General features: G+C 43.4%; 8 protein-coding genes across 21 annotated transcripts; 4 read left to right on the plus strand and 4 right to left on the minus strand.

The window, feature by feature from the left end:
- Nucleotides 1-70,467: 70,467 nt before the first annotated feature.
- Nucleotides 70,468-99,794, minus strand: ASB7 (ankyrin repeat and SOCS box containing 7). 2 transcript variants are annotated; one of them, XM_066328247.1, is made up of 6 exons: nt 99,707-99,794; nt 98,907-99,001; nt 93,358-93,456; nt 89,960-90,220; nt 82,950-83,555; nt 70,468-73,799 (listed from the first exon to the last, which is right to left on the minus strand). In XM_066328247.1, exons 4-6 carry the CDS (start codon nt 90,168-90,170, stop codon nt 73,660-73,662), a joined length of 957 nt encoding a protein of 318 aa, XP_066184344.1. In that variant the 5' UTR covers nt 90,171-90,220; nt 93,358-93,456; nt 98,907-99,001; nt 99,707-99,794; the 3' UTR covers nt 70,468-73,659. The 2 variants fall into 2 exon arrangements, with proteins under 2 accessions (XP_066184344.1, XP_066184345.1); XM_066328248.1 differs by lacking the exon at nt 70,468-73,799 and having other exon boundaries at nt 81,130-83,555.
- Nucleotides 99,795-100,020: 226 nt separating this feature from the next.
- LINS1 (lines homolog 1) lies at nt 100,021-110,181 on the plus strand. 3 transcript variants are annotated; one of them, XM_066328250.1, is made up of 7 exons: nt 100,021-100,162; nt 103,223-103,756; nt 103,856-103,945; nt 104,808-104,949; nt 105,192-105,782; nt 105,986-106,154; nt 107,643-107,753. In XM_066328250.1, the coding sequence occupies exons 2-6, from the start codon at nt 103,352-103,354 to the stop codon at nt 106,042-106,044; spliced, it is 1,287 nt and encodes a 428-aa protein (XP_066184347.1). In that variant the 5' UTR covers nt 100,021-100,162; nt 103,223-103,351; the 3' UTR covers nt 106,045-106,154; nt 107,643-107,753. The 3 variants fall into 3 exon arrangements, with proteins under 3 accessions (XP_066184347.1, XP_066184349.1, XP_066184346.1); XM_066328252.1 differs by lacking the exon at nt 107,643-107,753 and adding an exon at nt 106,924-107,178; XM_066328249.1 differs by lacking the exon at nt 105,986-106,154 and adding an exon at nt 108,834-110,181 and having other exon boundaries at nt 100,029-100,162; nt 107,643-107,823.
- Nucleotides 110,182-124,772: 14,591 nt separating this feature from the next.
- On the plus strand, nt 124,773-150,684 carry CERS3 (ceramide synthase 3). The gene is made up of 10 exons (XM_066328253.1): nt 124,773-124,995; nt 126,471-126,588; nt 128,521-128,639; nt 132,114-132,171; nt 133,035-133,085; nt 133,970-134,062; nt 134,295-134,423; nt 136,003-136,109; nt 137,392-137,548; nt 150,121-150,684. The coding sequence occupies exons 1-10, from the start codon at nt 124,787-124,789 to the stop codon at nt 150,250-150,252; spliced, it is 1,173 nt and encodes a 390-aa protein (XP_066184350.1). The 5' UTR covers nt 124,773-124,786; the 3' UTR covers nt 150,253-150,684.
- Nucleotides 150,685-164,125: 13,441 nt separating this feature from the next.
- Nucleotides 164,126-318,958, plus strand: ADAMTS17 (ADAM metallopeptidase with thrombospondin type 1 motif 17). Its single transcript, XM_066328254.1, has 24 exons — nt 164,126-164,231; nt 164,827-165,164; nt 174,409-174,574; nt 185,010-185,182; nt 193,806-193,889; nt 194,215-194,372; nt 200,439-200,482; nt 223,015-223,120; nt 241,790-241,930; nt 243,153-243,303; nt 254,481-254,582; nt 255,654-255,799; nt 258,061-258,227; nt 259,064-259,191; nt 267,936-268,056; nt 270,260-270,334; nt 275,308-275,388; nt 280,112-280,269; nt 284,166-284,325; nt 286,199-286,334; nt 297,911-298,115; nt 302,159-302,311; nt 314,866-315,043; nt 317,262-318,958. Exons 1-24 carry the CDS (start codon nt 164,162-164,164, stop codon nt 317,411-317,413), a joined length of 3,393 nt encoding a protein of 1,130 aa, XP_066184351.1. The 5' UTR covers nt 164,126-164,161; the 3' UTR covers nt 317,414-318,958.
- Nucleotides 318,959-336,789: 17,831 nt separating this feature from the next.
- On the plus strand, nt 336,790-342,735 carry LYSMD4 (LysM domain containing 4). 2 transcript variants are annotated; one of them, XM_066328264.1, is made up of 3 exons: nt 336,790-336,815; nt 338,107-338,394; nt 341,808-342,735. In XM_066328264.1, exons 2-3 carry the CDS (start codon nt 338,125-338,127, stop codon nt 342,342-342,344), a joined length of 807 nt encoding a protein of 268 aa, XP_066184361.1. In that variant the 5' UTR covers nt 336,790-336,815; nt 338,107-338,124; the 3' UTR covers nt 342,345-342,735. The 2 variants fall into 2 exon arrangements, with proteins under 2 accessions (XP_066184361.1, XP_066184360.1); XM_066328263.1 differs by having other exon boundaries at nt 336,814-336,840.
- A 1,582-nt stretch (nt 342,736-344,317) lies between these two features.
- MEF2A (myocyte enhancer factor 2A) lies at nt 344,318-425,480 on the minus strand. 8 transcript variants are annotated; one of them, XM_066328262.1, is made up of 12 exons: nt 425,131-425,480; nt 391,933-392,130; nt 387,285-387,488; nt 370,783-370,914; nt 370,580-370,717; nt 367,492-367,711; nt 367,183-367,242; nt 357,435-357,625; nt 355,855-355,878; nt 352,128-352,254; nt 348,410-348,536; nt 344,318-347,996 (listed from the first exon to the last, which is right to left on the minus strand). In XM_066328262.1, exons 2-12 carry the CDS (start codon nt 391,984-391,986, stop codon nt 347,663-347,665), a joined length of 1,611 nt encoding a protein of 536 aa, XP_066184359.1. In that variant the 5' UTR covers nt 391,987-392,130; nt 425,131-425,480; the 3' UTR covers nt 344,318-347,662. The 8 variants fall into 8 exon arrangements, with proteins under 8 accessions (XP_066184359.1, XP_066184352.1, XP_066184355.1 ...); XM_066328255.1 differs by lacking the exon at nt 370,783-370,914 and having other exon boundaries at nt 370,568-370,717; nt 425,131-425,479; XM_066328258.1 differs by lacking the exon at nt 370,580-370,717 and having other exon boundaries at nt 425,131-425,479.
- A 46,860-nt stretch (nt 425,481-472,340) lies between these two features.
- On the minus strand, nt 472,341-541,245 carry LRRC28 (leucine rich repeat containing 28). Of its 3 annotated transcripts, XM_066328267.1 has the most exons (10): nt 540,632-541,245; nt 519,929-520,146; nt 515,772-515,812; nt 513,156-513,193; nt 512,257-512,394; nt 490,399-490,605; nt 484,073-484,175; nt 480,456-480,631; nt 478,078-478,237; nt 472,341-475,199 (listed from the first exon to the last, which is right to left on the minus strand). In XM_066328267.1, the coding sequence occupies exons 2-10, from the start codon at nt 520,109-520,111 to the stop codon at nt 475,127-475,129; spliced, it is 1,119 nt and encodes a 372-aa protein (XP_066184364.1). In that variant the 5' UTR covers nt 520,112-520,146; nt 540,632-541,245; the 3' UTR covers nt 472,341-475,126. The 3 variants fall into 3 exon arrangements, with proteins under 3 accessions (XP_066184364.1, XP_066184365.1, XP_066184366.1); XM_066328268.1 differs by lacking the exons at nt 513,156-513,193; nt 540,632-541,245 and having other exon boundaries at nt 519,929-519,943; XM_066328269.1 differs by lacking the exons at nt 512,257-512,394; nt 513,156-513,193; nt 515,772-515,812; nt 519,929-520,146; nt 540,632-541,245 and adding an exon at nt 492,657-492,772.
- A 3,020-nt stretch (nt 541,246-544,265) lies between these two features.
- Nucleotides 544,266-561,763, minus strand: SYNM (synemin). Its single transcript, XM_066328266.1, has 4 exons — nt 560,883-561,763; nt 555,466-555,590; nt 549,745-549,815; nt 544,266-548,239 (listed from the first exon to the last, which is right to left on the minus strand). The coding sequence occupies exons 1-4, from the start codon at nt 561,666-561,668 to the stop codon at nt 544,614-544,616; spliced, it is 4,608 nt and encodes a 1,535-aa protein (XP_066184363.1). The 5' UTR covers nt 561,669-561,763; the 3' UTR covers nt 544,266-544,613.
- Between the last annotated feature and the right edge of the window lie 14,953 nt (nt 561,764-576,716).

Consider the following 576,716-nt stretch of genomic DNA (forward strand, 5'->3'; position numbering starts at 1 on the left):
AGCACTCCCCTCGGCGGTCACAGGGTCCCACAGCACTCCCCTCGAGGGTCACAGGGTCCCACAGCACTCCCCTCAGCGGTCACAGGGTCCCACAGCACTCCCCTCAGCGGTCACAGGGTCCCACAGCACTCCCCTCGGGGGTCACAGGGTCCCACAGCACTCCCCTCGGAGGTCACAGGGTCCCTCGGCGGTCACAGGGTCCCACAGCACTCCCCTCGGCGGTCACAGGGTCCCACAGGACTCCCCTCAGCGGTCACAGGGTCCCACAGCACTCCCCTCGGCGGTCACAGGGTCCCACAGCACTCCCCTCAGCGGTCACAGGGTCCCACAGCACTCCCCTCGGGGGTCACAGGGTCCCACAGCACTCCCCTCAGCGGTCACAGGGTCCCACAGCACTCCCCTCGGCGGTCACAGGGTCCCACAGCACTCCCCTCGGCGGTCACAGGGTCCCACAGCACTCCCCTCAGTGTCCCGAAGGGCTCTCCACGGCGTTGTGACGGATTCTACACAAGGGATTCCCCTCCGCACATAAGCGGTTCCCCTCAGGGTTTCCACAGAGTCCCTCAGGGCCCCACAAAGGGCTCGGACGTTGCTCCCTCAGGGCTCCCGGCGGTGGTCCCCTCAGCGCTCCTGCATGGCTCTGGCATTGCTCCCCACAGGCCTGAGCAGGGAGGGAGGGGAGCTGGATGTGCCTAGATGGGCTTTGGGGAGTAGAGCGGCCACCCTGGCGTCCCTCCAAGCGTGGCATTGGGGTGGGCATGGGAGGATGTGCCCACTGCCTTCTGCCTCTGCATCCCACTCAAACCCACCAATTCATGGGAGGACTCTTGCAGGGGTCTCCATGGGAGTGACACCACTGTCTCCCAGCAATAAGGGCCTTTTTCTGCTATTACTGGTGCCCCGACATCCTTGCCTCAACCTGCTACACCTCATCCTTCACTCAGTGCCTCTGGAGAGCTTTCCAGGTCTGATAATAAGAGAAGAACATGACATCAAATGTCTGATGTGCATCTGACAGCAGCTCCTCCACATTCCTGTGTGTGTACAGGAGTCTGGGACCAGTTTGCCCATCCCAGTCTGACTCCCAGTCAAAGGACTTGAGCCAGCTGGGGCAGGACCAGGCCCTTCCACTGGAAAGTCCTACTCTGACAACAGCGTATTTGTGTCCCACCACCTCCAGTATGGTCCTCGTAGTAGCGTACTTGGAGCACCAAGAAAGATGCTGTCTTTCGAGAAGTCCTGAAGGATATGGAACATGTCTTAAGTGACAGATCTAGGCTCTGCGCCTGAACAAGTTCATTATGTATTGCTTAACTTTATTCTGCATAAAATATGTGTAAGTCTTTGCAGGCTGAGGGCCAGGACACTCAGAGCACCCTCACACCCCCACACACATGGAAGATAATACAACATATTTTCCATATAACAAGTGGCAAGATGCCAGAAGTTATCTTCCAAAATGTTCTGCAGAATCTGTAATCCCCAGCAATAGTCAGCACTTTGCTGTTAGAATGCTTAAAAATACTCAGAGCTTCCAAAGGCAGATAGCCCGTGATATCACAGTGGCGTAGATTTATTGCTGATTCAGAAGGGAAAGCACCTTGATGAATCAACCCCCACTTCCTGCAGCTTGCAGGACGTTTTTGGAGGTCCTCTGCCCAGGTGAAAACCTATCTGATGGTGATTGGTGCAGAAATGTTTATTTCTAAGCTGTCCATTTTTAACCGTCCTGTTGCTGTTTCCCACAAAAGCTACAAATGCTAGAACCCAGGCTAGAAGAAATCTCTTAGCCAAATCCCAATGTGTTCCTAGTCCCAGTGAAGAGGAGTTTATCCATTTCTGTCCGTACCTTGCCCACAGAAACACTCAGTGGAAGTGGAAAGAACTTTTGCAATTGGTGAACAAAATATCAGGATGAAGAGAATGATGAATAAGAAGTTCCAGAACAAGCAGTGTCTAAGGAGTCATTCCAGTGGGTTGTCTCATGTGGAATGACCTTGTCTCTTATCTCTGATGAGGAAGATTTTATACAGGACACTCCTGGGAAAATTATTGCCTCTTGGAGTTAATGTTGGTGCAGTATGAGATACAGCTAAGGCAGAAATTCCATGTACAGGGTTTGGGGATGTGTAAGACTTTTTAAAGGTTGTACAAAGTGAATGAATGGTGAGTCAGCAACATATGAATGAGCTGAAATAATAGACTTTAGTGGATATACATAACTGTGTGCAGTGTTTCCTCTGATAAAGTCACAGGAAGAGTAACAGAATGTTCTGTTGTCAGAGTTTTGTGGACACTGACTGGTCCCTTGTTGGGCAAACTCAATCCTGGCATAAGCAGGAAGTCCACCAGCCCCAGAAGAGATGTGTCTTTTGTGCTTCTACCAGATCCACAGGGGTGAAAATACTCAGTCTCCAGGCTTCTGAGTGGGAGAAGCCCTAAAGGCATCATCAGAGCCCTGACCAGAACAAGCGTGAGACATTTTACATTCACTCCTGTGCCTCAGGAGGGCCATGCCACCACTAGGATAGAGGGACTGAAAAAATGGGGTTTACCTAAGTTTGCAACAGTTGATCAAGGTGTCAGAACACAAGCATGAGGAAAAGCACCTGTCAATGAGAGGCCACATCACTGCTGAGTTACCCTGTTGTGTTCTCCTGTTGCACAGACCTTGGCAATGTGTCCTTAAGCTGCTACAGGAACAGCAATGGCTGTGGATGCCCTGGAGCTGCTCTGTAGAGCTGCATCTCACACAGAGAGTTTTTACATTGTCAGAACACCAGCTCTGCTCTGCCAAGGAGAACAAAGATCACCTTCCCACTGTTGGGTTGGACAAGTGCACTCTTAAATCTGCTACTGTGAGTGAGATCTGACCACAGCTCTCCATGCTCTCCTGCCTGTCTGTGCCAAGCACAGTCCTAGGACATGTTCCTGTTATGATGTTGCTGTCTCCCTGTCTTTTAGGAATAGGATTTTTTTCCTATTCCTAAAATATAGGAATTAATTTATTTTACTGTAGGAATTAATTTCTTTTACTTCCCAACCTTATTTAACCTTAATGAAGGGGATATTACTGGTGGTAACTCCTCCAAATACACTCCTGCTGTATTTTATGCCCTGGCTCCAGCCCAGGAGTGTAGAGTCGTACACAGAGGGTCAGTGAAGACATCTCCAGACTACCTGGAAATACCCCTTTGGCATCCTGCCCCATGGATGATGACAGATTTGGCAGTAGGGCACATATTAGAGGGCAGTGTTCGCCCAGACAGTGGTGCTGTAGCCATTGACAGATACTCTACAAATTGATCAGTTGATATTTCAAAGATTTTTTTTTTTTTTTATCTAGACCTCAGTCTGTGCTTCCAGCTGACCAGCAGTGCTGTAGCTGTGCAGTGCAGTCAACCTGGCACAGAGCCAAAGCTTATCCCACTTATTTTCCATATCCCCCGAAGCCCATGCACACACAAATATAAATACGTGTGTGAAACAATATACTCTGAAAGGCTACTGAGGCTCTACACTCCAGCATTCAACAGCCTGGAGTGTCCAGAATTTGCCTGGTTTTCCTCATCCAGATGAACTGTAATTGAGTTATCCACACCCTTTTCCTACAGGCATCCCCCTCACTCTGCATTGGCAATGGTTGCTGCTCCTTAGGGAGCAGCTCCCCTCATGATTTATTCTCCTCTTGTTTAATGTGCAGCGAAGGGGCTTTTTACTGCCTGTTATTCAAACTGTGCTTTGGGCACAAAATTATTCATTTCCGTATGGTTTTTCCATGGTGCTCATGACAGCAGTGTCTGAGAGTTTCACATGCACTGTTTCCTTTTCCAGTCATTTTGAGAGGATGCTGACCCTGTATTATCAGTGAGGAAAGAAGGCAGGCAGTGATGAATAAAAAAAGGTTCTTCTTAATTTCAGTTTCCCGATGCGAGTTACCCACAGCCCGAGTGTTTTGATGACAGGAATTCAGAGCTCAGCTCCAGCAGTCATTGCACAAGTTCGATCTAAAGATCTCTTGCCTAAACACCCAGGTAAGGCAGAAAGTGCTGCTGAGTGCATTGCTCCCCAGTGACTTGAATCTGTGAATGTTCTGCTTTTTTTGTAAGCTTACCATTCCTGTAACTTTTATTTCCCACAGGTAGTTCTAGAGAGTTTGAGTTAATTCTTCTAAGCAAACTGAAAATCCATACATTTCATCAGTCTTGGCCAAATTTGCCATGACACAGGTTAGCAGCAGGATGGACTGCTTTCAGCTGTGGTGTAATTGGCATTTTATGGGCTCCCTGGTAGCAGAAGAAACTGATTGATAGGGACTGGCCATGTGAAGGCAGTGAGATGTGCTTTGCCAGCACATTTTGATTTGCTTTGTTTCTCCAAATATTTTCTGGCTGCAAGATAGTGATAATTGAAGTGCTGCCTTCACTTGTGAAGCACATTGCAAGTATCACCAAATTAATTTGAAAATCTGCCATTTTTTACCAAAACTAGCACTACTCAGTTTATCAAAGCATTCACATACAATTTCAAAAGGATTTGAATCCAGAGAGATGCCTTAAAAAGTCAAAATAAAAAAGATCAGCCTGTCCTGAAGACACCACGGAAATGGTATGTCTTACATGAGAGGTTTTTTGTATAAATCCAACCTCAATTGGGCTGTGCTGGTGCCTACAACTCTCCTCCACTGAGTAGACATGGGATATATTCTGGAGTGTGAGCAGCGCTGTGAACTCAGCACCCTCCCATATTCGTGTTGCCCTTCTCGTGCCCTGTGGGTTTAAGCTTCAATTTTAACACGTCTGGGACTGAAGAACAGTTTCTTTTCCTGTTCCTCTCCACCTCCAGAAGTCCTGTTAGTAAAGGTGGAGAGAGGCAATGTGAGATACTGTAAGATGCTATTTGTGCAAACATTTGTAATCCTAAACATGACCTCATGATGCAAACCAGGACTTTGGCGGCTCAAGACAAAATACAGCCTTTTTATGCTTTATGCTGTAATTACTTCATGAAGCAAAATCCTCAGTCAAATTAATTTTCTTCATGCATATCATAGGTATTAAACTGCGAGTGTGCACAAGGATTGGCCTTTCCTTTAGCTAGCCTGGCTCCAAAAGTAAATTGGAAAAGTAAGTGGCAAGGAAATAACAAACAGCTGAACATTTTGAAGCCTTTTCTATTAAAACAAGGTCTATTTCCTCTAGTCTTCACTTTTCCCTGCCAGGCCAAGCACTGGAAGATGAGGAGAATGGGAGCAGGAACAGAAGCAAGTGCGAGATAACCTACTAAGATAGCGACTGTGCTGTGGAGAAGTTCAAGGACCTGTTTCCTTACAAACCATTCAGTGTGTCTGGCACCACAGAGCCGATGGGAACTACTCCCTGCATTGATCTGGCGATGCAGACCTGAGGATTATTTGCCTACAAACAGCTATTGTTTGCAGGATTGGCAAATGAAAAAAACAAATATGTTTGTTTTCTCCACAGATCATGTTGCTTCCTACTTTCTCTTGATAAGAGGGATTTGGAGACGGTGCCCAGGTTTTGGAAGCAGTGCTTGTCTAGGCAGGAACTGAGAAGCCTAGTTGTCCTTTCTTCTGCTGCTCCTTCCTCCCTGTCTCTTTGCTCTCACTCATCATCACATCTGTTCTGGGCCCAATGCCCAACAGTTCTGCATTAACGCCTCAGTACACACAGGCTCACACAGCTCAACAGTTCGCAGTGCAACGTACCCAGTGCCGTCATGTCTTCCCGAATCAGGCTCCTGCAAACCATTCTTGTTTACGGGAAGAATCACTCAGCTTCAGAATGCTACTTGTGAGCTGTGCCCAGCTGACTTGAGACACTCCACGTCTTCCCAGAGAAATGGGGTTGCAAGGCACCGTGGTGAATCTAGAAAATACAGAACAGAGCAGGTAAACAAACATCCTTAAAGATGATCCTGTCTCAGACCTTGATCCTGCAAACCCACACGGGCTTAATGTTAAGCACATGAACAGTCCCAGATGACTTCAGCAGAGCTACTCACATGCTCACAGTGCAGAGCATTTGCCAGATCAGAGCCTTTATGGCTAATTGCAAAATAAAAGGCAAGTCTCCCAGTTCTATCAGCTGTAATGAATTGTTATTAGCAGCACAATTTAAAATAGCTGCGGGGCAGATCCCTGGCAGACCACTGAGGATAAAGTGATGTGGACTTGTTGCAACAGAACCTGGAAATACTTTTTCTTGGATAAATTGCCATGCCAGTCATATGAAACACTAACACTATGATGAGGTTGTTTTTGTAGGCTTTGACCTATGCAAAGCTTTTTTTTTTTTTTTTTTCGTGGCTTTTCTCTGCACAGTTCCTGTCTTTTTCATCTTTTGGGTTGAATTCTGCTGTTTGAACCAGGAGTCGGAAAACTGCTCTGCTCCTAACCGTGGCGGTACTTACCGCGAAGATTTGATGATGTTACAGTGTCCAAAGGCACCTTTACAAGCCACAGTGGGAAAAAGCCAAACCACGGCCCCTGTCCAGCAGACTCTTAGGCACCAGGTCAGCATCCACGACCCTGGGCCGCGCTCGGGGTCCCATCCGTGTCCCCTCTGGTGAGGGGCTGGGCAGCACAATAGGCGACATTGTGTCCCGTCGCTGTCACTAACGGCGAGGCGGGGGACAGGCGAATCTGGGGGCACAGAGAGCGAAACCCACCCATGTCCGTTAATGAAGGGCCAGCCCCGGGCCCTCATTAGGAGCCCGCCGGGCCGTGCCCCGGCCCCGCCGCCCGCCAGTGCCGGAGCCGAGCGCGCAGCGGCCGCGGCGCTCAGCGGGCGCGGAAGGTGGCGCGGCCTCTCCGGGCTGGCGTTTGCACCTGGGGCTGCCGCGGTTTAATGGACTTTAACACATGCAAACAAGAGCTTTTGTGTGCGGGCACAAAGGCTGCCCCGGCGCGGGGCTCTCCCCAACACTGCCGCATTGTTTCCCCTCCGCTGCTTCTTGTCACCCTCCTTGTCAGAGTTTAATGAGGACAACGAGGTTTCGCAGGCTCATTTCGCACTTCAGCAACTTTCTAACACTTCCCTAACGAGGGAGAAGGGGCCGGAGCGATCGGGGGCGCAGGGGAGGAGCAGCCCGGGAGAGACCCGGGGCCGGGGCAGGTGCGCCCGGGGCCGAGCCCGGGATGCGGGACCGAGTCGGGATGCGGGGACTCGGCCCCTTCCAGCCCATCTCCGGCACCTCGATGTGGCTCTCTTAAAAAAACCCCAACCTAGTGCGCGATTTAAGCTCGGCCGAGAGGGCTGGAGCGTCCCCGTGGTGCCCGGAGGAGCAGCGAGGCTGTGAGGAGGCGGTGGCCGCTGGTACCGCGGTGGACAGCGGCAGGGACCAGTCCCGTGGCTCGCTGTGAGGCATTTTCCCCGTAGCTTTCCCGGGAGCAAATAGCATTCTCCGGGCCGGAGATCGGCGCTTTTCTCGCCTCCCGCCGTCCCCGCCGAAGCCGAGCATCCCTCCCGAAGGCGAGGAGGCAGCGGGGCGGATGCTCGGCTTCCTCTCTCTCCCCGGGGCAGTTTCTCCCCACCCCGATCGTGCGTTCGGCCGGCTCCGCCCGGCGCGTCCCGCTGCCCCGGGGGGGAGAGGGATTTCGCGGTGGCAGGGACGGCGGGCGAGGGATGCCGAGCGGGGTCGGTAAAATTGCCCAGACCTCGGATTTGCACCGTTCAAAGCCCTCGAGGTGTTGTAACCGCTTTGGGCTTTGGGGGAGCGGCCTCTCCTTCCCAAACGCACCCATTCCCCTCGGGCTGGCTTTATTTCCCCCTCTCTAGACAGCCAGCGGTCCCAGGCAGACCGTAGCTGCCGTTTTCGGTGTTTCAGATCGAGATTTTGGGGAGGATTTGCCTTTAGCCTTTGCGAATCCTCGTTTCTGCCTCCTGCTCCCACGACCGAAATCTCCCCTCCTCTTTTTTTCTTACTTCCCTCTTCTGTGCGTGTGAGAAATTTGGAAAACTCGAGAAGTCGTTTAATGCAAAGGGATTTTAAAACACAAAAGTATGCTGTGAAAGGAAAAATAACCAACACCCCAACCACTTAATTAGATACTTACCGAAGGAGCCATTAGAGCCTGCTGGGTATAACACGGTTTATAAGTTCTCTGGCCACAAAGAAATTCAATAATTACTATTTTGTAACTCCCTTACAATGGGATGGGTGAAGGATGGAGTGTGATAAACTTAACTCTGTTCCTGGGCTTTTTGCAGATTAGCCTTTGGCATTCGCTGGTAAATACCAAGTGAATAGAGACTGTGTGACCACAGTCCCTTGAATTAGGGACAAACATTTCCTCTGTGCATTTTAAATAATGCTACTGCCAAATATTTTGTTACCAGAGATCATTATCCTTTTGAATGAAAACTCGAGGAGTAAAGGCATTGGTTTTGTCTTTGCTGGTGTGGAACAGACTATATGATATCTAGAACAGCAACAAGCTTTCACAAATTGCTATATGATTTCTACTGCCAGGTTCTGTGATATTGGATACGACATAAAAATAAAAAAGCCGGGCAGATAGAGACAGAAACTCACAGAAACCACCTGTATATTTTGTTTCAAAGGAAAATCTCAGCTATTGTCTTACTGGCTCTGGTTCTGTTAGGCCTTGGATCTGCTTAATCTTTAAAGCTATTCAAACAAATTGAATGATACAAGGCAAGTCTTCTATAATTAATCCGGATTCTTGAATTTTGATACAAACTTTTATGTAACCGAGAAGTTTCTCTTCCTTGCAAAGACATTAAATAGGCACTAAGTCCTTCTGTCAAGAGTGCTACCATGAACAAAGTTAAAAGGAACAAACCTGGACATTTTCCCTTCATGAAGAAGAAAGAGATGCAAACATAAAGTCATGGGAGAGCTGGTACTGCTGCCTGGACAGAGACCAAGGTTTAAAGTGGCCCCTGTGCTACAAACCACAGAACACGAATGCAGGAATGGTGGTTTGTCCCAGGCACAGCTTCTGCAGGATGTTATTTTGTCAGTTTATCCCAGCCTCACAGGGACTCAGTGCTGGCACTCAAAGGTCTCATTTGAACCTTTTGAAATGTTTATTCTTTCACTCCTGCAGTCCAAAGAAAATGGAAAGGATGCCATTGGGTATGGAAGAACTCGTGACGTCCACGCTCAGCTGCCACTGTGGATGATGAAGCTTCAGCTGCGGTTTGCTCCTTCTCATGTTATGCAATTCTCTCTTGGTATTTGGCAGAACTGCTTCAGAATGGGTATTTTGCAGGGCTGTGCATCTTGTGACAAGGCATTTTTGAAATCCTCTAGTGTATGACTCCCTTGTAAGAGTCAAAATTTTACCTGACTTATCAGGAAAATAAGAATTATGTTGGGGGTTTGGGGGTGGGGGAGTTTTGTGATCTGGACTGTCTGGCTTCAGTGGAAAATCAACACACTGAGAAAGGTCTCTAGGTCTAGACCTGCTAAACTTGAAGGTTGCAGATACAATTCCCACTGAGGCCACTGGTAAAAACCCTCACAGACCCAGCACATGTTCAGACAGTGTCAGCAGCTCTCCAGGTTACCCCACAGCAGATCCACTGACAACCTCTGCTTTCTGACTCTCCATCTTTCCTCATACATTTTTTTTCAGATCCTGTAAAATTCAGTGAAAGAATGACAACCTTTTGATTTTGAAGTTGATGTCTGTGGCAGTGACGGTTTATACAGTGCAGTTCTACCTCCAGGGAATTGGGCCAAATGAGTTGGGTTTCCTTGAGTTTCTGTGTGTCTGTCTTTTCATGGACACAGACAGAAGTAGTGCTGACTGTATGGAGAGAGCAGAAAGCTGTGCCAGGGTCACATCAGCTGCTGTGCAATCTTGTCCTTGGTCACATCAGGTGACTCCCTCTCTGCTGAATGTCCCACCCCTCATGCCAGGCCACAGTTCCACCTTTTACCCATCAAGGTGTAGTGTCAAACCATGTGCCCAGGATGTTGATGCTCTGCACCAGCTTTTCACTGCTTACATCACCAGTGTCTTCAGAAAGGTAATGCCAAGGCTTGTTCTCCATTCCCTACAGAGGTAGGTCACATCCTTCAGGTTATCCAGAGACCCTGTGGAGTGAGACTGTTCATTTTAGGATGGGAAAAGAAAGAAAATACAGACCCTGCTCCCCACAGAAGAGAGGAACCACCCAAAGTTGCCCATGCAATGGCCCAGACAGGACATTTTTTGGGTGCCAGCAGCTGCCAGGTGCTGCTGAAGCTCCCGACGCCAAAGCCGCTGGGTCTTGTCACAGCTGCTCCGCGCGCCGGCCCGGAGAGGCCACTGCTGATAACACTCTCCAGGTGTTCAGCCCGAGAACAAAGACCCTTTTCAGTGGCTGCTGAGAAGGAAGAAGCCTCCTTGCTGGATGGAAAATGGCTTTCCTGGATGGCAATATTTGGTTACAGTATGATCTGTTACTTCAGAAGAAGTCCCACAGAAGGGAGGGTAATTTGACTCAGGCATGTAAAAAACCATTGTGGGGACTCTTGTCTGCCTCCTTCTCCCCAAAGTACTGAAACAACGTTGAGCTGTGATGTTTCATACAAGCAAAATAAAACAGGAATCTGGGATCAAAATCTTGCTATGCCTGTTGTGATGAGGGTGAGCTGGGTCATCACCCTGAAGAACCCAGGCTCTCTGCAGAGCCCCAGTCACTTACCCAGATGGATAGGACACAAAACTGTGTCTTCTGAGCACAAAAACCGAGCTGAGAAAAGCTGTGTGCTGGCATGAGCACAGTCCAGGGGAAGCTTTCTCTCAGTCCATGAACCTGAATTTCAGTGTTTGTGTTGGAACACCTTAATCAAACATTTTCACAGCGAAACTCACACTGTTTGCACAGGGACACCTGAAAGATAATGTGGTACTGTGGATAAGGTTGAGGAGGTGGGTTTAGGTATATTTGGGAATATTTTTCAAGTAGCAATGCATCCTCTGTTTTGGCACTGGAGGGATTTCCAAAAGGAAAGGTCTAGACTGCAGCCGTCTAGAGGTGGCGCATTCCACCTTTCCCACAGAACCAGCTGCCAAGGGAAGGAGCACCCCTTGCACAAATTCTGCTGTCGTGTTGTCCATGTTTTTTCAAAACCTGGGTTCCTACCACCAGCTGAAGGCTTTCTGTGCTCTCCTACAGCCTCACCATGGTTATAATCTCCATGAGGTACTCCCAGTATGTTCCTTCCCTGTGGCTGCTCAGCCTACCCCTACATTATCCCTACCCCCCATAAGCTGTTCCTCACAACCCAGGGAGCTGATTCCCTCAGATGTGTAGGAGGTGGCTTATCTAAAATTATTTTCTCCACATCTTTCAGGTAGAAGCGAGAAGGACAATTCAAGGAACATTCCCACACTGATGAGGCATTTTCCCATCTCTGAAAGAAACACAGAGGGATGCTGTCCTCACCCCAAATGTATGTGCTTAGTGGAAGAGCAAGGACATGAAACTCCTTTTAAAATATCTGCTGTTAATGCATAAAGCTGGATTCATTTTAAGTAAGCAGAGGAACAGTAGCACAGATATTGCAGTTTTCAATCAAGTAGTACTATTTCCTATAAAAGACAAAGCTTCCCTAATTCTTCAAATGCACCAGCTAACATCTATACAAATAATGGGATTTGGCTGAGTACAGTTAAATATATTTGATTACTTCCCTTTTATCTAGTTCTAGGTTTACTGTACTTTTCCTTGGATGGCAAATAAGAAGCCCTTTTCTTCTAAGTGACAGCAGGGAAAAGAATCAGGTTGCTAATTTACCTGAGACCCAGGAGTGTGTAATGATAGATGTGTGCTGGAAACCACAGTGGGCTTTTTAATTTTGGGGGGAGGAGAGAGGGAAAGCGTGAGATTTGTTAATCTTTCAGATCGATGGTGGTTTTGCTGATGGACTTTCATGGTTGTAATTACACACACATCAGGAAACAAATGCAGGGAGAAGAAGAGCTGACAGGAGGCTGGGACCTAACAAAATGTGTCATACAGGAAGCAATTAAAATGGAAAATCACCGTTCTCCAGACAAACAAGGACACAACGTGCTTGTGGTTAATCACAGTATCTCTCTCAAAGCAAAGGTTATAGACTTACCTGCCGGGTGTAGGAAGTGAGCACATACACGATCCAGGAGCAGTTTGGTTAAAGAAGCAGAAATCCTTGTGTGGATGTCTGGGCCTGCAGGTCACCAGTGCTTCCAAGGACATGTCACTTAGGGTTTTGTATGGAAGATCTCCACCAAAATCTTCTTGAAGAGATGTGAAGGAAAGAGGCACATAGAGAGGGAGAAGGGATGGCAGGCAAGCACAGATGGGTCCCACCTATGGTTGAGGTTTGTTTGAAATGGGTGTGTTTTCAGCCCAAGGGAAAGCAAAAGCCTGGAGCATGCCCACAGTGCCATGATGGCCAGACCAAATGGTCTAAAGCACCAGCAGCTTTGGGTGAAAAGTCACTCTCTAGGTAGGGAAAGGAATCTGAGCCCAAGCTGAGTTTGCAGTGCATATGTGCTGTCAGTCTGATTTAGGAAATGCTTATCTCCTCCTCTCCTGGGATTCCTTTGCCTTCTTCTGAAATCTGGGCAGGTCAAGTTCAAGCCAGGGTTTCACCTGAGGAGGTACATTCACACCAGCCAAGAGAAGAGCAGTGCTGCAGGGAGAGGATGAGTCAGTGACACACAGGTCAGTGAACCCAGAGACAGTTCAGGTGATCTTAAGCAAAATAATCTAAATTTTAAAAAAAGGTTTTAATATTCTTGTAAACAATATCTTCTTTTTGTTCCTTAGAAGATTCAACCTACTTGTTCTTTCCTGGCTTTATTTTAGCTGCTTCAGATATGAAGTTGGTTATCCAGAAAAGCAGAAAGATGCATAATTTCCTGTAGGCATGTTTGTGTGTATTCTATACTTCCAGCAGACCCTCAAACATCCACTGGATCACCAAGCAAGCAGCTTTTGTCTCTCTGTTGTTTCATAGAAAAAAGAATTGTATCATGGCTTTCAAGTAGAAAAAAAAATAGAGAAATAATAACATGACCCAACTGCGAAAATATTTTTTTTCATGAACTATACCAATGAATTGGAAATGCAAGAAGTAAAATGAATTGCCAAAAGTATCAAATATATGTTTTCAATAACTCTTTTTTTTTTGTTACCTAGTAAAATATTTTCCTGGAGAAGGGTTGTTAAACCCCTCGGTGCAATATAAAGGTGCAGTGATGTATTGTCTCAGAAGTGGTTTAATGGAGTTTTGGGGTTCCATTTTTTGTACATACTTTCAACACACGCAGTGCGTGATCAATTTGGATTTATAAAATGCTCTATATTTCTTTCTAAGCAATGATCTTAACTTTTAAAGAATGTTGCTTAGTTAGGAGAGCATGTGTGTGTGTTTGCATTTTGGCAAGGCAGCAAATCACATACAATATTTATGTCATTTGAGAAAAGTATTTGTGCATTTGCCAAAACCAGTCCTTTCTAAGAACCTAAAGGTATTTGATCTGCTTGAAAACACAGTTTTAGGGAGGATTAGGTGCGTGGGAGCACTGGGCAGAGGGAAGACCTGTCCAGCCTTTGTGGTGTGAGAGGGCAGGATTTTAGACAAACAAGCCAGATCTTGTTTCAGCTCAACTCTGACTCTGTTTTTGTGAAAATCTGTTTTTCAGGCCTACCTGTGGCTTTGCTGCCAATGAGCTGGACTTTTGTAGGGAGATTAGTGGTGCAGGTTGGGCAGCATTGGGTGGAGTCTGACCCCAGCCCTCCTGCCACACTCCTGTGACAACTCAGGGAGGTCAATTACTATAAAATGTGCAGGGCAAAAATGGCAAAAGGATGAGGTCCTGTGTTACACCAGTGATTCTCCCTGGTAACTGACCCATTTTACTGGCAAAAGACAACCAACAGCCGAGTGTAGAGGGATGGGGAAAATGTGGGGGATGCATGATCATGATTTATCCTGATCTCTGTTACTCCTGCTTCATTTATCATAGAATATGCTGAGTTAGAAGGGACTCACAAGGACTACTGAAGTCTACCAACTTATCCACTGGTGTGCCAAGGATCAGGATCTGCCCCTGGCTGCCTGGTATCAGCTGCTGTTGATTCATCTCAGGTGAAAGCCCAGTGCCCTGCTCACACCCCAGCTGGCTGTACAGACCCCCTGAGCTGACATCTTTGTGCCAAATCCAATGATATAACGTTTCATGCAGAGAATTTCTCCATTCCCTCTCCCTTCTTTTTTTGCTTTATCTCTTCCTTCCATCTTCAGCCTGTCAGGACTTTCACATACCTGCAGCTGACAGCTAAGAGATCAGGAACTTTGATGTTGTAAGGGATATTTTATCTCAGGTAATTCTCACCAATTCCTACCTTATTGTGTAGGATATCCAAGGACTCCGAGAGTGAGCAACGCCTTTGTCTGGTAAGATCAGAGCAATTTGCAAGCTTTTCTGGGAACAAGGTCCAATAAAGGGACTTTAGAGATATAATCTGTCAACCCCATTGAGCAGCACTGTGACAGCAGCCTTAGTATTACTGACAGTTTAAGCATCACCCCGGACAGAACAAGGCTGAGGGCACACAGTTAGTTACAGTTAGTTGCAGTAAGACATTTTTTGCTGAGGAAGCATAGGAAACCCTTTATATCTGAATTTACCAAGTTTCGATTTAGTTTCTCCCTCAGGCAAACAACTGACTCTACAGGGACCTTCTGCTTTTTGGTAGGAGTTTGGAAAAAAAAAAATCCCGTCTTTGACATGCAACCTCTAATTCACAAGACTGACCTGATTTTGTGGCTCTGAGTTGGAAGGGTCACCCAGCAAAACCAGTCCTGAGCTTGCAGTCACTGAGCAGAGGGAGTCTGGTGAGTTTTTTACCTGTGCTGTGTAGTTTTGGCATAACAGGCAGTGTGAGGACATGCAAAGCCTTTTCTCTTGCCAGTCCTATGATAAGCACCACGTGGGGCAGTGGTAATGAGGGCTGTGATGTCCTGAGCCCTGTGTTTGAAATCCTCTTCTTCACTCTGTACCTTGTTCTGTTTCTTTAAACCTCCTCATTCCTGGTGAGTCATGCCGGGCTGGCAGAGGTTTGCCAGGGATCAGCCATCCATCACCTCTTCAAGCAGCTGTGGTGGCATGGAGCTCCCTAGAAAATGACTGATGGGAAATGCAGGTCTGTCCTCAGTTGTTTTTGCTACCCACCAGTTTGCTTACCTCACCACGGCTTTGCTGTCCTCACTGTACTTGATTTTTGAGGAATTTCTTCATTATCCCATATTATGTCTGAAATAATTTTTCTCCCTCACTAGGCAAACATTTGCTTATTTTATTTTCAAATACATCAGTATCTTCTTTTCCAGCAAATGCCCAGGCTTCACATTTTTATAAACATATTAACAAAGACCCCAGCTCACCCTCCGTGGCCACGGCTTGGCCTCTCCCAGCAGTAATTTTGGGATAACACCTTTCTGCAGAGGCAAGTAAGGGGCCTGTATCCATCCATGCTACTCTCTATCCATGTCCTTGTTTCCTTAGTAATGAAGCTGATGTTAGTATTGCTCCTGGTAGGTGCTTAAGCTTCCTGAGTAATTGATCTCTTCTGATTGATGATCATCAGCCTTGAGTGCCAACCCACAATCAAGCCTTGGATTGCTCCCCAAGTTCCTTTTCTTTTACTGCTCTCCCAAACCTTTGCTCATTCTTGACACCACATTCTCTCCCTTCATCAAGGATGTTGCTGTCCTCACCCGGCATTCTGAAGTCAGCACTTTGCAGGTAGAAATCCTGCCGTGGCTCAGTGGTGGCTTCACAGAACGAGTTGCAGCCCAAACACTGACACCAGCGTGTGGTTTGGTTTGGTTTCTAAGAACCTGCCACAAAGCATTTGGCTGTTTGCAGGTAGCCCCTTTCCAGTCCCTCCACTGCACTTGCTGAAAATGCTTTTGCTGATGTCAGAGCCGTGCAGAGCTGTGCCCACCTGGAGAGGCACCAGCAGCAACAAGCAATGAGCAGGGCAGGCAAACATCCAAGCATCCAGCTGGAGCAAAGGGGCTGCCAGCAGCTGGACACCAGGGCAGATGGTGCTGGAACTGCTGACAGAGGCTGAGGCTGCTCCTGAGATTGCTCCCAGAAATGCACAAGTGCAAATTTCACAATTTCAATGTCTCCCCCTGCCCTGGAGTTCGTTTATTCTTGTGACAGGTGTCACATGGAGAGCAGTGGCAGAAAGGATCAGGAAGCAGCTGTGGGTGGAATAAGAGAAGAATCCCACCAGCCTGGACCGTGCAGGGATCTTGGCTCCTGGCACGAGGGCAGAGCAGTTCTTGGCCCCGGGAAGGAGCCTCTGGTGGTGCCTGTGCTCACCCACCCGGCACCCGACAGGAGGCTCTTGCAACAGCTCCAGTGCGTTTCCTTGGTAATGAATTCCAACTTGTTTTCCCAAATCGCCTCATAATGACTCAGTTCGAATCTAATGATGCAATCCTGAAGGGAATCATTAGCTCCCAGCTAGGAGGGTCGGCCACTGTCCAGCTCCAGCCCATGAGGCTGCTGATTGTGGCGTGGTTTGGAGCAGCTCGGCGTACCCCGGCTCGGCGCGTGCCAGCTCCGGGGTGTACATTCTTTCTGGGGATACCTCACCCCATCCATCCCACTGCAGCTCATGCCAGCGCTTCCCTCCACGCCACCAGGTGTGGGACAGAGGGACAATGTGCTTTCAATTAGGTGAGAACACAGTGACGGTGTTACCTCCCTGCTGAGTTGGCATTTGCAGTTCAGATCTTCTTATCAATCCCTGGTATGGTCCCTTCCTCACTGCAGCTCAAGGACCACATGGAGAAGGGACTCAAGGACAGTTTTGCAGAGCAAACATCTTTTTTCCTGCCTGCTAGTCATGTGGACAGAAACTCTGACCAAATCACAGAAGAGAAAAAAAAAATCAGGCCACTGTTGGTGTTGTGTCTACATTGGGTGACACACAAGAGGTGCATCACCATGCCAGATCCAGCCTCAGATTAAAAGGTCTCTCACCAACAGCCATTCCCACAACAACCTGAAGCAAATTGTGCATGGGCTGCTAAAATGCCACTAATTCCATCTTCCAATTCATGATGCATCCCAAACTCCTTTACCCTGCTGAGGTAGAATCCTGTCAGTGACAGCTTTACTGAGGGTCACACCCTGATGTCATTTGTTCACTGAAGTTAGATTTTCCAGCTTGAGCCTCAACTCCAGCACAGGGTGTTAAATGATTTACTGCAGAGAGACAGTGGCCAGGCCAAGAGTAAAACTCAGGCACCCTTAGTCCCAGGATACTATGACAACCAACCAATGTTAGAAAACATTCCCTGCCACTGCCTCACACTTTTATTTATCAACAAAACCAGATTTACTTTGTTTTAGTCTTAGCAAGACTCTGTTGCACTGGAGACCACTTAAAATGAGATTTATCTTCCTTGGAATAAATACAGGCTCTTGCATTTGTAATTCATTCCCCTCCTATTTCTAATCTCATTTCTATTGAATGCATTGTTTTGCTTCCCATTATTTATAAAATGAGATCATTAAAATGAATATTGGAACTCAACAGGTTTGAGGCAGGAAGAAACTTCCCTGCAGAGGCATCCCAAGTAGAATTCCTTGGGTTGCTGTAGAGCCTTATGGTTTGACATTTTGGGGGCTTTCCACTCTGCTCCCAGCCCAAGCAAGTGTCAAACCACTTTCCAGTCCTTAAAAAGCAGCCACTTTTCATCTTGAGTGGGGCAAAGATCAGGGATGGAAGAAGCACCTCCTGATGAAAAGAATCAACAGATCCTCAAGGATGCTCTTTGTGCAGGTTGTTATATGACCTTTGGGAATACAGCAGCAGGTTCTGGGTGCAAAGAAGGTATTTGGGGAGAAGGGTTTTGGGGAACTTCTCATTAAACTTGTATATTTAAAAACTAAAGGAAAAAGAGCAAATTCTGATCTAAGAAGTAAAGGAAAAAATGAGCAAATGCTGTCTAACAAAACTTAAATCTGGAGTGAATCCACTGCAAACTAACTTTACTCTGCTTTAATACTGATAAACATTGGACTGAGAACTGCAAATCCCAGCTCTCTCCTCATTCCCAAAAGACACAAACATGAAGATTTAAGCATCTACAGCTATGTATTGCCTAAAATATTTCCTGGTTGGGAAAATCTCATGGGACAATGATCAGGAAGAAGATGGTGCAAATAATTAGTTTAATTGAAAGTAAAGACACACTACCAAAAATAAAGAGATGAAAGTGGTTTTCCCTTTGCCAGTTTTAGTATGAGCAATAGTAGTAGCAGCTGCATTTCAACCCATTTTGCAGATAACTGTGAGGGGCACATTCTGGAAGCTAACCAGTTTAATTGCACAGGCCACCCTTTAATTTAGAGTGGTGAGAATGATATGAAGGAGTCATTAAACTGGGGCATTAACCATGGCAGAAAATAAAGTAGTTTCTTTGTTGGAGAAGATCTCGCTGCCCTCCAAACACTACAGTAAATTGTTCCTGGGAAAGGCAGTGGGGTAGGATGGGGAGATAGAGACACGTTGAGATAGAGGGAAGCAAATGAAAAATAATTGGTACAGTGCTCTGCAGATTGTATGTCACTGCAGACAGTTATTTAATAACTCTCCAATTATTGCTGCCAGCTGGGGTATATTAAGACACTATGAGAAGTCAGGCCAAAATCCCCCCAGGCACAACTGCTGACCTGGTCCTGTGCTTCCTTCCTCCCCGAGGATGAGGAGGGGGCAGGCTGCGGGCAGGCTGTGGCCTCTGGGCAGCCCGGGGGGATGTGCTCCCCTCTTCCCAAGGGATTACAGGGCTCTGCCCACCCTTCCTGCTCCCAGCTTTAAAGATGAGGTGGAGTAAAGCCCATTTGAGTTCTCCTTCCTGTGGGACACAGGGTGACTCTGGGTGAGAGCCTCCTCCAGTGTGATTCAGTGTGCTGTGACGGGCAGTTCACCTGGCAGCAGCTCTGGTTTGAGCCAAGGGCATCTCCCACTGCCCTGGAGCTGGCTCAGCTCTCACAGCTCTGCTACTGACAAAATCTCTGCAAAGTCCATCCTCCATGGCTGGGAGCCCTTTCAACCATCTCGCCTTGCTTCTCCTCTCAGCAGTGACCTAGTGCTTTGAATGTTTTCTTTCTTGGATTTCACTGTCCTCCACCTCCTACCCACTGCAAGAGCCCCATGTCACCCAATTTGTGCCAGTTTATTGGATGATACTGAGTCCCAGGATGGTTTTGGGTTGGAAGGGACCCTAGAAACCATCTCATTCCAACCCTTCTGCCATGGGCAGCGACACCTTCCACTAGACCAGGAGCTCATGTGCAAACCACAGGTGAGCTCCAGCCCAGAGCCCATGGCTGGTGGCCAGCTAATATCAGAGTGGGCCAAAAGGAAGGGCTAAAGGCTCTTCAAGCTTGGAGCAAGAATCCAGTGGTCACTGAGGACCCACCAGACGTTTCTGCAAAGACCTCTCAACCTGAGGGGCTGCCACTGAAGCTCTGGAGACCAGAGCCCTGGGATTTCATGGCCTTTCTGTTTATGTCAGCACAACCTCAGATCCAACAAGCCCCCACCGCCTCTCTGAGGACCGCAGAGGAAAACCTGAGATTGGGAACCTCAAGGGCTCGAAAGCCCAGCTGCAAACTGAGAGCCCAAAATACATTGTCTGAGACCTGTCACCTAGCCCTTATTTCCCAACAAAACAAAGCCTTTTTAACAACTCCTTCCCCAAGCTCAGGATTGGATCTGTAAAATAGAAACTGTACTTCAATACCAAATGAAAAACATGACTCACAGACTGTAATTCCTTTCTGCAAATACCAGAGGAGAATATTTCATTTGGCAAACAATCGAGCCTTACAGTTTAGAGCTCTTAATGTGATTAGGGACAGGTTCTGCAACACATTTGTAACTCCAGGTGATTTTGCTATATCTTTTTGGACTGTGACCAGACATAAAAATGCCCTTTTGCTAGGTTTGGATCCAACTAAAACTGAGGAGAATCAGATGTCAGTAAGACCTTTACAGTTTGATCTTTACCCAGGGGTATCACAACATGTTTCAGCTATGGGCTGTGCTGAGCCATCTCAGGCTCTTTTTTGCATTAAGCCCATATCTCCCCTGATGAGTGATAACTCTTCTGTAGCACATCTTCTGTAAGTGAGCACGTGCTACTCCTCTGAGTTACTGTGAGGTACTTACAGGAGGGAGAGAGCACTAATACTTCCATTGGCTCTGTTGGACACATCTTTGCTTCCTTTAAATCTTTTGAGCACCCTGGTCCTGGGAAAATGGCCCTGCCTGTGGCAGAGGGGTTGGAACTGGACGATCTTTAAGGTTCCTCCAAACCTGAACTATTCTGTGATCCTGTGATTCTGCGATTTTAAAATGAGCTGAGACCAGGTTCCCCCCTCCATTTAGAAGAGCCCAGCATTCAATCCTGAAAGGAAAAGCTGCAGAGATTTGCAGGATCAGACCAATCTCAGGCTCTGCTTGTGTTCTTGCCTTGCCTACCAAAGGTAGGGCTGCAAATAAATTAAACTGAGAGCAAAATTTACAGGGGAAGAAGGTAGAAGGACAGCACTGCAGAGAAAAGAGACATTGTTCTGTACATGTAGCTGAGAAATAAACCCAAGTCTGACCTTTTCACTGATGATAAGAAAATCTCAAGTTTCTTGTTCATGAGGACTCATCCCATGGCTTCAGCAGGGCTGGTAGTCAGACTGTCCCTTGCCTTCCCCACAATTCACCAGGAACTTTTTATGGAAAGAACATCCATTGCTCAAACAAAAACTGGATGAGTTTAGCCTCAACCAGCATTGTTGCAAGATGAAACTACGGAATATTTATGCATGATATTAAACAAACAGGAAAAAAAAAAAAAAGCAGGGGAAAAGAAATACACATTCTAACAGATTTATCTCTTCATAAGAGGAGGAAAATTGAACTAAGGACAACTCCCCACCATTTTATGAAGCAAGTGCCTCAAAGAAGAGTCATCAATGGGAAAAAAAGACCAGGGCTGTGCACATGAAAGCCTTGCTCCCACTGAATGGCCATCACAGCCAAGACACAAAGTGAAGGAATTTTCTCGAAGTGTTTCATGATGCTGTTAGTCTCTCTGACCCTGATAGAGGCTGCTTCCTTGGGTAGCAGTGGCAGCCTGGGTATCCAACAACCTGGAGCTCCTCACCTCCATCAGGAACAGGCAGAAGAAGGTCTAATGGCAGGAATCTGAAGTCAGCAGCATCCAAATCAGAGAGGAGACATCTGGTTTGGAATGAGGGCAGCCAACCACTGGAACACGTCAGGAAGGAATGTGGTGGATGCCTCAGCACTTAGTCTTCAAAGGAAGGAGTGAATTTCTCTTCTGGAGAGATGTGTTCCAGCTATGGATTACCAAGGCTGGGGGAGAAGTGGCTTTGTCAGAGTGAATGATGCACATCTCTAAGTGTCCAGCTTGTGCTGTGCTGGATCAAAGCGTCACTGAATAGGTCCACATGTGAATAATGTTTGTGGGACTGCACGTGCAAAGCCAGGCAGGGTGACAGAAACACTGAGAGCAGCAGTGGGCAAAGACAAGCCCAGCAGCACTTGAGTAAATCTAATTAAACCAAATATCTCAGGACTTTATTCTTCTATGCATTTCCAGATTTTTTTTTTTTCTTTTCAGTGCCACGGGACAAACATTTAGTCTAAAACAACATACCTGGCTTTTGCAGCACTTTCACAACCTGGGCACGAGGCCAGACTGCAGAGCAGGACTGGCCAGGGATGTGGTTTGGTGCTGTGGCTGTGCCAAGGCTGCTAGGACCCCAAGGGCCAGGCTGGATCATCCACCAGCACCATCCCTTCCCTCCCTTGCACGGGGCTGGATTTCTGGTCATTTTTAGATCCCAGCCTGGCTCAGAGGGGTGATGGGTTTATGGATCAGCAAACCCCAGCCCTGGCAACTGCAGTGCTGGCCATGGGCATGGCCAGGCATGAGCTGTCTCTGGGGGGCATTCCCAGCCCAATCCCTCAATCCTTATTCCTGCCACCTTCGTGCTGGCAAGCACCAGGACTTGTCCAGGCACGTAACAAGCTGAAAACCCATCCGGTTTTGTGTGCACAGATATCTCAGCTGTATTTGGAGTTTCCCAGGATTTTTTGCCACCTGGGCACAAAGGGAGCTGTCACACACAGAGGGTTTTCCCTCTGGGATCAATTGCGGATAAAATGCTGATCTTTTAAAATTATTTTTCCCATTCCTATCCTCCTTGCCTTTTTTTTTTTTTTTTTTTTTTTTTTTTTTAAAGCATTAATTTTGTTCCTGTCTGTACTATATGCAGTTGTCAAGGCCCTCAGCTGAGATGCAAGAGATGCCTGTCCAATTCCTCCCTCCAGCCCAGGAAAGTTTTTTCAGCTTCGGTCAAAACTACATCTGAGTGCAACAGGCATGAGGAAAAAAAAAAAAAAATCATGATTCAGCAGGTCAGAAAGCCACACACAAAAATCCCCGGATCCTGTGACCTTATAGTCATTCTCAGGAAAAAAATAACTGGAAAAAGCTTGAAGCAACTGTAGCATCTGGGTTCACCCCATCCCAGGGGTTGGATTCCCTCAGATCCCTTCAAATTGCTCGGGGAACCTCCAGGTTGCTCCCTGCAGTGCCTGACTCCAGCTACCTGGGGAATGGGGATGGGATAAAGCCTCACAGTTCACAATGGCGATGGAGTGAATCCAGGCATAGTCTGCAACAAGGATATGAATATCTGGGAAGGAAAACAAAAGCTCATCTTCCTCTGGTTTGCGCTTTCAAAGATTTCTTGAAGCTTTCTGATGTTCTTAACTGGTGTAAATCACGTAGCTCCCCATAAGCCAAGAAATCAACAACTATTATTTAGGATTCTGAACCAGTTCTAAGGAGAAAAGTATCTTCTGTTCAGAACCATAAAAAGTTATATAAACCCCCCAAACGATCTGTTTTAAAACATATTCAATAGTTCTTGGACTGCAGTGGGCAAGAAGCTGGGTTGTTTTTACTGCCAAGAAAGAAAAAATTTCAACGTTTTCAAATATTTGCAATACCAGATGCCCTGGTAAAAATCTTTTAGTCCATTTTTAAACCCCTTATTTCTTAAAAAACCCATTTTGCATGGAAAACATACCATATGTAAGCAATACCCCAGGCACTGTGCAAGGACCACACGCTCCCAGCTCAGCCCAGGGACAGGACACCCAGCACTGCAGAGATGGACAGGAGCAGATGGATGGGAATAGGGAGCTCAGAAAGATGTGCTGAATCCAGCTGGGTGCTCAACACCCTCAGCTTGCTCAGGGAGTGCTGGAGACTGGTACTGAATCCTGGAAAATTCTGTCCCAGTGGGAGGGAGGAAAATCTGAAGGACTTGACTGCATGGAGATCCAGAGCATCAGCTGCCACATCTTTAATCACCCCCGACATTTTTTATTGCCCTGGCAATAGAAAGGTCATTTGCTGAGAGCCTGTGGAGGGAGATAAAGGTGACAGAAGATCAGAGCACAGTCCCATTGTAGACATCCCTCACATAGAACCACTCCTGGTGCCTTTCAAAGGAATTGGCTTACAAAGGGCAAACGCACACGAGACAAACAATTCAGATGTGGAAAGAGAAAGGAACCCAACATCCAGAATGATTTGGCTTGGACAGGACCTCAAAGCCCACCTCATTTCACCCCTTGCCATGGGCAGGGACACCTTCCACTATCCCAGGGTGCTCCAAGCCTGTCCAACCTGGCCTTGGACACTCCCAAGGATCCAGGGGCAGCCACACCTTCTCTGGGCACCCTGTGCCAGGGCCTCACCACCCTGTGAATCAATAAATAATCACCATCACCACTGAACCTGCAAACTCTAAACACAGAGTGAGAGCTGCTGGGTCCCCCCAGTGTGGAGCTGTTACAGAGTGTGTCTGTAGCTGCAGCCTCCCCCCATCCAAGCCACCTGATGGAGGGTGAGGATGGAGGTTACACACAGCCTCCCACAAGAGACAGGCTTCAAGGAGGTGTTTTACGAGCGTTTTCCACAGCCTGGACCCTCTGAGAAAGTTCCAGGTGCACTTTCCCATTGCTCCCTTGGTTCCATGGCCACAGGGGTGTGCACGTGGGTGTACGATGGGGGTGACAAGTAGCAGAGGGGTCTGCTAACCTGAGAAATTCTTCCTCTGTCTCAGTCTTTTAGCAGAGCCCAAATAAAAACTGCTAAAGGTCACAAGGGATCCCTGGATAATGCAAATAGCAGCACCAGCAGAGAGCTGCAGGCCTGCAGATTCCTCCTGCAGGATGTCCACAGGTGGTCACCACCCACCTGCCCCAGGGGGGCTAAAATCTACCTAAAACCTTTCACCTGCCCTCCCCAGGCACCCCCAGCTTCTGTCCTGCAGAACCACTAATTAATAAGCTTCCCACCACTGACATGGTATTTAATGGGACACCATCACCTAGTATCTGTTTTCAATCACAAATTTGGGAAGAATAAGGTTTTATATACCTTGAGGCCCCAGGAGGGCTGGAGTGGTGATGATGATGATCCTTTAAATAGCAGCAGATGTCAAGACCTGGAGGAATCATTTTTCTTCCAGAGGAGGAAGCAGTGGTGAAACAGAGATATCTTCATTGAGCAGAACCTGCCTTTTCTCCCATCGTGTCGGCTCTGTTGAGCCAAAGCAAGGGGAGAGCTCAGGACATCCCTTCTCACTCAGCAAACCTGAGGTGGCTGTGCCAGCTCTGAGGGACATCCTCAGCTGTGCAGGCACCTGAAGGGAACCATGGAACACCACGATCCTCATTTTATCTGAGCATCTCTGCTGCAAGACACCTTCATCCAGGACACAGCCTTGTCCAGGGCTTAGCAGAGCACACATGGGCACTTCCACAGCATTAGCTCAGGACTTAGCTCAGGCTAAACAGTTCACTGGAGAAAAAACTCCTCAGAAATGCAGTGCTGTTGCTTCCCAGCATGATCAAGACAGATTTTTAAGGGCACCTCAGCAGAAGGTCAATGCTTAAAATCTGAGTTCTGCTTAGAGCAGTTGAGCACTTTGTGTCGTGGTGCTGCTGGCCTGGTTCATCTTTGTCCCGTGGCTCAAACCAGGTGCTGAGCTTCCCCTTGTGCATGCCCAGAGCAGGGGGCTCCTTGGTTTAGCCGAAGCAGCTGTAGGTATTTTCTCCAGAACATCGGTGTAGGTGGGTTTAATCAGCTAGATTATCTCAAAGCTGGCAGAGCAGCTCAGCAGAAGGGAAAAGAAACCAGATCACAGCCTGAGTTAACAACTCCTTTACTCCCCAGGAAAAACCCACCACCTTCATCTGGTGACAGAAGCAGGGCAGAGAGTGTGTGAGCTCAGAGCACCCAGAGGCACAGCCCATGCTCCAAAGCCAAAGCTTTGAGTTCATTTAAGTAACCCTGGGCTGGAATATCTGCTCCTAGAACCCAGGACCTAGAGCCTGGGCTCTGCCTGCAGCTCTTTGTGGTGTCCCACAGCACCTTTCTGGTCCCAAGAAGTTTCCAACTCCTTGCTGGCAGGATCAGGCCACAGCCTGTGTTCCTCCCCCACACCCACATACTATAATCAAAATGCTTTTTGTTTTGCTGGAGCTTAATTTTGAGTATGTGACTCCAAACTTATCCTTCTGGGATTGGATTTCGAACCCAATTCCATGCTGGAAACCACTAATTTTCTTAGGACCATTTTCAATGTGGTAGAACTCTGCTTTTGGGCAAAGGAAAACTGCTTATTTCCACTATTTTTAATAAAAATATTCAAGAACAATTCAACAGATTTCATCCCTAGTGGCTCTCAACCTCAGATCCAGTTTCGACTCAAGCACAACCCTAAAACTTGACCCTCTATTCAGCCTCAAACCCCAAACCTTTCCACAGGCTCTGGGTGGAAAGTTACTGACCCTGTATCTGAGCCAACTTTCAAAAACAAAAATAACTTGCCTGATGAAATTTTTGTAGGAAAAAAAAAAAAACGCACACGCGCGCACACGCACACACACGCACGCCATATACACCGGGAGGGATTAAATCCTCATGTTGCAAGAATTTAATTTAAAAAAGCTAAGACATTGTAGGAATGCAAAAATATCACCTCAGCCTGGTAACCTTTGGCTTAGGCATGCACTTCCACAGCTCACAAACGGGAATGTTTCCTCTCCAGCGCTGGGAGGACTGGTGCCACTCAGGAATGCCTGGCTGCAGCCCAGTTCGAAGAGGAAACCAGCAACCCTTTACTAGTGGGGCCTCTGTGGGCTCCTGGAGACAGCCTCTCATCCCATGGGCTTGTTTGAATTCCCACTTTCTCCACCATGTTCTGAGTGCCCCAATCCCAAAGGAGTTGCTAAGCAGGACCAAAGAAGGATCTTTGCAAAATGATGCCATGTATTTTTCCCCCCTGCGAATCCAGATTATTATTTTCCTTTGTTCTTGGGAAGTAAAGCTCCATTTTCATCCCTACTCCAAGCCCCAAGGTGTTAGAAGTAGACCCTTGCCTGCTGCTGTCACCTCACTGGTGTGAATGCCATCAGGAAGGACACACTGGTGTCTCCAGTCAAGTTCATTCAAACCAGAGAGAAACATCCCTTGAGAAAGACTCAGTACCTGCACAGGGGGCAGGAATAAGTTCATTTCACACCAAGATTAAGCCTTTAACAGGGCCCTGTGCATTAGCAGAATTCCTGGCATGTCCGAGCCTCGTTTAAAAGGTGGACGGGAAACTCTCTGCTGATCTCGAGTTAATCACAACAACCAAGGGACCGACCTGCAGGAAACAATCCTCTAGGTACTGACGTTACCCACATAAAGCCAGCAGTTCCTCAGGTTTATTGGCTGTGTTTTTCCCCCCAGCAGGCTTAATTTATGGTAATTACTAGGAACTATGGATTAAATTAATAAAAAGGAAATTATTAAGGTTTCCTGACCCAGAGGCCAAAGGTAAATAAAGAGAAGCAAACTGTTCAAGATGGAAACACTTCTCTGCTGCTTTTGGGGCTGGCAGAGAAGTCCTTCAGTGCAGCAAGAGAGAGAATAGGATTTTGGGAAGGAGCTGTTTCATCTTGGATGCTGGGGAGGACCATCGTGTCCATCAGTCTGGGGAGCCCTGAAGCATCATGGCACAACTGTTCCCTGGCAGTGGAGTGAGCTGTCAACAGTGTATGAAACAGCAAAGAAAACAGAGATCTCTGTCAGATGGGAAGAGACTATAAAAATAATATAATACAGAAATCCAGCTTAATTCAAACTACACCGAAATCCAGGGTCCTGCTCTACATCCAGCTCTGCCAGTTGATCAGGAGTAATTCTCTCCTGCCTGCTCAGAGCACATTTACTACTGCTTATAATTCTTATATATGTCTCAGACTTTAAATTAGAATTTCGAATGTTATGCTGTTGCAGAGGCAGGCCATTGGCGTTTGCCAGACCTGGCCTTGCCATTCCTGGGTATAAACATGGATTGTGCTCACCAGAGGCAGAGGGGATGGCTCCCACTCTGCTTTCCCTGCAGATCAGTGCAGAACAAAGACACCGAGTTTTGCTCTCAGTAATAACCCGGGAACTCTCCCCTACCAAGGCTCTCCACACATACCAAGTTCCTGCAGTGAGCACTTCCAGCTTCATTAGCTCCATTTCCCACCCCGTGTCCAGCACAAAATCTGTCTGTGGCACAACCTGAAATTCATCCCGTGCTCTGCCACCAACTTTGGGCCCTGCAAACAGACTCAGCCAACGTGGCCAATTCCATAGCAAAAAGTTTAAAAGTTTCATGATTTTTTAATATGACATATATCTTAAAAAAAAAAAAAAAAAAAAAAAAGGAAAAAAAGGGGGTTGATACAAAGTTTACAAAGTTCAAAAGAATATCTAAAAATCACCTCCCTCCTTGCACAGATTAAATAAATGCAGCCCACACCTGAACTTGTATTTAAATACACCCTGACTGTATTTCAGAAAGAACTACTACAAGCTCGAATCCTGAGAAAGGCAGCAAAATCCTCCTGGAAGCAGCTCCGGCAGGGCAGGCACGAAGCAGCATAACCAACATTTACAGTGGCCAATTGTTAGAGTGAAAACAAACCTGGCAGATTGGATGTCACTGGGGAGGGCTATCAGCGTCTGATCTCGGTCAGGACGGGACACGGGGGTACCTGGAGCCTTGTCAAACTCAATGCTCTTATGTAGTAGGTTGAATAACAGAACAATGTTTACATTTCCCCTTGTGCCCTAAGTCGTTTGGAAGTTGGACACCTGAAAAGCCTGAATGATTTTTAAAGCAGAGCCCCTGTCAGGTCTTGATCACCAAGGCCTTGGCTGTTCCTTACTGGTATTCGAGAAAATAAAACCAGAAAAACTCAAACAACCCCAAGTTATTTCTGCTTCTAAGCCTGGATATTCAGTATAAACAATATAAATGATGGAAAAATCTAGGAGGTTGCTCCCACTGCAGGCACACCAGCCATGTGCAGCCACAGCAACCTAAAACACAACCACCCAGCTGGGGACCTGATGAATTCCACCCAAGAAAGAGTTTTCTTGATTTTCTTCCATATTAACACATTGAAACTTAATATTGAAAGTTCCTTACAAAAACAAACACAACAAAGTGCAGTTCATAGCAAAAAGTGTCAATTGAAGCACATAGGAAGCAAACATCCTGTGTGCATTAGGGAGCAATAAATGCTGCATCAAAAATGCACCAAAATCATACAATTATAGAATATTTTGAGTTTGAAGGGATCCACAAAGATCATGGAGTCCAACTCCTGGCCCTTCACAAGACATCCTGTCCCAGAAATAGGGTGGAAGTAGTAAAAGTCCAGTGAAAGTGGGGATGACTTCTCTGATACCATTTTATCATTCCTTCTCTCTGCTGCCCACTCTCCAAAGGAGGCCACCTCCTTCCATCCTCTCAAGTTCCCAGCTCTCTGATCCTCACAGCCAGCCTGGATCCCAACACGCTTCAAAGACAAAATTGATAGTTTCAAAATTCAGCTTCATCAATCTCTTCTAAACTCATGTGCTCTCCAGAAAAGTGAGTCCCAATCCAGCTTGAATTGGACCATTTCATCTCATCCTGGGCTCAGATGATTGTCAGTCCATCAAACGCTTCTTTGAAAACTGATTTCTTGCAGATGACCATGATTGCTATAAAACAGTATTTAAAAACAGTCTAATATTTGAAAAGAACTTTCCTCTCCTCTTATATCAACCACATGTTTGAGAAAGGGCCTGGGGTTTACCACTGCTTGGTGAGAAAAATAGCAGAAAGGAGAAAGGATAATGGGGTGATAATGACTGGGAATGTATGGATTGAATTTGGGCTCTATTTAAATACAAGAGGACAATTTGTGACTCGTTGGTGTAGGCAAGCACAGAGAAACATTTGTGGCTCAAGTATGCATTTGAATATAGAAAAATATCTTGTGGCAAACTATACTTCTTTTAGCAGAGACAAACTGTGACCGAGTTGCCAGCTGCTGAAGTTGTGGTGCTCACCCCAGTCCAAGCAGATGGGTCCTGTCTGACTGGGAGTCCCTCAGGAGATTTCTTATTTGGGCACTACTGCTGTAGGCTTGGAACCCTTTGCTGTAGGCTTGGAACCCTTTTCCACCCCCGAGCAGAACCCACCCCACTGCAGACCACAGCCAGGAATAAATAAAAATTCTGCCTCTACCTTGTGCCCCCAAACTCCTCCCTCTGTTTGACCTGCTCCCAGGAGCTTTAACTTGGCAGTACTTAGTAAAAGAGCCAACACAAAGCTACACTTCACCAGGAGCTTCAGCAGAGTAATTTGAATTGTTGGCCTAGATGATGCAGCTGGAGTAGATGATTGTAGGTCCCACTGAACTAAAAATATTCTAGTCCACCCTACTCTATTCTATCCTAATGGAAGAAACTGTAGAGAAACCAGGTCTGGTCCTACCTCACTCAGGTCTGAAGGTTCAGGGTTTTCTGCTGTTTTTATGATGCTGCACTTTAAGGACTTTGGTGACAACACTTAAACCTAAGTTGTAGTCACTGCGAGGCTTCCATGAGTCAGATTATTTGGATAAACAGTTTGTCACGTGCTCTGCTGGGGGCAGAGAAGTCAGTCTGAATTTCACTATTAAAAACTACTAAACACTAAACACTATTAAAAACTACTAAAGCGAATTTTTACTTCAGGGCTGCTGGTTTGTGATCCCCCTTACAAGAGATCTTATTTTAGAGCAAAGTCATCTAGAGTAGGGTCTCAATAATGACTGAATTTGTAAATCTTCATGAAAACTGAGGCATGTTGAAATAACCATATTTGGAAAGTCATTCTCCGGGTTGGACAGAGAACCTGTGGCTTCCCCATCCCTGGAAATTTTCAAGGCCAGGTTGGACAGGGCTTGAAGGAACTTGGTCTATTGGAAATGTCCCTTCCTGTGACAGGGAGTTGGAAAAGATGATCTTTGAAGTCTCTTTCAACCCAAAACATTCTATGAAATATAAGAGCTAAAACATATCAGTGTCTGAAGAGTAAATAAAGATGTAGGAGACACACACAGAGAGCTGCTACACCAGATCCTGATGGCTTTTATAATTATTAATATTCACTTGTTCTTTTTCTCCCTGGTGTGTCCCACTTATCTGAAAAAAGATGCAGAGCAGGAAACAGAGAGGCTTATAAAAACATTCTTCCCTCTTAAGCAACTGGGCTGATTGTCACTGTGTGAAAGATGAAGCAGATAGAAGAAAACACTTACCTGTACATCTCCATTCCTGATAGAAACCCTTGATTGCCTTTGTCACTTTAGCACATGAACACGAGGCCAAATGAAACACATGTTTACGGCTATAATGAGGATTAGCTTTGCACTAAAAAAGTTGAACTACAGTCAAAATTAGATGGTGACATGGGTATTTGCCAACAGCATTAAATGAGAAATAACAGAGTATGAGGTTTCTGGAATGAATAGAAAATGTATTGTTTAGAGACCTTTTTGGCCAAGTATCAACATATGCCAATACTTAAGACTTCTTGTTCTTATTTACTTACCCCAACAGTAAAACAATTGTTGTTTTGTGCCAACAGCCTGATAGACTGGTCCTGTATCTTAAGAAATAGAGATTGGATATTATTTCTCTCATATCAGCTTCAACCTAAAAAAAAAAAAAAAAAAAAAAAAGAGAGAGAGAGAGAAAGAAAGAAAGAAAGACGAAGAAAGATGCAAAGTAATTGAGTCCAGAGCAGAGGAAGTAAGTGAAGGAGGTAATCGATTTTAATAACATATAGCATCAACACACATTAAAGAAATTCATAAAACAGAGGGAAAAGAAGGCATTTGCCCATCTCAGAAGACCAGGCAGTATTTGTAACTTCACCCAGCTCCAGGCAGAGATTATTGGTGAAGCCTCATCACAGCAGTGATTGGTCTTCACCCAGTGCCCTCCATCAGCCTGAGCCCAGAACAGTGAGCTAATCACCCTCATTCCCACCAAAAAACAGGCAAACTGATGAAGAAAAATCCTAAGAAATCCTTTCTAAAGCAGAGAACATTAAATGTATTTGCAGTTGAAACATTCAGACCCTTCCCTGGCCCAACCACTTCTCTCTGTGGTGTTGCCCACTGCCAGGCCACCCCTGTGCTCTCATCAAACCACTCCTTGCAGTGTTCCCACCTGGGACTGTGCCTCCACGCTCGTGCCATAACATGCAGCTGGAATAGATAGAAACCCACACCAGAGCTCACTCCTTTTTAAGGCAGATATTGTCAGTAAAAATAACAGGAAATCCTTTGCATTTTGGAATGATTTTTTCCCAAAGCTTTTCACTACACCCAGACCAAGACAGATTTGCTCAAGTCGATTGTCAGGTGGCATTTGGAAGGGTGTGACATAACGTGGGTTTGGATGGGGGATGATCTTGTACGTGGTCAAGGGATGGGGATCCTGCTATTTAGGCTAGAAAAAAGTTCATCTCTGTCACCAGTTTGGGGAAAATGGAGAAAACGCTTGAGTTTTGCTGTCTTGTGTACAGTTTAGTGCTCTGAGAATTTCTTGTGTACTGAAAAAAATAAAGCCCATCATATTTACCTGACTTGCAGAGATGGACTCCTGAAGTCTTTGCAATACAATGCCCACAGCATCCACACACGAATATAATGTCTTTACAGGGGTTCTATACATTCACCTCCTCCACTGTCCTGCCATTCCTTAAAAAAAAAAAGTGAATAAAGGTACTGATCACTTACCACCTGTGCTCTGGATTATCACGCTGCAAATGTTTTTGCTCTGGGAAAATGAATAAACACGTGTTAGCATTAACTTTTCTGCCTTTTTATACAGCTATAAACGGATCCATTGATTTCCCCCACTCCTCCCTCTTTTTAATTTTGCAAAAATAAATGCTTTCCTGGACAGTCAGAGTTCATTACTGAGACAGAGCACAGCTCCCCTTGCCCTGCCCACAAGAATCAGAGAACAATTAAGGTTGGAGAAGATCATAGACTTTTTAAGGTTGGAAAAATTCTTTAAGGTCATCAAGTCCAACCATGGCCAAGGCCACCACTAACCCACGTCCTCAAGTGCCACATCCAGACAGCTTTTAAATCCCTACAGAGATGGTGATTCCATCACTGCCCTGGGCAGCCCCTTCCAGTGCTGGACAACCCTTCTGGTGAAGAATATTCCCCTGATATCCAACCTAAATCTCCCTTGGTGCAACTTGAGGCCGTTCCCTCTCCTCCTGTCCCTGTTCCCTGGGAGCAGAGCCCGACCTGGGGCTGTCCCCTCCTCTCAAGGAGTAGTGCAGAGCCAGAAATTCCCTCTGAGCCTCCTTTTCTCCAGGCTGAGCTCCCTGAGCTGCTCCAGCCCCTTCCCCAGCTCTGTTCCCTCCCCTGGACATGCTCCAGCCCCTCAATGTCTTTCTGGGCAATGCACAGTTAAGTGAGAGGTGAGACTGAGAAGAACCTCCTTTGTCCTCCAAGAGCTGCTGCCGCCCCCACAGCCACATCCTCCCCTTGGCTCCCACCTTGGCAGCCTCCAGAAGCCCCCAGCTAATCCCGTTTCATTTGCATTGGGTCAGAGCACAAGCTTCCCAAAAATGTAACTGCCTGGAAAACGCAGGGTTCCCGCAGCTGGGTCTCCAGGAGGGGTTTTTCACACACCCTCTGGCTTTGCAGCAGGGGATGAGGAGGTGGAACCAGCTCTTCCTCCTCCTGGAGGAACACGGAGAGCCCAGAGCAAATCTCACCATCTGCACAGCCCGTGAGTCACCTCGGGGCCTGGGCAGTTTACTCTATAGATTAGTCAACAGAAACAAACACAAATCCCTAGACATTAAAAAGCCTTTTTAGAAAAAGAATTTTTAACTCCCTCCCCCAAAAATTTGGCCACAGATCTCTAATTATAATTTTTCTGGAGATTAAAAAAAAAATAAATTAATTGTGGTTTCTATAAACATGAGGATAAATTACTGCATGTAAATATTGGTTCTCAACAGTTACTAATGCCTCTCTGGGGGCTGTTTTTATTTTACTGAGACAGAGAAACTCAGTTGTAAAAGATTTTCTTTGTCCCTTTTGCTCATCGTGGAGAGATTTGAAAAGTTTTCTTGCATTCGCCACCGAATGCTTTCTAGCTGATGACTTTTGACAGCATTATTAAGTAAATTGAAGGGGAAGATTGATTTCCAAGATGATGCATTGTAAAGTCATGAAGCTTTCATTCCAGAAAGGAAGAGGCAGTAAATGCAAGGAAGACACTAAGACAGACACTGTACCACCCACCAGTTCCCCTTTTAAAGTTTCCAAGCTGACTGGAAGACAGAGCCATAATGAGAAAATTTTAAGAGTGCTGGGGTTTGGGTTTGGATGAGCAACACGATGTGTGTGAGCATCCCTGAGGCTGATCCAGACTGTGTGAGCCTCTTGGATCCAGCCCGTGGGCTGCAGGATTTACAAGGGCACGCTGAGGTATCGCATATTTACAGCTTCTCACTGGGTAAAAAATGCCCTGGGAGCATCATCTCCTCCAGTATTTCCCTGTCACAGCTGTGGAATATCAGTCAAGGAATGGATGAGTGAGAAAATGGAAAGCAACAGGAGAACAGCCCTGACCAAACCCTTCCCAAACCAAAGCAGCAATGTGGGGTTCTGCAGCTGCAGTCACACTTTAGAGAGTTTGACCTCTCAATGTCAAAGAAACAAAAAGTCACTAAAAAGGGAAAATCATGATCCAAGGGCGTTACCAGGATCTGAATATATTTCAGTTGTGTTGCTACAGCTGAAATGGCACTGCCAATCCTCTGACTCCTCTGAGCAGCCGCTGGAGGTAAATGTTTCTGTACCACACAGGGTTTGTGGCCAATCTCCTGGGACCACGGCGTGGGTGGGAGCTCAGCTGAGATGCAGGTACCAGGTACCCCCCTGAGCATCCCCTGCTCTGTGTGTTACCACACTCTGAGCCAGCCTGAGGAACTGCCCTCACCTCAAAATAATCAAATAAACCCATCACAGTTTATGAGAAACTTCCACTGTTCTGTTTTTTTAGTGCCCGATCAGTTCCCTGATCGTGGCCACAATGCCAGGAACAGAGGCTGCAGCCTGGGACCAGGAATGGACAGAGAGACAAAGGATGCATGACAAGCTCAAACTACCACCAAACTGGACAAGAAACAGCAGCCAAGGCACAGGGACCTGGAGCAGAAGCCCCGTGAGGGAGAAGGCACCCTGGGGGCTTTAGATAGGGACATTTGTAAAACCCAAAACTCCTTGAGCAGGGAAAACACGGACCCTTTGAGAGACTGACCACATCAGGGCAGGGAGGTGGTCACCCAGAGAAACCCATCCACGGAGCCCTGACATTGTTTCCTCGTATTCCATGAGGCAGATCAGGGAAAGGGATTTTGCTGTTTCAAACCAGTGATATTTTGCATTTGGCTCTTACACAAAGGCTTCAGCTTCGCTGCCTTGTCAGGAGTTTGCCTGGCCCAGAGAAACCACAGCACTTGGTGGGGCAGAGAAATGAACACGGAGAGGCAAAGCCCAGGGATGGGGCTGACAGGGAACCTCCTGTTGCTCCATTCCAGGCAGAGCCCCAGCCCTGAGCTGTCCTGCCTCTTCCACCAGCCCATGGTGTGCTGAGCACTCTCCAGACAGACACAAGGACTTGTGGTTCCCACCCAAAACAGCTTCCAGCTCCAGCTGGGCAGAACACAGGGAGAGCACACCCCACGTATCCAGCGATGTGAGCCATGCATTCACAGACATGTCCCAATAACAGAGCCCAGAAACTGCTCCCCAGTCACTCATCTCAGGCCAGTCCTCATGGTTTCCATAGGCATAGGGGAGAGAGAAGTGGGTGTCTTGCTTGGTTTCATAACAGTGCTGCACACTGATGTGCAATAAATAAAGATGAAATGGAAATAATCCAACCCATTCCTCTTTGAGCACAGTTCAAGGAAAATATTGCAGCTAGAGACCATAAGCAGACCCAATAAATTTGTTCACCCCCCACCCCATTCCCCTTTTGTTATTAGGGTGTGACTAAGGCTTTGCAGCATCAACTTTAAGTCTTAATTAGAGATTCTTGCTGTGAGCTCAAGGGATATTTTAGAGTCACATTAAAAATGTCATAGGAAGTTGCAGCAGGCACGCAGACACAATGCAAACCTGTGACCTGGGATGGCTGAAACACACAGTCATGGTCCCAGGATTTTTCCTTTATCTTAAACCACAGATTCCTTGGGTGGTGTTGATATCGTACCAAGAGAAGGCAGAGGGGGCTTCTTGTACTGCATCCAGCTGTCCTCAAATATTTATAACCAGAGAACAGCTTGACTTTCTTGAGTCAAAACTGGAGAAAGTAGGGCTGTATTACAAGGAAGAACTTATTGCTTGGGCTGCTGCTTAAGACATCATTGTCTGACTGTGCTTTCTGCCCTGCACTCGCTTCAGACGACTGAACTTGACCTATCCACCCATCATAAATTAAATTCTTTGATCTCATCTGTAACAACACAGAGCCCTAATAACAATAGATCAAACCCTGGCAGGGACAATATGCTTATTCTTTACCAACTAAGTTTTAATTAGTAAACAGGGCAGGGGAAGAATCCACCTTTGCAGAACAAAAAGGGAAAGAAAAAACATTTTGTACTTGAAAGAAATCACTGATAAAGAGCAGAGACATCTTTCAGGGCTCTACATCCTTGTTCTGTTCATCTGAAAAACCACATCATCCCCAAACCATTAAACTCAGGGTGAATTTCACATTGTAAGAAATCGCCGTGAAAGCAAACATCAAAAGGGGCTGGGGAGGAGGAAGCAGGTCAGGTGGCACGACACCTTTTATCCACTGTTCATACAGACCCATCCTGATGATTATCCACCCTCAGCAGGTTTGGGCTGCCTGGTGCCCGTGGCTGGGCCAGGCTCCCACAGCTCCCAGGGCTGTTCAGTGTTTGCAGAGTGGAGGGAAGAACCGCACAGCTCCTGCTGTTCATTTTCTGTTTGCACAGGGTGGGTTTATTATCGCTGGGATCGTCCTGGGCTCCCCTTTACACCAAATTAACTTGGATTGGCTCCTGATGTTCAGGTGAGTTGGAGTGCCCTCAGCAGCCTGGCTCCTTCCAGGAAGACATAAATACTTAATCCAAGTGTTGTGTCAGCAGTGGCACTTGTTGAGGCAGGGATTTTCTACGGCTGTGCATCTCAGGTCACTTTATGCCAAAGTAGAAGTAAATCCTAAGTAAATCTTCTTTTGCTGGAGCACCCACAATGTTCCCTGTCTGTCTGGAGTCTCACACCTGTGTGCAGCAACAGCTGGTCCCTTGGTGGGATGGTGCATGGACCTCTCACCTCACCCCAGCCCATGGCTCTCACAAAACCAGCAGGTATTTTGCTGGAGATGCAAAGTCTCACAAGGGAAAAGAACAAGGACTGATGGAGGTGACATGTTCATATCAGGCTTATTTTCTTGGGAAATCAGGCAAAACCTCCAGCATGGCTGATTAAACCTGCCTAGCACAGGAAGAAGACAAGCCCAAGCCAACTCACCCCATTTGTGTGCTGTTATCACATCCCAGGCAAAAAAAATCCAGACTACTCACCAGAACCAAGCCCATGATCAGAGACACTTCACCAAACTCCCTGAGCATCAAACTCCTTGAGTTTAACCTCTCCAATTGACTCTTGTGCCAGCAATGCCCTTGCTGGGGCTTGGAAATACCAACTCATCTCTTGGGTCCTCAAACAGGTTTGATTTAACACCAGATTCCTGTTGAGCCAAGGTACTGGGATTTCACTGGCTGTGCACATCTGGTTGTGAACAGCTACTACCTTAAAAAAAAAAACCCAACAACCCAATTTTAATCAATAATTCAATTTAAAAAGGAAACTTCCAGGCAGTGAATAAATAAGCCAATTACAGACCCTTTTTTCCAGCTGGTTGTCAGCATTTTAAGCTATTTGACTAAATGGTTGTACCAAAACTCATCATGATTTGTTTACCACTGAAATGCAGCCCCTCTGCAATGCAAGGCTGTGGGAAAGGGTAAGAAAAACCTGGGTTTCAGCTGAAATCATGGGATGAGTTTCATGTAGGAAAAATCTAAATAAGCAAGGTGGAATTCAGGCTGGACACCGGGGAAAACACTGAGGCTTTTATCAAATGCCAAGTGACCCTTAATGACTATTAGCAGGTGAGCTGGCCCAGTTTTTATGTCAGCTGCCCATGTCCAAGACAGAGGACACAAAATGTGATACCCTGCAGGTCCTCCCTCTGCTACATCTGATGTGGGATGGGAACCAATGCCCAGCCAGGCCCCAGCTGCAGTTCCTAAATCAAAAACATTTAGATTTTCTTTCCATGTTTTAATGCCCACTCTGGAATGGATATTTCATTTTTACACCACAGATCATGCACAAACCAACAGGAAATTTCATTAAGAGGAGAGAGAACTGAGAAAATAACCACGGTTTCTTTAGGTGAGTTTTCAGTTACTCCCTTAGACATTAAAAAATAAACAAATAGTTAAGTTTTCAAACGGACAGGATGAAACCCTGCCCACCCCAAATCAAATGATGGAGTAAAAATTTGTGTGGCACAAGCACATACAGGTAAGCTTTGGGACACAGAAAACACAAACCTCTGCCAGTTGTGCAGGAATAGCCCAAAAATAAACAAGCAAAATCCACCCAGAGCATGGGTAGGACCCAGCCTTTGGTTTGCTCACAACTGGAAGGATAAAAAGGAGGAATCCATCAGCCTGTGGATTTCCAGACCACGGTCACAACTCACATCCTTCAATTACTGGTGCAGCTACAGCTTCTGGGCAGTTTTGAGAGGCAGCTCAAGACATCTGGAAAGAGAAGGACCCGTTCTCCTCCCGTCGCCAACGCTGACGGTGCCGGGGCCACGCAGCCCAGTCCATTTTGCTCCTCAGTGGAATAACAGATGGTTTTGCCACCTACCACTACTCACTGCCTCGTCAAAGCCTCGTGTGTTGTGTGTGGTCCTGAGTTGGGTCATGCAACCAGCCACCAGAGCCCTCAGCTCCATTTCCAGTTCACATCACTCTAATGGGCCTTCAGCTGGCCTGAGAAATTCCCAAATATCTCTTTCTGCAAACAAGGAGTTGGGTTTCTTTTGTCTTGCAATCAGGGGAGACAAATTCTCCCCTTAACCACAGTTTAATTTATTCCTTTTGGATGTTATTGCCTCCACCTAGTGCAGCTGTCTAGACTGGGGTGGTGGTGGTTTGCTTTCTTTTTTTCCTCTTTAGTTGGGGATTTTTGGAAGCTGCCTTCGCTTCTTTCCAAAATGAGTTTATTTTTAGTGTCACTTTTTCCATTGGCAAGATGCTATGGCTGAGGGAGCTGCTCTCAGAGGAGCTGCTCTGAGCTGCCTTCAGTGTGAAAACGAAAAAAGCCCGCTTGGTTGGGGGGCAGGAGGAGGAGGAAGCAGCCAAGGTGACAGGGAGACTCCAAGGGAAGAGGGCCCAGTGTGTGTCAACGGAAGAGCAGACACATCCCCTTCAAACCCAAAACTGCTTCACCAAGGAGGGCTGGGCTCCTTCTGACATCCTCTTGGGCAGATCTCCACCTGGATGGAGCTCCACGTGGGAAGATGCCAACAGGACTCACACCTGCCCAAGCCATGGTGCTCTCAACTCTTCTCCTGCTGGCTTCCAAGTCCTCAAGGAGCCACCTGAGAGCCTTAAGTTATGGGTAACGCTGCCACAGCAACCTTCCACCAGCACTAAACAGTTCCCAGGTGATATCTCAGGAAAGGGGATCACAGACTCAAGGTTTTGGTTTTTGCTTGGCTGCTTACTACCCCACAGCCTCCTGGTTACCTTCTAGCTGTGCTGAACCTTGCTTGCTCCTGCTCTTTCAGGTCTGTATTTATTCCACTTTTCCTCAGAAATACATACTCCTCCAATTTTCCCACGATGTTGCCAGTGGGTGTTTTCAGAAAGCTGGGAAAGGGATGGCAGAGTTCAGCCCTTAGTCCCCTCCTCACCTGCAGAGTTTAATCCCACTGCAGTGATCATCTCCTTAATTACCACTAGTTTACTACCTTGCAAAGAGGAAGGGTGTAAAAATCTTTTTTTTTTCTTTTTTTTTTCTTTTTTTTTTTTTTAAGAAAGAGGTGGACTTGAAATAATTGGATAAAAATAAGACTGGACTCTTATTTTTCCAGTGCCAATTTTCAGCATTCAAGTGCCCATTCCAAAGATTTCCTGACACCAGCCTGGCTTCACTGAGCTCAACACATCTGAAATACAGCAACACCAAGAGGGCAGAAGGAATGAAAGTAATATGTTTTAAGGCAAACCCTGCAGGGTTTTAGGGTGGGAGTGAAGAGGTGGGGGAGGGCATTAAAACACACACACACAAAACCCCAGAATTAAGCAAGCGAGACCATTCCAGTTGAGCTGTTTCAGCCATTGTCTTACAACAACTTTAAACCCAATTGCTTCTTTTTAATGAGGTATTTTCTTCCTCTTAACCACCCAAATCTAATCCATGATGTTAGTCCAACTCAGAGAACTTAAAATCAGAACATTGGGGCCTTTCTTAATCCTCTTAACTTGCCAAAGGTTTTCTGATCACACACCTCTTCCTTCCTACTTAGGACTGGGTTTTTTCTACCACCCTTTGTCTTCTGTTTACAGCTGTGAAAAATTAGAATCCAGGCAGTAAAATCTCTACATAACAAATGTGCACTTAGAGATGGCATGCATGTTTCATTGAAGGAAACCAGGCATGTTTTCTTAATTATTTCATCAAACCATATCTTGCCTGGGCTCAGATGCCCAGCATTTCTTGAAGGACATTCTTTAATCCATAGTTTTTCATTCTAATAAATAATTATCTTCAGAAGATAAACCCTGGCTCATGCTGTGGTCACTTAGCACCTTTCACATGATGTGGTAGGTCAATAAAGCTGGGACTGGATCTCATGTGAAACTTGGGAATCCTACATCTCTTCCAGGTCCTCCTGAATCCCAGCGTCTCAGGACAGGATGCAGGGCTTGGTCATTGCTGCCAACTGGTCATCCCATGGTGATGTCAGGATTTCTCAGATGAAGAAGCTGCAAAAGCTGTGAGCCAGCACTGATTGATTCAGAGTTGTCTGAATACACCTGACATCTACCATCCCCTCAAACCTGGATCTTCCATGGTCATGGCTAAACTGCCACAGGAGGCTGGCCAGCTACTGAGGATTTAAAGGACGCCCTGCTATGAAGGCCAGGGAGCCATACTGGAGTGAAAATTGCACATCAGGAGGAACTTGTCATCCTTCATGAAGTTTAATGACCAGTGAGGGCAGCAGGTGTCCTCAGTGATTTTCCAAGTCTAGCCACTTTCAGATTTCTCTTCAAGCCCAGGAAGGGCTAGAGCTGCTGGCTGAGCACTGGCTCCCAGGGCCATTCCTTGCAGTTGGACTGCACTGAGCTCACCAGGCACAGGTGATCAGCCTTTCCCATCACACCAGGAACACATGGCAGGAGCTGCTCTTGCTCTAGAGATGAAGAGCCTGAGAGGGAGATGGAAGGTGCTGAGCAATGCAGGAGCCATGAGTAATCACTTGTCCAAGGGACAGTCCCCAGCACGTCCCAGTCCAAATGAGGTTTCAAAACAAAAACAACCAGAGACTTCCTTCCTGCCCCTCTCCACATCTGAGAGAGATGGGTTTTACTGAGTGGGCACTGAGTTGAGATCAACAAGGAGCCAAGCAAAGGGCTTGAACCAGAACGCGACCTGGCACCTATCCTAAGTTCCTTTTGAGTTTGGTTAACATTCCCCACCCATCATTTTTCATGTGCATGTGCCACATCACTTCCTGGTTCTGATTTGCCTGCTATTTGCCCCACGGGTAGGGTGTTACCCATTGAGACTCAAAAACCAGCAAGTAACCCCTCCTCCCCCTCCTCATAAACCCCACACCCATCTCTGAGGGATCCAAGCATCCCTAGCAGGAAGGAGTCCAAGAATTCTTTATGCACATAAGAATGTCCCCTTGCCACATCATAATCCTGTTTGCTACCAGTGCCACACACTGATGGTCTAGGTCAAACTCCAGATGTTAATAAACCTCGGTAACAACTGCTCAGAGAAAATGCAGATAATTGGTCTCATACCTGCTATTAGAAGAAAAAAAAAACCCAACAAAATACATGACAAAAAGAAAAAGAAAAAAAAGTGCTATTAAAAATTGCATCTCGGTTGCTTTTAACATTCTTTTCTAAAAGCTAATTTTAGCTCTATGGCTGGAGTTTAAAGGCAGCTGTACATCTGGTGTGATCTGCCAAGCTCCGTGGGTCCGGCCCACAGCACTCCTGTCCTGTGCTGAAAGTAAAGCTTTGGGATGCAAAACCACAAAACACAGAGGGTTAATTAATGGGGGATCCAAGACGTTTCCCTGTGCTCTCTCAGCTTTGGACAGACTTGGATGTCGATGGCCTTGCTGCAGTCAGGTGCTGACTGTAAAACAACTCCTTCTGTTGCTGTTGCCTGGGTTGCTGGGTTATAAAAGCATTAATACTTGGCTTGTTGACACAGTTTTTTTCATTGCCTTTGCTACTGCTGTGAGCTTCTCCAATGTGCTATACTTGGAAGAATCCATGAGCAACGGGCAGAAGATGTGGTCTGGGATGCTCACAGTGCTATCTGTAGGTGCATTTCTGCTGCCTTTGAATCCCCATCATTACCATATATGCCCTGCAAAAATAGTTTCCAGGCAGATGTTTATATTTTGCCATTGGGTTGGCTGGGGTTCTGAAAGGATCAGATATGGTCAAATCCTGCTTCTGGTGCAGATAATGCAAATCCCCAAAAGATAAATGAGGTGAAGTATCTGCATAGAGCCACAGGAATTACATGCCAAGGAAGAGTTTCCCAATTAATCAGGAATCAGAATTGTGTGGACTAAACTCCACTCTAACCTGAGCAGCTGACATTATTGATCAGTGTTATTTCCCAGGGTATTCCCTTGGTCCCTTCCATCCAAAAGTCCTTCATGGTATTGGTTTTCAGGAATGTGTTGTTTGTCAGACTTGCTGCTTCCTCACACACACTGTATAAACATACAGCATCAGTGTCCTGCTGGCTGCAAAACACAGGTTAACTGTTCTTAGGTGGAAATTATCACATTCAAATACCTGAAACACAACGTCCACTTCTCTCTAGCTCCTGACTTCCACAGTGTGCAGAACAATTCTGTCCAGGAAGAGTCTTCTGTGCAGTGGGAATTTCACTGGGCACTTGAAGGTGCAGTGAGCAGCTCACAGCATCACCAGCTTTGCTGATCTTTCTCAGTGAATCCATACAATAATCCAAAATTGCCACTAGCCTTTTTTGGAGGTATTTTTGAAATCTCTTCAGGATGGATAACAGGGCTCTGGAGAAGTGCTCCTGCAAGTTTTTTATCCATGTCAGTCCAGGGAAGGCAGCTGAGACAGAATTTGTGAAGCTTCACACACACATGCTGGCCTCTGAGCAACATTTCATCCGGGCCTTCTCTACCTGCCACCATCTCATTTGGTTTATATTTCTGTCTCCTCACGGATGTGGCTGTCCATCCAGATGGATGTATACATGTCATATGGATATACACAATGAGCACTCAATGGGCAAGGCTGCCCTGCTCTGACACTTTGGCCTGATTTCCCCCACAACAGAAAACATCCACCTTGTGCCCTTCAATCCATCCTGGTGAACTTCCCCATTACATTCTGGGTTTTAACAGACAGAGCTGTGAGCAGCAGTTATGTACAGGGAGGAAATTTATAAAATGTTAAAAACTTTACAAGGAGAGCACATCTTTAAAAAAAAAAAAAAAAAAAAAAAAAAGCCAGAAGCACAAACTGAGTTGTGCCAGAATCTGTTTGCTTCATGCAAGAAACATGGTCTCTGCAGGGCTTTGTGCTGGTGAGAAAGGAACAGCTTGGAGATGAGGATGGTGCTCATCCCCTGTGCACATACTTCAGGCATCAGGACTTCCTGTACTTCATATTTTAATTTAGTGTGTGTACATGGCCTGTTTAGGTGAAACAGGCTCACCCTAAAGAGGACAGTGAGATGCTGGAACAGGCAATAACTTCACTTAGAAGGAGAAAAGGAGGCAGCTGGAGAAGAGGGGAGAGGATGTGTGAAACCCCGAATCCAGCGGTTGTTACCCCAGCATTCTTCAGGAATTGCCGTGGTCTGTATAATGTGGGTAGTTTGGAGCACTTATGCAGTAAATATTTTTTACCCCAAGTACTTTTCATGCTCGAGTTTTAGGTTTTCAGAGGGATGTTTTTTTATTAAAAAAAAAAATTTTTTTTTTTTTGAAGGAAGATCAATGACTTAATGAAAAAAGTCTGAGATGCAAGAGCGAGGCTATCGCTTCAAGAGTGCTTCCAGATTTACATAAATAACATTCCTGCTGCATAAACATCTTGGCAAAGGCAGAGCAACCAACCCCCCTCCTACTCTATTGGCCTCCACTAAATTCTGCAGAATATTAAAACCCCTTGATGGTAACGTGTTCTCGGCCAGAAACAAATCATTAGTTTGGATGAGGGCATCAAACTGCATCTGCTCTGTTCCCTGAAGTCCCAAGTGCAAGAGATTTAGGAGGGAGGGGAGAGGATTTCTTTGATAGAAAGATTTAGAAAAATGGCAACTGATAGAATTTTAAAGCAGATACAGAGATGAGGGGACACGTCTTTCCCAGAGACACATGGGAATGGTCTGGAGTAATTAAACGTGGAGATGGGCTCAAGCTGTGCAGTTTGGAGGTGGAACTGAACACTCAGGAGGCTTTTGTTCTGCCCCCTACACATGGCTGAGATGGCCCATTGATCAACTTTATCAAGTGTCAGGAAGGGGTAAATCCAGGCTCATCTCTAAGTGAAAAGAAGGGAGGGGGAAATGGAAGACAGGAGCTGTGAAATATGCAGGGACTGACTGCACCTGGCTGGCAGGGAGCTGCAGTGAGGGAGGGTCTCTCCATGCTGCAGGGCCATCTCATGGGCCTGGATGTTGCCCTCACTGCCAAAATTCCCTGGAGAAGGCAGAGAAGAGGAATGGTAGAGATAAAGCCAGTTTTTAACTCACCTTTCAGTTTTCTTACACAGAATGAATTGTTTTGGCATCAGTTCTACACTTCCAAGAAAGCACCACATTACCAAAGCTACTCAGAGTAGCTCCTACCCATCAGAGCAGCAAGAGATTGACACCATCAGAGGAACTCTTACTGACAACATCATTGAAAACTAGGGAGAGTTGAGGGTCCTTTTCCTTTTTTCAATCCAGTCTGTCTCTCATGCTTTCTCCCTCCAGAAAGAACCAGCTTTCTGCCTCCTCAGAGGTTCTCCTCTAAGCCCACAAGAACATCCTGCGTGGATCTACAGGGACAAATGATTTCTTGAAACACCCTGGTCTTAATCAAACCTAATCTCTCATGACAGGACAGAGCAGCCTGGACATCCATTAGATTTAGCACAGCTACTCCAAGCAGTGCTGTTATGTCAAAATTATGCAACCTAGGCTTTGATAGGCTTTGGGGATTTTCTCAATGGTTCCTTATGAGCCCACTGGTGCCCCTCACATTTCAATGACCACAATATGAACATTAAATGTATTTCCTTTCCCACAGCTGGATGCTGTCCCATCTGTTCTGAGACAGCCAAAGTGTCCAGTAAGCCAGGCAAAGCAGACAATTTTTCATGCAAATCTGTTGACTTTAGGATTTTTAAATATATGTCTTTTTAATAACACATAGATTATCTCACAAAAAAAAAAAAAAAAAAAAAAAGGGTCATTTGCAAGAGTTCCTCCAGCAGTCCTTGGCATTGCTAGCCAACATTGCACATATATTATCCTCAGAAGAAAATCTGGCAAAAGGACAGAGAGAAATGCCATGTACAGTCACTCTAATGGCTTAGCCTGGATGTTGTATCCGACAGGGCTCGGCCTGGATGCTCCAGAGGGATGCACAGAACCCCTAAATAGTGCACCCTCCAACCATTATCCAGCTGTGCAGCACAGGTGGAAGAGAAAAAAAAAAATTTAAAGTATTGCATCAGCCCCAGGCAGGGAGATCAGGATTTGTCACAGACTTGGCCTCCTCCCCTGGCACCTTCAGCATCTCTGTGCCTCCTGTTTCAGCTGGGCAAAGCCAGGCTCCTCCTCTGACAGCCCTGCAGGGTCAGGAACCAGCAGCAGCACCCACGGAGTCAGGTCACAAAAAGATTTACGTGAAGCCAAGGAAATAACCTGTTCAATCAACCCATGTCAGAGGTGACCAGCTCAGTATAAGCACAACTGATTTAATTCCAAAATCAGCCAATGTCTCAGTGCAGGAACAGCCTCTGCTCAGCACACACTGACTCACCTGCTCATCCTGGCTCTTGGAGCAGGGCAGGGACGTGAACAAATGAAGTGACTTGTGCCCATGAAACATCACACCAGAGACCCAGGAGAACCTCTCTCACCCCACCTTTTCAATTCCATTTGCTCTTTCATGAGATGCTTCACAATAAAACGGGCTGGAGGATGCAGCTGGCAAATCATCCTGTGATGAAAGGCAAGGATGTTAATTGCCTTCTTGCCTTACTTCATATGACAAATTTGCCATCAGACCCCGCCCCCCGGCAGGAGAGGATACCCAGAGCAGTAGCTTCCAGCCTCTGGATTTCATGCCTTTTTCCAAGAAAAATCTGCTCTGGGGGCTGCCCAGAGCACACCTGGTCTTTCCTGGAGTCTGGGGAAGGACCAAACTGAGAAGCAACAAGAGAACAGCAGAAACCAAACCTACTCCAGACCTACACATAGCTCTTATTCTTTTAAAACTTAGGTGTATATTTAACTTACCTAGGTGCAGGTCATTTCTCCAATATTTAAGGTCTGATTTATCAGGGTCCAGAACAACTCTGGGAACCTCACACAGCCAGGACAGCAGGACACCACTGGAACAACAGAAGGAAAAGGGAACTTGCTGCATTGAAGACCTCTAGCTCTTCTAGCAGCTTCTGCTGGGGCAGCTCTGCAATCACAGAGGAGTTGTTTGCCATTTTAGCACCAAAATCGCTATGGAAGAGGCAGTCATGGGCTCTATGTGGAGCCACAGAGCATCATGCAGACCCAAGGCTCTGTCTTAAAAAGCAGACCATTGCCCCTTCCCTAACACACATTTTACCTGGGAATGAAGAAACCACAGGCCTCTGGAAAACTTGGGAACTTTGCCACTTCCTCCAATTCCCTCTTTAAAAAAAAAAGAAATAATTAAAAAATCCAGCTTGTTTTCTGAAACTCTGCTTTAAAAGAGCCGAGTTCCTAAACCCAGAGTGCGTGATGCAGAACAGCTGACTTTATGTAAGGCTGTTATTAGAAACAGCCCATTGCTGAGCTGGGATTTCGTGGGATGCACCTCGTTCGGAGCCTGGGCACACACACCACGAGTGTGGGTCCATCCACACAGCCTGGCTAAGAGTGAGGAGTTTGCTGCCTTTCAGTGCCTGGGGCAGATCCTGACTCAGAGATTCCTCCACGTTATTTTCCATGGGAGGAAGCAGGAGTTATTTTGCAGAGGGTCTGAACAGACAAGATGCCAGCTTCTTGCTGGTAAATACCACTTCCAACCTCACTCGCAGGCTCCAACAGATGTTTCTGCTTTTCAGAGTAATGGAAATTTTATGGACCATTTTCTCCTCCTTCTCCTGTTCCCTGGGATGGAGCAGCAGATCCAAAATGCCCTGGGAAACACAGTGGTCTCCTCCTGAGACACACTTCAGAGCAGTGTCTCCAGCAGATCAGGGAGACAGAGTCAAACCACTCAGTTGTGGGTTGGGTTCCTCTGGAGAACCAGACACCATCTCCCACCAGGCAGCTGCACAAAGCCTCCACTGACCAACAGCTTTCACTGGAGAAGCTCAAAATCCTCCTGAAGGATGAGCTGCTGCCTCCCAAGCTGGGTAGAGAGCCCAGGGGTACACAAAAAACTGGGTTAAAAAGACCTGGGAACTGTGGTATTATTTTTATGCCCTTGTGTTGGTCATCATTCGTTACAGCTGGAGAAACTGAGGCAGGTGAAGTCATTCACTGAATCAGAGCAAAGCTGGGACTGATTCCACATGTACAAGGTACCAGTGTGCTCATCACAAGACAGCACTTCCCTAAAAACACAGAATGATGGGACAGGAAGAGGGAAAACTTTTTCCAGTGCAGACAAAGTGTGGGATAAAAGGGTCTGATGTGCATCCTGAGAATCCACATTTTCCCTTGCCTCCCTCTCATGTCCCTGGCTCAGCCAACTGTGTGAGAACCCAAGCATCCCCTCAGATTGCTCAAATAAACCCTGTGTTGCAAGGCTCCTCATGCAAAAACTAAAAAAGAAACTTGGGGAATCCCATTGACTCACAGCTGTATTAATTATTATTTTTTTTAAGGGCCCAAGACTTAGTGAATAAGAATATTATCCCATGGAGATTGAAAACACAATGGAAACAGGAAACTTTTAAAAAGCATTTCTGTAGAGATATTATCTCAGTGCTGTAGGACACAGGATTTACTTAATTGCAGCCAAGGAAGTTTTAGATTACACTCTGCAATGTCTGCACGAACGTCTCAGCTATCACAGGGAAGGCTCCTTGCATGGCTATTTCCTTTAAGATATGTGCCTTACCCTGAACACGTTCACTGGAGGGGATTTGGTGATAATGCAAGAGGGTTTGGACCACTTCAAAGCCTGAAATGAGATTCGGGGCATCACAGTCTATGATAAAGAATATGAAATTGCTTTTCTAGCAGATGACATCCTACTTTCTCTCAGTGAAACACAAGCCTCTATTCAATGCCTTGGAGAAGTTTGAGAGGTTAACAATCCTGTTTTGGGTTCTTTTTGTGTGCATAAATATGACCAAGACAGAGGCAATGCCTCCAGGCACCCAACCCCCAGCAAAATCCCTCTTAATTTTCTATGCCAATAGTCCCCAGAAGTGTTCAAATCCATAAGCAGCCAAATCTTTCTTCACTTAAATAAACTTATAACAGTATGTCTCCAACCCTTTTATGTGACACACATCATGATTTTCAGAGATGGTCTAACTCCCCATTATCTATGCTTGATTAAGTCCACTTAATGAAAATGGCCATCCTCTTGAGCACTTCATTTTCTGCAGGGGCCCTTAGTACTTGAGCCTTTAACAACACTTGAACCTAATCCCACACCCCATTCCTCAAAATGAAACCACCCACAAAAAAACCCCAAAAAGCCAAACCAAAAAAAGAGGAGAAAGCTAAGAAGAATACTCAGCAGTTTTATACAGCCTCAGGTGGGATGAATTTCACCCCAAGCAGCACATAAGAATCCAAGTTGCTCGTACTGAAGGAATGATGGAAACCGATTCACTGCAGGTTTGTGTTCTGTATCCTCAGTTTTCACTCCTTACACTTCATTTTCCTGCTCCTGTTGCCCTGGAGTTCTCAGACCTCATGGCTGGGTCACTGCAGTTTCCTGAGGGCTGTGTGTGAACCATTCCCAGCAAACTGATGGGCAGGGAAAGGTCCAGACACCAATCTGGGATAAGTTAAGCTCCTCCAACCTTGTCTGTGATGGAAACACCACATTTGGGTCTCTGTTCACTCACTCACCAATTCTACGGAAATCTGCTGAGGATCTGGATTGGAACCTAACCCTTCTCACACTGTTGAACTTGGTTGGGGGGGTCCAAATATCTTGGGAGGACAGATGGATAGAAACAACACACAATTGATACTGGGTTCATTTTAAGGGAAAACTCAGATTGTCTCCTCAGTCCTGCACTGGAACTTTCATGTGCTGTTTTTTTGCTCTAGCAATATGGCCCCAGAGACATCAGGTCCACAGGACCATTCTGCAGGTGTCCTGGCAAATGGATAACATGGAAAGAATAACTAGGTCTCTCCATGACAGGGGCTTCTCCAGCAGATCAGGGAGACACTGGCACCTCCAACAAATCTGTGCTGAAAGATGCTCCAAGGAATCAGCAAAAGCCCATGTTAGCTTGCCACAATGGAAGACCTGACTCTAGGAGTGGAAGATTCTAACTCCAGCCTTCAGAGACAAGATGCCTTGTTAATGAAACAACACCAAATTAAGCAACACAGCTTCCTTGGATTTCTGCTAATTTGGGAAGGATGCCAGGTAATCCAAACAGCAATGAGATGATGGCTTCAATAGCCTGAACTCTGAGCACACAGATGTGTGCAACAACATTCCAGATACATTCCATATACAGTGGGCATAAGCTCCCAGAACCTCCAAGGCAATCATTCCACACCTCTAAACAGAACAGTTTAGAATTCAACTAAACACCCCAACACTTTAGTTGTACAAGAGAAAATTAAGAGATGCTTACATTTGCTTGTTTTGGAGCAGAAAGAGAGCACTTGTGTGCAGTGAGTCCTCCTGGATCCATTATTACATCTTTCCACCAGATTTGCCTGCAACTATTATTCTTCTTTCCCAGGAAGAATAAAACCCGTGAGCTGCAGGCCAAGCAGCCAGTGTCCCAAGATCTGCTCCAGCTACTGACTTTGAAGCTACTGAGAGGTTTTGACATGATGCACCCGGTTAATTCCTTGTGCTGGCTTTCAAGGTATCAAAAGAAGAACCATCTTTTCAATTTCAAGAAGAACCATTTCAGAAGAATAAAAAAACATTAATTTTTAATCCTAATTAATTCTTTCTTGATGCTGGAACAGCAAGATGAGATGTTTGTACAGCTTCTTCTCTGCCTTTGAATGTACCCTTATACTACAGTGAGGCTTTGATTGTCCCATAGAGACCTTAACGTCTGGCCAGGGTTATCTACCAGTAGTTGTCCAAAAAGATCCTTCCAAGGAGCTGCATCTCTGAGCTTCTTTTCAAAATGCAGCAGAACCAGATCCCACCACTGGTGGTGCTGCTACTGAACAGCCATTTAAATAAATCAGAACAGCCAGAAAAGAGTGGGTTTTTATGACACAGCCCAGAGGTTGTCTGGTGCTGAAGGTCACTTCCACCAGCACTACAGCTGGAGCCCCTTGCTCATTTTAAGCTTGTCCAAATGCTGCCTCCTGTCACCTCCTGTCCTCACATCCTCCAGCCAGCCCCAGCCCTGGCACAGTCAGTCCCAGAAAACCAAGCCTCCCACCAGCCCTCTGATGACTTCACAGATTTTGGTGCTGTCATGAGAGCACGAGGGGTAACCCACAACTGGGATGAAGAGAGGATGTGAAACCTTTCTTCTGGCAGAGTCTCTATTTCATCAACTTGGACTGCTCACAAAACACCACCTGAGGGACTAAAGTCAGCATCTGTTTTTTGCAAACTCAACCTTCTGCAAAGTTATGCAAACAAGAAAAGACTTTGAGTGGGGATGTAACAAACAAGTTCATTTTTCCAAGCCTCAAAATAAACAAAAATTTGCTTATTTTTCTTCATGTTCCAAACCAAGATTCAAAGAGATCCTCTTTCATCCATCATCCAGTTAATCCATCCTTGCTGCTAATGTGAGGAGATATCTCCTACGGGAAAACACATGCAGACTTCAAGAATATTGTGCTTTTCAAAATTTATTTTTAAACTAAATCAGAGATTCCTGAGCATTTCGATGGTTCTTGGTTGCATGGCTTCCATCAACATTCCCAGCGGCTTTAGACCAGAAAGAAGACACAAAGCTATTCCCCTTCTCCACTGAACATTGCCCAGTAGTTACCTGCTTAGTTACACCAATTCTGACAATTCCAGTGGATAAAAATCCTTTTCAGTTTCTGCACCAACATAAGTTTGTTAAAGTTTGTCTTGAAACCAAAAGACTTTCTAGAATATGAATCACCTAAATATCTCAACACTTGAGCCCACAACACCACATCTATTATTAATACAACCACCATTTAGAGCTACAATCAGAAATGGTAACAAAAATGTATCACAGTAGTTGTTCATCTGCAAATCATATGTATTTCTTCAAAATAAACGAAGCGTACCCTGCTCTCTCTCCCTTCCAGCCTCTCATCACAACCCCCTCAACCAACCTCAACAAGCCATAATGCAGAACAAAAACAAAATAAAATTGAAACCTGATAAGGCCACATTCTCAGGGAGAAGCCATGTGTGAGATATTTTTGCTTAATTATTTCAAGCAATGTATGGCCCCTTGGCTGTCACCAAGGTTGGCCTGTCAGGGTAATATCATGAGGAACTATTGTGCAGAGAATCACTAGATACTTCAAGTCTTTGAGACCCTGCTAATCAGCTCATGTTTCATATTCTTTTACCAACTTTTACACAGAAATAGAGCTCTTACTGGTTTGTATCAAGCCCCTTTTCTCCTCTTGTAGGGGTTAGAGAGAAGGTTGGGAGCAGAGATGTGACCCTTTGCCAGTTTGCATGTACAGACATTGCTGCTGCCACTGGTCCAAAAGCAGGTTTTCAGTCTCACCAGACCCACAGAAAATGCAGAGTAAAGTCAGATTGCAGATAAACACTGACTGTTGATTATGGCTAAAGAAATAACTCAGCAGGAGGGAATTCCAGTGCCTGGGCTCCAGCCGGTCACGCCTCAGTGCCTTGTGGATCTGGCTGAGAAGACAGGTGCTTTCAGCCCTAAATTATACAGGATATTGAAAAAGCACCCACTGATGATACTAGAAAGGGAGCTGTTTGCTTTCCAAATAGTTTCCCTTTGAGCTGAGCTGGGGTTTATTATCTGGAGGGAATAATGACATGATTTTTCCTCCGTTACACGGTGGAGTACATAATACACATTGTGTAAGGAATCTGCTGGATGATGTAACTGCTTCCATGAGAGCTCCAGCACAGGAGAAGGAAAGTCTAACTCAAACATACTAGAACACCTTGCTGGCTAGAAAGTTTCCAAATAACTTTATACATGCATTGGCAATAACAACAAAAAATTCCTAACCCCAAGACAGAGCTCATTAATGAGGTTTAATATTTCCAAATGAAATAAATGAGAAAGGTCAGGATAGGACTGGTGTCCTGAGTGCTGCAATACAGGGACAAATCACTTTACAGAAAATAAAGAGAAGCTGCAGAAATCCTACAAGTGAGAACTGTGGAATTTCAAGTGAGCACCAAACAGCAGAATGGAGCTTCAGATGGCACAAAGACCCCTACTAAGGAAAGAGACAAGAAACCCAGAGCAGCACTCACTGCAAGGGCTGATTTCAGACAACCTATTTTGGGGAGGAAAGTGCTGGCCAAGGGAAGCAGGGCGACTGCAGTGTTTACAAACACCATGTGAAGAGGTAGAGCTCGTAATGGGAGCGGAGCAGAACATCCCCTGCGGAAAGGGAGGGGGTGGGAAATGAAGAAATTTGGTAACTTAACTTCCTGGAATAATGCTTTTTAAATCTCTTAACAAGGCACAGATCATGACTTGTAAAATGTGAAAATGATGCCTCTGACAGTAAAGGGAATATGAACATCAGACTTATTCCTCCTGTGAAGTGCTACGGCAGCGATGCAGCAGCAGCCCGGGGAGCTGCACGCACTTGAAAACGAAGCCAAACACAGCTGCCCTGGGTAAAAATTGCATCCTGTGTTGTATTTTCAAACCAAACATTTAAAGAGGCTGCTGGGTTTGGAAGTATTTAGTTTCCTTTGCAACACAGTAGCAATACCAGCATTCCCAAGGATACAAACAAGAAATCATGATCACAGAATGGTTTGGGTTGGAAAGGACCTTAAAAACCATCTCATTCCAGCCCCTGCCATGGGCAGAGACACTTTTTACTACACCAGGCTGATCCAAGCCCTGTCCACCCTGGCCTTGGACACTTCCAGAGGTGGGGCAGCTGCAGCTTCTCTGGGCAACCTAAAATTAAAGCTAATAAATGGATCTTGTAGTTAACCGATGGATAGAAGCCTGTCTCAGGTAACAAGCCTAAAGCTTAGCAGCAAGTGTAACCAAATCCAAGTTTCAGCAGCTGATTCAGCTCTGCCTGTCTCAGAGCATCCCTCTTGCAGGCAACACCCCACAAGCTCTTGTGCAAAGAGATATCCTTCATTATTTTCCAGCTACTGAAAAATTCAAGATGTGCAATACCCAGTCTGATTCCTTTCCAGTATAAAGCCTAAAATTCTTCTGTGTCGAAGTGTCCAGTTACTGGTCTTACTCTTACTACTAGGAATTGGAATAGGGGTATGATGATTACGTTATTTTTGGAGACTTCTTCATCCCTCAAGTTGTGACTTTCAAACTACTTAAATCCCACAAATATTCCCATTAAAATGTTTATCCAAGACAAAGATTAATCAGTTGTTTCTTCACTTTGTTTTTAGGGCTCCTCTTAAATAGATTCCTGTCTACCACTGTTCTATCAGCTCAAGCGGTCATCCAGAGGGGACTGGACATCCAGGCACTTACATTCCAAACTTCACTCCTTGTTCCATGTGCATGTCCTTTTCTTGTTTATATCTCAAAAGATGAATTTCTACCCCAATGTACATTTAGTTTGTTTATGGGAAGCTGCTTCTGTCTGCATGATTTTCCTTGTAGAAACTTAGAAGAGGTCCTGCTGTAGCTGCTGAACTGCGAGGGGTTTGAGATGAAACGACCAAAGCCATTAAACTTGAACTGACTGAAAACAAAACACCCCACTGGAACAGCAGCAATAGTGCTTGAAGGAGCAGATGGAGGCCCTGGAGTACAGAAAAATATCTTAACCTTGTGACTCCAGTGGCTGACTCTATCTGATGGAGTGAAAAAACAAGAAACAGTCAGGTATATTTGTCACCAAACAGTCCTGTTTCTGCCCCTTTCCCAGAGAACTGAGCCACTTGTTTCTGGCTGAAAACACCTCCTTTATCCCCGATTCCCTCCTTCATCTGCTTGTTCAGAGGCTGAAGTCTCTGCTCCACCCTGATTGCTCTTAATTTGTCGGCCCATTCCTTTAGAATTGATGTGTTCTTACCAGATTGTGAGAAAAGGTCAAGCCTTGGCATTCCCCATCCTCAGGCAGTGAGGACAAGACACTGTGGATGGTCCATATTCATAACTGGCTCATAAAAGTGACTACAAAATGAATTATTTTACCAGCAGTGCAAAATCCTTCAGGGCATTCAAAACTGGAACTGGGGAGTGTTGCAAGAACAGGCTCCCAGGGCAGTGGTGGAGTCCCCATCCCTGGAGGGCTTTAAAAAGATGTGGCACTTGAGGACATGGGTTAGTGGTGGCCTTGGCAGTGCTGGGTCAATGGGTGAACTCGATGACCTCAAAGGCCTTTTCTGACCTAAATTCTTGCGTGATTCCATGAAAATCACACCGTGAATTTCATCGGCCTTTGAACCAGGATGGTAACGTGAGGTAACTCCCACAAAATCCACAGCTCAGCCATGCTCTGATCATCCAGCTCTGGAACTGCCCTACCCTGCATCTCAAGAGTTTGTAATAAACCCAGAAGAGTGATAAAAGCTGAATGCATAGGAAAGTGTACATGAATGACAACTGGAGGTGAAGCATGAAGACAAACTGAATGAAAAAGCTGAAGAGACAATTCACTCCTTTCTCATTAAATCAACAAAATAGGGTAAAACTCATTAAATAATCAGTCAGAAAAGGAAAGTGTGTTTCCTGCTCAACAGTAATGGCATTGTGAAACTCATTGTCTGGGATGTTTCAGATCCCAGATTATGAGGGATTTTTGCAAAGAGCAGAGGAAGCAATGGCAGATGCTGCAGTGAGGGCTGTGGGATGGAGATGCAACAAACCAGCAGCAGCCACCAGGAGGGATCAGATATGCTTCTTTCATTCTTCTCAATAATGCATAAGAATTCAAAACAACTCTATTGTAAGAACTATTAGCCCCATAATCAGGTGGTCTGGTTCTTGGATTTCTACTTAATAGTATTTCAGAAAGCAACACAGACATTTCCAAAGCTGTTCTCCTCGAATTTAAGTGCTGTGTACAGAACTCCACATATTTATATGTTCAGTGAATGATTCCAGGTCTTGTTTCCTACCTGCTACTTTTTCTAGGTCAATACAAGCATTATTTACCTCGACTTTCTTCAAGGCTTTGGCCACAGCTCCTTACTCCTTCACAGAGTGCTGCTCTGCTCCACCTCCATTCCTGCCTCCACCTTGTGTAACAAGAACATCACGTCATTTAATATTTCTGGATTCAAGGAAAAGAGAACCACATTTCCTAAGATCCCACATGACAACACAGCTAATTTAGTGATAATGAAGATGACGCACAGGAGGTTGGAGGGGGCCAGGAGGTTCCATCTGCCAGGCAACTGCTCAGACTGACAAAGAGCTGCAGGTTTGAAACGAAGCTTTGAAAACTTTAGAAGGATCCACTTTATTCACATCTGCAGAACCCAGAAAATTTGATAAAAAACCAGAAGCAGAGCATGTTGCACGTAGTTGCCATCCCCAGCCAAGCTGGGATCTCATTACCAAATACTCCACTGGGATTCTCCTGTGGGCAGCTCCCCATCCTTTGGGAATGATTTCCTTTGACCTTCAGAAGACATTCAATATGGATCCACGGGGCTTTGCTTTCACAAAGGGATTAATTTCTCCCAAACCAGAATATGGCTTGCACTCAATCCCAACCATCTCTCTGCCCTCCCTGACCCCCATCCACCCACACTCCATGTCTCCTCCTAGGAGACAGCCTGTAAACACCAAGCTGAAACAGCCAATAAATATCAGATAATTAGACACTCACGATCGAGATAATTAGACACTGTTGACCAACTGATCTCACAAGAATGAGAAAGGACAAGCTCACATTTGCCAGACATGCTGAGCACAGGCTGCTGAGCGCATGACACACATCACAGGGTGGGTGGGAGCATTTTTTGTCTTTTAAAGATCCTCTCAAGCACAATTACCTGTGAGCAGCCCAGACAGGCAGGTCCTGTCCTAACATACCAGCACCTGGATTTCAGCAGCTGGATGAGGCATATACAGCCCTGGTTTATATTTATGGTTCTGAAGATTTTGATGGAAAGTTGTTGGATATGTTACAAAGGTTTATTTGTGTAGATATTGTGTCTTCTTTTTGTCTCTATAATTAATTCTAAGTTTTTCTTGGTTTCTTTAGAAGATGAACTCAAACCAGCTTGCCCTTCTGGGAGGACCTGCTTCAAAAAGAGTGATCCAGGTGTGTTGGCTCATGAGCATCCTTATCTCAGTGCTGGAGCAGTTCCTCCATCCTCTCACCCTGAAACACCAAACACCTTGTGCTGCATCTTCCTTACATTCGTCACCAAGGAAATACATATACAAATTCCTTGTCCAGTATTTGCTTCATTTTAAGTTTGCCAAAAAACTGGCAAGTAAAATCCCTCTTGGTCTTGAGCTGTCTGCAATATCCAGCAAGTCTCTTTCCATCTTGCAGCAGTGGGGCTGAGCCTGTCTCTAAGGTCTCTGTCCTTGTGTTACAACTGGACATAAACAACAAATTCACAGAAGGTAACCAAAATTAGTAACCAGAAATCATCTTCCTCATTGTGCAAAATGCAAAAATCACCTTGTCCAAAATCTCAGCAACGCAGTCTTCCTCCAAACCATGGAAGCTCTCTGCTGTTCCCTAGTCTTTGCCCCCCTCATGGAACTTTTGGGTGTTTCAATACTTCCAATTCATGAGTCTTCCTATATAGGTGGAAAAAAAAAATCTTATTTAGAGCTCTCCACTCTCAGCTGAAAAAGGTTAAATGACTTAAATTTTTCTCACATCTTGGCCATCTCTCTCAGCCTCCCTCTCCTTGCCTGTGATTCTCACTGGCCTACTGAAGAGTTACCAGAAATCCTCATCTTGGCTCATGTTTTGCTGTTACTCATCCTTATTCACACTACACCTAGACTACTGAAATATCTGCTTAAAATATTCCAGGAACTCTCCAGCTCACTTAAGCACTCAGGGTCTGGAATAATTTGGCCAGAAATGTCTCATTTTCCAGGAAATGGATGATGTCATCCTGTTATCTGTCAGCTGCACTGCACTGCCCATCATCCTGGCCCTCACAGCTCTCTGCTGATTTACTCTCCTCATCCACCCACTTCACCCCAAAAGACGCAAGAAGTGACGACAGTTCGGATAAAATTCTGCCATTTTCAGTATTTTGCTGAAGGCATCAAAATATACCCCTGTTGATTATCTTTGTTTTCCCTGGAGCAGAGGAAGAGTAAAAACTGACCTCCTTTGGGACTCTGGAAAGGCTGTGGCCATCCCAATCTCTTTGACTGATCAATGCATCTAAAAAGTTTGTGCCAAGAAGGGCTTTGCTAAGGCACAACTCACTTCTGAAAATCCAGTTGTGAGAAAGGCAAGGACATGGGAACAGATCAGTGACAGCAGGAAATGAGGTCCTAACTCCTTATCTCACAAGGTTATGGTTTCTTTGGAATAACTAACTAACTAGAGTTTACTCACTGAATTCAGGACAACTAAACCACAATATTACTCACAAAGAAGCAAGATGTTCTGGGCTTTCCTTACCTAGTAATAGCAGCAGCATCTGGATTCTTGCAAATACACAAAATGACAGGGAATAGTGGAGAAGCCTGGAATTTTTTTTTTTTTTTTTAATTTGTAGGGTTTTTCTCTCTACAGTAGTGTGTGTGTGGAGAGAAACAGATACCCTTTGATTAGGACAAAAAAGCATTTCATGCTCAGGCAACAGAAGAGATCCTGAACTGTGGTTTTAGCAGAGATTAAATTAAAATACAGCAAAATATCACCAGAGCAGTAAGAACAAAAGGAAGCATCACTAGGCAACCACACTGGGTCAGTGGGGCATCAGCCCTACTGCTGTCCTTGCAGAGAGCCTACACAGGACAGAAGGAAAATCTTGGGAAAGCCCCGGGGAAGAACCAGAATGGGATAATTCATTAAAAAAACATACATTGCAAGCACGCAATGATCAAGCGTAGTGAGTTCCATCAGTCATTGCTGTGGTCCCTGACAGCCAAGCACAGAGAGAACCAGATCCAACACATGTGGCAATGAGATTACCAGAGTGCTTCCTTAAAACTGCTGTTTAAGACAACTGCACAACAACTATCAACAAACAGAGCATCATCATATTTCCAACTACACCTAAGGCTCACATTAGGACAAACTACCCAGCAGCTGTTCTTCAGGACAGCTTGCCTAAATAATTATTTCTGGGTGTATTGCAGACCTCAGTTTTTTTGTTTCACCCTTTTGGACCAAATTCCTTATTTATCCTCCTACTGTCCACAGCTTTTCTGGAAAGCTCCCCTGCCACTTGAAGCCAGCTGGTGTGACTGTGAGCAAAACACAATGACTCCTATTCTGGATCAGCTTTTACAGTCCCGCCCTGGAGGTCTTTCTCCTTTATCTCCAACTCTTCCTTACTTCTTTTCAACATCTGGGTAGCTCTCCTGAGGCTCCAGAAATAAGCACACACTTTACATCCTGTTCCTCCACCCCCCAAGACATACTGTAATGAATACAGAAAACACATGCTCCAGGATAATTTGTTATCTCATGCAGAGCCATTAGCATCAGCTTCCTTCCCTGTATGGAGTCAAGTCAAGCTCAGAGACAAATTTTCCAGGTTGCACATGCCACATGTCTCCTTGTTCCTTCCTTCCCTCTCCTCCCATTAGGGACCATCCTTCCTGCTTATCAAGACCAAGGAAAAAGAGCCAAACTTAGGAGGTCTCTTGAGATACTGATCTGCCTGTCCTATAATGCAAAGCAGCTTATTAGAGTCACTGGAACGACTCAAAAGCCATATAAAAGCAACACAGATTTCACTCATTCCCAGCAGCACAACAGCACCTTGCAATTCCTGGTAATAAAAACGTAACGGCACTGGCGGGACAGAGGCTGGAAGTGCTCCAGCTTGTCTCAGCTGAGGAACAGAGGGATTTCTCAGGGCTCTCATAGCTTACACCAGACACTGCAGGCACGAGGGATGGGGGAGAAGGATGGAAATCACCTACTCTGAAAACCTCAGGGATAGCTTTGTGATGAACCCAACAGACTCATACGCTGTACACAAAGAAATGGAGCTCTGACACACTGGTCAACAGGCTTCCTGTCCTCTTTTTTTTTGCCAGAAGCTACAAAAACTGCTATTCTCTCCCAGTTCCAGCTCAAGGGGCTGCTGGCTGTCTCATGCAGGCAGAACAGGTTCAATGCTTTCAGCTCTTGAGGTCACCAGATTAAGCCGGTGGCCAATACAGGTGACAACAAAATTTTCCAAATTTTGGAAATTGGACTATTCTTCTTATGAGTTGGTTTTATTCCCAGCACAGGAAAATCCTTCTTAATCAGGGAAGCTCCTGGCAAAATCAGAGTGGCTGGTAACAATTTGCTTCTTTCCTCTCTCAGACCCAAGTCCAAAGCCCACCAGCGGTGATGGGAAGCCCCACTGGTTTCACCAGGCCTTGGCACAAAGCCTCAGCACAAAGAGCTGATGGGGATGAAGTTTTGGAAGCATGGAGGTGGCTAACAGATCCCAGAACATGACAAAGCACTTAGAGCATTTGCATACAAATGCTCTTTGCTTGTTTATTGCTTCATCTGCTGCTTGTAAGTCCTTTTAACACACCCTCTAATTCTGTTATTACAAAAAAGAGTGCATGCAAATAACTGCCTGAAGTGAACTCAAGCAGAGAACAATCCATTAACCACTGTGCTTATATTCAAAAAAGTGTTAGAAACCCTCAATAAGGAATGGTGGTTTGAGGGGAAAACCCTCGGTATTCAGGCAACTGCTGCAAACACACAGCCCTGAGTTACACGAGCTGGAAGGCAGAATTCAAAATGCAAATGTTCATATTAAAACAAACTGCTAATTAAGAGCAGGCTTCATTATAGAGATTATCCCTCTTTAAAGACTCGACCAGACGTGCACATTTCCAGCACAAACCAGGAAGATACAACGAAATACTCCCAGGCTTGAGCCCGTTCTCTTCTTCGTCCTTCCTGACCCTAAAACGGCCATTACACATCTCGAATGTTTAGTCTGGAAAACTCGGGGTCAGCTTTTGTGGGGAGCCATGAGAAAGGAGCTGCTGTGGCAGGGCCAAGTGACACTGTGCCCTGTCCCCTGCCTGGGCGAGGACCCCGGGAGCAGCTGCCAACAGCGATCCAGCGCCGATTCCCAGGCCTCCGACGGGCTCTGTGGGCTATTTAGCAACAACAGCTCACTCAAAAAATACCAGGAGTGACCTTGTCCAAGGATTATCTGCAAAATCTCCCCTGCTCCTTGTATTTTTAATGAAATAAAAGTATTTTCAATAGAACGGATGTCAGGGTTTGAGCCAGATAAACAAGTTACAGAGACCAAGTGCTGAGTTTCACTGATGCAGACTGGCATAAAATTAGGAAAAAAGGGCAGAAGTCACTTGTCAGATTTTAACCCTGGAGAAATAAACTCAAATGTTGATGTAAGAAAAAAGTATTTCTCAAGGCATGGCTTCATATAATTTCCATTATTTGCCTTCCTATTGCCACCTGTTATTTTGAGAACTGTTTAAGTAAAAGAAACACAGAACCAGACCTATCATATGTTATATTATTTCTCTAAATATGGCTCTAAAAATGGCTTTTAAAAACATACAGTTAATTCAGTGTAGAGAAACTTGTTTTACTGAAATAACTTGACAGCCTGAACTCTGAGAGATTTCCCCAAACTTCAGAGATCGCCCTGCTGTTGAACATTGGGTCCAACACCTCCGTACTCATGCCCAAAAGCACGTGGACATCTTTTAAAGACACATTAGGTTGCCCTTTAGAACTTGTGTTTCAAGACAATCAATCCAAAAGGAAAAAATGAAAATTTGCCACATTTTTCTGAGTTGTATTAACTGGAAAAAACTGTTGGTATCAGTAACAATTGAGCAGAATGAATTATGGAGAGCAAAGTTTGAACAACTGAATTCAGAACAAAACTTGCAAATCTGATGGCCACTCAAACATTAACTTGTGACAAGGGCAACCAGAGTTTCTTTTGGGAAAAAGAGCCCACTGATGCAATGTCAGTTTATTCACACAGATGCACCTATTCTACATCCATAATGCAGCAATAAAACTGCTGCTCTTGTTTTCAGCACCCTGCACGTCTTCACATCATGCTGGGAACAGAGAATGACCATTTTGCTCCTGAAACACATGTACAGGACTGAGAACAGGCACGTTTTCATCTCTGTATCTGCTGGAGACTTCTGTTTCAAAGAAGAGAAAAGAAGTCTTTCTTCTGAATGCACATGATCATAATTGAACACACTATCAAAACTGAAGGCTGAATACAAATTCTTTCTTAGAAGAACATTAGAAATTTTGTGAAGGCACAGGGAAATAAGTCACTGCATTCAGCCAGTTCCCTCTTCTCTCACCTCCAATAGAAAAAAAGTAGATTTGTGCTGGCTTTTTTTTGAGATTAGCTAACAGTAATTTTTCCTTGTACGGTAGAAATTTCTATTATTACAGCTATAGAGGACTTAGATCCCTTAGCAAACCCCCAAGAATGAGTAATGGTCTCATTTTCCATCTGCAATACTGAGCAAGAGCCAAGGGCAACCCACTGATACCAGAGGATTTGGACCATGGGTTTCAGTTTTGCCTCCTACTCTTGTCAAAGGCCTCTGCTGAAAGCCTCCTATAAACAGGACTTTATAAAAGCGGCTTTTCAAGGTTCCATAGAAATTCAAATTAACTTATTTCCTTTGTCATGGATTTCTGAGTCATCTTTTCTAAGGGAAGGGAGAGGAAATATAATCAGAAAAGGGAATTATTCCTATTTTACTAGAGGGAGCAGATCTACACGAGTCATCCTTTATCTTGTCATCTTCCTGACCACAGTATTGTGAAAAGCCCACAAGCAGAAATGGCAACAAACATCAATGAAATACTGTGCTCTTTATATCATTAAGTTCTGCCATGAGCAGGAAGGGAACCCATAGCATCTTTCAACCCTGCCTTTGTTACTCACACCACGCCTTCTGGAAGGCACAGTACACAAAATGTTATGCAAAACCAAGCCATTCCTGGTAGCTTAGCAAGAAGCATTCATTACACAGCAGAAAACTTTCATTTCAGTGCATCCTTGTTAAACGAGCTGAAAAAAATCTATCACAAGGCCAGAGCTGTCCTGTGATGGGGGCATCAAACAGTCCTGCTCCCCTTTCCCACCAACTTCTGCACTGGGATACACTATAACTCCCAAGAAAAGAAAGTTGGGAGCATGTGGAGATGGGTTGTACCTAGCCCTGAGTCCTACCAACATGTCAAAATGTGGTCACATCAAAGGCTGAAGCCACAACCTCCAAAACATGCTGGTGCCCCTCTGCAACAGGTGGTGAAACTGCTCTGTGCTGAAACAGGGGTTATGGTCACAGCTTTTGAACTCTCCCCTTTAAGAAACATTTTATGGGAAACTGTGTTTATAGGAGCTGGCTATCATTACACCAGATCTTGGAAAAGCATAGTGCTTTCTAGTGAAAGCTTAAGCAAATAGCTAAATCCCCAAAGCCCCTATTTTTCCAGTAACTGAAAGGAAGACCCAGAATTTGAATTTCTAGTCTGCACATTTCCTTCACTTTCCATCTAAAAGAAAGAGCATTTAGATATAAGGGTGTCAAGTGATACGAATCATCTTTAAAGCATTCAGTTTAATTAGACAAGGGTAAGGAGGTTTAAAGCAAGTCACTGAAATCTAATTCTCTGCATGAACTCCTATCATACAGCAGAAGAGTGAAATCAGGAAAAGTGAAAAAGCAAGGGTTTAGCTGAGCTTATTTGTTACAGCTACTACTCTTGAACAAAGTGGCTTTTATGGCCATGAACTTCCGTGGGAGCATAAGTCAAGTTCATGGTGACAATCCATCATTTTGGGGAAGAACCCTACTGTAACCTCACATCTGTGCATGGCAGGAATAAGAGGCAGCTGTGAGCAGCTACTCTGAGAACAAGTCCTACTCAAAACCCACAAAATATCTATGCTGGGTATGTTCTGGTAAGGCAGATGAGTCAAGGGAACTTCAGCTCATCTCCTGCCTTCGGAACAGATGCCACCACCCCGACAGGGACAGCCAGCTGTGGAGCCTGACTTCATTTATACATTACAGTAAACCCCCTAAGTTTCTTAATAGTACACAAAACAGGCAGTCAAGGTTTCAATTCCAAATAGATTTTTTTTTTGATGCAGAATAGTTCACTTTGCAGATGCTGTAATAGATTTGGGAAAAGGAGATGGGACAGGACATGGATGAGGAGAGGAAAGTCATGAGGTTTCAAACTGTGCTTTTTCCTCTGCATGGACAGAAAAAGACAGCACCTAATTGCTACCTCAATTCAGTATCAGTCCAGGTTTGTTTCAACAAGAGTGTTTCCTCCAGCACCAGCTCTAATGCAAGGGAGAATTTAATGCCATTAGAGCAACCACCAAGGTTCCTGCTGACGGGCAATTCTGCTCGGAGCACTGGATGGTCTCTTGACCCTGAAGATAAGGGGAGAACAAGAACCCAAACAAACACCCCAATTCAAAGTCCACATATGTTTTTTGTGTTCTTCTCTGGGCAACCAAGTGGCACTGCTTCATTGTTATTTCACAATCAAGAGAATCCTCCAGAGAAGGGTCTATAGTGCCTTATCAGAACCAAAACAGCCCCAGGGAAGACCTGGTGGGTCCGTACCAGTCAAGAGCGTGGCAGCAGCAAAACCAGTGTGGAGTGCGAGGGAATCTCTAAGTCTGATTTAAAAGAAGTCTGAATAGGAATCATTTACTACCCCCATGATTACACAAGAAAATGATATCATCAGCAAGATGAAAGACTGTACAGAGAGACAGCAACATTCATTACTTCCCAGCTGAAATCAGGACTCAACCTGGAAACAAAAGCTTCAGCTCCTCTGCGGTTGGGTAATTAAACACAGAAGGGGCTGAAGAGAAAAGGCTTTTCATTCACCATCATACAGACCTTAAAGGTGCATTCAAACTTCTTTCCTGAAGCTGAACTTTCATCCAGCTACCAGGATGAAGTATTTGGCTCAAGTAGACGGAAGTCTGGCCTTCCATCACCCACTGAAGAAACAGGACTCGTCCACATGGAGGTTTACTGTAATACTTTGGGCTGTTAAGAGTTAGTAGGGTCATTTCAGTTTTGGAATTTCAGTGCAACCTTTTTGTCCATCCAGCAGCCTTATCCACATCAGAAAGGGGAGGTGAATTGTGGCACTTTTGATAGAGGAAAGATCTATTCCAACTCACTGGTGAGGTACAATTCTGACTGAGCCACGGGCAAAGACTCTTTGTAGTGCAACACACGAAGTATTACACAGTCCAGATGTAGCTCTTAACAATGACAACGAAATTCTCACTGGAGGGATAGTTTTGCATGGCATAATTCACTACAAGTGAAAACTATGCGAGCCAAGAGAAAGATATAATCTAATTATTTCTGGTTTCTCAGGGCTGAAGGTGAGAGAGAAATTTAAAAGCAAACAAAGCTGCATTGCTCAATATGGAATGCTGCAATATAAAGAAGTGAAAATTAAGGCCCTGCACAAAACATGTCAGTTTTTGATAGATATGGCACTAACATATATTAATATTTCTGACAAGCCAAGAATGTCAGATTTCTAAGCACAATATGAATCACATTAGAATTAAGAACAGCTGAGCCTGCACAACAGATTATACAAGTATTTATGAAGCACAGGAAATACTCAAAGCCAGCAAGTTCAGCTGTATACCAATATAACTAATAACTATTATGCTCCATGTATCTGGTAAAAAGCCACTTTATTGACCAGATAACTTCAAATTAACAAAATACTGGATAAAATATTGAACATCCAGGCAAAATATAGGAGGCATTAAAAATGCCCTTTAAAACAAAGAGAGTGTTCTCATTAAAAGTTGTTCTCCTACCAAAACTGAAGGAAGATCAACGAATCATGAAAGTAATTCAAGTTGAGCAAAGTTCTTTGCTCAAAATGGCAGATCTCAAAAATTCTGGCAAAATGGCTGGACAAGAAAAATAATCAGTGTGCCCAAGATTGGGAAGAAGAAAACACAAACCACAAGATTCAATCTGCCACAAAGATGATCTGAAACTATTTATCAGATAAGATTGAAACTGTCCCTATCTGGACACCTTTCAAAGAACTCTCATTTGGAATCATGAAAGTGTTTTCTACTATTGGCTGAAAACAACTGATGAGACTCCTAAAACAGCTCCTTAATTTAATTTATTTGGACGTGAACAAATTAAAAGCAGAGTTACAGGATATAGTACTAATAATGCAGATATGTCATGGTAACATTTTTTGGTGCCCTTAATCAGTTTGATTCATTAAAATAGTAACTGGTTGTGATGTGAAAGAGCTTTGCTAAGTGTTAGAGTCTTAAAAAAACATAAGATAAATCAGTGATTTGGAATGAAACACTGGAACTGAAGTCAATGAAAACGCAGTGTAAGATATTTTCGTTTTATGAAAAAAGCATTGAGTCTTTAGCCAAGAAAGCAAAGTCCTGAGCAGTATCACAAAAACTGACATCACATGAGATTTTTTCACTTAGTCACCTTTCAGTTCACCTGCTAAGGATGGCGTCCTCTGGAGCAAGAGATGTCTCATTCCCCATCCTCCTCACTGAGGTGTGGAACACAGGTTGTGAAGAGAGAGAGAAAAGTCAGCACTGATACCAAAGACAAGAGCTGCAAGGGGGTGGGTGCCCACAGAACCACAGACTGGTTTGGGCTGGGAGTGACCTGAGAGCTCATCTCATTCCAACCGTGCCATGGGCAAGGACACCTTCCACTATCCCAGGCTGCCTCAAGCCATCCAGCCTGGCTTTGAGCACCTCCACGGACACAGCAACCAAACACAAACCCACCAGAGCTCAAGGTAAGGTGCTCAGGGAACCAGAAGAGACCAGAAAAAGCCCCATGAGATTCAGTCATTTGTTCACAAGAGCAGGAGACATCAGGACTGGGCTCCATCCAGTTGGGAACCTGCTTTGAATGATCTTTTGGGGTCAGCCTCAGAGATTGTGTAACAGTTTTGTTATTTTCTCTCTCTGTGGCACAGTTTTAACAAACCTGTAATCACAGCACTAAAGAGTGGGAATGTGAGTACAAATCCCCATCCTTAATTACTTTGCCTGGCTCAGAGTGGGAATTTTTAATTCAAGTCTTCCACTCATCAGGAGGGTGCCTGAACCATCAGAAAACACAGTGACTTTTTTTCTGGCTCACTAACCATTAAATAACTCACACAAAGTTGAAAAGGAACAGACTCAAATACTCACAAAGATTATTTTATATTAAGGACGTTCAAACTTCTAAGCCCAGCAACCCACATACCAAACATTTCTGTAAGATCAAAAGGCACATTTTCTGCTCTCTCCCTCACACAATCCCACACACATCTAAACTTCATCCTCTTATCAAACATCCTGGGCACTTTATTTTCAGACTGACTGCTCTCTAAAAATTATTTGGTTTTGCTTCCTAGCAGCTATATTAAAACCCATTATATGAGATGAGCAATATCCAAGAGAGCCAGGGGATGGATCTCAAGTTGGGCTGCTCAAGACAGACACAGCTTGGAAGTCATTCTCAGTAACCCACATCCTGCAGTCAGGTACTCTGAGGTTTGAAAATCAAGCATTAGATGAAGCTGAATTTAAATTTCTCTTACTCCATGCAAATGCTATAGTCAGGTAGGAACAGATGAGAACCTAAAAATCCCACTTGTACTGGCTTGTAGGTGGATAAGACATGGACAGTAACTTTTTCCAGCATCACCTTTGACTTATCATGAACAAGGGCAGATGTGACAGTTCCAAATCCACAGCATCGAAATGTGCTACTCAAACTCACCACCTTGTATTTTAAACACACTGTGAATGCAGACTGCAAGCAATCACAGACTCAGCAAAGAACAGAAGAACCTGCTGTTGTGCTAATGTATATAAAATTTAATCTCTAATGGCTTCAAAATTAATTAAGTCTTTAAAATGTTTACATTTCATTGCAGGTCTACTTCCATCTGCTGTATTAGAGAATAAGCAGACCTGTTAAGTTTCTCAAGACATGGAATGAACATCAAACTGAAATTTCTCACCAGCTCACTCTGAAGGTATCAGTTTAACTCTAGTAAAACAGGCAGTTTTCAGCTGAAAAATAAAATTGTCTGCTGGTTGCTTATAAAGTTGGCTTGAACTACAGAATCCCTCCTAGTGCTCCTTCACAGTGTTTCACAAATACCTTCCAAAAATACTCATCTCATTAGGCCATAAAAAAGGAGCAGAACTGCAAGTTGACGACTCAAAGCAATTATTTGCTCTTTCACACCAGATTAAATGTTGAGTAACCACCACCTTCAGTGGAGTTACTATGGTCCAAGTCAGAAATGAGGACAAAATTAAGTAGAATGCTTCCATTAACTTCCAGTTACTTGTGACAGAACAGATGATCTATTTGGAGTCTATTAAGACTGCAAATAAACTCTATTTCTGCAAAACAGAATGGAAGAATTATGGCAAATTTTGTGGTCTTTAAGAAAGAATAAATGGTTTTACTGTAGATCAGTTACTTACAGACCTTCATCTTCTCCTAAAGTGTTAACTCTTGTAACCTACTTCCTGTAAACTTCTTTTCCTTCACCTTTCTCACTCCTTTTAATTTAATGGATTTAATGGATGTATTTAATGGATGCTGAGGGGTCTGTAAAAACACTGCAACAGATCAAGTCAAAAGGGAGGGACATACAGACCCTGTAGCACCCACCACTCTCAAACCCACTTGCTTTAAGAGTATACCAACTCTACCACCTGAGAAACCTGCAAGTCTGAAGAAGGCTCAGAAATGCTTCCAGGCCCTTTACGAGCACCTCTGGAGACGGTCAAACATCCTTCTCATAAACGTGACAACATTCAGAACTTACCTGGGACCTCACAAACAGCAGCCAGCAGCACTTGAGAGCCCAGATGTGGAGGAAACAGCTGGAGCTCTGACTTCTTCACTAGACAGCTGGAGACATCCCAATAAAAGTCAGTGCAGCTTTCTGCTGTTCCAGCTGCACGTTGTGGTGCCCTGGGGAATGCACTGGCTGAAGAACTCCTGGTAGCCTGGTTTCATAAAGCAGTGTATACACCTGCTTTGTTTCTTATTGCCCTGGGATTAAATCACATGCTGAGCTTTACTTTGGCTAGTAAGTCAAGGAGTAGAATGCTACAGCAGAGACTCAGTGTGCCAGTGACAAAGGAAAAAGCACACTTTAGCCTATTCCAATTTCCAAGAGCAGGATAAAACCTCTGAAGTGGTGGTAGCCCCAACCAAAGCAGAGGAGAAAGGCTTGAGCAAAGAGAATTTAAATGCTTCACTCTAGCCTTCTGGGAAAACACACAGCAGAGCCTGTTTTTGCTCTGATAATTTTTCTTTCAAAGACTCTAATTTTTTGTTATTCAATATGGTAACACCCCCCCCCACCATGTTTTGCCATATAAAATAAGTACAGTTCTCTATCACCCCCTTCTACCAATATATATAAAGATTGTATATTCTAAACACATCATTTGTCAACAGTTTGTAAATCAGGTTTTCCCAAGTAGTAACATTAGCCATTAATTGTTTTAAACTTCACAAGTGAACACTCAAACAGGAAATATGATACATAAACAGGAACAAAGTCTTTAGCACAGCATTCAGTAAAGTCCAGCCAAATCCTGGCCAGTCTGTTAGAAACCATCAGCAGCAGCTCTAAACACAACTGCTGGTTGAACAGTGAATGTTCTTCCAGAGATGTTTGTGCAGTTTGCTACTGAGCCACGAAAACAGCATTTTTTTTTCCCTACTATCCTTTTAGCAGTTATGTCTTGAAATCTAGCCTCCTTCCTCTCCAAATTTTTAAGAGCTCAAAACCTTACTGCAACTTTTGGTTGCACATTTTTCTCATGACTGAACCCAAATGTTCCAGTTTCTATTTGTGTGTCAGGAATATTCATATGAACCCCCTTTTTTTTTTTTTAGTAGTAGTAAATAGACCCTAAAATGCAGCCTCTCTTTGGTAATTTTTGTACCTTAGTCAGTGCATGAGCTTGAGGAAAGGTGAACCTGTCAGAAAATGCTGAAGTGGCTGAGCTGGAATTGGAGGAGGGAAAACCCAATCACTCCCAGTTTAGGACCAGTTTGTTCCCCCTTCCAAAGGCCAGCTCTAGAGTGAGTTTTGTTTTACTGTGAGGGTGGGGAGGCCCTGGCACAGGCTGCCCCTGGATCCCTGGAAGTGCCCAAGGCCAGGTTGGATGGGGTTTGGAGCCACCTGGGATTGTGGAAGGTGTCCCTGCTATGGCAGGGGATGGCACTGGATGTGCTTTAAGGTCCCTTCCAACCCAAACTGTTTTAGGAGGGTTTTGTCCTTTGGGGCATTTTGAGTCCCAAATGCATTACAGAATCATGTACCCCAGAAAAAGGAATAGGAGTAGAAGAGACAGACAAACATTGAGAGAAAATGTGTAAAGTGGTATTATGTTATTAAAACATTACATTAGAAATAAACAGAACATAAAACCAAAATAGGTTTTAACCAGGTTTAGCTTTTTTCTTTTTTTCTTTTTCTTTTTTTTTTTTTTTAATTCAAATTGACCCAAAGCAAAAAAAAAAAGAAAAAAACTTACATTGCAAAGGAAGAACAAAATACATGATGGTATTGGTAACACAGCATTGCATGGAAGCTGCACTTGTGGGCAGGTTTTTTTACTCCAAACCAGCCCATCCTGGTCAAGATGCCATATCTTTTCTTTTGCCTCTGGGTATTTATCTGAAGAGTTTGTCCAGATGTGTTCTCCTATGATTGCCAACCAGAGCCAGAAAACTGAATTTTCCACGCTATTCCAAGGAAGCCAGAGTTATTCCAAGCATGAGTGATAGTGAATTTAAAAAAAAAAAAAAAAAAAAAAAAAAAAAAAAAAAAAAAAAAAAAAAAAAAGAAAAAAAAAAACCACAAACCCAAAACAAAACAATCCACTCAAGCTTTTCAAACTAACAAGTATTGTCTATAATGTAAATAGTTTAGAAATATGGTAATTAAATAATCTAAAAAACACTCTTACTCTGCTGTACATTTATAAACATAAATATTTACAAAAACTTTCTGCTTTGTTTTAAAGGATGAGGTTTGTAGTTTGTTAATGATCAGAGTCTTTTACTCGTATTGATTCTTTGGTGTGTTCGCCAATTTTTTTAAGGTTTAATAAAAGTGTTCAACCGTGAATTTTAAGGTAACGGAACGAGGCTACATCACAAGTCTCTATTATGTATTTCTCCTTCCACATTCTAGTCCAAATGAAAAACAAAGGTCAGTTTGTTCTTCAAAGTATTTGTGCACAATATTGAAAATAATAAAAAAAAAATTACCAAATTCCTCTTAATTGAAATTTGGGTGGGATTATAAATGAATGATCCTACTTTATCTGCACTTGAGCACGTGGATAACCAGAGATAGTGCACAGGACTATCAAGAGGTTCAGAGCCGTGTGTGCTGTGGTGCTTTCCAAGAATTAAGGTGAGAAATCAGCTACAAGAGCATTGCAAAAATGGGTGAGGGATTCCCTCTACTCTGGGGAGAGGAGAGGATGAAAATTAATTTAAAAGAAAGGCTTTTTACTGGCCCAAAACATATGCGTGTTCCCTTTTAGATGTCAGTTACTTAAAAGAAATAACCAAAAAACAAACCTCAAACAATAAATAATGGAATTACACATTTCTTCATTAAATAGCATTCTTGTTACCAACAAAGACTTCCATAATTTTCTTCAGTCACAGCAACAGACAGAACAAATAATTTGCCTTAATATAGATTGCAACTAAAATATACTCTAGATTACCTTAGAAAATATTACTGTAAAAATTCAGTGGGGAAGGAGACATTGGTTTAGACCAACTTACAAGTGTAGTGAACAATACCAAGTTCGTTTTGTATTGTATTTTTTTAAAGAAAACAGTTTTAAGATCCTGGTTTCATGTCAGAAAACGGAAGATTTGTGTTAAAACCTGCCAGTCTGCCCTGTCTCAGCACTGGAGAGCTCAAAGATTGGAATGGCTGATCTTCACAGGGGCCAAGAAACTCAAGCCACACTCGAGCTCCTGCTCACACCCCACAGCTTGTCCCTACTCCACAGATACAACCAGGAGGAAGCACTACAAGCTCTACAACCCAGTGTTAGGCTGGACTTGCTCACTCCACTGCTGAGATGTGAACTTTTGGTCACTGCTCCAGCAGCTGGACTTGAACCAGTACAAGCTGGAGATAAAAAGGTTCAACACCCCATTCCCAACCCTCTGAGCCATGAATCTCCAAAATCCCTCATTGTTTGGAAACCTGATGCAATGCCAGGCACAATAGGGACAGATAATCCTCCTTGCTTGCCATGATTCCGGTGCATCCATTAGCAGTGATTAGGTTCATTCTCAGGGAGATGCAGTCCAGGGTTATCAAACATTAAAAGGAACTAGCAGAGTCAAAGAATATGAGTTTACCTGCCTTAACCTTGCTTTTCCTATTTTTAATACTAACTATTTTGAAAGTGACAGTGTGAAACTTAAAAGCCATCAACATTCCTTTCATCTCCCACTCCAGTTGGTGCAACTGGTATGAAAGCACTCCTACTATCAGAGGGGCTCTTTCAGAGCCAGGCAGATGCCAAAATAAAAGTAGAGAACACTGGTAAGAACCTTATGCCTTGGGGAAAAAAAAAGGGAGGGAAACAACTGCACGTTTTGGCCCAATGTTTTGATCAAGAAATTAATTTTTTCCTATCATCAGAAACAAAATTCTGCAACAGATCTTTTGATACCTGGTTTGAAAGACACATTCAGCACTTCCTCTCAGTTTCTGCTTTCTGATTAATTGCAAAATTTGAACGTTCAATGTCAGCAGGGCTTTTCTTCTTAGTTAATAACTTATGTGCACTTCCAGCTCTCTAACCTGAAACAAACTGAATTTTAGAGCAATCAAAACAATTCCTGCCCCTTGTACTGCTTTTAAAACAAAATGGTTTGGCCAATTTCCTTTTTTTCTTTTAAGTGGACACAATTTGGCTTGAGAACCCGTAGATAAAATCTCAACTGAAAGTGAAATAAAGCAGGTTATACATTCATGAAATTCAGGGAAGTTCTAATGAACAGCAACTGCTGCATCATTTCTGTAATGTCACACTGACACTACAGTGAGGCAGCAGCTCCTGCTCTCACAAACAATGCACTGAGCCTAAATGAGGAATAGTGGGGGAATCACACATCAAGGGAAAATACATCAGAGAGATTATTGCACAGGAGGCACTGTATGAGCAACAGAATACACTGGCTTCAAAAAATTTAAATTTGTTTCCTCTTAAGTTAATGTAAAAAATACAGAGGCTATGCCTCTCTGTAGTGTACTGTCACTGGTAAAAACAGACTCAAAACCAGCCCATTCAACAGGGAATGTTGGGAAGAAGGGCCTGAATTTTCTGGGCATCCCAACTACAGTAATTAGGAAAAGAAAAATACCAAAAAAAAAAAAAAAAAAAAAAAAAAAAAAAAAAAAAAAAAAAAAGCCAATGTATAGACCCTCAAATTGAACAGTGTGACTGCATTTTCTTTCCTCAATTTCCAATTTATATTCATACAGTACCCGAGGACACGTCGATTATCCACTCTTCCCTCTGTCCTGCAGAAACAAACACCTGGCAGAGACAGGGGTCCTAACACACAGGGCTCTGGAGGTCTATCTGCATCCTTTTGCAGGACTGGTGCCTTGATTTCCAAACTTGTATGTTTTCATTGCTCAGCATGCCAACTGAAACCAACCACTTCCCTCGAAGGGGCTGCCTTCCATCTCCACGGCAAGTCTGCACACAGAATGTGAAAACAAAAAAACCAACAGCAATTCCTAAAATGCATTATTGTATAGAAAGCTTGGACCTTGTAAAGTTGGACCAAGAAACCAAAAATTAAGACCTTCTTGCGTGTTGTATAAAAAACCCAAGGAAGTGTATACCTGCCTTCTGACTTCACAGAAAAATCAGAATTTGCATAGGATATACTTTATGCAAGGCAACAAGCCTCTTCAGTATCTGGAATAGAACTAAACTTGCTCAGAGTTCCTCTCTTCATGGATATCAGATATCATCAAATTTGTGTTTTAAGTAGTCTTTCATGACCTTGGCAATGGGTAGTTCATCAAGTAGTTTGAGGTTTTGAAGGCCTATACACTGACGGATTTTAATTCGGCATAGATCTTGCAAGTTTCTGGGCTGTCCTGAAAAGACAAAAGGAACAGGTAAAAATAAAATGATCACATTTTAAATGTATTTTAAAAGACATCATTTACTCTGCAAAATGACAGGGGTTTGCTGTTCCCTAAGAGGGAGAGGGAGGGGAAAAATTACAAGAGAATTACAAGTTAACACCTTTTTAATGAACTCAATGAAACCAAGGGATGAACCCTAAAAACATTTTCATGTGCATATAATTTTACTGATGGCAGTGTAAAGTGATTTCACCCATGTGAGGATTCCCACCAGGTGGCAACATATGCTTATGCATTACAGAACAGCAGAACTCCTCCATTTAACTTTTGGGGATTTTTTTTCTATACTTGGGGGGAAAAAACCCTCAATCTTGCTTTTCTTTCAAACACTGAGACAGAAACTTCTAAGTTCAACTGTAACAGGACTAGGAAGTTTCCTCAGAGAGTGAGGATTTATAAAAGTTATTCCAGGATCTTGTGGCAGAGTTAAAGATTGGGGTTTTCTTCCCTTCTAATGAAAAGATAAAGCCTTCAAGCTTTGGATGCAGCCAAATCCTCATCAAATAGAAAGGGATGAAAATGTGAATTAACCATTGTCCACAGAGGAAAAGTTTTACTGACATCACACAAACTCCAGCATTCCTGGCAAGGGTTTTCCAAAATATTCAATTCTCTTTCAAGCTCATTCTTACCAGGAAACTACTCAAAATCAAACACCTTGAGAAACAGTTGGGGTTCAGTGCCTCTATCCAAAATAATCTCAGAAAATTGAATCAAGTCTTGTATCTGAATGCACCCAGCAATGGATCCCAAGGAAGGAAGAAAGAGAAAAAGAGCAGAACAAGACACATTGAGAAATCCTGCCCCAATAAACCCTTCTAGCTTTCAGCACTGGTGCCTTTGGGCCTTCCTAGCCCAGAGATTGCACACAGATCTGTGTCTTTAATAGCTTGCCCTTAGTAAATCTGTCTAGTGCTTTTTGAACCCATTCATACTTTCAGTATCCAAAACATCCTGTGGCAACAAATTTCACAATATAATTAGGCGTTGGCTGGAAAACTACAAAGTAATTTTATTTATTTTAGATCTCCTTCCTGATGGCTTTGTTGCATGCCTGTAATTCTTTGAGTTACAAGGAAAATAATGAATAATTGTTCCCATGCCAGTCATGATTTTACATACCTTTATATAAACCTCCATCCTCCACTCATGCTCAGTTACCTCTTCCCAAAGCTGAAAACTCCAGTTAATAACCCCCAACATGGGAACCACTCCAAACCTCTGAACAAACTGCCTGCCTTTGTGCTTTTTCCTCATTCTGCTACAGCTTTTTTGGAGTTATTCCAGTAACACATCAAAGTTGTGCTAATCAATATTTTGATCATCGACTTAACTGTGTAAGCCTCTTTTTCTTTCTTTTTTTTTTTTCTCCTCCCAGCCAAGACTTGGTTATGGGACCTGATGACTGTCAAATTCAAAATACTCAGCACCCTGAACAATGCAGGTGCTTCTGTTGGTATCTATAGAAATGGAATGACAGACAGGTAGGGATTTTTAGACACTGGGATTTATCTTAAGCACTAAAATTATCCAGAGCAAGCCAGCAGAAGTAATGCATGAAAATAGTCTCAGTCTGCTTTTAAAGAAATTAGGTTTGAAATTAAAAAAACATGAAAATTTGAGTTTCCTTTACGTAAGTTGAAAGTACTTTTATTATACTTATCACCACCTAAGTGTCAATTTATTTTTAGTTAAATCCTTCGTCCATGACTTAGAACACAGACCAATGGTTACTTTGTCCACCAGTGGTTTCTTCTTGGCAATTTTTTTTTCCACCTGAAGGAAAGAATTTAGGCAACAGCAGAATGTTTAAACTTCAGGGAAAGGAAAGCTATTCTGGTAAGAAACCAAGCAATCTTAATGGTGATAAAGAAATAGTTCTGATGCTTTGAAAGAGAGTTCAGGAAGGATGCACTGCTTCAAAAGTTCACTGCAAACAGCAGCACTAGAAATGATAAAGGACTAGAGGCCTTTGTGTATTTTCTGTAGTAGAGTACACAATAAATCAGCTATGAGACACTGATTTCTGGTTTCAGAAATAAATGCCTTTTAATTAACATCCTATGTGGGTTTTTTGGGAACACAAAGGAACAGACAACTTAAAATACCCAGAAGAAATTGGTCATCAGTTAATTCAAAAAGACCCGATTATCAAATGTATGACATTTTCCCCTGATAAGCCTAAAAAATATTTCCTGGGAATGTGCTAACAATGGACATTTCCAGTGTTAAGCACCAGTTGCTACATCTAGTGGCTGCTGGTGTCTTAGGTCACGCCTTGCAAATTCCAGGGTTATTAATGCATTTGTGATTTATTAGAAACGGTGTCTGGAACACTTACTCATTCTTGGTTGCATCTGAATGAAAAAAGAAAAAAAAAATAAAGGATTACGGACCGATGTCAGTGAACCTTAGTTTGGCAAATGAAAAATGTTATTAGTAACTTGGCAAAGTAAGACAAGTTAAATGATGAATAAAGTTCTTTTTAAAAACAATTAGGAAGTAGCGACTTTGGTTATTTCCTGCATCTCAAGTTTGGGAAGTTACTTAGGCAAATAGGCTGGAAAGGAATAGAATTAAAAGAGAAAGAAACAAAAAAACCCACAAACATGAAAGGTTCGATTGGCCTAATTACCACTATCATGCAAAACAGCCACATAAAACTACTGATCACCTTAAAAACATCCAGCACATCCCTCAAAGGCCACCTTGTTGCTGTTATTCTGGAATTGCTCATGTGTTCACCAAATCATTACACACTGCAGTCAATTTGTTTTGCAAGCTTTAAAGCAGTAATCAAATTAATTAAGAGGTATTAATTACAGGAAAAAGATGCATAGTTCATCTTTTGCTTTCCAGAGCTTGTGCTCTGTGCTGGAAGGGAAAGCAGAAATCCCCACCAATGCAATTCTTGTGTAGAGAGTCCCAAACCTCTCAGAGAAGCTTCTTCCAAACAGAAGAAATGCAAATCATGAGCTTAAAGAATTGACAGGAATTGCTTTTCGATTTTTTAATCTAGATGCAGCAGACCTCACAATATGTAAAATTTAAGCATTTTCCTAAATCAGTCCTTCAGCTGCTTACAAAGTAAGTTTCTAAGCTTTCTCCCACTTAAATAATTATTTCACTTGAAATAAAGCCTTTTATATTATTATAGAAAGATCAGCCTTTGCTGGTAAAGCAAAGGAAAAAAATATTTTAACAGCAAGAAATTATTACAATTAATCTGAATTTCCACTCAAAACTCCATTCCTTTTCTTTCTGCAGTTTCAAGATTTTTCTGGTATGATATCTGAGTTTGCTGTTCTGTCCCAGAGGCAGACAAAATTTCCATCAGGGTTTGCTACCTGACCAAAGAACTGTGGCAGTGTTAAAACTGCTCTGCATTTATACCTGTGCCTTCCCTCTGCAGCCAATGATCCCCAAGAAATAAAACACTAATTCACCCAGTAAATCTATATTTAAGGACTATTAAGGCATATTCGTGATGCCTCTGAAACACTGTTTTTTTGGTGACTTTCATTCAGGACTGTAAAGCTGGAAAAGGGGAATCCCTACCCATTTCCTCCACTGCAGATACAGAGCAAAAAAAAAACCACAACATGTAAATATACAATGCAAAAATCATGAATTGACCTTTCTGTTACCCAAGACAAAACTTGGGAATAACTGAAATTAATACATTGTAGGCTGCAAGAAGATCCCCTCTGATGCATTGTTCTAACTAGTAAAAGAAAAGTACTTTTAAAGCAAACAATCAGTGTCATTGGTTTGAAGAGGATAGGCTGTTTCTGAAGAAATTAAAAAATGAAAAATAACATCAATGACATATTTCAGAAGCCGCCCACAGTTTTCTCTACAATATTAATGCATCTTGCTAAAAAACCTTAAGAGTGGAATTTCTCAAACTGGAGCCTCTGCCCCTCCTGGGAATTCTGAAAGGCTGAAAACAGTAGCAAGAAACCATTTGGTAATTTCTTTTTAGCTACAAAGGGAACTTAAAAATAAAAATCTTCTGAAACATTTTACAAAAATATGTCGAAACCAGGCTGATGTATGCTGGCAACAGCTCAGTTCCTCTAGAATATCAGGAAAAGTATTTAGTTCTTCAGCAAATCCTTAAATCCATCCCTTATTTCACAGCGGTGAAGGAATGCAGCTACTGCCAGCAATTAAACTGAGTTCTGAATTTGTTGGCTTTTTTCAGGGGGGGGAGGAAATGAAAAAGATAATTGAATTTATCAACTGGAAACTCACACCACCAGCCACCAAACCCACTGGGGAGGATGCACAAGCAGGGGATCACAGGGAAAAGTTGGGATCCCCCAGGAAATGACCGAGGCTGAGCCGAACGGGAACTCGGCTGCTCAGCTCAGGTCTCAAGTTCTGGAAATGCACTGGCTTCTACTCTGTAAAAAACAGAATAATTGGAGAGGGTATCTGGTTTTCCAGCATTCAAAACCTTGAGAAAAAGCTAATATAAAAAAATAAAAATCTATAGGTCTAAAAGATTCATATCAGACATGGAGGGATGAGTGTAGAATTACAGAGTGTTCACTGAGAGCGTGAACAGATTCCTCCAGCTCGACAGGACACAGAGAGCTCTGATTCTTTTTAACTGGATATCATAAAAGTTATTTTAAAAGTTCTAATTTAATATCGTGTTCAGTATGCCTCTGCTAGAATGTCTGAGCCTGACATATGTTTCCATAGGTCTCTGAAAAAATAATTACCCACAATGAGTTTTAGATGTCTATTAAATTTCAGCCTATCTGGCACAGAAATTATGTACTATTTTGGACTGAAAATCTCTACATGAAAAAGTAGAATGTCAGTAAGGCTCAATGTTATACTTAACAGGTGTATTTAGCAATGAAATTAAGATTTGAATATGCTTGCAAAGGTATTTTTAAAAAAAAAAACAACTTTGTGACATCTCTGTAAATTCAGTCTCACTGAAATTGCTATGGAAATTCAGCTAAGAATTTCAACACCATAATGTTTATCTATTTTTAGGAGACAGTAAGTAAAGTGCTCTGAGCATCAAGACAAGATGCATTAAGATGCATTGTTATGCTATTTTCAGATCATTTTTGCAGAGTAGAGCATAGGAGTACAAATGGGAGTAGAGCACGGCTGTACATTAAACGCCACATAGAAAATAGTCTTTTTTTAAAAAAAGGCCTCTTAAAAATTCTTTCAAATTAAATTACTGTATATACCTACACAATATGATTCAACTACTTAATATAGTCAGCTGTAGAGTAGAAAATTATGAAATAATCCCCTCATGCTAGTTCCCTGTGTAACTGGGTGACAAAGCAGACCTCAATGATCACTGCAAGATTTCCAGCAGCACCCAAGGAAATCAGTAAAGCCTGAGATTCCAGTAAAGATTTCCTATGTTATTACAAATATGAAAATATAATTTCCTTCGCAATTATCCACGAAATAAAATATGTAGAAATCTATTTAATTCACTATGACACTTCTGTATTCATAGAAGTTAAAACTATGTGGAGACAAACTTTTAAAAAATCTTGTTCCAGTGAAAAAAATCTAGTCAAAAGTTATCATGATTTAGCCAAGAGATAGAGATAAAGGATGTATAAGGATTTCCTTAACAGAACTTCTGTCTCAGTTATTCTGTACATTTACAGTGCTATATAAATTTAAACACAAAATTACACTCTCTAGTCAAAGCCAAAGATCTGCCCTTTGAAAAAATAAAAAAAGCAACGCAGCTGAAACATTTGTAGTTAAATTCACTGGGTGACCCTTAGATGTTATTCCAGAACTGAAGTGAATTCTTTGCTACCTGTTGCCACATCACACTGCTCTGGCCAGATCATTTCCTGGGCTCTCTGCCTCGACAGCCTCTCCTGTTCCTCAGATTCAATTAAAGGAGGGTTGTGGGGAGGGGGAACTTTCCAGGCTTTTTAAAAATTCCCTTCTTTAAAGATGCCAATTGAAATTTTTAGTATCTTGAAGTTTATTTAAGCCCTTATGTATTTTTCTAACACTTGCGTTTTTTCTACCTCCCAAATTCTTTTTATAATTTTTAATATTATCAAATCCCATTCAACTTCAAAATAAATAATTTCATCCCGGGCTGTGATTGCACACTGATTTTATAAATAGATACACTACCAATAGAAGTCTCTATGCATCTCTATCTTCATATATATCATATACAAGCATCTCTCTTTTAATTTGCATTAGTGCATTCCAAGCTTAACACAAACACCACTCCTGAAGAGGCAGGTTCAGACCATGTGAAAATTGAAACATTTACACTGCTCCAAACCAACTCTTGATCAAATGATCTTAGCTACTATGGTGTCTGTCAATAAATGTTTCTTGAAATAGCAAAGTGTAATACAGATAAGGAGGAGGGAGGTGATTAATAAAAGCATTGAGCAGTTTTCATCTGCAGTATTATTTTTTTTCCCGGGGAGATTTAGCTTATTTTTGTGTTGTAAAAAAGAGAGAGGGGAAAAAAAGAAAAACACACAAGCCTGAACACCAAGTCAACAGCAGACTCATGGTCAAAAACTCTGTTGTTCCTAACTTCCAGCTTTGTGCTTAAATACTGAAACACAACTATAGAATAACTTCCTCTTGGAATTATTCTAGGAGCAAAGGAATCTCTACCTGGAACCAGGAAGAATATCAGACCTTCAGGGTCAAACCCCAAAATCCAATATCTTCTTGCAGACTCTCAGGGCCAATACTGAGTATTTCTGAGAGCTTGGTTTCTTGCCTGTTATTCCCAACCGGGGACCTGGGCTAAAGGCTGCCATTATTACCGATTACAATACCTACCAAAACAAAAAGAAATTCACAAATGATGTTTTCTGAGAAACTGAAACTGTACAAATATGTTTTCCTAGTATAAAAAAAAATAAAATAGCTACTCACATCTTACATGTAGACTACTAAATAATATCCCATTTATATGCAACATGCAACAGCTTTTACTTGAAGACACAGATCGGTTTGATAAATGTGATAATTTATAACTATTATTTTTTGGCCTTAAAAATGTTAATCTACTGTAAAAAATAAAAACTATTTCCTGTTCTACTATCAAACATACTCTTCAAAACCTCAGATGCAGATATAAAACAGCGATGGATTTCTATAGAAGGCACTTAGTATGAAATTCAAATAAACTGAAATTCCTGTTTAGCTCCACAAACAAGGCACAGTTGCCAACCTCAGAAGAGTTTTGGGAAAAATTCCAATAGAGGAATTGTCCAAAAAATTTTGTGAAGTTTTTTTCTAGAAAATATTACATATTACAGCAGACTCATAAGCAAGATTTTTCCCCAAAGCACTACAGCACGAGATCTCATCAATTCCCTGTACAGTCAGACTTAACTGGGAACTCCACTACCAAAATGCCAGCTTGCTCTTTATCCACCTCATCTCTTACACAGCATCTTATTACAGTAATTATTCATGAAAAGCAGGGATATTTATATTGGGTATTTATAAAAAGGGCAGCAGAGTTTGTTTACAACTCTGTGTAAACATATATCAATAATTATTTTGCTCAGAAGCACAGAGCCGAAAGTGTTTTTGTCAGCACTGTTTTCCCAGTCCTCCCTCCAACAGCACAAAACTGGGATAGTTCCAACACTGGCCACACATTAAAGGTACTTTTTTTGGTAGCAGAATTTGCTTCTCACTTAACAGTAAATCCTTAAGGTATGGAATCTGCAAGCTGAAAGTCACAGTACCTGTTTCCATTGGTCTTTAGACACTGAGGAAACACGCAGCAGCCTAAGCTTTCATGCTTACTGATACATCCTAAGACTGGAAAACTGCAAGTCTGGATATTATATCATCTCCTAAAATCCCTGACACTGCAACTATACAGTAAGAGGTTTCCAAAAAGGAAACCAGAAAGAAACGTGTTTGAATGAGAAGGGGCAGGCAAATTAAACCAAAATCCCTTAATTGCTTGTATTTCTTATTATCAACTTCCACCTTTTCAGAGATTCTCTTTCAATTTCAGATATGAACAAAAAACAACACCACAAATCATGTAGAAAAAGGAAGGAAATTCCAAATGCTTATTTGTGTCAGCTACTGACAACAGATCTCAGCTGATTCACTTCCAGCCCACACTGACTTTCAGTTTCTTTACTGAGTATATAGGTTATCTAATTCTGATTAAAAAATTACCATATTCAAAAAAACAAAAGGAGCTGTAGGGGCCAAAAAAAGGATTTATGAAATACCTCATGCTCTGCAGTGCAGAGATCATTCTAACTGGATGATAATTTACCAGGCCATCTTAACCTGTCTGAATTGGCAAACTCTGCTAAATGCTTATCAGCAATTCCTAAATGCTTTAGGCAATACTATGAACATGAAACATCAATACAGCATTCCATGTTGAGAGAGGAAAACTTTCAGTAGATCTAGTACACCCAAAACTGGTAATCAAAAAAGATCTGGATATTAGGAGCCCAATACTTTTTCTAAATATCAAAAGTCACGATGAGTTAAAATCTCTCGTATTTCAAAGACATCACCGAAATCAAATCAAAGCTACACAGCACATTAAACCCCTTCAAGCTGCAGGAACGAACTGTGGCATTTTGTTGTCTGGTTTAGGGGAGGGAAAGAGGGAATGTGGGAGAACACAAAGCAGCCAAAGCTCTTTTCTGCCCTAGTTGCAGTGCAGATGAAAAAGCCATCAACTGCTGAGGACTTGTAGGGCAATAAAAAAGCAAAACAAAAGACACTAAAAAACCCCCTAAACAAACAACAAAACCAAACTCAAAAATCTTACGCGCTAAGACCAGAAATAAAATAGATTTTACAGTTCTCTCTTTTAAAATAAATGCTTCCCATAGATACTTAAACAAAACTAATTTAAATGAAGTACACTTAACATTAGCACCTTTGCCGAGCAAGAGATTCCCAGCATCACAATCCCTTCACCTTCCCAGAAATTTTCTAGTGCATTTAAATAGCATCAAGGGGCAGAGAGGAAGAATTTTTTTTTTTTTTTCCTGGGGCTAAATTCAAAGAAGGCTTTTAGAGGACATTGTGTCCTGTGATTAACTTCTCTTACATACATACTTGTCACTTCTTGTAAGAAATCCAGACATGGTCGGCTACTTCCAGAAATACTTATTGAAACAGCCAGTGGGGTCTGTCCTTCATAGTTCCTTGTGTTAGTGTCTGCTCCGTAATTATACAACATTTGTGCACAAAGCACATCATCTCTAAGAGCAGACAAGTGCAAGGGTGTCTGTCCATCTTCCAAGCGCCCCAAGTTTGTATCGGCCCCTCTCTGGAGGAACATTCGGCAGTACGAGTGATTGCTTTTGATCACAGCGTATCGTAACAGGAAACCATTCTGAATGTCGATGTTGGCATTGTGGTCCAGGAGGATTTTCACACAGCTTGACCTCTCCCGGATAATGGCCAGCTGGAGTGGTGTAGTACCTTTATCACTGAGCGGATCAACCTCAGCCTTGAACTCCAGGAGGAGCCTGACAAAGGAGTCTCTGCCGTAGTGAGCGGCGACGTGCAGGGGAGTCCAGCCGTCGTTGCTCTTGGCATTAATAATGTCACTTCTGTAGTCAGATTCCAGCATCAGGCGTGCAATCCTCGCCCGGCCGTGCATGGCTGCGTAGTGCAGAGCAGTGAAGCCTCCAATTAAGTCCTTAACTGTGGGATCGGCTGAAGTTAAAATAAAAATTTAAAAAAAAATAATAATAATTAGAAGGTGTTACGGTAAGCCGGCGCTGGGAAAAAAAATAAATTAAAAAGAAAAAAGAATAAATTCAAACAGTAATTGCTTGTCTTTCCAGGCATAGCATGACAGGATTTTTTTGTACTTCAAACTAATTCTTGCTTTCGCGAACGTGCTATTTTTAATACAAAGTTAAAACTGCATTTAAGAACGAGTTACAAAAAAAAAAAAAGAAATTTCTTTCACATACATATGTTTCCATTTGACAAATACTTTTCCACATCTTCCTAGCACTCTTAGGAATTAATTACTAATTACTCACATCTCTGTCCATCCAGTTTCCCCCCAGCTCTACAATATTACATTTTTTTCCTCAATGTTCAACTTTTTATTTTCCCTTGTGTTGCTCCTTGGTCTTAAAAAGAAGCATGTGTAGAAACATCTGCTGTCCCAAATTGCGGATGTTTTGTGGTCTGGCAGCATTGTATTGTTTTTAGGGTGTAATGCTGTATTAGGTAAAATGTTTCTCTGTGGTCTGCAGGATTTCCAAAGCATGTAGGATATATGTTATTTTAGATTATCTTGATAAAGTTTCTTTTCATAGATGACGAATCTGTTTAGAATCTGTTCCGAATTTATAGTTTCACAAAAATTTAAGCATGTAAAAACCCACTTCTAAAAGAAATCAGATAAACTGTTAGTGCAGAGTACAGGTAATTACAGATTTATTTCCCCTCCACACAGCACAAATACCGAGATTGATTTATTAATTTACCTAATGAGTTTACCTAATTTCCTCGGGATACCCAAACTTGTATAGCAAGTGACTAATTAATTACCCAAGGCAAGGTGCCATTTCTCAGCTAGAGAACAAGCCAGGCTGTGAGGTTTCTCCTTCCACCATCCATGGGTGCTGCTGCTGGACACTAAAAGGTACAAACTACAGTGTGGAAGTTTGAACGCTTGCCCAAGCTAAGTTAAATACCATCTGCACCAGAAGACCTGCTCTAAGTTAAGTTCAAAATACAATATTAATTGTAGGCTACCCTAAACTGAACACACAAAGGTGCAAACACAAAACAGCAATAACTTCCCAACCCACTGTGATCATAGCCAGGTAACACCAAGACAGATATTATACCAAAATGAAAAGACTGGAAGGAAGGAGCAGAGAATACATCTGCAAAGATGATCCAGCAACTTTAAGGATGTTTCTAAATGGAAAGAGAAGATGGAGAGGAGGGAAACGAACTAACAAAAAAATTCCTACAAATGAATGCAGCCTGGCTACACAGAGAAGTTAAGATGTGAGAACTGCCTCTAGTGCACAGAATAGGAATAAACATAGAAATAAGGAGTATAGTAAGGAAAGTTTAATTCCTTGCTAGTGACAGCTTTCCTCATCTCCTGTGAAAAGCAGAAGTTTCAGTGCTCGGAAAAGTCACACTAACCTGAGCTAAAGGAATGAATGAAGCACCCACAGCCCAACAGGAAAATGCAACCAGTGACTGAATTGGTGCTCCTAACCTGCACTGTGATCATGCAGCAAAATGCAGCAAAGAATCAGCACAACCCACACAAAGATAATATTTCAAAGTGATGCTGCACCCAGGGTCTCTTTCTTCACAGTGCTCAGACCTTTCTACATTGACTCGTGAGTGGTGATAAATAAAGTGGGGAACAGGCATGAGAACAGGCAGAGGGATGATACAATCTGAAAGGCAGAACTGGGGAGGAAGGTGGACATAATGAGAAGGAGACAGCAGCAGGCAGAGCTTTTCTCCACCAAAGAAGATTTTTAAAAGAAATAATGTTGGAGTTGTACCTTCTCTCTCACACACTGCACAAGGCATGCAAGGCATAATTTCTATCCCCAGATGAGGTACAGGTCACTGCCACAAGCTTATTTAATCAATTTCATTTCCAAATTCAAGAAGATATGGCCCAACTTTTACATGTGCACCTACATGCACTTTTATACTGGCTGTTGTAATCCAAATCTAACAATTTCCTTGCAACATAAGGATGCCTTTTACCTGTAGTTTTAAACATCTTTCCACACCTCCCTTACTCCCAAAATGTCATTGCTTTTGACCACTAAAGGGAACCCAAAAATTACCAAGTCATGTAAGAGAAGTTTCTTAAGAAGGATAGGAAAAAAAAAGCCTCACAGTTGGGCAACCAAGCAACACAAACAACCAACCTTTCCATAACAAATCCCCTAAAAAAATCCTCGTGAAAACAGACCGTAATTCCCATTAAGATTACGGATTTTCTAGCGAGCCAACAGTCTGCCTCTGGATTAGAGAAACAATTTCAACAGGAACGAAACATCTTTTGCTATTCCATCAATGTTCTGCTGCCACCTCCTGGAAAGCCTCCGAACTTCACAAGGGCTTTTAGCAGAGGCTAGACCCACATGAAGTTGCCTTCAAATTCCATCCACTCAGTCCCTGTCTTAGTAAAAGTAACACCCCAAAGCCGATGGTGCCTAAAGAACTTATGCTGTTGTGGGGGTTTTGTCTGTCTGCTTTATTTTTTTAAAGCTTCAGTATTGGAATCGTGTTGTAAAGTCAGTCTCTTCCCCTAGAACATGAGCAAGGTAAAAATTAATTGGGAATGACTCTCAGATTATATTTTAGAATCTGCAGAGGGGTAAAAACCACCTGCCAGTTTTAGCAAGAAAGGGATCCAGCCAGCACTTGCCAGTGGTTCTCTGTCTTAGCTCCAGCCTGACTGTCACACAGTTCTTTCATTCCAAGCTTCCCATTAATATATGGGGAGAGCAGAATGCAGAAACATCAACAACTGCATTTGGCCACTTCTTATTTTCTTAAAAATAAGGAAAATATAATGGCAGAAACCTTGAACAGAGCTTATCAAGGGCACCAATTACTGCAATCAAGCTCACTTGAGATGGAAGATTCGTAGCATTGAATGATACTGAGATTACTTTATTTCATGTGAAAGTTGGACACCTAAGCTATTATTTGAAGTCCACTGTTAATAAAACTCTTTTTAATACTATAATCTAGAGGATATATAGATTTATAAACAAAAGACTCATGTTTCAGAGTTTCAATTTACAGCTCAGTGGGACAGTTTTCCTTTTTCCTTGACACCTTCCTTAGGTCACTGTATCACAGTAATTTGGGAAGCCAAGAAAGCAATGCTTAAGCAGTACTCCTGGCTTTATTGAGTACTTCTATTATTTCAAGCTTATTTCCCTCAGCTAGGGCTTAATTCTGACCACAAGGTTCAGAAGCATGGCTACATGCAGCTTCTGTTTTGAATTTCCTAAGATAACACTGATACAGAAGAGGTCCAGGAAAGCATTACTGTTCACAGACAGAAATGCTTTAGGAGCTTGGGGCTGGGTGAGCATTTGGCATCCTCTAGATCCTCCTGGATTCTGCTTGACCTAACTAAAATTTAGATACCTTGAAGCCAAGATTATAAATAAATAAATACAGCTACTTGGCTACTTTCTCTTACTATTTCATTTCTAGGAGCTTTGGTGAATTATTTCTTCATTTTAATATGGGTAACCATAAACTGCTCAGTTAATACTGAGAAGGTATTACCAAGAGACAGCTAAACAGACACTTTCAAGATTTTAGCTTATTTTAACATTAACAGTGGTGGCTGGGAACTAGTAAAACATATTTCTTGGACTGTCTGTCTCTATATATCATATTAAAAATTTACAAACTACATTAAACGGAAAAAAGGCTTGTTACACAAAAATTCAAGATTACTGAAAACTACACTCCCTGTTTTGGTGTTGCTTTGTGACTCCAGATCATTTTTATGGGTGGAAAGAGATGGCATCATAGAATCTTCACTTTAATAAAATGAGACAAGTACACTAAGAAAGTAAAATTCCCTATTTCTGACAAAAACTAAGTTTCTCCATGGTTATTATGAACTTCCTGCATTTCCCCAGTTGCTAAACAATATTTGTTATCTGACCTATCTCCCCTGCATCTAGTTGGTATTTGTGCTGGCTTCATCCTTTACTCTGGACTGTTTTTTCTGCGTTTTCTCCATCTATCTGCATCTCCTTCCTCAGCAGATAATAAAAAGCTTCCTGCTGTTCCACCACCTCCACTCAAATCAGCCAATCTGCATGCACAACACTGTCCTCTGGCTCTTTTCTTTGCTGGTGAGCAGTGATGGAAGAGAAAAAGCAAAAGCAGGAGGCGGACAGGTCATGACTCCCGTATGAATCTACTTTTTATTTCCAGGTCAGTGACCAGATTCCTTCTCAGCCTTTATTAGCCCAACTCAGCCTCCATCCCACTAGCAGGCTGTGCTGGGAGCCTTCCAGCATCTCACATCTGAGGCACAGCACTCGACCCTCAGCAACAGGCCACTGAGGTTTTACCAGTCCTGTTTTCCCCATGAAAATATTCCCAGCTCTGCTGAGCTCCATCATCCCTCGAGACAGCCACAACCACCAGCAGCCACCCCTCCTTCCCATCTCAGTTCCCTCTTTACCCCAGAACTCCAGAGGCTCCCTCTCACTGTCTATTTATTACCAATATATAGTTCACTATTTCTATTTTACTGTAAGATTCACAAGAGAAAAGGACTTTCCCCTTCACACCAGTATCTTTTTCTTTTTGTTCAACAGGGATTAGGCACCAGCAGCAAAACAACCCACTCCAGGGGGAGAAAATTAGAGACCACGTGAGGAAAAGGTAGACACAAACCTCTCCCTAATGAGGGTGGCATGATTAGCTCAGTTTGTAAGAGTCAACTCACTCGCTGCTTAATAACTCATTTGTGACATTATTATGTGATAAATACTCATTATTTTTATGCCTCTGTTTTGAGGGAAAACGAGGCAAAGCACCAGGCAGTGCCAATTTTCTGGAGTGAGGCTCAGCTGCAGGGAAGCTGCTGTGGATGACTAAACCTCACACTATTTGTTACTCAACTTTCTCATCCCGGTGATTCAACTCTAAGCTGCCTCAGGACAAAGGTGTTTCATTACAGGCAGTTTTCATGAGGCATCACATTCAGCTGGTACTTAGCACGGGAAAGAGTAACAACAAAAATAAAAACAAAGCACAGCATCAGCAGCTATGTAATATGAAAACCTGTAAGATGAAAATATACAGGAATACAGAAGGGATTGGGGTTTTTATATCATCTTTAAACTTACAGATAAAAAGTTAAAAGCAATGTATGTGACTTAAAGCCTTAAACTTTTAAATTATCGAACTGAAGGCTTGAGATTCTTTGCATATATTACTTCTAAAAAGTAGAATTTAAAGTTATGTATTAGTGCAATTTAGTAGCTTTTTTCCCCCCTTGCAAGAAGACCACCAGGGTTTACCATTTTTATGTAGTTACAATCTGTAGTAGGTGTATTCAGAGAGTACAGTTACTCAGGCTGTATTTCACCACTGCTCTTAAGGAACAAATCACTGATTGTGCCACTACCACAGCTTGTCAATGCCACTCCAATTCCAGGATGATCCATACAGCTGACAAACCCAGTGACAGACACAAGGGGCCCATATGGCTCAGATACACACAGCATCAGAAAGATCATTTCAGTTTCCTTGGGATTGAAAACCTCGTAATTCATTTGGTAAGAACAGTGCTAGAATAGAGGATGCTGCTCTTTAAGAGCACTAATCAGAACACGGAGAACATCTACTGATTTCCTCTCCACTACCACTTTAAAAGATTAGAATGATCCCTTTCTAAAACTTCAGGTGGCCTTGGAAGATGATAAAGCAATGAGAAATCCTGACTGTACCACCTGAGGGATAATCATCATCACCCACATGAGTATCACTTAAATCAACAGAATTCAGTCAGTTCTTGAGATAGTTTCATCGTGGCTGGATGCAGGAGAGCTGTAAACTCATCTGGATTAGCTGACATTAAAGTCCTTGCACAAAGAGGACAGATTTAATAAAATTTAGCAGATTCTGTTAAACTCTATATTAAACTTAGTCTTTAATGCAACTGGTTAACTTGCTTTAGAATTCTGAAACAAACTTCCCTAGGATTTCAATTCAAGGATCTGCCTTCCTCTAATAATAACCTCTAACAGAGAAAAAAAGCCTGTAGTGAGTGCTGTGAGTGCATTTCATTTTATAACGACTCCTCCTGCCCTATTTTCACAATGCTTATTCATTCCTTGAACAATTCCTAGGCAATGCTGGGGGGCAAAAAAGTTATTAATATATAAAGCTAATCTATGATGTCACTCACAGTGCACGCATGAGAAACAAACACAGATTAAAAAACAACTACAAAAGATAACCAGAAGTCTCTTTGATATCTAATCAGTGCTGGAAAGCCCTGCAGTGGAAATTGAGATAGAAAGGTGTCAGATGAGCATAAAGATTTTTCTCTGGGGGCAACTCACCTCCATGCTCCAGAAAAACACGGACACATCTCTCCTTGCCTCTTGCTGCAGAGAAATGAAGCAAGGTCCAGCCGTTGGCATCCCGACCATTTGGAGAATATCCCTGCTCCAGCATCTTGCGCACGGTGTGAACATCGCCGGCGGCCACGGCAGCCTGGATCTGCAACTCTTCCTGCAGCTCAGGGTTCCTCCTGCAGTGGTGGTGTAACATCCTAGCTGAGTCTGGCCTTTACAGGAGCCTCATGAGCTCACACGAGTCACCTGCAATCAATGGGAAGCGGGAATCAATGAGGATTGGGATCAGAAGTGGGGTATGTAGGAAAAAAATGGATTAATGAAAGGCGAGGCTTAAGACTTCTCTCTGTGTGCCCAGGAAAGTGATGTTACACAGAGGATAAACACCAAATGATCTCACTGTTATTAGCAAAATCATAGCACATGGTGACATCACTGAACTGCAAAAGAAAAGGACACTTGCACATTATAAATAGTAAATGTTTTCTTCAGAAATGACAGCATCAAACACCAGTTCACAATTAAAGCAACTGAGCAATGAGTAAAATGAAAAATCTCCAAAACCCACCATTAATTTCAAAATCACACTATGGTTAATATCACTACCTCCAGAGACACTGGTTAAATGGATGGTCCAAAGTATGGAATGGATGATCCAAACTGTTGCAGAAAGGACCACTGCACTGATACAGTAACTGAACTATGCTGCTCTTTATTTTTCTAGAAACGTACCTCTTGTAAGCTTCAGTGAAAATATCTTACCAATAGAATCCTGTGATCTACAGCATGTGAGTATTAGTAACACTAATGTTCAAATTGAAAACTTTAATTATCTTTATTGCTTTTTCACCCTTTTTTTTTTTTTTTTTAATTAGAGTCCACTGTTTGTATTCTGGCTTGAGCACTTCTTAATTAGTACACGAAGGCTGCAAAGAACTTCTACGTTCCAAACATCAAATACAAGGATAATAATATATGAGACCTGAAAGTCTCATTTAATGACATTTAAGTGCAGTTACTACAATCCTGTCAAACACCACAAGAACATCTATCAGAATAACTCAATTTATAATTACCTTGATAAAGCATATGAAAGCTGGGCCAAAAGGATATCTAAAACAGCCACTGTAAAAGTGCCTAGAAACAAACACACTGGGAAGGAGAGAAGTACTGTGTACTTCATGCTCTGTTTGTAAAGTACCATAAGCAGCTCTGCTTGAGGGCAAGAAAATGAACAGGTATTTAGGGATTGCAGCATACCAAGTTAAGTGATTACATTTTCACATACACTGTGTATTACATCCCATAGTCCTAAAATGGAAAAGAATATCAGAAGGAAGAATAAAAGCAGGGTATGAGAAAGGTAACGCTGAGCAACAGGAGCCACAGAAAATATTCAAACATCGATGGAGATTAACAGAGACCTAGAAGATTAAAAAGAGGGATATATTTAAACTCCTGCAAAGCTAATCAACATTAAAGTACAAAGAAAAGTTCTAATGATGAAAATGAACTTCAAGCAAAACTTAAAATTTACAGTATTTTTTTGGTTTATTAGGATGTCAACACACATCATCACCTAAACCTTCTTTTAGGTATCACAAGGATTTCCAGATCCTCCTGATCCACGGGTCATTCAAAAGACACTGCAATCAACTCCCCATGTCCCACTGGACACCTGTTTTCCTGTGATCCAGATATACCCACAGTCAAGAGAAAAGTGAAAACATCAATCATTGCCAACTTTGCAGACAAAGGCACAGTGTGCATTTGCTCTTCTACAGTCTCCTCGTGCCCATGGTAAAGAAGTTATGTATCTGCTTTTTGGAGAGATATAAACTCATAATTAACAGGTGCTCCAGTGACCCTACTTACCCTGCAAATATGGAAATTACACACAGCAAATGCCTGTCTCTGACATTTATAAATGCTTCAGCTTACCATGTATGGCAACAATCACTACTTCAGCATAGGGTTATTAAAGAAGACTTTTTAGCTCCATATGTTATACATGGCTTAGAAACTGGCTTTGTTTTGTTTTATAGTGTGAACTTCATTATGTGAGACTGGGAGGAAAGGGGATTTGCAAAGCAGCAACTGCCAACTCAATAGGTCAGCTCTTGCAGCATATTCCAAAAATCAGACTTGGTTAATCTGATGACAATGGAAGTATTTCTATTGACTCTAATAAGCTTTTGCTAAGCTCTTTTCTGAACTCTGATTAGCACTTCAGAACATGCTCACCTATCAGACAGTGAGCTTGACTTCATTCTGAATCACACCACTAACAGCACTGGTGATGAAATTCCAGCTGCAAGAGTTGGATTTACAGGTGAAAACTGACAGTAGAATCTAACTGATGATGGGTCATGCAAAATCCTTAAAAAACAGTAATTCAGACTATGCCCCTTTTAGCCCTAGTTTGTGAATACCTACAAAAACAAGACATGAAAACTTTTATTTCAAACTGAGAATATCTGATCAAAACTTCATGTAAACAAACTTTATTATGTGATTTTTACAGTCCTTTCTTGTAAAGGACCAATACCTGCAAGCCCTCACATGGTCCTGAAAATGAAGGTCAGGCTAGCTGCTCAAAATGCTACAGGAAAGAGATGAGATGACTGAAGAAGTGAAGTGAAATGGGATTTCTCATTTGAAGGGCCAGCAGTATTCCCCCTGCAACTCTCTGTGAAGACAGTTGGTTGAGGAAAAGCAGAGCTCTCTCTCTCACACTTCTCAGCTGGTGGGTATATTTGTAATGCAGCATTATAAAAAATTGGCATTGGCTCCATATGTTGCATGTGACTAGCAGAGCTTATTCAAATTAGCTGGTACTAAAGTACATAAGTACTAAAACATACAAAGCAGAAGACAAAGTCAGGCAGCTCCTTTTATCACTTGCAGTTTCTGTAAATATCCACTCTTCCATCTCACCCCTATGGCAAGCAATGAAATTCAAATGACAAGAATACTTAACCATAACATTAAAGGTTTCAGGATAGTTTTAGGTACACACCAGCTTTGAAAACATTTTTACTTGTGCTCCATAGATCATTTAAAACCCCTGTTTGCAAAGCCCCATTTAAGACATCAATCTTTGGAGAAGAGAAGGAGGACTACTGGAAGTAGCCCTTTGGCATTTAATATTTAATGTTTTGCAACTGTAATCAATCTCATTCAGAACTCAGCATGCATTTGGGTTGTTACATATTGGCTTTCTGCAGGCAAGTAAAAAACTGAAAGGAAGCACAGGGGGAAAAATATACCTATATATTCTTGGTTATAATGATTTTATAGTGCCATGGAAATGGAGGACAACAACAGTTACTTAATTGATTTTGCAAGTACAACAGGATAAACTCAATGTGGTCCTGAATTACCTTATAAGAGGTTGTTACTCTTTGATGGATGTCCCACTCTTCATTGTCTTCACTGTTCATAATCTTCTGTGCCCATGTGTGTCAAACAACCTGCTACCCCTTTAAAAAAATGGTATTTCTTGTTAGTCGTAAAGAATAAAAGCCAGAGGTTCACTTACTTTTACTTTGTTCTTGTGTGAGAATGCTACATTTTAATTTCAGCTATGTCAGAAAAGACCCAAAGTGTGTTTTCTATCATTAGCAAAGAGTCCTCTAGAGGTTAGGGTGGACAGAGTTTGCTCCTGCCATATGAGGAAAAGGCTACAGAGAATATTTTATGGAAGACAAGAGAAATGAGGGATGTGCTTCCTCTCTGGAGTAAACCTTCAAGAAATGGTCTACACCCTTCTCTAATAATTATGTGTATCTGCTGCTCCTGTATGGAACAAGAATGGATGCAAAGGTTACAGTAGGTATTTCTGCCTCACTGATCAACATCTCCCTGTGGGAGTCAGATGCCAGGAAAAACATTCAGGATCCATTTAGTTCTTCCCAAACTACTTTTGCGGGTTTTTTATTTTTGTTTGTGGGTGTTTTGTTGTTTTTTTTTTTAATTGCTGTTTTAGTATGGGGTTTGGGGTTTTTTTAAATCTCCATCCCATCTCTGCTTCCCTAAGTAAAAAATAAAACCTGAGCCCACAGAGCATTGAGTTGTGTCCTTCAGATGGATTTGCAGGGCCACCAGCCTGTCTCCTCTCCCTTATGTGACAGCTCAAGCTGCCACATGCTGTGTTTCACAAACAGGTAAAGCCACCTCCACAACACAAGAAAACCACCAGCTCCAAAATCTTCACCTTTTCCTCATACAGAAAAACTACCCTCTTAGAATCAAAGTTTACCAAATGCCAGTTACAATCCCTGTGCAGATTCCTCCTGCAGACTAACCCCTCCTTATCCCCGCTGTCACCTGCAGATAATGGGATCAGTCCCAGACCATTCCTCCTCTACTCATCACTGTTATTTCACTAATTCTTTGTACACCTTTATCTGACCTTTCATTTCCTTTGGCTGCAAACTTTTACTGAAAGGCCCCCTTATCTCATCTGAGCACTGCAATAATATAATAAACAATAAAACCATTAAATACTTAATTGTACAGCTGATCACACAAACCCAACTGTGACTCGTTTCTTCTGCAAACAAGTTGCTCCAGAACAGCTCCATGAACTGTGCTGCTCTTAGATTAAGTTGAAATTTCTGCCACTTAATGCAACATAAAATCATGCTTTTGCAATGATAGCTCAAAGAGGAGGATGAAAAAAGCCCTTTTTATCCCTCTTATGCACATTTTCCAAGAGCTTTGCTTCCCAAGATAAAGCATACAAGGTCTTCAGATACGCTTACAGCCCTGCACAAAACTGCACTGCCATGACCTAATTTGATCACATTTCTAGCCTTGTTTTTTTGCATAGATGATCAGTCGTTCACCTTTTTTTAAAAAAAAATTTTGCATGATTTTCACTTTAAAACCCACACATTTTTTATTAGCTGATGCAAATTAGAATTGCACTGACTTCACAGACTACAGACAAGGTAACAGATTGCTCCACTAAAAAAGTAACAAGCTTTTTCCCCCCAAAGGAAAATTAGCTGCATATGGCAAGAGTAAGATCTGCAACTTTAATAAAAATAAGTCATATTTAGTGAGAGTAAAGATCCCTCACTCAATGACTTAACAAAGTTTGATTAAAACACTAATAATTATAGTAGAAGCAGCACTAAATAAAAATAATAAGACAAACATCCTCATTATCTATTGATAATGTCTCATGTTGTCAAAGAGATCTTAGATTTTTCCACATCAATGTGTCACTTCTTTAAACTCACTGCAAACATCGTGTGGAAAATTAATTCCAACATATGTATACATTTACTTTAAAGAAAGTTAAAGGTTGGTACAAAAAGCAAGACCTCAAAATTCAGTATTTTGCTCACTCACACAGGCCTGACAGAAAGACCTGATTCCTAAACTCTGAGATTAAACACCCAAGAGCAGAATAAGGACCATAAGTTGCTGATGTCAGCCTAACTTTGTGCAACAAGGCAACTGTACCATTACACATGACATTTAGTATCTGGCATAGACCTAATCAGTGTAAATCTGAGTTGCCTGTGATTGAAGTATTCCAAGACATTTAAATCAAATAAACAGCAGAAAAAAAGGAAAGCCCTGTGGAATAAGGATAATCACATCAGCCTTCATTAGTCTCACAACTCACTTCTCCTACCCATTTCAAAGCTTAAACAAGCTAAATGTGTTCTCACTCAAATGGCATTTTAAAAATGGTCAATATATTTTTGACAAACTAAACAAAACCACCACCTTCAGCTGTCACTCAGGCTCCTATTCCAGGAGCTCATCAGACAAGAGAGTAGGGCAAACAGTTGTGTTGTCATTTGCATTCCCACACCACAAACGTGAAGTTTGCAAGCAACATGTGAAATATCAAAATTTCGCAGAGCCTTATAATCCCAAATACATTTTCTGCTGAATGTTCCATGCTACAGCCCAGACAGACCCCAAGCAAGGTACTCCTGTGGCTGAGATGAAAATCACCAAGCAACACAAGCGAGTTGCTGGGCCTGAATGCAATGAGTTAACAGTGCATGAATCCAAAACATCACAGAGGAACTGCTGCTTCAAAGGAAAGAAGCCTTCACTCCTCACAAGCTGTCATTAAAACTTACACGTTTCTCATGAGAGCTCCCTGAAGGCCAGCTGGTAGCTTGGATGCAGTCAATTTAAAATAACCAAAAAGAGTTAATCCACGAGTGCCCCACCAATTTCAGGTGTTCACAGAACTAGAGATGGGGCTGTCACACACCAAGAAGCAGCTGTGGTGTTGTTACGTTCTGCAGGTGGGTGAAACTGAAGCACGGAGGTGTCATTTTACTACACTTACCCATCTCACAGAGGTTGTGAGGTGTGACTTTGGGCCTGATGGAGAATCAGAGTGATCACTCAGCTCAAGCAAGTTCAGGTCTGCAAACCTGAGGGAAACTTCACCTTTGGAAAGCACAGCAACTACTCACCATCCTCAGCACCCTCACCCATACACTGGCAACCTTAAGCACAAGTAGAGCCCCATGAATAAAATCTGTGATTCCTTCTGAAGGCAGGACCTCAATGCTGATGCTAAAGCAAGGCCTTAGAGCTCTTTTTTCAGTAGAGAATGCTGCATCAGGTTCACACAGCCAGAACCTCCTCCCTCAAGATGTGCACTGACAAACTGCAGGGAGCTTGTGCTCTGCAGCATGCTTGGAGATCCTCGTGTACCAAGCAAAAATACCATTTCTCTTCCAACTTCCAGCAGAGCTATTACCAAGTTTTAAACAGCAAAAGTCAGATGGGAGCTTAGCCTTATAAGTAATTAATTTGTAGCAAGTGTTAATTGCTAAGATTTATGTATTTTCATGTATTTTTCTAATGACTTACTATCATTAGAGAAGCCAAACACCAACACAGCATGGAATGACAGAAGCAGGAACCAATGGCAAGCTCAAATCACATGAAAGGAGTCACTTCAGCCCTAGTTCTCACAGCACAGCTGATAAACCGACTGCTGCTCACAGAGTTTGTGTCATTCAACAATCTCTAGAAGTACATTTGATACGTATTTCTATTTAATATAGCCTAAAAGCATCCAAGTGGACAAATTTTGTTGGATGTCTTTAGGGGACAAAGCAAGATTTTCACTGAGATAATATCATTCTGTAAGCACTGCTGGAACAAAACAAAGCCAATCCTCAGACAGCACATTTCCTTTAAGGGTTGAGAATTCACAATGAGGAAAAACAAACCCAAAATGAGCATATAGCCTGAAGACTAAAGCTCTCTCTAAAGGGCTGCCATACTTGCAATTTGCTGTGCTTCTTCCAGGGATCAAGAGCAGGACTCCAGCTTATCACTGATCTCTGTGCCTTGTTTCAGCCATGTGCAAATATTGGCCAGAAGTTAATTCCCTGATTCCTATGAACTCAGTTCCAGTCTCTGCATCTGAATCAAACTTTCCTTCACTGGCATTTCACTCTGGGAAGGAACTTCACAGATCAAATGAAAACTTAGGTCCCCTGTTGTGAATAAATCCCAAAGATGCCAAGAATAGTCAGACCCAAGAGGTGCTCTGTTAGAGCAGCTACAGCCCTGACATGAGAGGTGCTGGGTGGGTTGGGAAAAGGGAGTTATAATAAACTAAATTCAGAAGGAACAGCTGTGCCATAACTGCACTGGTAAGTTTGTATTGATGCACATCTGTCTCACCTATTAAGAAAATCTCCTGGAATCACACTGGGCATGTCTACATGTTCTGCCATTACTTCTGGGTTATCGAAATAACATGGAAAATTTCTTTCCTGCATGCCCAAAGAGCAGCTCAGAATTCACTGCACTTGTGCTACGGAGGGATTTTCTATTTAATCTTCAACACAGAGCAATTACTTTTTGTCTTAATCTAAAGACATCTGTACTGGAAAAATGATCCAGCCTTGACCAAGGCTGTTGGCAACAAATACTGCTCTTTCTCCTGCAGGCTAATGCTCAAAAACAACCAACTGCCAACAATGAACAACGTTTTGGTCCAGTCAGTGACATCTCTGAAAACATGACACAGACCAGAGGGACCTCTACGGAGGGCATCCCTGCCAAAAAAACCAAACTCACCTACATCTGACACAGATTAAAACGGCTTCAAGACAGACTCTGCGTGAGAGGAAGGCGTAGAAACTCCATCCTTTGGAGCACGCTGACAGGAGGATGCAGAAAAAGCCTGGCTGACATCATTCACCCCCCCACTCTCTCTCTCCTAGGATCCATCTCTTCATCTCACCACGTAAGACACGCGATTCTCCCTACGAACAGCTCTCCCCCGAAACAGAACCTCCCTCCTACCAGCAAGATTGGTTTTGATGACTCCTTTCATTTTTTTCCGCCTTAGGCACCCAACAGCATCATCTTCTTCTATGATCTCAGCCCAAAAAGTAAGCACTTGTAAGCAGACACCATCCAATTAAGTTCATTTCAATTTTTGCAGCTCCGTTACAACACAAACACAAAGAAGTGACCCACGCAGGAGTGAGTTATGACTAAACCAACACAATGCAATTACCATGACCTAGCCCAATAAAGATTTTAGAATCAAAACAGAAACAGAGGCAGTGCCGAACTCATAAATTTATGGAAAGATTCAAAGAAAAGATTCCTTTAACAACCTAGAGGAAAGTCATCTTAAGTGACATCCCTGAGACGGAGACACAAAACCCCCAATAAGTAGCAATTCATAACCAAAATAACATTTGCAGAACAATTTTGGAAAATTATGAAGTGTTACAAGCGAAACTGTAGTTCAAATGGGATTCAGAGCTTTCAAACTTTAAAAGGTCAACCATAAGTAGGTTTTAAGAGAACAAAGAAATCTAATGCTACCTATTCAAATCCAAAAAAACACAAGAGGCCCCAATCCCAGCCAAACGATGTGTCTAGGATGACTCTGAGAATCTAAATGAATCATCACCTTTCTGGGGGTTTTTTGAATGCTGTTTTCTCTCTTCTGTGTTATTTTGTTCTTTGGAGTCACTATTTTTAATTCTCCTTTAAGGCAGCTTAAACCTAGAAAAAAAAATATAAAAGTAGAACTGAGCCACACAATGACATAAAAGAGAGAAATGAAGAACAGAATTGGTTAATACAAAAGCAATAGCTGGGCAAAATAGGAAGAGCCTTCACAAATTTGGAAGGAAAGAGGTTATTCATCAAAATCAGGATCTCTCCTGGAAAAGGAGGACACTCTCTCAGGATACTAAGGAGTTGAAGGGATAATAACGGCAGGACCGCTGCCCTGTCAAGACAGCTCCTCCAGGGAATGGAAGTAAAGATAAGTGCTAAAGAATGGGACAGGAAGTAACCCAGAAAGCGGAGCTGCTGGGAAACCAAACCTCTCCCTCGCAGGAGTTCACGCTCCAGGAGCCGTCAGCCGCGCACACACACACACACACACACACACACACACAAAAAGCCGGCCAAGCCCCGGCGCACAGCCCCAAGGCCCGGCGGCCGCCAAGGCACCCGGGGCGCCGCCGGCTGCCGGGGACGGGGACCCCCCTCGGCGGGCAGCCCCGGGGGCGGCCCGGAGCCCGCCGGGGGAACGGACAGGGACGGCGGGGGGCTGCGCACCCCTTCCCAGGGCGGGCGGCAGGGGCGCCCCTCAGAGCCCCGCACTCGCCGGAGGGGCTGCCCGGTGTGGACGAGGGGAGGCCATGGGGTCGCGCACCCCCCTCCCCGCGCCGCGAGGGACCCCGGGGCAGCCGGGGTTACCTGCGTGACCCGCGGGCCGGTGCGGGGCGGGCCGGGGGCCCCGGGCGCGGCCGCCCCCCGCGCTGGCGGCGGCGGTGGGCGGGGGGTCGGGGGGGCCGAGCCGAGCGGGGACACTTCGCTCCGGGCCGCCCCCCTCGGCTCGCGGCGGGGTCGGCGGGCGGGGACTGACCCGCGCCGCGACCAATCCCCGCCCGCCGCGCCGGCCCCGCCCCCGCCCGCGCGCCGCCGCCGCGCCGCCATTGGGCGCCAGGCTGACGGCGGGCCCGCCCCCGCCCGCGCGCCGCCGCCGCGCCCCATTGGCCGCCGGGCTGACAGCGGGGCCGCCCCGCGGCTCCGCCCCGCTGCCGTAAAGCCGCGGAAGAGTGGGGGGGTGGCTTTGCGACAGGGGGCGGCGGCGGCGGCGGTTCCGGCGCTGTGACGGAGAGGAGTTTGGGCCTCGCGGTCCTCTGGGGGTGAGTAAGTGGTGAGCATTGCCGGGCAGCGGCCGCCGGGCAGCAGGGCGGGGACGGGCCCGTGCGTTCCGCGGCTCGGGGTGACTAAGCGGGGCCGCAGGCGTGCGTGCGGTGGGGGGCCGAGAGGCGGGGCCTGGTGCAAGAGAGGCGGGGCTGGGTGAGTAGGGGCGGGGCTACGCGGTGTGGGTGTGGTTTGACTGTCCGGGGGCGGAGGGGCTGAGGGGCAGAGCCCGGAGGGGCTGAGGGGCAGAGCCCGAGGGGCGCTGAGGGGGAGCCGCAGGGCTGAGCGGGGAGCCCGAAGGGCGCTGAGGGAACAACGAGCGGCTGAGGGGAGGGTCGCCGGGTGGGTCTGGAGGTCTCGTTGTGCCGATGCCAGGCCGGGAAGCCGCGCTGGTGGAGCGGCAGGAGGCCTCGGTGCCCTCAGTCCGGCAGGATGGGGCTGTGGGGGCCTTGGGGAAGCGGCAGCTCCGGGCTCGCTGTGTCAGCCCCGAGGGTCGCGTGTGGCGAGGGCTCCGCTGGGCACCCCGCGGGGCACTGAGGGGTGCCGTGAGGGGCCGGTGAGGCGGGTCCGGGTCCGCTCCTGCCGGCAGTGACTGAAGGCGCTCGGCAGAATCGCAGCCAAAGCATGCGGCGTGCTGAGGTGTCCCGGTTAACGGGGATTGCACAGCTCGGGCTGTTTGCAAACTCTGGAAGGAAATGAAACTAATTTAGAGGCATTTACAGTACTTCAGCGCTGAGCAGAAGCTTATTTTTTATTGAGAGATGAGCCTACGAAGCCACTGCAGGTACAAGGAGTCCAAAGTGTATTTTTTTCCTTAAATGCTACGATCATTTTATTGTAAGGAGATCCAGAGCCTTCAGGTTCATACCCAGAAGTCATGAACTGAGATTTCATTTCGCTTTACCAGATTTAATTCTTCAGTGAAAATAGGGTGGGGGTTTGGATAGTTTTTCTCCCGAAAAGGTCCTTAAAGCTCGTCTCATCCCACCCTGCCATGGGCAGGGACATCTTCCACTATCCCAGGTGACACCAAGCCCTGTTCCAACCTGGCCTTGGGCACTTCCAGAGATCCAGGGGCAGCCACAGCTTCTCTGTGCCAGGGCCTGCCCACCCTCCCAGGGAACAATTTCTTTGTCATTTGAACATATACCACTCTTTTTTTTTTTTTTTTTTTTTTTTTTTTTTTTTTTTTTTTTACTGACACAAATGACTTAAAATGGCACACAGTAACGTGGAGATGAAAGCGAAGAGACGTAAGTTAGATTTTGATTTTAAAGCATTATTCATCATGAAAGTAACATACAAAACCAATTTTTTGGGTTTCTTTGCTTTTTTCATAGTTTTTTGTGGTTTGCCTAATCACTCTGTATATAAGGGTTTTAGAACTCTTTCCTGTTGCTCATGCAGGAGTCTGGCTCTGTGAGGTGTTGCCTTAATTGGTTTTTAGATGCTGTCATGAATAACTCAGATAAATAATACAAATAAGGGTTGGAGTTTGTCACTGCTTTTCTTTACTCTTCAGCTTTGAGCTGCTCACTCTCATGCTGTGTCTGAAACAAATTTAGTCCTTGTCTGATATTTTCTCCCTCTTTGAAGTAAATGCCTTCAAAATAAGCCCCCTCACTTTTCATTTCCTTCAGTGGCTTATGTTTGTGATCTGTTGTCATGTGTGAGTGAGGCGTATCTTAGAGATGCTTTTGTAAAGTTTGCCAATTAATGGTGGATCAGAAATGTGTTATGGGAGGATCCAGGAAAGCACAGCCAATATCGTGTGGTGAAGGTGAAATCTCATAGTGGATGCCCTGGAAAAGTTCTGAATCTCTTCTGCCTTAATCACCACGTTGGATCGTGTGAGTTTGTGCATGAGATCTCTCCATTTACCACATCAAGTGATAATTCAAGTTGATCTCCTACACAGAAGTAAATGTGTTGACATGATTTTACTTTATTAGGTATTCATTTAAGAAGAAATAAAACTCCAGGATAGGAACAATAGCTATATAAAATATTCAGAGTGATTTCTGAAGAAATTTTATGAGGTTTCAGGTCATAAATTTCCACCCCAAGTAGAATCCTGAAAAGATTCTGCAAATGAAGAGGTGATTTATGGCCTGAAATACCAGATTTGTTCTTAACATCCAGCAAAATGTGGAGTATGGGAAGGGGTGGGGGAAGGGTTCTTGGTGCTATCAGGTGAGGAACATTCTGTAACAGTTTGGAGTTTTCAGGTCAGCCCTTGCTGAATGTGTCTTTAAAAATACCACACCAGAGGGAATTGTAGATCACTCCTGCAGGCAACTCCACGCTCTCAAATTTTAGCTGCTTTTCTGAAGGAAATGCTTCCTGATGGTGGGAGAAGTGATGAGTCAGGGTAGCACATCTTGGTCTACCTCTAATCCTTTGTGCCTTTGGGAAGCCATTTTGTCAATACATGCTTCAGTTGCAATGAAAAAATCAGGTTGTAAAAATGAAGGTGTCATTTTCGAATGTTTTATGTCGTTTCTAAAACTTGTGAGGATTATAAGCTAGGAAAAAAAAAGCCTCGTGTACTGACTTTTACAATTTCATTGTTTTCTAATGTTCTGCTAAAAAGAAGTAGTAATTTTAAATATTTGGTCTGATCACAAATGCAGGTAAATTGATATGTAGATGGGAAGATCTTTAGCAATGAATGTTGCCAGTTCAGAGGAAAATTTCCAGCTAAAATTTTATGTTTGTTTTTGGAGGATCTGTCACAAAAGAATTTAGGTTCTAGTAGTTTCAGCAATGTAGAGAGAGATTTAATCCAAGTTCTCATATCTTTAGAAGTAGCCTCTAACAATAGTCACCTTTTGGATTTGTTAATTCCAGCAAATTAATTTTGGTGCTGATAATACAATACTGTTACTGTGAACTATCCAGCATGGTAATTCTTTATTTTAATGTCTCACTGCAACAGTTTCGTGCAGCTGAATTTGCATTTTCAAAATAAGTTTAATAATAGTAGCATTAACTCTAAAAATGTGTCATTCCTTTGTATTTTCTAGTTGCTTGCAAAGTAACAGCAAAATGTTTTATTTATAGGTAACTTAGAAGAGAAAAGCCCAGTGGTGCTTCTGTTTCTTTTACTGGATGAAAGGAGCTTGGAAGCTGATTTGGAAGTGACTAATCAGTGAAGACACACAATATTGTGGAATATTGCATGATCTCATAATGAAGATCTCTCTCCTGCAGCAGATGTATAAGGATGTCCTGGCAGGCATTCCCCTAACGAGGGAAAGCCATCATTATTCCTCTTTAATTAATCCATGCGTTGAGCAGCCACCAGAAGGAGATGGATCCTGTCATCAGAAGCCTCTGCCACCTACTGCTGGTGGCGTTGAGAGCCATCAGGACACTGACATGTCACATGTTGTCCCTGCAACAGATGATTTATCCAACAGCTTTGCCAACATGAGCTCCTCGTTCTGCCCACGAGAGGTGATGCTGCTGCAGCTCACCTTGATCAAAATGATGGTGGCCAAAGCAGAGTCCCAGCAGATTGAACTCCACGTGAGACAGAAGTACTGTGAAATCTTTGTTCTTCTTCTGAACGAGGCAAAAATAGACTCAAAATTGGTAACTCCTGAAAGATTTATTTTTTGGTTTTTTTAAGAAAGGGGGAAAAATAAAAAGGGATGTGCCTTAGATATTTTTCCCTTTTTTCCCTGTCTCCAGATTCACCTGCTCGGTTGTGGCGATCGGCTGTTGTCTCACATGGCCTCACAAAGTTTAGCATCTCTTGTGTATTTCCAGCTGAAGGAAGAGGTGAGTGTGGCATCACTTCACAGCTCAAAAAATGCCTTAGTGAGCCTGTGCCTGCAGGTTGTTCCATTTGGCTACAGCCAAGTTTTTATACAGTATTTGTATTTTCTGAGAAACGTCATCAACTGTGTTAGGAGCAGCCTGGAGTATGGAAGGCAAGGAGATCTGGTGTGCAACAGAAGTGTGGAGTGTCTTTATATATATATAAAAATCTGGAATTTTATGAAACTCATTTAAGGTAAAATGGGTGTAGATGACAATCTCTTTAAGCTTGCAATACAGATAATGAAAAAAAAAAAAAAGCCGTGATCTAGACTATCAGTATTTTTACAGTTCCTTGGTATCTGTTGGTTGATGCAGTAGATAAAAATAAATAATACCTTCTTGGAAGTAATCACATGCTTTGCTGTATCTTCTTGTTTGAATATCCCATTTACTTGAGTTTTTTAAATAATTTGCTGTATATTTAGTGAATATGTATTGCAATCTCCCTAGTAGCATCCTGAACACAGATTTATTTCATAATTATGTTTATAATATTTCTTGCCAAGTTGTCTGGGAATTATGAATTCAGATCTGGTCTGTCTACAGAATTATCTGATTTGGGGTAGGTCACATGGCAGAGGTTTGGTTTTCCCTTTTTGGAGCATACAGATAATTTCTATTGCATGCATATGTTGCTTCATGCTTGTAATTAAAGACCTAATTAATGGCCCAGAACAGACATTGCTTCTACCTGTGTTTTGTCTGCGCCTACATTTGAATCTTTTAAACGTACAACTTGAAATCATTGTATTATGATTTAATGTAATTTGCATAACAACTGAGAGCATACGTGACTGGTTTTTTGAATTATTTCTCTTAGGACGCCTTAAATGTCCCGTGGCTCAGCTTTAGCCTGAACACGCTGTTGGGATTCCCCGGGAATGCCGCGGCGGCCGCTTGCCTGTGCGCTCTGGCAGCGATTCTCAAGGAGACGCTGAAGGACGCGCCCGTGCCCCGAGCAGGTACCGGCCGTGCTGCGGCGGGACCGACCCGCGGGTGCCGCCAGGAGGAGCAACTCACCCGGAATTCCTCGGGAATGCTTCGGCTCCAGGACAGCCCTTCCCTTCCTTACGCAGGGGGTGATGAAGTGCTGTTCAAGTGTAGTGGTTTGAACGTATTTTATATTCTGAAAGTACTCACAACACCGATTTATTTCTTATTTGCTGATTTATCTGTGTCAATAACGCGCCTCTTGTTGCCGTAGGTTTTGTGAAGAAGTTGTTGGCTCCTCTTGATGCGGTGCTTGAGGGATTTTATAATGCCATCCTGCTCCATCATTTTGACAGTCAGCACTACACTTCACCTTATTCTGAAGCCACAAACAATCTGATCAGTTTTATAGATCTGCTTGAAGCGCTTTTGGCTTCCAGGATTGAACTGGAATTACCGCTCAGGTGCCAGAGAATTTTATTTTTGAAAGCTTCTTACATCCTCAACATTATTAGCTCATCAATTCCTTATGTAATCAAGAAGAAATTCATTTTGCTCCTTAAAAAATGTGTCCTTTACAAGTCCAGAGAAGATGCTAAAAGTGGATCACTGTTCTTACAAACCCCATCGTTGTGTGAGGATATGCTTGCACTGAGTAATGCTGTTCTGCAGGTTGTGGATTTGACTTGGCTTAATCAGCTCACACTCAGTGGAAAGTCCAGCTACTTTGGAAGCAGTGAAGCTGCTCCTGGACATGATTCTCATGGTGGTTCTGACCAAACTGTTCTCAGAGCCTTAAGTCTGGTGGTGCTTAAAGCACTGGAATTCAAGGTTCACAACTCTGCAACAGAAGCAGAAATCAAAGGTAACGGTCCATTTAAATTTTGTTCATTAAGCAGCAAAAATTTTAGAAATTTCAGATTTTGTAGTCACAGCTCATTAAGACTGTAAATAGATTTCAGCTGAATTAGTGGTGGTGGGAGGGAGGAAAGAGAAGACCCACCCAAGAAACTGCTGTTGTTGTGTCCTGCCTAATGAGTTGTTTCCTTGCATTTTATTAATCCTTAGCCCTGCAATATGTTGGGCTTGAAACAGCTGCATTTGGGATTGAAAATTTTTCCTGTTAAGAGCATTATGCCAGCTTGAGAACACCAGGCTCTTCTTCAGCTGGAAAAGAAAAGAGTCCATAGCACAAGCATCTTCTCTATTCAGGGTGGGGAACTGAAAGGAGCTGCAGGTAACACTCTTCTCTTTTCTAAGGTGGAGGTGGAACTTTAGGCACCATTATGCATTTATTTTATTGAAGGTACAAGGTATGTACCTTCAAGCCAGGGAGTGCTTCTCCTTCCCTCTAAGGGAGTACCAGGGTGAGGCTTTTTGCTCCAGAGACCTTCCTGGAATCCCATCTTCCCACTGAAAGCACCTGATGCACGTCTGATGCTGTGTGAATGTGGATGTGCAGATTCTATGATCAAAGCAGTGTGCTGTCCCTGGATTACAGCCCTCATGGAAAAAAATGGAAAAGCAGTTCAAAACCAGTATTTCTAGTCAGACACCAGTGAGAATGGGCATTCCTGTATTTACTGATAATGTGCCCTAAATTTCTTTTTAAACAAGGATGAAATTTTACAGCACTTTAAATACATTGAGGCATTTTAGTAGAAGTTCCAGATGTAAATATTATTTTACTTTTTTGTATTTCTTTGCTAAGTAGCAAGCCTAAAATCAATTTTTCATTCGTACGTGTGAAAGAGCTACAGCTTCATAAGACAGCTTGTGAAACTCTTTCCAGATTTTTGGAAGATGCTATATTTCTGATGTCAGTTGCATTCTTAAAGATTAAGTATTTGTAAAGAATATTTTACTTGTGATCCACCTTCTGAAAAATTTATGGAGACTGAGATTGTATGAGAACAAGTGAAAAGAAAAAATGTAGGCTACATCCATTTTAGATGTCTCTGTGAAAATTCTTTCTCAGAGGAAAAACATTCTCTTTTCTTTTTCAGATTCGTGACACAAAAATGAGTTTTTTAATTAGCTTCAAACACTCCAACTGTCGAAACGAATTTCAATTTGAAAGGAATGGTACTTCCTTATTTTAGTGATATTACAGGAAGTGTTTAAAACAAGCACCTAAATGCTTTATTATGCTGATTTCCCTTCCGGGAAGCTGCTTGATCTTCTTGCTATTAACATGGATTAGAGTGGCTTAACTTTAATTAATTTCAATTTTGAGATTTATAGGGAGGGTTTTCATTTTGAAGAGTAACTATTAATAATGATAATTTGATGTTCCCATTATTTGCTAGAAGGAAAAACGAATCTTAAAATCAAATGTTAAGGAAAATCACGTAGTGATGCAGTAAATAAAATTTATTCCAATATTGGAGGAAAAGTTTCTGTTTTCTAAATCTTGCCTATGTGGTGTGTTACATCAAAAACTGCCCTGTAGTGTCTCATTAGTATTGAAGGTATAAGTTTTTTGACCTAAGGGAGGGAGTCTCTCTGTCTAATGAATACAAAGTGATTTTTATGAGTAAGCTACTGCACTAAAATGGCAAGAACTAATCTATAAAATTTGGTGCTGTGATAAATCAGTTGAGCTAAGGAAAGAGCTGCATTCACAAACTTTTATGCACTGTTAATTTAAAAAAATAAAGAGTGTGTGTTGTTTGGCAATAAAAAATGTGTAGCAAACTTCATGGTTACTACTTTTTTTTTTCAGGAGACTTTGAGAGTTCCATGTCCCAGCTGTTGATGTTCTGGGGGAGTCATGGAAAGCCTTCCCCACAGCCTCACCCAGTTGTGCATCCCTGTGAATGGCTCTCCTTGGTTTTCATGGAGCAAGATGATGACATGTGGGAAGCTGCTAAAGCTTTATTACTCATCTATTTAAAATTTGATAGGTCAGTGTACTTCTTTTTTTTTTTTTTCCCTGACAGAACTATGAAGATTTGTGCTTTAGTGAGGTTATTGTGATGTTTCCACTGGTTGCTTTTGTTGGAAGGAAAATTATTTTTTAATAATTTAAAACCCCCCAAACCTCAGGATGATGTAATAATGTGTGGCATAAGAGCTGATAATTTAAGTTTTTTTTGGATGGAAATGAGAGTTGTGAAAGTTGCCTGCTAAATAATTTATCATATCCTGTAATTCAGGATAATTGACTTCATGTCTAAAATAGTGGTTAGACAGATAAAAAGCATGATTACTTCCTTACAGCATTGAAGGTTTGACAAGAATGGGATATTAGAATTAAACTTCAATAAGTCAGATACTTCTGGCAAAATCTATAAAGGTTAGCCCTATGGGAATTCCAGCTACTTGATGAAAATGGTTATTGCTAACAACTGAAAAGTATTCTTCATGGATTTGTCCTGGATGTACAATGCTTCATTGTTGTTTAAATTACCATACAAGATATTATCCTGATTTATACAAGGCCCTCAAGCTTTAAGTGGGAAGATAGTGCAAGTAATACCTTAATACACACAATTCTTAGACACTTAACTACAAGTAGGCTCCTCTTCCAGTGTATGAAACATGCTGAAAGCTAGTCTGAATTCAGGTTAACAAAAATATTAAAATAGGACTGATTCATATTTATATTAAAGTACAGTTTGTGTCATAAGTACTTTGTTTATTGCAGAAGGTTTCCTAAGGGAAGGTTTCCTAAGGAGTGCCCTTTAAGGCCTGCTCTAAGTGCCTTGGCTCCCTGAGTTGTCCCATCTCCTGGCCCCACCTGTCTTCGTTCTTTCTCACTCTGATAAAAAAACCTTCTCTTTTTGTTCTTACTTTTTCACAAAACTAAAAAAAAAAGAGCAAGAATCCATCTTCTGGATAATCCATCTATTGGATATTTTTGATTAAAAAAAATGTAAACGTCCAATAAGTTATTTCCTGGCTTACTTTTCAGGTTACAGTGTGATGCTGCTGATAGCCTAAGCCAAAAAGAGGAGGAATCCTGGAAGTTCCTTGTGCATGCAGGTGGATATAACCCACATTGTATCTTTTTATTTTTTCTGGAAAAGATTGCCTTTGATTCCACTGTACTTCTAGATTTTTTGATTTCATCAGAAACTTGCTTTCTGGAGTACTTGGTCAGGTACTTAAAGCTTCTCGGGAAGGAGTGGCGCCAGTTCGTAGGTGTCTGTGACAGTTTCGATACCAGGCACGGCACTTCCCGCCCAGTTTGTTCTGTCAAGCCACCCCACCGAGAAAAGCAAAGCTGCGTGCCTGGGGAGAGTTTGCAAAATGCGGTTTGTGAAACAGAACCGCAGACTCCGAGGTCTTTGACTCCTTGTCACAACTGGCCGGTGTTGGCAGCGCGGCAGGGCGATAAGGAGGCTGCCGAGGGGAGCCGGTCTGACTCACTGACCCGCGCTGATAGCGCCTCCCTGCTCGGCTCTCTTCAAAGCCTGGTTAATTATGACAGCTCAGAGGACTCGGAGGTGGAATCAGATGGAAAAGAGCGCTTGGTAAACACAAAACAATTGCCTCCAAACAATGAGGGTGAGGTGAGGACGAGGGGAGCTGGTTGCAGCTGCAGAGGTGAAGACCTGAATGCGCCAACATCTCAAGTATCACCTCCAAAACCAAAGGGATGTCGTACCTCATCCTGTTGGACTTGTATGGCACCTTCAGATAACACTCCCCTAAGAGTAATGCTTTACAAATCGACAAAGTGCTTGGAAGAGCTGCAAGAGGCTATTTCTAGGCTGCAGAGAAGGAATCTTTTCCCATATAATCCATCTGCATTGTTGAAACTACTGAGCCACGCTGAGAAGATGAGCAAATCTATGAACCTACAATAATCCAAAGTGTTCTTGTGGGTTTTCTAACAAGTTCACCAAGGAATACTTCCATGAGATTAATGACTTCTAAAACTCATGCCTCTTGCAGGAGTCAGTGCATTTAACCTCAGGCAGGGGAAACATGGATTTGGTTGGCACCCTAAAAATCTGGAATTGCATCCAGTGATATGATCCATGACCTGAGGGTCCCAAGCTCATTCATGATGTGTATGTCAGTGTACTGTATATAAGGATTAGTTGTTGGATAGTCAACATTTTATAATAAATAACTCATGTGAAAGCATTTCAGAAATATATTATATTTAAAGTATTGTCAATTATACTTCCTGTTATTCTACTCTTGAGTTCATTGTCGGATTGGTAGTGGTTTATGGACTACAGAGCAGAGTTAATGCAACACTTGACTGCTTAGAAGTTGGGCTAAATAAAATAATATAGTTGGGGACAGTTTTCTGTTTATACTGTATGTTCTGCACTGCTGCATTGCTTCAAGTGGACCTTCAGATTTCTATATTCCTTCAATTAAAAGAAAAGGTAGATGTGAAATTAAAGCATATATTGTCTATGGAAAACTTCAGTCGAGCATTATACCTTTAATTAAGCTTAGGTAATGCAGAAGTGACATTCCAACAGGATTTTTTGTATCCATTATGCATTTCCTAGAAATTTAGGATGTATATTTAATAAACTGGAATCAGAAAGAGAATTAGAAAGGACACGACTCCAGTGCAGTAGAATGGATATTGAAGATGTTAAATTATTGTACTTATATCTTTTATTAGATGTAATTTGAATAACCAGAAAAGTAAGTGTCTGAGAGTTTGCCTGGGGGAGCGAGTTGAGAGCAGGATCCAAGGCAGCTTAACCTGCAGCTTGTAATGATCTGCCAAGGGTTAGGCACTGGGAAAATAGAGACAACAGGAGCGCTGGAAAAACCTCAGACCTCTTCAGAACTGTGGGAAGCAGCTTTCCTTTTAGGATCTTCTCTTGAAGGTAAGTGCTCTGTTCTGACTGAGAGCAAGTAAGTGCTCTCTTCCCTTTGAATAGAAATGTTGTGTTAAATTAAAATAGATACTGAACTAAGATGAGCAGTCTCTGGAGCAGGTTGCTGACCTTCAAATCTCTGTGGCCATCTTCTGGATTAGTCTTCAGCCCTTAGCTGGTGAATCGATGCAATGGAGAAAGGAAGAAAAATGGGTGTAGCTTATGGGATCCTTTAGCTGGCAGTTCTTGTGCTCTCCAGTGCCACTGGAATGGTAAGAATTCACAGACAGGGAGGTCTGCACCTCAGCCTTACTCCTTGAGGGTGACAGCAGTGTTTTAGGTAGGAAGGAGTGATCCTCTTCACTGGAGACCTGAATATTCTGGGTGTTTGCTGCACCATGGTTTCTTCCTGAGATCAAGCCAGCTGTAGTCAAGGAATGGAAACCTTTCCATTCATGCCTGCAGTTACTGTAGGTAAGAATGAGCCCTGGAGTTGTCCAGGGCAGCGATGTACCTGGCTTCTCTTTATGTTTGAGCTCAGTTATGCTGGAGCTGCTGAGTTGCTCATTTCTGTCAGGATAAAAATCCCTCTGGGCATGTTCAGAGATGCAGCTCCAGACACTTGGGAATTTTTCAGTTCAAACACAGGAAATGCCACAGGTGAGGTGCTTGAGCAAGAGTTTCTCAAGTTCAGGATTTTGAGTAGGTAGGTACTTATATTTCAGACGTATCCTTACCACTAGCCTCACTCCTTTTCTAATTAGCCTTTGCTGACTGGTTTATTTTAATTGAGGTAATTCCATTGCTTGCACTGAACAGAGGATTGTTCAGCATTTCTTGGTCTGCACCTTGCCAGTTGGAAGTGTCTAAATTGCAGCAGTGTCTCTGACACTGATACGATAAAGCTGACTGGGAAATGTAGAATGGTGTGATAATTTTGGATAAGTCCTTGTAATTGTCAGGGATTACTACAACTATAAAAGCTTTTATAAAGAATTTAGACATCTCAGAACAGTGTGTAGAAAGAAGAAAGAAATGCATGAGTCCATAACCTGATTTTTAAAATACAATTGGACAGCAAGTGGAATTGCTGTATATAATTCTTACAAGCTTGAGGCTGATTGTGTCCCCACCTGCTTATTAGAAGTGGTCATTGCCACATGTTTCCCTTCTCAGAAAGCCACTGTTTTAATTCTCAGAATGTTTTAGTTGTAAAAGTGGGCAAATACAGTTTGTAAATGGCAACTAGATACCTTAATGTGTTGATCCTTTACCCTTTATAACCTGAGATGGAGTTAAATTGATGAGTCGAGATTTTTTTTTTTACTGCACATAGTGAGCTGGGAAGGTGGATTGGAGTTCTTTGGCTGCATTGAGAAAACCAACCACAAAAAAAAGCACCTTCCTAAAGAATTTGGTTTTTGATCAATTGGTGAGTATAGAGAGTGGTTTGGTGTTGGTTGGGTTTTCTCAATGATATAAAGTTTTTAGGCACAGCTGTTATTTCATGTGCTAGAGCAAATTAATTCAGCTGCTGAACCTGTTACCAATGTTAAGTTATAACTTGGGAATTAGGGCCGTGATTACCAGGAGATCAATGTGCCTTACCTTTGGGTACTGATAGCTGTCAACTTTTCTTATATTATTTCAAAGCAAGACCCTGAACAAATCAGGGGACCTGTATGAAGACAGTTTTCTATATGAAATGTTCACAGTTTGCCATTAATGCAGTTATTTGCTTCAACATCAATAGAATAAGTTAAGCTTTAATGAGGTAAGCAGTTAGCATTAGAAGTTGCTTACAGGATGTGCTTTTTAAAAAGAACATTTTTTTAAACTTTTTAACTGAATATTTGTAGAGCTTGATTGCAGCAACAGCTGAATCCAGGTGGTTCCACGGTTGTGGTTCTTCAAACTGGATTTTCTCCAATATTTTTATGGCTGCTTTCCATTATACTTTTAAGACTCGTAGTACAAGTTTTAATCCTGTAATACAAGAATAAAACCCAGCCTTGGGAACCTCTATACTTGCAGTACCCTTGTAAACCTGGGAATAGGGAGCATTGCTTGTTCCCTGGTTTATCACTGCAGGATAAGCTTTGTTTGTACTTCTTCCAGAGTCAGTCTGGGATGGTTTCTGAAGTCAGTATCAGGGATTTATCACAGTGTCAGTAGGAGTGAAAATATTGTGGTCATATCAATGGTACTTCTGTGTATTTCCATTAGAGTTATCCTGATGAGTTTGTAAATTCTTGCTGTATTTTGTTCAGCCCTTCTGGGCCGCTGGGTTCACTGTGAAACCTTGTTAGAAGCCAGAATGAATGACAGGCAGTCTTTGACTGGCCCTACCTCCACAGCAGGCATGAACCTGGACTCAGTTGAGAAACATCTCAGGGATTTAAGGTTTTCTATGTCATTATCTTCTTAAATGTTGTGTAAATGAGTTTATTGCTGATAACTGACAGACATGCTCTTTAATGGACCAGCTGGCTTGGTGCTGGCTTACATCATGAATGGAGGGAATAAAATATATTTCATAGTAAAAATCTTCCATGGAGAATTACAATATCCTTAGTTATTTCTGGTTCCTACTTTCCTTGTACTGCAAAACATGAGTTTTGCCAGTCACCACTGTCCTCCTTGGGGGGAGATTTGAGAAAAAAAAAAAAAAGTGAATTGTTGGAAAAACAGCCCACACAATGTCAAAAGTGAGCGCTGCTGAATGTTGACTTCCCTAAAGTTTGTAGGGAAGGTTTGCAGGTCCATATTCTGAAATGGTCAGGAATTGTAGCTGCTAATTGGAATTGTCCAAGTATCTACCCCATCTCATCCTAGTTCTTGAGAGTTAAAAATTAGTATTTTCTGTGGAACTTTGAAGTGGAGGAAGTAATAGCCATGTATTAGTACAAGGACAATAATTTGTAGTCTATTTTGCAAAGGAATTTAAATTGATTAAGTAAAAAAGGCAAATTACAAAATCCTCTGTCCTTATGTCTTTCCTTTCTGGAAAAGAAAAAGCTGTATCTTCAAAAAGCTTTCTGGAAAAGAAAAAGCTGTATCTTCAAGTATCACCTTCTGGGGTTGGTCAGATCTTGGAGTAACTTTGTCACTACAGACGCAGTCACTACATGGCTCTTTCATGCAGGGATTTAACTGAAACAGAAATTAATGGTATCTGGACATTTATCTCTAGTACTTGGCTTCCTTGATAATATTTATATTCTTCAAGAAATTCATGCCTTTCTGCTGACACCATTACAGCTACTGTGTAAGTTAGGCAAGGACCCATTAAGCAGCAAATAGCAAACTCAAATAATTTTTTAAAAAAATTCTTTATCTCCTCAAGGGAGAATCCAGTACTTGGTCATCTTCAACAGAGCACTGGTCCCTCTAATTCTCCTCAGCTAAAATTACTGACCAGCAGGATGCCATGTTTTCTGTAATTGTCACTTAGGAGCTGATGCAGAAGTGAGAATTGTTGCATGTGAAGCATCAAAGGCATTGTCTTTCAGTTGTCACCAAGCAAATGCTCATATTTCATGTTTTCTGTGGATGGATAAAGATTGATGCTCCAAGCATCTCCCAGTAATCTACTCAAGCAATGTTTGCAGCATTGTCTTACGTGCAAGTGTTACAATTTGGTGAGGTTTATTTTCTTACTGTTGTCAAACCAGTGCTTCCAGCTCTAAGGATCAACAAGGCATCTTTTTCTTTCTTTTTTTTTAATCCTGTGTTATTCCTGTGTTGTTGGAAATGGATTAAGAAACTCTCTGATTTGATTGGATTAGTTGTTAAATCTTATTGTTGCAGCCAGAAGATTGTGTGCATTAATCTCCTGCATTTTCAGATAGTGGGCACACAGGAGTGTTGTTTTGGTGAATTGGCAGTGCTGTAGATGGACAGGAAAACGTGAACTTTGCCTTTGCAAATATATTAGAACAAACTTGGTGGAAATTCCTTATATAGATAAGCAGTTATATTTGACTTTTCTGGTGTTTCTGGTTAACAGACAGGGATTTTAGCAAGTATGGACAAGTTGTTGCTAAATCAAGGGAAAGGAAAAAAAAAAAAAGCCTTCTCACCAAAGATAATTTAAAGATAAAACAAGTAGGATTTTGCATAAAGAGTGTGTGTCACAACCAAAGTGAGCAGATGAACTCTTAAGCAAATCACATCTCTGTGCCCCTGGATAGGAGAGGATTCTTAATTCCTGTCCAGGAGGCTTACTGATACACAGTGTATTCAGTATTGAAATGGAATACAGCCAAGGGTTTGTAAGAGCATAATTGTGGTCTTCCTGGCCCTTGGTTAGTGAGAGTGTGAGAGAAATTAGGTGGAAGGCAGTCCCCAGGTAATGACTTTTCCTGGAGCCTCTTCTCCTAAGGCAGAGTGGATCAGCAGCAGAGTGTGTTCCTTCCCTCTGCTGACTTTATCCTTCCAGTATTGCTTCTGATATCCTCTCTTCACCCACTGCATCCAAGTCATCTCCCTCCTTATTATTTAAAGCCCAGATTCTCCAAGTAATGGATTTTCTTTCTGGCTAAAATTCATGGGAATCAATCATCTGAAACAATAATTTCAAGAGGTTTAAGTGATTTGAAGATTTCAACCTGTGTGTTCAAATTTTCCTGTTTTGGCCCTGCAGTGGCATTCATGGATGATAAATATTTATTGCCTTAATGGTTGCTGCATTCAAAATCAGGTATCTAGTCTTTATTTATGATAGATGGCATAACTAATTAATTAGTAACAAGCCTCTCCTTAGTGATCATCTCCCTGTAAGGATCTGGATTATGAATCAGGTCATCCTAGGAAGAAACATCTTGAGGAAAAAGCTTTTTGAGAGATTTTTTTGAGACTTTTTCATTCCTTTTATGTAAGGGAAGGCTGGCATATTAGGAGAAATTGTGAATTCCTGTGAGAAGGAGGATCTTAGCTTTTAAACTACAGGTTGCAGGGTTTTGAGTGATATTGTGACGCGTGACTTGGAATGATTCATTTTCAGGCTTTTGTTGATTCTTGAGGAGCAGAAAGTCCAGGAATGTCAAGGTTTTTTCTTTTAATCTTGAAGGAATTCCTGATGGCAAGGAGATGGTGGTGAAGAGAGAATTCAGAGTGCAAATGATTATTAGATCAAATTGATTCCTACTTTTCCTCCATGTATACATATGACTGAGATTTGATTAACACTCTGCCATTGAGGTAATCAATGAGAAGAAACAATTAGGTGCTAACAGACAGTATATTTAGAACATTTATTTTTGGCTCCTCAGATTAATTCCAGGATTTTTTTTTTTTTTTTTTAATATGAAGGGAAACAAAAGAAACCCTTAGGGGGTTTTGGGATGGTTTTGGTGTTTTGGGGTTTTTCTTCTCCCTCTGCAGGTGCCACCACACACAACAGCTCTGATTCTAGAAGTTTAAGATTTAATACAGTCACAAAGGAGGGGGTTTTTTCTAGTGAGAAAGTTTACTAATACTATAAACTCTCTTGTGTAACTGCATGGAACCTCAGCTGAAAGCTCACACCCACTCTGTGGATTCACTGTAATTTATTATATGACTTCAACTGGCTGGAAAAGAAAGAGGGACATTTTGTGACATTTGCTGAAAGAAGTGAATTTTTCTTACTCTGTTACAATACCATTTTTACTGAGAACATATACATAATTCCTGGTGATACGTAAAATAATCGAGTCAAATACACGTCTCCATTATCTAGTTATATTTAGTTATATTATTATATTTAGTTATATTTAATTGTCCAGTGAATGAGTAGATATTACACTGCAAGTAAGGAATAGCAGCACTTAAACTTTTAAATTTTTATTTTCTCAGCGGGGCTTGCAGACTAAAGTGTTTTTTGGTTTGATTTTTTTTTTTTTTTTTTTCAGCATTCAAATTTAAGACTCCTGAAGGATAAGCACTATGGAGGTGCAGAGATAATTGTAAGGTCAGTGGGCACTTTAATCAAGGGGGTATGATTAGCTTGTTATTTACCATAGAATATCTTTAATCTTATAATAGTATCCTATGTAGGTGGTGCCAGCCTAACAAATGCAGATCCAAGAGGATGTAAAAACGTGTTTTTTTTTTTTTTTTTTTTTTTTTTTTTTGTAGCAGCCCCATGTTTGCCCCAGTCACACAAACTTCTTTTTTTCTTTGCCATTTACTGTAACAGTGGAGAAATTGTGGGTTAAGGCATAAGAAAGATGTTGCTGCCAGTTACCTCTTCCATTCCTGGCCCAGGACTGGCCAGATGATGTATGAATCAGCTTGCTCTAGGCTTTCCTAATTGGCACAGAGCTCCTAAATCTTCTGTTTGGTTCACAGCAGTGGCTTGTTCAGATGTGGGAAAGTTTGGAGATCATTTAAAGCAGCAGCCAAGCCATAATCTTTTCTGAAATACCCTTTCATGTTTAATGTTTCTCTGGTGCATCAGGTGATTGAATTCTGCTCCCAGTTTTATGGAAGGGCCAAAGGCTTGCAATAGCTGCAAGATAGAATACCTTAAAATAAAGAAATGCTGTATGAAGAAACCCATGTTTTTCTCATGAGGAGAAATAAATGAAGAGGTTCCAAATATTGTCTGAGTCACATTTTCTTTCGTGGCAGCCTTATAGATTCAGATGAAGTTCCAATATGCTCAAAAGGAGTTGTGGGAAGGAAGGCTTGCAGGAGGGAATTTCTCCAGTGTTATTTCCACACACGTACCTTCTGTGGCTTAAGAAGTCTTGCAGCCCCAAAGTACTGATGGCTGGGGGCCTCACCAGTTACTATTTTGTGTTTTTCCATTCTTGTGCTCTTCCATAGCCATCTGCTCCTGGCTTCCTTCTGACAGAGTGCTGGCTGAGATGGAGCTTTGGCTCAACTCTGACAAGTCTGGTCCCATTTCCTGGGTTGCTGTTTGCTGACTGCAGGCAGGAAGAAAAGGCTGATAAAAGGTTCTCTGCTCCTGGTGCTTCTGTGAGGTTCTCTTCTGCCTTTGCAACAACATTAATGTGTCCACCAGAATGCAGAGTAATGCCAACACTTCTGAAGGCTGTTATTTGGAACTGGTGAGAGATGCTGAGGAATGACTTTCAGCGTGATTCCTTAGTCATGGAATTAGAAAAGAAATTAAACAATCAGATAGTTTAATAAAACTGACATGTTTCTATGGTATCTCTAACCAAACACATGCTCAGTGTGTGCTTTCTCCTGCTTTAGGAATTTCAGAAATTCCATTTAAGGTCTTCTGAGGACCTGGAACACTTGTTGTAAAAACATTCAGTGGATTGAGGCTGGAGGTACTGCTGAGAGTGGTCAATTGGAGTAGAAAATTTTCTCCAACTTCATTCAAAACCCCACACTTGATCTAAAACCAGTCAGAGAGAAGTGATGTTTTTGGTGCTCCCTTTTCTGCACCCTCAGCAGGCTCAGCATCCTCCCGTGTGTGTGTGTGTGTGTGTGTGGAGCAATATACGGTGAGACAAATTCTCATAATGCAACAGAAGCCACGTGACTTGGAGCATTTCTTCATTTGCTGTGTTGAAACCAGCAGGGAAGGCGCTGGGATTGCTGCTGCCGAGTTTCACGGAGTGATGTGGATGACATCAGGATTGCCTTCAGTCAGAAATCTTGAAGTGCAGCTTTGCTGGGTGGGTCTCAGAAGAATTTGAAAGGGTTCTGGAGATAGGGCGTGTTTACCTCGGTCAGAGTAGTGAGTGTGATGCCTCTTCCCTGCTAATGTGCTTCTGGTCTCTGACTGCAACATCAGGAAGGTAAGAGTTCATTTTCTGCCCTTTCTTCCTGCCCTGGTATCTTTTGTTGGTGTTTTCTCCCTCTCCTTATATCAGCCTGTCTTCTGAATTGTCAGCATGTGCTGGTCTCTAATGCTGTTTTATAAGGGAAGAGTAGAGTAACTCTTATGGGTAGTCTTCAGATAAAGAATGGAATGACATTAATGAGATTTTATACTTTGCCATTAAGAATTCCAGGTTATGTGAACTGCTTTCTATTAAAGTAAAAAGGAAAAAAGACAATGCAGGTTACAGTAGTAGCTTTGCCTTTCTACTTCTTGTGCCATTATCCTGTTAAGTTCTTGTAAGAGCACTTCTTTCTGAACTGGAAGGGAGGAAAATGTCTTAACAGGAATAAATGTTAACTAATGATACAGACAAGATTATATAAGAGAAGAAAACCTTTAGAAGTAGCTTTTTTGAGCTACTCAAAAGTTTTTTTAATGTAAAATGCTGGGACAAAAAAGAAAGTCCTTTAAGTAATTCAGTTTAGCAGAGATTTGGTAGTTTTTAATAAGACTTTTGAAGTTCTGAAGAAGCTATAAATAACCCACCTAAACAAGCTGCCGGAAAGGATTATTTCATAATAACACCACAACATTCAGATGGAAGAACCCAAATCATGTTGTTGCAATGTATCTCTATTTTTTCACTACCTTCCCCACTCAGCCCTTCAGCTGGGTGCTACTACTGGAGAAGAGGCTGTGCTTTAGCTGAAAATTTCCCTTGCATTTGTTAGGACTTGAAAAGGATGTCAGAGTAGCTGAAATAATGAAAGACCAGTTCCGTTCTGGCTCCTCCTGCAGTTGTCTTTGTGGGTGGGGAATGTCTGGGCAGGTTGAACTGCACAGGAGGGATAACCAGGAGGCAGCTGGGAATGGGGATGCACAGCACACTTGGCTCAGCTGCTGGCTCAGGCTGCTGTGGAGATCATCAATAGATGGCCAAGTGTGAGCCCCTGGTGCACACCATGGCTGAAGATTCTGTTTCAGGAAGCTGCAGAGTTCTCCAGAGTGCAAATGCACCAAACCTGTCCCTCTCCTGCCTTCCAAGGGCTAATTTAAAACCTTGAGTCATTCACTGAAGGTGGAAAAGCCAAGAGCTTCTCCACCCTCAGGTCTCCTCTCTGGTTCTCACTATTCTGCTGCCTCCACACGTTCTGTGGTACCTCTGTGCTCCCACTGCTTGTCCTGGCCTTTCTGTACCCTGTGCTGCCCAATTCTTCTCTGCTCTTAACTGTCACCTGAAATAAGTGACACAACTCTGGTAAAATCTTTATTATGTAGCTTAGCCTTTAAAGTTAGACTTCAGGTTTGTGTTTCAAACAAAGTTTTGGTAAGCTGCAAAAAATAATTCTTTTTGCATCTTTCCCCCATGGTAAAAATTTGAAGAAAAGTCTCATAACTTAAAAGATTTTTCTTTACATTCTGATAAGTGTAACTAAGTTCTCAAAGCAACAAGTGTTGCTCCTTTAGGTTTGTTCAAACCTTTTGTGAATTAATCGTCTATTAAGCACATCCTTAAGCTTGGATAGGGTTAAGTTTTTTCCCAACAACTACTTTTTATCTCAAAATTATTGCAGTTACTTGAGTTATTTCATAGCTCTTTATTCTACTCTGTTCACGTTATGGGTTTTTAAAGCTTAAAAGTGGACGTAGTTTGCACTGTAACTGTTCAGTAAAAGAAAGAACTATATTTCACTTTCCTCAGCAGCCTGCCATCACCTAAAACCATTTTAGCTGCTCAAAAATTATTTACCTTTAAGGAGAGAGAGAGCATGGTGACTTTCACTCAGAAAATGAATTATTTCAAAGAAATCTGGTTGACTTTTGTGTGGTTTTTTTTCTCCTCACAGAGGACAGGGGGAAAATAAAAACTCACTTGCCACCTTAATTGAGATTTATTCAAAGTGCTATTTTTGCTTGCTCAATGTAGTACCCAAGTTACAAGGTAATGTGAAAGAACCGTAAAAGAAGTAAAATGCTGTAATTGCCCTGTAACGAGGCACTTAAAACATTTACAGTTGAAATTTGTACGAGCCAGGGAGTAAATGTAAAGGTCTCACAGCAATCTTAACTCAGCTGTTTGAATTTTGGGATTTCCTTGTGAGAAGCTCTTGAGTCTAGCAGCTGCTTTATTCCGTGCTGCCGCTGCTGCTGTGTGTGGGCTGGGAGAGGTGTCAGCCAGCCCTGCCTCAGGTTGTGCAGAATTCATCTGGGATCGTGTTCTCCCACTTGCACAAACAAGATAAAACAGGATGCAAGAGAGGTGGCAGCATCAATCCAGCATCCTTCCTTCAGTCCCTTCCTCCACAAAGCACAGTTCAATGTGCAGGACCCAGCTCTGTCCGGCTGTTTTATGGTGTAGATGCAGTTGAGATTCTTCACACAATGTCAAAAAAAAAAAATAAATCTATTCATTGTAGAACACAAATCTGTAGCTGGAACTTGTGTGTTAACTCCTGGAAATATTGCTGAGTCTTGAGCAAAACCAAAGGCTGTGATATGGTGGATCTGATCTTTAGTTGCTCTTTTAAACCACTTCTATTTCATGTTGAGGATGAACAGCCTGGAACAGCTTTGCTATCTGTTTTGATATCTAAGGCTTGATTTTTCCCAACAGTCACTGCACCAGCTTTACCAGTTCTGCCAAATTATGAGGGGAATAGGAGAATTATGTTCTTTTTGCTTTTTTTGCTGATTTCAGTCTTTCCCTGTTACACCTCTGGAGCCTCACTGAGGAGACTAAGGGGATGCTTACGAGAATTAAGGTTACATTCACTTGCATGTTTGTGTTGTTGATCCGTTGGGTTTTGTAATTTCTTCAGTAAATAAGGATAGGAAATCCTCCTAATGCATCCTGCAAACCTGGATATTGCCTTCTCTTAGTCCTCGCTTTGGAAATGCAGTTTTTGCAAGTGAGAGCTTTTGTGCAGAGAATACAATCACAGCTTTGGCTCAGTTTTTTTTTATTAATTCCTCAGACTGCAGCAGCTAGAAATTCCACTTCAAAGTAGCTCCTGAATTTGTTTTGCAAAATGCAGCCGCATATCTTTTGTCAAATGAAAATTTGCCCTTTTTTTTTCTTTGCTTAATAACATTAAAAATGAGGGGGTTTTTTTAATTGAATATATCCAGGATCCAAGAAACAGAGCTTTGAAAGAAACTTCATATTGGTACTTCCCAACTGTGTGGGCTTTCCTTTAATTATAAAGGATGCAGTTCCTGAAGTAATCATTCCTGATTTTCCTGTTTTGCACTAGCCCATTAAAACTAGATTAAGCTACAGAGGTGATCCTTCCATAGCAGGGAGGTGATTTGATTTCTTTACTGGAAGTATTTAATCCCTGAGATGCAGAAGAACTTCAGTTTTAAAAAGTATATTTATTTTTGACTGACTTTTGGCCCCTTCCAGAGCAAAGATCCCAGTTTTTTCAGTATAAATGCTCCTGGCAGTGCTGGTCCATGGACAGGGATCTGGGAAGAGGCAGAGGTTTTTCACCCTAGGCTGGGCAGAATGAGTCACTCACTGTTGGATTTCTCACTCCTGTTTGCTTGGTGCTACCACAGGCTGTGAGGAGAAGCTCTGAGCTCAGCACTCAGCAACAGGAGGTTTAGGCTGGGAAGGATTTGAGGTTTTTAGTTAAAGCTGGTCCTAAATCAGGCCAAGCTTGACCTTTTCATCCACTGCCCCTTCTCTGAAAGCAACGTTTGCAGGGGAGGAAAACAACTTGTGACGGTGCAAATGAAAAACCACCCACTTCTGAAATCCAGTGTCTTCAGGCTGATCCCAGCTCTGGGGCTGGTGGCCATGGCTGCCCCCCTTGCTCCTGCTCAGCTCAGTGTTTGTGAGGAATTCCTCACCTCCGAGGTGCTCCAGGAACCTTGTGATGAGAGCTGAAGGGAGGCAGGAATGAAGCCCAACTATTTCACTGGTGCTGTTATGAAGATGGAAATCTTCAAGATTTCCCAGGGAATGGCCTGATTTGCTGTAGTGAAAACATCCAGTTTAAGGGTAATGAAACTTAAGAATAGGCTACAGACAGATTTGGAATCTCATCATTGGTTTTGTCAGAGTCACTCGGGCAGTGTTCATCAGGGATGGTCTAACCCCCTTGGGCCAGCCAGTCCTGTACAAATACAGGGATTAGAGAAGGAAGAGTTTCAGAGAACCCACCTTTTGATAAATCTGTTTAGTGCTTGTGAGGAAAGAGTTGCCCTGAAATATGTCAACTCTGGATCAGACCTCAAATCCCAGAGTTCCCTTATATTTTAAGATTAAGCATGTACTTATGAGCTTAGTTTAACAGTGCTATATTAACTAGTTTAAGAGGTAATCGTATGGTGAGGTATCCATGTGTGGAAGAAAACCATCAATTAGTGAGATCCCAGGAATCCAATAAGAAATTATGCACTACTGGGCTTTTCTAAGGTTTAAAAGTTTTGGGTGCATGTTCAGTCCCAGCCCATCTCATCACAAGGCAGCTGTGAGTGCTCCTTCCACTGTGCTGTAACAGACTGGCCTGGTTTTATTACAGATTGTGATAGCTTGCAGTGCACAGTCTAGTTAAAAAATATAGATATATTAGGAAGCAGAACTGTGTAACAAGGCTCTCCCCTGGTCTTCTATTGTCTGCAAGCCTTTCTGTCTGACCCAAAACGTCATGTTTCAAAGCCCTGCTTCATTAGGATGGCGCCTGCAAGCTGCTGTTTAGGGTCTGTTAGTAGCCCCAGTATAAATCCCCACTTCCAGGAGTTTACAATTCTGCAGTAAAACATTGCTCTAGGCTGAAACTTGGCATATAAAGTCTCAGTGCGGGAACAATTGTGATTTTCTCCCTCCTTCATTTTTGCATTTGCTTATACACACATGATTCATTCAGGAGGCTTTTACTGTCCCCTTCCTGCATTTAAAAAGATTAAATGGCTGGGTTATTAATAGTTCAATTCTGACTACTGTGCTTGGCCAGTAAATGGGTCTGCAGTGCTCTGTTTGATGGGTACAGGTCACTGTTTCACAAAACCTGCTCCAAGCTTAGTGGAAACAGCCCAGTGTGGACCAGCAGTGGTGGTTTGGCTGTTAATTAACGTGGGTTCCAGCGTTAATTAACGCTGTGCCCAGGTCTGGGATGCTCTGGGCATGATATCCTCAGCCAGCTGCAGGCACAAGTGAAATCTTATGTTCCCTGCTCAGATAAGAAAGAACAGAAAAAGCCTGAAGTGCTTCCTGGCCTTGGCATGGTTTGATCTTGTCTCATGATCCTGTACAGAGATATCACTGGGAGATCTTCTGATGAGACAAAGATTTGGTTGAAATCATCCTCCCAGCTCAACTGTTCCCTCGTCAAGATTACATTTCAATGAAATCAGTTATTTCCTCATGTTTTTCCTGGTTTACAGAAAAATTTTAGCATGGAAAAAGTAATTCAAATTTACTATTCCTAGAAATCATGGAAAAATTATGTGTTTCACCCTTATGGAAAATGTTATGGTAATTTCTATTTTTCTTCAGTGTTAGGATGTTTTATAGGATATATAACATGTTTGTACTGTAAAGTCATTACAAATAAATGAGAGAGAACAGCAGTTTTTAAATATATAATGTATACCGCCAAAGTTAAAAAGGAGGCTTTTACAAAACTGAAATACTTTAGTCAAAGTGAATTATTTTTTTTCTTCCAGAACTGATCTTAGACATTTGTTCCTGATCTAGGTTTTGGTCACAGTTAAATCATATTACTTCCCACAATTTGCTGAAAAAGCTTGCTAGGCACTATTATGTTTTTTCCCCACTTGTTCCTGTGCACAGGTGTTTGCAAATTCAAGGTATATATCCATTAGCGTATTAAACAGCAGTAATTCATCAGTGAAATGTCCTCATTACTATGGAATTGAGGCACTCCCTGGACTTTCTCATCTCTTTTCCACTCTTCCTCCCACTTATATTTAATTTATAGAGGCAGCCTCAGGAAGATCGGTTCTCATTAGTATTAATGCGATTGATAATTAGTGTTGCAGGAGATTTGACCAGGTACTAATCAGGGCAGTGTGAGTGACTGAAAGGAGGCAGCAGGTACCTCCCTGTGCAGATTTCAAAGGCCCTTTGCTTTATAGCAGATCAAAATTTGGCTTTATTATTTTATCTTCTGGCTTACAATCCCACCTCCTTGCTCTAAACCAAGAGGGTTTTAATTTCCTGTATGATCCTCCCCCCCTAAGAACACTGACCTTACACAACAAGGCTCAATATGTGTTTTTTCATGCATTTTCTCTTTAATGCATGAGGAATAAATGAAATTCTCTCTTTATTCACCCAGCATGGCGTACATACTAAAGACACTCAACAGCTGGTTCTGGTGGGAGAATATCTGGATGCCCATCAACTGCACATGGGCAGATTTTGTAGACCGTGATGGACTTGTCTTTCCCAAACCACATCAGTTGTATGCCACAATCCCATATGCTCTTGTATTGCTGATCATCCGATTCTTCAGTGAAAGGTAAGACATAGAAATGCAATTTGATGCTGATGCTAGTCCTCATTAATGCTGAAAATGAGATATCTGGAGATCAATGTTATGTTTTATAAAGGAGGATTACTTGGTGGTTTGCTAGAAAGATCTAGTGCAGATAACATAGCAGGTGAAAAATGTTTTCATTATTAGGTATGTGTGGCTGTGGTCCAATCCAGAAGGAAAGTATTCCTATCCAGCTTTTCTAGAACAGCATTTGGATACTTCTGTTTATCTCCTTTCAGTAGAGATACAATTTATTCTAAACCATTTGGATTTCCTTTTTCTCTTTCAATGGAAGGATGGAGAGATTTTTCCTCTCGACCAAACCTCTCATTTGGTCCTGCACCAGAACATTTGTGTGAGGCTGATAGATCCTAGGTGTCTCTCTGTGGCCAAGCTAAGCAGACTGGAGGGATCTCAAAGTTTCATGTGAACATTTTATGCAGATCTAATAAAGCTGGTTCCCTTTTTTTCTCCTCACTTTGGCACCAAAATATAGGTTGCTTCTGCAGCTGGAATCTTAGGGGACAGGTAGAGGTTGGCTCCACAGAAGAAAGCTACAATCATGTTAAGATTTGCAGTGTTTTGACTTATTTATTTGCACTTTTTTTGCTTTACTTTCTTTTCCTTTTCCTCTAAAAAAATGTGATTAGTAGGTTTTTATAATTATTTCAGGACAGAATGAGGAAATTTTGAATGTCGTAAGTTGGACAGACTTAAACCAGAAGCAGATAAGATCGTTCATGCTGGAAATCAGAAGTAATTTGGATCATATGTTTATAACCATTCCCAGTGTCTCCTGAGCAAACTCTTGCCCAGTGCTGTTGGAAGGGACTGCTGAGGGTGATTAGCCCACACATCTGGCTGCAGTGAGCCTGAGGGAAGCTGACCACTGCTATGAGTAATGAGGAATCAATGGCTGAGAGCAGCAGGAGGGAGGGGGCTTTTCTGAGCACCCTGCCCAAGCAGGAGGGCAGTACTTTGGCACACTCTGCAGCCATTTGGGTTGGAAAAGGGAAGGCAGAGAGAATCCATCAGTCTCAGGGTCTGGATCCAGCATGGGCAGGGGTTGCTCAGTGAAGAAGGTGCCAAGTGATTTTGCCACTGGGAAGAAGTTGCCCAGTAGCAATCCCTGAGCTCACGTGAGAACATCCAGTCTCCCTTCACTCACCTCCAACACCTCTCTGGACACAAGAGCCAGCATGTTTCCTTGAGTTTTATAGCATTTCATGGCCACAAACTGGAGTCCTTGGGTTTTGTTACATAACTGCTGATAAACTGTGGTTCCCTCTTGGGATTAGACAGAAGGAGATCCCCTTTTCCCAGTGCACATTCCACTGGCACATTCTATGGCAGATTAAATTGTATCAGGTTTGTTTTCTTCATTTCTTGGCATGAGAACAGCCAAGGTCTTGTGACTGTGTTGTATTTCTAAAGCTTTTCCTGATGTGTCTTTTCAGATATATTGCTAGACCTCTAGCAAAAGCCTTGGGCATAAAGAATGTAAGACGTGTGAAGCCACAGCCTAATCCTGTGTTAGAGAGTTATTTCCGGGAGTGCTCAAGACATCCATCCCAAGTAAGGATTCTCATTCTTCCAAAGTCGTTTTGCTTTTGGAAAATCCCACTCTTACTGTTTCAATCAGCTCTCAGCAATGACATCATGGGATGAATTCCAGCTGATTGACAGATGACTTAATTTATTTGGGTTTTTTGTTGCTGTTCTGCTGACAAGGGTATATGGCATCTGAAACAGAAAATATGTTTAAGATGTTTAATTTTCTGGCATGCTGCTCTAGGTTAGACTGTTAATAATATTTCCAGTAAAGATTAGTGTTCCATCTTTAACTCATTCTGCCTGGAGGAAACTTCAGCTGATGTCTGTTGTTGGAAAGCAGGGTCATATTTACTGCAGGCAGTAATATCAGAATACTGGCATGGAAGCCTTTTGATCCATTATGTTGCTGCATACTTATGTGAGAAAGAAAAGCAATCCTCCTGTTACCATGCTGTTTGTTTTAAAAATTGAGCAAGGAAAATAGACTAGCCAATGCTTGTCACCCCCAAAAATGAGGCAACTTGGTTTTGATGGGAGGCAGGTACCTTGCTGTGAGTGCAGCCTCAGGAAATTCACTTACCTGACTACAGTTCCCAAACAATTGCAGTTTTCCTACATTGATTTTGAAAAGAAATATGTGCTTTCTAGTAATGAGAGATTTTGATAATTATTGATAGTAGAACTTGGCATCCTATCCCTAACTCTGCTATTCTTTTATTGTGTCTTTTGCCTGATAACATCAGGAATAGATGTATGGGTGTTCACACACAAGCTCTTCTCTCCCTGGGCAAGTATCCCAGTCTCAATTTCATTCCTTCCTTCTGCTTGAGTACCGTTGGACAGTTGATTTCTGAAAGGAAGCACAGCATTTTTACACCCCTCAGAGCATGGGAAGGATTCAGGCTGCCTCCCTTGGGTGTCCAGCTTGGGGACCAGTGTGCCTGGGAAAGCCTGGCTGGCAGTTGTATGGGAACAGAGTTGCTATTCCTGCGTGGCAAGTGGAGAGCTCAGGTCCAGCAGCGTGGGCTGGACACAGCAGCTGTCTGCACTCCTGCCCTCGCTGGCAGCTCAGGTGCCTTTTCTCACATTCCAGAGGTTTCCTCGAGGGTAGGAGGTTACCTGGACTGGCCTCACCTCGGTGGAGGCAGCGCTGCTGCCCCTCACTGTTTATATCCTGCCCTTGGGGGAAAGAACTTTTTCAGGGATGAGCTGAACATTCTCTTTGCTCCTGAGGCTGCCCTGGGGAGGTCATCCCACACTGCTGCACCTGAGGGGGGAGAGGGAGGGAGCCCACAGGCTGCTGCAGGTGGGGCACTGGGGACCCTGAAATGCAGGTGGGGCACTGCCTCGTGCTGGGCACGGGCTGGCCTGGCCACCTTGGGAGCACAGAGGATGCAGAGACCCCAAGGTGTGGCACCCAAATGGCCACAGGCAGCTCCAGGCCCTGCTCCACCCCCAGTTTATTTCTGGTGTTGGAGGGGGGCAGGCTGGACCTTGCTCAGGCAGATACACTGACTTGCTTTGGATTTGAGAACAGAGCTCGGGTCACTTTAATTCTAGGCCACTTTTCATCTGTGAGACTCATGTATAAACAAATTATTAATATTTATGATTATAGGTAAGATATTAGGTGCCATGTCCACATGTGTTCATACATGGCACTTCCCCCTCCTGACCAAGCTCTCATCTAACAGTAAAAGTTGCATCTCTGGAACTCTCAGGAGTGACCAGAAAGGCAACAGAACAGTTTGTGGTTCTGTTCATTTTGCGCCTGCTTTATTTATATAAATAAAAATCCAGGGTTTCTGTGAACATTACCCCCCCATGCATATTTAATATTGGTAATATTTTTACGTGAGGACCTTACAACAATGAAGCTGCTCTGTGAAGTACAAAATAAATGAAAGTGACATTGAAGTGCATCTACTGCTAACACTGTTCCATTTCTTGCAGTCAGAGATCAAAGGCCTTGCCAAAAAGTGCAACTGCACTGTCCATTTGGTGGAGAAATGGTTCAGGAGACGGCGAAACCTCGAGATACCAACAGTGCTCCAGAAATTCCAGGAAGCTTTGTAAGGAAAGACAATGCTTTTGGTTATCATTGCTTTACTCTTCTAGAAAAAAAAAAAAAAATTATTGAGGTCTCCCCTTTCCAGAAGGCTGGGTCTACCTGATGAGGGTTTTGGTTTCTGAATGCACAAATAAGTTGAAAGGATTTAGTAACATTTCTCCAAATGATGCTTAAAAGTTTAGGTTAATTGTTTCTGCTGGAAAGAAAAACCACCTTAAAATCTTTTACAGTTTGCTTCTTTCTGGAATAATGGAATTGAAGGCTCCTGGTACAAAGTGTAAGACAAATACATGCAAAGAATAGGAAAATGTTTTCCTGTCTGCCAGTAATTGTAGGGGAACAACAATGCTTACCCTGCTTTGTTTGTACCCATGCCTTCATTTTGGGATGCTGCCATGTGTACCAAAGTCAGTTCAAGAGCAGGAATTTTTTGTGGCATCCAGACTAAGGGACAGGTGCCACAGCTTGATCATGGGATACTGTGTGAAACAGGAACTCAAACTCTGCTGAGAGTGGGCCAGTGAGCAGCTTTGAGTGATGGTAATGAATATGTAAGAAGTTTCAAAACCTCCTGCATATAATTTTTCACTTATGTGTGAGAACTTCCTCATACCTAAACACTTTAAGTGTGATCTAAAATCTCATACAAATTGCAAATCTCCAAATGGGCACAGCTCATCCCTTTTGGGTACTGACATTAACTGTACCAGTGTAAAACACTTTCAAATGCTCTGTGTATTTGGCTTTCATTAGCATAATTACATTGGCAAAAATTCACCTGATTATAATATTGAACCTCTGTTACTGTGAATCAGCTTAAGGAATGAGGGTTAAAAGTACAGCACAGAGCCCAAAGTTGAGTACTTTATCAAGATTATTTTCCATGTTGATCAATGTGGTGATGATTTAGTGGTGTCCTCTGTCAGACATAAATCCAGATGACAGACAGAGGTATGGCTCTGAAGTTTGAGTTGAGTAAACTCTCCTGACATGGTTTATGTCTGCTGTTGTTTTGGGGATCAGTTAATTTGGTTTCACAAGTGACAATAAGATTTCATGCTCTTGCTAAAAGACCTGCCTGCCATGGATGCCTGTCTCCAGTAACACACATTTGAAGACTGAAATTCCAGCTTGCTTGGCAGCTTGAGTGAGAATGAAGCAAACAGGTTTCTCTTGTGCAATTTTGTGAACCTTGCTCTGCTCTTTGTCAGTGACTTTAATTGAATATCATTCTCTAGGCAAAAAAAAAAAATGAGGAACAGAATTATTCCACTCTAGAGTCAGTGTTATGAGCGTTATGAAATTTTTTGAAAGCCTGCAATCTCCAGGATCTTTTTTCTGAATCACGAGGAAAATCTGATGAGCCAGATCTAAGCCATACTTAGGCTATTAGTGCTCCCAGTTAAGCAACACTGGGGTTTTGGAAGCCCTTTGCATGAAACCTTCACTGCCCTATAAGACTTACCAGCCTTTAACTTCTCCTACTAAGTTCTTTTTGTTACATTCAGTTCAAGAGAAAAAAATCCTGAAGTTAAACCAGAAAATCCTCTTGCATAGCTGTTGTTCAGTGCTCTCTGTAGTGGCCAGGATCAGAGTTTAAAAGGCACTTGAGTAAAATTTGGTGAATTTTGATGAGTTTTACTTCAGGTTTTAGTCACCAAATTCATAAAAGTGCTCAGCTAAATGCAAAATGAGGCAGTGCTCTGGCAGTCTTGCACATAAAATGAGTTCATCTGCAGTGCTGTTTATTGCCAGATGTATTCAGGATATATTTGTAGGGCTGGGGACTAATGGCACAGTCTTGTAGGTGCTCTGTGCTTTGAATCCAATTCAGAAAACCACTTGCACTTTACAATCAACACAGAATCAAGTTCTGCCATACCCACTGCACCACTCACACCTCCTTGTTTGGAATGGGAGGCGTGAGGGCAGAGGCAGCCCCTGTGTAAAGTCTGTCTCCCAAGCCACAGTGTTGTGTTTTCCAGTACCTCTTGGTAAACTCTGAGCCTGGTATTACTTGTGGGTTCCACTCTCCCCTTCCATTTGCTCTCTGAATTTCCACCATGTACCTCTGTGCTTTTCCTGTCCATGCAGTGCTTGTTGTGTAGGGTTATTTTCAAATCATCTGAGGAGAGGCAGTTTCAAGTTGAGAAGAAAAACAGTTGTTTATCACATGTGTATCAAGTGGCAATTTTATAATTATTTTCCTGACTTCTTTCCCAGGTGTGAGACGCATTATTTTGTCTCACCTCCAACATTCCACGTCCTTATCTTTTGTTTGTTGTTTTTCTCATAAAACACTCTCTCAGTCTGTGAACATCTCATTCTTTCTCCTGGAATATCAGCCTCCAGGGGATGTGGGGCTCAGAAAGGAGGGGCTGCTTTTACCAAACAGGTTCTCCTCCTCTTCTCTCATTTGGCACTTCATTAATGCTTGCCAAAGACCACAATCTCATTTTATACATCTCTCAATCCATTGGTGCAGTACTCCTTTTCAGTGGGTTTAGGTTTTCTGGGAGCTGCTTGGATACCTCTTGTTCTAGAACAGTTTCTCACCAGGTCTGGGGCCATGTGTCTGTGGTCACAACTTTTCTTTGCATGTGAAGTCCTGCAGTGTTTTCCTACTGGCCTTGCAGAGCTGCTTAGGGGAAAGGTCAGGCTCGTTCGTGCCGAGGGTTAGAGTGGAAAGGAAGGAGTTTTCCATCACCTGTAGAGGTGGGAGTGGGAATGCTTGGGCTGAAGCTGCAGCCACACCCAGTCCTAGGGACAAAACCTCCCACGCAGGCTCCAGAGTCATTAGGAGCCGATTGCTGACTCCAAATCACAACGCCCTGCTCTGACACGTAAAAGCAACAGCACAGTTCACGGAGATGCTCGAGCTTTTTCTCTTTGCTGACTTAGCAGGCCGATGGTGCAAACCTGGAAGGTTTATCTGCCTTGCTGGATATCCATTTGATGCACAAAACGCTTAGATCAGGCTAAATTCTGGCACACCTAGTCGAAGAGGAGGTTGTAGTTAATTGAGACCTTTTAGCAAGATGTAAACTAACCCAGTAGATGATAATAATTCATAAGGCTCCTCTGTTGTCAGCAATTGGTGTTGAGGGAGATGAAGTGAATGAACCCGGGAAAAAAGGTTTGTGTTCTCAAACATTAAATCTTATTACACTTGCTGTAGTCATTCTCTTGATCAGTTCAAGCCTGGCTGGAAAATTACTGCTATCACAACAATTAGAATATCTGTATTGTGATAATGTAAAAGAATTTCCTAATTTAGCAGTTAATCAAACCTTAAATACTTAAATATTAATAATTCAGGTACAATTAATATGTGGCAATCCTTAACTTTGAGTGTGAGGCCACATTTATGTGAAGATTGTCTGTGATATATAATGATTTGCAGTAATTCTGGCCCAGGACAATATCTTTGCAAAATATAATGGTTTGTTCCTATTTTTTCATTTCAATTTTGCAGCTGGCGATTTTCATTCTATCTGACATCCTCCATTGTTGGATTTATATTTCTGTATGATGTAAGTTAATTTTTTGAATGATTGATACTCTGTTTTTAACAAAATGATTCCTACATTTTCTTGAATCCCATTGAAAGACTCCAGTTTCAATGGCTCTGTGGGTCAGACCTTTGGTGGGTGTAATCTGGATGATGGGCTACAATATGCACTGAGATTTAATTTTTAAGTTAACTTTTGACCCTCTATGATAAAGGAATTTATGAGTAATCAGTATTTTTAAGGCAAGCTTGAAGAAGTCACGCAGATGGTTTTACAACATGCCTTGTTAACACCTACAAATGCATCACATGGCCAGGTTTTCCTCAGAGGAGGCCATAAACCTATTTTTTTGGCAGCATTTTTGGGGCTCACAGCTATTTATTGAGGTGTTGCTGCTGAGTCAGAAGTTGGGAATAACAGAGAGAATGGTGCTTGTAACTCGGTGAGCCCTGCCTGGGGTGTCATTAATGTTTCCCCCGAGCAGCGGGACAGATCCCGGCGTGTCTCTGCTCATCTGGCCCTTCTCCCCAAACACTGTTTATCATCCTCAACCCCTGCTCCGTGTGTGACTGGTAAACACAGCAAATTTAATCACTGTGGCAACATATCTTGAGTAATTGCAGTAATAAAACACACACCCACTGCTTTGGATGATGAAATTGTGAACTGGAACGTTTCAGGTGTCCTGAAAAGAAGCCAAAAAGCTGGGAACAATATAATAAATCTGAGATGTAAGTTCCCTTTAGAAATTGGTGGAGAACAGTTATCAGGATTACAGCTTCTTAGCCTGCTCCACTCAGGGAGATGTTAAGTAGTGAAGATTTGGAGTTAAGATGATAATTACTGCTGAGCTGAGCAGTGTCTGACTGAAGTGTCTTCCCCAGAAACCCTGGTTTTACGACATCTGGCAGACGTGGGTTGGTTATCCATTTCAGGTAAGCTTTTTTGGCATCGGGCCAGCGGCCTCCGGGCGTTCCAGGTATTTCCCCATTGGAAGGGGTAATCCACAGCAGCCTTTTCCCTCCGCACGGGCACCACCTAGAGAGGTGTGGCACCGAAGCCTCCTGCCTTTTCTTTGGGAAGTGCTGTTGACTGTTGAAGGACTTCCCTGGGATCTGTCTGTGCTGCAGCTTCCCCCTCCAGCCAGACCACTGTTATTTCCACCCACCCCGGGACACCAGTTCCTCACTGGAGATATTATCAGTGTTCCCAGATTCGGTGCAAAACTCCTGCACTGCCCCAGGCCCCGTGGTGCTTCAAGGCACTCTTATTTTAATAACTCTGCCTCATCCCATTGCCTTCTTATTCCTGTGCTAGGCAGGGGCCAGGAAGACAAATAATTCTGCCTCCCAGCTGAGTTTTCCCAGCTCCTGATACACACCTGAGAAATGTATTTACCCAAGGGAGCAGCCAAGCTCCATTCTCCCGTAGGCAGATCCATGGGATTTTAGCATAAATAACTGACATTTCAGTTTATAATGTTAATTGTTCACCAAAACAGAGAGGATTTATTTGCAGTTGTTTGTAATTAAATGCAGAAGGATTCTGCATGTGACAGAAACATGGAAAAAAAGCATGGTAAAATCCAGGGGTGGGGGAGGAACTGTGGGAATTGAGAATTCGAGCTGAGCAAAGGTTAAAATACTTGGCTCTCAGAACATCCTTCTTAATGAAGCCCAGGACGGGAATTTAATTTAACTTAATTTTTAAAGCAAGACTCACCAGAGGAGCAGAAGTCAGGAAAGGAAAAAAGAAGTAATCACACTCGCCATTTACTTTTCCCTATTCTCAGAGTTAACTGTGTTTTTCTTCATCACAGACCTTGCTGCCATCCCAGTACTGGTACTACATGGCCGAGATCGGGTTTTACTGGTCTCTCATATTTACCCTTGGGATTGACATCAAACGCAAGGCAAGTGCTTGTGCTTGTTTGGAGCTGGAACCTGTGTGCTCCCGTGAGCGGAGAAAAAGGTGTTTGTACGGAAAAGCAACGCCTGGAGCCGGATTTGGAGCAGCCACTTGAGGGCAGCATCAGTCTGCGTCTGGCGCCCGGCGCACGAATCCCGGCTGGGAATGCCAAGTCCGAGACCCTCAGGGGCTCTGCTTGATCCGCTTCACCTTTCTTTTTCTTCTGTCCCTCGCAGGATTTTATGGCTCACGTCGTTCATCACCTGGCAGCCATCGGGTTGATGAGCGGCTCTTGGTGTGGCAATTACGTGCGGCTCGGAACTCTGGTGATCTTTGTGCACGACACTGCAGATTTCTGGCTCGAGGTAACCCTGCTATCCAGCTTCTTTTTTTATTATTATTATTTATTTTTTCTTTTTTTCCTGGCCTGAGATTTTTGGTTGTTGAGATTTTGCTTTTGGTGTCAGTGACATTTTAAACTTTTTGCCATGACTTTGGTATGATCCCTTCCTATCCTCACAGGGACACAGCTTTGCAGATTTGTAACTCGTGAAATAAAAAAGAGCTTCCAGGTAATTTATGCTTTGTTACAGAATCCATTATGAGAAAGGAGCAGAAGAGAACTTCCTCAGTATAGAACAGGAACTGGAAATAAAGCTGCCTCCCTGGGTTATTCTTGTTTCACTGATAAAATTAGATCAGGCTGTCCACAGCATCACAGAATCACTGAGGTTAGAAAAGATCTCTGACATCAGGTCCAACCTGTATCAGGTATCTTGTGACAGAAGAAAAGTTTCTTCTCCTGGACTGAAGGGAAAGTCTCTTCCCTGCATGAAATATCAGTAGAAGTGTTTAAGAAGTGTTCAAGAAGTGTTCTACCCTGCACAGACCACTGTGATCAGAGTCACTTCTGGGTTTCTTGGAAGACAGTGTTTCCTTCACTAGAATTACCCTGAGTTTATTACACCAGGTTTGAGAGCACAGTTTCATCACCTCTCTTGGTGGCAGTGCTAATGTAAGCAGCCCTTGTAGGCTGTTATCTGTCCCTGTCCATTTATATTCCTGATACTCTATCTTATTGTATCAGAACAACTAATTGTGGGGTTGTGCACTTGGGATTGGTCCAGATTAAACAGGTTTTCTTGCTGGGTTACTTTTAATCCTGAATTGCTCCTAGGTCCAATTAACTGTGTGACCTTACGAGCAGTTGAGTTGACAACTGGTAGGACAGCACTTGGAAAATGGAGCTGAGTACCAGAACAACTTAATCCAGCCCTGCCACTCAAAAGAAGGAGGAAAAGAAAAGAAGTTAATCAAAGTGCTGTTTAAAACGTAGGCTAGGCACCTGCAACTTTGCTTACACTTGAAAACTTTGCTCAGGGTGGCTCCTAATGGAGCATGGAGAGCTGGGCAGTTCATTTAGGGGAGAAGCAGCATTACAGCCTTTATTAGTGGGATGGAGACCAGCACTGAGATCTCCTGCTCTCAACTATGAGAAGACAGGAGCTGAATTAGGCCCCGAGGAGGGTCAGTAAGAGGCATGTCCCAGAACACCTGCATTTGAGGGGTCACTGCTACTCCTGAATGTGCAGGTGTAGCCAGCAGCTTCTCTTGGAATTCAGTCTGTTTGGAATCTGGTAGAAAAATGATAAATTACCTCTGTTCTAAAGAGCACTTTGTGTTTCCATTACGCTTTATATTCTGGTCTGAGAGCTGCTCTTTAGGCTTTGCAGAGTCCTTTCCTTCAAGATAAAAGGAGAAATATAAACAAGGAATCTGGTCTGATGCTGCTTTATTAGGTATCAGTAAAATGATTGCTTTACATGTCAAACTGGGAGGAAATACTCTTCCTGCTTGGGTGGAAGATGAGTCTTTATTTATGAAAATGCAGAATTTATTTCAGACAATATTTATAATATGTTTGGGGGGTTTTATCCACTGCAGGCAGCCAAAATGTTTAATTATGCTCGCTGGGAGAAAACCTGCAACATGCTGTTTATCATCTTTTCGATTGCATTCTTCATCACCAGGATGATCCTGTTTCCCTTTTGGTAAGCAACACTTAATCCAGTCACGGGCTTTTACCTCATTCCCACTCCTCCTGAAAGTTTCATGTGGGTTGTGATGGAAAAAGGACTTGAAAATTGTGCTATTGAGAAAATTGACAAAAAGCTGCCATTTTCTTTAAAAATTGTTACATAAAAATAATTTTAAATAAGCCTTTTGAACCGAAGTAAAAGCTTTTATGTGTTATGTAACTTGTTTTGTAAGTAGTAGTTAAACTGCATTTTCAATGGGACTGAACTCCTTAACTAGGAGAAATCCTTTTCCCTTTCATTCCACCCCTTCTGCTGTAGCTGCAAAGTCAGAGTACCTGACTGTAGTTAATTTGGTTTTTTTTTAGAGCCTTCTTTCTGCTACCCAGTCCTTGGGTAGTGCCCACCTCAGTCACATGAGGAGCACTCAGAGAAGTTTAGGTGAACCAATTAATTTATGAAGTCAGCACAAATAAATCTTAACCTGCTAAACACTTGCACGGCTTTGGAGTGCTATGATTTAATCTGCTTTGGAGTATCCACATGGGTGCTTAACATGTTTATCTTCTAAAAAGTGTTTAATGTGTTTCACATTCACAGCTCTAATTTGCCCCTCCCTGCCCATGGACAAACCCTCAGAGACTCAAGCTGGTTAAATTAATAGTTCTGAACATTGATCAACATAAGGCTTTAATTTCCTGTAGTATTTTCTTTCAGAAATGCTGATGTCTTTTATTTTATTGTTGGTTTTTTTTTTTAATTAACTGTACAAGTGATCTGCAGTCATTTTGCTTCACTGAGTTTCTTGTTCTTCAGTTCTTGAGCTTGGAAGCGAAACATGATGAGATTAAAGGGGCTCAAAAAGCCCCAAATAATATAGAAGTAGTGAAGTCTGAAGATGGACAAAACATATGTTAATTAACGAAAAGCCCTGTTGCAAAGCCTGTAGGATTTCCTCTGGAGTGTGGATTTCAGATTAGAGAGAATTTACACTAAAAAAAGGCATAGGCAGGCTCTGAGTTGCACAGTATCTAGACCACACAGAGATGACGATCTGAAAAACAGGGACTTTTTCTAACCTCACTTAGAATACTTTCATGCCAGACTCGAATGTCTCATCTTCTGAAGTCTATATTTCAACAGAGATGCATAATCTAGTTAAGGCAGGGCTTGTTAATTAATCTACCATCTTTGCAGAGCTTTTTAATATTAATCAGCTTGGAATATGAGATTAGAAATAAGTGTAAATAGCATAAGGAAGAGATCTTGCCCCATAACAATTATCTTTGTTTTTTAGGATTCTTCGTGCCACACTATACCAGCCTACCTACTACTCCACAACTCCTGTCATAGCATATTTTTTATTCAATGGGATGCTATTAATCCTCCAAGGCTTGCATATATATTGGGGCTACTTAATTTTCAGGATTTTGAAAAGATTCGTTTTCCTAAAGGTAAGAAATTTATTTCTTCAGAAAGATGTGTGACGTATCAAACAGATGCCAATACCTCCAATAGACTTACTTGGAATTTTATTGTTTCCCTGACCTTTCAAGTCAGCGTTTCTGAGAGGGTTGTACAAAGCATTGAGGTGTTCAAACACTCTTTGCACCTCCCATTGTCACACCCAATGTCTTGGTTAGGATATGAAGACTTCAGCTAGAATGGGGTTTTTTTTGCTTGTATTTGATGTTTTGGATAAATAGGAAATGAGAAATGAGCTGACCCAAAAACCAAAGCCCTAAGGTGCTCCAGAACTCAGGCTGTGTTCTGAGTGAAAGCAATCTTTTGTCACTGGGTTTTGTAGCAACTCACCAAGAAAAATGTGAGTGATGAGAGCTTTGACTACAACATTTCTATAATATTTAAATTTCTTCAGATTTGCCTAAATCTGAGGTCACCTAAACTTGAGCACTTGTTTTGGATCATGAAAACCAAATGAAGCATATCTGGTATTATATTATGACTCAATGAAATACTGTCATATTCAGCTGGAGCAGAGAAACAGTGCAAGTCTGCTGCTGCCTAATCTGCTTTTACCTTGAAGAGAAAACTCAAATGAGAAAAAACTCTGAAGAAAATTGCCGTTTATGTCTCGTTTGACTGCCTGAATTAGTGACATTTTCACAAGGTCCCGTGCCTTGAAATGTGCAGTGGGGTGCAGGGTAGATAAAATATTTAGCAAAAAGCATTTAAGAGAAGGACTTTGGAGAATGTCTCTAAGATTTGGCACAAGTATTGACAGGTATATTTTTCTAGTTAAGACAAATTTTAAGTTGTACTGTTGAAAAATGGTAATTTTTTTTGAAGCTCAGGAAACAAAAACTTAATTAAACTGACTGTCCTTTTATCTGAAGTAGTTTATGCTGTGAAGCATCTTAAGGAAATAGAAATATTCCTTTCTCACTGTATTTAATTCTTGTTTGAGTGTTAACAGGAACCATCCTGTAATTATTGGAGTTTTGGATTTCATCAAATCTTATGCAAACAGACAGCTGGGTATCATAGGGAGACTCAACATCTGCCCTAGAAGTTACAAACTCAGCCCTTGTAAGACATAAAACAGCAGCACAGAAGGGACAAATGTGTGGAGAAGATGGTTAGTGCTTCTCTGCCTCTAAAACAGGCTTCTGTGTTCCCTTAGACAGTGAGAATCTTGTATTTCTTGTGTGTCCTTTGTCTGTTTGACTAATTACTGCATTATCTCTGGCCATATTGAGGTGTAAAGTGCTTTGCTTCTTGTTTTCTTTTGTGATTTTGGCCTTGTCTCTGTGATATCCTTGTTCTCTGTGCACAATCCCTCCCATGAATGCAGAGACATCCCAGCTGAGGAAGAGGAAGGCTTGGCAGAGGAAGGCTCTCCATCCACACTGGTTGGGGTTCTGAGAGCCCAGTGCCAGAAGGTGCTCAGCTGCAGTGGTGAACAGGACCAGCTCTATAAGGCCACTCTGCCCTGCCTGTTTATGTGCCTTTGTAAGGGGCAGAAATGTTTTATTTTGAGATAAGACCTTTGTTGTGTTCGTCACTGCTAAAAAATGGGAAAGCACCAAGCCTGCGTCCCTACCGCGGATTTTTGATTCCTTATACAGCTCTCTGAGAGGACAGTTTCCAAATAACATTTTTACAGTGGTAGCAGCAGCAGCCTGGGCCCTTTTCAGTCTGGATGACTTCAGCTGGCTTGCATGTGCAGCCTGTTTTCCATAGCAGTGGCAAACTTGGCTGTGAAAGCAGCCAGTGCCTCCAGAGCTGGAAAGGCAACGTTGAAAAGAATGGTGTTGGCAAGGCAGCGTTTTTATACCAACATCTTTGTTATAGACATGCTGCACACAAATAGCTGCTGCTATTTTAGGGAAATACCAGTAGACCATCATCCTGGTGTTAGAAGGGGTTTGTTTCTCTGCCCAGGACTGCCTGTTTTCTGAATGAAAACTTAGCAATTTTTTGTTGTTTTTCTTGAAGCAACAGTTAGCTACTTCAGATGGAAAAATGAAGTCATGGTGTAATGGGTATAGAGACTTCTGTTGTTGTTTAACTGAAGGAAGCTCTGAGCATAGAAGGGTGTAAGGAATTTTTTTCAGTGCCCTCTGTGCCTTGGTCTTGGAGTTTTGGGGTCACTCTATCCTCGAGAGTTGGTGGCTTCTTCTGTGCTTTCTTCTTCCCCCTGAGGAGAAGATGGCTTTTGACTGAGAGTAACTGGTCAGAAGCTCTTCATCTCAGCTGTCACCTCCCCCCTGCACCAAGAGAGGGGACAGTTTTCCTCAGCCCTCTGGGATAACAGCTCAGCAACTAACTTGCTTCAGCCAAAAAGAACTTGGACTAAAAATCTTGTGTTTTTCCTCCTCCCAAATACTGCAGCGAGAGATGGCTGAAAACAAGGGAGAAGAAAAGAAGGGAGATGATATTCTGCCATCCCTCTGTGTCCTGTTTTCCCAGCCATGGGATGCTCTGGCACAGGTACTGGATGCACAGAGCAGCAGTGGTGGCCACCAGCCTCATGGGACTTGTGCCACCTTTCCCTTGGCACTCAGGGGGAGTTCTCCATCCACAAGCTCAGCTGTACTCAGCTACTTCACATTAAGAAGCCTTTTATTTGTCATAAGGGTAAACTTGGGGGTACAGAATTTTTTTTCAAATCCATTTTTCTTACCTCTGGAAAATATAAATGTTCCCTAAATGTCCTTTCTCATGTGACATTTGTGACCTTGTGGATGAGTAAGGCCTGTAAGAAAAGCCCTTTGAGGTCAGACCTGTACCCATGTACCAGCTCAGCTTTGAGAGGAAGGAGGACATTCTTCAGTGTAATTTCCTTTCAAGTTAGGTCAGGCAATTGCAATGTTAGCTGCTGGCTGCCATCTTGATGTCCAAGGCCTTTTGTTGCTAGGAAACTCCGTGTGTTTCTGTAATATTGTTCAATTACATGGTTAAATTACCCACTTGTATCAAGTTTCAAGCACCACTGAAACATGTCTAGTCATCATGTCTGCACATATGAGAATATTTTAGGAAAATTGAAAAAGCATATAGAGAAGTATGTACATATGCACTGATTTAAAACATCTCGCCAGGAAAATCCCGTGGAGATTAAACATTTTATTTCCAAGGTCAGAAAAAGGGAGTGAATGACAGCAGCTTATAGCCACATTATTATGGCAAATTAAGATGTAAAATATATGTTAAACCCATTACACACCGAGTTAAAGTTTTGAGACTACGGTGCTTTAAATCTTGAAAAATGTGTGTAAGTTGTAGGAAATGAGGATGATGTCCACATGTCTCAGATACTTCAGGGCTGATGCAAAGTCCATCAGTGGAGGGTAATGGCAGGTTTCTAACAGACTGTAATGTGTCCAGGAATAGGTTTTCCTGCTCTTGTAATTGTTTTGCCACCACCAGACCACCTTCAAGGAAGGCAATGAGCTGCTCACTAATGGCTGCTGTTATTTCGGAGTCAGCAGCAGCAGTTTTCTTGGATTCACTGTGGTTCTTCCTCTTCCTGAAGCAGAAAAGACCCTGCACTGCTGTAGATCAGGATTTTGGACTTGTCACTCTTAAAAATCCTATGTTCAATATTCCTTTGGCATTTTGTCCTTGGGAAGCTTTTTAAAGACTGATTGGGCGTATCCTTGTCCATGGTTTGTTCATTCCTTATTTGGCCCAAATTCCCAAGGCAACAGTGAGAGTTGGTGTTCAAAGAACGACTGTAAACAGAGTAGGGGAAACTGAGAATGATAAGAAAATTCTATTTTGGGTCGAAATGAGAGCTGTGAAGTGCTTGTTATGATACTTCTGCTGTTCCCAGCCATCATTTTTCTACTGCAGCATTTTTCCTCTTACTTTTTTTTAATGCTTAATCTGCTTACATCAAACAATTTGACTTTTAATGAGAATTAGCACATTCAGTGAGAAGTCATTTACTTCAGAAAAATGCCATGCTACAGGAGTTAGAGAACAGGTTTATTTCCTAACCTAGTGGCACATGAGATTTTGTTTTCTTTTACTTGTGTGTTTTGTGTGTTTTCTTTTACCTGTGCTGCCCAATGGCTGTTGGGGTGCTGGGAAAACAGATCTAGAGGTGCACTTGTCTTAATTCCAAGTGGCTTTTTAAAAGCAGCAATACAGTTGAGAGGATAATGATAATATAGTGAGTTACATATTCATGACTGGAACTGGGAAGTTATGGAAAAGCTTTTCCTGGATATTTTGTTGTTCTCTTCTAGACTGGGGAGGCCAGTTCTGCTTTGGAGTTTGAGTTCTTTCAGTGGAGGTTTAGCACAAATATAAGACAGGTTGATCTAGATTAGTCGGGGTTGCTTCTTCTCCATTTTGAAGGAAAACAGGTTGGGGAGAAGTTGAATTTATTGGTTCTCAACAGATGAATATTTATAGCAGATTTTCTCATGAGGATGGCTTACTACGGGAACAAAATAGGCCAATGAAAGCTTTCCCTCTTAGACATGAAAACCAGTCAATTTGGGAGCCTTCCCAGTTGGTTAAAATGATTGCCCTGGGGACATGAGTTGTTTAACAGCCTGGAGATGGGAGTTAGCCAGCCAGGTCAGCAGCATGGAGGCTCGTGCCCTAGTAAAGGGAAATTACTTCCTGTTATGACTTTCTTTCATCTGCATATTTCCCACTCTGCTCCAGCAGTCTATTTAAACCCAGAGCCTGGCTACATGTCTCACTTGATGCTGCCAAATTAATCTGAGGGAGGAGGGTAGGAGGCAAGCAGAAGGAGCACAGGAGAGTTTGAGGTTTGCTGGGCAAGGAGCAGAGAAGCTGAGGAGCCCTGGAGGCCTGCCCTTCCAGGGATGTGGAGTCAAGGCTGCCCCCAGCCATGGATATTGTCAAAGTGTGCAGCCCAACAGAGCCTGTGAAAGAGGAAAAGCCACCAGTTCTTCTCCACTGTGCCGATCCAAGAGCACTCTTTGGTCTCTGGGGCCTCAACCAGTTTTCCTGGCGCTGAGAGTTAGAAGGCAGATTTCTGTTTAAATCTTTACATTTACTCCAGATTCTCAATGGGTCAGCTGCTGAGCAGTGACTTCCAGGGAGGTGTGTTATATATGCTCAATATATTCTATTCTATTCTATTCTGTTCTGTTCTGTTCTGTTCTGTTCTATTCTATTCTATTCTATTCTATTCCACACACTAAAATATACTTCTCAGGTTTCAACACAGCAACGATGTTCTTTGCTGGAATTTTTTTTTAATTATTTTTTTATTAACTCTGCTTAGAATGCCCATAATTCCACAATATTTTTCACTAGAACATTATATAAAAATCAGGTAGAACTTGGAAAACCTGGGTTAAAAGCTGTTTTGACCATTGTGGAGGAATGAAGTAATGAGAAACTGCAGGGAAAAAGAAAGTGAGCATTTGATTGTAATAGATGGGTGGTAAAGAAATGCTGGGGTGGGAGCCCTGGGGCAAAGTACCCTTCCACAGCCCTGCTGTGCACACACAGGACTGTGCAGGAGCAGCCTCAGTCCCTGGGCCAGAGTCCAACAAATTGGGGGTGTGGATGCTCCCCTTGCCTGTCTCACGTTGGCCGAGCCATAAACAACTCTGATGTGCTGCCATAAAATTCTGCTCTTTCCAAAGTCACCGAGTTTGAATTCAGTAGGAGCTGCAGATGACCAGTGCCTCTAAGAATAGAAACCCCAGCCTCCCTGCAGTCCTGAGGCTGCCTGGCCTGGCCATTCCCGAGGGTTGATCTGGGGCCAGGCTCTCAGCTGGTAGGAGTGAGCGCGGCTCAATGGGGCTGTGTCAGTTTTCACCAGCAATGGATCTGGCCAAACAAGCACCCCCGCCCCTCTCTGCGTGTTCCCTGGCACAAGGCAGCTCCACTTCTAGTAAATCCCCCATCCAAAGGGTTCTTTTGATGTGCAAGTTCCTAACTCAGAGGAAAGACAAATGTTGGTGAAGTTTTTGCTCTAAAATTAATTGCTTTACCTCGCTGTTCGCGGAAGGGCATTTGCTGACAGGTTTTCTGGCTTCTCATTTTAACTGCTTGTATCTTTTAATTTTCAAGCAGGATCTTTATGAAATGATCCATTTCTTGCTAGTTTTATATAGACACCTATATAAAAATTATATATGTGTAATAGTGTGCATATGTATTTATTTTTCCAGTTGCCAAAAATCAATTCACAGAGCAAACTAAAGCCTTTACAGAACTTTTGATGCCTTCATTTACTATTTTTAATATATTCTGCAGAGGTTTGAATTGTGACTGTGTTATGAGGTGAATAATTCTTATATTTTCAGAGGGAGTTACTGAACTCCAGTCTGGTGAATCGATTCTAAAAAAGATTGAAGTAAAGCTAGTTAATGATAGGTTAATATCAACTGAGCAAGAAAGTTGTTCTGTCTTGTATTTAAAGATAATGTTTCCCTAGGAGGGCTCCATAATCACAATTACATGTCAAGAAGGGAGGAAATCCCTTAAAGGAGCAGTTTGTCCTCTGTAACACAATTGCAGTGAGTTTTGATCAGGCACAGGACACTGCAGGCTCCCTGAGCAGGGGATGGGTGTGAGGCAGCTCCAGGGTGGGATTTACCTTGTGTAACTTAGGCTGTGCCTACCACAATTTCCAGGGTCCCTCTGTAACCAGTGGAGGAAGAATGGTGTCCCTGTCTCTATCATTTGGCTCAGTAAGGAAACTGCATAAAACTTTGCTCACTGGGTGCTATTTAAAGTATCCCAAACTCAGCCTTGATACCAGGGTGATTACAAGGACTGTATGGAAATGATTTCAGGTATTGCCATATGAATATAGAAAAAAACCCATTACTTGTTCGGTAGGCAGCTGAAAATGAGATTAATGTTTAAGTATGGATAGAAAGTTTAGATGCAGCACAACAGGAATGGAATGGTCTCTAAAGATGTAGAGAAACGGCCCTGCTGGGCAGAAGTGCCTGTCACATACCTGTGTGTTGTGGTCTCAGTCCTCAATGCTGCAAGGCTTCTGCAGGAATATTCTTCAGCAGCTGTGTTGTTTCAAAACATTAATTGAGTGCAGTATCATACCTCACTGAGAACAGCACGAGTGTCTGATCAGCTGGTTTGTAGCCAAAACAGCATTTCTAAGGAGTAAAAGTGCATGTTCTGATAAAAGTTCATAGCACTGAACTCCTTGGCTTAAAGCAAGTTCTGTCCTAGGGTAAAAAAAAGTTCACTATAGAGAACAGCATCAAATGCCTATTATATTGTTCTTTGTTTCTTTGCCAACTGTGGATTTAAAATTGGAATAATTCAAAAAGCAGTGGGACATTATGACTCACTCGGTACCTCCTGGGCTTTTGACATTATCGTAAAGCCCCGAAGGCCGGGGTTCAGTCCGTGCATTTCAATAGCTCAGCCAGCAGACTCGGCTGGAACCACTGAGAACCTGATTAGCTGTAAACAATGACACAGTTCTTCACCACACTCGGGGCACTGCAGCCCCAGCTCCAGGTGTGCTGTGCTGAGTGACACCACCAGTGAGCTTTTCTTGGGGTTAAATTGATCCCCGTCACTCAAAATCAGGGACGTGTCCTAGTAGCAACATCTAGTCTTATAAGGCTATTGTTTTTAATAATTGTGGAATTAGTGGGACTTTTAGTTGGTTTTTTACAAGTCGTCATTGAGTTTCCTCTGAAAACTGTCAGTGGAAGGCTTGGGGAATGGGTATTACTCAGAAGAGATAGATTAAAATAAATAAGAGGACTTTTTGCCACAAGATGTCCAACACAATTAACTAAGAAAGTCTGCATCTTCATTTAAAAACTGTAGAAAGCAGAGTCCAACTGTGCATCATCCATGGAAGATAAACATTATTTATGTTGCCTAGTGTGCATGAGCTGAAAAAGGAAATATACTTTCCAATAAAATCTTCCAGGCTGGAAATACAGAAGAGTTTGCTTGAATCCAAATGTATATTGCTTAGTCTCAATAGGAAAGTAAAGACTTATTAAGTCATATGTCAGCTGAGTTGAATTATTGATGTTGAATACAACATGTTGAACTCAGAGATTCATCAACTTTATAGTATTATTTGTTAGAAAAGTACTCCCTTCTATCTATTTGGACTGACTTTTTATAATCTCTCTTGTTTATTATCTCTTTTATTTGAGGCAGTGGTTGCTGACCTGACTAATAGCTTTCATCTTTGTACTTCAAGCTGTTTCCATATGTGCAGGTGCTGTGGAATTTACTGTCTTTACATTGAAAACTCAAGATCTAGTCAATGTGTTTTTGGATGTTTAAATGAAAATATTTTTAAGGTAGAATTAAGGTATAAGGTTCTGATTTTAATAGAAGATACATTTAAGAGTCAGAAAATTCCAACTAAATGTTAAGAACAAGTATTTGAAAGTCCAAAAATCTAAATTTAATCAGATCAGAAAACAAAATTCTGGAATCAGCTCTGAATTGTTTTGATACATCAGTACTTGGTAGGAGAAATCCAGTCAACTGTGTGGGTGTAAACTATGCTTAGCCCAAACAATTAATGGGTTGTAGTCTTGTCCAGTCACGGGCCAAATTGAAATCTTCTTATGCTGCTGAGAAGCCTGGAGCCACCGTTGATGCCACCAGGTGAATTCGGCCTGGGACATCTCCCACCACTGACACAGCTGGAATGATGGAATGGTTTGGGTTGGGAGAGGCCATGGGCAGGGACACCTTCCACTATGCTCCAAGCCCTGTCCAGTCTGGCTTTGGACAATTCCAGGGATCCATCCACAGCTGCTCTGGGCAACCTGTGCCAGGCCTCCCCACCCTCACAGGGAGCTGACATTTCCTAGCAGGGGCTCTTCCCCTTCTGAGAAAGCAGAGGCATGGTGCTAAGCTTTCCTCTCTGTTTGTAGGATCAATCCACGCTGCTGCAATTTATTTTTGTGGTTTTGGTGCTGCCTGGCGGTGTCTTTCCCTCTGCTCTTACACTTTCCCGTTGAACTACCCTGCTGTGGCAGATTCAGAGTAGTGTGACCTCAGTGTGCACTGGACAAAGATGCCACATTCCCAGAACAGGGAGACAGGAGGGAAGGGTGGTGTCTGCCCAGCCCCACTTCAGCAGTGAGGTTCCCACGGTGTCACCAGCCCAGGGGACAGGAAACCAACATTGCCATCAGCTGTCAGCACTGCCGTGTCCTTCTGCTGCTCTCCTCAGAGTGCAGGGCCAAGGGCTTGTCAAGGGGCAAGGGATCTCTGAGTGCTTTATTGAGACATGAACTTGTACAATTAGGAGTGAATCCTCTGTTAGTTTAGATGGAGATTTGAGCAGTATTTTTCTGCTTACAAGAGGCTGGGAGGTGGCCCATGAATTTTGTTCATCTCAACTTCAAGAACTCTTTTTTTCCATGGTGAAGTCGCTTAGAAGGTCCTTTACTGTTCATGTAGAGCTAATGGTTTCAATGATACATGTTCTAACAGCAGTGAAATGCAAGAAGCCAAAACTACCTTAAGAAATACGGTTCATTTAACTAAAAGAGGCAGACTGAGCAGCAGGTGGAAGGGTTAAACAAAAGGAAAAAAGATTATAAAAGTTTGCAGCTTTGGCTTCACTACAAATAGCTCTCTTGCAGACTTTATAGCATTAGTGTTGCTTCTCATAAACCTTGAAACCATTCATCCATTTAGAAAGATTAAATTGGTTAGTCATCCAGAACAGAAAATGTACACATCCATTTTGTCTGTTACCCAAAACCAGCTGAAGTATAATAAATGCAGTTGATGCCATTAAACTAAAGCATTGAGTATTAATGATGGCCTCAGCTGTGGTATTTACAGTTTGCCAGCTCTTGTGTTCCTGATAGTATATTCATCTGCTGCTGCTCAGGGACAGTCAGAGCAGAGCCTTTGAGCTGGAAAACATGAGTATAATATATGATGTGAGGGACTCCAAGAAAACATCTTGGTATTAAAGCAGGGAAAATCCTAGAAATGTTACAATTTTTGTTATTATTAGAAGGTCAAAGTTAAGAGGCACAAACTTCAATTAGGATATCTTAATATATTTGTAATGGTCTGTTAAACAGTTTGCAAAGACAGGTTTGTTTGGATTTCCAGTTACAGATGAAGCTATTGCTATTTCAAGTTCTGTCACTTAAACAAGCCAGACAAAAATGGCCAGACTCTCCTAAAGCAGGAATTTGCAGAGGCACTTGGTCAGGAAGCAAGTTTATTATCACAAAATATTATAAAAATTAGGTCTAATTTCGCAGCATTTTTCTTGATTAATATCAGGATTTCAGAAGTAACGCTCTTTCCCAGAATTAAGAAAATTTGCAGTGATTAGTTCAGAATATGAAGAAATTTAATTCTGCTGCTTTGAAATCTGCAAGATGTTCTCTGAAAGGCAGGGATTTACAGTGGGCTGGAAAAAACACGGCATGTTTTTTAATTACTACATATAATGCCTTTAATCAGAGCATCCAGCTTGACAGCATTAAATCTGGGAAGCCAACTCTGAGTTTCCAGTTCCATGCTGGAAATGCCAGCTCATTCCTATAGGAAACAGGAATCAATATCACATATTGGCCATCATTCAAAGCAGAGCAGTTTGCCAGCTGTTCTTAAGCACCAGCAACTTGTGTGCAGCACAAGGAGGGACTCCAAATGAAATACCACCGACTTCCCTGACATTATTCCCAGTGAGTCCTGAAGTGCTGCTCCCTGTCACTGCCCACAGTGCAGCCTCAGGGAGACCAGAGCACTTCCAGGGAGTGCAGTGGATTTGGCATCAGACACTGCTCAGGATTAGTTTGCTTTTCTTTCTGAAACATTTTTGGTGGCAGAAAAGCAACGATCTTCACCCCACCCCCTCAGCATTTGTCTTTTACTGCAAATGCAAATGGCAAAAATACCAGGAGGGAGTGAGGTGATCTGAAAGAGCCAGAACCTCATAAATTGTGTGGGAAAGGCTGTCTTGCCTTTTCTCTAACTGAAGGTATGCCAAGTTTATTTTACAGTATTTACAGTAAGATTTGTTTGTTTTGATACCCTTTGTAAGTTGTTAGGGAAAAAGCAAAAGAAAATCTCCAGGAAGTTTATAGTTTGTGATGAGCCAGAGCTCAGGCTTTAATTTGCTTTCTAGCCCTATACCTTTTACTAGGAGTGTAATAAATAAAGGGATATGAGATTGAAATTGGATGAGTTATTACTGGGCTGTTACTTATTTTCTCTGTATGAATTTGGTGCTTAAGAAAGGCCTCAGAGCAGCACGCTAAGGAAGTGGAATTGTTGGTTCATTCCAAGAGCAGATACAGGAGGGGCAGGAACAACCCTGGTTTCTCCTCCCTGCATCACTGCTCTGACCTTGGCACATCACAGGGACGAGAGCAGCCTCTGCCTGTGTAGCTGAGGTCCAGGTGGATGACATGAGAGCAGATTTATCCATGATGGAGTAGTCCTAGTGAGCTGTGCAGGCAGGGGATTGTCTGTGCTGACATTCCTGCCAGCTCCAGCACACAGCTTGGAAGGCAGAGCTCTGTCATGAGGAGAAGACCCAGCATCTTGCAGTACAAAAGGACACAAAACGTGGTGCCTGTTCTCAGGGATCAGGAAGTGTTTTCTGGATGTACAACATCTCTAACTAGAGCATCCTGCCCTCAGTCTGTGGAGCAGGTCATCCAATGATGTGGAAAGTCTTCCAGGCAGGTGCTGCTCTTGTGGCACTGAAGGGAAAATAGGGGTGTTGGGGCTTTTGATGCTGAAGCCTTGATTGTTTGAAACAAACTTCTAAACACATTGTAGGGCCTTTGGTTATGGCAGGAGTTGAGAACAGCACAGTGTGGTCTCACCTGTCCCTTAACACACGGGGTAGATGTGATGACTTTTCTCTGCATGGTGGTAACATTCACTGCTTCCATTTTTGACTGTCTGGGATGAAGCATGACTGCCAAATGCTGGGAGCTGTCTCTATGGAGCTGGGAGGGAATTTCCTGAGGCTAGGCTACCCCACTGACCCCTTCCATCCCTGCTCACAGAGCAGCCATCCTCCTCCCTGGCAGTTCCCTTAGCAGGGTGATAAGCCCAAGATGCACAACAGCTGTACAGACACAGCCTCCCCTGTGCCAGTGTTGATGTGCTGTGTACACCACTGAGCAGGAAAGAGCATTTTAGGGTCAGCAAGTGTCTTTGAGCAAATTTGGTGCCAGGAGATGCTGGCACAACTCATCGCTGTTTAGTTTACACCTGTCAGAAGCAGGCAGCCTCTCAGCTCCTGTGTTTGGGTGAGTGAATTCATCATATTTTGCTTTTAAACAATATTCTTTTCATCTTCCCTGCACTTCACAGCTGTTAATTAATCTCACCTCACCCAGGGATTAGTAGTCACTCTTTACAGGGAGAAGCAGAAATGAAAAAGAGGAGGTCAAGTGGCTGGGCCGAGGTCATGGAAGCAGTTTTGTCTAAAGAACGTTTGGTTCTGCAAACTTAAAGTGTTGTTAATTGATCTCCCCTTGGATGTCAGCCTCCATTTTGGGGGCAGGGTATGTTTCTGGGGGGGCAGTAGAATATGTTCACAGTGCTTTCTTCTCCCTAGGACTTGAGAGATGAACGGAGTGATGAAGAGGAGGAAGATTCTCTTACAGACACTGAAGAGGAGTCCACAAAGAGCGGCAACAAGAACAGCAGTGGGTCAAGCAAACACCTCCTAAGCAGCAGTCACCACTAGCCCTGTCCTGCCTCACCTCCTGCAGTGATTCCTGCTCTGCTTTTAGCCCAACCTACAGGAGAGGATTTAAATCAAAAGGCTTGTGAGAGACTGTGATTGATTTATTGTTGGCTACTGGACCTGGAAAAAAGCCCAGTTTAGAGGGGGAGGGAGGAATTGCATAACATGACAAAATGTGTTAATGACCCACTTTCGGAATCGTTGCGGAGTGTGTGGAAAGATGTTTGGACTTGCTGACTGACAGTGCTCCACAAGGGCAAAGCTCAGGAGAGTCAAGTAATTTAGTGTCCCGTTGATTCTAATGTTGTTTTTCAATCTGATATAAGATATATTTCATCAAAAACAATTTAAATCACAGATGTTTTGTGGTAGGTAGGTAGTCTGAACTCCATTAGGAACCAGAATTACTCGATGTGGGAAAAATTTCACAGTGCTGAAGCATTTTATCTTTACTTTTCAGTTTAAACCCTCATCAAAATGGGTATTTTTCTGAGTTATATTTCATTTCCTAGAGGCCAGAGGAAGCGAACATGGAGGAATTCAAATTACTTGTCTGTGACGGGTTGGCTTCAGTGTAGAAATATAGTCCTTCTCTGAAGTGATAGATAGCTGAAATATTGTGTCAAAGAAGTCGCTGTAAAACACCAAAACTCAGCCTTAATTCTCCATTTTGCTCCAGGCTTCTCAAATGTCTTTCAGTCATTTCGGCCCAGTGTTAGAACAGAAGGGGAGAGAAGTGGGGAAATGGAAATTGGGTCTTTTCATGGGTTCTTGTGCACTTACCTGTCTTCAAAACTGCCAGACACCCTCTGCTCCTCACTCATCTTCAGACCAGAAAGTTAAAGCCAAATCTCATCCATTCCTTTTGCGTGACCTCGTCTCACAGCTTTGGAATCTGCCTGCTCTGGAGTGAGGCCACCAAGTTCTGATTTGTGGTTCTGGAATGTTCACTGCAGGTACCAGGGGACTGGGGAGCATAGGACTGGCACAGAATGTCACACTATCACTGCTGTGGGTTCATTTGGTACCAGGATCTGTATTTCCATCTCTGCTCTTCTATAAAATGGGGAATCACATCAGCTAGACCCAAACTTGGATGTATGTGACTTCAGCCACATGCTGTTTTTCATGCTGTAACCAGTGAGCAACAGCTCCTCTTAACCAAAGTGCCTCTATCCTAAATTTACACTTCTGTTCTAACACCAGTGGGGCTGCAGAAGCATTTTCAGTCTGGGGCTCTCCATGGAGAGCCCAGGCCTTTACTGTAAACAGGGTGGTGCCAGTCCCATTTCCCTCTGCATTAGCTCACAGGGTCATAAAGGATTTGTGTCATAAGTTTGGGAGGTGAGAGGCTCTACATGTGGTTCTACAGTAGCTGAGATCATCTGGGGAGCTAAATCCAGTAGCTTGATAGAGGCCAGGGGAGCACTCCTAGAGCAGCCTGAGTGCAGAGCGTTCAGTTCAGAACAGCTCCGTTCCCCTCCGGCTGCTCCGGCAGGAATTGGTGACCTAAGGGAAGTGTTACACGACTGCCTTGTTTTCCCAAGATTTCTTTGGCAAGTGGGATGTAATTCAGTGACTGAAGCATTGAAAGAATGGGAAATGTTTGGGATCTCAGATATGAAGAAAGCAGTAGGTTTCATGCATTTACAAGAAGCTGAAGAAGGGCTTTGTTACAGAGGCTTTTTTTTACGCTGTCTAATTTTTTACTTGTATTTTGGACCTAAATGTGCATGTTTTACCACCAAGGGAATTACACTGAGGAAGGAGCACGGCCTGCAGTTTTTGAGAAGGAAGATGGATGGTAGTGGAAAAGGACCCCTGTCCTGATGCTTTTAGTTCAGTGGTGCCACTTGGGCTGAGTGGGCAGAACTCCCTCAGCAGCCTTTGGCCACCAGTGCCCTTCCTGCACAGATGAGAACACCTTAAATACAGCAAGGGGGGAGAATGGGGAGTGTGAGCACTGATGGCAACATGTAAAACAACTGGAGAGTTTGGCAGGGGCACAGTTCTTATCAGGGCCCGTTTATTGCCTCCATGAAAAACACTTTCTTAACAAAACGTGGAAATCCGGCGTCTTGGAGGATTTACACTCCATTGGGAGAGACAACAGTGCTTTCTTCGAGATGTAACAGGGTTTTGGGAGATGGCCAGGGTATTATCATTTGATTTTGGTGCCAGAAGCTTTCCTCCTATGACTAGGAAAGGAATTTAGGAAAGGAAACACAAAGAATGATGTTGTCACAGGAATGAGCCTCTGAACAACTACTGATTTTTAAACTGGAATTTATAGTCTCCTTGAGGCCAAAACTTGCCTTTCTTACTCAGGACAAATCTCCCACTGAAGCCAATTAACTCTGTTGGAGTCTTGCCTAGGAAAAATTTTGGATTGCAGTTATCCAACCTAATTGCAAGAACTGTTGTTCTAAGCTGATGTGAAACTGAGATCTTAAGGGAAGAACAAAAGGTAGATAAATACGCTCAGAGATAAAACTTTGAGGCAAATTTTGGGTGAGTACAGAAGAATATGGAAGAAAGTAACATCCTGAAGGTGAATATTAAGTCTGGGGACAGTAAACAACCAAATAACAGTGCAGAGGAAGGGGGTAGAAGGCAGGCAGGCCATGGAGGGCCCTTTCTAGGGGTTACTGTCATAGGCAAGCAGGAGGATTGGACCTAAAAATTCTGAATGTAATAAATACAGCACAGAAAGAAGTGGGAATGGGCTGTCAGAATGTCCCCTGTTAACATCAGATTGGTCATTCCTAGAGTTATGTGCATTTAATTTCACCTTTTTACTGGTTAAAACTCAGAAACAAGGAGCTGAGGTCATGGGGGCACAATTTCTGCTAAAGAAATTTATGTCATGGTGCTTCAAGATTTTCAGTCTATTCAATGCAATGCAATGAAGATTCAACATTTTTATAATCTTGTTTTTCTAAGAGTCTCAAAGTGCAGGTGCAGAACAACTGTAAGTGTGTATGGGAGCACAGATAGACTCTAACATTTTCTTTTTACCATTTCACAAAGTGTGTCCTGGTTCAATGAGTTGACACTTCACTTTGACTGTGCCAAAAATCAAATCTTAGTCCATGAGACTCAGGGGAAACTCTTCTGTTCTGTTTAATTTCTCTGGATTTAGCTCAGGTATTCCTGTCTGTGTGTACTCTGCTTCCTCCATACCTGTATCATACCTAGATTTACCAGCCTGCTCTGGATTGGGTTTACAGATCTCCTTTACTCCACAGAACTCATTTTGTCAATTCATGTTATTTGGTATAATTATCTTTTTTTTTGTTCTTAACACCACTGACTTTGGTCAGTTGAAATACACACTACAAATAAATATTTTTTAAAAACAGGTGTCTAAGTAAGGATTTCCTTGTTTTTTCTGCCTTGCAGTGTCCTCCTCTCTGCTTTTCATTCCTTCCAAGCTTTTCAATGGGAGCATCATTTATTCAGGAATAATTCCTTACTCGTCCAAGTTTTTCCATTGCCTGGAAAAAGCTGGATGACCCACAACCTTCACAAGACCTAACAGCAATGTCTGTAAATGAACCTGTGTTTTTCTGAGCAACGAACAAATGGAGAGGAAGCAAAATTAATGGGGGCATCACCCATCCTTTGTATTATTCAAGGTTTGTGCTTTGATTAAGGTACATGTGAGTGCTCCTGAGCACACCAGGAATGTTACACCTGTTTGTATCTGTACCCAGCTGGGGTTTGAGGTGCACATTAGGGTTGCTTAGAAAGTTCTGTGTGTTAGGACTGAGGTGCTACTGCCCAGCAGGTTCTTGTGGGATTATCAGTGGCTCATCACAAGCACCTGTGAGACAGCTCAGAAGTGGATCTTCAACTGGCAAAAGCAGGAAAACTCTACAGAAACAAGGGAGCTGTGCTCATTTGTATCAACTGAAAAACTGCTCCATATTTCTTCTTTCCATTTCTGCCTCCCTGGTTGGGAAGATCGCAGAGGGTCTGACTTACCATTCCCTTCCCCTGGGCAATCAAACAGAAGGGAAGGTGTTTCCAGCCCAAATAATGAACTGTAGCAGAACACTTTGGTTTTATTAGCTGATTTTTTTTTAACTTAGGAGTAAGAATAAAGTAGATGGAAAACAAACCGAGTGGGGCTATGTGAGTTTTGGCTACAAACGACTTGCAAACTGTGACGAAGAAGAAAAAAAAAAGCTGAATTTGGAAGGAGGACACGATCTCCACAGGCACTTCCCCAGCTGTGGGTTTGAAGAGCAGCAGATCACCAGCAATGACAGTCCATGCTGAGCACACAGATGCAGCCCAGGTGTGGGAGCTCCAGAGCAGGTCCAGGGCTGTCGGCAGCCCCAGAGCTGGGAACCTTTGGTGTGAAGCATCACATGAGCCACAAGTGTACCTGAGAGCTGATTTCACTCAGAATCACTGGAAATTATTGTTCCTGGTTCAGTTTGATGGGCTCCTTCCAAGGAAAAGGGGTGATCAAAGCAGTGTGATCTCCACCCAGGCTGACTACAGTGAGTTTCAAGTGGGGCTCTGAGAGGTTATTGGACTGGAGAACCCTCTCTGGGGCTACCTGAAGTTTCTGCCATAATAGAAGACAAGGCTGAAAGCACATGCCTGAGCTTTAACACACGAATCTGCAAACACAAGGTCATAACAACCCACATAGGATAATGTTGATGTTCCAATAGTCTGAAGATTTATGAAAATAGCTTCTATTTATTCAGCTGGAGTGAGCCCTATTCTTCTGAGTTTTGTTACCCCATAAAGCATTCAGAGGAGACCCCATAATCGTTTCAAAGTCAGAAACATTAAGTGGAATAACAAGTATAAACCTTCTCCACAGCGACTTTGAAGTGCAAGAAGCATGGCCTTGTAGCCGTGGAGCTGTTTTGAGTCGGGTGGGAAGAAACAGGTCCCAGGCAGTTGTTTCAGGTGGTGAAAAGTCCGTATTTTTCCTACCACAAAAGAAGCTGGTCTAAATGAAGTTAAAGTTGAGCAGGGAAATAAGTGATTAAATTTCCACTGAAATTCACAGGAGTTTTCCCCATGATACTGGTGAGAATCAGACCCAGATCTCATGTGACCTGTTCCAAGGACAGCATGGCACTGCATTCTCCAGCCATTAGGAGGAGGGCACAGCCCCAGGGTTTCCTCTTCCTATAGTCAAGAGCAAACTCCTCCCTGGAAAATGAATATTTCTGTTTGCAGGACATTCACCTGAGCGCAGCTCTGCCCCTTCCCAAGGTGGGCATGTTTTTGAAAGACATCCTTTGAAAGACATTCCTGGGAAAGCAGTCCTCCCCTTTCCAAGGCAGAATTCTTAATTCCAGTGAGCACTCTGCTTCCTTGTCCCCTGCCTACTCAGGATCTGAGCAATGCCTGGGCTGCTGATGCTAAATCCCACAATCCGAGGCCAAATTTACCAGGAAGAGGCAAAATCGGAGCCGTGGTTGTCACAACTGCCTCAGCATATGGGTGCAGCAGGAGAGGGCTGCTGAGCCAGGAGAGAGAGGGGAGCAGAGGGAAAAGTGGGAGCAAAAATAGCTGGGACAGCACAGCAACGGCTTAAACACAGAACTGACCTCACTGAGAATCACAGAGCAGAGCAGTAACAACATCAGGAGGAACAAGTCCCAAGAGAAGGAGGAGGAGGAAAAGGACAGTAGTTGTGTATCCCAGGGATCAGCATTCCCAGCAGCAGCAATCAGCATTGCCTGGACTCAGAGATGAACTTTGCAGCCAGGACAACTCCTTTTCCCTGAGCTCCGGTGGCTTCAGACTGAGCCCAGCCAAAGAGTTCCCAGGGCAGGAGCGAAGCAGGAGGACCTGGAAAAGGCTCCTTTACAAAGTTCCCAGTATGTGAGTGAGGGGACAAGGAGGGACTGGGCTGGGGCTGGGCCAGGGCAGCCATGAGTAGAGCCCAGCAGACCTGTGGCTGTGGCAATGACCCCACACTTCGCCTCCAATTGCTGGGTGAGCCTGACTCCCCCTTGGACCTCAGAGCTGGTTTTGTGCTTTTCCCGACTGACTGAAAATCCCAGGAGTCCTAGAAGAGCTCCTAGAAGATTTGTGTATTTGCTTTCTACAACAAAGAAGAGGAGAAAGCTGCTAAAAGGCCTTCCTACTGCACCTATGGGTGAGTGTCTCAGTTGTCATGGGCTCTAGACAGAGCAGAAGTCCTAGGATTTCCTAAGAATTTGTGGGAAGCAGGAGCTAAATCTTATCAGGTTATGCTAAATCTTATCAGGCCATGCAAATCCTACCTAGTTCCTTTGCTGATTTAAAGGAGGAATTATTCAGCAACCAAAGAATGTCTCATACAATTCCCCATTACAAGGGCAGCGAGGTCAGGTAGTGGTTGTGTGTTTGCAGCTTTTTTTTTACCCCTTTGGGTCCTGCAGGGATGGCACATGAGCAGAGAACAGGACTCTGTAGCAATGTCCCCTTTGGCCTAAGGGTAGGACTGTTCTATAACCCTGACTGTTCTGCAGAGCATTTAGCCAACTGGGGAAGTGCTTCCCCGTCCTTCTGGTTACAGCCGCTTTTGGAGAGCCCAGCGCTGCGGGACCTGCGGCGAGGAGAACGCCCCGGGCCCCTCCCGTGCCACCACCCTGTTGGTGACCTGGTCATTGCTGCGAGGCCCCACGAGGTGGCAATAGCAGGACACGGCTCCCGTCGGGACACGGCTCGGTGCAGCGTTGCTGTCCATCTTTTTGCCCCTGAAAACAGATTCCGGTGAATATTGCGGTGCAAAATTCACGCAGCTGGTATTTCCACTTGATCGGTCTCTGACTGTGATAGAGGGGTCGGGGAAAAAAACAGTTCAATTTTACTGAAATTGAGTGTTTGGTGCCAGTCCAGATGCCCAGTGTGCTGGTGTCCCAAGGGCTGACCTCTGCCTGGTTGTCACCAGTGGCCCTTTCCCTGTCCCGCTTTCTCTCCTGGTACCAGAACTGTACCTGGTGTATCTAGAGCAGGGCTGGAGAAGAAAGTATGTTAAATCTGCTCTGACACTGCTTTACTGCCTGTAATTCCTCAAATTGCCTCTTTAACCTACTTATTTTTCAAGCCACAGGGTTTATGGCTGGTGGTAAGTGAAATCCTGTTCTCACCTAGATCCTTAATGTCTGCAATGCAAATAAGGATGACAAATCTGTCAGAATAATGAGGGTTACATTGCCATTCCAATGATACCATTCTGATGGTGCCATTCCACCTCAGGAGACAGGCTCTCCACCACAAGCACGAGGTCTGCACTCCCCATGAGTGTCCGCAGGAAAAAGGGACCCTTTGGTCCAAACAAGCTGCTTTAATCCCACTTGGCACAACCCTCGTGGTGAGACTGTGCTCAGCTAGGAGAGCTGGGATTTCGTTTGCTTTGACAGCAGAATGAAAACTTTCCATGAGTTCTCTCCATGGCTGTGGATGGACAGGGGGTATTTGGATGCTGTGAGCTGTGGGTGACAACCTCCGTGGGTCCCAGCTGGCCCCAGCTCTTCCCTGGGATTCTCGCTCAGAGCCAGCAGACAGCTGGATTTGACTTGCCAGTCCCTGCAGATTGAAGCTTTGGGGTTGCCTGCAGGGCTTTCTCCATGGTGCCCAGCTGTCAGCACAGTTCCCTCCATCCCAGCTCACAGATGGGGCTGGTGGGGATTCTCCCTGCCAGCAGGTTCACTGGCACACATCTCCTCTCCTTTCCTGTGTGTGTCCAGCCCAGAATTCCTGACATACGGTGCTTTTTACAGTCCTAGAGTGACACTGATGTTTTGCTATTATGAACAAACACTTGCAGCCAAGCCAAAGTCAATTGTCAGCTCTGTTGGGAGCAGAGGAGCATCTCAATTCTGTTCCTGGTTCCCTGTATGACCTTGCAAAAAATGTCAATATTGGCCCCAAATGGACTGGGATGAGGTATTGGTGGCTGTTGCTGATTAGAAGCAGGATGTGTTTCAGACTCCAGGCATGTTGCTCCCTCCAGACCTTGCACTGACCCCCGTTAGTGACTCTGAGCACTGTGCTGACGTGGGCAGTGGGGTTTCCTCGCTGGCTGTGGAGGAGAAGTCAGCCCTTGCCATCCCTTAGAGGAGTGTGAGGTCAACAGCATCTGCCAAAGTGCAAAATATGGTCACAGCACATCCTGCCCACCCTACTCCTTTATCCTCTGAGAACAAACATGCTTTTGCTGGTTCAGGGCAGACCAAGAGCCCAAAAAGTGGGGCTCTTTTCCCAAACAGGTGCTCCAAGTGACCCCCAGGCCAGACAACTAACACAGACAGACAACATCAGTTGACCAAAGCCAGGTTTGATGGCTACCTGATTTAGTGGGGGGCATCACTGCCCATGGCAGGGCATTGGAACGAGATAATCTTCAAAGTCTCTTCCAACCCAAACCATTCTATGATTTTATGGTCCCACAACCAAATGTCCCAGTTTGCATCTCCAGGCTGTGGAGCTCACAGTAAAGGCTCCTGGGACAGTGATGGGGAATTTACTGACTCAGCTGGGGATGATGAGGAGGGAAGGTAAAGACTGACTGCCTCAGAAGGGGGGAACTGCAGAGTAGCCCCAAGAGAAGGAGAAGGAAAAAGAGAAGGCTGACAAAACTGTGTTGTGAATTTTTAAAAGCAGTCAGAGATTTTGTGCCATGAACTCTGCACAGCTTCCATCAGTGGCATTATGGTAATGCTTCTGCACAGCTCTGCACCCAGAATGGGAGCAACCAGGAAAATCAGCATAAACTTGAGTAAGAGAGATGATTGAGAGGAGATGGGGAACAGCAGATGTGGGATATTGCCACTGTCAGGGAGGTGGCACCTGCATGAAGGGCTTCGCCATTGTCAGCTCCAAGCATTCAGAGCTTCTGCAAAAAAAGAATCAATAGCATCACTTTTGAGACAGGATTATCTTAAACAGTCCCGTGGTTGGGAACTTCTTCATTTGTTCCTGGGCAAAAAACCTCTAGGCTTCTCCTACCTCACTTTCCCAGCCTGTCAGGGAGTCAAACATAGAGTTAAATAGAAATCAATCTCATGATTGCCGGAGCCAAGGAGAGGAAGAACCCAAACAAACCATAAATCATAACAAAAGAGAGTGCCAGCTATTCCCAGGTTCCTGATAACATCATCAGAGGTGGCAACGCTGGGCTCCATAAAAGCCTGGCTGAACTTTGGGGTCAAACAACAGCAGCTCTTTGCTTTGTCCGTTTGTCCCCGCATGCCTGGGGAGTGACGCGTGGCTGCCCGTCCTGGCCTGGCTGATGGCTATCTGTGCACGGCCTCCCGATCCCAAACTGACCTGGTCTAGTCCTGTCTGTCTCTGCAAATCCCAGCATGGCCTGCCTGGAGGTGCTGGTGCACTTACATTTCTGATTTCTCTACACTTAAGTGCTGCCTGCCCTTAGGGAGTGGACTCTCCCAGCACCCTCAGTTGTGTTGCTCAGCTGGGAGAATGTTGTTTTTTTTTTTTTAATATTCCTGACTTTTCTCACCCACTTGTGGCCTGTGTGCAGTTATTTTCTGGTGCTGACACTGTTGCAAACTGATCCCTCCAAATCTGCACTGAATTACCCTGGAAGGTTTTGCACAGACAGCGGTGGCACCAGGGTGGGAATGGAGCGAGATGTGAAGCAACCTGAAATTTCAAGGGTCCATTCCTCAGCCTCTATCCCACAAGAATATTTTTCTTCTTGTTTTTCAGTATTCTATGGAGACAGGGTGTTCTTCCCCATTGCAGCTGGGTGAAGCTGGTGGTGGGAGAGTGTTTGTAGGGAAGATCTTCAGGGAAAACTTCACGTGATCCACTCACTGTGAGACAGACACAGCTCAGCCAAAGCAAATTCCCTGTGACAAAAGAGACCCTCTGTCAGCCTGTGGATGAAGTTCCCTGCCAGGAGAAAGACAAGGACAGCTCTCCTGCCATGGTCTTAGCTGAACTGAGCAGGGTGTGTGCTCCCCTGAGGACACAGGTGCTGGTGGCTCAGCTCTGTCCCTGGACACCTCCAGGGTCACTGTCACTTTTCTTTCTGCTCTTCTGTTCCCAGGAGTTCATGAACAGACTGTCCATTTTGAGCCAGACTTGAGAGAGGTGTCCCAGAGGGAGTTTTTCCCTTGCAGGCTTGGGAGAATTCAGGCTGCTGCAAGGAGAAACCTCCTAAGTGCCTCTGCTGAGGGCTGTGTGAACAGTACAAGATGCTGGTGACTCCACTTAGAATTGTTTAGGCTCAAAAAGACCTCAAAGATGGTTGAGACCACCTGTAAGAAGTGAGTCCAACATGAAGCAGCACAGCCTGAAACATCCTTCATCCAGAGAAGAGCTTTACTTGAACCTCCGGCTTAGTGCATAAAGCCAGTCTGTAAGAAAACCACTGTTGGCACCTCTGAAACTACTTGTTTTATTTGTTGATGGTTCGAAGTTACAAAAGAGCTTTTGTTGGTCCCCTACTTGTCACTAAACTGTCTCCGGCTTCTTTGGGGGGTCATTTGCACAGGTAACAGCAGCACCTGCCAGGTCCGTGCCTGGCCAAGCTCTGCAGCCTCCGGAGGGGAGGGAATTCCCCATTCCCGAAGGCTGCAGAGAGGGGAGGAGCTGCGGGGAAAATCCTCGGAGTGTCCCGGCAGGAGAGCAGCACGGTGAGGTCGGGGAGAGGACCAGGACAGGAAGGGTTTGGAGAAGGGTGGCTGGAGAGAAAGGAGAAGGCTGAGCGGTGGCCAAGTTAACCCTTCCCATGCTGGCATTTTCCAGGCGGTGAGCCAACTGACTGCTCAGGAAGATGGATATAACACATGTCTGCAGTCTCCAAAGGGTTATTAACTCTGCAATAATGGCCATGAAACTTGGCTTCCTCGACGTACATTTAAAATTGAAAAAAAAAAAAAAAATCCCATCCCAACACTAGTTTCAGAGGGGGAGAGGGCTTGTTTCCTAGGAACTGCAGGGCCAAATCCACCTCTGTGATGGTGAGAGGAGAAACCCCCTTCCCCACAGGCTGGGAACAGGGGAGCAATGCAACCACCACAACAGGACCACAGCCTCCTCCTGCCACACACAACTTATCCTTATCAGTAACAATTGCAAGCCATTTCTGAAAAGCCCGGGATGTTTAATTAACAGAGTCTGTGTCTCATTGGAACTTTGGGATTTGGATTCAAGAAACCCACCGGTGCTGCTCCAAAGACAGATTCCTCTTTCGTTGTGTGGGTACCACTGTAGGGCTTGTCCCTCACTCCTGGCTCCAGCCCTTGGCAACACGAAGGCCTGCCTGGGATATTGCCTCTGTCCTGGGGTTTGCAGCCTCTTGGGCTCCTGTCCAAATGCTCTGGAAGTCTGGGATGCTCCACTGGGATTATCCCTACCCCAGTGTAGTCTGTGCCAGCCAGCCCAGCCACTGAGCAAGTCCTTCCATGCAGTAAGTTACAGACTTCTCTTTATTAGTGCCTCTCTTTCCCCACACTATTAAATTTATTCTTTCTCTGTATTGTTATTATTTTTCTGGCATAGGATTTTGGAAGGTGGGAGAAAGGATCTACTAAAAAGTTAAACAAATCTAAGCCCCCTTGTCAAACCCTTTGGAGGCACCAGCTCCAGTCCCTTAGCAAATGAAGTCAGCTGGTGGTCTGGGTTTAAACGTGGCTGTTGAGGGCTCAGGCCAGGTTTGGCAGCTCACAAATCAAATTGCCTCGTGGTTCTCAGGAGCAGAGGATTGCCACGGGTGGAGAGGCTGTGGGAGAGCTCTGCCCCACTCTGTGCCAGCCCTGGCCCTGGAGGGAGGCACTGAAATCACTGGTTCACAACAGGTCAGGAGGGAAATTCAGGCTCTGAGGTTTTGTTTTCCCTGTTATGTTACACTATTGACACAGTGCAAGGCAACCCCAGACTGAGATTTTGTCTCACTTGAATGGGTCTGGGCCAGTCCCTTTGATAAATTCTTATTAGGAGCAGAGTGAGATTTGAAACACAGAGCGGGAAACACAGAACTATTAAATCTCACCTGACCTCATGTTAATAAAGAGTTTGAGCCACGGATCTTGGCTTATTCTGATTCTGCCTGCTGGGAGCTGCTTGCAGGTCCTCAGTTTTGCTCTTGCTGCAGCCCACAGGTAACATCCTCCAAGTGCCACCCCACTGGAGGGGCGAGGGGCTTTCCCGAGGCCACAGCAGGAGCTGGGACATGCTCTTGTGTCCATAAGATGCTGCAGAGTCCCTGTGCAGGGCAGGTCTTTCTGAGGTGCTCAGTCCATGGTGTGCCACGGGGTGCCCCTTGATGCCTGGGGAAGGCACAGCCAGCAGGGTGAAGAGCTGGAGGCAGCTCCAAGATTCTGGCTCTCATACAGCCTCTCTCCTTGTACAGGAGCAGTTCACTAAGGAAACGTGGCTCTTGCTGCCTCTTCAATGCCTGGAAGAAAGAGAATGGTGTTAGCGTCCTCATGTCTCTCACCAGCCCTTTTCCCAGCTCCAAACAGCCCTTTTTGCAGCAACCCGCCCAGTGCCTGCCCTCCCTGGGATGGGCATCCAAACCTAATTCCACTTGTTTCCAACTCAGAGCCATTCCCTTGTCAGTACGGCTCTGGACAATTCTCATGGAAGTGCTGCAGGGAGATCTGCCAGAGTCATTCACACCCTTTTATGGGTCTTCCTTTGAATTCTTCTACAATTTCAGGAACAAAGTTGCAGATTTTTGCAGAAGTTTAAACTCTAGGACACTGCTCTGCTGGGCCACCACAATTTAAAACTGCTAACAGGTTGGGTCTTGACTGCTTTCCATGACTCAACCATGCCAGGAGCACAGGATCCCATCCAAAGCCCACCAAACGCAGCAGAAACCTTTGTGCTCTTGGAAATCACCCTACTGCTTTCAACAGCCCCTGTCCAAACTGTGTCCTGATCCCTGCACAGCTAAGGACACGCAGGATGTGCCCTAACCACGTGGGAAGGAACTCCAGTAGCTGCAGGACCTCAGTTAAAATGGGAATTTGGTAGCAAAGATCACTTTTTATGTCTGTTAAGCTTTATGTGCTTGTTTCCTATTTCCATCCATGCAACGAATGCTTCAGGAATATGTGGGACCATTGCCCAGAATCTGTGTGTGTCCATATACTGTGGTCTGGGATGACCCTGCTTGAGCAGGGAGGTTTGACCACATGTCCCTCTGCGATGCCTTCCAGCATAACCCATTCTGTGATGTCGCCAACCCAATTTTTTTCCTGGTCTTCCAAGCCCTGGCACGGGTCCTGCGGAAAGGAATGTGTGACTTCTCAAGCGACCTGCTGTAGCAGTGTCTATACTCAAATAGAGATGAGGAAAGGGAGACAGAGGAAGCACGACAGTGCTGCCCAGCGGGGGGATGCCGCCCGTCAGACCCTGACCGGGCCGGGGTGTGCCCGGTGGCCCCGCGGGTCCCGACCCGACCCCGTGTCCCGGAGCGGCCCCGTGTCCTGGAGCAGCCCCGTGTCCCGGAGCGGCCCCGCGGGTCCCGACCCGACCCCGAGTCCCGGAGCGGCCCCGTGTCCCGGAGCGGCCCCGCGGGTCCCGACCCGACCCCGAGTCCCGGAGCGGCCCCGTGTCCCGGAGCGGCCCCGCGGGTCCCGACCCGACCCCGAGTCCCGGAGCGGCCCCGTGTCCCGCAGCGGCCCCGCGGGTCCCTCAGGGGCCGGGCCGGGGCAGGAGAGGGCGCCCCCTGCCGGCCGCCCTCGCCCACGTGCGTTCCCCCCGCGCGGCGCCGCCGGCGCGCAGCCAATGGGGAAGCGGGGGGGCGCGTCCCGGCGGCCGCCGCCGCCAATGGGGGCGCGGAGCCGCGGCGGGGGGCGTGGCCGGGCGCGCGCCGCGGCGATCCCCGGTGCCGAGCGCGGGCAGGGCGCACTCGGGCCGCGCTCCTGTGTCCGCGCTGCGCGCTCGGCCCCGCCGCCGCATTACCATGTTCGACGGCTGCCTCCTGCCCCTCGTCGTGCCCTGCCTGCTGCTCTGCGGACTGGACGCCGGCACAGGTAGCGCTCCCCGCCGCCCCGGCTCCCCTTCCCCGGCGGTGCTGACAGAGTCCGGCTCCCGGCGGCAGGGTGCGGGCGCGGAGCGCAGGGCACGCACCGCATCCCTTGCGTGGCCGCGGTTCCAGCCCGCGGGATGAATTGCTCCAGGCTTTTGTATTTTCTTTTCCTGTCCTCCCGCTGCTGTTGTAGCGTTCCATGTGGAAAGCTGCTGACTGTCCTTGGCTGCTGCTGCGGCTCGCTCTGCTTTTCCCCTTCTCCCTGCAGATTTTTATTGGGGTTGGTGAAATGCGATGCTTGTGTCTGAGCTATATATATATATATTTAATGATACAAGTAGCTTTAGCGTTTGCTCTATTCCTCTCTTCCCTGCACGTTTCTGTCTCTAATGTATGTGTATATAGAGAGAAATAAATCGCCGTGCTCGGCCGGCTCCATTGTGTGCGCAGCCCGTTCGCTTTGCAGCGCGGGGCTGTCTGCGCTGAAACCCGAGCGCGGGGCTGTCCCGGGGAGCGGCGGCTGCCGCAGCCCCCGGCCGCCCCGTCGGGCCGCGGCTGCAGCCTGCGAGCGCCTGAGCCTCTCTCCTTCTCGCCTGCAGCTGGCGGAGCGGAGCTGGAAGTGGTGATCCCGGAGCGAGTGCCGCTGGAGAAGATCCACCTGCTGCCGCCCGGAGGGGATCGCGGCGGCCCCCGGCGCCGGCGGGCAGCGGCGGAGCAGGAGCAGGAGGAGGAGGCTGTGCTGCTCCGCCTGCCCGCCGCCGGCGCCGAGCTGTACCTGCACCTCCGCCGCGACCTGCGCTTCCTGGCCCGGGGCTTCGCGGTGGAGCGGCAGCGCGGGGAGGAGCGGCGGCCCCCGCGGGAGCGGCTCTGCTTCTACTCGGGACACGCGCTGAACCGCAGCGACTCCTTCGCCTCCCTCAGCACCTGCGCCGGGCTGGTACTGCCATCCCACCCTCTGCTCCCCTCCTCAGGGCTGGGACTGCCATCCCACCCTCTGCTCCTCTCCTCAGGGCTGGGACTGCCATCCCACCCTCTGCTCCTCTCCTCGGGGCTGGGACTGCCATCCCACCCTCTGCTCCCCTCCTCGGGGCTGGGACTGCCATCCCACCCTCTGCTCCCCTCCTCGGGGCTGGGACTGCCATCCCACCCTCTGCTCCCCTCCTCAGGGCTGGGACTGCCATCCCACCCCTCTCCTCAGGGCTGAGACTGCCATCCCACCCTCTGCTCCCCTCCTCAGGGCTGGGACTGCCATCCCACCCTCTGCTCCCCTTCTCAGGGCTGGGACTGCCATCCCACCCTCTGCTCCCCTCCTCGGGGCTGGGACTGCCATCCCACCCTCTGCTCCCCTCCTCAGGGCTGGGACTGCCATCCCACCCTCTGCTCCCCTCCTCGGGGCTGGGACTGCCATCCCACCCTCTGCTCCCCTCCTCGGGGCTGGGACTGCCATCCCACCCTCTGCTCCCCTCCTCGGGGCTGGGACTGCCATCCCACCCCTCTCCTCAGGGCTGGGACTGCCATCCCACCCCTCTCCTCAGGGCTGGGACTGCCATCCCACCCCTCTCCTCAGGGCTGGGCCTGCCATCCCTCCCCACTCCCCTTGGTGGGCTGGTAGTCAGCCTGACGAGGCAGGACATCTGTGCTTCCCCTGCCCTCAGCAGAGTGACCCTCCTGTCCCCTCACTCCTGGGCCCTGCCAAGCACTGCCGCTGTCCCATGGTGGATCTTCTGCTCCCTCTGGCTCTCCGCTGTGGAGCTGCCTCGGCCGTCCCTGAGGGACCTCAGGCCCTGTGCTGCCGTTGTGGCAGAGCCCGAGGGTGCTGTGGAGGAGTGTCCTGGTAGAGGGAACATCTTGTGTCACTGTCCCCCAGCCATGGTGCTGCAGGGGCTGAGTCCCTCTGGGGGTGATTTGGTGCCACCCTGGCTTGATCTTGTGTCACCTCTGCAGCTCTGCAGCTGGCACTTCCCAGGCTCCTGCCGTCGGTGTTGGGGTGTTCGCTGGGAGCTGTGGCCAGTGCTCCAGCGTGGTCAGAGGAACATCCCACTCAGGGCTGCTTTTCCCACCACAAGTGTCAGGATTTCTCTGCCCGAGGCTGTAGTTTCAGGTGACTCTGCGGGGCCTGGCTCTCCTCTGACATCCTGTAGGAGCAGGTGATCCTGTGTGGGACAGAAAGTTTCTTGGTGGTGGAGACTGAGAAGTTTAAGACCTGGAGTAGTTTGCAATTATTGCTGATGACTTGAAAGTACCTCAGGAAGTTGGCGGGGCATTAGGCAGTGATTCCCAGGGAAGTGTGCCTGTCAGAACAGAGCTGATGATGGAGATTTATCCTTAAACCGTAGTGAGAAGCAGTTCATGCTCTGCCCTCGGGGCTCCAGCCTTCGTTCTGGAGCCATTTGAGGGCGCTGTGCCTCAGGATTAAAAAAAAACCCAACAGATACTGAGTGAGGTCTGAGTGGCCCTGGAAGTTGAGCTGAGTTCCACCGAGGGAAGCTTAAAACTAATATCTCTAGTTCAAGCCTTAAATCACTAACAGCTCTATGCTTTTGTCACCAAGTATGTTTTGTTAATCTTGCTGGGCTTCCAAAGCTGGAAAGCAAAAGCAAGCAGAGGAGGATCTTTTAAAAAAAGGGGAATGTAGTTGTAGGCATAGTTCTCAGTTGTAGGCATAACTGCCTGAGATCAGGGAATGGAGGAGGGGGTGAAAAGGCTTGGCAAAATTCCCAGTAGAAAAGCTGAGAGACAAGACTAGTTAGGCTTTGCTCACTACTCAGCAAAAGTAAACAGCAATATTGCAGTACCTTTTTGGATCATGGGAGTTCTAAGCAATGGCTAAATGGACACAACTGAGCTGATTCAGCCTGGGATCAGTGTCAAGGCTGCTGGTTTGTGCCACCTCTTGGAGACCAAAGCCCCGTGTTGGTGACAGTGTGGTAAAGCTCTGCTTGCCTTTGCCTGTGCACCTGGTCCTGGGAGTGCTCAGAGTGGTGAGGGCAGATGTGTTTAGAGAGAGGTCTTTGTGCATGTTGGGATATCCCTTTCCTATTAGAGGAATCCATCCATCCTCCTCGTTTAGATAATCACCAGGATGGGAAAGGGCTAAAATCAGGTGCATGGTACATTTGGGTGAGTTAAGGTTTATAACACTCTTGTGAGCTCAGAACGAGAGGACAGAAAACTCCAGTGTCTTGAGGATGAGCCTGAACTTCAGATGGATAAAACTAAACTTAAGATGAACCTCATTAATTAATTATTGAAATGGTTTCATTAAAATAATCCATACCACCATGTAGATGAACCTTCTTATGCTAGCTAAGTGGACCATTTTGGTTTCTTAAATCTATCTTTAAACATGAAACATCTCAAATTTTAGGCTGTTTTCAGTGTTCACACAGCCTTTTGCAGTGGCCACACTAAACCAGCATACCTGTAGTGAAAGCTGTGCAATTTTGTGGTAAGATGTATTCTGGGATCAGAGGAATCAAAAGTTTGCCCCAGATTGTCTAGGAAGTCTTTAATCTGCCATTAGTTCAACTGAGAGCAGGTGACTGCAGAGCCCCAAGTTTTTTGCTTTCTAATCTAGCAATTTAAAATACTAAATTTTTAATTTTTTTTTAAATTTACTTTTTAATTATTTTTTTTCCTTTTGCTTCCTCGAGCCCTGTTTGATGCAGAAGGAATAAGGCTTGGCCCCTCAGCAGCAGCTTCACAGGTGGGACATGTGCCAGACCTGCTGGGCTGGAGGAAAGACCTTGGTAGTGGAAACCTTGGAGCCTGTTTGTCCTGGCATTTGTCTGCTGAGCAGTTCTAGTGCTGTATTGGGGGGTTTCCTGAAAATTCCAGCTGGGGAATGCTCACTGGACTCTTAACTGGGTGATCAGGACATCTCCTTCAGAAGAGCTGGTTGCTGAGAAGTAGAGTGGGCAGTAATGCTGTGTCCTGATCTCCAGCTGGCTCAGGCCTTGCTGTAATCATATTCTCAGCTGTGCCATAAATCATACCAAAAGTGATATAAAGTGATCGGGGCAAGTGGAGTTCTAGTAAAAACAAAATCCCTGACACAGTGGCATGAAAGCTGAGCTGCAGCCAGCCTGAGCAATTGCTTCCTGGTGATGATATCAGATTCCCAGTGTGGCATCTGAAGGTTGGGGTCTGGTTTTGAAGCTCTGCTCACAGATGCTGCAGTTAGGCAGTGTGTGGCTGCTGTAGTTTCCTGCTTTGGGGAGGGTGGCCGTGCTCCTGGGGCTGTGTGAGGTCAGGGTGAGGTGAGGACTGCTGTGCCCAAGGTCTCATCATTTAGGTACATGTGAGGGTGCTCCAGCCCTCCTGTCCCTTGAGAGAAGCTGGGAATTCCACACAAGCAGGAGTTCCTGGAGAGTGCTGCTGCCTTCCCCTTGGCAGCAGTGTCCTCTGGGGAGTGCAGCTGTGCCAGCACTGGGATCCTGCCCACAGCTCAGGGCTGCACTGTCCTTCCCTGCTGCTGGGCACTCACAGGTGATGCTGCAGCCCCTGGCACCATTGCTAGAAGACAGCAGCCAGTACAGGAAGTTTATTTTTTGGAAATTTCCAGCTTTGTAAGGCCACAGTTTAGTCACTGCCATGTGCTGAAGTGCATGCTGCAGCATCAGCCCCTTACAGCAGGTGTAGGCTTTTCATCTTTCTTGTACCTACATTTTGGAAACAGTTATGCTTTTGAGAGGGTCATGAGCCCATGTCAAAATAAGCATTATACTTAGAAATGAAAGGAAGCTGTTGAAAACTGTTCAGGAACCAAAAGGTGAAAATCACTGGGATGCATTTAGAGGCAGAGGTTTGAATCTAAATAACTTCTCTTCCATTTAAAAATCCAGAGTCTTTGATCCTGAGGTCAAGATTGCTCTTGTCTTGTCTCTAAATAAAGTGGCTTGTCCTTCTCAGTTGAAGTAAGAGTTTGTGCCTCCCTCCTATTCAGGTTAGTTCATGTAACATTTTCACACCCCAGTTTTGTCTCCTTTGAACTTCCTTGTGCAGGCTGCATTGGTGGAAATGGATGATGCACATTACCAGGGCTCATGGAGTGAGAACGATGAGTTTTCTCATTGTAGGGTGGAATAGACTAACTGAAACTTTGTCTTAAGAGACGCACACTGGATGTTGGAAAAACCTAAATATTTCGTGGTAATGTCTCATACAATCTACTCAGAGAAGAAAAGGGCTTCTTTTCTTCCAAGCTTTGTGTACATTTGCCTTTGTTTAACTTCCTGCATCTCCTGGTGGACAAATCTTCCAGCTTGTTAAAATATTTCTGAATGGTGGCTCTTTATTCTGCTGTGTCCTGTTCACTTGGGACCATCCATAAACTTTGTGAGGATGTAGAGGTAGACAAGTTGATAAGAGCATCTGTCATTCTTCCTCTAAGGTCTCTGAAGCCCCACTGATTTCCAGGTGGGTGTAAGTGTCTTGCAGGACCTGGGTGTGCTGTGTGGGTTTGGATCCTGTCTGGAAGGGCAGTGAGAGCAAAGAGAACTGAGCAGGTTGGACTGCAGCCTCCAGGGAATGAGCAGTAACTCCAAGGACTCCTGGTAAAACAGTAGATCCGCTCTGTCCTTGGGAGAAAGAGGAACAAGGATGCAGACAAGGCTGCAGTCTGCCAGGTTTAGGCCAGTCTGGTTGTCCAGGGTGCTAAAGTGATAAAGATGAGCACTTCCCTGATGGTTCATCCTGTGCCATAGGTACCTTGGGTTGGTGAATTGCCCTTCTGGAGGAGTTTGCCTGCCTTCACTCACTGCACAGGGAGGTGGTGCCTGGTCCAGAGCAGATGCTGCAGCTTGCTGAGCTCCATCCCTGGCCAGTGAAGTGTTTTGTGTGTGCACCAGGGAGGTGCTGCCCTTCAGGTGACTCAGGAGCCTCTGCTGCTGTGGGAAGCAGGGCAGAGCAGGCGTGTGGGGATTATGAGATGATACAATTTCCCCTGAGGAAACCTTCAGCTCCGCTGAACTCTCCTGTCTGGGAGAGGAGCTGTCTGGCATTCATCCATAGCTGGGCCATGAGCTGAAAAGTTAAACCTCTTAAAATTACTGTGCTGAATTCCCTTGTGCTGGGATTTTCTTTCCTCTTCCACAGTGGACAAGAGGGGAGAACGTGTTGGGGTTTCCTTGTTTAGCAGAGTTGGAGGCCAGGACAGATATTCCTGGGTATGGTCTGCTCTCAGAACTGAGTGCAAATCTGAAATGACTCTGGAACAAGACTTAATTTAAAGCTCTTCTTTTCAGTTTGCTTGAATTGCACTTTTAAATAACAACCAACCAAAGCTGAGACATGGTTAATAAGGGTGGGACTAAAACCCACATGAAGTTTATTAAACTGTATTTGTGGGTTGTTTTGTTCTTCACTTTAAACATTAACTTCCTTTTAACTTTGAGGAAATGGTTAAACAACGATTTACAGCGTAACAGTTGAGAAATTGAGAAGGGGATGGAATTTGTCAGATGTTTAAATCTGTTCTCTTTTCAGTGTGTTCGTATGCATGTAACTAATGAACACTTAGGAGCAAGAGAAAAATCTGTTAAAGATTCAGCATTTCACAAATCTCCTTCAAAGATGTTGTGAAAATAAAAAGAGCTGGAAAAACAGTGTAACTGTTGGAGAGTACTAACATGTGGGAAGGTCGAGAACCATGTGCAGGGAGCACTGAGAATTTGGATCCCTGTTCTGAGCAAGCCCTGGAGCTGCAGTAGCTCCACCAGCACTACCAGGACACAGGGACAGAGCAGCGAAGCCAAGGAGGCAGGATGGGGTCACACAAAGGCTGTGTTACCACTGTCATTCCAGTGACACAGTGTGGGGACCTTCCTCCTTTCCCTGCTGTCATTTACCCAAGAAAATCTCCACTGGAAGGCGATTTGTAGCAGAGGAGGGAACTGCTGGTAGTCCAAGAGTAGAACAGAGAGTGGGCAGGTTGCTTGAGTGACCACTGTGTGTGTGAAACCCTGGATAAGAGCACATGGGAATGTGTTGGTGGTGAGCTGACTTCTAAAATAAGGGTATGAAATATCCTTAATGTGAAAGATCTTGCCAGTGTTAAGCACAGTGGTGAGTGGGGCTGTAGTGGCAAGTGTGGATTATTGTTTGTTTTAATCAGCTTGTCAGTTGGCCTGCCTTTGGAGCAGGCAAATCATTCCAGCCTTTCCTGTTAGTGGAGCTGCAGGGTTCTGTCAGCGTGGTCTGGCCACACCAACTGTAAAATTAATGCAGATGATGCTGAACTCCTGCACTCCTCTGACTTTTCGGGTTCCCATGTCTCAGGTTCTCCAGGATGGTGGGGCTGGGCAGCAGCTGCTTTTCCCAAAATTCAGGTATCCCAGGATCTGACATAGCAGCAGATCCTGGACTCCCACAGGGAGAGAAGTATTGGAGGGAGCATCCTAGCTTTTGATATGTATCTCCTCAAGGAAATGGGAATTGGCAGATCCAAAGCATTTCATTTAATTGGAATGATTTCCAGAGATGTGGGAAAAGTAGCTCCAAGGGTTATGTGGTCTTCTGTTTTACTTCCTTATCTTCAAAATCCAAAGCCTTCTGCAGTCCCTCGGCTCCTACAGACAAGAGAGGAAAAGCCCAGAGCTTTTGTCCAGGGCTGGTGTCAGATACCTCGTGCTGGGATCAGCACAGGGCAGGATCTGGAGGGTGTGAGGAATGTAAATGAGGAATGCATTTCTTATGGAAAAAGCAAAGTAATGACCAGGATCCAAAAGTCTTCTCTGGGCCAACAGGTTTGGGGATTCTTCAGGACCCAACTGGCAAGTCTGGAGCAATTTTTAACTCCTTAGGAATACTTTACAGGCCCAATCCTGCAAACCCTTCCTGCTTGAAACTCTATTTGCCTTGTCAGATTGAGCTTGAGATGTTTCCCAACATATTCCAGGGTGAAGACTCATGGCTCTTTCTCTCCATAGGTTTCACAATTCCACAGCAAATATGAAACATAAGTCTTTTCCAATGGTTTAAATTATTTTCACTCTTGATGCCAGAAAATTGGGATAATGTAGGATGGTGATGAAACTGACTTCTTCTTACATATTTTTGGCACCAGCTGAAATGGTTGGCAGTCTGTCAGGAGCTCTGGTGTGGCTTTTAGTACCATGGCACCAGATTTACAACCCTTCTTCTAAATAATTAAAACCTATATTAAAAAGGGGGGCTGAGGCTACCTCCCAGCTGGAAGATTGGAACGAGGAGGGGAAGTAGTGGAGAACATCATAAAGGAGGCTGGAAGAACAACTCACCAGAGCTTTTGGTGTCTCTGGAGCAGTTCTGACAAAGCCCAACTTGTGATTTAAGTGAACAGGCAGCCCTTTGGAAACTCCAGGGCAGAGTGGGTTTTGTATACTGGTGAGCATTCTGTTGGGCCTGGGAATAACGTTGGGTTTTCTCTGTAAATAGGAAGTGCCAAAGCATTTTATCCTTAAGCAATTCCCCTGTCCCAAGAGCAAAGTCTCTTTTGGAAGGCCCCCAAGAGGTGTCTCTTGTCTCCTCAGGGACAGGGGACAGATTGTCTCTGCTGTGCTTTGCAGCCATGGCCAGTGGAGACACCAAACTGTGCAGTTTTATTTCTGTCCAAGCACTCTATAAATGAGTGACCCTTTCTGAGACACCCTGGTTTCCCCTGAATGCTGTTCAGCCCTTGTGGCTGTCAAAGGAGGAGAGCTCTCATTTCTGCTAGCAGAAATTCCTCTTGCTGGAAATACTGGGCCAAAGGGATTTCCTGGGTGTACGTGAGGACCGAATTTGGCAGGGAGGTGTGGAAATGTACAATATACAGCATGTATGTAATGTATATTATAAATCATGCTAGTGCAGTCAGCTGTTGAGCATACAGCATTTGGATGTACGTGCAGAGCATTTCTTTGGAGAGTTGCCTGGCTGGCACAGAACGTGGGGAGGGGGGGGCCAGAAAAGTCTGGCCTCTCTTTTTATGTACAGGATGGGTGTTGGAGCTCTCTGGGAGCACCTTTACCTCTCAGGTGCACAGTCCTGGCAGACCAGATGAACTCTTCTGTTCACAGAAGTTAAATCAGACCTCAGGACTTCTCTGGAGGGGGAGGTACAGGGCAGAGCTGTGTCTTGAGAGTTTTAATTGCCATATAAATGATCACTGGATTAGTACAATGAAAAGTAAGAACCCCTCTGTTGTAAATACTCACTTTGTGCAAAGTGTTACAACCTCGGTGTTGATTACTAAACCTGGAGGCTTTGGTAAGTTTTAAGGTGATAACTTTGCTTTCACTCTCTTTTTTTCATGCCAGAAAAGGAGTGGAAAAAGCATAAAAGAACCTTAAAAGCTCTGGGTTGTGAGCACAGGAGAGCTCTCCTGAGGCAGAAGCTGGCTTCCAAAGGTGTTCTTGCCAGCCCTGGTGTAAGGTCTGGACTTGGTGCAAGGAAGGCAGGGATTTAGTGCTCTGACCTGGACCCTATGGAGTAATTTAGGCAGGGTCTTTGCCTTCCTAGTGTCACTTATTCCAGGGATGGTGGAAAATCCTGAAAGTGGGACAGTGCAGCAGTCCATTCCTGACTTCACCTCTGAAACACAACCCCTGGCTTGCAGGGAGAGCAGGGCTGGCTATGTGACCCTTCATGTAGTCAGGAAGAGGTATTTGGTCCCAAAAAATGCAAGTCACACTTGCATCAGCTCACTCAGTGTTCCTTGTGAGGGTGGTAGACACTGTGTGCAGGCAATGTCACCTCTGTGCTCTGAGATAGTAAATGTCATTCAATAGCAGGGCAATCCTGGAAGCTGGAGAGGTGATTTTGAAGGGATTTCTGTTAACAGGATTTTTTTGTCCTCATGTGAGCTGAGCATCTCATAAAACAAACATTTGTGGGTCTGTGTCTGGAGAGAGAGGAGGAAAGGAAAGCAAAAGTGTTGACAGGAATCTTCACCTTTCCTTTGTGCATGTACAGTTGTTGCACAAAGTTGTTTATTGTTTCTAAATAGTGCTCAGTGATATAAAAAATTAAAAAGAGAAGCAGATGAAGTTCTTTAGTCTGTATTACACAGGCTGAACACAACATTAATCACATCATTTCCTCACACTGCAAATAACTGCAGTGAAATGACCTGGGTTTCACACTGGGCTGGATAGACAAGGCTTGGGTCCCAAACTAACGTTGGGTTTGTTTTTTTTTTTTTTGTTCTGTTTTATGGACAGGTTGGCTACATCCAGCTGGGATCAGAGCAGCTGCTGATCCAACCTGTGAATGCATCTGAGACCTCGTTCAGTGGGAAGGAACATTTCATCAGGCGGAGACGATCCACAAAAGCCTCCCACCCCACCAAGCCACAGGGCCCTGAGGAGCACTGCAGGGTGGTAGCAGGTGAGCTTGGAGTGGCTCCAGGGAGCAGCCATGGGAATTCTGTTTGTATTTTGTACTTCTGGTGCTTGGGCAGCTGGGGAAGGATGGGGAAGGATGGCAACTGTGAGTGAATCCTGTTGCTTCTTCAGGCAGGAGTCACATCACAGCCATGAAGTCGTCAAGGTGTGTGTGTGCTGTGACATTGAACTTGTGAGATGATAAATCCTGCTCTCATCTTGCACTGTGAGCACTGCTCAGGGAGGGATTCACTGGGTTTTTAGCAAAGGTTCAGGTGTTTTTTTTTAATGAAGTTAGTGTTGAAGGGGGCTCTTCCATCTCACCTTTCCACTGGAGCTCTACTGAGCAGGCAGGGATAGAATAGTGATCCTCATATTTCAGAGTGTAGAAAACATCATTTCAGCTACTTAGATATCATTTAATCAGAAGTATCATCTGTGGAGTCCAGCTCCAGGGATGCAGCTCATAATAGGATAAAGGGATATGTGGAGATGGAAGAGATGCACAAACAATCTGCTTTCTTTCTCAGCTTCTCATGCCATCATTCTTTCTTCTGTCCAGCAGAGCACACAATCCATATCAGGGTCCACTGAACAGACTTTGTATTATTTTATGGCATTTAATTGCTTTTGTAAGGGCTTGAGTGCATTTGGAACTACCTGATGTAGTTCAGCAAGGTGATTTTTTTTTTTTAACTAGGAGCTTGATTTTTCTTTTTCTGTCTGGTGTTCGACTCATCAAACTTAAGCTCTCTCTTTAAAAACAGCTGTTATATCATGTTTTATAATTTGCTAATATTTTTCAGGAGAAAGTGGCCAATTTTGTTCATTGATCATATCCTGTCTTCTCCTTCTCCCACTTTCAAAGCCACACAGTCAAATTGCCAGCTGCTATAAACTATTTTTTGGCTTCTTTGGAGCAACTGAATTTTATCCTTTCTGGAATTCTCTCCGGGTGTGTTGCAGAAGGGGGTATTTTTAATGAACTTTGTAAAATCTCTTCATTAGGCTGCAGTGTCCCTGTATTTTCTGTTCCTTTCATTCCTCTCCTGTCTTCTTCTGGATTGCATAAATGGAACCCAAAACAACCTGTGCCTGCTTCTAAGCTGTGTCCTCCCTGGCAGTGCTGCTGGTAAATCCTGCAGCCAGGACCTTTATTTTCTCCTGTGTGGAGCTGAGCTCTTAACGGTTGAGCAGGTTTATCATTCTCAGGGGTTCAGACTAAGCCAATCTTCTTTCTGATTCTCTGAGAATGAAATCTTGGATCTGGTTACAGTTACAGATCCCTTATGTCTCTTTTCAGAGAAAACATCAGAATTCAGCACCGCTCAGGTTTCCCAGCCAAGTTCTGTAGGTGCTGCAGCCCTGTGGTCACAGAAAATGCATTTCAGAATTCTTACACTGTAAAATGAGACTGCCATTAGTTAAAATCTGAATTGAACCAGAATCAGTCTAGGAAATCAGCCTCACCCTTTGGCCACTGAACTTCAAGGCCTTTTTTCTAGGGGCAGGATGCTCCCTGTCCTTGGCAGAACTGGAATTCCCTCCCTGAGAAGAGGGACTAAAGGAAGGAAACTGGGGAGACACTGGGTAATAATTACATGGGATCACAAAGGGAAAGAGGAGCTGAGTGAGCATGAAGGTACTAAAAGAAGACACTGAAAAAAAAAAGAGTATTTCCAGTGGCACCTCCTGCTTCCTGAAGGCTTCTGGAGACCAACAGCTACAGCTGGGAACAGAATTCCCATCCCTTGGGTGCTGATTCCTTCTGCTGTGCTGAGAAGGGAGCCAAGCCCCTGCAGTGCTGCTTGGCAGTAGCCCTGTCCCAAAATAATGCAATTGCTCATGGGCTTTCCCACTTAAAGGCAGACCCCTGGATATTTGTCATTGTTGAGGGACACAAATGTAAGTCATGGCTGTTAATAGGCTCAGCATGCTAATGACCTAATTGCCTCCTGTCTGCTTTGGATTAACTTTTGTGCTCAAGGGGTTTAGAAAGGGAAAAAAAAAAATTAACCCTGCCTGACACACAAAAGATCCATTTCTAATAAAACTGTGTGGAAGTGACCATTTCTCCAAAAATTTCTCCTGGGGAAAGGTCTCTTTACAGTGATACTCACCAACATGGGCTGGTTGTACTAGAGGTTGTTTTCCACTGGCTTAAAATTTGGCTCACCCAGGCTAAAACTTGGCAAGAAAGGTTGGGGGTTGTAAATACATGGGAGTATTTCTATGCCAGACATCTTAGATACAAACCCTGTATTGTGGAATGACACAGACAGAAAAAAGACAGGTCTGTGTAAATACAGTATAAAATCAGTACTTTTCAAGGGCACAGAACTGCCGTGTTTGGGCATTTTACATTCCTTTAATGCTGTTCTTGTGTTTTCTGAATACACAAGAACCACTTCTAGGTGTATTTTCTTTTTAAAATTCTATAATTCAGAGATAGCTGGCATAATCTGAGGTTATTTGGGAATCAAAATACAAACCATCAGCTGAATTTTTAATGCTAATTATTGATCATGCCATAAAAATTTAAACAGGGCTAAATTGCTCAGTGGCAAATTTCCTGTGATACATGGGCTTAATTACTTGTAAAACAAAGGTACTTGGTGATGTAATGTGTGAGTATTTGGAGGAGGAGCAGGAAAGCACTTTAAGAAAGTAAAATGAAGTTAATTAGGAAGTGCTGCTGAGGGGACAGAGAGACCAGCTTTCCAAGGGCATTGCCTTTGGTTCCCAGAAACATTTCTTGTGTTCACCCAGAAATGTGGTGCTCTCCCTGCAGACCCCAGCTTTGGGAGAGGGAAAGTGGCCTGAGGCCAGGTAATGCCATCAGGCTGGTTTGATATAAAACAATTCTTTTAGTCTGAGTGGTGCTACATGTCCTGCAGCACTCAAAATTATTTTTAGGTCTGCAGGAGAACTTTGTGGGAGCCAAATTTCTCCTGGAATAATCTGTATAAGAGGATTAATCTGGCTGTAGTCAAGAATGGGAAAGTACTTAAGGTTTTGCATGACTGGATCCTTGAGATTTGAGCCTGAAAGTGTCTACTAATGGGTTAAAAAAAATCCCAGGGCTGATGCTTTAATTCCTTTGTTTAAATTCCAAAGTGCTCCAGCAGCAAAGGAGGGATCCCATCACCATGGGCCAGGTGCTATTGTTAGTCATATGATACGTGAATATGTTTTATTTTTATCACCTGTCATCCAGCAAGAGATAGAGTTCAAGTCACAATGCACATTTCTGCTCAGGCATGAACGTGAGCCCCTGTGAGGCAAACAGAAAACCTATTAAAAGGTTTCCAGGTGCACATGCAATGAGGGGGAAGGAAGGGAAGGTTGGGTTTCACTTGCTCTGGAGCAGGGAGTCGTGAGGAACATGGGAAATGGCCTCACACCAGGGATGTGAAACGTTTCTCATCTCTGGACACTGGGCAGCATCTGCACAAACCTCCTGTCACAGCCATTTGAAAGACAGGCTCTGACCATTTTCTTGTCAAAGGTCCTGGAGAAGTGTGTTTGCTGTGGAGAGAGTGGAGTCAGAGGGAGTTTTGTTTGCAGGTTTTAATTCATACAAGTAAGAATTTCCCTGCAGAAGAGCCAGGCAGGAGAGAAAGATCTCTTTTAAGGCAAAATACATGATTTTTGCAGTGCCCAACTCCTGAGACAGCTTATTTCATTGCCCTGTCTCTGTGACTTTGGGCATACAATAAAGCTGTTTCCATGTGACAATATCCATCACGACCTCAGCCGCAGTAAATGAATTTTTTTTAACCATCATGGAACGACAGTAGTTTAACTGTTTACTGAGATTTGGACACATATTTTGCATGATTTCTTTGCCATCAGAGTCTGCGGATGGGAAAAATTTTTCTTGATTTTGAGGAAATATCAATGCTCAAGACAGAATCAAACCATGTTGTGAAAGCATAGGAATCTCCCCTAACCATGTCATAAAACTTCCTGTTTCTTTGGGAAAAGTAAGTTCTGTTATAACTTCTCCAAAGGTCTCAAGTGATGTATTAAAGTCTCCTTACATAGAAAAGGTTTGATGAAAATATGGTCCAGGAGCATGAGAGAGAGCAGCTTGTCTTTGGAGGGAAGGTTGTTATTTCATGTTTATGATATAGACCTCATAAATTACTCTTAAATGTGGGTTTGCTTTAAACCCTTTTGTCAGTTTAAATGAACCAGTTTTCCTTTAATGCAACTGTGCTGCACATACAGTGAAATAACAGGAAGATCAATGTCTTAATTCACAAAATAACAATGTGTTGCTTCTCTGCATAGTTACTTTGCAACCTGTTTTAACAATTTATCAAAGCTGGTAATAATTTAAGTGAGTGCTGGTTTGCAGGTATCAAATGTAGAGAAGGCTTTCCCTGAACAGGTATAAATCTTAAACACATGTTACTGCTACATTGCATTTCCCCATCTTTAATCATTGTCTCTTAGCTGTGTTTTCTCTGCAGGTTTGACTTGGCCTGAAAGAGCAGTTGTTATGGCCAAAAACATGTGCACTAAAAATAGAGAGATGTAATGCAACCTGTATTAGTCCATATTAGGAAGCAGCTGTTGGAGAATTAAAGCAGGATTTCAACAATGGGCTCCACAGAAGATGTGATGTGATTAAGTGTTTGCAAGCACAGAAGGATTCCCTGTATCAGGAACTTTGCCCATGGGAGTGTGTCTCACTTCTGTGGATAAATCCCTTGGTTTTTCCAGGTCCCTTCTCTTCCAGAGAAGAGATTGTGATTGTTTCCTCATGGCTGATAACCAGCAGCCTCCTGGAGCAGTCTGATGTTCAGAGGTGTCCTTTTCCATCACATGTGGCAAGTGAGGCTTTACTGCAGGTCTGTTCTGGGTTATTCCCTCAGTGTGGATCAGGTGGAGTATGAGGGACTCCAGGTCCTTCTGCCTCTGTTGTCAAGGTGGAAAAGAGATACAAAAAGGAAGTGTAAATACACATAGTGGATGGATTTCTTCCCCTTCCAGAGCAGCTGTTCTGTTCCTTTGCTTGGTTTCTGATAAAGCTGAGTGCTGGTTTCCATTGGAACCCAGTGAAATCCAGCCTGGCAGTTGTCAGTGCCCACTGTCCTTGGGATGTTCATGGATATTCCATGGTCATTCTGGCTAGAAAAGCAGAGAGATGATTCCTGGAGTAAGGCAGATTGCTCATCTTTGAGGTATCTTTGCTTCTTCCATGTTATCCCTGTCCATAGCTCAAGCTGTGCTCATTGTGCCTGCCCCTGTGCCATTGAATTGTTTTGTTTATCTGCCATGAGTTCTTTGTTGTGCCACCAGGAAAGTGTCCTTTGCATGGGAGATGGGTGTACATAATCCTGGAGGTGGGAATCTGTGAGTCCTGGTGACCAATTGAACCACTGAGCAGAGATCACAGTGCTTATCCTGCCCTCTCACAGACCTGCCATTAAAACAAAGTCCTCATGAGTTGTGTTGATGACTTTGTTTTCTAGAAGAATAAGGTTTTATCCACAGACTAACTTGGATAACAGTCCTTGCAGTGAAATCTCCGTGGTGTTTTGAGATGCTGCTCAGAGTTCATGACTTCTGTCTCAAGTTCTTGTTTGCTGCTGTGCCAGAGAAATAGTCATGAACTTGTGATTTGGTATGAAAGTGGCTGTTTGGGAGAAAAAAAATAAACAAAAAAACCCCAAAGCAAAACAAAACCATTTTTGGAAGGTGAATTAGGGAATAATGGATTATTCTGCTCTGCAATAATTTTTCCTAGCAGTTGATGTCTGATTTTGTCTGCCATTCCTGTCAGAGAGAAATTGGAGATGCAGTTTTGTAGGACAGGGCATTAAAAATGAGAGGACAGCTCTCAGTCTGTAATCAGCTGTTCTTTCAGTGAGCAACCATTTGTAATTCCTGAACTTCAGGTAACCCACTGGCATCAGCTGGCTGATGGTAAATCTGAAATTCCAAGGTTTTGGTGGAAATACAACAGGACAGGGCACAGAGATAAATTCTTGTGCTGCATCCTGGCAGAGGCAAAAGGGCTCCATGTCTCCATGTCTGGGATTAATCACCTTTTGAGAGGTGCTCCTATCCTGCTGCTGGTACCAGGGACATTTTGTGGCATCCTGTCCCTCTGATAATTCAGCAGTGACAGAGGGTTTTAGGCTGAGTAGTAAGAATACACCTCAAGGACTTCCTTTCTTTAATTTCCAGGCTTGGTTTGTTTGCAGGATCTCCCTTTTCTTTCTGTTCTGCTTTGGAGAGGTGATGATTTTTACTTTTAGGTGAAGCTAATAAAACCTGCCTAATGTGAGTACCAGTCAGAGGTTCTCTGGAAACTCCTGGTGCTTAGGGAGAATTAATTTTAGCTGTTTGCCCCACTTGGATACCCTCTCTTCCTTTTTACGCTGCTGAAATAACAGGACATGGTAAACCAGAGCTTGCCCTCCATCGAGGGTATGTGGAGGTGTTTAAGGGGTCATGGGAGCAGGGAAGGGAGCAAAGGGCTCCTGAGGAAGAGCTGGAGAGGGTTTTTAAGGCAGCAATAGAAAAGCACTTCTGAGGAGGAATCTGGCCTTGCAGAGAGGATTCTGCAGTTTAACTTTTATTCGTGGCTTTTGTTGAACGGCTTCCAGCAACTGTCAGTGGGTTTAACAAGAATGAGGTAGCTAAAATTACAAAGGGAAAGATTAGGCAGGAAAAAACAGTGGAAGGCTGTAGGAGAAGAGGTTGCTTTCAGATGAGTCTGGGAAATACAGTTGGAAGGGAGGTAGGAGGAACAGGAAAGGACTCTGCACTTACAGCAAGAATCTGCCAAAAGCCAGACAGTGCTAGACAGTGCTTTTGGTGTGTAATAGGAAAAGGTCATTTGGGGCGGTTGCGCTGGAATTGCACATCTGTTGAGTTGCCATAAAAAGCACCGAACGTCAGGAGCTTTCTGCAGAGACCTCAGAAGAGCCTTGTTGTGCTTCTGGTCACAGTGGGAACCCTGGTTCTTGCCCTTCTGAGGGAGACTTCAAAGACTGCAGGACGGGGAGTGATCCTGTGGCTTTGAAGGTGATGGGCCAGGGAGGGGTGAATGGAAGTCACCTAAGGAACTTGTGCAGTGTCACTGCCACTTTTTGCTGAGGATCTGGGGGTGTTTCACCCTCCTCCCTTCACCTCACATGGATTTTGGGCATTTTTTGGCCCAGTGAGCTGTATAACACACTGTCAGAGTGACTGGCCAAAGAGTAATGTCCCCTGTGCCCAGTCACCTGCAGCATGTATGTGCTGTGTTGTAGATTGACTGTTTCAGCTCATATTTCATACAAAATTCTCTGACCTCTTAAGCAGGGAACACCTGACTCCTAAAATCATGTGCTGTGTGCTCCCTGCAATGTAAACTCCTCTGACAGCTCCTGCCCATGGTTTATGGCCTCTTATGCCTTCACACTAACACTTAACATCTGCACCACAAAATTTGTAACATCAGTTTGTTCAAATAAAGAATCCACCAAGCATTTAATCCTTGTTTTAATGGCTGATGTTTATTTTAGTTTGGGGTTTCGTGTACTCATGGAGGGATTCTCTGCCCATGGTCCATAAATCTTGCAGGGCAGGAATGAGACTTCTCTTTGCTGGCTTGTTTCTCAAGTGAGGCTCTAGAGATGAGACATTTTTATTTTTTGGATACTCCATAAAACTGACTCACTTTCAGGTATGAGCTGCAAATGCACTTAATGAGGATTTTTCCTGTTGGTTTTAGATCTTTCTCTTCATCAAACATCTGTGATACAAGAACATGTGCATCTCCTTTCTCTTTGTTGTGGTTCATCCATGCAAATGCCTTGTTTTCTCCATGTGCTTAATTCTGGAAAATATTTTGCATGTGAGGTAGGCAGGAGGATGCAAAGTGAGACCACTGTGAAAGTGGACAGAAAGGATAAAATAATTTACCTTATGGAGGAGCGACAAACTTCAAAAACCTCTCCTTTTTTAAGTATCTGGTGTTGCTGTGCCTATTCTGGAGGGTTTAGCAGTGACCTCCTGAGCTCTTTGTAGGTTCCCTCGAGTCCTGTTGCCTGTTTTAAGTGCAGGTAAATTTACACTTGGGCAGTGTGAAGGTGAGGGTAGGAGCAGGAGCCCAGATTCTCCCTGTCAGGTCACTCTGGCTGCGTTTCCAGCCTGTGGGGTGCTGCTTTTCCACACACACCCTCTGATCCCAGCCCCTCGGTGGAAAACAGCCAGAGCACAGGAGGAGAGGGGGCTGTGTGTGAACCAAGACTGCCCAGCCCTTTGCCAGGAGTCCCTTTAGGCTGCTGCTCTCCAAAAGTCACACCTTACAGAGTTTTGTTCAGCTGCAGAGAGATCCCAGGACCTTCATCTGCCTCTGGAGGAGGGACCACACTGGCTGATGCTCATGGCATGACCTCTTCTCCCTGGACTGCACGCTCCAGTCCAGCAGAGTGGGTTCCTCCTCTGACACAAATGCCTTCCACCAGAAAAGTGAAAACCCAGAGAACTCTAATTTTTTCCTTCCACTTAAACTTTTTTACACAGTTCATTCAATGCCAGGCTAAGACTTAGTTGAATCTAGGCTTAGCCTCCCATAAGAACAGCTTCTCTACAGGTAAGAGATTTATAGCACCTGGAAACATTTATTAGAGGATTGTCAAAATATGAATTTGATGGGGAAATGCTGCTGTTTTCAGAAGGTTCTGATTGATAGCAGTAAGACCCAAAATGCCAATGTTTTTACTGAAATAATTCACCTTCTTTTCTTTTTTCTTTGATTTCTCCTTGGTATTTAAAAGATAATGTTGAGGACCTGTAGCTAAAGATGTGCTACTGTGCAGAGGGAGGGGTGGGAAATGCATGTAATGAAAGGAATAAAATAATACACAAACATGTGAGCTGTTCCACGGGAGTTTGAAGTCATCTCCATCTCATAGTTGGCAAATCAGAAGTGCATTCAGCTCTCCTCCTTTCTTGTGTTGTCAGTCTTTTAAATTTTATTTATTTTATTTTTATTATAGAGATCCTCTACTGTGGGGCAGCTTTGCCAGGATTGAGCACTTTTCTGTAGCTGTCCTGCAGCCCATGTGAAAACAGACCTTGCAACTTGGTTATTTTCATCTTGGCTGCTGGCATGTAGCTTCCATTATTTATGATCACCTCACATTTTCTTTTTTTTTTTTTCCCTGTCCATAGACTCCTGTCTGTCTTTTTCAACCCAGGGGGATATTTCCAAACTCTCTTTAAAAAATCAAATCAAATTTCATGGTTGTTTTCTCAGTTTAAAATATGTACCAAGTGTTGACAGGTGATGCCTTGGGCAGAAAAGCACGTGCAGAGTTGTACTGAATGACTGCAAGAAAAACCAGGAATGAGGAGATGGGATGGATGTGTGGAAATGTGCATATTGACAAGGCAGAAAATGCATGAATGGGTGAAGGCAGGGAGTCCATTTCAGGTGGGCTTTAGGGGGGCTTGCAGCTGATGGAGTTTGTCACCCTGAATGCAGGAGGATCAAGTCAGGGAAAACTGATCTGGGAAAGAAGAGAAATTCAGGCTGAATTATGTCAGGGAGCTGGTAAGCAGGCTGTGGAAAGTCAGAATCAGTGAAAACCAGCTCAGCTCTGGCTCTGCTTTGCTCAGAGAGGGTCTCAGGTTAAATCTAGAGAAAATTAAAAAGTGATTCTCTGCTCTGGGGAATGAGCAGCATGTGTTGTGTGACATCAGAGGGATTTGTCTGATCATCCATTAGGGTCTGTCCCATGTCAGTTTTGTACTGAATGTGGTGTTTGGGCTGTTTCAGGGCTTGTGTGTTCTGTTCCCTTTTCCTCAGGAAAAAGTCAGTAGTAATAGCAGTGTCAGTATTGTATCCGTAGTATATCACAGGCTGAACAGTAGGCAGAGAGAATTTCAGTGAATCTTAGAAGTTTGTTTCTTATTGCAAGAATAAATTTGTTTTAATTACTTCATTTGCTTCTTCATTTTTACAATTGAAAGCACAAACACAATTATGTGACTGCAGTGAAGTGAGCAGGTTTGAATTCATATCTGAACTTAATTTCTCCTTTGGTCATGCCTCAGCTGCTTTGCACATCTGCCTGTGAAACGCAGTTCACCTTTCAGCCGGGAAGACAAATTATTAATGCATCAGTCCTTTAGTTGGGAGGAAGGGAGGTTCAACTTATCCTTACCATTTTGAATGAGTTCATTTTTTTCCTTTTCTTGAACTTATGTTTTTCCTTTCCTCTTCCCTCTTTTCCCATTATCTGCTGCTCCCTGCACCCAGAGGCACAGATCTACCTGTGATGGAACCTCTTGGTGGCTTCTTTACCCAGCCAAGAACACTTCAATTCAAAGGCTGTTAACAACCTGAATATGCACGAGGATGTTCACTGAAAAGCGTGGGAGTGCTTTATTGTGATCTCCCAGCATTAAAAGGCCTTTTGACTTTCCAGAAAAGAAGAGGCCAAGGAAAGTGAAGCCCACGAGTGACTGGCGGGAGAGGAGGAACGCGATTCGCCTCACCAGCGAGTACACGGTGGAGACACTGGTGGTGGCAGATGCTGACATGGTGCAGTACCACGGAGCAGAGGCTGCCCAAAGGTTCATCCTCACAGTTATGAACATGGTAAGTAGGCACTCTACTCTCAAAAGAGGAAACAGGAGTAAGCAGGACATACCCAGGGTAGGGTAAAGCTGACTTGATAGCAGAAATCAAGAACTGGGTTGACCTTCGGGTACGAGAAAAGGTTTTGCTTTTCTTGTGTTGTGTTCCTCTTCTCCATTTGTGTTATTCCTGGTATTTGCCACAATGAAACCTCATTTTTAAAAACTGAAAATGCAAGTTTTCACTTAGGAAATAGTGGTTCAGGAGTGGTGTTTTCTGCCAGGTATTTGGTGCTGCTGTGGTTCACCTTGGAGGAGGGTAATCCACAGTGTACAAATGGTCTTGCCTGACGTGTTTCTTAGGTTGCTGTAGGTTCCTATGGCACACCTGTTTCACAAGAGTTATGGGTCGTTGTTACAGACAGTTAAAGCCAGCAGTCACACTGATTTCCAGCAGAAGACTTGGCTTTAAGTCCAGAATGATTTCTATCTCTGATTTCTATCTCACAATGAAAATGGCTACTTCCCTTAATGTAGAAAATATGGCAAACTTATCAGCAAACTGATCAGCCTGCTGGCTGATCCCAGTCTTTTCACCCCAGGACCTCTAGGGCTGCATGAACTGGTGCTGATCATACCTATGAGTAGTTAATGGAGTTGGACTTGAAAATCCTTCTAGAAATCCTAAGGATATCTTTTGGGAGCGAGAGGAACCTTTAGCAATTGCAGGCTCATGGGAAGTGTGGGTGTTAATTTGTGAGCTGGCCCTGTAGTGAGGCCTTCTGTCTCAGCTGATAAGGGAACACAAAGCCTCCCACAGGGAATGCTCACTCAGTTGTTGGCAGTGCCAGTAAGGAGGTAATGGCTAAATTGGTTGTAGGCATGGAAAACTCTGCTCAGAGGCTGCAGGGGTCCTTGCAGAGGCATTTGCACAAGAAAGTCTTGGAGGAAGCTCATATTCCTTTGCCCATGCTATTGTAATATCCAGGAACAGCTCATTCTCCTCACTGTGCCTCTGTTGGTGTTTATGAGCAGCAAATTGGCTTGGGAAAAAATAACAGTCCTGAACAGTAATTGCCTGGTCATGCTTCCCATGCAGAGATGGATGCTCAGCATAAAGCAGCTATGGAACAGCAGCTTTTTAAGAAGCCTTGTGTTCCTTCATCCAGCACTGGTGTGAGGGAGCCCTCCTGGAGGCTGATTGAGTAGGGAGTTTGATTAGTCATTTCCATTAATGAGCTGCTTTTCTGTGTCCCTTCCTCTTAACTTTTATTTTGCCTCCCAGTGTGCTCTGACAGTTGTCACTTGATGGGGCTCCACTGTGGCTCTGCAGTGACTTTTGGTGGTCCTCATGCCAGTAGATCCATGATTTCACTGGTGCCATTGGGGATCTCTGTGTCGTGCAGCTTTTTCAGCCTGTGAAGATTTTCAGGGATGACCACACTGATGGACCAAGTCTTAAACAAAAGATGCCTGTGGATCTTTGAATCCTGGTGTCTGTCCAGGCTGAGGTACTGCAGAACATCTCAGCAACATCAGCTTGCCAGGTGTGAATAAATCTCTGTGGAGAGGCCCTCACAGATGGGCTGGGTTCTCCAAACCCATTTATTCAACAAATATTGAAGGTTATTTTCCAATGGATTAGGCTGATGGGCTTTTAAGCCTGGTTCTGATGCTGTAGTGTGAGCTCACCCCTTTATTAGACACCGGAGAGAGCACATGCAAGAGGACTCTTGGATGAGGAACACATTCATGTGACATCTCCTCAGGTGCAAGTCCAGCTGAAATGCTTCCCACTGTTAAGTCATTGCTCCTGGGGGCTCACTCGTGTGAGTTTTTTTCTGATCTCTGATAGGATTTGAATTCATATTTTGGGTTTTCAGCCTTCAGAGGGGCAGTGGGAGAGTCTCTCCCTTGGCCACCTACATTCCCACGCTCCTAGGAACATTCTTCAGGCCTCTGAAGGAAACTGCTTCAGAGTGACTGGCAAGACCAAAAGACAGTGAGGAATAATAACAGGCAAACACGTAGATGGCATCAGTGCATAAATCCTTTATTCCGTGGTGATAAAACCAGGTAAAATTCAGGAAGACCAAAGGGGATTTCAATGTTACATTAGCACAATGAAAGCTGACCTTCATCCCAGGAAAAAAGGCTGAAGGATAATTCAGAAAAAGGTATTTCAGGGAGATGATAATGTGGTTTGGGGAGGCCTTAGCCAAGTTCTTGACTGCTTGGGATCTTTGTTTCTTGCCTCCCTGTCAGCCTGGGGTGACTGTTAGCTGGGGGACAGGATTTGCCCCATGATATTAGGCAGTGCTTATTCAGCTATACTGCAGGATGGCAGGCTGCCTCTAAAAGAAACCAGAATGTTAATTTTGGCTTGCATGCTTGCATTTAAGCAAATAGAACATTACTGGTCAGGGGTATATTAACTTAACTCCTCTCTGTAAGCCATTACGTTTACTGTTAAACCACAAAACAAGCATTAAGAGGTCCTATTAATGCATTTTATATTTATAGACATTTTAAATAAAGTGATCTGCCTTAAAGTATATAGTATCTATTTATGTTACAAGAATTTCTGAAAGAGAAAAAAAGTCAGCATTACAAAATACGGGTTTATTGCTCCCTTGGTAAATGAGAATCTTAGAGGAAAAAAACCCACCACCCTCTTCTAGAATAACAGCTAAAAAGCACAGCAAACCCATTTTGGAACCCAGAAATAACAGGTAGCACTTTATGTAGCAAATGCTGTGTTTTTAATGCTATTCTCTAGTTCCATCCCCCTGAACAGAGAATAGATTCACATTAAAAGTACTTGTTTTTTGTGAATGTCGCTGTAGAGGTACAGGCTCTTCCATTTACTAAAATAATACTTGAAATTATAAGACAGATTTTCCAAGATCATGGAAGAATTTCCCTCTAAGGTGCTCTGTAATGTATGAGTAGGCTCATACAAGCACGGCTCCAGGGATTTGAGTTGGCTTTTTTAAGTCACTACTGCTAAAAAGAAATCTTCTCTTGTTTTCTGGCGAGGTTCAGCACGATTTTCCAAGCAGGTGATAAGGTTGTTGTCAAATGCCACCATGCACAGCTGCAGCCTTAGCAAGGCAGTGACTGTGGGCACGAGGAATGGAATAACATGGACAGGGAGAAACACCAGCAGAGCTGTGGAAATGCAAAACCACCTACTTAAATATAGGTGCTGAGCTTAGCTGAATATAGGTTTAACTTTTCTGAGTTAAACTCCCTTGTTACTGAGCTTTGTTGCAGTGTTTGCATTCCAATTCTTATCTTACCTTTGGCTTGAGAGCATCTCCTGTTCATGTCCTTCTGCAGTCACCAGTGTTTAGAACTTCCTCTGAATCCCAAACCCAAGTGCCCTTGTGGTAAATCAAGCTTAGAACCATGCTCACTTTGCTCACCCATTCTGTTAGTCTGCATCTGGCAACTCATTTCTCAGTGCATTTCTTCCATGTGGAGCTGTTAGGGTGGATGTTCTGTTCTTGCAGGAGTTTTATGCTTTTGTTTGCCTTTCATCTGAAAGAAGTGACCAGTGAAGGGAAAAGGAGGCTCTAGGAATTGCATTGATCTCTGCTATGTCTGGTTTTCATGGTTTGGGTTTTCAGCCTTCTGGAGAGAAGTGATTCAGTGGTTCTGGAGATAACTGGTTCAAATGGTGATAAATGAGGATGAGACCCTTTGGAAGGTCCTGCCCATGGCTGTTGTGTTGCTGAGGATGAGGAGGGACTGTTTTCATCCAGGCCCTGAACAGTGAGCTGTGGATGTTGGCTCCTTGCAGAGTGCAGAGCTGACTTTGCAAACCAAGTCCCACCCAGACTGACCCTCTGAGCATTTAGAGACAGAGACCTCTGAATTTCTGAATTTCCAAGACCACAACACAGTCATTTAACAGCTGCTTTCTATGGGTTTGAAAACCAAAAAAAAAATTAATTGGGTTGGTTTGGGTTGTTGTTTGTTGTTTTTTTTTGTCCCCTAAGTGTATTTTTTTGGGTTTTGCTATAAATTACAACTGTGGCTTGGTTTGGAGCTTGCCTTTTTCTCTGAGAGTGCAGCTTGGAGGGAGAGTTTCTGCAGTGTGTGTCAGTTCTCCTGCAGCTGTTGCTAAGCCATGCAATTACTGGGGAAGCTTTTTGCAGCAGCAAGCAGGAACTTGAAGTTAGTGATCTTTTGGATGTCATTAAGAGGGAAAATTCTTATGTTATTCTTTAGGAATGATACTGTTTTACTCTCTGAAGCCTGATTTTACGCTCCACAGATTGTTTTTCATTTTGGATTTCCCCTGTGAAGGTTTTTTTATGCTAAAAAAGCAGATAAAATCATTTTTATCATGCTTGCATTGATGGATTTATATGTCTGTGCTCTTGGGGGCTGGCACATAAAGGCTCCAGAGCTGCCACTGATAATCAGCTCCCTTACCCTGCTCTGGAATTTTCATGATGGGAGCAGGGACATAAGGGAACATAAGGGAAAAGGATCTGAGTGTTTCATCACTGTCTACAGATTTCCCTTTTCCCTCCAGCAGCCCCAGGAGAAGGAGTTATGTCAACTGTATCTTATAAAGAGCTATGAATATGTTCTTTTTCATAATGTTTAAAGGAGTAATTTGAAAGCTTGGCTTTAGGTGGGTGTTAGAAATCCTATAGCACTTTTCAAAACAAGAGAAAGACAACCTCAGTAACCTGACTAAGGCTTCTGCTGTCCAAACCTCATCCAGCAGCCAAGGCAATGGGAAGGCTCCTGCTTGAGTGCAGTGCTTAGGGAAGAAAAAGAGGGGGAAAAAGTCCATTTACCCTCAGGGTTGCTGTTCTGAACTCCAAACCATCTGAAACACACACGTCTCCCTCCCACCGTCCACCTGCAGAGGAAGCTCTTGAGAATTAAAAAAAAAAAAAAAATTAAACTGATGTAGTTCAGTTCCTCTCTCAGTCCAATTCCGTGTGTGTGTGTTTGCTTTGTGCGTGCTGGGGCAGGCCTGCACAGCTCATGCCAAAACTGCATTTTGTTCTGCCCCTTCCATGTCAGAGCTGTGAGGAGAAGGAAAGGCAGGAGGAATGCAAACAGAGGAGGATGGTCCAGCCTTCAAGTTTTCCTGTTTTCTTTAGGGCATTCTGTACAGTAAAGCTCTGTCAGAGAAATGCAGATGAAGGAGGAGATGCCACAGAAAGGCTTTATTCTTCTTGTTGTTCCATGGCACTTCCCCTTCCATTTTTTTCTGTTTTGTGTGGTTCTTCACCACATCTCCTGTTTCCAGAGCCCATTCTGCTTTTGATGACTCCTCGCAGAGAAGTCCATACAGAAGTGTAGAAGTTCACCTCACCTGCAGCCAGGCACTCACAACACTTCAGTCACATTGACCACTCTTCCCATTCCTTCCTTCCATCCCAGTGATCCAGAGCCTCCGTGTCTTTTCCATCCAAGCTGCTTTCTGCCACTTGTGGTGATGTCCTAGACAAGTAACTTTTGCATTTGGTCCATAGCAGAGTTTCATGCAGATGACACTCCTGTTCCCAGCTGCCTTATTTTATTAAAAGGTTCTAAACCACCCAATTTTTTTTTTTTTTTAACTTTTCCCCTGCTGGAAGTAGTCACAGCAGCCTGAAGGGTGTGATGCAGTTGCAGGCTTGAGGAAGGGTGGCCCATGGTGCTGGGAGTGGGCAGGGAGGTGTCTGTGAGTCAGTCTCTCTGTCCCTGCAGCAGGAAATCTTGAGAACATCTGCAGTGGGGGGATCCCATTCCTCATCCCCTGGACCAGTTATCCCAGCCACCTCACTTGGCATGTGCTGCTGGTGCACACTTGGATGTGGTGGTGAACAGCTTGGACAGACTGAGTCTGTGGGGTTTGGTTTTCTTGTTGGCTGGGTGAGAATGGCAGAAGGATGTTTCTGCCATGATGGAATTCCATTCTTAGCAGGAAAGACCTATGTATTTGAATTCTTTTCTTTTAAATTCAGCTGGATTCTGTGATGATGCTTCCTTTGGGCACAGCCAGGTAGGTTGGCATGGTTTAACTCCAGCTGGGGACAACCTGAGCTGTAGCAGGCTCGTATTTTTTTAGCAAGTCTGTTTGCTTTCTCCATGGGATTCCTTCTAGCCTTAAAGCCCATGATCTGAGAGAAGTTCCCCTCTGAAAGCATGTGGGTGCAGCTGAGAGCCAGAGCTGCCCCATGCTGGGCAGGGATGGTCCCAGCCCTCACCACAGGGCTGTCAGGAGAGCTGGGAGTGCCTCTGTGAAAACGTCTTCAAAAGAGGGGAAAAAAGCTGAATAATGGAAAAAAAGTGGGGAAAAAACCCCCATGTGAGTACCCACATCAGAGCAGCAGAATGAGGAGCTCCAGGTGCTGGAGCAGAGGTTGTCCCTCCAGCCTGTGGGGAGACCATGGTGGGGTCTTGTTCTCAACATTGTGACCTGAGGAGTGTGTGCTGGAGCAGGTTCTCCTGGTGGGAACTGCAGCCCATGGACAGGATCCACACTGCAACAGGGAAAAAGTGTGAGGAAGGAGCAGCAGAGAGGGCTGTTCCAGGCTGAGGTCAGTCCCCGTTCCCCATCCACCTGGATGGCTCTGGGTGAGGGGAAAGAAGTCAAGAGTGCAGGAGTAAAGATGAAGTGAGAGGAAGGTGTTGTTTTAATTTATCTTTTTTTCTCTGTATACAAATCTTTTTAATTGGCAGATTGAATTTTCTTTAAGTCAGGTGTGTGTTGCCTGTAACTGTTAAGTGATCTCCCTCTAAGAGGGAAAGGTTAATGTTCCTTCTAGGCAACACAAACTGCCATCAGTCTGGGGCTCCTTTGGGCTTCATTTAAGAAAATAAGCAAACAAAGCTTGAATAAACAAGCAAAGTGGAGCCTCTTGCTCTCGCAGTGACTTTTTTTTTTTTTTTTTTTAGTTTAGTATCCAATTGCTGCTGCTTGAGCTCTTCTGAGATCGCTGGTGGATGGGAATAAAAGTGCAGTCAGAGTTATCCTTGGGACAGAGAGCATAAGAGAATAGGAGGAAGGGCTGGAAGCTTTCAAGGTGACATCCTGAACTCTCTGGCAGCTGGTGCTTGTGGGGCAAGTTTTGCCAGGGAAAACAGCCTTTGGAAGTCGGTGGTGTTTGGATATGTCCGTGCTGGGTCTGGAGACAGCTGGACTGCTCTGATGGGAAGCCAAGCACCAGCACCCACCAGGCTCAGTGATGAGGACCTGTTTGCTGGATTTATTGTCATTTCATGAGGGGGAACTTCATGGGATGGCCAGAGCTAGTGGAGAGCTGGGAAACCAAAGACATCGATCCCTCCATCCCTCCATCCCTCCATCTCTCCATCTCTGCATCCATCCATCCCTCCATCCCTCCAGGGAAGTGTTTGTCAGCCTCTGCAGTGGTGCAGCAGGGGTTCACCCCCTCAGCTGAATGTCCAGGTCTCCACTTACACAGGGGTCATCTGTCAGGGCCCTTCTCTGCAAGTGTCAAGTTTATCCCCCCCAGGTCTGTAGTGAGAGGCCTGAGCTGCTCCACCAACACAGCCCCAGGCTAAGCAAAGAGTGCCAGCCCTTGTGTGCACTTGTACACCAGCCCCAGAGAAGATAAATGGCTCATTGTGCTCAGCCGAAGGTCACTGGGTCAAACACTGAGTAGCTCTGTCTTGCAATCTGTGCCTAAATTGTAGGAAACGTTTACGTGTGTGCTTAAATCCAGCCCCAAACACTGGAGAGGTTCAGAGCGCTCTTCCACTGAGCACATTCCTGAGTATTTGCACAAATAGGAAAAATACCAAGCGTTGAAAACATAATGTGCAAGATGTGCTCGTGTCTGGGGTTTGCTGTAGGAAGTTGCTGAGCCTGGGTGATGTTTGTAGCCAAAGGAGCTGTGAACAAGGAATACTGCTTACCTGGGGCCAAACCTGCCTCCCATTTGTCAGGAGTCTCTCTTCACTGGTCTTGATTTTGTTTTTTTTGACTGAGTAGGGGATACAATATTCACCCAAGGACTATTATGTGGCATTTTACATCTTTTTTTAATAAACCCTTCACTCACCTTTTTTGATTCTGTCTAGTTAAAGCATTTCTACACAGAGAAAGGGGAATAAAATTCTGGGATCAATTAAGATCTTATATTCTAACCTATAAAAATGAGGTGAAGTATCTGAGCTGGAATGCAAAATCTGGAGAAAGTAGTAAGGTAGTTTCCGGTGCTATTTTTGTATTTCCTGAGGCTTGTGTCATTATGTGCTGCCTTATTACTATTCTCTTATATAAGATATGAAAATAACAGAGGGAAATTGCTTTTCCATTCTATTTCCTGAAGTCTAAAACACACCATTATTTCATCTTGCATTCAGATATCTCTGATATTTAAATGCTGAAGATCCATGTTAGTTGGATGCTTCATAACGTATGTCCACGTTCCTGAGACTTTATCTTTTGAGTTCCTTTGGAATATTTTTCTCCTTTCCACAGTAACTCTTAAAAATTCTTGATTTTATTGAGTGTAGTAGCACAGTCCATTTGGGGAAGATTTTGTGTCAATTTTTGAAAGGAGAAATGTCTAACTTTAGTCACAATTAGCTTCTTCAACTATTAGTAGGTCTTGATATTTCAGCTCATAAGCTCTGGATGTTTTCTTTGCTTTTTTTGACAGGTGTACAACATGTTCCAGCATCAAAGCCTGGGAATTAAAGTCAACATTCGAGTGACCAAACTAGTCCTGCTTCACAGTCGCCCTGTGAGTTCCAACCCCATTTCTGCCCTGCTCCTGGAATTGCTGTGTGGTGTCCCACAGGGTGGGAGGGGGATATGGGGCATGTCTGGCCTCAGGATCACAAACTGTGAGGAGCTGCCTGTTCCACTTCACCAGGCAGCATTAAAGGTGGGAAGTACAGGGCCTGTGGGAGTGAAAGGGACAAGAATCATTTTATTTATCTTTCCTGGTAAAGCTGTTTCCTTGTAGCTGCAAACCAGTCTGCAGTTAACTGTTAGACAGAGATCTGCTGCATTATCTAAAGACTGGACTGATATTTCTCCTTTTATTTATCTTTCCCCCATCAAAGGCAAAGCTGTCGATTGGGCATCATGGAGAGAGATCTCTGGAGAGCTTCTGTCAGTGGCAAAATGAAGAATATGGTGGGGCAAAATACCTTGGTAACAACCAGGTTCCTGGTGCCAGGGATGACACCCCTCCTGTGGATGCTGCTGTTTTTGTGACCAGGTATGGGAAGGTCTGGTTTATCAATTTAATTCAACCAGTAATGCCCATGGTCAGTGATGGGCTTATCTGGTCAAGCAGAATTCCAAGAAAAAGATGCTGCATTTGCTGCTCAGATGCCTCAGATAAAAGTGATCTGTCTTGCTTCTTGTGCATTCTTAACGAGGTGGTACAAAAGCACCTCTCCTCTTGAGCCAAAGGGTCACAGCCGTGGTCACTGTGCTGTGTCACAGTCAGGATGTGCCTGAGGCACAGGGACAGCTTTTTCCTCACACCAGCTGGGAAAAACTGGGGAGGATTTGGAGCCCTCCTTCCTGAGAGCAAGAAGGTGTGGGACTGAGAACACAGCTGAGCTGAGGTGCTCTGTGTGCAACTAGGGGTGAATCAGCTGAGCAGTCTGAGAGGAGCACACAGTGTCAGCAGTGGGGAGCTGGGGAGTTACCTCCTAAAGAAAATGGGAGAGAAATACCATAAACTAAATTAATTTTCTCTCTCTTTGCCCGAGGAAACAACCACTTCAACAACTCTGTCACAACTGAGGTAGAGGAGAGGTGTCATTCCTGATTGGTTTGTGTATTTGACAACTCCTGCATTTATCTCAGATGTGAAATGATCTTTGTAGAAATACTTGGTCAAAATTCTTTGCGCCCTGGAGTTCTGAATTTACTGATGTGTTTGACACATCAGATAAAGCAAGAAAAGGGTGTTGTGGGGGACAGTAGTCTTTTTTCCTCTAGCTGCCTGAGCTCAACCTCACAATACAATTCAAGTCCCATGTTCCTCACAGTTAATCACAAATTTTGAGTAGCAAATGCATGATGTTTTAAGTTTTTTTGCATCCTTTAAGATGTAAAAAAGTATTCATTTTTACAGAAGTGATCTCTGAATAATTAAAGTGAGCACAAAATTATGATGTAATGTGGGTGCTCATTGTGCTAGAAAAGCACTACTTCCTACCCCTTCTTCCCCAGTCTCAGACAGGAGATCTCTGTATTGCAGTTCAATATTACTCACCCCTTTCACTTATTTTCTCTGCCAACAGCTTAAGTAGAAATCCATGTTTTTGCATCAACTGCCATCCCAGTTGTAATAATCTCTTGTGTTAGATTTGTGTTAACAGCCCCACTGCAAACTATCCATGGGATCCTGGTGAGTGTTCAGTGAAAGAGCTGGTGAGCAGGGCACGAGGCCAGCAAAGTTCCTGAGAGATCTCCTCCACAGACGTGTGTGCAGCTCTCCCAAAGCCTGCTCCCTCCTCTGCATTCACTGCAGGGCACCAGGCACTTGTGCAGATACTTAACAGTTTAGACAGGGGGAATAGCTCCTTTGAAGTCAACGGGCTGCACATCCTGGTTATAGTCAAGCATGTGCTCCACTGGATCGGGGCCTAAATAAATAACTAACATTTTTGTTAACTCATCTGGTTATCCAGTTGTCCTGCATGACAAGTGAGGCAGGGAGAATCTCTTCTGATGGGCTCCGAGTGAGCAGAGCAGTTCATCTCTGCAGCTCTCAAAACTCAATGCACAATGTCAGGCTAAATGAGCTGGACTCAGGCTTCTGAGGAAGAACTGTAGAAAGAATTTGTAGGAGGAACTGTGCAATGGGTTTGCAGTGGGAATAGCTGGGAAAGTACAGGTTTGGTTGGGTTAGAAACCAGATTCAGCTTTGGTGAGAAGGTTCAGGCCAAGGAGCACGTGGCTGTGCACAGGAGCAGCGTTTTTGCTGCTGGAGAGGCCAGCAGTGTTTACTTGGAGTCTTTCCTTCCTTCTTGCTGTGTCCTGTCTTCCTTAACCCATCCTGCTTCTGCCTCATGGAGGATGCTGCATCGTTTGGGAGACTTCTGGGCCAGCAGCCCCATTCCTGTGTCAGGGAAATGAAATCTTCTCCTTTTGGCTTTGGAAATGTGTTTGTGTGTGTCCCTGGACCCTCCCCAGACTGTACAGATGGACCAGTGGTAGGGGATGTGGGAGCAGCAGCATGTCCAGCACAAGCAATTGCGCCAGAAAAAGCAGAAGCTGATTTTTCAGCAGCTGCAGCTGCTTTGAGGACTAGAAACAGATTCTTTGGGGTCAAGCTCTGAAGAAATCCCTCTGGTTCCAATCTGGCTAGGTTCATTTGATACACCAAGGCACGCTTGCTTTTTGAAACTTCACCTCTAAGTGATGTTTCCCATACCCTCATAAGCAAAAGTAGATTACTTAGGTGGAAAATACCTCTCTTGTGGGATTTTAATGGTGTCCACTTGAGTTCCAGGTAAGAGAACACACTGTGATTGTGAAATAAGATGCATTGTCCAGCTCAGTAAATACATGAGACAGTGGGAATAATCTGCCACAGCCCTGAAGGTCTGAATATAGTGTTGTGGTCTCTATAATCATCATTTTCTCCTTTGAACTTGCAGAAATTCAGGTCACAGGCATCTTTGGATAGTGTACTTCATATTTTAACAGGCAGCTGACCAGAATAACTTCTGTGCAGAATCTGTATCTTAGTGATTTTAGCATGTCTCATTTGAAACACATTCCCTCTCTTGATCCCGCTGTCTTTTGCATTCCCTGGGAGATCTTCAGGCACACTGATGTTATCCCAGCTCCTTGCTGGAAGTGTTTGGGTCACCTATTAGACTATAGGTGATGTGATAGCAGAGCAAAGAATGTCCCAATACTGACAGGAACAGGATTCAGAGCTGTCTCTAAGCAAAGACTTGTTTTTTCCTGACACAGTGGTGCAGTTGTTCCATTTGCAGCCTGATCCTCCCTTCCCCATTTCTCCAGCTCTTTGCCTTCCCATTAAATGGGCAAACGGAGGAATTCACTGTGCATGGAGGAAACTGGGCACATAGTGCTGCTGAGTGTACCTATGCATGTGGAAAGTTTATTTTGGCAGGTTTTGGACTGTACCAGTTTCCTCTGTCCTTTAGCTTTATGACCCTGCAGGGTTAGACTGGTCGAAAGATGTCATTTGAAGGATGCTGGGAATGGCCATTTAACAGAATGCTTCTTATTTCTGTTGCACAGTTCATCTACTGTCCTTCTTTCTCACAGGAAGGACTTGAATTGCAGAGTTTAGCTTAGCACAGTTAGGTATTTTTTTCCAGCTGGTGGGAGCCAGATGGAAGAGTGACTGGAGGAGGAGTTTTGAGCTCTTCTGGCTATTTTTATTGAACTAAACAACTGACTTGCTGTCATTTTTTTGAGAATTGTTGCACTCTGCTAATGGAAACCTCTGCTGGGTACCAGACATGATAATGACTGAGAATTTCACAGGTCACAGGATAACTCATGTCCTGCTTGATTCAGTCAGTGGCTAAAGGTGAAAAGTAGAACTGGTTCACAGCTAGAGCTGTGATTTCAATACATTACCCAAAACCTCATGTGATAAGGGCAGATGTTGGATTTGAACTGCAGCTCCTGGAGTAAGAGTTTTATTTCAACACAGCTCTGTAAAAAATTCTGTTAACAGAGCTACGTCTCTGTGATAAGAGACCTTTGCACATGCAATAAATATTAAAATATCTTTCCTGCATTGTTGTGCATCATTATAATATCAGTCATGTCAGGCTCTCACTTTAAAATTACCCATGCAGTTGAGCTCAAAAATGTGCCAGGGAGACACCTGTGACTGAAACCTTTTTAAAAGCAGATCAGTTTTAGGTGCCAGGATGGGCCCATTTAAATCACTGGTGTGACTGAGCCACAGGTGAGACAGATCATTCTTGACACCTTTCCATGCTGTGTTTTCCCTCTGACTGCCAGGGGAGGACTGTAGGAGTTTCAGCTTTGTGATGAGGTGTCTCCTCTTCTTCTTTGGAAGATGTTAAGCTGATTTGTTACTAGAAGTCTGGATGTGCTTTTCTGTTGGGCCACAGAGTTTTGGGATAAAATATTTGCTATGGTCCAGATGGTTTAAATCCTGGCATTTTTGGACATATATTTGAATAAAAGATGGAGTCTCTTGTGTTTATGACAGTTTTAAGGATGAGCTGAGCAGGTTTTATACTTGAATTGCCAGTGATGTCCAGTTCTGCTGCTGATGTGCTTCAAGCCCTTCGCTGACTAAACAGCATCACAGGACTCTCTTCACACACAAGGGCTGTTCTACCTCTGTAGGAGAGTCTGCAGATCGTGCTGCATCATTTACAGGCTCCTTATTTAATAGCATGGTGGTAATTCCTCTGTGGAGCTGCCAGAAAGTGCCAGACACCTTTTGGTGTGGGACAACACGAGGAGCAGAAATTCTGTGCATTATTTGCAGGGCTGGACAGGCTCTGGAGAGAGAGAGAGAGAGGCTTTTGTAGCTGTGGCCTCCTGCCATCCACTAATAGTTCAGCTATCTGTTGTCACAAGAAAAGCATCTGTTTGATTTAGCAGTTTATATAACATAATAAGTCCTTAAATAAACCTCTGTCAAGTTGGCTCTGGGAAGCGGAGCAGGCGTGCTGGTGCCAGCTCCATCAGGAGACTGCCATTAGTCTTCCTTGGGAAGGCTGGAATGCCAAGGTGTCCAGACACAGGCTGCAGTGAAAAATTGAAAGCTGGGGGCCGGTGTGTGGTCGTAGCTTCCGATTTTTTTGTTTGGTTCCTGTCTGATTTTTTAACGCTTTGATGGTTGTTATGGTTTTTCTGCACTGAAGCGTGGTTGGTTTTCAATGTCTGCTGAACAAGAGCTGGTAATGGCTGTTTGTGCTCTCCTTCCAAGCCCCTGACAGCTTGATTTGTGGCTTTCAAAGGAGTTTGGTGTGGAGGGTCTGGATTCATCAGCCACAGTCCTGGGCCTTAAATCCCTTTTCCCATAAACCCCAGTTTCATGACTTTCTTCAAGGAAAGAGCACTTTTTAATACTTATCTATTTTTATATTTCTCTCAAGTATTTTCTTTTTTTCTAAGTATTTATCTTTTACTGAGTATTTTTGATCTTCCTCCTGCCAAACTCTTAAACTCCAGCTCCCATGGGGACTCAGGCATTTTGAATGGCACACTCCAAATGTACTAACAGGATTCTCTTGCTTCCTCCCAGGGTGAGGAAAGCCACAGTGATAGAGACTGCAGTTCCTCAGCTTCCCTTGGGTTAAGGAACTTCTGAAACGTTTTAGCACATGTGATGTTTCTCTGCAGCTCCTCTTCACTGTGGATTGCACTGCAAAGCCCTTGTGAAAAGAGCTCCTAAAGAGAGTACTTAGACCTAAAATTTAGGTCTAAGTGCTTGTTGGAATGTATTCCAGCTACTAATTTGGTTATAAAATACTTCCCCCCACACACTTGTTTTTCTGTCATGAGGAATTACATGTACAAAATATTCTTACATGAAGTGTCAGTGCTTTGAGGGTGAGCTTCAAGTCTTTTATTCTGTTTCTGATTGATACAGCTCCATGGATCCCTTGTTGGTTTGTGGGTGCCACTGGGATCTGTAGTATCTTCTGCCTTGATGAGATGTGGGGAACCAAAAAGAGTCTCTTGAACCTCTCTGTGTGGGATTCAAACCATAACATGGCAAATATGACTGTAATAAGTTTGGCTAAAGCAAATTTACCTGTTACCAGGAAAATCCTGAAATTCTTTCTTCTTCCATGCCAACATCTGTCTTTCTCTGTTTAGTCCTGCTTCCTTCATGTTCTTTTCTACTCTGGTGAAGAACTGAGACTTCCTGGGTGAATGTTATTAGTTCTGTGCCTTGGGGCTGTGCCCCACACATCTGCTACTCCAGACATCTTTCAGGGTGCCTCACAGTGTTTCTGCTCCTTATTGTCACAATTCTCTTGTGGAAAGAACTTCGGTTTTAACCCAGTTGTGGGAGAAGTGTGACACCACAGACTGGGGCAGGGCCCTTTTAGGTGCTGAATCTCAAGTCTGTAAAATTGGCCTGTGGTATCTGGGGCTGGTTCCCATAATTGCCTGTAACCTCAGCAGCAATCAGGGCTGCTATCTGTGTTGTCATCGTGCAGAGTGCACAGCAGCCTTACAAAATCCCCAGACCTCAACACCCATGATATGTGAGTCATGCACCACTGCCTTTTCCTAGTCTGGAGGCACAGGATACATTTCACCTCTGTTCTGTTTTTCTTTCTAGGACAGATTTCTGCGTGCACAAAGACGAGCCTTGTGACACTGTGGGTAAGTCCAAGAAGCAGGGGAGGGTATTTTGATAGCCACCTCTGTGCTAGGAGGAGTGTTCTGGGTGATCTTTCACTCTTTGGTTTGCTGTAGTGTTGGTTTTGCTGCTCTGTGTACCTCTGTCATGCAGATATGGATTAGCTGAGCTGGGTATGAGCTATAAACAAGCCATTAAATTTTAACCCTTTTTAAGCCCTGAAGATCTCTGGGTTCAGGAATTATTCTTAGGTATTTCTGCTGCTTTGGAGTGGATGCAGAAGAAACTGCCTCTTGGTGTGTCTGCATAATGTTCCTTTCAGTTCTCTCTCACCTCAAACAAGAATTTGCTAACTAAGGAGTGTATTTCCCATTGTAAGAACCTGTGTGACATTCCCAGATCAAGCTGGCACTGAGACACTGGAGAAGAATACTTCATTGTAGGAAAGCCAAGTTAAATCTTCTTTTCAGCCTCCTGCTCCTCCTACTTCCTAACTGCTTTTACTCACATCCAAAGCCTGCATACACAGGGTCCTTACATCCCACACATTAAATACTTGGTTTATTTATTTCACTCAGGTAGCAGTAACCTTCACTGTGTTCTCCTGGTTGTTTTTTTTTTTTAATCCCCACACTGGCAGCAGTGTTTGGAGGCACAGCTCAGGATCCTCTCTGTTATGATAACATGACTTTTTTTAGATTCACCTCAAAGTCAGCTGGCCCCTTGTCCTCCATTCTGTGTAAACTTGGGGCGGATGCTGATTTTCAGCTGCTACACTCCAGTTTTCAGGGAGACACTTTGCAGGGGTTATGGACAGTGGGTGATGCAGAGCAGGGAGGGAAGTGCCTTCAGCAGGAGCCCTGTGGAAGGCTCATCTTGGAATGCAGCTCCTTCCCTCCCTGCTGTGGGGATCAGGTGAAAGGAGAAATACAGAGCTGGAGGATACACACACACGAGCAAGGACTGGCCTCTGTGTCCAGGCTTTTTCCATTTGGAATCCCTCACAATGTGTTTATTCTGTCCAATGGAAAACACACTTCCACCGAGGAAGGTTTTTACACCGTGTGCCTGCACCTGGAGGTGGCTGTGGTAAGATACAATAAAGAATTTAAAAAAAAATAGAGAGAGAGAAGCTGATGGAAGACACATGCTGACTAAAGTCAGAGCTCTTTCCATATTTAAAGAGAGTATTGTTGAAGATCTCTATTCAGGGAATTATATTACCAGAGACAGCATGACTAAGGAAATATTTTTATGACTTCTTTTCTCTTCTTACAATACCCAAATTATTTTCTGTGCTGCAACTTGCAGCTGTGGCTGCAGTGGAGAAAGTAGAGGATCACAGCAATGAAGATTAAACTCACTTGTTACTCTTTCCAGTGTAGTTTTCCAAGATATTTAGAAGGTGCATATTTCTGGGACAAAACCAGTCTGGCCTCTTCGCTCTCTTCAATTCTGCTGTTCCTACCTTCTCCCCTGAGAGTTTGATTTGGCAGCAAAGCACTTATATCTTCACTTATGCATTTTCTGTGCCCCGTTTGGCCTTGTTGTGCCATTTGCTTTTTTTTTTTATGGCAGAAAAAGAATAAATTAATGAATGTTCTGTTGTGACACACAGCTGGTTTGAGACAGTGATTAGTGTTGGTAGTGCTAAATTTTAACCGTGCAAAAGATTCTCCAGTTTTCCTCTTTTGCCAGGATTGGGAAAAGCAGGTGTCAGTTGTAGATAACTAGGTTTTTATTAGCCAGACTTCCATGTTTTGTGCTCATACCTGGGTGATATGAGCAGCTGTGTAACGTGGCTTTGACTTGGGCTTAATATCAGTGCAACAACTGAGACAGGTGGATGCCCACTGATCCTCCATACTGGCTTAGGAAGGTTTATCTTGTTGTTTGGACCATCTCTGCTGCTTCCAGATTCCTGTTTGTCACTTCAGCTCCCAGACATTCCTCTCCAAATCATCAGGACTGCCTTTGGCAGCAAGAAGTGAGTCCAGAGAGTGACACTGTGTTTGGTCCTAATGGTTGTGCTGAGGTCCTTGCACTCCCCAAAGTTCTCTACAACAGCAACTTGCTTTCATCTCTTGTTTTACCCTGCACAGATGAAGGCCATGGTCTCAGCAGATGCATGTTTTTACTCCTGCTTATGGCAGAGGCTGGCCCTTGCAGAGCCAGTGCTGCCATCCTGCAAATGCAGCGAGCAGCTGCTCTCCTAAACCAGGAGACTGAGGCTGCTGCTCTATATAAGGCAGAGAATCTGGACTCTCAGACTCCTGATTTCTTTTTCCCAGCTCTGGCACTGACTCATTGTGTGACATTTGGCAAGTCACCTACATTCTGAATGCTTCTGTCTACCTCTGTGAAATGAGGATTTTGAGTGCAAAGCTACAGAAGATTGCATGGCTTAGGGAGGTCTCCTGGAAAGAGTGTGGGGTTCTTGGGGATGTGATGCAGTACAAGTGCAGAATCTAATGTTGCTTAGTCATGTTCAAGAGACTCCAAGGAATCTGTTGGATTATATGTCCTGAAGTAAGAGGACCCAGAGTGCTGTAGGTAATGTTATTTTCAGTGACAGTGCCTTGATTTTCTTTACATTGTGAGAAATAAGGAAGCAAAACTTACCCTGGAGGAAGCCTTGAGGCCCAGCTGCTGTTGGGAAGTGGGATTATGAAGTTTAAATGGCTCATAAGAGGTGTTCATTTGTTCTCTCAAAGATCCATATTGAAAAACCTGTCTGCAGTCTTTGCCTGCCATGCAGACACAGCGAGAGAACAGCAGCAGGAGGTTTGTATTTGGATTCTGGCAGGGACCCCTCACTGAAACCAGTTGCTCTGGGGACTTGGTTCAAATTTTCTTGGCCCAGCTGCCAGGGTAGTGTGGAGGGTTACATAATGGCAGAAACAAGCTCAAAAATGGGGAAAATGTGTGGGTATGTCTTGGTGATAGCCCACTGTCTGCACCACAGAACAGAAACACCTTTGTGTAAGAAATATTTGTTAATGCTCATTACCCCACTTGGTTGGGTAAGTTAGGCCTGGGAATGGAGGAGTGGATGGATTCCAAAGGAGGTGGACAGAAGGAAAACAGTATTCCTGTGTGGAACAGTTGTCTTCCAACAGCCTCTGCTGTGAGATGCTCTCCTCAGTTTGGGCAGGAAGGTTCTCTTTGTGTGCCACAGCCTGGTCACACACCAGTCAGAATTCCTGAGTCTCCTTTGGGCTCATCCCTCGTGCTGTGACTCCAACCAGAGCTGTCGTTTCCTGCCGAAAAATCAGTGTTCCAGTGGAGCTGCCTCTGAGCCAGCCAAACTTCGAGTTTAATGTCTTGCTATTAATATCAGGCTGCAGCTTGGAGCCTTGCACACTGTCAGAATCCAACCTTTCTGTGACATAAGCAGATTGAGAATGCCCCTTTCGTTCAATATTTCCACTGCCAGTGCCAAATAAGCAGCTTTACGGTTAGTTAGGAATGATCCTGCATATTTCAAGGCAAAGCTTGGCCCTCATTCCTCAGTGTACATGTTACCCCAGATCCAAGCTGAAGCTTCCCTGTATTCAGCTAATAATAAAATTGGGGGCAGTGTGGAATTGGGAAATGGAAAATGAGAATGTGTCTTAAATATCCTTAAATTGCCCTGGTAAAAAATGACTTTACCTCTGCTGCAGTCACATGTGCTCCTCTGTGCCTTGATGTCGGGGAGGAGAAAGCAGAGTAAGTGTTTGTACTGCAGAGGGGCAGGCTGGGATGAAGGAATAGCTGCCTGGAGAAAACCAAGCACAGTGTGGAGGTGATTGAGAAACACAGTTTTCCAGACTCTTTCCACAAGTGAATCAGTGTTTGGAGAAAAACATTCCCATCTCCTGGCTGCTTATCACAGTAGAGTGTTTCAAAATATGCCCAGGTTTGGCAAAAGAGGATCTGTGGTCTGTGTCTCCAAGTAGGCTTTTTTTATTCCATGTAAAACACCTGAATAAGGGACTGAATAAGGCACATTTTTACCTTTTCTTTGGCCATTTGCCACCTCTGGCTGGCCTGTGCACAGCAGGAGACAATTCTGATCATCCTGCCTGCACTGTTCATTTAAATCTTCCTCCCTGTCTTGTATTGATTCCAGTGCCCTGCCAGTGTGACAGCAGAGAATTCATCCCCAAGGAAAGGGAAAAGACTAGCTGCTTTGCTCTGAGTGGAAAAGGAATTCTCACATTAAAAACATTTTCCATAGTGGTTCATGTTGAATGTTTCTGTATATTCCAGGGCGGGTTTTTATTTGATGCCAGAATAAATAGAAATACCTGCTGCTTAAAACAATTCATTAGAGCAGCAGTGCCTGGCTTTAGCAAAAGCCTTGCTGGGACTGTCCTTCGGACCAAACCCAAACACAGCTTAATGCATTGAAATGAACAGGCTGGAGGTTAAAATCTCTCTTAAAGAAACACCATTGAGTTAATTTGGTGTTTGGGAAAGCAAAGGACCTCACAGCACAGCAAATTTCTGTCACTTGTGGCTGTGCAGGGCAGTGGAGTCAGGCACTTGGCTTTAGGAAACCAAAGGGAGCTGTGGTCCAGTGCAGTGGGAGCTTTGCCCTTGCCTTTTGGTTGCTAGAGAATAAATGCTGGCCTGCACAAGGCAGACAGTGCTGAACTGTGCTGTTGGGCACATTCATCACTACCATCTCCCAGGCCCCACCCTACCCACCACAGCCTTCCAGTTTCTTTTCACTGGCCAGCAATCCTCTTCCAAATTCCCACTAAGAATTCATGTGCCAAGGAAGTGTAATATGAGATTGCATAAATCTTAAAAAGAGCCCTGGGATAATAAGCACAGCCACTCAGGTAATTGGGAATTCCTGCTGCTGTAACCCTTGCTCTGCCTCGTTCAGTGTCCTGTCTGTGCTTTTCATTGTCTTGTTTTGGGGATGTGGCTTCAGCCAGGCTGCCTCACTGTGCTCTAAAGAGCAGAGGAAAATCCTGCTTACACCAGACTCAGAATCTCAGTGGTGGCTTCTTTTGGGGTCAGGATCCTGGTCCTGATCTTAGATGTTGCCTGAGACGTGCAACCCTCCATATTACCATCTTACATTCTGGTTTTATTGTTAAGAAAAGTAGAGCATTTGAATTTTATTTGCCTTTGGGTTTGTTCTGCAGCTCAGTAGTCTTGTTTAGGTTTGTCTTTATTCATTCCATGTACTGAGAGCACTGGTGGGTTCTTGATCTCCTTGGCTGGAAAAGGTACTGTCCTTAGCTGGGAGCTCATATTGTCCTGCTGCAAGGAGTTTTTGTGCAAAATAGGTGGCTGATCACTCTTTTCTTCTGGAATTTATCAATCAGTGAGTGCTGTTGACTCACAGTTATCTCAGCTTTTTAATTTTCCTCTCTGTTTCATGTCTCGGATGAAGGAAATAACTTGGGTAATTGAAACAAATGCAAATGTTTAGTGGAGAGAGGGTTACAGGATTTCTGTATGTTTGTCATTTTTCCCTCTTCCATATACTTCCAGTTTCCAGCTCTGAGGTCTTCCACACCCTCAGTTGCTCTCATGATTAACTCCCTCCCCTTTTTCCCCTTTTCCTTGGGGTTAGTTCAGAGCTCGTAGGAGCTCAGTGTTGTTCCTTCGTGTTGCTGTGTTCAGCTGGGCCTGGGCAGCCCCAGGCTGCAGTTCCAGAGGCCCTGGAGGGTCTGTTTTCCATCACTCAGAGCACGGGACGTGCCCACCGAGGTCACGGAATTTCCCTACGTTTACTCCACTTTAGTCTTCACAAACCTCCAGCAGTTCCTCATTAGTTCTCCTCAATACATCATCCTCCTTTTGCAGCCCCAAAATGTGTTTCGGGCCCTTTTATTTTGCCATTATTTATCTGTCTGTCACGCTGACCCATCCCAGCAGATAAAACAGTGGCCTCGCAGTGTGGTGTGTGTTTGAAGCTTGTTCTCAGGGAGCTGGAACTAAACACTGTCAGCAGGGAGGAATAACACACTTCCTGCTCTCTACCTGGCCTTTCATGTCCTCCATCTAGCTGCTGTTGGTAATTAATGCTCAGAGATATTTAAGGTGGTTTCTGAAATATGTGCACAGATGTTGTCAGATGTAGGGCAGCATGTCCAAAATCTTCCCATCAACTTCCCACCCTGTTTTAGTTTGTTGGGGTGTCTTTGCTCATCCTAAATCTTGCTTCTCTTGTTGATTGCTCCCTCCTGACCTTCAGACTTTGACAGAGCTTTTGTCTTTGTTGTGGCTCACCCCAAAGTTGGTGCTGGATGTTTCAGCTGATTTAAGCTTGAAAGCTTTGCCTCCTCCCGTGGTTTTATTAATGGTTCATGGGGATGTGTTTTGATAAATGCAAGTGAGCAACTGTCTAAAATGCTGTGGAGAGGGCTCAGAGTGCTTTACCAGGCAACATATTATTGAGCAAATAATCTCCAGGCCATCACATCTCAGCATTGTGCAGGGTGGTGCTGATTACTGTTTGAATGAAATGCATCTTGCTAGAATTATCATAGAATTCTAGAATGATTTGGAGCCATTAAAGCCCAGCTCATTCCATCCCTCTGCTATGGGACATTTTCCACTAGAGCAGGTTGCTTCAGTCCCATCCAGCCTGGCTTTCTTCAAAAAATTCAGTGGCTACCAAAACTATGGTCCTTTCCATCAGGAATCCAGGATTCCAGGTCACATCCTAGCCTGGTCTCTAACTGGTGGGTAACTAAGCTGCTTTCTGCTGTCTTTATTGAAAGGAGTAAGTCACGAGGGAGAATATTTGCCATGACTTTGTTGATATTTTTTCTGATACTCTGACTTTATTCTTTGATTTCAGCTCCATCTCATAAATCACTTTATGTGCTAAATCACTGTGCAGTTTGACTGGTGCAGGTGCAAACACGTCCTGCATTCCACTCCAGGGCCATTTCTGTCTGTGTGAAATTATATAGACGTGTACACAAAGCACCTGGGAATTTTGGTCTCGTAGCTTCAAGGGCAGATACCTGCCTGTGATGTTCCTTTCCCCATCTTTTTGCCCCTCACCCTCTTGCTAAGTCTGGGGCTTTGGCATGCAGTCACTCTGGGGGAAAAGGACTTGTTATGACTGTTTGAACTAACAATTCCCAGTGAATTTACAGGATAGTGTCCTTCAGAAGCAATTCAGTACATTTTCATGCTGGCATGGAGGAAAAACAATGAGAAGCATAATATTTTAGTATTTCATTTTGTGTGACAGGCAGGTCTTAGGGTTTTGGTTCTCCTGAATATACTATGCTAGAACTTCTGAATCATAGTTTTATTTCCTAGACATCTTTGTGCCTCAATTGTTTCCTAAATTAGAGATGATTTGTGGGACGCTGATTGAGAACCAAGGCTTTGCTTATGGCTAAGCAGCATTTAATGATGATTTAAAGAAATCTCTGCTGTTTATCTCAGAAAGGGGTCATTGTGTTTGCAAACAGAGAAGCAGGAGCCTAATTGATGTCCAGCTAAGCCCATACTGCCAAACAACTGTCAGGAAAAGCTCTGGAATTGCTCCTGGCTACTGTGTGTGTGAGGCTGAGAAGCCTTTGAGGCAGACATGAGCAGAACAAGCTCATTACATTTGGTCTGTGGACAGACCATTAGTGTCTTTTGGGGTTTGTAGTATTTCTGCTCTTGTCTCTTGCCTCATCCATGTAAATGGAGATTTTCCATGCCTGCTGCACTGCTTCATTCCTCAGCTCGATCACTTCCCCTTGCTGAGGGTTTGTTTCTCAGGGGGATTCTCCCCAGAATGATCATAAAACAAATAAAATCATCAATTCTGCTTTCATAGCTCACCCTGCTTCTTGCTTCCCCTTTTGTTATAAAGGGTTGTGGAAAGATAAATGGTGTTTGTTTTCCACGGTGTCAGACCTGCTGTCAGTGCTCCATAAATAACCCCTCTGGGCTGGGAATGCCAACCCCAGGCTCTCGGCAGCAGGATTTTCTGCTATGACACACTTCAGGCCAGGTGGAGGGGGGAAAATGGGACTCATAAAAACCATTTCTCACTGGTTCTCATCCAAGGACATGGAATGATTTTGCACATCCCCATTTCCAGCCCGGTGCCTTACCCACTAATTCCCAATGCCTCCCTGACAGACCATGACACAACACATCGATTGAGGGGGGGTTTGCACTGTGTTTTATTGGCAAGAAAAAAAAAAAAAAGAATCTATTGAGAGGAGAAAGAAATGAATTTGTAGACAGGGCCTTTCCTCAGTAAAACCCAAAGCTCTGTCCCAAAGAAACCAGAACTGTGATCCCCATGGTGCTGGGGCAGCCTGGAGATGGGAAGGGACAAGCCCAAGGCCAGAGCTGGCTGGGGCTGAGTCCAACCCCCAGCTGCAGGCTACCAGAGGCAGCTCCACTTCCTTGGGCACCAGCCAGTTCTTCAGGTCAGTAAAAGAGTGGTTAAGCCCTCCAACAGACCAGAGGGTTGTGTCCCTTCTTTCCAGTGCCGGGGTCCTTGTTTCCCCCTCTGTTTACACATTCCTGGTCAGTTTGCTGCAGGCTGCAGCACTTTCAGAAAGCTGACGCGTTTAGAATCGAGAAACCTCAGAGGTTTTTCTTCTCCTGTCAGACATAGATGGCTTTTATCCAGTTGACTGCTTTACAGTGCCTTTATCCTTCGCTGGCTTGAAAACATTTCGGATAGTTCCTATTGTTTTATAGACCCTGTAGCTAGAAAACCAAGCTTGTGTAAAAACATCTGTACATAGCTGTGCAATAGGCTGCAGACATGTAGGGTAATAAGGCATGATTGCATTCATTGTAGCATTTGCTCCACTGGATAATCAAATAGAAGCATTCCAGTTGCACACAGGATATGTAAGAGTAAAGGAAGGAAATGAAGGACAGTTGCCTACTGTACTTTTACATTTCTTTTGTTTTGCAGCTGCCAAGGCGAAATGCAATTTTGAGAGCGAGTTTTAAATAACATAGAGATGAGATTTTACTGGTGATAAGCAAGAAAACTACACTGGGAAGTGTGCATAAAACTTTCCCTCTCCTTCCTCAAGAAGGGATTTTGATCTGTGTGGATTATTTTTTTTTTTTTTTTTCAACTGGTTTTTTCCCAGCTTTGCTTAATCATCTGGTAACATGACCTGGTATTATACCTAACCCATTTTGCAGGGTGTCTGGTCCTGGCAGGATTTTGCTACACCAAGTGCACTCAGTAAACTGAAAGTCACTTTAAATCCTTGGAATGTTCTTGGGTTTTATTTAACAATTCTCCCACTGCCTCAGCACAAGCTCCAAGCTTTTCAGCTGGGATTGTGCTCCACATAAAGCAAATAGGAATTGGGTATCTAACAGTACCTTGCAGCACTGAAAATCTTCCCTGTGTTTACCAGTGTGCTGAAAATGCAGTAGGGAGTGTGCTCCAACCAGCTGGGATCCACTACAAGCTCATTCCATGGCTGGAAATATTAATGGCAGGTGCTGTGGGGAAGGTGATGAAATTTTGAGCTGACCCAAGAATGCACAGACACATTCTGGAAATAAGTGACTGTCTCAAAATGCATGGCAGAATACTTTGAATTTTACGCATGTGAATTTGACCAGATATTCCTTGTGGAAAATACTGGGTTTTCTTTATCAAATCCTTGCCACTTTAGATAGAGAGGTGGCTATAGATAGTGAAAAATTTAGCCAAATTATCACTGGCAGGTGTATATATACATATGTGTGTATTTGTGTATAAACTGTCCCTTGAACAGAAGTGGATTTTCTTGGAATTTTATTTGGACACAAAGGTTCTGCTATGTCGGTTTTTAAATTTCAGGTTCAGAATCCTATAATCTGCAAGGGTTTTGCCTGGATTAGTTTGACAAGTCCTTTTACTTTTTAGATCAGCTGATAGAAATACATTGACCTTATCAGAATAATAATACTAAACCCCATAGACTCAACCCATCAAATATCTTTCTCCTCCTGTACTCTTTCAGCATGATTTGTAGAATGTGAAGGATTTCTGTGTTTGCTTAGCTCAGAATTAGCTTTGTATCCCTACTTTGGCTGGTGGGCATGAGCAGTCAGCAGGTTGAAGGCATTTGTTGGTTTTGTGTGGTTGTTTCATACATTTTTGTGGGGCTGCTTTGCCTGAGCTGTTTGCACTTGGGCTCTGCCTGGCCATAACTGGGCTGCTGGGTACACATGAATGTTCTGCTGAGGATCTGCTTGTTGGTTTTACTAATATCATCCATCAAGCTCCAGCATGTACAGCAATATTTGTGCTGCAGCAGACAAACAGTGTAAACACTGCAGTTATTTATAAGAAAACTGGCCAGTGAGTTAGGAAACTCTGTGTGCATGTTTTTTATTTATTGAAAACGAGCCCATCAGTCTAATCAGACTTTGTTGTTCTTGAAATGACAGGAAAATAGAAGACTGAAGTTAGATTTCTATTTAGAATGTATATTTTATATCTCTGTTTAGGAATTTTGTATCTCTGTACGCTCACGTTTCTCGTGTGCTCCAGTTTGTTTGCTTTTCTGGCTCTGTCTGTCAGAGAGCAAATGTTGCCTCCAGCTCAGCCTTGTCTGGGTCCAAGAGTGGATGAAATTCCTGCTAGAGCTCTCGACCTGTGTCCTGGCTCCTGGGATGTATTGGTGCTCCTTCTAATCCCTTTGATGACTCTTCCTAGTGTCTGTTGACTTCAGAGGGGCAGCATTGTTCACTGGAGCTGCTCTGTCCTTCCAGATGGTTTTCCCTGGGATTCCTGCCTGACCTGTACCACGATGCTTTCCTGTGGGAATCCTGGGATCCTGCAACACAAAAATGTTGCTTAAGGGCCACTGAAGTTCTAAGTTTTGTCTTTTCCTTTCAGCAATGTCTGTTACCTCACCAGAGTTCTATAATTACGTTTCAGTTTCTTGTTCTTCCTCTTGATATCTTATTCCTTCTTCTCTGATTTGTCCCATGCTTTCTACAGTTATCTGTCTCACTTGGATCTTCCCATTTCCCTTCTCCCTCTGTGGAGCCCAGTGAGGGGCAGAGGTTCCTGGCACAGCCCTCCTGTGTTGGCATTCTCTGGGATGTCTCTGCATCTGAGGAGCTGGGAAGAGTGTGATGCTCCTGGCTTAGAGCAAAGATTCTGAGAGCATTTGGCCTTGTCCATGATGAAGAACCCCCAGCTCTTGATTACTGCAGGCAGGATTTTGTTCAGTGCACTGTTGGGTTTACAGAGGACACCCACCTGTCTACTGTGTCTGTGAACACGGAGGTAAATAAAGCTTCCTGGCTTTACACTTAAGAAAAAAGACAAAGGTCAACCTTCTGGGGGTGGAAACTGAGTGAAAGAAGCCAGGAAATTATTGAATCCACCTTTCCCAAGGCTGGGGGTTATAATTTGTTGGTTCCAGTGAGACTCTGATTAAGCCTGTGCTGATTTTGATAGCTGTTGGTGTGGGTGTAATACACATTCAGCTTGTTCTGTGGGGATGCCATGCAGCTGATTATGTTCTCATTAATCAGGTGGCTTTGTTGGGAAATGCTTCTCATTATATGGCAGCTGCCAGGAGGCCACTGCCACTGGGCTCCCAGGCAGGCTGGCTCAAAACTACCCAACCTGCATGGCTGGGGAGGGCAGCTGTTCCTGCTGCAGATTCCTCCAGGAGTCCTGAGTGGGGCTTGGCAGCTGAGGAGACCCTGCAAACTGTGCTGCACTCTCAGGACAGGATTCTCAGTCAGGGACACAGGGGTTTGGCTCAGAACTGGAAGTGTCACCCAGGCAGGTATTGAAGAGCTCCTGCGTTTCCCGGGGGTGTTTTATTTAGAAACACGTGGGACTAGAAGAGGCAGATCTCTCCCTGTTGTGAGAACTTCAGCACAAAGCCCTGGAGCAGTAACATGAACACAACGTGCATGAAAATGTCCCCTGGCTCCTGCAGGATCCTGTGACGATTTTCTTTAGTGCTGTCACTGTCAACCTCCCGGGCTGTCACTTCTGAATTCACTCCATAAAGGCCCCAGGACTGGGACTGTGCCTTGACTTGTGTCTGTGAGGCACCAGGGACTCTCTGGCTGCTGTCAGTCATTGCAAGGAGCTCAGTGGTATTCATCCAAATTTGTGTTTTCTTTCACTGGAGCTCAAGTTTGAACATGAGAGATTTCTTTTTATTAAGTGTGAGAAAAGCTCAGGCTGGTCTTTTCAGAGTGAGAATTTCTCTGTAGCTGGTGTGGCTTTAAAGGTGACATTTTATTTTTGAGGAATCAAGAGAAAGAGATACTTTCAAAACTAGATTCAGGACACATTAAAAAATACCTCTAGCCATGTTACCTCTGAAATTAGCCATTACTTCTCTTCAGTCAGGCTGATGCTGTGATGTTTATGTCTGCATAAAGTGCCCCGTGGGTCATTCCCTTCCTGGGGAGTGGAAGCCAGCATGGACAGCTCTGTTTGGGAAGCCAGAGGAGAGGCTCTTTGGGTTAGTAGTAACCCAAATATTTTAACCTGGATTGATGGGTGTGTCTGTGCCCTGTGTGTGCTCTGTGCCTGTGTCTGTCTCTCCCAGTGATGGCTGTTCCCTTTTGATTGTACCACTTTTATAACCCATCGGCCAGTTGGAATAAAATTTGAGAATATGGAGCTCAGAAACATCAGAAAACTTTTCAGAAGGTTTCTGAAAATTAGGAAACTAAATAGAAGAAGGAGCCTTCTCACTCTGATGCTGCCAGTTAGGGAGAGTTTGCATCATCCTTGTTTACATCAGAAGCCCCAAGTGGAAGTGGTAATCTCTAGGAAATCAAGCTGTTAATTTTGCAGTAAGTTTAGGGGCTTTTTTATTTATTCTCAGCTCCCTCTGCACCATGCTGTCATGCTCTGCCAGAATAAATGCTCTGCCTGTTGGTAGTGTGTGAGGAGAGGAGCAGAGCCATGGCACTGCCCACTGCCATGGAAGGATCATTTTCACTCCCCAGCCCTGGCAGCAGAGGTATCAGCTTTTCAACCCAAGTTTTGATTTAAAAGAGTAACTGAACTCTATTAACCTTATCAGGCACAGCCCTCGGGTTTGTCAGCCTTGTCAAGTCAGGCTGTGAGGTTAAATCAGCACTCAGCAAAGAATTAAAACAGAAGGGCTGAATCAAGAATTTCTAAATAAGTTTATCAGTGCTGGCTGGCAGCTGGCCAGGGTGAAGCCAGGAGCTTCAGCAGCCCTGGAAGTCAGGATGTGGGAGCTGCAGATGAGAAGTATCACAAGAGCAATTTGGAAAAAGCATCTGTTTGGAGTTTGATCACTGTGCCTCATCCCATTTGGTGGCCTGCCTTCCCTGCAGCTCACCTGAGCTGCTCTGGTGTTGCCAGGAGAACATCTCTGACATGCATACAGCACCTAAAATAAAATACACTTTAAATATTAACATGTTTCAAAAGTACGGATTCATTCAGGTTTTGAGAGTAATGATTGCTGAGTCATTCTGTAAGAACATGGAAAAAATGTCCTGGGGAGCTGTGGAAAGATGCCATTCATCAGCAGCACAGGTGTTCAGCCATCTCCAGAACACTCAGCAGACTGGGCTGACACTTTCCAGACACTGAAATATTGTTCACCGCACGTTACTGAACATTGTTTAACCATTGCAGGACTGATCCTTGCTCATGAACCCACCCCTGACCAACACCACACCACAGGCACGGCTTGGGAAAGCTCTTGGAACTGTTAAAAAAATCTTTTAGTTTATTTGCAAAGCTTTATGGGTTTCATGGTGTTTGCAGCTACAGGAAGGGAAAAACTGGAACTGAGTGCTGGGCCCTGACTGTTTGCTCTTTATGCTGTTTGGTACAGAGACTCCAAATATTTTTTCTGATTTACTGCCAAGTCTGACCTTGTCCCTTCATTCTGGAAGGGAGATAGTGAGGAATTTAAAGGCTCCAGAAACCCTGCTGCTGAATTCCATGTTCTTCTTTGTTTAGCAGTCTCATTAAAAGCTCTGATTTGACGTTTTTCTTCCTTCTCTCTGAATTCAGGGCCTCTATTGAAGCAGGTGGCTCAAACGACTTACAGGGACAAACTGATAAGTCCAAAAGTGGAATTCACAGAACTCATCTGAAAAAAAAAAAGAAGATGAAAATAGCCCTAAGGCTGGTTCTGGAACCTTACACAGTTTGCTGAGCTGCAGCTGTGGCAGGCAGTGCCAGGGTTGCTCTTCCATTCCTTGGGAGATGGTAACCTGCAGGTGGGAATCCGTCCTGAGGACAGGTGTTGGCAGACTGACACAGGCATGTGGCAGAGTGGTGGGAATGGGGCATGGGAGACCATGAGCACCTTCCTTTCTGATGGCAGAGTTGTTATATTTTTCGCTCTCTTTTTTGTCAGTTATTTATTTCCTGAAAGATTCAGCTCAGGGGACAACTGATGCAGTTCTTGAGTTCAGGCTTTTTCCACCAGACAGCACAGGTCAAAATGAAAATACTGGAATACTGAATTTTTAATAACATCTGGGAAAGGGAAGGGTGATATTCATAAAGGCTGTTTAGAGCAGGAGCAGGTGGAGCTCTCTCCTTTTGTCGAGCCATCCAGCACGTGAGAGATGTGGAATCATTTTTGTCCTGTGTCTCTGTGCTGCAGGACTGCAGTGAAAGAGTTACTCCCACAGCTCCACAAACCCTGAATCCAGTGCTGAGTCCCGCTGCTGCCTTGAGGGGGTTGCCTGCCTTTTGCATATTGTCATGCTGATGTTTCTGTGCATGTGGGGAGGGAAGGTCCTGCTGAACTCTGCAGCAGTTTGTAGAAAGGACTGGCAGGTTCATCCACTGAGCACCATGAGCCCAAATCAAGATATTCAAACCCAAATGCCTTTGAGCCCCAGGCACAGGTGACTTTTGAGGGCCAGGATCCAAATCCTGATTTGCAGCTTGGTTTCACAGTTGTTGGTGATGTTTGCTTTGAGTTCTCAGTCTCTGTTCCTGTAGCCTCTCACAGGCATCAGATCTCTGCTGCCTTGTGCCAGATCTGATTCCTTTCTGGTGTGAGATATCCCTGAGCAACCTTGTCCCCTGTGCCTCTCTTTTTTTCTCTCACTATCTTGTATCTCTCTCATTTCCTTCCCTTGTTCCTATACCAGTTCCAACAGCTTTTCCCCCTTTATGCTCAGTGCCAGGTTTTTCCCGCATCTCCCTGCCTGAATAGTTCCATGCCCTCAGACTCAAGTGAACCCATGATGCCAGAGACTCCTGACCCAGGGGTGTAGATCCATTTTTCTCCAGCAGTACGTGCACACAGACATTCTCAGGGAGCTCATCTTCCCTTCTGATCTTATCTCCTGCCCTCCTTGACCCCTGCCTCCCTCAGAAGTGACTCCCTGCTGCCTACGAGATCAAAGTCATGTTTCCTGAAGCCTTCTGGAAAACCCATATTATCTCCATTTGCTACTTTTCTGTCCCTGTCTCTTCTCATTCCCTAATCTTTTCCCATTTCTCTTCCTGCCTTGTTCACTAAATTTGAATTATGCCAGGCTTCTGTATTCTCCCCACCACTGTGTGTTAACTCATTCAGTCCAATCCCCAACTGGAATCCCTCTCTCCGGTGCACCTGGGCAGCTCTTCTCCTGCCTTTCCCCTCGACAGCTGTCCTAATATATCTTACTTGGAGTAACCAAGCCCATGTAATTCCATGTGTGAGCATGGAGGCTTTCAGCACCAGGCAGTGATGTCTGTAAGCAGATGGTGAATTAGCTGCCTGGATTTGGGAATCAGCATTCAGGAATGGTGGTCTGATTTGGATTAAATGTCCCAAACTCCCTACTTAACTAGAGAAACAGGATTGCAGGAAGGAGGTGTGTTTGAGATCTGCATTCAGCAGCAGCCTGGGCTCTGGGGAGTGTTGGGGAGAAGCTCTCTGGAATGTGGCTGTTAGCATATCAAAGTAGAGTAAACATGGAGATGATACCCTGCTTCCTCTGCCCCAGTTAATTAAGGCACTCCTCATGGATGGAGAGGATTTATTAATGTGCTGTCATCCAGGGAAGTGATGTTTGCTGAAAGGGAGGAGCCGTGAATGGCACGGAGCATGTCACGCTGAACAAAGAACAGATGTCAAAGAGACAGGGAATTTCTTTTATCTCCTGCTTTGCTGAGGTCTTAGATCCCAGTGGTTTATCATAAAAGCTTAGAAATTAGGGCTGGAAGGAATTTCAGGTGGGCTTTTAGTGCATTCCCTTGCTGCAAGGCAAGATCAGAGGTCCCTGTGTCACTGATGGATATCTGCTCCGTGAGGCTGAGCAGGTGCTTGTTTCCAGCTGTCCCTGCAATCCAGTGAACACCACACCTCTGCTCAGGTGTGGTCAGTGTGGTGAATATTGATGTTCGTGATCACAAATCCTAGTGAATGGCACTGGAAAGGATTGTGGTTTCAGAGGTGCCTGTGCCAAACCTCTGGGGTTTCCAAAGGTTGTCTGCTCTTACAATGCAGCATGAACAGTGTTTTTGTAGGCCTTGATTAAAGGGGTCTTCTCAGCCAAAAAAGTCTTAGAACATCTCTCAACTTTCTTGTCTCACTGCATTTGGTGTCTGAAACAGTTTTTGCTGGTGTGGGTGAGGACAGATATCCCTGAAGCTAGGAGAGGTCTCACTCTCCAGAGCTTTTCTAATGTTTGGGCAGCCCCCTCTGCCCAAATCAGTGACTTAGCAGAGTGTAAATCCAATGCAGATACCACTGGAATAAAGCTCTTGCCATCTTGGGGAATGTCTGTGTGCGGGCAGGTTGGTAAAGGAGGAGATAAATGGCTCATCCATTAAACTTGTAAAACCTCAGCAGGGTTCCCAAGAAACAGAGAAGCCCTGCAGAAAGTCTGAAAGGTAAAGCTGAGGGTTGGCCAGTGCTGGGGAGGGGATTCCACATGTTCCATTAATTGCTGTCCTGCAGGGTAATTAAACAGAGGAAAGGAAGATAGCAAAAGCACTCCTTTAAGCTCTGATGATTAAATCTTGCTGCCTCTGCAGGTTTACAGACATGAAGAGGTCTGGCCCCACAAAGGTATTTTTATCAGAAAGGGTCCGATAGCTGCTTTAGGTGTCAGGTAATTTGGAAATGGGCACTGCTGCACTCCTGCCTGGGCTCCAGTGTGGGATGAAAGAATTGTCTGAGAAGTTCTGTTGAGGTGCAGTGGTGCCATAGGTAAGATTTGGGTGTTTCTGCCTGAATCACAATGCTTGCACAAACATTAAGGCATGTGGTTGAATCTGGCTTGTTCAACTAGAGCCCTGGTCTTGTGAAATGTTATCCAGGGCACTCATTAGACCCTTGGGTGTCATATCAATATTCAATGCCAAGTATCTCTGGTTATTCCTAATAATCAGAAAATGATTATTGCCAGAAGTATTGAGCATTTCACTCATTTGTGCTCTGAGGACCTTGTGTTCTGAGGAGTTTATCCTTGTGAGCTCCAGAAACATCAGCTGGTACTGTGAATATCAAGGAGAGATTGGATCTGTTAGCCCTCGAGTGTAATGAAAATCAGGAGATTCAGAAAGCACCTACACTTTGTGTTTCAGCTGTTTATTTTTCTTGCTGGGCTTTTGGGATTCTGGCAGCAGTTGTGTACACTGGAAATGTCAGTGTTTTCAGAAGAAGTTGTTGTATTGGGCACTACAGGACAGCTGTCTGAGTTCTGGGAAAGTTGTGCTGCATCCCTGCAGGTCATGGTGAGCAGAGTTTTACAGGGCTCATGTTGAAATTCAGGACAGGCTGTATCCTCCAGAGGGAGAAGAGGATTCTGTGCTGATGGGCACATCTACAAGTTGCCCAGAAAGTCAGGATCTGGTGGATATTCTCAGGAGTTGTGGTGGCTTCCATCAGGTGGTCCATAACATCAGAAGCTCTTCCTCTAAAAAGACTTGAGTTTAAAATATTGTGAGTATTAACTCCTTTTCCTACCTGGCTGTAGCTGTGTCTCGTGCACTAGATGGTTGCACTGTGATTTCTCTAGTTGTGGTTCATGATGAGTGTGTTGTTTCCAGTGTGGCTTTCGTTAAATGCAGTCACAATGAAAATTATTGCTGAGGGAAACAGTTTCCATATATGAATATTAAACTCTAATGGAAACCACGTTGTTACTGCAAGATTAACAGAAATTGGCATCTTGGAGGAGTATCCAGCATTAAGCCAAATTAATCTGTACCACTGAGATTGCATGTCCAGCTCTGAATTAGGACATTCTCATAAAATGAAGGAACAGTTCACCCTGTTCGCTTTTCTGGATGATCCCAATAAAGCAAACTTGGCCTGGAGGCTCAGTGGTGACAGCCTCAGCCTGTCTGTGAGGGCCCTTCCATGGATACAGTTCTTTTTCACCTGGATACCACCGACTCCTGAGACCTCTGTTTATTCAGCTGTAGAACAGTGTTAGTACCTATCTTGGAGGCAGTTTAGTGGGTTTCTTCTTTAATGTTTCTTAAATTTTGGAACCTTTTCTATGCAGGCTTTATAGAAAGGGAGAAGTATTTTTCATTTTAAGTATCACAAGCACTGAAAGATTCCCTTGGTGACTGAGTTGATGTGTATACACAGGCAGGGCATCTCTGTCAAACATATCATTGCCATTGAATGGAAAGGCAGAGCATGAATCACTTCAGGGTTTCCTGATTTCACTCCTGTAGGATGTTAAGAGAGGCTGCAGGAATGTAATTGATGGCAATGTGCGAGCTGCACAAATTGAAAATCATGGGAGGATGAGAAAAACATCAGCTCAACACCAAACCAGTAATGATGGGGAATGGGAGCTTTGCTCTGAGCATGTGGATGTGCAGGGAGTCTCTGTCTGTGCCAAGCAGACTTCAGGACTGGGAGTTTGGCTCCCTTCCCAACAGCAAATACACTGAGCAGGAGGAGAGCCAGCCAAGTTTTAATCAAGTAAAAGTTCTGTATCCAGAGGTGGTTGGCAAAAGAAGAGATTAAAGTATTAGGAGTGCAATGAAAACAAGACATTAGAGAGTTGAAAGCTGGAGTACCTGGACAAACCACTTGCTGAGTGAATGCTCCAGAGCTGTCAGGAGGAAGCCCCAGGTGTTTGGAATAGGACAAACTGGGAACCCAGGCACCAGGACTTGTCTTCTCCCAGCCTTGGCCATCCCTGTGGCCAGTGTGTCATATCCTCATGCCTGGCTGGGATAGATGGGATCATTCCCCTCGGAGATCCTGCTGCTCTGGTGGAGGGCTCATAGCTGGCAGGAAGGCCAACAGCTGCAGACTGTTTATGTATGACAAGGTTTTGGATAAATGTGAGTTTACACAGTTGCCTGTGTCCCAGGGTTTGCTGTGGAAGTGCAGATAGCTCTGCGTGCCCAAGCACAGAAGTTATGGGCTGTAATTATGTAATTTCTCGGGAGAGAAAGGAAAAAAAACAAAAAAAACCCTCGTGCTTGGTAATAGTAAAAATAGTAATTGGCTTTCCTTTTCCTCTTCCACTGATGCTCCTGCTTGACCCTTTTTATATATTAAAAATAGATTTGTTGTAATTGCTGACAGCATGTCTGAAAGATAAGGACATTTTTCCCCCAAAGAAAGCCACTGTCTCTGTATTTGCAGAGGCACAGAGAAGTGTGGGGTTTTCTTAAATAATAAACAAAAATCTCAGTTCAGCTTCCTTCCCTATTTTTAATTTTCACATGCACACACCTGTCTCACAGACAAGGCCAGAAGCAAAATTACCAAATTAAAGCATTTCCTCTTATGTTACTCCCAGCCTGGTAGAACCATGGCACGCCAGGATTTTCACAAACATGTCTGAGTCCATGAAGTTTTTATTCCAGTTCTGCAGACTTGAAAGGCTCAGATAAAAATCTGGAAATTTAAGAGGCAAACAACAGTTTCCATTCATCCCAATGAAGACATAAATCATGTTAATGCAGCTTCCAAGGCATTGTGCTGCTATTGTTGTTGGTTAAAGGTGTATTTTTCTCTGCATATCAGTTATGTGGATCACTGTGCTGGGCTACAAAAAAGTTGCATTTATGGTAATGGTTCAGATAGATTTACTAAGGAACTGGAGTACAGATCAATAGTTTATTTGCTGTTGATATTGTGATGAAAGGAATTAATGCTAAAATGTATTGGTCAAAAAGAAAATTATAGTCTTAGGAAATAGTTTGATAGAAAAAATAGATTTCAAAGACGTTTTTAAGGCAAGCTTTTTCAGGCTTAAAATGTGATAGCAATTTGTTATAACTGGCTTGCTGTTCCAGAATGACTCTTATTAATAAGCACTCAGCAGTTCACGAGCTGGACTTCTTACTGGGTTCATTCCATGTACTCCAAAGGTTTCTGCTCTTCCAGGATTATGAGTTTCTCTGCCCAGTCCATTTCTGTAATAATAAACTAATTTTAAATGGCTACATTTTTTAATTGATCACTGCAGATATTATAAAATGGCCACACAGGATTCACATTCAGCACTGAAAATAGCTAATAAAAATAGATGACTAATAGTCTGTAACTGAGCCACAGTCACTACTTCTTTGACCACTGGTGGATGTACAAGTCCTTAATCATTACTTTTCCACCTTTGAATAATGAGGGTTTTAGCAGAGAGCAAAAGCCAAAATAATAATGTGGATATGCATTGCCAGGTTCAGAGGGGATTAGAGCCACTAAACAAAGACTTGAGAAAAATTATTATTTGGGATAATGTATTCAACATTTTAATTGGTATTTAACATATTTTAATATATTGGCAGAATTCTAGACTGTTTTGCTGCACCACGCCTCCCAAAAATGGGAGTGTTGCCCCCTCCCATCTCCAATGATGGCAAACATAGACCCAGCCTCGTTTTATGAATCTCTCAGAAGGAACTTGGCAGCAATAATTTTAAGCAAAACTGACTTGCCTGATTGACCCCTGAGCCTGAAATGGCAATTGCTGCTCCTCAGTTAAAACCCTGTGTGTCAGATACAGCTGAGAGAGATATTGGCACAGGTTAATGGAAGATAAAGGTGGAATAATCAGGTTTAGTAGCAGGAATAAAACACTTTTGGTAAAAGTCCTGCTCTGGTCATTCCTGCCTAAAACTGCTGAAAGGGAACCAAAATATCTCTCCCAATTCGGTAAAAGTGTCTTTCAGTTGACCCAAATACTTGGTTTTGGCGTCCTCTTTAACCAAAAAGTGGCACATTCACTGGGCCACCAGGTGTGTGGACTGAGCTTGCGATCTCACAAATCTTTCTCAAAGTGGGCTGTTACTTCCTGAGCAATTCCTTGACATCCTTTGGACTATTCTGCATTTAAGAAGCAAGACAGTCAAGAAAAGTGCTGCAATCCAGCTTTTTTATGACCATTGATTTAAAAGGTTAAATCTCGATCTCATTTTTCTGTATGTGGTATGAATCTGCCCTTTCAGAGTCAGCATTTTTAAAGTAAGCAAGCATTAGTGCCTGACTTCAGCCTTCACTCTTGGCTGCAAGTGCTGAAGTAAAAGGCTGTTGCCCATCCCTTCATCCCTGGGCAGCAAATTTCCACATCCTTAATGTTGCCAAAACTCATAAAAACAGAGCTGGACTTCTTCCAGGTCTAAGGTTTTACATTTGCACCCTGATAAACACAGCCTTAGGGAAACAGTCAACTCTCAGAGGGAAAAAAAAAAAAAAAAAAAAAAAAAAAAAAAAAAAAAAAAAAAAAAAAAAAAAAAGGATAACAGGGAGATCCTGACTCCATTGCATGGTCATGAGCTGCTCCTTTAAAGGAGGCACTCCATCCAGCCACCTCTCCATGCTGCAGTGAGGAAATAGATTCCTTGTGTGCTGCTAATTACAAATAAAAGCAGATCTATCCTCTGTGGCACCCTGAGCTAGCCCGTGATGCCCCCACAGCATTCTCAGGTGCAGTGGCACTTGCAGCAGGGGACAGGCTGGCTGCAGCAAGGACAGATGAGGACCATTGTTTTTCCATAGCAGAGGTTTCATGCCGTCACTTTTGAATTCCTTTTTGGCCTCAGCCTCAAACCGTCCGTGGTGCCCACACAAACAGGAGAATACTGTGCATGGATCAGATCCTAAATTCCACTCAGTAACAGGAGACTTGTGCCACCTACATTGGCTTTGTGACTCACCATCAGCACTTTGCCAGCTCTCCTGGCGCTGACACTCTCACTTTCTTTTAAGCATGAAAATAAAGGAAAATGTAAGATCTTTTCAGAGTTTCTGCTTTATTGTTTTATTCCTTCTCCCTGACTTAATTCTGAAAATTGAGAGATCTCCATTTAAATGCTTGTTCAGGCTCTTTCACTGCATCTTCTAATGCTGTAGTAGATGCCATTAGTAGACAAGTTGAGATGAATTTTTGGGTCAGTGAATATATTTTCCAACGAAAGCAGTGAAGGTGAGTGTGTTTTACTTATTTCCTGTCTGACAAAACTCTGGACTGATTCTTCACTAGGGTGGAAAGATTCTTCACTAGAGGAAGAAACTACTCAGATGATTTTGTATGGAAACTGCTCTCATAGTTTTCATTCATTCTGGTTGCATTTTTTATCACTTTGGTTGTTACTGCTGTCTGTTTTGAGTGAATGAGCTGTTTCATGGATTTGATGGGAACATTCTCTGTGTTTTTGTTGCAGGAATTGCTTACCTAGGAGGTGTCTGCAGTGCCAAGAGAAAATGTGTTCTTGCTGAAGACAACGGTCTCAATCTGGCATTCACAATTGCACATGAACTTGGGCACAAGTGAGAACTTGTCCTTCTGTTTCCTTCTTTACTTATGCCACTGCAGGATACTTTTATTTCAGGCCAGACAAGTGCAATTACTAGTGTGGCGTGTTTGTTATGATTGCATAAATGTAGCACATTGATATATAACTTAATTTTCAGGAGGCTTGTGTAAATACCCATTTTAGCACACCCATTTACAAATCTTTCTAGCTGATCTTCCTGTTTTCAGCTCTCTGTTCTGATTCTGAGTAGCACAAAGAAGCCTCAATCTCTTAAATGACTGACAGTAGTAAAGACAAATTCTGCTTTTCTTGACTGTGTAGAATAGGTCCACAAAACTAACACGAGCTTCAAAATCTTTGAACTTGCTGAGTTTTCTCTGAAGTTCAGGTGTCTGCGTCAAGGACTTTAATAGTTAAATAGTTTGGTAATGGTTTCATCTCTGCATGTGAAGTAATCTGCTGTGACTGAAATGGTAAACATCAATATTTTGGAAATGCCCTTAAGGAGAATTATTTGATCAGCAGAAAGAAATCCCATAACTTGATTTATCAGCTCAATCACACCTGAGTGAGACCCTTTGAACACACTGGAAAAAGCAGGAAAGAGCGTGATAAGTCCTAGTCAGACAGAAATTTGCAGAATGAGATTACTGGGTGCTTTCTGCAGGTGACTTTGGAGACTCTTTAAAGCTGCCTATAAATATCCCATGGGCAGAAGAAAATAAAACTGACTGAAGAATCAGCTGCACACATCCTCTTAGTGCAGATAATGAGTTGACCAAAGGTCAGCTCCATGTTCCCTGCTCTCCAGGCCCAGTGTCACTGCACTTGTAACACTGACGAGCTTTTCCCCCTTTCCATTGACATCACTCTGGCTGCAGTGGCACAGTCAGACTGTGGAAGGTACAGAATTAGGCCAGGAACAAAGTAATACAGGGGACAGGACTGTCCCTGGGGGGTTTTCAAGCACTCCTTCCTTCAGCCTCTCTGGACGTACCACCAAATCCCACTTTTGTCCTGTAGTAAGAAGTTGTGCCTGAGTTCTTTCTGCACCCTTCCTACAGCTCATGTGTCTGGTGTATCTTCCTTTCCTGCAGAGAAGTATTTCACAGCTAAGTCAGAGCCAATGGAGCGTGTTCAGGTTCTGGCCAATCTCATCCCATGACAAATAATTACTTTATGGTAATGTATTTCAAAGCTGCATGTAGGATATTTAGGTTACCTACCAAAAATGAATCTCCTGTTCACCCTCCAGTGACACCAAAGGCAGCTGAGCCAAACCAAGGGTGGTTTCAGCAGAAATGAAGGACATTTGGGTTTGGTTTTATTTGGATTGCACGCCAAGATGTTAAACTGAGCCTAAACTTAATAACAAATTAACCTGTGGGTAATGCTAAGGGAAATTCAGCACTCATCTTTGGATGGGCCAAGAGCAAGAGGGGAAAAATACTTGAGCTGCAGAAAATCCAGCTGTGTGAAAGAGTGAGGCTGGTCTGCCCTGGTGTTTGCCAAGTTTCTCAGCAGAGCTGACAAGCTTCCTTCTAATAATGCCTTGCAAAACATCCCCATCATAAATAGGAGATGTAATGCTTTCAGATACAGCTCTCCATCTGTGCCGAAAATTGTTGGGAGGATTCTGCTGCCACAAGTGTTCAGGGACATGTTCCAGGTTTTGTTACTCCACAAGGGGCTGCAATTCTCTGTCACACATTGGGGCAAACCCTTCTGCCTCCTCTGCCTTGCCACCAGCAGCATAATCAACTTCCAGCGTTACCAAATCAAAACAGAGGGGTTGAAATGCCATGTCTGTCACCCCCCAACCTAAACATCAAAATCATCCCTCTGTGCTGTCACCCACCAAAGCCTGGGTGCTAATTGCAACCTCTGAGCTGTTGACTGGTGCCTTTCTGGAGGCCAACAGCATTTTTTTCATTGACCTTACGAGGTGTCAGGCCTTATTCTTCTGGTGTTAAATTGCAGTAAGATGCTCTGAGCAGTCCTGTTTCAGCACATCTTGTCCAAATAGAAGAATTCTTTGCAGACTTTACTTAAAAACTCAGAGGTTTTGAGTGAAATATAAGGAAATCCATTGCAGACATGAACACGAAGCTGACCTGAGCTTTAAAAATGAAAACCAAGGAAAACTAGGTGCAAGTTTCTTAATTTAAAACAAAATCCAATCAAAACTTACGTCCATATTGGCAAAAATAGAAATTTTGGAGAGCCATAATTTTGAGCTTTATTGAAGTCTGATTTCCTTATGAGTGTAGAAAAGCTGAGATTTATTATTCTTTCCTTAAGACTAACAAATGTCTGTGGAGATCACAAGCCCAGTTTGGCATTCACAGATAGTTTCTGATGTGGACTTTGGAAAAAGTGAATGGATTACTAATTGATGTGTCAGATTCCTAATCTGCCACTAATGTCATTTGGACTGGCTGCAAAAAACACTATTCCGGACAGCTGCACTGTGAAAACATGGAGACACCATTAAATAGGTCCATTAGGAGGAAATAGTTCCTATGAAAGTTGAAGGATGAAAGTTCATCTTCAGGTTTAACCTGTGAGGTTGTTGCTTGACGATGGGGTGAGAGACATGACTTTGGTATTTAAATCTTCAAGTCTGTACTGATGGTTTTGATCCATGGACACAAAGGGAACATCCATCTGTATTAAGATACAATTTTTTCTACAGAGGATCCTGGAGGAGAGTCTTGATGTTACAAAAAGCTAACAGGAGCCCAGTGAATGTGTATTGAGGCTGCAAATCATAAACTTCTTCCCACACAGGACAGGACCCTCAGCAAGCCTTGTTCCTTCAGTCAGCTGGGTCAGTAGTGGATGTCTTTTAAAACAGCACACTTGAGTGTAAGCACAGTTTGTTGGATTTTATCCGGGGTTTGCTGGGTGGAGTCCTGACCTACACAGAAGGGAAGACCCAGAGATCAGAGTGGTCACTGAAATCTTAAAATGTATGAGTCTGAGACCTTCATATTATAAACTTAATATGAACACTGAGCATTTCTTACTCTCATCTCTCCTCAGACTTGCAGGGCAAGTCCATCAGTAAAAGCTTAAAAGTGCCCCACTTTTGTCACCAAGATCCTGACTGGTGCTTCCCTCCTCCTCCTCTGCCTCTGTGAACTGCACCAGTGTGAGGCTGATCTGAGATTCACACCCCAAAGACCACCCTGAACAACCGACTTGGAGAAACACAGTGCCACTTCCCCCCCGCTCCTAGTTCCCTCTCTGCCTTACAGCGGTGACTTTGTTACAATTTTCAAGTCCTTCTCCAAAGAAAAAGTGGAATAAGTGTTTTGAAACCAAAGCTGGGATTCAGCCGTGTATCCGTTATCCCGGCCGGAGCGCGGTGGGCTGCAGCCAGTGGTTTTTCGGGACAACAATGCCAGCTTTGTTGCCATCCCTGTTTCTTTCAACAGCCTCAGCTTTCCTGTTGTGGGACGGGGGCAGGCTTGGGTGAGGAGGGAAGATTCCCATTCATGAGCCAGCAGAACCTGGCACTGCCTGGATGGGGAGAGAATAGCCCGAGGTGGTGTGGCTGGGAGCCACGCTGGGGCAGATGCCCTTAGGAAAGGGGATTAAAATCAACTGACAATAAGCAAGGAGCTGGCTCTTGCCAACAGCCTGAAACCACATGGCCTCAAACTTGAAGCTGAAACAGATGAGGACAAAAATGAGTCCAAAGGTAAAAGCCCATAATGCACAAACCAAACAGCTCAGGGCTTGGAATCAGACAAGAGAAGGGTTTGGAACCAGCAGGTTTCTCTCCAGTATGCTTATTTGCTTTAGATGTTAGGAATTGATAGCTGTAGCTTGGTTAAAAATACTTCAGGGTGCATAATTATTTGCTACATTATGAGTATGGCCTTTATGGTGTGTCTCAAGCATTGTGGCGTTGCAGGTAAAGGAAAAGCACTCTGGATCTTCCCTTTGTGGCCTGGTATTTGTGCTGATGAACTTGTAGATCACGTTGGCCTCCCTGATCTGTGTAGTTCTGCACTCAGCAGAGAGATTCATGCAGATGTGCCAGAATGTGAAAACATTGCTGAGGAGGAATGTCCCTGAGCAGACCCCAGGGGTGCAGAATGATGCCCTGTAACAATTTACACCAGCAAAGCCCAGTCACTGGGGTGCAGCTGGTCAAGATTCCTGAGAACCAACCAGGAAATTGTCCCCTGCCCCACAATTTATAAATAATTGATCATAATGTGTTTTAAAAATGAAAAGTTCCATGTGGAAGCTGAGGACTGCCCCAGTAAATGTGACAGATCTGAGGACAGGTAATGCTGCAGAGTGCACACTGTGCTGATAGAAACCTGTTCCTTGTTCTGCATCAGCCTGTCCTGCCATTCCAGTCAGAACAGTGCCAGCAGCGCTGGAGCCAGACAGCCAAATCATGGTGGTGGGGCAAAGGCAGTGGTTCTGGAAGCCATGGAGAAGTGGAGGGACCTCTGCTAAGAATCCTCTTCTTTTATCCTGGGGTTATAACATTGAGGTGCAGAATGTGGGAGCTGAGAAGCTGTTTTGAAAGAAAAAATGCCAAAACCCCTTCTGTCTTTTCCAGAGCAGAGCAGCTCAGCAGTCTAACCCTTCATCTCAGGGCTCTGCCAGTGGAGGCAGCTGAGTGTAGTTTCTGTCCTGATTGACTTTAAACATTAACCTTGTTTTTAAACAGGTTTCTCAGCTGGGCTTCTTTTTCTTTTCTGTGTTTCTCAGAGTTAGTCCCACATTTATCAGGCCTGACCTGAATTTCTGTGGAATCTTTTTCTTTGTTGCTATTGCAGAAATATACCGATGTGTCCCCAGGTTATTTCATACCTCCCAAATGGCACAAAAACCAACATTACTTAAGCTGTAGAATCAAACATGCAGAAGCACCAAAGTCTCAGTTTCAGGGTTATCCAGACAACTTCATTTATAACTTTGCTCCCTCTGTGCTGCAAATGAAGCCAAACTTCTATTCACAGGGTAGTATTTCAGTATGTAGTTAAAGCCTTTACTTTAACACATGCCCACAGGCATCTTATTCACTCCTGTGAATTAATATTTTACTGTAAGAGAGAGCTCTTGCCAAGAGATGGCCATCTTGTGTGTCTGTAGGGTAACATCCAGTGATGGATGGCTCAGGGATGGAGCCTGTGGCTGCCAGCATGGTTCCAGTGGCTGGACAAACCTCTCCAGTGGCTCTGCTGGCAGTTTGGGTCCAGATCCTGCCTTGTGTTGGGGAGCTGTGGTTCCCTTGGTGCCTTCATAAACCCTGTGTGGCCCTTCTGACCATGCTGAGTGTCAGAACTCACATCTCTGCGCTTGGAGTGGTGGAAAATAGAGGTCAGTTGGATCCCAAGGAGCACTGCAGCCAGAGGCCATCCCATGCAGGCTCCATTCTAGCAAGCTCAGGTATTAATGACTTTGCTGCACCACGACTCCCTGAGTAGCCGGAGAGTTGGACTCAGGCAGTGCCTGCCCCAGGCTGTTCTCCTGGTGCCAGAATCTCCCCTTGAAATCTCACAGGAGGACGGAGCTGTTCCAGTATATTGCAGTCTCAGGGGTACTGGGAGTGACTGGCTGCTGTGTAGACATACCCTGAGGCTGGCCAAAAATGCTGGCAGCAGTCCGCACCCACCCTGGAGTTGCTAATTTTATTTTCTGCCATTTGTGTTGTAAATCTGTTGAGGAATGTCTCTCCCTCCGTGTTCCCAGGCTCCCTTTTCGTGCTCCCCTCCTCCCAGGTTTCATTCTTCTTCCACAGATAATTGCTAGCACATTTTCACAGTTAAGTTGCCCTTCTCTGTACAACTCCAAAGGACATAATGGAACACTGCCTGTTTCATGATATGTGCTTGTACATCAGAGTGGTATGATCTAACCAAAGCAGTTACTTAATAACAGGTTCTGCTTCAGAGAAAGAATAGGTATGTCCTAGAATTTCAGGAGATGCTTCTTCCACTTGTGGTAACACACTGAAGGATCTGTTTTAGATAAAACAGATTATTATTATTATTATTATCTACCTTAGTAGCTTGATAATAACTTTCTAAAAAACCATGTCCTAAGTTAGTCAAAAGGAAGCAGAGATCAAAGACAGCTTTAAACATATTTAAAAAAAAAAATCAGTGGAGACTTCTGCCAGCATGGATGATTTAACCTGGGGAGGAGGTAGTGGTGGAGCAGCACTAAACAGAAAGTGTGTTGGCCCACTGTAGGACAGTACAGGACACCTGTAAGTAAGAATACTTACCTGAGTAAGCTGAGTGCCAGAAATAGTGGTATTGACCTTGTCTGGGCAGGTTGTTTTTGCAATGGCAGTGGGATCACACAGAGAAAAATTTTAAAACAAGAAAATGGCATACAAAAATCATACAGAGGAAAAGAACATCAAGGAGGAGAAATGGAGAGGTTTGGTGGGATCATGCTCTGGATAGGCCTCGGTTTCAGTGTGGATTTTTAGTTTTATGTAAAGCTGCAAGATATTTCCAGGTGCATTTACTGAACCTGCCAATCCTGGCATGGTGTCAGGGTACCTTCCCTCTGTCATGATTATCTCTCTCACCTTTGTACCATCCAAATTTGAAAGTTTATTTACAGTACTGGAATGTAATAACATTGGAACTGGGCGTGGGAATGTCCACGTCCCGTTGCTTTCTGCACTCTTGTGGCAAACATTAGTTCTGGGCAAGGGTTTCTATGGTTTTACTCTCTGCTTTGTGAAAGATCTCTGTCTAATCCCTAGGGAAGCAGCATTCCCTTGCAGTCCCTCTAATTTCTTTGTTTTTGAGCATCTTGTACAGCTTTACTTAATAAAACTGCACCAAACGGGCGAACGACAGCCATTTAGAAACACAATTTTTGTTTAATCAATAGCTTTGTAGCTTTGCCAGCTCTGCCTTTCTTTCTGAAGGCTTTCTCTGCTGAGTAAGCCAGGGCTGTGTTAAGTAGCTGGGCCGTAATGATTTGGCAAACCTTGCATCTGCTTCCTGCCATGAAGGTTCTGGTTTCATACTCCACTGGCTCTGCTGGCAACAGCCTGGTGCACCCAGTGACCCAAAACACAGGGACAGTACAAGTCCCCATTGTGCAGCCTCCCCCTGCACACCAGCACAGGAAATATTAGGTTTGTAAGTGCCATTTACCAAATAATAATTTGTTTTTATACAAGGGCAGCGATCTAGATGAAATATTTACTTTTCCACTAGCAGTTGGGTTCCAATAGCCTGTAACCCGTGCTGTCTGCTTGGCCTGCTGGGTTCAACAGGTTCCAGGTGAAAATGACTTCCCGAGCTGGGGAAGGTGATAAATCCCAGACTGTCACTTGGAAAAGCCTTTGGTAGTAAGTCAGCAGCAGTGAAATGTTGTTGCCTCTAAAAATGTGGTTCCCTTTAGCTGTTACGTCAGTGGAAGGCTGTGCTGGGGTGGAACAGGGTTGGCTGCCTCTTGGCCAGTAGTTGTGTTGGGAAATAAAATTCAGCAAAAAGGAGTTTACTGGAGAAATGAAATAAACAGGCCTGCTTTGTTCTCAGTGATCCCTTTCCATTTGCAAAATCCTCCCTACATTGGATGCTGGGCCTCTTTCCATTGCTGGCTCCAGCCCAGCAGGAGTTTGTTGTCTGTGTCTTTACTTCGACCCCAGTTTCCATAAAAAAGAGGAGAATAGCCCACAGTTTCCTGCTTTTGTTTTTGGCTAGGTAAAACAAATCAAAGCGAAGGGAATCTGATCATAATGGTTTGGTCTGACATTCTTGGAAAGTTTCCTTCCTGCTGGGCTCTAATTAGCTCAGGGCCTTAAAAATGAGGGGTTTTCACTGTACCTTCTTTCTCTGCTCCAAAGCCCACTGGGCTGCTCATCTTATACACCACATCTTATCCACATTTGGGACAGTTTGACCTCTCAGGAGTTTCTCATGTCCACCCTGTGGTGCTGTTTCTCACCTGCCAGTGACAGCCCAAATCCTGCCTGGCTCTTCCACCTGCTCCCTGCTGGGCTCCTTTCCTCCCACCCTGCTGTTTGCCAGCGTCACTCTGGAGACAGCTGATGAAGTGGCAGCTTTCTAATCTACCTTTTAAGTATTCATTTTACTTGCACACGGTAAAACTAGGCTGCAAGATAAAGAAATGTTCCCTAGAAGCAGTTTGCTTCTTAGTGCAGGTAGTCTCTGTACTTAGGGAAAGTATCTTTCCTTCAAAGGAAAAGCACAGCTTCCTTTCTGCCTCCTGAAAACACAACCACCAGCACTTTTCAATGGGTGAATTCTTTCCTGTCTGGTTCCTCCTTTATCTCAAGTAGAGCTGCTTGCTGTGTAACATGGGGTAGATTTAGTCCAAGAAGGCAGAACTCTTTCCTACTATCCATCATGAGTCACCATGGTCAGAAGTGGGCAAATTTTGATAAAGGTGCAGGTTGCATTTAGTACCTTTAAAGAAATGCTGCAAACTGAATTTTCCTACAGGAGCATTATAAAAATGACTTTGTCATCAGCTTTCCTGCCTGTGTGCACAAGCATCACTTCCCATCTCTTCATTTGAAGTATCACTTGCACTATGTATATATTTTACCTCTTTCTCCATTATTTCCCTGTTATTGACACATTTCCAGTACTAATTCAGATATGAGCCTGAGAGGTTTCTCCAGTCATAGAAAAAGCCAACTTGTTTGCTTAGGAATATATTCATATTTTCTTTTTATACTTTAAGGACTACCCTCCATACCTGCAGCTCCTTCTGAGCTGTTTGTGGTGTGTGTTGAAGTAACCTTACCTGGTTTTCCAAATGTGTGATTGCAGGAGCCCTGTTGAGCACAGTGAATAGAATAACATGAGAAAAGCTCATACACATCCTGAGAAAGCTGTCACCGGTTAAATCACACATACCCTGCACCTCTAATCAGATAGAGACCCTCTGAAACAGTGTCTTCTTATGAAAATAACAGACATTTTTTTTTCTCTGTAATTTTTCTTCATGTTAGTATGTTCAAGCCAAAGTTATTCAAAGCAAGAGTGTCTTTTCAAGAAGCTTTTTACTTTCCTCAAGTCCCTTCCTTAGACAATATGAAAGCAAACTTGGCTTCATTAGCATTAAGGTTTGTAGGCAACCAGGCACACCCAATACCCAAAGAATTTCACTTCAGTATTGGTCTGAACATATCATTTCCAAACTGCTTTGATACCAAGCCATAATTTGCAGCATTCCTGTTTGATACCGAGTCTCTCCCTGCTGATAAAATGAGTGAAACTGAGATAACTTGCTGAACTTCTACAATCATTTACAAGCAGCCAAGGCCAGGTGGTTCTGGTATTGCGAATTATTTTACCAGCTGAACCATTATGAAAAGCCCCAGGAGTTTAGGGAGCTGGTGTATGGAAGTGCCTCTATTGGAAACAAAATTTTAGAATTGGATCATGCATCTCCTATGCAGCTTTCTTCCTAGTCAGTTCTGGTGGGTTTTTCTCATTTTTGGAAGCAGAAGCGAGCCTGGAGGTTTGTTACTGTCCACTGGAATCACCTGTTGTGTGGGTGAATCAGTGCAAGAGGGTCACATAAGGATGGATTTCTTCTTGCCCTGAATCTGTGAGCCCACAGTGATTGACAATGCGGACCAAGAAAGAGGATGAAAAATATTCCTGTGAGAAGGACTTCTGCTGCTGTGAGAGCCATAAAACACATACCCACTGCCTTGTCTTGGGACTGCAGAACACTCGATGCTGGTAGAATTTATATATTGCATTCACTCCTCACCTTTTTGTCTTTTGATGTTGGCCATCTCCTCCTTCCCACCTCCAGGAATGGAGAATTCATCTCCCAGTGTGGGGAAGGCAGCCAGCATTCCTGACTCCTACAGTGCATTCCCAAGGCTGTCCCACTTCCCCAGCACTGGGCTGTGGGTGGCTTCCTGATGGGGCAGCGTGTGGGACATCTGGGTTACTTGTGTTGCACGTATTTGGCAAATATTCCACACCATCTCTCCCCTCTCCTTGCTTTTCTCTGAAGGGCGTCTTGTGTTGTAGCTCTGCATTCAGGTTTGGCACTCGGTCATTTAATGCAGTTGACTGGAGGCTTTCAGTGGTTTCACAGGAGTTTTGGAAAAGTGATTGCACACAGAGCTTCCCCTGGGGTTTCTGACACTGTGAGTGACAGGGCTGTCAGTGCTCACTGAGCTTTTGTCTCTCTTCCTTCGTGGGTGGGAAATCCCACCCAGCTATCCCGGGGTTTGGTCTTTTTTCCACCCTACAATTTATATTCCCTTTTCATCTTCTGAGGAAATGCATGTCACATTTTCGGAGGTCTCGTTCTCACCCACTTCAGGCAGTGCTGAAAGCAAACAGCTTGTTACCCTTCAGCTTGTTCCTTCTGCCGTGCCCCAGGGTGCTTTCCAGAAACAAGGAGCTACAGATGGAGCACAGCAGCCTCTGTGCAATGAGCAGTCCTTCTCTGCCCACCACTGGTTCATTCATAGTCATTGTGCTCCTTCTGCAACAGCTCTCTGTGTTCTGAAACCAGATTGGAGCAAGTGAGAAAGAAGGAATTTTGTATGTCCAAGAAGTGGATTTAATTGCTTGGAGGGGAAGGAAACAGTTTAGTGCAAGTATTTTCACGGAGACATCCTCAGATAAATTTATTCTTGCTTTAGGGTCAGCTGTGATCATGACAAACAGCCAGTGTGAGACAAGAGATTCCCATAGAGAGTCACTGATCCATGTTGTACAGTGAGTGTTTTTGGATATATTTATATTCAGCTCTTCAACAGGGATTGATTGAAGGAATTAAAGCAATGCTTGGCTCCTACTGATGCTGTTGTGTCAGAAATTTGCCGTGTGATTTTGGCAGGTGTGAAAGGCATGAAAGTGTAGGAATAAATGCTCAGCATGTGGTTGGATGCCTGCATGGAGATGGGACAGAACTTTAGGGAAGGAGATAGGGAAGATTCATGCAAGATGCTAAATGGGTCTTGGAAAGGAGGGAATATTGATATCAGAGGGCAGAAGGGTGTTTTCCTGAGGTAATGCTACCTCTTCAATGCTGAGTTTCTGCCAAATTTATTTGTATATATATTGATCAATTTAGGCATTTTGTAGGACTTTGTATTTGGTGGAACACTCATTTTTCTGCCCCTGTAGCCTCAGAACCTGGCAGTTCTTATCAGAAACTGTGAATCTTTTTTCAGGAGAAGGTTGAAATGCAGAGGCCACATCCTAGAAATCAAAAGCAGTGGAGGGAGGCCCTTGGAATGGTGGATGTTCAGTTGCTTTGCAGCTGGATTCCTTCATCTCACCAAAAGTGCTGGAATACATCAGGCAATGCCTGCGCTGTGTGAATCACTCATTCTGTGAAACAGCAAGGGCTGCACAGAGAGAGTCCCGTGAGCCAATATCTGCTGGAGAAAAGAGTCAATAATGTGGCCTGTGATGTTGTTGGGGAGAGGATCCTGAGTTGATTCACCTTGTTCTTCGTGGCCTTGGTCAGACTTCAGTCAAACCATGTAAAAGACTGGTGTTTATACCAGTGAGCTTCTGGGTTCAAGACCACAGTGCGTGTCCCTCCCATGTCACTCATGTGCTGTCTGTCCCTCCCATGTCACACATGTGCTGTCTGTCCCTGCCATGTCACTCGTGTTGTCCCTGCCATGTCACTCATGTGCTGTTCCTGCCATGTCACTCGTGTGCTGTCTGTCCCTGCCATGTCACTCGTGTGCTGTCTGTCCCTGCCATGTCACCTATGTGCTCTTTGTCCCTTGCGGCACAAGCTTGTACTTTGCTGCCTTCCAGATTCCAACCTCTTCCAGAAGAGCTAATTCTTTTTAAATGAAAACCATATCATAAAGGGCTGGATCTGTCATGCAGCTGAATAAACCACAGCTTTCCACACTGTTATTCACCATAGGCGTTCGTGTGTTCTCACTCGCTGTTGTTGACTTCCTGGCTGCTTGATGAGTAGATAACCATATAAAATATCTGGTTACTTCATTATTGGAGAGTGACATAAACTTGGTTATGAAAACACGAGTCCAGTAGTCATGGCTCCCTTTAAATGTTGACTTTCCTGATTAAAAAAAAAAATCAAAAATACAGCACCCATCACTGTTCTAGATAACACTGTGTACACAATGACCAGCCTCCTCCTTTCAGTAGGATCATCTCCCTCTCTTCATCACAGCTCCTCAAAGTCTTCCTGACAGTTTCTGGAATAGTCAAATCATATTTAAGAAACAGTGTTTGCATGTTTGAAAAGCAAAGGGTGAAAAAGCCTTTTGTCCATTAAGCCAGTGGCCTCGGTGGGCGCTGGTTTTGTAGGAAGGTGTGCACAAGATGTTTCCTTGCCTCCACCCACAGTCGGAACTCAGCTCTCCTCATCACTTTCCCAGGATTTGTTAGTTTGTCCAAGCCTCTCCTGGCCCCCTCTGACATCTCTGGGCCGTCTCTGCCTCTCTTAGAGGCTTCACCTCCCTGGGTCACCCTCTCAGAGTTACTGTCCTCACTTTGCACTACAGCTCCTATTACAATTCCAGCTCAAATGAGCACTCCCACTTCACTCCTTCCTCTGTTACACCTTTATTCTCAACTGGATGGAAACCTCGTAACTTGCAAGATGATCAGCATTTTATATTGAAACGTTAAACATGTTGAACCAGTTCAGAAGTAGGCATCTTTCCAGTGATGCAGCTTCGATTTCAAATGTTAATAAAAATTCCTAACATTGAACTCAGTTTGGGAGTGGACAGCTCACAGGCTGGATGATGTGGGGTCTGTCTCCCACTCCTGGTTCAAACCCAGCCCCAGGCAGGAGCTGCTGAGAACTGTTGATGTACATCCTCTGCTTAGTGACCTGTTTGGATTTGAGTTTCATGGCCATGTTTAACTTTCTCAGCTGCCAGCCACACATCCTGTGTAACCTCCTTCCATACCAGCATCTTCCTTTGTGGTTGACATTGGATGCACTGTAGAGATGGGATTCCCTTCTCAAACCTTCATTGAGACCTGATAGGAGGTGGGAAGGGGAGAAATTTTGTCTTCCATATGGAAAAACAGATGGCATTTGTGCATGTCTAAATAGTTGTCCTTGTGTGGGGCACTGTCATCCTGCCCACACTGACATGCCACAGCAGAAAAATTAAAGCTCCCCTTCTCCCTTGCCTCTCCCACTCTGTGAAGATGTTGTTCAGTCTGCCCTCCTTTTGCATTTATTTTCCTCCAGTGGGCTTTAGAAAGAAATGTTGTGCTTAGTCCTGGCTCTGCATTTTATGCTGGATTACTTGTGGGTGAGTCACGGCAAGCTGGGTCACAGGGAATGACTTCTCTCATATTCTGTTCTGAGGTCAGTGGTGATGTGCCAGGCTGGTACTGCCTAGCTCATAGCAATGTTCCCTTGCAGAAACAAAGCCTTGAGGAGAACATCTGCAGGGTATGGCATGTCACAGGTAGAGAAAACATGCTGTCCAGCAATCAAGTATCAGCCAAAAATGATTAAACCTTAGTGCTCGCACTGAACTTTTCCCTGGAAGCATGTCTCTGCCTGCTCCTTCTCCCCCTGTTTTTGGGATACAGCTGTAATGGGCCCTTTGCTCAGTTCTCTGAGGCCATGTTGGTCTGCAGGGCTGCCCCAAGGAGCTCTTCCTATTTAATGTGTTGCTGAACTTACACAGTCACAGCTCTCTGTGAGCTGGTTCTTTGGATTTCTGTCTGTGGGAGGGAGAGACAGCCTGCTGTCCTCATTTCCTTCTTGGCAGCTGGACATCCTCCCTGCCCCTTGGAGAAGTGGTGGCTGAGGTAAGTGCAGTTGTGTGGAGAGCAATCAACTGTTTGTCATGCATGTTTAATAAGCAGCTGGGGTGACAGCCAGGACACCTTGGGTAGCCTTGATAGCCGAGAGTTTCTAAAGTGATCCAGCATTTGACTCACGCCAAATTATTTGCAGGCAAATGGAATGGTTTGACTTTCGGAGGGAGGTGATGGAGGTGGTCTTAATTAATGGCATTTCCACTTCTGGGTGTCTTTTCTTCAGGCTTCATATTTCTTTCCTTTCTTCATATTTCTCTCTTTCAGTTGCTACCCTGTTTCTGAAGAAAAGTGCTGCTGGTGCTGCTGCTGGTATTTTCTATCAAACTTACCTCTAGTCCCAACTTCATATCTCTCCCTGAATGATAAGAGTCCTGGAGATTTCTCCAGTGGTCTCTTACCAGCCAGAGTTGCAGCTGTTGGAAAGATTTTAACCATCTCCTGAATCAGTTTCAACCAGCCCTTGGCATTATCCTCTAACTCAGATTTGGGTTTTTTATTGAGGATCACAGTGGTTCTGGTGAAGATTTGGTACATGACCTCAAGAACCTTGAGGTGCAGCCGTGCATTGGATGCAGTAGGAGGCTTTCCACAGGCTTTGGTGCACTTTGGCTCAGGCTTGTGAAGAATAACAGGAAACACTGGAAAACACACCAAGGGTAAACAGAGCAGTTTAGTTACATTAACTGTCTAGAGGAGAAACTCCACTAATGACCCAAACAAACAAAGCAAGTGCATTCGTTCAGCATTGCTGTGGGAAAACAGAGGGCTGGTAATTGAGTTTAGCTTAAAAGAGTTACACAAGAAATTGGCCAGCTCAGGCCCAGAGTGTAATTCTGGCATCCTGACCCAGTTCTGATTACTGCACAGGCTTCAGGGAGGCCAGGGCTCCCAGAGACATCATGCTACTTTTTATTCATAGCAGTGCTACTTTAAAGCCTTGCTCTCCAAAAAAACTGCATCAAAGAGATCTGTTGTTGCTGCCTCCCTGTGACTCCTGATCAGATTTGCCTTGCTGTGATTATGTTAACAGTCAGGACTCAAACTGGTCGGTCAGCTTGTTCCTGGCCTCACACATGATGAGCAGCAGTAAATGTGCTGCAGGACTCCTCTAGTGAGGCCGTGGTGTGTTTGACTGGTAGGAAATGCATTATTTATATTAGGAAAGAAGCAAGGAGTGTGAAACCAGAGTCCCAGGGTGCTTACTCTGAGTAAACATGGAATGAAAGGAGTTGAAGAGCTGAAGGACAGTCTGAGCTGTCCTTGCTTGCCTTTGTGGAATCTCATTGTCTTCAGGAGGGGAATGTGATGAACTGAAAGGCTGAAGTTTCCTGTGGGGTTGGGATGGAGGAGTGACTGTGGTATAACAGCACAAAGGGAAACTGAGTCCTGCTCATCCCTAATGGCTCTGCTGGCCTTGGAAAGGGTAACAGGCAGCATCTGTTTGTGGCTTTTGATAAAATGGACATTTATGTCTCAGGGAGCACATAGGGCAGTGGGTTTGCAGGGCAGTGCAGTGTCATTTTGACATTGCTACTTCTAATCTAAGAGCTTTTCTTATCAACTCTTTGTTCAAGATCAGTTTATGTAAGAATAGAACTTCCCAAGGCAGAACATTTCAAGAGACTGATTACCTGCTTCTAATTCCAGGTGAATTCTGAATAGCAGGTAAGATTAGATGGTCACAAATGAAATGTAAACTATGGATTCAGTTTGCACTGGTGTTTAGTACAAACACACACTGCTCTGTCCCATTTATTTCTATTAAAAGGAGGGAGACTATTCATTAGTGAAAAGAACCAGCATGGCATTGCATTTACTACGTGTTTAGGGAAACCTGGCCCCTTTGATGTAGCTGGAGACCCTTGAACTTCAGAAAAGAATGTGTTAGCATGCTAGGGTATGCCTTAGTCCTGCAGGTCATTTAATCATTTTCTCAAGTGAGTCATTGTAAGGTAAAGTAGATGCTGAGAAAAGTTCTGCATTGCCAATTAAAACAGGCTCCAAAGGTGTTGCTGGTTTCATTCTACCAGAAACTCATCACTGAGAGGCCAGGGGGGGTTGCCTGTGTACCTTGAGGCCAGATCCCAACCTATTGTAAACTGGCAAAGCTCTTTTGCTTTATACCAATAAAGGTATTCCTTTCAGGCTCAATTCCTTTATGCTTATGACTTTTAAAAGTATTTCTGTTAACAAAACAGGAATGATTCCAAAATGGGTAGATTTCCACACATGTAAGAATTGAAGGAATTTCAGAAGAAGCCTGTAAATAACTTGAGGGGTGAGTTTTGATTCATTCTTTATGGGCAATACATTTTCTGCCTCAAAACTCCTGCAAAATAAAGCATCCCACAAAAGACTGGCAGCCTCAGCATTTGTCCTAGGCAAGACATCTTCCATGAGGTCAGGTTTAAAATAAAGTTAAGGACAGGAATGTACTTATTAGTAAAATGCTGTCCTTGTTTTTTGCCAACAAAATCTCATTTTCAACATATTTTACAAAAGATAATTGAAGCTAATTGGAAAGAGAAAACATTTCTAAATTAACAACCCGAGACCAAACACTAGACTTTTCTGGAAGGGATGAAATCAGGGATCCTAAAGCACTTGGAAAGTCAGGAAGATGATTTGTTTTCAGCCTTTTGAGGGGGAACAGCTGACCAGGAAACCATTCAGGAAGCTGCCAGAACAGGAGGCCTGCCAGATCCCATCCCACAGAATCAGTAGAAACCCAAAAAGGACCCAGCTTTGAGTCTCAGCACTGTGGCAGTCACAAAGCAGACAAGCTGCAAGGAACCTGCCTGGTCTACCTTAGAAAAGTTAACAGGATTGCTGCATGCCCATGAGCCTTCTAAACTGGTATTTTGGGGCAAGCTTTGTTCTGGAAGATTCCTGACAAGCTCACATCCCTTGCTTCATGGTACTGAGCCCTTCCTTTCCTGACTTTCAGGAACACAATCTTTAGATTGGCTTATTTGCATTGGAGAAATGCTGCTGGAACTTTAATCCTAGCATGTGAGGAGTTTTCTCTGTGTGCAGAAACAACATGGGTAAAATATTTGGAGTGAAACCCAGGCTCCATTGAAGTCAATGGCAAAACTCCCATTCACTTCAGTGGAGCAGGAATTTCACTCTTTACTGTTTTGAAGTTAGAATTACTAATAGACTGTTAGATTATTCCTGCATGCATCAAACGAAATGTGCATTGATGTTAGTGTTTCTGCAGTGTTCAAAAACCACAAAGGTTTAAAAACAAGAGTAACTATGAACTTCTGAGTCTAAAAATTATATTAAATGTAGTTTTTGCTAGAAATAATAATAATAATGTCCCTGGAGATAAACCTAAAATAATAGACTCCACCATATAATCTTCACTGTAAGCTAAAAATAGCAGAAATGGTGGTTTAATCTAAGCCATAATTATCAAAGTGCTGAAGTGGGTTTTGGTTCATTGCAACTAGAAATGGATGTCGTGTTTGGGCTCTGAACAGTCGAGTCCCAGGACTGGGGAGAAGCAAAGCCAAGAGCACAGTCAGAAAGCAAACAGGAGCCTCAGATTTGTAGGAAATAGCATGGATTAAACAGTGCATATTTAAAGGGACTGTTTCTGGCTTGCTTCAGCCAGCCAGCTGGAGACCCAGTGAGTTCTGTGTTTACAGCCCCAAATTGGTGATGTTTTGCTACAAAGTGACACTGGCCATAGAAGGCGCCTTTCTTCTGAAAATTGTTTTCCATTTCACCTTGGAATTGGAGGAGTGTTACTGTTTCAAAGAGTTATTACTCTGTATGATTCTGAAAAAGGATTTTAATGTTCATTTTGAAGTAGGATGGAAAATCCTTAACTCACTTTCTGTGCCAGGCAGGTTGGTGTGATGGGCTGAGTGTAGGACGGAGTGTAACAGGTGACCTTGGTCACACCATTTTTCCCTCTTCACAAAGTTTTACCTGCAGCAGTGTTGTCTCACCTTCCCATAGTGGCAGCAGGGATTTATTCTGAACCTGGACCTGCAGCCCAATGATGAACACTCCCCTAATGATAGAAGGGCCCTGAGGGGGAAGTTGGATGCAGGTTGAAGTAACACGTTTCTGTTTCTGAGTCCTTTTGGAAATCCTCACTGAATGTGTTTGAATTCTTCTGTGTATTTATACAACACAATCTGCTGTTTGTTTAGATGGTTTGTTTTGCTGAGTGGGTCACATTCTGTCCTTGCTGAGATGGGCATGGGGCAGTCTTGGTGCTTGTTTGGACAGTGCTTAGAAATGGGGCTTGGCTTTGCCTCAGGCTCCAGTCTGAACACTGCTATTACAGAGTCAGAGGCTAACTGAGGTTGGAAGGGCCACTGGAGACCATCTGATCCAACCCACCACTCAAAAAATGATTCCCCTCAAAGTTAGATGATTGTACAATACCACTAATTTAGAAAAATGTTGTTCCTAACAGTATATTCCAAATGCACACTGGTGCAAGAACAAAGTAGGTTCATCTCTAGATCATTCTCTCAGTGTAATTGTAGGGATCCTGTCCACTAGATTGGGGAGAGCAATCCTAAATTTTCAGTAAATACTCCAGCAGACACCCTTCTCTGAGCTACATCACTTCTCCAGGTTCCTTTCTCATAAAACCTGGGAGGAAAGTCCATGAGAGTCACATTTAAGTGCTTCAAACACACAAATACCAAACACTTCGTGAAATTAAGGCAATGGATAAATTGAAGGGACCTCTAGTTCATTTATTGAACAGGTGCCCAGGGCAGGACCTGACTGATTGTGTGTTGTATCTGCAGCATGTTGTTCACCTGTTAATTGCTGAGAGCGTCATTGCTAAGGGCAGTGGGAAACGAGAAACTCACATCATAACTTAAGAGGTTTTTTTCTCTTGTATTGTTCTAATCCAACAGCATGGGAATGAGCCACGATGATGATCATCAGCCCTGTGCTGGGAGGTCTCACATTATGTCTGGAGAATGGGTGAAGGGCAGGAACCCAAGTGACCTTTCCTGGTCTTCCTGCAGCCGAGACGACCTCGAAAACTTCCTAAAGTAAGGATTGTGCTAGTGTCAAAAATCCTACCAGGCAAGAATCCACTTGGTTGCTTTAAAGTGAAAGTATTAACAATTTTCCTTTTAAAGAAGTGTACATGTGTCATTAGGGTGTGCAAATTTCAATCTGTCTTCATTGCAATATCCCCTGAAAACTGAGGATTGAGAAGAGGCAGAAGAATTTCGTGCAGTTGTCAATGTGCTGGTAACAGCTTTTTAAAAGTCCCATATTCTTTTTACAGAAAATGCACTTCAGTTTGCAATGACAGAAATCTGTGTGCAGGTGGCCTGCAGAAGTCTCTGCTTAAAGATGCTGCTTTATGCTGTGGCTTTAACTGTCTTGTTATTAAATAGCTTTTATTTTATTGAAACTTGGCTTTGCCTGGAGGTAATTCTGATGCGTTTTCTCACTCCTCAGTGAGTGTTGGTCTAAAACAGTTCACTGTAAACTTCTTTGCCTCTGCATCCATGTTTCAGCTCTTCGTATTCAATTGTTCAGGAAGGATTTCTGTCCTGCTGCTTGTTAAATCTCATGTACTACAGGAAGCCCTGGAATTGTCTGAACTCTGCAGTTCTAATCTTAAACCTACAGTGCAGCTCTGTCAAACAGTGCCTGGCACAGTGCTGTGTGCATGGAAAATTTCCCACTCTGGGGGTTATAGGTGGGAAAGAAGGGAAAATAATGAAAGAAAAAGAGATATTTGCTGCCACATTAATTAAAAAAGGAAGTTGCAACTGAACTCATCTGGTTGTGTCTGGCCCCCGATATGACAGTGATATTCCGATTTGTAAAAGATTGTTGTGAAGGCAAAGAGAAAAATCTTCCCTTTATGCCCGTGATGGATAAGAAAAAATACCAAGGGCTCGGAATTCAGCTGTGGGGATTGAGGTGACACACGATGGAAGACTTTGTAGCTGTCACTTCAAGGCCACTGCAGCTTTGGGCTGGGTCGCCTGAGGGCCAAACTGAGTCTTTGTCAGATTTCTAGGAACAATTCGGACGAATGTTTAACCCGGAACGTTGTGAATGTCTGTCGTCCGTCCTGCCTTGAGGCCTGGGGCCGCGTGTGAGTTCCCAAGGCCCTTTTTATCCCTAATTCTCGGCGATTTAGGCGGCTTCCAGCCGGAACTGCTTCACGCCTGTTACCGAGAGGACAGCGGCTCCTCTGTAGCGGCGATGTGACCTTTCCCTGAGGCACATTCTCCCTCGCTGCCCTGGCAGGTCCAAGGTGAGCGTGTGTCTGCTGGTGACCGACCCGCGGAGCCAGCACTCCGTGCGCCTCCCGCACAAGCTGCCGGGGATGCACTACAGCGCCGACGAGCAGTGCCAGATCCTTTTCGGCACCAACGCCACCTTCTGTAAGAACATGGAGGTAAGAGCGCGTGGGTTGTGGCCGGGAACGAGGTGGGAATAAAGCTGCCAAGCCCCGGGGGAGAGAAAAGGAGTCTGTGATTCCCTCAGGTTCAGCGCCGCCGGTGGAAAATCGCGGCCTTGAGCTCCGTGTCGGCAGCTCCTGCTTAGGCCTCATCCCTCTTTTCCCGCTGGTAATCCCTCAGAGCAGACTCAGAAAAACTGCACTTGCTTCCCTTTGGACATTGTTTTGCTGAAATGCTCCGTAGAGATTGTTTTCCTGGAAGTTCAGCTGAGGTGAAAGCCTGTCCTCACCCGGAGCCAGCTTAGCTGGGTGCTCCACAGGCCTCGCCTTCAGACCACCGCAGCGTTCTTAGGAGCTGACTCCTCACTCTGTGCTGAGGGAACACTGATGTCTGCTTGTCTCCTGAGGCCTTGCCGAGTCCTGTGCAGAATCCTGGGTGTTTTCTAAGGCACACGGTGTTTTATCAGGATTTGGCTTGTGTCATTGGGGTTGGTTGGCAAAATGGAGACACTGATGGCTGCTGTCCCTAGAAGTGCAGGTCGTATTTGGGCTGAGGATTCATTCTCTGGGATTTAGACAGCCAAACTTTTCGTAAGGTCTTGCACATCATCAGATCTTTTCATTCTGAGCAGATCTTAGCCCCTGCTTTAGACAGAGAGTAAGGTAGTGCTTGCAGTGTGGCCTTGGAGATACCAAAAAAAGGTCGTGAAGCTGTATTGGGTCACCAGCACCTGGTGCAGCGTCCCCTCCTGTACAGACAGGCAAGAAGCAGACGGGTTTCTTGCTTTTAATAACTGGCCATTTGTAATTTTAATTGTCCCTCATTCCCATTCTGAACAAGCTTGGGATCTTAAATCAGTGTCAAGAAATAAAAATAATAATCAGAAGTAACTGAGGTTTCTAAGTGCCAAATTACTAACGCTGTTGAACACATGCGAGTCCTGGGAAAATGCTCTTAGTTTCACATTAGCTGTTTTATTTATCTTGGACTTGGAACCTAGCTAATATAAAACAATAGGAAAAGATTCTGGATAGGTTGTATTTCCCAGCTCCATGAAGAAAATGCAGACCACCAGGACTACTGTACTGGAAGCAAAGTGTTAGAATATAGATCTGTAAAGAAAACCTCAGATCTACCCAGCCTGACTCAAGTTCTTCCACTTGTGTGGGTGTCACCCAGCTGGACTGCTCTTGGAAGAGATTTTTGCTATTTCCCTTGTTGTGATAAAAAACCATTTTGTTTCTGGATATTGCAGTGCCTGATGAGAATGTCAGCCCACTGGTAGGTGGTCAGCATTTCTCACACAGGAGTTGCATGTCCAGTCTGGAATTGCTTCAGGGACTTGTTGCTTGCCAGAATAATGTGCCAAGAGGCACCATTCTCTGTGAGATGCAGACAGCAGGTGTTGGTGTCTCCCAAGATTTTTCACCAGTCTAATTATTTGACACTTTAGAACACAATGAAAAACATGCTTTTTTTTCCTGCCTCTCTCCCTTCTCCTGAAAAAGAATCATTTTTTGTGAGGACATTAGTGCTTCCTAATGAAAAGCCTGGTAGAGCTTCAGCAGATTAAAACAAATTTGCAGTCCCTTATTTAGAATGATTTCTGTTGCAGATGTGCATTAAGAATTAGCATTCACCCTGTGAAGTTCTGGATCAGTTGTGTCACATGCCATTAATTTAAGCAAATATTTACATCCTGTTATGCTACTCTGAACTGGTGTTTGATGGCAAGGAAAGGAAATTCTTTAGAGGAAATGATCACTTTTGATTTTTAAACCTCTGAAGTTTGTGTTCTTTTCACCTTTGTGTTCCTCAGGCCTCATCTGCAGAATACTTGTATCATAAGTCTCAGAGCTGTCTACAAAAATATGAAACAAAAAAAAAAATTGGCACTGGTCACTGGCATTAGCTGTAGAAATTATTGGCAAATACAGCTGTCTCCTCTTTTAGCCAATGGTAATGTGGTATTTTTAATTCAATAAAGTATTAAAAAAATCCACATGTAAAAGCAATAAACATTTGACAGTAAATATTTGTTACGAAAAGGAAATAAACTTCAGGAAATGAGCCTGCTCAATCTTTTTATGATTACATGTGTCTGCTGCCCATTTTCTTATATAATAAAAGAGTTACATTACAATATTTCTTTGGAGATAGTCGAGCTGCATAATTATATCAGGCAAACTAGAGGCCCTATATTCAAAAATGCCGTGCAATTTGGTTTAGAGCAGACTTCAGGAGTTTGAGGATTCCAAAATTTCAGCATTTTTGAGAAACTGCAGAAAATTTCTGTGCAGTAAGCTCTCTCCTTTAACAGCATCAAAGCCCAATTTTTTTAAGGAATATAATCTTTGCTTTCACAGAAGTCAGGTCCCTCAATGCTTGGCACTGGCTGGGCCTCCAACACCAGTCCAAGAAGATAGTTAATCCATGAATATTCACCCTTATCTGCATATTTGAGATTGCATCCCCAAAATTCTTCATCCATTTTGTTTTTAGGGATAACTCTGATAACTCTTAAAACAAAACTGTAGCTCTCAGGTTTATTAGTTTGCCAAACCAGCTATCCTGCATCTATTCTGCTCCAAATTTACAGAACAGAAATTAAAACATATGAGGAAGGCTCAGCTTTACATACACCAAACCTCAACATTCCTTTCTTCTTTCCTCCTACATTTTTAATACTAAAAAATGAGTTTATGATAGTGAGGTGATCCGTAGTCTGTTGTAATCTAGGACCTGTAAGATATATAATTCAGGGTCTGGCTCTGTAACATCGATGTTGGGCAAGATTTTCTAGTGCATGTCACCTCTTTAAGGAGCTGTGAATTAGGCTTTTAGCCTGGGTTCCTATTCAGGCAGGGAACAAGTGTCCAAGGTCAGGCTGGACAGGGCTTGGAGCACCCTGGGATGGTGGAAGGTGTCCCTGCCCAAGGCAGGGGGTTGGAATTGGATGAACTTCAAGTTCCTTTCCAGCCCAAACCATTCTGTGATTCTGTGATTTCACTTATCTCGAGACCCTTCAGTGGATCCCCCTTCATATCTAAGTTACAGAGTTTTCTCCTGGAATGTGCAAAGGGAACAAAGTGCTTCCCCGTGGTGCTTTCTGTTCATCTTCCCCATTGGCAATGTCAGGCATTGTCTGATCCATGCAGGGGGCTGTCTAGCAGGGTGTACAGGTGTGCTCTGCCGTGCCAGGCATGCTGCCTGGCTCCAGCTGGGAAGCTGCTCAGTCTTGGGAGAGCTTTGGCTCACCTAAGAGATTACACAGTGGCCTTTATTTTGAGGGAGGCAGGTTGCTTTTAGCAGAAATTAAATAGCTGGCTGTGTCATTCTCGAGCTCTGAGCAGCACCGTGATAATTGCAGGAAAAGCTGAGCAGAAATGCACCCCTGGCACTGCACAGGGGGTTATCAGTGCACCCCAAACACACATCCCAGGGGCTCTGGCTGCTCAGTGCTGAGGTGAGTCCAGGACTAGCATGGGAGCAGTTGTGTGAATTACGGGCAATTCAACCTGTCTGACCTCTGTCCTTCAGCTCCACACTGGGCTATGAATCAACTATTGTGAATTCATTTGACCCTTCCTAGAGAAGAAGCAGAGAACTTCAACCCCAAGAGCAGGAGTTAACCCTTTGCTGTCCCTGTGTTTGTTCCAAGAGGAATAGCATGGGTGGTTTCTACTGAATCTCTCAGGGAGCAGAGATGATGTTTCCCCCACAGAAATTCATCAAAACACGTTTGAAACCTCACATGGAAACATTCTGCGTGTTTAATCTTTATTTTTCAGGCTGGCACGCCTACCAACAGAAGCTTTGGCACTGAAATCATATTTATGGGGGGGAAAGAAGTGATTTCTATCTCATGTATCCATTTGGCTTTTTGTTTTATAAGCCTTTTGGCTTATTTATTATTAACACATTTTTGCGGGTTTTTACGTAACCGTTATTGTCCAGCATTGTTTTGAGTCAAAACTGGGCTGAGGCTGGAGTGGCACTTGGAAGGAGATTAACATTGCTATAAAGAGATTTTTTTTTTTCTGACAAGGGACACTGTCAACTCAGCTGTAGCTGGGAATGTGAATTTTGACATTGCACTGTTTTTAGAAATACTAAACCAGCTAGAATTGGCTCCACTGTTTTTCTTCAGTTCAGGTTGTTTTTTAACAAATGTAGGTGTTTTCCAATATCTACAAGTTACAGAACAAGAGGGCAAAGTTGATGGCAAGCCAAAGGAGACAAAGTAGATTTCTTGGGTGATGTAGAAAAGGAGAGGAAGCAAAAACCAAAGTAGAAAAAGCCAGCAATTGTAATGATCAGGTGGATTTTATGTACCCCTTCAGTTTGTGTATTTGATGGTGTGGTGGCAAGTATAATTCAGCAATTGTAGGTCTCTCTGTGGTCTTGATCTTGCAGAGAAACTGCTGGAGTGGCCTTTTGGGCTCTGTGCATGGGGATCAATGAGCCTCTGTTTGCCTTTTCTCTGCAGGGCCATTTGTGAGATGCAGACCATGATAGTGAGCCCTATTATTTAGTAATGTATAGAATATTTACAAGAACGTGGTAATTAGATTGAAAACTGGTTTGTTCTGAAAATAATAGGTTGCATTGTCATTTTCTGTACAACCAGATACTTTGTCTTCATAGCAATACTAATAAATCTGGAAGAGGCTGGCTTGGGTATTTCTTGAAGCTTGCAGGATAGAAGCCTGGCAACTCTAAAATAGAATGAGCAGGTTTTTTTGGGGTTTTTTGGGTTGTTTTTTTTTTGAGAAGTAAAGGTAACAATTAACTTAATTGCCATTCTATAGTTTATAGTTTTCCTCATGTAGGTTGTTACAATTCAGACTATTTTCACATTGCCTGTTTCTGTGAAGCTGAAGTGTCCTATTTCACTGCTTCTGTATGTTGCAAAAATGCCTTTTTCTCTTTATTTTCAGTGGAAATACTTTTTGTTTAAGAGAGAGAAAGAACGAGAGAGAAGCAGAGTTCCTGCCTGGGCAGCACAGCCCAGTTTACAATTATTGGAATGCTTCAGAAATTTTTGTACGTGTTTCAGTTTGGAAGATGGTCAAAACACATTCTGGTGCAGTGGTTTAAAGAAAAATAAAAAGAGAGAAGGGAACCAAAATAAAATTATAAAAATACAACGTGGAAATTTCAGAATATAAACATAATAAACTCTTAACAATAGTAGGGAGAGCCTATTAAGAATTAAACACTTGAGCTTGGCAATTCTTCATTTCTTATTAAGACAAGGGGAGGGAGAAAGAATTAGTGTAGCCTTGTGATGTGGCATCTACAGCTAAAGTCTGAACTTTACAAAATTAGCCAGAATACGATTGAGTATCAGCCTGAAAATAGTGTATAACAAGCTTGAAGGGCATTCAGACTTCTCCCACTGGCCTGCTGGGAACTTCCTATCTGCAAAACACTTCAAGAGAAACTCCATATGTATTTCACAACCACATCTGAATGGTGTGTGTACATATTTATATTTATTTTTCTGTCTCTTGCTTCTCTTTTCCCATGGCCAAGAAACACAATCCATGATTTCATTCTTTTAATTTTCCTGTTTTTTTTCTTTTTTAATGGACAACTCTGCCTGTTCAAAAAAATCAATGTTTTTCATGTCAGACAATCAGGTGTTAAGGCCTGAGGAGTTCATGGGGAGCTGTTGAGTGAACATTACTCTTAAGAACAGCTCTTTTAAACATTGGTAATAAGTCACAGTACAAAATTCCAATCCTTTAAGCCAAAGACTCTGTTCCAGTGCTTTGTTCCATGTGTCTCTACTTGCAGGTTTGGCCATATAAAGAACACTTCCATGATTCTTCCAGCTGATATGACATGTACATGTTGTGTCCTCTCGTTTAAGATGCTGAAACCTGGGCTCAGCAAAGCTGAAGAAGAGCTCACACAGTAAGATCTGTGTGTTGGTAGAAAAGTGCATAAAACTTGTCCTTTTCTTCTTGGATTTGTCCATGTCTGTGGGTCCCTGCAGCTGGTGCCCTAAAGGCGTTGGAAAGATTTGTATTCAGGATAATGTTTTGCCATTAATTAGCTTGTGATCTTATGAGTGCTCTCTTTCCAATCTCTTTCTTTTGACTACTGATTTAATCCCAGGTACATGAAAAAATTAAACAAAACTGGTGCTTTGCAAAGAAATACTTTAGACTCCAAAGGTTTTTAGTTTTCCTTGAGAGCACCAGAGACAGCTGAAACTAGAGACAGGTGTTTTCCTGTTTCATTGTTTGCTTCCCCATGTACAGTTTAAAAAAAAACAAGAAGTGTTTCTATTCCTTTGTGCCTCCCTTGCGGTCTGGGAGTCTTCCACTGCTTGTCTGGCACCATCTGGGAATATCAGCTCTAGACACAGATCAGCAGTTTGGCCACTGAGACACGGATCTGAGCTTCACAATTATCTTGTCTGGGTCAGCACGTGGATCCTTTCCAAAAGTGCCTTCCAGTCTTACAGGATTTGAGTTTGGAACACTTTTCATCTCGTTTTCAGCAGCAAGAAGCTCCATCGAACAAAGCTGCTCACCTCCCTTGTGATTGCTGTGGGTTGTCTATGCACCCAAAATTAAAGACAGCGATGGTGTAGAAATTTGGGGCATTGTTTTTGCCACACTGCGTAAAGAATTGCTGCTCAGAAGCTTCCTGTGACGCTTTGAGAACATTTGCATCGTGCTTTGAACAGGAAAGCAAGAGTAAATTGTGTATTTATTGTACCAAAAAGGTGTTAATTAGGATTCCATTCATAAGCACATTTTCTCTCCTGGGTAGCAATATGCTGAGTGAAGACCTTGACAAAGTAAGAGGGTTCTGACACTTCACTGGAAGTCAACCTATTTCGAAGCAAGCCTGTGTGTTATGAGGTCTCTTGCTCCTCTCCCTTAAGGATATTTACTCTTCCTATGTTCTTATTCATAGTCCCCTCATTTTGACAGAAAAATTGCTTTCATGGAGGTTTAATTCTGCTGCTAGAAAGAAGAGGTTCCTCTTTCCAGTGGGGAGCAGAAACAATTTCATCTCCGGAAGTCAGTGTTTCATTCCTTGGCTGCAGACAAGGTGAGGCAGTGAGTGTGTAGGGAATGAACAAGCTGCTGCACCATGTTCCATGGTGGGAAGGACATCTTTATTCATTGCATTCTCATTATGCTTTGGAGGCTTGGAAGCTCCCCTTGCAGGTAATAATCTGAGGGTTTGAGTTGAGGGTTGTTGTGAGTGTTGCCCTTTCTTGTGAGCCCGTGTGAGCTCGTGGGGCAGGATCACACAGATTTTAGCAGCAGTGGGGATGGAATAGCTACCCCAGAAAGAGCTCCAGACTTGCTGCCTTTGGGAAGGAGCTGCCTCTGCTTCCTCCTCATTTCCAGCTGCAGCGCTGAGCTAAGGAACCTAAAATAGATCCCTTCGCTGAGCCTGGGCTCCGAGTCCGCATGAGGATGGAGCCCCAGGACAGGGAAACACCGACCTGGAAAAGTGTGAAAAGCCGGGAAAGGTGGGAAGGGCGAGAGCCAGTCTGGCTTTAGCTGGGGCAGGCAGTGACACAGGAGCCTGTGGCTGTGACAGTGAGCAGAGAGCTCTGAGCAGCTCTGGTTCAGCTCCTCTCCCTACAGACTTTCAGCAAGACATTTAATCCCTCTCTGTTCCTCATCTTTCCTCCTAGAACGGAGTGATAAAACTTCCTTTATCCCCAAGCTCCCAGGAGTCTGTTTAGATGGTGAGATCTCTGAGGGAGAGAAAACACCTGGCACAGTGAGGCCCCTTTGTCAAATGGATGCCATTATAATCCCTGTAATCGGAAGCGCCGCTCACCTGCCGAGCACATCTCCCCCAGCTTGGGAGCTTCCAGATCGTGACCTCTCCCAGGACTGGTTCCTAACAGCTGTGCAGACAAGCTTTCCTATCTCCCAGGAGTTTCTGAGAGTCTAAAATTTGCACCTTTATAACCTTTATATTTCATTTTATTTCGGTTTCTAAATTTTTTTTTACTGTATAAATTCCTTAAGAGTTCAGTTGAAAAAGCATTTCTTTTTTCTTTTTTTAAGTAATTTTAATTTTTTATTGAAACTCTACTTCTCAACAGCCATCTCTCTTTTTAAAATTTTATTTTGCTCTTGGAAATATTTCAAACTGGGAGCTGATCCAAAGATGACCTTTCCCCACAGACAGTTTCAACAAATCAATATTTTTCCAGTGTGAAATATCTGTCACTGGAAAATCCTCACTGGCACTTGTTGAACACTGTAGGGAATGCTTTGCAGGCAGGGACCTGCCATCTGAAAGCTGGTTGCTGAATGCAGAATTAGCACTGAAACTGTTCTTTTGATGGCTTCTTCTGTATCAGTATGAGCTCTGAGCTGCCACTCACATACATCAACTCCCTTTCAAGTCCTGCCATTTCTCAGTCGGATATTTCCCCACAAAGCTGGCTGTTTAACCATTAAAAAGTCACTGCGACTGCTTTGCTGTTTAACGGGGAGTTTTGTTTGGGTTCCTATTGCAGCTGAGGAGGATACACGATCTCTTTTGAAAAGAGCTATTAACATGATAAAACATCTTGGGAACATGCAATCCCAAAGCTGACGGTTTCATCTTTGCTGGGGTATCTGAACACTATTAAATGCAGGGGACTGGGCTAACGAGGGCCTGGGCTTTGTAGTGGTGTGGCACCAGAACACAGAGCTCAGCGCTGTTACCAGATTTTTCTGTAACTGTTTCCTGAAATATGCTTCGCATTTAGGATTCGGAATCAAACACAGGGATGCTAAAAAAATTCCAATGTTTTCCATACCTCAGAGATGGGAGATTTCACAAAGGTTGGTGTTGCTGAGAGAGGTATTTCCTTTGTTTATCTCTCTGCAATTATGTGTGTACATGTACATGTAGGCATAGATACACACATATATATACACACACCACACCCACCTGTATGTGAATATTTACACCCTCTGTACTCTGGGCTGTTCTGCAGGTGCAAACACACATATTTGAGGTGATCTCTGCCCATTGCTTCCCCATGCCAGGGCTCATACTTGGCCATGTGACCTGACTTTATCACCTTCCACGTTCTTGTGGACTATGGAGGGATTTTTGGTTGCCACCCAAAACTGTACAAAAAGCTGCTTCGTTTTTATAACTTCGTTTCTACCACCACCCACTCTGTCTTCTCAGTTTTACATCAAAGAGCAGAAATTAACCCTCATTTACGTGCAGTTTATGATCCAGGGTCCTGAAAGCTGAACAAACACTGGTCTTGTGTAATGCACAGGTATTTAGCAACAGTGCTCATATATGTGTCTAGAACAACTTCTTTAGGGATGTAGTGAATTCCATCACATCTTCTGTCTGGGTCATTCAAGAGATTTGGTCAGAGTGTTTCTCCACACATTCTGCTCTGAAGTTTTGTGGTTATATGCAAGAGAGAGGCTAAAGACTGGAAAGGTGGAAATACTTGCTGTCTGCATCTTTCATTTCCAAAGCTTCCCTTCATTTTACCTATCAATATTGTCCCCAGCCACAGTTTGGAAGGAGGTTTTGCTGGTAGTGCTTTCACACTGTGGTTCATTGCCCAGATTTGTGTTCTTCCTGCTCATGGATGATCAATTGAAGTACTTTTTGATTTTAGTCCTCCCCAGAAGGCAGGAGGTTGAGAATCAGGGAGCTGTGGGGTGGAACAATGAATTTCTCAGTAAGCTCTGAAATCTCTGCCCTGTCAATCCTTCTGCCTCAGTGTACCTATCAATAAAACAGTGTGTGATGTCCTCATGGCTAATTGGTGCTTAAGTGCTTTCAGAGCTGTGGGTAAACCACTAATTAGTCACAGTCATTTAGTCAAATTACTGAAGACTGATATTTTCCCATATGCTCTATTTGTTCAGAGAAAATGTCTTGAAAATTCATTGATTTAGGTTTCCCTGGAGTATTTGCTGTTGTTTGTTTGTTTGACAATGACTTTCTGCATTGTGGTTAATACAGATTCTGAATGGTGCTGTCTGCTTCCAGTTTTTGTGAATGCTCTTTGTGTTTAAATAGTGCAAAATCCTCTTTCCAGAGAGAAATGTGGAAATGGAGCAGGATGCAGATACTGCTGTGATAACTGTTTTGTTTCAGTATGTTCTACATCGTCGCTGGGACTGGGATTTATCTTGTCTGCACCCTCTCTTGTACAGATCTATTTTATAGAGACATGATCTGTTTTATAGAGACATACCAACATGCCTGTACACAAGACACACATGCACCCACAGTCTCTTACATTACATTGGGGAAGAACCATGAGGCTGAAGCGTGTTGACTCAACTATTTAATGAGGTGCAATAAATCTTGACAAGACCAGCTGGCACTAGAGTCAGGTTTCTCATCTTTTTACCATTACATTGAAATGTGAACAATAGTGGAAAGAAATGTAACTCTTCTTTGTTGTTCTTTTGGTACTCACTGTATTGAAATCATCCACTTCCATGGAATGCAAAGCATGGTGGATGCTGTGGAAAATGTTACCCATGCAAAAGTCCCTTTTCCTGGTGCTTTTTCTTAAATTGTGAAAATGTTTGGATGTGGCAGGTCACAGTTGTGGTCAGCACTGAGATCCCCACAGCACACACAGGCTGAGCAGAGCAGCAGCACTGGGGAATGGTCCCCAGAATATTCCCAGTCTTTGACCCTGCCTGTCACCAAGCTCCTCCTTTGCTGCACAGCACACCATGACATACTTTCCTCTTTTCTCATTCCACCTTCTCCCCAGGGGCAGTGCTGGCTGATTATTGCTACCACCAGCTGCAGTTACTTGAGTATCTTTTTTTTAAAAATAGGAGTAATTAAGCATCTTGGACATTTGGCATGGTTCCAAAGCACCCAAGGTGGCCTCCCATATAGGATTCCATTTTAATGGACCAGATTTATTCCTGTGAAAAGAAATCTGTTTAAATAGCACACTTTTTGTTTGGGGTAGGTTTTGTTCCTGTCAATGGCATCCATCAATCTCTTTCATGTTTCCAGCCTCACCACTTAATGCCAATCAACCCTTAAAAAATAATTGCTCCCAAACCAACTGGATGCCTCTGGATTCACTTGAGAAAGACTGCCTGAGCTTTGAAGTGTATCCCATAATGATGGCTGGCATCTCCAAAAGTACTGACTGCATCTCTTTGCTTTGTGATTACAGCATTTGATGTGTGCTGGGCTCTGGTGCCTGGTGGAAGGAGACACATCCTGTAAAACCAAGTTGGACCCCCCTCTGGATGGCACCGAATGTGGAGCAGACAAGGTAGTCAGAATGCTCAGCAGAAGGCACTTTTTGTATCCCAGCATTGGGAATAACATTTCCAAGATGTTCAGGATTTACCATAAACCCATAGCTGGTCGTGTTCTGGGTTGTATTTGAGGTAGAAAGTGTGCAGAGCATTTAGCCTGGCGTTGGGGGAGTGGGGGAAGATGGGGAAAGGAAAAGAGGCTGCTTAGAAAATTTATAGTTTCTACAAGTAACTCTGGATAATTGAGCTCAGATTGAGTGATGTTCTGTTCTTTTTGAGGTATAATTTGCTGTATTTATTTATATGTGTAATTTTTGCAACTTTGACTGGTTTGGTAACTCTCAGCCCCCTCCTTACTGGTTTTGGACTCTAATTTTTTTTGTCTGTGGTATAATTGGGGGAGGTAAAGAAGGGTAAGATTAAAAAGCTGGTTGCTGAAATCAAGGATTGGAACCTTTTCTTTGCTTGCAAATAAAGATAAACAATGACAAGAAAAACTGGGTCCTGGAAACCATGACAAGGAAGTGGAAAAAAAAAGGGTTTTCAGGCCCATGTTTTTCTAACTGGAGGAGTCCTGGTGACTCTTTCAAAGAGGTTTTTTAGCAGTGCTCACTGTGTCACATCCTGGACAGGCCAAGTTTGCTGCTTGGTCAGGAGCCAGCACAACCTATTAGAATCAGAGGGATTTGAGGCTTTAGCCAAGTTAGGTCCAAAATACTTCAATCATTTTGTACATACTGGGAACAGTGCTGATGAAGGCATTGCTTTGGGGTATAATTTCTTGGACTCAGTTTCTGTGAAATGTGGGGCTTTAAGTTCTTAGATAATTATCTACTTTATAAAGTAAGGGGCTCTGTTCTGTGATTGTTTTTTTAATGACAGAACTCCCTTCAGGGGCTTGTTGGTAGTGACACTAAAATTTCTGTGTTTCACCTCCTCCCTTCCTTCTTCTCCTCCTGCCATCTCACCGAAATAGGTGAGAAACTTAAATGTGGACTTGTTGCAATCCCTCAGACGTACTTTCAAGTCCACCTGTGCAAGGTCAGGGCTTCTTCCCAGGCTGTGCTAACCTGATTGCCTTGCAGTGGTGCCGAGCTGGGGAGTGTGTCAGTAAAACCCCCATCCCTGAGCACGTGGACGGGGACTGGAGCGTGTGGAGCCAGTGGAGCATGTGCAGCCGGACGTGCGGAACAGGGGTGCGCTTCAGGCAGCGGAAATGCGACAACCCCCCGTAAGTCCTGACACCAGCCTGGCTCCTTCTGCCATGCTGGCAGCCTTTTCCCTCTTGGGCAGCCCTTGTGCAAGAGTACAGGGGAGAAATGGGCAGCAGAGCTGTGCAGAAGCCCTGGGAAATTTCTCATTCACAAGCTGCGATGACCAGGTCGGAATCCTGGAGCGACTTGAAGTAAATTCTGTGGAAGTGGCTTGAAGGGTCACCTTTGGAAGTTTCCAAAGATAGATACAGTTGAATTAGAGACACATAACTTGGCAGAAAAACTGATGCTGTTTCCCCTCCAGCCTTCTCAGGGAAGATACAGTTTCCCTCGCCCCACAGTGAATGAAGAGGGGCTGGTCTGGATCTACAGACCAAAGTGAGCCAATGTGCCTTAGAGATGAGTTTTGTAGAAACTGCTTGCTCAGGACTTGGGGAGCAGGTGGCTGACAATGGTCAGAGTGTCCCAGAGCTGTGTTGGCAAAGCCTCTTGAGATGCTCTGTAGGTCAGGATGTGCTGCATAAGAACAGGAAGGTTTTCAAGCATGCAGAGAGCCCCGGGTGCTGTTTGGTTCCTGCACAGTGACTACAAACAAGCTGATGCTCTCTGCATGGGCTTGGATTTTTTCTGATTCAGGATGAAATGTAGATGTTGACCTTTATCCCCCAGGTCAGTTGAGGCCCATCTGGAAGTCTCTTCATCATTTTGGAGTCCTGAAGAGGTTACAATGGTGCCATTTAACTGGCCACCCCAATTGTGTTTATTATAACTTCACAGTCTTGGGAGCAGCCCTTCAAGTGGAGTATCTATGACTTTATTCAGATTTTATGTTTCCTTCTACACACAAAGTACCCAAAGCTTTTCTTTTTAAATTGGGGCTGAAATTCTGCATAGCAACACAATCACTTCAAAGACATGCCCAGATGATGGATAGGCTCACAGTTGCTGCTGTTGACCTGTAATAATGTGAAAAGGATATTTTTGTTTATTCCTCTCCTTATCTGACCTGCAGTTGCACGCCTGTAATAGCCAGGTTTGATTTTTACCAGCTCATTTTCCTGAAAAGGGGACTGAGCTGGTTTCTTTGCTGTCAGCTACAGTGCTGACCAAACCTAAATCCATTCATCATCGTTCCTTAAATTACAGGAAATGCTCCTTCCAACACTGCACACTGATTTTAAAATTCTCTTGCTCATATACATTCTTGGCTGGAGATACACACGTGATCTTCTTTTGCTTCAAATTCCTGGCCTCAGCCCACTGCTGCAGCTGGTTTATTCACTGTCCAAAAATATTGGCTTAGGGATTTATCTTTTATTTTGTATATATTTGGTCTTGGGATTTTTTTTTTACAGGAATCTCTGCCTCTGCCAGCTGACTCTTGAGCCTGTGGGACTATCATTAAACCAGTTGCTTCACTGTTTGATTTGGTTTTTCCTCTCTGTAATTTCTTTGAGCATTTACATGCATTGCCTCCCCATGGTTGTAAGGAATGTGTCATAAGCCAGTTTGCACGTGTAGACTTCTGAGCTGTACTGCCTTGTGTTCTTGTCTAGGCTTTGGGCTGTTGTTGTACAATTGGGCTGAGGAGAAAACCACTGCCTTAAACAGAGCATCCCTTCTCCAGTCCCCTCTTGTCATGTAAAAGGGTTACAGCAGCATAAATGGGATTTAATTTCTTCAGTTCCATTAATAGGTGGATTCTCTTGCCATAAATACAGTGAAAGGTGGCTCTATAGTTGCCAACCAGAAGATATCACACAGTGTTTCAGACATGGGCTAGGGTGGGCTTGAGTTCACAATTCCAAGGCTCAAGACCTGGAATTCCAAATTCCATGCTTTCTTGTGCTTTTTTTGTTTGTGGGTTTGTGTTTTTTTTTGTTTGGTTGTTTTTTTTTTTCAAAGAAAATACAGGCTATTGCTGAGAGTTTTGAGTTTTCCTTCTTCTCTGGGGATTCATAAACAAAAACAGATAAGTTTTGCAGGTGCCTAATTCTGATGTTGCATTAGTGGCCTTTCCTGTATGTTTAAAAAACTAATGTGTGGAATGGCATGGATTTCATGGATCTGCAGCACGGGTTTGTTTTTGGATACCCTGCTTACAGTGCAATTATAACTGCTTCTCTAGTATTTTAATTAAAGGAGCACACGTGCTGAAGAGATGTTTGCTGTGTCTCCATCCTCAGGGCTGTTTGAGCAGGGGGCAAAGCAAGGCTGGGAGGGGAAGATGGAACATTCTGGGTGTTTGGGGCTGAGCCTGGTGTTGTCCCCTCTGCAGCCCGGGGCCGGGTGGGAAGAACTGCCGGGGGGCCAGCGTGGAGCACACGGTGTGTGAGAACCTGCCCTGCCCCAAAGGGGTGCCCAGCTTCAGGGACCAGCAGTGCCAGGCCCACGACAGGTACACCAACAAGAAGAAAAGCCTCCTGACAGCTGTCATCGTGGATGGTGAGTTTTTTCATCTCCCTCTGTTATTCCTTGCTGCTCTTTCACTGCAGTTTCTCATCTGTTGGTGAGAAGGCTGCAATAGGCCCCCTTTAGCTACAGCTGGAAGACTAATTACAATTAATTGTTCTTGGTGCTGCCCTGCTGTTCCTTTAGCCTTCTTAATAGAACATACAGAGTTGTCAATGCTTTACTCATCTTTTTGAAATGCTGGGAGAGAAGTGCCTTAACTTGATTCTCGTTCTGAAGTTGGGAATTTCAGACTGGGAGTCAGAGAGTTGGGAATTTAAATATTACAAAATTCCAATTAGTTTGGAACTGAAAAAAAAAAGGTGAATTCCCTGTGACATTTTTTAACTTACGTCACTTTGGGGCTTCTCAGCATGATTGCCTATCTCACCTACATTCCTTTAATGCTTCCTCTGCTGCATCTTGCTGTTCATCTGCTATTCAGCCAGATGTTGGTGGGATATGAAATGTTCTGGAGAACTTGTTCTTCTAAAAGCACTGGCTGTAGCCTGAACTTGGTGAGACACAAAGACTTGACCATTCTTACCAGACTGATGAATGTTACCTGTAATAAACATCTTCCCTATACAAACAGTTGTATAAAAGTGGATTGGCTAATTGGTTTTCTGTGCTGTTAAAGCCCAGTCTCATCAATGTAACCCTTAAAACAATGATACTTTAAAGTGGGGAAATGATGTACCTAAACTGAAAGCCTCATATTCCTTCAAAGATGGGATACCCAAATCCATTCCTGTAGAGAATTTATCACCATTGCCTCAAACACTTGATTGTGCTGTACCCAAGGGCAGTTGTTGTATTTCTTTTCCCAGATAAGCCGTGTGAGCTCTTCTGCTCCCCACTGGGCAAGGATTCTCCTGTGCTGGTGGCAGACAGAGTCCTGGATGGAACTCCCTGTGGGCCTTACGAGACAGACCTCTGTGTACATGGCAAGTGCCAGGTGGAGTAACTTTCTCTTGTTCTGTTTCTGGTGTTGGGTTCAGTCGGGGGCAGTGTGGGTGGCTGTCCCCAAGGGGAGGGGACAGCCCTGTTGTACAAGGCCCACTACAAATGCTCCATGGCCCTGTGTATTGCTGTGAGAATCTCAATGCCTGAGGCAGGAGATTATTCCTGAACAGCCAGGAATGCTCAAAAATCACATTTGTTCGTGTGCATGGCTTGGGTGGGAAGGGGCTTCTGTGAGGGGAGCAGATTGGAGGGGAAGTCTGGCCTGCTTAACTGCTCTTTTTTGGCTATTAGAGGAATCACTGATGAAAGCACTGAAGCTGCAAATCAGCTTACAAACTGTCACTGGCCTGTTACAAGCATTATCTTGCCGGAAGGATGATGCTTTTCAGGTCCACTTGGTTCCTTCTGAGAAATACTGAGGAAACTTTTCAGTACTAATTGTTCCTTGGCTCCTGCAGCTACATGAGCCAGAATCTTCAGACTGAATTCTCTTTTCCTTAGAGTGATGGCCTGTAACCATTGCAATGATTATTTCTCTCTAACCAAATTACACACAGACCCAAAATGAGGTGTGGGAGATCTCTGTAATAAAACTTCATGGTTTGCTGAGAGAATTTGTAAAACATTGAATGCTAAGGAGGGCAGCTCTTAGAGCTGGTGCTTCAGCTTCCTCAAAAATTTAATGGCTATGTGTAGACCCTGTGTAAGATGGAGATTTAATGCTGGGACAAGGGAAGGGAGATGAGAAAATGGATATTTAAGGATCATAAAAGACATGAAGTTGTTTGGAGTGGGTGCTCCTGGTGATGGGTTCAGGTCATTTGTCACAGACAATTTGACAGGGCAGACCCTTCATGAGCTTCCTCTCTCCTGATCATGGAGGTCATGATCAAAGTGTGCTGCACACACCACAGTGGTGGGACAGGCAGTTCACTTGCCTACAGCAGCCTTGCCAGGGCTGGATTCTTCCTGGCGTTTCTTCCCTTTAAGTTTCTCCTCATCTAGATTTGTATCCTACAGTCGGAGTTGCTCTTTCTGGTATTAACCAGCCCACTGTATCCATCAGAACACCTTCTTAGTATCACCCTTTATTTCCACTGACTACCCTGGTTTGCCCTGGGGCACAGGGCACACCAAATTTGGCATTATTTCTGATTTCTGTGAGTGGTTAAGAAATGCCAATTTTTATTGCTTTGAGCCTTCCAGGCAGGGAGATAAATGAACACAATACTCACTTGGGTGTGAGAGAGGCTTTGGGGGCATAAAGCAGCAATGCAAAGAGAGAAGTGAAAAATCTTTGGATTGAATTTTGCACTGCTGCAGGAGACACTTCCCACTGTTTCTTGACAAATGATGCTGAAGAGGCATTTTTAATTCACTCTTTCTAATTTATTCCAACGAAGAATATGAATAGCAACAGTCTGGGGAGCCAGTACAAATTTGATTCTTTATAATACAAAGTGCTTTGCAAATAGAGCCAGGTTCATGGTGCATCCCAAGTTACTTAATTTTCCCCTGTTTTTGGCTATATCTGAAAAAGGCTAAAAAAAAAAATCCATTAATAATCTTTTATAGTCAGGCCAGCTGTGCACCTCCAGCTGTGTGCCATTGACCATTACTCTGGGCTGGCCAGTTTTATTGCTCCAAACCTTCAGAACTGCCACAAATGGTAAATCAGGCATCATGGCAAGGAACATTTTTTTCATCCAGGGAGGATCAGTAGCCAGCTCCCTCCAAATGAATTCCTTTATGAGCACAGAGCACTGGAGGTACATCATGAAAAGCAAATTGCACTCTGAGTTGGGGGCAAGTGCCTTTAACTGTGCAGAGAGGTGATGACAGCTGCAGAACATTCAGTCCATTTGCATCTGGCTGAGAAAAAATGCAAAATGATCAGTTCAAGCCGAGCAGATTTGAAAGCCCTGTGAACTCATTTATAATACTCCTCTGCCATATATATGTGCATTGCAGTGCTGAGAATTGCCATATGTGCCTGTGTACCCCATTTGCCACAGATACTTGTCTAACTAGCTGCCTGTTAAACCAATTTAATTGCCATATTCATTTAATTACTCCTCTCCTTGTTTCTTTACCCAGAGTAGACAAAGCCTGGCAATAAGCATTGCAGGGGGCCTGGAGAAGAGAATAAGTGCTGAAATCAGAGGGTGGTATTACTGTTATTTATTTTCTTATGTAATCCTTCTAATTAGAGGCTCTCAAAGGCAGGAGTGACACATTGTCAGTGCAACAGACAAATTAGCAGTAACCATGCCTGTGAACATCTAGCCCAGGAAGTGTAATAGATCTTCTCCCTTCATTAGATGCTCCTAAATGCAGCTTGTGAGTTGTTCCTGGATGATGAATGAATGTAGATGAACATGGCAGAGAAAAAAATGTGGTTTTTTTCTTTTCTCAAAGAGAGGAGGGTTTTGAGAAGGGAAGCAGGAACAGATTCTCTGAAGCCTCAAAATGCCCCAAATACATTTGGGCACTGAGGGAGTTTTCCTTCTGTTGTACTTTGTGAAGTTACTACAGTTTCACTTTAAAGCTGACTCCAATCTAAAAGGTGTGAATGAAGCCTTGGGTGCCAGCCTCACTATTCCTGAAACAAAATCATCAAAAGCAGCAGCATCTCTGTATTTATCCCTTACACCTGAAGGCAGCTGGAGTGAGTAAACTTGGTTATTACTTTGATCATGCATAGAAGCACCAAGAACAAAGTCAGCCCTAAATTTAGCATAGAGGTTCCTAAATCACCTAGACTTTTTCTAGCCTTACTCCTTGTTTTTTGAGATGAATCATAAGGTCTTAATTCAATTTCTTCCTTGTTTATTTGAGTTGGTTTTGAGGTCGAACATTTCAAATGCACCATTTTTTACCATCCTCTGAGCAAACTGTTCAAAGCATACGTAGGTCTCTGACCTTTTCTCCTCAAAATGCACATGGTCTTCTAGCAAGGAGAATTTATTCTCTCCAGAGATTTTTCAGAGACAGAAAATCTGTAGCAGGCTGAGAGGCAGGAGGAGGAGGAGGAGGAGGAGGAGGAGGAGGAGGAGGAGGGTGAGTGCTCATTTAGGCTTTGCAGCAGTTTGCTTTCCCTGTCATGGACACTGCAGCCATGGGGAAGGTGGGGTAGGGCACTGCAAACTGCACCTCACACTGGGTTTATCTTCTCCTATTTCTCTTCAAGGAACAAGTGGCTTTCAAGGAGAAGATTTTGTTCTTCCCTGGGCCTGTGGGGTGTGTGTTGGATGAGAGAGCACTCATGAGAGCAGGGCCCTTTCTAACCCCTTACAGTGCTTTGCTCTGTGCTGCTGAGGTTAATTCAAAACTGCTGGCAGAAGTGGAGCTAAAAAAAGTGTCAGATGTCACAGAGCAGAGGGGTGAGGAGAAGACAAGCTGCTCAGCTGACTGTTATGATGCACATGACCTTGTGCTGGCTTTTCTCAAAGGAGGATTAGTCTGAGCCTCATGACAGCATGAGAACTTTCCAGTGGGGACTACAGATTGTGCTTCAGGATGTAATTTAAGGTCTCTGTGAAAAGAGAGACCTCCTGTACAGCAGAACTGGGCTAGAGATCAAGGGCAGTCTTTGCTGTGATTTAACAATTTAAGAGGTGAAGATGTTTTGGCTCTGTCTGCAGTTTTCTCTTGAGTGTTTTGTCATATCACACCTCCTTTCAACTGGCTGGTGAATCCACGGTATGTTTAATGATAATAGGCCACATATTAGACTATCCTGGCACAACAAAATTGTTACAGAACAAAAGTGATTGTCACACTCTATGGAAGGGGAGCATGAATTGGAAAGTGGACAAATTTTCAAAAATTGCTTCTGCAAACTGGACAGGCAGTGTCAGGAGAGTGCCACAGGTGGCAGAGGAGAAATTGAAGTTGTCTACTGGACCAGCTGCTGACAAACAGTTTTTTACATACTTAGTACCCACTTTTTGCATTTGGTTGATGCCTGCAGTTCTGGCTTTGTCTCCTCACTTGAGTATTTTCCATGTATTATTCATATTCCTGCATTACAAACTGTGGTACAGGATGTTCCAGACTGGGTAGCTTGTCTCCATACAACAACTTGGCTTAGCACTGAACTTTGATAAATTATTTAGTGCATGTGCACAAAATCCAGAAGGATTGTCTGAACTACAGAAACCTGTTGTATAATTGCCTTCTTTTCCTTTTTTTTTTTTTTTTTTTTTTCCATGTCTGGATCTGTAGCAATGTAATCTGAGGTTAAAAGGAGTATTTTGGTGAGTCAGGCATAGTGACAAAACCAAGTCCTTGTCGATGTCCTACTAGTTTGTTGTGTACTTTGCAGTGGAGTAAGAAAAAAAAAAAAAAAACCCATGCTATTCCCCCCAGTTTTTCTTCCATGTTATCCCATGGGAAGCATATAATAGAACAGAAGCAAAGGAGTTCCTGGGATGGGAAAGAGCTTTGTATTATTTGCATGTTCTCTCATGAGCACAGAAGTTTTGACACATAGCCTTCAGTATCTATATGTGAAAAATCAAGAATTATTGTGTCTAACACCCCCATGAGCTGCTGAGGGATCTAAGTAAAACTGGCAGGTGACATTGCAGATTTAATGCGGATCAGATAATTCTAATTTAAAATAGGAGGTGTCTAACTCCTGATCCAGCAGAGCTGCTCTGATTGAGAAAATATCTGAAGGCTTGGGAAACAACAGGAGGATAACTCCTGCATGGACTCCAATCCTTAACACAAAATTTGTCGTGGAACAGAAATTGGAGTAACTCAGAGATGAACTGGTTGATTAGGGACCCAGACCCACCTCACCCACCCCTGACAGCCAACCACAACCCTCCACAGGGGCAGACGTGTTCAGAACAACAAAATAAGAATTCTCAACAGAACAACAAAATAAGAATTCTCTTCCCCTCAGATCTCAATGTCACTTGCTCACATCTGTACATTCCTGTTTCACGTGGTCCATCCCTGGAGGTATCAATGGACATTGGATAGTATGGACAAAAGGAATTGGCAGTATAGATGAATCTGTCATAACCAGCCTGCTCTGTACATGATTAATTTGTAAAGTGGCACACGTTGCATCAATATTTATATTTGATCCATTGAGACAGCCAGTTAGTTCAGCATATGGGAAGCATTACAGTTTTGTGAGCCTACAATGTCATTTCTTGCACAGAGTGGGTGTATATAACAAAAATAATTGTGTTTATGTAGCAAAACATACCCTCACAAGTGTATCAATTGAGCTCTTTCACAGCCATTGAAAATACAAATAAAAATATCATTAAAAAATATCCAAGCAATACAGAGAATAGTTCACACAGAAGAATCCAAGTGATATGTATTCAAAAGAGAAGAGTTTTCCTATGCTGGAGCCAGCTATGACTGAAGCTGGAAATACCACCCAACAAGCAGACTTTCAGATGTTTAATTATAAAAACGAGAAGAAGGGGGAGGGAGAGAAGGAAGGGTGGATGGAGATATGGGCTTAAAGAGAATTAATTTCAGGCCTTTGGCTCAGCAAATGTGCTGAGTTACCTGCCAATTTAAAGGTCAGTGGCTAGTTCCAAAATGTGGTGTCAGAGCAGGAGACTGCCTGGGTGGAAGAGCCTTAAGAAACCTGTGGACACATTTCTGACTGTCCATGCTGAGGACTTGAAGCCCTGAAAGACTTATTTTCATGTTTCCTGCCAGCATTCCCATGTTTTAAAGCTGCTTCCCTTCTCACCAGTCCATTCAAGGCTGATGGAACTGAAAGTATCCAGCAGTTGCTGGATGGGCTGGTCCATGGACTCAGTTTGCTCATCTGCAGGATGACTCTTGGGTCAGAAAACACATGGGATGTTGTTATTTACAAGCTCTTTTCTTTCCTCAGAATGTAAAGCTTCCCCTTTCTGCTCCTTAATTTAATAAATCCCCTTACCTTGATTGGTTGGACTGGACAGAAAGCAATACAAAGCAAGTGTGTTGGTCAAACAACTCCCTTGAACTATTTAGGTTTTAAGAGATTCTTTCTGCACTCTGAAAACTTGACTTTTGAGCAGTGAAACTGGGGATTTTCCCTTTGCATGTGGTGAATGAAGCCTTCTCAGTTTGGGAAGCTTTCTGCAGGCTGAGGACAGCTCTGTAGATAAAGGATGGGCAGTAGAATAAATACACAGAGCATATTGTCAATGGGAAGCTGCTGATGTACACACTTGATGGTTTTTCCAGCCAGTGCTGGAATCTCAGGGGCTCTCACACCTTGGAGAAGTCTCTCAATTAATAACCCAAGGACTGCTGGCAGGTGCTTTGCACCCACAAAGGTGATAGCCACTGTGTTCTGCCCTTCTAGTCCTATCTCTTCCTCTTTGATCCACTTGCTTTAAGAGTGACCATCGTGGTGGTTTTAAGAGTATTTTCCGCATGGCAAGATCTCAGAGGATCAGAGTGACCAAAGTGGTCCCTGCAATGTGTTTCTGAATGACTTTGCAGCTTTTGGAATCCACTGTCAAATCTTACCCAAACCTGTTTCATTATGTCCTGTTATTAAATGTGCTGTTATTAAATACACTTTCAGTTTAGAAATGATTGAAAGGCTTGGGGAGAGGGAAACAGGCTCTAGTGTTTATGTAGACAACACTAAAGTGCTTCCAAGGTATTTTTCCCCCATAAAGTAGCAAGAATGCACCAATTTTCATCTTGAAGCCAAGAAAAAAAGTGTTTTATTCTCTTAGAGATATTCCTTTCTAAGAAGCCATTTCCTGGCCCCAAAGTGATGGGGGCTTTAAGTCTCAAGGCCTGGATTGAGGGAAAAGTCTGATCTGTGGATGGGAGCAGTGGTGCCATTGAAGAGGGGTGTGCAAGGGCCATTCCCAGTTCCTGCACTCATAAGGTGAAGATGAACGGTAAAAACCAGAAAGATACTGGGAGTTACATTTGTGGATTCAGTGGGTTCTTTCCATGCCCTTCAGAGAGGGCCTCTCAAGTCAAAGGGTGTCAGTGACCAAGCAAAGGTGTGAGGAAATCGCTTGTCTTGAAGCCCAGTCTCAGATGAGGGGGGACTCAGCCTTCCCAACCTTTGCTGGCTTGCACTGGTTTCCATTATCTGGGAAACTCCAGCATAAATGCAAAGCATGTGATTGCCAACTCCCCATTCTTCCCCTGCCTCCGTTAGAGTCCTACAGACTCCTCATGTAGCTCTGGGAATAAGTGTGGTTCAACACTCATTATGTTCCCTTTATTCATCTGTGTGCTCACATAGTGCTAATAACAATGCAGCACAATGAAAGATAGCACCAGAGCCTTAAATTAAACACAGCCTTTCCAGTATCTCAGCAGGGTGGCAGGCAGCCGTTTGTTTCCAGCTGCCTTTCAGCAACCCCATTAATAAATCATCCTGATTTTCCTGGAAGGAGAACTGGTGGGACATCCTTCTGTTCTGGGGGCAGAATCACGTTCAATATCCCAAAATTATTTGTTGGACATGGGCGTAAAGTTTAGGCTTGAGAATTGCAACTGCCAGAAACTCCACTATCTTCTTCCTACCTCTTTTAAGTCCCATTTATATATTTATACAGGTTTTTTCCTGCTGTTCCTGTGCACCAGTGTAGGTGCTGTGCCAGTTAATGAGCACCATTTCCCTGGTATGTGTTTAGGATGATCATCCTCTCTCTGCAGGCTTTCCCTAATGATTTACCCAGACAAGCTCTGCATCAGCACACGGTGGAACGCTGGCAGTCTTTGATCTCTGAAATACATCTGGACTCAGGCAGTGGCCAGGGTCTTCTGAAACAAGGGGAATGTTGGAGTTCTGATCCAAATTGCATTGCTTACACACAGACAAGCTCAGATAAACAGCCTGAGTTCTCTTAATATTTCCCTGCTTACTCTATTTTTCAAAATGTTTGTTGTTTTGATCATTCCCTAAGATATCTCTCCAACTTTCCTCTGGCTTCATCACAGGAAGGCAAAAAAGGGAGAGACCCAATAGCCTTATTCAAATAAGTCCTCCTAGTGTCAGTCCTCCGACTTCATTTGCCAAGAAACTGTTTATCTATGCAGAATAAATCTTAAACTCATTTTTAATAATGCAATCTCCGCTAATAACTTGCATCATGACAATGCTTGTTTCAGTAGAAATTTATGTTTTAAGAGCAAATTGCTGATCATTTTGAGGGTCTTACATGGACAGAATACAATTTATATAGATTCATGACAGTGTTGTCAGCATCAAGATCTACAAATGCAGAATGTTCACCACCATAACCTGTGAATAAGGAAGATTGTGGTGATAATCTCGATGGGTACACGGATCATATTGTGATTCTTCCCATGTGTGGAAGCAGAACTGTAGGTTTTTATTGGAGAAAAATTAGGTATGTATAGAAAATGTTAAAAACACCATTTAGAATGAAGCTTTAGGTGAAACTGTTAGATTTTATAATTTATTTTTCAATTGAATGTTGATTCTTAATACAGTGCAAGCATATGGAAAATATCATAATTGCATAGGCAGTCTTGTGGTAGAAATTGGCCCGGCATGAAACTGACCTGCATCCATTGAACTACTCTTCCATTTCTGGTATCTTGGGCCATCTGAGGTCTTTTTTCAGGTATTTCAAAAGTTTAATTAAGAGTTCAATGTTTCCTCCCCATTCGGGTTTTCAGTCACGTGTCAGTTTTGACCTCACTGCTTAAAGATGCTCTAACCTTGCAAACAAAGTAATGGGGGTCTCTGGTTGTTGTCATTAGAAAATTGGCTGTGATGGGATCATTGGCTCAGCTGCCAAAGAGGATCGCTGTGGGATCTGCAGTGGTGATGGGAAAACCTGCAAAGTGGTGAAAGGAGACTTCAACCACACCAAGGGCATGGGTGAGTAACACTCACTGGGGTTCTCTGAGTTGGGGTAGCAGTAACAGCTCTTCTTCTTGCATAGCACTGGAGTCACCCAGCAAAAACAGCTCTGGGAAGCACCTGAGAAACACAAAACAAACCCCAGCTCACTTCACATGTGGTACCCCATCTGCTTCTTACTCTGTCACCCAGATACCAGCCACTGCCTCTGCCTGAAATTCAGAGTGAAGTTGTGTTTCTCATTTTGACTGCTACTGGTGCTGATGGTTTTAAATAGGAGGCAAAATCACAGAATCTTTCCCAGTGGGAGGGAAGTTGTATTTCAGCACCATCTTTGAGGTCTCAGAAGGATGCATGTTGCATGTTGTAGATGATTCATGTTATTATCAGAATATCTCAGCTAAAGGAAAGAGCTGCACTCCCCTCTGAATATTTTTACTGATTCCCTGCCAGCAAAAATATCCAGTATAGGATATAAGAGCTTGGAATTAAGACTTTTCCTTTTCTTCTTAAAAATTAATGTATCTACAGCTTGGTGCTTGAATTAGTCTTTGTTCCAGGGTTTCTGTACTACACTTCTGAGAACCCTGTTATCACACATCCCAATTAACCAAAGGGAGGAAAAGCCATGTCCAGAACTTGGAAGCTGCTCCAGGAGGAAACAATTGTCCAGAAAAGAATTATTTCCCATTCAGTGAAGACAGAACTGGCATTTCTGTGTGGAGAAATACATTCAACATGTGTTGCTCCAGGACTGAGTTCCACAAAGCACATGAAAATCCCCTTTAAGCACACACTTCAGTTCAGTTTAGTGGCTAAAGCAGCACCAGTGCTTAGCAGCTCTCTTTACTCCAGGTCTCAGCTCTGAAGTCTGAGGCTCTGATTTTGTTCACTGACCTCTTCCTCTGCACCCTCCTCCTCCTGACCTGTGGGGCCAGCTGGAATCTGTCACCTCCTGTGAGATGCAGGGAGGATTTCCCACCTGCACCACATCTCTCTGGAGCACATTTGTGTGCTTGGCCAACCTGTTGAATGGTTTCCTTCAACATTTGTGCCTTTGACTCTTTTGTCCCAATTATTGTTCCACCCACTTACATCAAGCCTTTTGCATTTGATCCAAGTGGTGGGAAAAGTTCCTCATTTCCACTGAAAAAAACCCAGTTATTCTCCATTTCTGTAGCAGGTTATTCAGCTTTCATGGACTCCTTACATGCTGCTGAAGAGTAGCTATCTTTTATCTTTCCCAATGAGTCTACAAAACATCTTGTGCAGATAAATACAAAATTTCTGGGTCACTGCCAGGAGGTTGCACCCATTTCCAGCTACAAAGACTACTTGAGGTGGTGACTTTACAAGGCTGTAGGAGAGAGCAGCTTCAGCCTTAACTGGCTGCCAGGACTCTGCAGGAGGTTTTCACCCCCAGTACCCTGGAACCTAATCAGAAAGAATTCCTGATGATAGTGTTCAAGGATTCAGATTCTCTGCTGATCATCTCAGATGCACAAACCTGTCAAAGTGTTGCCTTGTCAATGCAATATTTCCACCTTTAGCCATCTCCCATAATCTAGAAGATAATTGTTTTTATCAGTATAACCTCATAACCATTTATTAGATGTTGTTTTATTTTTAATTTAATTTGGAAAGTTAATTACATTTTATGTGTGCTCCCGTCCATTTCTGCTCACACACTGCTGTTCTGCAGAATCAGGTCCTCAGGTGAACCCACTGAATTTCATGCAGTAAGCAAAGCTCCAGCTCTGGGGTATCACAAGTGAACGTGGTGTTACTCAAGGGAAAAAAAAAAACCTTCCTTTTTTTAATTGACAGTTAAGCAAAAATGTACAAAAATTTCATGGCAGCTGGGGCGAAGAAAGAGCCACAATATTCTGGTGATAACAAGCTCAAGGTTTGGGTGTGTAAATGATTGCACAGTTCAGTGGCAAATCCCCAGGACCTGTCTGCATTCCAAGTCAAGGCCAAGACCCTGAGTCCACTGTGCTGATTTCTTATTTCAAAAGAGAATAGACTTCAAACATCAAGGTATTGATTGTTTTGGAGTGGTATCTGTTTGGGGAACTGTAGCTGCAGCCTTGGGCCTTGGCTCTGCCCGTGGGACTCCTCTGGTTGTAGGATTGGTCCCTCTGTGTCCTGTGATTGCAAATGATGTTGTGGAGCCCTGTGAACTGAACTAAACCCCTGCCAACTCCTTTCTGTTTCTTAGTAACCAATAGTCATTGTAAGAAGGTTTCCACATGTGTGATGGCAAAGGCAAAGGCTGTTCCCAAGTGTTTCTCGTGTAAGATACTTGAATGCTGTTTGCAGTGTCAGTGGGTGTCGGTGAAATCCTTTGGTGTTGGTTCTTTATCTTCTTTTTGTCGGATTAGATGAGGAAATTTGGTATCAAAAGCCATGGATAAACTTCAAGTCCTTTTACTGTTTCACTTGCCATGTCAGATACAAAGTACAGATCCTTTCCTTTTAGGGAACCTGTGTGAAAGGAAGCCAAATTTTCATGCATCAAACAAAAAGAACCAGGTCTATTTCTTTTTTTCCCCAACTTTAATGTCACAGAGGTTCTGCCACTCTGGTGGGAAAGATGGTGAAACACTCAAAGGGCCTTGTAGGAGGCCCAGCAGTTCAGCTCTTACCACCTGTGCTCCAGGGTGATCCAACTGGAAATGGACTCCATTTTTCTGCTGGAGAGGAAGTCACAAACCTTTATTTATGATGCTAAACATCACATACACTTGTGTGCAGCTGGCTGTCTTCAGCAGGCCAGCTGAATGCACTGTTTAGACTGAGGTTTCCTTTCGACTGGCAGCATGCCCTGTACCTATTTCTACAAAATGACTTTTCAAAACCAAACACAGAGTTGTTCTGAAGTACACCTCTGTCATCCTGCAGCTGTACAGGGGACCTAGAAATGAAGGACAGCTCTTTGACTCCTGTCTGTTGGCGAGCTGATTTATCACTGACAACTTCTCCAAGGCTGTGCCTGTAATGCTCAGAGACTTGAGTCTGTCTCTTGATTTTTCTTGGGTTTTATTGCATATGCTGTTTGTCCAGCACTTATTAAAAGAAATCTGAACAGTAGTGCTGTTGTGCTGGCTGGGAGCATCTTTAGCCAACACAAAAATACCTTTTTTTGTCAACAGGGTGCACATGTCAATTATGAGAAAATAGAACTCTACCTAACCTTTAACTCAGATATCCCTTATAAGGGATCAGAACATGCAAGTTAGAAATCCCAATAAGCAACTTTGCAGCAATGGTCAGAGGCTTTGAAATTTATCCATGGCTCTTCAACGAAATGATTTTCTTACAAATGAGCTATCCCATGGCTGGAAGTGGACAGCTGCCAATGGAGGACTTATTCTCAAGCTAAAAGCAAAGGAGAATCATCACAGCTCTTCAGAAAATAGACACATAATTCGCACTCCACTGCAAAAAATAGCACTCAGCAAAAGCTGCAAGGTGGGAAGGAGATGGAGTCTGAGATGCTCAGCTGATGCTTATCCCTGGAATACCATGGAGGCTATGCTGGCCTTGGTTGGCAGGTGGGCAGGACAGCCTGATCTCCTTGGCTTCTACCCTGAGGTGTTTGCTCAAGCACTTTTGGGAGGTTTGGTAATGAGCTGGGCACAGTTGACTTTCTCATACCAGATTTTGGTGTGTACAGGGCTAAGGTAGGAAGGTGCAGTGCCCAGGGATTGGTACTTTCAGCCATGGGATAATTTTTCCTTCACCTTGGAGTCCATGTTTCACTGCAGTGTGAACCAGAAGAGTTTTGCAGTCGATCAGTGGCATTCTGAAGTTCACACTAAACCTTCTGTTCTTTCTGGGAATAATAACAATGGCTAACAATGGATTTTTCTGTGTGGGCTGCTTTCCTCTTGCAAATCTCTCCAGCATTTAAATGAAGATACAGTAGCCACTGTTCACATATTAATCTCCTTGATGACAAAGCCACCTCTTTGTTCTGGTGTCTGTCCTAATACGAGTTATACCGTAAAATTTGTATCTAGGATTTGCTTCAATCACAGCCTTACATTCCTGAGACACTGATGTAATGCAGATTATCCAGAAAGATTGGTGTGTGCCAAAGTAACTGTTCCCAAGGTGGACTATACAGAATACAGCACTATAAATTATCAAATAATGTTCTCCTGTTGTATTTTCAAAGCTTCATCTTAACAGGCTGATTTATGGGTGAAATTACTAAGAATACTGCCTGATAGTTGCCAAATCTCATCAGTCTTTAACCAGTTCCTCATTTAAAGCAGAACTTGAAGCCCAACCTTGCAAACCTCAGCCTTGCAGACGATTATCCTAAGACCTAACAGAGCTTTGAGAGTCCTTGACTTGGGGCCAACTCTGAGACATTTTTGGTCGTTCTAGCTGACACTTGATAATCTTTCTGGCAATCTGCAGTTACAGTTTGCTTAATAAAATGTGCCTGGAAAACACTGGAGGTGTTTCCTGGTGCAGTTATCTCAAAGATCAGGAATCTGTGACCAGAAGCCTCCCACCAGCTCTGAGGACCAGAGTGGAGTGGAGACAATCCAAGTTTGTACCTGTGGCAAATCTGCATGGGTGCTATCCAGTCTGTTTGCAGCAGAATTCAACCACTAACTCACCCAACATTGCTGGAGATAACAAATGAGAGTGTCCAGATGCTCCTGGTGGGACATGCCCAAGGGTTCTGCTTCACCTCTGAGAGGACAGGTCAAATCTAAACCCCTGCAAAGCATTTGGCAGTTCTCCAACAGGAGAGTGAAGGTCAGCAGGTTCGTGGTACAGGGAGTTAACACAGTGTGTTTCTTCATATTCAGGAGCTGTGAGTGCAACCCCCTAAAGCCATCAATCAGGATTAGAAATTACACAAGGAGAAAAAATCTGGTGTGAGACCAAACCAAACAGTCTCCAGAACTAATACTCTATTAATAGCTCACACTTCACTATTTACTATTGTAAAAAGTAACATAAAAATCACTTTTCCACGTGGTATTGCTCTCGTGGCACAGTGATGAAATGAGTGTATTTATGGCTTGAGCTGAGCCTCCAGCGCAGCTCCAGAGTTTGCTCACCTCTAAAGCAGTGTGACACACTCCTGGCTGCTGCTGGGTCAGGGGACAGATCCAGAGTTCACTGAACTTAGTAACTGCTGTCCACTAAATTCAGTGTAACTTTGTCTCCAACCCCTGCATGATTTAGCTCTGGATATTTGTATCTGGTTTAAAAAAATAAATAAGTAAATAGTCCCCTACTAGGTACATTAAATTACCTGAAACTTGGGCATGTTCCAGACTGGCTTCCTAACAGGGCTGTTCAGGGGTGTTTCAGGAGCTGTTTCCCTGTGACAGACTGTCACTGGTCACACTTTTGCTGTGTGTTCATGTCTTGAGTAGTTGTTGGTTGGATTTATATGCAGCTGCATGGGGTACAGTGGGGATATCTGAAACACTTTGTATTGACTGATTTGATATCTCAGCTGATGAAAAACCAACTCCTGGCAATGTCTTAAGATAAAGCCCAACATCTGTTTGCTCTGATTTCATAAGATTTCAGTATTGCCTTTGAAAAATTGACCCTGGAAGTAATGATTTTTCCTGGTGAAACCCAGGCTGGAACAGCAGCTGGGAGAGCCTCTGCTCTGGCTTCTGTGCACAGACAAGGTTTGAGCTCTGCTACCCTTCTCTCTGGTTTTCCTGCTAGGGAGGTGTGACTGTTTCTGAGATATCCTGAGTAAGGGAGAAGTAAGTGAGGAGGAGCAAGTGCAAAGAGAACTGAGCTGAGGGGTCAGATGAAAGTGTCATTCAGATACGACAAATCAGTGAAAGAAGGAGCCTGTCTGGCCCAAGTCAGACACCCACCCTCTGCACCTGATGAAACCCAAGAGCTCAAGCCTTACTCATGAAATGAATATTCAGGAAATGAATCCACCGTCTGAGACCCCAAATCTGTCTCAATCCATGTCACAGTGGCAGGAGAATCACTTAGTCCTGAGGTGCAAGATGCTGTCACCATACTCCTTTGAGTCCTCCCTGTATCAGCACAGCAAAAGCAGGGCTGTTCAGCTGCACTTTAATCCCTAAAATAGCTCCCTGAACACTCTTAAGTGCTAAAGGAATCACTGCTCCCTGTGCCAGCACTTCTCCAACCCATTGCTCTAGACAGCCCACAGTTCCCATATCTGCATCACTGATACAGAACAGCTTCACAGAGCCCTTTAAAGCAAGGAAAGTGGATGAGGGAACATACAGGATAAGCTGCTTAACATCTAAAAGAAAGAGAGGACAGCAATAACCCCAAAAAGGTGCCAAGTGATACACTGCAAAGTAAACTGGGTGGCCAATTAGAAGGAATCAAGTCATGGTTGTGATGAGATTAGTGTCATCTACAGAGGCCTGATTCAAAGCCCAGTGAAGCCAGTGGAAAAACTCTGCCTGGCTCTTTGAAATGGGCCCTGGTGTTCCTCTGCTTTATTATTGAAAGCCATTGCTTCCACCCCATGGAGCAAGTCTGTAATTCCACATGTCTCCATAGTGGGAGAAAATAGGCTACAATTCCTTGTAGCTCCTGCTTATTCTTACTCTATTCCATGAGTCAAAATTGGTCTTTGAAAAATTCTTTAGAGGTGACCAGTGGTCAGTCCTGGAGAAAATTCCAGCTCTGTTATTGCATTAAATCTGAGCTGTTGAATTTTCAGCAGCCCAGTGCAAGGAGATCATTATGTCCTCCAGAACTTTTGTACAGAGCTGAAATGTAAGTGAAAGCAAGCTTTCTCCCTCATTTGCCCCACTAATTCCCTCTGTTCAGTTTTAGCATCATCAGAAAGTTTTGTGGATGTGAATCCTTTCTGACACCACAGCCTAAACAGGGAGCACAAAGCAGGAGCATCTGTTGGAAACATCATTTCAAATGTCCGTTCTGTGCGGTGTTGCTCCTGACAGTCACACTTTGCAATGTCCTCGTGCATCCCTGTCAGTACTGCAGGAAAACCAGGCTGATTTGAAGGGTGCAGATCTAATAAGAGCTAATTAAGAAGCCTGAAGTCACAGCCGAGCAGCACACATGCATTTCTGCTGAAATGTTACTCATGGCCACGCCTGTCACAGCAGTGAGAACTGGCTGCCAGCACAGGGATCTCATCTGGAGTGTTTCTCACTCAATCCCCAGCCTGGAGTTGAGTTTTTCACGGGAGATATGGGATGGCTGATCCTGGCTGGCCCTGCCCTGCCTGAATTCACCCCTTTTTTGTTGCTGTAGGTTACATTGAAGCCGCTGTGATCCCTGCGGGTGCCCGGCGGATCAGAGTGGTCGAGGATAAACCTGCTCACAGCTTTCTGGGTAAAAAGACAAAAAAAAAAGTTTTGACTAAAGTTCAGCTCTGTTTTCTTTTCAAAATGGCCCTTCTCTAAGTGACCTGTAAGGTTTGTTCCTGCCAGGGAGGGGTTGGTGAATTGAGTCTTGCTGCAATCTCTGTGGTTTGGGGTCATGATGTTTGTGATGTGATAGTATGTGACACTTACAGGCCCTGTGCAACCTGGAAGGACCAGAGAGTACTTTTATATACAGACAGAAGAGTTCCTGAGCAGAACTTGGCAGTGGCTTGCACAGAGCTGCCAGGAGCACACTGCACTTCAGGAGGGAGTGGGGAGGAGAACAGTGTGTTTAGAGAGGGGAATGGCAGAGGTGCTGATAGGAAGGCGCCCAGCTCAGTCTGAAGCAGAGGCAGGACAGGGCAGCTGATATCCTTCAATAACCTGCTGCCATTTCTTGCAGCAGCACATTATTTCTGGTTGCTATACCCAAGACTTGATCCTGCACTCTGAGATTGGCTCAGCTGCAGCCTCTAGTCCACTTGTCTCTATTTTATCAGGCAAAAGAAAAAGTTTAATCCTCTCGTCATCTCTATTTCTGCATTCCTTTAGAGGGGAACAGGAATCCTCTCCTCCTTTTCCTATTGGGAGAAAAGGGTTTAATGGGTAAGATTTGTATGTGAGGTTGTTGCAGGGCAGAGTCTGTCAATGAATTTACTCATTTCATAAATTAAAGATCAGAATGGCACTTGTAAAGTGCAGCCAGTTAGTTACACTGAGGATCTGTCAGTCTGGTCTTCTGCCTCTTCTCTCCAATGTTTGGGGCATTTCCTTCTCTGTCTTTACTGTGCAATAGATAAAGGAGTTTATCCTCATCTACTTCTAGGGAGTCCAAGTCACAGAAATGCTAATGCCTCATGGCCCTGAATTTACACAAGAACCTATGGCAGTGCAGAGGCTTCAGGGAAAATTGCCTGAGATCCAAAAAACCCCCAATCCAAAAAACTCCCTACACGTGAAAAGTCCCTGGCACATTCAGAGCTGCATGGCCATGGAATTGCTTCCAGAGAGGAAGGAACTCTGAGAGGATTGCAGAGCTTGTCACACTCTGTTTTGTGGAAGAGGAAACTGAGGTGTAGCTACTCATGGCTATGGAGGGAGTCAGAACAAAGCTCAGACCTTGGTTTCTGATTTTCACATCTTTTTGTTTATAATTCTTCATCTCCAGCCAAAAGGAGATGTTAATATCCAGCACTGGAGTATTGGATGCTGCTGAAAACGTTTGCATAGTGGTTGTGAGGATTTCAGGTCTAGTGCTATTGGTTTTCTGTCTTGAGATGTTGCCACAGTTGGCACTATCACTGGAAAAGATGCTTTTGTTCTCTTTCACTCCAGATTCAGGGGAAAAAAGGAGGTCGAATTATGTAATTCAGCTGCTCTTTGATCAAAACCATTGGCATTTGTGCCACTTCTTGGTAGGAAGGAGTATCACCACTGCTCCTATTCCCATAATGCTTTATCCAGCCTGCCAGAGGGTCCCGCCTACACGTGAGATGTTTGACATAGCAAAGCCTGGTGGAACAATGGGAGCCAGTGTTTCTTTGGGTTTTGCAAGTGCTCTGCCTTCTGGAAACCAGCCTTTTTGTTTGTCTTGGTGGGGTTTGCACAGGGTATTTGGGCTTTGGCAGATAGCAGAGCACTGAGAGTCTTACGTGGAGTTACAGACTGCCCTTCCTTGGGACAACATAACCTTGACTAAAGCAGATGGTTCCCCACTGGGTGGTGAAGATTAGGATTGTGTATTTTTGAGAGCTGGAGTTGGCCCTGTTTGCATCACATAAAGACAGATAAAAATCTGGCTCTTCTAAAGCTTTGAGTGCTCTCAGCTCTTTGATTCATGGTCAGGAGCCAGGAGAACCTCTCTAAGCTTTCCAGGGTTTTCTCTTTCAAGGAACACTCAACACAAAGAAAAGATACCCAATGTCTTGCTGAACTGAGATGAAGAATAGCAGCAGGGGGAGTCCAGTAGGACAATAAGGATGACCAAGAAAAAAAAAAAAAACCCACAGTCACTCTTAATTCAGGTCCAAGTATGGAAGGATTTTCTATTTCAATAGCACTGACAAAGCTGAGTCAAATCAGGTCCTATTTCTACTCAGAACCAGGTACAACATTTTGGAAAGGAGCCCAGCATAATTTGGAATCATTATTCCATGTGCTGGGAGCAGTGCCTGAAGAATTTCCCTCCACCTACAGGCAACCCACGCTGGCTGCCTTGGCTGGCTGTAACTCTTAAAAACCACCTTGAACAGGAAATGCCTGGGCAGTTTGTGTCCACAGGCTGGGAAGCAAGGAGAGACCCAGGGTGGAAATAAAGATCTGACTAGATGCCAGGTTTAGAAGTTGATTGTCCAGTTCCTGCCTTCCAGCCAACAAGAAAAACAGAAGTTACAGGTTGTTGCTGGGGTTCCTATTTCTCCTGTGCTCTTCTGCTGTACAAGTTTGAGTTTAATTCTGTCACCTCTGGGGCTGGGAAGAGCCAGCCAATGGTTGAGTGTGGAAAAAGCCATTGGAGTTCCCCATGTCTGAGACATGGAAGGTTTTTAGCCACAGCAGTGATCTTGCTGATGAGGCAATCGAGGCAAACAGCACTGAAAACACTTTAGCCCAAATGCTCTGCTGAGTCTCTGCTGCAATTCCTGCAATCCTCAAGGAGCACTTTTGACAATAGGTGTGTTTCCGAATTCTCTATCTCCTCAGCCATAAGGGACCAGTGCCTGTAGAAATCAGAATCAAACCCGCCCAGAAAAGAGGTTCACAAAGATGAAACGTTGGTTTTCATCAGCAAATTATCTCCCTTTGATGGTGAACTGGAACCAAAGCATGACTTAAGTCACTCAACCTCTTAGACAGTTTTGAGCATGTGCTGGGATATCTTTTCTAGTGAGCCATGCTGCTTGGAGATAGTTTTATCTCATCCAGAGCTTTGATTAGTCATGTCCATGGCTCCTCAGGCCAGTGTGGTGGCTGCTTTGATCTGCCTGGAAGCCACTAGGCCTTGGCAGAGGAAAGCAATCCTGCTTCAGAATTATGTCTGGAGCTTGCAGAAGCTACTTTGTAGACTGAGGAACGAAGCAGAAAGAGAAGTGAGCTGCAGGGAGAGACACATTGCTGCAGCATGCAAATGCCAGGACACCATGGCACCCCTGGGCTGTGTGCCAGAGGAAACTTTGCTCAGAAAAAAATATTCTCCCACTTCAGTTCCCCTTCACCCTGATTTTGGAGCCTCTGATGGGACTCGGAGAGCTGTCAGGAAGGTTGTGTGCAGCAGGACAGATATCCACCTTTTCCAGGGATTGCCAGTGTACAGGTCCTCAGAAAGGCAGATGCAGGGAACATTTTGACCTCCACTTGCTCCAGATTCCCCCAGAGTTCCGACATTACAATTTTAATGTATATAGATATCCTAAGCACACCCAGGAGGGTTTTACTATGGAAGCTTGATCCAAAGGGATGACAATAGGAGATTTCCTATTGACTTCCAAAGGCTTTAAACAGCTTCTCTTACCTTCTTCCAACAACTCAGTTAAGTGAGAGTGAAGTTGTGTTTTTTACTGGAAGAGAATAAAATAGGCACGAGATGCAAGAGGTTAAAAAAACATCTTGTTAAAGGCTTAGCCAAAAGACACAGTTAACCTTGAACTGAGGAAGCCCAGTAACACGTGGGATATTCTGTCTGTCTGCTGTCAGGGCAGATTTGATCATGGTCAGTGGATCTCCACAAAGGGGCCTGGCACTTTCCGCTGCAGCAGGGTCTGCCAATTTTCTCTTCCCTCAGTGCATCACACCAACATCTGGATAACTCTGCTTCCGTTCTAACACTGAAAACACATCAATCCCCAAATCAGCTTCCGCTGATGAGTCAACAGTAATGTGATGCCCTTACGGCTGGAGTTGTCTTGGGGTGGTTGAAGGACATCAGTGATCCTGATGCAATAGTTGTGCTGGAAGAAAGGACATACAACTCCAAGTATCTTTTCTTCTCAATATTTATCTTCCTTCTGCAGTTGGGCTTTCCATGTTGGTCTTACTGAGGCACAGAGGCACAGGATGGCTATCGCCCTACAGCACGTGACCTTATGCATTTGTGTCCAGCATTTGAACTCTGAAAAGAGGGTGTCCAAGTTCACATTTTGCCCACTGACCAAACCCTGCTTTGTGACTTGACTTCTCTTTACAGCTGGGACAGCTGATGGTTGATTTGTTCAATGTTTGGTTATGGAGCACACACAAATGCAGCATCAGTTGTATTTTGCACTTGTGAATCTTCACATGTGTGTCAATGAAGATTTGATTGATCTTTTTCTCAAGGAGAGTTTTGGAAAATGTGGTCTCAAAATCTGGAAAATGAAAGAAAATTCTGCTTAGAAACCAAATTGCAGAGTTGTCTTGTTGCATTTAAAAGGAGAGTTTAGAGATGTATGATCTCTAATCATTGAATGATAGAAATGATCTATGAATTTTATGTTAATTCTTCAAAATACCTTCATCTACTGAAGTACAGAATATATCCTAGTTAGAAACATTACAATGAGCCATCTAAAAGCGGGAGATTTTCTTCTTTTAAACTCACATCCATTACAAGGTTTCAGCATCTTGTGCTTGAGGTAGCTTGAGACAAAGGCTCGGTAGTCTGTATTGTAATTACAGATTTGCTTGCATTTCATTCCATGGTGTTTGATTCATTCCAGCTTTAAAAGATTCCAGTAAGAGATCCATTAACAGCGACTGGAAAATTGAGCTTCCTGGTGAGTTTCAGATCGCAGGCACCACTGTCCGGTACGTGCGAAGGGGGCTGTGGGAGAAAATCTCTGCCAAAGGACCAACTAAAATACCACTGCACTTGATGGTAACTTGATATCCTTTGTTTGTGTTTCTTAAGTGATGCAACAGAAAGGATTTATATCCTAGCTGAAAGTTAAATTTTGATTGTTTGCTTCCTCACCACAGTGTTCTTTTGCAGCGTTGTAGGGGCTGGAGGAGCCCAGCTCCTCACTCAAAAAGTGATGCTCCATTCTGGGAGAACAGGCAGTGTCTCATTCAGCTCATTTCCAGTGCAGGATATCCCTGTAATGTGTCACAGATAGGTCCATCCAAGAGGATGTAGGTTCCCAAGGACTTTTCTTACTTCTTGGACATACCTGATCACACATAAATACATAAAAGCGTATTTGCTGAAATGTCTTTTCATCTTATGCCAGAATATTTTCTGTGTTTAAGTACTCTGTTCTCTAACAGAAGAGGTGCAGATCTAGCATGCACAGATGATATATGTGAATTATAATCTAAATTACTTAATTATACACAGAAATATTCTTTGTTTTCTCTATGTTGTTTTTTTCAACTGTATGTCATTTAAGGTGTTTTTTGACATTTTTTCCTAATGTTCAGCATAGCCCTTCTGTTAACCCAGCTTGGTAATTTATGAACAGCCATGTGGCTGAATGTGAATGAGAAGTCCACAGGGATGAGAAGAGCAGGGCTGTGGTCCCAGAGCTGTCACTGGTGGGTGATGGGGTGACCCATGGGCCAGTCACTTAATGCTGGTGTAACCTTTGCATTTGTATCTGGACACAGCTGTAATAATGCCTGTCTCATATATCTGTTCCTGTTTAAAAGTCTGCAGAAAGTTTTACAGGTTCTGTAGCAAGGTTTGCATAGAAACTATATTAGTTTTTTCATTGTTTCCTGTAACTTTTTTTATTGTATTCCATTTTCTTCTGTGCTGTTTCTTTTCCTTGTGACTTTTTGCCGTGTTTCTCTGAAAGCTATCTGTAAGCACTGCTAAAAATCAGCATTCTCTCCCTTCCCTCACCTGATTTTTTTGGCTTGCTGGTGTTCATTGTGCAACAATTCCTGACCCAGTTCGAAAAGCTCCAAAGATGCCTGAACTTTTCACATGCACAAAAAGCTGACAGTAATACTCCACTTTGTCAGTACCTTCTTGGTGTCAAAATCTGCTGCACAAGAACTTTTTGTCTTTGCTTTTCTCAGACAGATGAATGAGTTTACGGGCTCACAGACCAGTGATTCAAAGAGGTTACAGCTGGAATAGTCACAGGTGCAGGGTTGGGCACACCAGCACCTTCATGGCTCACCCATGTAACCCAGGGTGTGCCCACTCAAAGGGGTGTATTACAGGCACCTTCTTCACCATCAGAAACATCAGCTGCTGCTTGACTTTGGCCTTAACACAAGCCAAAGTCAAGCATTTCCAAACACTTCCCTCCTGAAACCAGGACTCTGACAAAGTATCTTGTACTGCTAAGGTCTTCCCAGCCTCATGAGAGAGACAGGAGTTGCACAGGTACCCTTTGGGAAGATGCTGTGCAGGGTTCCTTTGGCAGTTCTTGGAACCTTCCAGAGCATTACTTGGTTGAGGTCCACTGCAGTAAAATCTGATTATTGGCATTTTGTGGACCTCCCCATCAGAAGAGCTTTGGTTTTAAAGAAATACTCAGTTCCCCTTCGTTAAGGAGTAAGTAGCTACCATAGGAAAGGAGTGATTTTGAGCTTCTCCACAGGTGTCCTGTCCAGATACAGACAGGCCCTTTCAGGAGACATAAGCAGAGGAAATGTTCCTTCTTCACCTTCCTTCACAGAAATGATTAAAAATGAGGAATGTAAAAATTACCAGACCATTAAAAAACATGTGGTTTTAAATCACTGCCAGTGGTAAACAGAGCACACATGAAGTCTTTGCTTCAAATCAGATACGAATCTTTTCCTTGATACAGGGTGGTAGGTTTCGTTCTTTCAACACAAGAAAGGCAGGATGGTTACCAGTTCCCTCTAAATAGAAAACTGTTGTTCAAACAGTGGTGGAATACACTGGACTGACAAAGAGCCAGAAGCTTCAGTCAATCCATTGTGACCTGCATTTGAAACCAATTATACACACATACACACACCCCCCAATTATATATGGCTACGAAATTGCATGAAATTGGTTTCATATGGGCCCTTAGATTCACTAGTCTTGCACCCATATTGAGATAATAAGGATTTCTTTTTAGGAGCTGGTTTTTAATACTTGAGGCATTTCTCCAAGTGCATTGCTGTGCGTGTATTTCTTGGAGAAACTGATGTTTGTGTAAGTAGGCCTGTGCTAGTCCTCCTTGTGCAACAGAGGACAACCAAACACTCCCAGAGCAGAAGGGGGCTTTAGACAAGGCTGGCTGATCAGTTCTGTGGAACAAGAATTCATATCCCCTGCACTTCAAGAAAGCCAGCGCAGGGCTCGAGCTCTCTGCCTCTGACTGCCTGGTATTTGAATTTTGTTTAAAAAACCAGCATTCATCTTTGAAATTGTAATGATGGCTGGCTGGTTTCAACCCTGGTATTCTGTCCTGGTAGTGAGGCTCCAGGTAGTAGCTGAAGCAAAATCTTGTCTTTGTTCCCCTCATCCTCTGGAAGAGGCTCATCTTCCCAGGTGTCTGCCCTGTGCAGAGCAGCTCATGGGTGCTGAGTTTGTGGAGCCCCTGCAGTGTTCACAGCACAGGCTGCCAGGACCCCTTCTTTCAGCACATTTGTTTGGTTGAACAAGTCCCTGACAGCTTTAGTGAGATTATTGGTTAAGTAGAAATGATTTGTGCAAATCTGAAAGGGAAACGATTATTGTTGGGAGAAAATAGCATTTGCAAATTTGTCTTTTTTTCAAATGGGTAGCTGCTTGCTCCACTTAATGAGAGCTCTGCTTAAAATACCTTATTTGATAAGGCGTTGCTCCTATTTCAGTAGGTGGCAAAAGCCAGCACAATTCACCTGTCTAATGCTGCTCAGATCAGGGGATAATAATTGTAAGTAAGTTTAAAGCCACAGCCTGAACATTACAGTAGTACTTCCATGGCATTTGTTAATCCTGTGGTAACTCAGATTCCATGGACCCCATCCTCCATGGGATGGATGTCTTCCAATCAGTTCTAACTCAAGCCAGGGAAAGTGAGAGCCAAATGAAGTCCAACATGTAAATCAAAACAGGACTGATACTCTCATCTGCCTATGGTGAAAACACGAACTCTTTTCTCTATTCCTTTGTTAATAGGCAGGGAGTTTTGGAGTAATGACACTGGAGACATCACAGTGGTTCCATAGGAAATAGTCTGCTGTTGGAAGCGGGTTTCACCTTCCTCTAGCCATATGCAGGGATGAAAATATATGTTGCCAACAGATGTATGATATGACGTCTGTTTGTCATCCAGAGTTTTCTGAGACATGAAATCCTGCTGCTACAGCTTGCCAGCAGGAATAGTCATGCTTGCTGTGATTGCCACATTGACCAGGAGACAAGGGACTTTCTGTGCAATAGTTGTTTTTGCTCTGAGAAGCGTCACCTTGTTCTTTAAAGCTTACAGAGCTTTAAAGAGCTCTAGATGCTCTTTAAATTAGTTGTTGTATGAAAAGTGCTGATTTAATCCTTCCTGTCATCTTTTTCTTTGAATAGCCATTGTCCTGCTGATCACATGTGAGGCTGAAAGTTACGTCTTGAATTCCAGGTTTAGACATCCCTGTGACTGCTTTAAATATTTACAAGTCATAAGCAGTTCTTGCTCCTGCAGTTGCCCTTTTTACCAGTACTGTTGTAATTTAAGTTTTCTAGATACAGATACGGTTGCCTTTCACAGGGTATTTATACTTCAGGAATTTTTTTTGCCTGAGCCAGCATTTCCAGCAGTGCTATCTCACAGCCTGTTGGCTCTCCCAGCACAGTGTGTTGCAACAGCCTCTCTTTTCCTGCCGAACCAGGTGCTGTTATTCCATGACCAGAATTATGGAATTCATTATGAATACACCATCCCTGTAAACTATACTGCTGAAAACAGAAGTGAGCCAGAAAAGCAGCAGGATTCCTTGTACATCTGGACACACAGCGGATGGGAAGGATGCAGTGTGCAGTGTGGAGGAGGTAGGGACACTTGGTGGGAATCCCTGTGTGGTGTTCACAGGCTCCAGCCACAGGAGAGGTGGAAATTGGCCATGAAAATGGACTTGGCCATAATGAATTCAATGGAAGCTCGTTCTCAGCATCTCTCCCAGCTCTGATCCCCGTCCCCACAGTTCATTTCCAGGCGGCCTTTTGGCAGGGACACTGCTCTGTCACTGCAGGCTGGAGCTGCACCTGGATTGCTGCAGCACGGATGGCAGCCCCTGTGTGCAGCCCCTGCCTCCAGCCCCGGCACATTCCTGGAGCAGCACCTCCACAGGTGTCCAGGCAGGCTCAGGGAAAGGCACTTCCCTCCCCAGGGCACTGCTGCTGTCGCAGCTCCTGGAGATCTGCATCAGATGCTCCCGTGCCGGGTGGACTCTGTGCTGGGAGTCCAGGAGCACATGGCAAAGCTGCTTTCCCAGAGGATCCCTGGATGTGCCCAGACACATCCGCTGGAGCCCCGGGGGGAGCTGATGCTGTGAAACCAGAGACTGGTTTGTCAGACACTGTCCATTGCATTTTCAGTGCTGGAAGAAGTAGGTTGTTCCCTGAGGAAAAGAGATCATTTCCAAGCATTCTGGGCAGTCTGTCTTCACCAGCAGACTCAGTTATTTATGATGTGACTTGACAGAAGGAAAGAGCTCATCTTCACATTTGCAGGCTCACTGCCCTCAGTGCACTGAAATTACTGATTTTTTTCTGTAAATAGGACTCACTTTAAACCAGGCACTTTTACTTGTGCATTAAAATAATAATTTTTAAGCCATTAAACCCTCACATGAGTGAAAAGGAAATTTATTTTTGTTCTTCTGATTTTTGTTGTAAGCCTGCTACTAATCTGAATCACATCAGTATCTGCTAGCATGGCTTCCACCAGTAGTAGCTTGATAATTGGTCTTTTATTTTAGTTGCCCAGTGCTTTTGCTAGTTACCCAAGCTGAGAAGGGCCTTTCTTCTTTCCATACAGATGTTTGCATATTTTCTATTAACAGAACATGAGTTATTTTTTATTATCAGCTGCAGATGGTGAATAAACTCAATCTGACGCAGACTCAGGGTTAGAAAGCTAACCTTAGAAACCAGAATAACTAGCAGTAAGGCAAAGTCATACAGTGCAGGAGTGGCACTTTCCCTGTCACATCTGGTCACTGTCATGCTCCCTGTGGCACGGCTTTTCCTGATGCCACTCCGTGGGGGCTGGACCCTGAGGTCCACACTGGATGAAACTCCTGATGCACAATTATGTGAGAAATGCTGGCTCCTCCTGAGATGCCTCCTGCCACAAGGATTTTAAAGCAGTAGACCTGGAGGAGGAGAAGATGAGAAATAATTTATTTTGGTGACTTTATTTTCTCTTTCTGAGATACAAACAAGCCCAGTTAATGACTCTTGAACCTCGGTCACTCCCTTTCATCCTGATTTCCTGCCTGGGGAGCAGCAGGAGGCAGCTGTCCTGTCATTATCAGTCACATTATCAAGGGGCTGGAAGGTTTTGTGACTTCAGCACATCTGCCCGAGGTGATGACAGGGCACAGCTACCTGTGGAGGAGGAACCAGAAATGAAAACAAATTGTTTTAAAGCTCGTTTCCACTTTAACACTAGAAGAAGAAAGCCCAACTTGCTGCTCCTGTGAAACAGTCAATTGCGTGATTACTGGGGAAAGATTTGTAGCTTTTCTGAAAAAAAAACAACCCAAAACATGCCAGTACAAAGGTCAGGCAGAAGTGAAGAACAAGATTTCTTGCAGAGGTGGTAGAGTACATCTGATAGAGGGAGCAGGGAGCCCCAAGCTTTTGAATTTTGGTTGATAAGTGGATATGGTTTTGTTCAGATTTTTGATTTGGCTTTCAGGTGAGAGGAGAACCATCGTGTCCTGCACTCGGATCATTAACAAGACCATGACTCTGGTGAATGACAGTGACTGCCAGCGAGTGACCCGCCCCGAGCCCCAGGTCAGGAAATGTAACACACACCCCTGCCAGTCACGGTAAGGAGTTCAAAAACACTAAAAACCAATATCCTTTTCCTTCAGAAACTGCCCCTTTCCAAAGCCTCCATCTGGTGAGCACAGTGAAAATGGCTCAAAGTATTGGGACACATTGTTAGCCACAGTAAGCAGCTGTAATATTCATTTCCTTTTGCTGAGCAGGTCAGATTTTCATTACCTCAGACAAAGCCCATTTAATTTGTGGTCAGTAAGGCCAGATTCCATGCAGGCTGCCTTCATGCATTGTTTGGGGATGGTTTTCTTTTCCCCTTGGCTGCCTCCTGGGAGACAGAACAACTTACAGTATAAAGCTAGACGAGTACAGTGACTGCATATCTGACCTTTGTCTTTTTTGAATCAGCACAGAATGGGGTCTGATTAACTGTCAAACAGTATTACAAAAACCCTGATGTCAAGAAATTAAATTATGATAAAACACATTTTAGATGCTTTACTTAGTAAGGGTGCTTTTCTCCTCATTAGTTATTAGAGATCTCTAAAAAGAAAAAAAAATCCTTTTTTTTTTTTTTAATTTGGCAAGCACTTTTAGCTGAATTAATTTTGATCTGTGTTATATTAAAGGAAGACATTTCTGGCCAAAATGACAAAAGACAGGAAGGTAAATTAATTTGCTCAGTTTGTCTGCTAACAAAAAAAACCTCTTGTTCTGCAGTGATGTTTAGCATTGTAGTGTAGAAACTCCAGTCTTGATAGTAGTTAGAAAAACACCAAGGTCAGGGGTTTGATCCATGTATGGGCCATTCACTTCAGAGGTGGACTCAATGATCCTTGTGGGTTCCTTCCAACTCTGAATATTCTGTGATAAAATCAATTTCAGATAAAGTTGAGCAATACCTAAAAATGCATCCTCAAACCAACCCACTGGCTCCTGCATCTTGAATAATCAGACAAGCCAGGGAAATGCACCTACAAAGCTAATGCTGCTGGCAGAAACAATGGGGGGAACAACAAATAGCACACTTCCTTCTAATTAGATCTGCACTCTGATTAAAGTGCCCTGGAGCAGGGAAATGCAGTGTCAGCTCATCCATCAAGAAGGCTGGTTCAGGTTTCAGTTTCTGTCTGCACTGCCTGTTATTGCTGCTGTACAATACTGTGGCTGAACAACTTGCAGTACTGAAAGGATAATGAGATACCCTGGTGTGTAAGGAGAGCCAAAACCCCGATGGCTTCGAGGAAACAACTGTCATTTCCATGAGGAAGTCCAGTGAGGCTGGGATTTCTGTCATGTCACCCTCTCAGAAAGAAACAAGAAGCATCTGCTTGTGTTGCTGCTCTGGCATGAAGTATTTCTCCCAGACCTTTTGGAAAGCTGTTGAGAGTAGACTGGAATGAGCTCAGGCAGGCTAGGAGAGGTTCCAGGTGGTAGAGATGAAGGAAAGCAACTTTAAAAGTTCTGGAAAACATGGGCAACTTCTGCCTCTACCAGCAAGGATGGGAGATCGTGGCCATGAGGTCTGTCACAGCCCTGAGACCCACAGTGTGCTCTGAGGGATCTCCATGACCCTGAGCCCCTGGGAATTCTCTTTGGTGCCCTCCCACCGTGGCCTTGCTGCCTGTCCAGGGCAGTGACAGTGGGTGAGGTTAAATCACACAAAACCTCCTGAGAAGGGATTGCTCTCCTCCTGTACTCCTTGTTCCTTTGGGGAATTGGGTCCAGCCCTTAATGTTGTTCCAAGGTCTCACTTCTTCTCTGTGGAGTCACCGGGCAGTTTTTGGGCTCAGCTTAGCACAGTTCTGCCCAGCTGCAATGAGCTCTGGCACAGGGACACTCTGGTTGGCCCATTTTTTTCAGAGCAATGACAGCAGACACCGAATGTGCTTAGAACCTGGAAAGGCCACAGAATCCTTGCTGATGATCTGATAGACCACACTCCCTTACTCCCTCCGTGTAGACTACACTTTCACACTTAACATGCTTTTAACTGGAAACATTTTCAGAAGCACATTCTCTGTGCCTCTGTAGAATTTAAATTTCCACTTGCGTTTGCCCACCCAGACATTAGAAATGCATGCTTAGCATATTCTCTGACCAAGAACATCTTAAAGAAACCATTCTCTTTCACCATGTCAATGCTTTTTTTATGAGTCCTGAATTTGTTTTAGGGTTTCAAGTAAAATTATTGTAGCATCTTGTTACAATAAGGTCCTTTCCCGTTTCCACTCAGACCTAAGCCCTTCACCTGAGTTCAGAAGAAGGAACAATGCTCTCCTTTCTCTAGTAAACCTGCTCTGTTTTGTGCATTTTGAATTGCATTTGCACTTTCACTCAAAATTTAGGAGAATCACCTTTCAGAGTATTTATCTCTAGAGAGGGGTCTTTGGGCCAGCACAGGACTGGGTCACAGGACACTCAGTCTCTGTTTCACTTTTGGATGGGCTGTGTGACTTTAATTCACTATCCCACACTGTCCCTTTGTTTCCTCTCTCAATCCATGTATAAGCTAGATTGCAAAGTCTTTGGGATGAGGTGAGATCATATTGTTTAAGTGGAGGGAGGCTGTTGCTGTTGAGAATGTAATAAAAATTAAAAAAAAAAATAGTTACCCACATTTATAAAGTGATCAGGAGGAAAAAAGGGTATGTTATTAATAACAGTGTCTTTCTTCCAGCACGATCCCAAAGTGCTTTGTAAATTATATATCCCTTTGAACTTCAGCCACCTCTCAGGAGAGCCAAATAATGTAGGGCAGGGGACAGTATGTTCATGAGGCCAAGGAGAAGATTGGAATTCTCCAACTGCAACCCAGCATCTGAGAAAAACAAAGCAGGATTTAAAACTTGATTGGATACACTGACATGTTTTAAAATTAAAAGTCAGAAAAGAGAATTTTCTTGAGGATTTTGTTGAAACTGGCAAAAATAAAAGAATCTTTCATTCTTTATTATTGTTACTCTTTCACCTTTTAAAAAAAATGCCTCTTTTTCTTCCTATTTTATTTTTTATGTTCCTTGACCCTCTTTTTCCATTAAATTCTTTACAGCTTCCTTTCCTGTCCCAACTGCACCCTATTAGCACCTCTTTATTCTAATCCTTTGCCTAGCTCTTTAGATATTTTTTACAAAACCCCCGCAGTAACCAGATGGAATCTGGATTCCTGCATGCGGCGCGGATGGGTCGCTTCCAGCACCAACCCAAATACAGCGGCACAGGCAGCCCTGGGGCTGGCACCACACTCAGAAATCACAGATCACATCAGCTGTTTTCACTGAAAACACACCTCGGCCAGTGGCCACACACTTCTGCGTGCGTGGTTGGGTCTGTGGCTATGAAACTGCTCCCCTCCAACGCAGGAAAAGCACCAAAACCACATGAAATTCCCCAACTGTTGGACTTGTCGTGGACTGTGTGCAAACGCTGGTGATTTTTCTCCTCTTTGCTGTAAGAGATTTTAGGAGAGGTTGAGTCCTTTCAGGGGACTGCTGAATATTTGGTGTTCTTACATATTTGCTGAATATTTGGTGTTCTGTGGATGCTGAACAGCAGCATAAATGGCAGAAATCCCTGGCTGCATCTACAGAAAACCACAGGAGACCCCGAGCCCTTAGTTGCACTGTTTAGGACTTGGAAATATCTTCTGAGCCCAAGGGTTAGTTTTCTGCTACCACCAGCAGCATATCTTAGACTCCTTTCTGTAAGCTGAGCTTTTTCCACAGTCTCCTTCCCTCACTAGAAGGCTCTCCTGTGACCTTGCTGTTCATGTGGGTCAGAATCTTCTTATTTCCAGCCTAAGTTACTCGTTGTCATTTTTCAGCCCTTTTTTTCTGCATCAGCTCTGTTGCTTTTCTTAGACAGTATTTTCCCTCCCTTCCTCTCTGCCTTGGGCTGTTTGCCACAGGATACAACAAACCATTGTATCTCCTCCTTCCATCATTTTTCTGGGCTAAATCCATTACTTTAACTTCTTATTGCTTTTTTCATGGCTGCATCATATTTGTGGCTTAAAGTCATTTGAGATGTTTTCCTCCTCATTTATTTCATTGTATGAACCCTACTTTAACACAGAAACACTTGTTATTGGTCCCTGAGCACTCAGCCTTGCACTGTGTGCTGTTTATTTCCATCCTAGCTTTGTTATTGCAGTACTCAAGGTTATTCAGTTCTTCCTGTATGACATCCTAATCCTCTGAGGCATTGACACTGCTTCTAGGCTTTGTATTGTCAGCATTTTCCTCAATTTTTCAGCAGTTTTCTTATTTTTTTGTGCCAAGGTCATTAATGAGCATACTAAATTAGATCAAATGCAAGACAGACCTTTCAGGAAGCCCCTTAGTAACTGATCAAACTTCCTTTCGTACCTGATACTCCTTTGCAGCACTAAAGGTAGATGGGAGGCCAGCTCTCACCTCTGTGTATGAATTACAGTTCTATCTATGTTTCCCAGCATGTCACCAGTAAGCATTTCCCATGCAGCAAAAAGAGTTCTTCACCAAACAGATCAAATCTACCACATTTCCTTTGTCTGGAAAACCAGTTATTTTAGTCAGAGAAATGCAGCCAATGAGTTTTGCCTGGAGGAAGCCTACCTTGCATCCTTTTACCACTGTGCCCTTGATTACTGTTGCCCTCCAAATCAGCTCTAAAAGCTGGCACGTTACTGAGGTCAGCTCTGTGGTTCACTTCCTTCTTTCTTTCTTTCTTCTCCTTCCCGTTCACTTTTCCATCCGTGGGCTGGAATCCAGCACCAGCCTCTCCAAGGGCTCACACACCACAACAGTGCCCACTGGGGAAAAATGAAGCCAGTTCTAAGAGTCAGCAAGGCCCCAATCAGCTCAGCACCTCAGAAACGTGTCCAAAGACTGGGGAGTGCCAAAATAATGGTGCCTCAGTGTGTGATGGTTGATAGTGACCATTGCTTTGATTTCTGGTCTGATTTAAGCTCAGGGCGTGTATCCATGTGACCCTGCTGACTGAAAGTCCCTCTAGACTCCACCATATCCCTCTCACAGGGCTCTGTGTAGCAGGCAGGGAATAAAGAAATCAGACTAATACAGAGATCAGTCTGTCTCCCTGCTTCTGGGCTATTTGCACCCCATTTCTTTGTGTTCTCATCACAGGTAGATGGGGAGCAAAACAATTTCAGATTTATTTTGTGAAGTGGTAATCTTGCAAATAGCAGGATTTAGGGAGAGAAATATAATGGAAAACTATGAGAATGTCAGCAAATTACTCACAGAGCTGTATAGAAATTGCACTAAACTGGAGGGATGTGGATGTTTGTTAACTGAAGGGGCTGAGCTGGATATTCAATGGCTCCAAATGGGTCAGTCCTTTCATTAATGCAGTCGGGCTCTTCTGGAATCTCTACAAATATTTATCATCCATAAGGTTTAATACCAACAGGTTCAAATCCTTCTTCTCTGTGCCTTGTGCTGAGAAACATCTTTGATGTGCATTGGATTTGGTTACATGAAAAAAAAAAAGAAAAGAAGGAGCAGCCGTGGGGAGGGTTTCATTTTAGCCTGGAAATCTGGCATCAATAGTAATGTTAGCACCCTCTGATCCAAGGAGGCACCACGTAAGAGCTCATTTTGAAGTACTTCCCAAAGCTGGAGTTGGGATCTCCAGAATCAGCTTGAGCTTAATGAATTTGCCAGGACTGTGCTGGACCAGCTGGAGCAGGGAATGCTGCGCTCTGGTGGCAGCTCCTCAGGGGCACTGCCTGCAGCAGGGCTCCCCTGGGCCTTGCAGCAGCAAAAGCCAAAATTCTGCAGACCAGAAAACCTAAAACACTCCTGGGCACCTCTGTGAGGGGTGGCTGAGGTCCTGCTGTGGGCACATCTGGGGCCCAGATCAGTTGATTGTGATCCTGTTCACCAAAAGGACACAAAAACTTCTGTGCTCCAGGCTGTAGGCAGCTCATCAAGTACCAACCAGTGGCTAATTAGCCACTGAAAGACAATTTGCTTGTATCTTCCAGTAAATCCAGCAACTCAACTCAGTGGAGCAATTCTGGCAGAGAAGGCTGGGGAACAGAGTGTGTAGAATAGAAAGTGCTTATTGGCTACTGCTAAATGCATTTACATCAATGCAGTAACATCATAAACGCTAAATGCATTTATATCAATTAATCCAAGATGACTTGCTAGGGCAGGAGTTAATTTGGCCTTATTTTCCACACGGAGTCATGAGACAGGTCCCTTAGCTTTGGTGTAAACAGCCAGGCTGGCTCCCATCACGTTCTTTCCCAGTGCAGTGTTTGACTCACCAACCTTGTGGTTGACCATTGCCTTGTTTTAAAACGTTACTTGATCTGTGCTGCTTTGTTTTGAGGCTCTTCAGGCCAAGCGCAGTTCTAAGCCACAGAAAAGGATTAGCAGGATAATCTAGCAAAATATTTAATTGTGAAATCCACTCCTCCTGCTGCCTGCTGTAATGATCTTCACAGTTTGCATCGTGTGGGAGAAGAAGGCACTGCCTTCCTGGAAAGGCAGGGAATGGAGCTGGAAACCAATTGCCCCATTAAAGTTATCCCTGCCATGGAGGTGGGTAGGGGAAACTCACTGCAGAGGAGCTCTAAGAGTGCAGAAATTCTGTCCCTTGGTGCCAGCCAGCAGGACACCTCCTCACACCAACCCCACACCCTGCAAAACAGAGATCTGCTCATCTCAGGGAGGAGGAGAGGGAATACAATGGCTTCCATTAAAAAAAAGAACTCCCCAAGGTGTATGTAAATTATAGAACATTGCTCCATGGCAGATCTTATTGGTGGGGGAAAGAAAAAAGCTGTCAAAATGATAATCACTAAAGAAAAAAAGAAACCTGTGTGAGTAAAAGTTGGCAAGTCTGTTAGCAGAATGACTACTGTACTGGAAAATTACTGAGCACTGTTTATAAAGGCAATCAGACAGGAATGTTAGTCTTGGAGTCCTACTTTCGACATCAGCAGCTGTATTATTCTACTAGATTCCTTGTACTTTCCTCCAAAAAAAAAAAGAAAAAAAAAAAAAAAAGCCTTCTAGTGACTGGGTGTGGCACAACCTGTTCCCAAAAGACAAGATTCACCTGATTGTTTTGAGCCCAGTGCAGCAGAGAGGTGGGGAAGAGCTTCAGGAGTGTGTGGGCAGAGGACAGTCCAACAGCAGTGTGTGTGTGTGTGTTTTATGGAAAACACAATTCCATTTGTAAAGAGACTTTTCTTCTACACAGCCGAGCATGAGCTTGGTTTGTCAGCTGTAAGCAAAGTATATCTGTCAGTTCCACATGACTGATTCTCAGAAATCTTTTCCAATTCTCCTTGCTAAAATTACCCATTGTAAAAGCCTGACCCTGCTGAAAGTTGGTCTGAGTTTTGCCTAAATCTGTAGAGCCATAGTTTCATTCAGTTGCCTCAGAAAACTAAGAGAGATTTTGACATGATTTTGCATCACAAACTGGTGCTAAAATCAAGCAGTGCTGAGTGGGCATCGAGTTATCATCACCTGTGCATTAAGTCAAAAGGTTTTCAATAAAATCTATTAGAAATAGAACCTTCAGATTACAGGGCTTTAGATATGTTTCTGTCACAGGACCTTTTCAGACATGTTTTGTAGGAAGTTTCCTCTGATGCTTTTCTCAGCAGTAGTACAGGCTCTAAAGTGGTTGTAGGTAAGAGCCAGCTCTAAAAAAACAGGTTTAATAACAAAAAAAAAAGTGTTATTGCAGAAATGTGTTTGGTCATATCCAAGCTATTACTGTGAAAGCAGGGAAATAAATGTCACTGTAGCATTGGGAAGGCAACAGAAGTGCCCTGTAGGTGGTGAGGGGATGTGTGAACGTGGCAGAGATGTGTAGTTAGTGGAAGAGAACACACTGTTCTTCTACAGGGCTCAGGGCAGGAACAAACAGGGGATGGGCTGCAATACTTACCTACATCAGAAGATGGAATGACTATGTTATAAGAAGCTGGAAATCTCTGAAAAGTGACCTCATGTCTTTTGATTGCACTCTCTCACCCCCATCCTTCAGCCTTGATCCATTTTATCTTCCTACCTTTTTTTTCCCCCCAAAATCTTTAGCTACAAGCCCTCATTTGCAGACATTCATCTCCCCTGGGTTTATGTACATTGTGCTGCAAGCATTTTTTCTCCTAGAAAATGTGGGAGTCTTAGGCAAGTGGGTAGAGTAGATAATTCAAGGTTAATGACTAATCCAGACCATAGAAAGATCAAATGATGAACTGAATCTCCAAAAGATATTTCAGATTTGCTCCAGGGGCCTGCCAGATGAGTGTTGCCAAAGCTGATTAGAAGAACTCCCAATTCCTCAGAAGAGATACTGAGAGGTCAGAGGTTGAGGAAGACTCAGAAGACAAAGATTTAGAGGAGGCCTCTCAGGTTGCACGTCCTGCCCATCCCAGCTTATTGAAGCTTTTGAAAATCACACCCTTCTGGGCATATTTTAGCTAGAAAGACAGCCACTGACTGGGGTAAAATCTCTGCTTAAAAGCTCATCACTTTCTTCCTGTATCTAACCACCAGCAGGGATCACTTAGCTCTTGAATCTTCTGTAGAGGTAAGATTACAAAAAAATAATAGCAGGGATGAAGCCATCCCTGTGGTTGTGAGAAAGATGAGTGTGTTTGTCACGTAAATCAGTGCTTGTTGGCAAAAAGAGAGGCTCTCAGAGACCCCAGCTGGAGCATTCCCATGGTCCCACAGAAGATAGGTTATAACCTGGGAGGGAAAGACCAAACTGCAAAGAACTCTGGTGTCAAGCAATCCTTAAGATCAGTTTACAGGCTTAAAGTGTAACTGGAAGCCAAATGCTTTATATGATATACACAGGGCTTAGTGTACAGCAGTTAATTGGCTTAGTTAATAATACAGAGCCTGCCTGGGGTTTGGAGTTAGAACACTGGAGTTATTTTTGACAATGCCATAAGAAAATAGCTACCCTTTTTAAAAGAAAGTCGCCCTCTAAGTAGGTCTTGTTGTTAAACACTCAGGTGTGTTCAGAAGGTGTAATGACAGTGTAGAGACAAAAATCTGCCTGTGGGACAATTTAATAGTTACCATAATGGGATACTATTTGCACATCACTTTTTTCTCCCCTGTATGTATATTACTTGCAGATAGTAATTCTGCTAATATCTTGCTGCAAATTCCTTCCAAAAATTTTGAACTGGCAGGAGTTTTCATCTTTAATCACTTTATTCATAAATCCCTTGTCTTTCCACATTGGTAGTGAACATTGTTGAAATACAGTTGCAGTGTTCCTGTGAGTTACAGGCACTAATACAATATTTTCAGCTGCCTATGAAGGAGAATTTGGGGGAACTGTGGGGGTTCAGGGCACTGCCAGGACTGTATGTAGGACTCACTTTTACTTGTTTGCCAGATTGTTTTTACAAGCCATTGATCCAAGCATAGATTTCACTGAGAGGATGAAATTTAGTGGTCAAAGTGATCATCCCCTTGGTGCTTTTGAATATAACCTACTTTACATGTCAGTATTATTCAGACATTTAATGTCACTTGTCTCCTGGATATGAAAGTAAAACCACCACTTTAAAACAGCCTTTAATTTCTAAGTATTTTGACTATCACAAGCAGGGCAGAGTGGGCTGTGAGATTTCAGAGATCCCTTCCAGCACTGCCCTACGTGGGTTTGTACCCAGGGCTGGGATCAGGAGTGGATGTAGCGGGTGGTGGCTGAAGCTGAACCTCTCCAAGGAAAAAGATGGAGATTGTTTTCACCAGACACATCTTTTGTGTGCCCTGGGTTTCACCTCGTTCCTTGTGCAATCATTCTTCTCATGATGATAACACTTGTTTTTTCTGTGCTAATTTTGTAGTTACACTCTGTCATGTCTGTGCTGGTACTGACTAGAGATCAGCAAAGAGGGTAGAAACCAGATGATTTCTCCCCTCCACAAGAGCAACAAACAAAAAAATTAGAAAGGAATTTTCCTTCCTAAAAGGAAAGCCATAACCTTTCTTCTTAAAACATCTTGGAAATAGTTGGCATGCTGTGTGCTGCCCATCGTAAGTGCAAGCTCACAGCCAGCCTCTGCCAAGAACGTATTTTTATCTTTCTCCTTTGCTTTCAGCCCCTTTCTCTGTTTCTTTCGGCAGTAGCTGTAGATCACAGTGAGAGCACAGTGCTGAAGTGAATATTAGCTGAGTGGAGCCTGGGCAGAACCTTTTCCCAGCCTTATGACTCACATTCAGCTCATAAAGCACAGCCATTTCGTCCCCTCTGGGCCTTTGTCAGGAGGTTCCTTCCCCCAAGTGGATAATTCCCTCATGTTTGCTCCAAGAGGGCAGAGCCCAGCTGATTCCAAGGGAGCCTGGCTATTCATTTTCTCGAGCACTGATTTCTGCACTTCAGGGCTATTTTTGTCAGTCTTTCAGCCCTAGTATTCAATTTCCCAGCTGACATTTTCCCATTCCATGAGAGAAATACCAAGCCCTGGGCTGCAGAGATGCACCAAAACTGCAGTCTGGAGAAACAGGTTTGGTGTCTCACCAGCTGTTTTAGCCAACAGAAATTCACAGACGTGTCGGTCAACTGCTTTAATGCACAGGAACATTTGAGCAGGGCCTTGTTCCACAAAAGACAGGTGGCCAGTCTGCCCAGTCCTGTTCAAACCAAATGGCTTCTGCCTTCACTGTAAGCACAGTCATCAGTGCTGTCACACCAGTCATGGCATTTACAAATTAATTCGTGACAATTGCAGCAGGTGAAGGTGTTTCTACAAATGGTGCTGAACTGATTTTCCCCTCTTCAGGAATGGGAAGATGGGAAACAGTTGTTTAATTTATTTCAGAGAAGTAACACTCAACAGCTTCAAAAGAAATGTAGTGAATAAATTCCTCTACCTCGATTACAGGAGCCTCCAGCAGAATAAAATAGTATTTCTGAGCAGACTTATTTTTGAGAAGTCATGTTTGGGCCACTTACCAGAATAGACAGCCCACGGTTGGGTGACAAGTAAAAGATTCATGGTGTAAGGATACTAATCTGCATGACAGTCCTGAATAACAGGCTAGAAGGTCAATTGCCTGGTGAGAAAGGTGTAAGAGCCTTCTGGTGCTCAGTGGCTGCACAGTTATTGCTCCAGCCCCTCACTCCATCCAGGAATGCCTGTAATTACAGAGAACATGTTCCTCACTGACAGATTGCAGGAAGCTAAAGATTGATGCTGCTTTTCTTTCAGAAAAAATTGTCCTTTCCTTCAGATCCTTCTCAGACACTTTATGCACTGCCTTGTAGCCCTGCTGTGGTGCTTCCAGCACTTGCAAGGAATGGTCTTGCAGAACAGTCTGCAGACAAGTCTATCTTTATCTGAGGGGAAAAAAACCCCAGCCCCACTGCAGAGAATGGGAGTGATGCAGAGTTTGGGGTTGTGCCTCGTGTGGGGTCAGGAGGGAATAGTCACTTGCATGCTGACACTCCTGCTTTACACACTTCAGCTCCCAGAGGGGACCAGTGAGCTCGGGGTGACAACAGCACAGGGCCATCAAAGCACCCCCAAATCCAGGAAGAGCTGCCCACTTCTCACTGGGTTTAAGTGAAGCATGATGCTTCATTCCAACAGTTTGCTAACATCTCTCCTCTGGCTCCTTCCCAGGTGGGTGACTGGCCACTGGAGCCCCTGCTCTGCCACCTGTGAGAAGGGTGTGCAGCACCGGGAGGTCACTTGTGTGTATCAGCTGCAGAACGGCACCTACGTCAACACCAGGGACCTCTACTGCCTGGGCAACAAACCTGCCACGGTGCAGAGCTGCGAGGGACGGGACTGCCTGTCCATCTGGGAGGCTTCAGAGTGGTCAAAGGTAGGAGCTTCACTCCAGAAAGGAGCCACACTGCTCAGAGCTCCAGATACCTCAATCCGTGGTTCTCGTGGTCAGCATCCTCACAGCATTAGAATGCTGGGCAGGACTCTCATCTGTTGAGATGAGCAGTGAGGAGCTGACATTTGGTTTCCAGACTAGATGAGTTAGTGAGGCAGGCTTTAGATATGCTCTAGTGACTGTATCTTTCCATCTGAAAACTCTGACCAAGAAGGAAAAATGTTTCACTGACCTGAGGCGAGAAGTGCAGTAACCCAGGTCTTCTGGCTCCATTTAAATGTGGTGTGAAGAAATACCAGGCTTATCAGGCATCTGCATATTACAGAAAATGTAGAGTCTTTGGGCCCTATCCAGCCTTCTTTTGTGTAATTCTAGGAGCATGAAAAAGCTGGTTATATTTTGTATAAAAGGTGCATCTCAGAGTAGTTTCAGAGTTAAGAAGTTTTCCTGAAGGGTTATGAATGCATTTCTGATGTAAATACTGGGAGGTCTGGACAGTTACCTGCGTTTTGTTTAGCAGCAGAGTGATCTGGGGTTGTGCCTGCAGTCCATGACCAAGACTCAGCTAGGACAGGGCAACTTTGTACCCTGTGAGTGACAGTCCTTACAGGATTCCCGTGTTCACTTTGATACTGTGTTTGCTGGGCTCACCTGAGTGATGAGCTCCTTCCACTCTGGGTGCAGGGTTGCAGCTCTACCAGCCTCATTCCAGCCTGGCTGTCCAGCAACAGCCCTTCCTGTGGGAAGGATTCCTCCTTATTCACCTCTGCTTGGAACAGGGAGCTCCTGTTTAAAACATTCCTAAAGAGCTTTTGCTAAATATTATTGTTAGAAATGTGCTTAAAAGTCACAGAAACTCAGGATAGAAGGGATCCTGAGGAACAGTGTCTCCTCACAAACACAATGGGATTTCACTGTGCACCTCCTGGACAGGAAATCTTAGTTTGGCAAGAGAGGTGATGGTTAAGTGAGAGCAGTGTTCCCTTTCAGTGAGGTGCTGGATCTGTTCACTGGTGCATGAGATTTGTGTTCTTTCTGAGTCCTTTCATTACAAAAGATGTGCAGAAACACAGCAAGGTTTTAGGAATTGTCTGATAGGTCTTTTGTGTGCTGTAGACATTCCCCATTGAGATGATGCCCTCTTTATTTCTTATAGCTAAACCAGCTGAACTGTTTATTGCTGAGATTAGGGTGCAACTCCTGCCTGGTTTACATGTGGATTTTTTACTTGAGTCTTTTGTTAATAATCCCAGGTACTTCTGTCTCCCTTTTATGGAGCAGAGTAAGTCAAGTTACAGATCAGTGGAAATCTTCCATATCCCATGACCATGTAACTCCTTTGCAAATACACAGCATTTTTAGATAATTTTTTTCCATAGCTGGTTTACTTTTCCTTTGATACATTTATTTACTGTTGTTGTGTCTGTAACTGTGCACTTGTGATTTTAAATTTGTTATTCTGGCCCATTTCTGTTGTTATGAAGCACAGCTGACTCCAGGACACGTTTGATGCTCTGCCAGTGTGATCCCTTCTCACACCTAGGACTTTTTTCAGTGGGAATCAATTTATTCTTTAGCATTTTAATCTGATGTCGAGGAATAAATATCACTAATTGTATCATTTTAAAAACCAATTTCCTGATCTATTTTTTTTTAAACTTCTTGCTTATACAACGCAGTTGACTGCACTGATGTCTGGTCCCTGATCAAAAATGTGTGTTTTCACAGCAAATTCCAATGCAATCTTCATTGTGGAAAAAATTAAGTTCCCCTTGTATTGCCAAACATTTGAGATTGTTTTGGACAAAGTACTGCTCAACCCATTTTTAATGATAAAAATAGAGACTGTCAGGAGAAGGTGAATGCTTCTACTGTTAGGGAACTAGAGTGGAAAAAAATATGGATTTCCTTCAGATAAAGGAGTTGTGTCTTAACTGCAAAGTCGTGTTGCTCCTTTGCAAAGCCTCATGGGATCTGACAAAGTAATTTGTTAATAAAATAAAGTGTAATGATCTCGAGTGGACACACAGAAACTGTGTATATTAATTTGTGGACTCTCTGTAAAATCTATGTATTAAGAAATTCTTCATGAAAACAGATGACTTGAGGAAAGGAAAAAAACCTCTTAAAGAGGGTGATTTATATGTGACCACCAAAGATCTGTTGGAAACCTTCTTGCTCATGCTGTTTTGTCTAGGAAAGTATATGCAGTATTAATCTGTGAATGACTTAAAAGCTGTGGGAAGAACAAACAGTTGGTGTTTTTCCCAGACTTGCTTGTAAAACCCACCTAAAGATTTCTCCTACTGTGAAAAATACTCCCACTTCAGCTTGATTTACTTCGAGTAATTTGGACCGTTCCAAAGATTTTTATATATTGAGCTTTGTAGTTTGAGATGAACGAGTCCACCCTGGGGCATGAGGAAAATGATACGTAATTTGGGGAAAGTCTACCCAACTTGGGGCAAATTCATGGTTTTAAGGTACCATTTAGGGAGCTCCAGACTGAGATCTCTGGCAAGCCTCGTGCTCTGAGCAGTCCAGCAAAGCATTTTGTGGAATTCTGCAAACCTGGGAAGAATTCATCCCCCTGTCTTAGCAGAACTATAGATTGTGCTCCTTACAAAGATGTTACATCCATAAGGGGGTCACGCCGTGAGCAGCACACAGTAAATTAAGTGGAAGGTTTCCCAGATTTTCAAGAAGTCACTTTGTAGTGCTGTGAAGTATTTAAAGGCATGTCTGTTTGCTTGCCAGCTCATAAACGCTTGTCATTCATGTCCTTAACAAGGCCAGCAGGTCAGAACTGCCTGGATTGTGTTTGTAAGATGGTTAGACAGGCATGCTGAGATTTGTCCATTTGATGTAATTTATATCAAGCTGACGCTTGTTTCCAGCATAGACCCCCTGGATGGAGAAGCTTCTTGGAACACGTTCAAAAGACCTCACAGAATATCTCATATCTTCAGTATTTATTCAGTGTCAAATCAACTGTCTTTTCCCTGCTGGCCCCCCGAAGGGGAGAACTTGACATGCCAGAGGAGGTTAGTTTTTATCTCAGCTGGTACATAGATCATTTTTCCACCCACCTGTCCCCAGTGGCTCTGCAAGACAATTTCTCACTCTTAACCACTGCAGTGGCATGAGAATGAGGAGCAGGCAGACTGGCTGTGCTCAGGGGTGGTGACAACGACTCAGGTGGCTGTGACAGCAGGTGCTCTATTACCAAACTGGTTATTGAAAACAGAAATTTGGGTTGAGTTCGTGCCCAGTGTCCTTTTCCCACCTCGTACAGCCAATAAAGTCATGACAAGATCAAAATCATTAAACAAGAACTTCCAGCCATTGGCAAAGATAACAACTGACTGACCAGATATCCCTGCTCTTTCGGTGCTAATTCCATGCAGCCCAGGCACAGAAACATTTGTGGATAATTTGTGCTCACTCAATAAATGGTTATTATTTTCAGAGTTAAGAGAGCGATGGCAAATCAAGATCTGAACGTGATGTGTGTGTTTCACATGAGAACGTGTGAGAATTGTGACTTTGCCATGATATGCACAAACTGTACTACAGAAACGTGTTTGTAACAGTGCTCTCATGCTACTGTGATTTAAAATTACATTTAACACCACCATTTATCACCCTTGATGTATCCCGTGATAGATCAAGGGATGTGGCAGTTCTGTGTAGTGAATCTCAGTGTGTCCTTCAGTATAAATGAGGAGCTCTTCAACACAAGATTTAGTGGCACCAATTGTAGCAAAAAAGCCAGCTGACATTTTTCGAAGAAGGTTGCTTTTCAGAATTGCCATTTTTCAGAAGTGAAATATTTCACAAGCAGTCATCATGCTTTTCAAATTACTCATGTATGAGTGGCTTAGATTATTGTAATAAAATCTTAAGGATTATCATTTTCCTCAGTGTTCATAACCCCAGCTTTTCCTTCTGAGCTCTGTTACCAACATAAAAGCCATAATTTCTAAGCACCATGTAACAAAACCCAAACCCCTGTTTTTTTGCAGTGCTCAGCAGACTGTGGCAGGGGAATTCAGAAAAGAACAGTGACGTGCACAAACTCCCAAGGGAAATGTGATGCAGCCACCAGGCCGAGAGATGAGGAAGAGTGCGAGGATCACACGGGCTGCTACGAGTGGAAAACAGGAGACTGGTCCAAGGTAACAGCAAACATTTGGTGGTCTTTTCTTTCTGAGAGCAAAGATGTTCGGGGTGCTGAGCTCCCGTGTGCTGCCTGCATTCATTTGCAGTTTAAATATTTAGGAAGCAAAGGTTTAACTTTGTCCAGTTCTAGGCTCATCCCAACCATCTGAAATGAAAGAAAGGCTTGAGTTTAAAGGCAGAGCCAAAACCATCAGGCTGGAGCTTACCTTCACTTAGGCCTGTCTGAACTTTGTTTCTCCAGTGACATCAGTGGAATTAGCTCCTGAATGCAGTGGATTAAACCAGAGCAGAGCCTGCTCTGTATTTGCATTCTGATCTTAAAATAATACAAGGTTTTGCTTGGGATGGAGGCCTGGCAGTGTGAGAAACTCCACCCTTCTTGTTCAGAAAGCATCTTTACATTACTGACTTTGTGTTTGCATAAAGGACTAACATTTCCCAGCAAAATTATATTCCAGTTTGGTTTTATCTTATCTTTCTAACTGTGCTGTTCTTCAAACAGAAAACCTACTTTCTGTTCTGGAATGTACGGCATGTGCAGAAACCACTGGGATACAGTAGTTGCACTTTGCTTTCCAAGAACCAAAACTCCAGCAAGCAAAACCCAGTGAAGCAGAGGCCCAGGATGGGCAAATTGGCTTATCTGTGATTGTATTATTTTTTTTTAGGAATTACAGTTATGTATGTACTCTGTCGTAGATGCATGAATTTAATGGTGTCAGTGCTGGAGAATGCTGGAAGAATCTGCCACATACAGAGTGTCTGTATTTATGCTGAGCCAGGAATTTATGTCACAAGACGTTTACAGTATTGAACATTATTTTATTCATAACCTGGCACTCAGAGTCCATGCGAGGTGGCCAAAACAAACAGTCCCCATGTGTTAACAGGTGAAATAACATTATTTATTTGCTTATTTGTGGAACACCAAAACATTTTGGCATGCAAATGGACCCAGATTCTCTTGATAGGGAGGAATATGAAATAACTGTGTGTTCACCATTTAGATGGATTGAAAGCTCAGTGTTGTGTGAACAGTTCCAATCTGATAAAGACGTTGGCTCTCTGCTGGGAGGGCTGCAATCTTGCATGGGTCACAGTAAACAGTGTTGTTTGATGGGTTTAATGTCTGCATGTGAGCAGGGCAGGATCAGTGCAAAATCACTTGTTATTTGTGATTCTTAACTCAGGATCAGGATCATCCCTGTGCAGGAGGGCACAAAAGCTTGTGTGCTGCATATCTGGCCTGCTTCTGTCTGCAGAGAGCCTGTGCCAGCGCTCTGCTTCCCAGGAATTTCACCCTGTGTGAGTCCAGCAGGATGTTCTTGGACTTAGATTTGGTTTGTAATGAACATTTAAAATTCTAGACATATTGGTTAATTCTGACCGGACACTTAGGTCACACAGTTAGATTCTTATTCTCTGAGTAGAGATTGCTAGAAAAGGGTAGGTACAGTTCTTAGAAGAAAATGTATTGTTCCAGAAACCCAGATAGCTGAAATGTTTGGTGTGGAATTCAATTCTTCACAAATCCTCAGTGAAGGATTTTCATCATGAGGATCCAGAAGCTTTAATACAAGGCTTGGACTTAGGAGGGGAGTCTTTACAGCTCTCAGCAACTCTGGTTTAAAAGAGTTCCTCCTTTAAGGAGAAACACAAAGTCTGTAGCAATTACATTATAGTGGACCCTTTAAAATTCATCCTTCCAGGGCAAAATTCCACTGTAAAACATTAGTTCCCAGCCCTGTAAAAGTCACTGTGAGAGAGTTTTGTGCTGACTAAGATGGAAACATTTTCTTGTTGATACAAATTGATCTCAGAACAAGCAACAACTTTGTGCAATTAATGTGTTGTGCATTTGTTGCTTATTGTTAAGAACCATCAGGGAAGCACGATTTAACTAACAGTGGTAATTATCACAATTAAAATAATGGGCTTTGATGCTTTCTGTGTAAACAGCTTGCCTGGTGACTTGGCCTCTGATCCTTAATTTCCCAAACCAAGATCCTCTTTGAAGATGCTGGGAAGTCATGTAAGGGAGAGAAAACCTCATTTAAAAAGTCAAGTCCAGATACAACTTGTAAATAGAGCAGGCTGTTTGGGTGGTATGACAGTGTTATTTCTGTGTTTAGTAGTGGCAGTATTTGTAGAATACATGGACTGTGCATGAGGAGATGGATCAGCTCCCTAAGGAGCTCCCAGCAGCAGTAAAACCTCCACACCTACCACAGACAAATTGTGATTTGAAGTTCTCAGTTCCTATGTAGAAGACGTGAGGGCTGGAGATGAGGCCATGAGACCTGCACCCACCAGCCAAACCTCACCCACTGGCCTCAGCAACAGCTCTGTAGCCATTATCCATGCTGGAAAGAAGAGGGAATTTATCCCATTTTCTGTCAGGTTTACTTGCAGCTGGTCCTTGCTGTGTCCTGTAGCTGTGGAAAGCATTTGGACCCAATTGAGCAGATTCAGCAACACAGTCCTGGCTGTCATGTTTGTATATTCTTAATATATTTGCAGCATGTTTCAAGTGTTGCACAAGGAACTGATATATCCAGTTCACTCTGCAAACACATAAGGCCAGGTTTGTAAAGTTATTTTAAATGGCTCTGAGTTTGCCTTTGTTAGCCCACTGCTTGAGATTACCAGACTGTGTTGGAATTCAAAAGACAGAGAGTGGTTCTGTTACTAGACCTGTTAGCGCTGCTACTAAACTTGGAGCTTCTCTGCACTGCTGTCACTTCTCTTTTAAACCCATTATCTTAAAGGGATATAAGTATTATTTTTAGCATTTAATTCAGCATTGGTGATACAAGGTTCATAACTAAACTGTTCCTGGCCTCAGAGTCTTCAAACTGAATAGAAAGGTGAATTGTACAATGCAGCACCCACTGAAGGTGTTAACCTGAAATAATTATTTTATTTTTGCCTGGATTCTTCAGAATTGCAATTCGTGATATCATCCTTTTTTGTTACATGATGCAATATACAAAAGGGAGTCCAAGCCATCTCCCATTCAGTCATTTCTTCCAAGAGGAAATTCCACATCCAGTTTGCATTCAGTTAAAGAAACAAACATCTCATACACTCATTCTACTTTGAAATAGTTCCTCCTTGTTTGAAATCTGAGCTGTTCAGTGTTCTAGCACTGGAAGCATTTTTACATTTTTGTTGTAGTTGCACTGGTCAGAGGAACAAACACAGGTTGCTCAGTTTCCCAACACTTGCCTCAGACTCCCAGAGTGCTGAAAATGTGCCTCTTGATGCTTTAGCAAGACAGTAGTTCATTCTTTCATGGTGAATTATATTTTTGCTGACAAACTTTACATCGAGGATTGCATTCCTGCAAGAACAGAGCATGTCTTTATGTGTGTGGCTCTCTGGGGAGCTGAGCAGGACACAGAGCCCAGCTCCACACCATTCCCTGCTCCAGGCTGTGCTGGAAGGAGCAGCTGCAGGACTTGGACTTGGCATTGGAGTCACTGGAAACGTGTCCCAGATGATGCAGGGAGCTGGAGGTGTTGGCGAGTTGTGGTGATACAGATCTTGTCCTTGAAGGTGGGCAGCATCAAGGGCTGCTTTTTGACCACTCAGGGCTCCCCCTCTGTCCTCAGCTCTCTCCGTTTCTGCTCCAGCAGTGATGTGGCAGGAAAAGATGGCCCAGGGAAGGCCTTATTGCTCTCCACAACCAGCTCATAGCAGTTTGTGTCGAGGTGAGGGTCAGGCTCTTCTCCCAGACAACCAGAGTTAGCACAAGGGAAATTCAGGTTGGATATTAGAAGAATGTTCTTTTTCTGTTGAAAGAGTGATTAAGCATTGGAACAGGCTCCCCAGGGAAGTGGAAGTGCTGGAAGTGCTCAAAAACCAAGCAGATGTGGCACTCAGTGCTAGGATTTGGTGGGCAAGGTGGTGTTTGGACAAAGGTTGGACTTGACCTTGGAGGTCTTTCCCAACCTTAGTAATTATTCCCTTCTATACAGACCAAGGCTGTATTTTTTGAGTTCCTTTCCTCCAGTTGTCCTTTGGACTCTTCTAAGGTATAATTAAGGAGGCAAGGTTATATAGCAGGAGCAATCCTCTATGAGATTTTTATGGATTTTTCTTTATTTCCAGTTTTATTTAATTGTTTCTCTATTTCAAATGGCTCAAATTGTGTCCTGACTGAAGTTCTGTATTTGAAGCCAATAGCACAGAATAGTTCAGGGCTCCCAGTTTCATTTTTTCTGACTGTTCTCCATCTCACTGGTGTTGTATCAAGAAAGGTGGAATTACAAGCCAGACACACAAGCTCCAGCGTTACCTCTGACTTTCACAAGGGGCATTTTCAGCTCTGTGGGTGGAAGTTTAAATATGCAACTTCTGTCCCTCAGGCAACAATTCAGCTCATTAACCTGTTATATTACCTAGCCCAATGAAAAGATTTTTAGAAGAAGAAAGACACATAGAGGCCTTGTAGCATGTTGGCTTTGCCATGTTTTTTTCTTTGCAGTTACAGTAGGTGCTCTGTAAATACTAAGGCCTGTATTAATCTCAGATAACCCAGTGTAAATCCAGGGTAACCGTCTTTCATTCTTCCCTACAACCCACTGGCCACGGGCCAAGGATCTCACTCAGCACACTGGGTCAGATATCAGTCTCTCTTACATGAGGGTAAACCCAAATTAATTCAGGCACTTGAGTTAATGCAGGTTTATGCCATGCACAGCAGGGTCTGACCTGATGGGCTGTGCAGAATCTTTGGGTCTTGGGTAGGAACCATCACAGATTTGTGCTCTCAGGAGAAAGCAGATCTATGACACGTCGAGCTGGGCTTCAGCTAGCAGAGAAAGTAGAAGAAAAATCTATTTCTACCATTTCACTTCTTGTATAACCACCTGGCACAACTTTTACTGGATTCAGAGAGATTGTACACTCCAGAAACTGGAAAGCACCAGTAAGGATCAGCTTGGCAAAGTGTAATGTTAAATAATATTCCTGTTGCCAAATAGTGTCAATAGTGATAAAGCACATCTGAAAAATCACCCGTAGCCACCTGCCCTCCCTGAGCATCAAGAGTTGCCAATTCCTTTACAGAATTTGCTGAGCCTGTGAAATGCTGGAGGTGGGTTCTCATCCCAGGAGGACATTAACAGTAGGGAGATAAAAAAATAATCTAATTTCCTATAAGAAAAATACTGGCTTTGTGCCAGACATTGAGGTGCTTCACACTGAAGATCAGCAGTCATTCATCACAGTGGGTGGTAACAAGGATTTGTAATTGCAAATTAATTGTTTTGGCAGGATTACAGGAGGCCTTATTCTCTGAGAGATAAACCCCCAGCCTTGCAGTACACCAAAAAACATGTTGGATTTTGGGGCTTTTCTTTTTTTCAAAAATACTCCACAATCTCCCAGTGCCAGGAAGGCATATTTTCCAAGCTCCAAATGATTGGGAACATCAACAAAATCCTCTATGTGCCTCACTTTTAATGATTAATTCATATTACATAATAAGAAGAGTAAATCAATGACAGCTGTGGTTTGAGAGGTGTATTCAAAGCTGTTATAAATATAGAAGCAAAACTGCCCTTTGTTCTAACATTCACTACAAATTCATGGCTTGACCTGACATCTGTTTATGATAAGCTGTGGACAACTTGGTTGTTCTTCATAAAGGTCAGAACTAAGTTCATCTTCTTCTACCTTGGAGAAAGTAACTTTTCTGGTTGGATGGAGAGAAAACTCTGCAGGAGAGGTGGTAGCCTAAAAGACCCTTCCCTGCCACTGAACAGCTTTGTGATTTATGGCTGCTGACGTGCCTTCAGCAGCACTGAAGGAAGGCTGTCCACAGGCCTCACTGGTGCACATCAGTTGTTCTCCAGAAGGTGATGGAGCTGGATGGGACAGGAGACGATCCAACAAACTTCAGTAGTCAAATATTCTGTTTCTGTGGTCCTAGACGTGGCCAGGAGCCAGAGCATCTGTCCTAAACCTACATCCTGCCCCATGGACTGCTCTGAGTGCTTCCCTGTGGTTTGTGGCTCTGGCACAGGATCACTGATGTGCAAACCAGAGCTTTCCTTGCCAGCAGCTAAATCTCCAAACACCCCTCCCTACAGGAGATGAGATCAAATGGCCCAAAATTGGTTTTACCAGCCAGAGACACTCTTGAATCTGAACCAGGCTGGTTCAGTAGATGAATCCCACCCTTTTGCTCTGTGATTGTCTGTCCCCACATCTGTGGAACGTCTTTAGCTGTGAGCAGAGGTGGAAAATGTTGCATAATGACACTAAAACAAGGTCAAGCCTATGCTTAGACTTGGGCTAAGAGCCAGCCCCAGTGGTGCAGCTCTGGCTGGGAACTGGACATGGAAAGGGAAGAGATGCTGCCTGCAGTGCTGGCCATGTCCTTCTCCTGGGCACTGCAGCTTTAGAGACCAAGTCCTGTTTGTGCCTTTCAAACTGCTCCTTGTTTGCACAACAAATTGCACAGCTCATCTCCACTGGAGTTTCTGAAATATCCACAGTACAAATTGTTGTGGAAGTTCCATAGTAAAGGAGAATGTGCTGCAAAAAGAGGAAATTAATCAGTGTTTTGTTTGAAGTGGAGCATGCTCTGCCACAGTGTTACTGTCTCATATTCCAATACAGCCTCCAGTGATCTTATTAACTGGAAGAGTTACTTCTCCTTTTTGATATTTTTATTTAAAAGCCTGGTCCATTAAGTGCATTTTTTTGATGGAGAGTTAAAGCCTTCCACCAAGACATGTGGATTGAAAATAAAATTACATGGTGATTTTTTACTCTTGTTGTTTAAAGTGAAAAAGAGCAAAGAGTGAAAGACAAGCCTGTTCAAGTATTGGCATTCATTTTCTGTGAGTTACTCGGAGATGTTACAGTGTCCAGGGTCATGTTTTTGAAAATATGGGGAGTAATAATTCAGCATTTAAACTCTGCAATACCTGTCTGAAGAGGATTTTCCCCTTGAATACTTACAGCGCACAGTGTGTTCTGCTAGCAAGGACTGATGTAATTTCAGAGTCTTTTCAATAACCTTTTGAGATTTATAATGACTACCGAGGCATTAAGGTGACAATCTCCCAGAAGACCTTTAAGGAGGTGACTGACTGTGCAAAGAGATGAAACAGTGTCAGCCAGCATCACATATTTCAGAGCTGGGTAACTCCATATATAGAACGTGCTCAGGCAGGGCTGAATGAGGGATGAGCAGCCTCTTACTGAAATTAAAAAATCCCAAAAGGAGTCTTTTGTTTAATTACTTTCTTCAATAAATTGCACTGGGGGAGCATTGATCATTAACTGATGAATAACTAATAGTACCTAATCATGCATTCAGTGGGGCTTCAGTTCCCAGGGTATTCTCTCAGGATAACATCTGGGGCAGGAATCATGGTGGGAATAGAGCTCCTGAGAGCCTGGCTCAGCACGAGCAGCTCACAGTGCTGTAGGAGCTGGGGGGATTCTCCAGCATCCAGCTCCTGAACCTGAGTTCTGTGATCCCACAGCTGTCCCTTACTACTGAGGCTATTTAAAATTACCTTCATTATGCCTTTTGCATTAGGTGTTTCTCACCATCAGGTCCTTGATATAAGCTCTGGAATAAGCTCTGGAGTATTTCCACTTTCTGCCACAGGTCCAAACACAGCACAAGTGCAGTAGGTGACCTGCTAGAATATGGCCCCCTGTGGGCAGCAGTGTATTGGAACAGAAACCTTATGAGAAGTAAATTCTGCCTGATTGGAATTTTGGATTAAATGGCATTTTCTCATCAGCATCCACCTGGGCTCCACTGCACAAGTACTTTAGAGGCACTGTCACAACCCAGAATATTCATGTGTTCAGCCTTTAATCTCTGAACTCTCTGTACACAATGGAACTTTTCAGAATAGCAAAGCCAAGCTTAATTATGCAGTGAGACATGCTGGATGTGCTGGTCAGGTCTTGTTCCTTGGGGTCGTGCAGTTTGAAAGTACAGCTGTAGGCAGTTTGCAAAAATTGCTTCTCTTTTCCTGCTAAGATACTGTCACATCAGCCACGAGCATTTGCTGCCATAATTTATTGTTTCTTCCCATACTGAGTCAGAAGGGTATGCACTTTTTTTCTTCTTGGCTAAATTAAACAAATCAGTCATTTCACAAAAGTTTCCAAATGAAAGATTGTTGTAAGCAAGACCAGATACGTTCTTTTACAGATCTGGGGTTCAAAAAGAAGGAAAAATAAAATAAAAGAGAAAAGAAAAGAAAAGAACAAGGAAGCTTGAAAAACAGCTTACAGTTTGCTTTGGGCTAATTAGATCTTATCAGTGAAAAGACAGATATTTCTTTCTTTAGCATGATGCCATGGTGAAAGTTGACCTGGTGTTTATGAAAGCATATTGCACGCTGCTTTTCAGCTACAACTATGGAGTTTAAATTAGTGATCCTCATAAAAAGCCTGATGTGAAGGTGTGTGGAGCACTGGCTTTCAGAGCACACATGTGTGTGCTATTAAGGTCCCGGGAAGGGAGCAATTACAGGACCTTTGTCATTCATCTCAGATGCTGTGTTAGAATGTTTTTAATAGGAACTTGTCTTGCTTTCTTTCTGACTTTCATAGAGGCAAGAAATAAGACCCCCGAGGGGAAAAACACTCTACCCTAACGCCTTGAATACTTGAACTCTGAAGTCAGTAAAGCATGACTCTATCTCTCAATATTGGAGCTTTAGCCGTGGTGTTATCCTTGGCTTCAGCAGCTTCAGCAAACTGGGGACAAACCAGTGTCTTTAAACATCAGATGACTGCAGGCTGATGAATAAAGAGAAAACCCCATCTTGCAGTTACGACAGTCATCTAGATCTGGATCTCCCTCTGACAGATCACAGATCAGCCCTCTCCCTGCTGCAGTGTGCTCAGGATTGGCTGGAGGGATGCAGTGACCTCCTGCTCCTGCTGGAAAAAGTCTCTTCCAAAAAAAAAAAAAAACAAACCACAAAAAAAAGCTATTTACATCTATCCCTTGGAGGTTAGACAAGTGACGTTTCTGAAGGTGTCCAGGGGTCTGAAACGTATCCCAGCCTCCCGGGAGCCCTCAGCAATGATCCATTATCCCGTTCGGTCCTGAACCTGTCGCTGTGCTGGTAAATCTGTACTTTCTCTGCCCTCATTAAGCCTCAACAGAGGGATTCTTTGGACTCTCTGCTGTGCTGTCCAACAGAATCCCTGCCCTGGCTAAGTCACTCTCATTCCCCTCTCTTTGTCTGGATACCTTTTGTAGACCAGGAGTTGATGAAGGCCCTGACAGATCTCAGCACTTTCTATAAATTTGTTCTATTTTAATACCTAATGTTCTCCTGAGGCATTTGCTTTCAAAGCAATTAGACATCTGTCAGCACCTTTGCTAGATTTCAGACTTTCATATCAGTATCCTAAGGTGGAAATACCATTCCAGTTCAAAACTCATAGCTTGCTCCTAAGGTTAGAGTTTTTCAGTGAGTAAATCTTCTTTAAGCTGTTGAATGCAGCTGCTGCCTTGACAATTTGTGAGTTTATTTCCTTCTGGATATCCCCACTGGCTTGCATGTTACTGCCAAAGAATGTGAATGGAGGCATTTTTGTCTTGCTTTTGCCTTCCTAAGCAGTGTTTGAACTGGGAGTTATAGGGGCTCTCATTAGCTTCACTTTTTGTAGCTGTTCATTAACCACCTCTATTTTCCAGTGCTGAGCAACCCTTTGATCTATGCATGGGAGTGGATTTCCAGTTTACAGTGCTTGTATTGTCAGTTTAAGGCATTTTGGTTAAACTCTGTGCATTTTGCACATACATTTTTGTGATAGTGACACCACTGGCAGTGCCTGGTGGAAGGGAAAATCCATTCCTTTGTTTGGCACCAGCATCTCTGCTCAACCCCTTGTCCCAGCTCCAGCTTCTCAGAGGAGGCAGATTGCTGGTGGGTCTTCTCTGGTGAATCCAGCCCTGAAAATTGTTCTGTGGATATGGTTCCTTGCTCCACAAACACTTGGGAACTGAGAGTCCATAGCAGTGCATTTAGCTGTCCAAAGAAGGAGAGAAGGTATTTATGGGAATTTGCTGTGCAGTTGGAGTTTGATTTTTATGCCTTTTTTAATGAGGTCCTCTTCTCATAGTGCAGCATGAGTAACAATTCCCCCTTTGTATGTATTTTGTATCTATTCCTATTTCCTATTGAAATTCCTAGGAAAGAAACTATCCAAGTACTGAGTTGAAAATTTCATCTTAAAATAAGCCAGATGTCCAACCTTCCTTTAGCTGCCAAGACCTAAAGAGTTCAAGAAAGATGTTAAAATCTGTCTTGCTGGCTGTGAAAAACTAATTGCATAGCATAGGTGATGATCCCAGTCTCCCAGGAGAAGGAATAAAACTGCTTCAGGCAAAAGCTCTGCTGTTATTTGTCTGAGGATTGGAGTTGGCAGTGTCTGTGGAAAAAAGTTTCATTGCTTGCCCTCCTTGCTGGTTAACAAATGCAGAGACAGGAACACAGACAAAGGTAGGTGAGTGTGTGTTGGTATCTGAAAACCTAATTCACCTCATGAGAAAAATGCTGGGTTTGTCCTTTTTTCCCTTCTTTCTCCCCATGTCTCCCCTGTTAAGAGCACAGGCAGTGCTTAAAAGCCAGAGACAGAGGTTTCAGACTCACAGTCATGTGAAGGAAGCCCATGGCCTGAGTTATTTAATTCCAGTGTGATAACAGCCATTCTGTTTGCAAAATGGATGTGCAATTCCCTTCCCAAAGCGAAGAGTTTGGGGAGGATTAAGATTAGTAAAGCACTGTGAAGGCTAAAAGTGCCACTGAAATCCTCAGGATTAAAGGTTGCATTTGGCTGGTGAAGTGGAAGGGCCTAATAGTTGCATTTATCAGGATGAAAATAGTTCAGTTTAAATCCAGTGGCCGTGCCTGACTGGCTTCCAGGCTGGTGGGAGTCACTGAGGGCACTCAGTGCTGGGAAAGAGCTGAGTTACATTTCTAATGTAATGCCCAGATCTCACTGCATAAATTCAGATTGTGAAGGGGATTGAAATCAAGGACTTTAATTCCTGATTTTTGGAATCACTCACTGGAGGGCAGGAGAAGGGTTCATTCAGCATAACCCTAAATACTGTAACCATTGCTGAGGTATTACTTGACAGTGATCAATTTTTTATGTAAATCAACACCTGAAAAACCTAAGTGTAAAAATTTCTGTCATAAACTGGTGTGTTGAACCTAAACTGAAATAAGAATATTGTAAAGGAAAAAGCCCCAAACAGCAGGGGTTTCTTGTGATACTTCCAGACCAAAATGACCACAGCTTTGCTGTACTCACCCCCTTGGATGTAGAGGTGGAGCCCTGTGTGCATCCACATGTTCTGCCTGTGGATCTGGTTCTCACAAGCCTCCACACTGCACACACAGGATTTGTACCTGGACTGCAGTCCAACCTCAGGGGTGCCCATCTTCTGAACCTCTCCAGTGTTTGGCATCTCTCTTTGGGGTTGATGGTGTTTTTCAGGGAGAAAGCTCCAATGCCCTGACTTTGGTGAGAAGCGCAGAAGAGAGAAAACATGACCTTTTTTTACATCATCCTGTTGATACCTCTTGGGCTTTCCCTCACCTCCTCCTCTCCCCCATCGTTTGCTTGTGTGTGGCTTTAGCAGAAACAGGAATCTTACCCAAGTCTTGCAAGCCATTGTTTCTTTATGTTAAATACAAGGTTCTTTTATTGACTCCAGCTGCTGCACCTCCCTGTGCTCACTGTGTTTGCTTTATTAAAATTGAACAGCGTGCAAGTAGGACATTGTAAATCACAAGTGACTGGGCCAGAGGAAGAGGGAGGGACTCTGATTGTATCACAACAAAGAGAGCATATGAACAGGCTGGGCCTCCTGGCAAATAGCAGCCAAAACTCATGAGTACAATTTTCAATTGCTCCCAGGAGGACAGGCAAGTGCCAGACAGTTAGCAGGGCTAGATGGGAGTGAGTACTGGAATACCTGATGTGTTCTGCCCAGAACAGAGCTTCTCAGAGGTCTGGGCATGCAGGAGCTGCCAGCCTCTACTGTAATCCTGGGGTTTATTTTATGTTAGTGCCTGGCTGTGCTCATCCTGTCTGTGGAGGAAGCCTTGCTAGACCATCCAGGTCTTGGAGAGGGCTTTTAAACCAAGTACCACCAGGTCCCTCACAGAGAGGGAGGTGGAAGCTGCTGGTCCATAATTAAGCATTACACATTCTTCAGCTTTGTCTCATTGTGACTGTGGAGGAGAGCTGAATTTTTGTCTGCATGAACCCCATGGGCATCCACAGGAGACAGTCAGAGTAGGTGATAACAGGGCATAAAGACAACAGGTTCCTTCCCTGTGCCAGGAGAGTTCCTCTGCTCACAGCACTCCCTGGAGATGCAAAACCCTGATGGACAGCACAGCAGCCACACGGAGGGTCCCTGGCTGCCACAGTGACCCAGCTGTGAGCCCTCAGCACCACGGGGGCTGCACCCTCTGCTCTGGCAGTGATTTGTGCTGTGCATGTGACACGGAAAGCTGTGTGTTCTCTCCTGCAGTGCTCCTCGACGTGCGGCAAGGGGCTGCAGTCCCGGGTGGTGCAGTGCATGCACAAAGTCACCGGGCGCCACGGCAGCGAGTGCCCGGCCCTGGCCAAGCCCCCAGCCTACAGGCAGTGCCACCAGGAGGTCTGCAACGACAAGATCAACGTCAACACCATCACCTCGCCCAGGCTGGGTGAGTCAGGGGCCTGGGGGGAAGGTGGCAGCTGCCCGGGGTGTCCCGTGAGGGCTGCAGTGATTGTCTGGGGCCAGAAACGGGGAGAGGCTGAGCCAGACTCCAGACTAAAGCTCTGGTGTGGGTAGGTCCTGTCTGAGCCCTGCCTCAGGCTGTGCCCTGCTGGAGTGCTTGGCTGAGGATGGAGCTGAGAGAGCTGCAGGAGCACACAAATGGTGGGTGATTGATTGGATTGATTGATTGATCGATTGATTTATGGATTGATTGATCACAGAGGTGAGGGAGCTGGCAGGTGCATCTTTCTCCATCACAAACCCCTCCACACGCTGCCTGGGCTGCAGAGAATGTGACATAGGATCATTTATTCATTGTGCCCCAGGAAAATCCAGGACCCTGACAGGTGGTTGGATGGATTGATTTGCCCAGGGGGGCAAGAGAGCACCCAGCCTCTTCCTGTAAACCCTGTGATTTTTTGTCACTGTCCTCCTTCTCACCCTCCCTGCATTCCTTGTGTCCCTGGCTGAGATGGGAATATGGTGATAACACATGTGGTGTGTATGGTGATCTGCTTCCATACACACAATAACACTGTACTGAAGACATGCCACTAGTTAAGAATGCCTCTGTTAATACAAATTTGTGGGGATCTCGTGATTTTCCACATTGTATTTCCTTCATTTATAAGGGGATAATAATACAAATATACTAAATATATATTTTTTCCAAACTTCAGCCCTGTGTGTTCCCCCACAGCTCCAAGAACCAAGTTCATTTCTCTACATTTCACACATCATCACCAGTAAGATGAAGCTAAATTAAGGCATCAGCTACACTGACACAGCCTCATGGGTGCCTCCAGTCCCCTTTTGATACAAGGGGCTGGGTTGTAAACAAGAAGAGGTTACCAGAAAGAGCAGCCTCCTCTGTCACAGCTGAGCTGATCTTACAGGCTGAGAAACCTCTGAGACACATGAAAACACAGACTTGTAAATAAGAGAGAACCATTTTCTAATAGTGCTGTCCAGTATTAAATTACACTTAAACTGGGACTGGACTTGAGGCTTCTGAACTGAGATTTGTTCCCCAAAAGTTTACTAGATGTTTTAAGAGAAAATGGGGACTTCCATTCTTGCAAATGCACTCATGCTGAGGGCCTTCTAACCTCTTGTGGTATGAGAGTACTTCCCAGATATTTTAGCAGTAAGAGCACAGTGAAAGGAAAACATTTCATTTGAGAAGTAAGCTCTTGAAACACTGATGAGACAAGAAATCCATCCTAATTCACATTTTAGGACAAAGCAATAAAATGCTCATGTGTTTAGAAGACTGAGGAGGCTCAAGTCCCTGCTGAAAGTAATCTGCAAGCAATTTGGGATGCTTTTGTTTCTAAACCAGGCTTGGAATCACCAGGGCCAGAAACAATGATATTTGATATTAGTAGAAAGATATATCACTGAGTGTTTTGCTCTTTTTGCTTATAAACAATTCTAATTGGATTATCTTTAAACAGAATTTTCTGTTTTTTGCAATGGGAGCATCAGGGGAAAAAAAAAAAAAAAAAAGGCAGAAAAAAATTCCAGTAGTCTACAGACCCCATGCTGCCATGTCCCTACTTCAGAATGTTTTTTTGTCTTGGATAACATTTCCAAAAATACCTAAGTGTGGAGTTCACCTCACCTGACTTCTATGTCTGTGTTCAATGTCTCTCATTGACAACACATTCTGAGGGATTTATTCTGTCAATTCTTTCCTGTCTTCCTTCACAACCTATGAGGAACATTGGACCTCTGAAATATTAGTCCTGGCCTTGTCTGGGCTTAGATTCTCTTATGTGAACTGTCCCATCTCAGATTCATAAGGTCTGTCTCAGGTGTTCTTGCCAGGTGTGTGATTTATTCATCTCCATCCCATTGACTGTGGTGGGAGTTCATGGCCTTAAATCTGGGCTGAATCTTTGGATGTTTAGTTCATCCAGGCCTCTTTGCCTCTGAGACAAAACAGGTGCAACATGAGGAGGTTTTCTCTCCCCATTCATGCCCAGGGTAGGAAGGAAGCACTTCCAAGAGCCCGATATTTTGGTAGAGAGACCATGCCCTGCTCTCCAGTGCCCCACAGTGAGCATGGCCCTCCCTCCTCTCAGGTGCAGGACCTTTGGCCACACCTGCAGTGCTGTTCCCTGGCTAATCTGGCAGTTTCTCCTTTCTTGTCTCCTCCCAAGCTGCCCTCACCTACAAGTGCACGGGGGACCAGTGGACAGTGTACTGCAGGGTGATCCGCGAGAAGAACCTGTGCCAGGACATGCGGTGGTACCAGCGCTGCTGCCAGACCTGCAGAGACTTTTATGCAAACAAGATGCAGCAGAAGAGTTAATGAACCTGGGCCACTCCTTAGAGTCTTCCAGCTGTTGGTATGTAAATCACAGACTAGTAGGTCTGAGTACTGGAACTTCACGAGTTGCTACAGCGTGGTGGATCCCAAAGCACACCTAAATGAGACTTGAAATGAATCCTACAGACTGGATACCAAAGTCATCCGCTCATCCACCTTAAAAAAAAAAAACCACACAGAAAGGGTCATCTCAAGGAGCCAATCATTTCTGAGTATTTTGACATCCTCACATTTTTCATTAATGCTTTTTTAATATATTAAATCACCAGCCACTGGATGGCTTGCTACCATTAAAGAAAAGGACAAGAGTTGCAAAGTGATTATGTTGGATAAGGTTATGGGTACCTCCATGGAGGAAGGCCCCTGGCAAAATAATTCAGCAAAGGTAGAGACATTACTTAATCTTTTAATCTTGGCTTTCATCTGTTGTTTTCAATTCCCAGCAGTTATCCCACTGCAGAGTGGGCTTGGAGGGACATGCATAAATGAAAGGCTTACTTTAAAGAGAGGGTTTTCTGTAAAAGCTTGTGAAAAACTGATAGCGGAGGATGGACGTCTCTGAATTTCCTACAGAAAACTCAGTATAATTATATCCAACATTCCAAGTTGTATTTTTAGAGCCACTAATAGGGAGTGCTTTTCCTTCTAATTTTAAAAAACAATCCTCTCTATCTTTTCCCCAGAATAATAGAGTTTCTTTTTATGAAACCTGATTTTTCTCTGAGCTTAATGAAATGGAAGCTTATTAACAGCCGTAGATAGTTACTTTTAAACAAGAACCATTTACATGAGATGGGAGAAGCCAGAAATCATTTCATCCAGTAGAGCTCACTGAGGGATTGCTTGGCCTAAGCTCTCTCCAATTTTTAGAAGTCAATCAGATAATGAGACTGTTGGTTCTTATAAGAGGACTGTGAAACTGGATAGGGTTGGAACAGAAACTGAATTTGGAACAATCTTTAAGAAAAGGATGTAGTGCGGAGCAGAACAGGTGTTTCCTATCTCTGGGCTCTTTTATACAGCTGAGGTTATGTAGCTTTTGGAGTAACCAGAAGTAGGCAGAGATGCAAGACATTCAAAGTGTAACCTGGAGCTTGTGGGAAGCCAGAGGGCTCAGACTTCCATTGCTTTCAGGAGTTGGGAATCTCCTCGCTGTCTTTGAATGCTCCCTGTCTCACTTCTGTGGTGCTGTCAGTTTTGGTGCTGTCAGAGCATTTACAGGTGCTGCACACACAATACTCTCTGCCATGTCTCTGCACTTTAAATCAGACTCGTCTCTGTGATGAGAGACTTGAAACACGAGCTCTGCCCAGGGCAGGGCTTGTCCCCTCCGTTGTCACACACGTCTCCCTATCACATCTTGCTCCAACAAGCATCATTTCCCTTGCCAGGGCACAAGGCCATGGTTGAGTTTCAGCCCCGTCCTCGTGGCAGGAACAGAGCCCTTTGGATAACTGCAGCTTTGTACTGGCGCTAGAACTGCGTGGGACTGTTTGAGTCCTTGGAGCTGAGCACAGAACCAAGCCCAGCTCCTCCCCTGGGCCAGGCTGCCTTGCAGCTCACGCCTGGCCCCAGGTTGTCTTTGTTGCTGTTGCCTCTTTTTGTCAATGCAAGGAGGGATAAAGACTCTTAGTATCTAACATGTCTTAAAAGCAATTTTTTTGCTCAGTAAAGTTCTTTCCATATCCAGGACCTCACTGGAAAAACCTATTAGTATTTTATTAAGGGCTAAATTTTTCAAGCACAGGGAGATAATGTTCCTCAGCAGACTAACCCTGTGTGGGCTTCACATCTGTGCTTGTTAGTGCAAGTGAGTGTGTGTGCAGCAGGGATGGCCTGATGCACAGGGGCACATTTGCACACCTTTTCTCCTCAAGTGCCTGTCTCAAACAGATCTGCTTTCCAATGCCTCAGATGATTTTCTCTATCAGGGAAATGATTCCAGCTTGGTTTTTGTTATACTGGATTTTATTTTTTTTTTTGGCAATTTGTAATCAGGATTAGACCTCCTTTTTCTGTTATTCCCACCTTGTTGCCCAGCCCAGAGGTTGTGTGAGTACTCAGCAAGTAATCAAGGGAAAAGTGCTGGAAGGGGTGTCGGGGAAGATTTATACAATATCAGGTGATATTCAATTAGGCAAATTAACAGGTAGAAGAGCTGCTAATGAGAAGTTCCAAGAGATCGGACAGAGCCCAGAGGACCTGGTTTATGTTTGTAATTCACAGTGGTGTTTCCCCCTTAGCCTGCAGTGACACTGGGACTGTCCTTGCTGCCTCCCTGCCCCCACAGCCCCCCTGAGTCCCCTGGCACCCCTCACTCACTTCGGAATTTGCTGTTTTTCTTCTCATGGGCAACATTTTCTCTGTTACCTTGGCAGAACTGTGTGAATTATCATTGCTGGGAATCAAAGGTGCTTCTCCACAGCAGGGAACTGTTTTCCTTCTGGTGCTGATCTGTCACCCTCGCTAGGCAAAAGGTAGGACATAGGAGAGGAAGGATTTTAGGGTTTGTGTTTTTCAGTAATAATTCACTACTGGCCACTGTCCAGAACAGGATGCTAGGCTGGTAAAACCTGTGGCCTGACCCAGTCTGCTGGCTTCCAAAGGGTCCAAGTTCTGGGTCCTACCTAAGGAAACAGGGATTTACCAGGATTTTTTCCAACTGTATGAGCACTGAAAAAAAAACCACTTCACTTGCTCTCACAGCTCACAGATTAGCGTGCATCAACCTTTTATTTTTTATAATTAAACCCCCCAACATTGATTAAGAACTGATGGCACAACACAGCTCCATTTTATTCAATCCTCTTACTTCACGCAATGACAACCATCCCATCACATAACAGCCAGAAAAATAATGACAAAAAAAAATTAATTCTGTTCCATATTCCTGCACTTCTGGTTTTTATCACTGTATAGGAGCTTTTCAATGAAGTCACAGCTACACTCTGCCCTCAGTTCCCACATTCTGGTGAAAAGAAAAGCTGTTTGTTTCAGTGTATCTATGACAATACTTTTCTTAGTTGTTCATAAGAGATTGATGCTCTTTTGATTACAGTGGTGGCATTTCCATGTTGTAAACAATACTCTGTACTGTTACTAAAGTACTGTACATTTCTAGTTGCACAATTGTGTTATTGAGTGTAGATTCTCACTATCTCATGTATGGTGCTATTTTTTGTCGGTGGAAAAGAATCTTAGCAGTCGATTATTGCTTGATATTTTATTATAATACAGGGATATATTCTCCATGGCAATAATATCATTTAAGTTTTCTCATTACAGAGTGAAATGTATATATTTTTCCATTAGCTAATTTGCATATGTACTGTATCCATGGTAATTTTCTTCTTGGTGCTGGTTATAAATAGAAAAAGATAAAAAAACAGTCAAACTGAATGGAACCAGTCGTAAATGAAAGCCAAAAAAAAAAAAAAAGAAAGAAAAAGAAAGAAAAGATGATCGTTCCATTTTGAACAAATTGAATATGTTGAATAATAAATTTATTTTTTCCATAACAACTTTAATAAGGTTTCTGAACTTGAAACAAGAATACAAAGCAAACCCAACAGCATGAAAACTAAGAGAAAGGAGTGAAGCTGTTAGTGGTACATTATGCATCTGTGTAATACTGGACTGAGACTGGGGTTTGGTTAAATCCAAGCCAACTGTTTAATTGCTGTGGTTGGTGTAAAAGGTGATTTGGCAGTCAAATTCTGGCACCTCAGAGTTCTCAATGTGCTAACAAACCAAGAAATGATGGGTCTTGTCCTGGTCAAGTTGCAAAATAAAGCACGGGGATGTTAACACCTGAATAATGCCTTGCCAGGTCTGTGGTCAGTGACACAACAGCAGAAAATTCCTGTCTGGGGAGAGCGTGCCAGGCTCCATTTGGGATCTCTGTCTGTGCCTGGGCAGGCTGTGGGGAGAGGGGAGCTTCTGCTTGGGGAGAGGGATGTTCTGAGGGTGCTTTTGGGGAAGGTTGTTCTTGCTGTGCTGGAGCTGGGAGGGAGCAGCAGCTCCACGGGCACCCCCTGACAATGAACAGTGCTGAGCATGTGGGAATTTATACTGGAGCAAAACGATCCCATCCACTGGGAAGGTACCTGCATAACCTAGCTGCACTCTCCCCTGGTGTGAAATAAACAGAATTACTTCAGTGCCACGTGTCCTGGATGTCTTTGTTGTAGGCACTAGCCAGAGTCTTTGTACTGTTTAGCTCCCCTCCAGCATGGTGAAGGTTGTTTTTGCAGTCAGCTGCACACAGATGCACCTATAGGATCCTTTCCCAGCCTGTCTTACAAAGATGCCATCATCTGTATCCCACTTCAGTTCAATTCTTGCTAAAAGAGCACTTGGAGGTGGGAGCAGCATCTTTCTAAAGCAGCCTTAAAAACCCAGGAATATGGTGGAGGGGTGGACTTGGCAGTGCTGGGTTGGACTCGATGATCTTAAAGGTCTTTTCCAACCCAAACGATTCTGTGATTTTATAACAAACCAAAGCAGAGTTGGTGTGAGAACCCTCCTCCCACAATGATTTCCAGAAATGGAGTTTAGCACCAGAGCCCGTTTACTGATCTCACGCTGGATTCATGGCACAACGCTGATGGGCTTCCCAGACTTCTGAGGCAGCCTTGGGAGCTGCCAGCCCATCTGCCACCCTGCACAGGACCTTTCCCAGCAGCAGCACTGCAGAAACTCCATCCAAAGGGTGCAGTACATTAACACATCATCGTGTTTGTGCCTTGCCTGCAGTCAACATCTGATTGCAATTGTTGACCTGTTCGAACAATAAAACGTAGCTCTAAGCCTGGGGAAGCCAAAGGGCTTTGCACTAAGCTGGGGTATGGCAGTGGGTGGGAGGGGTGTAAGGAATGCTGTCATACATTTGGCTTGAAATGTTCCTGGTATGTGCCAATATCTCTCCTATAAATCCAGGAGGATTATATACTTACTTTGCCTATTTTGCATGTAGCCGTTTGCTGTTTTTCTCTTATTCCTAATCCCCATTTCTACCCAAGCCATTGCCCTTCCCTGTGAGCTCAGTTGGGCTGTTTTTTATTGAAGACACCTCAGCCAAGGTCACTAAAGGCAGGTGGGGTCAGATGGCTCTGGTGCTCTGGCACAGAAGGATCAGGAGGAAAGTAAAATCCCTCCTCCCCTCCTTGGAGATCACTTCTGCCTCCACCAACTCCACCTGCTCCCTTCATTCTCCTGGTGTCCACAGCAGCCTCAGCTGCCTCTTGCAGCAAGCTGACAGCACCCTGCTTGCTCTGAAAGGAAATCTTCCTTCCAAAATGTGGAACACTTTACCCCCACATCAGCCCCAGGCTCACCAAGTACCACTGCTGAGGACTCTGCTCTCTGGTAGAGGGAAAACCAAATGTTCCTTTGTGCTTCCCCAACACCACATGGAGCATTTCCACGGAGAAAGGAATGTTTTCTTCTTGGTGAAGAGTGTCACTGCAATCTAGTGTGCTGTGGAGTTCCAGGCAGAGAAGATCTGTGCCAGATGTGCTCCCTTTCCATGCACTCACACCTCTGATGCTGTCAGGAAGAATGGGATGGGATGCTGCTTTCCATGTGGCCTGGAATGGAGAAAACCACTCATTTTTCACCAGGAGAGCTCTGGGAGCTCACCAATCTACAGGGCTGGCTCCACCACCCCACAACCCACCAACTGCTGAAGGATCACTGACAGCTTTCTGTCTGGTCACTGCACACTGCAGCATCACTGGAGCCTTTCTGGAGACAGGGAGTGAAAGTGCTTGGACTGCTGAGGGAGCAGTGAAAAAGAGGAATCCTCCAACAGAGTCTTTTGTGTTGCACCAAGATCAGTGCAGTCTGTCCAGCAAAACCAGACAAGCCATTCTTTATTAATTTTCTTAGAAAAGACATTATTTGAACGTTTTTCAGCTTTCATTTTTTTCCTCAGCTCTGTACTTTTCCCCTTGATTTTGTCTCTGATGACAAAAGGACACAACCAGACTGCAGCTTTGTTTGGCACCAAACTTCCCTCCTGAGATGATCACACAAGAAGTCTTTTATCACTCTGGAGGCTCTGAGCCAGAGCTGCTTGTGGTGGAAGTGGCTGGGACTGCAACCCCAGGCTGTGGTGGGATGAGGGTCAGGCTCAGGCTGTCAGCAAGGAGACCTGCAGCAGTTCCCTGCCAGGACACATCAGAACTCCCGAGCCTGCTTCCTCCAGTGCTGCTCTCATAAGGAAAAGGTATGAAATCCACATCTAGATTTAAAGATTAGGTGTTGTTTAAAGATTAGGTGTTGTTTAAAATATAAATCCTGTCCAGAACCATGGTCCGATTCCTTAGAAAATCACCATAAATTGAACCTCCCCTGCTCCCCACTGCTCAATAACAACATTTGGTTTTCTCACAGAGCTGGTGCCACCTGTGCTGTTCTGGCTTCAGCACTGTTCCATGCCCAGGGTTGTGTGCTGGAATACTGGACTTCTGCTCTCCTCAGGCATCATCACCCTGGAGCTGCTGGATGCTCTCACTCGTGGCTTGTTCCCCCATCACATCCCTGGCCAGCAGTCCTTGAGGAGGGGACAGTGACACTGGGCCCCAGAAATGCTGTCAGCCACATTTCCCAGAGGGTAAGGAAGATTCCATCTCTTCTCTTTCTTCCTAACCATGTTTTTGCTGAAGAAACAATTTTAAAGGGGAAAAAGGAAAACCACATTATTGGGTAAGCAAGATGGAAAAGATCTTTCTGTGGGTTCCCAGGTATTCATGTGCCATTCTCCCTGCAACAACAACTCTCTGCCTCTGGCTGCCTGAGTGTTCAGCAGGGGTAGTTTTGCAGCAGCTGTGTGCACAGTAGCTTCCATCCCTGTTCCCTGGCTGTGCCCATGGCTCAGTTTATTTGTGTGCAAGGCAAATGAGAGGTTATCGAGGCTCCCCATCAGCTGTACAAACTCAGAGCAGCACCAGCTCTGTGTGTGTCCCTTTCTGAGGCTTACAGTTTGGGGGTAATCAGCTCCTAGCAAAGATCTGGTCTTTCTGATGAGGCTCTCCAGAGGAGTTGCTGCCTGTGCTTATGCCACAAGCTATGAGGGATCTGGAGCCATATGTGTAAGAAAGAAAAAGCTCATTTACTTGTTTTCAGCCTCCCCATAGAATAGTTCTAAAAGCAAAAGTATCCTTCACTATGAAGAAAAAAAAAATACACCTCGACAAAAATACCCTCATATTTGTCAAAATTTTTGTAGATGTTTTTCAGGGTATCACTAAGTCTTGCCAGGCACCTCCCTTTCCTCCCCTGCCTTCCCCAAATGCTTCCATTTTTGGCTAAAAAATCCCAAGTTTGGGATTTTTGGAGCAACAATGTCAGCCAAAACCCAGGCCCTCTTCTCTAATTTTTCCACTTAATTTTTCAACTATCTTCTGGCAACGCAGAAGCACTGTTTTGATGGAAAGTTTTTCAACCAGCTCTGCTCATTAATTTCTGCCAGCAGTCACAGAACAGTGCATCTTGCAGGAGAGGAGAGTGTCTGAAGGGCCCAGTGTGAGGCAGGAATGAGTAACACTCCTCTCCCAGCTCTGTGCCCCAGCCAGCTCCCTGCTCCTAATGAGAGACATCTTTCTAGAGAGGTTTCCAGCCTAAATCTCTCTTGGCAAGTCAGCTGAGTAATTCAGGTACTTTGCCAGGTTAGAGGAAGATGTGGGTGGGCACAGAAGGATCTCCTCTGAGCAAAGGACCCCAGGACTCAGAGAAGCCACATTGTCCATCTCTTATCTGCTTGGACTCGTTTTGGACTCCTCCAGGCTAGCCCCAGTTGGCAGGGAAGGGTGGAGAGGTGGGGCTGGCCCAGCTCCCTTCCAAGGCAAGTTTCAGTGTGCTTTAATGGTGATGTTCAGATACACCAGCAGCTGAGCCAGGTACACAGCCATGAGCTTCTCTCTGTAACCCTGAGATCTGCAGGGACAAGATCCTAAAGTGGCTGCTGGGCTGAAAGGACACCAGCACATCCCTGCTGTGTGTCTGTTCCCCATCAGATTTTCTACACTGAGCTCAAGGGAAGCCCAGCTCCTTTCGTTTTTGGGTTCTTGTGATGACAGGAACCTGGGAGGCAAAGAAGAAGATTTTCTTAGAGAATAGCCAAACTTTTCAGTGTTTGGCCTCAGCAGCCAAAGGAGCATCTGCCCACTGGCTACATGGACAGTCTCCTCAGGGAAAAATCATCCATCAGCAGTCCCTGACATTTGCAAAGTGATCTGAGATCTTTCAGTGAAAGACCTTTTAGATGTGCAAAAGTTTATAGCCCTTCTCTGACCATGGCTGATTTTAGAGGGTTAACTTAGGAACAGGAAATACAGTGACTAAAGGAAAGCCATTAATATTAAATTCTACCCTTTGCCAGATTGTCTTGTGTTATCTTTGCTCTTTCATGAAATATTTTCCAGTTTTCCTCGCAGGGCATTCCTTACAGGGGCAGCAGCTAAGGAGCTGTAACTTGGCACATCTCCACCTGCTTTTCTGTAGCAGTGCACATTTGTGCTCCGGGATTTGAAGAATTTCCTTTGCCTCTAGAATTGATATGCAAACAGTCAGCTGTACAGACATCAATCTGTCCAGTAGACATGCCATGTGACCCAAGGAATAATACAGGTGGTCAGCACCATGCTGGTGACTCCTGAATTTCTGGAGCAAGCAGAATCGTTTTCCTACATCAAGAAGACAGGAGGTCCTGTATACACCCTCGAGTAATCTGCTGTGCTTGACTGATCACAAAACACCCACCAAGATTTCCCTAACAAAGTCCTTCATTTCTGCCAAGGAAAGCAAAGATTTGCAGGAAATGAGAGATGTGACCTTGCCACCTCACAAACAGCTCGGGGGTCTCAAGATGCTCAAATCAGCAGAGGGATGCTCGTGCCAGAGCAAACGCAGAGCCCTGTGTGGTCAGTGCACAGCTCTTCCAGCATCCCTTCCTTCATCAGCTCTGTTGTGAGAGACAAAAAACCAGAAATGGGCAAACTTAATCGTCTCCTGCCTGTTTGCTGTGTTGCTCTAAATTCCACTGTGTCCGGGTGCTGCTGTGTGAGCAGGTGGGAATGAGGGATGTTAAGATTGGGAGAGATGAGTGTTGATAGTTGCATAACTCAGCTCAAACCACTTTCCCTGCTCATTATTTCCTCACAGCCAAAAGCTGTGCTTGAGCTGCTGGGTACCCTGTGAGCACCTACAGCCTAAGCAGAATTTTTGAGAGAGAAAGAAATGACTCCAGGGAGCCCCATAACTCTTAAACAAGTTGTTCTCTAGGACAGTCACCATTTATGTTAAAAAATAAGTCTTTCATGTCCCATTGATACTTCTCAGGCTGCAAGGAGAGCCATTCTCCTGCTCCTGGAGGCTCTAGCTGCAGACACAGCCTTGGAAGGGAAGCTTGCTCTCATGGCTACGGCAAAGGAATGGGAAGCACGAGATCTGGCATGAAGTCCTGCTCCCATTGAAGCCAGTGGGATGTTTGCCATTGGCTTCAGGGGAAGCCAAGATTTCAGTCTGCAGCCAGATTTGCTGGTGTGCTGTTCTATCCTGAGAGGAGCAGGAGCAGAGAGGGTTCTTGGTTTCCTGATAAAGCTCTTTCTTGCCTTGGCTCTTCTGCAGCCTTCTCACCTCACACTGGCCCCTCCTTGCTTTCAAATCTTAAGCCTCTTTCAAGTCCTTGTGAAGAGACTGGTGCAAGGTTTGTGCCTGCATCCTCTCCACTGGGAATTGTGGACAGTGCTAGAGAGAGGCATAAGGCAATTGAAGCTACAGGACAGGCTGGGTAAGAGACTGAGATGAAGTAAAACATACGGGATTTCCTGCAGGTAAATAACTGTGCCTTCTTCTCTAGGCAGTCAGTGACTTGGATCAGCTTTAGAACTAACTCTGAGTGGTTCAAGAGAGCCTGGAGAGATTGTAAGGATTGTCCAAGATGGGCTTCCCTGCTTCACTCCTTCACACCAACATGGACTGCTGGGAACCTTCAAAGTCTAAGTAGCCCTTTTCCTCATCTCTATCTTTCAGGGTTAGGTGAGAGCCAAATTGTGTTAGTGATGAGCTGTGGTGCCGGTACTCATGAGCCTGTTAGTTGGTGAACCTTTCCCAAATGTCACTGTTTCCCCTGCCAGCCCAAAGGCTGCTGTGCTGCTGCAGTGACACAGGTGTTAGTGCATTATATAGAGCTCCACAATGTTTGTAGTGCCAGCACCTACATCTGGGCAGGGTTGGTCCCTCCCCTCAAAAGCAGCTGAAGGAAGTGATCACAGAGTCAACCAAGATTCTGCCAAGCAGCCCCGGTTTGGCCTGTATAGGTCCAAGCTGTTTTTATTTGAGTGGACACATGGTGGAGTCTCTGTATGCCAAGGAAAAGAAACACTGCAAATAATTCTTGCTCTTCATTTTTATTTCTCCCTAATCAGGACGGCGCTTCCCGTTCATCGTGTGGGCTTGGTCTCTGCTGCCCCTTTCAGGGAACATCTGTAAGCGCATCACATCTGTAGAGAAAGGCAGGAAGGTTTTTCTGCTGGACCAAGAGGTTGTCCTGAATTTCCTCACCTCTCCAGATGCCTCGTGTTTGACAGCTTCTGCTCCTGGCCAGCCACAGTTTGTGTTCTCTGGTCACCTGGGGCCTGATCTCCTTCCTCTGACACTTCCACAGAAGGCAGCTGGTGGGAGAGGCTTTCTGGTGAGTTGAAACCATGGTGATGTGTTTTATCTCCACAAACAAGGAGTTGTAAATGCAGGTGTTTGAAGCTGAGGTAAAGATCATACAGAGATCCAGAGCTAAGAGTTTTACTATGGTTTTCACCAGAAAGTTGAATCAAAGCTACTCAGAAGTTCAGCTCTGGTGCAGGAGCGCACCCCGGTGTTACCTCTTCAGGCACAAAGATTTTTACAGGCAAAAAATACTCTTTATACTGTTCTAATAATAAATGGGGAAGAACTGGGAGGACAGCAAAGAAAAACCCCAACCATGCCATGTTCTCTGCTGACAGCTTGGCTTAGCTCTGCAGCACAATTTCCCATCTCTCTCCCACATCATTCTGAGATTGTTCCCCAAGAGGATCTTATCAGTAGATAAGTGGTTGCCTCTGAGCCAACTCTTTTCTGCTGGTTCAGTGGCTGGCAGATGTTTGCATGAACTCTAAGCCATCAACTTGTTGCTCTCCGATTTTCTTTGCTGATATGATCCCCACCAGCTCTCACATTTCCTAGGGCAAGCACAATCAAACACAATCAAACAAAACGAATCAGAATAAACAGAATTAGTGCTCATTCTTTCTTAACAACTTGCCTGTAGGGGTTTTTGTCTCCCTTAGCAAATCCAATCCAGCTCCTTTGTCTCATGTTAATTCACTGTAGCTGCTTCCACAGGCTCTGGGTTACATGTAACAGTGAGAGGAGCGGGTTGTGCTTTGCTTAGAGCAAGAGATCAGCATTTGTGTGTTTTGCATTTTAAGGAATGGGGCGAGGTGAGACTTACTTGATCCACTTCCCAGTGATTCTCTGTGGTATTTCCTCTGCTGCTGGTGATGTCCCACCTGGGAACACAAAAGATCACACTTTGCACCTTTCATCTGCTCACGTGTCCCTTTAATTCTTCTAATGGTTCCTCTTCCCCCCTTTTTTTTTGTCTCATATACAGGCTCTGATTTTAGCACTCCAAGCACAGGGTCCTGGGATGGCTTTCCCAGGATTCTGGCAGATTTGAAGGCCAAGGATCATGGCCAGTATTGTTGCCATGCACCCACATCCCACTCTGAGGGTGTCCATGTGGGCGTGCCCCTGGAGCCAGCTTCTCATGGAGGAGACCACGGTGAAACTCCCTTCTGGCACCCAGGCCTTGGACCTACAGAGTCTTCCCTGTGTGCCTTTGACCATTCATTCCCTGAGACTGTTTCCTGAAGAGAAAATGCAGCATTTGGCCCTTGGCTTTTAGGAGAGTTTCCTAACACCAACCTCAAGACAAATGGAAACACTTTCCTCCCCCTTCAGACCAGGACAGACACTGAGAGTGAGGTTTTAGGGCTAAAGAAGCTTTTGGTCTTTTTTTTCCCTTCCTGTCATCTGAGGAGGTCCCTGGCACTATGATAAAAGCCCCCACTACCCACTGGAGCTTCTCTCCTTGTGGTGAACGTGCTCCTGAGAGACACAAAGGTTTCCCCAGAAGCACCTACTCCGTCCATGGCTCCAGTTAGAGAAGATTTTCTCTGTGTGTTGTTAACAATGTTCTTCCTTGCCTTTGGCTCAGCAGGAACCCAATTAGTGACTTCCCAGGGTCCTTGAAACCCAAGGGAATTAATTTGTCTTTAATTTTGTCCAAGCTGATACTTAGAGGAATGGCTGGGAATGTTGTAAAGCAGCTTCTGGCAGTGAAGAGTCCCAGCAAAGCATTTCCCAGACCCCTGGTAGTGGTGCTCAGCCTGTCCACCTGAAGCCAGCCCATGCAGGGAGGTACGACATTAACCAGTGAAACACATGGCTCTGCTCTTCTTCCTTTTCCTTACAACAGCTGGATTTGGCCAGCTGTGCTTTGGTGGTACCTGGTGACCACACTGCGTGTCACTTCGCTGCTGTTCACAGCTTTTTTCAGTGTTTATTGACAGCCAGACACATCCTTCATTTCTTGATGGATGCTCGTCCCAGCTTCCCAGGATCTGGGCTGTCCTGACATGCCACCATGTTGTGCAGCCTTGGGTGAAGCAGTTTGTTGCCCTGTAACTCAGGGAACCACTGTGCAACAGGAACCACAATAGCACTGCTTGGCTGGGGATTTTTAAAGCACTTTGAGCCCCTTGGAAGGACGTGGGTAAGTGCAAACCTGTTCTGTTACTCTGTGGTTAAAGGTTGTCTGAGGTGATGGTTTGAAGTGCAGAGAAAACAGCAGCCAGCAGAGCAGCTCACACACCCCTAGAGTTGGTCACTTCATGGTTTGGGGCATTTTTAGGGGCTGCTTCACTTCCCAGGTTCTGGAAAGGCTGAGGCAGCTTGGGGCTGGGAGCCCTGTGCAGAGCTGTGCGCAGGACACAGCAATTCCATCAGGGCCATGCTTAGCCTTAGCTTTTGCTGTAACTATTACAAGTGATAAAAGATCAGATTTCTCAATTTGCCTGCCCACAAGTTGGTTTAAAGGGAATGAAGGCAGATCCTGCTATAGCTTAGTGCATTACACGCCAACTCAAATGACTCCCCACTGTCTTTTCATCTCCATGAGACTTTTAATGCCCTAAGACTTTGCATGTCCTGGCACACAGCCCAATTGAAGCATGAGCTCCAACAGAAGTTTTACATTTAAAGCTGTTCTTTTGGCTTCAGAAATTTGCAGATTGAGGCTCAGAGAAGCAATTCAGCTGTTTACTTGCAGATCTCCACCAGCCCTGCTGTGCTCTTGCCCTCACCTCTGTCAGAGTTGTGTTAACAGCATTTTCCAATTAAAGCAGCAGCCTCAGTTACAGAAAATGCTTTTCCTATCTGGGAATTTATCTGATTTTACTCTTTTAAAATTACTTATGGAGCACAGGAGTGTTTTGCTTCCCACCCCTTATTATTATTAATCCATCATCATTTCTGGTGACAAGGTTGGCTTTTGCTGGATTTTTTTTTTCTTGCCATTTCCATCAGCTTGTGCTGATACCACTCAGAGTCCACATTACTGATGATGAGACTGATGGGAGCAATCAGGCAAATATCAAGAGCAATTCCTGAATTTCTGCTCACTGAGAGCAGGAAAAATGACACCTATTCTTGGAGATAGCCCTGCCAGAAAATCTTAGAGCCATGCTGTGTAAAATGTAGCCACTTCCCTGTCTGAAATAGTCCTACTCTGAAAACTTGGCTTTCAAAACCTTCACAGCCAAGATCAAGGCTTTTTCATGCTACCTGAAAATTCCAAATCTCCAAGAGAATAAATGGTAGCAGTTGAAACCTTCATCTTTCTTCACAGTGATGAGGTAAGAGCTTCTTTTTTTCACTTCACCTCACTGAAAGGGACGTGCTGGGCCCCATCCTGCCTGTGATGCAACAAGCTCAGCAAGGCTTGTCCTGTGGGATGCAGTGGGATCTGACTCTGGGATTTTCACTCCAGCCAGTTTTCCATTGTGGACCACACTGTGCCTGTCTTCTGGCTGAACAGACTTTGAACATGAGCATGGCAGTGCTTGGGCTGGGCCTGCAGGAACTGGGGCAGGACCAGATGCAGTGACAAAATGCCAGGATTCATTGCTGACATCCTGTCCCAGGAGGCCACAAAGCCCTTCTGTCCCACAACATCCTTTCCCAGAGTCTGAGCAGCTGCAGCTTTTGGCCCCCACAGTGACCCTCAAACCTGGGAGCACCTCGGTTCTTCAGGGCCCTTGCAAGGATGCTCCAACCACACACTCCCAGACAAGGAAGCAAAGCCTTCTGCTGCCCCCACGTGTTACTTGCTCATTATTGTTGCCACACACCAGTAAAGACCTGGGAACCTTACTGGGAAGATAAACCAGCACAGCTACACAGCTGTGGAGGTCAAGGATCGTGCTTCGGAAGGCTCTTCTGCTCCTTCTGTTCCTCCCTCAAGCTCAGAGTGTTCCTTATACTCAAATAATTGCAAAATCAGATTGTACCTGTTTGGAAGGGAGAGATCTGGAGGCAGCAAAGCACAGAGGTGTCCTGGTCCCTGCCAGGGTGTTGAGCCCTGGGAGCCTGCCAGCGATGCCGAGCGATATGGGATACGGCACAGAGCATCCAGGAGTCCTGGCTCAGGCCACAGGAGCACAGAGAGAGACAGCTCTTGGCAAGCTCAGCTCACATGATAAGGTCATTGGAAAGACAAGTGATGCTTTCATCATCCTGCCTCTCCCCAGAACCAGCACCAGCTCGAGCAAGAGCTCACCCTGTGCTCCTGTAATATCCTATGCTCCATGTAGTGCCAAGGACAAAAGCTTCCTCACAAATACCTTGAAGCTGCTTTTTCCAACCAATGTCCCAGCCCCCAACTCCCATCCTTCCTGGCTCTGTCAGGTTCCACTTTTGAACCACTGAATAGCACCCTTGGAAGAGTAATTTTCTCTCTGGATCAGTGGCATCTCTCAAGCTGAAGGGAGAGCAGGCTGTAATTGCTGGCTCTCTGCTACTTCCCAGCAGTTACAATTAGGGATCTTGTGGTTTTGTCCTTTGTTGGGGTAGCACATGCTAGCTGTTCTGGAGAGCATCAGTCCCAAAAGCTGCTGAAGCCTGGGCTGACAGGTTGGTAGTAGCAGCCAAGCTCTCTCATGGAACCAGTCTGTGGCTGGGGGAGGTCCCAGAGCACTGTTTCTGACTGTCCCTAACACAGCTCCTTGGAATGGTAGGGCTGGCTCTTTGCCATCCTTTCACCGAGAACCTTTTTGGCATGGCACCATGAACAGATGGGCCATGGAGCAATTCCTCAGCTCAGATTGTCCACAGGCTGCCCTGGACACTGCCTAGAGCTCTCTGAGAACATCTGAAGGGAACAGCACTCGCTGGCAGGGCTTACGTGCTCCGGCAGTTGGGGATTGCAAACACATGCTTCAGCTATGCAAGAAATCTTTGACTTGTTCTGAATGCAATTCTGCCTGGGTTTCTTCCCAGGAACATTCCTGTTCTTCACAATTTACCAGTTGCAGGAAGGGAGAAGGGGGAGAGGGGATTTTAGGAGTAGGGGAGAGGAAAGGGAACAAATCTCATAGTGCTTTCCCTCGCCAAATTTCTCCAGGAGGACAGGGTGTGGAGCATGGACTGCAGAGTCTGGGACAATCCCAAGAAAATATGAACTACAAAATTAAAACCACTTTTTAATTAGTCATTTGTTTTTATAGAAAGAATAAGTCTCTGTTTTTCTGAAGTAATTGAGTGCCTGCTATCACACACACCAGGCAGCCCCTGCCAAATGGAGCTGTGTGATAGAAGGAAGCCCAGAACAAGGGCTCTGAGCAGAGACACGTTATCTCCTCCAGGAGACAGCAGTGCTGTTCAGATCTGCATTCTGCTTCCCCAGATAAAAGTCCCACTCCTGAGTCACAGCATACGTGAGAGAGTTGCAAATGTAGTCCTCGTAGGTGGGAGTAATTTGATGTCTGAGATGAATGATGAAGCTGTGCCTTTATTGTCACACCTGCTCTGTTACAGACAGGAGAGGAAGCGTGAGAGGCTGGGGGCAGGATGTGTTTCTGCCCTGGGAGAAGCCAGAGGTGCAAGGTGCCCATCTCCTGACACCCTGGCTCCAGGGTGACAAATGCCTCTTCTCATGGAGGGACACAGGCCACAGTGTGTGTCACTGGTGGGCTGGGGTCACACTGCAGTGGCTGGGGGAAGGCTGGGCCCTGAGCAGGGAGGCTCCTGCAGGGAAGGTGTGCAGCTCAGTGCTGCTGTCACATGGGCTCTGTGCTCCTTGCCAGCTGTCACCACCTGAACCAGCAGCTCCTTCCTGCAGCCCGAGACACTTCCAGGGCAGTCAGTGACAGGACTTGTGCTCCATGGCAAAGCCTGGAACCTGCTGAGCTACACGAGCTCCAAGAGGAGAAAGCCTTAAAAGAGACAAGGTGTAACCCGATGCTACCAAACATGCACTCTGAGTAACCTCCATAGCTCAATTAACTCTATTAAGTATATACCTATAATTAATTTAATTTAGTTGAGGTTTTCTCCCCTGTGTTGGGTGCCTACTGTATCAACCTCTTAAAATTATGGCTGTGTGTATAATTCAATCAAATGTACATGCAGTACCCACATAAGCTGAGTCACTCCAGGTACCAGGGAGAGGTTTATTTTGTTGTATTTGGCTCGTGCTTCTCACTTAACACAGGGGTAACTCCACTAAAATTGGTTGTGTTGCATTAGTTCAAAGTCAGAGCAGAGCCCAGGTTTTATTCATTATTTGCAAGAAAGGCATCATAATTTCTATAATGCCATGTCCAGAGTATGGTGGGGTTTGCTCCAGCTGCCTTCCCAGTCTCCCACTAGGGAGCAATGAAATGAAGGTAAAAAGGAATAACTCATCTTTTTCTCTTTCTGTGTATATAATTCAGAAATACCAGCAGATTCCTGTTACCTCACAGTGCTCTATAGGAGCCTTTCCCATATATCTGCTAAACTAAACAGGAGTGATTGGTTGATATTAAGGAGATGCTCAAGAATTTTTTCTTGAAATGACTCTTTTCCCAAGGGTGGAGAGCAGCCTGTCACTGAGTGATCTGAAATCCAAACGAGAGCTTTTATTGCACAGCTTAGAATGCAGCTGCAAGAGAAGCAAAGAACAACACAGGGAATGTGTCTCACACTTCTCACACTTCTGAAGTGGGCCTGAAGAAAGAGGAACAAGTCCCAAGTGATGAGGAAAGCTGCAGTTCTGGGTCTGAGCACAAGCTCCCAGGAGTCACAGGGACACAAGAGAGGAGCCCTGTTCTAGATTATTTGGGGAGCCTCAGCCAAGACCTTCATGAAAGTTTTGATTCTTTGTCACAGGGATTAACTCTGGGAAGCAGCTGGCATGGATGTGAATTCCAGCTGGTGCCCAGCACCATGGACACACTGCTCTTTGGATTGAGGGCAAATGAGCAGATTCTCAGCTCTGCATTGATCTAAGGGCAGGAGGATTCTTCCTGAATTTCAGGGCACGAATGACCCTTGTGTTGGCTGAGTGTAGATAATGACTGAACCATTGAGCTCTCAGACAGACTCTGCTTGTTTGGGGCTGTGCAGCTCTCACAATCTGTCTGCTAACTACAAAAATATTCCAATTATTTGGAATGATGACATCACCCATGCAATTGACCCAGATCCAACATCAGCACTCCTACAAAACAGTTATTTCTTGTTAAGCACTATTGAGGACAAGCAGTCCAGCCCAGACTGAGCCCTGTAGCAAAGCCTGGTTGATTCCCCCACATTTCCAGCATCTCCTCAGCAGTTTTATTTTCCAGGTTCGAGCAGGTTACCCTGAGTAACCTGGATTTGTTTGACAAAACGTGATCATTGCTTGTAACTTTTGTACCTCAGTAGTCACAGAGAGCCTTGAAGTGGCTCAGGAAAGGCATTTTGGCACCTTTCATCTACTCCCCGTGCTTGTAGAGCCTTCTCCAGCACACTAAATCCACTGTCTGTTGGGTCAGAAAGCTGCCTGAGCCCTAAAGTCATCTGCTCCTGGGATAATCTGGCCCGGGGATGGAGGGAAGGAAATCCTGTGACCTGCTGGGAGGTGTGCTGCTGGCTCAGCCACAGTCCTGCCTGGCCCACAACACTCCCATTTCCCTGCTGAAATCCCTCAGTCCCACCAAGGTGTGTGGGCAGGTGAGAGCTGTGAAGAACAACTTTTGCTTAAAGAAATTGTTGATGCTTCTGGAGCTTTCTTTCCTCTCCGTGTGTCACATTTATCAGCTGATGTTGCATCTAACACAGTGGTAGCCCGAGCTGGAAAGGAAATGCTCTCCCCTCTTGCCTCCAGCACTGGGATTTCACAGGGGAAGGCAAAGGGATGGCCAATGACTGCACTCAGCTTTAATTTAATTTGAAAGCAGGTTTGTGCAGCACCTTTAGGGCACGGAGCAGCCAGACCCCAGGCTGAGCCAAGCCCCTGGCTGTCCCTGCAGGAGATCTTCACCCCGTGGGCACCTGAAGGAGTGAGTGCCTGGTTAATTCTGATAGCTGGCAAGGGGGACTTTATTTCTCCTGTCCCTACACCCCAGAAAAGCTTCAAATGCGGAACTTGCTAACAGTGTGTCCTGAGCTTGTTTTATAGACATAAGGCATGAGTCAGGGTGGGCCAAGGCAAACACCGCAGTGTGGAGCACCGCTGCTCAGCTCTGCCTGCACAGAAATATTGACGTATTGTAATGCTGACATACTGTAAACTGTTATCACATATTGACAGTGTAATAACTGAGATGTTACAGTAACACAGGGCTGTGCAGGTGTGTGACGTGACCCCGTGTACCCTGTGTGTGACGTGTCCGTGGGCAGTGACACCTCACCCATGGTTGTACAGGTGTGTGATATGACGTGTTGTTCAGGTGTGTCACATCACCCCGGGTCCAGGTGTGTAACCTGACCCATTGTACTGGTGTGTGACGTGTCCCAAGGCAGTGGCATCTCACCGGGGGCTATGCAGGTGTGTGATGTGTCCCTGTGTTCAGGTGTGTGATGTGTTCAGGTGTGTCACCAGGTCCCCTCGAGCGCTCCGGGCTCGGTTCCGCCGGCGGGACAGGGGGCGCGGGCCCTTTAAGCGAGGCCCCGCCCCCGCCCCGGCCCAGCCCCACCCGCTCATTCCCTCCCGCCCCGCCGCCCTTCCCGGGCTGCCATTGGTCGGGCGGCTCTGAGGTCCCGCCTCCCGGCGCGGACAGCCAATGGGAGGAGCGCTGGGCGAGACCGGGGCCAGGTTGGTGCGGGGCCGATGGCGGCGGGTCCGTGAGGGGGGCGCGGGGAGAGGGACGGAACCGGGATGTCCTGAGGGGAGCGGAGCCCTTGGGGGAAGCGCCACACCCCGAGGGGAGCGGGGCCCTGGGGGCGAGCGGGATCCCATGAAGCGCTGAGGAGAGCGGGGCCCCAGGGGGCAGCGGGACCCTCCTCGGGTGCTGAGGGCGTTGGGGTCACCTGAAGCGCTGAGGGCGGCGAGACCCTCTGAGGGGAGCGGGAACCCACGGGGCAGCGGGGCCCCCTTGAGGTGCCGAGGGGATCGGGACCCCGAGGGCAGCGGGGCACTCCGAGGGAAGGAGCATTCTCCCGAAATGGGAATCGGGGTCCCCTGAGGGGCTGACGGGTTCGGGAGCTTGGGGAGGCGTTCGGCGGCCCAGAGGAGGGGGAGCTGTGTCGGGGGAGGCCGGGGTGTCCCACAGCAGCGTCCAGCCTCCCTCCGCACTGCTGAGCCCAGCCCGCAGCTGTGGGGGCCGTGCCGGGGCCGAGGAAGTGCCATCAAATCGTAGTGGTTTCACCTGAAGAATCCCTTCGGTGTAGATGGCGAGCGTTAAGGTCGAGGTTCTATAACAATGTGGGGTTTTCTTACCTATTCCTGACCCTGACAACACATTATTTCTGGAGCTGATTGAAGAAAAAAAAAAACAAAAAAAAACCCAAAACGAACTTGCAGGTGTAGGCTGAACAATAATTAAAGTGCTCAGGCAGGTTCTAGTCTTCATGCAGTAAAACGAAACCTTGTTATTCAGGTTGAAGTTGTGTAGCATGATCTGGCCTTTTTTTTTTTTTTTTTTTTTTTAAAAATAAGTGCACTTCCAAGAATTTAAAATGTGGATTGCTAAAGTGTGGAGAACTAAGGATTTATGAAAAGGATAACTTTACTGAGTTTTTAATGTCTGTTGGTAGACCTGATACATGTTTTGACCATAATTAAAGACAGTTTGCTCAACTGACTGTGTTGCTTTTTAATAAAGTTATAGAACGTAGCATTTAAAATGTTGAGCAGTAGTTATAAGGTGGTTTGTTCACAGGTAGACCAAAAAAAAAAAAAAATTGGAGAAAAATTACTGATTGCTGCAGCTTGAGTACAAAACTTTTCTAATACTGCTGTTAGAATGACACTTCTGGATTTGCCCCAGGTACAAGAGACCTTTGTGTGTGTGACCTGCCAACTTTCTGTGCGTTCTCTGAATCTTTCATGCTGAGAACTCAACTCGGCTCTTGAGGAAACTAAAAGTGTCTGGGTTTCGTTCCAGGTGCTGCTGGTGTAAAAGATGAGGCTGCACGAGGGCCGGACGAGACCCTTCCAGGCTCCCGCCTCTGTGCACAGCTTCCCGGGCCGGCAGGTGTTCGTGTTCCCCAGCGGCCGCTCCGACTCGGAGGAGTCCTCGGAGGAGGAGCTGAACGTGATGGAGCTGCGGCCCCGGGGAAAGGAGCAGCCGAGGGGCAGCGCCCGGGACAGGCTGGGCGACGTGGTGCTGCTGGAGAGGGAGCTCACCCAGGAGGACAGCCTCAACAAGCTGGCCCTGCAGTACGGCTGTAAGGTGAGGGCAGCCACCTCACAGGGGTTTCTCACCTGCAGCCGTTTCCACGAGGTGTCCTGTGGTCTGCTGGTGTTGGCACTGGAGAGTTGGCCCTGTGTTTTGTATGAATGCTCATTGTCTGGGTAGAGCTGGAGAAAGGCAAAAAAAAAAAAAAAAAAAAAAGCCCCAGACAAACACAAAAAAGAGTTGTTCAGCCAACAGCCTGGGAAGATGTTGTCAGCCTCACACCCTGCCTGACCTGCTTTCCTGTTTAATTTCAGTGACTTAAGTGCAGGTTGTACTAAGTTATTTCAGTGAGGGCAAACATTAGGGAGCTGAGTGCAGAAATGAGGGCCAGGGCTCTGCTCTCAAGGAACATTGGAGCTTTTGAAGCAAAATGAGCAATACAAAGAAACGCCACAGTTATGGATGAGGTTTTTTTTGTTTATTTTTTGAAAGGTATCAGCTTACATTTTGCAAGGAAGGTCTGAGTCTAGCAGGGGTGGATGTGGAGAGGTGCCAAAGTTCTGTCCCAAAGTCCAGGTGGTGTCTGTGTGGGTTTTGGTTGTTTGCTGTCATCTCAAAGCGTGCACAGTTCAGGTGCCTGTGGGCAGGAGGGAGGGCGTGTGCACAGTGAGATTTCTCACTTGGAACAGCTACACAACACGTTTTCTTTGTTCCAAAGAAGAGCAGAGCTGCTGGAAAGTTTAATTACCTGCTCTGAACATTCGAAAGCTCCGTTGTTTAGCAGTTTGAGCTGTATTTTTAGAGCCCCCTTTATCTGCAAGCTGGACTGTGATTTCAGAGTTCCGTGATGCAAACCATTGGCAGTGACCACAGCGGGGATAATGATACAGCTCTGGCTCCAGTGCTGCCAGCCCATTGCAGTCTGTCTTGCTTAACCACACAGCAGCTGCATGGTGCAGCTGAGGCAAGAGGTCTTAGAGGGATTGCAGCAATTCCTCCCCTCCCTTGCCCTTAGAAACAAAAACAAAACAAAAAAGAGCCCTGTAGGTTCTGCTGACGAGCCTGATGTGTGTGGAGAAGCGAGTCTGGTAGGACTTGAATAAATAGGCCTTGATTGGCCCCAGGGGAGCCTGAGAAGGCAGAGCTGAGCTTTGGTTGGGTTTGGAGCTGTGTGCTGCTCTCAGCAGCACCTGGGCAGGCTCACAGCAGTTGGGTGAACTCAGAGGAGGGGGATTCTGAGCAGTTCTTTGGTTTATGGGGTGAAGAGCCCTGCTGTGCCTGCACTGTCACTCCCAGAGCCTTTCAGCCCCTCTGGAGGCTGCTGGGCCTGCCCAGGGGAAAAGCTGATGGAAGGGACCACGGAGTCAGAGTTCTCCTCCCACAGGGAAAAAACTGTCCTGCTGCCTCCCTCCCTTCCAGAAAGGGCACTTCTGACTGGTTGCAGTTCAGTTGAACAGGTACAGAAATCCTTATTGTAGATTTGTCTGTTTGTCTCTTTAAAGACTGGCGTGACAGTTTTCATGTGTTTTATTTGCACAATTAGGCAGCTCCTGAAGGGTCGCCAGGACAGCAGGGAGAACTATAACCACAGATATATAAGCAAATGTGTTTGAAAATCCAGGATGAACTTCTCATTGAAATCAACGAGAACTTGACATCGCTTTCAGAATCTGCTTGGGGAGGGGGTATTGAGACAGTGCAACAAATAGCCAACAAATAGCTCTGTGTGTGCCACAGATAACTTGGCAGAGATGCAAAGCACTTTAAAAATTCTCATTTTTACTCTTGACCATTTATAGTCCTGGCTTGCTTTTGGCATTGTTCTTAGCTGGGCAAGAGGAGCTCTCTGCAGCCAAAAAATGAGTACAGAAAATAATCCTAAATGCTTGTGCAGCCCAATCTCTCTCATGCTTCCTGTCAGCTTTGTTTGTTGTTTCTGTGTGAGTGCTGCTCCACTTTCTGTTTCTAGAGTCTTAGCACCACACTGCAGTATTTGATTGCAGACACCACGGGGGATATTTACTGTCCCAGTAATTTGTTTTCATTGGAACAAATCCAGAAATTGAAGCAGCACCTCAGTTAGGAGGCTCTGGGTGAGATTGTTATTTCATAACTAAGAAATTTTGCAAGGTTTAAGTCCAGAGGTTACACTGGGGCCGGCTGAGAGGAGCCTCTAGCAGTGATTGAGGATTCCTTTTGCCTCAGGGTCCCCAGGTCAGGTCCTGGATGAAATGTGCCATTTTCAGAGTTCTCAGGCTTTGCAGAGTAAACATGAGATTCAGGCCTCCATCTCGTCTCTACCTCTGAGCAGAGTGCTTAGGAAGTAAAGTGGGGCTTTTTGTTTAGCTCCCCAGTTTCCTTGGCAGCCTCAAGTGTGCGAGTGTGCAGTGGATGCAGGTCATGCTGTGATTTCTGAAGAGCAAAGCACAGTCCCTGTGCTGTGTCTCTCTGCTGTGATGGATGGGAGGTGGTTTACCTGTGATGGCGGAAGGTCGTGTTGCCTTTCTCTTTGGTTTGGCTCTCGCTGTTTTGTTTTGTGCCCTCCAGCCTTTTCCTCAAGGTTCTTTCACATCTCTTCAGCTGCAGTGGAGAGCTCCTGGCACACACACTGACATCCTGTTCCTTTTCTTTGACAGAGGGTTTAGTGCAGCTGAGAAGTTGCTGTTCTTACTGGGTGGCTGTGAGTGGCCACTGCATTAAGCATCTTCTCCTGTTTAATGTTAAACAAGGGATTTGCCTTTGTTTTTGCGTTGGTAGCACCTGTCCCTGTGTCTGCTGCTGCACGTGTGGCACCTTCTTCCTTGCTCTTCCTGCTGCTGGCTGGGGACAGCAGCCCACACTGAGGAGCCCTACACAGGAACCAGAGGTGGGGACAGCAGCACAGAGGTCATTGTCCTTCAGCAGGAGCACTGAGCAGCTCAGGAGGGATGAGCTGCTGTCCCACAGAAGAGAGGGGCTGCTGCTTGAGCAGAGGATGCTCGTGCCTGTGCAGGAGAGGCTCAGCTGCTCTCCTCATGTGCCCTTGCTTTCAGGATGGGTGTGCTCCCAAAATGGAGCTCTGATCACTCTGAAATTATTTCCTGAGCAAGAGATGCTGATACTGGTGTTGTGCTCTCACCTTAAGCACTCGTGTGTAAGGTATGAAAATTGTTTTTAAAAGGATCTGTTTGTTAAAAGAATTCTTCTTGCCTTAACTAAGTGAGAGAAGAAAGCAAAGGGAAGGAAGGACAGTATGGAGCAAAATCCAGCAGGTACAAGGGCACCAGAGGAGGTTGTCGACTGGTTTAACAGGGGACTGCCTCTATCCTGCAGGACCTGGAGCAGCCCTGGAACCGCTGGGGGATCTCTGCACCCGGGGCCTGCCCTTACTCCCTGACGGCTCCTTGCACACTGGTTCTGTGGCTGCTCCCTGCCTGGCTCCTGGCTTGTCCTGCCCTCACTGTTCGTGTCCTCTCTGGATTCCCTAGGTTGCGGATATCAAACGCGTCAACAACTTCATCCGGGAGCAGGACCTGTACGCGCTCAAGTCCATCAAGATCCCGGTGCGGCCGCACGGGCTGCTCACCGAGGGCGCGGGGGCGCTGCGGCCGCCGGCGGGGCCCGGCCCGACCCGCGGGGAGCCGCCGCAGGCCGAGCCCGGCGCGGGAGGCTCCGCCGGCGGCCGGCGCCTCAGCGACTACTTCAGGGGCATCGACCAGAGCATCCAGGACGCCGCGCAGGTGGAGGTGCAGCTGAGCGCCGAGTACGGCGGGGAGGGGCTGGAGCGGCCCCCGCCCGAGGCGGGGAAGCGGGACGCTGCTAACGGTGCGGACTGCGGAATCCAGTGGTGGAACGCCGTCTTCATTATGCTCCTGATAGGAATTGTCCTGCCGGTGTTTTATATCATCTATTTTAAAACGCAAGGCCTGGCGGCCCACACCGCTAACACTACAGCGTCAAATGTTTCAGCAGCTGGATTGGAAGAGAAATTACCACAAGACTCAGTTGTAGGAAAAAAATCCTAGGGGGAAAGGGCAGCCTTCTCCAGCAGCGATGCCTGTATGCTTGTGACTGACTGAAGTGCATCCAAGGGGATACAACGCTACAGATTATTTTTATTTTTATAAGTAGTTGATGATGTAATCATGAATTTGACTGAAAATGAGGTGATGTGATTTTGACAGAAAATAAGGATGCTTTGTTGCTCACAGAGGTCATCACCCAGGTTGCTTCAGAGTTGGGAACTCTGTTGAGGGAAAGTATTTTGTAGCAATTTACTCATTGTGGTTGCTTCAGGTATTTCTTAATGGTATTTCTAGAAGCAATCCTTAGCTGCTGAGCTAGAGAGTGCAGTATTAATGTGGCTGGAAGGTTGGGGGTTGTTTGCATTTTAAGGAAACACTTTTTCTGGAATAGAAGGGGTGTGTGTGTGATTTTGGTCTCTTGCAGACCAGGGTGGTTTTGGCCTGCTTGTCCCTAATGATGCCTTCTGGGGCTCTAAGCTGGGTGACTCAGGGCACAGGGACACTGGCAGCACCCCACCTTGTCACCCCCCTGAGCAAACCTTTGAGCTGTGTTCATTAGGATGTGTTCACCCCTGGGAAGGGTGAGCCCTCAGTGAGATCCTTCAGAGATGTCAGTGCAGGACCTGTGCTGTCCCTGGGTGCTGCGTGGCCCGAGGTGGGCAGGGGTGTTGGAAGGGAACAGCAGAGCAGGAGAGAGGAGTCACAGGCACTTCCCAAGGGCTGCTTTGCTGGCAGGAGGTCTAGTCAGTATTATTTGCTAAAAAACTAATAATAGTTTATAGTGGTGCTTCTCAGACCCCGGGCTCAGTCGTGGGGTCACTCCCTGTGTGCAGCCTGAGTGGGAATGCTGGGCTGGGGACAGGTTGTGAGGCCCAGGACAGAAGTCCAAGGAGGGGTGAGGACTGTGAAGCTGCTGATCATGGCGGGTTTCTGTGAACTGACCACGTGCATTGGAAAGCTCCACAGGGCACTGGAGGTGTCGAGGGCTGTGCTCTTCAGGGCACTCAGCAAACACTACACCTGCTGCAAGGGAGCAGCAACAGAGGCCTTGGGAGCTTTGCTGAAGAGAAAAATTTGCCTCAGCAATTTGATTCAGCAAATTCCACGCTTGTGGGCAGAGGTAAAGCTTTCCTGGAACCAAACACTAAGGGATTTTGTGTGGGCAGGTGCCACTGGTGCTGAGGGTGGGGGCAGAGCTGGTGGGCAGGTGCAGGAAGTCCCTGTTTGTCATCCCCACCCCATGTTCCCAGCTGCCAGCAGGACCACGGGGCTTTTCCAGCCTCCCCTGGCAGCCCGAGGGGAGCTGGGGCAGAGCAGGGGCTGGAGAGGGGCTGTGGTACAGACAGACAGACAGACATCTGTCAGGTGTGGCCTCAAGGACTGCCTCTGCCTGGCCAGGGAGGACTGCAGAGGCAAGGTGAGCACCCCACACCACACGAGCACAAGGTGTGCTGTTACAATGGGAACCCTGTGTTCCCTGCGGCTCTCAGAAGTGGGAACCTAATTTTGTAAACAAGAACTCCAGTTACACTGAACAAAAACTTGTATTTTTCTTCTGTGAAGAGCTGTATCTCTTTGTTCTGGGGACGCGGTGGGAAGGGGTTCTTACATTTTTAAATAAAGCCACATGAAATAAAAGCACAAGGGGCACAGCTTGTGCTTTATTTGCTGTAACACAGCTGAGCACCTGCCTTAGGAAGGGGAGCCCCTGCAGTGAGCAGGAGGAACGGGGCTGGAGAGGCAGGACTGGCCTTGGGCTCCCCACTCTCAATGGACTCTGATTCATCTGCCACTGTCTCCAAGTGCTTTGTGCAAAGGTTCTTAGCAGGCAGCAGTCCTTGAGTGCAGTAACAAGCGTGTGTGTAATCCCTGCTGATGACAGTCCTCCTGGCTGGTTAAAAACCAACACCTCTCACCTGGACTGACACCTGGAGGGGCAAGGACGGGCTCTGCAAACACGAGAGAGGCCGGAGTACACAGTAAAAGCCAGTATCTTTACTTTAGTGAATGCAGGATACAAATATTTTACAACAACCTCTAGCATTTTCTTAACCATTTGATAAAAAGTTCACTAGAATATTTATTGTATATTGAAGAAAAAACAACACATTCAGGGAAAAAAATTGAGATTAACTTATTTTTTTTCTTAAAAGATTCGTCTCAAGGATGGCAACAAAGTCCAGCTTGTGCCGCCAAACGGCTTATCAGCATTAAACCGTGAACAGCTTCTTGTGAACTGTTGACTACAAACATTTACCAAATACATAAATCTCTTTTAAAAAAGCCATTTTAAATATAGCAAAGCAGTGTTCTCTTGCACAGCAAAGTGAAGAAAGGTTCTACTAAGATTTAAATGTTTACATTGGTTAAGTCTTTCTTTCACATTCGGATTTAACTTCTGCCCAGGATCAATTGTTAGGAGTTGTTTTGTTCCTTATTTACTATGTATTTCTTGTGCGCACAGTAACTCGCAAGTTTCTGATGCATTAGTGTCCTTGGAGGGAAGGCAAGGCTAAAGCAGTTCTCTCTGACGAGTCCCTGACAACGTGGCGTTCTCAAAACTATCGTGAGAGCTCGAGGATGGAGGTGATTTGTCACAACAGAGATAAAAATCTTAAATCATTCAGACCTGACTGGGTTCAGCCCAGGATTGGATCCACTTGCACTTCAGTCAGCAGAGATAATTTTAAAAAGCTTTTTTTTTTTTTTAACCTGTTGAAATATCTGTGCTATGTCATCTTTTATTTTTTTTTTTATAAAACATTTTTACAATTTCTAAAAAAGTATGTTTCAAAGTGAGTTACTTGTTATTAAAAACCAGGATTCCCATGTCCTCCTCGGTGGCAGGAGGTGCTCCCCAAGACCAGAGGGCTGTGGAAGGACGTTTCTGCCGGGCCTGGGGCAGCACAGGGCAGCTCCCTGGCCCAGCTCTTTAGAATTGATTCTTTTTATTCTTTTTTTTTAATTCATTGGTGCAATTTCAATACAAACTCTAACCCTTGTGTAGCTTTGTCTTTAAGAAAACAGTAGTTAAGTACTGTTTAAAAACCTGCATAGAAATAAAGACTATTGAGATACAGTCAGCAAAGCCATCTGATAAGGCACACAAGAAAATAGACAGTAAATGTGAATGCAGAACTCCCACTCGGATGTACAGCAAAGTTCATACAGGTGCATAAATCATGGAACTCACATCACTGGTCAGAGCAGCAAAAGGTTCCCGCGAGCAGCAAGTGCCTTGGGTCACTGGGGCCGTGGCAGCGGTGGGAACGTGTCCCTGTGCCTGCAGGCTCCTGCCAGCCAGGCTGAGCCCACGGGAGCGGGGAGCAGCTCCAGGGGCAGGGAGCCCCTGTGGCTTTTAATGCTGCCAGGACAGCGAGACAGGGCTGGAGGCCACGGGGACACCGCCCTTCTCCCCCTCCCTTACAGCATCACGGGATTTTCTTAACTGCAAAAAAAAACCAAAAAAACAACAAAACAACCCCAAGCACAAAATGCAATAAATACCAGGGCTACCTGTGCAGAGTCTGGGCCACCCCAGGCCCTGCAGCTTCCACCCAGAGCCAGCAGTGCCGGCCCGGAGGTGCCCGGGAGCACCGGGCTCCAGCCCCAGAGCTGCTCCCGCCCACTGCGGCACAAGGGGGCTCTGCATTCCTCCCTCTCCTGCTTGGAAGCAGCACATTTTTCCCAAACCACTTGCCAACTCACAAAACCTTTTGTGCTCCTCTGATATGTGTCATTTCCCTATCATGAGAAATTAGGTCAAGTTTTTCCACTGTTTTTTTTTTTTTTCCTCCTTGGAAGAGGCAGCTTTAAAATGATGCCTTAAAATGTGTTGTAACAGATTTTTTATATTTATGCAGGATGAACTTAACACCGGATTTTTTTTTTTTTGCCACTTTGCTATTTATATACATATATATAAAATGTATAATGAAGCTTAACCATACAGCACAGAGATTACAATTGAACGGCACACATTCACCACCAGTGAGGGGGCCAACCCCTTTATACACCCTCTGAAAAATCTGGATAATAATATTAATAATAATTAAAATCCAAAGAAAGTACAGTATATTTAACAAAATAGTAAATATTAAACAGTGAATACTCTACTTAATAAGGACCTCGCCTTGTTTCAAGTTGGCGTCAATCCACAAAAATATACTTTTTAATCTGGTGACCGTACAATACATAGGTACTTACACCAAAGGTGATAATATATTTAGGATGCTATATACACAAAGAGTTTGGCTCAAATTTAAATTTACATATAAGTGTTCATGGCTTATTTTTCCCCCAAGGTTCCGCCTGCAAGTTTTTCCTTTTCATCTTTGAAAGCAAAAACTAGAAAGTCAAAATAAGATAAAACTATACTCTACAAAAAAGCTACAACATACAGCTTTGGCTTATATAAATAATTCATAGCAGAATGTGTTCAAAAGTACTGTATATAACTTTATATATAGTCTTCAATTCATTAGGGTATTGTTTTCTTTAATATAAAATATACATGAGCTAAAATCCGTTTCTATATTTTTCAAAGGTATGAACGTAAAAACAAATTTGTCAAACATATTCCAATTATAACTTAATATATTAATTTTATTTTGTTAATGTTCTATTTTCTAGGCTAATATTTTCTGAATATTTCATGCGAGTTCTCTATGTCTCTCTTTCACTCATTAAAAAAATCACTTCTTTGACCCAATACACTATTTTTTTTTTTTTTGCACGTGCAAAACAGGGTTTTTGTTGGGTTTTTTTTTTTATTATTTCTTATAGCATCAGCCCTTCTCCATGCACCCTCTGCAATAGAGACCCATGCCAGGTTGGGTAATAGAAAGGTCAGTTTATGTACAGTATTGCTTTCTTCTTCCTGCTTTTCTACTGCTCTGCTGCTACAAAGCAATTATTTCTTAACTACGAGTAACCATAGAGCTGACTACACACAGGGACGGTACTACAGGCGAGCCCTCGCTCGGGTGGGTGTGGAGGAGGAGGAGACACTGCGGGGACGCCTCTGCCAGGCTGGGGTTACACACGAGTCCAGGTAAGTGCCAGACTAGAGATCAAACCTACGGGATTGTTCTGTTACTTTTACCAAGGGACATCTGCAGCTATACAAGAGTTTGTCGTAAGTGCCTGATGATTGGTGTATGCTACACACACTAGCACATATATATGCATGTGAAGATATATATATGCACGTATGTATATACATATAAATATACTTATTCACGTCCTTATTTATAAATTTCGATATGTCAGGACAGTTCACGTTGAGAACACAAAGCTGCGAGGGCGGCACGGCGGGTTTATGTCACCCACGTGTCCATCCTCATGCGCTTTACCGAGGGGCTCTCGCGGTCCTCGGCGGCGGGCGGCCGGCCCAGCACCACGGGCGAGTGGAAGTCGCTGCGCGGGTCCTCGCGGTCGCTGCCGTCGTAGGAGCTGCTGGAGCTGCTCAGGCTGTCGACGGGGGAGCGCCCCAGCTCCTGGCGCGACGGCGGCGGCGGCGGCGGCTGCTGCGGCGGGAAGCCGGAGGGGGTGACGCGGTCCCGGGGAGGGGAGATGGGCTCCGATTTGATGTTGATGTTTTGGTTGGTGTTGATGGAGAGGTTTGAACCCTGAGATAGCTGGCTGCCAGTGCTGGGGACAGAAAACGGAAAGGCGAGAATGAGAGACCGCAGACAGCGAAAAGCAAGTGACGGTTCACGTGTCTGCGAGGGTGAGGCCCTGGGGCTCGGCGCAGAAATAAATGCACCTCACTGGGAAGAGCAAAGGTGAAAAAAGCATTAATTAAAGGTCTGAGCTGCATTTACAGAAGTTCAGAACAAATATTTTCTATTGTCAAACGTTTCAGTCAGCACACAGGCACCTCCTTGGTGAGAAGCTGAGCCTGCAGGGACACAGCTCATTAGCTGGAGGTGACTGAAGGGACAAACACCCCGACTCACAAATGTTTTGCAGCACAGACGAGAGGTTCAAATGTGCTGAATATTCCCTTGGTGCAGCTGCTCCAGCAGCAGAGCAGAACCCCCCAGTGCTGCCCTGGTACTTACACAAGAGAGCTGAGGGCTGCGGGACCGAGGTGGTGCTGCTGCCAGGCAGACACCTGCCCCAGGGACAGCATTCCTGGGGAGTTAAATCCCTGCAGGGCAGACAGGTCTGCGCTAGTCAAGGAGTAATCTAAGAGGGAAAAACAAATAAACAACAAAGCAATGTACAGCGGGGTTCATATATATCACATACAAATAAAAATAAACACAAATACAAAGGCTTTCTGCCCAAAACAAAGGCAGCTGATCCAAAGGAATTCAAACGTGAAAACTCAAGTCTGGGAGCAATCCTGCCAAGCTGAACAGTGCAGAGGTCTCCGAATGATTTTTTTTTTTTCTTTTTGCATTCTGTTTTCAGTTCCTCCATGTTGCCGTCTGGGAGCTTGTTCCAAACCCACAGGTGCAACACAACAACGGTGAGCACCTTACAGTAAGACTTGGCATTTCTGAAGAGATTTCAAATGAAACCAAAAGAGAAGAGTCCATGTGAGTCACCAGGCAGGGATGGTGGGTCTTGCCCTGACTTCACTGCAGACACCTGGGCTGTGGTTCAGGTCCCAGCTGGGAGGTGGCAGCTCCTCAGACAAGACACAGGAGCCATTTGGGGTTTTGTCACAGAGCTCCTGGTCCTACAACCTCCATCCAAAGCCAAGCCCTGAACAGCCCTGGCTGGAAAGGCAGGACAGGGACTGAGTACCCAAACCCCAGAGACCCCTCAGTGCAGTCCTACTGCAGCACATCACATCCTCCCCCTTCCCACAATATCACCCCTCAGTGTCTGATCAAACTGTCACCTCTGTATCACAGGAACAAATAAACCTTTGTGTGTGGAGCAAGAAAACACCATTCTTTAGAATTTCAACTTAAATGGAGCCCAGAGGGCTTGATCCATTCCAGCCCCAGAGGGTCTGGCTGCTGCAGGGCTCCCTCACTTCTCCCTTCTTTCACAGAACTGAAGTTGTCTGCACTTGATCATTACCACTCATGTTTTCTTTCAGGTTTGAAAACAAAGTCAAACTCTTCTCTGCTTTTAATTATTTTGTAATAAAGCTTCCCTAAAATAATTTTTGGTCTCTTGAGAATGGGACAAAATGTGAGCAGCCAAACTGAGGCTGTACTGCCACCAGAGGAACCAAACATTCCACTGGAGTTGGGTTTGGCTTTGATTTGTGTTTGGGGGGTTTTCGGTTTTTTTGTAGTATTGTCCTAAAATGCCACCACCTTTACAATCTCTCTCTCTCTCCTGTGATGAGCCTCCTTGAAGACTCCCCATCCACTGACCTGTTTGCAGGGGATAAATTCTAGATCTCCCTAAAGCAGCTCATCTCGGGAGGAGAATCCAGGGCCAGCAAGGCCCTGTGCTGTCAGAGACCCACACACATCCCTGCAAGAATCTTCCTGTAGGATCAGGAGTCCCAGCAACTCCCAGCAGGTGAAGCTTCTTAAGCTGCCTTTTTGTTACATTTCTTCTCAGATGTCACTTGTACTGACACTCTGAAAGCCCTCACACGTATTTCTGCACAGCTTCAGAAACGTTTGTCCCAAGATGATTGACCAAAAAATCCTCTTCTGCACGACTAAAACTGAATTTAAAAAATAAAGAAAAAATAAAAACGGTGCAGCCCCTGCAGTGACCCAGACATGCACTGAGCCTTCAAAGCAGCCAGGCCTCCTCTGACACCTGCCCAGGGCAGCCCTGGAGATGGATGTGCTGGGCTGATGGGATTTGTCAGAGCAGACCTGAAGGAAACACTGATAGGAATTCAGTTCCCCTGTAATTTTTTTTCCATTGCAATTACAGCTTTTATGACTATGGACAATTAACTTCTGACACTTCAGACAGAACGTGTCCGGTGACAGGGCTTTGAGGAGGTATTTTTCTGTAGAGCACATATGTCACTACACAATTAGCTGCATTACTAATTCCCTAAATAATCACCTATCTGCTGGCAGTGGCAGGAGGAGAGCCCTGCTGCAGGAGTGACCTGGTGTGAGAGGGACACACAAGAGCATCTTCTGCACCACAGAAACCACCACTGCTGTGATCCCCACAAGCAGCATTGGCAAGTTTGTACTTCTGAAGCCAGAATTTATTTATGGCTTGGTGACACTCTGCTCAGGTGTCAATTACTAATTAACTGATGACAGGGGGTTTTAATTTTTTTTTAATGCCTGGACTGTTTAAAACCAGTAACTCAGTTGTTTCTGGCCCTTCCTCCAACAATCTACAGAATACCATAAGAGATTACACAAAATAGGGTATTTGTGGAAAATTGATATCCAACATTTTAATTAAGGATCCAAGAGCTGAAACTGTCCCTTCCAGTCCTGAAAAAAACAACCCTATCAATCCAGAAAAACAATTAAGGTATTTAAATTTTATCTTAGCCCTTGAACAGCAAAACTGGAATTGTGCTGTAAGTGGCAACTACCCTGAGAATCCCCAGGCGACAATTTGGTTTCAACATCGAATTTCCTCCTGCAAATCCCCTGAAAGGTTCAATCTAATAGAAATGATTCTAAAGTGTGTGAAAACCACTGAAGGCTAAAAGCTTTGCACAAATTATTTGCATTATCAAAGGAAATGGGCTGGAGTTTAAAATCACACCCCAGTAGTACCAGCACTTGTCCATTACGTAGGAGATCAGTTCCCACTGCCTTTGCTGCTTCCCGAGATCCCAGCCCCACTCTGCTCTTGGATGTTTCAGCCACCAGCTCACAGCTTACTCTGAGTGAGGGATGCACCCAGCTGGACAGGAGGGATGTGTCAGGTGGAATCAGTGTGGCTCCTCTGAGCAGGGCCCAGAAGGGTTTGCTCTGACCAGCCACTGGACACAAGAGCTGAGCCAGCCCTGGGGCAAGACTCACACCAAGGTCTGCATGTCCAGCTACTTCAACTCATCACCCCAAGCAAGTCCCTGCTCTGCCCGTGGCACTGCTCCTGCAGCCCAACTTCTGCACTCCCTGCTTCAGACTTCAGCCCTCAGGGCACTGTGTTTGCATCAACCCCTGGGCTGGTGCTGCAGGGCAAATCCAGCCCCTGGCTGTGTTGGTGCGATCTGTACGGTAGATACACGAGGGCTGTGAGGAGTGCAGGGCCCCAGGACAGCCCCTGCACCGTGGGTGCACAGTCCTCCTGCAGCACCAGCCAGGGCACACAGAGGGGCTGGGGGCACTGCCAGCTCATGGGCCCGTTCACACAGAAACACACAAGAGCATGTGAGGTGCTTGGCTGGTAAACTAAAAACTGCAGTCAAGACTTCCAAAGCTAAGAGGGGAGAAGATGTATGAAACCCCATCCACCACTGCCCTGGTTGTTGGACAACCCTTTTGGTGAAGATATTTTCCCCAATATCCAACCTAAACCTCCCCTTGTGCAACCCGAGGCTGCCATTGCCTCATGTTCCATCACTTATTACTTGACTTTCACCAACTGCTTTCCCAACCAGCAAACCACTCATCACTTTTACATTACCAAATGCTTTACATCACACCCAGCTTGGATAAAGAGTAATTTGAAGGTCCTGCAGACAACGAAAGTATCAGAAGAACAGAAGTACTGAAGGATCAGCTATCGCCTAAAGGTGAGACACTCCAGTTCCCCGTGGGATCGCTACAGGCCCGGTTTTGATGAGTAAGAGGAGGAGAAGTCAGTCACAGAAGTCACAGAGGTGTGAACTCCCGGCCCGAGGGCGGTCCCAGCGCAGAGCCCACCCCTTACCAGTGTTGTAGGCAGTGGGCATGGCCGAGTAGACCAGGCCCTGCGGGGGCAGGCTCGGAGTCGTCACCGACACCACGGGGGTGGCCAGGGGCTGCGTGGACTGAGAACTGCTTATCCTCTGCGTGTTCTGCAAGGGATGGAAACGACAAACCTCGTGAGACCAGGGACAGCAACGGGGAATGCAGTGCCAGTGTCACAGAGCATGGCATTCCAGCGTGCTGCTCTGCTGCACCTTTGGGTTAGGAACACATCCTTTTTGTCAGGATTGGTTTTCTAAAAAAGCTAAAGTATTTCAACACAACCAAAACGATCTTGGCAAACTGAAATGAAAAATTAATTGAAGGCTCACTGGGCCACTTCCCAAGCATGCAGATTTCAACAGCTGTTAGCGTTGTAGGACACACAAAAATAAATGCAATTTCTTAGGGATACACACAACAATTCTCAAAAGTTCTTAAGTGATTAAGAGTTTTGAGTCTTATTTTTAAAGAGGTTTTAGTGCAGATGGTGAGGTGCAGTTCCACCAGAAGAGATTCTCCCACTTCACAGTTGTTTATCCAATTTTCCAAATCTCAGCTGCCAGTTTTGACACTGTGCTGACTACACCTGTCCTGAAAGGAACACAGAGATCTTCTAAATAAATTTGTGTTGATAAGACTTCAGTGATAAAATAATCTTGCTGTTCCCATGGTTCCTGAGAAACTGAGAGAGCACTTGTTATAATGCAGAAATGTTTCCAAGCAAATGACACTGGAGTTCACAAAGAGCAATGGTGCTGTTCTGACAGGGAAAATGGGAAAATAGCTAAACTAGATTGTCTCAGATAATTTAACTGTGGGCACAATTTGGCTTTTTAATAAGAGTCTTTCTTTCCCATATACTGGAATGAACATCTGCAGCAAACAGATCACTCAAAATAAGCTCTAACCAAATTTGCTGGTTAGAAAATTAATTAAACACTGTGGTGAACAGCACCAGACAGCAAAGCTGCTGCCACAGAACGTTCTGCTCTCCACAGTGGCAACTGCAAATCTTCCTGAAAAATAGGAGGTTCAACACCATTTGGCCATGACAAAGAGTGTCAAGAACAGAAAATGCTAAGGTTTTATTTTTCAAGAACAGATATTTACTTTTATCTGCAGAATTCTTAGAAAGAGCAGCCGTCTCCACACCCTGTATTTCTACAAGGAGCTGGGTTTCAATCTGCTGGTAATACGGTTTTTTTTAAAGCAAACTTCTATCTCTGAAAAAATACTTGCTTCAAAAGGAGCAGTTTCTCATCTCTTTGGTAGGGATCCATTTCATAACTTTACAAGACTGAAGTTACTACTCCTTTTCCTTATTTCAGACACAGGTATTTCAGGATCTGCAGCACTTAACATTTTTCTCCACTCTAATCTTGAGAGAATGAGCAGCATTAAAAATGCATCATTCCCTTAAAAATATCAGAATGAGCAGGTACAGAAATGGGGATGTGTTCAATTTTGAGCTTAAATTTATGAAGATGAATTGAGGGTTATCAATCTTGTATCTTTCCCATTTAAAGAAAGAAATATATATCACAGCTCCCATATTAAAATTAGCCCCAGCTGTCACTGGCTGCCAGCTTCTGATCTCTCCTGTGTCCTGCTGCTCTGGAATTCCCACCTTGGAGCCTCCCAAGGATTTGGGGGCTCTTTGGCATTTGTTGCCACACACACACATTGGCAGATGGGCCCTCTCTGCTTCAGAGCTCCCAGGTTTCAAAGCTCCAATTCCCAGAGAAAGTCCCTCTGATTCACTGTAATTGATCCCTTTAAATCACTTACGTACTTCTGAAAATCTCCCCTAGACCAAGTTTATCTGGCATAAAGAGATGTTATTAGAGCAGATTTTTGTGTCTGTCAGGAATTGACCTTTCTCCAAAGCTTTCTTGGATGGCTGCCCATAAAGTTGGGATTACTGCATAATGGAAAAGTAAAGAGGAATATACTGGGAAACAATCCAGACCAAAGGATTTCCTTATGGGATATTTTTTTTTTCTTGAGTGGCTAATAAAGGTGGTTTTCTGAGGTAAATTCTTTCTGAATATAACTCTTGGAACACTCAGCCATACAAACACACTAAGCAATATTTAGATGAGCCCAATATTTGTTGTCCTTAGAGATTCACGATGAATTTCAGGATCTCTTTTTTTTCAAATCTTTTTACCTGGTGCAAATGTAGTAGGATGAACTCAGTATCTTTATTTCATGCTCCACTACCGTTGGTAGCTGCTTTTCATATTCAGTGCTCAGCTCCAACCACACGGAGCCAGCGCTCACAGATGGGATTTGGGGCTGCCTCCCAACACGGGAATTAGCATCAGACAGAAGCCTGCAGGTGTAGCTGGCGTTTCTTTGGCAGGTTTGAGGCAGGTTTGAGGCAGGCTCTGCACCTCTCCTTTGTGTGCCGCCCCTGCCGGAGCCGCTCCCGGTTTCCGGAGCAGTCACTAGATGGCCCACGCCGCACACGGGATCCAGCACAGCGCCATCCGCCCGCCCCAGCTGCGGAATCCCCCGGGACAGGGCCCGCAGCCCGGCTCCATCCCGACTCCAGCTCATCCCAGCTCCAACTCCAATCGCATCTCATTAGGTGCTTTTACACTGAGATTTCCTTCTGGCACTGAAAACCAGACACTGCTCTCTGAAGGCCAGAGGAAAGTGGGAGAGCTCTTTACGTGCTCAATGAGCAAGACATCCCAATAACGCTTAAAAAGTTCAATCCTGAATTTCGAAAACGATTTCCCCATACTTTTTAAATCTGTTTCTCGTGTTTAAGGTAAAAATCAACCAGCAGCATGCATTCATCAAGAAATGTATCTAAATCACTACATTTTCCATGCTTTCATGCAATTAGAGCCTCATATTAGCAACAGGTCCATGTTCAACAAGTCAAGGTCTGCAATAGGTCGATTTATTTCTCTGTGATTATGACACAGCATCTTCTGCCTGGTTTGTGCCACAGTAGCCAAACAATTTGAAATTTGTTCTAAAAATAAGTTATGAATTATTTTAGCCTTACGTTAATTTTCCAGACAGAATGCCAAATGTTAAAACCTTTGGGGGAAAAAAAAATAGAAAACACACAAATGCCAAGAGTTTCCTTTTAAAAGCAGAATATCTTTCCACTGGAAAAAAAGGCAGAATTATTCATTTGCAATTCTCTGTTCCTTTTGGTAAACAGGGAACACCCCTGTGGTTTGATAATCTCACGCAGGATGAAATAATTCTAACCTCCAAAAAGGTGACCTCACCAGCAATGATGTCACCTCCTTGAAAGGAAGAGAAGTAACACAGGGCTGGTGTTACAATCTGAAGAACTTCACAAGTGAAGCCACTTTCTAAAAATATTCCAATAATTTAGGGGATGGGAAGTGATTATTTGTATTTCATATAGAAGGCAGTACAAATCCTATACACATGGACAGTTACTTTGTAAGGCTCTTTTCCAATGTTCCCTCCAAGAAAAACAGAAACATTTTCAGGAAAAAAAAATAGAAGTTTACAAATGGCAAGCACTGACTTTGGATGCGTTTTCAACTTGAATTGGTCGGGTTTTGAGTTTGATAAAACAAATGTATTTTTGTCTGCTACCAAGGGAACACTGGAATTATTTAAAATATGTAATGAAACTATAGTTAAAAAGCTGTAGTGAAAGACATTTCCAGCATCTTGCTGTCTCTCAGCAAACAGCGGCCCAAACTCACCAACTCCAATTCATCCTCCTCCGACTGTACTCAGCAAACAAGAGGGATAACACAGTTACTAAAAATAGCATTGCTTTCAAATGAAAGAAAAAGTCACGTTTGTGCTTCAGGATTTTGATTCATTTTAATTAATAATGTGGATTTGCCACCTGATTCTGTAGATAACACCACTAGAAATGTAATTCTTCATGAAATTCGTGTCACATCAGAGCTGCTGTGCTGAGGGAACACTGGCTTGGGGAAATTGGTGCAGCAGGAGCTTGGTGACCCCAAGGACACGGCAGCACACGTGGATGTGCAGTCTCTGCCTGCACTGATCCAATAAACCAGCTCAGCAATAAAGTACTTTAGTACTTTTCTCGTACAACCATCCAGCCAGCATCTACTCTGAAATCTGCTCACTCCTCCAGAAACACAAACCCAAAGCTGAATATGATGTTGTTCTTCACAACACAACAATAAATAGGTGCTGTGCACCATTAACATCAGAACTGCATTATTGCTTCTGTTTCTAATTAAATATGTAATTGTCACTGTAATGATCAGCCAGTGTACTTCCTATCTCTCCTATACTTCAGTATTCCTAGAAAAACCTTTTTTTTAAAAAAAGAATCATTACTCTGAGGCTAATTATAGCTTTTGTTACTTGGATTAATTTGGTATTATTCATCATGAGTACCAGCAACAAATGTAAGCTCTTGTGGTAGCTTAAAGACAAATAGGAATTATACAGAGAGTACTTGTGTTGTTTATATCCTGCTCCTCCTGGTTATGGCCCATTCTTCCATACACAGAAAACATCCACAGAGACACTGAAAATTTCTACATGGCAGCAAAAGACTAAGACCAAAGGATTTGGCCAAGTAAATTAAAGGAAAAACAGTGTAACACTTCCTGCAAGACCTGTTCTGGGCTGGAGGCCGTGGTTGCCTCATGGCTGACACGAAACTCGTGTGCTATTCCCGGGCTGGCTGGACAAACACTGGTGCCCAGATGCCCCAGTGCAGAGCAGCCCTGCAGAGCACCCCAGAGCCCTTTGAGAGGCCCCAGAGGACAGCCAAGGTCACGCTCCACGGTGCCACATCACACCAGTGCTGCTTCAGCCCTTCCTCACCGCAGAAGCTGCACTTCACATCCCACAGCCATTACGACCCAGGAAAAAACAGGTACAAAATGTGCTTTAGGGCACATTAATAGAGCTCACATCACCAATAAGATCAGCCATTCCTCCACAGAATAATGGATAGCCCTTTTTAAAACCCACATCCTCCAAACCACTGGAGTTCTCAGTACCAAGTCAGAGCGATGTCAGATCAAAACACCAAAGTCCCCCACCCTGTCTATGATTGTGCTCTCACCACATTTAGGTCAGGCTGCTGTTTTACAGCTGTAAAAACTCCTCCCAAGCCGAACTTCTCCCCAGGTCACAATTTGTACTTCTGATTTTCATCGGTGGTATTTCAGAACACCCCTCTACTCCTGTACCCTGTGGTAAGCAGGTGAGACAGTTTCTCCCTGTGTGTGTGGGCAGAACAGTCCATTTCCACGAAGCCAGACCCAGAATAAATACTTTAACTCACCAGTGGTGGCATCATGCCCTTGCTGGAGGGTGGGATGACGACACGGAGGTCGGGTTTGCGGTTGTTCATGCCAAGGTTTCCTCCTCCTGGTGGAGGTGGGGACTTTGTAGGCATCACTTTGCCTAGGCCATTCCCACCACCACTGGTACCAAGTAGACTTGGTGAAGCTCGAGAATTCACAAACCCATTTCCTGAAAGAGGAACAACCAACGGACCGTAAGGCTGAGGAGAAGGGCAATACAAAATTTTGGTGCTCATGTACCAGTTATGAAATATTTATTTTGTAAAACTTCCGATAACAAACTTCCCACAAGGGGCTGAGTATTGAACCATCGAACAAACACAAACCACTCTGACCAGAGGATCAATATGGAAAGGGAATAGCACTTCAAGGGCAAGCTGTGGCAGCTTAAATGCTGAGAAGAGCAAATTGCCAAAGAACTATTTCTAATAACATCCGTTGTGTTTAGTTTGCCCTTTGAAGCTCCTCCAGGCTGAGCCTGCAGAAAAGTGAGGGTTTTGCACAACCTCACTTGGTTCCCACCCCCACAGAGAGCATGGACTACACTGAATTGTTCCTGTGAGAACAAAAAATCAGCTCTTCAAGTCTCTGTTTCTAGAATTTATTCTTCATATACCTCCAAGACTAATTTCAGTATTAATATTTACTGATTATTATATTTATCAACAATGAGGGGAACAAATCCTGTCCCTTAAAATTCATTCCAGATATACACATCATTTATGCCCATAGGTTTATTTAACAAAGTTTTTATCTTACTCCTGGTACTCATTTTAAGAGGCATTGGACAAACCAAAGCCTACAGGTCCAGGATTCAGCACTGAAATCTCCAAAAGCTGAATATGCTCAAGGTAGAGGCCTCAGCCTTACACTCAGAACAGACCAGGAAACAGCACCAAGGCACTAAATCAGTCAAGTGCCCAGTATTCTACAGAAACACCAATCATGTTAACCAAAATATATTTCTCAGAAAAAAAATTAAAGCCACATTCCAATCACAGAATCATATTTATAGCAACAATTCCCAAAATACACAAACCTTATTCAGCTGCAAACAGAAAAAAATTTGTTAAGGATAATTTTGCAACAGGGAACCCCATAGTTCACCCTACAGAACCTGTGTGTGTGTGTATAAATAAACACAATTCATAGTAAGATTCTGTTTGCACTAACACTACGGGTCTGAAAGCAGCTTTTATAGGCACAATCAGGGAAAAGTCTATGAGACAAAGTTCACTGTGTGGGAAATTCTCTCCTAATCGCCCATAGCGCCACGCTGGCATGAATTTTGCATTATTATTCTAATTTGAATAGGCCCCTATGCCCAATCCAATTTTATTGCATTAAATACATATTAATCTAAAAGCAATTAAAATAAGAAAGTTGTCAGTGTCACTTTCTACCTTCTTTAGCAACATTTTTAATGCCTTTAAAAGCACAGCAAGAAGGAAGAACAGCAACATGTCTCAGCAAGGGCACAAAGCTCCACGGAGGTGCTGGTGTAACCAAAATACTCAGCCAGGGCACACTGAGAACCTCGATGGGAATTCACCAGGATGCTGCAAGGAAGCCTCCTCTGGCTTTACTCATTATGTGGATTTCCCCCTGTGCCAAGAGCCTGACCATACATGGATGATCTGATATGTCCCTTGAGTTTTCCAAGGTTAACAGAGCAAGGAGGAGTCATTCTAATTTAGTATTTTCCTGAAGCATTTGCATAGGAGGTATGGGAATATGACTTTTAACTCAGAACTTATGGGGGAAAGAAGGAACACAGCAGAAAGCAAAGTTTTTAATGTCAGCATTCTTCCTTCTGTATTAAAAACCACAGCAAAAACTCATTCTGTGATTAAAGGATCTTCTTTCCTCAGCAGAAAACAGCAGAATTTACTCAGATGCTTTTAGGTTAGTGATAAAATTTAGGTGGAGTGGTTGAAAAGTTGGGCTGGAGCTGAGAATACACACTAGAGCTAAATATACTCTTGACTGGTAGGAGAAAACTCTCCACAGTTGGGTCACATGGAAAAACCAACAAGCCAAAAGGAGAAATTTAGTTCTGTGCTACCCTTAAGGTTCCTGAAACAGAGGCTGGTTTTCGTGGAATCCTGATTTTGTTAGCACAGTTATGCATCAATTCCTGTCCATTATAAATGAGTGCAGCAGGAGTTACAGCCAGCCTGCAGAGACTGAGAGACATCCTACACAATGGACAGGGTACAAATTAAATGGATTTGCAAAGACGCTACAGAGGAAAAGTATCAGAAAATGGCATAATTTTCACCAAATTATATCTGAAAATTTGTTATGGCACCTCCCATTTTCAGCAAAAATGCCCGCACATTTAAAGAACTTACTGTTATAATGGAAGTAAAGTCTGGCCTTTAATGCAATAATAAATAGCATTTTATTACTCACTAGGGCTGTCAGTGTCACCTTTCCATGGCAGGGCTGTGAGCTGTGAGCAGTTTAAGCTGCACAACAATCCCACTCTGTACAAACAATGGGGTTCTGTCCAGCACTTTGGGCCATCCTATGATACCATTTCCTGTCCTCTGGTTCAAGTATTTCAGTAGCCCGTGTGTTAAATCTGGACAGTGTCTCTCCTCCACACCCAAGCCAGTCATTTCCTGAACCCTTATTCCAAGGCTCTGCCAATCCTTCAGAAACATTTCATGCTTTTTGTGGTGCTGTCAAAACCAACAAACTCTCTGCCACCGCCTGCTCTGTGCAGTATCAGGCGGCAGCAGGGCAGAGTCAAAGCATTTCTTCTGACAAAAGGCTGAGCACTTCTCAAAAGGAGTGTTTAGAATATCTTAAAAATGGGAGAAACAGTAATGAAAAATATCCTAAGTGTGCAATGCTATGGGTAGGAATCCAATAGCAGCCCTTAGTGATAAAGAGCTGGCACTGAGCAAACACTGGAGTGTCTCTATCGATCATCTGAAGGATCATATGCTGGGGCTGCAATAAGAGCAAAGAATATTCATTTTTAGTATGAAACTTCAAGCCTTTTCCCTTTTAATAATCTAATAAGAAAATCAAATTACCAGTTAAGAGTGAAAGGATAACTGAACGTGTGGTATTTCTTAGAGCAAGGTCAGGAGCCAGAAAAAGATAATGAGTACAGGATGATGCAACTACACAGCCCTTTGCCAAACCGAGGCCTTAACAACCCCATAAATTCTACTTACTATTTCATATAATACAGAAATTGTTTCTACCCTACCCACTATGGATCTTCCCCAGAGACAATACTTTATGTCTAAAGACGTTTTCAAACTGGAAATGGAAACAGAATGTAAAATCCTACATGTGTGTAAAAATACAACCGTTTTTATTTCCGAAGGAAGAGTTTTATTTAACTCTAATTCCTTAAAACAGACGTGAAAGCATGTTCAAAACAGTCCTTTGGAAAACAGACACCAATGCAAATATAAGCTCTCAATTATATGAATCATAATTTAATTAGATTCTATGATAAAAAACCGTGCCAACGTACATTAGCCTACTTCTTGTTTAGTCAGAAAGTGTTTACTTTTGAAGCAACTTCTTTTCTGAAGTGAAATGTTACAACCCACCCATGACACCAACTGGATATTCTGCCTTCAGAGACATAATACAGCTTAATCTCATTTACTGTCCTGCAGCTCAAGACACAGCATTCAATTACATGAGCCAGACTCATATTTCACTATATAAATCACATCAGCTGAAACAATGAACACACGTGGCTGGAAAGTACTCCATGTACTTATTGCTACTCAAGAAATAAATTACAGGCATTGATGCCATTAATCTTTTGGGTGTGGGGTGGTTTTTTTTTTTTTGGTGGTGGTTCATTTTGGAGAAAAACTGAACAGTTATACACAGTTCTGGAATAATTGTGGGCAAGCAGCTAAGCCATGCAAAATTAAGCAAAAATAAAGATTGTAGTAAATAAATATTTATGTCTCCAGTGACATCATAAAATCCAACAGACGTCACACAATCAGAAGCAAACTGAGAATTGTGTTTGCAACAAGCCATTGGTTCACAAGGCATCAGGAGGCCAGATAAGATCTACTGAGGGAAAACATTTACATGAAGAACCTTGGGCAGGAGGACATATTGCAAGCAAAACCAACAATAGCATTTCTGTGTGCATTAGTTGCTCAATTTGTTTACTTTGGGATTTAGTGTGACAGATTTAAGTGGAAATTAAAAACAGCATATGCCATTCCTACCATTTTCAGCTCTGCACAGCAATCACTGCTGATTCTACCATGGTTTCAAAAGGCTCCAGTTCTGTGTTAGCTTTGGAAAGACTTTACTGTAATATCTCAAGGAATCTGAGATAAATGTATTTCTACTGATCTTTACAAATCAATATGTCAGATAATACTATAATTAGAATTAAAATATACCTTTGACCGTAACATAAGGTCTTGAAACATGTCTAACATGTAAGATTTATGCTTCTAAGGCACTACTTTAGATATTAAAAGGCAGCAAAAAAGAAATACACATGACTAAATGTCAAGGGAATGCTTAGTCATGTTACAGAACTTTAAAAAGAGCTCATTTCCCAGGTTGTTGGAAATTTTCTTTTGCCTACAGCTACATAAAAGGAGAAAGAATTTTCAAGGATATTTAGAATTTAAAGGGGTGGTTATTATCCAGAACGCAACAGCAAGCCTAAATAAAAGCATCTTGCTCTTGTATGTGAGTGAAACATCACCAATAGCAACTGGATGTCTTTTAGATCTTTTGTCAATTAAACAGATTACAGTTAATTGCATCAGTTTACCTCCTAAACTTGCTGACTTCTGTGTCTATACAAAATCAATGTAAAGAGTGGCAAAGAAAAGAGGACAGAAATGGTACGTTTCCAAGAACCTGGGATGTGGCAGTGCATCCTGGGCAAGGGAACATTATGTAAATATTAAAACTTACTTTACCCCAGCTGGAGATTAATAATTTGTTTTCTGTATGGCAAATTCTAACCAGAATTGTCATGTATCCCTCAGTAAATCAGCAATTTTGGCAAGATAACAAACACACACAGGTTTCAACTGAAACCTAAGGGTAGTTCAGGGGCTGAACTGACCTCATGTCATGCAGATGGGTGGTTTCCAAGGAGAAAGAGCTACAGTTAAAAAAAAAAAAAAATCGAATACTTTCCTTCTCCTTCCCAGCATGTTTTTTATGCTGATTTCAGGCAGTCATTTCTTGTGAGCTGATTTAATCAGAGAGCGATGGCTGGATGAGCCTTTGTTATGTGCTGACAATGTCCAGCAAAGGAAAAGGGCTCAGCTCACACCCTGTGAACAGCTGCTCTGCAGCCCACTCCCACAACTCCTTTTTCCTCCGGAGAGCCTGGAAGCTGCAGCAGTCAGTAAGCTGCACTCGTGTTCCTCAGGGATCCCTCAGCCCCGCCCCTGGAGAAGGTGAGCCCTGACTGTTGTGTTGACCTGTGTCCTCTCAAAATCAGAGCAAGGCAAGGCTCGGTGCCTTGGCTCTGCTGACAGCCCAGCAGGAACCTCTGTGTGCTGCATTTAGCAGCAGGTGAACAAACATCCTGAAGTCAGATCCCTCTGCACACAGCTGGGAAGCAGGGAGCTCTGACTAGGGAAAGACTACCCGGGACTGATCCTGTCACACTGAAGAGGAAGCACAGACCTGAAACAGCACCAGGAGCGCACAGCCTGAAGTAGGAACATGCTCAGGGTTTATTTACAGCTGCTTTCCTAAGGTGGTCCCTTCCCACAGGGCAAGGCTTGTAGCTGATGCAGGTTAACAGGCTGGCAAGGGGGCATGATGTAAATGTCAGAGGGGGGCAGAGGCTGAAGAAAACTGCTTTCTTTCAGTTTTCTCTTCCCTTCTTCTAGGGAAGAGGCCGATAGCATCAATGCACAACATTTGCCTGAAACGGCAAGAAGTGTTTTTCAGGAGTCACTCCTGCTGGGGTGTCTCTCATTTCACAAACCAAACGTGACTAGAAAGGTGTGCACAGAGAGCCCTTCTGTTATTGACGCCTCTGGTACACTCCAAATTGCAGCAGATTCAGACCTGTGCAAAACCAAGCTCAGAGATTCTTTTATCCTCACACACAAAAAGCTCTCCCCATCAGCCAAACCCTCCAGACAAAGGGAAACATTTCCAGGTGTGGCTGTTCACAGTTCTGTCTTGATCCCTTTCTGGCAACTCCAAGCAGTTTACAGGTGTGTGCAAGCTTTCAGTGGCACCTCTGCAAAATCCATCCTCGGGCCAGGATAAAAGACCACACATAATCTAGACTGACTCTTAGAGATCCAACAGCTCACAGGACACGGCTTTTCCAGCAGAACAACCCTTCAGTTCTGTTCCAAAGAAAATCAGTATTCCTGAGGTTACTTCACATTCTCAGAACCTGAAGATTAGTGAGGACATTAAAGAAGACACAGCTCTAGAACAAAGAGGAGAAATTCAGCACCCAAGCAGACCAGGCCTTTTTTATCCATTCTCCTGATGGTAAAAATTTAAGAGGAAAGATAGTTTCTTTTTCTTTTTTTTTTCTAAAATATTAACTGTCCATAATCTGCATTATTGACCAGGAGGGCTATTTCACTGACACAGAAATGTACAGACAGAAAACACTGTGTCTTTGTGAAATCATAAACAGCCTCCACTGCCAAAAATTTCTTGAGAATCCCCTGGGAGTGGGAAGAACTGAGGCCTCAAGGTTTATGGTTTTGACGCAGCCTTGGCAATGAAAACCAGCTCAGGTCCTTGGCATGGTTCTGGCTCAATGCCACACGTGAAAGGTGTGGAAGAAAAAGTAGAGACTGGGGAACTGTGATGGTATTTCTGAGCTTTTCTGATTCTCAAGGATGGCACAAGGTCACTGCAAGTGCATTTCACTGGCAACCTGTGGATGATTCATGGGATGACACCAAAGCGGAACCCGTGGCAAACTGCAATGTCATCATCCATCCCTACACCAAAGAAACTCTTCCCTGCATCTCAGGGCACGTGAGGCTCTGCTCTGCCCCAAGTGTTCTCCACATCCTGGGGATATGAGACTCCTGCAGCACATTTGATGCCCATCACAAATTTAACACTGACCAGGGGCAACAAGATCATCAATGTTCTAGCTCAGAAACGTTTCATCTAATTAACAGAGAAAATAAATTAGCTCTAGAGCAAACTCCATTATAATGCTGGACATTTTTTCCTACTCAAAACTGGTATATTTGCCAAGTAAAAATTTTCAGCAAATGTTTTTTATGTGGTGGGTAGAATTTTAAAAATATTACAAAATGAAAATGCTTTTTCAGAGTTATGACAGCTGCATGTGAAGTAAGCTCTCAGTATTATAAAGTGATCACAAAATTTTCTGTTCTGGATATAAAAAACCACCTACCAATCTTTGCTACAACACGCAGATATTTTTACTCAAAGTTATTTTCCACAGAAAAACTGTTAAGTTGGCAGATTGACTGCTAAGGCAAATCATTTCCATTCCAATCAAGTTACACAGGACTTGAGAAAAAGACTCGTGTGAACTCAATATGAGCCATTTTATGCAACATCTTTGTTTGAACTGGGTCCCAAATAAGCAAGATAACCTTTACTTGCTTGTTACTAAGAGATAAAGGCATGTAAGTGTCTTTCAAGGAAATGAGAACAAAATCTCAGATGCACAAGAACTTTGTAATATTGAAGAAGATGGGTTTTTCCTTTATTTATTTATAAGAGAATATCTGGGGATATGGCTATACCAATACTCCATCTTTACCTCTGACATCACTCCTATACACTGTGAGCTGCAAATTTGGCACGTGACCTTTCACTACATCCATAGGAGAATTCTCCTTTCCTGAGAAGTTTAAAAAAAATACCTGGAAGCTAAAAGAAGAAAATAGATTTTTTTAAAAAGTGAATTCTACAATAAATGCAGCAAGAAACTAAAACCATTATTGTCTGCAGACATAATTAACATGAGATACATTTCGGCAGCTGTCAAGCTCAAGTTGACAGCAGATTTAGTCAATCTGGTTACACATGATTTCTTGATTGTGCTTGTAACTGAGAAGGTTCCTGTGCACCTGTCAGTAGTTACGAAGTTTTTATGCCATAACTTAGAGCAAGTGGAGCCCTGACAACTCCAGGTACCCCTCTGATTTTGCATTCTGGTGTTAACCAGGTATTTGAGTTTCACTAGAGGTACTTAAAGCTATTCCCTGGTTCTTGTACAGTCACAACTCTCACTTGCATGACAAACCTTTCTAGAAGTGAGTGGGTATATGTATAACATCTTGGGTGTGATGTTCTGCAAAGTAAGAGATAAGTGATGCATTTTGACTTTTTACATAAACTATTAATAAATGCAAGGAGGCAAACATTTTACTGCATTAAATATGTTCCCCAAGCTGCTGTAACTGGGCATTTCTAGAGTCTGACACCCCACAGCAAGGACTGTAACCACTGTTTTATTTGCTTATTGAAGGAAGGAGTCTTAAATCTGAAGCTGTTCTTAATAAAGCCTGATCTGGGAAAAGAGGCCTGAAACAGCCTGATAATAAACTTATTTAGTCTGACTTGAAAAATTCTGTGGAAATCAACATCTGACCTCTACAGTTTCTAAAAACAGTCATCTTTTTTCAACTGAGGAAGTTTCCTCCATTTAAAATCTTGCTTACCTGGTGGAAACCACTCTTTAATATTTCATATCTTTGCTGTACATAGCCAAGGAATGGATAAAGAGTGGAAAGTCAATCCTGTGCTTTCAGCCTTGGAGAGTTACAGCATTTTTTATTCATCAATTCAATTGCCTGACTTGATGTTCAAAGAACTTTTTCCCAGCTGCCACATTAAGTAGCCAGTGGGCAAACACTGAAAGGTCAACAGTTGCTTCTCTAATTCTGTGCTATGAACACTTCCCAAAGGGAGTTAGGTGTGTTTGCAGAAGTGACCTTCAGCCAGCACGACTTCCAGTGGCTCAGGGGGAACGTGACCAAAGTGGGTGAGCTGTCATTTATTTTGTCTCTCTGTGGCACGACACATTTCAGTGGCTGCCTGCCCCTCTATCAGAGTGATAAATTTTGTTAAGGGGAGACAAAATATTGAAATGAAGAAGTGCTATCATATATTTTTACTGAAGGCCAAAAAATACTGTGGATTTGATTTTTGGCAAGATCTTGATTTGTTTTCAAAAGAAATTCTGATCATCGTCCAAAGCTAAGACAGATCCTTAGCTATCAGTTTCCAGATTTATTGCTTTCTTCATGTAATTGCTAGAAAATGATTAGCAAGATACACATGGCAATACAAACAATACAGTCTGTATTTGCTTCATTCTGATTGGCACCACAACCAGCATCAAACATCCAGGTCCTGCAAATACTGAGGTTGAGAACTGAGCTGAGTTGTCTTTAATGCAATAGTTCAGATTTGGCAAACAAAAGATGTTTTTGGAATGCTGTAATTACACCTGTAGAGAAACACAAAAGCAGCAGCAGCACGCTACTACTGCAAACAACTAAAATAAAAAAGGCAAATATTACTGAAGTGGAAAGAGCACAACAGTAAAAAGTTAAATGCCTGATAACAATTTATAAAACTTGACAGTAACAGTTCAGCTAAAAAAATTACGACCTTTGCTCTTCCACAGCCACTTTTTCCAAAGAGTCAAAATAAAAAATTGCTTTTGAATAACCGAGAAACTGAAACTACAGGACTATAACAAAGACACGATATTGCACTTACCCACTGGACTGGTACCAGCTCCATTTGGCACTGAGAGATCAGTTGTCCCCAGCATTCCACCTGATCAAAATAAGCCAGAGCATTAAACCGACTTGCCCCGTTACAGACTGGTGCAATTCTGCACAACAAAACTTCAGCTGTGCAAACGCACTGGAAGCACAGAGAAGCTGTACTTGGGAGGGTTCAGTGTGTCCTGCCAGAAGATGCCCGGGGCTGTGTGAGGCACAGGGCTGCAGGGCAGCAGGGCTGCAGGGCTGCAGGGCAGCAGCAGCAGCAGCAGAGCTGCAGGGCAGCAGCAGCAGAGCTCACCTGCGTTGCCGGCGCTGGGCGGTCGCTGCGGCGCCCCCGGGGACACGTTGCGGTGCAGGGTGCTCTGGGGAGGGGACAGCATGGTCGTGTCCGTGAGGGAGGAGCTGGCAGCCAGGGATGGGGACACCAGGGAGCTCCCGGGGTTGCTGTAGGTTAAAGTGTTGGGGTTGGACACCGGGACCGTCACCGACATGGAGAAGTTCTGGGCAGGCAAGCCGGGCTGCGGGAGAGAAGACGAGGACAAGACAAGGCTGTTAGCATTCACTGTGTTTGCAGGAGCAGCACATCAGAAAAATTCCCACTTACAGCAGTTCGTTGCTTTTTATTGAAGTTAATTCTGTTAGTTTTTAAACTCTATTAAGCATACAGTTTTAAAACATCCATTTGTTGTAAAGTACGGTGTTAAGTTCTTATACATCACATAATTTACAGTTCCAAAGAATTACTCAAACGTCTCAAATATGTAAGGTTCAAACAGAGAAAACTCAAAGTACTCATATGAATTCACAAGCTCATAAATACAACAAAATTAACAGTTAATCTGGATTATTACAAAGCAATGACGACCTAAACATGTCTACAAATCAATGAATTGTTGTACCTTCAAAATGTAAGCATAAACATGCATGTTACAAAGTTATCACACAAAAAAGAACAAGTTAGTAATAACATTTTCTAGTAATAACTTTGCTGATATATTGCTACTAATCTCTAAGACTTTGTTTTTCAACAGACTAAAAAAATAAACAGATCTTCAGAAAATCACAAAGTTCAAGAATTTAAATTTAAACATTTCATGTTCCCCAAGCCCCTGCTTGAATAACCACTCCATTTTTTTTACAAATTTAATTTTTTGAATTCTAGTTTTTACAGCATTATTTAAAAGGCAAGTGTTTTTCTGCAGTATATATGTTTGTTATTCAACAGCTATTGAGTCAAAAGCTGAGCTGCCTGCCCATCTATGGTACTCATTTGGTCATGACTAACTTCTTTGGCCTTTGTCTCATTCCTATCCTTTGACAGTGATGGGTTTCTGAAACAAAAGGGACTAATTTTTTTTCACAACTCTCATAATTACTGGCAACCAAACCATGACAGGTACAATTCAAGGGCAAAAACGCAGAAGTATTTAGTGACAGAATAGAGAGGTGATAATTGTGATTAAGAGGTCACAGGCAGATGACCAACACACGTGACCTAGCAAGTACACTTAAAAAAATGCAATTTCATCACGTGTAGCTTAAAAATCACTTAGAATGATACTTTTGCATGACAAGTTAGGTAACACAAGAAATGTAACAATAACTATACTAATTAAAAGAGCAGAACATATTCTCTACAAGAAACAAAATCTCTTACTAGCGAGAGCCAACAACAATGTCCCTACTGAAGCAGTCTAAGAATAATCATCAATTTTTGGCACAGACGGAAGGAAAAAGTAATGAAGCAGAACAACACAAAGCTAGCAAATCATTCACAGTATCTAACCAATGACAAGCCCCACTGCTGCTTGTTTTCAGGGGAAACTACTTGAAACTAGTCAGCATCTACCAAAACCAGGGTGTTTTCACACAGCACGCTGCCAAAGCAGCTCAAACTGAACTGGAAATACCTGTAGTGGGCTGAGCACACTGCTAGGGGGTAACAGCTGGGACATTTTTTCTGCAGGTTTCTCAATACAGAACCAATAAGGGACAGCCTCCCCCCACACCTTACAATCAAGGCTGTCTCTGCCCATCTATGGTGCTCGTTTGGTTACGACCGAATTCCTCACGCTTTGCCTCATTCCTATCCTTTGACAGCAATGAGTGCTCCAGGACAAGAGAAACTGTGTTCTTACACAGCCCCACAAGTAATGGGAACACAAATGTAATTGGTCAAATTGGAGTTACAAATGCAGAGCTGTAGAGTTAAAAAATAATGTTGCCCTTTTTATTTACACTGATGTCCGCACAGACATTTCAGCTGTTGAGCAAAACCCCATTTAGCTGTAATATACTGAGAGATGAGGCCAGAAGATGTCCCAATACAGAAATGTTGGGTATCAACATCTTCAAAACAAAGAAAACCCAAAATATATTGGCTTTATTCTAGCATCAAGCTCTAACAGAAGTGATACTAAGTGTCACGACTGTCAGTTTGCTGTTCAGTCCCCAGAGATCTCTTATGCTCTGAACGATGAAATGATTTCCAATAGCAGCAGTCATTTGGAGACACTACTCAAGTGCCCCAGGGTCTGTGCAGATTAACCCACCCAGTCCATCTCCTTTAACTACTGCAAGATTCGCATTCCTAAAATATTCAAAGGCTGTGGCAGAGCCCTGTATCAGTTTTCTTAGAAAATACTTAGTAATACTCAACACTAACGGGTTTTTGTAGGTGGAAATTAAATGTCATCATCAACACCTCCATCAAAAAGATTCAACATTTCCACTCCTTTTATCCCCAAAATGAATTTCTGGAGCCAAGTGACTTATGGCTGGACACTGGGTTGGCAACTGGGAGAAAACTTCAAATATCTTTCAGTGTCCAAGGAAGTATCAGTTGGAATTTCAGCAGGAGCAACCTTTTGAGGCTCTCATTGTGCAGCAGCCTTGATTTTAAATATCTAAATAACTTTCTACATCCAGACTCAGGCAAAATGAATTCTACTTGGATGACAAAATTAATCTGATTCTATTTGCCTGCTTGTCACATACTGTAAAATCTTGATCAGCAGACAGATGAAGACCTACAAGATGTAAATAAATGATCCTACATCCCACAACAAAAACTTATCTTGGTAAATATATTTTAGGTATGATTAGGTAATGCAGTGGGCTCCTGAAATTTTGAAATGCTGTCTTGTGTTCCAAAGGTATGAAAAACTGGGAGTGCAAAACCAAAGCCAGAGATGACGATTCTTATTCTTTACAATAAAATGTATTTTAACAAGACCAGGTATGACATTCTCCTTTTTCCTCAGGAGTATTTTTCCCTTCTCAAGCCATTACATCCTCTTGCCTCTGAAGTGGTTTTCAGTGGTAAGCAAACACCATGAAAATTCTCATGCATGTAAGAGAAGCACAAACCATACTTTAGTACTCACTGCGATTTTATGATTCCGCATCATATTATCAAACTCTTCATTAATTTTTTTATATTTTTCTTCTGTATGTGGCGTGAGCACATATGAAGTGTCAGGGTCCGGGCTGTCGCACCCTCTGTGTTCCTTCTTGTTCAGAGCCTAAATAATGAAGTTAATAAAAAGGATCAACAAATAAAAAGTAGAGATAAAATAAAAGTACTTACAGGGCCTCGCTTGAAAATAAAATCACTATCTTCATTTAGTTTGCTGAATCTGTCCTCCGATAGTGGACTGTGCTCAAAGTAATCGTCAGCATCAGGGCTCTCACAACCATTAAGGCCTTTCTTTCTTAAGGTCTGAAATACAATTGGAAAATTCACATACAAATCATACTAACTTGCCAAGAAGTTTTGTACACTACTGAATCATTCAGAGCCCCTGAAACTACATTAAACTTTCACAGACAAAAGTCACTGTGCAACAGACAGAATCAGTCTTTCAAGATAGTGGCAAAGTACACAAAGAGAAAAGGTTCCCCCGGGTGCCATCTCACAGGTAACTTCCCCCTGCAACCAATTCACCTCCCCAGCACTGCATGCAAAATTGTTTCTGCACAATGGCTGATGGAGTGAAGGTGCCTGACAGGGGACGTTTAAGCCTGTGGCAAAGGAGTTCATGTGTTCATTGGTAATTAAAATCCAGTTTACTGGATATTTAATGAATTGATTTTAGCATCCCGATTTTAATATCCACATTTTAACGAGCATACAGTTACACTGACAAATAGAGTGGCTAAAATTTTTGTTCCACTAAACAACTGCAGCACATTAAAATCTGATACATTTGGTTTCAGTAGTTGATAAAGGCAGGATCTTCCTGCACTTCTGTCATCTCGCACAATAACAAGAACTGCAAAAAAGGAATTACATAATCCCTCTCTAAAATGACTTAGTTGGCTAAATATAAGCTTTTTCAGAGTCCTTTAGACTAACTTTATGGAGCTACTTCCTGTTTTCTGGTGGAGAACTCACATCAACATCCCCTGGAAAAAAAAAAAAAGCAAGCTTGTCTACAATCCAGCCATTAAAGAAAGGATGTGAAACTACAGGTCTCGTGACCAAATTACAAGATATATTTGTATTTCTTGTTTTTCTTTTTCACCCTATTACACAATCAGAAACTTTTCTCTGCAAGTTCTCATTTAAAACAAAACAATATTTAAAACATTACCTGTGGATAAATCTTTAATGTTTCAAAAAAAAAAATTCAAGAAGAAAGCAAAATAAATTTTAAACAGATATATGTTATCTGTACACAAGGCAGCAGTAGGACTATACAGGCATGAGGGAGTTGTGTACTTCCTTTTTGTCAGAAATTATCTATATTCCATGAATTTTACATTAAAACCCCTAAAGATCACAAATCTGCAAGCTGATGTTTCCAGCACCATAAAAAGTCTCCATGTTTTCCTATAGAAGCAATTTCCATAACGCACTGAAATTCTGACTAAAAAAAGCAAAATATTTGAGCTCATAGTATTCACCAGCATTTTTTTTACTGTCAACTGATTTTTTAGTACAATAAAAAGCAAACACAACTGCCGCGCTATTCATATACATGCAAAATCCTGCTTATTTCTACTGCGGTTTTAAAGCAGGAATTGAAAATCCAATTCGCCGCCTGAAATTCTTTAATATCACAGTTCACCATAAGCTGCAATTCCTTCTCAAGTTTCCTGGCTTGCTCCACATCTCCCACACAGTATCTGGAACTCCCACAAGAATGTAATCGCTCCATCAGCACATGGGGCCAACAGGTGTAGGCTCGTCCGGCACCTGTCACGGCCCGAAGCCGCCCGTCGGACCAATGGGCTGGACACGTCAGTGCGCTTGGCCATACAAGGGCCGGCCGCTCGGCCTCTCAAGGTCGGAGCCTGTCATCCCTCCCGCAGCCCTTCCCAACAAGTCAGCCTGCCAGGCTGCTGCGCTTCGATAGCGGCGGGGAGAATGTTAACGCTGTGTAATCTGGATTACACTTAACCCCTGCAGCCCACGGAGCTCTGGAAACACAACCCCAACGCCGGCGGCCGTGCGCGGTGCCCGGGACACGACTGCAGAGCGGCACTGAGGCTCTGCAGAGAACGGGCAAGGCAGAAAGGCACGGAGTGCAGCTCCCGTGGTAAACACGCAGAGGCAATTCAAGTCCTGCAGCAAGGGAGTTTCAGCAGAGCTCCTTTCAATAGTCTAAAGCAATCCAGTGAAAGCTTTTAAGTGTAATGCTGCCAGTTCATCCCCTCAGCACAGCCTGAAAGTTACCCTCCGACTTAAAAAGGAAGAGATTTAAATATAAAAATGCCTCCTTCCTCTCGGTGACCGTGTGTCATTTTCGCTAACAATGGGGTTAACTCTGCTTTGACTCATGAGGAAGGAAAATGCCTCAGTATCTCCCGTTTCAGGCTCTGGAAACCGTCACTCCAGATGGGGTTCCTGTCATTGTGGAGGGATTTAAGGCACAGTTCCCTGTCACAGATAATGAGGCTGGGTCCGACAGCCAGAGCTCTGCCTCCTTATCGCCAAAACACCAAGTGCCACTTTGAGGACCTGACCATAAAAAGCCTGCGAACTTTTATCAGTGCCCAGTAAGACAATAGTAAAACATTCCTGCTCCGTGCCCGGGGAATGCTGCGAGCTGTTGGCAGGGGCAGGCGCGGCCGAGGCGACACCGGCCCCGCTCCAGGCAAACAACCGGGGACACGGCAAGACTGCGGGAATCGCTCTGCGGGGACGCACCAAAACCCAACTCCATCAACAAGGGCTGACTCCGCCCTCCGAATTCTCCAGCGCGAACATTTGTTGTTTCTCCAAATAATGTAACTAACTCGGCTCTCCGAGAGATTTCCAAGGTATTATCGCAGAGATCAAATTCTTATTAATTCTGAGGTTGTTCAGAGGAAAAAAAACGCCATTTGGTGAGACCAAGTAATTTGTGTAACATGAAGAGAGTTTCATTTCTCATTTGTGCTGTGATAAACAAGCTAGTTAAGAACAAAATCATAGTAGCTGCAATGGAGACTAATAAATATAAGGCATAATTTTTTTCTTACCACAGCAAGAAGGGAAAAGAACATTAAATTTCAGGTTTTGTTATTGGATGCTCACTGCAATTACCTTCTGGTGTGAAGTCTTGTTTTCCAGATCATGTAAGGGAATGCGTAGCCCTTTCAGTAAATCTGTGTTACTTTCCACTTCCTCTAAGACTTAGCCAAAATTACTGGAAATTGTTCCAACATGTTTGCCAACACGTTGTATTGTGCCCCAGTAACTGAGATTGTGCAGCTTTGATCTCAGACTGCACTCACTGATGAGAGAAAAATACCGGTTTTATTCAGAAAATAATGCTAAGTACTTACAATGAACGATTGCAGGTGTGAGATCTTTTTTTAAAAGAATGAAGGAAGCACAACGATAAATTCATGTGACATGCAGAGTCACTACACAAGTATTCCAGAGAGCTCTGGTCATCTTGATATTGCAGAATGACCCAGGAGCTGTAAACTGCTTCTGTTCCAATATTAATCTAGGATTGATTTTTTTTGATTTGAATGGCAGGACTTAGAAAACATTGCATGAGAACGGCTGGACCAGCTATGACGGGTTTAAATATTGCAGTCAAGCACATGGTAAAAGAGCCCCAATATTTTCCTGAACTTCCCCACACATATGCAAAGTAGTTTTTAATTGCACTTTGCAATTAAAATTAGCATTTCGCTAATTTAAGAAAAGAATCATGCCTTGGCAAGAAGCATCTAAGGAACAGAAGAAGGGCTTCTTGCAAAACAACAACAAGAAAGAAATAATTGGCTTCTCTCTACGATTCAATATAAATTTTACTGAAACCCAATAATACAGATACCAAAGAGTAAGAAAGCACAAAAAGTCATTTACTCTTTGATCCTCGAGGAAGCAGAGCTGATATTCAGCCATCTCAGTGTAATTATCCTAGCACAAGGTGCCGTGCACAGAATCCAGGAGGGACACAGGGAAGGCAGGAGCCTGAGGGCAGGAGATGGAGGCAGCACCTTCCCCAGGCCTGTCCCAGCCCGGCTGCTCCCGGGGCTCCAGCCCCTGCCCAGGGACAGCTCTGGGAACCAGGAGCTCTGACCCAACACACACACATGGGTCACTGCTTCCAGAGACCAAGTGACAACCCCCGACTGGCCCCCTCCCATCAGGACCCCGGGCTTCATAGCCCACTCCAAAAGGAGCTGTTCATGATTAAAGAGCACAATCAGTGTGGTTTGTGCTCTGATCACTGAGTTTGGTTAAAAAGCCAAGAGTTCTGATATGTGATCTGGGCTCCTTACCAGCCCTGGCAGAACTGTAAAGAACTTGATTATCTTCATTGTCACGTCAGGAAATGATATTTTTCTGCCTTAAAGCAAGCAAGAATGTAGGGTGACCTCATGTGTAAAAAGTGTTATGAAGTGTAAAAAAAAGTGTCAGGTCATTCAAAACACTCAGCGTTTGGTTCTTGTAATATTACACAAAAAGGAAATGGTTGTTGCTGTCAAAGCTACCATGTATCATGTTAACAACTCTATTTTTGCACTTACTATTGGAGCTGGCCAGAGAGGATTTTTGTTGGTATTTAATCCCAAATCATTGGGAAAACCATGTCCAAATTCTGACTAAGACTGAAACGAAAAGTGATTTCCTTTGGAAAAGGCAAACCTTTCACTTAAATCCTGTGAGTAGCTGTGCTTCTGCTCTTGCAATCAGCACAGAAAAGCTGCAAAGCAGCACAAATTTGGAATAAATATGTTTTAAATATCGTAACTTTTTAAAGCCTAAACATTCCTCAGGCCTAAAGTAATGGAAAAGCCCTACTAGTACTAAGTATTACTGCTGCTGTGGTAGCACGGATATCAAAAGGATAAATGATTAAAGTTTCCTGATGCTCTGAAGATGCCATGCAATAATGGAGAGTATTTTTTTCTTTCTAAAATGACAAAAAATTCTCCTTGTCCATTCTTTAACTTATTTTTGGTGGTTTATCCTCAGCTGTAGCAGGAATGGTCGGTTGCCAACGTGTGGGCTGAGCACCACAGATACAGAGGAGGCTGAAGGACTGGCCCAGCCTCGCTGGCAGCAGCAAACCTCAGCCACCACTGATAATCACATCCTACATGAAATGCCACACCTTTTTTTTTTTTCTGTGACAGTCACAGAATGAAGGACAAATAAAGCAGTCACAGCACCAGATTCCCACTCAGTTTTCATTCTCAATACATGAAAGTTCAGTGAGACAAAACAGGGCATATTCCTGTACTGCAGCTCAGCTCCCTTCCCACAGCAGGGAAGGACCACATGGATCACCACAGGCTTTACATGCAGCAGAACGTCCTGCTGAAAGCAAGACAATTGTTTTATTATTTGCTTCCTGATGCCTATCATTGCCAAGAAGTTCAGCCTAAAACCTGACTGTTTTTCTCTTCTTTTGTAACACAAAATATTCCACTTTCATCAGCCTGAACAATAGTAAGGTGTCTCATCCTTTAGATATTGTTATATCTCCCCTATTATGTATAAAACATATTCAAGTACCCGAGGAGTATTCTTAGTCACCAAAAGCTATTTTTAGTTTTTAAACTTCCTGCGGGTCAGTTTGGCTACAGAAGCATCATCATTGCTGTTTCTTTAATCAAAATGAACAACACAGCTCTGCAGAGTCAGACCTTGACCCTACAGGGCCGAGTACGTGAATTTACCACTGTCTAAAATCCAAGCAGGAGTGAATCCCCAGTGAACATAAACATCAAAAGAGAACAGCCAGAGAAAAAGCAGATAATTCAACTCAGTAATGGTGTTTTGTCTATTTAAACTCATCAACTATTTCTGTAGGCTGAAATTTCTTTTTTCCACGGACAGATGTAGTGTATTGTTTTATGTGATGTTTACAAACCTAATGTATTTTCCTCAGGCTCTATTAATATTCTCAACTTCAACCAGCGAAGCATCTGCAAATTTCCTTATTTTTCCAGTCCTTTGAGTTGGGAGGCCACTTACATTTCGCTCTAACACTATTCCTTTCAGTATCCCTGACACATTTTCAATTACATTTTGCCACGCTATCAGTTCAAATTTCACGTTCTAATTATAGCCACAAACACGTCCACCCCAAACCAGCTCAGGGAAGGAGTGGTGCCCGGCTTTCAAAACTTCCCTGAAACGCACAGGAGGCCAAATTAGATTATGACAGACATTTCCATGAGCTAAGCAACTTGGAGAGCTTAACTTCTTAAAGAACAAGACCTTTCTGGCAGGCTCCCCAACCATAATACTGCGTGCTAAAGAAAATCTGAACTATTGACATACTCTGCTTTCAGCTTACTTAAATAATATTTTCCATACTTGTGCTCAATTAGTAGTGATATTTAAAAAGGAAATAATTGACCTTATGCAAAAATACATGGGCATGAAAAATTCTGAGTGCAGTACCTGAAGTTTGCTACAGCTATTGTATTTCTTGGCCAAATATTATAGTTTGCTATGGAAAAAAAAAAGGATGTTTAGGATTAATGAGTTAATTGAGGCATTTACAAATAAAGAAACTTCCAAGCCTGCCTAGCATTATCCACAAAATACAAAGAAAAAGAAGAGCCCTTTTAGCAATGCTCTATGTTCAGTTTTAGGCAAAGGTATTCAGCATTTACAGATGAAAAATGTTCATGATTTGAAATTTTATCAGTGTCCCTGCTATAAACCACTCTAAGAAAAGACACCGTCTTGTTTCAAATGTTGGACCACTTCCAGTATCTGGCAAATTTTAACATGTATCCCTGGCTTGCCAAACATGAAAGCTAGCTGTCAAATTCCTCCCAGATATGATAAAGATGGCACTCAGGATTCAAACTCTCATTTATATAAAATAACACATACAAAAGGTTTTTAGACTTGATATGGCATGAAGTTTAAATTCTAGCCTGAAGCATCTTTGCTGTGAAACATTATTTTAAGTAGATAACCACAAGCAATTACTAAAGAATTAGAACTTTATGGGTTATAAAATCCACTCTTCACCCCCAGAATATGACCCAGGTCCAGACTCGAAGGTGTGGGAAAAGCAGCTGCGTGCCTGTATTTGTGATTTCAGAGAAACACTGTCTGTGAGCCGTGGACTGTATGAAGCAGTTGCTGACCTGCAAACAAGCTGGATTGCTTGGTCCTAAATGAACTCCTTGAGACTTAAAATGATTAGTAATCCATTAGCACTGATAATGCTGTTTCCACAGTGACAGCTTAGTCAAGCTCTCAAAGTCCGATTTTTGATGCATTTGTCTTTGTTTCACTTTCTATCCAACTCAGTAGATTATTAAATTTTATATCACTGAGCAGGTTTGCATTTTACCTGCTTTATAGAGAAAGAACCATCAACTGGATTTTTCCATTAAAAAGTACTAAAATGCCAGTTTAAGTCAATCTTTTTTCAATCTTATTATTAAAAACAAAGACAAACTGATATTAATCCTCAAGAAGAAAAAATTACTCCTTAGTATATAAATTAAATATATTTTATAGTCCTTTCAGGGACTATAAATTTGCAAACCAACCAATTAATGGTAACAAGGAGCAAAGCAGAGTTCTATGTTAGAACACTCGAATAGATATTTCATGGTACATAAATGTTTTATTTCAGTCTTCTCCCAAACAACAACACATAGATGTACAAACACAGCCTCCCAAATACAGAACTTCATGTACTTGCAACAGTTAAATTATAAATCAGCGGCAGCAGTAGCTGACTGAAGGCCTCCTTTCAGCAACAGTGCACTGCAGATAAGCCATATGGAACATGAAAAGTTTCCAAGCGCAGCAATCCATCTGCATAATATCCTTCATAATCTTTTAGAAGTTCTTTAGGAAAAATATTATCTCCTACTCATAGTTTGCCAAGAAAAAAAAAATGTCTTAACTCTGACTAGAACTCATTTAATAAAAAGAATGGGGTACTATAGGTCTACCTGCCCATGTAGTATTGCAATTACAAATGCTTCTTGTCCTGAATGGTTCTTTACAGCTTTAAAATTGGAAAGGATAACAGAACTATTTCAGAGTCTTGGTACTCAAGATAACCTAGTGCTATCAAAACGGTAATTACAACATGAATGGCAACCATTCCCAAAGAAAATGTTTAGTAGATTCCAAGGATTTATGCTATTGTTAAAATACTGTTCACATGTGAGATTATGGGCACTGGCTACACCTCCCAGAACAAGATCTAATACTTTTAGTATTTGTATGGAACCACCACCTTGTCTCACCCACCCCAAAAATAAGCAAGCTGAATAGGACAACTGAAAGCAGGTATTTGAAAACACGAGCTGAGACCAGTGTGTATAACAGGAAGCAGAGAGCCTCCCCAAAAATAGGGAAATAAAGTACAATTACATCTCTGTTTTTACTGAACTAAAATAATGAGAATGTGGGACTTTCAGACATAGCTCTAATAATGTCACAATTCATATTTCAAATACAGAACTTCTCAGTTGTGTGTAAACACAATACATTTAACACATTTTTTCCTGCAGAGCCTCCATTTGGTGCAAATTATTCAAAAGCCAGAGCACTTCTTTGAAGACTGTCCTCACTTAATGTGAAAAGGGATGGGAAGTTAAAGGTGGGACCTTGAGAGGTAGAAAAAAGGCTGTACAGGAATTAGGGCCAGTGAAATTTGAGTAAGCTTTATCATGCAATTCATGTCAACACTGGATAAAGATTGGCTCTGGAATGCTTGATTTTTCTTTTCTTTTTAAGAAGTCATTATAATCAGCAAGTACTGAATATTAAGCTATTTGCAGGGAAGAGCAGGGCTTTAAATGGCACCAGTTTGTTACAGTTATAGAAGAGTTTACAGTGTCACTGTGTGTAACAGCTTTGATCTAAAAAATCTTTACAACATTCTCAAAATATTTGAGGATTTTTAATAAAAAATGTATTATTCACTTCCTCTTGAAATTACCTAGTATTTCCAGTAAAACATAAAATTTAAGCTAAAATTCACCCTACTGTAAGTTTAACTAACCTGCCTATAGCATTCCACAGTCTACACCATAAATTACAGGGCTCCCATATGAAATACCCCATCACTTTGATGTAAGAGGTACCAAAAACCCCTGGGAAGGCACTAAATGAACTGGATGTGTATTTATTTACAGGTACTGTGAAGAATGGTCAGTCACACGTGTGTCACACGTGGGTCACATGTCCCAGGCTGCTGGGGTATTCCGAGCTCTGTGCCACAGGAGCTGCCACCACCAATGTTTTCTTCCTTCAGCCGCAGTTACTCCCCAGAGCACTCCAGGAGCCATTTCCAAGGGAAGTGTTTTGCTGAACACTGAGTGCTGAGCGTTCCAGCCCCGATGGGCCACAGCACCTGCAGTACAGCCCTGGCAGTGAACAAACCACAGACTGCCTGAGCCTTCTGCTGCACAGCCACCAGCAGCTCCTGGCCCAAACACTATTCAAAAGCAACATATTAAAAACTGCAGACATGGTGAGGTCCAAAAGGCAGGAGTAGTGAAGCATAGAGGAGATGACCCTCCCCTCCTCTGGGCAGCTCATGCTGAAACGGGCTGAGGAGCAGTGAGGATCAAGAAGCAGCACTGCTGCTGTCCCTCCTGCAAGCTGGTTAATCCCTGGCAGAGGACACAACCAAACCCACGAGCCTGGAAGTCAAAAACTGAGATTACATTAAGTCTCCACTGAAATCAAGCCTACCACAGAAAGACCAGTCCTTTATCTAGCTGTAGATGCAGGAGATGCTTTGTTCTGGTCTATTCTTTCCAGGCACAGCTTGTGTAAAGTCACTCTCTCTTGATTAACAGATGCCATGGGCCTCACTTTGAAATTGCAAAGTAAAAATACACTTTTCTGTCACTACAGAATTTCAAAGGCACCAAATTCTGCAGCAACACAAGGGCTGCAGCACACACGGGACCAGCACAGCTTGAAGAACTTGTTCATACAGTAATTATGTCTTTGTGTGATTGCCTGCATGAACTCCAGCACTAACAAGCAATGAGCTGTTGCAGATTTTCTTGGAGTCAATTTTCAATCCCACTTAACACAACATCTCCAGAACAGCTCAACCCAGAATTGAATCTTTGAGAAGCATTTCCAGAGCAGGGGGAGGGGGGTGAGAACTGGACCTTGTGCGTCTGCCCCATAAATTTCAAAAGTAAAAACATTCTCCTAACACGGAGCAGAATCAGCTGGAAAAACATCACTTGCACAGCTGGGAAATAAAACCAAGTTTCAGACAAAGGAGAATCCAACCGCTGCCTATTGCAGGGCTGATTCTGCAGAGATTTTTGGTAGACAGAGCACACAAAGGCTCTGTACCACTATTTGACACGGATTTAGGATTCTGGCCCTCCCAGCAGCACAGCCTCCAGAGGAGCATCCGATCCAATCTGAGATTGTAATGATGCACAGCCAAGTCAGCTGCCACTCATCACTCCGCTTTTTCTGGTAGTTCATTAAAAATGAGAACATCACAGCAAATTTCAGTTCACAGCTTTAAAGTCATGTCACTGGTGTAACTGTGACAGGGCTGGCGTAGGACAGAGAGCACCCTGAACTGCAGCTCCAGAAAATCACTGCTGGCAATACAGCAGCCAAGTACAGTCATTATTAGCAAGACTTCAGAAACTTCTATAAAAAGATGCATTCTAGACAAACTTCAAGTATCTATATGCTTTAAGTAGTGACTAAATCTGGAATTCATCAAAATTCAGAATACCAGCAGAGCATGGTAAATTTAAAGCACCAGCACTGTTTTAAAGAGGTAGAAGAAATAACGTATTCTTAACCCTAAAACACTAAATTTACTCGCTGCTTTAGATACAAGGGAAGAACAGCTTTAGATTATTTGCAGGCACACCAAAGCTGCTTCAAAAAAGTCTAAGTCTATCCTACTTCTGAAAATTCTTTATATATCACCAAAGAAGGAATGCAAAACATTAACTCTGAACAAAAACTTTTTGCCAGTACTGTCAGCTTGCTTAAAGTCACCAATAATCTGACATTTTGAAATAAATAAATAAAAAGGCACGTTAGTCATCTGTATGTCCAAAGCAATTTCACCACTGCCAAAGAATTAAAATAATATTGTTGTATAAAACAGTACTACTAAAGGCAAGATATGGAAAAATTAATGATAACAGTAAACAGCTAAAAAAAAAAAATACTGTGGGGATTAAGTGTTGAATTTAATCTCCCAAACTTAAAAGGAAAGAGGGGAGAGAATTAAAAGACATCATCATGAGGGGCAACTGTTCTGTTAAGCACAAAATACACAATTTGTTTCTGCCACAATATTGAAAAGAAATATTTGCTACCTTGACCACGTTTTAAATTTTTCAAGGTAGTTGTTTTTTCCTAAACCATGAATGGGAACTAAAAGCCCTAGCTAAAATCTGTTTGTAAGTCAGGTTTATAGCAAACACTCCTACTAGAAAAATATAAGATTCAAACCACTAGACACAGACACATAAAAAATACATGTGTGTGTGTATATATATATATATAAAAGCTTTTGATGACTCATTCCAGACCACTTCAGTTTTCAAGCACTTTCCCTCTTTTTAAGGTAAGCTAAAAGAAAATTTTAGTCCTTAGCCATACATAAATACTTCTCAATCACCTCCTTAAAATGCCTCAAAGGTATTTGTGTGCCATCTCAAATTATTTGAAATGTTATATGCAGTATAATTACATTTACATAATCATTTAGCAAATCAAGCCCAATAATGCCTACATTTTCTCAGCATCATGAGCAGATTACCAAGACTTTTCCTTCCTTCGCTGAAATAATTTTTAAGCTTCTTCCTCCTTTTAAACGTGCACCACTTATTCCCACAGTGTTTGGAGACCAAACCAAGTGGTTTGAACTCCAGAACTACATAATACTACAACCACTACATGCTCTTCTATCAGCCCAGAGCTTTTTTTTCTTTCTTCTTTCTTTATTCCCCCCAGGTCTTGCTCACTTCTGGCAGCTCTCCATCTATCAAGCACGAAGGAATGCAAAACAATGTTAACACATCACAGTGTCAGCCTCCCTCCAATCTCCAGTGTATGTTTAACATCAGCATTCCTGGTGCTGCCTCACAGTCCTGTAAAGCTGTGCTGGTATTTCATGTAAATTTGGAGATTTTAGTCAACTACATTCAGCATCAGTTTCCATTTTCTTGGTTGCAGGGCATTTTCTTCTTAAAAATAAATTTTAAAATCTTACGGTGTAGCTTGTGTTCTAAAACGCTTCAAAGAAATAACTATTTTTTAAGAATTTGACCCAATTTCCACCATCTTACTTTTGAGCTTTGAACAGCAAAATACAGAAGCCCAAATTGCCCTGCAAATCCTTATCTGGATCGGATACACCAGGTATCCACCAAGGAAGGAAATAAGATCAATTAACTGAAGGTCATTCTCATCTAATTTTGTATGTGTGCATCCAAGTATATATTTAGATACAATTCCCACATCTTCATCTTCACACGAAGTCAACCCAAATTAAAAAAAAAAAAAAAAAAAAAAAAAAAAAGGAAGCAATGAACCAATTCAAGTGCTACCAAAACAAACTACTACACACCAACAACAGTTCAAAATACACATTGGTTATTCCCAGCCTGGAAAAGAAGCAATGCTGGGAGGTGGAGAAAGCTGGATGAAAAACAAAACCAGAGAGCTTTTGGTTTATAAACACAGTGTTTCAACACCAACTTTTCTGTTTATGCTCCCCACACTGTTACACTTGTCTCTTGGCATATGCTCCATCTGGCTGGGGAGATGCATCTGCTTCTTCCTGCTGCAGGCTCTCCACGTGCAGCTGAGCTCTCGGTGCTCTCGGAGCCAGGAGCCAACAATCCCAGCTCTGATCCCAGAGATGCTCCTGACTACGGAATGTGCACTGCTCCTCTAACAGCTCCATTAAAATTTTATGAAAAGGCAGAGATGAAATGTATTTTAATGCAAGAAAACAGCTGATTACAGCAGAAGATTAAACTGGCTTGTTGACCCTGCTGTAAGCAGCAGCAGGGTCATTTACCTGCTTTGTCTGAACTATGACAAAACCACTCTCACACCAAGCCATCATAAATGTTACTCCCCATTACAGTCACCAATTCCCATGGTAAGATGTTTAATACAAACATCCAAATCACTTGCTGGAATTTACACCAGAGCAGTCCTTCCACAAGAATGGGTATGATTGCAGTAATTACGGGCCATAGTTTAAGAGAGATTTTTTTTTTTGCACTTTCTAGTTACAATTTTTATTACAGATCTTTCCCTATTTCAAGGACAGCTGTCAATATCTGGGGTATAACCTAAGCCTTATTCAGCACATTACACTACACTGAAAACAGCATTAAACTACAGAGCACAGGAGAGGCTCATTAACTGACACCCACCCGGAATTCTCCTGGGCACAGATGCCAACTGGGAAAGTAGGTCACATTTTACACAGGCTCCTAAAAATCAAATCACCTCAGTCTGATGAGGTGAGATGAGGAACAAGCAAAATCCACCATGGCCAAGTGTAGGTGAAATAAACCCTGTTTTACTGTATCAGTCAAGGAAAATAAAACATGGAACAAGAAGATAAAAAGCTGAGCTAAACAGGCAGGAAGAGCCATCTTCAGCCCTTGACTCCCAGGAGAAGTGAGGCTGGGAGAGAGGGAACAATTGTGCAACTGCTGCTTTCTGAGGCCTTCTTGAGGGGCAGAAGGACCCAAAATGGAAGTGATACCTTATTGTAAATAACCTGCAATAATCTTAACATCCTGCACTAAAGAAAATATACAAGTGCCTGTTCATCTCCCTCTTTTCCTTTGCATTTAAAAACAATGAATTCTCAAGGTCTCACATTGTCTTTTATACATTAAAACATTTTGTTGACCATATGGATACAGAATCCTGATAAAACCTGAAATTCTTCCCATTTTACTCTGCAGAAATACGTCTTTCTTCAGGAAAAATAATTACTTGTCAAGAATAATCTGTTAGAGAAAAAAAAAGTCCATGAACATTAAAGCATCAAATGCTTTAACACCTACAGCAAGCCCTTCAAATCATAGACAGCATTTCAGCGTAACAATCTGCAACTGTGCCATGATGGGTTTGTAAAACCAAATACATGATCCCAGTATTTCAGGAATTCAAGGCACACACTGAATAAAAAAAATCACTCTTTTCAATATCCCTATATGGTACACCTATGCTGTGCTCTTGCAACACCTTACACTTCAGTAACCTCATAAAAGAATTATGGACAGCAACAGATCATTCCCATCTACAATAACACGTTCAGCAAAAGACCTAAGTGCGTGCATAAAAAAAAAAAATTCCTAATATTCATTTAAGATGCCAGGGCTCTTCCTCCCACTATGTTTTCACAAACATTCCAGCAGCAACAGAAGACACCAAGCTCTGGGCATATGAAAGCAATTCCTATGCCAAAACTGAGCAGGAGACAACTCCAAGGGGAAGATGTCTCATCGATTTCACTTAATCGCTTACAACATTGCCATCTACCCAATACTGGAAATAAGTAGCAGCAGATTTGGTTCCTCCTTTACCCAGCTTCTGAGCTGTGTGGAATTTCCTCCTAGGCCAGGAAAATCCACCCTCCTGTCATGCACATCAGGACCACAGTGGGTCCAGAATAGTTCCATGGTGAGCCTATGTCACAATAAATGCCATTTTTCACATTCAAGGAGGTAAGTGAATTACTAAACTAAGATCTATACATCAGCTGTAACTCCTTAAAATGGAATTACTTATTATAATTTGATTTAGTATAAATTTGACAGATTTTAGGTGCTTTTCTGCAGTAGTTTTCATCCGTTAAAATAGAATTTCAATGTCATTACAATCAAGAGAAGCCATTTTACATTGTTCTTTCAGTATGTTTCCAAAATGCTGGTGATGTCACTAAACATTTATCACACTCCAAGCACCCATCAATCCAGAAAGAAAAAACCCAGAAATATTTCACAACCAGGTTTAAGAGCATGCAGGATTAACCTGATGAGATAGGAGGATGCATTCCTAAATTACACTTTGTTTGTATTTGAAAAATGGGAATAAAGTCCCAAATTCTAGCATAAAACATCAAACCCAGCAAAGAAAATTAGAAAGAATCTGCAGATGAATCCTTGCATGTTTCCCCAGAGCACATCTGCCCTTGGGTGCTAAGTGCACTTTTAATGTACTTCTCAGGGGTGAAACACTCGACCCTGGTAAAAAACCCACCAACAAGATGAACCCAAAAAAGCAGCCTGGCACAGAATTATTCTGGAAGAGGACCTTGTGATGTGAAGAAGCACCATTACCACGAATCACAACACCAAGAGGCCCTGCGTGCAGAACAAAACCCAGCTGAACTTGCATCCCTGTCTCAAATTCATGTCTGTCACAATCCAAAGCTCATTCTGCAGGAATTAGGTTTTCCCTTCCTCTCCAGTGGCTATCCCTTATTTATGCTAATCCAGGGACTAAGCCTTCAACTCTTCATGGCTTGTATTATCCCTCTCTTTAGAACTCAATGCTGAAGACAGAAGTTGGGGAGGGTTTTTTTCTGATCATAAAAGACAGTTGACAAATTAGCAGAGAATTTTCTCAGAAAGCAATAAAAAGCATTTGTCTGTATCTCGGTTTTGCCAATCTAATTTTTTGCTTGCACACTCATGTACGAGATCAGCTAGTACCATCCCTGTACTCAGATCCCCTTGGCAATAGGCTCTTCAGCTATTCAAGGCTAATCATTATTCTGAAATCATTCCTAAAAAGCAAAGCATTTGTTCAGAAGACAACTTCAGAATTTAAATTAAACCCTTAAGTCAGCCACCTGTTTTGGTCTATTTACAGGACTACTGGAGACATGCTCTGAAATGCAGTTACAGTACATCAAGGCTCCAACTGCCACGAAAATCCTTGAATTCTACTGCACCTAATTTAGAAATTATGTACTGAAAAGAGTTTCTATTTAAAGCTCAAGCATTATAAAAAATAGATGAAACCAATACCTTGGAGTAAATATATTCCTGTTATTCTATTACTGCAGAAACTGCAGTCATTCTGCTGCTATTTTAATTGACAGTCACTGGACAACAAATTCAATTAAGTTCATTTATTCCGCAGATTCTCTTTTTTTGGCTTTTTTTTTTTTTTTTTGGCTGAACAGGGGGCAGCAGAGGTGGTGGCTGATTTGATCCATGTTTAAGATGTGAGTGGTAAAGTGGCTACTACCTCAGAGGAGAAAAAGAACTATAATTGTCTGTTAGGCTGAGGGCACTCTTCTGACCTTCCTCTCCTACTCAGTCAATTTTCTTCTCCCCATTAAAACCCTGAACATTTCTCCCCCTCCTTCCCCAGAAAAACAACCATTTTTCACACCTCTATTTCCATTGCCAAATGTGATTGAAATCAAACATGTTTCCCAGAAACTGGCAGGGGGTGGAGGGCAGATGGGAAAACAACATGGCTGTAAAGACAAGTTATTGCCTTAGAGAAACCAGACTAAAAGCAGTAGTTCACATTTTATAACACAGTATTAAATAACTTTAAAACATTTGGTTAAAGTATCTTAAAAGACTCTACATTGTTCTATATTTTAATTATGAAGGAGATAAGAAGACTGGCTTGTCTTTTCAAATTGTTACCTCAACGATATCTGAGTTGGTTCTGCTTTCGTGGGGCTCGTTGTATTCTGTGTATTTTAGTAGAACTTTGTCCATGTCAGTGCTGGCATACTGAAAGAGTTTGTTAGAGCTGTTAAAAATGATGAGTGCTATTTCACAGTCACAGAGCACACTCAACTCATAGGCCTTCTTCATTAATCCAAACTTCCTCTTGGTAAAGGTGACCTAGAGAAGAAAGAATAATGATTGGTTTATTTTTTTAAAAAACACATGACAAGGGTTTGAAGGAAAATAATCAAGGAATACACCAACTGGGCCTACACCATTTATTCCTACTGTCATATGCAGCTTAACACAAGAACTGCCCACAATACCTGGTGCCAATTTTAGGGCCCAGTGTTCTCTATTAGATTAAGTTAAACAATTGCACACCCTCAACTCTTCCAATGGTAAATAACCACCAAGGAGAGTTAAATTTTAGTTAGACTTGTAGTATTTTAGTTAGAAAAGGATGATTTAGTTTTATTTCCTCTGTTCAACAGACTGACTTTCCAGGTATCACAATATTTTCTTCTGTGGTACTTACAGCCTTAATTATAACAAAATCAAAGAAAACAGAACAATCAATGGAAGTAACACTGTTACTATGCACTATGATTTTTCATTACGCAAAGCTAAGAAATACAGCTATTTTGTTGCTATTAAGTCATCTAATCAGATTCACTCATAATTTGACTTGTTTTCTGCCACTTGGAAACATCAGGACACAATAGTTCTGTCCAGTCAGAACTGCTGTGGGGAAACAAATCCATTAGAGACCATCACAAAGGAGCATTTGCCCATCAGGGAAAGAGGAAACAGTTATGAAAGTTACCACCAGTTATTAGAAAAGAAGTTTTAAAAATTATTCCTTTCACAAGACAGCAGCTAAGGATGTAAGTGTGTCAATGCAATCAATTCCAAGAGCCTCTGTGGCAGGTGAGTGATCCACACACCCCACATCCAACAGACAATGAGCTTTTGCAAGACTGGAATGAAGTAAGACACAAGAAACAATCAAACCTGTTTTCTGGGTTTCTGTAGTTTAATTACCAAGCTGTACATCAAGTTTTTGGGAAAATGGATGGGAAACTTCTTCTGTATTTGTACACCTGAAGGCTTTTTCTCATTATCTCACACATATTACCTTTTTAATACCATTAATAATACAAAACATATCCTCTTCTTCCCACCACGTTAACAGTCTCAGAGGATACACAGATGCAGCTGTTGTTCTTCTGACACACACAAGAGGTTATTACCTGAGCAGCTATAGGGTGGTACTGCTGTTTAGTGCCTGTCAGGAAAAAGGCATCATAAACAAGATGTGTGTGTGCTGTGTCACCTGGAGAAGTCCTCAGACAAAAGAATGAAGGTTTACTGCCACTGAGGACCAGCAGGATCCTGGACAAGAGCTCTTCATTTCTTTACCAGAATTTTATCTTTCTCACCTCTTGCAAAGGCTGCTTCACTTGTGAGAGTCTCAGCTGGCAGCAGCCTCTCACTTGGTGCTGGGACAGTGCTGAGCACAAACCCCTCTACCACAGCACTCCAAGCCTTACTTTAATGCACACACATTGTTTTAAACTCAGTTTTCATTTCAGAACCCAAAAGCAGGCTTAGTTCTGTAAATTTCTCTTTCTTTCCCCTTCCATTTAGGACTACATGAAACTCAAAAAATATGTCTCTTTATAGCAGGTAAATCATTTCCCCAGCACTATTCTTATATTGCTTAGCAAAAAAAAAAAAAAAAATGTGTGAGGAGGAGACAGCAAAGGCAGCAAGATTGAGCTCCTTTGATGTCTAATTTACTGCACTGGAGTCTCTTCAGCTTAATGAAGATAAATGTCCTACAGCTCATTCAAGCAGATAAAGCTGCTTAATTAATAATACAATGACAGTCTCATGACAATCATAACCCCCCCGAGGAATGGTCTATATATTCTGTTTTGAGCTCACATACAATCCCATTAGAAATAAGATGCTTCTAACAAAACAGTAGTTTTTCTTCCCACACAAGTTGTATGAACTTGCTTTGCAGGCAAAGCATTCTACTTCTATTTTCAAACAAGAAAATCTAAACCTCAAACTAAACATCCAACCAGGACATCATAGGCATGTCCATGAGTGACCTACTCACCACCATACATGCCATAGAAAAACTGACAGGACACAACTGAACTACAATTTCTGTTCAAAGCAACCCCTGAATGCCCTCCTCATCTGGGTCAATGAAAAAATCTCAAAGTAAAAACCTTATAAATGCCCAGTGCATCAGGGCATTCTAATGTGTTAAAATTCCATATCCTGGCTACCAAAACCACAGGACACCAGTGAGGATAAAGGCCATTGATACCTCGACATATAAAATGTAAGATTCCACCAACAAAAACTAATCTAAAACCTTTAAAAAAATATATACAGTGTGTTTTCATCTGAGTTTCCACAGAAAAAGGATAAGGCAAGTCTAACTTTATTTTTAGGTTAGAGCTTAAATCTTTTTCTTTGTCACTCAATAGCCAAAAAGGTGCCAGCCAAGAACCTGCCAGAAACAAAACTAGAACGTAATCTCCCTATTTTGCTTCAGTCACAGCAATGGTGTAAGTGGTCTAAAATTTTATACAAATGCACTGATTCTCTTCCTTTCCATTGTTTCATTCTGAACAATGGGATGGGGATTCAAAAGAAAAAAACAATTCCTCCTGAAAAAAAAACACCTCACTGAAGTCAGAGTAGAAGTGTAATGCTATTTGTTTCTCAAACAGAACAAAACCAAGGTTGCCCAACTTAATCCAGATTCATAAAAAAAAGTAATAAATGGGATTAATTTCTACCTCTTCCATGTGCTTTAAGTTGTAGAGCAAGATCTGAAAAGAACTGAAGTCATTAATTCATCTGCTTTTACTACGTGTACTTAAGACATTTATCTACATCAAACATAAAGTCACTGGGTGATTAAAGCTGTTCAAACACAATACTTGGCTTTCTCCCAAACTCCAATAATACTTTTCTTGCTATATATAGACTTCTCGGAGTTTACATTGCTTTAAAGTGATACAGGGAGAAAAACAATCTTCATTTCACCAACAAAACAATGGGCTCTGAGCTGATGTGTCAGCAGCAAGAGAGTCCCATGGAATTCTGACACGACCCTAACGTCAAGCTGCTGCTCAGAAGTTGAAAAAGGAAACCAAACAGCAGGAAGGGAACAGAACAAAACAGCAGCACACCACTATATAAGTCCATATTTTGCCTCCATCCTGAATTCTGGGTCCCTTGGCCATCAAAAATAACAGAGCAATACTCCAGAGGGCCGAGGGAAAAGCAGCAAGAGGTGTGTAACAAATTCTGTATTAAAACAACTAAGCAAGCAAGGCAGCTATAGCCTGAAAAAAGTTATTTTAAGAGAAAACAAGCAAATGTGGACAGACCCTAGAAGGGAAGTCACTGCTGCCTCTTCCATACAAGAGCGAAATAATTGGCAGAACCATGACAAAGGGTAAATAAAATGGTGTTTCTTCAAACAACAGGCAATAGAGCTATAGGAAATTCCAGACAGAAGATGTTGTAAATGCTGCAATGTTCTGAGGGCTCAAAGGAGAACTGAACAACTTCACTGGTGGGGGGCGGAGAAAACAAACAAAAAAAAAATCCATTAATGGTTACTAAATATACGGAAACCACATCCAGCTCAGGAAATCCCTGAGCTAAGAATAGTTAAAAGCTGGAAGAGGATTACAGGGTCGTGTAACATGTGCATCTCCAGCCCACACGTATTTGCTCATGACCATCACTGGACAAAAGACGTTGGCCCAGCAGCACCTTTGGCCTCAGCCACCAGCACTGTTCTTAAGGATCTTAACTCATTCCTGTAATAATCTGCCTTAAAAATGGTACCTTCCAGTTATCCCACTATATATTTCAGTATCCAATTAAAATTTTATTTTCTATCTCATGTAGCAATTTAGAAGTTAAGAGGAAACATTACTGCAAGAGTCATCAACTTTTGGTACTTTTCAAGTTCACGGGGCACAAGCAGCCAAGTGAGCAGCTTTCCCCAAAACATTCATTTTTGAGCCCTTTTCCCTTCTGACTGACAATTTTTAAAGACTGTTGTGGCAAATAGCTCTTACAAGAAATATAAATCGATATATTTTAAATAGAATGTTAACAGAATTTGTTACTGTATCCAAAGCACTGTAGATACTGCCCACAGCTACCTCAAACTCCTCTGTCCAAGTCCAAAGAAAATACCTTGACTAGATCCTTCCTGAATTTCTCATCCTTTCTCTGTCTCCAGTATTAGGTGTTCCTAGTAGTTATCAGATCAAGTCATGTGTCTGTTCAAAAACATCCCTCCACTCTACTGGTAATGCAGTAGGGTATCAATTCAATAGAACAGCAATTTTAAATTTTAAGTAGTAAGAGTTATTACTTATAAATAAATTTTTTTCATCAGACAGTCATAAAATCATTGAGATTTCTTATTCATATCCTGGCAAGGGCATCCATGGATACATGAAGACAAAGCTCAACTTTAGAACAGTAAATTAGGATGGATGTATTCAAACTTCCCATTAATTTTTAAGATTACTGATGGACCTGTTCATGCAGACTTCTTATTTCTCACCTGCCTATTCCGTTCATCCATTATTCTCGTGATCTGTATTTTCTTTCTCCCCATTTTCGCCTCTTCTTTCTTTTGCTTAGCAATCCAGAAATAAACTAATCCAAGAAATGTCCCTCTTCAGTGTTCTAACACATGATACAGTTTTCTTTTACTTTGTCTTCAGCTTGAGAAGCGGTTCCTACTTCTTCTTATAAGCACCTAAAAAAAAAATTGAAAATATTAATGTACAAAATGCTAAAAAGGAAGTATCATTAAAAACCCATAGAGCAAAAAAACACGTGCATCATGAAATTTCAGTGAGAAATCAACTGTTTTCATTAGCAAAGTGTTATACTACACACTCTCTTCCAATTAAACTCCAACTGGTTTGCTGCATTCTACCTACAAACTACAGACCCCAAATGACCAATAATTTCACACACTCCCAACTGAATGCCTTAAAAATACAATTGTCAAAGGGGTAGTGTTCATCACTCTAAGCTTTATGCCTTTAGTTATTTGAGGTTTCACACATTTACAAGATTTGGTAAACTCCATTCAATATTTTAGGAAACCTTATAAACCTTATAAAGAAACATTTTGTGTTGCTCGTTTCCTCCTGTAAAATTATCACAAAAATAACAAAACAAAGCCATGAGAATATTAAGTTTCTGTTGCTAAGCCAAATTACATCTCCTTTTTGGAACAACACCCTTTTGAATCCCAGTACCTGTTTCACTGTTATACTGTTCACCAAGACAAATGTGCAGGAAACTTGAAAAGCCAGTGCACCACCACATTTAAGTCTGCACTGAACTACCTGATATTTAACAAACTTCAAATGTGCTTTCAGCAAAAAAATTCCTAGGCTATATTCCAGACATAGTGCTAGAACTGTAGGACAACTGTAGTTGAAGAAAACTGGAGACCAATTTAAATGAAATGGCCTCTAGAACATAAAGGGTGTACTGGAATGTATAAACATGAAATAGATACATCTTATTTATCTTATTACTACCCAATACTCATTGAAAGGGGTAAAACAGCCCCAGTATCAGCTGATTACCAAAACATCTTCTGAAGTCAAGCCCTGCATATTTGAATCTGGGTGTCACCAGTATCCTTGAGGCCAGGAGTAGAAAGTGGTGCAACCACATCACCATCAGACAGTTAATGAGCAGAGACAGCAAGAGGCGATTAGTCACAGGCTGCACTTCACAATACATTCAATTTACACCGAGGAAACAGACATGATGTTCTTGGGAGAAAAAAACCAGAGGTGGAGGAACATCACAAAATGAAGGGATGTCATTTTCTATTTACCTGACAGCAACAAAGGACTGCTTTAAAAAAGCATCACAAAACGCCCAAGAGTATTTAGAAATACTATTTATTGAAATTTAAAATCAACACACAGGACGATGTCCACTGGTCTAAAGGATATGCACTAAACACTGTCTATAAAGCAAAACATTTGAAAACTGCCATCAACACTGCACTGCTTTTGTTTTCTGCATGAAAAATTACTTCTTCCAAGGTGCTGCTAAGAGGGTAATTAACAGCCAGTGAAGACCAGATGAACCAGCCTCTATACAACCAACAGCACACGGGGAATATCTTCCAGGGAAACAACAGTTGGCAGATCGATTTATCCCACTTTTGTTTAAAAAAATTTCTCAGCTCATGCTATGATCACACATTAAATTTAGTTCTGGAGAAATCTGGTTGCATCCCTTGAACATACCTAATCAAAGGATCTCTAACCAGCTCTTCAATTTTGTTTTCTCCTTCATATGTAGCTGAATTTTTTACACCTATCATGTATTATTGAAACGGTTCTCTGAATAGAGAATTACCAGAGTCCTTCCTCTGCTTTTAAAAGCCCCCCTCCATCACCACTAGTACACAGAAATGGCCAGCACACGAGGCCAAAGATCCATCTGGTGCAGGATTTTATCTGTGGCTATTAGCAGATATCACTAGGATGGCCAAGGAAGAACACAGGAATAGAATAATAAAAATATAAACCACTTATTAAGTGTTTTTTGAATCAGGAACTTCTGGAGTCATTCTGCCTCCTCAACACATACTCAAAAGAAAGTCTATGCAGTGAATAAAATAAGGAACTCCAGAGAAAAGGGAAAGAGGAAGATAAAGATGATGTGAGATTATGCAATATATAAACTAAAGAATCCAAAATAAGAGATGCACAGATGTTTTGTATGAGCTAATGGAAGGCACAGTAGCAGGGAAACACTGTTATCTGCTCTGTGTACTGTCACACAAAGGGAAATGGGAAACAGTAATTTTCACCAACATTTTGTTACAGCTTTGGGGTGTCATTTCAGGGCTTTACAGTGCTTATGCTCTATTAGGCATAAAAGCCTCAAGCTATTTCCCATTTATGACTGTTCACTGTTCCCTCTCATCTCAGGTCTGACTTTCTTCAACCTTTAATGCTTGTATCACTCAGAAATTCCCAATTCCTATTTCCCTGTGTGTCCAGTCCGGGTCCAGGCTCTCCTCCCTCTCCCACAGGTTGCTACAGGCACCAGAACCTGCCTTGGAACTGCATTTTCCAAAGGCAGCCCAGCTCCAGCATCCCTGTCATTCTGGACTCCCACACAAGGTGATTTCCAAAGCTCAGAACTGAGACACAAGTTCAGCTTGAGCTCAGGGCAGAAAGGACCTTGACACATCTGCAAAATCAGAGAACACTGCGCAGTAAAAAGGCACTTTTCATGCTGCTCAGAACACCCCAATGGGAAGTTACTGCCAGTGACAAAGGCATGTTACATTTCTAATGAGAAGAATGACTTTTCCTTTTACTCATCCTTGATCGTGTCACAGTTGTGGTTTTATTTTCTATCCTGACTAACAACGAAACCATGTAAGGTCAGATATAAGACCAACATAGGGCTCCATCAGAAACGGAACGAGCAAAGTTTGCATTTTGCTAAATCATAGTTGTGTTACAAACGTACATCAGGTGAAGTTCTTCATTCACAAAGCCATTTCATCCAGATTATCAACACACCTCTGCCCAAATAAAGGGAAACCTGCTGATACACATAGGAACATCAACCCACATTTATATCTGCGAGTAAATATGAAACTAACACGAAGTAATCTTGATGAAGGTAATGTTCTACTTCCTTAAGTGACAGAATCCAATCACAGCCACCAAAGCTGTTCACATTACTTGCATGGGCACACAGAAGCAAAAATCAGTTTGTTTTAAAGGACTTCAGGCATCTATTAAAGAAAATAATTAGAGTAAGAAGAGAAAGGAAAGGAAAAAAATCCCACATGCTTCATGATGAACTTCAAACAGAAAATAATGTCAACTTGCAATAATGGCAAGAAAAACTGTATTTGTAGTTGCCCAGATAATAGCCTCTCTTATTGTTTAGAAGGAAATTATTCCAAATTTTCTGTATTTTTTCTCGTCCCCAAAAGATATGAAAACAGCCCACTAATTATTGACAAGCAACAGAACCACATGCAGAAACATACCCTCACAACTGCACATCTTCAGGAGCTCATCTGAGTTTGTTCTCAAGATTGCTTTCAGTTTCACAGATTGTTGAGAGAGATGTAACTTTAAAGCAAGGAAACTGTATTTGACCTATTTAAAAAGACTCTTTCAAGGGTTCAGTGGAAACACATTATATCTGTGCAAAACTGCACAAGGTCTGGAAGGCTCCTGGCAGAACAGGTTAGGAAAAACCGTGTCAGAATCATACTCCTTCCATTTAATTTCCCTTTCTTTCCCTTTGACTCTGTTTTCTTGAAACTTCCATTCCACCGCCATGGTTACAGGTTACATCTGACAGTCCCCGTCTCCTCACGGCTCATTTACTGCAATGCACACAAAGGAACGAGTGTCCTGACGTCAGATCATTTGCATGAAAACACAGATCTGCAGAGATGCAGCTTACACAAGCCTTGGGTACGGCTTTCTAAATGGCACCGAGTCATTTTTACTAAACCAAGATCAATAGGTCTTTTTCTAGTCTTAAAGGAGCCTGAGCAGCTATTTTTGTAGATTTGACCCCTGAGCACGGACTGATGAGCACAGGCTGATGCTGGCTGAAGTGCACAGTGGCTGGTTATTCTGACACTTTGCACACTCTCATCAGCAGAATATAAAAATCCCCATTCACAGCAACACAGAGATGAGCCCCACCACGTGCCGGCTGTTGCACACCTACAACCAGGTAACACAGAGTATCTCATTCTTCTCCAGTCCTAATAATGGACAAATGTCAGTGTCCTCTCTCCCTGCCCCACAGTGCTGAAGTAGCAAGGGAAAAAAAAAAAAAAAAAGTCAAAGAATGTCTTCACCAAAGTAATTTATCTGAAGGTTAAAGGGCTGTGTGGAGCAAGGTCAGACTCCATTGCACTGTCCAGAAGTGAGAGAGAACATTTTCTTCTCAAGAACCTCAAAGAGACGCAAACCATATGAAGTATACAACTCCAAACAGCTTTTTTTCTAAAACCCATACAAATTATACAATATAAAGTCACTCAGATATGACTGCACCGACATGTGTTGAGGTCCATAGGATGCTATCTCTGTGCTCTAAACATTCCACCAGCCCTGCTCCAAAACCCACTGCTACCACCTGGAAGCTAAATTTGAAAATGAAAATTCCCAGCCAAGGGATTTATGTGTGCACTTAACAGAGCCCCCACTCAGATCCTCGCTGGGGTTTTTGCAGAGATGTGCAAAGCCAGTACCAAAGTTTCCTCCAGCCACATTTCTCCAGCCCTGTCACCATACACTGCTGTAAGTAATGTCAGATAGAATTGTTAAACAACCACACAGCTCCCCTTCCAAAACAAGGGCACATGCTGTCATTTATCTCTCCCTACTTGCTGCACCACAATCTGAGGAAATAAATCTTTTTTCCATCCTCAGTTTAGAAACCATTCTTCTCCATCCAAGCAGAGCCTCACAGTAAATGAGAGTGGCCTCACAGCTTCAAGGTCCTTAGCCACCAAGTGATACACAAGCATTGTTATAAAACAATAATACAAACCTTAGCCAAAATTACTTTTTTTTTTAAAGTGGGACAACGTAAAAAAACAGGAAGCCATAAACAATTCTTTATTGATATTCTGGTTTTATGCATCATAAAACACTTGTTGCTTTCAGCTGGGAAGAACAAGGCACATCTTTGGTACAAGACAATTTAAATAAACTGTACTTTTAAGATTCGTGGAGTTTTGGAGCCAAACACGGCCCTCGGTTTCCACACGAACATCAAATCTATTTTTGAGCTCCTAGTTTGTAAGTAACAGAGCTTTTCAAATTATGTTTTGAAGGCATATTAGAAAAGATAATAAAATATTTTCAAAAAACATCCTTACTGCAGAACTGCACCTTCCAAGTGCTACTTAAATCTGCTGCTGCTCCAAAAGGCTCTTTCTGCCATTCCCCTCCATGCACTCAGTCCTGCCTAAGATGAAGTGGAAAAACTTCATTTTCTTGCACACTGAACTGCAGAAATCTGAACTGTATCAAAAATAAACTAAGATTCAAATGTCTGTTTTAAAAACAGGTGTTCTTACTCCTAGAATGCACTTTTCTTTTTTTAAGTCCCATTTTCCTGACCTGACAGACCAGTTTGCCAGAACTACCAGCATCACCTATGACAGCACATGGACTCCTGGACAAAGTGACAAATGTGGCCTTGCCCAGGAGCAGGGACAGCCAGGAATTCTGCTCTGGTTAGTTACTGTCAATTAAATGGGTTAAGTTTTTCATAATACTCAATACTCTGACTTTTTCTCGGCCTACTCTTCCATCCAAAAAATCTCCATCCTATTCTGAGCATTTATAATTTATACTCCCTGGAACCAAAGCAGCCATTTTCAGGATTTCTCTTTAAGCATACATATTTACTACATCTTTTCTAAGTAACACTAAATTCTCTTTTATTATCCCCATCCATAACTTTGGTCTTTTCTAAACTAATTTCTCCTTGCATTCCCAAAAATACATTAGAACATAGTTAGAAAGTAAAGATCTGGAAACTGCTGAGCTAACAGTGGAGAAAGACCACAGAAAGAGAACTAAACTTTCAATACTGGATTAAAATCCAATTTTAGATACAAGCAGAATATAAAATATTAAGTAATCACAAGAATTCTGCTGCCAGACTTCTACAAACAGATTAGGAAAACAACTGCATGACTGAATAGCTGTCTGGAAAACATGCTCCAGAGAGTTTCTTCAGAAACTTGCTCCTAATTTATCATGTAATTTGTTGAAAGAAGTGACTTTTCCACGGTATACAAAAATAGCCACAAACAAAGATGATTCAGAACACTGTTAACAAAACAAATCCCAATATTTAAAAGCTCAGGCCAAAAGGACTTTGATTTCCTAGTGAATGAACCAGAGCTTTTACAACAACTACGTCAGTTTGATCACAATTTTTGAACTTTTGATCAGATAAATTCTCCCCTTTTTTCCCCCCCTTACAGCTGTTGAACTAGATGCAGGAATCTAAACTTAAGTTTGGATATGATTGCTCCATAACAAAAGAACATCTGCAGGTTTTTAATTAGTGTAAAATTGTTGTTTGACAGCTTTCACAATGACAAGCTCAAAGTGCAACTCAAAGCATCTAAACTCAGATTTTAACCCCACAGACATCTGTACATTGTAAGCCACAGAGGGAAGGTTTCTTTCCTGAAGCAAAATATACATATAAAACACATTAAATGTTTTTCAAGATCAAAAGCATTTGCCTCATTCTTATCAGGAATTTGTAATGGCTGTGGAACTTAATTACAATGTGGCCAAAAAATGGCACAGAGGCACATTTGTGTTACTACAACTCCTCTTGGGCTCAAACACAAGGAGCCACCAGATGAACCCTCCAAAAGGCTGATAAGAACACATCTGCCAGAGATGGCTTTAACTTACACACCACTGGACCCACAACAAAAAGCTGCCACAGAACAGCACTCCTTTGTACAGGAGACAAAACCCTGTGAAATGCATTTTTTATGTTCATCTTGGGATGGGGATCACCAAAACCTTGCTGCTGTTCTCAGCAGGGAAAGTAAATTCCTTTCTTTAAAGGCAGCCTAATAATGACTGGGTAAGAGTCAGCTGAACAAGACACCTTCACATTGCACTGGGGATTAACTAAACAACAAACAACTCAAAGTGTAATCAATTAAAAGATTAATTCTTATATTTTTCTTCATCTTCCAATAAGAGAGAATAAAATACATACACAGTACTGTTCAGTTTCCTATTAATATATTTACCAAGCAGAATGGAACTTTCTGGTATTGCAACATCTTAATACTTCATTAATCTTCCTCAGACTCACTGATCTCAGACTCACTGATGCATCTTTAGATAACATTTAACATACCGTTAAGTCATGGCTTTAAGAAAAAATATTATCATTGTGAAATCTCTTTCCAGAAGTCTTCATATTTCATCAGTTACAGCAGTGACACTCCAGCTTTAATTACAGCTACCTTGGCTCATTACTGCTCCCATCTCAATTTAACTTTATCAATAGATCAGAGAATACATATAATCTTATTTTGCACAGCAACATGCATTTGGCAAAGGTGTAGCTCATTATCTCCCAGTTCTCACAATGGCTCTGCCCCACTTGTCACATCTCTGTTTATCTTCATGGCAATCAGCAGAGCACACAGAACACTGCCATCCCCAGACCTACTCACTCTACAAAGATAAGAGATGTTTCACAGTTCCTGGAACAGAATTCAGCTGCAAAGTCCTAAATTCACCTGGTCAGATTTCTGTGAAATTCTAGACAAGCGGTATCACTTTTTTTGTGTGTGTATGTGGTCACTATTTGTTTTCATCCCTTTGTAGATAATTAAGTTTAAAGGTTTGCTCTGTTCCTGTTTTTTTAACATGGTCATGCCAGGCTGAATTCAGTGGGAGGAACATTTTAAACATAAACAACAAAATGTCAAAATAAACTTAAATTCAGGTTCCTGGCATTTCTATATGGAAATCCTTACCCACACAGAGCACTGTTCTTCCTTTTGTCTCTGAGAACACGATTTAAGTAGATTATCCTTTCTGATGAGTACTGAAGCTTTTTGTGTGCATGTTTTGGAGAGGGAACATTATTTTACAATCATTTAGAATCTCAACCAATAGCCTACATGTAAAGAAAGGAACATTCATAAACTAAAACTAGACAAAAATATCCATCTATACAAGACCTGACTTACCTAAATAATCTTACTAGATTGTTTTGCAGAAAAATTAAACACACAAAAGCAACATCAGAAAAGCACAAATACAGTGCACTACTTTTACACACAGTTCAAAATTGAACAAGGTGCCAACTGAACTAAATCAAGCAGCATCCTGACATAAGATTTAAAATGTGCAGAAATTAAGACAGGCAGAAAAAATACTCAGAACACAGCACATACAGCAGGGCAATGTTATGAGATCTGTTACTCCTATCCTTCAAATATTCTCTCTAAAATTGCATTCAAGTTCTGCAGGCTGCACTCCTCTTTCCTTGTAGCAAATGCCAAAGCAGCAATTCTGCAGCCAGGTAAAGCAGTGTCTGTGCTCAGTGCATTCAAACTGACTGATGTATAACTGCTACAGTTTTCCCAAGGACAAAGTAGAAACCACAACAGATTTCTTCCTTGGAACGATGTAAATAAAAGGCATTTGTGTCTGTCTTTTACTTTCTTCTACTAAAAAAAACCCCAACAAAACCAGAACATAAATTATGAGGTAATCTTATTTATCACAGAGCTTCTCTATTGTAGAAAATTGTATCAATTTGGTCGCTCAGCAAACTGATTTTTTGGGTTTGCAGCAAGAGTTCTAAAACTCAGTGACGTCTGAACACTAACTAGTGAGTAAACTTCTAGTAATTCTTTGCTGGTATTTACAGAGAGGGAAACTGTCCCCTGTGCCTGCAAAGTACAAACTGTTGAGGTAATACAACAAACAGCCACAGGACCAGCAACTTCAACACATGTTCCTGAACAAACGTTCAAAAACATTTACAGCTGACTTCAGGAATGTAATGGGATCCAAAGGCAGCCACTGCATTCTGTGGCTTTGCTTATACCTGGTATCCTACAGAGAGCTTCCTCCAGTCAGCCTTCAAACCTAACAACGCCAGATTTTATTGAAGTTCTTAGCAAGGGACAAATGTGAGTAGATGAGAGAATGGAAAATGGAAGGATTATAAACAAGATTCTTCCTTGCACATTGTGCCCTTGCAAGATGGGTTCTGGCTTCCAAGTTTGGCTTCAGTCACCAGTGGCTTTGTGACGCAGAGCGCTGTGTGCTCCCGTTCTGTACTTGGGAAACATCTTCCCAAGGTTTGGCTCATCCTCAGTTATCTGCCTCTTCCTGATGTTATAGATCAGCTTTTCTTCATGCTCTGCACAAGCCACAGGCTCCAAGCTTCTTGCACAACTCCCATCTGTGTTGGTTTTTTGTTAGGGCTTTTTTTTACCTGCTGGGACAGGCAGTCTCCACACCATTTCTCTTCCTTACCAACTACAGGCTTCCCGAGGATTCCATGTGACACACAACCCCCTTTGAAAGGAAACAGGACAGGAAACCCAAGAAGAAATACAAGGGAGAAAACACATCAATGATCTATAAGAAGCTTTAAATCACTGAACAATTATCCAGAAAGCTTTCTTGATAATTTATTCGATGTCTGATTAAATGACAGCATGCAGTCATATTGTTGAAGTGCAACAATTATAAAGCAGACAGACACGACAACATAATGCTTCAAGCAGCCTGCATGCCTCAGAAAGACACTCAGCAAACCATAAAGACGCCTACGTGTTTCTAACAAAGATTAGTGGCAAGTTTCTTACTCTGTGGCTGCCACAGCCTTTGTTCAAAAGTCAATCTCTGCTTTTAAAACTCAGATACACCACCAGTTCAAACTTCTAAATAAAAAAAAAAAAATAAAGCTAAACTAAATATATACTATATGCTTAGTGTTTCCAAGATATTAAAATCACATTTCAAAGGATTATTTCTGTCTCTGCACTAATTTAAGCAAGCAGTCCCATCATATTTCAATAAAATAAACCACAATTGCTGTTGGTGGGGGAGCTTCAGCAGATCACAGAGCAGGTCCTCTCCAGACATGCATGGAGACAGTTTCTTTGTAATCTAAACATTTCAGAATCCAAGGCAGACAGGTAGCAAATAATCAAATAACATATACAAGTTGCAGTCTCACCTTTCCCAACAACAAGTGAGATGAATCCACTCAGCTACACCTCAGCTGTGATAATCTGCTAAAGGATTACAGACAGGCAGAACTCAGGCAGCACCAAGGAACTGAGGAAAATGGTGCTGGGCACCACAGGCAAGAAACTGTCTGACTCCCATGACCTCCCCAATGTCAGGAGCCACTTTTAAAAGCAACCTAGAATGAATTCCTTACAGTCCAAAACATTTTATCGATCCAAGTACTTCATCTTAACAGTGTTACTGCTCTCCATTTGGATGTCCATATTCTTAAAATCAATCACGAGTCAAGCCTGTCCTAAGCAAGTACAGGGCAAGCATTAAATCCAGAAGTTCAGTACATTAGTATTTAGTCCATACCCCAACACCAAAACTTACTCTGGTAAACTCCATTTTTACAAAGAATATTGTTCAAAATACATTCTGCTGCTGCATATAAACACTTCTCTTCCTTGGCAGGTGATGTCTGTGGTCTGGGCACTCTTATGTCATCAACATTAACCCAGTCACTTAGACTCTCTTGCAAAAATGTCGCCTTAACTACACTGATAATAGAACACTGACTCTCCAGGTAAAACCCAGTCTCTGAATATAAGGTGTTCTCTGAATAGAAACCTAATTCTAAAACCAGCTCCAAAACTACTGTGTCCTTAGCAAGAAACTAGCTAAGTCATACACAGTCAGTCAATATGGTTTAGATGGTAAGTTGAAATTCAGGATGCTGCAGTAGCTTTGTTACTTGTTATTACCTGCAAGACAGGCAAAATAATTAGATTTTACCATCTGCTCTTTCTTGCCAATTGCTGCAAATGGAAAAATTAAATTGTTTGACCCTAAGTAACATTACTGCTTCACAGCAAAGCTATGTGATTCAAGTGGTAGATAGCAACATGTATTCAAGTATCAGATTCAACAGCTTCTGGAGTAAAATATTCCATGACTATAAAAAGAAGTGAGAATTCTCATCCATTTGTTCCTGTTATTGTATTAAAACCAGAAATCCTCAAAACTTCAAAAATTTCTCAATTTCTCTTCCTGTCAACAAGCCCTGACAAACATCTTACATGAAGAGGGCCACTAAAAAGGTGAATTAGAAGACTCAGCTGACAGAAGTTTAAGTGAAGGGCCAGAAAAACTTTTATCAAGCTCCCAAGCAAGAACCAGTTCAGTGATGCACACAACCAAAGTCTTTCTGATCAACTGCTATAGGAATATGACATCACCGAGGAGCCCAACAAGAGCAAAGAACATTGAGAGAAGAAAGGTACCACAGAAGTTGGCTCCTATTTGAAAGGCAGCTGGGCTATTTTCACAACTGCATTAAGGAGCCAGGAATCTGAAGCTGAAGCTCAGACCATTTCAGATTATTGCAGACTTCCCTTACTGAAAACCCCTTACATTTAAACAAGTATATTATTCATTTACCTTTGACATGAAACATCAGATGCAAATGTGAGCTGTTTGAAACTGTAAGAGAGACATCTTCATCTTCACCACTTAGCTGGGCAAGGAGTATCTGAGGCAACGACTGCCCAGACCTGACAATAACCAGGGTCCATCAGGAATCAGACCAGAACTGTAGCTGGGCATCCAGACCCACAATCATTCATTAAAAACGAGAAAACAAACTGCCAGAAACACCAAGAATCAGCCTTGAAACCTTGTTAGGAGAGGAGACTGCATGATCTCTTGCACTATTAGACAGAGTGGACACCTCAGCATTTAACTATGGCATCAGTGGTTTAAACCTGCTCAGAACACAGCCAGAACAGTATTTCACACACACTGCTGCCTCCCCTCCATCAACACTGTCCTCTTCAGCCCTGACAGAATTCAAGCTGGGAGCCCTCAGGTACTTTATTTGAGTTGCAAAGTAAATGCAAAGCAGTTAGTTGTGAGTGACTTCTTGAAGGTGTATTGTGGTCAAGAGAAGTTGCAATCCACCAGAAAACCTGGCTATTGCCTGTAGCCCTGGTAGCTGAAAGTGTGCAATGTGTAAGTTCACACACCCCAGTCAACCCATGGGCTGGGAGAAGTGAAATCAAGCTGGTGTTGACCTCCTCATGTGAAGTGACAAACTTCTTCAGACACAGAAATTATTTTCATTTCAGTATCATCAGAGCACACAGGAAAGCAAATCTTTCCTGTTCCTTTCTCATATGATAAGGAATTTTGTCTTTCTGAAAAACCCTATGTACTTCCATATTTGGGGAAAAAATCCTGAGATATTAGATATTAAATACATTTATTAAAGTGGATTCTGTATACTAGAATCAGATGCTAACTTAATTTATTCTACGTTATCTCATTTTACTCATTCTACATAAATAACCTGTGAACATGACAATATGGGGTTACATGAACAAAAAGTAAACCACAGCAAATTGACACAGTTTACACACAGCTTTCAAGAACCTGCTGAGAAGCATTCTTGCACCTGCAAGGAATCTTAACTCCTCTTCAAAAAAACTTCATTGTTGAGTACTCTGAGCCTTCAGGACATTAAAGCATTTCTCTCTCACATGCTGACTGGAAGCCTTGCAGCAGCTGAAGCAATAAATATTGACAGCAAGCTGGCAAACAGCAGATAGCAGCGCTGTGCTCTCCAATTTCACCTGCCTCAGCAAAGGCCCAGCCTGGGAGGGAGAGCACACCCAGGGCCTCTCCAGCTCTGTGCTGCTCTGGTCTGTATTGAAAACGTGTTTTCCCCCCAAGACTAACCCACTGCAAACCTTTGAACGTAAATGCTTTTTTTATACCACCTTCAATCACCTCATTGCAACACAGACACACAGCAACAAAGCTCCAACTGGCTGCAAGTCACACTGCAAGAAACTTCCAGCATCCAGTTCCACCCTGTCGTGCTCTTCCATGATGCTTTGCAAGTCTTGCACATGAGGCCACACATTGCTTAATAAAAACTGAGCAGCCAACCCAGAGCAAACACTGCAACAGCTGTATGCCAAAATACAAGATACTCCTGACAGCTCATGAGAACTGGAATTAGTGAAGCGGATTTTAATTAGGAAACTGTATTGATGACTGGGCTCTACTTTTCCCTCCCTTCTCACCTCATATCCTCCACTTTGAGGTAGGATTACAGAAGCTGTAAGGAAGGGCATTCAGACTTGCTTAAAGAAAATTGAAAACAAAACACTGTGACTACAAAATTCTGTCTTCCCACTGGGAGAAAGGGATCTTTCCAGCAATTCACTCCCTGCATTCAGACGAACCACAGATTGCTAGCTGGTTTTTTAGCAGACTCCATCCTGCTGCCAAGTTAACAGATTTCTAAACTGAGATTTGAAACAAAGACTTCTTAGTATAACCCAGAAGGCTGAGCACTGAGTTGGACCTAGTTCTCAAAAGCTGATCTGATGATTTCATCTGGAGCTCATACACTTTTACCCTTGCACAGACACACCTATGATTATGGGCTATGTTTAGATTTGTAAGAATTCACCAACATCCAGTGTCATCATTTTCTCCAGCTTCACTGAGGGAGGGGTGGAGACATCTCCATGCTATAAACATTTGCCTGCTTTCAAAGGAAGATAGGAATCAAAACAAGCTTACCCTGTACTTCTAGTAGACACCACTCTTAACATGTTACATCAACCAGCACTTGTGGAGATTCTTCCTTCTAGCTCCTGGTAGGTTTCCTTCCTCTTTGTCTACCACTGAATGTACTTCATTTTGATGGTAATATCTGATTAACAACCTCAGCAAGCCTTCGGAGGTGGCAGGCACTCCCCTTTCCTTCACTCATCCAAAATAACACAAACCCTTTAGTATTCCACAACAGAAACAGCACCACATAAAAACCTTAAGGCCACCATCACTGCACAGTTCAGGAAGAGATCTGCATGCATGAGCCAGATCCATTGCACAGGAATAACATTTAAAGCAGCACTGAGCTTTGGTTTAAACAGAGCAAACCAAGACTTCTGCTCTCACACCCTACTGCTGCCAAATCGTTCCATCTGCATTAGCTGCAAGATGTCAGCTTGGGCATGGAAAAGAAGAATTATTTAGTGCATTTAGTGAATGCTCTGATTTAAAAATCTCATGTCAGTCAAATGGGTGCCCTTGCCTAGGTGGAACAGAAGCCACAATATTCCTGAGCAGGACGGTAATATCCCCATAAAAATTCCCACACAGGGGAGTGGTGCTCTCAACTCTCTGTGCTTTGTTCTTTTTTGAATGAGTCCAGTTCCTTCAGGGAAAATTCTCACCATGCACAGCTGGAAGAAAGGCAATAAAGGGAAGAGCAGGTCCTCAAAAGCAGGAGTGTGACAGAGGACAGCAGCAGAAAGAGTTAACAATAAGTTTGTCTGGGACATTTTATCTGATTTGATGCCACTAGCATAGAACAAAGACACAGACCTGGCTTTTTAAATTTAGTAGATTCAAACAGGCATTAAAAAGAAACTGATTTTCATTCACTTTTGAGGATTTCACCTTAAGGGAACGTCTTTCAAGGATGTACATGATATTGTCCGGCCTTCTGAAAATTAAATCAATTAAGCACAAGACTCAGTTCTTGCAAAGAAAGTTATTTAGAACAGCCATGAGGAAAGCAACAGTAAATAATGAAACTGAAGAAATATTTGTCAATAGCACTGACTAACCCACTACAAACAGGCTGCAGCTTTTGCTTGACGTCTGAGTTTGCACCGGTGGTTCTGCAGTGTCTCAGGTCCAGGCTGCTATGGAAAAACCAAAATGAGAACTCTAAAGGGACCTTGTTTTCCTGTGTCATTAACTCAGAGCTTGGGCAGGAAGATCACTGATATTCTGAACCACTTAAAAAGGCCAACCATGGCTTCCAACACAACTGCCCCCTGCAGGGCTAGCAACAGGACATATGCTAAGGAACATAACAGTTGCTTTATGGAATAAATTTCAGTTTTCTATAAAGTTTAAGACATTTTAATGCTACTTTACTACGTGCATCCTTAAAGTACACAGAATCTACTGTGTTTCCTTGCAATTTTTCTGCAAATGCAGTATCTGCCAAAACTACAGGACTCAAGAGAAAGTATCTTCAATCTTTGAAGGAGTTCACGGGTCCATAATGACAGTGCATCTAGAACACAGTAAAAACCCAAAATCCAACAACAAATTATTCAGAGCCAAGTATCTACTTGGATTATTCAACAGAAGAGATGAAGAAGGCTGACAGCTGGAGAAGGTATGTTAAAATCACAGCTGGGGAAGGTGGAACCCTTCATTCCTCTGCTTTCAGGTAAACCTCACTGGCAGGACGTGGGACCAGCTGACCTGGGAAAGAAAGGACCTCCCAGGGCATTCAGAACCCATTGAATTTTCCACCTTAAGGAACATGATCATGCAAGCCTGAGACTAAGGAAAACCTTCAGCAATGTGTTGGTACAAACATCATGCCCCACATTCAGTATTAAAGCTCCACTTTGCTGCTTGGATCCAGCCCAGGACATTTCTACAGGGCCCACAGCTGCCGTGCAGGAACCGTGCTGCTACCACAGGGAAAATGGGACTGTGCAACAAAACGGGACAACGAGCAAATCACCTCACTCTCTGCTCAGCACAAGACATCAAAAACTCCTGAACTGTAAACCAGCACCAACATCACACTGTCTGCAACAAATCAGCAGGGAAAATACTAAATTTTATTAGGATTTCGCATAGGCGAGATTATATTCCATTAAAGAGATTATCCACTTTTTAACGTTGTCTTGGTAGAGGGCTTATGTGTGCCACTCTTCCCTGCTTATCATCTCCCAAATGGTGTCCTGTAAAATCTGCAGAAAAGCATGTGACACTTCAGCTTTTAAGCACAGATGACACCAAGACGTTCTGACAATATCACAGCACTGCCAAAATTTACATTTGTGGGGTTTCTTAAAGATTAAGTACCTGAGGATCAGATTGCTATTTTCAGATTTCATTTAAAATTTAATCTTTGGTCATCGTGGCAGCAGAAAACTAAATCATAAGAGCCAAAAAATCCCAAAATGAAACATTCCAAAAATTATGGTGGGTTTGAAAATTCTAACTGCTTTTGAATTCTGTCTCTCTTACACTGATACGCAGAGACATTGCTGCAGCATTTCAAATTCTCAGTTGGTTACATCTCAGCTACAAAATTAATCTCTTTGAATAGTCTGATAACATTTTATTTAACTAACAGAACTCTGAAAACATTGAGAGAAATGCTAACTTTTGAGAGCTTCTGTTTTATTCACTTGTATAAGATCACATGGTTACTAGACACATGCATGCTAAATATATTACATGCTACCATGGCAGCAGGTCAGTTCTGCACAAGCTGCTTGTATTAAATTTCTCCTGTAAGTGACATTAGAGTTTAGCTCTGCTCCAGCACATATAGGAAGAGGCTTCACATTCCAAACTACCATCTGAAGGGGAAAACTATGCCAGCAGTACTAAGTATGCCTGTGCTACTTTAACCCATTTACTATTTTAACACACACATGCGAGCCTTGCGTTTATGTTATCTATTTTATGAATTTTTCAGATTCAAAACTCCAAAGCTAATGGCTTTGTCATAAGTCTTTTGATATGAAAATTTAAGGAAAAGGTCACACAATTATAGTTTATGTGACATGTTAAGATTGATGATATTCCAAACACTAAGTGTAATTAACTGGGTAGGGTATACAACTATATTTGATATTTTTTACTGTTTATTAAACTGCCTGGCTACACAGTAACTACTAGAACGCATTTTTAAAAAGCATCATTGCATATTGTTGTAACAATTTCAGAGCAGATGTTCTCCATAAAAGACAGTGACATATTAAAAAATCCCACATATTGTCTCTACATATATATTGACATCTCTAGAAATACACACACTGGCATATAAAAAGCACAAACAAATCTGAGTTGTTAAAATTAATAGAGCACACCCTAAAAACATTTCATCATCCTCTGTTACAATGCTTTCCTGTGTCATACCACAAGAAGCCACCACTGCAGAGAATGCCAGCCAAATGGGGAAAAGAAGGCAAACTCTTCCCAAAGCAGCCTCTAGACCAACACAGGGCATTTCAGATCCTGTGTTTCACGGCTCCAGACTGGTGCCTTGGAAAATGCAAAGATAAAAGGGGAATACACTTGATCACCAGGGTCAAAAAAGGTTATCTGTATTCTGCTGGAGGAATATGCATTAATTATTTTCTTTTCCTAAGCACAGAGGAAAGCTTAACTCAAACACTTATCAGTAAGGGTGTAATCACAACAAGCACTGACGTTGGAGGCAGAGGGAATCATACAGACCTTTGGTAAATGTTTAGGCAGCTAGCCCACAGAAAAATCCTGGACTGTTGCTGCTCTAGTGCAATCATATCCACAGGGGGTAGGTGAAAGACCTATTCTAGCTGCAATTGCATATTTGGTGCAATCCAGAGGCACATCCTGACACTGCTCCTCTTACACAGAAATTTTGTGAGATGCTTCCTACCTCATTGCTCTTCCCTTTCCATTGGTTGGGGACAGCTGGAAACCAGCCAGAACCAGCAGGCAACCAGCTCAGCCACAATAAAGATCTGCTATGGCCATACCAAGACAACAGGGAGAGGCAAAGATAGAGGTAAGCCTGGATTTCGAGCAGATGATACTCTATAAACTAGCTCATTATTCAGAGTCCTCCCTTAATTACTCTGCAGAGCACACCAGCATTTATCAAATAATACAATGGCAGAAAGATACAGAATACCACATTTTTAGTGAGGGAATTTTTTATAATACTTTTAATTTTAGTCACCCAAAGGTTAGGCACCAAACAATAAAATGTCTGCAGTATGGTCCTGATACATTGACCAGGTTTCATTTTGACATGGAACTTCTGCTCTAAGGGGGCCTCCACGTTGGAGGCACAAAATCATTTCTAATATAGGAGAGAGATTTTTTTTTAGCAGGAGAAACACTTCTAATAGCCCCACACAGAATATGTATTCATTTAGTGTCACACATTAGCACATGATTGAGAGCCTTTATCCGGTCAAACAGCGTCACATGAACCAAGTGCTAACACACAGCAGAACTCTGCCCGAAGCTCCAGCAGCGAATCTGGGCCATCCTTGCACTTACAGGTTTCTGTGCAGCTGCTGGGAAGAGCTCCCCACCCCCCGACCCAGGGGAGCACAGAAACTGTCGCTGCGAAGAGGAAAGAAAAAAAATCCTCCTCAGGAACCATTCTTCACCTCTGCAGAGCTGTCACAAACGTGAGCCCAGCTGAATTATCATGTTCCAAACTTGGCATTTGACTTGTTACTGCTGGAATATTTAAGCCATCCCTCTCCTGGCTGCATCAGAGCTGAATCCATTTTTTCATTACATCTTATCTGATATTTTTTCCACAGTGATGACTTAAGGAGGTGCAAGCCATTCTGCCCTGTTATTAGCAAAGTCCCAGCACACCAGGAGTATTCAATAACTCACACATACATCAGATTCCTTTTGCGAAAAGAACACACAGAACTAAAACCAAGAGTTTATCTGCACTGATAAAACCCTACAGAAAAGTCATGAAATAACTGAACCAGTAAACTTCCATACAAAGACAAAACTAGGAAGTGGAGTCTACAAATACAATTTTTCTACAGAAAGCTTGTTTTTCATCTTTTTAAAGAACACATTTTCTGACTGCATAGTTAAAAAGCAGCTTCCAAATTTTATAAATACAGTAAAAACTAAACAGCATTTCTTCTGTAAGCAAATAATATTAAGGTGCTACAGAGAAGAGTTACAGTCTTACATATCACATGAAACAAGTTTTAACTAAGAATAATAAATGCTCAGTATTACACAAAGCACAAAAAATCCCACTGACCTTGGTGAAGGACTTGGAATTAAATTATCTGCAGCTGTGAAGTGCTACAGGTTACTCTCACTTCAGAAGCGAACAAAAACCAACAACAGGCAGAAATCAAAACCTATCCAACACGATTATCAACCAAAGTGGAGCTTGCATAATGTAAAACTATGCAGACGCTCTGACTTTTAGATTAGATAAGAAATGTTTTATTTCTCCAAAACTGTTGGTACCTGATCAGTCACTTCTGGAATATCTGCATTTCAAGACCCCAGGTGAAAAGAAGAAACAAAAACCTGTTAATGCAACATACCCAGCTGACAGATCTAGAACTGCATTCATGACAACACTAGAAGACACACCGAAAATGGAAGATATTAAGATAAGTGAAAGAAGATATACTTGCCAAGAGTAGAATCCACCACACTTGCTTTCTCAGGAGAAAATACACCAGCACTTTAATAGATAAATCTGCCAGAGAACTCGCCATCTACCCACCAGGAAGTGAAATAAAAGAAAGCTCAAAAAACCAGCAAAGACAGAAGGGGGTGTGGTGGAAATGCTTCTTGTTTACTTGCAACTATCTAAAAAAAAAAATTATAGAGAACAAACAGCTGAAATCTGACATATTCACTCATCCAGATCATCACACCAAAAATCTCAGGCAGCACAGCTTCAGCTGCTTAGAGCACTTGCTTTTAGCGGAGTGACACATCACACCACACCTCCTGCACACAGCCCGTGCTGCCCTTCACACCGACAGGACAGAGATGGTTAAAGGCAGGGAGATGCAGATGACCCTGTCCATTTGCACAGGGTCAGCAAGGAATCCACTATTCCAAAGGCAAGGCACCAATCTTAAGTTTTCTCAATGGCAAAAATACTCAAAGCAAGGCAAGGTCCGCCAATGAAGTAACGTGCTGCTAATCTAATGGATTAGCCGGTAAATTTGAGGCACTGAAGTCCTCCAGGTCACAATTTACACTTTTAATTTAACCTACAGATATCAACTAGAGAACTGAAAAGAAATGCAAAACCACAGGACTTGCACTAGAAAACTATTCCTAATTTTTTATCTTGCGTATTTATAAATAGCAAGAGCTGATGGAAATAATACTTAGCAGAACACAGCCCTCAGTTAAAGTTCTCAGAGTCAGGCATCATTTGGTCAGGTCACATTACAACAGGTAGGAACTACCACCATCATCACACCCCAAACCCTGAATGCTGGGCACCTCAGAAGCCTCTGCCACACACAGATAGCAAAATTAAATAAAATTATTTCATCCCCTGGTTTTCCCAATTTGTTAAAGGCCATCTGAGCCAAATCTTTCTTAGAACAGAGACATCAATCTAGACCACAGACAAGTTTTGGAACTGCAAGTTTTACTGAAAGCCACAAGCTTCATTGTAGTTTAATCACCTAAATTAAATACATAAACAAGACCTCAGTTTTTTAAAGGATTTAAATGTGCCACATTAGTCTACTTTTGAAAGCATTTCACGCAGCAACACTTGCTAAATCAAAAAACATTAATATGGTCTCTCACAACACACAAAAAAAATGACTAAAACACGTCTAATAAAGAAACCAATGGAAAAAGAATGAAAGTTTCTGGGTGCTGTCATTTGCTTTACTGGAACACATCAAATAATTTCAGCACTGTTCCGCCAGAGATGTAGAGAAGAGCTGAGACAGGAATTCACAGCTACAAACCACACGAGACCACGTGGGAAGATGAATCCACCTCAAAACGCAGGTGCACTGCCATGCACATCTTGCTACTGCATCATCACAACTGAACATATTAACCCAGTTTCCCAAAGCCTTAATGATGATAAATATGACACTGAAAACATGTTCTTCATCAAGAAACAGCTTTGCCCCATTTAGGTGCTACAACTAACGAGCATTTTGTGAAATGATGGATTTTCAAGCAGTAGAGATAATGAACTGAATGTTTTCTGTGTGTTATCCCAACATGCCACTGACTGGCACAGCTACATTAAATGAGTTTAAAGGTGTCCTGTATACATCTATCTATACACATTTATCAAAACAGAGCTCTGCTGTCAATCTAAGAGGGGATCTGAGGAACTCTGGCTGAACAGACAGATTATTTCACCAAATTTGGACTACTCCAGAAAACAGATCTAATGAGTAATTGTATTCTCTTCAGTGTAGTGCCCTGCCAGGTCTCTCAAATGACAGTGTTATTAAGATAAACCCAGGAAAGTATTGGACAGAAAAACAGGCAAGGCCTGTCTATGGGATACACAGACCTCAGATCTGGGTGAAGGATCTTCTGGTTTAGGAGGTTTCATACATAAACTGCTGGAGCACTTTATGCTAGCAAAAGAGCACTAGAACTCAGAAACACTTTTTTTAAAAATTTCTTAAAATGGTATGACTATTATCATTCCTCATTATCCAAATGACTCTGAGCATCTCCAGATCCAGTGCCTCTCCCCACAGGCAGGGTATGAACCCTGGGCAGTAAGAAGGCTGAAACCAGGAACTGCAGAACAGCTTCTCAACCCAGTGGAAGTTGAGAGCAGCAATCAAAGTGCAGATCTAAAGCTTTGTTCATTAGGCTGAACAGTGAGACGTCAATATTTATTGTAGATCTAAAAGAGAAATGTACAGATTCACAAAGAATGACTGCACACATGTTCTCTAAACAGTGCTAATCCAATTAGCTATCACTCATTTAGACAGATACATTGCTTTAATTATGCTCAAATTGTCTCCTATTGCTAAAATAAAAGTTAAATAATTTAATTTTGTATGGGAATGCAGCAGAGGAGAAGGAGACAAAGAGTTGGATTCAAAAGTTCATGTGATTGCCAAAAGGGGAAAAAGACTGTTCCCTACACACTCAGGAACCATTAAAACCCTTCAGCATTTTTTGCCTAACATGGTTTCATGTATTTTTTTACAGCCCTTCAAAAGGTTTTGCTAAGGCAACTTGTGTATTGACAATAATACAGTCACCACGCTGTATTATAAAGACAATAGCAAGATCTGAGTAATGTGTATTAAAGAAAACACAGTCACTACCATGGGAACCCTGTCAGAATCCACCACTACTGCAAGTCATCCACAGGAAGCTTTGCTGTGCTACACTTCCCCTCCTAATAATCTCTACTAATACTTCTAAGATAGAAACATTAACATTCCAGCAGGGAACAAGCACACGGGCAATGCCATTGGCCTACAGCATCTTCATCTAAATAGGTCTAACAGACACAAGGAGACAGTAGAAAGAATTCCAGAATAAGATCTCCACCACTTACGTCATCAGTACAGCCAAGGATTTCGCTGGAACATGGACACTAATTCACTGAAAACTCATTGTAAGCACAGTTAATGAATGTGGGAGAAACCAGGAAAAAAAGAAAAGAAAGAAAAAAAACCAACTCCACACAAACAAAACAAAGAACCAAGCATTACAAGCAATGTCCCAAATCCCACTGGAAGCTGACTTTATCTGAGGTAGTCTAGGAAGTTTCACTGGAATAAGTGGACCTTGTAATGCAGTTCGTTACAAAAAATTTAGTAACAAATACACTATACTAAAACCATGCCTAGACCAGGATTTTGGCATCTACAGCTTGACCAGGAAGAGAGGCAAGTTCCACCTCCCAGCCCCAGTTAGACTGCAACTGTATCTGCATGCGTAAGAGCCCCAGCAATAACAGCAAAATAAAACCAGAGTTAAACATTAAACTACAGGACTTGCCTGGCTACAGCCATTTACAGGAAAAGCTCAAGGAATATTGCAGCATATGCAAGACATTAATGTACAGTTAAGACTCCTTTTTTCCCTTCCTGCATGAGGGTAGTACATTAAATCCACCTGGAAGCAGAACTCAAACACAACCAGGAGAATTTGCTTTTAACTATGTCTTGCAGAGTCCAAATTAGTTTTTCCATGAAGGTCTGCAAACTCAGTTGTAACAAAAGCATCTCTTACAAAATTGTTCTCAGGGTTTGAGAGATGAAAATACAAAACCTAAAGGCATAAATGCAGAAGTTTCATTAGGCTCCAGAATGAAGAGTTAACAATTCAAAAAGAGAACAAACTTTCCCTTAAAAGCATTTTATACATTGAAATAACAAAACTACACTTTCTCCTTGATGTCAAGAGCAGCCAGTATTGGAGTGCCCCAGCATGAGCCAACAGTTCACCAAACAGGGAGTTGTAAGCTAAATGCTGAAAGCCGTTTTTAATCAACATAAAAAAGCATGGTAACAGCACATAACTTTAGGGGGTTTATGAATTTCAGAAAAAGTACTCTTCTACTGAAATCCAAACAAAGGGACATCTTTCAGAAAATACAGAATAAATCACATCACAAGCAACATCCTGAATGTACTGTAGATCAAGTTCCTTTCCCTGCACAGTAACAAAAAAAAAAAAAAAAAAAAAAAAAAAAAAAAAAAAAAAAAAAAGTGATCCCTTGTTCAAGATTGTAGCAACCACAATAGCAACTGCAGCAGAAGCTTTTCCAAGAAAGGCATTTTAAATGCAGTTTACCCCTCAACTGATATACCTACAACAATCTTCATTAACGCATGCAATTGTGCCCTTGTCCAAATTTGTATCTGTCTAAAGAGATGGAAATGAAGAAAGAAGACGAGACAATTATAGGAAGTATGAAACCCAGAGATAGTCTTAAGGAAGTACAAATGTTAATGGTCAGACGCTTCAAACTTTAACAGTCTCAGACCTGAAACAGGGGCAAGTTTGAAAGAAGGCATTTGAGCTAAGAAGAGATTCAGTCTCTCTGAAATGTAAGGCTTGATGAACAGAGCCAGACACTAAAGCTACAAATATAAAAAACAATCCAAGGAAAGGAACTGAACTGGAACTGAATTTTTTGTTTGTTTCCATTCCACTTGTATTGTGGTTGAAACCAAGGAGAAGCTGCTTTCTAGTTACTTTATGAGGCTGTTGTCAAATTCCTGAAGGAAAACATGTAAATCCTAGCACAGGTGAGCTGAATCATCACGTTCAAGGTCCACTCATATCTTCATAAGATTTTCACCTACTCCTCCCTTCCTGCTCGGTGGCCCAAGCACTGACACATCTCTGTGGTTCTCTGCATGTGACGGGGCTGCCTGTCCTGTCATTGTCCCAATACTGCCACCAGATCAGACTATTTTAAGATAAGCTAATTATGCCACTGAAAAATCTGATAAGCCACTAAGACTAAGCAGAGGAGACCACGAAGAATTAGAAGCAGAGAAGCACAAGCACAGGTAAGACAGAAGCAAGAATTGTGATCTCAGCTCTTCCAGAGAAGGAGCCTGGAGGATTCTTTGTCAGATTGCAACTCTGAATTTTAGTCTGTGCTTTACTTTCCTCTGCTTCTAACAGCTCTAACAAGCACAAAAGGAACTTCACATGAAAGGCTGTTGCTCCTTACACCTTCAGAAAATCAGTCATTCAAGCCTTGGAAAAAACAACACACCAAAACCTTAGTGCCTTGCTTGTAGGCATTATCTACATGCATGCAAGACAGCTACAGAAACCAGCTTAGGTGCCTTAAAACAAACAGATCTGAAGGAAAATCCTCAGTTAGGAGTTTTCAAGAAGTTTATCAGATCATCTTCTCATTAACGTTTCATTCAAGGACTGAACGACTGAAAAGCAGATTGAAAAATGATGGAAAAACTTCTTTTGAGAACTACTATCCAGGACTACCGTGGTGGGTTTTATTACAGAACAATTCAGCCCTTAAAAAACTTGTTAAAAAAATTAGATCCAGAAAGCCCTACATAAAGAGAATTTTGGCCTTTGCAGAGAAGCCCTGGGCAGTGAGCAGAGGCAGCAGGTCCTGGGAGATGCCTGGCCAGGCAGCAGGTACCTGTGCTTAGCCTGGCACAGCATTTAACACGTTTGAAGGACTGAAGAGAAACACACTGTAAAGAGAGGATACTCCAAAAAAAACCAGGGGAGTAACAGAAGAGTTGAAAAATAAGGGAAATGGAAATTCTCCAGGTTTTACTACTTGCAAAACCACTTCTGTACTATTACTGTTCAGACTATATTTAAATCTGCTTCCACCATTTCTCCATATTTTAATAACAAAAATAAAATGGGCTAGAGAATATAGAATAAAAATTTTCATATACACGCTGTCTTTGTTCTTCCCTCTTCCCCATACCATGCCTCACTTGCTCCCCAGCAACCCAGCCATAGAGCTGGAATCTTTTTATCTCATGCAATCACACTGGTTATGCTTGCCTAGAGCCAGCGCTAACAGGACAGTCTACAGATCCTTTAATGACTTCCATCTCCTCCGAGACAAAAATTAGATGGTGAAAAGAAAAAAACCAAGAAGGCACCCAAGAGCAGCACCAGCCTGGGCTGGGGAGGGTTTCTCCAGCCGTGTGGCAGCAGCGGACGGTCCCTGAGCCAGGCTGGGCCAAGCCCCGGGCGCTGCACGGGCACGCCGGCATCACCAGAGGGAGCTGGGGGGCTCCGCACGGGGCAGCTGGGCTCGGAGCACCACCTCCTCACCGGGGCGAGGCAAGAAAAAGCAGGTTTTACACGAGTCTCTCGGTAGTCGGAACCTCCCGATCCCCTCTCCCACGGCAGCTCCTCAAGGGAATGACTCTGTCACTTCCTGCTGGAATCTGGCGCGGGTTTTACACCAGCCCCTTGTAAACACGTGTGTGACAACAACGGGGTGCACCGACTACTCGCAGGGCATGCTCAGGAGAGAGCGTAAAAACAAGGATGTCAGCACCAGGCTTAACTCCACAGTTCAGGAGCCCAGCTCCTGAGCAAAAGCACACGGGGGAAGGACGGTGGCAGCGCAGCGAGGCGAGGGCAGAGTGACCGCGGGGCAACCTGGGCGGAGAACTGCGGGATACACGGCCACCTCTCGGCCCACCGGCAATCCAAGGCTCCTTCCCAGAGAAGCCTAGGGAAAAACTCAACCAGGAGTCACCAGGAGCATCGGAATGCCACGAGAGGAACAGAAATCCAGTTTCACCTCCGGATCAAACCATTAGTCTTTTAAGGTACTTTCCTCCTACTTTGCATACGGCACCTAAATGACTCCAATAATCAGCAACATTACGTCTTAAAAACCAGAATTTTCAATCTTTTCAACACCACATTTCACAAGTTTCTAGAAGATACTGAATTAGCAGTGATAAACAGAAACATTGACCATTCGCTTTTTTCTTTTTTTATGAAAAGAAAAAATAATATAACAATTACAATAATTCTTGTTGTTTCTGCTCTCCTAAAATTTCATCTCATATTAAACCCAGTACAAAGCCTGGAGAGTCTTCTTAAATTTCTCTGTCCTTCACTGGGAACAAGTGCTTTCTATGTGATTTTGTAATATGGATTTGATAAAATAGTTTCTAAATTTCGGTTGTTTCAATTGATAGTTTCCCATTACTTTTCTGTCAGCTACTCAGGTTAGCAGTTTCCATATTTGTGCAAAGAAAACAACAAGCACCTATTCAAACCTCATCATTATTCTATGACATCCAAAGCCATTACATGTTCCACATATTCCTCAGGAATTTTCAGGATATTTGTGTTAATAATTCTAATTTCTGCAAATCACCCAGATTCCATATCTCCAATATTCAGCAAATTCTTGCCTCCATCAACTGACCACTGATCTCTCTTCAGCCATCCACAATTTTGTCTCCTTCCCCTGCAGGAGGAATTCTAATTTAGTGCTTCCTGATGGAAATCTTTAATACTTTGACTGCTGGCACTTTTTTCATAGCCCAACATCTCTCAAAGCAAAGATCCCCATAAAGGTTTCAGTGACAAAAGTCAGGACATCACCATTTGGAATGTTATGAACAAAGATAAGGAGAACAACAAAAAGACAAAACATTTAAAAAAAACCCAACAACACACAAACCACAAAATTCCAACACTCCAAAGAAACACGGGAGAATAGAAAGGAAGTCTCTCGAAGGAAATCCTTCTGCACTCAAAAGCTTCAAATCCCTGAAGCCAACTATTCAAGTAAATATGTGTATTACTAAACTCAGACTAAGAAATGTAATTTGACAGTCTATAGGCTCAAACATTTTAGCAGGAAGTGCTTTTCTTTTTCTTGTAGGCATCAAGTGAAACAAATTATCTTGTGCTGTACATTTGACTTCCCCTTTTTTACCCTGAAACCAAGGGGATTCGGAACATAAATTTAAGACACCTGACTTAATTAAAACCTCATATCATTATACAATAATTTCCACAGCTTCAAGGAAAAATAAAAAATCTGAAAATTTCGGTTTATTACCCTCAGTGCCTGACAAGATAATAAAAGAACAATGATGATGGATCATCCCCCTTTTCTCAAACACTCTCAGAAGACTCATTGCTTTGAAAGCTCATGCTGGAAGAAGCAACATTTTCAAGTTGCTCTATACACCAAATTATTAGCAGTCATTCTTGTCAGCTTACAGCTTTTAAAACAGGATGCAGGCAGTCATATCAGGAAGAGGCAGTTGCTAGTGAAAGAATGATACCAAAAACAAGATGTCCCTAATGCTGATAGCCTCACACAATGCTTCTGAGCTATACCATACAAGTTTTCCACATGATGGTGAATTAAATACAATTCGAAACATCTGGAGAAAGAGAACCACTTAAAACCAGTCACTTCTTCTGATATCTGAGGGGAAAAATATTGTAACTTTTTTCTCAGCTCTTGGATTCAATTATTGCAGGTTTTGTGTGATACAGGGTGTAAAGTCACATTATCCTGCCACTTTTCAAAAATTTCTCTAATGGACACTGCCAAGACTAGTCTGCCCTTTATGACCCCTCATCTTTAGGACATGTGTGTATCTGAGCTCCTGAAGGTTCAATCTCTCGCTTACTCTCTTCTCTTACAACTGTTTGTCATTCTTCCATACGATAAGGGACACTAAAATAATCTCTGAATTCTGTTTCTCAACTCTGTATGCCACAATCTTCAAGGAAGAAAAATGTGTAACAGCTCATTTACAGACATGCTTACACAATTATATAGCTGAAAGTTTAATAATTTAACCCCCTTGACCTTCCAAACATGAAGTGATCACAGAAAATGAAAAGATCTGGCCTCTGTATATTGGCACAAAACCTCAACTCTGGTCCTGAGCACAGCCTGCAAGTGTCACTGCAGGTAACAGATGACATCTGCTTCACATATTCTCACAGGTCTATGGTCAGCTTTCAAACAAGAAAAATAACACCAGGCCAGTCCATGAAATCCTAAATTACAGTGTCAGAAGCAATCTGGTTTCCAAATGAAACTGAGTTACACAAACACTCAAAGGGATTTGAAATAAATGGGAAAAAAATCCTTCTTCACCTCTGTTATCATCACACAAGTATCACGAGCACAAACCCATCCATTCTACACACCCACTCTTAGGTGATCTCTGACCATGACACATTTTTCTCTGAGTCAATTAGCTCCTGATTAGAAAAAAAAGTGAAAGATGCTTTGTCATCAGTGCCTGGTACACAGACACTTACAGCAATCACCTCTCCACAGCTCTGCTTGGCTGGTAATACCTAGCACCTACTTTTTATCTTCCTATACTTAAAATAGGCAGGCAACAATTCTCAGTAACTCCTAGTGAAATCACAAAGCAACGCAGGACACGTTTTCAAGTTTCCAGGTTGGCCCATAAGGACTTTGCCAGAATTCAAAAGCTCTCCAGGGACAGAGGCAAATATAACTGGGAGACCTACCTAATTAAGCATCACTAACATTTTGAATATAAAGTAGTTAATTCCCTGAAAAATAATTCAATTAATCACACTCTTATTAAGAGGGATGCATTTTCTTCTGATCAGAGAGGCAGGTTTGTACTGCTACACCATACAGAACAAAAAGCAGAGTGCTCCTCTGGAAAAGGTTCTGTATCCTCTGCACTAAAACTCTGAAAAAGACTGCTCACAATATTTAGCCTGCCTTACTCTAATAAAATTCCTTCCTAGTTCTTCACTGTAGATTCAGATTAAGAATAAAAGGGAAATGACAGATAGATAGATAGAATATATGTATAATTTAAAATATTCCAACTATGTGATTGTCTTGGACAGGTGGGGGTGAAATCTCAGAAAGAGGGGGGTCTTGCAAGACATTAATTCTTCTTTAGTGTCAAGTGGAAATGAGAGTACACAGTACAGGGGTTTATGTTTCTAAAGAAAGTTATATATTAAATATAAAGAAATCTAGAAACTCTTGCAGAACCATTAAATATAAGCCCAAACAACACAGTTGATTAAAAAAAAAAAAAAAAGGTGCCTTAATACGAAGGAAAAAATTTCTTCTTTTCAACTCCCTAATCAATACCTTGAAAGATCAAGCGTTGAAATAAGAATGCACCATGTGAGGGGAGTGGTCAGAGGTAGAAATCTCGATCAGATGCTTACTTTCAAATAAACGAAGCAAAATACATTATTGCAGCCTGTGAGCTCATTATTTATTAGCTGGTGCTGTACCTCATGCTGGGGGAGGGGACTGTCACATCGCACAGCTGAAGGCTGCTCCCAGCTCTCAGTAACTCTGTTTTGTGCTGTTCACTGGATACTGCATCCATGACCTGAAAGGTAGTTTGATCAGCTGGCCAACAAAATTCCTCAAGTTTTTGACTGGTAGGTCAACAGTGCTAACACAGGGGAGAAGTGAAAGAATGTTTTGGGTCATCTCCCAAACCACCTTGCAAACATCCAGGGGAAAAACCAGCCACCTTTAGTTATTCCACATCAGACTGCACCTTAAACCAAGGGGATTCTGAGGATAAATTTAAGACACCCAAATGAAAACCCCACACCAGTACACACCTGCTTTACTCATTTCACTGGCAAGAGTTAACCTAAGCCCACATGAGCAGCAGCTCTGTCACAGTGACAAGTCCATTCAGGTAATCACTGCACGGGCACAGGAAGGCACACAACAAAAAGGGAGTGCTGTGTTTATATTCCCTGGTTACTTCACCAGGGCTGAAGGAATCAATTCTGAACACAAAGCATCGAATTCACCCATTTTATCCCAGAGATTTTGACTTTTGTTCCATTTGATCCATTGAAGAACATATTATTGCACGTGACATAATGTCTTTCCAATACAATAAATGTGAAAACTTAAAGCGATTTGTGCATTAAGAAGCACATACATTGCCACATGATGTTCCAATTAATTCAAAGGAAGATTTCTTGCAATGAGAAGGAAAAGCAGATCCCAGTGCTTTGCACACATTACCAGGCTGCTGTCAAGATTGAGTAGGCCTGAAGCCCAAGGTTTACAGAGAATATTTAATCCTTTAAAAATAAAAAAAAAATCAAGAATTTGGTGAGACGAGTAAAATGTGCTCATGGTAATTTTTAGAAAACACATACTTTTAAAAATTCAACTAAACCCCACAGACCTCTTTCAAGCAAGGAATAACAAACCACAGCTCTAACTAATTCAAGTTATTCCTTATTTAGGAAAAAAAAGTTGCCAAACTAATACAGATTTGCTCATTACACAGCATTAGACTACACTTCTTTCAGTACTCCTGGAGAATTAATCAGCTGTGTTTTGTTAGGAGGGCACGGCTGGGAGCAGGCAAGGTAGCAGGCATTGTTCACAGAGCAGAGTGGTGCCTCCAGGCTCTCTGAAGCAGCACTTGGGCCCAGAATACACAGAATGACATCAACAAGTTATCTGAGAAACGTGGCCAACATTCTAAAATAAACCCATAAAATCTCCGCTGCCCGCATTAACCAGTTTAAGGTGAACCACACACACTTCAGCTCAAAGGTTTCTAAATCAGATGAGTCTTCTGCCATAATGAGCCGTTTTATTCTCCAGAATGATTTCAACTTCGAATGCAGCCATGTCCTCCTCATGGTTCTAGACCAACACCACTCAATTTCTCTAAGTCCACGACATTCAACATTCCCTTTTTTCTCCATCTGGGGCTTCACAGAGAAAGAAACTCACATTTTAGAGATTTACATCCAGGGATCTGCTCATCTGCAAAGCATTCCACGGCCCCACTCACCCAGAGGTGAGCAGTGACCACATCGGTTTAAACACACACGGGGAAAAAAATGGAGCAGGGCAAGCAAACAGCAAAGTACAGCTGAGGCATTTCCACCAGCATCTCCAAAAGCCCGCTCACAAACACATCCCACAAACACCGGAACGTTCAGAGAGGTGTAGATCAGCTCCAGGGGCACAGAGAAGGAGTTTTATGCCCACCAGAGCTGAGGTAGAGCCTCTCTCTCCCTGACATTGAGGGATCCTTCCCATTTACCGACGATCCTCCCCTGCCACTACACGTGGACAACAACAACTACAAAGATAGGAAAGAATTATGGAGGAGAAAAATAACTGACCAGGGCACTGGGTTATTTTCTTTTATGAAATTCCAAACTGAATGCCCTCAGACAAAAAAAGGCTCATCTCCAGCTGCACAGCCCCATCATAATCCCTTAATATCTTGACAATTTGTTCCATTCTCTTATTTTTGATTTGCTGGCTTAACAAGCATAGAATTTTAAAATATCATTTAATAGTGAAACTCTTTAGCAAACAAAAGCACCAACATTATGTCCTTTATTATAATTTATTATAATCCTTCTAAATTATGTAATTAAATAATATATAATTTTGCACATATTCTAGCACCTCATTTAAACTATTTTTTTTTAATTGAGGAACTTCACACTTCTCCCCCAAATGCAAATCACCTGTGAGATAGGAGGGGAAAAAACCCAAGTACATGTAAAAGTCATTTTAAATAATTTTAAATACAGACAGAATGGATGACAGGAATGTTGCCCTGATATCTTTTGCACGGGTCATTTAAATACCAGATAGCAATAAGAAGACACCAGAATTATCTAACAAAATATAGCTGGCTAGTTCCTTAAAAAAAAAAAAAAAAAAAAAAAAAAAAAAAAAAAAAAAAAAAACACCCTTGCATAAGGAACAATTGTGTGTAGACAGTTCACATAATTAAACTTGAAAGCTCAGAGCCTTCCTCATGCTACATAAAAAATTCCCAGAGTGTATAAAAGGTTCAAAATAAATATACCTACATTACCAATTCCATACCAAATCACTTTATTTTCCCTACTACTGTTTACAAATTAGTCCTTTTCCTTCTCCCTTTGCACTTCCCAGAACCCCTTTCCTCCTCTACTTAGAATAATTTTAGTGGTTGTATGGCTATGGGACAATGTTTTTACACTAAACTATTAAAAAAAACACCCTCTTCTTAAATTATCTCTTTTTTCCCCTATGGAACTCCAGTTTCTCAACTCTGAAATTAATCACCTGTCAAAGAAGGCACTATGGTCAGTTTTTTTCTGAGCAATTCCACTCTCCTTGCCGCTTAGCATCTCAAAAGCACGTCAAAATTTATTACAAAACACAACCTCCATAAACTTAAAAAAAAAAAAATAAAAATTAGTCTTTCCAGTCAGAAGCGGACCAGTCCTTTTTCCTGACGACTTCTGCCGCTGCACGCGAAATCCCGCCGGCAGCACAACCCCGCCGCTCCTCCATCCTTCTCCCTCCGGACAAAACACCCCGCGGGTTCGCACACCCGGAGCGCTTCTCGCCCTGCCATTGCCAGCACACCTTCCCGCGGCGCACAACTCCTCCAGCCATCCCCCGCCGCCCCTGCCCGACCCCCGGCCGCTCCCGCCGGCGCATTCCCGGGCTGCTCCCGGGGAGCCTTTTTCCTGTCGCTTCCCCGATCGCGGCGATGTCGCCTTCCCCGGCGACACCCAGCACAAAGGGTCCTTTCCCCGCACCCCGGCCGCTCCAGGGCCGCGTACCCCACCCTCCTCCGCTCCCTCCCGCCCGGTCCCCGGGCAGATCTGCCGGCCCGGCCCGTAAATGTCCATCCCCTCCCTCAGGAAGTTCTGGGGAGGCCCCGGGAACTCGTCCACGCCGGGACCCCGCCGGCTCCCCCCCGCTCCGCTCCCTCAGAGCGGGATGGGGCCGGCGGGGGGGGACCCTCCTTCTTTTCCCCCTTCCCCCTGCCGCCGCCCCTTCGGCCGCTGCCCCCGACCCTCCCCGGCGGCCGGGCGGAGGGAACACGCCCCGGCGGCCGCGCGGAGCCGGGACCCCGGCACCCCTCGCTCACCGCCGCTCCCCCGCTCGCTCCGCTCCCGCCGCGGCTCCTCAGGAGACACTGACACCGGCGCACGGATACCGCGCCGCGCTATTTTTGGGAAACAAGGCCCGACCGCGGCCGGAACTACAGCTTCTGTCACACTCTGCTTCAGTATCCTTCCGCACTTTTCTCCGCGCAGCTCCGGCGGGGCCGAGAGCGCTCAGCGGCGCCGGGCAGGGGCGGGACAGAACGGGGATGGCGGGGAGGGGCGCGGTTCCCCCGCGGCGGGCGGGCTCCGCACTCGAGGCATCGCCGGATTACTTTGTTGGGCCGGGGAGCGGCCGGACCTACATTCCTGCCCGCCGACCCGCCCCAGAGTGACGGCGCGCTCAGCCTATCGCAGCACCCGCACGGGGCAGCCCACCAATCAGGGCGCAGTTGGTGGGCGGGGCGTAGGGAAACGTGGACGCCTTGAGTGACAGCGGAGCGGTTAATGAGAAAGGCGGGGCGGTAGGGAATAGCCAATCAGAAGCGAGTGGGGGCGGGGCCGTTGAGAAGGGAACGCCCCTATTCCCCGGCCCGGGTGGCGCGCATGCGCAGAGCGCTGGGCCGGGTGCGCCGGCGGTGACGCACCGAGCGCGGCCCGCCCCGAGCGTCGCCTGCGCCGAGGCCGGGCCCTGGGGAGAAAGTCGGGCTTTGGGCGAATAAAACAAACCCCGGCGAATGGTCCCGCGTTCACCCCGTCCTGGGCGTGCACCAGGGGACTACAGCAGTTACCCCCACAAACAGCTCAGCCGCCCGTCACCGTGTGTGCCACCCTCAGAAACCAGCACCGCCTCCCCAACACACACAATACATATATATATATATGGTGTGTATATGTATATATACATATAAATACAACTCTATACTATGTGGATACATTTTTAGAGATAGCGAATCTCTAAACAGTGTGTCTAGTATGTAGAATGTATATAAAATATATAAAATATATGTATTATGTATATAAACATGGTATCTATTATATAATTGCGAGAAATAGCCATTGGTAAAATTGAACAAGGACAAGGTTTTAAAAGCAAAACTATTGATATAAAGTCATTATGCTATAAATATATATAAATTTTTTATATAGTGTGTGTATATATATAATATGCACTATTAAATATGTGGGGTATACAGTACATACACACTGTATTAATTCTACCCTAAATATTAATAATATGCAAGATATCTAATTGTACGTATAGTGACTACTATATAGATAGAGATAAAAAATTAATCTTTTTCTGCCTGGCTTTCTGTGAAGCTCCCAGCTCTGAGGACACGAGCTGTGTCCCCACGTCCAGATAAAGGTGACAGTCCACCTCAGTTCCACCTCCATCCATCCATCCCCACCTCACATTATCTCTGCCAGAGCTCCCATTAATTTTGCTCTAAGGAGAAAAGACTACTCAGGAATACATAATAAAAGACATAAAATGGGCGTCTTTCTCCTTCACAGAAGGCGGCAGCTGAAGAGCGACCCAAAAATAAAATTTTGATGATAAAATGATACTTGCCAAAAATCATCTGCGCTCTACAGCTCTTCCAGATTTATCCTGTGAGATACCCACAGCCTCAGAGTGGAACGACAGGAGCCATTTCACAGCTCTAAGCCACTGAAAAGGGCACATCTCTAATCAGGATGCCAGAACCGAAGGCGCTGTCTCTGAAAAACAGAGATCAGAGGGTGGTTCTTTGTAGTTTAAAACGGTTTCATTAACTGAACACGAAAAGGTAGCTCCACGAAAGATTAGGAAATGGGATGGAAGAAATGATGGCAGAAAATCCCATCTGGTAGTGTGGTGACCACCACACCATGGGATGGGAAAAGGTAGATCCTCCATGACCATTCCCAAAAAGTTTATGTAAACTTCCGTTGTCTGTTTCCAGAAGTCTAGCTCAAATGGAAGCAGTAATTGACAACTCTCAGAAATGTTGGAGTTCAAGGTTTGTAATGTACAGACTAGTCTGGATTTAAAAGTGCAGCCAGTAAATAAGTTGAACAGCTTCTGAAACATTCACCTTTGTTCAAAACACAAGAGCAAGAAGAGACACTTCTTCTTGTGGATCTAAGAAAAAGAAGTGAGAAAGACAACAAAATATAAATATTTGCCATCTACAATCATATTTCCAAACTGATTGTTGCTGATCTGTAATAATCAGGAAGACATTTAAATACACACAGTTTTCTTTCAATTTCAACATGAACAGTCCAAATGCCATTGATTTTTATATGAATATGATTTATTCTCTTATTCCTCACTATACCTATCATCCATAATACCTGTAAGGTCTATTACCAGAATCTAGTGATTAATACCATGAAATCCTCTCATGACAGCAATATGCTGAGAAGATGTTAAGATAAAGTACTGAATATTGAAGTTATAAAAGTCAGTGAGATTCTGAGTAAGACACTGAAGCACGGCCTGAGCAAGGACTTCTGGATATACTCATGAATTATTTTCAGTACATACTTTTTGCCAAGCTGGCAAAAAATAGAGGAGGAAGCCAAAAGGGATAAATAATTGGTTCTAATCTGTCCTTTTCAGTGGCACCACAAGAATAAGCAGAGCCCGTGTTGCTCAAGGGATTTCTCCATGAGCCTTGCAAACAATACTTCAGGGGCACAGAGCAGCCTCCTTCCCACTGAAATGCTTTCCTGCCCTGATGGAAACGCTGCCCTGTGTAACAATTGAGAAAAGGAAGTGCAAAATTCAGGTTGCAGTTGAAAGTGCAGATGTTGTTTTCCATGTGTGAGGATGTGCTGCCACATCTGCTCCTGCAGAGCCCTCGTGGGGCTGGTGGGGAACCTGGGGGTGGGGAGGGCACAGATGTCCTGACGTGTCACAGGGAGTGAAAAATGTCACCCCTCGGGCTGACAGGAATCAAGGCACAGAAGAGTTGGTGCATCAGAATCACTGAAATCACCACCTGACCTCATGGTGCTGCACTGGGTTTAATTTCCAGGACAACTGCAAAGGCCAAATTCACCTGGATAATACCAAAGGGTGCAAAACTGTAGGTAATAAAGAAAAATGTACACTGCAGAGGAGAAATTGCAGTCTTTGTAGAAACAGCAACATAAGAAAGCCCCAGAGAACATCACACTGGAGTGTCAATATGACAAGGGAAAAATTACCACAAGCATCTGCCAGGATCACTCCTGAGAGAAAAGGGAACAACCACTGACTGCATTTCTGCCCATCTCATGTACAACCCAGAGACTAAAAAGAGCCCCCTGAAATCTCTTCCCTCGGCCAAATAGCAGGCACTGCAATTTCCTGATATCCAAAGAGAAATAAACTCAGAGCAATAGCAAATAGAAAGAAAGATATGGGGAAAGGATGGCGATGTTCTTAATTTTAACTAAATAGCCTCAGAGTTGAATAGAGTCATCATCCAGCAGTTGTTATGGCAATAAAGCTTTCCCTTGCATCTCTATTCCAGTGCATTTCCACCCACCCATTCAAGGTATTTTGGAGGCACTACCACCAAAATCATATCTCTACTAACTTTCAACTTACATATTAGGACCTTCTTACAATCCACTCCAGAGATGTACCACGGCTTTTCCTCCTTTCAAATGCTTCTCATATTCCAGAAATCAGCTTTTTTCATCTTGTCTACTGGAGAAGAGAATCTGAGCCTCATGCTTCTAGAGGTGAACATTATATAAAAGCGAACTGCAGGACTTTTAAAATCATAGCTAAGAGGAGTAGGGGGAGTTATGCAGCTTTTGCATGTTTGCCAAACAATTAAGTTACCCTTCAAAGGGAAAAGGGGGGGGGGGGTGTCTAAGAACAAGGTTTTCAGAACAAGGTTCCTACAAATCGCAGGCCAGATTAATTCCTAACATTGTTCCATTTACAATGGGGGAAACACTCTGTGAATGAAGATTTTGTAAAGGACTACTGATTGCAACAAAACCGAATTGTACTCACAGCGTTTCAGGATGGGAACTCACATTAGAAACAAAGGAGAGGGGCAGAGGGGACTCCCACCTAGGGAGCAGGAAATCAGAGAGGAGCAGATAATGGTTCTTGGCCATTAAGGCTTTGGGTAACCCTGTTAACCCCGTGGTCACCTCAGCACAAATACTGCCTGTCCTCTCGGGGAGCTGGCTGGGAACAAACTCCCCTGAGCTCCCTGTCTGTGCTCAGGAGTGCTGCTGCTACACTCTTTGGCTCTGATGTTCCACTACGCACAGATAAAATCAAGATTTCCTTATTTTCCCAAAGTCCAAGTTGCCTGACAATGTGTGAATTAAATTCACTCAATCCATCCCATAAACTGCTCTCTGTAAACCACTAGTATTTCCACATCATTATATGGTATATTCACTAATCTGATTGCCTTGGGTATATTTGTTTTTCCAAAACTTGTGGCCAAGGTACATAAGATTAGATCAGACACAGCTTGTCTAAGAATGCTGTTATGTGGGTGTACAGTGTATTTGCTAGTTTGGAGTTACAGGTAAAAGTACTCTCTCAAACTCTTCCAGCCTCAAAACTCTCAAACTCTTCTGCTCTGCTGCAGCACTTGGAACTTGACATTTTGCTTTGCTCTTGTGTTCTGACACTGGAGGATCAACAGGGAAATGTTGGGATTGCCTCACCCAGAGCACGCCTGGCCCGTACCTCAGCAAAACTGGAGATATTTTATAGGTCCTCACAAGTCTCTCTGGGATTCACGCTCTTCTGCCGGGATTTTCTCACCGTTCTGCATGTTAACATGAACCAACAGCTGGGTTTAGGAGATGTGATATAAATAGCAACATCATGCTGCGAGCAAGCTTCTTGGAAAGTAAAGAAAATACGTTATTTAATGCACTCTGACATTTGCCTTTCCTCCCCTCATTCCTGAGCTGCACTTCTGTAAACACCCATAATGACAAATGCAAAGAAGTTGACTCGTTCACATCGACATAACAAGTGCTGCCTTGAGCCCAGGAGATGATATCCAGAGCCTTTTACCTCTCCCCTCAGCTGGCAAACTCTGCTCAGCAGGGAAAGGAGGCAGAGCGTGGATGGAAATTCCTGCTTCCAGCAGCACTCGAGATTACAACCTTTGGTATTTTATTTTCATCGTTGCTCCATGTTGCTTCAGAAACTTCCTGCCTTTTTTTTTTTTTTTTTTTTTTTTTTTTTTTCCATATCTTTCCATTCATTAAAGTTGCAGCTTGCAATTAAACATTCTGACATAACATAGCTGAGATTTTTTGGCAGCAGCCTTAACCAGAGGTTTTCAGAGTTTCCTGCAGACGGCTTTAAATTTTCATATCCTCATGAACGCTTGCCACCTTCTTTTAATAACTTGAAAAAATAAGCCTCTCTCAGGAACTTCATTGTTGCTGTATTTCCCCAGCACTCGCTTGCTGCTGTTAGCAATGTGTCGTGCACATGTATATTTATAGAGGGAGCAAAGTCTTCATATGCACCCTATAGTCTGACATCTCACAGGGAACACACAGATTGCTTAGCAGATCTAAAGAAAAATAGTTATGTTCAATATTTTCATTATTAAAATGTAATTTTCTCTTCTGACGGCATTGTGTGTTATTTCACCCCTCAAAAATACTCATGTTTACTGCATTATTCAAAAGTTACAGGCCCTCATCTGTTAATAATTTTGTAGCTTTATACATATTATGACTGGTATGTATTGCAACACTAAACTATATGTATTATTTTTATGCAACAAAGTATTTCTTAGGATAAATCTTGACCTTTTTCCAAGGAGCTGGAAATCACTTAAAAGGATTTTAAAGCTATTTGCATTTTTAAGGTGTAGAACATATTTTATAATTTGGAGAGCTGTTCAAATACTGCTTGCCATTATCTCCAATATAGATTTGAAATTTATTTTAAAGGGGGTCTTTTTAACGTTCAAACTGACCTTAAAGCCTTTTTTCTTCTAACATTACCTGGCAAATAAATTCTTAAAGGGATATTATCAATTTAAGAACTATGCTTTAGTCTGGAAAAAAATCCAAGAGATTAAAGAAAAAATGGCTCCTTTTTTCTGCAAGTTTAATTTCTATATTTGACAGCAGTATGTGTGGTCAGTATCTCATGCTGTTAGGAAACAAAAGGGACAGAAATAGATATAGGAGACCATAATACCTGAAACGTTTTTGAACTACTTTTTTAAAGTAGATTTGAAGTTGATGGGGTCCCTTCAAGTGACAAAAGACTTGTGGAACTCTTAAAAGCCAGATAACTTTCTCCTGACTTGTGCAGGGCACCCTCAGCTCCCTCTGCAATCAGCTAAAGCTGCTCTTAAAATCCAAGTTTAAGTGTTATTTTTCCTGCATTTTGTCTGCTTCACTTTAGGCTCACTGACCAAACTGCAATACAAAAAGGCACATTTTTTATCCTGATCTAGTAGCTTTCATATCCAGAGCCCACAGTGGCTCTGCAGGATCTGTCAAGAGTGTACGAGGCACAACAAAGAAACTTCTAAAGCAGTTAACTTATGGAATAAAGTTTAATGCTTAAATTGGGCAGTTTACAAGGTGCATTTTTGGGGTTTTATAATGGTGAACAGACTCCTCAGTACAAAGATATCATTGGTGCACATCCCATGGATTTCTTTGGGGGCACATGTAGGATGCCTGGTCTGTGTCCTACAGGATAAAGAGCAGCCAGCAGCTTCCCTGCTCCCCCTGGCCTTTCCAGGTAAAAGCAAAAAAAAGTCGTGGATTCTCTCTTAGAGTTTGGAAAAATAAGCTTAACAATTTCCCCGGAGCGTTAACGTGGATCAACTGGTGCACGTTTCTGAGCTCGGAATCCGAGCAGGCATTTGTTACGGGGTTTGTGGTTTTCTTGGCTGTGATTTAGGATTATTGCATACTTTCTCAACCCTTTACTAAAAATATGCTCGGTTCTTACCATGAAATGCGGCAGCACATTTGTTGCAATCTCTGAGGATGGTTTCTTATCTGTCAAACAGTTTAGAAGACAAACTGGCAGGGAGACAGCTCACCTGTTTTCTGCGGGTGCTCGACGAGAAACTGCGTCTCAGAGCCCACTGTGGCACCGAGGACGAGTGTTCTGAGACAAAGCTCATGTAAACAGGTCACCTCTCACTAAAATGCCATTTCGCTCCCAAGCCAAGCCAGCTGGCTTTGGACAGAAAGTTCTTTTCTCCTTGCGTGGGCAAACTTTATCGCCTTCCCATCCTTTTTCTCTTGCTGTCACATTACTGCAGAGGTGGCGGTGGCTGATAGCAGAGTGAGAAGCAGTGTTCAAAATGTGTCCAAGATAATAATGCCTGGTCCTGCAGCCATGTGTTGGATCCATCCATGTGATCTCACATAACCTAATCAAATGTCTTCCCTTTTGTGACATGAAAGTAAAGATGAACTGAGGTTGAATTCAAGATTTTGAGTTAAAATGAAAAGTAACCCAAAGTTTTGGTGTTTGGTTCTGCGTTTCATTGGTCTCAGTCACAGTTTCAAAGAGTCCAAGCACATACTGTGTTTGGAGCATTTGAAAGTTTAATTTCAATTTAGCAAATCCCGTTGTGTTCCTTGCTGGAAAGAAGCAAATTTCCTCTTAGAGAGCATGACCCTCTGCCACAGGGCAGAGTAAGAAACAGTGTTATTTGGGAGGAAGGCTGAAAGTTCGGGATTGTGGGATTTCTCTTTGTTGTCTCGTGGTTGTTTTGTTAAACTGCAAGCCCATCTTTAGATTCTAAAATGAAAGGCCTTCAAACTTCTCCATAAAACACTGCTCTAGAAAGTCAATGGAAAGTCTCTAATTGATTCAAAGATCTGACCTGCACAGCTGCACCATTTGAGCAAATGAGTAAAATACACAATAAGCACAGTTTAACTGGTGTCAAAGTGGCTTAAACCTGTTTTACTACACTTTAGCCAAGGCGAACTGTTCTAAACTAGGTTAAACCCATCACTGCCGAGGAAGGCAGGCCCTGAATTTGCCATGCCTGAGCTGTACCTTCCCCTGGGGAGAGGAGGAGAGGCTACCTCAGCTCACCCTCTTCCAGGCAGGTATGCATTTGGGAACAGCCCACACATAAAGGCTCCTTATCCCCACACTAATTTGTCCGCGTGTCCACAGCCATAGTTACACTTGTTTATATAACAGCAGTTGAAAAGGATACTTTCAGGGGCTCCATCCATGAATGAGTGATCTCATTCAGGTCCTGACGTGCCTGACAACTCACCGCGCATCAGCTGAGCCTCGCTAATTGACCGTGTGTGTTTGCTCTTAGCCCGTGGCCATCGGCGATGGAAGAAACCCGTCCAGGCTCCTCTTTTTCTGGGCCTGAGGTCACGCTGACACATCGAGCTCACGTTTGCTGGGGGCTGAGGATGGGAATGCTGCGCTCCCAGGGCCGATGTGCCGTGACCCCGAGCTCCTGGTCAGACTGGGAAACTGGGAGCATCAACCAGGTGTTAGCTCACGTCGGTGCAAGTCAGTTCGGGATGCATTTAAAATTGACCCAGTACCAGCTGAGCTAAATTCAATGCAGCTGAATCTAACATATATGGAAAGACTTTCAACTAATCATAAAAAGCCAACAGTCTTACGTCCCTTGCTTTAGGGCATGTGCATTCACTTCAAACAACAAACACAACTGGACACATAAAGCAAGCGAGTCAAATTCGCAGCTACCCCTGCAGACAACGATCAGAGAGGGACAGAGGGAGCTGTGGACACAGCTGGACCTTCTCTGCCTCTCCCAGCAGGTTCGTGACGCTCCTTTTGGGTTGTAACCTGCTGAAAGTGAATATTCTGCGTTGTCTCAGAAGTGTGTGCTCTGCCATCTCTTCCTAACAAGTGTGTAACAACCCTAACACGGCCCTGGTAAAAGTCAATTGTGAACAAACACAAAACAGCTGAGTTTGTTTTCATTCCTTGAGGGTGATGAAAAGTATTAAGGATCAGAAGATGATACAGAGTCTGAAAAGTAAATCTAGGTTTCATAAATTTTAATAACCAAAGTGTTATTAGTAATTTGATCTAGCAGAAAATTCTCTAATTAATAAAAAGCAAATAAAGCTTGATTTCCTCAAATGGCTTTACCCTTCATCTCTAGAAACTGTTGTTTCTGTAGAAATTAGGGAAGTGTAGCTGGGAATAGTCATATAGGGACAATTTTTTAAATCCTTTATCAAAGGGAGATGGATTTGAATGAAGGAATTTGGCCCCCTAGTTCCCATTTCCTGGCTGAGTTATCTCTTCTAAGAAATTCTTTCGTAGAGAGTGTCCGTGGGAAACTAGTCTGGATTCTTTGTGTCGTGTGAGATTTTAGAAGACTCTGTTATGGATCAGCATCCCACCAGGGAGGACTCAAGATGCAAATGCACAGTAAAATGATAGTCTTGCCCCTCCAACACGCTGCGCAGTCCTGGCTGCAGGCTGTGCTCCAGATTTATTCCTCTGTGGCTGTTGAGAACCAAGGAGTTGTCCTGCAGCCTGTGGGAAGGAATGCAGCCCTTTCTCATGGTGGTTACTCGGCTCATTCACAGTAAAAATACATCGCCCTGCACTCTCTGGGACTGTGCTCTCAGTGCCCTTTGCCGTGGAGTCACTCTTGTTCCCTGATTTCTCCCCCTCGCTACAGCACTGTGCTCACACTGCACAGTTGCAGCAGACCACACATTTTGAACACAGGAAAGAAATAAGCATATTATTATCAGGATAATTGAGTGTTGGAAAGAAAGTTGCCTCCAGCACTCTGTCCAGATTAAAATCTCAATCAGCACCATTATCTGGGAAGTATCTGCAGTGACACGTGCATGCTCTGCATCTCAGTCAGCAATCTGGCCCAAGCATTTGCAGAAGCTTTAGCAATTTCTTTAATGACCCTTACAAGTCCTCCATCTATTCAAATGCTGAAATGCCAGTCTAAGTAAGACAAAAACTCCTAAAACAGCAGATTGAAGTACTCCATGTAAATTGAGCAATTTCTGTTAACACATGTCGACTAAACCAGAGCTGCCAATCAGCCAAGCTGCTCCTCTGTGACAACAAACATCTGAGGTACTGGAGCTTGAAGTTAATCGAAGTTATTTATTTTATCATGCAGAACTAAGCCATCAGCCATTGCTCTCACAGACATGGTTTTCATCTTCCCCCTTAACCAGGGTACACATGCTTTCTTCAGAAGAAGATAAATATTATGTACTTAGCCTCAATTTTAACCTTAAAAATTCAGCTATTAGGAGATGATGTTTATTCTGCCTCTAGTACCAAATTATTCAGGCAGGCATAATTTGGGGATCACTGAAAGAAGAAAAGCTAAACCACAGCTATTGTTAATCCAAGACCAAGCACTTTTGTTTGTATCAACATGAAGCAACCACGAATATAAGAACTGTAGCTAATACTGGTTTCCTCTCACCATGTCAGTGATCTGAAAGGTTCCTTCAGAGGATTATTGTTTAAGAACTGGTGGTTCAAAGGAAAAGTAAATACCTACAGCAAGCAAAGCCAAGCCATTTCCACAGCACCATTTCTATGCTCTATCATCAGTTTATTTCTTTTTTTTTTTTTTTTCTGGTGCACAGCTTTGCTCCTCCATCATCAAGAGTGAAATTATCATTCAGTAACATTTCTCTGACTTTGGACTGATTCCACTGACTGTTGATAGTGGTTGCCTCCAAAGGCCCTGGGGATGCATGTTATCCTGCATGCTCTGTGAGGCTCCTTCTGAACAATGCAGAGCTGATCCCTCTCTCCGTGCCAGCTCTCTCGTGAGCCATGCGCTGGGGTAACAGTTCCAACTTCCTTCTGTGTCCTGGAGATTTTGGCTCCAGCCTTGCTTGTTTGCCATGAGAAGGTTCCAAAATAAGAAGCACATTCATTCCTGCTCCCTTCTTTTCACATGGTTACATTTAGCCTTTCTTTTTAGTGCTTTCCTCCCATCACAAGGCTGGGAGTATTCGCTGTCCTACTGCTTATGGAAATCATAATTTATGTACTGTCCCAATGATTTGCTTGTATTTGAGCTGCTCTCAGCCGATCTGACTTTATAGCCTATAGCTTTAGGTGCATCTGATGATTCTCCTTTTTCCCCTCATTGTTTTGGTTCGTTAGTTTTAGCACTGCTGACACAAACTGTGCACTTCAAAAGGCATCTTTCCTGTGGGCTCTGTTTACTCGTTAATGTGGCTAAGTGTCATCTGAAGTCCTGGGTGACAGCTCGCTTTGCTTTCCATTGTGGCATTCCCATATAAGATTTATTGCGTCTGAAGGAAAGCACAGCCACATCTGTAGGAAAGGGAAGAAGAGTCATGGGAAAAGGGGAGTTGCTGGAGTTCTGGCTGTGAGGGGGACTGAGGAACTTGACATTTAGGTTCCTGCACAAGATGTAATTTCCAGCTGAACAGCTCAGGCACTTACACAGCTTCACTTTGGCCCCAGCTGTGCACTAAGTGCAGCCGACATCTCTCTTAAGAGCCACTCACAGCAACCTGACTTGATGTGACTGTTTTGTTTTCAGTAAAAGGCAGAGGGAAAGTTGCTTTAGCAAAGTAGCTGATAGCCCACACGAACTGGATTGGAGCATTTCGTCCAGGCCACTCAGAAGGGAACCAAAGTCGCTGGGAAAATGGCAGATGAATCTGACAGCTTGCAAATAAAGTTTTCCTGGAAACGTTGCACACTGAGTTGATGGCTGTGTAGCTTCTGGTACTGAATTATTGGTACAATCCCAGTTCTTTCCAACGAATCGCATTTTCCTCACTTCAGGATTAATCAACATGTCATTTAGATGTACTCTCAGACAATAAGCACTATGATATGGATGTCAAACTATTTTAGGTCAGGCAGTTTTCCATTTTTAGCTTCTATATTCTGTTCGAGGACTAATGCCTCAAATTCACAAAAGGCAAATGTCACAAGATCCGAGCAAAATCCTGATTCCATGAAGGATCAGTCGGAGTTGTGCCGTGGACCGTGATAGGGCCAGAATTTCACCTGATGGGTCTGTTTTAATTAAAGCTTTTTCCTGCTCAAATTATGGTTCTATCCTCAGTAACTGAGACAGTTACCCAAATTCCTGCTTTTAAAATGCTTCATTGCACCATGACACTGCCTAGCACACAGGGTTTTTTGCTGTGAATCCTTAATATCTTTATGTATCATTCTAAGATAACCAAGACTGAATTTTGGGGGTGTACTTCCATATAAACAGTCCTGTTTTCTTGTACACTGCATGTGTAAGTACGTACACACACAGAGTTCCTCCTCCAGTAACATTAAGCAATAATACATGGTGAACTTTCTCATGCAAAGCAGTCTCCAAAATTGAGACAAGTAAAAAATTTTAGGAATAAAAAAAATAATCTGCTAATCCATCTAGCTAATATATGCATTTAAAATGGAGACAGCCCTTCATCTTAGTTCTAATTGGACATATGTAGGTGCCTGTCCACCTTCAGACCTCAGAATTCAATATGGTCCGTCAGGTGTCACATTGTACAAACATTTTCCTGCAGAAACTCACAGAGCCAGTGAGGACGGAATTCAAACCCTCCCTGTCCACAGCCAGTCCCTGCCATCCAAAACAGAAGAGAAACGCTGGGTATGCCTACGACAGGGAGAGCCAACTGGAGGCCCACAGAATTTGGATGCAGCTCCCAAAGCAGTTTTCCTTGGCCAGAAGGAGCTGGCTGGCTCTGAGGCCAGCCATGTGGTGCTGCTCTTTGTGCTTGGGGCAGGGTGCACAGGGAGTTCTGTCTGCCTGACCTTCCTGGGCTCAGCTAACCTGCCCAAGCCAGTGTAAAAATGGCTTTCTGAATCCTCTACACATTGTCTTATCCTTGTCTCCATGCTCTTCTGCACGCAGATGAAAACTTAACTTCACTCATGGTCTGAGCTGGCCAGAGCCCTGAGCTCAAGCTAATATCCTGCCTCTCAGCAGGCCACAGCAATTTGGGCATGTAGCACATTAGCTGCAGCTCCATGGCTTCTGGTTCTCTTGGCCAGCAGCCAGAGTAAGCTCCTATCTGCCTCCAAAAGCCCATGTAGACATCACTTCTGAGCCTGGTAGTCAGAAGGACCTGTGACAGGAGTGGAAAAATACTGCTCCTGCACAGTGGGAAGCGGGAGTGTAGCTTGTGCTTTACAATCTCTCAGTGTCTTTTCCAAGTGCTGGGGACTTTCATGTCTCAGCACTGTTGCCCAGTCTGACCAGTCAGACCTAAACCTCAGTGAGTCCTGCCTTTGCCAGGGTGTGCTGAACATGCAAATGCCCACACAGCAGTTCATGAAGTACCTGCCTACTTGAGATTGGATCACTCTCAAAACCCTGCCTAATTTCTCGCATTAAGTCTCCTAATCTCCAGGCTATCATTCCTTTTTAAACTGCCCCATTGATTTAGTAGCCTCTTTAAAAGGAGCATTAAAATTATTCCCCCTCTGCAGCACTGCTCTGGTTCATTAATTACTTCACATTACCAACATAAAACTTGTAAAGCAAAAGAAAATTGCAGCTCTGACTTGCAACTGCTGTGCCAGTTTCTGCTCCCAGGTGTGGGCACTGGCTGTGCTGGGCAGTTCCAGCCCCTGCCCTCAACGCTGACTGCACAGACACACTCGGAGCCTTTCGCTGCTCCAAAAATCCTGACAGCACCACTTGGTGGATCAGGGCTCTCTGCACGTCGCTCATATGAAAGCTGCAACAGTCTGAGTGATAATCAGCTTTCAGGGTCATTTTGGATTCTTCTTACACATTTTCTTTCTTTTCTTTCTCTTTTTCTCAGAAAGGGAGAAAGCGTGTGACCCTCTGGTCCCTCTCCTCAGCTCTGCAGAATCACTCTCCTGTGTACACAATGGGTACAAAAAAAAAAGTATTTTCTCTTAGAAATCTGCAGATAATACAGATTCAGTGATGGCTCTCCTCATCTGTCTGTCAAGCATAATGAGCTGGGCAAGATATAACAAACATCAGAACTGCATCCTCATTGATTGTACCTAACTGTCCACAGGGGAGCGAAGTGACAACTCTCCCCAGTGACATTTCTGCCAGGTGACACCTCTCCCATGTGACATCTCTGCCAGGTGACACCTGTCCCAGCTGGCACACTCCAAGCCTGGCTCCAAGGAGTTCATGTGCTCGTTGGGAGCAGCAGTGCTGGCAGCACCTGAGCCCTGACCCTGCAGCAAAGAGTTCACAAAGGGGTATTGCAGACTCCAGTGCCCAGCCTGGCTGTGGGAGCTGAGCCTCTGCTCCACATCCAGCCCATGCACGGGGAATTCTCCCTTCCAGCTGCTGCAGGGAGCCTCAGCAGCTGCAGGCTGTGCTCCAGGGCTCACCCCTGCCTCCCACTTCAGCGCTTCATGGTCTCCAGCTCCCTGCCTTCTACACCTCACTCTCCAACCCGGGAGCTTGCAGAATAAAGTTGTGTTGACTGACTATTCCTCAGCCTTAGCAGAAAGGGAACAGCAGAGCGATCATCTTCCCAGTGAGTCAGTGCTTGCTGGAGGATGCATGACTCACTAGTCCCTACACGGGCTGCCTCCCTCCTCCCCCATCGCTGTGCCTCACCTCCAGCCTCTCCTGTTCCAATCCCACCTTTACAAGAATCATCTTTATTCATTAGTCCTTCCTGCCGTTACCTTCTTCGCTATGAGAAGCCTGGGGACAGGGAAAACTTAGCAGCGCTCCTTAGAAAAAGGTGCTACTCGTTTTCAGCACTCAGCTCGAGGTCTGCTGGCCCCTCTGGACAGGCACACAAACAAAAGTTGTGGCTCTGCAGCCACAAACCTGGCTCCAAAGGGACTTTCCAGGGAACCCCATTAGAAACAGCAATTCCCTGCTCAATACATCCTTCTGGGATGCAGGCAAGATCCCAGCGTTCTTCAGCTTCCCCTCCAGCCTGTTGTTATGATTTCTCAGGGGTATTTCTGTTAAGAACCTGCTCCACTAAGAAGTTACGAACCTGGATTAAGGAGAAGCAGTAACTGCTGATTGAACCAAGAGGAGAATCAATGAGCCAGTGTTAGGAATCAAGGAACAGAGTGCTTTCCCCCCCATCAGTTCCAGTGCAATGCTGTTCACTTCTTGCTTCCTGACTTTACAGAGGCCTAGTTATTCTCATCTTATCCCACTGAGCTAATTTTCCTCCCAGAAACAAAATCCTGGCTGCTTGGGATCACAGCAGGAAGGAGTCAGGATTTCATACCATGGAAAGGACATTGGCTGTAATGCAGAAATGGGGATGGGAGAAGCTGGTGACCTTTAAAAAGAGAAGAAAATGGAAGGTTCTCTTACCTTTTGGGACCCGCAGAAAATAAAAGCATGGAACTTCTGCAAGTACAAGCTCATGGAGTAGTGCCGGGTGGCAGATTTGCAGCACAAACACGCCAAGCATGGACTCCAACCCAAGCAGAGCTGCAGTAGCAGCAGTGAAATCTTTTGCAGCAAATGTCATGTACATCTGCTGGGTGGAGTGGAAAGCCTTTAGCCCTTTGTGGTGGGGTCCTTAATGGATGTGCTGAGCTGCAAAAAGGTCCTGGGAGAGTTCAAGCTCCTGCTCCTGCCTCCAGGTGTGACTGCCATGCAGACAGTGATGAAGGTGATAATTTGCTCAGCTATGAAGGTGATCTCTCCACAGGGAGGGACTTGCCCTGCCTCAGCCCACGCTGTGTTTTCCTAGGAAAAAAAGGCAGCTCAGCATCCCGTGCTCTTTGGAACATAATATCTTTTACTGATAATAATCACACGTTGTCATCATGAAGGGCAAAACTTCATTAGCCAGCCAGGCCTGGTTTCTTTAGGAAATCATCAGAAAACAGCTAAAACCTCAAAGCCCCAGCATATCTGTGTGACTTTACAGTGAGATTTTTGTGGCAGCCTGAGCTGGATGGCTCATGCCAGTTCCAGCTCCTACTACAACACCCGACAGGGCAGACACTGCCGGGGACCCATAAGAGGACAAAAGCAACAAAACCAACTCGTCCAACCCCAAAACTGGGCAGTGGTTGCAAAGGGAGGACATGGGGTGGATAGAGTGATTCAGAGAAAATTCCTCAGCTTTTTAAAACCACCCCAGCCCAATGGAAATGCCAAAAGAGTAGCAATTCTGCTCGCTTCTGTCTCGCAGTGAAATCTTTTGCCTGGAGCAGATCGGGATTAGCTCGTTACAGGGCAGCATGTATGACACATCCCGGCCACAGAGTGAGCAGAGGCTGCTCTCCTCGGGGCAATCCCTGCCTCTCCCTCAATCTTGTACAGCCTCACACACACACAGAATAAGGCTGGGTATAAATAACAGCTCTGTCTCCCCTCCTGCTCTCAAATGCAAGCAATTTAAATCAGAAGCCTTTCTTACAGAGAAGAGCAGAAAGCCAGTGTTTTGAAGCCACTTTCTTCTCACTTGTTAACATTAAGCCCAGCCTTCTGCTCATAAATAATGCATATAGCTCTTTTTCCTCAATTACACTGTAGTGTCAGATTCCACACTCTGCCTTCCCAGAGTTACTTTCTGTCTCTTCTGGAGACAGCAAGGCCCACTTGGATGTCTGCAAGAGCCACAGACTCATTAGACTTGAGGAGGATCCTTTCCATCCACCAGTAAAAAGATCCACACCACCTTTGTCCTGGAGTTTCGGTAATTATCCCTTGCTGGACTGAAGTGCTGGGGAGAGTGTGTTTACAGTAAACAGGTTTTGCCTTCTCTCAGCGTTCGTGGGGCAGAGTCTAAGTGCACTCCAGGACGCCAAGATGAGCTGGGCCAGAGGGTCACTGCACAGCTCACGGGCTGGAGTGCATGGAGAGGAGAGAGGAATTAATGCTCCCGTGGGCCGAGCAGGGAGGCAGAAAAATCATGGGGAATTCAGTTTGTCAGGTGTGTCAAAAATGTGAAAACAAAAGAAAACAACCCCTCTTCTTCTCCTGCCCACCATCTTTTTTGATTAATTTAAACTTGCTGAGATGAGAAGCCAAGATTTCTGCTTTGCTATCAACAGCTTGCTCTCTATAGATACTGACTCATTACTGAGAGGCTGCCTGTCTTTATGCCTTAAACTAGGCAGCCAGAAAATGTTACACTGAAGTATTGCATGTTATAGATTGACAACATTTAAAACCTAGATGGCCAAGCTACTGATATAATTTCCATACTCATTAACCATGACATCTCCAGTTCTCCCCCACAGCATTCTGTCAGATTTAGCCAGACCCAAAACCTGTCTTAGCTGCCAGAAATCATTTCTTTACTCCTCCACGGATTGGCATCGCCTGAATGTGCTCTTCCCCCTCGGAGCAGAAGTTTGCAGAAATCCCTTCCCCGTTCCCCAGCTGTGCATCCCGCCTGCCCTGTGAGCTGGCCGCAGCCGTGCCCTGTCTCGCTGGCGAGCTGCCTGCTCACAAGCTGCTCCAGCAATTGCCCTTGAGCACCAGCCAGTGCCGAGTCCCCTCTCGGCAGTTCACAATCCGTGCGAGCTCTAACTCGATCCTGCTGGATGGCATCGACCTCCTAGGGACCCCAGGTTTGCTGAGGGCAACCAGCTCCTTCCCGAGTGTTTTCCAGGCTAATATTTGCCAGGTTGTATTGTCACAGCCGTCTCACAGACCGGCGATCTGTCAATAGCAGGGTCGGGTTTACAAATGCTGTGTGACACGGGAATGCAGAGCTCTCGGAGTTCTTGGTATGAAAAGCTGTTTCACACATGATGTGACACTGGAGAGCGAGCACAGCCACAGGGACACAAGGTGGGTGCTGGGCTGGGCCAGGAAGCCTTATGTGGGCATTTTGAAAGGGAAGAGGTTTAACTGGTGGGCATTAAAAGGGTGAGAGGCCACGTTTCCAAATAACTTCTCTTACAAGGACAGTAACTTTAGCCAGTAACAAATCCCGCCTGTGAGCGGGAAGAGCTTCCCAGGCTGCTGCTGCACACAACCAGGGCAAATGCCAGAGTGTCCGAGGGCAGGTCACCCTCAGTGCTTCACAGCTGAAGTACCACTTCTGTAAAAACTTCATAAAGACTGAGAAAGAAAAGAGAGGAAGAAAACCACCCCTGTGCTACCAAGCTGGGGCATTCACCTGCAGAAGGACACAACTAAACCCTGGCCCCACGAGTGTTTGATTAACACCACCAAATGCCACCGCATCCAGGGGAAACACATGTTCTCACCCACCTTGTATCTGTGGGGAGAACAGATCACGTCAGCCGCAGCACAGAGCTCACACGTGCCCGGGGTGAAGCCCGGGCTGTGCTGCCTCACAAGGCATGTTCCTGCCCCAGGGGAGCAATGTGCTCCTGGCACCTCTCACGTACCGCTGATAACTGCTGGCTGTCCCCTCACAGGCTCATCCCAGCTCAAATTACTTCTGCCAGTGTCAATGTGCTCTGCTCATGTCCAGGAGGAGACAGGAGAGAAAGATGCTTTGCTCTACTTTTCTAAAACTGGAAGAACGAAAATACGTGTTCAGCTTAAAAATCTCGCTTAAAATATGGAACTGGTCCAAATGCTTCAGATTGGAGCAGCTCAGAGGAACAAAGAGAAGTCTTTCCAACAGACTCGGAACCCAGTCAGGAACAATGGGGCTCAGATTTAAAACACAACCCAGAACTGAGTTCTTGCAGTTCCTGGAAAATATGAGCGCTGGACTGATGCATTTTTTCATTCATTATTATTATCTCCCATAGACATTCATCCTGATCTTAACATCTTTATTGTCCACATAAGGCAAGTTTCCTCTCAAACAGAAATGAATGTTCCAGTAAATTTCCTTAGACAAAAATATAGAAATTAAACAACCAAAAAAGACCCCTTTATGACTTTTTAAAAACCATACACTTCATGTTGCGATTCAAAGTGCTCTTTGTTTCAGTACAAATAAATACTGAATTTCACAAAGGAAAAAAGCAAAAGTGAGAGGAACAAGACCCTTGTGTCATACACGGGTTAGGTAACAATTGCAGTGTTAGTTCCAGACTGATTACACCAAGAGGCAAATCCTAGGTAAAGTCAGGGTTGTTATTTTGCCTCAAGGACAACAGATCTTTGTCCTAAACCCTGCAGGACCTAGAAATACCTATAAATATTCTGAGTGTTGTCATAAAATTTTGAAAACCCTCTCCATCAGGGACACAAATACAAGATCTTCTGCTTTAAAATTATAGCAGAGTTCAGTTAGAAGCGAGAATTCACTCCTTAGAAATGTAAGAATCATTTTGCATGCAATTCAGCTGATGTAAAAGATCTTTTTGTCTGCATCAATCTTAAATCCTTTTAGCTGAACTCATTAGCAGTGGGGACAGGGAGGGCCAGTGTTATGTTAAAGCCCTCTGCAAGGGAAGTTAGACCTTCTCTCAGAGAGGGAGCAGTGGCCACAGAGGTGTCAGGGCAAGGGCTCTGGACACCTCAGAGCCCTCCCTGCCTCATCTTCAAACGAGCCTCAATAAATCAGCCCTCCGGCAAAAATGCTCTGTGACCTCTGGCGAGAGAAGCAGCATAAAGCCACACGAACATTTCCTTTTATTATCAAAAAATACTCTTGCATTGGTTGGAATTGTTCCTGCCACTGATATCGCTGATCTCTGAAGAGATAAACACGAGCTGATTGATGACTTGTCTGCAAGATCTATTTCAACCACCCCCAGGCAGGATATTTTCCATGCGGGTAATAATAAATCTTACTATTGAATGTCATCAAATGAAAGAAAATTACTGTAAAAATAGGCACAGTTATGTATTTCTTATTATATAATATTAAGGAAGATTTTTCAAAGATTTGAGGAGCTTTCATCTACATGCCTGATTTTTTGGAATGTAATCCTTTTGCCTATATTTAATTTTTTTTTTTTTTTTAAAGCTTTGTACAGTCAGGCAATGTAAAGAAACTCTCTCCTCAAAATAGCCTGTTGTGTAGTCAGGTCTGGAAGGTGAGATTCTCATCATGGGTGAGACTGAATAAGAACAATGATGTCCTTTCTCAACAGATACCAGGGCTGCCTTTTCCTAGCACTTTTTAAGTGGTATTTTCAGGTATCACTCGCACTATTTTGTTCATTTTATTTGCAAAGGAAGCAAATGGCATCCTTTCTGTCAGTTAATAGAAAAGGTTTGAGGGGAGAACTGTCACTCACTCTTATTGCTCCAAATTCTTTTCTAAAAATGATTGTAGAGTTCCAGCGAAAATTTCTCCCTTCATTATGAGGGCAGCATTGAAAATGCTCCTGCCACATTATTTGTGCCAAGAAATAAAGAACTAAGCAACTTTCTAGGACCTGTTACACACAATAAAGCCAATGCTTTGTACCAGGGTGGCTGTGCTACAGAGGAAGGAAAATGTGCAAATCCAAACCTCATATTCAAAATGTAAGCATAAGAAAATAAAAGCTGTAAAAACAAGATCATGGGTGATCTACTTACCAAATGTTGCATTCCACCATCACATTATCTGCACAATATCAAAAAAAAACCCTTTGACCCCAAAGGTAATAATCCAGACAGAGAAAATGTGAAGATATGAGAAAGGGGCTGGAGACAAGAATTAATCTGAGGCAACATTTTCCTGCTCTCTCTGTCCTCAGTCTATGGAGGCCAGGGAAAATTTGGGCTACAGAGCCTGGGGAGAAAAGTGACAGTGAAAGAAGCAACCCGAGGGATAAGGACCAGCTTGGTGGATTTGTCCTGTGTGATCTCTCCTCCATGCAAAATCGACTGCTCCATTCTGGGAGCAATTTGTGCAGAGCAGAGATGGTGAGGAGGAAAAGGGAAGGAGAATTAAGAGAGATGGGAGAGCTGTGCAGCTTGAGGGGAATTCATCAGTTCCTTAGGGATCAGAGAAGCTGTTGGCCAGCAGGATAAGTGGATGGTTCTGTAAAGACTGGGGAAAGTCAGGCAGGAGTTCAAAGGCAGTGGAAGGAGAGTCTGGTACTGCTAAAATCCACCACAACCATGGATCTCGTGAATGGAACAGCAACACATTGCACAGTCGTTAATTTGAGGGTGTAGAGCCCAATCAGTGAAACCAGAGAGCCTTGGAAGGGTGGTCAAAAGCATCCTGCTCTAGATATTCCTATTTTAGACAAGAAAATCTATGGAAAATTTTGGACCTGCCCAACTAAGAATCAAAACCTACCCTGGCTCTGAGTGTCCAGGCAAACCCAGCAGCATTTCTCCTTCATCAGCCCTGACTAAAGCAAGCTGTGAGGTGACCTCTGCTTCGAGCTCAGGGCTGGGGGGACAGAGACACTTCTCAGAAGCCTTCAGCATGTGATCTATAAAAGGGAAAGAAATAAAAGACTTTGGTTTATTAGTTTGTTACTCTCCAATCCCAACCATTACAGGACAGGCACTATGTTTATGATGGATTCATTTACAGAACATTTTCTCCCTGCTCACATAACTGTGCTTCAGACTGAAGCCAAAGCTGTATGGGGAGGGGGATAAAAGCTGCAGACGTTTTTCAGGACCATATACAACCCAGTACTTCAAAAGTGCACACAAGGAGATGAGCCAGCAATGAGGAGCTGGCTTGACCTGTAGGAAACTACATCCAATTTTTCATTGTACCACAAAGTTCTCCTGCAGCTTTGACAAGCCCCCCATTGCATGGTACGACTGTGAGAAGAGGACAGGAAATTCATAAAGATTCACACAATCTGCCATTTACTCTTCCAACAGGCAGTTTCTCTGTTCTTGGAAAGGTTTATTTTAAACTCAGCCTGAATAAAATTATTCCCTGACCATCTCCGAGCAGCTCTCCAGCATCTCTGACAAACACCAGGTTTCCAGGTACCACTGCTGCCATTTCACCTGCAGTTCATAGCACATCGACCTCATCTCTAATACACATGTACAGTCAAAATCACTGTGCCCACAGGGACCAATTTATTTTTCCATCACCTGTAGCTCCCTTCGGTTTATGCAGGAAGAATCTGGCAGCCTCTAACAAGGAGTGTTATGAATAGCGTGGTAACGCCTTTCTTCATCCCTGTTAAATTTCTCATTTCATCTTGTGAAGTCAAATCCTGGTTTCTGCAAAGTCCCTAAAACAACCTACATTGATTATAATTGGCTCTGCAGTTGGACTGCATGTACTTTATCTCCAATTTTGCAGATTCGTTGCCTACTACTGCTGTCTCCCTACATTTAGATAGTTATCCCACTGCCCTAGAGGTTGTGACAGTCCTGACACAATACACAGGAGAGGTCCTTTCAGTAGAAAAGTTACCTTTCAGTCCTGTCTGACCAGGAATTATGCCTTTTGCCTTGTCCCTGTATATGTATCACCCTCTCTCCCATTAGGAGCTGAGGACTCAGTCAACTGCCAAACTGCATGGAAAAATCCTGGTGCACAGGAGAGGATCCAGTACCTCTGGGTGGTTTGTGATTTGCATTCTTTGTTACAGAAGCCAGTAAAAACAAGCCAAAATATCAAGCTATTACTTCAGCCAGACCCTTTGGATACAATTTGAAAGCACAACAATTCTGAATCCATGTCCGAATCCTTATGTTGCTGATGCATAAGGAATAATACAACTGGATAAAAGCCAAAGAAAAATGAAGTTTCACATCAACAGGCAAAGCTAATTGCATGAAGATGGATCAAGTCATGGCTGCTGAGGATTTCAGCATTCAGGCACCTTTGTGAACCCTAAGACAAATTTATCTGTTTTCTCCAAGTAAAATCAAAGGCAAGCAAGCTTCACTGACATGAAACACTTCTCACATTTCTGCTGCTTCTGTTGTAATGGCCAAAGCCTATGGTTCACTGGGCTCAGGACAGACACTGCTGCCCAGCCCTGCACCCTCGGCAGTGTCCTGTCCATGAGTGACCGGGGTCACTTCGCACACGGAACAATCCCATTGTGCACCAGGACACTCTTCACAGGTTGCTTCACCGTGCGCTGTTGAAACCCCAAGTCTCCAGGGTTCCCCGGGTTCGTTCCCGGGTATTTCACCCTCTTGGTCACAAATGTATCACAACAGTGCTTCGCACAGGTCTCCTGCCGCTAATGCATCCCCTCCTGGGGTTATCTAAGTGCTCTTGGTACAAACCCTCTGATAAGCAGCACATCCAGCGCTATCAGCACCGCGTTATGAAAGGAATGTCGCGGCCAAGCGCTGCCGAGTCACAAGACAAAAACCACCCCGGTGTTTACAGCAGGGTAGGAAATACCACATTAAAATAAAAGCGTGACAAGGGAAGAGCGCACACACGCACACGTTGGGGTGGAAAGAAATCCAAACCACCCCTAAGCTCCTGGTTCCTTTGTCATCGAGTCAGTGCATTACAGAGAAGATTTGTCGGGAGTGAAAGGCTTTTTGTGCAGCTTTATCTTGGCCTCTAGCAGACAGAACTGACAACCCCGAAGTGGCAAAAACCACTTGCCAAGTGCCACATTCAGCGAACAAAGGAACCCAACACCATGCATGGAACAGCAAACTATCAGCTCCCAGGGGGAAGTGTCATTTTCACATCCAGTTTGCTACACCAGAGTGGGAGAGAAGCTCCAACTGTTTTGAATTCATGTGTCAAGTCAATCACAGGAACAGATAATATTCGAGTTATATAAAATTTCGGAAGGAACCCCCACCCACCACCTGTAACACTCACTCGCCACTGTCAGAACAGTTCTGTAACTGAAGACAGCACCAAAGAGAAGTTGTCCTTACGGCTTTCTGCACAGCAGATGATGGGATCATTACAATTTATTCTACATATGAACTGAGAAAGAGAATAAGTGTTTATTTTTATTCCCATCGGAACAGTATCTAAAAGTTTCCACTGGACTCTGACTGTAAGTGCTACTTGCCTGATTTTAGTTTAAAAGTTAACCCGAAGAAGGAAGGAAGGAAGGAAGGAAGGAAGGAAGGAAGGAAGGAAGGAAGGAAGGAAGGAAGGAAGGAAGGAAGGAAGGAAGGAAGGAAGGAAGGAAGGAAGGAAGGAAGGAAGGAAGGAAGGAAGGAAAGAAGGAAAGAAGGAAAGAAGGAAAGAAGGAAAGAAGGAAAGAAGGAAAGAAGGAAAGGCTTTGCTTTCCCCTCAGGGAAACCAAACCAGATCTGGTTTTGTTTCCTCCTTGTACTTTAACTAAAGACCTTCCAAATGGAGGGATTTCTGTTGACCTGCAGAGGCAGTGTTGGTATCAGAGCTGGGAACTGAGAAGCCAAAAGCCATGTTCAGAGGAGAGTGGCCCCAGACCTCCACACCAGAGCTGGGGATGGTCTCAGACATTCTGCTGGGCACTGCAATGAAATGAGCTAATTCCTGCCCACAACTAATCCAGCCAAACTGCATTAACAAGAGCTTGGACGTGTGCTGAGGAGCTGAGCCTCTTCAACTTTTCCCCCGCAGAGGATTAGGAGCTTGCATAGGGTAATTTCTGAGCCCAGGCAGAAGAGCTTTGTGTGAATAGTACCTAAAAGCCTTCTTGATGCCATGTGCAGAATCTCAGGCTCCCTGATGCTGCAAGTCTCACCCCTCGACCTCCCCTAGAGCCCTCTCCTCCTCCTTTGTGCACACTCAGTGCTAAACCCATGAACTCGAGTTTCACCTTCTGCTGTGGGACAGGACACCAAGGAGGGATCACACCTGCCCTGATTTCCCCATCCACCATTTCCCAAATTAAAGCTATGCCAGCCCTGTCCTCTTTCACGAGCACCGAGTGAGAGCAAAGGGAGAAAACCACAAGGGGAGCAGATGCTGCAGTTTGAAGAACAAGAGAGAGAGAGAAAAAGATATCATTGCTCTCTGAAAGCATCCAGAAATGTTCCTATTCAATTCATTCAGGCCTACACAAGATCAGGGAGAGCACAGGACTACTGTGAGGAAAATCTAGGTCACATATGATCACAGCAGCACAGCTGCCATCATCTCAATGGCCATGTGAAGTGAGTGAGGAGTGCAGCAAGGACCTCTGCTGAAGAGGGGTTTTTTTTTCAGTCCTGTTTTACAATTTCCCCTCATTAAGGTGTATTTTCCGGCAGGGCTGTGAGTACATTGGGTCTTCAATTGGGGTGAAGGATTTAGCTATAAATCCCAAAAATGATTCAGTCAGTGGAATTTCTGTAGGATCATTTAAATAGTTTATACGCTGCCAGGCAGGATTTTAACCTTCTAACAGTGACAGGAACAGTGTTACTTTCCTGTTCTTTTGAATGCCAACACATTTCTTAGTTCTCTTTGTTTCATAACTGTTGTGGATACACATTGCTCCTATTTTCATTAAGGAAACAGGAATCTTATGCTGTTTTAATACACCTGTGAAAACTTCTTGAAATCCTCTCATTCAGTGTTCTCTTTTTGTTAAATACACAGGTCAAACCCTGTGGTCCCTTCTCCCCCTTCGAACAGAAAAGTTAAAATAAATGCATGCACACACACAAAAAAAAGAAAAGAAAAAAAAGTAAAAAAAAAAAAAAATAAAAAGGAACTAGGACAGCACAGCCCCAAACCATTATTCTTTTTCTTTATATTTAAACAGACCCTCCAGTACTTTCTCCTCTCCCCTTTTCTACACCTGAATAAAGCCAGGCAGGATCTAAAGCCCAAATACTGAACACTCCTGCAATTCAGGAGATTAGAGGGAAAGGACAAATGTTCCTGGGTGCCATGAAGTTAAGCCAAGCATCTTGGAGCAGCATTCATTAAGGAGCTGTGCCAAAAGTCCTGGCGCAGGCAGCTGGAGCAGGAGCAGCTGCGGCTGGGGAGCAGAGGAAGTGCTGCACGGCAGAAGGCAGGAAAATAATGCACACAGGGAGCCTTTGGTGGAAGTGAGGATGTTACAGATACAGCGTTAATAAGGATTTGTTCCCCAAAACAAACAGCCCAGACAGCAAAACGACAGGAAGTCAAATCACCTAAGTGCAAAGGGACTGACTCACACCTATTGTGAGACCCGGCCATTTGTCTCCCAAGGTTTTCCAAGCCCGGTGATGCTGCAGCCCTTTCCAAGCCCTGGGAGCAGCCCAAGTGCTTCCAGCCTCGGGGAAAAGCAGTGACACTCGGGGCTTAGGGCAAGGCCTCCTTTGAATCATGGCTGCTAATTATGTAACTCGGTATGTGTGGAAAAGACAGATATTTTAATGCATGGCAGTTCAAGAGCAAAGGCTCATCTCAGAATCTTAGGTAATACGTCCTTTACCAGGGACTATAAGTAATATCTCTGCTATAATATTTTAAAAATCTGAGATGAAATCAATCCTGGGTGGTAGCTGACCCTGGCAGCACAGCTCTTGTGCCCTGGGTCAGTCTCTCCCTGGGCAAGTTCAGGGGGGATTCCAGTGGTTCTTCAGATCCATCGGCCTCCCTGAGATTTGGGGGGGACTGGATGAAACCTTAACCTGTTCCTGATTGCCAGGCTCAGGTTTTGCAGATACCTGAGGTTTTGAGTGTTAGCTGGTTTGAATTCAAAAATTCTAATCAGATGAACCAAGTAACTTTCAATCAAATTAGGAGAACAGTAAGGTTTGTTCTTAATCCACAACCATTTAATCTTCCGACTCATTAGTTGTGCATAGGCTCTATGAATATGTATATCTGAGAGGAAAAAAAAATGTCTTTGACCTTGATGGGAATGATAACACACATCTCAAGTAGGTGTGAGCTCACCTTCCAGCACACTCACTTTATTATGTAGATTCAACAATTCCTATTGCTCTGAATCAGGGTACTGAGAGTTACAGGCAATCCCGCAGCCAATTAGGGTTCTGATGAACCTGGAATGATTAGCACAGTATTTACAGCCAAGCTGCCTCCTACCAATTTGCATGCAAATAAAAATATATCTGTTTTAACAGGCCATTCTAGGCACTATAAGCAGGCTCCAACAACTGGGGTGAGGAAGAGAGGAAGTACATTCAAAGACAAAAGCTTCAGAGCAGGATTTGGTTTAAGATCTTGATTATACTGTTTCAATACAGCAGTGTCATTCCTGCAGTCCCTGATGAAAACCTAACCATACCATTTATTTTTTTAAAGAATTTAAATCCATATACAAAAATACTGACACTATTTCTTGAAGGAAGATCTCAGCCATCAGGAACATTTCCTCAGTTTAGTAAATTATTCTATACTGCTAAGAAAAATAAACTAATGGGCAAGTTCTCGGAGTTTCATCTGATTCCCTCGTTTATACTTTATTTCTCCTTTTACTGAAATTGATGGGGGAGCTTCCTTTGACTGCAACAGAAGTAAGTTTGTAAAAACCCTGTCTTCCTTAGGTCTGTTTTGCTCCTCTTGCATTCCATTACAAAAGCTCCCAAAACTGACCTTGACACTTGTCTACACTTCCTGCAATGAGTGGAAGAACTCGTACTGAAGTCAGTGGGAATTAGACACAAGTACCCAATGCATTTTGGGCACTACACCTGGAAAATATTTCAATATGAAACATTTGTGAAGCACAGACACTGGCCTGGGATCAGGGGCTAGGAAAGAATCTGACTCAAGTATCTAAGTAGGACTCTTGTGTAGCTCTTGCTGGAAGTCTCCCTCTGGCAGCTGTAACAAAGCTGGGGAGGGATCCAAGAAAAGTCATCTCCTGTTCCCTTTCTTGCTTGGGTTTTCACCATAGAGAAGACCAAGCTGTCCTATCAGAGCAGTCCAGAGGCAGAAAATGGGACAAACTAAAGAATACAGCAAAGGAAGAGACCCTAAAGCCGAGTCAGACAAGAAAGAACCCAAGTAGGACCATGGCATAAGACTGCAACCTCCTATTGCCTGCAACAGCTGTAAGGATGAGAAGCAAAATGTGGATCTCTGCTGTGTGAATATCCCAGGCAAAATTCTGCTAAAATAGGGAGTGCAAGGCAAAGAAGCCACTGCAGACTGACTGGCAGAATTAAACAAAGGGTTATATTTGCTTTTATGTTCTTCTCCTGTTCAACCATTCTGTTTCTATCTGTTTGCTGTCTCCATCGTTGTTTATTTTAAAAGCCCCCACGGACCAGAAATTCCACACTTGTGACGGAGCCCCTGCACAAGTAACTTCTTCCCTCAGCAACAAAGCAAACGCCAGCTGAGAAGGGGCTCCCTCTGCAGAGGCAGCGCTGCCCTTAAGTGAACCAACATCTACACGTGCAAAGCCTTCCCTCCAAGTGGGGAAGACCTTTTAACTTGACTCTGCCCGTATCAAGGGGATTAAGGGTACCATTTAACTCAGCCCAGCTTCTCAGCTAACAGGCTCCTTGCACGCACCTCCACTGCTCTTTGGCAGCTCTGCGCAAGTTCGCTTGAGCCAGCTCTTAAGGCTTTTATCTTTAAAGCCAATGGAGATAAAAAGTTCAGGAGGCCACGGAGATGCAACCTAAAGCTGCCCCTCTAAAGTGGCAGCTCCAGATGAGCGAGGCAGCAGCAATAGCCGGTGCCTCGGCGCTTTCACCCAGGGATCCCAGCCAGACTTGGCCCTGCCACGTCTGCGGCAGGATTTGCCCGCCCAGCAGCATCCCAAAACCCCAGCTTCTGAGGAGAATCTGCTCACAAACATCATCTGTTTCCAAAGGATGGCTTGTGCTGGGGTGAAATGAAACAAGTCCAGTTGTTGCATTTCTTTTTCCCTGTGGAGCAGGTTCAGGCCAAAGAAATTTAACCGCTACTCAGCTGTTTTCTGCTGACATCGCTTGCATTCCTCCTTCTTCTCAAATAACATTTGGAACTCCCTGCCAGATAGTGCAACTTGATATATGCCCTGATGATAGAGGGTGGAGGGGAGGAAAGTACATTGGCTAATATTTTTCCATTACAAATCTAAACGACCCAATCTACACTTTAATCTGCAATAAAAACAGCAATTTCTGAAAGCTGGGTCACTGACTTGAGGCCAACACTCATACCCGAAACCTTTATCCACAGATCACTTTTAAGAGGTTGTGATAAAATTACTATCAGTGCTATTTCCAAGCTCCAGCTTTTGAAGGCACCCAGTGAATGGATTCTGAGCTCCAGACTCCTGGATCTGGAGACAAGATGTGACTCTGCTCGGAGCGGTTCAGCTGGCGGCAGTCACGGTGCCAACAGCCTCATTCAACCCCGATGAGATTTTTCCTTCCCAGGTACCTCAGGGATCCTTCACTATTGACAAGGATGGTTTGCCTTTCATGAACTCAAGTCTCGGTGGCTGCCACCAACGGAGGAAAAAGCCGGCATTTACCACACAAGGGTTTTCCTATCCTAATGGCAGGAAATACCACAAATACCAGGATGAAATAAAAATCCACAGCCCCTCCAAATGCCACATGAATTAGCAAGGTAAGGGCTTAGAATTTCTGGTATTTAGATGTCAATGCTCCTCTATGTGTTTGGAAATTTGAGGGTTTATTACTGCCTTTTATCCACAAATATAAATTTGGCTATTTTTGCCTCCTGATCACAACAGCAGCGCTCTCAGTACTAATATATTTCAAAAAGACGTAACGGGAATGATATGTCAGGAAAAGAAGAAAACACAGTTTTGGCTGTGCCTCTGCTCTGCAAGAGAGGAAAGACAAAGTCCTTTCCTTTCTGTGGAGACTGAACTATGCTGGGATATTTGGTCCATTTACTTTACCAGTTCCCTGAGCTTCTCTCCCAGGGCTGGGAGAGTAAAAATATGAGAAGTTTTACTCCAACGTCAGCTGGCCTGAGGACAAGGAGGACAGAACCCTCTGAGGGAAGGCAGCTCCCCAGGGGCTCGCAACTAAGAAGTATTTCAGCTGTGAAAGCTTTGCTCTCCCTGTCACCACAGCCATGGCTACTGGACATGCAGCTGGAGCTCAGCCCCTGTGAGCTGCATGGACAAGGATGGACAAGGAAAGACAGCCCCTTTCATTCCTCACACCCCAGGATTAGTGACCATTTGTCTGGCTGTACATCCTAGAAATGGAGTCTGAACCCTGGTGCAGGCACCAAAATGATAAATATCCTCAGGCCAAACAAAACCCTTAGACCACAGCAAGTTTCCACTTTTTCTATTACTTCAATATTTATCAGCTAATCTAAATGATACCACCACCAATCTGATTTATTCTGTGATCACATCTCACTTGCTCCAGGGGCCACATACCACTGGAGTGTGACAGAATGTGCCAGCAATGAGTCCTGGTCCACCCTGTCCCCTTACAGGCCCCTGAGGGTCCCTACACACACTGCCAGAGCCTGCTGGCCTAACCTGATACAGACATTGCTTCATTCCAAGCAGTCACTAAAGCATCTCTTTGTAAGGGATTTCCAAAGTTTATTTATCACGAGGTGTTCTCCACTCCTTCACCCCTATGGGGACATTCTTGGAACAGCCAAAATTCAGTTCTCTCTATGCCTCAGAGTCAGGAGGCAAGTTAGTTGGCTTGGAGCTTGTATGAATAAATCAGCTTTTAGAGGGGTTGAAAGAAAAACGTGACAGAATTTGGTCCTTCTCATTCAAAAGACCTTATCTAGCAGCAGAGGGAGCGAGGAGGGCAGATTCACCTTCAACATGATAATCTCCTGCTAGCTCTCCTTACAGCATTCCCAGCTCCTGCCCTTCACTGGATGCTGAGCACGAATGTAGGAATGAATCACTGCTGATCTTGGCAAAATACCAGTCTCCCTCCCTTTGCTCCAGCTTGGAATAATCCCAATTTTCCAAATGGCTTCAGTGAATCCAGAATTTAAGTTCAGCTATTAAAAAGTAGCGGGAACCCATAAATCACAGGCTTTATATCAGTGAGCTCTTTGATGCATTTAAAACAATTACTGGGGAATATATGATCTTCCTAAAAATAACTATTTATGTGAACACCAAGAGAGAAGCTACTGTCAAAACAGAGTACATGGACAATCCCATCTCCACCCTCAACCCTGAAGGCAGGCATGAAGACTCTCTTCACTCTATTTTGCTGCTCACAGCTGTATTAGAATTGATAATATGCCGAAATGACACATGCTTAGGATGATGTTAGAGCAGCATAAAAATTATGCAGTAAATTAATGCATGCAGCAGATTAATGTATGCAGTAAATTAATGTATGCCTGCTTTCAAGGCCAAGAGGGTGGAGATCACCAGTCCATAGGAGGTCATTTTTTTTACCCATCATATTGCTCACAAAATGGCTTGTAATTACAGACTTTTACACACCAGGCTTGTATCAATGATGACATTTCATTCCTGCCATGGATATGGACACAGGAGTGCTGGATCAGGCAGAAAGAGCTAATCTAGAAGCAGCTCAAAGAAGAAGAAAGCAGATGAATTCATTCCGCAGTCCACACCTTGCCAGAAATTTTTACCAGCAGAAATTTTCCAGCCTGCAACCCACAGTATTGCTCTGCCATATGCAGTTTTCAGCTTCTGCTGCTGCTGCTTTCAGGTTTCCAGTAGTGCTAGTGGTCTGTCACCAGAGCGTGACAGGGTCTGTGTAGCACACAGATGTGGTTCCCAGAGCAGCAGAAATGGGAGTTGCCATCTCTGCTGCACACGTGGTGACAAAATATAACTTGTATTAATTAGGTTTGGGAGCAGAGAACAGGCTTTTATCACAGCTGCCCCAGTGAAGAGGTTAGAGCACACCTACCACCTGACCCCAGTCAGGACAGGGCAGGAAACCACACATCAGAAGTACATCAGCTCCAGGTCACAGGAAGCACCTGTGGCACCAGATGCTGCTCCTGAATATCTGCAGTGGCAACAGGAACACAGAACTTTTTTGCTCTCACCAGCTCTTTTGCAATGAGACAGGGCCAACACACAGCTTCCACCACTGGGGTGACCCCTGTCATTAAACCCACCCAACCTGCACCTTGGCTCTGAAACCCACCCCACTGGTGGTGGAGTGTGATGCCACAGAGCTGCTCTGGTGACCCCACAGAGCAAATCCGTGCTCTCCTGTGGATCCTGCAGGTTGCAAATCCACACTGAAAGAAAAACCCTGCCTCATGGATGCCGGGACCACAGAGACTCTCCAGCCTGCAAGGAAGGCTTTTCCTACAATGGTTAGAGCCGGCTGGGACAGGAAGAGGGAGCTCTTCCACTGTCCCCTGCAGAACCCAAACACAAGGACATTCCTGAGTTTGGTCCTCTCCTTCCCAATCTTTTGTCTTCGCTCTCACAGCCCCAGATCTCTTCATCTTCTTTTGCTGCTACTTCCACCAGCCCTTCCCCAAGAAAGGCCACGTTGCTGCTGAGCTGGCGGTGCTGGAATCCGGCGATTTGCACTTCTGAGCCTCCCTGATCCACCTTCCCAAGGCTTGCTCTGTGGTCCTGCTGACATGAGGCTTCCAGGGAAAACAGGCTCAGAGATAACCTGGTGGGGGGCATCCAGCTCCAATTGAACACAAAGCTGGGAGTAGGATTTACTGCACAGAGCATTGAAAATCTTTGGGTTTGGCTTCCTCATGCATCAAACTCTTGACTCTGCTCTGTGTGCACGAGATGAACGTTATTGGTACAACCCACTTAAGAAACCTCTGAAAAAGATTCAGCCACTGCAGCATGATGAGGGAAGATGTCTTGATTTAAGAACACAGACATAACTAGAAAGGGAGAAAAAAAAATAAAAGGGTCCCTTACTGTTCTGACATATCAAAAGGAGACTAATGAACCACCAGTTCATAGAACGACCCTGCTCTTCATTTCAGAGCCAGGCTGGCCTTTTGTGTTAAGGACACTGAATAACAAGAGCAAGAACAAACAGAAAGAACCCTTTCCCCCTGCCCAAAGTAAATCCTGAAATGAAATAATTTAAAAACTACACCCTTCTGCCCTACTTTAAGGTCCACATAAGAACAGATGAAAAGTTTTGTTCCAGTGGCAAAACTGAATCAAGGCTTTTGATCCTCAAAGATCTCTTAATCGCTTTGCACATCGGTTCTTTTCATTATTTCAAACATACTTGAAGACAGACACTTTCCTCTCTCCCTTTTTTTCCCTCTTTTCTTTTTTTTTTTTTAAAGACTTCTCTGTGTTTGGGCCATTTCCCAGCCAACTCTGTCAGGATGGCAGACAGCTGTTTGTTCTTTACTCACTGTGAGTTTCAACATATACACATGTTGATCTGCATTAGCAAAGTCCAAAAAAGCAGAATCCTCGCCACCAAAAGTGTTCTAGCTTACAATATCCACCTCTTCACCCTTCTGGTGCTTAAGAAAAGTTCCAAGAAAGATTATATGCTTCTGGTTAAAAAAAGAAAGTAGTTGTTGGTGGGATGATTGCTGGGGTTTTTTAAAGCTCAACTCAGAATTGGGAGTCTCCATCACATCAAACTGAACTTAAATCAAGGTTTCTCAACAATTTCAGTCTCTGCAATTCCAGGAAGTCAAATCCAGCAACAAATCACCAATTCTTAAAAAAACCACAGGGATAGAATCTACATTAACCCAGGACATCTTAACACCCCTGTGAGATAAATCCAGATAACAGGAGGCAGAGTTTTCCAACAAATATACATACAATGTCCTTTGTCTTTTTTATTAAAATCATAATCCTGGTCTTGCACTCCCCGCCCAGCTGAACGGGCAGAGACATTTCCTGAAGCAAAGACCATTCCCTGCTTGTGCAAGACTTTGCAACAAGCAGGCTCCCAAAAATTAGACAACAAATTATGGACAGGAGAGATGGGAGGTGGAGTGAGAGTTGGCCAGCTCACGAGCCATCAGGGGGGATGGATAACATCAAAAACAAACTCCACCTGGAAAGCTGCATGTAGGCAGCAGAGCAGAGCAAGTTTAATGTGTTCGGAGCCTGAGGCATTGTTTAGCAAGTGGGTGGATGCATTTTGAGCCAACTTCATCTACCCAAATGGTGTCAGAGCCATTGTAAACTGCCTTGTTAAATTATGGTCACAAAGTAATCCAGGGCTGAGGAGGGCCGGCAACAAAAGGCTGCACAACACAGAACAGACACATGCTACAGGAGGCAGGTAACGGCAGCACCTGCTCTGCAGGAAACCTTCCTCACCCTGCGGCAGCACAACCAGCCTGAGCGCTCCAGGGCTCGGGAGGACACTGTCTCCATCTGATCTGAGCTACCTCAGCCACACTCCTCCAGCTTTCCTTGTCACCAGCAAGAGGAAAGAGTCTTTCTGCTGGGTGTCAAAAGAACTGACTTGGACTTCTGCATGCAGCTGTCAAACAGAGCGGCCTCCCCCAGGCTCCTCTGCCTTGACTCCTCTTTTTTCTTGCATTTGTCCCCTAAAGGCAGGGGAAGTCTGTAAATAAATACAGTACCTCGCCCCACAGTGCTTGTACTGATAGCTGAGCTTTCAGATTCAGCCACAGTAAAGCAACATTTAGATCCTGCTCATTTATTCCACTGCACCAGATGAGTCAGATGAAACACAGCTGAGACCACACCAGCCATCACTGCCCCACAAACCACTTCTCTGGCCTCGAAGAGAGATGAAAACCCCAGATCCCTGCCTGACAAATGTCCTGCCTGCAGCCCTGGGGGTGTCTGCAGGCTCAGAGCTGTGCCCAGCCCCAGCCCACACAGACCTCACGGGCACTGGACACGTCCACACGGCCAGAGGACAAAGCAGCCCTAGGGAGATGAGCTTTCCTCTCATCAATTTTTAGGAGCAAACCACTGCCCAACATAACAAGCATGTTTTCCAGTGTTCACCAGAGCACAAAGCTTGACAAGAGAGGACTGAAAGGAAACCAGGGATTCGAGCCACCTCCTGACCAGTTTTCCATAATGGGAATGCCAGACATGGGTTGGCAGCTGGTGTGTGACAAGAGAGAGCTGCTCCTTAGGGCCTCCCTGAGGACACAGCTCCCTCACCTTCACAGCCATGGGGTTTCTCACTGTAGGTGCCTGACATTTTGCAACACCTTCCTGCACTTCAGTCCCACATCTGTCACAAGCCACAGCCAAGTTCTGCACTTTGCATGGATTTCTAAATATTGTACCTACAGTGTCCTGCTGCTGGCAGGGTAATTTCCAGTTCTGCCCTTCCCAGTGCATGTTGTAACTTTAAACTTTATTTTACTTGGCAGCCAGAGCTCACTTTTTAAGCAGCTGTGAGCAAAAGACCCCTCAAGTGATGCAAATAAACATAGTTTTATTTTTAATTTGTAAATTAAAACAAATACCTTGTGTTGCAGGCAGTGCAGTCCACATCTATTTCCATAAAACTCCACACAGAGCAAAGGAAACCTTCTGGCCTCTCCAGCACTCTGATAAGTGCCTGGTTTTACCCTTAATATTGATAAGGAGAGAAAACTTCTGATGCATCTCTGAGTCCTTTTTGCATAACTCCCTGAAATCTGAGGTTTGCTGTGTAGACTATGGTTTCCACTGAAATAAAAGTCCAGCTAAGCAGGAGACAGGAATTAAACCTAGAGCACAGGTTTAGCCTACAGAGAACTGAAATTGTGGAGTAGATCTGACTAGATTTTGTCCATGGTCATACCCCTCATGGTGAGGGCAGGTTTGTAAAGACCACACTTGGGAACTAACTCCCAGCAGCAGCAGCAATCTGCTGTTTCCCCAGGAACAGCAGGTCGGAATGCCCAGTAAATTCATATCCTTATTGCTGATGGCAGTGGTTTTATTCCTGACAAACTGAAACCACTGCAGCCCAGCAGTAAACTGCAAGTTGGTCATACCTCACCCATCTTGGCTCCCTGGAAACACAGGGGTGACAGAGAGACCAAGGCAGTGTCTGCAGGCCCTGCATCACCACGCTGCCACTCCGCACACAGCTCCAGGAGCAGCAGCAGCAGATGGAGCAGGATTGTTCAAATGGCAGAGCTGGGCCTTCCTTCAGAGACATACGGCTCTAGCAACAGAGGAAAACAACCAGTGAGGAGGTTTGAGGAGAGCAGTCCTGGAACACATATGAGAAACAAATGCGAGGCTGAGCAGGGGCTCTGGAGCTTTTGTTGTTCCTGGCATGGCACTATGTTGGATACACAGGGGTTTTTTTTCAAGTAGGACCAAGTTTAAATGAAACACCTGATGAGTGACTATTTCAAACTACATCCTCAAGATAGAGGAGACGGCCAAAAGCCTGGGTCCTGCAGTCTCTGGCACAGCACAGGTCTCTGCAACAAAGTAAAACCCAGAAGGTGAAGATGCACCAAGCATGCACAAAGCTTCCAAACTAGATGTGCCCACACATGCTGCTGTACTACAGAGAGGTGCCAAGAGCAGAGTTTTTTGAGTTAGAAAGGCACACAGGCAGGCAATGAAAGAAGTTCAGATTTGTGCTAAGTTCCCTTAGCATATAAACTATATCTACTATAAATATACACACCATTTATTTATATGTAGTAAAGGCACAAGGGCTCAGGAGCACTTGGCTCAGTTTGAATTTATGTCCCTCCCACAAGCTTTCTGCAAAGGTTTAGGAAACCTTCTGCTCCTGCCTTCCTTTGGGTTGGGTTGTTACATTTGTAAAATAAAAAAGTCAATCCTTCACCTGTTTCTGGTTCAGATCCACTTGCATCAGCATTGGTATTGATGGAGCAATTCAGATCACTAATTTCCCTCTAAGCTAAATGTTGGTATTAGTGCTTGGTGAGGGGCTGCCATTCTGCTACTGCTCTTTGAGATTGATTTGGGTTACTGTGACTGGAGTAAAGAAGAGGAAAATCACACTGCAAATTCACCAGCTCAGGTTATCGTGGTATTCTGAAGCTGATCACTGAACTGGGTGGGTCGAACAGCTTTGCTCTGGAGTTTGGAGATAGGAGGCCAGAGTTTTCATTAGTCCTTCCTGCAGATGCTGTAACTCAGAAGATTGTTTCCAGTACCTCTGCCCACCAGCTTTTCCCAATTCAGCCCATTGCTTGTGGGAGATGTGTGCAAGAAGCCAATCTGCTATTCTAATGCAACTCAAAGCTAACTCCTTCAGCGGACAAAATACAGTCAGAGCAAATTTCATATCTGCTTTCCCAAGGTCCCTTCTCTCAAACAAATAAAAAACAACAAAAAAGTTTATTTTTATAGAGCTTGGCTTAAAAAGCCAGACTTGGAAATGTACTGAGTGGAGCAATTCTCCAGCACCACCCAAAACTAGCCAGCAAAGGAAAGCTCGCCAAGGCTGTTAATTTGACGGCTGGGGGGGAAACGAAACCTATTGCTGCCATCTGCACAAAGGAAACAGAGGCAAAGCAAAACCCTGCTGTGTGAGCAGAAAGAAAGGTTCAGCACAGCAGAGACAACACAAACCATATGAGACACTTGTTAAACCCCCTCTCTGCTTCTTTTTCCACCACTAAATGCTGCAGGACAATGATCAATCTATTCAATAGAAGCTTCAAACAAGACCCCCCCAGGACATCAGTGGTGCAGGTCTCTGTTTTCCTACAGATTCTGGTACACTGAGGCCCTGCTCCCTGGTAAATCTTTAAGACAACATGAATAGTTTGCATACTCTAAGCCCCACAGATGGTTTGGATCTAAAGACCTTGTGCATATTGCAGTGGTCACGAAACCCATCCTCACAGCGAGAATTTGGGATGTGCCACATTTTTACTGTAGCTTGTACTGCTCAGTTGGTGAAGCAGAACAAACAAATGAGCTTTTAAAAAATAAAGGCAGTTTGAAAAAGAGCTTGATCTACTGTGAGCTCTTGGTTCAGCTCATTTCACCCCAAAGGTAAGCGTGGCTCTTGTGTTGGCTATTGCCCAGGTGAAGAAAACCTCTCCCTCAGTAATCCTGCTCTGGTGGGGGTTAACCTGCAATCACCTCTGTCTGTGGCCCAGGCCCCTACAGCTGCACCAACATCTCGGGCTGGAAAGCTGGCAGGAGTACCTTGGTAGTGCACCAGGAGGCTCTGGGAATTTCATTACATTTTCCACTCGCCCAGCGTGTCTCCGGAAGGCCATCTACGGAAGAGAACAGAACCAGCATGTTGCCGCCCAACCCTCTGGAGTTTCTCCTTTCACACCCACTGCCAAAGCACAAACACCCTCACCCCAGGCCACATTCTGATCTTCTTTATACAGCAAAACCCCAGAATCACTAATATCAGGCTCTTGCTGCAACATCTACTGACCAGCAATCCCAAGGGGGACAATCCTCCCCTCCTGCCTGCAGCAGTGCTGAGCACTGATTCTCCATCGCTTCCAATGAAGTTACAAAAAACCCCCCACATCCCAGCACTGTCCCTGGAGTAGAGGGACTGGCATTCCCCCTTCCAGGCTGGATGCAGGCTCTAGTACATGTTCAGACTTGTTGCAGCCTGTCCCTCAAGTGACACTTTGCAGTAGTGGCATGCTAGCACTTTTCACTTCAGCTCTGAAAGAAGCTGCAATTCGCAGAGCTGCCAGGGGCAAGGGGTGAAGAATTTATCAGCTCTGCGGTTCATTTTAGAGAGGGCACACACAAAATGCAACTCAGCTGGATTCATTCATCTCCTCATCTGAGCAGATGTGAGGATATCCGGTGACCTTGCTGAAAACAGACTCACCTGGAGAGATTCAGAGAGTTGTATAGAAACCAGAGCTCTTCCAGAGAAAAGTTTGCACTTGGTGATTGCAAAATTCTCCTTGCAAGCAAAAAGTCCTCCTGCAAATAACAGACCACCAGCAGGGTCTCCCACACAGAGACATCTCTGTGCTCACAGGATATAGAGAATTTCCACAGGAGCCAGAAAGAGGAAGAAAAGGTGTAACACTCAGGAGTCCTGACTCCATGCCTAGTAAAGACCTTATAGGAGGATGTATGTCGTTTTTTCAGTATGCTCACAAGACCTGGGGGACAACCAAGCAGACATCCTGCCTCAGGCACCAAAATGTCACTTGGCAAACTAATGAGGGGTTTGGAGGAAGGGTGTCCCCTCCAGATGTGTCCAGGAGAGACGTGGCACCCCTGGGGCTGCCATGCACCAGCAGCCTCAGCGCTGTGTCCCGAGGTGACGGACAGCTGTGGTGTGAGCAAACCTCTCTCAGCAGGACTGTCTAACTCCAACTTAAAAACTGAGCTTCTGTTTCAAGTCAGATTTTCCCCTGATGTGCCTCATCCTGCCCAGAGACAAAAATAGAGGAAGTGAGAAAACAGACCTTTATTACCAACTGCAATCCCCACTGCCCAGCAACCAGCTCTACGCTCCCCGTCAGCCTTGCATAAAGAGAAAATAATAAAACCAACAGCCCGCACTGCCCACAAAATAAAATATAGACAGCATGAGCCTTTATGCAGCTCAGTCACCACGTGTCTGCAAGCTGAGCAGAGGAGAGCTGCAATCCTTGTCCTAGACACTGTCTAACCTCTGCTCCGGCTCTGAACGTGCTTCAGGAGGCGACCACAACCGTGTCATTAGGTAAACTGGGTCTCCTGTCTGTCCTGCTGGATTGGGTGACCCCTTTCCAGGATTCCTCCTTATTTACCTACACATAGTAGACCATTTGTAATTTATTTTTTTCCCTGCTGGAAAGGAAAACAAAAGCCAGTGGATTCAGTGGTGAGGATAATGCAATAGTTCCATCGGGGTTAGGCTGCCAGGCTGTGTGCAGTTGTGGTGGGGAACATGAGGAGGGCTGCAGGCTGCTCCTGGCATTGCCAACCATAATTACCCCTAACCAGATCATGGTTACACCCTGTTCCCTGCAACACTTGGGAATTCCAGACTGAAACACATCTCAGGCAGATACTGGGGCTGTTTCTATCCCTCCTAATGTCCACAGAGAGGTTTAAGGGGTCCCAAGTCCACACAGGACTGCTTATCCAAACCTGGTATTTAACAAATTATTTGGATGAGCCAAAGTAAATAGGTAATGGGGACACCATGGAAAACAAAGGAGCAGTTTTAGCTGAAGGAGCACGTTATGCCTTCACAGTATTTTATAAGGAACACATTAGCCCTGAGGGAAAAGTGAGAGGAGACAAATCTCAAGTCATTAAATTAAAGATGTATGAACATCTCCTCAGACCACCAGAGACACCCACCTTCTCCCTATCCACTGACTTTAAGAAGCAAGGGCAAAATATCTTTAAGTGTCTCCCATCCCTTCTCCTCTTCTCCCTGCCCTGCAACAGCCCAGGGCAGCACTGCAGTCTCCAGCACTGCAGTTCCCTAGATGCAGCCAGGAAGCACTTGGACAAACAGAGCTGCACTGCTGGCTCTCAGCACATCCCTGGGGACAGAGCAGCACCTCCCTGTTGGGCACTTGCTGTGACACTGGAGCCCCGGAGTCTGGGCTCCGGGGAGCACGTTCAACCTCTGGCATATAACCCTGCAATCTGATCTCCCCCGTTCCCATGTGGGCCATCCCTTCCCGCCTCCAAGGCTCCCTGCCCTGGGCACCAGCTTAACCCACCTGCTCTGAGCTGTTAGCTGCTCAAGTGTGCTCCTCTAACATGGAATTTATCTGCACTTCTGGGATGCTGGCACAACCTGCCTTCCTAGGATAGGCAGGGTCAGTGGGATGAGAACCTTCTGGAGCTGCTGGAAAAACAGGCCACAGTCCAGGCAAGCATTAACCCCCCAGGACCGCTCCCAAAGCCGGCAGCAACAGTCCAGCCAGGAATTTGAAAGGCAGTGAGATGTTCCCACAAACAGGCCAGCCCTTTGGCAGATGGGGGCAGGAGGGCCAGGGCAGCACAAACACAAGCTCTCATAAGGCCATAAAGAGCTTCTGTTTCCCGACACACTGCAACAGCGGCAAGGCGGAGGCAGGGAAAGCAGCAGTCCTGGGCCACGTGGCAGGTCAAACCACCGCCCAGTTTGTTGGCATCCTCCAAAGTTTAAATACGCTTTGAGCCAGCAGTGAATCATCCCTGGCAGGTAAGAATGATATTAATTTATGACATGCCAAGTGCAAGCAGATCTTTTGGTGTCAGTCCAATGGTTTTAGCCTTATTAACACACGGCGATGGCTCAGGTTGCAGCTGTGCACATTAAACTCTGGCAAGTGGCATTTTAAACAATGACAAACTTCAGAACAATCACTCCACACATGGAGCCAGGCCAGGCAAAACTGAAGGGTGGCAGAATAAAGGTCAAGGGGGGAACCTGTTTGTCTGGGAGAGGAACAGGTGGCCTGCTTGGGTTGCTGCAGGGTCTTTAAACTGTCTGAAGGACACAGTCAGGGATCATTTTAACCCGTTAAGCTGCTTAAGCCTTCCCTTACACCGGTTTGAACTTTGAGAAAGCATTAAATCTTAAAGAGCTTAGTAATACATCTTTAGGAAAGCTCTCCCCTGTGCTTATGCATCCAGAGTGCGCATGCTGCACTGTGGACAGGCACATCCTTCCTGTGACAGCAGGACCCCTCTGGCAGCTGAGCCAGATCCGACCAGCTAAAACACAGAAAGCTTTAACGTAAAGCCCTGCACCGGAGCAGAGTGTCACACCGGGACACAGACAACAAGAACATGTCCCCATCACCACTGTGCCACTCAGCAGGCCCGAGGACACTGTCAGAGAGAAAAACATCTCCTTACCAGTTCCTCCCTCACCAGCTTCACACGGGACACGGAGCAAACTGCGGCTGCTGAGGCCTTGGGTTGTGCCCATGGAACTCAAACCACATCCAGCAATGAGGGCTGTGACAGACAGTGACTTCTGAGGGCAGTTTCTTACCTTAACACCCAGGCAGAGCAAAGGCAGTCCAAACCATTCCTGCCAGCTGTGTTTGCACCAGAAAATAGGATGATGGAGACATATAAGACATTTTCATGGCAGGAAACGTAAATATTCCATGCCATGTTTCAAAGCTGTATTTCTCAATTTGAAAAACATCAAAATAGGTTTTTTTAAAGCGTCAAAAGCCAGATGTTTCAGAATAAAACAGCAGAATAAGACCTGACATGTAACAATGTTTTCCAATGCAGTGCTTCCAAACCAGTTGTTTTCACAATTTTTCATTTGTCCCCCTCTCCACCCAGTCCTATCCTTGCAAGCAGAATTTTTATTTTCCAACCAGGTACTTCCCAAAAGAAAGAATTTTGAGCAATAAATCAGATCTTGTTAAATAAATACAAGGATTTAGCTACACATGAGATATGATCCAAAACAGAACAGGGTGTAAATTTATAAAGAAATAGTTCTCTCAGATTTAAATACCAGGTGTGTGGATATATTTATTCCCAAATGTAATTAAAGGAATTAAATTCTTTCATAACAAGGCACTTTTATTCTGGAATAGGAGCATCCACATATGAAATTAATCAAGAATAGCTAAAGCCACAGTAAGGTCTCAGGCTACTGACTCCAAGTGAAAACAGTAAATTCATTCTGCTCCTCGCAGTTTCTTGCTACGTAACACACCAGATCCCCCTGGATAAATGTTCCTGTAAGTAAAAGACCAGCCCCAGCATGTCTGTGAACACCTCATGATAATACTTCAATGAGATGGACTGGAATCAATATTTTTCATCTTGGCACTCAGTGAGCAGGAGCTGGGCAGGGCTGGCAGCCAGTGCGACACCGGCGCGGAGGGCAGCTGGCACAGCACTGACCTGGAAAGACATTTCCAGCTAGCAGGGATCAGTTCCTGCACCATCTGAGCCTCCTGGAGGGAGGAGGGGAAAAAGGAGATAATTAAATAGAGGTTTTCAATTCAAACCTCCGAAATATCTTTATGCGGATCAGAAAGAAGTTTGGCTACTGTTTAGACCGAGCTACTGGAGAAATTCAAGCCCCCATGTTTCATTGTGGAGGCTTAAGAGCCAGGATTAGATACTGCTAGATCTAAAAACCTGATACAAAATACTGATTTAATATACATGAATTCATTAATTCAAGTTAGATATCCCTCAGTTCATCTGCAGCCAGAACAGAATATGTATTTGTGATCCAGGTAATTGTGCAGAAATGTGATTCGGTGGTGTCTCTGATGGAGCACAAACCTGTGTCACTGTGCAGGTAACAAACTGCTTTAATACTGGTCATAACAGGACCACAGCAAGGGTCTGTTTTCCAACCAGAGAGTACAACATTTTCTGGTCAGGAGTGAGGACTGAGGGAGGAAACAAGGGCTATTATTTACAACTATACAGGCAGAGAAACAGAAGAGGCATTACACTGTGAAGAGTAATGAGCGTGTCAGGAGTATAAAATCAATCTTAATTCTACAAAGATGTAAGATACAACTAAACTCCCTATTGGGCAGTTCCTCAGCTTTTACAGAAACAAAGATATAGAACAGTAAGGTGTGAATATAGAGAATAATTAATCTTGGTACTTTTAGACATGGGGTTCTCTACTGCCTGGACAACCCACTGTTTTTCATCCTACTTTAAAAGGAGCACCTACCTGGAATTCATATAGGAGACCTTGCCAGCCCTATTCCAAGCCAGGCTTTCTGAAGAAAGTTAAAGCTGTTTTTCTTGGTAATTCTTCTCCTCATGTATCATCTCCATTGATTCAGCTTTTTGCGAAATGAAATTGGAGAGGCAACAGAGACACAGCAAAATCAAAGGCGGCCAAATTCTAGTCCATGCTCAGACTGCTTTGGAATTTCAGTGCCAGCAAAGCAATCACAGTTATCACAAACTGACCCAACCATATTCAGCTTGATTCTTCTAATTGCTTTAACAATAAAAATCAATGGTTAGAACTCTAGCACAAAGGAAATCTAGTAAGATTGAAATAATAGCTACAAGTGCAGAATTTTAAGAGTTCCAAGCACAGCAACCCCAAATCTGGGCATATTTAATACAATTAGTTAATATTTACCCCAGAATAAACACTGGTTACCTTCTTAAATTTATTCTTTCATGAGATCCAGACAATGTCATCAGTACCTTCAGTCCATACCTGCATTTTATGATGAATTATGAGCTCTCTTTCTCATTCCTAAACAAACTGTTAGTGTTCCCAGTGGACCCTATGTGCACAAAAAATGGGATTTAACAATGCTTTTCTTTGCTTTCTTAATCAAATAGCTTGGTTTGCTGTTATAATAGTGCACTTAGAGAACATTCATAGTGCTGATCAATAAACACACACAGTATTGCATTTTTCATTACAAGAAAGCTTTCTCAGCTGATCTTGAGAAGAAAAATTAACCCTCCTAATAACAGCAGAACACCTTGGGGTGTCCTGTGGCAGGGCCAGGATTTGGATGATCCTGACAGGTCCTTCCCAGCTCAGCATCTTCTGTGACTTCACGGCCAGTCCTCATCACAGGACTGCAGTCTTATTTAGTACCAGCACAGGGCTCCATCAGTGGCAGCTTTCTCTGGCAGAAAGAGCCAGTCAATATTTACATTCCTCATGAACATACAAAAGAACATCAGGGTACTTGAGAAATTAGCCCTTGATTGCCACTTGGAAAGCATCATCACAAAGTCAAATCACTTCAGCACCTCCAACAACAGAGCTGCTCTGAGACTCGAGATCTCTCACAGATGTGTCAAGGTCTTTGCCTGGGAGCAGGAGATGCCTGAAGGGCAAAATGGGTGCTGAAAGAGCCTGACGTGAGGGGTTTATTATTTAAAATGTGAAAAGATAAAAAAAGCATATGGTCAACTCCTGCTTTCTTTGTTGCTGAAGCAGCAGAGAGAAATCTGATAGTCCTGAGCCAGCTACAAGGAATACTGGTGGAATTCTTCAATGCAGGATAAAGAGGGTTCTACTGTAACATTAAATCGTTGCTGAAGTTGGGGGACACAGATGCAGTGGGTTCAACTTGGCTCTCAAGTTTCCAAAATGTCACCACATAGAACAGCCCTAAATCTTGGCTTAGAAGTCACAAAACATCCAGTGCCTGTCCAAGTGAGATCTCAGCTCCTCTCATTTCCTGCATACAATAGCATTATTCACTCACTGAAGTTTCCACTTAGCTTGCATTTATGCCAAGTACTTTTAATTGCAAAGGAAAAGGATGTTAAGCTCTCCCATTTCTTTCTTTCTAATTCATAAGGGACACATCAGTGGTTGGTAAAAGTTATAGGTTAAGGATTGTTCTCCCATTTATTAAGGGACTTACATCCTCCTCCTGCTGCCAGGCAAACAGAGGTTACCTCCATTGCAAGGGTAGGAAAAGTTACCTTGTCACTTGTAAAATACAAAAAAGCCAAACCATTGTAAACTAATTACCAAACAGGCTTCAGGGAAGTCTGGACAGCACCTAAACCTGCAAGGTTTACAACAGATCTGAGTCACCCTGGCCACCACAGGTCTCACTGGAGAATGGACACTGATATTCACCCAATACACTCACAGAAATCCAGACAGCATTCAGCTCAAAGAACTCATCACAACACGGAGAGCAGCAGCTTTGACTGAAGCAAAATGCTGCATAGCAAGGAATGAAACAACTGGAAAAACAGATGCTTAATTTCTACTTATTTTTGGCAGCCTTGTTCCTATGATATCTTTTAAATGAGGAAAAAAAGCTGCTGAATGCTGCTTAGTAAGGAATACATGAACCACAGCCTCATCTATGGACTATCAGGGTGGCAGCACAGCCCTATTGAAATTTATTTTCCTTTTGATCAATTCATGGAAGGGTCTAAAGTAACGTTTCCATATGGGTTTTGTTCCTATTATGCAAGATCTGATGAACTACATTGTCTGAGACAAAGGGATTAAATTAATTGAAGTGGTGTTTTGGGCTTGGGAGTGTTTTTAAGTGTCTTCACCCCACCTCTTCAGCCTTGGGACAAGAGACTTATTAGCTAATTACCATGCAAATGAACTGAAATGTAAATGAAGTGCTACATGCTAACATAGCTTAATAGTCCCAGGAGCAGGAATTTCGTTAATTTTAATGAACGGTAATTCTATCAAAAAATATAGTTTATTAACAAGCACACACAATAATTCGCACCACTAACTTTAAATAAACCATCTAGCAAGCTCACCTTCACACTAAGTGACGTTTGGTTAATACACAGCAAGAAAGCAATGCACATGTGCTTTCCACAGACTCAGAACGAACTCAGTTGCAAAGCAAGTTCAAGTCATAATCCAAAAAAGGGCACATAAAAGCAAAAGCAATGAAGACTTCACATGAACATTGCCATTTCTTTCCACCAGACCTTCGGTCTCTTACAAAATAGGTCTGCAATACAAAAAAGTAATAAAAACTCTGGATTCAATTTATTCAGCCTCTTCCATCACAAGTCAACTATAACATTTTGCAACAACATGAGTGGTATTAAGAGGGAGGTAGGAGGCAAAGACAGTTACATCTTGGAATTATGGAAGTGCAGCTGCAGACAGAGCAGCAGCCATGGATTCTGGTGTTGACTCAGTTGTTGCAAGAAATACAAAGATGGTAACACACATTCTTCCCTCTCATCAATTAAAACTTGAGCCATCGTCCACTGACATCAGGGCAAAAGTTCTTCTGTTATCAGTGGTACTCTGGTGGGGCCAAAGTGGCCTTCAAAAGCCAGTTGTCCTCTCTAGTGACAGGTTTGTCACTCTCCAGTCTTCAGCTGGGCTGTGATGTCAGTAGAACCTGACACGCCGCTCCCACACGGGTGTTGGAACAGTCCTGTGCTCCCTTCAATGCCAGAAAAAGGGATTCAGCAGAATTCAATCTGCAGGAATTGGAGCCAACTTGGCAATAAACAGCATTGCTCTGCTCAGAGCAACATCTCAACCTCACCACAACCAAGTAAATAGAAAGTTTGTAATGAACTGTGGTAAGAGCCCAGGAGAAGCATCAAAACAGAAAAAGACAGATTTCTTTATATTAGACCTTGCTCTTTGCACAGGAAAGGGCATTTCTGATCCTCTGAGGGATGATGAGGAAGGTCCTCAAGAACAGTGCTCCAAATGTAACAGTGTTCATGGCAAAAGCACTCAAAAGGATTTTTAAACAGAGCCAGAGATTCTTCTGTTTCCTTCATGGCAGAACAAAAAGCTACCTCTATATAGGGTTTTAATTTTATTAACATGGTGCCTGTTATCATAACTTAAACAAAAATGATGCCTGTGATCCTGAATTATAATGGGAGTTAATATTTACTTAGAAAAAATTTATAGCAGTATCAATGGGTTAAGGACTTATTTTATCTTGTTCTTCTCCTGCACTTTTGTCTTTGTAATGTCCTGAGGTAAAAACCCAAAACCTTTTCCTGCTCCCATCCTAAGTGAAAAATTGAGATCTACTGTTATGACAAAAAAAAAACATTGAAATGGTGATTTTTTTTCAGCATCTGGAACATGACTTTTTGTAGTACACAGGAATAATTACTCAGTGGGAACTAACCTGACAAACCAGAGCAAGAAATCAAAAATTACCCAGAAACAAACCAACTGAAGTCCAAGCATTGTGGCACCTTGAAAAACAGTGATGCACAGTTCAATCAGCAACAAGCTCCCTCTCCCCTCTGCAATTTGCATAGCTGGCTCTTCTGCTTGCTGGTTATGAAATACTCTTACAGCAGAACAACTTCAGAAAAATTTGGACAAGTGAGAATGGAGTTATTTTAATCTAGAAGAATATCACCCAAAGATACAGATGAATACAAACACTGTTCATATTAAAAAAAAACCAAAACAACCCAAAACATCAAACATGAATTTAAGCTGCATTCTCAGTCTATATACTGGCTTTCCCCTTCTTTGTTTTATAAAAATAGGGTATGACATTTCAGCTTCAATTGCATGTTTAAGTCATTTATTTATTGAACATTCCATTCTTGAAATATCATCTATTAAAGTGTTAGTTAAGATTCATCCTGCTTATAGAACAGGCTAAATTTCTTCTGAACTGCACTTGGAGACAATAATAAAGAGACTGATACAGACTCAATAAGAAATAATTAGATTATGGGAAGAAGAAAGAAAATAATAAATAAATAATTATAATAACAAAATCAAGCCTCACTCTTCTTGACTCCTAATAAAACAAATGCTAATGTCTTTTAGGTGATCACAACCAGATCTAACTCCAAAATAGTATTTACAGACTGAATTCAGATATAAACTGTGATTTCAAGTCTACAACTTGCTATAAAAAAGAGGACAAAAACTTCCAAGAAAACATCTCCTTCAAAGACAGAGGAAGCCACAGTAAAAATAATACTGAAAATTCCTGATCAGAGTATTGTATAAAAATTAACATCTGTAGCATTACCATAGCTTTTCTCATCTGTTTTTAAAAAAGTGGATTCTGTCCTACACTTGCACGTTTCTGATACAGATATAATTGTACATGGGCCATTTACACCTCAGCTCTGAGGTATGAAGGAAAAGGATAAAGCTGAAGGTGGATTTTGTTGCCCAGCAGTGAACCCTGTGGGGTGACTGGGCCTGCTGGGATTCCAACATGGAAACAAACCTGGGAAACGACACAGACAGAAATCCAAAAGCACCAAGGCTGCTCGGACATGGCTCTTTCCCCTACTGCAAAGCAGATTTAATAAATGGGATTTATTTTAGAAAGTTTCACAATTCTTAAGCAGTAGATGATACTTGCATTCCTGAAGGATTAAGTTCTACATTTCTTAATGCTAATTCAACTCTCTAAAACCAACTCAATAAAACCAGGAAAGATTTTTACAAGTAACATGCACAACCTAAAATTGCACCCTCAAAACTGCCTTTTTGGTACTCTTTTAAGCTCTTAAGATACTCTATTTATTGAAGAGATGCCAGGAAGCCTGCAGAGGGAACAAATGCTTCTTTGGCATCAGGAAAACATTTTAATGCCTCCTGCCTTCAAAGTACGCACACCTCACCACAACATATGCTAATACACTACCAAATAACTCTCTTTATCTTGCCATTTTTATAACAAACTGTTTCATTCATATCTATTTCAGCTTGTAACTACCTACTGCACAGAGCAGCACACTGTTCTAAATCAACAAGTGGTTTATACCTAAGAAATAGAAAGTAAGAAAAAAAAAAAAGAAGAAATTATATCTAAAAAAATATTATATATTCAAAAACAAATCAAGAGGGGCTAATGGTCTATAAACTGTTCCAGTATAAAATCAAAACGTTTATAGTCACGTAGGCATTTTGGGCCTTTTTTCCATCCTTTGTTCTTTATTTAAAATGACCAAGATGTAACAAAAAAAGTTTCCCACAGATATGATAGTGAGTTGCAATTTGAACCAAATCTGCCATTAATGTATGAAAACAAATGTCCCAAATACCTTCTGTGCAGGTATCCATGTGTGCAAATATACCTGTGCATGGAAATACACACCTGCTCCTGGATTTCCAGCCTTCTCCAAGGCACACAATCCACTGACACACTCGGACAAAATCAGCCAAATGCTGAATCTAGAAAAAGATCAAGACCAGCTCTTTGCAGATCTATAGCCTGCAACTGTAAACATATAATAGATATAAAGATTTACTATTGTATTACTAGTTGGTTTTTTTCCAAGGGAAATTGATACTTAAAGTTGTCTTCTTCTTGAAGGACTCAATGGAACAAAAGGAGAATTATTTCTAAAAATAAAGCAATGAAAATAAAGAAAACACACCCTCAAACATGCTGGAGCAAGAGCCCTTAGTGTAGGCATCAGTACCAGCCTTCACTGAAACAGGATCCTCAGTCTCCAGACATATCCTAGTTACTCCAATTAAATCACTGTGGTATTTAATGGTACTAGAAAGAAAGATCTGCTTTTAGCATGTGGATTTAAATACCACAGAGAACTGTCAAATACTTGGTATACAACTGGCATAACTCTGCTGGGGTAAACATTAAGATGAGAGGGAGAAAATAAGGCTGAATTCTATGGAAAAGTCACTGGGATCCATCAGAGGTTTCTGCAGGCTTACAGCAATACACCTGATTGCAGCTGTAAAGGGGAATAGGATAGGGATGAATAAGTGAAAATTTGTTTGCCATAACTGAACTTTTTTTTTTTTTTCCTGTTAGAGGAATACAACTGCCTCAAATGATGCAATGGGTCAACCTGAAATCAGGCACATTTGAAAACTACTGGAAATCCTGAAGTCAGAGCTCGTGAATGTGTTTGGTTTGTGTGCTGCCTCGGAGAGGAGAGAAGTTAATACTTTTAAAAGCTCGGTATTTACACTTCTGAAAAGTTCCTGCAGTTCTTCCAGATTTGATAGGGCAGGATTTAAGTGCCCCAGAATGTTCCTGACTGGGCACTTCTGCTGCTTTGGCACACACACACACGGTATTCCAGTACCAAGGAGACACAGCATCGAATGCAGCTTTACACTGGCAGCACTCCTGAGGAGGTTGAAATGTTTATCAACTCAGTAGGTCAAAAGTCTGCAGACACTGGGTGGAGCAGCAGTATGCCACAAAACTAACAGTTGTCCTCCTAGAAGAAAAAAAAGGAGGGGGGGGGGAACAGTTGTCAGTAAAGATTAAAGTTCCTGGCTCCATTCCACACAGACAATGTGCTGGTTTGTAAAATACGGGATTAGCCCATCTCCACAGCCCAGAAAAAGCACAGGTTCTTTTGCTGTCTCTGAGTGCCTGTCAACAAGGCAGGGGCTCTCAAAACCTTCCTGGTTTCTTATGCACTGGGTTTAGAGCAGCAGCGTGTGGTTTTTCTCTCTGAGCAGGGTGTGGCTGAGTGTCACAGCCAGCAGGTTTAGCAGCTGACAGGAAAATAGCTGGGCAGCCTCGGCCGTGCTGGTGTGTTTCTTAAATTACTACTTGTAGGCATGAAATGACTGAGGGCCAGTGTCCTCCCTGGTTAGCAGAGTGAACAAGCAGATCTTCAGAAGGGATGAGTGACAGGCAGTGCTGTCCCACCATGCCACACAGTGAGCAGGGATGGCACTGTGCAAGTGTGATCCCAGCCTCGGTGACCCTGCTCCTGCCCCAGCCTGGCAGGGACTGAGATATCTGCCTTAAAAACGCTCAGATCTGGTTTTCACTAACAGAACACACAGAACTCACACTTTACCCAGTGCTCATGGCATCTGTGCTTTTTCAGATACAGAAATCCAGTCCAACTTTTAACTCTCCTTCCCTCTAAGAGGATACAGAATGTGATACAGAAATCCAGGCAGGAGTTACTGGCATGGATGTGGCATGTGCTAATCAGTGCTGTTCAAACACCCAGGATCCCTACCCTGTGTGTTTTCATGGTCACTTTAAGCTCTTTAGAACAGAAACCTTGTCCTTCACATCTTTCTAAACCAGCTATCACACCTCCACAATTCCACATAATCTTACCACGTCAAGTGCACAAGCTACAGAGATAAGGATGACAGGCTGCCCTGTTTAGATTTCATTTTCTGTGGATTTGCATCAGCTACTTAAGACTGGATTCATTAAAGGCATTTTGCAGAACACAGTACATTCTTGTCTAAGGGAAGGAATGATAACTATTTTTGAAACAAGTGAAAACCATGCAGAAATACGTATTTTTAATTATTGTATTTTAGAATGCTAGTATAGTGTTCTTCCAAAAGAGCTCTAAACTATGTTTTTGTGGAGTCTTAACTTTAAGAATTCCTAAAGGTGTCTACTGATAATGCCTATCATCTTGTAACTGTAACTTCTACAGTGAGCAACGCCTAGCAATTAATTACAAAGTAGTCCAAACTCTCAAACTGTTGAATTATTTAGGGTAATAGATGAATTTAGTGACTAGTCAGTAGTTTTCCATCATTTTCTTAGAAAATTATCCAGTTGAATGTTTGAAAGAAATTCTTTATAGCACGATTATAACATCTTATGACTAAGAATATTATGACTGTAATATGGAAGTAAATTATTTCACTCAACATGAAATCCACTGAATTTCGACATATGACTGAAGTGTAACAGAGTGGCAAATTGAACTGTGCAATCTCTGCAATCAGATCTTTCTAAGAAAGATGGCTTTTCCAAAATAGCATTTATGCAGCCCTCTGGCTGCTGCCCAGATTTGGCATACCTAAGTTGTTTCATTTCATAAAGCTGAATTGCTTACAAATCAGATGCTTCTCATGTTACAAACTCACAGCAAAACAGGCTGTGATACAGCTGTGTAAAACAGGTACCATCAACCTGAATCACTCATTAGTCTCTTTTCTTTTATTAAAGATCTTCCTATTGAAAAGCAGTTTCTTGTTTTTATGGAAGAAAACTACCAAATCAGTGGATTTCAGCAGGCCAGGAACTAAGTGGTGCTCCTGCATTATACAGACACCAACAAATAATCTCAAAAACATCCCTTTTTAGAGCACCTTTCTTTTCTGCCCACCACCTTGAGGTATATGCTTTGTAATTAATGGCTTGACTTGAATTCTCTAACAAGAACCTATCACCACCTTTGCTTGTTTAACTCCAAGTGACTTAGCTTTAAACCTTCCTAACTACTTTTCAAACAGTACAAGCTGAAATTTCTCAGATGATGCTTTTCCATTGTAGAAAGTGAATTCATTGATATTATAGCTCATAGAAGGCTGTAGTATCCACTCAGACTAACTGGGATTAGGGGAAGAATCCCTGCAAAGCAATCAGGGCTCACCTTAAAGGTATTTTGTATCTTTACCTACAAAAAGGCAACATTTCCTGAACCACATCCCCATTTTGAGTGCCTTCTATGCTTGTACTGTCCAGTAGGTCAGCAAGTCTGTGTGGGCTTGTGTACTTGACTTGTGGATCCTGCAGACACTTTCCCAACTGCTACAACCATAAAACTGAAGTATTATTAAACACATGTATTGCTACAAAATGTATGTTCCTATGCAGAATGTTTCCACAGCATATCTCAACTTAATTAGCGTGGAAATTAAAACAGGAGTATTTTACTGCAGAACATTTTAATTAGGCTCCAGCTTTAGAGCTTTTTTCCATCTTTGATGCTGCAGCACTTTTCGTTTGGTGGTGGCAATCTGAAGTCAGGGTTGAGACCATCAGGGCAATTACTGGTGTTAGGCTCCACTTTCTTCCCAGGGCACAGAAGTGCCAGGCGTGTGCTTCACTACCACAAACAGCTCAATCCCATCCTCTCCACACCCTGTCTTACACCAGCCTGAGACAAGTGTATCTGAAGACCCTTTTAACAGTCTAACAGCAGTATTTTGGTTGACTCATGAATAAAATATTTGTCAACTTACACATGCAATCACAGTCCAGGGACTTTGGATCTGAAATAAATGCTAAGTTTAAAAAAAAAAATCCTTAAGAATACGCTTTGTTCCATAAGGTGTTTTTCTTCCTAAATGAAACCCCAGTGTAATTTCCTGTATAATTACCCTTGATGCAATCCTGCCATTGGAGTTTCCCTCAAGGGAAAGAGCTTTGGGTAGACAATGGTAAACATAGGCTGGCTGCAGCGGTGGCAGTGTCCCAAGGGACAGTGCAGCAATTCCAAGAGGCTTTTGGGTAGGGAGATTGGAGTCAGAAAGTTTAAATCTAGAGAAGAAAAGAAACAAAAAAATATTTGTAATAAAATGATTGCGTTATAAAGTCAAACACAAGCATGATCCATGAACAACTCAGAAAGCAGCTGCCTCACATTCTTAAGGTTTTGTCAAAACAACAATGAGGTAATACAAATTACCACAATTAGAGTGAGGCACATAGTGCTTTCCATGTCTAAATTCAAAAAGCTGAAGTTAAATGTACAAGTTTAGCATCTGTGGGCATAAGTTTAACTGGGCTAAAATACCCAGGTGAAAATATTATAGCTTGGGCAAATATTAGAAAGGATTAAACGATCATGAAGGATTTTTAGACACAGATATCATCTAGACAGATGTTTAGTAACTAATAACAATACAACATTATGAAAAGGACATCAGTAGTATTGAATTAAAATATTTCGGCAACCAATGCAGCAGGATAGATAACCTCACTGCAAAGCCCAAACTCCACCATCAGCAAAGAGGGATTTGCAGTATTTGGAATTACTTGAAATTCAATCCATCCCATCATATTTCTCACAGGTCCAACCAAAGAGACCACTCTAAAAAGATCGATACATTCCTCATCTGTTAAGTGTTCCTCCACAGCCTACATGGTGCCATAATTTTCACCAAAAGGGACTCCAGGGTCATTTCCTGGGAAAGAGCCATCACTTTCCCAGGCCTGGCCCAAGTCAGGGTGTTTTATAAATTAAACCCCACATGCTAATCTCTATCTAGAAACTGAGAGACAGCCAAGACAGGTGAGTGAGTTGAGGTGCTGAGTAATCAAGACAAGATGCAGCCCCTGATAAATCAGTTTTACGGTATCACACTGGTTTCAGCTTTCAAACGCTGCAAGGTTGAAGCCCAGACACAATGTACCACAGCAGCCCCAAGGAGGGGACGAGCAGGACGTTTGCGTCAGAAAGAAAAGGTCACACTCTGCAGCCAAGCAAAGATTGAGGAAAAGTAGTCCAGTCACTTCTGTCACTTCCCCAGCAGCTGCCAAGTATTTAACAGCACTCTTGAAACTGCAAATTTAGGCAGTGACAGATGAAATCTGCTACTTTAATCATATGTGCCACCTGCTTCCCCAGCACAGCATCATCGTACACCTGTCTGACACAGGCCCTGCTCCTGCTCACTGAAACTGGGCTGCTGCAGTGGTAATGGCCAGTCTTTAATAAGGTCACTCAGAACAGGACATATCTATGGCTGTGTGTATATGGACAGAGAAATCCATCTTTTTCAGGTTCTCCATCTTGGCTGAAATAGGTGTAATCCTCACAGCCTTGTGTAAAACTGTTTACAAACCAGTCCTTAAACTGATCTTGCAGTATCATCTTCCTATTCCCAAACCAAACTTCACTGGCATCTTCAGGAGCCACATCCACACACTGGATTTCAGAAATGATAGTGCAAGTCACAAGTGGGTGAGAAAAGACAGATTTCCTTGTACATTTTTCCTGGCAAAGCTGTGAGGATTTACTCCAGTGGCCAAGGTACAAGAGACCCTTTCCATAACCCCTCTACTCCTCCCACTGGAACTCTCCACTTTTCTGCTTTCTCCTTTGACCTTTAAAGCTGAAAACTCCCAAGATAGCATCAACAGTGGGGAGTCACAGCACATCCAGATCTGAGAAGATCTGCAGGTTATCATCAGATATTGCTAACTCATGTGATTGCATGATGCAGAACCAGATGAGCCAAGGGCCACTTTAGAGCAGAGAGCCTGAATTGGGGCAGAACTAAAGCAGCTCAGCTGTCACGCTGTGCTGAAATGGCCGAGGGCTGCTCGCATTTCTTCTGCCTTATGTATAACAAGTCTGCCAGTTTAGGAGTGTGCTGCCTGGCAAGGAGTTGCATTGTTGGCTGATGCATCTGATCTTGCCTCAGGAACTGTATTTCTCATCTCCTATTTCCATTAAAGAGTTTCTCCTGGAAAAAAAAAAAAAAAAAAAAAAGCAGCGTCCTTCTTCACACAGGCTTCAAGGAAGAAACCATTTATAAGCACCACCTGACCTCAGAAATAGTCTTTGGAACTCTGGTTTTTGATACTGGACATTTTTGTTCTAACGCAGCATTTCAAACATAATTTGATTAAATAAATCTTTTAAAATATAAATCCTTGCCCAAGCCTTTGAAGAACTGTTAGAAATGTTCCTCTCACTGCCAGAAAACACTTTCACTCTTTCTGTAATCTGAAGAAAGCAGAAATTTCATACCTTTCAAAAATCTGTAGTAGGTGTTATAGAGGGTCCTCATGGCCAGTTCTTGCAAAGGCAGCACGTGATCTGTTTCTGTCCCTATAGATTTCACCTCTGCTGGCAGGAACACAGTTAACTGGCCTGATGAAAAAGAGAGCAGTTTCACCTCTGAAACTTGAATTGGAGAACCACAACTAGAAGGACACAAGACATTTAGAAAGTAGTTAGAAAAAAAATAATAAAAGTAACTTTATGGGGAAACCCAGATGACCAACCCAAAGTAAGCCTGGTACTGTTCTCAGTTCAGCACCCCTCATGGATTCCTTGCAGAGAGCAGTGCATGGTGGGGCTGACCTTTAAAGGTCCCTTCCCAAACTATTCTATGTTTCTACAGATTCCCACCTTCTGTGATGTGCTAGACATGGGACATTTGGAGGAATTACTCATCAAATAACATAAAGAAGTGAGAACACAATCCCAAGGGGGTGAACCAAGTATGCTACGTGCCCATTACTTTGCCCACATGACAATCTCTTTCAGCCTCTTGTTACTAAACACTTTACTGAGGGGAGCAGTTTTGTACCCAAGTTTGCTTCCCATGTCTTGGATCAAACACCTGAAAACAAGCATGGATTTCTCAACCATAACATGTGAGGCAAACTCCAGCCTAAAAAAAAGTACTTTAAGTGCCACTGGGTGATTCTGTACTACACCTTCCCTCATCCACAGAGTTCTCCTGGAGTGCACGGGGTGGGCAGATGAAGGAAAATTAAAAACAGCAGCCATGCTGTAGTGGGAAGATATCCTAATCAATCTATCAGCCTTGCCCTTCCCAAATCATATATGGAAAGGGAAGGTTGTTTGGACCCAAGGAGAGAAACTTAGCTTGTAGTAAAAATAATAACTCTTTACGTGATCTCTGTTGCAAGTGATCATACCAGAGAGACACGCATAGGAAAATTCTACTAAGAGGTTGGGGAAGTCAACAGGGGAATTGGAATTGTTTATGACAACTGAAATTTGAAGCCAAGAGCAACTTGTTAGGGCCAGTCCTAACAAATGGAACAGAAACACAAATTTGTCAGCCTTCCCAGATATTAGACCTAAAACGGAGGTAACTACTCTCAACCTTATCAGATGTGAAAGAAATCTCATAGTACTCCTCTGACAACAAAGAATCTCATCTCTTCTGATTAAAGGAGAAACAGCCCGGAGAAACAACCAAAAAAGAGCAGCATCAAAGAGCAAGCAAGTCAATAAGCCTCTTGCTAAATATTTAATACTTTCCCACAACCCATTAGTGAGGTTAAAATCTAAGTGGGAATTCAGAGATCCAGTATTCCAATGATCCATTCCCAATGAGTCGGTTATCATGATAAATAAATCCATAATGTTGTCTTTTCAAGCTGAATAACCCCTTACCAACCTCACTAAGGAACAAATCCACGAACTCACTACATCCTCTGCAGTTCAGAGCTGGCACATTTGGTCTACTTTATGTAACGGGTGAAGCTATTATTGCCACACAAAAAATCCATGGAGGTTAAAAATTGGAATAGAGGATGGTTTAAACAGCTGGGGAAAAATAGGAGCTGCAGAAGAAGCCTGGTGGATAAATAAGTGAGGGGGAAAAAAAAGGCTGAGACCACCTATTGGCTGCCTTCAACAAGACTGACAGATCCCTAACTGGGGACTATGAAATCCAATCTGCAAAAAATAAGATCAAAATTTATTTTGAGTGCTGAGATCATCACCTCTCATATAAAAGACTTTTTTCAGTCAGTCTGACTGCAGGATGCCCAGACAGAGATTCAATACTTACACAAGGCAATTTATATTCTATTTTCAGAAATCAAGCTTTATGTCAGTAACAGCAGCTTGTCAGATTTTATTCTCCAGTGGAGGGCCAGACAGAGCACTAAAGCCTGGATCTTCAACCCTTGCCTGACCCATGAAAACCTTAGCCTGGTTACTAATGCTTTCTTGGAAAGTACATAGAAATTCTTCACATGACCATTATTACACAATTTTTAAGTCTCTCAGCACATTATCAAATAAAACCTTTGGTTTCTTAACAATATGTATGTGCTCTCCCCATAATGAAATGTGTTCTTAAAAATAATCTGTAATGTTTTGAGATAGTTTCACAACAAAGGCAAGATCTGTTTGGTGCACAGATACAAATACTATTTTTCTTACTAAAAATTCTCTCTTTTTACAATTGATTATTAAGGAAGAAAATCACTTTTCATTCCACATAGGCATTACAAGAATCAATTTCATTGCAACACTTGCAACTCCTTTAGTCTCTTCTGTACTAGATTTTTAAGACTAAATTCTATAATTCTGTACTAGATTTATAATATCAGAGATACTAGCAGGTGGTCTCACCAGCACTGTACATGTAAGAACAGCAAAAAGAAGTGGTAGGATCTTCACAAAGATCAGTGCAAATATAAAATTATTTTAACTGAGTATAAGATGAAAACTTGAAAAAAAAAGACCTCAAAAAACAAAACCCAAAAAAAGATACGGTTGCTGTATATAACCACCTGAAATAGGCAGGACCATCTCCTCCATTATCCTTACTGGTTTTGGGCACAATCAGTCCAATTCTGTTAAATTTAAGGTCAATTTAATGTCTGTCTAACAATTTACAATCAGTTTCTGAAAGAAAAAAGGCTAGAATTTATCTTTCCTGAAAAACAAAATTAGTAAAAGCTTGCGAGTCACACAGTTCAGCAGAACTGTAATCCAACTGCAAGTATTTAAATATCACCAACCAGCTGACATGAGAATATTAGAAAAACCTTAAAATGCCAAGACTCAGCATCTCCCATATTGCAGCAGAGTGCAGGCTGTAGAGAGGGAATTTATATTTAATGCGAGATCTGCTGAGAGTGAGCATACCAGAAATTTATAATTAGATGGTAATGGGGACAATCCTCTTCTGATCAGTTTTACACCAGTAAGGCTCCATTCATCAGGGGTGCTGATCCTAATTTATGCCAATGTCAGGGCAGAAAGAATTAAGCCAGTGTCCTACACAGACCACTTTTTTCTTGCATTCTAACCACAAACATGAGACAGCCCAGGATATTTTTAAAATCCGCATGTAAAAATAAACCTGTCAATCCATAACTCCTAAAAAAAGTCACTTTAGTTAGTAGGTACCAAGACCTACAAGAAGCTGATACTGGGATATAAAATGAGTGAAGGAACTGTACATGACTTTTCAAGATACGACCCCAGAACTTACAGAAATGTGAGCATTTAGACACAAAGAGATGCTGCAATATATTAAAAATGATTTTGTTCATTCTTTACTTCTGGAAACTCTGTGAAGCCTACTCTTTTGGCCAACTTTTAAATCCAGCTCTAGGCCTTACATTATTATTACAAATTCTTTCAGAGTAACTTCACTGTTATGCCTTAATACTAAAATAGTCAAAAGTCAGCAATTAACACAGAAGATTTATTGCAAAAATAAAAGAGAGCTGGGAGCTGCAGTAATCCCCCCCCAAATAATATCAGCTCTGAATCAACCACACACATACAGAAAAAATAACTAGTATCATACAGGAGAATTTTTACAAGGACAGGTACACAAGACATGTGAATTAATTCATACCTACCCACTGCAACCAATGACTTTATTATACAGATAAGATGGGAGGCCCTTCAGGTGAATATTGTTATCCACATAAACATACTGGAGCTCTCGAGAACGACCTAAATCTGGGGTTACAAAACAAGAGAAGTCAAGAGGAGAAAGGATGACATAATGACAATTATAAGCAATGCAATTCTCTTTAAATATAAATAAGCTAATCAGACTCAATGTAAGCAAACATAAATTAGTACTTCTCAGTTGTAAAATTTCAGCCAATGGTTTTATTATGGATGAGCTGAAAAGCTGTTCAGAAGCAAGCATTTCAAACTACTAAAACAAAACAAAGCTCCCTTTCAGGAGCCCTGAAAATCCCATTATAAATAATTAAATTTTAACATTGACAAACTCTGAAGTCAGTTTGAAGAAGCAAAGGGACAATTGATTTCAAATCCTCAGTGCATACTTCAAGTTCATAAGGTCAAACCTGCTTTCATTAACTGGCCTCATGTCAGTGAAATCACAGCCTCTCTATCTTTGGGAAAGTGGGCAAGACAGACACAAGAATGTGCTCTGTCCCCTTTCTCTTCTCCATGGAGGGATCCTTGCTGGGATTCATTAGTCTTAACCAAATACAAGTGCAATCATTCAGAAACGAGTCTGTGTGACTCAGTGAACTGCAGAGCCCAAGAAAACACAAAGCATTAAACTGGAGAAGGTTAGACATCAAAAGCCGTGGCTGCAATAAATCATCAATACTTCTGGAGGTGTGCTGCTTGCATTATTGCTCTTAAAATATTCATGGCTGGTAGTCAAAAGAAGCAAGTAAAGCATGACTAAGTAATGCCTCAGTGGACTAGAGATCTATTAAGATACCTCTAGATAGAAGCATATCAGTATGGAACTATTTCATTTTCCTTAGAAAGTTACAATTAAATGGGAAAATTTAGGATTCTTGGAAGAATTCTCAGAAATGAGAATTTCGCTTATTAGCAAGGTCAAGTCAGCAGTCAAACTGTCTCTATTAAGAGAAGTGAAAAACATGCTAATGAGAGACATTTCAAAAGCCACCAAACTGAACTAAACAGAAAGGTCTGAAAGAGTTTTGGACTAGCAAGAAAGCTGATGTGTAGGACCAGCTGGGCAGCCCAGTTGATCTGTCACCCCCATGCCCTTTGAGACACTGGGGCAGAAAAGGTTTCTGTGTTTAGTGCAGGAGAGCAGAGCCTGAGAGCCTCTGCCAGGGATGGGAGAGTGTGACCCAGACAAACTGCATCATGAAAAACACAAATAATCTGTGTGCCTCCCAACTTGTTAAACTTTCATGAGTACCTCAGAGAGACTAAGATAAACAAGCATTTGGCTGCATCAGCCACAGCAAGACAATACTAATACTGACTAACTCTGACTTCCCATCTTTATCAGTTACCGTGGCTGGCAGAAATATAAGGGAGAAATGGGCACAGCTTCTGTCCCCTTTGTAAACATGACCAAGAACAGAATAAAAATGAAAACAATTTCTATGATATTTCTATTAAGAAATTCTATTTGGAATACTGATCTCTTTTCATTCCCTGCTACAATAGGTGATACAAACCTTTCTTTATTACTGAATAGGTTTATTGTACACAAGAGCTCTAAACAGCACTTAGTGCAGATATTTTGAGTGATCCCTCCCCAAACGTGTGTCCATTTTAAAATATACTCAATGTCTTCAGTTGTCACCCACTTGAATGGCAGCTGTGAGCAGCAGAAACCTTGAAAGTTCATGCTGAGGAGTGACACATTATCAAATCTTTGATATAAAGAACAAGTGATGATACCAACAGAAAACGAAGAGATTCCTTTTCTAAAATAAAAGTGTTAACAGAGAAAAAATGAGTTTGGGTGTTTTTTTTTTTTTTTTCCCTTTAACACAGGCTCTTGCTTTGCAACAGTCTGTGGAAGTTTCAGTGACCATAATCTGGGCTTTGTTCAAAGCAGAGTCACTGGACATCAACGGACACATTCAACCATCACATGCTGCTTTGACCCTGTCCCAGAGACATTCCAGCTCCCAGAATCTGCTGCATCCATCAAGTGTCCTGCCTCAGGATGGGAGCTCAAATCCCTCTGCTGACTGATGGGCACTGCTGGAGATGCTGCTGAGCATCACCTCAACGAGATGATTTATTTGGGCTCAGGATTGCAGGGCTGAAAATAGTTTAGTAAAGTTCTGGGATATTTTTAGATGAAACAAAACCCCATTGTTATCCTACAATGAATAAAAATACTGCAACACGGAGGCAATGGAACACCATAAAATATTGTAAGGCTGGGGAGGAATCAGCCAATACAATTCAAAGCAGGTAGCAGGTGGATGGGACATGTAATGTTCAGAGAATGTTCCCTTGTGTCGCAGAAGCCACTTGGACTAAAAACAGCAGAAAACTATGGGTTGCTGGGGTAGCTTGAATGTGCTACTGTTTAACTTATTAATTTAGAGAATGGCAGAAAATTTTTAAAAGAGGCTCATCTTGCTGGTTTCTACACAGATGTATGCAAATGGGCTGAAAATCAGGCAAGTCAAAAAAAGCCCTAAAGCTGTTCTTTTCATATGCACTGAGAGGGGGGAGTGAGGCTGCATCTCATCTCTTCCCTCTGTCTTTATCTTATGCTATGTTTAGATTCTAAGTTCTGAGTTGACTGCATTTCCTAGGTAATTAAAGCAAATTTTTGGATGTTAGACAAAATATCTCAGTAGGAAAAATTCAATTCCCAAAGCCAAATAGCCTGTAACTATAAATGTTCCTTTGATAGAGTTTCTTTGCATTAAATAACCAAGCATCTTCAAGACTCCAAAAGATTTTTCCCCCAATTTCAAACATTATCCATAAAGTTTAAATTTAAATAAATCATCACTTTGAAAGGCTCTTTGTATCCCATCCCCATTAATTTTTATGTCTTATATCAGCCAACAAATATTGTAAAAGTTCTCTAAAAACCATGCTTCTGAGGAACTCTGTGCAATAAGGAAGCTGCCCATCTCTGAAAAGGCTAAAGCTACAAAGAAGGTTTTCATGTGGCTTTTGCAAGCACTGTACTGTGTCTAAAACATTTCCACTTTCCTCCTTCCAGCCTCCCAGATCAAAGACCTCTCTCCCAGAAATGACCAAATGCCATGAGTCCTGAACAAACCCCAATTCTATTTTTTTTTTTCTTTTTCTCCCTCTTTTTTTTTTCCCTTTTTTTTTCTAACCTCAGGGCCCTGGCATATGCATTCCACATGGCTGAAGATGGAACAAAAGCTCTTGTGTGGCTGCACTGATGCTCTTTTAACCATACTGTGAGGGCAAGGACACAAAAGCAGCATATACTGAGGTAGAATAAGACCTTTGTTTACTGTGCGCTGATAATTACTAGACGCATTTTCTAAAGAAAAAGTGCACATAAATCCTCAAATAAAGTGATATAATGCTGAATATTTGCTGTCATAACATCCCCTGTACTGCCAGGACACTTGAGAATTTATGGCCTATTTTAATTATATTTGTACTTTATTACACAAATGATTTTTATTTCTGCACTGTCATCGGATTCACATTTCTGCTTGCAGTGGAATTTGTTTTCAGGCACCGGAGCATTTGCTAATGCTAAAAATTTAAAGTTAATTTTCTGTCAAAAGATAATTTATGTTGTAAGTAGATTGATATACAATGATCAGCAAATTTCTATGACCATTTACTAAGGGAGCATGAAGTTACCATGACAATAATATAACTGTTCAGGGTGCAGCTTCCAGTTCAACCTATATATGTAATTTTTGGAGTTGTTCTTAAGAATGAGTTTATCAGGAAGGCTCAAAGGCTGAGATCTATGGTGTCTCATTTCTTTCAGTATGAACTGAAACATTCAGGGCTGAAAAATTATTTTTATAAAACACTGGCATATCCAAGATTTAGGTGTACTCTGCAAAACAAATTACTAATTCACTGTTGTTTACCCATCTGCTTGTTTATGGACCAGTTCTGAAGGTCAGGGAGTGGAATCAGCTATTTTTACTGTATTTAAAAACTGATTAGCAGTGTTACACCGTTTTTCCTAAGACACATGTGCCTGCAAACTACAAAGAATGAACAGGGCAAAGAACCTCCTGATCCCTGTCCAGCAGGGCTGTGCTGCTGCTGCAATAAACCTTGCACCCATAAATGCAGGAACAGGAAAATGCAGATTTCCACTACACTTACCAAGAGGCTCTGCTGGCAGCTACAAGGGACAGACTTGGACAAGGCAGAATGGATTCCTGGTTGACATAGTAGATGTCACCCCCCACCACGTGAAATAAATGAAGTAAATAATGCTTTAAAAAGCATTAAGCAATTTATCTCAAACTTAGTTCTTTTAACTTGGACACATCTAATAAAAAAAAGAAAAGAACCTCAGCCATTCTGTCAGGAGATAAATAAATTCTCTGCTTTTCAACACAGCTCCCTAGCTGCAAAAAATTGTTTTGACAATATTTGCTTGACTATCACTTGAAAGTATCTCTGCAGTATTTTTCACCAGTATTTAGCATCCTTACTCAGTCATTAACTGGTAAAGTGAAGTTGGATGTTAGAATACACACAAAAGCCCCACCAGCCAGCATGTGCAGCAAGCAGAAATAATGTTACAATTATGCCTTAACTTCAGCAAAACTCCAAGAAAAATATTTTCCCAAGCAACAGAAGATAGATTTAATCTTTTTGCTTTTCAATGCACTCTCTCTTCTACTTTATTTCATCACATCTTGACCACTCTGAAGCCTTCTGATTCTTCAGAGGAAGGATTAAACATTTACATTTATACTCTGCTGCTTTTCCTCTGAACTCTAGGATTTATGATTCAGTTTCACATCCACAGATAGCAAATTATCTCCAAATGTTCACCAGTGAGTCACTATTAAGAACTACTGAACAAGGTCAATTGACAGTCTTTGATGTTTCCCGTTATTTTAAAAGTTCCTTTTGAATGTTTTGAATTTGAGTCTAAAAATAAAGAAAAAAGAAGGTGTGTCATTATATTAGAGATTTATTTCCTCCTTTTGAACTTAAAACACTTTGGCAGATCTATGGCTCATCCAGGTCATGGCTCACTCACAGATAAGCTACCAGCGCAAAAGTAGCAAAAACTTCTATCCTTTAAAATTTCACATCTCATCTTACTGAATTTTTTGCAAAATTAAAATTGTTTAACTTCCTCTCTCATGGGAGTTAAAAATATTTGCCAAAATAAGGGAAGGCAATTTGCTTGTTTTAGTACTGGAATCTGGATGATGCATCCTGGAACTCGTTTTCTCATTTATATAATGACATATGCTGGGACAACTGCAACACTTTGTCTGGAGACATTACTTGCACTTACTTTCCAGTAATATAAACTAAGGTGATAAAAAATTCAGAAAGATCATAAGTTCTTTAAAAGCTGAACTGCTAGTACTGAAAAGATTAAGTTAAACCTATACAATGTAATTAATTTAGAAATTATGATCTCATTTTTAGCCATCTCAATTTCCAGCTTCTTTCCAATGTGATTATCATAACTTAATCTGCACCTAATTAACACCAAACTCTGTATTCTAGAAAAAAAAAACTCTTAATGGTTATTCAGATGGCAGGGCAGCTCTGCATGTGTGTCTCTCAGCTGAGATCACCCCGTGGCAGGGCTGAAAAGTGACAAGTTCAGAGAAGAGGATTTGCTCTTCCCTCAGGGAACACACAGTGACTGCCCCAACAAACCCCCACACAGTGACTGCACCTCCTACTCCTGACCTGCTTCCACTCTTCCAAACTTGCAAAGGGTTCAGCAAAAGGCACATCAATTCCTCCTTGGGCTACTACTGTGGAAATTTTGATGGATGCCTGTGCACAGCACAAACTAAACCTGCACTGGATTATGTGGTACTGACAATCCTAAATGCTGCAAAGTAATTTATATGGAGTTTCTGGGACTCCACAACAAGTTTTAAAGCCTAGCTGAAGAATCTTAGTTAAATCATCAGATCCAGCAAACAGAAACAGATCATTACCCAAAGTGGTGGAACTCAGATTACAGACTACTATATTTAAGCACATCATTTAAACTTTTTCCCCTTGGTTAGCTAAAAATAAAGCAAATTTGATAGCTGCCTCATTGCCTTTAAAAAAACCCCATGAAACCTTAACCTGCCCTTTTTTTATTAACATATTTTCCAACAATATGAGCCCTGTGACAGCTCCATAAGCAGAGTCTGCGGGGACCACCAAAGAAACTCCCTGGCTGCGTTGTTTTGACTTTCTGGGGGCGGGCAGTCGGTTGTTCTGCTGTGTCTGAGCCCCCGAGGTGGGCACTCACCCAGGGGCAGGAATGCCAGGCGGTTGCCGGCCATGGAGAGCTCGTTGAGGCTGGGCAGCTGGCACAGGTGGCGGGGCACAGACCACAGGTGGTTCCTGTCTGCAGTCAGGTACTGCAGCGACAGGCACATGTGCAGCCTCTCGGGCAACGTCATCAGGCGGTTGGTGGAGATGTCCAGGGTCTGCAGCTCCCGCAGGTCCCCAACCTCTGCGCGACAGGCAAGGAGAATTAGAGCTTCTTTCACAGGAATCGCCACCAGAAAAACCCCTTTAACTTTGTTAAAATCAAAGTTCATCGGCAGTGCTGCTTTTCTGTAAGACTGTTCTATCAATCCACGTTGAGAACTGATACTGATAATCTCCATCATCTTCATATTCCAAATCTTTTTGATACATGAAGTTGATGGAGATCATCAGTATCAGTTAGGAACCTTTATCAGCATGTTCAAGTATGAGATCTTTCATCGAGCATTCCTGAATTGTGACAATTACTACTGTCAAAATAACAAACATTTTCCTGGTCCTAAATCAGAACGAGGAAAAAAAAAAAACCAAAACCCAAACCAAAATGCAAACAAAAACACATTACAAAGCTTGCTGATACTGAGGTTGTTTTGCACAACCCCCAAACTCAGGATAATTCAAATATTTTTCTTTTAATTTTTTTTTTTTTTTAATATTGAGGATGCAATGAGTTATTGCCTAAGATTCTCTTGCAACAAGAGTTACAAACACATGCATAGCACTTCTTGCTTAGTGACAGTCTTTCACCCAGCAGGCTTGAGAAAAACAGCTCTGTCTTCATGACACAGTTCAGAGGGGCCAGTTTAAATTAGATAAGAAATTTCTTAATAACCTGTAACTAATACTATTATATTACATTGTAGGAAGGTATTTCACTAAGCTCTAATCTACAGTTGCAATAATTACAGGTTTTTTTATTTCAAGAACTTGAAAGTTGATTTTGTGTTTCAAATAGTATTGTATAATTTTTAAGGTAGGTATGAAACTAAATTCTTCAAAGTGTGTAAGACATGATCACACAAACGGCCTCACTTGTGCAACAGTGTTTTTTCTTCTGTCTGGCCTGTGAAACAGGATGCAGGACTGACTGACAAATATATTCAAAATATGTTAAGCGGCTCTGCAGGTTACCTCATTGTTTATTTAGTTATTCTTTTGCAGTTACTCTAAAAACTGGATAATTCAATATATTATTTCCCTCAAACAGGAGGAAACCATAACATTTGCCCCAAGCACTGGGAACAGTTTTGCTTTGTTTTGAAATACTTCTCAGCAATGGAACCAACTCACAAAGTGCTTGGTGCCCCTAAAACTTGCTGCAGTTCTCAGCATCTTGCAGACCCAAATGTACTTTGCTCTCAGCTGAATGAAACCAGCTCTTGCATCTGAGAGCTGCTAAAACAAGATTCACTAGAATTTTCTACAGTGAAAACACCAGACAATCTACACAATCCACAATCTGTACAATTTACAGCTCTATCACCCAGATTTTTACAAAGATATAAATAGGGTAACACTGTTTAAGTTAAAGTTAAACAGAACCTGTTGTGCCCTTAAGCTCTCTGCAGCAGGAGATAGAAAATTCACTGTTCCCTGAGCTCTGAGGTTGCACCTTGTATACTACACACAAAGTAGGAAACAAAACACTGGGTTAACCCAAGCTGTCTTCCACACAATGGGAAAAAGAAGTTCACCTTGGGAGAAACTGCTATAAATGTTACTTATAAGACTGGAAACATGAAAAGCAAAGAAAGGGAAGTTGTAATTCAGTATTAGAGATTTTTCACACAAGTACTCATTAAACAAAATGCATGTGCACGTTCAGAGGGAGTTTCTGCCCACTGCAAACAATCCCAGCATCAACTACAATAAAGACTCAGCAACACAGTTTATGCATCCTTTTAGAAATATTACTGACAGAAGCAGCTGCTATACACAGATGATCACATTCTTCAAACCTCTTAGCTTTGATGTCAACAGGAATAAGCTTTACTTGAAAAGGATTTTTTTTTTACTACAGGATTGAAAATAAATGACAAAAGCAAAATAATCACTACTAAATAGCACAAGACTACTGTGCAAAAAGAACTGCAGCAGATCTCATTTCGAAAGAGTTTTATATTCATCACAAAGCCATATGCTTGAAAACAGTGACAGGAAAAGAGCCACCTACATTCAGCCAAACCACTGACCACATGCAGTCAATAATAGGCCCAGCTATTTTCATGCACTAACCTTTTTCTCTGCCACTAAAAACAGTTCTCTAGTTCAGTTTAGGTCCAAAATCCCATAAATGTTACGGTTGGCAAAGCTGGCAGAGTTTCAAAGGCATTGCTAGAATGATATGTTTCAAATCTAAGAGGAAATAAAAGTATTCTCACTTTATCCTTCATCCAAAAAACACATACCCAAAACTTCATCCTCTCTACCTTAATCTCCCAATGCATACCAGATGTAAACATCCACTTTCAACATCTAGTGCCACATGTTGCACAAACACCCACCGACCCACTATGAAGTTTAAGACTAAGCCAAACAACAAAGTGCCATCATATTAAGGATATAACCCTCATATTAAAGATATAACCCCCAGACTCCCCACCATAGTGCTCAAAGCTCAGTTTGAAGAACATGCTCAGACACTTACTAATGACACTAAATTGGTTTTCATCTCATTAAAGCAAAGGGAAACAATTAAGAGGAATTACACAAATATAAACAGTCCATTAATAAGTTTTTCAAGCTTTTAGTTACTAAATACTATTATCCTTGCTTTTAAAGTCTTGCAGCATAAATACTGCAGGAAGCCTTGGCTAACAAACACAGTGAAAGACTTGCAAATCTCTCTCTTGCTGTCAGCTCATCAAGCACTAGGATATACCAGAGGTGAACCTTGCAAATTTACAGCAGATCCAGAAAAGAAAATGGCTATTCCCACACAAAAAGAGCTGACAAAGGGATTTTCAGAGATTCCCCCAGCACCCCCAAGGGTAAGAAAGAGACAAGCATTATACATCACCATTAGACCACACTGAGGAGTTCCAATTACATTTAAATGAAATTCATAAAAGTGTAATTTAAAATTTATATTAGGTCTAGGACTAACACTATCAAAATCAACGCAGCAGAGCACTGAGTCCCATTCTGATACGAGAAGCCAGAAAAACCCCAAACTCCCCGGTAGCTCTGCTACCCCCCAGCTCAAAGGACACAGATTTGTGGAGACAGAGAGAGGCCAAACGTGACGTTCGTGGATTGGGGTGTTCCCTCCGTGTCCATCCGCAGGGATCGCTGCCGGCACACGGAGCTGGGCAGCCCCAGATGGTGCCAACGTGCTCGCAGAGCACAGGAGAGGCCGACAGACCGCCAGTAACACTCCCTGACCCCGGGGAAAGTCAGCCCTCCTGCAGCCTCCGAGGGGCTGTGCAGCGCCGCGGATCCACACAGACTCACACAGGCTGCTCCAAAGCCGCCAGCCTTGGGGAACTCGTCTTAGCCTTCTCTCCCCTGATAATACAGAGCTTCAGAAGGGATCACTCAGCTCCAAAAAGCAGCCTTGGCAAGTGTTGTAAGAGCTCTCCCAGCTACTTGGAAAAATGGAAAAGTGAACTGTCCTCTTGTGTGTTGGGGTTTTCAACAGAAAGGTGCCAAATAGATCTGTCCCCCACCACAATGAAAAAAAAAAATAATCCCATCAACATACCTTTAATATTTTTCTTAAAAAAAAGTGAAACCTGAAAAGGATTTCAAGGAACGTCCAAAATTATTGACCTTCTAACAAAATGGACTGTGTCTGTATAAACATAACTGGCATCAAGAAAAAAAAAATCTATTTCTTATTCAGATGGTTTAAATGCCAGCTTTTAAAATTAATTCCCATGGTTTTATGTGAAGGAAACAAAAAAAACCCCAACCAAACCCATCTGGAAATAAGCAGCCTATACAACATAGAGTAATTGCCAAAGGCAATTCAAACTTCCTTAATCTTTCTGGGGGTACAGGCCTCACCAGCTGCATGACCCAAAAATAACCAACAGCTTTTCTTTACGTTTCAAGAGTAATCCCACCTTTCCCCAATGGGCCATAAACCAAAATTTCATCCAGAGATATATGAAACACATACACAGTTGGATTTGAGTGTATGAGAGGGAAGGGTTTACTTTCAATCTGAGTCCTTAAACCCCAGTAAAGTTAAGGACAGCAAAGGGCTACAGACCTACCTGCATGAGAATGCACCTCAAAGCAGGATATTAAGGGAAAGTAGAGAACCTACAAGGAATGGAAAAAGGGACTGATCAGCAAAGAGAGCTGGCACTTAGAGGTCAGGCTGCAGAGGTTAAATGCAAACTGCCACGAGGCCAGGAAAATGGGAACTCACAGACAAACAAATGGTTTCTCAACAAGAAATTTAGAGCAAGAAATGAAGAACTGATGTCAACAAGGAGTAGAAATTAGGAGGACAAAGCAAATATTAAATTAGCATTTTGCATCATTTTTTCCTGTAAGAATAATGTTGTGTACGAGGACAGAGACAGAATACCTCATGGGAACAAGGACAAAGCACTGCAAATTACCACATCCATTACTAAAATGAAATGAGGCTGCTTTAAAAAAATTCCATCCCAGAACACTGAAAAAAACCCAAAAGGTTATATATCAAAATTGCAGATTCGGGCACGAGGATTCTCAACGAATAGGACATTTTCTGGGATAGCAGCCTAGGGTTGGAGAAGAAATGTAGAACCTGTGTTCAAAAAAGCCCTGTTAATGTGAGCTCAGGGCTCCTCAGCATCTCATAACAACTGTTCGAAGGGGAAAGAGCACCCAAGAGTAACTAGTGATTGGAACATAAATAGAAAGCAAAATGGAAATGTGGCCCAGATCTTCTCAAATGTCATACTGGTTCATTTTTCTTTGATTCAATTTCTTGGTTAATGGTAACACATGAGGATCACACCTCATGGTAAATTACTGGGATGGAGAAAATATCACCAGTGGTGGTGTTCCTCAAGGGTCTACTTTGTTTAGACTTCCTATTTTGCACCTGGGTAAAAAATAATATTGGGTTTTGGGTTGCTGTCAACCCAAGTATTTAAAGTAGTAGTAATGTGGTAGAGAACCAAATTGTCATACAGGAGGACAAGCAAGAACTTCTAGACTTAAGGGATTGAAACGGAAAGAAAAGGAATGGAAAATCATAATAAAAAGGAACAGAAAATCTTGATAAGAAGGTGCTTCAAGTCAGGGCTCTGCTTGGAACAGTGAAGAAGGAGAGAGACTGGCTACACTCATTCACCCCCAAAGAGCAATTTCTATGTACATCCAGCATTTTCTTAGGAGAAGGAAAGTTTGTTAATACTCCTTTGTACTGCAGACAGTAATGCTGGTCCTGCTATTCTCATACAAACCTTTAACACTCAGCTACCCAAGAGCTCTGACAGCAGGTGATGGATCCTCTCTGCTCCGAGGCTGCAGCTCAGGACTAACAGATTTCTGCTGTTTACCACGGAGTGATGGTCTCCAGCTCATGGTACCAGAGGGACAAGTTCTTAGGAACAGGTACAAAATGGAGCACTGTGAGTCTGGCTGTGATTGTGAGCTCCTGCAGCCCAGGACTGGGAGCCCAGCATTCCCTCCCTATCCCAGGCTCTAAAATAAATGCTGCTGAAAGGGGCTATCTTACTTTACCCCTGAAATAATGTTTAATCAACTTCCATTAACCTGAGCACAAGATGCCTTTTCTTATTAGACCTGTAAAACCAGGCACCAGTGAGGAAAAGTGTTTGAAGTCTTTTATACTTAACAGAACTTACTACTCGTCTCACTAGAAAAAAAAATCCAAGTCTATACACGCCATGAATTGGAAGTGGATACTATCATGAATTGAAAACTCTAGCAGACAGGAAGTGTAAGCTGAAATTGCTGAGAGCTTGATGGAGAAGATCTCCTTTAGATCTGCTCTGGGATGTCTCAGGAGGACTTAAATAGACTTTAAGACGGTTAAAACAAATTAAATAGCCTATTATATATTACATTACATTTAGTGTCCTATCATGCAGCTCACATTTCATAGCCTATAAAAATTAAATTTTCTAGCACAAATTGACACTTAAGGTAGACCTGTGCCATCTTCAAACAAGGAAGTTTAACCATAACTGAAATTGGTATCATTAGATTTAAGGACAATGAAAGGGGCAGGCAAATTGAATCTCATTTACATTTTGACACTGCTGCATGCAGCTCTTTTTCTGTATTGTTGGTGAGAGAGCTTGAAAAGTGCTCTGATTCTCAAGTCTAACAGACCTGAAGATTATTTTCCTCATATTTTTCTCATATAGACTAATAGCTGCTAAGTTTTTTAAAGGAAGAAAAAAAAAAAAAAAGAAAGGAGGTACTGGAAGAGATTTTGTGATACTGCAGCAACTATCTTATGAATAACTCACTTTTAAATAAGGTTCTCAAATGAGTTCAAACCCATAAAAATTCTATGGAAGAAGAAAGCCTCTATCCCAACTGATCAAACTTCAATCTATCAATTTCAAAGCAATACTTATGGCTGCATTTCACACAAATATTCTGGCTGCAAAGAACATGGGAAAAGATTTTTCTGGGGCAGGATAGTCTTTGTGAATGAATAGAGTCATGTAACACCCCTCAAAGCTGTTCCCAATTCTTGGTTTTACCTATTTCAGCCATAAAACTACATTGACTTTTCTCCAAAACACTTAAGAAGTAGACAAAGCCCAAAACCAAGTGAAAAATACATACTTCTACTGAACATACCAAAATAGAATCCTTTTTCCCTTGACCTTGCTAAATGTCACACGCAAACTTAGTACCAATCCTTATTTATTTTGTGCCATCATTCACAAGCAAAGGTGAGAAAAGTGGCTCCATAAAGTCCAACCTTGCTAAACAGTAATTTTAGGTCAGCTAAAAATGGCTGAAAATAGACATCAGGTATGAGGGTCTCATTAAGTCAAATTCTTCTAAAGGTCAGTGGCTCCCCATCTTATACCACAATTAAACTTCAGTTAACACAACTGGCAGCTGTCTGAATGCCATGGGCCCAGCACTCCGTGCTTCCTTCAGTGCACACACAGAGCACACATCCACAGTGGTTATTAGCTTGTATTTCCTCTCAGTGCAGGTCTGGAATTACATTTTTGTCCACAATTTGATGGTTTCAATGAGAACAGTTAGAATAAACCAGATGATAAAAATACCAGAAATTATCATACACGAGAAAAGTGGGAAAGGTGGGAGGAAGGGCAAGAGGAACAGGGAGAGGAAAAAATTGTTTATGCAAAAGGTAACTCAAGGCCATGAAACCATCAGGTTTGCTGTTTTCTTGGTTTGGGGTTTTTTGTTTGTTTGGTGGGTTTGTTTTTTCAGAAGACAACCTATCCTTTCATTTTGCTGTAGTGTGCTCTGCCTATTTCACTGCCCCACAGCAAGGTACTGTTGCTACACAAACAAGTTAGAGATGTGAAATTAATGTACTAATATTATTCTATGGTTTTACTAAATGATATCTCAAATCTTAAACAGAGAAGCCAAAATGAAGTACAAAGAGTCAGAATGGTACTTTGTCAAATATATTGTATGAAGAGTTCTGCTAGCCCTCTACAGAAAAAGTCTCTTATTTAGGGAGTTTTTCTGCTGTTGTCTTTCTGTTGAGGAGCAGCTGTTTTCCTTTCTCTGGGTGGTATGAACATAAACAAAAGTGACATGAATAAAGCATGAGACCTGTTATGTTTCTCTTATTTTCTTTGTGTCTGACTATCTTTACTGCTGCACGTTGTCCACCATTCACTGTGCACTAATATCAATACATGGAAAGCGGGGGGAACCCTTCAAGAAAAACTTAGTGCATGAAATAAAGAGCTGATGATTTCAACTCATAATGTCAGAGAGCTGAAGATGGCTCCTTAAATACAACAAACCAGTCCTGAAACCAAGGCAAACAAAAGGAACATCCTAAGGAGAGATTAAGGACAGCTCAGGAAGCCGCAGAGACAGGGCTAGTCCTGGTTGTAAATTCTAGGCCAGCTTCTTCCTCTCTTCTTCCAAGGAACAACTTGAGATCAACACAACAGAGCGATCTCTCTGACAAACACAGATTAGTGGCTTCTAACCCATTACAGCACTGGTGTCTAAATAATCCACACAAAGACCAATCTGTTGTGACTGTTGCTATCAACCGTTTCCAACCAACTCACAACAGACACATCTTTCTTCTTCTTGAGGTTAGTTAGGGTTTTTTTTTTTTTTTTCTTCCTCTCCACTAAATGCATAACAGAAGCAATAGGTCCAGGTTCAATTTTTATCTTTCAGAGGAAAGTACTGCTGTATCAAGGCAAGTTATGGCTCACTCATTGTACTACTGGGAGACACCACAGAACAAAAAGACGCAACCAAAAATCTGTGTGGGATAAGGGAAAGAATCAAAGGGAGATCTTTAGCTTTTACAGCAGTGGAGTCACCATATTTGTTTTTTTTAAATGAATGTCACTGGATGGGACTGTCTTAACTCAAGGCCTATGAAAATAAGAGTTCTTCCAGGCCACTGGCAGTTACTACAAATTGCAACAGTAATTACTGAGGAGGGATTGACAGGAAATATTCTCACTGTACTAGACATGAAAACTACAGATCCAGATGTCCTTTTCCAGCAGCAGCACCAGGAGATTCTCGTGCTCCTCCTCAGTGTCCCAGCTGTCTCTGCTGAACTCAGCAGCCTGGAGAATTCACCAGCCAAGAAGGGGAGGCAGGAGCTGCTATAATAACATGGTTACTACTTGAAACCATGGCATGGACCAACTACTAACAGTTTTAAACTAAGAATATCAGCAAAAAACAAAGACATCTGACTTCAAGCAACACTAGCATTGTCCTGATTTTATAAATGCTGAGAGCAACTGCAAGCCTTGTCTTAATCAGATAGTTTCTGCTGTTTAGTGTTTCAAATCAGCACAAAGTAGACAAGTAAGGCTTGCAATTACACTTCAAATTCCCCTCAAATAATTCTGAATTGCATTCCTTTACCTACACAAATAAATAGTCTCAGTTCATAAAGCTCTCAAATGCTAAATTACCAACTAGAGTACACTTGCACTTCCTTGGCATCAAAGCTTTCCATCTAAAATGACAATTTAATGCAGATTTGGACAATGCTAAGGTAAACACGGGTCTCTATTTTAAATCCCACTGCAATAACATTAAGTTAACTGAAATACAGGTATCAAACTCTGTGTGTGTGACATGAACCATGGGAAGGTTAATGTCACATCATACCTCAAGTTCTACACATTCTCTTTACAGGCTTTTTCCATTTAGATTTAGTGTCAGTAAATGATGCATTTTATTTTGCCTCAATTCATTTAATAGAGCAGCTGAGTAAAAACAAGGATGTCAATAACAAGCAGTAATTTAACTCCCTCACAGGGGTATGCAGAAAACTGAATTATTCTTGGTCAATAAGGTCAAAATATAAATCAATATATTATAAAATTCTTCTACAGCATGGCATTAACAGTTTGTGCTTGTTCCCTTGCAAAGACTGAATGACTTTGTTCTCCAAGCTTCTCTGAGCACTCAATCCCTACTAGTAAATTGCATTTGCTTAATGCACAAGTAAAATCAACTACCTGTTAATACTGCTAATCACTGTACATACATTAGGGAGAGCTTAGGGAAAGAAAGGAAAAAAAACCCAAGGAAACCAAAGAGACAAAAGTACATTCATAGATAACTTTATTTATAAAGACTTTAGAGTTTAAGGGGAAAGCAAGTTAACTTTTAACACCCAACCCTAGAAACGATAAAAAATAAGCTTCAAGAGCTATTTTTTTCCTGTTACAAATGTTAATGTAACAATAAAAAAAAAATAAAAAAAATTCCCACAAATTTCAAATTAGTAAGAGGTTTAAAATTAAAAATTACTACCAAATTAGTTAGTGAGAATTAACAGATAAATTTATTTTAAAACAATGTCAGTAAAGGCAGTAATTGTGGACATAACCCCCCCCCCCCCCCCGAAAGGCTGGTTTTGCTTGTATGGATTACTTGAACTTGTCTTAGGACCCAACCAAAATAAAGCACTGCAACAAAACAAAGTTACAGCTCCTTGGCAGTCCAGCACACTGAAGTCACTAAGGCCTTTTTGAGGTAAACCTGGAAATTGCAAAGCAGTAAGCACCATTTCTTTTTTCACACATTTACAAACTGATGAAAAAATTCAGAGAAAAAACACCTGCAGTTTAGTATCTGTTCAAAGCTGAGGTTCTCTGAAAGCCTGACTAAACACCACTGAACACACTGTTGATATTAAAGAAGCTCTCATACTACAGAAAGGCCAACACCATCTGTATGGGAAACATCTCTCTCAAAATACAGCTCCACCCCCGAGGTTTGGTCTCAGCCTTATCAATCCACATCTGTCTTCACCCGTGTGAACAGCTATTGGCAAATGTTTATGAGAGACACCCTCAAAACTCCCTTGAAGTTCAGTTTTACTTTCGGGTAACAGCTCTAACCCAAAGACTTTTACAAGTATTTTAAAGAGCATCTGTTTTGAAGTTGCAGAAGCGAGAGGTTCATACATCTCACATGTGTTTGAGCCAGGCAATCAGTAAAGGCTTATCTTCACAATCAGATCACTAGCAAAAGAATTCAGTGATGAGCTACAAACCAACTTTTTCTACAATTCCTTACTTAGGAAGGAGGTCTGAGATTAGGCACTCTACGATTATTTGAGGTTAATTTCTCAGAGCATGTCCTCAGCAACAAGCGGTTTCTGTAAGAGCAGGCAGAGGGAAAAGATTTACTAGAAGTGCCATCCCTCTCCGGCCCCGATGGAGACAGGCTGACACACGCACTGCCCAAGAGGAGAACCCGCCCCGTGACGGCCCCGGGGCGCTGCTCAGAGCCCGAACACACAAAAACCCTGCGACCAAACTCCAGCAGAGGTCTGCTGTGCTCTCGGCAGAGGATTCAGCGTGTCGAGGGAAGAAGTTGCAAAAGGAAGGGAATGACACCTTAAAAGAAGTTGCAGTAACTGAATTTTCTTTTGATGTAGATTTTTTTTTCTTTATGTAAGAATAAAGGTAAAAGATTCTAAAGATTCATTTTGGGGTTAGGTCGGGCTTTTTCTAAAGCACAAAAGCAAAGTAAACTCCCACAATATCTTTATCATAATAAACACAGCAGTGATTACATGAATTCTCACCAGCCCTGATAACAATTGCACAGCAAAGCAGCCAGACAAGCAATGAGCCATCACACTTTCCCATTTACCAAGATTATCAGAGATGCCACCAAGAATTTTGGGGGTGGGAGGGGATTTGCCAGAGCTACGAACAGAGTAATGATCTATTAAGTTTTAGAGCCTACTCTGATAACCCATAAAATTAAAACAACATGAAATGTTAGGTTTTATGGGCTTTATGGATTTCTAGTTACATTTATGTAACTAACACCTTCAAACACTGCAAGCAAGAATACACAGAATTACATCCTTGCAAAATAAAATTCCTGGTAGCCTGTTTTCCTACATCTTAGACTCAGCCCCACAGGAATAAGACTGACCAAAAGCAACCAAAGACCCTCTACTTCTTCCTCTCATTTGCTAGACAGACAATCAACTCACATAAAACAAACACCACAAACAGAATAATGACTGAATTCAAACACAACTGTAGCCACTTCCAGACTGATTTTTTTCTGTGGTATATAACTGTGTCACAACGAGTCCTCCCCATAAATTTCAAACCCAAGTTTTCAAACAATCAAAATGTAAAAAAACCAAATAATTCTATTTGACCTTCATTATTTAGGTCTGTGTGCCAGGTCTAATTAGTTCTCACGAGCACACTCCACTCCTTAAAAACAGACTGTAGAAATACATTTTTCAAACTAAAAAGAACACAACGCATTGTTTTGATGCTACAGCCTGAAGCCCTTTATCTGAGTTTTATCAAAGTATATTCTATCACTGATCAAAGCAGCAATGACAACTTAGTGCTCTCTAAAGTTATATATTGCTGTATAAACTTCCCACTCTTGTCTCGTGGCCCCTGGCTCAGCATGACATTGGAGGGACATTCAAAGGTCAGGAGATTTTCTTTCCAAAGCCCTCGGTTCCTAAGTGGCAGCTCTACCCATGGCAGGAGTGGGGAGAGGAATTCCACCTGAGCTCTGTTTCCATAGACCCTAAAAACTTCAGGTTATTTCTTCTGTCAGATGTTTGAATGACAACTTGGTATTTTACTGTATAAACTATCTGTCTGTCTAGCAGCATTTCAACATCACCCTATTTGATGACTTTATTGTCATCTCAAGACCATTTCTCACTCTAGTATTAAAATCAATATTTAATCTTCAATTTATTGCTTTGCATATACCATGTAACTAGCTTTTAAAAGCAAAGCCTGGAAGTTACTTGGACATGCAAGTCTTTCCCTTTAAAAAAAAATAATCTGTATTTTAACAATTCACTGAGAAATCTCAAATTGAGTTTACTAGAAAAATGTTATGCAATTTTATGTTTAATGAACTGTGTTGAAATGAGTTGTACTTGAGACTCTTTATTTAATAAAAAGGCGTAAGAACAACGTAACTACCACGTTTCTACAGTCACATTAAGACCTCCAACATCTTCACAGAGTTTTAAGCTTCAGATGAATGGCTGTCAGGATTACTTAAAGCACTCCCAACATGTTCAAAATTCCTGCCTACCCCACAAACAAGAGGAAAACCCCTGGAGAAACGAGGCTTACAGTCACTCGAGAAATCAAGGACTGCCGAGCTGAAGAATGAGCCAGGATTTGAGAGGCAGCACCAAATCTCCGAACAATAGAGAATCCAGTTAAATCTGCTCCCATCCTCTCAGGAATGCGAGAATCATCCAAGTACCCGCCATCAGAAGCTCCAACTGCTTTATCTCCTATCTGAGAGCCCTCAAGGGGAACAGCTACGGGGAAAGCCCATGGCCCAGAGCTCAGCAACAGACGTGTCCCTGCAAGGATTCTGATTTTCAAGAGCACTGCTAAGCCAGAAGCTCAACAGGCTTGGGAGCATCACCGGCAATAATGAGTTTGGCTCTTCCTGCTCCAGCCTGGTTTCACCTACACCTCACCAGGTTTCTTAGGAGCTCCTCTTCAAAGGAGGGAAGGAACTGGGAGGGGCTGGAGGGGGTAATTCTGTGAGTTTGGTGCATGGAAACCTTTCACTAGGATTTCACATGGAACAGAGCGAATAAATGGCAGCATTGGCACATTCTCAGAATCCAGTTTCAAACTGAAAAATGTGGGGATCTGGGATTTGGAATTGAGAATCAAATCAGAATTGAAAATAAAAAGATGAGGCAACAGCAAGTCACAGGCAGCCTCACGTGGACATGGTGTTAACCCTCCACAATCAGGTCAGTTCAACAATCTGTTAATAAATTAGTGATCAGAACTCAGGTGGCATCATTCTGAGACGTCTCTGTCCAGGCAGCTGATGCCACCAGAAGTGCCACTATAATCTGGCAGCCAGGAAGAACTGCCACATGAAAAGGGAACATTTACAGGCCAGTCTCTGCCCAGACCAAACAAAGGAATTCCAACAAAACAAGGATGAGATCTGAGATGCTGATGTACACCAGCCAGCTCCCAGACACTCCTGGATCTATTCATGAGCTCAGTAATTACATCAGCATACTGCTCATGTTTAAATACAGTCAAAACTCAGCCAGGCACAGATTTTTTTTCAAGTTAAAGCATCACCAAAGCTAGAGGCCAAAAAAAGTGTGATTGAGCCACAGTCATTATAATCTTGCTAAAATGTGCAAGAAAGAAGAAAAAAATCAAAATCAATGTTCAACTTTGAGCGGCCTTTAAATATTACAAAGCTAATATTAAAAAACTCAAAACACTTGGTCATTACTTGTGCTACAACAGGATTTTAGGCTTCCAGTTCTTGACATAAAGCCTCAATGCCAGGTTCATTTGGTGCCTGATCTTTTTTTCTCACATGGAATGACCACAGAAGTTAAAAATCTGTTTTATAAAATTGCAGGTACTTGAAAATATAATGCACTGAACTGTATCACAATTTCTTTTTTTAACTAAGCCCATGCTCATTAAAGGAGCCTAATTTCTACATACTTTTCCCAGTGATTGCTCTAAATTAGAATAGCAAATTTTAAGATGGAATTTTCTAGTCCAATAAGCCCAGTACACAAAGCAATATTTGAATCTGTAATTTAAATGTTACAATGAGAGACGCTGATGGCTTCCTCCAACTGGTTCCCATTAGTTTTCAGATTACTGAATTACAACACATACACACTCAGCACATGCATTTCTGAGGACCTGCTGTGCATCCCCAGAATGAGGAATACCAGGAATACCACAGGCCATTGTTGAAAGAGATACTTCTGTTGGATTTTTTCTCTCTTAACGTCATTTCTGCTACAGTTACGGGAAGTATTTCAGTTCCAGGGCACCCAATAGAAGCCCATCTGGAAGAAGTGTTGGAACAAAAGCCTACACTGGAACAACATTTTTAACCATAAAATATAGGTCTGGAATTTTTCTGACTATGTTTATACTATTTTTGTTACCAGCACCCAGTGACATTATGAACCTTCCGTGGTACACTGAAAAATGCTGTATGATAATAACAAAGAGGCTTTTAAAAGCCCCTCAACAGGGGGGAAGTGGGAAAGAAAATAACACTAAAGAAGGGGCAAGCAGACAAAGAGAGAACAGTGAACAGCTCTATGCACACATGACTCATTCTGACATTCTATACAGGTGAGGGGATACAGCAAAAAACTTCAGTTAACAAAAATTTCCAGGAATTTAGTGGAATTCTTTTATTCTCTGTCTTCACTCCCCTCCCCATAAATTTCAAGCACTCAGAAGTACTAGTAGTCCTCCTGAGATTTTAACCCAAACCAAATGTTTGAGCAAGGCAGACTGTTATAAAATCTCAAGCAACCAACATCCTTTAATGAAATAGGTGCCACTGTGTTTGGACATGGGTGGAAGTTAATCCATGAGGAACAGCAGCTGTACAATACACTGCCCTGTGCTTTGGTCACCTCTAGGCAGTCTCAAAGTCCACCTTGTAATTTCCCATCCACGTTGCCATTTTGTTCCTGACTCCTCTCTTCTGTAATTTCATTGGGGAAATTTTTCTTTAAAAAATTCAGTCCTTACAGGCTGCCTGGATAGAGCTATATTGGAGTTTAGACAAAACCAAGACATTTAAAATTTCTCCCTCCTAGAAATCTAAGGAATGACTTAGAGAAGGTATCGTGTATTTTTATTGTGCTTCTGGATTAATACAGCATATTCCATTGATTCAGGAAAACAAGTAATAATTAGCTGTTGTTTAACCTAAGAGGTAATGTATGGTTTTAAAAAGCAAACTGAAGCTAGAATTGAATTATTAAACAGAGCATATATTTTACAGATCAGTGCAAAGAAAACCTTGTTTTTAATAATTAGGCATCAAGTCCTTCACAGAAAACAACATATTATTATAATAATTAACACATTTTTATTTAGGAGGCCATGCACCTTTAAATAGTCACATACTTCCAGAGTGCAAAGCTCATGTAACTTAATCTGTGTTTTCCTCAAATCCCCACAAGTCCATTTACTTAAAAACACCACGCTCCTGGATGGGTGCCTGGCGTACCAAACCTGGCCCGTCGTGCATATTTTTATCCATGTTACTAAATTAGGAAAGCAGAGTGGACTAAGGTTATGCCAACTTGGAAAAAAGACCAGGGTCTGCATCAGTTTGTGCCTTTGCTTTTAAACTCACAAGCAGTATAAAAGAAATCTGAACTTTATTAAGTATCAAAGCAATCTGCCCTAACCAGAGACAGTCATAAAAGCAGAAGTGAAATCTGGGGAGAGCTAAGGTAAGACAACAAATTTATTCCTCTGATTTTGAAGCCTCTAAATCAAAATGTGGAACACGAGTTCAAAAAAATGAGTTAGAACCACATATTTTCATGCCAGGGTCTAGAGTAAGAATAGAATTACTGGCATGCTGCACCCATCAGTGGAAATCTACTGAGAAAAAAAGGGGGGACTAAGTCGTGTTTATGTGCCTTTAATTAAGATTTACTGAAATCCCTTATATTGAGCTCTATTCAGAATTCTAAGTTGGGTATTCAAGAAGTCTTTACCAGTTAAATACTGGTATGAATAGTAAATACAGATATTGTACTTTACAGCAACATTAAAGAAGTGAGAGAAATGAATATGCAGTTTTCATATCGGGAAGGTTCTCCTGCCCCCAATTAGTAAAGCAAATTCCAAAGCAAAGCAGACTTTGCAATAATCACTCAACATTCCAAGGGTTACTGTATAAATAGACAAAGCAGCAATCAACAATTACAGTTTGATTTATAATTTTAGTAACGACTGAACCTTCCTTGTCATTACACTGAAGTTACCTATGCAAGAGAAAATTATCTATAAAAGTTATGTATTTCAAAATTCATCTCCCTGAGCTCTTCCAGCCTTCTGGAAGCACAAGTTGGTTCAGTTACAAAAACTCCCTGATCTTACCGCTATTAATTTCCTATTAACGTAGAGGGTTATTCATTATGGAGAGATAATTATTAATTTCCTAATAATGGGTGGGAAGACTCAATCCTCCCTAACATTAAATATGATCAGCCTCAAAAAGGTGTGGTCTTAACAAATGGAATGGGAACACCCAAGTTCTATTTCTGGCTAGCACTGACTCCTGCTGTGGCCTGGAGCAAATCACTTCTGTTAAAAACACTTTTTTTCTACTCTGCAAAATGAGAATAACACTCCCTTATCAGCTTCACAGGATCTTTCTCAAATGCTTTGAAGATAAAGTTTTATAAGCCTACAAATGTATTTTAATGAGTCAAACTGATTATATTTCTAAAACAATTTGCCTTAAAAAGGAAAAGGATTTGAGCAGGACTGAAAGGAAGGGTCTCTGTGCTGACATTGCTGCAGTCTGCACTTTAAACACACCAAAGGCACACAAATTCCTTGTCCTTCCATCTGCCAAAAGGAAGCAAAACGGCAACAAGTGGATGTAAGCTGCAGGAGCTTGCAGGGACAACAGAGCAGTGTGGATTTGCAATGGAAGCCACACTTCCCTCTGCTGGGGCAGGACCTGGACTCTGGCACAGACCTGCACCCCTCCAGCTACGGCTGCTCCATCACCTGCACTTCCCTCTGACAGCCAAACAAACAGCAAAACAACTTTGGACAATAAATTTGCTAATATCTGGATCTCTTTTATCTTTTTTTTTTCCCTAGGTCAGTGTACTCAGCTCTTGGTTTTTAGAGCTCCTGAACAACAAACACAAAGAAACCATGGTCTAGCCCATGTAAAGCCAACTACTGATTTTTCTCCCCCTTCTTAAAGGGAATTTTGCCAAAAGATGGGCTGGGATCATAAACCATACCCTCTTCTTTAATTACTTAGATTTTGCTCTTGACTTGGCAAAACATTAAGCTTTTCATTTCAGTAAATCTATAATTAACTCCAGCATGTGCTGAGTAAACATAACCTCACTTTTAATTAAATCTTAGAACAAGATGCTACAAAACTTGCTGTTTCTGAAGAGAAGTACCTCTGAAGTAAAAAAATAAATAAATCTAATCCTTGTCAAATAAAAAACTTAAGTCAAATTTGAGAATAACCCACCCTCTTTTAAGTCATCTGTTCCCCAAACACACATTCCAGCTGTAAGACCAAAATATAAACCTGAAGAGCCACCACTGCACATTAAAAGATTTCAAGGCTAAAATCAAACCAAATCTAAATGGTAACAGAAAACAGAGAACCTTGACTTTGGGACTCCTCAAGAATAATTTTTATAATGTATCTCACTGGACTTTTTTTTTCAAATGACACAGTAACTCTTACACAAAGAGAAATATTATTTCTCAAAAATGAAAGAAGCTGAAGTATCATATGCATTATAACCCTCAGAAACAAAGGAGAACTTTCTAGTTTGTGAGTGAGAAGATTCAGAAAATTTCCTTCTGACAGTACATGCATATAGAACTAACTCTACAATTCCAAATTAAAATGAAATATCAATTCAATGAATAAAAAGAGAAATCTCTGAAAAAATAAGGTTCAGCTACTGTGAAAACACAATGTCATGTCTAAGTCAAGCTCATACATGAACTAATGTAATAATATGAAATAACCATCTTTTGTTTATGCTGACTTTTTCCAGTAACATCTTTGGTGTCACACATTTCCAAATGGCCCTCAAGAAGTTAGATTATTTAAGTGCTACATTTAAATAGTAGAAAACTTTACAAAACTTACTTCATGTTCAAGAACTGCATTTACCAGAGCCAAACAAATGAACCAAGAAACTGTTAAAGACAGCAGCTACAAGATTTACAATTTGCAGAACAAAGAAATGTTGTGCATTTAAATGAAAACAAGTCCTCAAGAGAACTTTAGAACATTAAATCTCGTTTTACTTATCTGCAACTCTTTTAATCAGCTCGTCTCTGGAAGGCAGAACCTCTCAGGGATTCTGATTACCCCAGAATGCAGATACTGAAGAATCTGCATTAGGCAGAAGCTGGTCTGCTCATTAATCTTATCTAAAGTATATTCAAAATATGACATTAAGAGAATCTCACAAAGCATTTTCTTCCAGCCATTTGCTATTATATTTCCGTTTCAACACACTTATTCTGGACAAACTTTTCCCTTTAATTCTCATCAAGTTCAGCAGAGTCACCTCTGAGCAGTTCCCACAAGAGCTGAGGGATGCTGATGGAAGCCCCCCTGAGCAGTGGCAAATCAAACAGAGCCCTGAGGGCAGAGCTCAGGAGCTGACCCAGGGGTGGCAGCGATTTGGGAGTGTTTGCTGAGCACAAGGACCATCAGTCACGATACCAGAGCCACTGCACTGAGGTGCTTCCCCATCCCCAAGGGACACCACTGCCATGCTTCACCTACTGCCCATTCTCCTCCTCATCAGTCCTGTACTGCCTGATGCCTTCAGGAAGCCAAAGCTTATGTCTCCACACTGGCTGCATGTATTTTTATCATTCTTCCCCTTCCCCTTTTCCCCTAAAATAATTTTTTAAAATTTGCTGAACAATCATGACCAAACCTGAGAAAAGCAGAGTGCTTGTCATTAATAAATTCTCCCATGTTTTATTAAAACAAGTACTTAGGAGATTAAAACCTTGCCCATCCCAGTGAAGATAAACCACAGCATAGGTTCAATCTCTATCAGAGTCTGAAAAATCTCTGCAATCAGACTAGAGGCTTAAATCTAAATCTTAAATGAGCACTATTACAATTGGTTTAAAATTTGATTTCTATAAGGCAAATCTTAAATACTAAAAATGAACATTAAGGGCACAATTGTGGAACAAAACCATTAAAAATGCATAATGGATCAACATATGCTATTAATTGCATTGTTTCTTCCAGCTCTTAATCACAATTAAGGAAGACACAACAAAGAATCATTCTTAAGAATTAAAATGCAATAGAACAGTGGGGGTGTTCAGACACATAATAGCAAACATTTACCATCCAACTGTGTCTGCAGCTGCAAGGAAGATATTTTTTAGTAATTGACTGAGGATATTACCAAGAGTATGTTCCTAGATATCCATGGAATTTAGAAAAAAACTGAGGGTACTTTTAACACCAGACACTGGGAATGGAGACGTGAGAGGAATGGCAGGGCAATCACTCTGAAGTAATTCCCATAAATGAGTGTCATCTGAACCCAAAAGCTCTTTTTTAATACAATCTTTAAACTGTGCACAAGCTGCACGGGTAGAAGCTAAGTTATATCTTAAATGGTTCCTTATTATAAATTAAGAGCCATTGAGAACTGTCTTTCCCTAGCAGTGCAGTGTCTGCTGCACAGAAAGCAGTGAACACAGAGTAAAATGATGCACTGCAGTGAAATCACATTCCATCCCCGTTCAGCTGAATTCTGCCAACTTTCCCAACAGAATGCTAGCTGACACTATAATGAAGATTCATGCTACCAGTATAATTAAGGATGAAACAACCAAAATTTATTATTTTGCGCTCCTTTTTCAACTGTTGAACATAAGTGTTATTTTGAAACTCTAAGACCTTTTTTTTTTTTTTTAATGAAGTCTTTGAAGACTTCACAATTTTACAAAGAACATCTAAGCAAACATGCTTGGGAAGCATGTTTGGGAATTGTTTCTGTTTAGGAAACAATCAGTGCAATAGATTAACTCTCCAGTGGGCAAATCATGCAGTGTGAGTGAAAGGCTGATCCTGCTTGGGCTGGTAACACTGGTGTGACATCCAGCCCCACTGACAGTGACAGGATTAGTGCCAGCAGCAGCAATGGCACAAGGGACACCACCACAGACACAAAGACCACACACCACTGCAGTCAACAATGCACAAGCAGGCAACACCAGGAGGATTCCTATGCATGCAAACTTTTCATGCACACAAACCTAAACACATTCAGGGACAATGCTCAGGACCAAATTTTCTATAAACTTCAGGAGAAATTTAATGCAGCAAGTCTCAGCTGATACCAGTTCCTAATCAAATGTGGTAGACTCCAAATCAACTCTTCAGTAATGTAAATTATCCTTTTGAAAGTCTTTTTTGGAACCTTTTTAAGTTAATGTGTGAAGTTTTGCAGAAAATGTGTCACTTTCTCTTTGAACGAGTCTTTCTTTCATGGTACAGCACCATAAGGTAAATTATCTTTGAGGAACATAAAGCACACTCAAGTCACTCCTTTCTTTTGAATGTAGGACATCTGAAAATTGATGGAAATTTTATTGGCCCTGGGTCATAATGTTTAACAGGTTTATCTAATTTCATTCCAGAGCATTTACATAGTCATATACTTTTTTTTTTTTTCTATCTAATCATAACCATCCTTTGACTTTTTTAAAGCAGTCTAGAAAAGTGCAAGGAAAGGACAGCAAGATTCCTGCACCCAAAACTTCAAGAAGCATTTGCAATACATTTCTTGAGAATAAACAATGTGAACTTAAAACACATGAGGGTCACATTGAGAAATTAGTTAAAATAGAGCCAAGAGCTAATCCTGTTAGATTAAGTTAGACGAGTTTTTTTAAATCATAGCCTGCAATTTTTATCATCTCTGCAGATCAGAAGATGCAAATACACCAGAGAAAAATTAAAAACTAAAATTAAAAAAGTATTTGAAAATCACCATCATCTTATCTGAACAGATATAAGGGTGATGGAAGAATAATAATAATGTTATATCTGCTTATCAAAGTATTTAGAAGACAAAAAAATCATTCCAAATCTGCCTATGGCCAACTTTTTCTGACTTTATGTCACATTTACTTTGAATATATTTTGCTTTTTTATTATAAACTAGCAAGACAAACATTTGTTATCCACTGTCAAAATGAGATAGAACTGCCATAGGCAAAGCTACTAGACATGTGTCTTTTTAGAAAATACGAGATTGGGGCTGTTGGGCGAAAAGGAAGGAAGGAAGGACCAGAATCCTTTACATTGTGGAAAATTGGAAGAAACATCATTTTATCATAATGACAGTTGTCATTGGCATTTTGTGTCTTCTCAAAGAAGTTCAATATTTTCTTGATACGATGGCAAAGGCTGTTAAATAAACACATTTCCCCCACTTCGGCAGCATTTTTCAGGACTCTGCAAGCACACAGGGAACAAGACAAACAGCAATCCCTGCAAGTGCAGGGTGTAGCACTGAGGAAACCAAAGCAGATCATTTGGGAGGTGAAGCTGTCAGGCTGTGCCAGTGCTGTGAGCCCTCAGACACTGCACTCACCTGCAGGTAGGTATTTCAGCTGGTTGTTGGCCAGGCGAAGGTGCCGCAGGGACCTCAGGCGGCCGATCTCCGGGCACACGATCTCCAGGGCATTGTCACTCAGGTCCAGAAACTGCAGCTTAACCAGGGAGCCAATGGCTTGTGAGAGAACAGATTAAAACATCAATGTGACCCAAGAGTAGCATTAGAATCTTCACTGTGAGAGGAGGACAAGCCACAGTACCCAACAGCTGTGTCTGAGCACATCCCGAGGTGTTAAAGCCAGTCTCACAACTCAGTGACATCAATTGTGGAAATGCTGCTCCAGATAACAAACAGCTCTGCTGGCAGTGAGACAGTGTAACAAATACACTGAGGTACAAACACTCCCATCTCCAGATTCTCCTCAGACAATTCGGCTCTGCAAACACTTTCTGCATTCTCTTCCTTTGACCCTATCCAATTTATATTCAGACAGAGCATAAATTGAACACAAATTCCTCAAGTTGGGAGCATAACTCTGCAATTAAGACAAAGAAAAGAAACTAGTACAAGTTCTTGCTCCTTTGGGTTTCAACTCTGTCATGATCTAAACGAGCAGAGTATTTAGTGTGGTAACTGCTTGAAAGCAGCAGACACTCTGGATTTTTAGTTTCTGCAGATGAGTGCCAGCCATTTAGCCTTTTCACTTTCTGCAATTAGAACTGCAGCAAACAGCATTTAGGTGCATTTGAAATCTCATTAAAAGAATTTAACATAGCATAAACAAGGACATTATCAACTAAAAGCTACACTGGTATATTTTGTATGAAAATCTTTAATGTTTTATGGGAAAATAAAGGAAAAATAGGCCTCTTGAAAGAACAAAAATGAATATTTTATGATTCCTGCCACTTATCGTGAGCTGGTAGATTACTTACCTTCAGGTACAACAACTATGTTATTTGAATGAAGGTACCTGGGGGGAGGAGAAAAAGCAGAGGACACCACCTGTTACCCTCAAGGACTTCTGCTACATAATCAGTTTGCAAAATATCCAGTTTCAGACTGAAAAAGCACCCTCAAAGCCATTCCTCCCTATGACCACAAAAGCTGTGGAAGCTGTAAAAACTGGCAATGGGCAGGTACTTAAGTATCACTTGGATTATTAAATGATTAGCATAAAAATAAAAGAAAATTACATACAATTATGTAAAACAAACCATTTGCAGTTACAATAATAATGGGCTTTAGTTTTGCGAGTCATATGGAGGAAAACAAAAAGGGAAAAGAATAAGCAGAGAGAACAACCAGAATAAATCATATTTGATCACCAGGTTATTTGACACTAAATGCTGACCAAGGAAAGAAAAAAAGCCCACACCCACACAGTTATACAATTAAAAACATTTTCCTCTGCACATAAACTCTCACACCTTCAGTGAAGAAATAAGCACATGATCTATTCACTGAAAGTGGGGTTTTCAAACTTGAAGTACATTTTCCAGAAGAAAAACCCAATCTTACTACATGGTTATTTATGCAGCTACAGAGGGTGGCCAGATCTCTCACTAAGAATATTCAGCACCCTCTGATGGAGCACTTCCAGTACTTCTGGTAACATAAACACTGATCATAGGTTTTACACATTTCAGATTTCAATCATCATTGCTGCAAAAGAACAATTGGATCTTGTAGAAAATAACAGTAACAACATTTCCCAATACTGATATCCAACTGTAAAGGAATACTGAGTACTCAGTGCTCAATTGCTTCGGCACACATAGAATTATTTTGATGGCATGTTTTTTCCTACTGTATTCCAAGAGCATTTCCTAAAGCAGGAGCCTCTTTTCAGGGAGACAGAACACGGGAAGAGACATGAACATTTCAACTGCACGGAGCACCTGAACCTTCCCTTTCTCTTTAAAAATTGTAGTTTGCTAAAAAATTAACAAACATAAGAATAGCATATATGTCTGTAGAAACACAGGGTGAAAATTCTCCTACCCATTTCAGCTGCAGCTCCTGAAAATATTTGTGAACTACCTCACTTCAGCAAAAAAAAACCCCAACTCTGTCATGAGGAGCTACACCTCATAGCCCATCACAAGGGTCATGATAGACAAAGAAAAATATACAAGTAAAATAACTAAGGATATAAATTTTAGGATAAAAGTAAGTTTGTCTCTCAAAATTGAAAGCTACTGTAACAAATTATTATTTAAATAAATCCATATTTTGTGGTCTCTTCCCCAACAACAAAACACTTCTTATTGTCTCATCAGAAACTGACTTGTTCTGTTAGAGCTACACAAGCCACAGGCGCATTGTAACTCTCTCTAGACCACCAGAATGTGGGATAATGGTGGGACAACTGACCTTGCTGTGCTCATAATTAGGTTTGACTCCTAGAAATCAGCAAGAAATTATTTTAAGCTGTAATTTAAACAGGCTTTCCTAAAAGCAGTATCAAATAAAATGGAGGTTTCCTGATGCCCAGTGGCAAATAATGATATCAAATACAAAAATATTTATTTTACTGCTTCAGAGCACAAACACTGTCAAGACAGGGGCATGATGAGACAGGATTCACTCTTGAGTGAGTCAGAGCCTGCAGTGACCTACAAACCAGTTCAGTTACACTGTGGCACAGGCACAGAAAGGTGGGGTTCCAGGGCCACATGAGGATGACAAGATCAGACAGCTGAGGGCATTGACTCCTCAGATAAACACCTCCCGTGTGGAGCTGCCCATTAAACAAACAGTCGGTGCTCCATCAGTTCCTCATCTGAAACTGAGACAAAGGGCTTAAAAGAGAAGAGGATATCCCTTTTAACCCCCCACTGCCAATCCTATCACAGAAGGGAATCACAACTTTATGAGAAGGGGAAGGAAGAAAAACATTGTCTCAAGGGCTTAATTAAATTAATTGTCAAAATAATCCAGTTTATGGGACATCCATTTTTTGGACAAGACTGGATAAAGTGCTCTGCCTACAGCAATCATCATTCCATAGTTACTACCCCTACATGCTCATCTGTGCTCCTATTTGACAATCTGTGACTCGGTTCCAAAAACTGATTACTACAATCGGCCAGACTGAGCTCATAAAACCCTCGGGAGCCTGGGTGGGAATGAGCAGCCCAGGGATGGGCTGGAGGCTGTAACCTGTTACTCTGGCTCTGTCACAACCCTCTGACCACTGCACTGGGAGGTTCCAGGGGTTTATCAGTGTGACAAGTCTACAAAGGATTTATGGAGTAAGGGCTTTTTTTCCCCCTTTAGCAGTATAGACGCTGGTATAAAGGTTCTTCTCGTACAATAAACAAGAAAATTTAAAAAAATTAAAATTGGACTTAATATTCCTCCTTCAGGAAAAAAGCTCAACAACAAACAAATTAAGGAAACACAACAACAAAAAAATTACCTTTTCTTGCCCTCCAAGAAAGCCCTCCACACTTAAGAGATAAATTATGTGCAAGTAATTCTAGATTATTTTAAGATGAGACGGATAAGCATTATAAAAATATATTCAAACTCCTACACAAACTCACAATTCCACGAGGTTTGGAAGCTTCTGTGCAAGGTTTTCGGGCTGAAAGAGAGTTAGAGACTTTTTAAGTTTCGAAACAAAAACCAGACACACAAACATCGTGTACCCAAGTCATTTTAATCACCATACTATAACGTGTCAGCAGGAAACATGGCAACAAGGAATGTCTGTACAATACCCTGGTTCTGTGTCCCCAGGTACCCATCAGGGCAATCTCAGATGTATCCAGAGTGAGCAGTTCACTACTGAACAGAGCTACAGCCTAAAAATGACATTCCCATGTCCTCAGCAAAATGGGAGTCAGATTTCTGAGACTGAAAAGATGGATTACCTCATCTCCTTTTGAAAATATATTCAAATAAATGAGTTAGTTGAAGGCAAGAGATTGCTAAGAAGTTGCAGCCTTTACAGACTTAAAGCAGAACAAGGACTACACAAGATGTCTAACCAGAATGTATTTTATAATGCTGCTAAACTGGGAAATGACCTACAATCTTAGTGTAGCTTTATCAATTACCACCAAGCCAGAACTGCTGAATCCATCAAACTAGATTTTCATATTTACATATTAACACGCATATCATTTCCTAACTGCCAACTGATCCCTAGCTGTAATTCTCTTCCTTGGTGGCATTTATAACCATGAGCACATATCACAAAATTGGCTTCACAAGTTTCAGATGTCGTGTTGGAAACTGTACTCAAAATTATTCAAAGTTAAGACAGTTTCATTGCTTAACAAACCTGCTTTAACATAGATTTGTTTTACTGAAAAAAGGAGCTACAACACTGATACACGCAGCAATTTCTGCATTTTAAAAGCAGCATGACCACATAATTAAATACCTGTTAAAACTAGAAATTCTCATTTCGTGCGATACCTTAAATAGCTGCATTCTCTAAAATGCGCGTTGATAAGCGGATGATGGGCCTGACAAAGGTGATGCTGTCACGCAGGCAGCCCGGCCCACGCCAGCTGTGGGTGCAAAGCCCGGGCCGCTCCGCTCGGGAGCAGCAGAGGATGGGTCAGCCCAGGAAATGCCGGGGGAGGCGAACACCCCGCCGCGGTGACGTCACCGGCGGAGCGCGCTGTCGCTGGTGCGAGGCTGCCCCCTGGCGGCCGCTCGGCCGCGGCGCGGGCACGGCACACCAGCCAACATCGGCAAACATCGGCCAACTCCGGCAAACATCGGCCAACTCCGGCAAACATCGCCAAACATCGGCAAACATCGGCCAACTCCGGCAAACATCGCCAAACATTGGCAAACATCGGCCAACTCCGGCAAACATCGGCCAACACCGGCCAACATCGGCCAACACCGGACAACTCCGGCCAACTCCGGCAAACATCGGCCAACTCCGGCAAACATCGGCAAACATCGGCCAACTCCAGCAAACATCGGCCAACTCCAGCAAACATCGGCCAACACCGGCAAACTCCGGCCAACATCGGCCAACATTGGCCAACATCGGCCAACTCCGGCCAACATCGGCCAACACCGGCCAACATCGGCCAACACCGGCAAACATCGGCCAACTCCAGCCAACTCCGGGCCCCAGCACCAGAACATTCAAGCTTTAACCGAAAAAAAAAAAGCGAATTCGCTGCCATCCTACAGCCCTTATTACGGTAAGGATGTTAACCTGAACCACAAACTGTTGTCACTGTTTCACCTGCTGCTCTGTCAGAACAGGACAGTGTCATATATTCTGAGGTAGTAAATTAAGAATGATTCTGATCTTGCTTCTGACAGAGGTAACAAGGCAAACAACTATTTCCTTTTAATAGATGGGGAAATTGGGCACTGGAAGGTTCATGTTATTAAAGATGAACTGAGAAGTGGGAAGATTTGATGCTGGGATACAGGTGTGCTGTATGGCTCCTTGATCCATCCATTATATCACAGCACTCCATCACTTCCATCTTGCCAATGAAGACAAAAATGAATTATTCTTAGCCAAGGTAAATTCTGTCAGCTATCCCAGACATTTCATAGGAGTCATCTGTCAAGGACAGGAGTCATTTGAGAAGAGTAAAGAAGAAAAGCTGATTTAGACATTTATTTTCAGAATTCTGAAGGAATGAGCCAGTGGAACAAAAGTATCACCTAATTTTAGAGAAACACGGTGCAGGTTCCATTTGGATGGTTTTCACCAATGTTTATGCAATTTAAAGTGTTTATTGATGAGCTATTGCTCATCACCTGGCATTAGAGAAGTATAAGGAATTCACATCTTCCTTCAGTAATTTAAATCTTTTCAGCTATTCTCAGATGAGATTTCCACTGCCTGCACTGCCCCAGCGTACCTGACTTACTGTGACTTCACTAAAATTGAGAGCTCTACTTGTCCTACCAGTAGTGGGCATCGAAAAACCTCATGATGAAATTCTGCTTTGTAAAAATATCTGTGATTTCTGTTTCCCCCAGTTCCTCCTGGTTTTTCCCAATCCATCAATCTCTCAACCTCTTCTCTCAAGGTCCTGGCTAAAGGTCCCTCACTGCTGCTCTCTAGGTTCTCTCCAATCCAGGCTGTTCACCAGTATCAAACTCTCTGCTCCAGCTTGTGCTTTAACAGTATCCAATAATTACTTCCTTCTGCTTTTAATGGGGATTGTGAAACTTTCCATGCTCCAAAAAGACATCTGCCTTTTTTTGTAACATGCTGCTGATTTGATCTATTTTGGTCCACTACAACTTCCAACATCTCTTCTGCGGAACAGATGCTCAGTGAATGACACCCAAATTTGTTTGCCTTGTTCCAACAATAGTGCTGAGCACTTGAATGAGATCCCAACGAGGCACATGATGAGCAAGTTCTCCTGATTGCTGTGAATCTAATCATGCTCTGCTTCACGCTGCTGGAAAGCAATTTTGCCTAAGTATGACCTACATTTTAACTTTTGTTTCAGTTTCTTTATCCAGGTCTTAACACTTCCATACAAAACCCGTCTTTTGTTGTTTCAGATTTTGAGCAGTGCAAAGTTTGTGAACCTTCCTGCATTAAATCATCACCGAATTTCACAAAGTGTCAAGGCAGAGCTGTTTACAGCTTTTGGCTAATTTTATAGCAGTTTTGATTTGTAACCATGAATCCCATCCTCCTGTTAAATTATTACACATTATTAAATTACTGCCCAAAACCAGAGTGCCAAAATAATTCTCTACAGTACATGTCAACTTAAGTGACTCATTCAAGATGAAGAAAAGGCATAAAATCTTCAGAATCCTTTCAGCTTTTGGCCCTTAAAGTGGAGTACTGGACTTGTTCTAGGACACCCTGAAAACTGTACAATTTTGGTGAATTTTAAGTAGTCATGCCCTACAGCTCCTCTACAGGAGGAGTTATTTTACCTCTCATACCATGGAAAAGCCCATAAAAAAAAAAAAAAAAAAAAAAAAAAGGCAGTGAACAAATCCAAACTAATAAAGCAACCAAAACTGAAAACTTGGGAGACTTGAGCCTATTGACAGTGCCAAGTTCTGGCTCCATCCTATAGAGTCTTACCAGCTCAGAACATCTCTCACAGTTATTTAACTGCCCCAAGACTGACTTTTGAGGTCACAACATCCACTCAGGGATTTCTTCAGTTCAGGGAAAACCAACAAGACAAGAAGAATTCCCTATTAACTGTGACATTAGCTAACACATAACTGTGCTCTCCTATCAACAGCAGCTCATAAATACAAGTTTTTACTGGCACCTTAACAGCAGGATTGGAATTAGACCCTGGGATTGATACTGCCTTTGAAATTAGGCACACATCAAGGGAAAAGTCATTCAGCCTAATGAAGAAATGTAGAATAGAAATGTAGAATAGCACAGCATCACCCAACAGGAGAAAGTGACCACTAATGTGAGTAAAATGTATAGGTTAAAAAAAAACCCTAAACAGACCAACAAACCTGACAAGAAAAGCCCCAGAAGGTCCTGAGAGCTTGAGAAGGGTAAACATAAAATGTCATGAACTTCCATTTATTACTCTCTACATTACCTATGCAAGTTCAAACCCTCCTATCTTACACCTGATGACATCATTCAGGGTAAGATTATAATATATCTATAATATCATCTCTTTTTTTTTCCCCCTCCCTGTTTCAAAAATCAGAATTCCTAAACACACAGAGAGTAAACGTTGCAATAAAGAGACAGTCGTACCAATGTGGTCAGGGAATTTCTTTTCATGTAAAGCCTTTCCAAGTACTGCAGCCCCTCATCCTTCAGCAACTCCAGAGGGAAGTGATGGAGATTTCGGTAATTTAGGAACAAGTTCTTGTGCCTCTCCAGCTTTGCCTCAGAGATTGTTTTACACAGTTCTGATGCCATGACGAAGCACCGCATCTACTGCATCACATCTTCTGAGAGCAGACCCATCTCTAGGAGACAAAAAGAGGAAAAAAGGCCAGTTATTAGCAAGGGGTAGCTGTGCTTTCTTTTGCAGGAAGAGTTCCTGATTAGAGATTATCTGATAATTTATCTAAACACACTTGTTCCAGTTCATACACAAAGTCCCCAGAACATCCACACCACAAGCCATGTTAGAAGCAAGTCTTTGACTAGTCTCTGGATTAAGCTTTAGTGCATTACAGGACCTGAAATAACAAAACCTTTGGGTATATTTAATGCTTTTAGTTTCATCCATGTTCAATGGACCTTTTGGATTATTTTGTCAAAATTGCCACCACAAGAAGAAAAAAAAAAGCAGCTTCTATTAAGCATTACTGATGTCCCACATCTATCCTGTCACATGTGCTAAAAAAAGAACCCACAGAGAAGAAAAACACACAATTAGTAGAAGATTTTAGTCTCAGATGACTAAAAAACACCATTATCTTTTAAGGCAGTAAGACAAAAGGCAATGAAAGTTTGAAGTGCTTTCCCATATAAAATTAGTGGAATAATTTACAAGCTGGAAGAGATAATAGGGATGGATAGTCAGTAAAGCCACTTAAAAGTAATACACCAGTATATGAGAAACCTGAAATTTGCAGTGAGAAAATAAATTTATAAAGGGTGGGATAAGACATCAGATTTTCAGCTTGTTCTACCAAAAATAAAACCAGAAAGAACAGTGTCAAGCTTGAACTGACAATTTCAAAACCAGAAAACAAAAGCAGGAAGACAAATTAAAAATTAACTCATATCTGAAACCTGACTTTATTCAACTTGTTTTTCTCATATAACCAAAATTCTAGGCATTATTATGCTGTCTAGATTTAGACAATTATCTCATAAAAAACATAATAAACCCAGACTATTCATTAAAGTTACCGTTTTGCTACAGACTTGTGTACATAAATTAATTATGTAAACATTATTATTGCCATTAATGAAAGGCAAGGACTCAGAACAGTGTCCCACCAATAATATTTTCTATTTTAGTTCAATCCTCCAGTGAAGGAGAGGTTTCTAATCATAACAGATATTGGAAGTGAAGGTCCTGAATCACAAATCCCATCTGATGAGAGGCACAAAACTCCAGCTGCAGACTGACAACTCAACCATACATGTAAATCAAGCTACTTCATTAGTCTGAGTAATTCCTTGGATTTGCAGATAACAGCTCTTAGCAGTGAACTGCGTCCTTCTGGAGCAATACACATTTGTGAGGTTTTTAAGAGGTTTTTAACCATCGCCTTCATCAGCTGTTTTAGGGAACAGGGTGGCTCTCCTAACATTAAAGTTCTCTTCGTCCAGATGATCAAGGAAACGAAGCCATTGCAATTCCCAACTCTACTTCTGTGATCAGCAATAAAATAATTCCTGGGAAAGCATTAAAATTTTTAATGAGCATAGTCTGAATATTTATTATTAACCTCCACAATATAAGACAAGGTAAAGGAAAATTCATCTTTCTGTGAATTTTGGGGTTTTTTTAATCAGAAGCTAAGAAATGACGAAACATGTGCATAAATATCCAACAGCTTTCCAATTTGTCCAGAGATGGTTTTCAGGTGTCCTGCACTCGTGGGCTTCTCTTTACAGGGCTGTGGCTCCATATAACCGCACGTTTAGCCATGGCACACACGGATACACAGACACGCAACGCCTCAGATGCAAAGTCCAGTCAACAACCTACTTTGGCTCTTACTTCAAAGGAACCTCCTTCTACTCCCACCACCAGCCAAACTTTTTCCTCTCACAATTTTCTTTTTCCAAGGATGAGGTACCGCCTTACCAAAGGGGAAGAGGCACAACCATGGTCTTCAAGGGGAATAAAACCAGAATGATGAGGGCTGATAGCGCCCAGTGACCTGTGAGGGGCCGGGTCCTTCAGGGAAGGGCGAGGAGGAAGGGGAAAGGGGGCACGGGGGAGAGGGGGTGAATGGGGGGAAAGAGATGGGAAGCGGGTAAAGAAGGGGGAGAGAGGGGCACCGGCCAAGGGGAACACGGGGAAAAGGAGAAACGGGGGCACAAGTGGGGAACGGGAGAGACAAGGGGGATCGGGCCCGGCCATAGCGCGTACCCCCTCACGGAGAGGCACCGTGCCCGCGCGGTCCTGCCAGCAGACAGCAGGGGCAGAGCACCGCAGACAACCTCCCGCCGTCAGGACCCGATCGCTCTGGCTCTGTCCCTGTCCCCGTCCCCCCTCGGCCCGGCCGGGTCACTGCCACTCACCGGGGCCGCCGCAGCGGGAGCGGCGCCGCCGCCGGCCCAGGGACCCGGGGGCGGGACGGGCCGGGCCGCGCGAGACCGCGGCCGCGCGCGGCTCTCGCGAGACACCGCCCCGCCCCGCCGCGGGCGGCAGCCAATCACAAGGCCCCGTCTCTCCCGCCTCCCTCCACCAGCCAATGGGAGCGCGCCGCCCCTCAGCGCCACGCCCGCCCCTCAGCGCCACGCCCGCCCCTCGCTGTGGGCTGAGGAGCCGCGGGCGTTCCCGGTGTTCGGGTGTTTCTCGGTGTCCCGGTCTCTGCCGGTGTTCCCGGTGTTCCCGGTGTTCGGGTGTTTCTCGGTGTCCCGGTCTCTGCCGGTGTTCAGGTGTTCCCGGTGTTCCGGCTTTCTCCCGGTGCGGCTCCATGAGCGGATATGTGGGCTCCACTTGCCTCCCCGCGTGTTCACACAGCCCCCGGTGCTAACAAGTCATCCCTGCTTAATCGCTGATAAAGAAGAATATCATTTGCTGATAAAAGTTGTGGTCGGGGACTGCCCTCTACCTTTGGTGCAGCTGCCGCCGCCTTTTATTCCTGTTAACAGCAGAATGGAAACGCTTAGGGGGTGCTGCCTGCACCCACAACCTGCCCATCACGACCATTTTAACCCAAAATAATTGCCATGTGGGAATGTTTTGATGTTATGTGTATTCGCACACACTAGGATGACACATAAAGGCTTGTTTGTGTCTTGTCAGTTCTCTGCTGACAGCAAATTCCCTCATCCTCAGGGTATTTAACATCACCAGCTGTTAAAAAGTTGCTTTTTGTTGAAGATCACCTCTACAGCTGGCTAAAAAAAAGAAAAAAGAGAAAAAAAACCTCAGTTGCAGAAATCCTCGTTTTAGTTTCCACAGACTAATTAATATAAACTGGTCCTAGCAAGATTCATGCAGCAGGACTGCAGGGTTACCAAGATGAACACCTTGCACAAGATATTTCTTCCATATATTCACGTAACTTCCACTTGAAATAAATCAACATGCAGAGAGAAGCTTAAGATCTTTTCCCTTGCAGATTCATTTCTCTCTTTTTCAGTTCTAAATAAAGAATAGCAGCCCTTGGTGGCTCATTTGTCATTTTCCTGCACTTGAAAGGCAATAATTGATTGTGACAACTACACTTGCTCCATCTTACTTTGCAATCGCAGTCTTTTTGGAGTTGTATTTTTTTTTCAGGAAAAAATAGATTGGGTTTTGTTGAAATAATTTACCCTTCAAAATTCACCATCCTCCGTATTTATCATATCATTCTGCACACATGATTTCTTACTGTGGTTGATAGCACTTGTCTGTTTTTTTCAGCTGATGTTACAAAGTGGCCTTCTTGTAGACCACCATGGTTTTAAAAACAGCAAATACATTACACTTCGTGTCTCGAATGTCACTTTGGCCTCGAACTATAAATATCTGAGAAACTATAAGTTAAGCTTATTTCAGACTGAAGTAGAACCTGAATATGTGGACTTTTAGCAACACGTTCCTCAGAGAGAATTCAATGTGTCAAACCAAATGTACTTCTCCAGGATATTGAGTCATTGATCAGGACAGAAACACTGTCTTCTACTGAAATAGAAAAGGAAAGATGAAGCTTTTTTTCCTGGGAGACCTGCTCTTAACAGAGCCAGGATACTTAATATGTTTATTTACACATATGCTGTAATGGTTTGGGGTTTTTTTGGTTGGAGATTTTTTGAGACAGTAGCAGATAGGAGATAAGATTACTGCACTCTGATTTTGTTGAGAGCAAATTTTGTCTGTTCTTTTCTGCTCACACCAACCTACATCACTTTTTCTTATGTCTCTGCCCATGAAAGGTCACTCAGGATTCTCTCTGTTGTTTTCTGTAGCCTGAATCATCACACTCATTCATTCTCTGTTTTTCCCCCTCAGCCAATGCCATGGTGATCTCTGAAAGGTGCTGCTCTCAGACCCGAAAGCTGATCCCCAAAGCTCTGATCCTGCACAGCACAGGTGTCCAGCCTTGCTGGTGTAGTCACAAGGCTAAAAATGATGAGCAGAGCAGGGATATTGGAATCTGATCTTCTGAGGAGAGCATTTGCCTCATGGTTGCCAAGTCATTCTCATCTAACATGTCAGACTATGCGATCTCTCTGCTAAGTAAATTTTACTGTTTCTTTACCCTAATTTAATTCTTAGTTTTGTTCTTCTGAGAGCACAGGGGCTTGACTTTTCCATCTTGCTAAGAAGGATGGCTGAGCTTATCTGTACCTACATAAAGAAAGTAATAAAACCTGCTTTGAAATGCCAGTTTAAAGTAAATCTGTTCAAGAAGTTTGCAGTTGTGAGTGACTTGAAGATCCACCATCATCCCATGGTTTACTGGAACAAATCCAGAAGCTGAGGCAAACGGGCACAGCTTCACTGATGATCTCCTGTGTGTGCCAAAATCACCCAAGTCAGATAAAGATAGTGAGAATAAAGAGAGATGATGCTATACCAGGTTTATTACACAAGGTAACTGATTGAGACTGACAGCTGTGGGGAGATGCAATTGGAAATACCTTTGCATAGTAAAACTTTATGCAAACATTTTCTTTTGTTCTGCCAAGTGAAGCATGAAGAAATAATTTTTATTGAGGTATTTATGACAAGTTGCCTAGCTCTCAGTGCCACAGACCTACAAGATCCAAAGTATCTCAGTGAACTTCTGAGTTTGAGTCCTGAACACTGTGAGGTTCCGCCTCCTTGATAATCTTGCATTAATCTTTTCCACCCAGTGCTGTGGATACCACTTATATTGAATCATGTGCATTAAATTAGACTTTGTAAATTTGGAATGTGATAAAAATACCCACTTCACAATTAAAGGTCAGTTTTTAGCAGCAGGAAAATTCAGTGTGATTGATGCATGACAGCAAGAGAGTGTTTCTCCTTTAAGGTCGGGTAATTACTGAGTATTTTTATTCTCTGCTCTTCAGTGTGTCAAGCAGCTGTACAAAATAGGCTTTCTTGGACATCACTGTGTTCTGAGAATTGTGGTGAGGCAAAATCCTCAGTAAACACTGAGCTCATGCAGCTATGCTTGGTGCAGAGAGGTCCTGCGGGCGGGAGGAATCTTCTAGGCACAGATCAAAATCCAGTGATCAACAGACGGAGTTTCAGCTTTCTTTACAAGTGTGTACAAGTGTCAGCACAGGTGTGTGCAGCAGTAGTGACTCAGTGGACTGCTGGTGCATCTGCCAGGTCTCACAGCCAGTGAACATCTTTTCCATACTCAGACTGGAGAAGAATCTGCTTAACACTTGGGATGTTTTGGAGTGGTGTAGGAAATGCTTGGGACATTTGGAGTGGTGTAGGAAAATGGCAGAGCTCTCCTTTTCATGGCAGGGTTCCAGCACAGGGGCTAAATGATGTGTGCAGTCCTACTGTCTTCTGCTCATCCTTAGAAAATTAACATTGCCTGCGATTTTGAAAGCTCTTATGTAGTTGAATATGCAATTCCATTTTTCTGCTCTTAGAGACATCAAGGAATGGTTTTCTCCCTCATCTGAGGACTAATAACTTCCATAACAAGAGCCAAAGGCCTCATGTCATCATCAGGTTCTGCAAAGACTTGAAGAAGCAAACGGAACTTTTCCAGTTGGCATCCTATTTTTTCAAATCTTAATTCTTCTTACCCTTGTTTTCACTTTACACTATCTTACGTAAGATGTTTTCAGTCAGTCCAGATTTCATATACATAATGATACAAAATTCAGTTGGCCTAAATATCAAGAATTTTGGATCTATTCTTTTCACAGGAGGTTTATTTTGCATCGTTTGTTGATTTGGCTCTTGTACCAGAAGGAAATAAACTCTGTAAAATGTTCAGTCTTTACTAATAGGGCAAGAATCCATTCTCCAGAAAGTCCTTGTTCTTCTTAGGAGGTCTTTTGTAACTTCCAGTTAGTAATTTTGGTTTAGGGACAAAGCTCTCTTATTGGTGTGGAATAAAGTTACAGTGACTCATCACAGTGCTGCAAACTTTGATTACATAAATGTTTTAACTCTGGCTTCTGCAGCAGTACAAAAGTGGGAAGGCAGATGGAGCTCCTGCACACCGAGTGCCAGCATGCCAGTATTCAACGTTTAGACATCATCCACCTTTGGCTCAAGTCTTTTTCTTTCCAGTTTATTTGTTATTGTATTTGTTAAACTCGAACTGACTCCTTTTTCAATGGCACAGTAATGCTAATGAAAAACCTAATTTCAAAGGGAGTTATTTGCACTGCCTGCTATGATTCAAATCAGCATCGCTCAAAATGGAAGCTTTTAAAACAGTTTATTGTTAATTTGGGCTGAACTAATTTTTGAGGGCAATTTCCCGGTAATCACATTGATTATGTTGTGTAATAGACTCCCTAAGACTCACTGGTCACTTGGACAGGCTGCATTTTGAATGGAACAACCCTAATAGAGAATAAGCAAGCAGTGGATTTTGTCCCTGATCATGCAGTTTCTGCTCATTCTAAATTCCCACTGATCTAATTAATCTCAATTGGAAAAAGAACAATGCCTCACTGACTGCCCCAGAAACCAAATTCCTCTGTTAATGTGTTAAGCAAATATAACAATAGGCAGAATCAACATTTCTGCCTCTGCTCCATCAGGAAATCTCAATATGGGATCACTGCAAAGGTACCAAACCAGGCAGCTCTCCATGGCTTTTCAGTTGTTAGTCCTTTAAAACTGTGGAAGGAGCATGAGGCTGATGTGGAGCTATCTTGTGTTACCTCTTGTTGACAAGATAATCATGGCTTTCAAATTAATTTCAATTAAACAAATATTATTCTTCAACTTGCCAGCATTGCTGTATGTCACAAATGCATTAATGAATAAAATTCTCTTTATTATTTGGAATTCACTTTATGAAACTCTTTAAACTTTACTGATTTGGTTAAAGTCACTTAAAATATTATATCCAATTTTTCTTCTTCCAAATCAATAGAGTAGTAAAACTTAAATGGCAAATTTAGACAGCATATGGACACTTATTAATTTCAGGCAACAAATAGCATGAAATGTTCTTGGGTCTATTTTTATGTGTCCTCAATAATATTATTTTTTACTACCGCCCTCGGCTGCCATCGAAGCTCTGTGGTGGTGATTTCTCCATCCTCCTGCCTGCCCCAGGTCTCCTTTCTTTTCATCTTCACTGCATTTCCCTTCAGTCCAGCTGACAGATCTGCTGAGTTCACAATAATTGTCAAAAGATTCCTGCGTATTTCTAATGATTCGTTGGATCTAATTTGACCAAAAGTTGTTATTAATTCAACCGAAATCAGTAGTTTTAACATTAAGCATGAATTATTCTGAAGTTTTTCTTTCTTCCAGATATCCAAACCTATTCCAATTCTTTAATCTATGTCTATTGCTTCCTAATGTTATTTTCTTTTTTCTCTTTGCCATTTATTCTTCTGAGAAGTCCCATGGTCTGGTGTTTAAACAAATTCATATCTTGTAAAGACACTCCATATCATCAGCGAGGCTCCATTGTTCCCATAAATTTACTTTAAAACTTTGATAAAATATTAAATCCCTATACCCTCACCCACACAGTTTCATAATTTGAGCACACATAGGCTTGAAATGAAAGTATTTTAGTGACAATACACACACTTGAAATAACATTTTTATCTATGAGATGCTTGTATTTCTTATGGAAAAGTTTCAAGTGAGGTGCCAAATGTCTTGGTTGTGTAAGGTGACCGGTTTTGTAATTTTATTCCACCATTCACTTCAGAAGGGTGTTAAGTCTGTGACCTGTTACATTATGATAGAAATGAGGCAGGTGGTGAGCTATTTTTCATTCCAAGGGAATATAAATAGTGAAGGGGGGCAGCATGGTGTATACACAGCTCTTTGATTTATGCAAGCATATTGTGGAGCTTGTTTGAGGGAAATCAGATATAGAAATCTTCTGTTCCTGAGACCAGTGGGAGATTTGCTTTTAGAGACCTTGCAGGGTTTCTCCTTTTCATGTAAACCATCCATCTGGTTACAGCTGGGATCTGACCTTTCTTTTTATTGAACACTCTAGAAATAGCTTAAATATACACCAGGATGTTCCACGTGTTGGGGAGACACTCAATAGGCTGTTTCCTGTCAAATGCAGAATTTTAAATTTTTGAAAGCAAATCAGAAAAGCCAAAGATATTTTTTTTTCTTTTCTTTTTTGTTAACACTGTGTTTTCTCTCAGAAATCCTTCCTGGGGATTCTTGATCAGTTTGTACTGAGAGCTGTGAGTCAGGTAACCCCAGTCCAGGTACACTTGGCTAGGGAGCCTTTAGGGAGTGGTCAAGGTCTTGCAGCAGCCACTGCTGACTGTGGGTACATTTTTCCAAGTCCACACCTCCTTCCTGCCTTTGTCACATTTGCACCACAACCCTGATAAAGATCTTTCCACATTATAAAGTCATGGCACAATGTTTGTTACCAGCTCCCCCTTTCCCTGGTGTAAGGAGCGTTTGGGACAAAATGTCTTTGTGTCTGGCAGCAGCTTTGCTCCCAGGGAACTGTTCCAGGCCAGACGTTGGTAGCAGGGTAACATCTTCTATCTGACCAAAGGAGATAATTCACCCTTTGTTCATGAGTGAAAATGAAGACTCAGAGTCATTTCTACTGAAAGTATTTTTTGTTTTCCACCAAAGGCATAGGAAAAAGAGCCATGTGCCTTGTAGACTCTTCCAGAGATTAATGTCCTGTAATTCTGGGCCAGTGAAATAATTTGGTCTGTTAAACCCTTTTTGTGCTTTTAGCACTGAAATCATGGTCATTAAGTTCAAGCTTCTCAAATATATATTTATATACTTACAACAGCTCTCCTTTGAGTGATGGCACCTTCATAGCACTAAGCCAGAGATACACATTGCTGCAAATTAGAGATAGCCCCACCAAACAGGTACAACTTCATTACAATCTTTAAATTAATGTGTGTTTCTTTCATAAAATAAAAACTGGCCAACCAGCCAAATAAAAATCACAAAATTTGCCTGCTGAGTAATAAGTCCCTGTCAGCATTCCAGTTCTGCACTCTGGTTCCATGTTGGGCAGGACTATGGATAACACATTGTTATCAGAAAATAATTTAATTTTATTTAGATGTTTGAAAACCAAAGGAGAAATTTATACCAGAGCTCTTCTGTGTGGTTTATATTTTTGAAAAATGGGCATTCTCTGTGTATATCCAGTCCTTAGAGGTGGCTAATCTGTAATGTGACTCCTGACAAACAGATTGGTCTGGATTTGGAAAACCACATGGATAAGTGCACCATGATTTGGCCTCTATAATAAAATGGAGTCTAAATAATCATAATATACCCCCAAACAAGCGAGGAAAGAGAGAAAACTGATATTAGGAAATGGAGAAGCCCACTTCCCTGGAAGATTTATGTGGGACAGTATGCCAGCCTTCAATAGCATATGTCAAGTTTGTAGAGGCTGATGACAGGGAATGTTCTGTTCTGCTGATGAGAGGGCTCAGCTCTCAGCGACTTTGGCCATCCCTGATGCAGAGAGAATCATGGCAGTGAAGCAAATAACCTTCTCCTGCTTCCAGGTGTGGGTGTTTCCTCCCTGACCTCTCCACCACACGCGCCTGACTTCCAGTCCGAGCAATTCAGGGTGAATGGCAAATCCTTTGTGTTTGAAAACCTGTCCTTTTCCTTCGGTTTCTTAGGGGAAGGACTGAAACCACATGAAACAACTACTAAAGATACTTTTCCTGGCTGAAAGACCAAGTCAAGGACCAATGCACAACAATAGCATGGAAAGATAACAGCAAAGTTAAATAGATAAAAGCATCACAACATAAGGGCTTAGAAGACTCAGTGTTCTGACCTCTGCTGTCACAAAGTCTTTGAGTTTGTTCAATACCAGATAGGAAGAGTCCAAAACTCACAGAAGATGAACCATGCAAAGGGGACTTTCCTTGTTCAGTAGGGTCAGAAGTTATGCCTTGATATTCAGATATAGTGTGTTACTTGTTGTAGGGTGCTCTGTTAATTTAGCTACAGCACATTGTCTTTTGATTTATTCAGATTTTTCAATTTTATCTTTCCTCCTCAAATTCTACCTGTGGCACAGAACTCAGAAATACACAAATATTCCAAGAACATTGCAACACATCCCAAAAGCTCATAACATTTCTCTATGCTTTTATTTATATAAAGCCAGAATAGGGGAGAATCTTTTTTGCGAAACAGATAGTACTCAATAAAGCTGAAATTCAGTTCAGTGTGAACTCTGCAATTTGTTCATAATATTGCATTCCACATTATAGCTCTAAGTGCAACAATATGAGATGTCCAAGTGGTTGTACAGATTCTCATCTTGGGAAGGTAAATGAGAGCAAACTCCAGTGAATGCTAGAGAAGGAAGAAACTAAACTTGTTTTTAGAAATGGGTATCAAGGAAGAAGCAAGGTAGAACATGGTTCTTGCAGAACGGAGTAAATAATTTAAAAATATTTCTAATATATTTGCTGAAGACAGAGAGTCACTTAAAGATGAAGGTAGGCCCATATTCTTGAACCTCTCTATCTGCACCAGGTAGCCAGGACAAGCACATCAGTTAAATGCAATGTGTGGGGAGAAAATAACATTTCTACTCAATCATTTATGCTCGGTAATTCATTGGTGTATAAAAGCACTGCTAGCAAAGTAGTTTCATGAATATTTTAAAAGGCTGTTTCAATTGACCAGAGACAGGAAGGCCATGAAAGACTTGTGGATGGCAAGTTTATAAAAGGAAAACAAATGGAAGGGAAATAAATTCCAGCAGTATTTGACTTTCCCAACCCATGTGATAGACATAAGCAAACTTCTCATTTCATCCCTGACACTTAGCAATGTTCCCCACTGTTTTCAGATCCCTTGGACTTTTCTTCTTTCCCATCACTCAATGAAGAGATAAGTTATCTTCAAAAGGCTTAGATATAAAGTCCAGTGAAACTACAGAAATAGAAATATGTACTAATCAGAAAAGCAAACCTACTCTCATATCTGAGTTTACATGAACACTATCAGTATTTAAGCCAATAAACCATTTGATTTCCCTTTTGCTTCTCTGTGTTTGTCTCCTTATTCTGACTTAGCAGTTGGATTATTAGCTTTGCTTTCTTGCTTCAAAAAAATTCAGAAGAAACACAGCAACAATTTCCAAACAAGAAAACTCTCACTTTTTGCTGAGCATTGCAGCAGGGAAAAGAGCTTTGATTTTGCCAGGGTACTACAGGCTTGATTCAGCCCCAAGCTCATGAGGAATTGAACATCTTTGTCCTCTTTTTTCACACCTAATCTTCCATCACAGACTAGAGCCTTCCTGCAGGGTTTCTTTGTTTTGTTTTTGGTGTTTGGGATTTTGTTTTGGTTTTGATTGTTTGTTTGATTTGGTTTTGTTTAAATTGTGACAGTCCTGGATTCAAATTCGGTCTGTAGAGCTGCACTGAATCTCCAGTGGGATGACAGCGAAGAACACTGCACAATGGCAAACAATCCAAAGCCAAAGTCACCTGTGCAGCTGAAAAGGTGAACAACACTGATGGCTGCAATATTATATAAATTCCAGCTACAGATTACTAAGCAGCTCTTGTCCCAGCACACTGCAACTGTACATGTAAATTGTCCACTTAAAAACCTCAAGTGCTTTAATTTCCTGGAGCTATTTACACGTCTTGGAGACCACAGGGAGAACTTCCTTAAATGGGTAAGAAAAGGCCACTGCTCTTCTGCAGCCAGAAGAGTTCTTACAAACAGATCATCCTTCTGTTCTTGGGCTGATTGAAGAAAGAGAAATTTATTAAAAAAAAAAATAGGAATAATTTGGAATAATATTCCCAGAGGTGAGAGCTTTTGCAAAGACTTTTATCATCACTTCCAAAAGACAGTCACTTGTAGATGACATTAAAGAAATGTCCTGACTTTTGTAAGATTGCTGATGAGAGGGGATCACAGAGGTAAACCATCCCTCAGAACATTCAGGGCTTTAGAAACTGAAATTGAATTGCACTGAAGGCAAATTGATGGGGCACATTAAGGTAGAATATGTTAGAAACTTCACCCATCCTCAATTTCAGTTCATTTCAAAGAAGGGCACAGATGTCCATTCAAGGTTCTCATGTTCGGGCTATTTTTATTAGACTTCCTAACACTCCAAAGACACCCAGACCACAAACAATCGTCTCCCCAAAGCCTTTAGAATAAGGACATTTTCTCCCAGTTCCAACTTTTACAGGGTGTACTGGGTAACTGCTCATACTGGTTTAGATGACTGCAGAAACAGCTATGACAGACAAATTTTGGTGGATTTTTTTTTTTTTTTTCATTTCAACCCTGCACAATCAGTTTGGAGAGGGGAAGTCTGTGGATTGCAGGCTCATTGTTATTTTCTATTGTGCTGGGTGGCAAAATGATAATGTGAGGCAGACTGGCCTTACCAGGGTGGCAGCTGGTGTCAGAGTTCTATAATAACACTTCTCCCCAGCAGTGAAAAGCATTCAAGACATTTCCCTTTTGTTTACAGCCCTTCCCATAAATGATATTAATCTGAAGTAGAGCTTGTGAGGCAAAGAGCACTTCAGTGTAAACCTTCCAAGGATGATAGCAGCAGCAGAGCTGCACACAGCCAGCCTTGTTAGGAATTGTTTGCCTCTTTGCTTTTCAGTGCTTGAGCCACTTCCAGACTGCTCTCTGAAGAGCATTTGCACACAGAGTCTGCACAAGGCAGAGTTCTTTGACTCTGCTGTTCTTCCCCAGGTTATCATTGGCTCAGGTCAGCACAAGGCTGAGTTTCCACTGGAGATTTGGCCCATGGGCACCCTCATTTTGGATTCAGTTCTATTTGCTGCAATTTTTCCCAATTTATATCATCCGTTATGCTATGCTAAATACATTTAGTGCTTTCCTTAAAAACTGATGTATAAATTACAATTTTTGATATGATGATCTAAAAAGGCTTTTTTTTTTTTTTATGAGAGAAACCAGCTGCAATGAATTAAATGTCACTCAATAAAATACACATATTTAAATCAACGAGAGTCTAGTGTTTTCTTAGGAAGTGTTTGTATCATCTCCACATTAAAACAGCTGAGGGGTTTTAACTCTACGGCAGCTTTACTTTCAGTGCATGTACATCTTGCGTGTTCACTTAAAAAAATATTATTCCAAGGTTCAATTCCTGTGTTTGCACTCAGAATTCAATTATTTGGCCATTTTGTTGGGAAAAAAAAAAAAAAAAAAAAAAAAAAAAAAAAAAAAAAAAAAAGAGATCAAGATGTACATTCCTATATAGCAGAAGAGCTAATAATGCTGTTATAGCACAGCCCCACTGCCTGTCAGCAGGATTTCAGTTCAGAGATGTTCAATGTCCAAATCAGTCAAACTGGATTTAATTCAGACATCTAACTCCCTCAGGCCTGGTTGGAAAATGTCAGCCTAAAATAGCTTGTGCCTGAGCAGAACAAACGAGAAAGGCACTTCTGATGGATGTATTTAAATGTCCAAATGTCACAGAGTGCTGGGACAGTGACTGGCCCCTTCCAACAGACCCAAAGTGCCACGCACAGCTCTCAGGGAGCTCCCAGGAGCTGCAGGAGCTCCTTCCACCTGCACAGCACCTCCCTAAAATCAGGGAAAGAGCTCCTTGAGCCCACCAGGTGGCCAGCAGGGATTACAGGGATGGTTCAAACAGCTGCCCCTGAGGTACCAGTTACAGGCTGGCCCAAATGCCAAGGCTTTGCAAGGTGAGCTAATGCTCCAAACACGACTCTGGATCTTGGGTGACTTATGAGTCAAGAACAGAATTTAATGCTCCTCAGTAACAGGAACACAGAAAGCAGCAACCATCCCATGACTTGCTTTTAAACAGGATGAAGTTAAATGTTTCTCACCTTCATTTTCAGTTAGAAGAATAGAGAATTAGAGGTAAACCCATAAATAATTTTATTTTGTTTGTGTTTCGGCAAATGAAGCACTGAATTTACAAACACCTCTTTCAAAGGTCAGTTGTTAATTATCTGCTGCCCTTAAACTCTCCTGGAAGGAAGGAAGGGAAAAGCTGATCTGAAAGGTGCTGAAAGGTAACTAAAGTGTTTAACATTCCAGAGAAAACATAACATAGCCACAATTTTGAGGGCACAGGGCCAGCACACAGCAGAAAGGAAAAATCCTGAAACATGTTCTTTAATGGGTAATTGCTGAGCAAAATCCCAAAGAATTTATGGGGAATGTCTTCAATTCTTTCACGTAACAGAAGGAAATCAGTTACTCTGTGTTTTGTCATCCTGAGGTCATTTTAAAGGCAGCATGACAAAAATGTTCAAGTAGAAATGAAGAATTCAGCATTATCACCTTGATCTAATGAAATCATTAAATATTCAGAAGTTCTTAAATATTTTTTTACTTGCTCATCATATTTATTTATAGATTTTTTAAATTAAAAGCTAAGCCTCTGGACTTCATTTTTTCCTTTGCAATAGGTAATTGATACCATTTACACTGAAGAACAGCAAATTGCTTTCTTTTTCACTCTTAAGAAGAGCTACATTATGTTTCATCAGATTCCAGCAAAGCTGCTTGTAAACAACATTTGAATTAACAGCTCAGGTATAAATGTACAATTCAAATTAAAATAAAATTCAAACAATCTGAAGTAAAATTAGAAAACAGATTATTGAAATTAGATTTTTTTTTACCATAGGTTTGTTAAACAATGTATCTGAGGAAAAAAAGCAGTAAAGATTACTACTTGATATTTAGTTAATTCCTAATGGATGATTTTTTATATACTTCAAGAATTGAACTGGCCATCTCTATCCTTTTTTTCTTCTATAGTTTTTTTTCCATAAAACACCATGTTTCTATTCAGCTTACCATGAACAGCAAGAAAAAAAATTACAAAGAAAAGGACAAACCTTGGCAATAATTTGTTCTTTTTCCTCGCACTGAATTTGAGAGCCCTTCCACAGCAGAAAAGCTCCACAATTAGACATTTGCTTTGTCAGTCCCAGTTTGCTTCTCTTGTTCCTTACAGAAACTTGAGCTGCATTTTTCCACATTCTGTATTTTGCAAATATTAGCACAGAAAATTTAAAGACAAAAACTCTGGTGAATACATTTGGATTATGTTTGAGGATAATAATGACAGTCCCAAAGTGGAACTCAGAAGACAATGGCAACCTCTTCACTATTCAGCCGGTTTTGGATGAGCCAGTTTTCAAAAGCAAGTTGGCAGAAACACAGGAAACTATTACCTACCCAAGCTAAATCACAGAAAGTAAACTTTTAGGGGCTTTTGTTGGGGTGTTTTTGTTTGATTGGTTAGTTGGTTGTTTTCTTGGGTTTGTGGGGTTTTTTTAGTGGTTACTGTGTTAAAATTAAGAAATTGAGGTGCCAACGCTTGACGTTCGTCCTGCACATCTCATTTAAGTACTCATACCCTGCCTTAACTTAGATCATTGAAGATGCAGGGAAAGACCTGGATTCTGTAATAAGCTGGATTTATTTTCAGTTCCTTTCACTCCAAAAATTGAAGCTGAAGAGCTGAAGTAAGAGTTGGCATTTCCCCCTCTCCTCTCTGACCACCACTTAAGTGTTCTGGTCACTGTTTCTCTCTCACAAAAAGCAACTGCGCTGCTGAAAGAAGGGAATGAGGCCGGATCTCAGCCCAGGACAGAGGGGCGCCGGGAGCGAGGGAGTGGCTGCGAGGGCACACAAATAGAGCACACATGAAACCCAAGCAGGTACAGCCATGAGCTGGACACTGGCAGTGCTCTAGAGACGCTTTTCAGATGGGCATTTTATATACCCTGGCACATCTTTCCCTGGCTGCCTCCGGGTCCTCCATCTCAGTAACAGGAACTTGGCTCATCCCAGCCGGCCACAGAAGCAGGGAAGTGCAAAAGCAGGCACCGAGGATAAATCCCATATTTGTAGCTGCTGCTGACTCTGCTGGAGGATCCAACGCTGGCATCTGCGGGCCATAACTCATGGAAAAACTTACACTTTCCAGCTCTGCCATCTGATATTAACCTGTGTGCTGCTTGTTTCCTATTCCATCAACCCTTGGGAAGGCTGTGCCGTGGTGGGAGGCAGCTCCTCTCCCAGAGGGACACCGCCCTGAGTCAGGGCATGGTGGCCACCAGCAGTGCCCAGGACTGGGACAGCCGGGAACGTGTCCATGGCATCCCGGACTCCCAGGCAGCTCTATGGCCTGAACAGGAATTCAGCCATTCCCTGTGTCCCTCTGAGCTCGTACTGCTCCTTGTGACTGACCTGCAGAAGCTGAAGGAGCTGCGTTTGTCCCCTCCTGGTGTCCTTGATGCAGGAGGGCTGTTGGCAGATCACTGAGGGCACTCTCCTCAGGTGACAGTCACCTGAGAATTTCCCTTCCAGCTCAGTGATTCTGTGAATTTGCCTGGTGCCTGCAGCACCCACAATGGGGGCTCCTCCCCTCCCCTCCTGCTGGCAGCAAGGGCTTTATTTGTGATACCACAAAGTATTTGCTCTGTTTCAAGACAAAAGGAGAGGGGATGGCTCTGCTTGCTTTCCAAAAATAATCTTTGCAATCTTAACTCAAGCCCTAAAAGGGAGTTGCTGGGCTCCCTGCTGATGTGTTTGATCATCTCCTGTATGAAGTTTATGTCCCACTTACTTATTTTAATGACATGAGAGCAGGGCCCAAGCATGAGCCATTCTTTACTAGTCACACCCTATTAAAACAACTGCTCAGAAACATGCTTTGCCTTTTTTCCCGAGCAGAAAAGTATTTGTCAGGAGAGGAGGGATCAGTAAGTCATCAATATATCGACTGCACTGCCAGCAACTGCTTTACATGTAACATTGTACTTAAATTCGGCAACTCAGTGGATTGATTGTAATAACAAGCACGTCCTTCCTAAATTTCCAGAGAAAGAGAAAACAAATTCATTCACTACAGAACCTGATGGCTTTGTTTTGACAGAGACCTAGATCCACTCAGGAATGCTAGCACAGTTTTACTGCCTTTTTTCCCCTAACATTAATGTACACTGGAAGTGAATTCCCCTGTTTCAGATGAGGTGAATCTATTTTCAGTTCCAAGTATGCAAAGTAGCAATCACCTGTTACAAATATTAAGGTGGCTTGATGGATTTTATGGAAGTGTAGTCTTTATCTTCAAAACAGAAGCATCTATAGCAGTCTAAGAGATGTTACGGCTCACTTCATTTTTTTAAATTACAGAACAGTGTAATAATTTAATTTTTTCCCCCATTACAGTGCTCAGCAGCTGATCTTTTCCTTCTGCAGGAACATTCTACTGTCCTACACAACAATGTGCTGTTACTGGCCTAACTGGAAAAGATTTATTAAACTGTCCAATTTTTAGAGAAGGGTTTTTCAATGAGAGCTGTGCAATAACTCATCCGATGCTGAGCAGCAGCATCTAACAAAGAGACAGAACTGGCAAAGCCGAGCCCACGCCCCAAAAGTTGCCCAATTCAGGACTCAGAAAGCGAGGTTGGTCTCTCAGCATGGGCTGCTTTTGTGGCTGCTGTAACAGCCCGTTCTGCTTTGTACCAGCAGCTGCCGGGGTAGTTTCCAGCAGAGCTCTTTGGAAACCATTTCAATGGAAGTTTTTCCAGATGTAGGTGTGAGCACGCCAAACGCTCTGGGCTCTTCAGTGCAAAAAGCAAACTGGGAGCTCACCCTGGGCCTTGAGCAGAGAGCAGCTCCAGGCAGTGTCCAGCTCCAACATCTGCTCTGAACACTGCCACGGGTGCCCAGGGCTCGCTTTGGAGAGCGGCACGGAAATGTGGCAAAGTCTTCCCACCCCTCTTTCTCAAGTTTTTCTTTTCCTCCCATCCCAGTATACAAATTGTCCAATAATCGGCAAAGAGGGATTTTATTAAGGCTTCAGAAAAATTATTCAATACCCATAACACAGAAAAAGTACCTGCTAATACTGTGCATTAAATGTAATTACTGTCTCACACCAGGACAGAACAGACTGCCAGCTATCCAACCCACCAAATTATTTACCATGCAGTGAGACAGAATCTTATGGACTAAATAAACTCTGCAAAGGTGCAGCTTACCTTGCATTAAAGCATCTTTATAATGTTGGCAGTTCTTAGGTTACATAAACATAAAAAATTCCAAACTTTAACCCTTCCCCTCTTCAAAGAAAAAGATGTTTAGCAGATTGATCTCAAGTCATTACTGTACAATTACAGGGCTCAGTTACTCAGAGTAACACCACTATTTCATCTGTATTTACTAGTGGGAAATACATATATTTGAATTTTCTCTATCAGTTTACTGATAGAGAGTCTAAGAAATCTGTATCACAGAACTGCACATTGTATTACCTTCACTGCCAAACTCATTTGGCACCCACAACAACAACAAAAAAGGGGGACTGACAGCAACTCAAGAAACCGCTGACATATTCAGAGCAAGGTTTTAATTAGATCCTTTCTTGGCTGAGCATCTTCCTGCATCCTGTTAGAATCTCTCTGCCTTTGCAGTTCTCAGAGATACTCAGGCACAGGGAGGCACACAAATGCCTGACGGAAAAGACAGATGAGTCAAACTGTTGGAAAGTTCCCCGGGCAGCAGCTCAGATTGCTCACTCACTCCTCAGGCTCTTTCCTCCACTAAATGTCAGATGTGTCACTGATTTAGCAGCCACTGCCTGAAGAGATTTGATTATGTGCCACCATTGCCATCACTGATTTTCTTGGTTAATTCCTCTGCTTGGATAACAGCAAAGAGTGGCAGAGGTGGTCATAGAGCATCTCTGTGTTTTCACTGGATGATGCAATGGCGTTAAGTGAAAGTAAAGCCAAAATTAAGAGAAATGCAACCAATCTAAAGCAGCAGTTTCCAATTATGCAGAGAAGTTGTCTTTTTAAAGATTTGTATTAAGTAGTTGGGTGTCTTACAGGCACACTCTACAAACCTGAACTGAAGTGGCAAACAACCTTGGGCTGATAATAATCAACATAATCAATAATCAACATAATCAATAATCAACATAATCAATAATCAACAGCCTGTACCTCCCTGCTGGTTTTGCAGGGCCACAAAAAGGCTGACAAATCAAAGGTCAAATTAAGACAGACCAATACACTAAAACATTAACCCAAATCACATCATGACAAATGCAAGGAAAAGGAAAATAGACATTTCAGCACGTCAGAAGCACTTTGGTTACAGTGTATTGCTTTTCCTATCAGGTTTATAAAACGTGAAGCAAATTCTGCCTAGGGTTAGGGTTCAGCATCTCTGAACTTTCTCACCTTTAACAAGCAGTTTTGATTCCAGCAGTAAATTCCTGCCACATCAACCTCACATTATGATTTGGAAATGGAAATCAAACCAATACCAGTGGTTTGGTAGCTGGAGATAACATCTTTCAAAACCCAGAGTTTTTCCTAGCTGAAGAAAAACTTTGTTCATTGGGCAGGGCTTTTTGTTGGTTGCAGAGGTATATCAGGAAAGTTTTATCTTTTCAACTGCTTAAATTTGGAGTACGAGCAAAAATCTTTTATTTCCATTTAATTTTAAACTCTCCTTGGTAGAATTTAATATTGAGGCACCCCCATATTTGCATCTTAAAAAAATTATCACAACTGACAAATGTGTCAAACCCAGGAAACTGAAATTCTGATGTATTGAAAACCAACCCATTTTGAGTCCCATTCCTCACTGCTCAGAGAAACAGTTCAAGTTTCAGAGAAATCAGATCTTCACCACTGAGAGTTTTAACAGCAATACTGGTTCACTTAATAGAGCCTGAAAGCACTTTTTCTGACAGAGGCCATTTTCAGTGGAAACTATTTTGCTGATCACTCAACCATCTTCAAATCATGCTGTGATTTAGACAGTAATTTCAGATACTTTCTTCCCCATTTTGCAAGACATAGAGAAGTGTGTGCTTTTTTCTCAGTGCATTAAAAATGGAAGATCTCTTCAGAAAGTCTCACTCTTTCATAGGAAAAACTTATTCTGACCCTTTTTTTTAAATTAAGAGAAAACTGGGTTAAAGGTATGATGTTTTCATTACAAATCAAGTGTGTGTATAAAAAGAAAAATGAATTTTGCAGTACATTGAGAGTACTTAAACATATATATATATCTGTGTATGTATACACAGTATTTTCCATTAAAGATTTAAATGGGTGTAAAACAGTTTTCTTTGCTAGGAAAGGGTAAAAGTAGAGACTTACCTTGGTCGAATGCCAGGCTCCAAAGACAATTATAGTGCTGACAACTCAGGGAATTCCACCCTCTGTGCTGTTTCATGCTCTGCCTCTCCCACTACCTGTGGCACTCCACACCCACTGCTGGTCCACACGTGCTGTGTGTGGTTGGAATAAGGAGTATGTCATGTTCTGCCATCATTTCTATCACCAGCCTGAAAGAGGTGAATCTTTGCTGGAATGAAAAATTAGGTTCATTCTTCGAACCAAAAATTACCCCAGCCTGACAGCAAGGTATGTACAGACATTAAGTCCTTTTTTTTTGGACGGTGCAGCCTTTAAAACATCAGACAGGAAGAAAGAGAAAACATCTGCATTGATTTTTTCATCGTTTAATACTCAAGAGTGAAAAAGTGCAAAATCACAAAGCTTATACCACCACAAGAAAAACGCAGTTTCATTGCAAATGACCAGAACACAAGCTGCCTTGCAAAGTTTCACACAGCTGACATCAACAACCCCAGGTTCAACATTCTTACCGTCTTTTGAAACACCTGCTGCTCACAAACATCAGCCAGCACAGAGCTCTCGCTCTCTCACACATCTTTCTCTATGTTCTATGCTCCATTCGCTTCCCAGACCAGTGGTTCACACATTTGAAAAGAAACAGTGCCCCCACTTCTGATCTGTATCAGCACAGAAACACATCATTTTTTTTCACCCGCCCCAAAAAATACTAATTCTATTTGAAAAGCGTTTTGTTCAATCCAAACACAGCGGTAAAAGGTTTTGTTTTTTTTTTAATTTCTATTTAATGAAAAGCGTAATATGAGCAAGCTTCAGAAGTGCATGCTGACTGAGGGTGTGTCACCAATCTGCTCAGCCACAGGACAGGATCCTCATGCAGCAAGTGATGCCCTCGGGTGAGTTAGTACACCAGGGAGTGGGTTATGTCTGCTCTCATTAGTAATTCATGTACCTACATGAATTCTGCACATGCCTGCTGGATGTGACTGTCCACCTAAATACGCTCTGTTGTCTGAAGGTACAATTATCCAGAAGTTATCATTATGTCTATATGTCTCAGGTTAATAAGAACTAAAAGTGGAAAATGGGTTGCTTGTATGAAAACCTTTTTAAAACTGAAAACTTTTATATGTGAGGCAACTTCATTTTCACAGCCTTTCTTCGTGTAAAGGAACTGTGCCTGAAACGTTAAAATCTTTTTAACGTCATGCTAATGCACATTTCCAGTTCTCCACAATAAGCCAGCTTCCCAATAATTGATTAAAATCCTGCTCTTAAACAGAAATAAAGTACACTGAACAGATTTTTCCTCCAGACTATCAAAACAGAAATGGATCTTGGCATAACCTACTGCATCTGACAGCGATGTGCCAAGGAATTTCTGAAGAGCTGTTGTTGCCTCAGTGGAAAAAAAACTGATTTTAAATTTTTTTTAAAATCCTTCAGTGCTAAGGGCACCTGCATTTTATGAGTCACTTGCTCCCCACTGGTTTATTCCCTCACCTGACATTTTAATCCTCTCAGCAGGTGAAGATAAATTAACAGTTTGGGCATCACTGTTCCTGAGGAGCACCTCTGTCAAAGACTCCACAATGTGGCAATAAATGGTCTTGACATTGTAAGTAGCTTTTTGTTGGTTGCTAAATATATTTTCTGCAGATATTCTTGTATCTGTTTTACAGAGAATGGTTAAGTCTTGAATAAAATTTCAAGAAAACTTACACTCATTATTTTTACCTCTGTTTCTTACTATAGACCTGACTTCTTCCCTCCTGCAGTTATTTGATAGTTGAGGTACAGAATCTGATAACTGGCAGTATGGCATCTAGCTGGAAAATTCTGGCTTATACATGATTATTACACACACAGTAATGTTGCCACCTTTAAAATCATACAGACAACCAAGGAAACAAAAGTATAGGATGAGATTAGAGGTATTACAATAATTAACATCCTATTTATAAATGGAAGCACAAGATCTTTTCTGAGCACAGAGGAATAATTTTGAAAAAAATATCATCTATTACACAGTGAACAGTATAAATAAGCTTAGATTACATGCCTTTAGTGCTTCTACACAGCTCAGTTTCCTATTCATTTTCCAGCTGTTGGTGGAACTCCCAATTCCAACAAATGATTCCTGACAAAATGAGGAACACATTCAGAAAATTTTGCAGAGCAGGCAAACCTCACGAGTTAATTGCTGGAACATAAACAGCTTTGTGCAGTTTCAAACTCAGTAACGAAGGCACACATGGATTAAACTGTCCCTGTGTCTGAGTGAGCAGGATGTCTCAGTCAGCACGGAGCTCCTCAGCTTTGCATTTACATTCATAGTGTAAAGCAGCAGCCAGCTTTGAGAAATCTACTTCTGTTAATAGTAAGGAATCTGAAAAGTGACTAGCCACGCCAGACTAAGATAGCCTAACTGGATCCTAATATGGATCAGTACACACAAAAATAGGCTTACATAACCACAGGAAAAAAAAGATCTGGGAGTCAGCACCTGCCCTGAGCCAGGAGTGTGTCTGCTCTGCACAGGTGGGACACAGGGAGTTGTGTTTGTGAGCGTGTGTGTGCACAAACAGCAGCTTCTCCCCTCTCTCTGTCACTCCCCAGTATGGTGTTTCTCACCCCAGTGACAATATTTTGGCTGCTATTTTCGCTCCTGCCAGCACTGCCCAGGTCAGGCCAGCCAGTGCTGCTGTGCTGGCTTCCAAGCCAAACTGAGAAAGTCACTGAATTATAAAGTGAAATTATGTCCTTCCTTCAATCAATGTGCAATCCAAGTGAAATTAGCTTATCTGCAAACGATTTAAGTAGAAGGCAACTTTGGCCTGAGGCACATGTTACATTCAGAGAGAAAAAAAAAAGGAAGAAAAACGTAATTCAAACCTCAGGTTGGGTTTGCAGGGGGAGTGATTGAAAAGGACATCTCATTTGTAAACAAAGGATTATCTGGGAATGAGCTGACACACAATGATCATAAGTGTCACCAATGGCATTTGTAGAAGTTTCCTTCGAACAGGACACATATCAGCTAATTTCATGTTAGGAAATTAGGCACTATGTAATCATGTTTGACACTTCACACTTACCTTTAGCAATACCTAGTATCAGGTAACCCAAAAACTGCAAAATCTGTTGAGGTTACTAATGTACACAGCCACTGAGTCTGTAAGGAGCTCTCCTTACCTCAGTGGGAACACTGTCCAGTCTAGTTTTTACATTTGTTTTCTTTTTAGAGATATTAAATATACTACTGTCTAACCATAAAATTCATTATTTCTCACCTGGAATACTGTGAGAAATTCTTACCTCAGTGGCAGCTCTTTCTTTTTTGCACTGCATTCAATCTAGACAAGTAATGTCACTTTTGTCAATTGTTGCAATGCTTAGTTTGATCCTACAGGATCATATTTAATTTTATAGCTGTAATAACTGTCTCTTAAAATGTATTCATTAGGTATTGCATATAAGTACACAGAAATGGAACTGAAAATCAGCTACTACCACTCTTTAGTCTCATATTCTGTTAAATTTGTGGTTAGTAGCTTGAGACTTAAATAGAATTGCATAGTAATATTGTAGTAACCAAGTACAATACAGTATTAAGAAAAAATAATTTGAAAAGTCCTATTCAAGCACACATTTAATAGTTGATGTGCTATAAAACAAACAAAAATAGAATCCTTTCAATTCCCCAGTAGCAAATTCCTGTCTCTATGGGTGGAAAAATCTGAAAGTATTAGACACAGAACTCTGAGGAAAAAATATTAATAGCATGATCTCTCTCAAAAAATAAATTTTCTAATAAAATAAAATGTGCTGAATAGAGGCTTAAATTCAATACTTTTCAGTCCACCATTAATAATCTAAATAGTTGGACTGCTTGCCCATCCCTTTTTTTCTCTTTAAAAAAAAAGGATAATAAAAAATACGTATAAACAAGTTGCTACGTAGGCTTCATCGCAGAGTCCTTTCAGAACCACTGTCCATCATTATCATTATCCTCATCCTCTTCCTCCTCATGGTCCAGGTAGACAAGAGCGACTTTCTTCTCTTCAGAAGCGTCTGACCTTTGGTCGACTGTTCTTTGCAATTGCACAGTTTGATCAAAAAATGACTGTTCCACCACCTTTTCACCCTGACCTTGGGAAAAACTGGAGAGAACGTAGCCACTTCTTGTGCTTTCATTTCCTGCAAGCTGGTTGCTTTCAGCGATGACCTGTGGCTGACCAGCAGAAGGGTCTTGCTTGTTGGACACCACCATTGCCACTTGCTGCTCTCCACTCTTCACTGCAGACATTCCACCCAGGTTGGAAACGTCCATTTGGAAAGTGTAAGCTGTTTCCCTGGAGCCTACTTTAATATGCTTCACCGAGCTGCTGCTCTCAGATGACTCTGCTATCTGTGAAAGATCTTCCACCACCCCGGCAATGGGTCCTGAGAAGATCACTTCCTCAGCGTGAGTTCCTGCAGGGCTTATTTTAACGTGCCTGAAAGCTCTTGAGCCTCCTGAAAGGGTCTGGTCTTCCAGTTCAGTGATTTCTGTGTGCCCAGAGACAGGCCCCTGGTAGATGATCTCTTCAGCTGTCATAAAGCCCTGGGGACCCAGCTGGATTTGTCTGACTGAACTCTCTGCCTGTGAGAAGTCCCTCGTGCTGCTGACCTCCACTTTCCCGGAGATGGGTCCTTCAAAGATGACGTGCTCAGTATGAACCTCTTTTGGGCCCAGCCTGAAGTGCCTCATTGATCTGCTGACATCCACAGCCCCTTCAGCCTGGGCAAGGCCATCTGAGCTATTGAGGGCCAGAGAGTCTGAACCCGAGCCCCCAAAAGAGACTTCTTCAGTCACCTGCCTTGATCCTACTGTGACACGTCTTGTGGCCCTGCTGAAGTCTGTTGAAACCTTCTGAGAAAGATTTCCAGAATCCATCTCTTCTACAATTGTAGTAATAGGGCCTGTATAAATTACTTGTTCTGTGGTTTGGATTTCATTGGGGCCCAGTTTAAAGTGCTTCACAGACTGGCTGAATTCTGACTGTCCCTCTCTCTGAACAAGATCTTCTGTAGCACTGAGCTCCAGCGTTTCAGAACCAGGCCCTCCATACAGGACCTGCTCAAACCTCTGGGCTTCTGCTGGGCCAACCCTGACATGCCTCTGGGACTTGGTCTCCTCAGCTGATTGTGATGAGTGAGAGGCCTCTGTATAATCTGAACCGTCATAAACGACCCTCTCAGTGGTGTGGTAGCCAGTGCCGCCACTCCGCCTCGTCGTGGATGAGCTGTAGATCTCTTGGTCAGCAAAAGGAGTGTATTTGTCACTGTGGGAAGAGAATCCTATATTGCTCCCATCCGAGCTCTCTTTCTTCAGGGAGTGTATTGTCTCCTTCTCCTTCTCGCTTGTGATCACTTCACCAAGCTGATCGACATCAAATTCATCAGTATTGAGGGTCTGGGACAGATTGACTTCAGCAACAATTGTCACTGAGCCCCCCTCCTCTTTCTGATCGACTTTTTTGATATCAAATGCCAAGTTACTAGCATCCACTTTGCTGTCTTTTGTCAATGCAGAGAGCTCCTCCTTGACACTTTCTGGGAGGCTGCCCTCTAACTGCTCCAAAGCTTCCTTCAGCTGATGTTTAGGGTCCTTTGTTTCCTTGGATAAAAGCCCTTTTATCGAAGTCTGAAATTCATGGGGGATTTTAATTTCTTTTTCAATAACAACAGATTCAACATGAGATCTTTCACCTTCAGGATGCTCTTTTAAAATATGGGCACTTGCTTCCTCCCCCACCACTTTATAGGTTTCTTCTGGAGAGCTCACACCTTCCTCTCTCTTGCTTTGTGTACCTTGCAAAAATTCATCTTGCCAGGAATATTTGATAGTCGATTCTTCTTCAATGTGAATTTGCCCATATACAGAGTCATCATCTTTTTCACTGATAACAGGATGATCATCAGGAACAGACACAAAATATTTCTGTTCAATAGGTGAGTCATCCTCCTCGGTTACCTCTTCCACACGAGTGAAGCTCTCGTGGCGCGGTTTCTTCTTTTTGACATCTTCATACGTGAAGGTGACGTCCTGTTCCTCCTCACCATAATGCCTCTCCCTCTCAGGGAATGAATCCTCCACTTCTTCTACTTGGAAAGGTGTTGAAAAATCATCGGTGGTGTAATCCAGGGGCTCCTCTACAATCTCCACATTCACAGACACGTTCTTTCCGCTCTCGCTTCCTTTCAGGCCGTGATGGACAATGTCTTCTATCTCCTCTTTGGAAGGAGTTCCCTCAACGCCCTCTCGAATCACTTTTCTGACATCCTGATTTGATAGATGTCCTAAGTCACCTTTATCAGAAATATCTATGTCTTCTTGAACTTGAGACTGCACTGTGAACTCAGTCTTTATTTTCCCTTCATCTTCCTGTTCTTTCTTATCAAAATAGGTCACTTTGGTGTCTGTTGACATCTGTGAACTAGAAGACTGTGTGAAACTTTTAAGAATGTCAGCAACAATATTCTCTGCTATGTTTTCTGTTGGCAGAGTTCCCGTTTTATGGCTTCCATCCCTAATTTGCTCTTGACCTTCCAGACTGGACTCTGCTTCTGAAATCCTCACTTGGCGAGTTTCAGCAGATTGAGTTACATGGTCATCTGTTTCTCTTCCTATGGAAGTTTTAACACCTTGTACCCTTATTTCTTTCATTCTCTGAGGTCCTTTGTCAGGAGCAGGCCTGTCAATACTGATTGGTACCTCAATGGCGTCTTTGCTTCTTGATTCTGAGGTGACAGTTGCATCTCTTTTTGTTGATTCACTTTTCAAACTTCTTGCAGCAGAAATATCACTCCCTGTTACTGTTACCTTCTGGCTAACTTCCTCACGGGTATATTTTCTCTGCTCAGTCTTCCTCCCAAAATCGACGCCTTCTTCTACAAAAGATTTCTCATCTGTTTTCTTTTTCTCATCCTTTCTTTGTTTCTCCAGTGTATCTTTTTCCTTCAGCAGAGATGTCTTCTCATCAGTTGGTTTGCTTCCTCCTGTTTTGTCTTTTAGTATGGTCCGAGTTTCAATGATAGTTTCTTCATATTTAGAGGGTTTTGCATTGGTAATCAGCTCATAAGCTGGAAATCTAGTGAAGCCTGGTTTTGTTCTTGCATTTTCAGCCTCAGGCTTGTGGTCCTTGTCTGATCTTTCAGTGTGCGCCGATTCTTTCGAAAAAGATACTGTGGATGAAGTTGTAACTTCTGTTTTCTTTCTTTCTGGAATCCTCTTTTGCTGCATTTCGGTGCTTCTCCAGCTGCTGTAGTCTGGAGTAAATGTTCTTAGTTCTTTGTGGTCTGTTACAATCCTCTCATCCTTTGTGACAGTTGTTGAAGGGCGATACTTTGAAGCAAGCAGGTCACTTCCAAAAGTTCTTCCCCCTGTTGTGTGTGATCCAGCCTGTGTGGAGTGAGCTGAGAAACGTGCAGAGCTGCTCATATTTGTCACTGGCATTCTGTGCCTCGTGTCAGTGATCCTGGCAGCTGGTGAAGCTTTATTTCTATTTCTTTCTTGATAAGTGGAGTAAATATCAGTGTAGTTATATGAAGTGTTTATAAATTCTGCAAAGAGAGCACAGGCGACCAAGCATTAAAATAATGGTTTGTATCTAAAATGCTATCAAATAGAAGGCATGAACTAAGAAAACATGCACTATGTTTTTTGAAAGAAATAATGTCTTCATTTTCAATGAAGCTTTGTAAAGGCATTCCTGTAGGTTTTGTCTGTTAATTAAGTCTATGCATAAATTACATTAAAGCTGAAAGCAAAGCTTTTTCTCAAGTTGCAAGATCTTGCTGATTTTACCTGTTGTGCACTACTGGGAATTGTGGCATTTATTGAGGAATCACACTTTTTGTATTGATACTGATGCTCATTTACAACTTCTTATTAAATAATATATGCTAATATCAGAGGCTGGGTTTTTTCTTCATTAGCCTGAGTGGCCTGAAGTTTCTTAGTTCCTATGGCCACTTAATGGAACACCTGCCACCACATACTGGAAACTGCAAACACAAATACAACCCTTCACAGCCACACAGTAAAGCACAACTATGGGGAGAAATAAAGAACCTTTCAGGCTCCACCTATAGAAATTAATACAATGTGCCAGGAATATCTGACAGTTAAAACCAACCAGTACTGCACTACTCACATCTCTTACTCCTGAAAAGCTACATCTCCTCTGACCTTTGGTAGTGTCTCCTGCATTATTTCTGTAATTCCTTCCCTGCTGTGTGAATATGCTGGAGCATGGTCTGCAGAAGGACTGGCTAGTCCAGATCCAAGCTGTGCTCTCCAGACCCAGGCACAGTGCTCACAATTTAACAGCACAGGCAGATCCGTGTGAGCCTAGACCTGAGCCTGTTGGATTTCCTGCTACACAACAGCCTTCAAATGTCCTCTGGGACTACAGTAATGACCCCACCTTGTTAAACTCATCAGTATAATCCAGATTAATCCTGTTATTAATTACAATGGCCACAGCAGCCACAGTGAAGGTCCATCTTATCTAAAATCCTGTTTGCAGGGACCAAGAGTAGATACACAGGGAAGAATATAAGAGCAGGGCAAGTAAATAGTGATACTTCCCTCATATACTCTCACAGCCTCCAGAGATTTGCAGCTCCTAAGATAGAAATGGTATCTTTATGTTTAGTAAGTCTTTGATTTGTCTTTCATTACTCTGCTAAAATATCTCTTTAAACCCACATGAACTATTTAACACTCACAATGCCTCAGGATGATGAACTCCATGGTTTTAACTACGTGTTCTGTTAAACACATCTTGCTTTATACTTCAAAACTCTTTTAAGACCTATGGGCATCCAAAAGTTCTTCAGAGCTACAGAACATCACTCCCTACATTCTCCACTCAAGCCATGATTTTCCGAGGTATCTCATATAGAAGAGCAATATGTTGATTTAAAATATTAACACTCAAAACTAATTCAATATTCACTTGGCAATACACCCATAAAAATATACTTCAGGAACACTACAACATAATAATTTCAAGTTATATTTAATTTCATTCAAAATTAATTTTTAAATATGAATATTTTACCTTGAGGCAATTTTTCTGCATACTCTTCTCTCCATATAATCCATGGCTTGCTCTCTCCTTCTAACAAAGCTCTGCAAAACACAAAAGGCATTTCTTTAAAATACTGGGAACAATGAGCATAATATTTTACATTTGTAAGCCTTAGAAATTGAATCAATTATCCCGTAGTTGCCACATTCCATCAGACCAGGTTGCTCCAAGCCCCATCCAACCTGACCTGGAAAACTTCCAGAGATGGGGCAGCCACAGCTTCTTTTCTTTTTCTTTATAAAACATCTTGTTTTATAAAGAAAAGGCAAAAATGAAAAAAAAAATGCAGCAAATTTCGTGTTTGTAAAAGAGTAGTAAATGTGGTGTTGCAGTGTGATTTGAGGGAACTGTCACAGCAGGATCAGCAAGTTCTATCATTTTCAAATGAAAAATGAATGAAAGTATAACTTCTACTGTCAAACACAGTGCTGGAGGAAAAAAAATACAGTGTTTAATTAACTATTCTTAGTTCCTATCCCATTGGAAATCAGCACAACACATTTCACAAAAAAGGAGTAGGAAAATTCTCCGTGACAGAAACTGCTTGGTTTCCTTTAATGATGCCTCTGTCTGTCCCTGTTCCTCAGCCCTCCTCCTTTTTGGCAGTGACACTCCAGCAGCTCCAGTACTTCCAGGAAATGCTGGTGCAGCAGCCTGGAAATGCAGTGTCAGGTTCTGTGCCTGTGCAAGGGAATGTTACAACCAGCACAGTGACTCGGGAGGGTTTCAGTTCACTTCTGCCAGGCAGTTACATTTCTGGGTTTGGGAATGCCAGATGTTCTGCACTGATAAGACACAGCTGCAGCACCAAAGCTGGCAAGGGTAAGGCTGGAGGACTGTGATAGCCAAGGCTTCTGGCTCCCTGGGGCACGAGCTGAAACCCAGTTAGGATTGGGGTATAAACACCTCTGCTGGACATTTATGTCAAAACTAACAAAGCAAGTGTTTTAAGCATCACCTGGGTATTTCATACTTCCCATGACTGATCACTTTGGCATTGGAAAATATCATCAGCAAGGATTTCTTTGTTGTCATGGATTTGTCTAGATCCAGAAGAAAAGCCTGGTTAGAACTATCTAAAACAGGCTCAGATGGGCATCTTTCCTTCTATTTTGTGAGTCGAAAAAACCCACACTAAAAGAAATTTATCTTTCTTTATCTTTATAGGAATTAGATCCCTTCAACACATATAATGTTCCCAAGACCAAACATCTGATCTCATGAAGCAGTGAGTGCCAAACAAATTGCTCTGATGGACATGCCAGAGAAGTTTGTGGGGATGCTGCAGAAACACCTCCAGGAGCTGGCAGTGAAAGTGTTAACCATGACCAAGGAAAGCAGGAATGTGGGGAGTTTGACTAAGGATTTCTGGCTGCTGTTAAAACAACAGTTGTTCAGTTGCTGCAGCAACCTATGAAGTCACTAAAAATAAGTTCCAAGAGGTAACTGTATATGGCAAAGGGCAGCAGTCCACAGAAAAGCTGGATCTGAAGTATTACTACTGAAAGTGAAAGGCAAAGCTTCCTGAAACCTCTGTAAAACTGGACAGAGAATCAGTATTTTACTGGACGCTTCATAATATGTGTGACCTCAAGCTTATCAGGAAACCAAGAAAATGTTAAACTGAGCTTGGGTAACTAAACTGGCAGGAGGAAGGGCAGGGGACTGTACTGAGCCAGCAAACTCAGGCTGTGCCTCTCAGCTTGACCATAGCTGGACTTGATGCAAGTCATTTTGCTTCTCTATCCTCTGCATCTTCTCCTAATAAAAACCTCTTGGTGGTAAGGTCTGCTTTTAAACTTAAACTGCCTCAAGAATTAATTTAAATTGTATGAACTTTTAAGCACTCATAGTAGTAATAAAGAAAACATTGCCCCAAGCATCACTCATCTAAAAAAAAAAAAAAAAAAAAACAAACCCATGTCAGCTACTTCCTGGAAATCAGGTCCCAGATGACATATATTCCCATTTTGTTAACACTTAATTTAGGTGTTACCAGAAAATAATCCAACTGCACTGTTAGCTCATCTCATTATGAATGTCATTTATCTGAAGTTAGCAGGGACGTGCTCATCAGCCTGTGCTGGGTGACAACAGAAACAACCAGCCCCTGAAAGCAGCAGGAGGAGATAAAGTGGTTGGGGTGGGGAGAGAGAACAAAAGGACGTAGTGCACATTTTATTATGGTCATTCAGGACAGTAATGACCTTGTTTCAACTACAGAACCCCCAAAATCTCAGATGGGGCAGTTGGCCATCCTCTCTATCCTGGGTTTTTGCTAAGGAGTTAAAAAACGCAGCTCTCCAGGAGTGGGGGTCAAGGCCACTCCACATCCTTTTTCCATCACAGGATGGGAGGACAAGGAGTGTGAAGAACAGCATGTGAAATTCCCTGGGGGTTGAAAACCCAGTGTGTTCTCAAAATAAAACCCACACAGGACTGGGACCTATTGGATGGTGCAAGTTATGAAGGGTAAATAATGAGATTGACTGAAAAAGCTGTGGTGAGCAGCTCAGAAGACCTCAATGCTGATGATTCCTTCACCTTAATACTGATGATTTTGTGAGAGGAAAGCGTGATAAGGGTGAGAAGTGTTGATGGAAGAACACAACTGGAAATTCCACCTGACCAATGTGTTCAGAGATCCTAACAATGACCATGGAAATAAAAAAGAAAAAGGTTTTGTAGCCTTTGGTGCTTCAGAACAGAACACTTGCACAACACTGGAATTGCAAAGTGAAACATTTTACCCTTCAACAACAACATATTTTACAGAGGACAGAAAACCTCCTGAACCTATTGGTACAGGCTCTGGGCAGCCTCTGCTTTGTGAAGAGAAGTTTCTGCTAGCTAAGGAGAAAGGCCTGAGAGTAATTCAGATTCTAGGCATGTTTTCTATCTCCTTTTAAAACCAAAAGTTTCAGGGTGAGTAATTCACCACTTCTTCCAGGAAATAAAACTTAAGCATAGTTGAGTAGTTGCGGTTTTGAAGGGTTCTAAGGACACAGAACAAACCTGTGAAACACTTGATAAATATTTACTCCAACAGTGAGAAGAGGGTGTAGGAATGAAGACTCCCATGAGGTGTAAACTTCACAAAGCCACACAAGACACATATTCCACTGCCTGAGTGAATCTCAGCTCCCAGAGCAGGAAGGGTGAGCAGAGCCAGAGAGGAAACACACTTGGAGCTCAAGGAAGGGTGTTCCTTACAACAGTGATCCTTCTTCCCACTGCAGGAGCAGTGACTAATGGAAAGAACCGACCTTGTAACAGAACTGTAGGAGTTGTGAGACAGAGAAAACACAGGGTGGGGGGCACAAAGAAGGCCCCAAGACCAGCTACCACACCCTTAACCTATGAGGCCAGGAGGAAAGGAAATGCCAGGGCCTTTGTGGGAATCCCTCCATGGAAAGTTCAGGATGTTGGGCTGAGTGTGAATAGGTTTTGTTTCCAGTATGCATAAGCAAGGGTATGTGCCAGCATCCTCTGTGAAAACCCACTGAAGCTGCGTTCACAGGCCCTGGGAGAGGAATAGGATTTGAAAAAGTACATGAGGGAGCTGTCCAGAATTCTCCTTCTCAACCTTACTGCCTGGGTCCCCTGGCACAAGATAGAGACACACAAGAAGGGAGGAACTATTTTCTTGAATAAAGGCAGCAAAGGAAGAAAAGAGGAATAGGTAAAACTGCATAAATATAAAAACACAAACCAATCACTTTTCAGCTCCTGATATTTTAAAATAATTTTGTTTGCTGGGATTTGCATGTTTTTCATCTGTAGCAAGGCCCATTCTCTTGTTTTTATCTAAAGATCATCTTTAATGGGAAAAATGCTCATTTTTCCACTGATATCTGCCTTGCCAAGGCCATCAGCAACACAAGCTGCATTCACAACCATCAGATGAAGAAACCCTACAGATCAATGAGCTTTTTAACTGGACAACAAACACACTGCAGGTGATGCTGAGTCGTTCTCCCTTCATTAACCAGGGCAGGGAATCCTCAGACAAACCAATAATGCTCAGATAATCAGTGACACAACTCTGGAGAAGTTCCAGAATTTCATGGGCTTACAAGGTTTTCAAACAACTGAATATCTGGGCATTATCATTCCTAGCTCTGGATAAATACTAATCATCAAAACAACTCTGATCGTTCTGTTGTTGTGACAGTGCTAATCCTGTTCTGCAGATGAATAAACCAAGGGAGAAAGTTTAATGACAACAGTGAAAGTCAACAACAGAGCTGGGATTAAATTCAGAAGAATCATGTTTTTTAGCAACGTTAACAGAATTAACACACAGAGGTAAAGATCAAACTGGCCACCACTTCCAGAGTGCTCCAGACACTATTGCCTTCCCAAGGATCACAGGATCCCACTCCACCAACAAACACCAAGGCACTGTCACTTATCAAGTGACTGCAGATACTTGTCCCACACTGTGATTTTATCTCACCCAGAAACCAGCCTCGGTCTGTGCCCCCTTGCAGACATTCTCAAGGCATCTTGAATAGACTCTTGGTGCTCTTTCATGAAGACAGATACTCTCTGCTCGCTGCTCTTTATCAAGCTACTCAGAATTATATCATTCTTATATTTTCAGTTATGCAACTGAAATTACATTTCATATGCATCAGTGGATTGATAGTCCACACACCTCACCCATGATTCAGCTGGTGCTATCTTTACCCAGACTTACTGGTTCACACTCAGGACACAGCATTAATGCTTCAGGACACAGCAGCATATATTATATTGAACTGGAAATACCCTGTCTATTTACACAGGTTGAATATTAATAATGCACCCAATGCAGACAAGGTAAAGACAGAGGCAGTCTCCTTAAAAAAATACAGAAGTAGCCTGACATTAAATTTTTGCAAATTATTCCTTTGCTCAGTAAGAATTTGCACATTTCTCTGTATTTGAAGATCAGTATCTCAACGAAATTTGTTGAAAATATTGTGCTATTTGTAGAAAAAACACATCATTACAAGAAGGATCTTCCTCCAGTTCATCAGTTTTGGGTTATTTAGGATTTTTTTTCATTCCAAATCAGTTTTGTGCCATGTACATTATGATTCTCCAGACAAGACAATTACTCTGGCTTTTCAACTCCACAACTACTTAGTGCCTGGAGAGAGGCACAGTCCTGAAGATTCATTAGCAGAGATGTTGTTTGCTGTTATCTCACACTTGATCTAAACATGTTTTCATAACAAATCGAGGCTGGAGAAAGCCAGGACTTAATCAAACAGACTTTTCTGTAATCTTTCCACCATCCCACAGCAGCAACAACGATGAGGAACTCACTGCTTACATCAGTGCTGTGGGTGGTCACTAATCAACAGATTTAAACAATGAAATGTGCCAGGTAAGTTGATGGCAACTGCATAACCTCAAGTTTTATTGACTGCCATTTAGGGATATTGTCTCCTCAGCTTGTAACCAAATATTGTCCCAAAAATTCCCATCAATCAGATATCCACTTGGTTTCTTACACACCACTCCATTTGTACCAAGTCAATAGAATTCCTGTGGATTATATTGGCTTTAGAGCCTTGAGACTCCCAAAGTCACTGTTTATATTTTAAATGCTGGAAAGAGGACAAATGGGGCTCCTGTACCTATAAAAAGGGATTTAAATTATCCTCTGTCTAGACAATAGAGTGTGACCACAAATCTTACCTGTAGGTTTCAATTTCAAGGATGAGGCCTGCTTTCACCTGCAGGAGTTCTTGGTAGTCCCTCAGGTAATCTGTGATTGACATGGTCAGGAACTGCTTTTCTTCTTCCAGGGCATCAATTATTCTCTGAACAGAAACAAAGTATTTTTAGTTTTTGAAAGAACATAAAAATCTGTACATTTGAATGCCTTAAAACATAAAATTCTTAATTTCAAAAAAAAAAAATTTGACACAAAAATACATCAATATTCTACTGTTTCAAAAACCAGAAGAAATCAGCTCTGTGACCTCCCCATATACAAGGTAAAATTGTTCCTGAAGGAAGTTTTATGCTGAATTCATTTTATGCCTTACTAAGCTGGTCAAATATTTCAGAAAACCCCATTCAGATGCCCTGTATAAAAGTTATTAAGCACACAAAGCAAGGAAAATATCCTTTATGAGACATATATGTGACTCATTTGGTCATTTTATGACATGCTTAAATCACACCTGAGATCAGAAATTTCAGGAATTGCTTTGCCATGAGAACCTTATCAGTATTTTCAGTTCCACACACTGTGTGTGTTCAAACCAGTTTTGGAATTTGAGCATCTGAAGATGCTCACAGCGCCCACAAGGTAAAAGATGAACCTTCAGTGGTTCCTTCAAGTTTTCTACAGCATTTGGATACCTGCTTTGAGGTCTGCCCAGCTCTGTCCTGACTGCTGCTCAGAAAATGGATGAAAGGTTGCTCATTTTCATCTCAGTAACTGTGGATGACCTAATACAGCATAACTGAATATATAAGGGTATATATATTTGCACTAAATGGCAGAAGGAAGGAAAGAGTAGAAAGTGCTTTAATCACCAGTGTTATCCCTCACATGAAGGGTGAATTATCATAATTTATATTTATATTTATATCAAATTGAACCTTGCTAACTAATATACTATAGATTGCACTTTATTCTGGGGGCTGGGAAGACAAAAATTAAATACCAACAAAAGCCCAATTCTGTTTTGTTCACGTCACTCTGCACTATGCAGGAACTCTGAAATGTCACTTACAGAGCAAAACCTCATACACATGTACAGCACTGAACAGGAATTCACAGCAGTATATTTTACATTTCATCCTGACAACTGCTTTGCAATCAAACTGGAAAATCAAGGCACTGATGGTTTAGTTTAAAAAAATTCAAAATATATCACTTACAGGCAGCAAGTGCTCCAGTATCACAGTATGAACAGTGGCATAAAATGAAGATACAGCGGGGGACTCTGCTGTTAATGCCAGCATGATGTGCTAGGCAGAAGTAAGAACTAAGAATATAAAGTGCTGGCATGTCAAATATTAATAGTTTTGGGGGTTTTTTAAGTAAAACTAAAAAGAAAGCTCTATGAGAGAAGCTGCCTATATTTGCCTATACATGTGGGTACAGTTCTCTATATAATACATAAATCTCTTTCTTCATGTGCCTTTGCAGGTCTTGCTAAATGATTACACTGATGTGTCCCTTGCCTCCAGTCTTCAGTGTACTTTAAATTCCCTTTTTATGGCAGAAGACAGATCATATCTCAAAGAGCACCACAAACCCAGTGGAGGCACCATCCCGTGGCCACGCAGACCTTTAGCAGCTCTGAGGTAACAATCCTGTTCAAGAGCAGCACAGGCACAATGGACAATCCTGAGCTGAGAAGGGAAGAAAAATACCAGGCCCCGTTTTAAAAGGAAAAGGCTACCCAGCAAGAATGGCCAGGGTGCAACAGAACCAGGAGTCAGCAGAAGCTGCAGGAGAAAACCAGTCCCTAAGAGCTTTGACACAAAAGTTAAATGATCCAGATGGTTCTTGCCTCCACGATTAAACACAGAATAACCTATACATGCATATACATCCCTTAAAAAGAGCTTTAAAATGCTGCAGTCTCAGAAAAAAATTGGTAAAGTAAATTTCCACACTGGACTATAGTGTGGGGAGCTCTGAAAGATGGGGGCTGTTCAAACCTATCTAAATAAAACCACAGGAGCTTCAGTCCCTCACCCCAAGGTCTCTGGGGTCTGGGTTTGAAAAGCCACCTGGGTTTGGAGAGCACTGGGGATCCAAGAGCTGCAGCTAATGATTACCATAAGGGGCCACATAACTCAGCCAGCTGTGCAGTAGTTCCAAAGGAATTAATTCCAGCAGGAGCAGACACTCCATAGACTGGGTGGCAGACAGCCAGTCACCCAGCCCTCCACCACTGATGCTCCAACATAAAGCAGAAGACAACTGGTCCCAAGTCCTGTCTCCAAGCACGCCAAAAAGCACAGAAACCAATCCATCAGAGTTCAGGAGACTGCGAGCCAACAAACCCATTTTGCAAAAGGTAACCCCTACTTGGCAGATCTTGTGTTTTCTTCACACAGGACTCTCTTGGAAAGGTCTGTTTCCCAGCCACATCAATCACAGCCCCCAAATCCCAGTGATGTCCTGCTAGGACTAAGTAACAGAATAGAAACTGTTTTCTCACCCTTCATACGCTCCTTTCCCGGCAGCACTGGGAAATTTTAGAAGGGCAGTATAGGGGAAAGAATTTACTTGGGTTGTCCAAGCAGTACCTACTGAGGGAATAGAGGATTCCAGGCCCCAGCCCTTTCCATCTGGTACTATTTACTGATCCCAAAGCTCATTCAGTGGCTCAGCAGGGGAGGAACTCACACTGCACTTGGCTGGCTCAAAATGGTACACTGAAAAAGGCACATGACATATCGACATTAAATGTGCATTTGACAATATGTTTTCTCCTTCTCTCGAGCTCACAACACTGGCACAGGAATGGAGATTAAACCCACTCTTATCAGTGAAAAATATCTGCCTCATTTCAGAGCAGCAGAATGGGCCATGGAGGGTTTTACACCCAAATAATTCAGGGTTTTCAAACCACCAGGGTTTTTGCATCAATATTCTCATAGCACACAGCTAAAATTCTGGAAGTAAGAGGCCTACTGAGTTCATCCCTTTAGCACTCAGGACCAGTGAAAATTTTCCAGTGTGTGATTTACTGCCTGCCTGGTTCAGCTACAATATAACTCCAAATACCTATTTCTATTTAACACTGCGGAGAGCTTCAGTGAGGATAAGGGCACTTCAGGAGGCAAAGATGAACATATAAGGCAACTGGATGATATATGGAAAATATGATTAAATCTAATTGCCATTGCAGCTGCAATGAACAATAATAACTTGACTTTAATCTGTACATACATATAATTTCTACATGACACTCTACAATAAATAAGCATGGAACTGATGCTCTTTAAAGAGTAGTTTAAAACCCATGCTGAACATACTTCAATCAGTAAAAGAAATGAGGGAGAAAAAAAAGCTTTGATCTCAAGAACGAAACCTGAAACAGTTGCTCCTACGCATTCTGTATTTTTTTTTTCCTGGATGTGAGCAAAAGATTTTATTTCTCATGTACAGGAGACTGGCAACTGCAAAAAGGCCTTTCTCATTAAAATCCAAGCATAAGACCATCCAAAATTACTAAACCTTATGACACATTTGAATATGCATCTAGATAATATTTAATTTCTGCTGAAAATGGTCAGATATTTTCAACACACTTTTTTCTTTTTTTTTTTTTTTTTTGTATTACTAAGATTTGAAACTATTTTTCCTGTAAAATCTAAAGATGCCAAATATCCATGAGAGTAACAGAGAAGTCTGTGATGTTGGTGTCAAAATAACAATCCATTTTGGGGCATTGAATCAGGACCATTCAAGGGCATCCATTGATTTTGGTTATCTGACTCCTGCAATAGATTGCTGTCCTCTATAGTGGGTTTCTCCAGTTGCTCTTTCAAAGAAAATTCTTTAAAAATACAACCAGACACAGAGATAACTTGCTTAAAAACACCTTGCTGAGCTGAAAAAGTTAAACCAAAGCCATTCTCACTGGCTTTAGAAGAAAAACTTGTGGCATGGACAGCGAGCTATACAAAATGCTCTCTTTACTCCATGTTTAGAGGTTTTCGGTTGGAGCAATGATGATTTTCATTATAAGTCCCTAATAAAAATATAGACAGCAAGAAGGACATGTTTTGGAAATCCAAGAAACTTCAGATATAAAAAGGAAAAAATGAAGAGGTTTCTTTATTCTTCACATTTTCACCTGGTTTGACAGTTGGATAGATTTAATTAACGAGGGATTTACCTATATCGTCTTCTACAGCTTTGGGAAAGTTTACATATGTGATTGCGAGAATGAACTGTCCCGTCAAAAATGGAAAGAAAAATATTTGAAAGTCAAAAGCCTTTCCAATTCCTTCTTACATACCTAATCTGTCTCAGGTCACAGCATCTGCAAACTATGCAACTTCCAAACAATCTGGCAGAGTACGAAAACCAGACACACACACAGCAACAGGTCCCAGTCCCTTCCCACTGCCAGTTCCTCCATAATCTACCAGGGCTGCTGGACACAAAGCTGGACAAAGCACACGGGGTTCAGGCACACACCGAGCTCCAGCAGGGTGTGAATAAAGGGTCTAACAATGAACAAAAGAAATGTCGCCCTCAGGAAATGGATCGATGGGCTGCATGATCTAATGTGTGCTCTCCACTCCGAGCTGGACGAGCGGATACTCCGCTGTTCCGGCAGGAGCTGATCCCTTCCCACGCCCAGGGGGATTGCACATCACACCAAACATCATCCTGACAGCAGATAAACCCTCAGCTGCAGATGCTGTAACCCCCCACACCAACATCCACCTTCAACATCTCGCCTCCGCACAACTCAAAGTTTTCTACGCCTGGGACCGCAAGCTTTTCCCGAGGCTCCAGGCACACCGGAATGAGTGTGAAACGGAGAAGTTTCAGATTATTCCTCTGACTGGGACCAGAGGCCCCCCTCAAGCCTCAGGGCCGTGTCCCAGGGCCCCGGGACTCGGTTCATTTGTCGCTCCGTGTCCCGAGCGCTGCTGCCAGGAGCCCTGGCAATCCCGTGTGCTGCTCCGTGCTCTTGGGCACTTGCCGAGGGCAGGTTGGGAAGGGAGCACCTGTCACCGGGATGATGTCCTCAGGGTCACTGTGTCCCTTCTGATTGACCCCCCTGCACCCAGCTCTCCCCGAACCCTCCCCGGGGGGCTCCAAGGGACCCCCGCCCCACACAGAGAAGGGCTCAGCACAAAAGGCTCCTCTGGGACACCTCCTCTTCCAGCCCGGGGAAAACCCACTGCCGGGAGGCGAAGTGGGATGGGCAAGCCTCGGAGCACACCGAGTCAGAGGGGTTTAGCATCTCCCGGAGCAGAGACGGGAAACTCGGGCTCACATCGCGCGATGGACCAGAACTGAAGGGAGTGGCAGAAGGAGTGTCAGGGGAGCCCCAAAACAGGCACCGGGGGCCGAGAGGGAAGCGGGACAGTCCCGGGACCGAGGGCCATGTGCCACTCACCTGGTACTCCTCCAGCTCGGCGCCGTGGCGGTCCTGCAGGGCCAGCATCTCCTGCTCCAGCCGCTCCCGCAGCGCGACCAGCTCCTGGCCCTGGCGGTGCAGATCCTCCAGGTGCTGCCGGCACTGCCGGCTCTCCTCCCGCAGCAGATCCAGGTTCTCCCGGTTGCGCTGCGCCTCCTGCTCCTGCAGCACCTGGATCTGCTCCTGGTAGCGCAGCAGGGTCTCCCGGCAGCTCTGGTTGAGCAGCATCTCGTACGTCTCCTCCAGCTCCTCCAGGCTCAGCCCGGCCAGGGGGGGAGGCAAGGCGGCCAGGTTCAGCCGCAGCTCACGCATCTCCACCGCCTCCCGCCGCTGCCGCTCCGCCATGTGGCCGTGCTCGGCCTGCAGCTCCAGCAGCAGCTCCTCCAGGGCCACGCACTCGCCCCGCAGCCGCTCCAGCAGCGCCTGCTGCCCGGCCAGCTCGGGCTCCAGGCGCCGCCGCATCCCCAGCACCTCCGCGCCCAGCGCCCGCAGCTCCTCCAGCTCCCGCCGCAGCCCGTCCCGCTCCAGCTCCGCTTCCAGCTTCGCCCGGCTCAGCTCCTCCAGCTGCATCCGCAGCCAGGCCAGCTCCTGCTCGGGGACCTGGAGCCCGATCAGTTCCTGCTCCCGCAGCTCCGCCAGCTCCCGCGCCAGAAAACGGTTCTCCTCCTCCAGCTCCCGCACGCGGGTCACGAAGACCCGCAGGCGGGAGTTGAGCTCCTGCAGCTCCCTCTTCTCGTCCCATCCCGCTTCCCAGCGCCGCCACATCTTGCCGGGGCCGCGGGGTCGGGGCGCGGTGGCCCCGGGGCTGCGGGCGCTGAGGGGCTGCCGCGGCTCTGCGGGGTGCGCGCGGCGCCGGCCCGGCCCCGCCCCTCGGCCCTCAGCACTGGCCCCGCCCCTCAGTCTCGGCACCGCCCCTCAGCACTGGCCCCCGCCCCTCAGCACTGGCCCCGTCCCTCAGCCTCGGCCCTGCCCTTCATCCCTGGCCCCGCCCCTCAGCCCCGGCCCCGCCCCTCGGCCCTCAGTCTCGGCACCGCCCCTCAGTCTCGGCACTGCCCTTCAGCCCTGGCCCCGCCCCTCGGCCCCGGCCCCGCCCCTCAGCACTGGCCCCGCCCCTCAGCGCTGCCCCCGCGGCCCTCAGCCCAGCCCCAGCCCCTGAGCCCAGCCCCCGCCCCCAGCCTCGGCCCCGCCCCTCAGCCCTGGCTCCGCCCCTCAGCCCCGCCCCGCGGCGCCGCAGCGCCCCCTGCCGGACTCCTGGCGGCTCCCGCCGAATTCCTGCGCGGGAATCTGAGTCCGCCTCAGGGAGCGGAGCCCGGTTTAAGGAGCGGAGCCCGGTTTAAGGAGCGGAGCCCGGCTTAAGGAGCGGAGCCCGGTTTAAGGAGCGGAGCCCGGCTTAAGGAGCGGAGCCCGTTTTATGGAGCGGAGCCCGCCCCAGGGCGTGGAGCCCGGTTTAAGGAGCCAAGTTCTGCTCGCGGAGCAACGCCTCGTTCAGAGAGCAAAGCCCTTTTGAGGGAGCAAAGCCGGGCTCGGGAAGAAAAGTCGAGCTCATGGAGTTCAGGGAAGTCGAGTTCAGGGAGCAAGGCCTGGCGTGGGATGTCAAGTCACGGAGCCAAATCCTTCCCGGAGAACGAAACCCTGTTCAGTGAGGCGGCCAGCCCTGCTCAGGGAGCCCCAGCATTGCTCTGCCCATGCCATTCCTTGGCGTTGTGGGCGCACTGCTGGGGCTCGTCCTGCGCTCCCCTCACAGCCCCGGCTGCTTTCCTCCCCAGGGGGATTTCTGCATTTGCCGCTCGCCTGCTGCTGTTACCGCACTGTGGCTGGGCTGATGTTTATATAAGGTGTCAAATGCCGCTTCATAACACTACTTTGAAGTGGAGCACCTCCAGTTTTGACCTCGTGTCACAGCGCTGAAGCTGTGGCCAGCAGAAGAAGATCTCACCTCAGGCCGAGGCGCTGCAGCCTGCGCGTCCCTGCGCCCGCTTCTCCCGGCCTCATTTTGCACCATATAAGGGCTGGATCCAGCTGGATCCTTTCATTGACTGCCTGGAACTCAGCGAGGAGGCAGTGAAGCATCACACCCTGTATTATCTACCAAATTAGACAAAAAAGACGAGGAGTGACTCATTTCAGCCTTTCTCATCTCCCCAGGCATTCTTCTCTCCCTCGCCCTCCCTGACACACGCAGATTTATATTTCACCCTGTGCTGCAGCGCTGGGAGTTTTGCAGAGATTTGCTGCTTCACATAAGGCAGCAGAGCTCTCACCTCCGTGTTTGCCCCTTAGGACCACTCCCAACAAAACTCTCTCATGGAAAGTACTGGAATTTGGCACAAGCCCCACGAAGCTGGGATCAGGGCACAGATGTACCACACTGAGCTGCTCTGGGCACTGCAACTCCTTCTCTGCTCTGTGTCACCCTTCCCAAAGCCTTCCCACAGCACTGCACCTCCCTGCCCCTCAGGAAGGCTGAATTTTGGCTGCTGCTTTGCTCTCCGCTGAGTAAGTTTTCTTCTAATCTCAGTAAAGCCTCCAGGATTTGAGCCTAACCGACACAGATAAATCGTTGGCTTTGGCCTAAAAGTCAGCCAATTTAGCCTTGGCAGATTTGCTCCCTCAGAGGTCACTGAGAAGCCGAGATTTACTAAAGGCACTTGTGTTTTCTTGGCTTTGTGGCCGAAGTCAAGTCCCTCGGTGACACTCTAGCACCTGCTGTTCTTTTATGAGGGAAACCACTATGCTGCTGGGAAGAGGTACCTTCCTGTGGTTTACGAGGCTTTTTCTCCGTCTGATGTCACTGTTGTCCTGAAAACCCCGAGTGACACTGGTGTCCACACAGAGCGGCGCCGCTGCACCGGCCGGACTAAAACAAGCTCCCAGGGGTTCACTGTGGGAGTCCAGCCAAATGCCAGCTCTCAGCCCCTTGTCATCTCTTCCTGACAATCTGACTGCTTTCTTCCTGCAACTGTAGTCTTTTTTTTTTTTTTTTTTTTTTTATTTTGTCATTGAAAACAGTAGATGCTGAATCTCTGCTTTTCTGGAAAAAAATATCTCTGGTTTCTTGAAAAAAAAAACAAAAAACAACACCATAAGTAAATCTCTCTAGATGTGGGACAGCTTTCCAGGCTGGGGGATCTACTTCTGCATTGGTTGTATATGGTGCCTCCTAATCCTGGGCCTGGATCAGCAACTGAGCAAGGAATTTGTGGGCTAGGACAGAAAATGCCTAAAGGGGCAAAGTTTGGGCAAGTCATTCCTGAGACAGATCTTGAAGTTTTGTGCCTGGGTTCCAGCCCTTAGTGAATCATGAAGAATCTCTGATTGAAGCAAATATGTGGACACCTGAAATGCCCAGTGAATCACTGGAGTCCTCCTGCCTGAAAATTTTAATGAATTCATTTGCACCGGCAGAAAAAGGGAAAGAAACCTGATGTAATCAACCAATGGTGGGCAAATTAAGAACTGCTGAAGGCTTTTGCTGCCACAGATATTTCTCCTTTTTTGTGGGAAGAAACATGTTGGAGACCTGGATAGAAGGGAAAATGAAGACCTTTAGCACTTCCAATGTGAAAGTGTGGAGCATCTGTCTTCCCAAGGTAAATCCCTGCTGCCAGAGGCCACATCCTGCCCCTAGGAATTCACCTATAATGCACAGGTAACAGAATCAAAGACTTGGGGAGGGGGAATTTACAATCTTCTTTGCCACTTCAGTGGCAGCTGAGGCAAATTGGGTCTCTGTGTTGCTTCAGCTCCAGTGAAGGTCTTGTGCTTTTGTGAGGCTCCTTGTCAGCATCCTCCAAACTACAAAGTGTCACCCTGGTAACTCTTAATCCTGCCTCAGCACAGCTTGTTCCGCGTGCTCTCTCATCTGCAGAGTTTAAAGGATGAAGCTGTCACTGGGGAAATGTTCTGATTCCGACGTTCCTGGGATGGATTGACACGAAGAAAACAGGGTTCATTAAAATGGTGCGAGATGTTGTGATTGCTATTTATATGGGAGTTTCAAACCAGGTTTTTGTTTACAGACAGTTCCTGCAATTAGATCAGTGGAGGAATATTCCCCTGTGGTGGGTGGGTGGGAGTGTGAAGTGCAGTATTTCCCATCCTCACCTTTTGGTTTTCATGGCCACCCTGCTTTGTAATAGAGGAAATAAAGCAAACACCAGCCATTTCCTGTTAAATGGATATCAGATATGTCCCCAGTACCAGAAAAAGATGGTGCTCTCTCCATCACCTTTCTGGGGCTCTACAAAGCCTGGAGATCCTAAAAAAACTGTCTAAAATGTTGCTGGGGCAGGGAATGATTCTCAATGGGCTGGAACTGAGGCTCCTCTCTGCTTCCAGACCAGGGGAATGCTTTGCCATTCCTGCAGCACCTACAGCATCCTTTCTGACTTCACCGGGAGATCCAGAGTTTATGGATTTATTCTTCCTTTTAGGAAGATCAATTCCCTACATGCCATCCTATCATATTTGCACCCCTTTGGGTGAACTTTTGCAGAGCAATAACCTGAAAACAGGGGCTTGTCGGCAGAACAATCTGTGCATCTTTACCTGCCACAGCCCCCAGAGCAAAGCTCGTCCTCCTGTGACCTTCAGACGTTTGAGGCACGAGCAGTGACCTGGTTCTCTTTTTGAAAGGCCTTTGAAAACAGGAGCCTTATTTGACTGGGTGCAGAAGGGCCTTTTTTTAGAAACTCCCTCGGAAATACTAATTTCAAAGACTGCAGAGTTTGTGATTAAGGTACTTTGTTGTCTCCATCAAGGTGATTTGCCTTCTTGGTGAGCAGTTTAGTCACTTTTGTCTGCATTTTACCGAGACGCACTTGCAGAAGTGGCGGCCACCTCTAGATGGTGCGTTTTACTCAGGAGAACTTTGTGCTCTGCCCTTTACATAACTTTTGGTCCTTGTCTGGGGTTGCAAACACTCTCCAAACAAACCACACAGATTTTAGTATTTCCTCGCTTTCTTAACTTGAGAAACTTGCTGCAGTAGTGCAAAAATAATTAAAATATGTGCCTTAGAGTCTTAAAGAAGGTGTATTATGGGACACATTTGGTTGGACCTGTGAGGTATCTACTATGTGGCGTATTTGCTTTGTAACTCTTGGGATTCCCTCTATTCTGGGTCCATCCCTGTGCTCATTAAATTAAAACAGAATCTATTTTTTTTTTAATACAAAACTGTGTTCTTGTAGTTGAATGCAAGGAAAGAAGGAAGGAACAAAAATGGGTAATACCACGGAGATAAAATGATGGTGATGTTGCAATAACTTACTCCATCTATAGTATTTATACTTCTTTTCTCTGGACAGCATTTCCCTTCTTGAAGGAACAACACAAGATGATTTAACTGCCCCAGTTTTGGTCACTTTAGAAAAGCCATGAGGAAGATATAGAGAGTTAATATCATTAGTTTGGGGCTGGGGATAAAGGCCGTTTGGTTTTGCTGCTTTTTGTTGTGGGTTATTTTATTTTATTTTTAAGAAATTGAAAGAGCATGTAGTTATCTTCAGTGTAGGAACGGTACAGTTAAATTATCCAGGAGCAGAAAAGACACCAACCTGCTTGCACTGTCCAGATTTACAGACAGTAATCAAAATGGAATAAATGATAAAAAGCAAATTAGATCAAAAAATCCGCTGGGCTTTCGTAAGCTAAGATATTCTTCATAACACATGTAAGGAAATTGCTTGTGCTACTTCAATGGGTCCAAGATTTTCTCCATGATTTCTAACCTGAAATTGCTGCTTTTAGAAGCTTTTTAAAAGGCCATGTATGGAATAAACTTTTCCAGTGCATTATGAGTAATATCTACTGCTCCTGTTTTACATCTCAGCCTAGCGACAAGAACTTTTCTTGTAAATAAGGGTTATTTCCACTAAAAGGCTATTACGGAGTTATCTTTGATGCCGAGGCTACAGTCTCAGCTCCCAAGCGTAAAAGAACACTTTAGGATATAAATAGCTTTGTTCCGCCCGCTTAAATACCCTGTTTTCTCCAGGAGCAGCCCGGGGAGGAGCGAGGACACAACCTGGGCTGCTGCGTGCGACATTCCACGCTCCCCGACAAAAGGCCACGGGGCAGGACCCGGGCTTTCATGTGGTTATCGCAGGGTGTTGCTACAGGGTTTCACTGGGTTTTTACGAGGAGATTGTTCCTCCCGATAGCCGAGAGGCCCATAAATGCCATCAGAAGCACCTCTCCCGCCAGCCCCTCTCCGGTTTTGTTTGATGTCACCGGGGCTGAGCAGCCTTGTGGCTGTTGCTGGGTCCTGGTCTAATGTGATGCTCTCCTTCACTGGTTTTGGACGCTGGAGGTGGGAGTTGAGATTCATTCTTACACCATTTGAGTTTTTTCTTTGCTATTTTGCTGATTTATATCCCCCAGTTTTGGCGTGGACGACAGATGTTCCTTGCTGCAACACAGGAGCTGTAGGGAAAAGATGGCACTTGGAGTCTTTTTGGAGGACATCTCTGTCCCTCTCCCACTTCTTCTTGGTCTTCTGGTCTTCCACCTCCCACCCTCTGCCAGTGTCTCACTGCTCCCAGCCTCCCCTCCTTTTGGGTGTCCCATTCACCCTCCTTGGAACCCCAACCCCTCCTTGGTCTCCAATTCTTCTGTAAGCTCCTGCTGCCTCCAGGTCTCCCACTGTTTTTTGGCCCCCTGGTGTCCCACCCTCCCTTTCTGGCCTCCCATCCCACTATTCACCTCCCACTCACCACCAGCCTCCAGCCTCCTTTCTGCATCACAACCCTTCCCAAACTCCCACTCCTCTTTTTGGCCTGACAGCCTCATTTTTGGCTGGACACCCCCTTTTACAGCTGGACACTCCTCTTACACCCCATTTTAAACCTCCCATCATTTTGAACCTCCGTCCCCTTCCCTTCTGGGACTGCAGTCCTGTTTTCCTTTTGCTGGCTTTTTTTTTTTTTTTTTTTTTTTTTTTTTTTTTTTTTTTTTTCCTGCAACCCTGTTTTTAGCCTGGCACCCTGTTTCAGCTGTTTTTCATCCTCTCACCCCTTTTTAGCCTTCTACACTGTTTTGGCCTCTAGCCTCCTCCTCCTGTCCTCCCACCCATGTTTTGACTGTCCCAGTTTGGGGGTTGGTGAAGGGCAGCACCGCATCTGGGCTATTTTAGATTCTGGAAAACACACCTGAGAGGCTGTTGATCACATTTTTTAACAGCAGGTTGTTTGCAAGGAAACTGCTGAGAGCATTTGCACTCGGAATTTAATCAGTTCCAAAATATTCAGAGGAGCCTCAGCAACAGCGCTGCTCTTCTGCTGTCTGTCAGCCAGGCGTCTGTGCAGGGAGAAGTGGTAGATCTGCTCACACAGATGCTCCACCTCTGACTTCAGCTGCATCATCCTGTTTTCCTGTGTCCCCACAATGTTTTGGCCGTGTCCGACCATCAGCTGTAATTGTTATTTAAGGTCAAAAGCCCCTGTACTCTTGGGAGAGGGTGGTGGCTCTGAGGTGGTGGTCCTGCCTCAGCTGGAGCAGTGGCACAGGGACAGGAGAGCCTGGTAAGGGCAGCTCACAGGAGCCAGGCTGGTTTCTCATCTCCCCTTAGCCCTGGAAGCTTGGGTTAAACTTTCAAAATGGGCATTTCCAGCCCATGTTATGATACAACATCTTCCCCACATCTTCCCACACCTTCCACCCTCCATGTCATTCTGGTTGGGAGCACGCTGGCTGTTTCCACATAGGAGATAGGTTTTAAGGTTCTTCGTGCACAAACAAATCCATTTCTCAAGCCGTGCAACAATTTTCAGTGTTCTATAAAGCAGTGGTGGAACAGACCTTTTGAAACTCATCCCAGTTTTATCTCAGATTTGTTTAAACTTCAAGTAATTGGATTGGCAGGACAAATCTTAACGTTCCTTCTCCCATGCCCTTACCCATTTTGACGGTCAGCTAAGGGGGGTGAGTTTAATTTGTTATTCCAGTCATACTGACCATTAACCCATCCTCATTTAGGACAATATTTAATCACAAGCTCAAAAAGCCTTGAAAGGAGTAATTTTTATAAATGATAGTCTGAGCCATTTGTCCTGCTGAAGGCCTTGAGGGTTAACAACAGGAACATCTGCAAGGCAGTTATTGTGGCAATCAATCCCAAAATACAAATAACTCAATAATTTATAACAGACCCCCACCATTAAATTGTACTGTGCTATTTTCATTTATCTCAGTGCTTATTATGGTGTTGCACTGATTTTTAATAATCTCTCTGGCCTTTTCATTTGCCTACTGGTGCTCGTCAGATTTAGCTCTGGTTTGGTATTGGAGAGCCTGTGAGCCAGGCTGGATCTACCATTTTAATTATTCCAATTCACTGGATGAAGAAATCTGAATTAGGAAGTAACATTTAAGCCATGTCAGAGTGAAGAATTCATGTCATTCAGAGGAACAAATACAGGCAGTTATTTTGTCTTTTTAGGGTTCAGTGCTCCAGTCCAAATGTTGATTTTTGCCCCCATTTTGCCCCTTATTAAGTCTGTCTCAGAGAGAAAAGTCACCTGGGCCTTATCTCACCTTTGCCAGCACCTCCAAAGCAGCACTTTTTTGGTACATTCAGAACTAAAATAACAATCTAGTTCCTGCTCTGAGATATTTTATAACACCAAAGCTCTCAACATTCCTGTGCCCTGGACACAGCCTCTGCTCTCAGGTGAAAGCTCCAGCTCTGCGGTCGAAGGGTGCAGAAGAACTGGAAACCCAGAAATTCAGCCCTGTGAACAGCGGGTGTGAGGATAAGCAGACAGGAAAGAAACACAAAGATATACTGTGATTTTTTGGGCATTGATGCAGTTCCTCTACAGCCTGAGGGCATCTGCATCCTTAGTCATGCAGCAGAGGTGGTTTGTGCAGGGAATGTGGTTCCTGTATTTCCCTGTGTTGGGGTTCTGTCAGGTTTTCCTCGCTAGACAACATCAAAACGAGACAGGCGTAGGGTAAAAGCCCTGGGACAAACGTGTGAGGTGGTGCCAGAGGTTTCACAGGTAACACTTGTTATTTCTGAACGAGAGCAGAGGCGGTGTTGGGAAGGGCGTTGTGTTGTGCTGGCTGGGGTGAGTTGGGAAAACGAGGTCATTGGGGATGTTGTGCAGCACCGGGAAGGTTTTACAGCCCAGCCGGGTGTGCAGCTCTGCAGCCTCCCTGGGCTTTCTGCTTCTTACAGATTCAGGAGCTTCGTGCAAACCCTCATTTCCCAGAGGAGTCGGATCAGGTGCTTGGCTCAGGAGGATTCAGTGATTTGGTTTTTAGACATCTTTCACCAGAGAGTTACACAGATCTGTTTTTCAGAAGGGAGGTCTTTCCACAGCCAGACTTCCTCAAGCTCCTCTCGGTTCTCATCTCCCAGCAGTCAAGGCTGTGCTCCTGCTCCCTTGGCATTTCGGAGGGGTGGGCTGATCCCTGCCGCTGTTCGCGGAGAGGGCTGCGCTTCAGTCCCCATGGAAACAATTTGGAGAGTTTTCCAGCTTGTGTAGCATCGCTGAGCTGTGTTTTGCCTTCCTTTTCACTTGCATCAGGAGGGTGGCAAAGCTTTAACGCATTCATGTTTGAAAAGCACTTTGAGGTTGTTGAAGAAGGTGCTACAGAGGAGCGAAGTGTTATTACCCAGATTAACTGTTTCTGTTTTGCCCTGGAGTCACAGCTGTGAGTGCTGCTGTGCCCGCTGGAAGCGGCGTAAGGGAGCGAGGTCGCCGTGTACCCGTGGCCCTTCTGGGCAGCTCTTCTGCAGAGTCACCTCGACACCGATGGGAGGCTGAGCAGAACTTCCACGGCTGCAGTCGGGCAGGGAATACATTCTGGAAAGCTCAATGGCCTGATTTACACAGGCAAAATGGAGGGAATTCACCACAGGGAATGGCTCCACACATTTCAGGTGCAACAGGAGCACAAGCCAGGCGAGAGCTCATGGCGGGGGGAACTGGGGATCTGGTGCTGCCTTGGATGTGAGGCCCCCCCAAAGCTCTGTTAGGAGACACTATTTATGATGCTAAAATACCCGTGTCAGGGGTGTTTATCCACTCCAGGCAGCTGCAGTTAGGCCAGTTCCTGCTCCTGACTGTGTGAGTGCAGAGTGCTTCCGCACTGCTCCGAGCAGGCTGCACCCCGATGCTGTGGCAGGGTAAAACCACACACTCGTCTGGAACGCAGGAATGTAACATGCTGGGGCCTAAGGGATTTTACATTTCCATTCCCTACTGAGTGCCTCAGCACCTTCCAAGCACCTGCTGTGCTCCAGACACACCTAAACTCTGCTAAACCCATCTGTGTTAGGGAATCACTGCACAGCTCTGGCCACTTCTGCATCTATGGATTGGGCTCCAGTTTCCCCATCCCTCATTCCTCTACCTGCTTCCCACAGGGTGGGTCCCATGCAAAATCCTCTCCAGTTTCTAGGAACATTGGCCTTCCTAACTCTGGAAGAGAAGCCTGGAGCTGATGACAGGGGCTCCTGAGGATCCTGCCAAGGGGTATTTTGTCTGGGCTGTCTTTTTCCTTCCCTCCTTCAATTCTGTTTCCGTTTGCTTTTGTCATTTTTTGGGGAGGGGGGGGATTGGTGGTTGGTTACATTTTTCTAGATTATTTTTCTAAACTTATTATTTGTCACTTCCCGAAAAACAACATTATTAACAAACACCAGCTGAATCTGCCTACCTTGTTTAGAGTACAGTGAGCTAGGGCCACATTACTTCATCTCTGCTCTTAACTCCAGCAACAATTTAAAAATCCAGTTGTAAAACACTTGTTTCAACATTTAAAACAAATCCTTTCCCATACATGCTGTCTCCAGTTCAGTGTGACCAGCTGAAAAAAAAAGTGATACCGAAAAATGAAGGGATCAATTTCCATCTGTCAGGTCCTCACCTGCCAGGCTGCCCAAACCCTCAGAAGGCAGAGACTGGGACATACAGAGAGTGAGGGCAGGCAGAACAGGCCCTGTTCTGTCACAGCAAGCTTTGGTCAGCCCAAGCCATCCACGAGCACACCCTCACTTCATCCTCATCTTTCCTGGAAAGGCCCTGTCCCCTTTCCAGCCTCTCCCCTTGCTCCTGGCCCTCAGCGGTGCCAGCTGCTCCCTCTGCCTGACCGGCCTCAGTTCCCCTTCCCCCTTCCATAGGTCCTGTCTGCGCTGCTGCTGTGATTCATTAACGCTTCAGAGACACCAGTCTGAGTGGAAAAAACCCAACCAAGCACCAGGTTGTGCCGCTCTGTACATTTTCTATAGTGACTCACAAGCCTGACCAGGTAACTCCCCTTGCCTCTCACTTAGTCACTCTCTCCCTCCCGGGTAGGCTGGTCTGACTCCTCACTCCACTCACTGCTCTGTTTTCTTTGCTCTTCCCTCCCCAGCCCGTGCTCTACGTGTGAGCTTGAGGATGGGAAGTTCTCCCTCGCTGACCCGTGGCACACAATGAGGAGCAAAGGAAAACACTGACTGCAGCAACTTTGCCTGTGGAGGGACCACAGAGCAGAGCTGCCCCCAGCCCCCCCTTTCCCCGCTTGGGCCACGCACAAATTACTTTGTCATTGTGGCGAAACAAATAAGGCTTCGTTCTCATTACCATCCTGATGGGAGTAAACAAGTTTATTTACACTTGAGCACTGCTGAAGAATAAAGTCATAGAGAAAAGTTCAGGGTAGGTGGCCTGTCTTTGTCATTAGGGCCAGCTTTTACAAAATCACTGCCCGCTCGGCCAGACAGGCTGCTATTCAGGCAGGCCCGGGTTAATGAAAGTACGGTGTGTGCTTGTTAAAAGGAGGACTACAACACTTGTAATCATGGGTGGTCACATTTTTATTTAATGATACGTATCTTTCCTTTCTCCAGCCTTCCCTCGTAACCCTTTGCCTCCCACTCACCCATCGTTTTCCAGTGACTAATTATGAGTCGTCAACTAAAATCTGATACCAAGGATACAACCAGCTAAACGCACTAAACAAGTGATTTGTATTTTAAAATAATCTTTTCATTAACAGCCCTGGGACTCTGTCAGAGCAAAAAGCCCTCAAAGCACGAGGGGCCCCACATGTGTAATCGCTGGAGCTAAGATAATAATAAAAGGACAACTACAAACAAACTTTGGGGAAGAAAGGGCTGTGAAACAGAACTGCTTTCTCTCTTTCAAGGCCTTCGTGTGGCCCCGGTGATAAATCTGTTGGGACAAGGATACTTCAAAGCCAGAGGTCGAGCTCTGCTCTCATTTGTGCAAGTCTCCCAACTCGTGTCAATGGAGTTTCACCCAGGCAGGAGGCTCAGACCTGATGTTCTGTTCTCATGAATGCAGTGAAAGGCAAAGCCAGCCATGATGGGCAAAAACATCTATTTATCCATGGCACGACCTTGCTGAAGTGCTGAGTAAAACCAAGCTACACTGGGAAACCTCCTGATGTCTCCCAACTTTCTGTCAAAGGCGAACCAGTCTGAAGTTCTCATGTCTGGGAAGTCCAAGTTCAAATGTATTTTTTTGACATTTCCTGGGTGCATTAGTGATTTGGACAGAAGGATGTGCTCACACAAAGGCATCACTCACTCAGCATTTTCACCTGCCTGTTGCAGGCTGTTGCTTCTTTCTGTGGTCATGGACGGAAAGTTTGTCTGCCTAGAATGACTGCCATTCTTGAACCTCACAGTCATTCTTGAACCTCACAGTCATTCTTGAACCTCACAGTCATTTTTGACAGAGGAGCAGAGATGTGAGGATGTGAATTTTTTCCAGTTTTCAGAAAACCCGCAGCTGTGTGAGAAGCTGATGCTTCGGTACATGTAAATTATCACTGTCACTGGGGTATCTTATTCACAGACATTTTCCACTGTCACTTAGGAAACTGAAACCTAATTACAGGCAGTTTTGGGAATGGGGAAGGATCCCTCCTCAGTGAGACTTTCCATTTGCTGGTCACCCCCATCCACTGAGGATAGGAGAGAAAAGTTCTTAAGACAATATGTTGCGCAATGATGTTACTTAGTTACAGTCGTTGTTTCTTTAAGAGGTTCTCACCGTGGTGTTCTTGCCCTACCTGGTGCTTCTTTCACCCAGGAGGGGCCAAAATTATCAGTCCCCACATCCCCATCTGAGGCCTGGGGCAGTACTAGAGCAGGAAGAGCTGCCTCTGATAGAGAGTGCAGAAGGAGCAACATGAACGTGTCACCGCCTGCCCCAGTGCTCCCAGCACTCTCTGGCTCTATTTTAACCTCTATTTCAAGGCATATTTATTATTCCAGAGGAAACAGCCTGTTGGCTCTATGAGTTATGATAAGAGAGTGAAGGAAGGACTTCCAAACTGGGGTCAGCCTGAGCCTCAGCCTGTTTCAGGTTCAGCAAGGAAATCTCAGCTGGCTGAAGGTACAATTCAGTAGTACTTGCCACAAGTCAGGGAGAATTAACTCCAGCAAGGCTCCTATTGCATTCCAAAGAGCTCAGGAATGCTGCTGGTGATGAGCATCACCAAGGGGTTTGGTGGGGTGCTGAGGCTGTGCCTGTGTCCCAGGCAGGAGGGGGAAGGAGACCATTGCTGAGGCTGCAGGTGGCCAACAGGGCACTGTGGCCTCCGAAGTGGTGCAGACTGATACATTTATTAAATAAATATGCTGAGATAACAGGCAATGCTGAAACAGTGTGCATAACTAATACTCATGGCTTGAAAATCATCAACCTCCCCAGGCACTTTGCACATATTAGTGAGCAACCTGTGGAGCACTGCTGCTCTCCCCAGTGGGAGGCAAACTGAGCTCCAGAGGGCGAAGGATTCCATTCCCTGATGATGGCCCACAGTCTGGGAGCCCAGTATGAGCCCCTCTAAACTCAAGGGAATTCTTTGAAAAAAGGAGATGAACATGGGGGAGGGGGTGGTTAATGCAGAATGACAGGAGTTGTGTCTCTGTATTTGCAGCAGGGATTAATTTGAGTGAAGAAATTTCAGAATGATAATGTGATCCTCTCCCTTTTTTTGCTGCTTCGTGATCAGAGGCAGAAGCAAACTCAAGCAGGGAATCAGGAGCAGCCAAGCCAAGGCCAGGTTGGATGGGCTTTGGGCATCCTGGTCCAGTGGAATGTGATCCTGCCCATGGCAGGGGTGTGGAACGAGATGATCTTTAAGGTCCCTCCCATCCCAAACCAGTCTACAATTCCATGATTCTATGATCCAAAGGCCTCCCCTGAGCTCTGCAGCTACCAAAGGCGCCTGAAGGTTTTCCTTCACTTTTTCCTCATTTTTTTCCTGGCCTTTTCCCCATCATTTACAGAAAGCATCACCGGTGGTGTGAGGGTTAATGAATGCTCACACCTTGCTACAGCGAGGCAAAAACTTCTGAGTCTTCATGTTGTCACGAAGGTGTTGCTGAGCTTACGCTGCATGAAATATCCCAGAACTCCTGCAAACTGTGGGATTTAAATTCACAGGCTATAATTACAGAGTCTCCGGCACCCTCCCACACTTTGCAATGCCTTCACAAGCGGGAGCAGCAGGAACACCTGTCCCGGGCTCCTGTGGGCTTGTAGGTCCTTGCCCGAAGCCAGGCAGGGCTTGCTCCCTGGAAGGAGGCTCCCAGCAAAGCCTCCTGCCACACTGGGACGATGGGCTGGGAGTCTGGACTCTCCTGGCTGTGTTTAGGGAACACCCCAAGGCAGAGTCAGCACGGTCACGTTTGCAGACAGGTGCTCACAGCCAGGTTAATTCGATGCCATTTCATAGTCAGCTCGATGACAGGCTTAAACACAAGGTTTGGAGGATTTAGAGAAGCAAGGGAAGGGAAACAGCTTTCCTGGGATTGCTCCTTCCCAAGCGAACCTGGGGAACACCAGAGGGGTGAAGCCCAGCAGTGCTCCTGAGACTTGGGGCTCCCCCAGATCAGCATCAGCACAGCAGAGCTGGTGCTCAACTGGTTCCCAGGGTGGGCACCAGCTCTGGTCATGGATGCTGTGGCATAGATCAGGTGCACATAGAAGGGGCAGGTTCAGCAGGGGGTGAGGGAATGGTTAAATTGGTATAAATCCCCAGTTACCAGAAATGCCATCCTGGGGCTATCTTGGCCTTTGTTAGGCCAGTACTGCTTGAGGTGAGGATCACCTTCATGCATAGAGCAGCATCTCCTGTGCCCTGGCAGGGATTTGGGTGTCAGGGAGGGTCCCAGGGCCTTAGGGGACAGAGCAGAGAGTCCCTCTGAGGTTCCAGGCTGCCTGTTTTGCAGTGTGGATCCACCACAGCCAGAGCAGGTTCTCTCCATGGTGCACAGCAGGGTCTCCTCAGCGTGTTGTGGAGCTGGTTGGGAGCTGATGTCATGAGGGCTCTGCCCGGACTGGCACGGGCAGGCTTTGCACAGAGGTGGTTCTCTCTGCCTCTGGGGCACTTTTTGGAGAGCCTTCCACAGCATTCTCCCCTCCCTGCCCCTGCAGCTGAGCAGCAAGGCAAGGAGCAGGAGGTGGAGGAGGTGGAGGAGGAAGAGGTGGAGGAGGAGGATGGGAGCTTCCCAGGGCCACCTCAGGAATGTGGCTACAGCCTTACCCTCCTCCTAAATCCTCCTGCCAAGTGGGTAAATGTAGAGGCAGGAGCTGCTGAGGATATCCACAGCCATCAGCAAAAATGCAGAAGCTCTGGTGATGGTGGAGCCTTGGGTTGTGTGGGGACAGGGACACCCCCATTGCGTGGGGTGAGTGCATTCATGCTGAAAAAGCTCCTCGGTTCCTTCCATATCCTTATGTGCTTAATTTTTTTTTTATCCTGTGCTGATGCTTATCTCATCCCATAGTGATACGGGAGGGTGTTTCTCTCCATAATGAGTTCGAGAATTAATATTGGGTC

The sequence above is a fragment of the Sylvia atricapilla genome, chromosome 13 (genome assembly GCF_009819655.1).
Source record: "Sylvia atricapilla isolate bSylAtr1 chromosome 13, bSylAtr1.pri, whole genome shotgun sequence".
NCBI lineage: Eukaryota > Metazoa > Chordata > Aves > Passeriformes > Sylviidae > Sylvia > Sylvia atricapilla.

Coding starts and splice junctions, on each gene's coding strand:
- ASB7 (XM_066328247.1), bottom strand. CDS start 90,170: ATGTTACACCACCACTGCAGGAGGAACCCTGAGCTGCAGGAAGAGTTG. Junction 83,556..89,959: donor TGTTTTTCTGGAGCATGGAG/GTGAGTTGCCCC, acceptor TTTTAACTTCAG/CCGATCCCACAGTTAAGGAC. Junction 73,800..82,949: donor TTTCTTACAAGAAGTGACAA/GTATGTATGTAA, acceptor TTGTCTTTTCAG/GACAGCCCAGAAACTTGCAA.
- LINS1 (XM_066328249.1), top strand. CDS start 103,352: ATGAAGATCTCTCTCCTGCAGCAGATGTATAAGGATGTCCTGGCAGGC. Junction 104,950..105,191: donor CGCGCCCGTGCCCCGAGCAG/GTACCGGCCGTG, acceptor TTGTTGCCGTAG/GTTTTGTGAAGAAGTTGTTG. Junction 107,824..108,833: donor ATCTATTTAAAATTTGATAG/GTCAGTGTACTT, acceptor CTTACTTTTCAG/GTTACAGTGTGATGCTGCTG.
- CERS3 (XM_066328253.1), top strand. CDS start 124,787: ATGAAATTCTCTCTTTATTCACCCAGCATGGCGTACATACTAAAGACA. Junction 133,086..133,969: donor GGGTTGGTTATCCATTTCAG/GTAAGCTTTTTT, acceptor TCTTCATCACAG/ACCTTGCTGCCATCCCAGTA. Junction 136,110..137,391: donor ATGATCCTGTTTCCCTTTTG/GTAAGCAACACT, acceptor TTTGTTTTTTAG/GATTCTTCGTGCCACACTAT.
- ADAMTS17 (XM_066328254.1), top strand. CDS start 164,162: ATGTTCGACGGCTGCCTCCTGCCCCTCGTCGTGCCCTGCCTGCTGCTC. Junction 241,931..243,152: donor GACCTCGAAAACTTCCTAAA/GTAAGGATTGTG, acceptor CTGCCCTGGCAG/GTCCAAGGTGAGCGTGTGTC. Junction 286,335..297,910: donor ACACACCCCTGCCAGTCACG/GTAAGGAGTTCA, acceptor GCTCCTTCCCAG/GTGGGTGACTGGCCACTGGA.
- LYSMD4 (XM_066328264.1), top strand. CDS start 338,125: ATGAGGCTGCACGAGGGCCGGACGAGACCCTTCCAGGCTCCCGCCTCT. Junction 338,395..341,807: donor CCCTGCAGTACGGCTGTAAG/GTGAGGGCAGCC, acceptor TGGATTCCCTAG/GTTGCGGATATCAAACGCGT.
- MEF2A (XM_066328262.1), bottom strand. CDS start 391,986: ATGGGGAGAAAGAAAATACAGATCACGAGAATAATGGATGAACGGAAT. Junction 387,489..391,932: donor TGGATGAACGGAATAGGCAG/GTGAGAAATAAG, acceptor TTTCTTCTCTAG/GTCACCTTTACCAAGAGGAA. Junction 367,243..367,491: donor GCCCAGCGCCGGCAACGCAG/GTGAGCTCTGCT, acceptor TATTTTGATCAG/GTGGAATGCTGGGGACAACT.
- LRRC28 (XM_066328267.1), bottom strand. CDS start 520,111: ATGCGGTGCTTCGTCATGGCATCAGAACTGTGTAAAACAATCTCTGAG. Junction 512,395..513,155: donor CATAGTTGTTGTACCTGAAG/GTAAGTAATCTA, acceptor TTCTCTCACAAG/CCATTGGCTCCCTGGTTAAG. Junction 478,238..480,455: donor CTACTACAGATTTTTGAAAG/GTATGAAATTTC, acceptor TTTCTTCTCTAG/ATTTAAACTTTCTGACTCCA.
- SYNM (XM_066328266.1), bottom strand. CDS start 561,668: ATGTGGCGGCGCTGGGAAGCGGGATGGGACGAGAAGAGGGAGCTGCAG. Junction 549,816..555,465: donor CTTGAAATTGAAACCTACAG/GTAAGATTTGTG, acceptor TGTGTTTTGCAG/AGCTTTGTTAGAAGGAGAGA. Junction 548,240..549,744: donor TGCAGAAAAATTGCCTCAAG/GTAAAATATTCA, acceptor CTCTCTTTGCAG/AATTTATAAACACTTCATAT.